Source organism: Lissotriton vulgaris, chromosome 12 (genome assembly GCF_964263255.1).
Source record: "Lissotriton vulgaris chromosome 12, aLisVul1.2, whole genome shotgun sequence".
Taxonomy (NCBI): Eukaryota; Metazoa; Chordata; class Amphibia; order Caudata; family Salamandridae; genus Lissotriton; species Lissotriton vulgaris.
The window spans coordinates 754,112,937-754,559,389 of NC_141700.1; the positions used below are offsets into that span (position 1 = coordinate 754,112,937).

At 47.1% G+C, this 446,453-nt stretch overlaps 2 protein-coding genes across 3 annotated transcripts; one reads left to right on the top strand and one right to left on the bottom strand.

The window, feature by feature from the left end:
• Window positions 1–48,189: 48,189 nt before the first annotated feature.
• Window positions 48,190–70,821, bottom strand: ZNHIT1 (zinc finger HIT-type containing 1). Of its 2 annotated transcripts, none has more exons than XM_086946044.1 (5): window positions 70,744–70,821; window positions 57,945–58,112; window positions 56,431–56,510; window positions 55,593–55,762; window positions 48,190–50,208 (listed from the first exon to the last, which is right to left on the bottom strand). In XM_086946044.1, the coding sequence occupies exons 1-5, from the start codon at window positions 70,802–70,804 to the stop codon at window positions 50,187–50,189; spliced, it is 501 nt and encodes a 166-aa protein (XP_086802170.1). In that variant the 5' UTR covers window positions 70,805–70,821; the 3' UTR covers window positions 48,190–50,186. The 2 variants fall into 2 exon arrangements, with proteins under 2 accessions (XP_086802170.1, XP_086802169.1); XM_086946043.1 differs by having other exon boundaries at window positions 56,431–56,522; window positions 70,744–70,819.
• Window positions 70,822–151,276: 80,455 nt separating this feature from the next.
• On the top strand, window positions 151,277–445,906 carry PLOD3 (procollagen-lysine,2-oxoglutarate 5-dioxygenase 3). Its single transcript, XM_086946045.1, has 19 exons — window positions 151,277–151,482; window positions 231,275–231,366; window positions 255,505–255,641; window positions 266,985–267,148; window positions 268,317–268,429; window positions 288,274–288,337; window positions 321,071–321,168; window positions 367,474–367,575; window positions 368,403–368,534; window positions 375,263–375,384; window positions 378,854–378,958; window positions 379,785–379,910; window positions 380,668–380,809; window positions 383,523–383,636; window positions 408,892–408,957; window positions 414,819–414,923; window positions 425,049–425,195; window positions 426,497–426,622; window positions 439,754–445,906. Exons 1-19 carry the CDS (start codon window positions 151,386–151,388, stop codon window positions 439,907–439,909), a joined length of 2,208 nt encoding a protein of 735 aa, XP_086802171.1. The 5' UTR covers window positions 151,277–151,385; the 3' UTR covers window positions 439,910–445,906.
• Window positions 445,907–446,453: the final 547 nt, after the last annotated feature.

Below are 446,453 nucleotides of genomic sequence, written 5' to 3' on the forward strand. Positions count from 1 at the left end.
AGCAAGCTCAAATCAGGCCCTTGGGTAGTTGCTTCAGGAAGATGGATGAAAGTTTCAATATCCTTTCCCTCTAGTTACACTGACAGAGGTTTGTCTTGACATCCAGAAGTAACACACTGTGTAGGGGTTTTAGCAGAGATCTTTATACCCCAAAAGTCTTTGTTCTCAAAAGGTCACAATCACTGAACCCAGCCAGAACCAGTTTGGTGTCGTCCTGGAGCACTTGTTTACAAGGCTGCACCCTGCCTTTCAGGAAGAGGGGGTCTGCCATCAGACACACAATGGGAGGTGGAGCCCTCATTCACCTTGCCAGGCACAGCCCTGCTGTAATATCAAAGGGTCATCCTCCCCATTCTCCACTGTAGAGCTTTCTATTCAATCCAGGTCAGGCTCAGCCTACCCTGACCCTCCAAAACCAGATAGCCAATACACATAACAGCAGAGCACACTAAAAGGTTTAGGCAAGAAAATACCTACTTCCCAAAAGTGGTATTTTCAATCACAGAATATAAAAATAATCGTCACTAAAACATGCAATTTTATATTTGGAGCTTAGGAATACAAAATTCGACTTTCCTGTCATGGTCCTTAGGTTAATTAGGATTATACCAATCCATAAAGTCAATTTACAATAGGGAGCATTCGCGCTGTGGCACGGAATGGCAGTGGCACAGCGCCCAGAGCATATAACACCAGCAAAGACAGAGGAGACAAATGCGAAAAATGGAAGGGAGACCCACGCCAATGGTGTCAGGTCTAACAGGGCACAATTGATTTCAAAGAGAGGGTTATCCCTGAGAAGATCTATATGTCATTGAAAGGTGACTCACTCATACGTTGGCTTGATCAAAGGGATCTGCATGTGTTTCTTGACCCCAATGAGAATTCACCTGTGCGTCTAAAAGAATTGCTGCCTGTGAGGGTAGTTGATGATACCATTCAAGATTCAATCAAAGATTTTCCTGCAGTTTTTGCTAGTGAACTAGGTTGTTTTAAAAACGATGTACATTGTATAAGGGTTAAGCCGAATGTTGTTTCCAAAAGTTGCCAAGGTTAGGAATGCGCCCCTGTTGGTAAGAGAGAGCATGAAATCTGAGCTGGAAAAGCTCCTGGCCAAGGGTATCATTCAAGAGGTTGAGGTAACAGAGTGGGTATCTCCGATAGTGATGCCCGTAAGGCCAACGGTGAGGCCCGGCTGTGTGTGGACTTGAGAGAACTTAACAGAGCGGTTATAGTTGATCACTACCCTTTCCCCAACATAACTGAAATGTTGTGCTTTCTTGAAGGGGCAAAGCATTTTTCTTCCTTAGACCTAACCTCCGCTTACCACCAGGTCAAGCTTCATTCTTCCTCTCAAGACCTCACAGCCTTTGTAACACCATTTGGGACCTTTACGTTTCTGAGAATGACCTTTGGGCTCATTTCTGCTGCCTGCATTTTTCAGAGGGTGATGGAGAGCATTCTTGGAGGTCTTCAGGGTGTCAAGGTGTACCAAGATGACGTGCTTATTTTTGGTGTTCATCTGGACCAACATGATATGAGGCTGAGGTTTGTGTTAAAGAAGCTGCTGGCCTCACTCTTAGGGCTGACAAATGTAAATTTTATGTCAAGGATACAGAGTACCTAGGTCCTTTTGTGTCAGTGCAGGTATCAAACTGAAGGCGGCCCTCGTGAGTTCCATTCACAATCTGCGTTCACCGTCAAGCAACGATGAGTTGGTGAAGTTCCTGGATATGGCTGAATTTTACTACAAATTTGTTCCAAATTTTGCAGGTAAGACCTCATGTCTAAGGTCTTTATTAAAGAAAGGGAGTGGACTTTGTGTGGTCCAAGAACTGTGAGGAGGAGTTTGTTTGCATCAAGAAACATCTCAGTGATGCACCGTGTCTGAGTAGTTTTGACCGGCCTGTGGGCTGTCTTGTTGCAAAAGGTTGATGGTGAGGAGAAAACTGTTCTGTTCATCTCCAGGCCCTTGAGGGGTGCTGAATGTAACTATTCGGCAGTAGAGAAAGAGGCTCTGGGTGTGTTCTGGGCAGTAAGCAAGTTGAGAAAATGTTTGTGGGGAAAGAGGTTCAAAATTCTTTCTGACCACAAATCTCTTAAGGAAATCCTCTAAGAAGGGCATAGATTTTGTCTCCCACTGCATACGTAAATGGGTGATGGCTCTGCAAGAGTTTGATTTTGACTTATCCTACTTGCCTGGCTCTAACAATGTTCTGGCAGACTGTCTTTCAAGACTTTGGTGTGAAGATGAGGAGGCAGTGGCTGATGTTGAGTGGTTTGGTGGGAAGGACTTAGAGGAAGAAGTGAATGTGTGTTTGATCAGTGAAGGGGTGATTTCTGAAAGCGAATGGAGGGAACACCTTGTGGGTGATGAGATTTTACAGAAAGTTATCACCATGGTGAAAGGAGTTTGGTGTGAGAAGAAAGACTGTGAAGAGGTGCTCAGAGAATTTGGAGGTGGTGGATGAACTTCTCATGCGTGGTAGTAAGCATATTTCGCCACTTGCTCTGAGGGAAAAGTTAGTCAAAAGCACTCATGCCTCACACATGGACATCGCCAAAACCAAAAAAAGGATCAGGGAGGAGTACTGGTGGCCTGCCATGAATGTTTATGTTGAAAGATTAGTTCGGGAGTGTGCAGGCTGTGACAAGATACTCATGTGTAGGACACAACCCATGGTCATTAGAGATCAGGCTGCTAAGCCATGGACTGATATTTTGGGACCAGTGAAACTGAGATCTCAAGATCGTTACGTCATTGTGTGCATAGACTTGTATTCTCGGGGCCCAAGATTAAAGTGGTGAATTCTGTGGAGTCTACTGTTGTGATTGAATTAGTTGTTTTGCAATCCTTTAAGGTTTAAGGCCACAAAGCATATGTAGCTGAGATAAGTCAACCTTGCGTGCAGGCTGCACCTGCTTTTTATAATTAAGAAGCAAAAGATGAAAACATCATGTTTTACCTCAAGTTGTCATTTTCACAGAAACTTGAGCATGTTTTTAGAAACCATTCTAAAAGCGCAATTCAAAATGGGGAATCCATTGCTAATCTTTGGACAACGGTTCATATCTATATGTTTATACTTTTAGCTTTCACACCTCACTCCCACATCAGTGACATCAGCCTGCTGTACAAAAAAGGTCAAAAAAGGTCAGCATGCTGACATAATCATCACACCAGACAACACAGCCAGTATGGAGTGCAGCGCGCATTCAGGGGGCTATTGCACCCCACTGTAGCATGTAGAAACATGGGAGGGGGACTGTTGCAAAAGGGAGAAATTCTCCTTTCTAAAGGTGCCTCTCCCAACTAGATTTTGCTCCAGGATTGCTGACCCACCACAGTCCCAGATCAGGAATCCACCACTATAGAAGCAGATTTGTTTTTCAGGGCGAGGTGCTTGAGTCCCTACCATTGCAGCTTACTTCCTTCATGGGGGAAACTTCTATGAGTATTTCTCTTCACTGCGGGTGAAGATGGATTCGCCCTCTCCAAAAGCCTATGAGCCCCAGGGATGCAGACATTATAAATTTCACACCAGGGCCTTTGTGCCACCCCCTAGACAGAAAAATTGATAATGGACACCATCAGAAAGGAGAGAGGACTTGTCTTGCCCTTATTGCCACTCTACCATGTTTTTCCCCTTAACTCGGGGTGGTGGGAGTTCAGGGTCCCCAGCAGTCTGAGATCACTCCCTACCACAGGAAGGGAAAATGGCAGCAGGCATTTTGAATTTGGGCGTTCATGCCTGGATGTTTGTTTTGCCCCTCATGTACAGAAATATTGACCAGAGAGGCACATTTGGAAAGGGATAAGGCTGTTTCAGAATCTGGAAGTGATTTTTCAGCTGGCGTAGTTCCATCCGTGGCGAAGTTCTATCTGATAATGACTCCTCTTTCGGTGATTCTGAAGGTCATGGCTATGCAGCACAAAAAGGTAGTCGTGATGTCCCTTTGCAGGCTTAACTTGTGCCACTAAGAGGCAGTGGCAGTGTAGTGTAATCTGGAGTGCATACATGTACCAGGCAGAGCACAGGAAGAGGCTTATTTAGCAGCCTCCTAATAGATTCCAGACAACCATTCCTCCTTCCAGTGGAGATGCTGAACTCCGATAAAACGGAGGTGATGATGTTTGGTAACCTCTCCCCTGCCTGGTCTCCCACTTGGTGGCCTGATGCCCTGGGACCCCCCAGTGACCAAGGCAAGAAATCTCTGAGTTTTACTGGATACCAAACTCACTTTCATGCACCACGTTAATGCTGTAGTATCCTCCTCATTCTACACCATGAGAATGATTAAAAAACTCCTACCCTATCTCCCCATGAGTATGGCAAAAACACTGGTCAGCGCACTTGTCATGGCTCGCATAGACTATTGCAATGCCCTTTTAGTCAATGCTCAGGAAGGAGTCCTAAAAAAGCTGCAATTGGTGCAGAATGCTGCGGCCAGACTGATCACAGCAACCCCCAAGTATACTTCCATATCTGGCACAATTGAACAGCTTCACTGGTTACCAGTAAAGAAGAGAACTAAATTCAAAGCTCTATGCGTTGCGTATAAGGCAATCCACGCTCAAGGCCCAGCATTTTTAAAAGATGCACTCTGCCCTTACAAACCTGCCAGATCCCTTCGATCTTCCACTGCTGGTCTTATGCAGGTCCCCAGGACTAAGAAAGTCTCCTGGGGAGACAGATCCTTCATAGTGACCACCACCAAACTATGGAATAGTCTTCCACATCATATCAAAACTTCTACTTCCCTTCTTTCTTTCCGCAAACAGATAAAGACCTGGCTGTTCAAGCAATAACTACTCATGGACTAGTTCAGTAAACATTCAGCGCCGAGACACCCTCGGGTATTTGAGCGCTTAATAAATTTCCCAAATAAAATAATAAATAAATGCTGGGTGCAAAGTCAATAAAGCAAAAGTGTCCATTGACTAATTTCAATTTTTAGTGAACAACATGTTTGTAGTGGAAATTGTGCAGCAAACAAATTTGCATGCCGAAACGTTTGAGGGGCTATGAAGACACTCTGGTGCCTCATTCTAGGGCACACCAGTGGACTCCCACTTCACTTGGGGTGTTGAAAAAGCTTTGGGGCCGTGCACTGCTCATGGGAATGTTGTACAAACCATCAGTAAAGTCTTAAAGGTCTTCCCGTACAGTTTAGCCATTATCCAGCGTCCCATCCGTCATGAGCAAAGATAGATTTTTGATTCTGCAGCATATTCTGCATTACAATGATAACTCTGCAGTCCTGCCATAAAACTATCAAGGCCATTACAGGTTGTTCATTGATTTGGCCTTTCACGGAGCATTTGTCTGCCAGGTTTCTGAGATTTATGCTCCCAGGGAACATTATAGCGGTGGACGAGCCTCTGATCCTGTACAATGGGCGGCTGCTATTTAGGCTGTACATGTTGTGCAAGAGCCGTAGTGGTTATGTATTCTGCCAAAGAGTAAATACTGGGAAGGAATCCAGCATAAATCCTACAGGCTGATCACATTAGAAATTAGTGAAACAATTGTGTGGGATCATGTTAAATTATTCTTAAATTAAGGTTACAACCTTTATGTGGCTCATTTTGACATAAGAGTCGGCTGTTCAATGAGCTGTACAACAGTGATACTGTGGCTTGTGGTTCAAATCAAAGGCACCGCTAAGGATTCCATCAGTTGCATCTTTGTAAGAAGCTCCAAGGTCAGAGCAGTGTGTTGCAAAATACTTCTGGCTGTGAAATTCGCAGAAATTTGGAAAGTGCATGGGCTCATTATACTTCACAATGAGAGTGCTTCTTCTGTCACAGTTTGTTGACAATAGGCAAATGTCCACAAGCCCTACTGTGTACCTGATTGTAACAAATACATGAATAGAGTCTATATGTTTTATGTATTTGTTTATTTCGGATTAAAAATCCATAAACAGACCAAAAAGAAAATAACATCTCATAGGTGTGCTTCTAAAACATATCCATATACATTCTCTTTAAATGCTTAAAGTATTTAAAATAGTTAATTATATCCCAATCTAATCATACACAGAAGTTCATATGTTGGATTCCACAGTTACATTTTTATATCTAATTACAGCTTTTAAAATAGAAGACAAAAATAGCAGCATCCCAATTAGAATATATTGCACTATATGAATCCTAAGCCTGATTCAGTGATCACCTTGGAAGCCTAAATCATCATGTATGGCTCTGTCTGCTGGTTCTGAATTATCCTTACTTCATATAAATATTTCGCTAGACTGATATCGATCATATCCTGTGTATTTGTTTTTAATATCCTAAGTGCTGGGACCAATGACCTTATTTCTAGTAATCTGCAAAGGGGGATGAACCATTTTCTCCCTGGGACTTTATAAGACACACAAAAAAATAATATGTGGCTTAATGATTCAGAAATAATACCACAGACAGGACAAATGGTGTTGGGGTTCTTGGGGTTTGCCCATCTAGCTGTATATTCTCACAAGGTCCCATATCTAAACTTTCGATATAACTGTCGAGGGAGTGAGCCCTGAACAACATCTAGAGAAGGTTCGTACCGAGGGACAATCTTATGGTCAAGAAATTGATCTCTTAGACTCCCTAATTTAGTGTTCTTTACTGTTTCTCCCCAGAAATATTCTCTGCACCATTCCTTTATTAATTGCCTTGATGTCAGATGAGTCTTCTGCAGAGTCTCAGACATTCTCAAGAGTGAGAGATTAGAACATTTTCTTTACATATTGCAACCATGCGATCCTCAGCTGGCCCTCTGATATTAGACTCTCCTTGAGTGGAGCTTCATAGGGTTCCAGCTCTGGTATAGACCACAGTCTGAGCCAGAATAGTAAGGGTCGCACCTGGGTAGTCAATGAAATGGGATGTAATCCCATATCTTGCAAAACTGGGAGGGTTGGGGAGCTGTTGGAAGGTATGTTAAGAGCTTGAGGAATGTATTCTCCACTACTGTTAACTTTTTGACCGATTCATGGCCCCAAAGTTCTGCATCATAAAGGGCATCACTTTTCGCCCTAGTCTTATATACAGTACCTGTAGCACAGGGGCTATACTAATAAATGTTAGCTTTTTTGCCTTTTTTTGAATGGCCTCAGTCTCTTGTAGTAGTTTCAGTGTGCCTTTTAGTACTACGGTCTTCCATATAAGATTGTGCGACAAAGACACCCCCGATTAAGTAAAATCAGAGATCTGCTCTAGAGAGGTATTGTCAACAATAACACGTGGTTTGGCAGATTTATAAGGATTAACAGCCATGGATTTAGGGCCAGATGTACGACCCTATTTTTAATGCGCAAACGGGTTTGCAACCCGTTTGCTCATGCAAAATCTAATAGGGCCATGTGCAATCCATATTTAGCGAGTCGCAATCGGTTTGCGTCTTGCTAAATAGGAATTGTGAGTCGCTATTACGAAAGGGCGTTCCAAGGACTCAAAACACTCGCAATTTACCGCCCTCTTCAAGGGGGTGGTAAAGCAATCACAAATGGGAAAGGGTCCCCAGGGGACCATGTCCCCTTTGCAAATGCAGGGGAAAATGTTTCATTATGCTTTTTTTAAATGCAGCTCGTTTTCCTTCAAGGAAAACGGGCTGCATTAAAAAAAAAAAAACAGCTTTATTTAAAAGCCGTCCCAGACATGGAGGTCTGCTGAGCCCAGCAGGCCACCATACCTGGAAGGGCCAGCTATTCCTAAAGGGGTCGCAAATTGCGAGTGCCTCATTAACATGCATGAGGCATAAAAATTGCGACCCTATTAGGAATCGCTAACAGTGTCTCAGACACTGTTGTACATAGCCTCTGGCATCTCGCAATTGAGCGCAATTTGCGAGTCGCTAACTGGCATGGTCCTACATCTAGCTCCAAGTCTTACTTATATTCAATTCTAGACCATGGTCATTGCGTGCAGGCCTGTAGGGGTCTTTGGGATAAGAAGCGTGTTGTCTGTAAATAACAACACAGTATATTTGGTGGAGCTAATCTTAGGGTCATCATTATTTTGAAAGTTCAAGGATTCTGCCAAATCATTAATAAACAAAGAGAAAAGAGTCTGGGCTAAAACACAGCCTTGTTGTACACCCTTCTCTATTTTAAAAGCTTCTGTTTGTTCCCCATTCCTCCCATACCTCACCCGTGCTGTATTGTTCTCAAAGATTTTTAAAGAAATTCTAAGATGTTAGTTGGAACTCCCATGCATACTAATACCTCCCATAATCTGGGTCTCGGGACAGTGTTGAATGCGGACTTTACCAAAAATGACATATACGCCCTATACCTAATAGGACAGTTTTCCAATAAATCAAAAACAATCAAAAAATTTGGTCCAGAGTACTTACTTTTGGGCAAAAGCCCGCTTGTAGATAACTTACTATATTATTTGCCAGTGCCCAATCCGAAGGATTATCCTGGACCTGTAGACAAAACATCTGTTCAAGCCCATCGATTGAACTAATGGGTTTATTGTTCCCGGGTTCATCCAGCCAACCTTTTTTTATAAATTGGAACTATCTCTGCACTGTGCTAGAACTCTGGTACGGGGCCACCTCTTAAAATTATCCTGGTGAAGAGGTTTAGCTATGTAGCCCAAATATCAGGTTCTGAGTCGTAAAGATCAGAGGGGATACAATCTGGGCCCGGGGCTCTGTTAGCTGCGATTGATTTCAACATCCCAAGGAAATCCATACGAGTCATCTTAAAACGATCTGCATACCCCACATTGGTGCTGCACTGGCTTAAACCAGTTCTGTTCTGACCCTACCATCCTCTATAGAATATAGATCAGTGAAGTGCTTGGCCCACTTACAGGGTTCAATATGAAATGCAACTGAGCTAACAACGGAACGGCTGTCATGCGCCAAAATAGCCCAAAATGTTTTTGAGTCCCCCTGTTTTGCTGCATACTAGTTCCGCCCAGACCTTAGCCTACCGGGTATTTTCTGCTCGTATAAGTACAGCCTTGTAGTTTTTCCGATCCTCTGGGACCTGGTCTTGATCTTCTATTTTTATACACCCTAAGAGTAAACTTTTTACTTTCCTGCACTCGGCATTATACCAATGATGCTGTTTGTTTGAGCTCCTAGTTTGTTTACTAGAATATCTGGAATCCCTTATCAATGCAAATAAATCCACATGAAATTTATAATTTGGGTAGGTGCTACACCTTCCTCAAGCAGTTTGCTCGTATTCTCCATATCAGTGCCCACTCCTCTTCACTTGTGGGAAGGGCTCGGAGTTTGACGGAGAGAGCATCCGAGGGTGCCTTGGGGCTGTTTTTAAATGGTTCCAGCAAAACAGCCTCAAGTGCAACTCAGATAAGTCTGAGGTGCTCTTCTTCGGCTGTCGGTCTGATCCGAGCTGGCAGGACTGGTGGCCTGTAGATATGTTCCCTCCATCGGCCGCAACTACGATAGCCAAGAACCTTGGTGTGAAAGTTGATAATGGCTTGACACTGTAGCCCCAGATTCTTGGCTTAGCAGGAATATGCTTCGGCCTTCTGAAGATGCTCCGTAAGTTTTTTCCTCTGCTCCCGTTGGCGCATAGAAAGATCACGGTGCAGGCCCTCATTGGGTTGCGGCTTGACTATGCCAACGTCCTGTATTTGGACCTGCCGGAGTACCTTCTGCAACGGCTGCAGGTGGTTCAGAATTCAGCTGCGCGGGCCATCTTTGGCCTAGATAGCCGAACGAAAGCATCTGACCTCTTGCAGTCTCTACATTGGTTGCCTATCCGCAAACTGATAGTTTTTAAGGCACTTACTCTGGCCCACAAGGCCTTCCATGTCTCTGGGGCCAAATATATTCAAAAACGGCTGGCTCTCTATCTTCCTGTTAGATCTTTGAGGTCAGCGTCGCAGTCTCTTGCTGTGGTCCCAGCTATAAGAAGAGCACGGACTGGGGGCCGGTCTTTCAAGCGCCTGGCGCCTCAGCTCTGGAATACCCTGCCAATTGTTCTTCGCAGGAATTCCAATCTGTTGGCTTTTAGAAAGGGCTTGAAATCCTGGCTATTCATTCAGTCGGCCTTGTTTCCTTGTTTCTCTTTTGCCTGCCCCTTTGCTTCTGTTGTAGGTCATAAAACGCCGGGACACTCTTCGGAGTAGCCGAGCGCTATATAAAACACCACCTAACATTAACATTAACATTTGTGTATACCTGCTCCAGTGTTTCAGGATGGACCTGGATACACTCCCATTTGAAAACCTTTTTGTTGTTAGTAAGGACTACATTCCCTAGTATGCTGGGCTTCATCGCTTCTGTATAGGGTTTAAATGGCCTGATAAGTTCCAGCATCAAGAAATTGTGGGACTATCTGCTCTTCTCACTGCTATCCTGTCACCCATACAGGCCCAGAGGTGCAAAGAAATAAATATATATTCTATTCTACTTGTGCTATTTGAGCGTCTAAGGATCATAGCGCCTTCTTGGTCTCCCATTGCAAGCTCTTAACCCTCTTCTTAATGCAATACCCAGTAATTGCAAAGCCAGGGTGGAGCATTTATTTACTTGGGAGATGCCCAATCTTGGAATGTTCCTCACGTTAGCACCTCCATCCTGTCATTGCAGACTAGGTGTTATGGTGCAGACCAAACTGAAGAGTCGACATGGCACACACTTCTGTGTGCCATGCCCACCTACACTGCCTGTGGCATGGGTAAATCACCCCTCTAGCAGGCCTTACAGCCTTAAAGGCAGGGTGCACCATACCACAGGTGACGGCATAGCTGCATGAGCAATATGCCCCTAGCAGAGCTTTCCAAACTGTGTGTCCCGACACAGTACTGTGTGCCTGCAAATGGTGGGTGTGTCGCGGGATGACACCGGTATTAAGGGCACTTAGCACATAACTGCTGCTAATTAAGAGGCATTCCTTTGCAAGAGTGTCTCGGAGTCCGCCACAGCAGCGTGGACTCCGAGACACTCTGCTCTATGGGGGCCGGCAATTCACAACAAAGCCTCATTAACAAGTAAATGGTCTTTTAAAGACCTGCGAAGTACTCGGGTGCGGCTCTGTGTGTGCCCAGGAAGCTGTGCTGAGGTGACAGACAGAGGGTGACAGACAGAGGGTGACAGGCAGAGGGTGACAGGCAGAGGGAGATAGAGGGAGGAAGGCAGAGGGAGATAGAGGGAGGAAGACAGAGACAGAGGGAGACAGAGAGAGTGAGACAGAGAGGGAGACAGAGGGAGGGAGACAGTGAGGGAGACAGAGGGAGACAGACAGAGGGAGGGAGGGTGGGAGACAGATAGAGGGAGGCAGATACAGGGATACATACAGAGGGAGGGAGACAGAGGGAGGGACAGAGGTAGACAGACAGAGGTAGACAGACAGAGGGAGAAAGACAGAGGGAGACAGAGGGAGGGAGACAGAGGGAGGGAGAGAGGGAGGGAGAGACAGAGGGAGGGAGAGACAGATGGAGGGAGACAGAGGGAGGGAGACAGAGGGAGGGAGACAGAGGGAGGGAGACGTAGAGAGGGAGAAGAAAGAGGGAGACAGAGGGCGACAGACAGAGGGAGACAGACAGAGGGAGGGAGACAGAGGGAGGGAGGGAGGGAGGGAGAGAGACAGAGGGAGACAGACAGAGGGAGAAGGGAGACAGACAGAGGAAGGAGGGCGACAGATAGAGGGAGACAGAGGGAGGGAGACAAAGGGAGGGAGACAGAGGGAGGGAGAGAGAGAGGGAGGGAGACAGAGAGAGGTAGACACAGAGAGAGGAAGACAGAATGAGTGAGACAGTGGGAGGGAGACAGACAGAGGGAGACAGACAGACGGAGGAGGGCGACAGAGGGAGGAGGGCGACAGAGGGATGGGGACAGATAGAGGGAGACAGCTAGAGGGAGACAGCTAGAGAGAGAGAGGGAGACAGACAAATTGAGTGTGAACCCCCCCGAATCCCCCTTAGGTGGTTCTGGGTTGCTCTTGCGCTACACTCGCTCGCTACACTGCCTTACTGTGTCCCAAAATGATGCATCTCCAAAAAGCGTGTCACCAAAATGAAAAGTTTAGAAAGCTGTGCCCTACAGTGTCTGTGCCGTTCACAGACATGTCAGTGCAGTAAAGCCATCTTAAGTACATGGGCTCGGACTTGCTCAACACAAACTCCACAGCTCCATGATGGCTTTACTGAAGTCTGGGAATTTTGGAATCAAACTTCTAAGCACATTAAATCCACACTGATGCCAGGGTTGAATTTAATTATTTAAGATTTAATCTTTAATCTTAGAGATTCCACCTGAAAAATGACCAACTATGGTGTGGTTCCTGACTGGCTCCCAGCCATCTGCCACCACCAGACAGGTTTCGGGACCCCTGGGTAGAGAGACCTCCGCTCCCTAGGCTCGGGAACAAAGCCCATCCTGGGCAGAGGTGTTATTCCTTTTCCCCCTGGACGGGCAGGGTCCTCGAAGAGGAAGCTTGAAAGGCCTGCTGCCTTTGTTAGCTGCCCCAGCCATTTGCTGCTATCAGCAACTGGCTCCCGCCGGTTCTGACCCCCATTTTGGGTGCAAAAATCAGCTGGAAAATCCAGCCAGCAAGGGAGGTGTGCCCACCTTTGCCAACCCCACCCCTCAGGTAGGGGAGATGAGGTGAAGCACACATCTCAGTCCCTGCCATCTTGAAGCAGGAAGAGGCCTATGCCCCCTTCCTTCGGGAGGGTGGCATACTAGGGGGTGTAGACACCCCAGGCAACTGACCCATTGGCCCCCACCTGCACACCCCTGTAACGCCCCGAATTCTAGTATTTAGCCCCCCCTCAACCTTGCATCTTCAGATTTAACAAGACAAGATGGAGAGGGGCCGAAGAGCTGTGCTGCAGAAGAGGAGGACGCCAACAACTGCTTTGGCCCAAGCCCTACTAGCCTGTTTCCTGCAAGCTGAACCCAGCGTGTCCTACAGCCAGCAGTCTCCAAGAAACCCTTTGACCTGCCCTGCCTTCGCAAAGAACTCCTATCTCCTTTGGACACCGGATCTATCTGACACCAACCAAAGTCAAGGACTCCAGCCCCAGCCGGATTCGAGAGTCCTTACCACTCTGCACAGACGCCCACAGCTCAAGTTCGAGTGGCCCAACACCCCAGCAAGGTCCACCCTGACTTGAGTGCCAGAATTGGATGACCTCCATCGACCTTCACCTCGGCGCATGCAGCCTCAATCCGAAGGGTCTTCCCAACCGCGACCGGAACTGGTGAGAAGAATTAGACATGAAAGGACACCCCTGCACCTGCAGCTCCTGTGACCTGAGGTGCCCGATCGATAGTGTCCTGGTGTCCAGCAACTCTTCAACTTAATCCCAGTCCTTGGTTCCCTTGGTCCAGTCTTCTGACTCCAGCCTGCAGTCGTTTTTCGCAATCAACATTCTCCATTGAAAGGCATTGGGCTCCAGACACGTACTAAGTACCGTGCACCTGTTGGCCTCAGCGCCGCTGATGGTGTGGACTTGGTGCTAACCTGGGACCCCCTTTACCCTGATCTTAATCTTAGGAGCTAGTTTCCTGAGACCGAGAGGCCTGTCCATGAGCAGTTCCCAACTAAGGTGCCCCCTAGCCCTTATGGCTAATATTGGCCCCCTGCACTCTGCACCCGGCCGCCTTAGAGCCGCTGGTGGTGCCCATTGAGTGTCAACCTGAAATTTGGGGAACCTTGGTTCTACCCACCCAAGACTCCAATTCCAAAACTGTTTACTCACCTGCAACGTAACACTTTTTTTCCCTATAGGGTTGAATGGTGGGGTTTCTCTAAACATTCTTCAGTGTTGAACTGTCTTGTACTGCACAAAAAGTAACCATTTGCTTGCACAAGAATTAACCTGCTTATAAATGTCCATTGTGGTGTAAACTGTGTTGGAGTGTGTATCATACCAAACCAGAACTGTAATCCAAAAATAATCAACAGTTTCTTACAAGCATTTTTTTACTGTTTTCTCAACTGCAAAAAGTAACCTGAATGTTCCTGCAAACCCAGTATTCACCGTCTTGCTGAAAGTAACATTGTATGAAGAGTTTAACTTACCTGCTCCTAAGTAAATCTTGGTTCTAGAAATAAAATAAAAGAATAATAACTGTTTATACAAACAATTTGTCTGGGTTCAGTCTTCGAGTATGTGAAATCATTTCTTGCCTGAGTGTGTACAACCTAACACTACCCTCCTGTAAAGCCTGCCAGCTTAACCAGGCTACCACAAAAGAGAGTAAGGAAGTATCTAAGATAGGTAAACACTCCTTTGCTAAAGCACCAAAAGATTATATGGTTAAACAACGCACACTTCTAAGGAATTATCTATGTTAGATAAAACATCAGAGTAGGAGTGTGGATTATGTGCACACTATACCTTACTTTGGTATAGTATAAACTGAGGCAGCCCAATTCTGTGAAAAACACTATTCCAGTATTGAAGTGTGCAGCTTCAGTTGGGATAAGCAACACAGTAGAATTCCAACAAATGATTCTCCCACACTTTCAGGGAATTGTAAACTCCACCTGATTAGTTGCATGCAAACTCCCATAAGCCACTGTAAGGCAGAAAGGTTGATTATTTCTTCTGGATACGGGCTACAACATATCCCTCTAAATTGTTCCTATAGTGGCTAGCCCCCAAAAGCTATTTTTACTGTTAAGGGGCTGTACCTCTTGCGATGAGGAAAAAATAAACTATATTTAAAATACTATTATTATTAACTCTGGTTTAGATAAGCTACAGAAATTATTCAGCCATCATTTTAAATACTGAAATCCAATTCAATGGTGAAGTTTGACTTTCAATTGATATACAGGAAAAGTAATTATTACAAAGTTAGGCTGTGCCGACCTGAAGCTACAGTTCCCTAACAGGTATTAGCCTGGCTGCAGCTGCCCCTGGTCAGTGACTTCCCCTTAAAGAGGTGTGAAAGTGATCACTACCCTCTGTCGCTCACCATGCAGTGGATTGCCCGGAAGCTAGGTGGGAATGGCTTCACTGAAGTCGGTCTTCCTTCTATCAGGAACAATTGCAGAGGGATCAGGTGACCAATGATTGCCAACAATCTGGACACTGTCTATGGTGTTGTTCTGGCCCCTCTGGTGCCCCAGTTACATTGTTCCTTGAGTGATATTTCAATAATGGATGTTCATTCTGTTTTATTTCCAGCACTAAGGAAACATTTTCTGAGGGACTAAGAATCAGGCTTCATGGTCCTCAAAGGATTGCAGAAAGGCCACATCAGAATTCGTGACAGCTGTGAAAAGCTGCAATAGGAAGGCGATTATACACTACCGCAAAATGACTGGCAGCCAAAATAAAGTGGGAGGAGTCCCATTAGAAGGATATGTTAAAGAGTGTATCCAGAAGAAATAATCATTCTTTCTAGCATATAGTGGCTTATGGAGTTTGCATGCAAATAATCAGGTGGAGTTTACAATTCCCTGAAAGTGAGGAATCATTTGTTGGAACTCTACTGTGTCGCTTATCCCAACTGGAGCTGCACACTTCAAGCTGCCCTTACTCCCAGGTTAACTAGATATTGTTTAAACAATATACCCCTCCAGTTGTGTTTAGATTAAGGGATACTTTACTGCAATCTAAGGCATGAGGTCAGAAAAGGCTCCAGTACACAATACAATTTTGGGCGGTCCTTACAAATCCAGGCCAACAATATGAGCACCCTATTTTACTTTCTCTTGATGATATTATGGCAAGAGCTGATATTACCGGGTCTTGGAGAGGTGCAGGAGTCATTCCCATTCACAAAACGGGCAGGTAGGATTGTACATCCAATTTCCAGCCCATTAGCCTCCTGCATCATTCGCAAAATGTTTTTTGCTGGTGTAATTATGTTGTTCTGACTAGTCTGACTGGGATCTTGCTAACGGTGGCTCTCATCATCCTGGACCTGTCAGCCTGCCTTCGACACGGTCTGTCACCACACACTAAGAACAAGCCTCCACAACGCTGGGATCCAAGAGCAGGCCCTATACTGGACCACCTCCTTCCTCTCCGGCAGAACACAGAGCGTCCACCTTCCCCCCTTCTGCTCCGAAGCCACCGAGATCATCTGCGGCGTACCCCAGGGCTCATCCCTCAGCCCAACTCTGTTTAACATCTACATGGCACCGCTAGTCCACGTCGTCCATCGGCACGACCTCAACATCCTCTCCTACGCCGATGACACCCAGCTTATACTCTCCCTCACCAAGGACCCCCACACCGCCAAAACCAACCTCCACGAAGGAATGAAGGCCGTTGCTGAATGGATGAGGGACAGCCGACTGAAGCTGAACTCAGGCCAGACGGAGGTCCTTATCCTCGGATCCAACCCATCGGCCTGGTGGCCGACCGCATTGGGAACCGCTCCAACACCCACTGATCTCGCATGCAACCTCGGGGTCATCCTCGACTCCACCCTCTCCATGACTAAACAGGTCAACGCTGTCTCCTCCTCCTGCTTCAACACCCTCTGTATGCTCCGTAGGGTCTACAAGTGGATAACCACTGAAACGAGAAGAACAGTCACCCAGGCCCTTGTCAGCAGTAGGTTGGACTACGGAAACGCCCTCTATGCAGGAGCCTCGGCCAAACTCATGAGACAGCTCCAACGCATCCAGAACGCCTCTGCACGCCTGATCCTCGACATCCCTCGCCGCAGCCACATCACACCCCACCTGAGAGACCTGCACTGGCTCCCGGTCAACAAGAGGATAACCTTCAAGCTCCTCACCCATGCACACAAGGCACTCCACAACACCGGACCAACGTACCTCAAAAGACGACAGCTTCTACACCCCCACCCGCCAGCTCCGCTCCGCCGACCTCGCCCTCGCTACAGTCCCCCACTTCCGAAGAGCAACCTCAGGCAGCAGATCGTTCTCCCACCTTGCCGTAAAGATCTGGAACACCCTCCCCATCCACCTACGGCAGACCCAAGACCTGCTGACCTTCAGAAAACTCCTCAAGACCCGGCTTTTTGAGCAGTAGCAGCATTCCCCACCCCAGAGTCTTGAGACCCTCACGGGTGATTAGTGCGCTTTACAAGTGATATGATTGATTGAACCAGGACCCTAGTCTCTGTGCTTCTTCCCTAAGTTGGATCATGGTGAGTACTTAGGTACCCACCAGATTGGCTACTGGTGTACCCTTGTAAGTCCCTAGTACATGATACTAAGGTACCCAGGGGTCCCCCATGTGCTGAAGCAGCATTATGCCTTCCATGGGAGACCACTCAAATTGTGACTACAGGCCTGCCATTGCAGACTGTGTAAGCTGGTGCTAGCACCACTTACGACACATAAATTTCCTTATATCTGATGTCACTGCATTCAAACCCTATAAGTCACCCCTAAGGCAGGCCTTTCAAACTTGAAGGTAGGGTGCTCACTTATAAGTGCTAGGGTCCCCTACAATCCACAGAGTCCATTCTCGAAAGAGTTCTAAGTGCATCAGTCATTACGATACATAGAGTGGCCATGCGTCATTACGCAATGATTAACTCTACACTGTCTGTAACGAACCCAGTCATGTTTGGCATCAATAATGTCAGAATCCTACCCCAACTCCGTAAATAGTGTTGGAGGTATGATTCGATGCACTGTGGGGCCCCTCAGGGAGACACTCAGTGCCTCTGGTACCAGTCTTCCAGACCCAGAATGCAAACTGTGGTTGTTGCCGACCAGAGACATGATTCTGCCCTCCTGCTGCTGAGCCAGGCTCAAGCAGGGGATGGCAGGCAATAGGTTTCCTCCCACAGGGAGGTGTGACCACCACCCACCCACACATGGGACAGTGTGGGGGTGCTTGCCAGCACTAGACTGCTTTTGAAAAGCACATTTGGTGCACTACTTGAATTCTCCAGTTGGAACCATTTTGGGGAGCCATTGGCTCCCGCTCTGACATGAAACTGGACAAAGGACATGAGAGTATCCTCCCCACTTTCCAGCCCCTCCTGTGGGATGGACCCCCGAATCGTCCCAACCCTCTCTTTAGTGTACTTAAGGGCTTACCTGTGGGTGGTTCCTTAGATTTGTTGTGGGAAAAGATTCAGATCTCAAAACCCCATAATCTGCAACCGTCTGGGCACTTTGGACTTTGTTGGACTTCGCTTTGGGAACCAAGACGGAAACTGCTCCTGGTCTCGTCGTCCTACTAGTCTCTTGCGTCGTCTGTGCCTGTGCTCCATACAGGTTATCCTCCAGGCCTTTGGACATCCAAGACACCTGAAGGTATCTCCCTTGGAGTGAAAGAGTCACTCCCATACATCTGCAGGCACCGCAACGAAGCCAGTCGGTCTGCTGTTCCTGAACTCCCACGGACTCGGACAGGTTCAGCAACACAGGTGGCGGTCCTGCAACTCCCTTGAGGCCTGCACTGTCTTCACAGCAAGTTTGAAGCCAGTACCCTCGTCTGGGCCACTGGAGCAGTACCCTTGTGCACTGCGTCGACTTGCTGTAGCCAAGGCTTGTTTACTCTCTCCTTCAGAGATCCTCGGGCTCCAAGTAACTCCAGCCTCCAGCACCTCCTGCAACCAAGATCTTCGTCCTCACTGGATCCTCTACACTGTGGGGGAAACATCGGTTACATCACGGTGTTCACACCGCGATACCTTTACAGTGCGGGCATTACAGCACAAGTCATTACAATGACTTGCACTGGATGTCGCTCTAAGCTAAGGAATAGTATGATTTACTATTCCAACACCTTCCCTACTGTAACGTAGCTGGAGTTGGAATAGTAAATCATACCATTCCTAAGTCCAGCAGCCTCCAGCGCAAGTCATTGGAACAACTTGCGTTGTAATGCCTGCGTTGTAAAGGTATTGCGTTTTGAACACTGCGATGTAACACTATATATTCCACTGTGGGCCTGTACCATTAGTGAGCTGCTCGAGGTCCTCTTGTGACTTCTGTGCCTTTAGCTTGTGCATCCTCTTGAGGGTCTTCTTTGGTTCCAGTGGGCTCCCCTGCTTGCTCAGGGCCTATTCTGACTTACCTGCTCGTAGTGAGTCCCTTGGACCTTGCTGGTTCTGACACTGCACCTCGTCTTTGTTTCTTGCTGTTGCCAAGGCTTGTTGGTGTCTCTGCTGGACATCGACCCCCTGGCTCTTGACATTCGATGTGAGACAGCTTGTGTACGGCTCCTGGTCTTCCACAGCCTATTCCGCACAGCTGCAGCGCCAAAGCCACCGCCAACTCTCCTGCATTTTCCGACAGCGGTGGACACTTGTCTCCCAAACCTCTACCATGACTCTGTCCCCTCTGCTTGTAGGTACCTCTCCACTTGAATCCACCTTTGGGTTCCACCGGATTCTTTCCCCTTCTTCGCCAGCGACATCTTCACTGAAGTCCTCCAATGTGGTCTACAGCGGTTTCGGACGTCGCTTCGCCCCTACGCTCCCGGCTTCCCTGGTGTAGGTATCCCGGTTCCCGGGCTATCTACAGGTGGGTTGACTCTCCAACTTCCTATCTTCGAAAGGTTTCTTCAGGGTTCTCTGGGAAGGGTCCTTCTTTTTAAAAAACGTGACTTACCCATTGACTAGTATTGAGCACACACGGTTGTGGTCCCATTCTGCACACAGCCTCTGTGGGGTTCCTGGGTACTTACCTTGGGTGGTTTCTTGGGTCCCAAGCTCTTCTAGGTCCTTTGGGTCCAGTCTCGACTTAGATCGTGGTTCGCATTCCACTTTCTTAGTATATGGTTTGGTCTCCCCCTGGAGAACACTGTGTATTTGTGCTACTTAGGTGTTCCAGTACCAAAGTATTGTGATTATATCTCTGGGTAGGAGATATTGCAATGTGTAAGTTAGTGTTTATAATAAATACATATTTTTATAACTAAACGGTGTGGTTCTTTTTCACTTAACCTACACTATATGATTAGTACTGGTAAAACAAGCTGCTTTACTCTCCTTCTTTTTTTCCTTTTTTTTTTATTGCTTTTAAGTTGCAAACAAAAAACAAATTAGTTTGATTACAATTTACATGGATGAGGTACACAATAAAAGAAAGGGGAACACAGCCCCAAAAAGTAAAGCGAACGGATATTTCAAGTCATTTCCTCATGGATCCATTGTTGTATCGGAGCCCAGATTTTCATCCCTAATTGTTTCTTCTTTCTTCCTTTTGTTGCATATATAGCAGATTCGAAATTAAATTTTGCTAATAAGCGAGCCCTCCACATAGAAAATTATGGTGGTTCCGGAATAATCCATTCCTGAGTTATACATGCCCGAAATTCGGACAACATAATAAAGATCAGATGTTATTGTTCTCTTTCTGAAGTGTCTATTGATAGTCCAAATAAAATCAGTTCTGGTGTAAGAGTTATTGTTCTCTCTGTGATTTTTTCAATAAACAGTTGGGTTTCTGAAATAATACCATGTAATTTGGAACAAGAAAAGAACATATGTATTGCATCTGCTCCAATCTGTGTACATCGATTGCAAGTTATACCAACAGTATCCCCCCATTTCATAATTTTAGCTGGTGTGTGATAGAGATCAAACATAACCTTTACTCTCCTTCTGAACTAAGCCTGAAGGCTGCTCTCCACAGCTACCACTGAAATCACCATACGGGTTGTCTGGATTAGTGCAGGGGGCCACACTTACATAAGTGAGCACCATACACTAAGCCAGCCTCCTACAATATACCCCTCCAATTGTGTTTAGATTAGGGGACACTTTTACTGCAATCTAAAGCATGAGGTCAGAAAAGGCTCCAGGACCTGATAAAATTCTGGGCGCTCTTTACAAATCCGTACCAACAATATGAGCACCATACAGTTACTTTCTCTTGATGATATTATGGCAGGAGCTGATAATCTCGGGTCTTGGAGAGGTTCATAAATCATTCCAATTTACAAAAAGGGCAGGTAGGATTGTACATCACATTTCTGCCCCATTAGCCTGCTGCATCATTTGCAAAAGGTTTTTTGCAAGCAAGTGTTTGAAAACATTTCATGATTGGTTAGATGACGAGCAACTGATTTTTGACCTCAAAGCACGATTTAGAATTCATATGAGCACCATAGATCAGGTGTTCTGCTTTGCCATGTTACATTGGAAGTATACATTTCGAAGACAGGAGCATTTATGTTGCCTTCAGTGATCTTAGTGCAGCGTTTGACCTTGGAGCATTATATGTTGCCTTAAATGAATGAGATAACTTAATAAGCGCAGTGATTAACTGGATGCGTCTTGGCACTGTGAGTGACCAGGAACAGTGAAACCACACCTAACATTTACTGGGAGCAAAGCCACAAAGAGGTAGCAGTCCTCAGACTCCGAGGAAGACTATTCCAGTTCAGAGCGGTGCACAGAATGAAATGCCTGCCACCCCAGGAGGACTGTTAAAAGGGTGGCACCACTACATGTATGGCAGAGCTGAAACGGAAGGTCCTGCCCGGCACACACCATCTCAAATTCTACGGATCAGCAGGTCCCTGTCCGTGAAGAGTCTTATAAGCAATGCATAAGGCTTTGAAAATGATACGCCGCTTCACCGGCAACCAGTGTAGCCTGCTAATCGCGGACTTAGCAGGGAGGAATTTGGGAACTTTCAAAAGAAGACGTGCAGCCACATTTTAGAGAGTTTGAAGTCTGTTCAAGGAACCTTTCATTAAGTTTTGGTAAAGGCCATTGCAGTAATCTAATCTGGCCAAGACCAGTGCAATGACCACCGTCTTTAAAAGATCAAAGGATGTCAGTGATCTTAGGGCAGTATTTGACCTTGGAGCATTCATATGTTGTCTTCAGTGATCTTAGGGCAGTGTTAGACCTTGGAGCATTCATATGTTGTCTTCAGTGATCTTAGGGCAGTATTTGACCTTGGAGCATTCATATGTTGTCTTCAGTGATCTTAGGGCAGCGTTAGACCGTGGAGCATTTATATGTTGTCTTCAGTGATCTTAGGGCAGCGTTAGACCGTGGAGCATTCATATGTTGTCTTCAGTGATCTTAGGGCAGTATTTGACCTTGGAGCATTCATATGTTGTCTTCAGTGATCTTAGGGCAGCGTTAGACCGTGGAGCATTCATATGTTGTCTTCAGTGATCTTAGGGCAGCGTTAGACCGTGGAGCATTCATATGTTGTCTTCAGTGATCTTAGGGCAGCGTTAGACCTTGGAGCATTCATATGTTGTCTTCAGTGATCTTAGGGCAGCGTTAGACCTTGGAGCATTCATATGTTGTCTTCAGTGATCTTAGGGCAGCGTTAGACCTTGGAGCATTCATATGTTGTCTTCAGTGATCTTAGGGCAGCGTTAGACCGTGGAGCATTCATATGTTGTCTTCAGTGATCTTAGGGCAGCGTTAGACCGTGGAGCATTCATATGTTGTCTTCAGTGATCTTAGGGCAGCGTTAGACCTTGGAGCATTCATATGTTGTCTTCAGTGATCTTAGGGCAGCGTTAGACCTTGGAGCATTCATATGTTGTCTTCAGTGATCTTAGGGCAGCGTTAGACCTTGGAGCATTCATATGTTGTCTTCAGTGATCTTAGGGCAGCGTTAGACCTTGGAGCATTCATATGTTGTCTTCAGTGAAATTAGGGCGTTAGACCTTGGAGCATTCATATGTTGTCTTCAGTGATCTTAGGGCAGTATTTGACCTCGGAGCATTCATATGTTGTCTTCAGTGATCTTAGGGCAGCGTTAGACCTTGGAGCATTCATATGTTGTCTTCAGTGATCTTAGGGCAGTGTTAGACCTTGGAGCATTCATATGCTGTCTTCGGTGATCTTAGGGCAGTATTTGACCTTGGAGCATTCATATGTTGTCTTCAGTGATCTTAGGGCAGCGTTAGACCTTGGAGCATTCATATGTTGTCTTCAGTGATCTTAGGGCAGTGTTAGACCTTGGAGCATTCATATGCTGTCTTCAGTGATCTTAGGGCAGTATTTGACCTTGGAGCATTCATATGTTGTCTTCAGTGATCTTAGGGCAGCGTTAGACCTTGGAGCATTCATATCTTGTCTTCAGTGATCTTAGGGCAGCGTTAGACCTTGGAGCATTCATATGTTGTCTTCAGTGATCTTAGGGCAGCGTTAGACCTTGGAGCATTCATATCTTGTCTTCAGTGATCTTAGGGCAGCGTTAGACCTTGGAAAATTCATATCTTGTCTTCAGTGATCTTAGGGCAGCGTTAGACCTTGGAGCATTCATATCTTGTCTTCAGTGATCTTAGGGCAGCGTTAGACCTTGGAAAATTCATATCTTGTCTTCTGGGATCTTAGGGCAGCGTTAGACATCTACCCCACACAGCTCTTTGAGAAGTGCTCCACTCACATTGCAGTCTGGAACAGCTGCTGTGAGTGTTGATCTGATTGCATCGTGATAAATATGCGCAAGTGAGAGGATGTGGAATGTGGAGCTATCAGAGCTTATCAGTGTACTGAAAGGGAGGGGTGCGACCTTGCTTCTATTCTGCTCACTCCTTACACCAATGGTGTTATCAATTCCCTAAATATCTGCTAAAATGATTCCCCTTTATTAGCTTGTAGCCTTGATGTACACAGATGACACTCTGTTAATCTCCAGAACTCCTGTATGTTGGTCGCTGGGGCTCAAATCTCTGCTGGATTAGTTTCTTATTTTTTGTAATCTTTGCAGCCTTGAAATAAATACTGCACAAATTAAGCACACAATTCTCAATACACAAATTTGTTTAACTAATTTGTCTTTAAAGTATAGAGCTTCATCACGTTTCACAATGCTCAAGCACACAATGTCAACATCTGTGCCACCCTGCCATGCATTTATTGTGCCTAATGCTTAGGCGAGGTAGCACTTTATGGAGCAACTATTATGGTACACTGCAATCTTTTAATGTTTTCAGTGGCTGAAAATAATTTATCGCGCTCTTGTTTTAGTCTCCCTTCACGTGCTACTTTGTTCCCAGTTTTCTTGTATTTAGGCTTGAACAGGGGCGGGTGACATTATAACCCTGAGGAACAAGTTACTTCCCTTCAGTAACAATGTATCTGTAAGAGACATACATTAGTTGTAGATTCCTTACCTTAGAATTACCCCAAGGCATCAGACTGGATCCAGAGAATTTTTTTCTTAGCAGTACCCCTGCGTGTCAGTAGGTGTCATTGGTCGACTCCGCATCTGTCATTGGCGTCGTAGTTGCCGAGATGACGTCGCAATGTCTACTTAGACGCCGCCCCTGCGCGCGGACCTCAGTTCTGACACAACTTTTCACGCCAGAAGCGCAGAATCATGCAAGACACTGGCCACTGGTGCACAAACTTAGGGTCCTGAAAGGTACTCCCTATCCCTAGAAGTCAGTTTGCAGAACGGGTACGATGGGTGGGGCGGTAAGGAATCTATAACTAATGTACGTTTCTTACAGATACATCATTACCGAAGGTAAGTAACTTGTTCGTCTGAAAGCAGACCATTAGTTATACATTTCTTACCTTAGAAAGATACCTCAGCAATACCGACCCCGGAGATGGGTCTGCGAACCAAGTTCACACCAGGAATGCCTGGAGAACAAAACGGCCAAAAAAGCTGTATCTTCAGACTTGGCGGTCCAGAGAGTAATGTTTGGTAAACATGTGCAGGGATGCCCACGTGGCTGCCTGGAAGATGTCATTCAACGGAACTCCACGTCCCAAAGTAGTAGTGGCTGCCATTGCCCTTGTAGAGTGGGCATGCAGTCCTACTGGAGGTTCCTTTTAACCAAAGAATAAAAGATCTTGATGCATAGCACAACCCATTGAGGGATGGTACACTTGTGCACTGCCCAACCCTTCTTGGGGCCCACATAACCCACGAAGAGTTGTTTGTCCACCCGGAAATCTTTAGTGCGGTCAAGGTAGAAGGACAGCGCACATTTTGGGTCCAGACGATGGAGTCTCTCCACTTCTTTGGAAGCGTGCGGAGGCGGGAAGAAGGTGGGCAATGTGATGGTCTGACCTATGTGAAAAGAGGTAACTACTTAGGGCACAAAAGAGAGCCTGGTGTGAAGAACCACTTTGTCCGGATGATAAGCCAGAAAGGGAGGTTGGAAGATAAGGCCTGCGGCTCACTCACCCTGCAAGAAGAGGTGATGGCAAGCGAGAAAGCAGTCTTCAAAGTAAGAAGACGAAGAGGACAATTTTGTAGTGGCTCAAAGGGAGCACAAATAAGATAAGTAAGGACCAGATTCAAGCCCCACTGGGGCATTACGAAAGGAGAAGGAGGAAAGAGATGAGAAATGCCCTTCAGAAAACAATCGGTGACTTGAAAAGAGAAGGCTGATCAGTGAGACGAAGAAAGGCCGAAATCGCCCTTAAGCATGCCCAGAGCAAAGCCCTTCTGGGCCAAGCAAAGAATGAAGGGGGGAATGACTGAAAGAGGGGCAGAAAGGGGATCCACAGCCTTTGCTGTGCACCATGCCACAAATTTGTTCCATCTACAGGCGTATACCGTTTTAGTGGAGGGAAGCCTGGGTGCCAAGAAGGCTTTACAGACTTCGGCGGGAAGGTCGAAAGCTGTCAACTGTCACTGCTCAATCGCCACGCAAGGAGGTGGAGACGACTGGACAGGTTCGGGTGGAGGACCGTCCCCTGATGATGAGACAGAAGATCCTACCGAAGAGGCAGTCTGATCGTAGGATCGATGGCAATGCTCAAGAGCTCGGGGTACCAGACTGTTCTTGGCCAGTCTGGAGACAGAAGAATGGCTTGGGCCCGGTCGCGCTTGATCTTCTTCAGCACTCTGGCAGAAGGGGTACAGGTGGAAAGGCTTACAGGAGGCCGCAACTCCACTCGCGATGAAAAGCGTCGCTGAGCAAGTGGCATCTTGGAAATTCCAAAGCGCAGAACGGCTGACGTTGCGGGTTCTCTTCGGTGGCGAACAGATCTAACCAAGGCTTTCCTCACTGTTATGTTATGTTATGTTATACTTGGTTTTGCATAGCGCACGGCTACTCAGAGAGTGTCCCGGCGCTTTGGTTTGCACACCTATCTCATAACATAACAAGAAAAAGACAGATAAAAACAGAGGATCCAGAAAGAAAAAAAAAACAAGGAAACAGCTAAGAAGTAAAAAGCCAAGTTTTGAGCCCCTTCCTAAAGGCCAGTAAGTTTGAAGTACTGCGTAAGGCCACTGGCAGCGTATTCCATAGCTGGGGGGCCAGCAATCTAAAAGAACGGCCTCCAATACGTGCCCTTTTGACACGAGGAACTGTGGCGAGGAACAAGGATCCTGACCTCAAGGGCCTGGCTGGATGGTAAAAAGCCAGCCTTTTTTGAAGGTATTTCGCTCCGGAGGCATGCAGAGCTTTATGCGCCAAAGTCAAGGCCTTGAAAATTATCCGCTTCCGGACGGGAAGCCAGTGCAGTGCCTGCAGGAGGCCCGAGGCTCTGGCACGGCGAGATAGTCCAAAAATTGCCCGTGCTGCCGAGTTCTGGACCACCTGCAGCCGTTGAAGCAGATATTCTGGCAGGCCGAGATAAAGAATGTTCGAATAATCAATTCTCGAGCCAATTATCGCCTGCACTGTAATCTTCCTGTGCTCCTCCGACCTTGCACCACCTCTGAGTGAAGACACCATTCGTGATCCATCATGCACCAGCGGCTGAGCTTGTCCGCCTTGATGTTCAGAGAACCTGCCAGGTGTTGAACCACCAGGAACATGGCCTGATGTTCCAGCCACACGACCCCACCCCACCCTGTTTGATGCAATACCACATGGCGGTGGTGTTGTCCGTGAACACCTGCCCTACTCTTCCTTTGACAGAAGGAAGAAATGCCTGCCTTCAGTGCAAGACGTATCGCCCGGAGCTCCAGAAGGTTGATGTGGAGCCTGGACTCCGCTGGAGAACAGAGGCCTCTGATCTCCGCCTCTCCCATGTGGCCACCCCATATCAGGAGTGATGCATCTGTCACCACCGTGAACTCTTGTTGGGGAAGGGAGAGGGATCTGCTGTTGACCCAATCCACCACTGCAACAGACGTGCAGTCCCTTCCGAGATCTGGACGACATTGGTAAGATTCCCCTGATGCTGCACCCACTGGAACTGCAGAGCCCGCATATGCCACCTGGCATGATCCACTAGCAGGTTGCAGGAGGCCAGGAGGCCCAGGATACAGGCTGAAACATCATTATCATAGCCCGGACTCGAAGCTCGGGAGGATAGACCTGAAACTGTGCTGTGTCCAAAACCGCTCCGATGAAAGGGAGCTTTTTGGAGGGAATCAGGTGTGACTTCCTGTGAACCCCTGAAAATGCAGGTCTGCCGTAGTCTGGAGTTGGGGAACTACAGCCTAGGGTGAACCCTCCTTCAACAGCCAGTCATCGAGATAGGGGAAGACTGGAACCCCTGATCTGCGTAGATGAGCTGCGACCACTGCCATCACTTTTGTGAACACCCGAGGGGCGCTGGTAAGGCAAAAGTAAACTGAAAATGCTTGTGGCCTACCGTGAATTGCAGGTAACGCCGGTGGGCTGGCAAGATGGGGATGTGAGAATAAGCGTCCGGCAAGTGCAACGCTACCATCCAGTCCCCAGGGTCGAGGGCAGACAAGACCTGAGCCATGGTTAACATCTTGAACTTCTCCTTCCGGAGGAAGCAGTTGACGTCCCTGAGGTCTAAGATAGGTGATAGGTCTTTGTCCTTCTTGGGTACCAAGAAGTAGTGGAAGTAGCAACCATGACCTACTTCTGGCACAGGGACGCGTTTGGCCAAGAGAGCTGTAACTTCCTGGCGGAGAAGGGCCAAATGATCCTCTGACAAGCAATGGAGTGTTGGTGGCATGGAGGGGGGCGGAGTAGTCTCGAAGGGAAGGAAGTAGCCCCTTCGGACGATCTGCAAAACCCACCTGTCCGACTTGATGTTGTGCCAGTGGGGAAGGTGATAGCAGATCCTGCCTCCCATTGGCAACTGGTGGCTCTGGAAGGTCAGACTAGGAAGGTTTGGAGGCTTCTGCAGGGGGTGGAGGTTTTAGTGGACTGGCCTCCTGCTGGCCCCTAGACCCACGGCGGTGGGTCCCACGTTCCCGACTACGCAGAGGCTGGGTAGCTTGCGCTGCTCCGTGGCTCTGGGCGGAACGTGGTGGGGCACACCTTCCATAGCGACGAAAGGGGCGAAAGGCAGACTGCATGGGGCGAGAAGTTGCTGCGAGGCCCAAGGATCTGGGCGTGGCCCTACAGTCTTTGAAGTGCTCGAGCACGTTGTCTGCCTTGTCACCACACAGGCAACGGCCATGAAGGGGCATGTCCAAAAGGGTATATTCGACATCCCCAGAGAAGCCATTCAGCCAGGAGTAGCGCCTCTGGGCTACCGACATAGAAACCATTATACCCAGCGAGTCGGGGGTAATCAGCCCACACCGAATGGTGAACTTTTTTGCATCTCGAGCCTCAGTAACTGTTGCTGGTAAGCACGGCCCGGGCCTCCTCCAGGCACTGTGGCAGCACTTGCGCAACCGTATCATACACCATGTGTGTGAAACGGCCCAAAAAACATGCTGTGTTCACCGACCTCAGTCCTAAGTTTGCGGTAGAAAACATCTTCATCCCAAGATGGTCCAGCTTCTTGGAATCCCTATTTGGGGGAGCAGTAGGGAATGTGCCCTTAGAGGATGAGGCTTGGACCACCACGCACTCAGGGGTTGGGAGAGGAAAAGTGGGTCGCCTGGGGCCGGGCGGTGGCGTTGGGCAATCATCCTGTCCCCAGGAGCCCCTATGCTGGCCTTGGACCAAGTGCCCAGAAGGATGTCAGTGAAGGCCTCATTAAAAGGCAGCAGGGACTCCGAAGAGGCCACTGCTGGCTGAAGCACCTCAGTCAGGAGGTTGGTCCTGAGAGCCACCATAGGAACCTCAAGGCCCAAGGCCTCAGCTGCCCTACGCAACACCACTGCATAAGAAGCTCCCTCCTCCATAGTCACGATAGGGGAGAAGCATACCAAGGTCTGGGGAAGTATCCAGACCACTATCATTACCCAACTCCTTTTGCCAGTCCGGCTCTTCAAGTTGATCTGCTAACTGGTCAATAGACCCCTCCCAGTTCTCCTCACCCTCCTCTGGCTGCCACTCAGGGTGGTAGGGAAGCCAGGGATGAACAGCGGTACAAAATTACCCCCGGTGCCGGTACAAGCATAGAGCGCCGTTGGTCCTATGTCAGGGGTGAGGCTGGGGTCGACGCCGGTTGGGGGCACACCCGGCGTTGGCGCGTCGCCACTGGAATCGGCACCGGGGAAGGTACTGTGAGGTCAACCGGCACCAATTTGGATCCAGCCCTGGATCCTTGGAGACCCTGCAGCGCAGGGGCCAGAGCCCCTGGCATCGAAGGCCTAAGGCCCCCAAAGGAGTCCTTGGGGCCTGAAGGAGCGCCTGCGGAGTCGGACTGCCCAAAGATACTGTGCAGTGCTTCGTAAAATTGACGAAGCTGAGCAGGGGACGCACCGGCTCCGGTAAAGGGAGGGAAGCGCGGAGCCGTCCCAGCAGGCTCAGAGGAAAGAGCCAGAGTACGCAGACGCTCCGGGTCCCACGTAACGTCGGCTGACGGATGGGAAAAAGGCGAAGAGCGACAATGCTTCTTTGCCTTTTTCTTGTGGCTCGACTTACCGGAGGAGTGAGAAGACTTTGAAGAGGAATGGTGATGACTCCGCGACCGGTCCTGCAACCTATCTTGTTGACGGGGACCTCGTGCGGGGCGGACCGCCGGGCCTCCTAAAGCTTTCGGGACCGCTCCCGCAAAGACTTCGTGGTATAGAGAGGTGGGTATACCCAAACACAGTCCCTGGGACCTGGGTTCTATGTGATACAGTTACAGGTGATCCCAGTGTAGGACCATAGAAGGACACACAAAGAGAGAATGTACGATTCAAAAAGACACACTTTCAAAAATATCGGATTACAATGTTAATTATTCACATAGAATCCACAGAGAATCGATACAACACAGTATGCCTATAAAATGTTACAATTTTAATTGGTAGGTTCAATATTCTTCAAATTTTGACCAACAAACAGTGCCCCGGGGAAGGAGGGGGGGGGGGGTGCAAGGATACGTGAGGATCAGGAAACATCAATAACAATATAACACTGGTCGATAGGACCCAACTTGTTTGGAAACAATACAGAACGTGTTGGCTCTCATATTCAGCCACACTAAGCACATAAATGATAATCAGCATTCATAAGAACCTCCCAACAAATAAACCACTTTGATCATTATCAAAATGTGGACAGATGTGGGTGAAGTAGAGTTCAGCTTTATGGTCCGGCAGTCAGAGCACAACTTCGGATCATGGTCACGGTCCAGGCACCAAAGGCACACGAGGTGAGAATTGGTGACCGAAATCAACTTGTGACAGGAAACACAGGGCATGTAGCCAGTCCAATGATGGGACATCCCTTGTGCCACCTGGAGTTCGAAGACTCAAAAAAGAGGTCGACAAAAGTCAAAAAAGATTTTGTCAAAAAGTGACTCAGGGGCACGCTCTCTCTGGGTCTGCGCTGGCTGGCGCAGAAAAAGAAAGAACTGACGTCAGCGCGCATGGTTGCGTCTAAGTAGACACCGCAACGTCATCCCGGCGGCCACAACGCCAACGAGGGGTACAGAGTAAACTGATGCCACCTATCGACGCGCTGGGGTACTGCTAAGAAAATATTTCTCCGGATCCAGTCTGACGCCAGAGGGTAATTCGAAGGTAAGGAATCTATAACTAAAGGTCTCTTTCAGATACCATTTTTGTACTGGTTAAATACCTAGCTAACACCGGTACTTAATCCTAATAGGGATTCTTGAAAGGAATTGCTTATATTGGATAGACCATCTAATACTCAGTGGTTATTTTTTGTAAAATAATCGCTCTTTAAACTAGATATGAAAAACCTGTGAGTTTCACTTGGGATTATTATTGCAAGAGCTGCCAGTGAACTCAAAAGCATTTTCTGCATGTTTGTGAGAGAAAGATGGGCTGCACAAGCTAGACAAATGGACTGATAGACCCTCATTTTAGATCATACATTGATTCCTGCTTTTGAGGATAATATAGAGAATACCATGCCTTCCTTTGCTAAGAATCTCTACATCAAATTCCGCCTGGGAATTCTCACTCTGAATGATTTTACATATAAATGGGCTCCAATAATATCTCAGACCAATTTATGCCTTGTACGCCTATTGCCAGCTAAAACTGAAGAGCACTTCCTGTTTAGCTGTAGTTGTTATGTTAGTTTAAGAAAAAAGTGGATTATCCCAGTATGTTGGTCGCTGGGGTTTAGATTATTCTGAATCCCTGTGCATACATAAACCTGAGACAAGCACCTTGATAATGTTTGCACTATCAAGATTTTTATTTCACCCATGGATTGGAAGAAAGTGATGTGCTTCACAGACTAATATCGGTTGATGAATTGATTTAATCTGTATCGATTTATTTTAAAATTCTGATTGTTTTTAGACAGAGTATAAGAATTGTAATGCAGTATGTTTTAAGGAACTTTGAACAATGTGGTTGTATGTGTTTTTAAGTGACTTGTTTCCAAAATAAACAACTGTGATGATGAGGTGTGTGAACTGGCCCCAGAGCAGAAGCAATGGCTTAGGCCTTTTATCAGGAAGGACTGAGTGTGAGGAAAGTGACTCATCCTCTCTCAGGAAGGCCAGTTGGGGAAGGTGCAGGAATGTATTCAGTGTGAATGGGACTAGGGTGAGGCCTGTCCATTCATAGTTAAGCGTAAAGTGAGACTTAGGGTAGAAATGTCTTTTGAACACAAAGCAAAGTCTGGTCATCCAGGCACAATCCCATTGGGAGGGGAAGCTGTTCTCAGAACAAGTTTGGTGTGGATGAAGTGGGGACTGTTCATTTCGCAAGACATACGACTGACTGTCCCACCATTTCCTCCAGGGAAAGAAAGGTACTGCCATGTTGGATTTCCTAAGGAATAATACACTAAGGGGTAGTTTGCTGTAAGGCAAACAGGATATGCCGAAAAAGAAGAAGCTGCCCTTGGGGACTTGTGTGCCCACTGGTTAGGAAGTGTCCTAGAGTCACTGCCACCCACTGGCTAGTGAATCCTGTAACAATGGGACCTCACCCCAAGCTCATCAGAACACTTTGTGTATCTTTGGACGGACAGAAGAGGACTTGATCTGCTGTTTATGAACAGTGTGGAGACCTGACAGAATGTGTGTAACCCCACTTGTACCGAGGAATGAGAACTGGACTCCAAGTATCAGTTGGCTGACCGCCTGTAGGGCTACAGGGACACAAGCTACACAGGACATTTTTCTGGAGTGACCATCTGACCAATACCAATTGTATCTTTAACCCCTTCCATGCGGTCGCGATTCCCCTGGTGTGCTGTAAACAACACGAACAGGGGCGGGTCGTGACGAACCCCAGCCGTCATCAGCACACGAGCACCGTAGTGCATGACGGCTGGGGTTCGTCATCAGCATGGAAGAGGTTAATGGTCCCTGCTGGTGGCCTCTGCTGGAGTGAGTCCAGGCCCTAAGAGTTGCTCCTAAAGCCTTCAATGAGACCAAAAGGAAATGCCTACGAAAGTCTGAAAAGTTAGGATTTCCAAGCCATCGAGGGCATCAGCAGGACCTCGCGGCAAAGGTATTGAGAGGACTTTGTCAGATACAGCTTCTGGCTTGCCCAGCTAGGGGAGTTTGAGCTCCACAAAAGAGACTGAGGGCCTGAATTAAAGTATGACAGAGAATGTACTCTGCTGCAAACGTGATGGAGTACCCTGTACATCTAACCTTCAGTCCGCCCGCTTCATTTAGAGTCGGTGGGCTGCCATCTTTCCGTTGATGGAGCTCTGTTTGGCTCGGTCAACGGAACGATTCCTCCGATGGCCAGGATTAGGATTAGGGCCATGGAAGGAAGGGCACTATACCGGACAATACACTGTCCACACTATTTAGGGTGGACAATGTAATGTAGTTTTTTCTGTCATTAAGTGCCTGGTATAACCTTATATTAAATATATTAATTACATTAGAAAATATTTATTTTTAACCAATAATTTTAGACGGACTCAAAATAACTAACATTTTTATTTTTATTTAATATTTAGTATATTTGATTAAAAGTTACATATTAAATTTAAAATAGTTTAAACTTTTTTTTAAAAAATTTAAGATTAGTGTAGTTTTTGAAAATTACGTTTATTACACTTAAAAACAAAAAATGTGAAACATTATATATCATTTTTTAATCATCATACAATGATTGTGTGCTCCACACTACCTGACGAATGACTCATCCTCTGTGAGTTGTGCAGGGAAACCTCTGGTACTTGCACCGGAGGCTTCGCCCATGTCAATAAGTACTGGGGCCTTAGGCGAAAGCACTTCTGCATCTGCGACTTGATCCTCCCTTCCACATCCGTGACATCAGCCTGCTGTACGGCGTGCTGACCTAATCATCCCACAACACAACACAGACAGTATGGGTGCAGCACGCATTCAGCAGGCTATCGCACCCCACTTTGGCACGTAGAAACATGGGGGAGGCACTGTTGGAAAAGGGAGAGATTCTCCTTTCCAAAGGTGGCTCTCCCAACTAGATTTTGCTCAGGGATTGCTGCCCCACTACAGTCCTCGAACAGGAATCCACCACTAACTTACCAGATTTGTTTTCAGGCCTCAGACCTCCTCATAGGGGTGGACCCCCTTTTGGGGAAAACATTTATGAGTATTTTCCCTTCACTGCTGAGTGGGGTGGAAGCTCCCTCTCCAACAGCCCATCAGACCCAGGAAAGAGAAAATGGCTGAAGACATTTTGAATTTGGTAGTTTGTGCACAGGGGCTTTGTGGCACCCAGAGGCAAAAAAAGTGATGAGGGACACCATTCAAAAGGAGAGAGGACTCCTCTTCCCTTAGTGCCACTTTACCATGTATTTCCCCTTAACTGGGGGTGGTGGGTGTTCCAGGTCCCCAGCAGTCTGTGATCGCTCCCTCCCCCAGGGAAGGCAAAATGGTAGCAGACATTTTGAATTTGAACGTTCAATTCCGGATGTTTGTTCGGCACCTCATGGCCAGACATATTGGCCTGTGAGGCACATTCGGAAAGGGGTAAGGTTCATGGATTAGAATCTGTAAGTGATTTTGCAGATGGCGTAGTTCAATCTGTGGCAGAGTTCCATCTGCTGATGCCTCTTCTTCCAGTGATTCTGAAGAACATGGCTTTGCAGCTCTGAAAGGCTGTTTGGATGTCCCTTTGCAGGCTCCACCAGTGCTGCTCAGAGGCAGAGGCAGTGTAGTCTAATCTGGAGTGCAGTCAGGTACCAGGAAGAGTGCTTATTTGGCAGCCCCCAAATAGATTCCAGCCACAAATTCCTGCTTTCAGTGGAGATAATGGATGTATAGTCAATAATGCAAATGTGTGTCCATTGACTACTTCCAATTATTTGTGAATTACGTAATTGGAGGAAATTGTGCAGCAAACAAATGTGCATGCCGAAAGGTTTAAGAGGGAATATGGAAGCACTCTGGCTCATCATTCTAGGGCACACCAGTCAACTCCCACTTCACTTGGGGAGTGGGGTAAACGTTGGGGCCATACACTGCGCATGGGAATTTTGTGCAAACCATCAGTAAAGTCTTACTGGTCTTCCCGTACAGTTTGGTCATCATCCAGCTTCCCATCTGTCAATAGCAAAGATCGATTTTAGAATCTGCATTACAATGATAACTGTGCAGCACTACCATAATGCTATCAAGACCATAACACTTTGTTCATTGATTTGGCCTTTTGTGGAGTATTTATCTGCCAAGGCTTCTAAGATTTATGCTCCAGGGAACGATATAGCAGTCGACGAGCCTTTGATCCTGTACCATGGGTGGCTGGTGTTTAGGCTGTACATGTTGTGCAAGAGCCGTAGTGGTTAGGTATTCTGCCAAAAAGTATATACTGGAAAGGACTCCAGCATAAATCCTGAAGGCTGATCACATTAGGAATTAGTGAAAAGATTGTGTGGGATGGAGTCGAATTATTCTTATATTAAGGTTACAACCTTTACGTGGCTAATTTTGACATAGGATACGGCTGTTCAGCCAGTTGTACAACAGTGATGCTGTGGCTTGTGGCACAAATCAAAGGCACCGCTAAGGATTCCATCGGATGTATCTAAGAAGCTCCCAAGGTCAGAGCAGTGTGTTGAGTTGCAATGTACTTATGACTGTGAAATTCTCCAATATTTGGGAAGTGCATGTGCTCATTACAATTTACGATGAGAGTGCTTCTTCGGTTATGCTTTGAGGTCATTCGGCAAAAGTCCAAGCCCTACTGGATACCGGATTATAACAAATACATCAGTGGAGTCTATAAAATTGACCAGCTACTTAAACCTTATGATGTGACTCACACATGGTACAACTAGTTGGATGTCCGCCTGATCTATTTGGCAATGTAGAAGGCATATACTGTATTTTGTCAGACTACTAAGGGAAGACTAATGTCCTTCCTTGACTGAGTTGGCCCATCAGTTTCAGAGGATACATCTAAGCTGCCAGATGGCCACTTTGCAGACCTCCTTCCTGCAACAAAGATGAATAAACCTTACTGCAGATGTAGTTTCTAATCAGCAAAGAAAGAGGCAGGAGACTTTGTATTATTACTGTCCCCAATGCCTACCTCAGCCAAGCGTATACACTCCAAATTCCCTGACTTCATACTACACAAAAGTGAAGTTCTGATAAACTGACTGAAGTGGAACAGTCAGCTTACTCCACCTATGTCTCCCATCCCTCAATTGCCACCAACGCCAAGATCCAAGTGATCACGGGCTTCGGAAGAGAGGTGATGCTCACCAGACCTCCACCCGCCCTCACCTTCATACTGAGGGCCCCTTTAGAAAAGCAGTGGACCAAAAACAATATATCTACCAAGTGCATGCTCATTAACTGTAGATCTGCCCCCAAGCATGCAACGGAACTTGCCGAAGCCATCCTCTCTCTGGACTTAGACATTGCGTTCATCACGGAGACTTGGCTAAATGAGTGCTCCCCACCTTGCTTCGACATGTTAGTGCCCCCTGGTTTCAAACTCATCAATAAAGACAGAATATACCAACGTGGTGGAGGGATAGCCATCATCCATAAAGAGGATATTGCCATTACTGTAATGGACCCTTGTGAATATATCTCCTTTGAATGTTTATCGGTCACCATTAAGCTTAAGGACAACAGCCCGTTAGTAGGTCACCTTCTCTACCACCCACCCGGCAACACCCCTACTTTTGGGGAACATCTTTCTGATCTGATTGCCTACTGCGCACTCAAAGACATTAACCACATAATTCTGGGTGATCTCAACCTACGTTGGAATGAATCCAATAACGCACTAATCCAATCGCTTAATACTCTCCTTTGTGACAATAACCTTTCCCAACATTGCTCCGAAGAAACACAACAAAGGAGCGACCTTGGATGCCATCATTGCCCAACAAGACACAATTACAATCGACAACATCCTCCCAGTGGACTGGTCGGATCATCACATGATCTTATGCCACATTAACCAAAGAGTTCTATCCCTGCCTCCTGTGCAGGATCCCCCCAAATGGTCCAGAAATTTCTCCCAGATTCCCCCGGAAGTCATGGAAGATAGGCTAAAGCTGCTCCTTCCTAACGACAAAGATCTATCCACAACCAATCTTACCTCACTCTATAACATTAATATGGTAAACCTCCTCGACCAACTAGCACCATTGAAACAAAGAAAGAACCGAGCCATTCCGTCCAGATTTTAGTTCGACTCTGACACTAATGAAGAAAGGAGACAATTAAGAGCTGCAGAAAGACATTGGAGAAGCGTGCCCACTATCTCCTATTGAGACAAACTCAGAACTATCCGGAAGAAGTATAATAACCATATTAAGAACAAGAAATCCATGTATTTCCGATCTGCTCTTGACAGCGCAAAAAACAGACCCAAGGAGCTCTTCAGTATTATTAGACAACAAACTTCCAAACCTGATTCCCCCCTTGGGCAGGCCTCCAAAGAACGTTGTGACAACTTCGCCAACTTTTTCAATGACAAGGTCTCCAAGATCGAGCGCTCTCTAGTTATCAACTGCTCTCCCCGGCCCCATAGTAGCATGGGGGGCTGCTTGGTAGCGCTCCACCACCCACTACAAAACCATGGTCACTCTTCCATCCCATTCTAGAAGAGGAAATAGTCAAACTTATCTCCACCTCGAAACCTTCATCTCATACCCTAGACCCCCTTCCTGCTCTTCTAACCAAAAAACTGAAACTCTCCCTAGCCCCACTGTGGTGCAGGATCATTAACAGCTCCTTAAAAACCGGAACAGTCCCAGATTGCCTGAAAGTGGGACAAGTCACCCCATTGCTAAAAAAAACAGGCCTTGATACAAATGACTTTAACAACTTCAGACACGTCTCCAACCTTCCTCTCCTTTCCAAAATACTAGAAAGGTGTGTTCTCCACCAACTAACACATCACTTGGACAATACCAACCTCCTTGACTCACATCAGTCAGGATTTAGGAAAGGGTGTAGCACGGAAACTGCAATCCTCAACATAATTGATGACATACACAAATCACTGGACCAAGACCAATGCTGCCTCCTCATTCTCCTCGACCTATCGGCAGCATTCGACACAGTTGACCATATTCTTCTCCTCAAAGCCCTCGAAGAAAGGGCTGGACTAGATGATGTGGTCCTCAACTGGTTCTCCTCATTCCTGCATAATCGTTCACAAAGAATCAAAATGAGAAGCTTTGAATCCGACCTTCATCCAGTCAATAGAGGAGTTCCACAAGGTTTAGTGCTCTCCCCTCAACTCTTCAACATTTACATGGAACCCCTCTCCACCCTACTCAGGAAAGCTAAATTACCCTTCCACCTCTACGCGGACAATAACCAAATCTATCTGGAAATCTCCTCGCTAAAGACATTCACAGACTCAACGAAAGACTAAAGTAAGTTCAACGCTGGCTGTCAAGCAACCATCTAAAGCTGAACCCTGACAAAACTGAATTATTCCTCATCTCGAACAAAGAAGAGAACCCACAAATGATTGAATGGCTAAAAGATATTGACGCTCTCAATGAGAATCTCTCCCTAGCGGACTCCGTCAAATCACTAGGCATCATACTTGACTCCAAACTAGACCTGACCAAACACATCAAGATCTCGGCTAAGAGCGCCTTCCTTAATCTGAAGCTACTAAGCAAAATAAAACCTTTAATTCCACCCAATGATCTCAAACAAGCCACCCAAGCATTGGTGCTGTCAAGACTTGACTATGGGAATGCAATCCTCTCCGGAATACCCAAAATCCATCTTGCTCCTCTGAAAACAACCCTCAATGCGGCTGCCAGAATGGTCACTGGAATAAAGAAATTTGACCACATCTCTCGGGCACTAAAAGAACTCAAATGGTAACCAAAAATATTGCGGGCGAACTTTAGAACAGCCTGCCTCACCCACAAAGCCCTTCACACAGGCAAACCTGAATATCTGGCGGCCAAACTTAAAAAAGCAGGTCAGAACAGGAATCTTAGAAGCTCTAACACCTTACTTCTGATCCCAGTAAAAACTCGAAACAAAAAACCAGGGACCGGTCCTTTTCCGGGAATGCGCCCAAAATTTGGAACTCTATCCCCCCCACATCAGAACTATTGCTTCTTTCCCTAAATTCAAAAGCCAGCTCAAAATCCTGTTCCATGATCGCTCCTTAACTATCAGATAGGATCAGCCTGGAGTATCCTAAGAGATTCTGCTCCCCGCCTGGACGGGGAAGGCCAAAACCATGTAACGGATCTCTCACTCTTCCTCCTACGGTGATTCGTACAGTGAATGTCTCATTGCACTGTACTGTACTTTGCTCTGCTTTGTTTGCTCTCTTTCGCACCGCTCTGTAATTATGTGAAGCGCACCGATACCTTGCGGTCTGGCTAGCTCTATACAAAACTTCTTTAAAAAAAAGAAAAAAAAAAAAAGATACATACCTTCAGTGACCCATAGCATGTCTTGCCTATGCAGCTTTTGAAATTATGTACTCGAATTTGGAAAATCTTTCCAACAGTTATCACCCGAAGATGTACCATAATCCATAGAGGTTTTCTTCCTAAATTAGATTTAAGCCACTAGGGGCCAGATGTAGGAAGGCAAATACCGATTCGGCCGTTACCGACCGGTATTTGGAGTTTGGGATGTAGGGGCATGTTAAAATACAGATTCTGTAAAAATTACCGATTCGGTAAAATTACCAAATCTGTATCTTGACATGTAGGTTGCACTGTAATCAGTACTACAGGAGTTTAAGAATTCGTTATTTACCACCAACTAAAAGTTGGTGGTAAATAATGAAAACAGTGCCATGTTGCAGACATGCACAATTGAGGGGTGCAACAGGGTGTCAAAGTGACACCCTGCCACCCTTCTATGTTTCCGGTAATTACCGAATCGGTATTTACACACAGGTATAAATAATGTACGTCTATTTACTAGAGTTGTTAAAGATATAGGGCCCGATGTAGGTAATCCCAGATTACCGATTCTTAAATACCGAATCATACCGATTCGGTATTTAAGAACTGGCAATCGGGATGTAGGTAATTTTACCGATTTAATTACCGAATCAGTATGATTCGGTAATTACCGAATCGGTATTTACCGATTCGGTAATTGGCATTCATTCCTATGGGCATGAATGGCAATTACCAAATCGGTAAATATTCGGGGCCTAGAGCGAGAGAGGAGGCGGCGCGCGGCAAGGGGCTGAGGCTGGTGCCCGCGACTTCCCTCTTGCCGATAGCTGCTGGGCGTGAAAGTGACAGTGTCGGCGGGAGGGAGACCTTCGCTATCGGTAAGCACACAGAGGGGTCCCGAAGCCGACTGCCAGCAGGTGGGGACCCTCCGGGGGCAGTTGGAAGCGACCTGCAGTGCCTTGGAGTCGCAACTGAGGTGAGGAATGCGGGCAAGGAGAAGCGATGCACGAGGCAGTGGCCGAAGACATGTGACAGCGGCCCGGACCGGTGAGACTGGCAATATCGGGCAGGGAGCCCTGCCGCCAGCGGAGAGTGACGGGCTCAGTAAGGGTCCTACTGTCGCGCAACTGGGCAGGGCGCGAGAAGGACTGCGCTGGGAGTTGCCCACAGCAAGCAATGTCCTGGGTGGGGGACACTGGGAGCCCTTAAACCCCAGGAGAGAAAGGAATTACGGGGTGGGAGACACTTGGAGAGCCCCGCAATAGCGTATTGGAATGGACACTAGAAGTCTGGGGCACACAAAATGGCGGCACCCGGGCTGAATGGGCGCCATTTTATAAACTGCAGTTACCGATGCTGATACTGCGGACGGGCTACTGGGAGGTGCTGAAGCGCAGGAAAGGCCCTCTGGGACACCTCAAAGACACACCTGGGAGGAAGCGGGCTGCAGCAACTACAAGTGGCAGTGGCGGACATAGCACAGTGCAAATAGGGCGCTCTACAGCTGGACTGCGGGGAGCGGCAGATCCTCGTGGTGGGGGCACGTCCTGACGGTCACCAGCTGTGCTGCAGTACAGGGGGGAGACGTGACATCCTGAGGGCAGGCAGGGCAGCACGAGGAGAGTTGGGTGCCTGCGGAATCCCACGAACGGCCAGAGGTGTAGCTGAAGGAGACACCGGCCCTAGGCAGTTGCTGTTGAGAACCACTTGGGCGGTGGGGGTCGCCCCGCCCGGTTTGGCAGATTGAGGCAGTGAGCTGCTGGCCCAGGTATACAACCCTGGAGGAGACACACAATCACTGGCTGGATGCCCCCTGCCTAGCGGTAGCCCAGAACATTGGGGACCCCTGCCAAAGCGGACCCTGAGACTGCAAAGGCGGCGGATCTGGCGAGCTCCACCTCGCGGGCCGCAATTACCGATGCAGCTGCGCTGAGTGCCTGGAACACAGGGCAGAGCCTCCGGTGCCCTCTGTGGCACCTCTGGGATGAGGTCGGGCAGAAAGCGGTACGCAGTAGTGAGGGAACGGACATAACGCAGGAACCCACTGAGGATACCCTCACCGACCACCGTGCATGGTGCGCTGTGGGGCATTAAGGGACACACAGATTACCTGCCGCTGGACCCCCTTCCAAACTCAGACGACACCGGCAAGGGGAAAAAACAGCTGCAGTCTACAAGCCTCGCCAGGTAACACGAACAGTACGCGATTCGGGGTGAACCTGGAAGCCCACAGAACAGGGCCGGTGCCCCGCCGACAGCCAGGACCATTCACAAGAAGGGCTGCTCACGGATGCCAACAGCACAGCAGCTTGTAAAGGGCCGTCTACGAGACAAGGCGCAGCAGGGGCCCCGGCGCACTGGAAGCTTAGATCCCCCGCTTGGGAGGCAAAGAGCGGAGATGGAATCGCAAGCGGCAGTTTTAGCGCCTAAAATGGATTTGGTGCTTGCTGCAGTGGAGTAGATTGGCGATACCCTGGAAAAGACCAAGACGTCCCTGGAATCAAGGATCGACAAAGTCACCTCTGACTTAACACTCCTCCATGCAGACCATCGCAAGCTGGCTGAGAAGGTTATAGTTCAAGACCAAACTCTCCAGGAACTTCAACCTGTTGCCCGGAATCACGCTGCTGCGCTACAGGATATAATGGACTACGTGCATGCACTCGAATACAGGGCAGAAGATGCAGAAGGGCGCTCCCGGCGTAACAATGCTCGCGTGGTGTGCCTTCCAGAGGGGGAAGAGGGCAGAAACCCGGAACAGTACGTTGAGCGCTGGCTACGAGACCTGTTGCCTCAAGGGGCATTGTCGCCGCAATTTGTGGCTGAGAGGGCACACTGGGTGCCGGCCCAGAGGCCCCGACCGGGCGCCAGGACCCGCCCATTCCTCTTCAAACTCCTCAACTTCAGAGGCAGAGAAGTGGTGCTACGTGAAACCCGAAAATTGGGGGACCTCAAAGTAGGCGGTAGTTAAGTCATGCTCTTTCCAGACTACACCGCCCTTGGGCAGCGGCGCAGAAGCAATTACACGGCAGTAAAGCATCAACTCCGGGAACTGGAGCTGCCCTACGCTTTGCGTTTCCCCACCCGACTGCGAGTGGTGACGAAAGAGGCGACCCACTTCTTTGAATCCCCCCACAGAGGCGTGGGACTGGCTGGAGGAGTCGGAAAGGTGCACAGGAATGCGCCCTTTGGGCCCAGTTGACGGCGGCTTGACAGCACGGAGAACTCGTTGGCGGAGGAGGCATGGGACACCCCAAGCAACGCGGCCAAGTCAAGTAGCGCCAAGTCCAGAGAAAATCAGGATGGAGCGACAAGATGTCTTAGAGGCAGAGGCAACCCTAGAAACTGCACACGGCGGGGACCGCGGAGATGTCTCCATGCAAGACACATCAGGAACCAGCAACCCATCATCCCCATCTACAGTAACATGCTGAGGGTCACCCCACAGACTGAAGATGGCATCATATGATCCTGTAAAGGAGCCACTGGACTCAATCATAGTCAAGCTACATAAGTAGTACTCTGTTTACCCGTTTTCTTTACACACGTTGTTTGTGTGCGACGCGCCGAAGGGGCGCCGCTGGGAGGTGGGAGACGAGCGCGCTGACTTGTGGGGTGGTTGGGGACTGCCATGCGAGAGTCCTGCTGCGTCAGGCACCACACTGGGATAGCAGGGAGACAGCGGCGACGTGGTGCGCCCCACACCAAGCCTGCCCGCTGCCCTGGGCGTTCGGCACGTTGGCGCACCTCCTAAACACACTGGGACCACTATGGGGGGGGGGGGGACAGTAAGGGCGAGTCACCTCTAGCGCGTACACCCACCAGGCACCATACTGGTTAGTTTAGTAATTTACACATGTTACAAAAATTTAGACGGACACCCCTTGTGGGATACGCCCCGATAGTTATGTTGTTTGCAGTTCTGTTGTTCGCAAGGCAGCGAAGTGACTCAACCCCCCGCCCAGACCATGACACCTGCCCACAAGGGCAATTCTCGGACCATGGCGTCGACCCACCGGCGGGACCTCCGCGCTCAGCGCTGCGCTTGACTAACCAGGTTATCGATGACACGCACTAACATCATAACATGGAATATACGCGGTATGCACACGCCCAAGAGGCGCTATTCTATCTTTTCCTACCTCCAGAGACACTCAGTGGGTATCGCTCTTCTAGAAGACACACATATGACACAGGCGGAGCTTGACAGGCTTCGCAGACATTGGAGAGGGCAAATATATGGCACCACCTCCTCAGCACATGCGCGAGGTACACGGATCTGGGTGCGGGCGGGAACTACATTTATCTGCGATGAGGTGGTAACCGACCAGGAGGGCAGGTACACCTTCGTACGTGGGAAGTTAAACGGTCAAATGATACTGCTGGGGTCGATATATGCCCCTAACATAGACCAGCAGTCATTCCTAGCACAACTGTCACAGGTACTGGTCCCTTATACAGGGCTCCCTTGGCTATTGGGCGGGGACTTTAATATGGTACTCGATGTTCATATGGACAGATCTTTCCCCCTCTCCACACGACAACGACAGTGTCAAATGCGCAGGCGCTGGGGGACTGGCTCTCGAACTGGGCACTACAGGACCTGTGGCGCATACTCTACCCGACCAAACGAATCTACTCCTATTACTCAGCAGTCCACGATCGGCTGGACCGGCTGGACCTAATGGACAGGCTGGACAGGCTGGACAGGCTGGACAGGCTGGACAGGCTGGACAGGCTGGTGGGATCCCAGTCCTTGCTCCCGCGCGTTGCAACATCATAATATTTAGGGAGGACACACTCCGCTCATAACCCTCTATGGTTCCAGATCAGTTGGGAAGCAGACCGCCCTCCCGTGCCCACATGGCGACTCCAGCCGAGCTCGCTGGAGTACCCAGAGTTCCGCTCATCCCTGGTGACGGCTATTTTAACGTACTTCGATATCACCGAAGGGACGGCAAGCAACGCGCTAGTGGAATGGGATGCCCACAAAGTGGTGGTCAGGGGACACTGCCTGGGAGCAACGTGGAACATACGCAAGATGCTATCAGCCTCCCTCACACGCCTAGAGGCCGAGCTGTTACAGTACGAATGTGAAAGAGAAGGAGGGGGCAGCCAGAGGAAATCTGCGCTCAACACGTGGAACTTTTGGAGCGTCTGAGATGCCACAACTATACGGCACACACGGCTCGAACACATGCCAGAGCCGATAGAGCGGGCCGCCTACTAGCATGGCTGCTGCGACAGGGGGGCAGTCACGCCCCTATAGGAGCAATTCGCAAGGCGGAGGGGACTCTGGTGTGCACGCAACACGAGATTCACCGAGTGCTAACCGAACACTACACACAGCTCTACAGAGCTAGAGGAAATGTCCCCAGGCATGTCCTGGAGAGTTTCCTGGACTCTATCCAACCAACTGCCCACGGCTTCAAAGGAACACAAGGACGCATTCAACAAGCCCCTCTCCTTAGAAGATATTGAGGAGGCGATCAAATCCATGGCATCTGGGAAAACCCCAGGGCCGGATGGTCTGCCTGCGGAATATTACAAGGCGTATCGAGAGTCCCTGGCGTCACTCCTTCACACGCTATACCATACGGCGCTGGAGGAGGGCACACTACCCCTTTCGATGCGGGAGGCGTATCTGGTCTCCCTACTGAAACCCGACAGACTCTACAGCCTTAGGATCGTATAGACCCTTGGCGATGCTTATGGTTAACTACCAGATCCTCGTCTAAGTACTGGTGGAAAGGTTGGCGCTGGCGGTTCCACACTTAGTCCACGCCGACCAAAATGGGTTTGTCCCAGCAAGGTGCCCGTCCCTGAATCTGCGGATATTTCAGGGTGGCTACCGAAGTCGCGCGGGAATGGCCCAGGGCGGGATGTCTCATCCTCGACCTGGAGAAACCATTTGACTGCTTAGAATGGGGCTACCTGTCAGTGGTGCTGCTGAGATACGAGTTGGACATGGGGTTCCTCCAAATGGTCGACTTGCTGTACAAAAACCCCACAGTCAGAGTACGGTTGGACCCATACATCTCTCAGGCCATACCAGTGGGTCAAGGCACTAGGCAAGGGTGCCCCGTGTTCCTGCTGCTGTTTGCTCTGGCGATCGAGCCCCTAGCGGCGGCTATGCGTGCAACACTGGGGGATGGCATACCCCTGGGGGACGCGGTCCATCAAGTGTCACTCTACACTGACGACCTGTTTGTGTAGGTGAAGGATATTGAAAATATACCTGACAGCTCTGCCAACTGCTGCAGACCTTCGCCACAATTTCGGGGCTCCGAGTAAATGCGGGTAAATACTGCCTCTACGCATTTGGTGAGGGGAATCTTGACCCGGGGTACACCCTTAATGGCACACGAGTATAGTGGAAGGAGGGTACCTTCTGCTACTTGGGGATATAGATCTACAACCAACCAGCGGACCTGTTTGATGGGAACCTGGGGAGGGCAGAAGCGGCGCTTAGATTGCAGGCGAGATTCTGGACCACGCTACCGCGGACAACCACGGGTAGGGTAGCGCTCACCAAAATGGGCATGCTCCCTCGCCTCCTGTATTATTTTGTCAATTTACCCCTGTTTATCCCGGCGGCTTTCTTTACCACACTCACTAAACTGTTAAGGAACTTCATTGGGGGCACCGCTCAGCATAGGCTAGCACTGGCGAAGTTATATTTGCTGACGGATCAGGGAGGCCTGGCCACGCCTTGTTTCGAACACTACTACCTTGCCGCCCAGCTGCAGTGGGTAGCCCGCTGGCTAGCGGACAGGGGTAGAGAGGACACGGCCACACTACTACCGTCATACTCGCTGGAGCGAATAACAGACTCTTTCACCCTGCCGCTACTGTCACGCCGCTGACATCGCCCCTATTGGCAGTGGCATACAAATGCTATCCTATGGGTCTGTATCTCACCAAGACTGTCGTCCCCTACGCGCCTGCATTACCACTGGAAGGATCCCCCAGCGGAGAGGGGGTACTCACAGCCCCTACACTTGCAGAATGGCGGGAAGCTGATGTCCACACTCTCGGGGATCTATATCAGGATGGTGCGCTTCTACCATACGAGTCCCTGCTGGAGGAGGAGGGGCTCCCACCTGGGCGATTTTTAGCACACCGCTCACTAATAGCGAAACTGACCGCCAAATGGGGGAATATGGCCATGGAGCCAAGCCAACACCTAACCATACAGTATTTGCATTTTATGGGGAGAGTCAGACACCTCGTTCGCTGGTTTGCAGCGTCGCTGCGACACATACGGCCCACAACCTAGACCCACTTAGCCGCAAATGGGAACTGGATCTGGGGCTAAAACTGGCGGATAAGGAATGGGAAAGGATACTAAAAAGTCCAGTGCATATACCCAGAAACATGCGATTCCGCCAAATTCAGTTATTCATTGTCCATAGGGCATATCTTACACCCGAGCTGATCAACGGGTACTTTCACTGTAATGATGCGTTGTGCCCCAGGTGTAGAGAGCAGGGGGCAGGATTGCTACACATGTTATGGAGTTGCCCTAGGCTGGGTACATACTGGCGCACAATCAGTGGGCTGTTTCAGGGTTACACAGGCCGCACCATTCCCTTTGAATGGCCCGAACACCTGTTGCACCACTTTAGGAGGGTCCCTACGGACAAGGTGACGACCCGGTTCCTAGATCTGGGACTAGTGGTTGCGAAACGCCTTCTAACAAAGAGATGGAAAGCACAGGACCCGCCACACACCCGGGCGTGGAGCTATTCACTTCAAGCATGGGCTAAAGCAGAGAGAATTGCCATTCGAAGGGCGGAAACACTGGGGCTGAGGTAGGTTCCCATAGCAGCTCACTGGGAGCAGATGCTTTGCACGCTTCAGCAGGCGGAGAGGGAGGGACCAGGGAGTCAACCAGAGAGTGCGGTAAATGACCACGCATGTGGAGACTCGCCTTCCACCAGTGCACCGACGTGATATTACAGTAAAGCTTTACCCCAAGTCAAATTCCTGTACACGTGTATTCACCGCTAATGCACAGTCACGCTTACGAAATACATAAAGGATACTGGGGGTGTGACATGGGGTAGGGGGGGTGGGGGGGGGAGTTCAATGTATATACACCGATTTATGCTGCCACTGTTATAGTTCCATTGTTACGTAGACCATCTGTTTAAATGCCCAGGGTGAATGACCGAGACAGAACTATACGCACTGACATGATGTTAACGCACTGCTGCCGAACTGTAACTTCAGTGTCTGTAACACGACTTTCAGATCCAAGCCAACCTTGCTGCTGGGCGAGCGCTTCTCTTAACGATTACGGTACATTCAGTTTGCGTGTAAATCCAATGTTGCTATACATCCAGTTGTTGGCGATTAGCGGCATGCATGACTGTACGTTTTCATGTAAGTTGCCTGTCATGTCTAAGTGGAATCTAAAATCAATAAAAACAGAATTAAAAAAAAAAAAAAAAGTTTACCTAGAATCCGTACAGGAATAATCAGGACACGGAGTGGGGCGGAGGCGTAAAGGGATAGCCAAAGCTTAGTTTACACGCAGGCGCTCCTCAAAGCGTACATTCCATTCTCGATCACTAAGAATTCCCATCAAGCAACAGATGATGAACCATTATGGATCAGCAGTGCCCATTGGTACAGAGGGGACCACGCCACTATCCTGTACAGTAGATGTTTACCACATACAGGCAGTGACTTCTCTAGAAGAGTCGCCTACGCTTTCCTTTGTTCCAGGGAGGAGGCAGAGAGGAAACTGCAGCAGCTCTTTCAAAAGAGGGTCAAAAGCATGTACCTGTTCCGGAGGTCTCAAACTGAGGAAAATGTTTAGTAAAACGGACAGGGGCTACTGGCCTTAAAGAAAACAGCCTCCAATGAAAGGCATGAGCGCTAGAAACGGGTGCCGGAAGTGCTGCAGCACCTACAATATAACCCTTCTGGAGTCCAAAAGGTGAACATGCAATAAAGTGGCCATTATAGTTTGTTTTTCTCTGGTCATATTTGGTGTGTATTCACAGAATTCAAAGGGCTAGCGAATTGCTGCTTCTTCTTTTAAAGGGGTGCTTGGTTTCTACTTTCCTTTCTCTGTGAATACTTTTCTAATGTGAACCAACAATCTTGCAGGAGTACAGAGTGTGAAACGAAAGGCTTTCATATGTCAAGTCAAAGAAAGGCTGTCAGATGCCAAGGGAAGGTTGCCAAACATTTCCTAACACCCGACAAACGTTAAATACCTGTAAATGAACTTTACAAATAATACAGTTATATTAAAAAAAATCCTCATCAAGACAAGAACAAATGAAGCACACTCATTTTTAGTAATTCTGAAATGTGATGACTAGATTTTAATAGGATCAAAATAATTCGCCACTTTACTTGTGAGATGAACATATGATAAAGATTTGCTCAAACGTAATTTGTACACATTATTATTTGAGCCCCATATACTTTAGTCAGTAAAACTGCATGTCTGATGCAAACGGAGTGGCGATTTCAATGGTAAATGATCACAGTGTGCAACCACACCATACTTTAGTCACAGGTTGGTGACTGTGTACCCCATAAGGCACCACTGGACACATTCGACACCCTTAGCACTTGCTGAAAGGGGGAGCGGATCAATTCCTACACTTCTTTGTGTGATGCTTGGATCTTTCACAATCCCTAGGACTTCAGTGATGTAACGCTGACGACAGCACCCCCAATCTGAAAATTGTTTCAGCACCACTAATGAAACTTTTTGTAGTAATTTTACACCAGAGCCCCCGTAAGCAACATAATGAACTTTATTTCATAAACAAAAGTAACATTGTTTCAGTGCAAAAATGGATCCTTTGAGTCAGAGGGCTTCTAGTAAAGTTTGAGATGACCACCCACCTCCACTTTCAGGAAGCCTTGTCTATTTCCAACATTAAAATCTATCTGTGCTTACGACATTAGGAAAGAATCATTTCTGCTTTGTGCGCAGTTGGCTGAATACAGCCAGAAAGGTTTCTAGTTCAACCTGCCAAATGGGTGAAAAAGAACAATGTGGGGAAGCAGGAGGCCACAGATAAGACAAAAAGGTGCAACTACGTCCGCAGCGTTCCTCCTGCAGCTAACGCTGCATGATGACCAGAATCCCATTGCTGAGAGGTAAACACAGCCTGTATTCCTCTTATTTACATGAGTTGGTACAGCAGGACAATAATAAGTGTTGATATTTCATCACTCTCTTTCCCTTAGCTCCTGCTGTGCATTAGCCCAGTACCCACAATACACATAAGTTAGAGTGGAATTAAAACTTGCCTGATTTAAATTGACTGACAAAAGAAATATGTAAAATTATATAGTATTTTAACAATTACTACAAGACAGACGTGATCAACCACCCTCCATTCTTAAGTAAGTTTCTTCTCAATATGCTTAAGACGTCAACACGCGCAAGCAGGTAACATGTGAGAGCTCAAACAGACGTAAGTCATGGCGGACTACAATGCAGCCAGGTACACGCCACCATGTGCAGTGCAGCCTACTGCTCGAGGTACTGTTGTTCTAGGGTGCAAAATACTGGCCTGGAGGTTGCTCTCTTTCATTCCTAACAACCTAGTGGAGAAACTTATAAGATGAAATCTAGTTTTGAAACGTTTCTCTTCTTTTGCAAGGTTTATAACAGCAACACTGTGGAGACCTTGAAGCTAGTAATATTGTAACATATACCCAACGGATTTAGTGAGAAATGGAACTGTTAATTTATTTTTGTGAAAAGTAAAACCAATTTCATCACCGCAGGATCCTTTGCGTACTTGATATTGGCACCACTATTTAGTAGCTGCAGGTCTAATTAAATCTACGCTACCAGTGATTATTTATGACCTATGAGTACACCCAGGATATACTTGTACACTGAAGCCCAATCAGAAGAAGGAGAAAAACCTTTTCAGAATTTCCAAGCAAAAGAGTTGGTCACAGATTGTCCCAGCCAACAGCATGGCATCCTAAATGCCCTTTCAACACAGCTCGGTACACACAGCGCTGATTCAGCAGTGGCCTGCTTGTGTACCAGACTTTTTTTCATAGAGGTCTATTTCCATAAAATAGCAGAGGTAAATGCAATTAACAGCAGAATCCTTCACTACTGACAACTGCTTGTGGTTGGGAAGTTCTTCCATTTTGGTTGCTTCACCAATCGTACTGTGTAATGAAGCAAAGCCCCAATTCCAACAATTGCCTTCATACTGCCACGCCATATCCCAAACTTTAGGCAGTAACAACCAACACCGAGCATACCGAAGGGCAATCTCAACAACGGAGTGAAGAATTGTCACAGCTATACAGTCCACTTTAGACATCTGTGAAAGCAAGAGGACAAAAGGAGATCAGTGATTGGATAACAGTGACAGACGGTCAAAATCACATGGTACCACTATCTATCTAAGTTCCATTTCCCAGCACCCTGTAATAGGAGAGTAAAACAAAGAAAGGAACACAGATTAACAATATTTACCTTGGAAATTGAAAGTTTAGCAATACATTTGACATTTGAGAGGAATTTGAGATCTAAAAGGAATTGCCAATGCCTACAAAGGAGAGTAAAAATAAAACAATGTGGAGAGGACAATGTATCTTGGCAGAATGATGTTTCTTACTATAACTAAGAAGATACAACTATATCTTTTACCGTGCTCATCATTAGAAGTGGCTAACATTTCCCAGTGTAAACACAGGAATAGCATACTCGGACTATTCCCAGACACAATATATTCCATAGCAACCTTGCTTCCACCAGGAGGGGTTTTAGTCTAATAAATCAACAATATTTACAACCTTTTAACAGACAATTAAAACATTGCAACAATACACTATTACATTTATTTTAAGCTTTGCACGTGCGTTAAAGATGTTATTTAGCAGTTTTAAAAGGATTGGCATAGTTAGTGAAAGAGGATAAAAAGTAACTGCTTCTGGAACTCGCCAAAAGGTGGTGTTATTTGAAAACGGATATTCTTTTCAATATGGTGTAAACTTATTTTAAACTTACTTATAGGTATATGTGCTCCTGTAAATGGTATCCACATATTCCTAACAGTATTTATGTAAAAAATGTGTGCACACGGTACGAGATGATAAACACAATCAGTTGCAACCTTCAAAAATACAAACAATGGTGTTGGAATACATAGGAGAACAGCTTCTTTTTGTTAGCCATAATTAACCTTTATTAAAAACATCTCAATTTAAGAGGGTTAGGGATAGACTGTAGGATATCCGATTGTGTTGATTATATTGGTTGAAGAGACAGTATCCTATACCAGGAACCTCTCTCCCCCCTTCCTTGTCATAGAATTGTATTCTGCGATTAGATGTAGGTATCTAGCTGTCTCTTTCCTACATAGGTTGGACACTGAATTTGACCAGTTCAGTCAGTCAGTCAATAGTCTTTATTCGGTCATAACAATGGCCATAAAAAAAAAAAGATTTAAAATACATTATACAATATTAAGAAAACACCACGCATCAATTAGCACAAATTTAAAAACACCATAAAATTTAATTTGCGTATACATTTAGCAAGTGATATATAATTGCTTTTTGAGCACCCATGGAGACTAACATGTGTCAGGGCTAAAAAGAATGAAATATTCTTATGAAGCATACCAGCGCCTCAGTTTTATTGCAGACAAGATATAGTGGAGGACAGAGAAGCAAACTGTAGGAATTTTAAAGCATTTTAATAAGATCAGCCCTACTTACTTGGTGCGATGTAAAGTGCTTGTTCTTTAAAAGTGGTAGTAAGAAACATCTTCTCAAGCTGCTTTATAGAATGCAAAACAGCATAAAGTGCACTGTCATTTGGGGAAAAGAGTTATTGCAAGGGCTGCCTGGAAGGGATTCAAACCAGAAGCCGGAGTGCGGAAAAACAGCCAGATAATGAATTGGATGTAACCTGGACCTCGTGAGGAAAAACCTGTGTTCTGGTTGTCTCCCCAGGTTAGATACTGCTCTATCCTAGGCGTTGTGAAAATTGGCAAATAGTTGAGAACTGAAGCTAAATGGATTGATCTTGCAATTCTAATCGCTTCATTCATTCTGAGAACTTTTTCCTCAACTATGGCCTTAGCCTGGGGACCAATACTATCTGGAAAAAACAAAAAAAATAGGCCAGGCCAATATCATTAACGCTTTTCCTGACGAATGATAACCAGTGGATAGAGGATCTATTGTCCAACTTCAGGCAATCGCTCAGAAAATCTCTAAAAAAGCTAGCATGTGGGGTACACCATATTTTAACCCAGAGTAAAAGTGGGGTCATTTTAACTTTGTCTTCCGAATAGCCCATACCTAATTCACTGCAGGAGATAAAGCTTTGGGTCGATTTAGGGATGGACAGTATCCAGCAGAGGAACTTCTTTTCGAAGGCCTGCATTCTCGCTGGCGCTTCATGACCACATAGGCTAGCTCCATGTGTTCCCACTCCCAGACATTTGGAATTATATAGCTGGGTCATCTCTTTTATCTGCCCAATTTGTCTGCGGATCTAAAAATAAACCAGTTATAGAAGGCAGTAATACCAGGGCCTGATTTGCAAAAATTATAAGTGTGGTGGCCCTGTTATTTCATAGTAGCTCACATCTGGCACTGCTGTATGCTGGGGTTGCTGAATCCCAGGGATGTATTGTCTTGGTTCCACTTCATGCCTCTTTCTTTCACCACCTTACACTTTCTGTTTCTTCATCTCACTCTAAGGGGTGCTTTTTATCCAACCCTTCTCCCTGTGTCACAGTAGTCACTGTTTCCCTTTCTTCTTTTTCCTCTTCGTGCAATTCCATTTCTTGCTCCGGGTCAAATGTAATGATAAAAAAAATCCTGGTTCCCCAAAAAATGACTGCTAGTGCCTACCGCTAGAAGCTATTGGAACATATAGCAATAAAACGTAGATTATTCAAGTACACACGTTTTACTCCCTGGGTATCCTCCTTGAAAACAGCACTTGGGGCACCTTATTACTTTCGAAAAGACATGGGTCGGTCATGGATTTCAGCACCAAGACTGGCAGGAAACCAATAAAGGCCCGGCTTCACATCCATAAAACCAAATGTGCATCTGCCACATGTTATGGTAGTGATATTTTGGGGGTATTGGGATTGGAGTTATTCAGGTTGAAGAGAACAAGTTTGCCAAGAGCCTGCAAAGTTCTTCAACTCAGGTTGTTCATGAGGAGTTGGACCTCAAAAATATCTCAACACTATCAAACTTAGGCCATTGTTACACTAGATCTCTATTTGGCACAAGAGTGAGTCAACCCTGAAAAGACTGATTATCACTCAGCCAGGGAATCGCTCCCTAGATAATCTGGGAGCGATTCCCTAGCTGAGTTATATCAAGTCCGAACTCACAGCTTTGGGTCACCCCAGTTTGTTTGCCTGTCCTGAAAGAATTGTCAAAGTAGAGTATGCATGGGTCGAACTGAATTTTTAACTCACATTACTGTTGTCTGGGAAGGAACTGAATTAAAGAAATCTGCTGTTCGTGCCCATTGTCTGACCAAAAATGTTCACTTAATTGAGCCGTATTTGACATGGGTCAGCTTCTAACCGGGTTCCGAATGTAGCTTTTCTTGCCATTAATGAAGTTCCATAAGGACTCAGAGTGCCCCTAGTTCTTGTGACTATGACAACATTTCGGCAACAGCAAGGCATCTTAAATGCCCATTCAACACAGCTCGGTACACACAGCGCTGATTCAGCAGTGACGTGATTGTGTACTAGACTTGTTTTCACAGAGGTCCGTTTACACATTCTGTTTTGTACTTTTTATACTTTTCCTAGGAGAAAATGTTTAATACCAAACCTGAAGGCTCTAAAATGTAATCAACTAAAGACTGCCATGCTGCTTCTTATTATGCTTAGAGTTGTCCTAACTTGTGCGAATGTAGGGTTCTTTCTAAGCATCATTATCATGCTTGGCCTTAACTCAGGCTTTGTTTGGGTGGGCTATCTGAGCTTTTTACTTGTTGTAATTTGTCTGCATTTTTTATAGGAAAGATCAATATGTTACCCAGGTTGATTAGCTGTTCACTAATGCTCATCGCACTATGGCCATGCTCCTTGTCTCTTTTTCCTTCTTCGGTCTAGGACTTCTAACGTTGCTGATAACTCTTTGTAACTCGGATTGAAGAGACATCTGTTTCCCAAGCTGAAAGACTGTTTCCCCATCTTTATTGCACTTCTTCTTTTTCTCCTACCCTCGCTGAATATTTTATAATATAATGTGATTTATTGATTGTTTTATTTGATTTTAAGCATCTTTTATGTCGACCGATTTTAACCAAATAAAGAATTCTACTACTACTATTGGCACATAATAAACATTGGTTGTTACTCTTTCGATCACTTGTGATGGGTGAAATAGCCCTGGCATAAATGCCCAGATGTACAAAGCCAATAACCATCACAAAGTCTGCAAGTCACTAAATTACAAGGTTAAATGGCTTTTAATATGTACTAAACCCATTTTGTTAATCTTTTACATATTACCAAATTGCAAAATGGGCTTATAAAGGCATAACGAATCGCTATTTGGAAGGGGCGAGTTTAGGTCATTCCTTCTAAATAGCAATTTGTTAAAGTATGTGTCAGTATTTTGTGTGTCCCACCTTGAAGTGGTAACATATTCTCAAAAGAAAAAGGGATCCCCCAGAACTCCTTACCTTTGTAAATGTAAAAAAAAAAAAAAGAGGTTTGTTGAGGAGTAGGCACTGGTCAAAAGGTGCCACTGCCAACTCCCAGCAAGCTTATATTTTAATTTTTGTTTTAAACCAGACCCAATTATTTTAAGGAAAATTGGCTGGATGCCAAAAACAGGTTTACATGGGATCACAGACAAAGTGATCTATGCTGATGGATAGTGATGAGGTAGATCAGAATGCAACTAACTAATTTATCTTACACCTATGATCTTCAAGAATGGCCACCAAGAAAACCTACAATGGGTAGGGTGGGGTGGGGCCTCAGGTAAATGTAGCAATTGCTTATGTTAAAGAAGCACTAGCCATTTTAAAGGATTTCTCCCCCTGGTGGCAGTGCTGATATTTATTTGGTGGAAGCAACCCAACTAGCCCACCCCCCCCCCTTTGTGGTGTCAGAACTCAGAAAGGTTATTGCATGGAATTTCCTGACTGCAAAGTTATGAGGAGCTTCATATTAATCTCTACCCACTTGGCTTAATCTGAAGGAAGCCAACATTTCTCCTCTACTGACATGAAAGCCATGATGACGGCCTGTATCTTTGTTCATTTCGTTTTTTTAGACATTTTGGTGAGGTCCTTTTCTTTATTTGTCCTCTTTTGTTTCAATGATCCTTATTTAATCTCTGTTTTGGTTTCTCCAATATTGTTTTAGTAAAAGAAGCTGATCAGCCATATGTACATTTTACACTGCTTCTGAACTGGGATGGAATGTATCATTGCTTTTTGCGACAAGGTACCCAACTGCAACGTTGCAACCAGATTGGGAAGGTGGCTGCAAAAGTCCCATGGGATGGCACTTATTAAAATAAAGAAAACACTTGTAACAACAACCAAAATTTCAAGCAAAAATGCAGTTACCTCAAGTTCAGACATACTCTTTTTCCCAGTGGATAGTTTCTAAAATCAGCTACTGCCCACTTTCAATGTTATCTTTTATGCATTGGAACTGAAGGAGCCTCGAACACAAGGAAATTATGTTCTCCTCACCTGGTTTCCTGATGTGTTCCTAAGCACTTGACACAACAATATCGAGCTCCACAGGACACGCAGGTGTAGGTGGATGGAAAGCCACAGACGGCACAGAAATGACGCTGTGGGAACTTGGATGGCGGTGCACAGGCTGTCAGGTAGTTGGGTCCCTCGGTTGAACTCAGGTTCTGCACAGAAACCAAGGTGGAATTTCATACATTAAGTTATTTTACTACATTAAAAGAGGTTTATAAATTCACCATTTGAAAACTGTCATAGGAAGATTTAAGAAAAATGCCTTGGAAAGACGGTGACGCATAAGACAAAGAGCAGGACTTGGCTCACACCAGGCTTAGGCAAGCACTGGTATAGTGTGGGTGTAGTGTCTACACTCAGGACTTGTCCATCTGGTATAACAGATGTAAATGGTAAATGACAGCGGGAAGCCCTGTGCCTGGTGCTGGGATAAATGCATTGCTGGAAGAGTCTTTGTGAGTGCGCCTGGGTTTTTAGATTTAATGTTGTGGTGGTTGCTCCAGCATAAGTAAAGGTCATTGGTATTTTACAGGGCATACTGTGGTATGATTCTTTACTAGCCATGGGACACATATCAGCAACAGTTGGAGGCTTTTTAAGGGTAGTAACAGTACGTAGAAAGTGTTTAAGTTGTGTGCTCCGACAGTGCAATCGCTACTGTATTCGGGTTCAGATATACAAGGGTATCAGTTCCAAACTCTCGATTTAAAAATACATGCATACGGACAATGGATAGTGTATGGTATTTTCAATTTATTACCAGCACAGATAGTTTTCGGGGCCCCTAGTGAGGCACCCTCAGCTTAAATACAATATTTACCTGCTCCTCAAGAAGTGCTTGGAAATTCTTCCGGAACCTCAACTTGAAATGGTCGCCTCTGGTTTTCTTCTTCTTTTTTCCTGAAAGTTGAACTAATAATGATTATGTAAAAAAGAAAAAAAAAAAGAAAAATTACAACTTTGGGCGTGGCAATGTGGATACCCCAGGTAGGTCGAGGGAAATTTAAAAGCACACTGGTCTATTGCAGACTGGTTCAACAAATTAAGCTACCTTTTTGTGAGGAGAGCATGTGATATCATGATCTGACCACGATAGTAGACAGAAGCACTCGACACACACTTGGGGTACCTAATGCAGTGAAAGAGGAATATCAATTATTTGAAAAATCTCTGACCGCTCTGTTATTTGAGTACAAACGTTTTGCTTTTAAACTGATCACTGGTGGAACAGGTTGTAGGTGAAACTTTAAACTTACATCTAGAAAACGCCCAGCCTGATTTCGATGTGAATGCCAATGTAAAACCCTCCACTTCTTTGCAGTTACATTAAATCTGTCATTGTTGGGGTTATCAAAGATGGAACTACCGCTGAATGATTTAATGCTGACAGTTGTAGTTAGGCTGCCAGTAATTCCACCTGTGTGAATAATGCCAACAGAAATCCTACAAATAGCAGATTTATAGAATCAGCCTGGAATCATCTGGTTTTACTTTACCACAAATCTCTAAATCAGAGCCTAAGGTGGCACACAGCAAGCAGATTAGAGAGAGTCCTGATGACCATAAGGCAGCATGGTTTAAACCACGAGAATTGAGATCAAAAGCTCCAGGATTTCAGCAAAGTTACTCTGGGTCATGAAGGTAGAGGAGAAAATGAGTGAAAAAAAAATAAACTACTGAGGTGCAAGGAATGGCATTCAGGAAAGAAAGAGTACCAATAAACTTGAGGACAAAGTATGGGCCTGCAGTGTCTTGGAAGGGACATGGAAATAGGTATAGAGGGAAAGAGAGGGATAGAAATAGAACGAAACCGCTGAAACTGCCTCTGATGGACAAGATGGGAAAAAGAAGGAGAAAACGAACAGAAAAAATAAGAAATATGCATAATGGAGTGATAGCAAGAAGTAACACATGGTAAAGCTGCAAACTACATTTGACAAACACAGGCAGGCTACAGGTACAAATAAGTCAGAATCCTACTGATCCTTACAAGAACTAATATTCAAACTGACCAACTAAGCAGATCTTACCCTAATAAAGGAATCCAGGTTCCATGACTACTTATGGTTTTGCGAAAATTGCATCTATGAAACACTCCCCTCAAATTTACATTTTTTGAAAAACGTAAATGCCACTGATATACTATACTGGTAGTGTTTCTGCAGAATTACCGGAGGGTGGCTCATCTCTCCGCTAGCCTTTCAGAGACATCCGCATGACAAGTGATGAACTCTTCTCCACAACGTTTATCCCTTCATAAGCACCAGTCTGTCTGTCAAGTTCCCACATTTTTCCACAAGCAAGCCTGATTCTAGAGTGCCTCTCAAACCTCACCTGTCTCAGGGTCGTCATCAAATTGGGGCAGGCGCTTCATCTGTGGCAGGTTGGCATGGGGGTCATCCTGGAAGTTGTCTTTCTCTAGTGCCTCGAGTTGGCGGTTGACCCGCCGCTGACGGGTAGCAGAGTCTAGGACCCTCCTTTGAGATGGGTCTGAAGACCGTGCTGAGGAAACAAATTCAAACATGAAAAAATTCACTCCTGAAAACTTGGAAAATGCATAAGTATTAGGAAACATTGAGAACAAAATATTGGTCCAGGAAAAGGCACGTGAAGTGACTGTCACACTGACTCCAGACTTCTTCTACCCCTGTCAGATTATTTTCGCCCTAAACCAGTAAGAACGAAACAATTCTTTAGGATAGTAGCAAATGGGAACAACTGCAGAGCTTCATAAAGTGAACATACTGCGTGCCTTATATTAAAAACCTTGGAATGTCTCACCACTACTAGACCGCCTGACCCTAGGATGGCACCTGGGCATAATTAATCATGCCTCAAACACATTCCCCATCCGGCCTACCCATCAAGATATGGAATCTGTGTACCTACCTATGACCAGGGAGGCCTAGCTTTTTGACCGATGCCCGATGGAGCTACCTGATAGCTAAACAGGAGATGGGCAGTGAACTACCCCTTCAGCCATCACCTACCCAGCTGGTCTTTGGACAGAACTTACTTCGTCTCTCCGTTGTATTCTCCCTCTTACCCCTTTTACTCCACCCCTTTTTCCTCTACGCTCCATTTATCCCTCCTCTTTGCTCTGTAATTGTTTTCCCGTAGAGGCCTAGCTGTTTGGCTGATGCCCAGTGGAGCTACCTGATAGCTAAAGAGGAGATGGGCTGTGGACTTCCCCCTCGGCCGTCACCTACCCAGCCGGACTTGGGGCAGACTCTCCTTCGTCTCTCCATACTATCTACCTCCTACCCCTTACCCCACTCCATTTATTTCGTCTTCTACACTCTTGAAATGTTTTTCGAGTAACTGGTGTAACATGTAACTGATGTAATTTAGTAATTTCTGTGGAACCTTATGTAAAACGTTCTGATACCTCCGGGTCTAGCCAGCGCTATATAAAACTCTCAATATAAATAAAAAATAAAATAAATAACTCTAAAGACAAAAACTGGAATACATTCTAACTAAAACTAATCGTCTGCCACCTCCTCAATATAACCTTCAAACACAGGCTTCTTTGACCAAAAGAGCTCTCCTAAACTTACCAACTCCCTTGCCAGTTTCAAAATCTCATGCCATGAGCAACATCATGTGCAGAACACATGATCACACCATGGACTCTAATGTTTAATAGAATTTAATTAGTTATCTAGTTGGGTCATCCTCACAAGCCTCCCCCAAATACTGCTTTTTGGTGAATATCCACTGTTAGGTTCCAATGTCCTATATCTATATGTAGCAACTTCTCTATATCTTTTCTGTTGGAGATTCCCGGGAAAATAAATAAATGCAAGACAAATAAACGAAGTAAACACATTTACTCTTCTGTGCGTCCACTATGTGGTGGAAATGTGAACGTGTAGGTAGGTGTAGCTTAGAGACAAGGCTGAGAATTTTCAGCCCTGACTGAGGGTCAGTGAAATCAATAAAATACAATACTGCTTTAATTAAATTACTGAGCATAGCAGTTTTGCCAAAATGTGCTTGCATTATTTCTTTAATATATTCTTGTAATAATCAATCATTTTTTTGTCTAAATTATGGGATATGTAACTTATAGAAATGATGTAATGTTTGAAAATGTTCTGGTCAAGGCAGTGTTGGGTCCTCATCTAGGGCTCTGGGCTCCTGGTAGCCTTATATATTCAAATGTCGCTACATATTTGGGTAGCTTTAGCTCACATAACCAGATTTGCAACTTTTGTTATTCATTCAGTTTTCTTAAAAGTCTCTGAATTTTGCTTCAAAATGCCAAAAAAGTCCCTCTTGCTTTACACTGGGCACAGTGGAAAAGGACAAGAATGTTATCATATACACGATCCACTGTTGCATTGCTAATATATCCTGCCTTTTTCCAATTTGCTCATCTGTCATTCTATGGCTTCTTATCCTGTATTCAGTCATTACTTAGCAGTGTTTCGTGTTGTTATTCCAAGTATTATACAATGCTATGACACCTGTTTAATAAAGTGTTAAATATCATATTGTGTTGTGTGATTATTTGATTTTCCAATTGTTTTTAAATAAGTTCATTCACTTTCTTTAACCCAATGAATGTAACCTTTATGTCGTTTTAGGTGTTCTTTTCAGAGTAGGTCGCCGCACTTTCCTAACAATTAAGAAAAAACTGAAACCCTAATTTCACAAATAGGTTCATAGGCTGCATTTTGGATGTGTCATTGTAAAATGTGCACATTAGTCTTTGCTGGAGGGATTTTGTATCTTGTCTGAAGTTTCACGGGGCACTAGAAATTATGCTGAGTCAGGTGTACCTCACTGTATGTTCCAGGTGCGCATCTTCGAAACAGAAACCGTGTAGGTTGTTATGTTTTTTAAAGAGCATTATTTTCTATTTGCTTTAGTTTATACTGCCCAAAAATGTGCAGGAAGTCCAGGCTTTTGCTTCAAATATTCTTTAGTAGGCGAAAGAAATACTTAAAACATCACTAGCATGAAATGTATCTACATTTTTCCCAGTCTACCCCTCAGGAACATGTATGATGATTTTCTCGTGGCAGGTATCCCTTGAACAAAAAGGCACACAGATACTTTCTGGGGTGATAAGACGCTCTACAAATCCTGCTGATACGATAGGATATGTGAGGGCGGTTTTTATGTGTTTTGTTCAGCTCTTGCTTGTGCTCAGAGACTATTTATTTTGGGAGTGTATGTGTTGGAACTGGCCCTTTTTGCAGGGTTATCCCCAAACGTTTTGCTTCCTCTTCCCTTATTTTTCCTGACCCGTGGCTGTTGGCAATAGGACTCTGGGCACTTTACCACTGCTGATCAGTGCTAAAGTGCATATGCTCTCTGTGTAAATTGTTATTATGATTGGTTATCCATGATTGGCATATTTGTGTCACCAAGAAGTCACTAGTAAAGTGCACTGAGTGTGCCAGGGCTGGTGATAACAAATGCTACCAGTGGGCCTGTAGCACTGATTGTGCCACCCACATGAGTAGCCCTAAAATGGTGTCTCAGGCCTGCCACTGCAGTGCATGTGTGCAGTCTGTGAACTGCCATGACCTCCGGGTCAGTGTCCCCACTGGCCAGGCTAACCCTTCCCTTTCTGTACACATTGGGCACCCCTATGGAAGGCCCAAGGTACCCCCTTGGGCAGGGTGCAGTGTATTTGAAAGGTAGAGCATGTACTTGTGCAGGTGACATGCTCTAGTATTGAATTACAGCCATTTTCGTTTTTCACTATTGTAAGGCTATCTTCCCCCCATTGGCTATCATGGGGGATGCTGGCTACAGTGGCTACCAGCATATCTTCCCATAGGAGCAAGATAGGACATAAAAGTCTGGTATCCCTGAACTCAGAATTTAATAACACATATTTTAGAAAAGGTTGTTTTTAAATCCTGTGTTTGAAAACAGCACTTTTAGAAAGTTGCTGTTCTCTTGTCTGACCTTTCTGTGTGCCTTGGCCTGTTTGTGAATTGACTGTCTGGTTTGTGAGTGACAGGGGCTGGGTAGCTCCCAGAGTCTGAGTGGGCCATCCCTGGGCTGAATTGCTCCATCTGCATCTAGAGTGATGGGAAGGGATAGCACCTGGGCCTGAATAGGGATGTGTCTGCCGTCCACAATGCTGGCTCCACCTCCTGCTGGGCGACTGACGACCCTGCCCCTCTCTCTGAGAGAAAAGGAGAGACCAGGAAAACAAAGTGCTCAAGGAACACCCAGAACTGGTTCAGACCGGGCTCAGAGCCCTCCTGCACAAAGGGATCAAAGACTTTTAGGGGTATAAGTACAGGACCCCTGACTACAGAAAATTATATCATCCTGGAATCAAGAAGGAACCTCTGCCAAGGAGAAAGCTGGAAGACTGAAGAAGGAAGACTGTCCTGCTGTTGCTTTGCTGGACTGACCGGCAGTTGCTTTGCTGCCAAGGAGAGGGGAAGGACTTTGCTTTGTGCTGTGTCCAGTTGCTTGAAGGAATCTCCAAGGGCCTGAGAAGAGCTGGCTCCCTGTTTTTGAAGTCCCAGGAACAAAAGGACTTCACCCCCAGCTTCCCTGAACTCTGCTGAGAGAGTTCTGTCCTTCCTAGAGTGCTTGAGCCAGTTGTGGTGCCTCTGGAAGTTGTACCTGTGCTGGGAAGCTGGAAACCAAGATTTGAGAGACTTTGCTTCAGAAAAGTTATTGCATCGCTCGCTTGCGGAGCGCATCCCCGACAGTGCGAAGAAATTCCCGCCGCTACGGAGGTCGAGATCGTCGCAGCGCCTGTTGCCCGTGCCAGAGACGTTGCATCCTTTGTTTGTGGGATGCACCAGACTGGTGCGGGAAGATTACCATCGCTGCGAGTGTCGTCGCAGAGCCTGTCGGCTTGCTTTCGGACCGCATCACGTCGCTGCGAGTGTCGTCGCAGAAGCCATCGCATCGAGAAGCTGCGAGAGGAAGATCACCGCTGGTCCGCGCATCGTAGGCCCCGGAGATCGTCGCAACTCCAAAGATCATCGCATCGTGCCTTTGCGGCTGAAAACTTCCTACGGAACCTATGCACGGGAATTTATACAAGTCATCGCCTTCCTCCCCATACAGACCGGATTCGTCGCAACACGCCTGCTGCTGCAGCGGGGTTGTCGCATCACCTCCCCAGGGTCTCAGGAGCAACGCATCGCTTGTTTTCCATCGCACCAGCTTCTGCTTTGGAACTTTGTCGCATTTAAAAGGTACTGTTGGCAAAACGTGACACAACTGTGAACTTTTCACGCAACTGTGGATTATTTTATCGCAACCTTAAGAACTCTTTTGCAACCATATTCTTGAACTGTGTATGTTGGATTTTTGTCGTTTTGGTCTTGTGTAGTTTAGATTAAATACCTTTATTTTTCTAAACTGTTGTGGAGTCAGTTTGTGGTGTTTTCACTGTGTTACTGTGAGTGTTGGTACAAATACTTTACACGTTGCCTTTGATAAGCCTTGACGGCTTGTGCCAAGCTGCCAAGGGGGTGACCAGGGGTTATCTCAGAGGGTTTCCTCCTTACCCTGATTAGAAGCAAGGGTCCCTATTTGGAACGTGGTACCTACCCCTTCCAACTAGAGACCCCAGTTCTAACAGCATGAAAGCTGAATTAATAGAACAGACAACATGGCTTGTGTTTTAATCCATCCTATCTTTACTCTTAACACTACCGTGTTTCGCAGTACCTGGAGTCAGGGATACAGGTGCACATTAGGGAGATACCACATGATGGATTTAGCGGAAAGTGTGTAGGAGCCTGGATTAGTTTATTCTTTTGCGGAGAGAGATGTTGATCAAGCTTGGAAGTAAATCATTGGACCTGTATTTTACCTCTCAACCACTGACTTTCTTTAACTCAAGTTAATCTTTTCCTTGTTTATGTGCAGAGACATGCTAGGTGCTGGGCAGGGCCGTTTGGTGCTTAAATCGTGCCACGGGCAAAACCAAATTTGAACCCCTCTTACCTATTCTCCCATAGTCCCCCCATCATCTTTTTTAAACGTAGGTTATAATAACCATCACTAAAATACATAACCTAATAGTGGAAAGATAGCAAAGGTCCAAGGGTTTCAAGGCTTTGGACAACACTTAATTAAGTATGGTTAGTTGGTGGGCGGAGGCACACTCGAAGCTCTGGACCTCTTGGGCTTCAGGTTAGAAAGACAGGTTAGGAAAGTTGTGAGTGTGGTCTCCACATAGAAATAGTTCAATTAGCCAGGATTAATATCCGTTTTTTTCGGCACGTAGTATGGAGGACAGAGACATTTCTGTTTGCAGAAAGTTTCTTTATTTTAATTCACACAGCAAAGACAGCCGACACGTGTTTCGCCCCCTCTTGGCGATTTGCGCCGGGGCTTTCTCAAGGCTAGATAGGATAAGTCTCATAGAAAATCCAATTCAAGGTGAGTACAGTGTCCAATATATAAAATATAAGTCTTCAATAGTAAAATATTTCTTATTTGGGCTGATGCCCCCGTTCCTATAGTCCTCCCGGCATGGTCGTTCCTAGGTCATTGCCTCCCGTGAGGCAAATCGCCAAGAGGGGGCGAAACACGTGTCGGCTGTCTTTGCTGTGTGAATTAAAATAAAGAAACTCTTTCTGCAAACAGAAATGTCTCTGTCCTCCATACTACGTGCCGAAAAAAACGGATATTAATCCTGGCTAATTGAACTATTTCTATGTGGAGACCACACTCACAACTTTCCTAACATAACCTAATAGTGCTACTTCTGTGCTATGCTTTGTGTTGGAATGAGAAATGCCGGTGTCTGACACTCTTGTGCGTTATACACATTATGTTTGCCTAGTGTCACAACGCCCTCCTGAGAGTAACTGTGTGCTTCTACAAAAATGACTCATTAATGACTAACATATTAAATGCTTCTGTTCTAGTCCATACTACTAACTTTATCAGAATATCCATAGCAGAGGATGTCGTAGAGCGAGCCACAGGGAGAAAAGGGGCAATGTTGCTACTGACCTTCCCTTCCCTTCTCCCTAATCTTCCTCCTTCCAGCTGATGATGATTATCTTAGCGGGGAGGGGGTAGGGCCTTTTTTGTTTAAAGGTCGGGTCCTGGCTGAGTCACTCAGTAGTGACTGGCCTATGAACACAAATTTGCGCACAATCGTTCACCCAAAACACCTATTCTGATGGTAAATTGGTAGTGAGAGGTCACGCGGGTGAGAAAGGGAAGGGGAGAAAGGCAATTCTAAGGAGATTCACGAAGATTCGTAGAAAAGAGGAACAGGCACTGAAAGCCTGAAATATAAAAATAAAACAACATTTTGTACCTGGTTCCGCTCATAGGGCGTCCCGCTAACTCTAGGTGACCTGGGCCCTGCTCAACCATACCCAACGCGAGGTGGTCAACACTACAAACTTGAAGACATTCAAAAAGTGCTTTGCAGTGTCTAGAATTGTGAGATATTGGAGTTAAAACGTAGGGTCTAATTATGAGGCAGGCCACAGGCTTACAGGCAGTAGCCTTGTAGCGTGACAGCTAACAGGCGTGTGTTAACGCGATGTTCAAGGATCAATAATTCTCCTTGATGGGGAACCCAGTAGAATCATGCATAGGAAATATTTGCATGTTAAAATTGAAGTCGTTTATTAAATTACATGTTTTAACCTTTTCTGCAATGATTGGAATGAAGAAAGTAAGGCCACAACAGCGTTGAGCTTGTTTTAATAAAGGAAACTAAGCGTGTTCCTCAGTGCTGAAACATAACAATGCCCCACTTTGATGCCAAAGCCGGTTCCTCTATTCCAGGTGGATTTTGAAAAGATCTGGTCATAACATTGGATGAGTATGGAACCCATGCATGCACAATATAAAACTGATGAGGATTAACTCTGAACAGAGTCATTGTTTTTAGGTCGAGCCTTTACCATTCCGCAGGAATGGGAAATGGGGAGAATTCAAGTCGGCTATTTTCTCGTCAAACCAAAGGGCTTTCAGCCCGCGGTTTTCATGCAGTGCCCGTCAACATGCACGCGCATCGCATGCAAGCCCAGCCCAGTCCTCCCCTCATTCACGCCCACCCACCAGGCTCTCCCGCCCCCATCAGGCTCCTCTCCCAATCCGCATGCAAGCCCAGCCCAGTCCTCCCCTCATTCACGCCCACCCACCAGGCTCTCCAGCCCCCATCAGGCTTCTCTCCCAATCCGCATGCAAGCCCCTCCCACACCTCCCCTCTCTCTCCACGCAATCACAGGCATGCACTTCAGTTCCGCCTCCCCCTCCCACACCAGCACCTCCCCTCTCTCTCCACGCAATCACAGCCATGCACTTCAGTTCCGCCCTGAGAGCATGGTATGGCAACATTCGTCGTAGCAGAAGGGCAGTGACAGAGCCGGAGACCTCGCAGCTTGTGGCGGTCCGTCCCTGGTTCAATTTTTCCTCAGTCTTCCCCACTTTTTCTCTCTCGTGATGTCTGTTGTTTTCTTCGTCGTGCTCTCCTCCCTCCTTTTCTCCAATCATGTATTTGTTCTTCCGGTATCTCTCAGCCTCCCCGCGCGCCCTCCCTCCCTACCTCCAAACAGCAGGCTTCAGTCACAGAGGGCAGATCTCACTTTCTCACCCATGCACGTTCACAGAACATTCAATTATGGCTTTTTCCCCACAGCCTCACCCCCTCCCCCGCTCCTGATCATCGCAGACTCCCACCAACCCCCCCCCCCCCCCCCCGTCATCCACATCCTCGCGTTGCAGCTCTCTCGTCCCGGGCTGCTCGCCCTCTCCTTCGGTCCTTGCAGACCCCCTTACTGTCCGCCACATCCCCTCATCCCGCCCACCACAGAACTCCGCCGTTTCTTCATGGACCCTTCAAAACACCAGATGCCATCGCACTATAACCCTAGGAAACTACCCAGCTCCCCCTCTAACTACCCAGACTCTGTGAGGAACAGAGACCACAGAGCCCCCACATTACGTTGAATTCGGACCGTTTACACCATGTTAATTGCACTCCCGCCCCCATCCGGCTTCCCTTCGGCCTCTCTCCAGGCCATGTTCCCTCCCCTGCCAGAGTCCACCCCGCCCCTAATTTATCTCTCACATCAAAGCCCCCAGGACCCCCTCCCCCGCTCCTGATCATCGCAGACTCCCACCAACCCCCCCCCCCCCGCATCCACATCCTCGCGTTGCAGCTCTCTCGTCCCGGGCTGCTCGCCCTCTCCTTCGGTCCTTGCAGACCCCCTTACTGTCCGCCACATCCCCTCATCCCGACCACCACACAACTCCGCCGTTTCTTCATGGACCCTTCAAAACACCAGATGCCATCGCACTATAACCCTAGGAAACTACCCAGCTCCCCCTCTAACTACCCAGACTCAGTCATAACCCTTCCCCTCAGCCCTCGCTCACCCCCGCAAGACCTCCAGCTCACGGCGCCCCCCCTGCAGACTCCTGCAGTATATTAAAACCACAGCCATGCACTTCAGTTCCGCCCTGAGAGCATGGTATGGCAACATTCGTCGTAGCAGAAGGGCAGTGACAGAGCCGGAGACCTCGCAGCTTGTGGCGGTCCGTCCCTGGTTCAATTATTCCTCAGTCTTCCCCACTTTTTCTCTCTCGTGATGTCTGTTGTTTTCTTCGTCGTGCTCTCCTCCCTCCTTTTCTCCAATCATGTATTTGTTCTTCCGGTATCTCTCAGCCTCCCCGCGCGCCCTCCCTCCCTACCTCCAAACAGCAGGCTTCAGTCACAGAGGGCAGATCTCACTTTCTCACCCATGCACGTTCACAGAACATTCAATTATGGCTTTTTCCCCACAGCCTCACCCCCTCCCCCGCTCCTGATCATCGCAGACTCCCACCAACCCCCCCCCCCCCCCCCGTCATCCACATCCTCGCGTTGCAGCTCTCTCGTCCCGGGCTGCTCGCCCTCTCCTTCGGTCCTTGCAGACCCCCTTACTGTCCGCCACATCCCCTCATCCCGCCCACCACAGAACTCCGCCGTTTCTTCATGGACCCTTCAAAACACCAGATGCCATCGCACTATAACCCTAGGAAACTACCCAGCTTCCCCTCTAACTACCCAGACTCTGTGAGGAACAGAGACCACAGAGCCCCCACATTACGTTGAATTCGGACCGTTTACACCATGTTAATTGCACTCCCGCCCCCATCCGGCTTCCCTTCGGCCTCTCTCCAGGCCATGTTCCCTCCCCTGCCAGAGTCCACCCCGCCCATAATTTATCTCTCACATCAAAGCCCCCAGGACCCCCTCCCCCGCTCCTGATCATCGCAGACTCCCACCAACCCCCCCCCCCCCCCGCATCCACATCCTCGCGTTGCAGCTCTCTCGTCCCGGGCTGCTCGCCCTCTCCTTCGGTCCTTGCAGACCCCCTTACTGTCCGCCACATCCCCTCATCCCGACCACCACAGAACTCCGCCGTTTCTTCATGGACCCTTCAAAACACCAGATGCCATCGCACTATAACCCTAGGAAACTACCTAGCTCCCCCTCTAACTACCCAGACTCAGTCATAACCCTTCCCCTCAGCCCTCGCTCACCCCCGCAAGACCTCCAGCTCACGGCGCCCCCCCTGCAGACTCCTGCAGTATCTTAAAACCACAGCCATGCACTTCAGTTCCGCCCTGAGAGCATGGTATGGCAACATTCGTCGTAGCAGAAGGGCAGTGACAGAGCCGGAGACCTCGCAGCTTGTGGCTGTCCGTCCCTAGTTCAATTTTTCCTCAGTCTTCCCCACTTTCTCTTCTCTCGTGATGTCTGTTGTTTTCTTCGTCGTGCTCTCCTCCCTCCTTTTCTCCAATCATGTATTTGTTCTTCCGGTATCTCTCAGCCTCCCCGCGCGCCCTCCCTCCCTACCTCCAAACAGCAGGCTTCAGTCACAGAGGGCAGATCTCACTTTCTCACCCATGCACGTTCACAGAACATTCAATTATGGCTTTTTCCCCACAGCCTCACGCCCTCCCCCGCTCCTGATCATCGCAGACTCCCACCAACCCCCCCCCCTCGTCATCCACATCCTCGCCTTGCAGCTCTCTCGTCCCGGGCTGCTCGCCCTCTCCTTCGGTCCTTGCAGACCCCCTTACTGTCCGCCACATCCCCTCATCCCGCCCACCACAGAACTCCGCCGTTTCTTCATGGACCCTTCAAAACACCAGATGCCATCGCACTATAACCCTAGGAAACTACCCAGCTCCCCCTCTAACTACCCAGACTCTGTGAGGAACAGAGACCACAGAGCCCCCACATTACGTTGAATTCGGACCGTTTACACCATGTTAATTGCACACCCGCCCCCATCCGGCTTCCCTTCGGCCTCTCTCCAGGCCATGTTCCCTCCCCTGCCAGAGTCCACCCCGCCCCTAATTTATCTCTCACATCAAAGCCCCCAGGACCCCCCTCCCCCGCTCCTGATCATCGCAGACTCCCACCAACCCCCCCCCCCCCCGGCATCCACATCCTCGCGTTGCAGCTCTCTCGTCCCGGGCTGCTCGCCCTCTCCTCCGGTCCTTGCAGACCCCCTTACTGTCCGCCACATCCCCTCATCCCGACCACCACAGAACTCCGCCGTTTCTTCATGGACCCTTCAAAACACCAGATGCCATCGCACTATAACCCTAGGAAACTACCCAGCTCCCCCTCTAACTACCCAGACTCAGTCATAACCCTTCCCCTCAGCCCTCGCTCACCCCCGCAAGACCTCCAGCTCACGGCGCCCCCCCTGCAGACTCCTGCAGTATCTTAAAACCCCCCTCCGCGCATCAAGGAACACTACGTTTCATTGCCAATACTACACCTGCCGTAGAGCCGATTCATTGTAAATAGAATGTTCCTCCCGCACTGGCGGTGCTCCTAATAACGATGCTATCTTATTTGACAAATATTTAATAAAAACAGTTTTCTTCCCAATACACTAATATTTAGTGTAAATTTAGTCCGCCGGTGAGTCAGCCCGGATCGGCTGCCCTCCCCCCACCTGTGTGTCTCAGGGACACCACCACACTACTCAGGGACACCACCGCACCACTCAGGGACACCACCGCACCACTCGGGGACACCACCACACCACTCGGGGACACCACCACACCACTCGGGGACACCACCACACCACTCGGGGACACCACCACACCACTCGGGGACACCACCACACCACTCGGGGACACCACCACATCACTGATGTACAACACAAAATCAATCAGGGATACCACCACACCACTCAGGGACACCACCACACCACTCTGGGACACCACCTCATCACTCACGGACACCACCTCATCACTCACGGACACCACCTCATCACTCACGGGCACCACCTCATCACTCACGGACACCACCACATCACTTTAATACACCACCACATCACTGAGCACCATAACAGCATCACTCAGCACCACAACAGCACTGTCCTTGCTGGCTAACAACAAGCATTCCCATAGCCAATAGGACTCGCATTAGGAAAGTGTAAGCTATTGGCTTTGTAAATAGCAATGCCATTAATTTATATATTTTCAATGCAAACACATATTAAAAAAAATAATTGTCATTTACAATACCAATAGCTCACACTTTCCTAATGCGAGACCTATTGGCAACGCCAGTGCTTGTTTACCTTGAGGTTCTGAGTGATATTATGGATAGCTCGGGCTACACTCTCATTGCCTATTTCTTGTCACTCACTCAGAAGCCAACGGTTAAAAATATCCGTTATTTACAGTAACCCGTCTAAAATTCTATACATTAACTTTAAACTCTGTTGTGCATGGTGTTTTTAATCAATTAAACAGGTAGTAATTAAATGTCGATGCGTTTTTATTACCCTATTCCGTTGTTTAAATGGTGAAATGTATTAGGCAAGTATATTTATAAGTAATCAGTGCGATGACGTGTTACATTTTTTTTTTAACCAGCAGTAAAACAAAACCGACTCTATTCACAACCTGCTATCCAAATTGGCAACCATCGCTATGGGCTCCAGATCCATTCTATCACCCGCCTCCAAAAACACATTTGTCACCAGACCCCAGCTACAAGGCTCCAAGTCCACAGTCCTCTGTTCCCATTAACAGCCCCTTTCCGCCATTTGAGCCCATCCACGCCCGTTTTCCAACCAACCGTCCCTGTCCGCATTCACAACACCCTTTCTTCCCTCGCCCATGTTTCCGCAGAGAGCCCACTCACCTGAACTCTTCCTGTCCCCCATGCCGGCTCTGTTTACAGCCGAAAGAGAAACTAGGCGCATGCGCTTTGGAGAAGATTGCAGCCTCCACTCCAACAACAAGCCCAAAGTCTTGTAAAGAAAAACCCCTAAACACGTCCCGCCTAGATAAGGACAACTAGCGACTACTAAAACACAGAGAAAGACGAGTTCTAAATTACCCATGGAGAGATAGAGAGATGTGGGGCTTTTGTCTTTTCTGTTGCTAATCACTGGTCTGTTTTGCAGTGGGAAGCGTTCTCTGAAGTCCACAGGGACAGATACAAAGCCAGACTAAACAGGTGAAGTCCAAAACAGCCCTATTCACCACTGTAAACGAGGGCCCTCATATGGCTGCCAAGTTTCAGATTTCTTATGTGTGACATTCCATCCATGCTTCATGTGTGAAACTATGTGTGAAACTTAATTGTGATTAGTACCATGCAAAAAAATCCCTGTAAAGATACATATCAGAAATTTCCTCAGTTGGTGCTTTTTGGTCAAATTTACTACAGTATGCGTGTACAGACTCTGGCATCAGGAAAAGCAGACAGCTTTGGCAGTGCTTCATCTGATTTTTTTTGGTTTATGGGTATGGGTGGATGATGCTAGAGTTCATGCCAAAAGAAGTCAAGACCCAATATTGTAGTTGTCACGTGCCTCACAAGTGGCTACACCCAAGAGCCACTGGTTATGTCAGAATAATTTAGGCTTGGAGAGAGTGCTGTGGTTTTATTTGGTATTTCATAATGCAATCTATTAATGCTATATGTTGACGGAAATCATGCTACCACTTAGTGCACTGAAGTTGTGTTGGTGCGTTGTATGTGCTGCTTAGGTATAGGCCGCATAAGTTTGAAAACGACTGTGAGAAGCTGGCCTGGTATATGATGCACACTTATGTAAGTGGGCACAAGTTGCATCAGTCCAGACAACCCTTATGGTAATTTAAGATGTCTTCGACAACCTTAGAAAGCTCTCTAAGTGGTAGCTGTGGAGAGCAGCTTTCAGGCTTAGTCCAGAAGGAGTGCAAAGCAGCTTGTTTTACCAGAATGCAATCTTATAGTTATAGATGTAATGAAAAAGAACCACACAAAATATTTATAAAAATATATATTTATTATATAATAATCTTTAACACATAGAAATATCTCCTACCCGGAGATATGCACACAATACTTCAGCAAAGTAACACAGTAAATAGCACGAAATACACAGTGGACCCCAGGGGGGACCAAACCATATACTAAGAAAGTGGTGTAAGAACCACGACTCAGGTCAAGACAATGTGGAGAGGACGTAGAAGTGCTGGGGATCCAAGGAACCACACAAGATGAGTAGATAAGGACATCACAGAGCGCGTGTGCAGTGTGGGCACCCTACCGCTTGCTCCGTACAACTCTACGTGTAAGTCGCGGTCGGATTTTTAAAGATTAAGGACCCTTCCCAATGGACCCTGATGAAACCCTGTGGAAGACCGAAGGTTGGAGAGCCACCCCACCCGTGGATACCCTAGTACCCACATTACCTACACCAGGGAAGCAGGGTGCATACGTGTGAAGTGGTGTCGGAAACTGCAGTTGAACCCAGTGGAGGAATTCAGGAAAGTGCTGCTGCTAATGAAGGAGAAAGTGTCTAGTGGAATCCGAAGGTGGATTCTAGATGAGAGGTATCTGCAAGCAGAGGGGACAGAGTCTATGTAACTCAGGGGTGACCAGGAGACTTGGAAGACGAATGCCCTTGGATGTTGGGTGTTGCAGGATGAACGGCAATGACCTTGAATCTGCAGCTGTGGGGACCAGCTAACGCTGAGGAGGACCAGGTGCCATGCACAAGCTATCCCACGAAGGATGTTGAGTGCTGAGCGGTCGGTGTCTGGCAGGAGCACCAGCAAGCCTTGGCAAATGCAACCAACGTAGGAATTAAAGAAGGAGGAACATTGGGACCAGCAAGGTCCAGGGGACTCCACAAATGCAGGGAGTCAGGGCAGGCCCTGAGCAATCAGGGGAGCCCAACATAAACATGTGTGACCCTCAAGTGGACCCACAGGCCTGAGGTACTGGAGTCATGAGATGACCTCAAGAAGTTCACCAAAAGATGCAGGCCACGATGCACACGATACAGTGTGACCCAAGATTCTGGGCACAGGACATTCTTGAGTTTGGGGCTACTTTGGTAACCAGTGGTACCTAAGGGAAAGAATTGGGGTTCAGTTTTGCTGAAAATGCTTGAGCCACCAAACTCTCTGGAGAGAGGTATGTGTCAATAAGCGTTTTGGAGCAGGTGCCATTGGTCTATGATATCAAGAAATCTGCCTGCAAACTGCCAAGCCCAATAAGGGTCTCTGCCAGGCAGCTAGTGCTGGATCTAGTAGTGCTTCAGTAAAGGTTAGTCTAGAAGAGTCTTAGGGGCTGCTCGGGCAGCTGTAGGAATTCTGTAAGGATGTTGCATTTTGGCTTAGCAGATGGAAGGTAAAAATCAAGCACCTTCGCTGCTTTACTCAAGACAACTAAAACCTTCCTCAGAAGTATATAGAAATGGCTGAGATGCGCCGGGAAACCCTCTTTGGGTAGCCGTTGCGCACTATAAGTACAAAAAAACAAAAATAAGTAGGGCCCGAATGATGGCGGAAATCACCTTCAGGAGATTTATTAAGCCACTGATATTTTGAAGCTCCTAGGAGTGCCCAGCGTCTAGCATCTCTGTGATGATGAGTCAAGAGGTTATAAGACTCTGAATCATCCTCGTTCATGCGCCTTAAATCCAAGTTGGCCATTTCCAGCATTTTCAGAATCCCAGGCAAAGAGTTCTTCCACATGTGCAGACCTCTGATCGCTGTGAAAAGAGTCAGGAAAAAGCTGGTCCTCGAAGGAAGTTTTCAACTTCTCTAGTGCCACCCAAAGAATTTCTTTTGCCTGTGAGTGATGAGGCGGTAATAAAAGCAGCTTGTAAAGCAGCATAATGGGGTGATGCCACAACCAGCTTTGAAGACGATAAGACCAGCACCCTTAACAGTGTGGCTTCCTTGGAAATGGTGCAAAGGCAAATTACTATAAATGCGCTGAGTCAGAGTGAGCCTCCATTATCATCAAACCTGAATAGTCTGAACCACCCTTGGGAGGTGTATTGGCAGATAGAATCTGAAACTTCAGTCTAACTTTTTTGAGAACAGGAATTGGCACCAAGACAAATGAGGTAGAGGCCGATGTTGAGGAATGGTGCCGCCGAGACTCGGAATGGTCAAGGGAGTGGGAGCATTCTCTCAAGTAAGAAGAAGGCCTATTCTTCCAATAGAATTTCTTATATTGTTTTGCAGCAGGACTCTGTGGATGACTGATCCCTGTGAAGCGATTTACCCATTGGATTAGAAAGGGACTATTTAGGGCTTTCCTTGCAAACGCGATGCAGAAAAAAATGGCTTCCCATTGCCGAAGGCTTCTGGAATCATGGAGGTATAGGAGGCACAAGCCGAAGGATCATGGTCAGGAACCAGGCATTACACACAGATCTTGTGGGGAGATGATAAGGACATCCCCGAAACCTGTGGCGGTGACATTGGATATTATCTGCTGAAGAAGTGTGACTTAAAATTTTGAGGAACTTAGTAAAGACCAAAGGAGAGTTACAAGCACCACCTGGCACCAGATCCAGTCTGGCACTTAAGGGTATACCTAGGGTGATGAATCTGCAGGAAGTAATAACCATCAAAATATTCTGTTAACTGTAAGGATTTATCCACCAGATTGCAGTACAAAACCTAGTAGACACGGTTATCTTACTGTGCCTGGTCCAGAAGCAGTAACATCAGTGTGTTATGTATTGCCCATCTACCGACATCCGGCAGAATCAGGCACCTGTAAAATCTATTCTGTGTCCATGGTCCAGGAGATTTCCTTCCCATGACCAAGGAGGTGGGAAAACAACCTGGCCAATCTGTTGGTGTCTTGTACCCCCTCTTCTGGCGACTTACTACTGGTGGGTTTTAAACCTGGTCCGAGCTTGCAAATGTTCAAACTTTGAACCCATGACCTCCTGCAACTTTAAGCACCTCTCATGGAAGATAGCTCTTTTAGTATTTATCCCATCTGCTTGGCACGGAAGTGATCTACAAGGCTCATGCTCCTCTAAAACATATACTGTGTTCCAGTGGAACAATTCTACCAACTTTGCTCGTATGGCATTAACTGATTCTAACTCAAATGAAGACGTTGCACAAACTTAGTTTCTGGCATGCACCACATGTTTGGGTATACCCAGGGCTCTGCCTTTCACAAAGGAGCCATGTGTGACCTGTGACAAGAAACAGGTGTGACGAGCTCCATCTAAGGTTATAACCTATTGCATGAGTTAGGTGGCCTGATACAGCGTATTCCTCTTTGGGTATGTAGGCAAAGGATAAAGTTAACTTTATGGTGATTCTGTTAAGCCCTGCCCGTAGATGTTTACTATTATCCCCACCCTTCGATCATTGGCCAAAAAAAGACCTAATGTCTCAAACAGGGATACTAACATGATGAGCGATTGTGTTTTTCTCACAGCTGCGTGTTTGGAACTGAGCGTGCAGATTTTTGGTGGGAACAGAAACAGAAACAGCCTCTGGTCCCACCACCAAGCACATATCCACATGTTGATAATCAGAAAGATCCTGTGGAATAGGTGAAGGACGTGCCTCTATTCCTGTCCAAAAGTTAGACATCAACATTTGTAGTCCGGAGATTGGCACACAAATGAATTTAAAAAAATGTGTTCCTCTGTTCATGCCTAATGTATTGTATTGTATTGTAATTGCATTTATATAGCGCTTACTACCCCTGACACGGCGTCAAATAGCTTTTTCGGCAAGTAGCACGCTACTCCGGAACCCATAAAGGATTAGTGGTGAATAAGTATAGTGAAAATATGAAAGTAATTTGAGTGGTGGATATGTTAACAAATAAAAATGCAGTGCTATGATATATAACATAAAGGGCATATTCTTAGGAAATCATTTTTGAGACACCAGCTGAGGACAATATTGGCAAATGCCTTAAATACAATTTCAGAAAAATTCTTTGCATTTCAGTTATGAAATGTTCTGCAATAAAAGCTGATACCCATTTCTTTTGAGACTGAGCGTTGATTGCATCAAGCAATAATCTAGATTCTGCTGTAACTGTGCCATCAAACAACATTCCTCAGGTTGGAATTACAGTACATATTTATTTGTATGTGTCCCAAGACCCAGTATCAAGATAACTTTACTGTATTAAGCAAGAACCAGTAAGGCCAGTCACGCGTAGATAAGCATTAACCAGCCCTAGCACTCTGAGCTATAGTCATGGGAGTCTGAGCCACTGCCAGGTACATACACGTATAGTTCCTACTCCTGCCGTTGCCCCTTCTACTGAAGCATCAACAATGTGACCATCTCTCCCGTCACCTAATAAGCCACATTATTTTATCATTACCTCAACACCACCTCTTCAGTGTGACATTTACCTGTCATTGAGGCTTAACCATAACCCTATCCCTGAGCAATAATGATTATTAATGTTTTAGTATTAAATTACTTTTAATTACGTTGGTATTCAATAATATTGTACCTGTACGCTAAACCTATTGGTGATCCGTACTTTAAGCCTCCCCTATGTTAAATACTTGGGCACCAAAGTAGTATCCAATTTACTTTCTGGGTCAATTGTCTAATTTACAATTGATTTTCTTTGTTTACATTTGCAGTTTCAAACACACTGCTTTAGGTCATACATATGTTGCCACAGCCATTTCTCACTGCTTACTTAAGGCTGAACATTAAAACGATATCAAGATCAATAGTTAGTTAAATTAAACATAAATCTAGAAAGCGCTCAGTATTTATTCTTCTTCAACAAGCTAAATTAACTGTCTTTGAATTTTGACCCAAAAATAACTTAATTTTTATCACCATTAACTACTACCTGAAAATACAGAACCGTCTGTCCTAATATACAATGGTGTCAATTGGAGCTCTCCCCTTTCTTAAGTGTAAACTTTCCTTAATTTAAATTTGCAACTTCTGGCACATTATTCCATACTTCACTGCAACTTCATTATATGTATCTGTCTGCCTGTATATTGGTCTTGTTGGTTAGGGAACTAGTATCTCACTCAGTTCATTAATGGTATATAAATGAGATTCCCCCACAGTTCACTGAAAGTTTCAAAGCTCATGTTTTCAATTGGCTTGTGTGAGAAGTTGGCTCGGTATATGGTGCACACTTATGTTAGTGGGCCCCTTTTGCACCAATCCAGACAACCGTTATGGTGATTTTAGTGGTCTTAGACAACCTTCGAAAACTCTCTAAGTGGTAGCTCTGGAGAGCAGTCTTCAGGCTTAGTCCAGAAGGTGTGTAAAGTAGCTTGTTTTTTCAGGACATAATCTTATATGTATGGATCAAGTGAAAAAGAACCACACAGTGTATTTATAAAAATATGTAAGTGTTATAAGACACTCACTAACACACACAGCTATCTCCTACTCGGAGATATACACAATGCACACAATACTTTTCAATAGAAACAGGTAAGTAGCACTTAATACAAAGTGGTCCCCAGGGGAAGACCAACCCATATAGTAAAATAGTGGTATGCGAACCACGACTCGAGTCAAGACTATACCCAGAAGACGTAGAAGTGCCAGGAACCCAAGGAACAACCCAAGGTAAGTAACCAAGAGCCCCACAGAGGCCATGTGCAGAGTGGGAACACAACAGCGGGATCAATGCAAGTTAATCGGTAAGTCGCGGTTCCAATTTCAAAGAAGAAAGACCCTTCCCAGTGAACCCTGAAGAAACCCCAAGGAAGACAGAAGGTTAGAGAGCCACCCCTCCCATGGATACCCTAGGAACGAGGATACCTACACTAGGGAATCTGGGTGCCTTGGTGTGAGGTGGCATTGGAAACCGCAGTCGAACCCAATCGAGAACTTCAGGAAGATGCTGCTGCTGGGAAAGATGAAAGTGTCCCGTGAAACCCAAAGGTGGATTCAAGTTGAGAAGTACCTGCAAGCAGAAGGGACAAAGCCTATGTCACTCAGGAGAGACCAGGAGGCACGGAAGATGAATGCCAACTGATGTCAAGTGCTGCAGGAGAGATGATGGTGACCTTGTAGCTGCAGAAGTGAGGACCAGGCAACGTTAAGGAAGACCAGGAGCCACTCATGAGCTGTCCTATGTGCGTTGTCAAGAGTTGAGGGGTTGGTGTCCTTCGGGAGCACCAACAAGCCGTAGCAACTGCAAACAACGTGGAAAACTAAGAAGGTGCAGTGTAGGGACCAGCAAGGTCCAGGTGACTCACCACACGCAGGGTAGTCAGGCCAAGCCTGAGCAATCAGGGGAAGCCAAAAAATTCAAAGATGAACCTCAAGAGGACCCACAGGATGGAGGCACTGGAGTCACTAGAGGACTTCAAGCAGCTCACCAAAGATGTAGGCCCATGGTGCAAGGGATGCAGTGAGGATGCAGATCTTGGTCACTGGAGATGCGTGAGGTTTGGGATACTTGGAGCCTGAATATCTTGGTGGAAGGAAGCCAACAAGACTTTGCAACTGCAAGTCGACGCTGTGCACAGGGGTTCGGTTCCTGCGGCTCTGACAAGGGATACTGCCTCAAACTTGGTGAGAGGACAGGGCAGTCCTCGAGGGATGTGAAGAACCACCACCTTTGTTGCTGAGCCATTCGGAGTCTGTGGGAGTCCACATTCAGCAGACCGGTCAGCTTAGTTGTGGAGCCTGCAGATGCAGGGAAGTGACTCCTTCACTTCAAGGGAGATTCCTTCAGGTGTCTTGAATGCCCACAGACGTTGGAAGGTTCCTGTTTAGTGCATAGGCATGGAAGTTGCAGCAGACAAGCAGGGAGACGAGATCAGGAGCAGCAGGAGTCTTCCCAATTGCAGCCTTGATACTTATTGCGAAGTCCAGCAAAGTCCAGAGTGCCCAGACGGTCGAAGTAGAAGTGGTGTCTTGAAATGAATCTTGTCCCAGGACGAATTTAGGGACCCACACTGGCGTAACGAAAATTGAGGGGGTCTCCCTGCAAAGTACGTGGAGGGGCCCCCTCTGGGGTCAATCAGGAGCTCTCTGCCCAGAGTGATGTGCTGAGGGGGGGGCCCCTAGAACTTGGGGCCCCCCTCACAGCAGCGGCTGCGGGGCCTGTGTTACGCCTCTGGGGACCAACCCTCAGGTAAGCCCTTAAGTACCCTAAGGAAAGGGTTGGGACGATTCAGGATTCCCTCTCAGAGGATGGGTCGGACAGTAGGGATGAGACTCCCATGCCCTATGTCCAGTTTTGCGCCAGAACTGGAACCAATGGCTCCCTAAGCTGGTTTGAATTGGACTGTACAAGGAGGGCACCAAGTGTGCTCTTCAAACAGACTGAGTGGTGCTGGCAAACGCTCCTACCCAGCCCCAATATACTAAACCATGTCTGGGAGGTAGTCATACCTCCCTGTGACAGGATACCTATTGTTCTTCCTTCCCTTGCTCGAGCTAGGCTCAGCAGCAGGAGGCTTGAATTGTGTCTCTGGTGGTCAGCAGCAGCAGCCATGATGTGCTGTCCGGGTCTAGAAGACTGGTACTGTGAGCACTGAGGGCCTCCTGGAGAAGCTTTACAGTGCATGGAATCATACCTCCCACATCGTTTACGTTGTGGAGGTATGAGTCCAACATGTTTGATATCAAACATGATAGCGTTTGTTACAGCCAGTTTAGAGATGGTCATTTCGTACTGGTGCATGGCCACTCTATGTATCTTAATGGCTGATGCACTTACAGCCTGGGAGAATGGACTCTAAAGGCTGTAGGCTTGTCCTGCTCATGCAGGGGCACCCTCACACTTAGAACCGAGCATCCTCCCTTCAGAATTGAAAGGCCTGCTTTAGGGGTGACTCGTAGGTTTTAAGTGCAGTGACCCTAGATATAGGTAAACCTATATATTTTGTAAGTAGTGCTAGTACCAGCTTACACAGGCGGCAATGGCAGGCCTGTAGTTACAGTTTGAGTGGTCCCTCATGGGTGGCATAATACATGCTTCAGACCATGGGGATCCCTGGTGTACCTATGCCCTGGATACCTCTGTAGCATACTAGGGACTGATAAGGGCACACCAGTGTCCAATCTGGGAAGTACCTAAGTACTTACCATACCATTTTAGGGGAGAAAGCACAACAACTAGAGTCCTGGTTAGCAGGATCCCAGCCAGGCTAGTCAGAAACCATCACAGCACCAGGTAAAAAGTGGAGGTAACCATGCAGAAGGATCCTACCTTCCTACAACTTGACATCGTATCTATTCAATTTACTCAAAGCTGTTTTAACACCCTCCTCTAAATATAGGGCGTATCTGTTTTAATCACATTCTAACTCCCAATCACTTCAACCTTCCTCTTGGACCACATTAAGTCAATTCAGATACTTATGATATTCCATCAAAATGTGTTACTGTATAGTTTAGGTTGCAATTTTCAAGCATTATCAGTGCATATTCTCCTTGCACTTTAATGGTGCCTTGTAAGCACATATTTAAATATAGCCTTGAATCCGCTAGTAAAATTCCTCCTCAAATGCTTTATTCTATTATAGCTGCCTTTATAAAGTTCTTCATAACCCTGATGAGAAGCCAGTGCACCTGCATCTTACGTTAACATAATGTTCACTCTGCCTGAATTTGCCAATTTTTAAAAAATCTTTCAAGATTGAGATCCATGAGGAGTGGTGCTGTTGGGTCCATGTAACACATGGAAACCTGATGACAAATACCCACAGGCATTGTTGCCTAATGGTAATCAAGGTAGGTGATCTCAATATTCCATCCAGTAGTGACTAGTAGTAGCTTTCTAGGCAGGCTCAGCCAAGAAACATCTGTAGTAAGTGCTCATTAGTCCCTGCTTGTGAATGGTAGAGGGCTGACACACAGTAGTGTTCCTGGTTACTAGCAGTCTGAGTACTTTCTGCAGGTACTCCCCTTCCATTCCCAAGAAATGAGAGGTGCTCATGGAACACTTGTCATAGGAAGCCAGGATTGATTACATACAGAGAACAGCTATGGATGACACCAGAGCAGCCCACATTCCACACTGGATGCAGCAGGGGAGTCTGTTCAGGTGCCAAACCAGCAGGAAGACACACTAAAGATGCAACTATTTAGGATCGAACCAAGATAGGTAGAACGTAACTCTCTGGCATGTGCTGGTTACTGACTGTGCTGGGCCCTTTGTCACTTCCATAACTGCACACAAACATGGCCAACATATAGTAATATGGTTGGTCAAAAATGACAAGACTCTTGCTAAATATCCAGGTTGTACAGTAACATTCACTGCTCTGCCATGTAGAGTTTGATGCACCAAACAAACTATAGATGTTGCTTACTGTGACCCCTAACTGTTTACAGAATTAGGCTTGCCTGGTCCAACTACAGGTAGCTAAACACTTACCCAGGTATGTTCTAGGTAAATGCAGACTGGATACCTGTCATGCTTATCCTAAGCTTCATTACATTATCTCATACATGCTGTGACTAAGCCAGAACCATACACTCCTTTCCCAGACTAAGTCTCTAGATCCTCTCACTGCTTCAAGAGTGCTGAAGGTCATCCTGGCTAAGCGGATAGAGATTAACATGCTGCAAGCATTGGATAAGTGTACTGTAAATTCCATTTTATAGCGCCCATACTGAGGACAACGATACAAAAGGGGGTGGTGATGGACGGAGCATCTGAATCAATCAAACACTCACACCCAGTCAAAAGATCTGGGTTTAATCCATCACCGTTCTTTAGCCCACTCTGCCACCCCAGTTCAGACATGGCTATATGCAAATCAGTCTGACCCTGTGCCTCATGGGAACAGTCCAGCCCGAACTGCCAAGCCATGTCTTCCCTGGACCGGAAACAAGCTTCCGAGGACAGGTTTCTGGCATTCCAGCCTTCTTCAGCCCGGCTTGCTTGAATCCAGTGGCAAAGTGAGCAAGGGACTCACGTCTGAGCATACCCTGCCACACTTATGGCGGCCAAAACCGGTACAAAAGGGGGTGGTGATGGACGGAGCATCTGAATCAATCAAACACTTACACCCAGTCAAAAGATCTGGGTTTAATCCATCACCGTTCTTTAGCCCACTCTGCCACCCCAGTTCAGACATGGCTATATGCAAAGCAGTCTGACCCTGTGCCTCATGGGAACAGTCCAGCCCGAACTGCCAAGCCATGTCTTCCCTGGACTGGAAACAAGCTTCCGAGGACCGGTTTCTGGCATTCCAGCCGTCTTCTGCCCAGCTTGCTTGAATCCAGTGGCAAAGTGAGCAAGGGACTCACGTCTGAGCATACCCTGCCACACTTATGGCGGCCAAAAGTGGTACAAAAGGGGGTGGTGATGGACGGAGCATCTGAATCAATCAAACACTCACACCCAGTCAAAAGATCTGGGTTTAATCCATCACCGTTCTTTAGCCCACTCTGCAACCCAAGTTCAGACATGGCTATATGCAAATCAGTCTGACCCTGTGCCTCATGGGAACAGTCCGGCCCGAACTGCCAAGCCATGTCTTCCCTGGACCGGAAACAAGTTTCTGAGGACCAGTTTCTGGCATTCCAGCCGTCTTCAGCCCGGCTTGCTTGAATCCAGTGGCAAAGTGAGCAAGGGACTCAAGTCTGAGCATACCCTTCCACACTTATGGCGGCCAAAAGAGGTACAAAAGGAGGTGGTGATGGACGAAGCATCTGAATCAATCAAACACTCACACCCAGTCAAAAGATCTGAGTTTAATCCGTCACCGTTCTTTAGCCAACTCTGCCACCCCAGTTCAGACAAGGCTATATGCAAATCAGTCTAACCCTGTGCCTCATGGGAACAGTCCAGCCCGAACTGCCAAGCCATGTCTTCCCTGGACCGGAAACAAGCTTCCGAGGACAGGTTTCTGGCATTCCAGCCGTCTTCAGCCCAGCTTGCTTGAATCCAGTGGCAAAGTGAGCAAGGGACTCACGTCTGAGCATACCCTGCCACACTTATGGCGGCCAAAAGTGGTACAAAAGAGGGTGGTGATGGACGGAGCATCTGAATCAATCAAACACTCACACCCAGTTAAAAGATCTGGGTTTAATCCATCACCGTTCTTTAGCCCACTCTGCCACCCCAGTTCAGACATGGCTATATGCAAATCAGTCTGACCCTGTGCCTCATGGGAACAGTCCAGCCCAAACTGCCAAGCCATGTCTTCCCTGGACCGGAAACAAGCTTCCGAGGACCGGTTTCTGGCATTCCAGCCATCTTCAGCCCGGCTTGCTTGAATCCAGTGGCAAAGTGAGCAAGGGACTCACGTCTGAGCATACCCTGCCACACTTATGGCGGCCAAAAACGGTACAAAAGGGGGTGGTGATGGACGGAGCATCTGAAACAATCAAACACTCACACCCAGTCAAAAGATCTGGGTTTAATCCATCACCTTTCTTTAGCACCACTCTGCCACCCCAGTTCAGATATGGCTATATGCAAATCAGTCTGACCCTGTGCTTCATGGGAACAGTCCAGCCCGAACTGCCAAGCCATGTCTTCCCTGGACCGGAAACAAGCTTCCGAGGACCGGTTTCTGGCATTCCAGCCGTCTTCAGCCCGGCCTGCTTGAATCCAGTGGCAAAGTGAGTAAGGGACTCACGTCTGAGCATACCCTGCCACACTTATGGCGGCCAAAAGCGGTACAAAAGGGGGTGGTGATGGACGGAGCATCTGCATCAGTCAAACACTCACACCCAGACAAAAGATCTGGGTTTAATCCATCACCGTTCTTTAGCCCACTCTGCCACCCCAGTTCCGACATGGCTACATGCAAAGCAGTCTGACCCTGTGCCTCATGGGAACAGTCCAGCCCGAACTGCCAAGCCATGTCTTCCCTGGACTGGAAACAAGCTTCAGAGGACCGGTTTCTGGCATTCCAGCTGTCTTCAGCCCAGCTTGCTTGAATCCAGTGGCAAAGTGAGCAAGGGACTCACGTCTGAGCATACCCTGCCACACTTATGGCGGCCAAAAGTGGTACAAAAGAGGGTGGTGATGGACGGAGCATCTGAATCAATCAAACACTCACACCCAGTCAAAAGATCTGGGTTTAATCCATCACCGTTCTTTAGCCCACTCTGCCACCCCAGTTCAGACATGGCTATATGCAAATCAGTCTGACCCTGTGCCTCATGGGAACAGTCCAGCCCGAACTGCCAAGCCATGTCTTCCCTGGACCGGAAACAAGCTTCCGAGGACCGGTTTCTGGCATTCCAGCCGTCTTCAGCCCGGCTTGCTTGAATCCAGTGGCAAAGTGAGTAAGGGACTCACGTCTGAGCATACCCTGCCACACTTATGGCGGCCAAAAGCGGTACAAAAGGGGGTGGTGATGGACGGAGCATCTGCATCAGTCAAACACTCACACCCAGTCAAAAGATCTGGGTTTAATCCATCACCGTTCTTTAGCCCACTCTGCCACCCCAGTTCCGACATGGCTACATGCAAAGCAGTCTGACCCTGTGCCTCATGGGAACAGTCCAGCCCGAACTGCCAAGCCATGTCTTCCCTGGACCGGAAACAAGCTTCCGAGGACCGGTTTCTGGCATTCCAGCCGTCTTCAGCCCGGCTTGCTTGAATCCAGTGGCAAAGTGAGTAAGGGACTCACGTCTGAGCATACCCTGCCACACTTATGGCGGCCAAAAGCGGTACAAAAGGGGGTGGTGATGGACGGAGCATCTGCATCAGTCAAACACTCACACCCAGTCAAAAGATCTGGGTTTAATCCATCACCGTTCTTTAGCCCACTCTGCCACCCCAGTTCCGACATGGCTACATGCAAAGCAGTCTGACCCTGTGCCTCATGGGAACAGTCCAGCCCGAACTGCCAAGCCATGTCTTCCCTGGACTGGAAACAAGCTTCAGAGGACCGGTTTCTGGCATTCCAGCCGTCTTCAGCCCAGCTTGCTTGAATCCAGTGGCAAAGTGAGCAAGGGACTCACGTCTGAGCATACCCTGCCACACTTATGGCGGCCAAAAGTGGTACAAAAGAGGGTGGTGATGGACGGAGCATCTGAATCAATCAAACACTCACACCCAGTCAAAAGATCTGGGTTTAATCCATCACCGTTCTTTAGCCCACTCTGCCACCCCAGTTCAGACATGGCTATATGCAAATCAGTCTGACCCTGTGCCTCATGGGAACAGTCCAGCCCGAACTGCCAAGCCATGTCTTCCCTGGACCGGAAACAAGCTTCCGAGGACCGGTTTCTGGCATTCCAGCCGTCTTCAGCCCGGCTTGCTTGAATCCAGTGGCAAAGTGAGTAAGGGACTCACGTCTGAGCATACCCTGCCACACTTATGGCGGCCAAAAGCGGTACAAAAGGGGGTGGTGATGGACGGAGCATCTGAATCAATCAAACACTCACACCCAGTCAAAAGATCTGAGTTTAATCCATCACCGTTCTTTAGCCCACTCTGCCACCCAAGTTCAGACATGGCTATATGCAAATCAGTCTGACCCTGTACCTCATGGGGACAGTCCGGCCCGAACTGCCAAGCCATGTCTTCCCTGGACCGGAAACAAGCTTCTGAGGACCGGTTTCTGGCATTCCAGCCGTCTTCAGCCGGCTTGCTTGAATCCAGTGGCAAAGTGAGCAAGGGACTCACGTCTGAGCATACCCTGCCACACTTATGGCGGCCAAAAGCGGTACAAAAGGGGGTGGTGATAAACGGAGCATCTGAATCAATCAAACACTCACACCCAGTCAAAAGATCTGGGTTTAATCCATCACCGTTCTTTAGCCCACTCTGCCACCCCAGTTCAGACATGGCTATATGCAAAGCAGTCTGACCCTGTGCCTCATGGGAACAGTCCACCCCGAACTGCCAAGCCATGTCTTCCCTGGACTGGAAACAAGCTTCCGAGGACCGGTTTCTGGCATTCCAGCCGTCTTCAGCCCAGCTTGCTTGAATCCAGTGGCAAAGTGAGCAAGGGACTCACGTCTGAGCATACCCTGCCACACTTATGGCGGCCAAAAGTGGTACAAAAGGGGGTGGTGATGGACGGAGCATCTGAATCAATCAAACACTCACACCCAGTCAAAAGATCTGGGTTTAATCCATCACCTTTCTTTAGCACCACTCTGCCACCCCAGTTCAGACATGGCTATATGCAAATCAGTCTGACCCTGTGCCTCATGGGAACAGTCCAGCCCGAACTGCCAAGCCATGTCTTCCCTGGAGCGGAAACAAGCTTCCGAGGACCGGTTTCTGGCATTCCAGCTGTCTTCAGCCCGGCTTGCTTGAATCCTGTGGCAAAGTGAGTAAGGGACTCACGTCTGAGCATACCCTGCCACACTTATGGCGGCCAAAAGCGGTACAAAAGGGGGTGGTGATGGACGGAGCATCTGAATCAATCAAACACTCACACCCAGTCAAAAGATCTGGGTTTAATCCATCACCGTTCTTTAGCCCACTCTGCCACCCCAGTTCAGACATGGCTATATGCAAATCAGTCTGACCCTGTGCCTCATGGGAACAGTCCGGCCCGAACTGCCAAGCCATGTCTTCCCTGGACCGGAAACAAGTTTCTGAGGACCGGTTTCTGGCATTCCAGCCGTCTTCAGCCCGGCTTGCTTGAATCCAGTGGCAAAGTGAGCAAGGGACTCACGTCTGAGCATACCCTGCCACACTTATGGCAGCCAAAAGCGGTACAAAAGGGGGTGGTGATGGACGGAGCATCTGAATCAATCAAACACTCACACCCAGTCAAAAGATCTGGGTTTAATCCATCACCGTTCTTTAGCCCACTCTGCCACCCCAGTTCAGACATGGCTATATGCAAAGCAGTCTGACCCTGTGCCTCATGGGAACAGTCCAGCCCGAACTGCCAAGCCATGTCTTCCCTGGACTGGAAACAAGATTCCGAGGACCGGTTTCTGGCATTCCAGCCGTCTTCAGCCCAGCTTGCTTGAATCCAGTGGCAAAGTGAGCAAGGGACTCACGTCTGAGCATACCCTGCCACACTTATGGCGGCCAAAAGTGGTACAAAAGAGGGTGGTGATGGACGGAGCATCTGAATCAATCAAACACTCACACCCAGTTAAAAGATCTGGGTTTAATCCATCACCGTTCTTTAGCCCACTCTGCCACCCCAGTTCAGACATGGCTATATGCAAATCAGTCTGACCCTGTGCCTCATGGGAACAGTCCAGCCCGAACTGCCAAGCCATGTCTTCCCTGGACCGGAAATAAGCTTCAGAGGACCGGTTTCTGGCATTCCAGCCGTCTTCAGCCCGGCTTGCTTGAATCCAGTGGCAAAGTGAGCAAGGGACTCACGTCTGAGCATACCCTGCCACACTTATGGCGGCCAAAAACGGTACAAAAGGGGGTGGTGATGGACGGAGCATCTGAAACAATCAAACACTCACACCCAGTCAAAAGATCTAGGTTTAATCCATCACCTTTCTTTAGCACCACTCTGCCACCCCAGTTCAGATATGGCTATATGCATATCAGTCTGACCCTGTTCTTCATGGGAACAGTCCAGCCCGAACTGCCAAGCCATGTCTTCCCTGGACCGGAAACAAGCTTCCGAGGACCGGTTTCTGGCATTCCAGCCGTCTTCAGCCCGGCTTGCTTGAATCCAGTGGCAAAGTGAGTAAGGGACTCTCGTCTGAGCATACCCTGCCACACTTATGGCGGCCAAAAGAGGTACAAAAGGGGGTGGTGATGGACGGAGCATCTGAATCAATCAAACACTCACACCCAGTCAAAAGATCTGGGTTTAATCCATCACCGTTCTTTAGCCCACTCAGCCACCCAAGTTCAGACATGGCTACATGCAAAGCAGTCTGACCCTGTGCCTCATGGGAACAGTCCAGCCCGAACTGCCAAGCCATGTCTTCCCTGGACTGGAAACAAGCTTCCGAGGACCGGTTTCTGGCATTCCAGCCGTCTTCAGCCCAGCTTGCTTGAATCCAGTGGCAAAGTGAGCAAGGGACTCACGTCTGAGCATACCCTGCCACACTTATGGCGGCCAAAAGTGGCACAAAAGAGGGTGGTGATGGACGGAGCATCTGAATCAATCAAACACTCACACCCAGTCAAAAGAGCTGGGTTTAATCCATCACCGTTCTTTAGCCCACTCTGCCACCCCAGTTCAGACATGGCTATATGCAAATCAGTCTGACCCTGTGCCTCATGGGAACAGTCCAGCCCGAACTGCCAAGCCATGTCTTCCCTGGACCGGAAACAAGCTTCCGAGGACCGGTTTCTGGCATTCCAGCCGTCTTTAGCCCGGCTTGCTTGAATCCAGTGGCAAAGTGAGTAAGGGACTCACGTCTGAGCATACCCTGCCACACTTATGGCGGCCAAAAGCGGTACAAAAGGGGGTGGTGATGGACGGAGCATCTGAATCAATCAAACACTCACACCCAGTCAAAAGATCTGGGTTTAATCCATCACCGTTCTTTAGCCCACTCTGCCACCCAAGTTCAGACATGGCTATATGCAAATCAGTCTGACCCTGTACCTCATGGGAACAGTCCGGCCTGAACTGCCAAGCCATGTCTTCCCTGGACCGGAAACAAGCTTCTGAGGACCGGTTTCTGGCATTCCAGCCGTCTTCAGCCCGGCTTGCTTGAATCCAGTGGCAAAGTGAGCAAGGGACTCACGTCTGAGCATACCCTGCCACACTTATGGTGGCCAAAAGAGGTACAAAAGGAGGTGGTGATGGACGAAGCATCTGAATCAATCAAACTCTCACACCCAGTCAAAAGATCTGAGTTTAATCCGTCACCGTTCTTTAGCCAACTCTGCCACCCCAGGTCAGACATGGCTATATGCAAATCAGTCTGACCCTGTGCCTCATGGGAACAGTCCAGCCCGACCTGCCAAGCCATGTCTTCCCTGGACCAGAAACAAGCTTCCGAGGACAGGTTTCTGGCATTCCAGCCTTCTTCAGTCCGGCTTGCTTGAATCCAGTGGCAAAGTGAGCAAGGGACTCACGTCTGAGCATACCCTGCCACACTTATGGCAGCCAAAAGCGGTACAAAAGGGGGTGGCGATGGACGGAGCATCTGAATCAATCAAACACTCACACCCAGTCAAAAGATCTGGGTTTAATCCATCACCGTTCTTTAGCCCACTCTGCCACCCCAGTTCAGACATGGCTATATGCAAAGCAGTCTGACCCTGTGCCTCATGGGAACAGTCCAGCCCGAACTGCCAAGCCATGTCTTCCCTGGACTGGAAACAAGATTCCGAGGACCGGTTTCTGGCATTCCAGCCGTCTTCAGCCCAGCTTGCTTGAATCCAGTGGCAAAGTGAGCAAGGGACTCACGTCTGAGCATACCCTGCCACACTTATGGCGGCCAAAAGTGGTACAAAAGAGGGTGGTGATGGACGGAGCATCTGAATCAATCAAACACTCACACCCAGTTAAAAGATCTGAGTTTAATCCATCACCGTTCTTTAGCCCACTCTGCCACCCCAGTTCAGACATGGCTATATGCAAATCAGTCTGACCCTGTGCCTCATAGGAACAGTCCAGCCCGAACTGCCAAGCCATGTCTTCCCTGGACCGGAAACAAGCTTCCGAGGACCGGTTTCTGGCATTCCAGCCGTCTTCAGCCCGGCTTGCTTGAATCCAGTGGCAAAGTGAGCAAGGGACTCACGTCTGAGCATACCCTGCCACACTTATGGCGGCCAAAAACGGTACAAAAGGGGGTGGTGATGGACGGAGCATCTGAAACAATCAAACACTCACACCCAGTCAAAAGATCTAGGTTTAATCCATCACCTTTCTTTAGCACCACTCTGCCACCCCAGTTCAGATATGGCTATATGCAAATCAGTCTGACCCTGTGCTTCATGGGAACAGTCCAGCCCGAACTGCCAAGCCATGTCTTCCCTGGACCGGAAACAAGCTTCCGAGGACCGGTTTCTGGCATTCCAGCCGTCTTCAGCCCGGCTTGCTTGAATCCAGTGGCAAAGTGAGTAAGGGACTCACGTCTGAGCATACCCTGCCACACTTATGGCGGCCAAAAGAGGTACAAAAGGGGGTGGTGATGGACGGAGCATCTGAATGAATCAAACACTCACACCCAGTCAAAAGATCTGGGTTTAATCCATCACCGTTCTTTAGCCCACTCTGCCACCCAAGTTCAGACATGGCTACATGCAAAGCAGTCTGACCCTGTGCCTCATGGGAACAGTCCAGCCCGAACTGCCAAGCCATGTCTTCCCTGGACTGGAAACAAGCTTCTGAGGACCGGTTTCTGGCATTCCAGCCGTCTTCAGCCCAGCTTGCTTGAATCCAGTGGCAAAGTGAGCAAGGGACTCACGTCTGAGCATACCCTGCCACACTTATGGCGGCCAAAAGTGGCACAAAAGAGGGTGGTGATGGACGGAGCATCTGAATCAATCAAACACTCACACCCAGTCAAAAGAGCTGGGTTTAATCCATCACTGTTCTTTAGCCCACTCTGCCACCCCAGTTCAGACATGGCTATATGCAAATCAGTCTGACCCTGTGCCTCATGGGAACAGTCCAGCCCGAACTGCCAAGCCATGTCTTCCCTGGACCGGAAACAAGCTTCCGAGGACCGGTTTCTGGCATTCCAGCCGTCTTCAGCCCGGCTTGCTTGAATCCAGTGGCAAAGTGAGTAAGGGACTCACGTCTGAGCATACCCTGCCACACTTATGGCGGCCAAAAGCGGTACAAAAGGGGGTGGTGATGGACGGAGCATCTGAATCAATCAAACACTCACACCCAGTCAAAAGATCTGGGTTTAATCCATCACCATTCTTTAGCCCACTCTGCCACCCAAGTTCAGACATGGCTATATGCAAATCAGTCTGACCCTGTACCTCATGGGAACAGTCCGGCCCGAACTGCCAAGCCATGTCTTCCCTGGACAGGAAACAAGCTTCTGAGGACCGGTTTCTGGCATTCTAGCCGTCTTCAGCCCGGCTTGCTTGAATCCAGTGGCAAAGTGAGCAAGGGACTCACGTCTGAGCATACCCTGCCACACTTATGGCGGCCAAAAGCGGTACAAAAGGGGGTGGTGATGGACGGAGCATCTGAATCAATCAAACACTCACACCCAGTCAAAAGATCTGGGTTTAATCCATCACTGTTCTTTAGCCCACTCTGCCACCCCAGTTCAGACATGGCTCTATGCAAATCAGTCTGACCCTGTGCCTCATGGGAACAGTCCAGCCCGAACTGCCAAGCCATGTCTTCCCTGGACTGGAAACAAGTTTCTGAGGACCGGTTTCTGGCATTCCAGCCGTCTTCAGCCCGGCTTGCTTGAATCCAGTGGCAAAGTGAGCAAGGGACTCACGTCTGAGCATACCCTGCCACACTTATGGCGGCCAAAAGCGGTACAAAAGGGGGTGGTGATGGACGGAGCATCTGAATCAATCAAACACTCACACCTAGTCAAAAGATCTATGTTTAATCCATCACCGTTCTTTAGCCCACTCTGCCACCCAAGTTCAGACATGGCTATATGCAAATCAGGCTGACCCTGTGCCTCATGGGAACAGTCCGGCCCGAACTGCCAAGCCATGTCTTCCCTGGACCGGAAACAAGTTTCTGAGGACCGGTTTCTGGCATTCCAGCCGTCTTTAGCCCGGCTTGCTTGAATCCAGTGGCAAAGTGAGCAAGGTGCTCAAGTCTGAGCATACCCTGCCACACTTATGGCGGCCAAAAGAGGTACAAAAGGAGGTGATGATGGACGAAGCATCCGAATCAATCAAACACTCACACCCAGTCAAAAGATCTGGGTTTAATCCATCACCGTTCTTTAGCTCACTCTGCCACCCCAGTTCAGACATGGCTATATGCAAATCAGTCTGACCCTGTGCCTCATGGGAACAGTCCAGCCCGAACTGCCAAGCCATGTCTTCCCTGGACCGGAAACAAGTTTCTGAGGACCGGTTTCTGGCATTCCAGCCGTCTTCAGCCCGGCTTGCTTGAATCCAGTGGCAAAGTGAGCAAGGGACTCACGTCTGAGCATACCCTGCCACACTTATGGCAGCCAAAAGCGGTACAAAAGGGGGTGGTGATGGACGGAGCATCTGAATCAATCAAACACTCACACCCAGTTAAAATATCTGGGTTTAATCCATCACCGTTCTTTAGCCCACTCTGCCACCCCAGTTCAGACATGGCTATATGCAAATCAGTCTAACCCTGTGCCTCATGGGAACAGTCCAGCCCGAACTGCCAAGGCATGTCTTCCCTGGACCGGAAACAAGCTTCTGAGGACCGGTTTCCGGCATTCCAGCCGTCTTCAGCCCGGCTTGCTTGAATCCAGTGGCAAAGTGAGCAAGGGACTCACGTCTGAGCATACCCTGCCACACTTATGGCGGCCAAAAGCGGTACAAAAGGGGGTGGTGATGGACGGAGCATCTAAATCAATCAAACACTCACACCCAGTCAAAAGATCTGGGTTTAATCCGTCACCGTTCTATAGCCCACTCTGCCACCCCAGTTCAAACATGGCTATATGCAAATCAGTCTGACCCTGTGCCTCATGGGAACAGTCCAGCCCGAACTGCCAAGCCATGTCTTCCCTGGACCGGAAACAAGCTTCCGAGGACCGGTTTCTGGCATTCCAGCCGTCTTCAGCCCGGTTTGCTTGAATCCAGTGGCAAAGTGAGCAAGGGACTCACGTCTGAGCATACCCTGCCACACTTATGGCGGCCAAAAGCGGTACAAAAGGGGGTGGTGATGGACGGAGCATCTGAATCAATCAAACACTCACACCCAGTCAAAAGATCTGGGTTTAATCCATCACCGTTCTTTAGCCCACTCTGCCACCCCAGTTCAGACATGGCTATATGCAAATCAGTCTGATTCTGTGCCTCATGGGAACAATCCAGCCCGAACTGCCAAGCCATGTCTTCCCTGGACCGGAAACAAGCTTACGAGGACCGGTTTCTGGCATTCCAGCCGTCTTCAGACTGGCTTGCTTGAATCCAGTGGCAAAGTGAGCAAGGGACTCACGTCTGAGCATACCCTGCCACACTTATGGCGGCCAAAAGCGGTACAAAAGTGGGTTCTTTACTTGCTTCCTGAATTTTAGACTATCTTGACTGTGAGTGATTTCCATTGTTTTCCCATGCGCAGTCAGTGATCTTCATTTTGGTGGAAGGAATGCACATGTGGGGCACCAGACTAGAGCTGAGTGCTCTGTTCTCTGAGTATTAGGGAGCTTATCTTGGCTGAACACAGGGTCTGTTTCTTGGATGCGATAAGGGCATAGCAACTCGCTATGAGGAACCAAAGAAGTGCAAGTAGTATTGTGTGATGCTTTACCATGGGCTAATGTGAAATTCAGCTTACTAAGTATATATAAAAGTCCTCTAGGCAACAGACAACTTGCATATTCATAACACCATATAGCCCAGTGAGTACAGATCTCTATAAAATACTAAACAAACATTGGCATCTGCTATTGGAGGACAACAGTCTACATGATAAAGTAGGACGGAAACCCTCCATTACTTTTAGCAGAGGCAGAACACTAGACAGGAATTATGTCCGAGTTACATTCCCCCACAGAGAGCACAGTATTGGATGCCTACAGCTACTAAAGGGTTCTATAGATGTGGTAGTTGTTGTATATGCTGTTTTGCATTGAACAGGACGATTAATTTTAGATACAACAGCCAAAAACAACATACGATACACCAATTTATCAATTGTAATACCACCTACACGGTGTATTGTATAAAATGCATATGTGATTGGATTTACATTGGAAGTTCAATAAGGCCTTTAAAAGAAAGAATACAGGAGCATATCCGTGCTATACGTAATAACAATATGCAATACCCATTTGCGGTACATTTCAACATGTCACATCAACAGAATTAGTTGCATAGGATCAGATTCCATGGAATAGATGTGGCAATGGCGGGCAATAGGGGGAGGTAACCGTGAACGTAAATTATGACAACTGGAGAGTAAATGGATTATTTCATTGAGAGCAGTGGAGAAGGGGGCTAACATTGATAAAGAGATGTGTGAGTTTTTGTAAAAACATGAAACTGCTTTTTCTTTGCTATTGAGATGATCAAGTCATATTTGATGCCAAAATATTGGTTTGATATATGTTTAACTTGACTTCAAAATGTGCCCTCTGGGAAAAAAATGAAAATGAAGTGGATAACTAACTTTAGTCTGTATTATCTCAAATACAGAATGGGGCTAAATGAGAGATGAAATTGGTTGGTTATATCGTTTTTTTCTATATGTGCTTTGCAAAACTCGAATTTAATGTTTTTTATATTATGTTCGTTGGTTTTAAAATTCAAACACAAGAATTTGTTAACTAGGTGCGATTACTTGAAACCCTTATTCATGAGAATGTTCTCATTTCAAACTCGGGTTTAGAAGAATATTATAATTTCTATTTACATCATATTGGTTTACATTCACCACTTTTTAACACTCGAAAATGGCTTCCACGTTAACATGGAGGAGTTTACAAGAACTGCCAGTCAGTCCGTTTTTGCTCTTTATATAAACACATAGGAAGGCAGACAGAGTGGTTCCTGGGAAGGCGAACGTGGAAGGAGGACACCGCCTCCCCCAGGATGGGCCAGTGCGCGAAGGGGAAGCTTCAAAGGCTGACGTCTTTGTAAACCAACCCCCTGCCTCTGCTGCTAGCAGCAGATGGCAGTTCCCCGTTTACACCCTCACTTTGGGCAAGAAAACCATCTGGCAAACCTAGAAGAATAGGAGGTGTGCCTATCTCTGCCAACTCCACCACTAAGGTGGGGGATCCCAGGTGAAGCACATCTTTCATCCCTGCCACCTTGAAGATGGGGAGACCCCTCCAAGCAGGGCTAGGTCTATGCCCCCTCCAACAGGAGGGTAGCATAATTGAGAGTGTAGTCACCCCAGATAAGGTGCTCACTGTCCCTACCTGCTACTCCCCTAAAACACCCCTACATTTAGTATTCAATTGGCTGCCCCAGACCTGAAAACTAGATCTGCGACGACCTAAGAAGAACGAGGTCATCACTGTAGAGAAGATTGAGGATGATGACTTCCTTGGCCCCTGCCCTAACGCCCTGTCTCGAGACTTCGATGAACCTGCAACCTGTCTTGCAGCCAGTGACCTCTGAAAACCCTGGGAGGGCTGGCTGCTGCCTTAAAAAAGACTCCAATCTCCTGAGTATAGTGGCCCTGTTCAGAAGAAATCTGCTCAAAGTACCTCGGATCCAGGCGGACCCGCTTCTCCTGCCTACTCTGCACCCGACGCCCACAGCCTGAGTCTGAGTTGCTCCCCTGTGCAGTGAAGTCTACCCAGCGATCCTGACCTCAAATCCAGCGTTGGCTGACCTCTCCTAATCTCCATGGCAGCACCTTCAGAGTGAATCCTGACCGTGACCAGCTCCAGTAAGATGATTCTGACATCTAAAGGCATTCCTGCACATGAAGCCTTGGGCCTTGGTGAGCTGAACCCCCTATGACCCCTTACATCTCTACTTACCTCTGCTGTCTTTGGGCTCCCCTCTGCAAGCTCCGGTGCAACGCCTGCAGCCTGTTTGCCAAAAGAAGAATCTCCTAAGCAAAGCATTGGGTGCCTAATGCTGAAATTGCACTCTGCACCTGGCCACCCCGTGCCGCTGGTGGTGTATGTTTGGTGCAGCTTGGTGGCCCCCCATACTTAACCTAACCCCCAATGCTTGACCCCTGCAACTGATTTACCTACTTGCAAGCAGTGTGGCTTTGAGCACCCCCAGCCTCTATTGAAACAATTTGGGTCGAACTCTGATTTTGACATCTGCACCCAGCCGCCCCTGCACCCCTGGTGTTGCAGTTTTGGTACTGACCTAACCATTACCCCTTGCTGACCTTTGGTGCCAAAGACTGGAATTGTAAGTGTGATACTTACCTGTTCAGCTGCGACATTGTTTTACCGGTAGGATAACATTGAACTGTCCAGAAAATATTAAAAGTGTTGATTTTTTAAAGTAAAAAGTATTTTTATTCAAAAACGTACTCACCTTATTGTGAAGATCTTAGTCTTAAAATAAAATGCTAACAAAGTATATTTTTCTAAAATTGGTGTGGATCTCCTATTTGAGTTGTGTGTCCGTTATTGATCAATGTTGAACAATAAATGTCTTACACTCCTCGGTGTTAGGCCTAAGGCTGCTCACCCACACTCTTTTTTAAATTTATCATACTAATGGGGGTTTGTTAGGGGAGCCATTATCATCCACCGGTCTTTACTGAAAATGCGACAGAAGATAGAAATGAAGATTTCTGAGATCTGTTAGTGAAGGACTCCGGGAAGGTGGAGGTACATTAATAGTACCTAAGTGATTGTGGACCGTACTGCAGCTGGTACCACTATGACCTGATGAAATTACATTAGAGTATGGTATTTTTCACATGTTTATAATATTTTGACACAAAAATAGCAGAGTGACTAAAAGTGGGTCCTGAGGAAGGCCCAGAACCAGTAGGTCACGCAGGCAGAAACATGTCAACCTTAACTTAATAGGAAATATCCCTACCCCTAGTTCTCACTAAGCTTTTTTATTCCTAACCATCGGGGACACCTATTAAAGTCTATTTTGTCTCCCATGAGTTAGTTTTAAATCACCTTTTGATGTATATTTTGCACTCTGCCCCTCACTCCGATTTCCATTGGATGATTGAAAACACATCCTGCTCCTCTCCTGAGGGAGAGTTGTAGCCCGCAATGTGTGCCTTGCGGTCATAGTGTGCAAGAGGGAGCCCAATGATGAAGCATGTTGCCTTTGGGTGAGTGAGGGTTCTTGTCTTAAACAGACTTATGCCCCTTTTCCGAAACTTACACTTATATTAGATTTTCAATTTTTGGCGTATATGTTTCTAACGTCCCGTTACTTTTTTGTGAGTATAGTGCTAACCCACACTACCACTAATAGATCACTTTGGGGTTTACATTGAGCCCTGTACACCTTTGCGAAACCCCTGAACTCTGTGCACGGTATAACCACCTAGTGGCATACCATATACAGAGACAGTTTCCTACAGACAAGGAAGACGATGAGGCAGTGGTTGGACCACCTTATTGGGAAGTTTCCGGTTATTGTAACTGGATGATGTCCCATGATACCACGTCCAATGAAAAGGAAGTCCAATGTGTGGCAACTTGCCTGTGATCAGCTTATAAAATATTAGGCGGTACTTATTCATAGGTAGAGCATTTCAGTTGTTGGAAGTGTGTAGTAGAGCTAATACTCAGAAGAGGTATTGTTGGCAAGGGATCACTGTAAGAATATTGAAAATACAAATATCATGTGGACAGTATATTGTGTCAAAAATATTGAGGGCCAAAATATTGAGAAGGTAAGTGCAAATAGGTAAGTATGGATTTAGTATTCTTAACTCCACATCTACGTACCTTAAAGATATATATATATATATATATATATATATATATATATATATATATATATATATATAGTCACTGTACATATATTTGGAGTTATATATAGTAAAACTTTATTTACCTATAGAAACGTACCTTCACCATATTTTTGTCTTTGATATTTTTTGAAACAATATTTTGTCCCACAAGATTTGTGTTTTCGAAATTCTGTCTAAATACCATTGGAAAGGTAACAGTTGATCCCCCTACTGTACCTAAAGGAGCCCTCTGGTCATGGAGCAGCTCTAGCACATTGAGTATTAATGACCACTAGTGTTAGAGAGGCACATTGAACAGTGCAGTGATATATTTGAGCCTCTCCAATGGAACACTGGCACACCAAGTACCATGTTGTAGCAATGCCCTGTAATATTTGAACAATATCCTTACATAATGTGCCACACTATTTGTACTGGATTCTTAAAGTACCTGTACACAGAACAGCATCAGTTCTGATCGCATTTTAGTTTCTGACAGTGACATCTTGGAATGTGTAACAGGGATGGGCGTACTGTTCCAGCACAGAATTTAAAAGGTGTGTTACTTCTCTTGCCATTAATAGTAAACATGGGAAGAACTGGGAGAGTGGGTGGACAAAGGAGTGCACTTACTACTAAATAGGAGATGTTTATTGAGGCGTAGGGAGGGGTAGGTATGGGATACGGATGGACGTACACCCGCCCACAAAAGAGAAAGCCCATTGCTATTAACAAACTACACCTATAAAGTCACAACAGCCAAAAAGAGATCCAAAACAGCAATAAATTACTCCAGCTCAGAGCACCACACATGGCCAACCATTGGTACTGCAACACACTCCAATTGAAAAATAATGGAAGTATGGGATTAAAGTAAAACCCCATGGTAAATAATGTTAATTTAAATTAGTGTATTTTAAATAGTTAAAAACATAAATAAATATAACTTTAAAATCTCCCAATGCATATTTATTATTTAAATATAAAATATTTTAAAAACCTTTCTTGAATTAACTTTATACATCACGTTTAATCATTTTAATGCATAATATAAATATTGTGTTACTTTAGGTGATAACTTGTTTTTATTTAAACTCCTGCAAAATAACTGTAATGTAATTTATTTAAGTTGAAGATGAAGTTCAAAATTAGAAAAAGTAGCATTTTTCTATTTTGTTCTATATTTAAAATAAATATATGAAAGTAATTTACATTAATATTTGAAATAACATTTGTTTTTACTATTTTGTTTAGAGTTAATAAACTTTTTTTCATTTTCCTTATACTTTACCATAGGGATACTTTGAAGTTGGGGTAGAGATCTCTGTATGGTAAAGTATAGAGAAAAAGTAAAAAATGCTTTAAGCTAATTGTAGACAAACTAGTGCAAAAACTAAAATGGGCAGATCTGCACTAAATATGCACATAGGATCTGGAATGATATTTTAGAATGTGTCTAGATTGCCTAACCCTTCTCCAGTTGAGGTAAGAGCTGAAGACAGATCTTATACAACACTACATGACAATTCCATAACAGTCCACTTCCAGTCTCCGATACAGCTACCCTTCAAACACTCACTCATTGTATACTTACTTTTTACCCTCTAGGACACTCTGATACCTTTCAGCTTGGTTTGCACTAATCAAATACCACATACATATGGAATAGTTTAATTCCTCTTCATAGCAACCGTTAAAAGAAGTGGCCTTTTAGTCCATATACTCACAAAATTGACCTGTAAAATGCACCTTTCGCCCATTTTTACAAAGAAAGGGCATTTCTTTGAGAGTTTCTGCCTAGAGACTGCTTAGCTCGCTTCTAAAGCTGAAGCTTCGACAAAGACTGTAAAATGACTGCGCTGTACAGGCTTTTTATTAGTTTATTTCTGTTCATTTTGATTTCTGATTGAAGTGATATGATCTTACACTCTGTATGCATCTGCCAAACAGACATAAGTTGCGCCACAGGGACATAAAGTAGTGAGAACTTCTTTTTAAGGTGTTTTCACAAGCGTCCTCTACTTTGTTGAAATGCTTTGCAATATGATACAAAATAATGCTGCTTTATCGACATGACTAGATAAGCATGTTTTCCAAGTGCCTAGTAGCCAAAAAACAGCAAAGCGCTCTACAGGGCCTAAGACAAGTATACATTCAACAAGTGAAAGGAGGGGTAACTGGGCTGTGGACAGAAAATACATTGTGATGTTGTGTTAGTTAAAGAGGTAAGTCTTCAATTATTTCCTCAATTGGAGCATTGTTGGGGTGGTCCTGATGAGTATAGGGATATTGTTCCAGATTTTGGGTCCACAGATGAAAAAAGCATGCTGCCTTTTTTATTTCTTTTTTACACCTTTTAGTTTGCAGTATGATGGTGTCCTGGCTGCGGGTGTGCCAAGAACCACCAGGAATAATGAGCATGTAGGAAGATGGGGGGAGGGGGTGCCTGCTGAGATGGCTTTGTAAACGATGCAGCTGGTTTTGAAGATGGTGTAGGCCAGCAAGAGGGGCCAATGTAGTTGCATCAGGATACTTTATTGTTCTAACTAGATATACAGGCTTAGTTGTTTCCACAATTTCTTAAACTGTTCAACCTAATAACATACCAGCTGAGCCAGAATGCTGATGGAATCCTGTCAGTTCTGTGTACAATGTATTTTTAAATAAAGATTGACATTGAAAAAGCACTCACTACCTGAGCTTAAGTTTGGTCATCTCTGGAAGGCAGATGGAAAGTAGACTTATCCTAGCCTGAGTTGAGAAAAAGAAAAAGAAAATGTATTTTCCTTGAAGAACTGATTACATTTATTCAGAACTGAGGAGTTTCAGATATGCCACTACAGATTTCTACCTGTGTCTGTAAGGCCAATACTTAATTTTTTTTTATTAGTGCTGCCACAGATGCTCCTTCTGCCAGTACAGAAGCATACACTGCAGAAGGAAATGCCAGGAAGGCATTCTATCTATATCTCCACAGCCTCTAACAAGGATGAGCACTTTGAGCCTTCCAGACAGTCGTAAAGAGTTATTTACAGTCAGAAATAAGAGATTAGCGCATACATTCCTGTCATAGCTAGATGAGATCAACATTAGATCTTCTTTACGGCAAAGTCAATTTTCCTATATGCCGGTCGTCAAAAAGGTCTCTCCCCAGCTGCCGAAGCATGGCCAACTGGACTTACCAACAGAAAGTCAATTGACATGGATTCTGTAACAGGCTTAATAATATCATCAATAGGATACAGTCTTGACATAAACCTTGGACCACTGATTCAATCTGTATAATTCATCAACTCTCTAAGGATCACATCCAGAACATGCTGGGATTGCCATAACACTGGTTCAGCAGAAGTACTAGGGGCCTCTTCCACAGGAAATCCCATATTATTCCATATTCTTGATCAGATTTCAGGCAGAATCTCCCTGTCAACATATTTTCCAATCTGCACCTAACAGTGAACCTCCACCTTTAGAGTGGGATGAATCCAATTGAAGACCCTGAGGTTCCGTGACGATTTGAACCCGTGTTTTCAATATTGTCGGAAATATATAATATTGGTATCAGCGAACCGCAAATGATCCATTTAGCATATCCTGGTGTTTTCGCTACGCTACGAGCAAGAGTACTCCTGTAACCAACACATTTCTGATCTACCCATGGCATCCATCTTAGATCATGGCAGCCATTTTGTGTTTCTTGCCCTCACATACGCAATAACCTCTGATCATTCCATTTCGATTAAGGACACGTAGCCTTGCCGGAGATTCACCTCTCTAGTGACACGTGCACCTTAGACCAGATCACGCTGTAGCTGCATGACTCGACAAAGGCTGCCTCCTCTGCCCGAGGCCAGCCCTGCTGAACTGGTTCTCGTGTCCGTTGGCCTGATCACGATTAGGCGGCCGAAGCTGGTAGCCTTGCCCATTTACAACCCACAAACATCTCTTATCCTGCTTTTCTATCTTCTGCACCTGGCTCTGCTCCTTTCCTTCTGGGCCTTTATTAGGGGGAGGTAACGAAATTTACGATGAGGCGGTCAGGGTCCTGAATGAAAAGTTGACATGAGATTATGATGGAAAAGTGGGAACCTCTCATTCGTAATGTTGTGTCATCAGATATTGTCGACGATTCCTGTGCAACGCCAAATATTTATTGTTTAGGACACAAAGGTTTGGGAATGTACTAACATGTGAAGAATTTGCCCGAAGCCCAATTTTCAGTATATAAGGAGCAACCCTCTTTGTACAAATCGAACAGGCTCCTAGATACTGCCCATGCGTAGTTTCTGTGACTTCTGTGTCCCTGCAGTAATAAACCTTTGGTCTTTGACGCCACCATCGAGAAGCCCGTGTTTCTGTTTATTTGTGCACCAAGACAGGTGGAACTCCGGGGTCTTCGGGTGTTGTTCCCTGACACCTCTGGACGGAACCAAAAAGTCCAGAACTCCAATTGGCGCCCAACGTCGGGCGACGTCATTCGGTACCGGTCCAAAAGCCTGAAGAGTTCGAGAAGCTTCGTGTGAAGATTCCTGAGGGAGGCGCCCCACTTCATCGATCCCGGCATATCGCAAAAGTGGCCCGAAGTTCTCTTCCACGAGGGTTCCCGTTCAGGACGGCTGCAGTGGGCCGTTGCCTTGACCGTCGCCCTGTCTTGGACCCGAGGTGCAGTCCTTAGTACGGCGAAACGTGACGGGTTTCTCCTTGGTGACGTCTTCAGTGCCTCAGTTAAGTATTTTGTGGTTGCTAGTTGGTTACTTCGTGAGGGTTGTTAAACTCCTTTTTGGTTCTTGGTTTGGTTTGGTTTCGTAAGATTATCACTGGTTGTTCTGGTTACGATAATCTATTTGGTTTAATTTGGGTATCGATACATCAGTTCGCTTTTGGTAGGCCTAAGTTCTTGGTTCAGGTGCACATATCTGTTTCTTGTTTTATTTGTTCTGTGTTCCGGATTGCAAAATGGTAAGTCGGAGAAATTGTATGTTGTCTTGTTTTGGTTGCAACAGTGATTCACGATTGGAGGACTCATGTCTGGTTCCTCCGATTGGGACTCCCTTGTATGATCTGTACTGTAAGCATGGTGTGGGTCCTATATCTTATAATGAGGTATGGGTCCGCTATACGGAAAAGGATGGTGTCCTTAGTTGGCCACTACATGGTAGTTTTGAACCCGAAATCCTCGATAATTTAGAAGCGAAATTGTTTAGGAAGAAAGCCCGGCCGGCAATGTTTGATTCTTTCCGTTACTGGCGAAAAGAATCTAAACAGAGAGAAATTAAAAGGTTGAAGAAAGAACAGAAAGAGCAAGAAGAGTTGACTTTAGAACAAGCGGCTAAACAGCTGCAAGTTAACGAGTCTGAGAAGGCCATAGAGGTGGCCATTAGAGAGCATAATTTAGCGATTGACAAGTGCTATCCTGCCTTGCCATCGAAAACAGCTAAAATACTGGAGGACCCCGAAAACGATCCTCTGTTGTCTTATTTGTTACGGTCACCTCCACCGTATGCACAAGGTGCTACGGCTCCTCCTGTACCGAATGTTCAATTGCCGGTTGCTGGACAACTTGGTATTCCTGCTCCTCAGAATCAAGCTCCTGTACCTCCTGTGGTCAATGTGAATGTTCCTACGGCACCTCCTCTTCCTGGGTTGCCGACTTCTATACCTGTACCTGTATCTCTTACACCTACTGTTCCACAAGCTATCTTCCTCGATACTCCTACTGTTCCGCTATCTATTCCAACTACTACTGTGTTCTCTGCATCTGCCAGTATGTTGACTCCGCTCTCTGTTCGTCGAAGAATCACTGATTCTGTCTCTAGCATTCTGTCTCCTCTCTATAAAACTTTAATTAAGACTCCTACTTCTGACTCTGTACAAAGACGTAGTCAGCTTCCGAGTACTGAGGAACGGGGAATATTAGATTCCACGGCTCTCAGATGGATTTCGAAGAGTAGGAGATATAGCACGAGAGATGTACTAGATACATTTATGCAGTGGAATGAACCAACGCAACGATATGTTTTTGACGAGATGTGTTCCCTTTTACGTGAAGAATTAGAAAAAGATGACTCTGAATCTAATTTAGAAGACTTAATTAAGGTTCAGAAAGAGTTTGCTGCAGGAATGATAGTAGGTCAAAATATAAAAGAAGCGATGGAACTGATTTTAAGTTATAGAAATGATCCATCACTTCGTTCACCGAGAGATTTAGAGAAAGGTAGTACGAAGCAGACTCGCCAATATCCAATGAGGGAGGTTCCTCCAATTTGGCGCGAAGCTGTGCAAGCTGATGCCATTAATGGTATTGCAGCCGCTCCGGCCCAATTCCAAAGAGTGTGGATACACATTCCGTGGAAGCGAGCCGAAGTGTTAGCAGTGAAGCAGGCCTTGCCAGATCCGCGTAAGAATCCTGCTGGGTACTATAAGGAACTAGCGCAAACAGTTGAGGCTTGTGTAATGAACTTAGCGGACATCGACATGTTATTTGGGAATGTAGTTCCGCAACCAATTTGGGCTAAAATTCGTAAAGAGAATCATCCAGTTGCCCTAGGTGGTGATTGGGCAGCTATCATTGCAGCGGATGGTCAGCAAATAGGTGGTTCCAAACCCGAACCTCTAATTGCGAATCTTCCAGGTAGGATAATCGACTTAATGAAGACTCTGATGCCCGCATTGCGCGTTAATTGGGACAAGTTGTCCGCATGCAGGCAGAAGAAAGACGAAAGTGTCTCCGACTTTTTCACGAGGTTCGAAGAGACTTTTGTAGATCATAGTGGTCAGGATATGAGCACAGAAGGAGGACAGAGACTGTTTGTCGATAAATTCGTACATAATTTGTTACCTGAGTTATGCAACAAATTAAAAGATTCCGAGAGTGCGTGGGCTGTCTCTACAACTGCGCAAATACTTGCAACTGCACAGTATTATGAAAATAGGGATAAAGAGGAGAAAGAGAAATCAGATAAGAAAACGAAAGACTTAAAGACTAAAGTTCTCTTGCAACAGGCGTATCCGCCTCGCATGAATCAGACTAATACGCAACAAGGGTCATATCAAAGGACAGATTATAGTTCACCGAGACCTCAATATCAGTGGAACCAGTGTGCGTACTGTAAGAAAGAGGGTCACTACAAGAATGAGTGTCCAGTCTTAGCGCAAAATAACGCAGCAGCAGCTCAGAGAGGTCGTGGTGGTTTTGTGCAGAATTCTAGAGGTCGAGGACGAGGTGCTATGCCTCCACAGACGAATGATCGCCCTTCCAATCACTTTGATCAACGAAATGGACAGTCTGCTCAGCAAAATAGATCTCAACAGTATCTTGTTGAAGACTATTGTGAAGTGGATGAGGGATTTCAGCAAAATGGGTACTAGGACAGCCATGGACAGAGAGAGGGAGTAGTATCAGTTCCAGTGGATCAGAGTGGGCCTTATGTCGCAGTAGCAACATCAGGTGTAGTCGAACCGTTTCTGTTGGATACTGGTGCAGCAAAAAGTTCTATCATTCATGCGAAACTCCCTGGCGCACCTTTGTCCGGCTCAACAAATGTTTCTGTAGGTTTTTCAGGCGCCCCTGTTTACAACCCCATATCTGGTCCTTTGTCTATTTCTGTTGGACCGTGTCAATTGAAAGCACCCCTGATTTTGACGACAGGTTGTAATGAAAATCTGCTTGGTTTAGACTTGTTAAAACGCCTATATGCGACATTGTACTGTTCTCCGGAAGGAGTACAGCTTACATTGGGCAAAAGAATCACCTCTCCGATGTACTTGTCAATGGATGCACTCCCGCCAGAGCTGCGTTCGCTCCCTGATACTCTTTGGGCGACTGGTCCTAACGATGTAGGCCTTTTGGAAATACCACCATATGTAGTCACTTTGAAAGCAAATGTAAAATTTCCACGAATTCCTCAATACAAAATATCTAGTGAAGGTGAACGAGCACTTTTATTGATTGTACAAGATTTGATTAAGAAAGGTGTGGTTGAAGAAACTAGAGGAAATGTCTGTAACAGTCCTGTATTACCGATTTTGAAACGAACTGATCCTACAAAGCCTCCAGTGTATAGGTTTGTCATTGACCTCAGAGAAGTTAATAAGATTGTGGTCCCGCAGTTTCCTGTAGTTCCAGACATTACTGCCTTGTTAACATTGATTCCTGCTACAGCCACATGGTTTTCAGTCATCGACTTGAAGAATGCCTTTTTCAGCATTCCGATAGCCGAAGAAAGCAGAGATATTTTCGGCTTCTGTCTAGGAGGTCGAAGCTTCAGGTTTAAACGCGCTCCACAAGGCTATTGTGAGAGCCCATCCATTTACAGTCAGGCATTAAAAAGTCAGTTAGATTCTTTTGTACTTCCTCAAGGTTCGGCTCTAGTGCAGTATGTAGACGATCTTCTAGTGGCTGCCGGTGACAAGGAAACTTGCAAAGCAGCTACGATTTCGTTATTGCATCATTTGTCCAATTTGAATCATAAGGTATCAACTTCGAAAATGCAATACTGCTGCCAAGAAGTGACCTACCTAGGTCATCTCTTGTCAAAGGAGGGAAGGAAGTTGACCCCAGAGAGAATAAAAGCAATTACGCAGATGAGTGTTCCTCGCACGCAGAGAGAAGTGCGTGCCTTTTTAGGTATTACCTCTTACTGTAGGCAGTGGATCCCAAATTTTTCTCTTTTAGCAAAACCGTTGGTAGCTTTGACTGAGAAAAATGTTCCGAGTCCGGTGCCATGGTCTGATGAATGTCAGGAGAGTTTTTCTGAGTTACGAAAAGCATTGTGTTCAGCTCCTGTATTGGGTACACCTGATTACAGCAAGCCATTCACGCTCTATGTTCACGAGAGAGAAGGTTGCGCGTTGAGTGTTCTGACACAGAAATTTGGCGATAAACAACGCCCTTGTGCGTATTTTTCATCAACATTAGATCCGGTAGCCAGAGCGTTACCTAGTTGTTTGAGAGCTACAGCGGCAGCTGCGGCTTCCATTCGACAATCTGCTGGTTTGGTGATGAACAACATGCTAGTGGTCATGGTTCCTCATGCAGTGGATACACTCATGAACCGAACCAAGACGCAACACCTTACCAGTGCGAGATTATCTGGCTATGAGCTGACACTGCTAGCAAGTCATATTCAGATTAAAAGATGCAATGTATTGAATACAGCAACATTGTTGCCGACTAATCAAGAGTCGAGTGATTCCGAGCCCCATGATTGCTGTTTTAGGACCGAGGAAGAGACAAAAGGACGAATTGATTTAAAAGACACTCCGTTGTCAGATCCAGATGGCACGTTGTATGTTGATGGGTCATGCTTTAAATTGGAGAATGGTGATGTGACTGCTGCCTATGCGGTAACGACTTTGAGAACGATTGTGGAGACTGCAAGAGTGAGTCAGAATTCTGCCCAAGCTGCAGAATTAATAGCTCTAACAAGAGCGTGTGTTTTAGCTAAGGGAAAGAGAGTGAATGTGTTTACAGATAGTCAGTACGCGTTTGGTGTGGCCCATAGTTTTGGCCGTTTGTGGAAAGAAAGAGGTTTCATTACGTCCCATGGGACTAAGATTCAACATGGTCAGCTAGTTAACGACCTGTTGGAATCTCTAACCTTGCCGACTGAAGTTGCGATTGTGAAATGCAGTGCTCATAAAGCAATCACGGATGATGTTGGTCGTGGGAATGCTTTTGCTGATGAGACCGCTAAACAAACAGCTAGAGATATGATGAGTAGAATGTATGTTGCTACGTCTGCAAGATGGATTTCCGAGTCTGGAATGTGTGAGGATACAGTGGAAAGTGTGAAAGAGATTCAGAAAGAGGCAACTGAGGAGGAAAAACGTGCATGGAAAGAAAGTACGGGCAAGTTGGATTCGAGTGGGTGTTGGATTGATTTGTCAGAACAACAGCGTTGGATGTTGCCTGATGCGTATGTGCTTGCAGTGGTGACAATGGCGCATGGAGTAGCGCATATAAGTTCTAAAGGAATCTGTAAGATGTTGGCTCCGGTCTGGAAGAATGATGGGATCAGTAAATGTGCAGAGAGAGTGGTGAAAAATTGTATGGTATGCCTGATGCATAATCCTGGCAAGGGAACCCCAACTCCTGCTGGTCACTTCGCTCCTCCTTCATGCCCCTTTGAAGTGATTCAGCTAGATTTCATACACATGGATCGCTGTAATAATTTAAAATACGTCCTGGTGGTAGTCTGTGCTTTTTCCAGATGGATCGAAGCATATCCACTAAAGGACAATACTGCCCTATCAACTGCCAAAATTCTTCTCAAAGAATATTTCCCTAGGTATGGAATGCCACGGATTGTATGGTCAGATAACGGAAGTGAGTTTATAGGGAAAGTTATGCAGAGTGTGTGTGCCGGTTTGGGCATTAAACAGAAATTTCATAGTGCAAACCATCCCCAGTCTGCTGGTTTAGTTGAGGGTTACAATGGCACCCTCAAACTAAAACTAGCTAAAATACAGGCATCCACGGGTTTATCCTGGCCAGACGCACTACCCTTGGCTTTGTTATCAACGAGAGCAACTGTACATTCTAGAGTAGGGCTTAGTCCTTACGAAATTGTTTTTGGCCGTCCGGCAAATGTTTGGGGTGTGCCTAGGCCAAAGGAGTTTTGTTCTCTAGAATATCCTATGTTGATCGATTACCTTTACGACTTGACTGCTAAATTGAGTCTTATTCACCAACAGGTTTTCGATGCATTGCCAAAGCCTCCGGAGAGTCCAGGGCATCAGCTGAAACCCGGCGACCACGTTGTGGTCCAAAATTTCGCGAGAACAAAGAACCTTCAGCCCAAGTTTGTCGGACCTTTCCAGGTGCTGCTTGCAACGAGAACTGCCGTTCGTGTGGCTGGACGTAAGCACTGGATACACGCAACTCATGTCAAACGTGTACCTTTGCCACTTCCTTACGACGACTGGGTGAAGAAGGGAATTGGTGCCTCTGAATGTGAGCAAACGCCCAAGTTTATCCCTTTCAGCGATGCCGAATTGGTAACTGACACTCTGAACTCTGACTCTCCTCCTGAAAAGACTCCTTTGAACTCTGAACATTTGTCCTCTACATCAGAAAAAACTCTGTCATCTGCGAACCTGAACACTGCAACAGCTACTAGTGATACGTTATTTGCCGATCAAACAGTTCCTGCAAAACAAAGATACAACTTACGACCTCGTAATATGGACAAATAAAGCAGGCAACTGCCTATTGTGATATTTTGAAATTTTGAACTTTTGCCTTCAGCCAGGAAGTTTGCTATTGTTTTATTGTTTTTAAAATTGCCTTGCCGTCTGGGTAGCCGTAGGGTCGTGGCTGTGTGCCTAGTTGAATCTGCGGGGGTCTGACACAAGGTCGATCTTTCTGTTGGTTCTGGGAACTCCCAGGGCTGATAGAGGCATTTTCATCTACGTACACATCATCAGTGGTCGCGAGCGGATTGTAGAAGATGGAGCTTCCTGCGCTGCAACGAGAAAATGTGATTTATGTTCGCAGAAACAGACTTTACAGAATTCTTCACAGCAAATGCTTTTTGATACAATGTGCCATTACATTTTTGATTGTTTTGATAACGTTGGTGGGTGGAATCGTCTTTGGTATGAGTTGGGTTTTTGTACCAGTAACTACAGTACCTCCCCTTGATCCTGCTACTTCTACTGTTTCTTCCATACACTCTTTCCACTCGTTTCCTGAACATGAGCATGCTCGACGCTCTGAATTCATCAATAACACTTTTGTACAGCTCTTGCACCAACACCAACTGGTAGTTAACACTACAGACTGCTGGGTGTGTGGCTTGATACCCCACACTATGGATAAAGGCATTCCCTATCTGGTTTTGCCTTTTAGCTATAATGGATCATTTCAGGCCCTTCAAACCATCTTTGCTTATGCCCTTGAAACCTATCCTCCACGTCCACCACGTTCCACTAAATATAAATCTGCCAACAAAGCCTTAGTCCAGGGAATTATTGACATGATCAAGGACGTCAATAATACTCCATCCTACCCTAGAGACGAATTACGAGTATATTTGAGTTGGAATTCTTCAGAGTATCGCCTTAGTTTGGGAGAAAGCAAGCGTAAAAGCTCAACTCCAATCTGGGTCGTACCTCACCGAGGTCAAGTCTGTTTGCAAGGTAATGGGAGAAATCCGAGAGCTCAGCTAGGGAGGAGTGAATGCGTAGAGACTTACGTGTTTCCGTCTAACTCTTCCCCTGCTTTTCTTACTGCTAGGGGTACTTACTTCATCTGTCGAGACAGAGCGTATACATGGTTGCCTGCCGACTTTTCAGGATCATGTTATATTGCTCGATTATTGCCTCCAACATACACTGCATCATCTGACTACCACAAGACCAGAGTAGCAAGAGGTGTCTTCAGGAAGGAAGATACCGCTGGTCAGGAAGCTGGAGACTTCTTCAAAGGTTTCCTTCCGTTCTGGGGGCCTATGGCCAATAGTAGAAACATACGTCAGCTAACACGGGTAGTTGAATCTACTATTACCGAAACTGCTGGTGCCCTTAGCAATTTGACAGCTGAGCTTCAGGCGGATAGACTCATGACGTTGCAGAACCGTATGGTTCTAGACGTAATACTTGCAGATCGAGGTGGGGTATGCAGAATGATCCAATCGAGCTGCTGTGTCTTTATTCCCAATAATGCTCCAACAGTCTATGAGGCGATCTCTAAGCTACACAAGATTTCCGACTCTATACACGTAGACAAGGGAAACTGGTCCTTCATGGAGTGGTTTTGGACTCTGATCTCAGCGTGGGGATGGAAGGTTCTGATGGTCATTGGTGTCATCTTAGTATTCCTATTCTCATGCTGCCTGATTATCCAGTGTGGTCCTGCTTTGTGTAGTCTCTGTGCTGCAACCTGTTTTAGAAAACCACCTGCGTTTGGAGAAAAGGCACGAGAAAGGATGATGATACAACAACATGTCACTGACCTGATGAGCATAGAATTAGACTCTGACATGGACTGAGTAATTGCCTATGTAAGGGCAAAAGGAGGGTCTGAGGTTCCGTGACGATTTGAACCCGTGTTTTCAATATTGTCGGAAATATATAATATTGGTATCAGCGAACCGCAAATGATCCATTTAGCATATCCTGGTGTTTTCGCTACGCTACGAGCAAGAGTACTCCTGTAACCAACACATTTCTGATCTACCCATGGCATCCATCTTAGATCATGGCAGCCATTTTGTGTTTCTTGCCCTCACATACGCAATAACCTCTGATCATTCCATTTCGATTAAGGACACGTAGCCTTGCCGGAGATTCACCTCTCTAGTGACACGTGCACCTTAGACCAGATCACGCTGTAGCTGCATGACTCGACAAAGGCTGCCTCCTCTGCCCGAGGCCAGCCCTGCTGAACTGGTTCTGGTGTCCGTTGGCCTGATCACGATTAGGCGGCCGAAGCTGGTAGCCTTGCCCATTTACAACCCACAAACATCTCTTATCCTGTTTTTCTATCTTCTGCACCTGGCTCTGCTCCTTTCCTTCTGGGCCTTTATTAGGGGGAGGTAACGAAATTTACGATGAGGCGGTCCGGGTCCTGAATGAAAAGTTGACATGAGATTATGATGGAAAAGTGGGAACCTCTCATTCGTAATGTTGTGTCATCAGATATTGTCGACGATTCCTGTGCAACGCCAAATATTTATTGTTTAGGACACAAAGGTTTGGGAATGTACTAACATGTGAAGAATTTGCCCAAAGCCCAATTTTCAGTATATAAGGAGCAACCCTCTTTGTACAAATCGAACAGGCTCCTAGATACTGCCCATGCATAGTTTCTGTGACTTCTGTGTCCCTGCAGTAATAAACCTTTGGTCTTTGACGCCACCATCGAGAAGCCCGTGTTTCTGTTTATTTGTGCACCAAGACAGGTGGAACTCCGGGGTCTTCGGGTGTTGTTCCCTGACACCTCTGGACGGAACCAAAAAGTCCAGAACTCCAACCCTTGCCTTGGGTGTGGAAGCCAGCGTGCATAGCAGACATTGCATCAACAGTATTCTTTGAATTTGATCTTCTAATTATTTTTCACATTGTTTCCTAGACTTCCTTGGGAGTGCTTTTTAGGAGAGAAGGGAAGCGTAGAGTATGAAGAGGAATCCTCCAAGTAATGCTTCTAATTACAGCGTTTGCCCATAATTACAGCACTAAAATAGCAAAACGGAGAAAATCACAGAAGTCTTAACACGCGACCTTTTACCTCGTAAAAGTGCTTTGAAATTGAGCCTCCAAGGCATGTACAGCAGGTGATGCATTAAATGAAGAGATGTACAAGAGCAACCAATATACAATTCAAAGTCAGGTGCATAGAAACAGCATAACAAGAACAAGGGGAACACTACAGTTGTTTTCCTGCGGCCCATAGTATACAAACTCTGCTTAGCGCAATTTAGCAACAGGTAAGAGGAGTAAAAACCCTTATCTAATGAACTGTATTTACCCAATTCCAGCAAGGGTGAAGGTAGCATAATACTGCATGGTATGGATGGTTACCAATTCTCCCACTGCGTAAACATGGTTGTTGTGAGCACAAGACCATGTTGTGTCCGCACAGAGAGAAGGACAAGGGGCAAAGCGTCAGCGATCCAAGTCCAACAGGGATCTTATACTCCAGATCCTCATCTCCATCTTAAGATGGGATTAAAATGCAGAAAAGATGTTGAGTAAGCTATACTGTTATAGCGCCCAGGTGGGGGGGGGGGGGGGGGGGGGGGAGTAGCTACCAGCATTCTTCCAGGACTTCTTTCTCCTGTCCTGATGTGGACACACCTCAAAGGTACTGGCTGAGATGACCACATGGAATGTGTAGATGCAGTGATACTTCAAGGGACTATTAATAATATACTTTTTTTCTTGGATAGCTCATTGTCACTAGGACTTGTTTTGATCATCTCTGTCTATGCCCTCCTCCACCCAAAACCTTGGAAGTGGTATTTCCAAACGAACCCGTGCTGCTCTAGCCCATTTCTGTTTCAGTACAATATAATATTGGTTTCAAGGCTTGACCACATGCACAAGCACCCCTGAAATAATGTTCAAATTTAAGACATCATGTTTGTATTATCTATTAAAACAAGTAAACAATGTAGGAGACCTTGGGCCTGAATCATATTTAGGCAAACGGCCTGCCATTCCACCATGGGGATGGAGTAATTTACTCCATCCACATGGCGGCCCACCCAATTTATAAATGACCGATTAGCAGGCGGTCATTTAAAAAGGCATAGCCAGGTCCCACCTAGATGAAGGTTCCTGTCAATACATATTACAGCAGGATGCAGCCCTGTAGCACAGAGTATTTCTTTTCAAACAAGAAAATCCCAGAACTGAACTTTCTTTTAAAAAGAAAAAATATAATGCTCCCCTTGCCATGGGACTCTTCTCCCATGACCGGGGAGCATTATAATGATTGCACTGTTCCTCACTGCCTGGCGGTAAGAAAAAGTAAACAAGCTTTGGCATAGCCAATAGGTCTCGCCTTTGGGTTCTTATAAGTGCTTAGTTATCCAGCACAATATGCTTGGTGCAACAACATCAAGTGTTGCATGGCTAAACACTTATAAGGGACCAAAGGCGAGACCCGTTGACTATGCCAATGCTTGTTTTGAGTGAATGGCTCGTGCAGGTATGCCACTGTGAGGTGGAGATGTTGCACGTGCTTTTACAGGAGCCCCTGTGACACTGCACCTCTTCAAAATGTATCTTGGGTCTGGTGTAATACTTCTAGCCCCTATTCCCGTCTTCTCGCACCCAATGCATCCTTAAATGTCCCATGTACAGCCGGGGTTTACACTCCTATTACCCCTGCCCCCCAGTGAACCCTTATCAGTCACGGGTGGGGGTGGTGGTGGACGTGGTGGACATGGTGATGCTGAACTTGATGGACATGGTGATGCTGGACTTGGTGGTGGATGTGGTGGTGTTGGTGGATGTGGTGGACGGGGTGGTGGTGGTGGACGTGGTGGTGGACATGGTGGTGGTGGTGGACATGGTGGTGATGGTGGATGTGGTGGTGATGGTGGACGTGGTGGTGGTGGTGGTGGGCGCGGTGGTGGTGGACTTGGTGGTGGTGGATGCAGTGGTAGTGGATGTGATGGTGGTGGACGTGGTGGTGGTGGAGGTGATGGTGTAGGACATGGTGGTGGTGATGGATGTGGTGGTGGTGGACGTGGTGGTGGTGGACGTGGGGGTGGTGGACGTGGTGGTGGTTGTGGACATGGTGGTGGTGGATGTGGTGGTTGTGGACAAGGTGGTGGTGGTGGATGTGGTGGTCGTGGTGGTGGTGGACGTGTTAGTGGTGGACGTGGAGGTGGATGAGGTGGTGGTGGACGTGGTGGTGATGATAGACGTGGCGGTGGTGGACATGGTGGTGGTGGACGTGGTGGTGGTGGACGTGATGGTGGATGTGGTAGACGTGGTGGTGGCGGACGTGGTGGTGGTGGATGAGGTGGTGGTGGACGTGGTGATGGTGGTGGACGTGGTGGTGGATGTGGTTGTGGTGGACATGGTGGTGGTGGTGGATGTTGTGGTGGTGGTGGATGTGGTGGTGTGGATGTGATGGTGGACGTGGTGGTGGCGTGGTGGTGGTGGACATGGTGGTGGTTGATATGGTGGACATAGTGATGGATTGTGGTGGTGGGCGTGGTGGTGGTGGACATGGTGGTGGTGGTGGTGGACGTGGTGGTGGTGGTGGATGCGGTGGACGTGGTGGTAGTGGTAGACATGGTGGTAGTGGACGTGGTGGTGGATGTGATGGATGTGATGCTGGTGGTGGACATGGTGATGGTGGTGGTGGTGGACGTGGTGGATGTGGTGATGGACATGGTATTGGTGGACGTGGTGGAGGACGTGGTGGAGGACGTTGTGCTGGTGGATGTGGTGGTGGTGGACGTGGTGGTGGTGGATGTGGTGGTGGTGGACATGGTGGCGGACATGGTGGTGGTGGACATGGTGATGATGGACGTGGTGGTGGTGGATTTGGTGGTGGTGGTGGACTATTCCCGTCTTCTCGCACTCAATGCATCCTTAAATGTCCCATGGACAGCCGGGATTGACTCTCCTATTACCCCTGCCCTCCAGTGACACCTTTTCCGTCACGGGTGGTGGTGGGGGTGGTGGTGGTGGTGGACGTGGTAGTGGTCGTAGTGCACATGGTGATGCTGGACTTGGTGGTGGATGTGGTGGTGGTGGATGTGGTGGTGGTGGACGTGGAGGTGGAGGTGGATGAGGTGGTGGTGGACGTGGTGGTGGTGGACGTGGTGGTGGTGATACACGTGGCAGTGGTGGACATGGTGGTGGTGGACGTGGTGGTGGTGGATGTGGTGGTGGTGGACGTGGTGGTGGTGGATGTGGTGATGGTGGTGGACGTGGTGGTGGATGTGGTGGTGGTGGTGGACGTTGTGGTGGTGGTGGATGTGGTGGTGGTGGACGTGGTGGTGGTGGACATGGTGGTGGTTGATGTGGTGGACATGGTGATGGATGGTGGTGGTGGATGTGGTGGTGGATGTGGTGGTGGTAGACATGGTGGTGGACGTGGTGGACCTGGTGGTGGTGGACATGGTGGTGGTGGTGGTGGACGTGGTGGTGGTGGACCTGGTGGTGGTGGTGGTAGTGGAGGTGTTGGTGGTGGACATGGTGGTGGTGGTGGACATGGTTGTGGACGTGGTGGTGGTGGTGGATGTGGTGGACATGGTGGTAGTGGTAGACATGGTGGTAGTGGACGTTGTGGTGGATGTGATGGTGGACGTGATGGTGGTGATGATGGACATGATGGTGGTGGTGGTGGACGTGGTGGATGTGGTGATGGTGGTGTACGTGGTGGTGGACATGGTAGTGGTGGACGTGGTGGTGGACATGGTGGAGGACGTTGTGCTGGTGAATGTGGTGGTGGTGGACGTGGTGGTGGTGGATGTGGTGGTGGTGAACATGGTGGTGGACATGGTGGTGGTGGACATGGTGATGGTGGACGTGGTGGTGATGGATGTGGTGGTGGTGGTGGACATGGTGGTGGATGTGGTGGTGGTGGTGGTGGAGGTGGTGGATGTGGTGGTGGACATGGTGGACGTGGTGGTGATGGTGGTGGTGGTGGATATGGTGGTGGTGGACGTGGTGGTGGTGGACATGGTGGTGGACGTGGTGGTGGGCGTGGTGATGAACAACTATTGTGTAGGAGGGTGCTGGCAGAATGCGGAAGGAGAGGAGGATCTCAAAGGGGGCACATGGGAGGTCTGCTTGAGGGGCATGTATCCATTGATTAATTATTTTGAGGTGAGATGCCCAAAAGTACAGCTGTATATTTGGGAGGGCTATCCCCCCATCATACCACCTCCGAACAAGTTTGCCTTGAGCAATGCGTGCCGGCTTATTCCCCCATAACAGACTGGAGACTTCATCTGCTATTGCCTTAAGGTAGGTTGGCGGAATGGCAAATGGGGTGCTTTCTAGAACGTATAAAAACTGGGGGAGTGTCATCATTTTAAAAAGCGCTGCTTTTCCCAGCAGTGTCAGCGGCAGGTTGCGCCAACACGTCGTATCCCACTTAAACCGTTCCAGCGGGGGCTTCACATTTTTTTTGATAGAATTCGTCAAACTCATGCGTCACATAAATGCCCACATATTTAAAGGCCTCAGCAGTGACCTTTAGCGGGCAGTTCTCGGGCAGCAATGGCGAGGGACCATGTAAGACATATAGAATCGATTTAGACCAATTAATAGTAAACCCTGACACTCGACCAAAAATGTTGCAGATATTTAAGAGCACTAAAATGAATCGTCTAGGGGACGTTAGGTACAGCAGCACATCATCCGCATATAAAGAAATGCGGTCTTCCCAATTTTGTGTCCATCGAATCCCGCGGATCATTGGGTCCCATCTGATCCATGCCGCCAGGGGTTCCAGGATTAATGCGAATAATAGTAGGGATAGGGGACATCCCTGGCGCGTTCCCTGCGAAAACAGAAAGTCCCTCGACATGTGACCATTAGCCAAGACATGTGCCAGGGAGTTGGAGTAAAGCAAGCGCACCCATGCACAGAACTTTGGACCGAAGCCCAGGTGTCTAAGAACCGCTAAGAGATAAGCCCATTCCACCATATCGAATGCCATACGCGCATCTAGAGAGAGAATGACTGCAATCTCCTGGATGTATGGCTTACGTGCTAATACCGCATGCAGGCTCTGCCACACTGATGGATGGCAGGCTGCCTGCCAAACTCTAAATCTAAATTTAAGATATCGTTAAAAGAGAGTTCCTCGCAGACCCTACATAAAGAGTCAATGGAAAGCATGGGTATCCTGGTAACTTCCACTCACCTCTTTCCCATCATGGGGACTTTGATAAGTAAAATAGAAACACTCACTTTTGATGTAATTGATGACCCACATTCACCAATGTTATCAGAGCATCCTGGCTCTGAATTCATAACCCTCAAATTGGTATGCGCATACCAACAATCCCAGGTATTTCTTCTTTTTGTGCTCAGTATTTTTTCCTAAGACCAAGTTTATAGATACAGTCTTTGCCACTGACATCAGGAACAGAGAAGGAACTGTTCCAGCTAGCATATCAGGAATTTCAAGATGTATTCGGTGCAAAAAACGAGACAAGAAGAAGATGACAAGATACCACACTGAAAGATATATCTTCTAACCATTAAGGAACATCCTTTACTAAAGCTTACTCAGAAGAGACTATTAAGAAAGGATTCAACAGGCGAATCAATTCTCCAACTGGGGCTCCAATATTCTGTATCCCCAAACTTGATGGTTAGTCTACACCATATATTGACTGCTGCAAACTTAATAGAATTGCTATATGTCAAAGGTATGCATACTTTTAATATTGCACTTCTGGGTCAAATCAAATTGGCCAACGTATTTTCCAAACTTGACAGTAGTAGAGCATGGAATGATGTACAAATAAAAGCTGGATCATTTTTTAAAAACAGAGTCCAAATTGAGGAAACAAAAGGTGAAAGCAGTCTGAAGCCGATTGGAATAATAAGACACTTCAGATTCTCACAGGCTCTAAGATAGAATCAATCATAAAGCCTGCTTCCATCCCAATCAAGAAAACACAGGTTCATACTCATCCGAGTTCACCGATGAGACAGACCTCCAGGAACTGAAGCACTTCATCTACATTGCCTGCCTCATTAATATTCATGAGGCAGGAGCTATTTGAGACCCCATTAGGAATGGCTAGCAGTCCCACGGATGGTGGCCTGCTGGAGTCAGCAGACCACCATGTTTTTAAAAAATGCAGCTCGTTTTTCTTGAAGACAAAAGGGATGCATTTAAAAAAGAAAAATGAAACGTGCTCAACTGAATAGGACCCACATTTCCTGTGGCTCTGGTGCACATACCATATGGCTAATATGCCTGGGCAGATGTAGTGAACTGTACAACCCACTGCGGTTGTATGCAGTTCATACTGAACAGTCAGATTACTGGCTCAGTATCAAACTTTTGATTTAATCACGTGTTTTTACAAATTATTTTTTCACGTACACACACTGTAAAACTGCAGTAGTTGAACAAATTGACCCTTTCTTTTTATTTTATTTATTTATTTTTTGTGATTTTCTATAGCGCAAACTTTACCCGAAGGTGTCAGAGCGCTTTACATAAGAACCAGTTTCAATACATAAGCACTTAGGATTACGTGCGTTACATAAAAGATACAAGCAGAAAAAATGGCAAATGTACAAGTTGTAAAGTCACACAAGGAAGAGAGTCACTCAAGGAAGCGATACAAATGGATAAACTCTAAGTGTCACATAGGAATGGTAGAGAGTACAATGGTCTACTGCATATACTAGTGATTAGAGTTATCTCTATATACATATATATATATACAAATAATAGATTTGGGTGGGAGTGGGGAGGGTGGGAGGGATACAGGGGTATGGAGAAAAGGCAAATCAGAAATATTTAAGGATCGTCAAGGGGGAAACGAGGGAGAGGGGTAATGGCCGAGGGAACGGAAAAGATGGCGGCCCAGGGTCAGGAGAAAAAAGAGACCGAGAGCAGCAGCAAAATGACAGCCAGGACAAAAGAAAAAAGTAAGGAAATCCATGAGAGTAACCCAGTAAGTATGACTCAATGAGCCAGGAGAAGTCCGGGGGGGGGGGGGGGGGGGGTACATAGTTCAAGAAAATCAAAGTCAGGAAAGGAGAGGAGGCGTGTGGGCTCAGGTTCACTGCATCAACGCAGAAGACCATCAGCCGGTTGTTTACTCCCGGAGTCCTGCGTCCCCAAACCTGGGATACGTTCACTGTCCACGATCCGCAAGAAGAAGGTCCGCCACCACCGTAATGTCCACCTCCATCCAGAGCTCTCCGGGGCCCGTAGCCGCAGAGCGCCCCAACTCCACGAAGAAGAAGCGCTCCGAGTGGCCTCAGCGACAGATGTTCATGAGCTGGAGCACCAGCACTGCCGGCCCGCGTGCAGCTTCACCAGGCTGAGGGTGCGCGGGCCCAGGCGCAGCCTTTACAAACCCGTCAGGTTGCGGCTCTGCCCCAGTCCCTTGGGCTTCAGGATCACCTGCCACACCTCGCTGAAGGCCGGGCCGCCGTTGAAAAGGCCGACCGGGGCTCGGGGCTGTCAGCTCATAGCTCCTGCAGCAGGCTGCAGTACCAGCCCTCCTGCTCCTGCAGGCTCTCGGTGACCAGAGAGAAGGACTCCTCGCGGGTGTAGAGTGCCAAGAGGTGCTTGTGCCTGGCGTCAGCGTGCTTGTGAATGTTGACACTGCCGTCTAGGCGGATGCAGCGCTTCGGGTCGGCCTGCTTGTGCCTCCACTACTTCTCGTTCTCGTAGTATTCCAGGCGGGCGAGCCCAGCGGCGCTGGAGCCTCGCAGCACGAAGAAGCGCTTGTGCATGCTCTTCAGCTTACGCAGGTAGCCCTCCCTCCGCACGTCCGAGAAGCCGCTGCTGATGTCCGAGGGCGCTATTGGCTCCAGGGGGCTAGCCTTGCTGCTGGAAGCGGTGCTCGGGAGCACATGAATGATTCAGTGAGGGCTATGGGGAGTGAGTTTCTCTATCTAGTCCGACATGCATGGCAGGATAGGTCCGGCGAGGGCAGTGAGCTGCCCAGCTTCTACATCCAACGCTTGTACTTACGCCGACCCTCCGTGTCCAGGTGAGGGGCGGAGGGGCCCAACATACGGGGGTGAGGATTCAGCACTGGAATTGGGGGTTCAGGGGTGGGGGTGAGGGATCAGCTTGGGGAGGAGGCAAGCATCAGGTGAGGTGCGGAGTTCAGCAGATCGGAGCCTGGGCATCTGAGGCGGAGCGACTGCTGTGGGAGCTCCCGGGGGCCGCGATCCGCTGCTGCTCAGCGGATTGACGGCGCGGATTCACAAGGGACACGGTCCCGATCGGAGGCTCTGGGATATCCCCGCCTCGCCCCCCGACGCTGCAGGGAGGGACTATACCATGGCTCCCAGGGGCACACAGCAAGTTGGGAAATCAGGGCACGGCCTGCCTGAAAAAGGCGGTGACACTACCTAGGTCCTCCTGGCTGAAACATGTTGGTCTAGCTACAAATGTGCTTCTAATGTCGGCACGTGTGTCATCAGCTCCTCATTGTTTTTAATCCTGACACCTGGTAGCTGAATAAAGTCACAATATAGCTAACCCTGTAGCCAGTTTTAATTCTTCACATCACAGTACTGCACTTTCTTGCTCCACACAAAGACATCGGCTCACATAGGGGTTTAGTATACCCTGCCTGACCAAATAAAAACATCCCTGAGCTCCTCCCTCGTAGAGAGGGGGTTGTAGCCCACACGAAGACTAGGTCTTTCGTGTGAGGCGGCATGATGAAGCATGACACCTCTGGTGTGTGAGGGAAACCGTCCTAAAGGGAATCCTCCCCCCGCATGACACACTAACCTCCTCCTAACCTGGACCCGTGGCTTAATGGATTCCAGCTAGCCTGGCTGATGAGGTGTGTTAGCCCAAAAACGGTCCCAGGATGCTTGTTTCCGGTTCAGGGAAGACCTGGCTTGGCAGTTTGATCTGGACTTTTCCCATGAGGCACAGGGTCAAGACTGATTTGCATATAGCTGGGTCTGAATTGGGGTGGCGAAGTGAGCTAAAGAACAAGGATGGATTTAACCCAGATCTGTGACTGGCTGTGAGAGTCTGAAAGTTTTTAGCGCTCCGTCATCCTCTCCTTGTGTTTGCTTTGTTTACAGAAAGTATCACTTGTGGAAAAATATAAAGGAGAGATAGTGTGAAAAGGCTTTGCTCCATGGGAGGGACGAACTCAGGCTTGATAGTCTAAAACACTTAAAGCAAGCAGATTGAAAGCAAGCAAATGTGATTTACAAACCACAAAGCGAATGGTAATCAATGGATGGAATAGATTACCTGGAAAGCTATCAGAAAGTGCCTAAGAAGTCTTTCGCAACCAGACAGCTGTGCTGTTCAGCATGTCTTTGTCCCTCCTGTGGAGCACAGCCTGTTTACCACCTCTCTAACTGGCTCCTTGTATTCTGCCACAAGTGCTTCCTTTCTGGCAACTCTTTTTTCTTTTGAGTGAAGCACTCCAGGAAAGTAAGCGTTATTAGTAAAACTGTATGTCTGTGCAAATGTAATGGTCATTTCAATTGAAAATGTGTTACCTGTAATGGCAGTGGACTACCATACCATGCGATACTCCATGCTACAACACTCATTTAAATGGCACTCCACTTTACAACGTTCTACTCCATTCTGTGCTCCTACACTCTACACCACTCCATATCAATCTATGCCACTCCATGACACTCAACTCCACGACACTCCTCCACAATACTCTATGCCACTTTATTACACTCCAATCTGCAACACTGTAGTCTACACCACATCACTCTGCAAGACTCTACTCCACTCCACGACACTCTACTCCACTGTACACAAGTATACTGTACGCCATCCTACTCCACTCTACACCACTCTACTGTATACCATCCTACTCCACTCTCCACTCTACACTACTCCATTCTATGCCACTCTACACCACCCTACTCTACTCTATGCCACTCCACTCTACTCCACTGTATACTATTCCACTCTACACCCCTCCACTCTGACATTCTACACCACTCCACTATACAAAACTGTGTGCCCCTCCACTCTACGTCACTTCACTGTATGGCATACTACTTTGCGATACTCTACTTTACGCCACTACACTCAAGCACACTCCACACCACTCTATTATACTCCTATCTACAGCACTTTACTCCATTTCAGTCTGTAACACTGTACTACAATCCACTCGATGCCACTTCACGACACTCCACACCACTCTCCTCTAGGCCACTAACATTTAGCCATGCTGAACAGCAGCCGCACTGGTGTACAACATGGCTAAAACATAGCATAACCAGATGTCCCGGATTTCCCCGGACAGTGCCAGTTTTCAAAGGACTAGCCTGGTGTCCTGCCGCTTTCTTTCATTTAGCATACATGCCCCGTTTTTTGGGACAAAGGCCAAGTCATCCAGAAAGGAGAATTGAAAGGAATGTTTTGTTAAGTAAATTGTTTTTCTTTCAGGCAACGCAAGAAGAGGTTGTCTGCAACTTGCAAGCATGCTGAAGCAGATGGGGAGACAGAGTGGGGCTGGAGAGAAGAGAGGTTCTGGGGAGATCATGGCAAAGCAAATGTTTTGTATGCGTAGCTTGTAAAGGTGTGGCATATATTTATACACACAATTACTATGTGTGTGTGTGTGTGTATATATATATATATATATATAATATAAATATAAGAATATATATATATATATTCATACCAATGTTGCGTAGCCTTTTAAAGACACACATACATATATATATAAATATATATGTGTGTGGGTGTTTATAGGTTTACAAGGCTATGTTTTGTGAGTATAGTATATATATATATATATATATATATATATATATATATATATATATATATATATATATATATATATATATATATATATATATATATATTGCGCTCAGAACTCTTCTTAGCTTTCAAGAATGAGGCAGCACTCGTAGAATAAGAGGTATCACGGTGAATTTAATCGAGAAACAAAAAGCACAGACGCGTTTCGGCGTAAGCCTTCGTCAGTGTGTCACTCGTGTCTTACAAACAGTCAGTTAAGTATAATTGTTGACAGGCATTGACACTGACATAGGACTTCACCCCTGTATACCACTATGGGCGCCATTTTGGAAAGGTGTTCTGTCCATATATATATATATATGTGTGAGTGTGTGTGTGTGTGTTTACAAGGCTACGCAAAATTGGAATAGGCCAGACATGAGCGTGAGGCTAAAGGCTTTAGTCCTACTTTTATGTATGGCCTGCCCCAGTCTTTTTCTTCTCAAATTCTGGTCACCCTACTAAAACACATTGGCAAAGCCAATAGTTCTTGCACTGGCAAGACCGATTGGCTTTGCCAATGCTTTTTCCAGTTCTACCTTATTGCATGGTCGCAACGACTTTTCTTGGCAGATGAGTAGAATGCATTTTTAACTTTCACGCCTGGATCGCTTAAGGCATACTATCCACTTCAACCCTCTTTGCAAATATGGGTAGGTGAAGTGTGCACAATGTCTGCCCTGAAAGGAGGCTCGAGCCAAAGCTCAGAACAAAGGCCTTCTGTGGGTGAAAAATGCATGTTTAAGGAATAATAAATGTCAACTGACTGCCAGGAAAAATAATGAAGATTAAAGTAAGTGCCACGTGGCGGCACAACAGAAGCTCGGTAATGTAAAAACAGAATGTGCAAAGACGTGTGCTTTTTTTTTTGTATTTATTTCATTTTAATGGGCTTTTGGGAAGCGAGGCCCGCGTGCATTAAGAATCTTCCATCATCTGTCGGTAAAATGTAGTGTTGGAGCACTTTAAAAACATGACGCATTTACACCAGCTCAGAACCTGCGCCCTATTTGAGACCAGCTGCAGAGTGAGAGGAAGAATACTTTTTATTCATGCCAGAAAAAAATGTACATTTACATTGAGCTCGATCCGCACGGCTGTTTCACGAGTGGACAGACAATACGACCTTTCATGTTAAATGTTATGTTTTCCTTCAGGTTTGCGCCCGAGTCTCCGGTTTTGAATTTCTGGGCGCAGTGGGGCGTTTTCACAAGTGTTTCTACCAGCGGTTTTTTCTTTGCTGACTTGTGTCAGAAGTGTTTCCACTCGGCCCCGGGCCCTGCTCGCTCGCGCTCGGATTCCTCGGATGCTAGAATGTTCCACTCGGAGACATGCTGGCTTCTTGTCTTGTGGTTATTCGTTCAAGGGGCTGGCTGCATGTGTCTTCCCTCTCCAGCGCCAGCTCGTCTAGACACGTTTGGCAGGCGTAACGCAGGGACATCTTAAGGATTTTGGGGGCCCGGGGCCGATCGTTCTTAGGGGGTCCCTGTTTAGAACAGTTTTGAATTTATCATCCAGTTCAGCTTTTTCGCGCCCTGTTAGGCCAGGTCACTGACAGTGCGCAGGCGCACTCGTCCAATTCTACAGTTGTTACATCTAAAGTTCACGGATAGTCTGAGTGTTTTTTAATATTGTAGCACAGCAGCAGCTCACTTACAGCAGGGGCGGCCTTAGGCATGTGCAAGCTGTGCACCTGCACAGGGCCGCCAAACCCCAGGGGCCGCCATGCCAATATATATCCTTAACCCCTTCCACACTCATGACGAGCTGGGCTCGTCATGGTGTAGCCTCCTCGTACACTCATGACGAGCCCAGCTCGTCATGAAACAATGTAAAACAACAAATTTCAGCACAGATGGGGAAAACGCATAGCAGCCATGGAGTTAATTTAATAATCCTCTGAGGATGGATACATATTTGCGTGGTGGCCCCTGGAAGGGATTTGGCGGTCTCTGGCTCTGTACCACTTCCAAACGCCCTGGACCCCCCCCCCCCTTCACTGGCCTCCGCGCTCTGCCCCGCCCAGACCCCCTCTTACGGGGCCCCCTACCTACGCCCTCTGCCCAGGGCCACCAAGAGACTAGAGCCGCCCCTGCTTACAGAACTGTATGTATGCCCACTTCTCATATATGAAGTCCTGTTTTGACCTAAATGAAACTTTATAGATGTTGCATGAAAAAAACATAACATTTCGCAGCAAAATCTTTGTAATAGACTTTCACGCACCACTCACATCAAAACTAAATTAAAGAGAAACAGTATTTAAAAAAATCTGTCCATGAATTCTTCAAGGTCATCAGGGCAAACCTTGCAGAACAGGGCTGGCTCTATCAGGGGCCCCCTTTAAAGGTTGGGGCCCTGGGCCAGAGCCCACTTTGCCCATGCCTTACTAACCATCACATCTTGCACTTTTGTTTACTGCGATTTATCACTACTGTTCAGCGCAGGAAGTGGAAAACTTTTACTTCGGGAGCCCATAAAATGGGGTCAACGTGTGGCAGAGGAAAGGTGGTTCCGTCACAGGGGATGGAGCTTGGAAAGCAGAGAGTCTGAGAGTCAGCTTAATATATATACGGCAGTAAATCTGTTCTACATGACTTAATTGGTCACAAAGAGGGCACATTAAAAAGATCTTACAGGGTAAGGCACCTGCTGCAGAGATCACTGTGTGCCGCGCAAATATAAAGGGATTATAATAGAGGGGTGAGATCTCTCTAGTGATGACAGTTCTGGAAGTGTTCTGTGTTTTCTCCAGTCAAAGTTTTGTCTCAGAGTAGCAGAGATGGTTAATATGCCTGCTCTAGACCCCCAGCGAGAAAGTTCCCGTGCTTGGTTCCACTACAGTGAGGACCTTGAGTACTCTGCCAGGGTGATTGTTAAAGTTGACACTATAGACCTGACTTATGCGTGTCCAGTGGAGTGAACTTGTGCAGAATGACCACCTTAGCGATGGCAACACGGCCAGCTAGTGATAGCGAACGTTTGGACCAAATAGGGACCCTGCTTTCGAGCCAGTCGACCACTCTGCCATAATTTGCAGGCCATAGTTATCAACTGTGGCAAAGGCTCAGAACAGCTCATTTGGTTATGTCTAGCTAAAATGATAGGTCTCCTAACAAGCACAGAAGGGAAAGAAAAACGATGGCATTGCGTTCTTCATGTACAACCCTGGAACTAACTGTGCAGACTACAGGGCATCAGTTCCTACCAAAGATGCACATACAGCATATTCACACATCAGCAGAGAGTGTAGCATAGGGCACCATGAGAAAGAGATATCAACCTAAGGAGTGGAATCTAAAATCGACAATACATCTGTACCATGCCAAAAAAATTGAATACTCCACCTATTTTTGTTCTAGGTCTAATACCATGTGGGCTAAATTTCATGTCCTAAGAAAGTGACCTTTTGCTCAGCAACTTTACACTTGCTCACCTCTGCAGTGAGACCTTTCCCCCCTGAATTTCCATGACTTTGTACAAACCTAAGACATGCTCTTTTTAGTCTTTCCCCCTTACTAATGTATCTTGGTCGCGCCCCACTCCTGGCATATCACAAAATAATTCTGTCAGCACCCTGTGGAAATCTGTGGCTGCTGACGCCAACCCAAAAGATATCCAACATAATGGATAGCACGAAAATATGTGATGAACAAAGTCAATGGATGACTTTCTGGGTGCAGCGCAATTTGGTGATATGCAGAGGTTAGATCTAATGCTGGAAACCACATCTCATTTCTTGTAAGTGTGCATCTCATCAATCCTTTGTAAATGAAACTGGTCAACAACAATGTTGTCATCGAGGAACCTTAGATCGACACACAGACTGATGTTTTCATTGGTGCAGTATGCCACCATCAACAGAGATATCTTTTCAGCCATAGCTACAGGTTGAATAGTTTTATGAATCACACAATTTCTTGAGTTCACTTTTAACATCATCTCTGACAACAAAAGGAATCGCTTTGTGAATTATTGGTCTAGCACCTGGATTTAATACAATCTTACGCATATATGCATTTAACTTTTAAATCCTCCACTCAAACATACTGAGAAATGTAACTAAAACCCAGTGTTTAATGGTTTCACTTTCACAAGCGAAAAGGACCTGATGGACACTATTAGGATTCAGAGTATTATAGAACTCTCTCTGATTCAGCCAACCTAGCACACATGATCCCTCCTTAGCAAAACATAATTTCCACAATGCTTTTTACACTTAAACTGGGGAATAAGAGATCTGCAACCAAGCATTTCTATACTATCCTCTATATGACTTTCAGGTTGCTGTTAGGAGGATTCAGATAACCACCAAGTTTGTGAACAAATTAATTATCCCAAACTTTCTTGGAAATTATATTATAGTGTGATTCAGAGTCAACTGCCACCTGGAGAGATATAATGGTTTGTGCAATCTGATTTTTTTACATTCAAAACCACTTATTTTTTGGTAATAATAGAGAGGTTTTAAATCATCCTCATTGCCGAGCTGTCCGCACCCTCAGTTATGCATTTCACCATCTGTTTTTAGGTCTCGCAGACCTAGCACTGGAGCGTGCATGCGCTCCACGCTCTGCGAGGCTTATTGTGATCGAGATGATTTCGGAAGGGGACTTGAAGCCACGCCCATCATTTTCATTGGCTGGAGTCATACTTTATGGTAAACGATGGCCTCCGATTGAAAGTGAGGCTTTTTTGTTACCGCCCTGCCTCTTTTTGGCCCCGCCCATCCAGACTCAATTGTGTACAGGTGTGTGACATGGTGGGCTATATCTGGTGAGTGAGCACTCTTTTGAAACTGGCCACTGATGGGGACAATGGCGGCGGAAGCTCTATGAGACAGCGCACTCATTTTTTTTCTTTCAAACTTTAAGACTGAGCACGGCGCCCGCTTCTGGGACACCGCACTCGGTTTATTTATTTATTCAATCATTTTCAGCACAGCGCTCGGTTTATTTATTTTTAAAAGCTGTGGCTTCTCAACTTTTTTTTTTGGGGTGGTGGTGGTAGGGGAGGTAGTGGTGGCTGCTGGGTGGAAAAATGACTCTGGAGTCCATCGTGGCGTGCTGCCTGAGCGAGGAGGCGAAGGAAGCCCGGCAGATAAACAATGAGATCGAACCCAGCTCAGCAGGGACAAGCGGGACGCCCGACGGGAGCTGAAGCTGCTGCTGCTGGGTAAGTGCCTGCTCTGCCTCCTGCTCCGCCTAGCCCTAGATCCAACATGTTTTGTGCACTAGTCCATTCCTCAGCCCTGGCGGACACTTTTCAATCCCCACTCCCTTCGCTGATTTTTAAATCATGGTAGTAAAAATGATTAAACGTCACACTTGAGGACAAGTAATTTATATGTTTCTTTCACAATACTGCCTTGCTGTCTTAGCCTGCAGGAGGGGAGGGGCGTGGCTGGCACAGTCCTCGACCGAGGGCACACAGTACACGTGGGCACTGGCTCTTGTGTAAATGCCTGGGCAGAGCAGGGTCGTAAAGTAAGTCATGTGTGCTATGAATAGGGAGTGGTGCTGCTGTGTCTGAGTTGGTACCTTTCAGATTTCATTGCATACAGAGCGATACTTGCTGTCTTGCAGACGGTGGACTCGTTTGTTCAGTTCCACAAAAATATGAGTTGTTGTTGTACTCACAGGGAAAAATAAAAGCCAGGACGGGTTCCCAAGGCAAGCGCCGAGATGCCTCTGGGTAAGTCGAGCGCTATATAAGTTCGCATAATAATAATAATAATAATCATGGGAGCAGAAATATACCACACTTCCAGCCCTTACGCATTAGAGGCAGCGGTGGTTGGTTGAGAATGGTTGGATGTGGATTTCTAGGCCCTGAGGAAACACGAGCGCAGGAGAGGGCGTCTGGAATGTGAGCAGAAAGATGGCAAACGCAAAATATAGATAGCATAATAATAATAATGAGAATAATCCACATTTGTAAAGCGTGACAATCACCCGTAAGAGTCTCTAGGCGCTGGGGGCCTTAGGAAAGATTAAGCAAGCTATTGCCCAGAGTCACATGGTGCTGGGCTAACCTGCTGGCGGAGCCGGGGATCGAACTGTGATCCCCAGATTCCAGCGCCAGTCGCCCTGGCGGCGGCGCCACACCTCTCCCCATAGCATGCGTCGGGCTTGTAAGTTGATACATGTTTTGGTGCAGGTCGAGTCTATTCACACATGCCTCGTCAAGCATGGCCTTTCATGTCTCCGTTGTCATGTACCACCTTGACATGGCTGCGTTGTCTGTGTGCATTACTCTGCACAGAACCAAGGCCCAGATGAGGAAACAGCAGTATGGGCGGGATGGAAACGCAGCCCGTTTTACAAAAGGAGATAGTGTACAGTGGGGTTCGAATGCACCCATTTTGTTTCGAGAATAGTAGGCCCTGGATGGATACAGTCAAGTAACTTATTTTCGATGAATGGGTCCTTGAACTATATCAATACAATCTGTCCTTGCCTTTACATAAATAAGCAACAAGTTATCTTGGTTTCAAGGCCCATGCATGCTCCCTGATGTAAATGTATTGCGATTTATATAGCGCACGTATCACCCGAAGGCATCAAGGCGCTTACCTTGGGAACCCGTCCTGGTATTCCCCTGTGAGATATCCCCAGCAGGGTATCCACAAGGTGAAAGCCAGGCATCCCGCCGCGAGGGGCCGTAGTGGAGATTAAGCAAGCTATTGCCCAGAGTCGCAGAGTGTGAACCCATGAGTCGAGTAGGCACCGGAACGAGAATTATCGAGTCCGTGGAATTTTTGAGCCCAAGACCCGCCGAGGCGGGGAATTGAACCCTGGTCCAGGGCCGATCTCAGCTTCCGGGTCTGCCGCCTCTAACCCCTGAGCCACACTTCTCCACTGATGCATTTAATATTTTTTCATGTAAATTATTGATGGTTAGGGTACTCCAACTGAAGAACATTTACACTTGAAATAGCAGATCACATATTTATACTTCTGGCCATAACGACTAAAGACATGCAGTTGTTTACCAGGGATATCGTAAAGGACCACAGCTTCTGTTTGAGGTTTCTAAATTCTTCAGCAAAGGCATGAGAATTGTAGTTCTACAGGATCTAGTAATAAATACATATTTTTTTTACCCTTTACCATGCACACTGCCAGCTCTTGTACACGGTCAATGCTATGGGCAGAGCTTTAACTGGGATGAACAAACTGGGAGCTCTCAAAGGGGTTTGGCCAATGTAATTAAGGGTGTGGCTTAAAAACACCTGAGCTAAAAATCTGTGCTTAGCATAGTGTGCCGCCACTTGTATTTTTCTGTTTTTATCATTGCATCTGATACATGATTCAAGTATCATCATACCTACAAGTCAGGACTATTGCCTTTGTCAATGGTTGTTAGTTGCATAAGATAAATAAGCAACAACTATGGCTTGTATATAATATTGAAAAAGCTTCCACTTACAATGCAATAGGTCTCGCATTTACGCGAGTTTGAGCTATTGACATTGCAAACGACAATGCCTTTATTTTTGTTTTTAAAACATACATAAAAGGCATTGTGATTCACAATGCCAATAGCTTAACACCTTCCATGCTCAGGGCGGCTCCCGGCCGTCATGAGTCACAGTAGGCGTGACTCATAACGGTAGTCATGAGGCGTGCTCATGAGGGCCGGGAGCCGTCTGAACGTTGCCGCTCCTCCCATGCACAATTAATTACCCGCCTGTGCAGGAGAATTAATCAGTGGACAGAGTTCGAACGGCTCCCCGCCATCATGAGCACACGCCTACTAAGACTCATGAAGGCCGGGAGCCGTCTTGGGTACCCGAGCGCTATGCCAAGCTCCCCCCGCTGCCCCCCCCTCACACCGCAGAATTTGCCGCATGGCGAAGGGGTTAAACTTGCGTAAAGGTGAGACCGATTGTATTGCAAATGCTTGTTTTTATTTGTTCCGCAAACTAAGGTGAAACGTACAATGAGGCAGCACTGCAAATACTTGGAGCTAAACAGGACATATGAAAGAAATTGCAGTGTTGTGTGCTTTCAGACCTATAGCTAGTCATGGTAATCTTTTTAGGGCTCGACCCTTGCGCAGCACTGCTCGCGCAGGCGAGCTCTTTTGTAGGGGGTTTAAAAATGGACCCTGGAATCGAACACACTTGTGCGTACGCTTTTCCTTTTGGGGTCCGTGATTGTGTTTTGCGTGCGTGTTTTTTTTAAACAGAGCACGCAATAGGCCAAAAGCGGGTGCATTGCTCCGCCCATGGCCTATTGGTGTCTGTTACGCGCACCAAAGCCCATATGTCTTCAATTATCGTGCCCAGACCCAGGCGCGATAATTGAAGACATATGGCTCGCAGTGGCGCACGCACACCACTCGCGGGCATGTTTTTTTTTTTACATTCAGTGCCGCTTGTTTTATTTGGCACGTTTACTGTGTTTATTTCACCTTTTTTGTTCTACCTCAGCCTCCGCCCACAGCGGCAGGATAAAAGTAATAATGTTTGGGCAGGGCGCTGCAGAACAAATAACTTTTGCACGCCATCTCATAAATGCGTTTTCAGGGAGACTTTCATCACAATTGCCTTCTTTTGATGCAAATACTCAGCCGCCGTAAGACTTATTTCATGTGTGCCGTGTTCTTAGTAAATTATGCATGCTTGCCTCCCTTATAGCGTATAAAAAAAAGTAAATCTTGTTGGGGACTTCGGGGGGACTCAGAGCCAGAGGGCTGGGCATCGGGGGAGCCCCACCCCCCCACCCCTACCTCTGAAAGGACTCGAGCAGAATCGCTTACATTTGAGCTGCATGTTGCCAAATCTAGAGAGCAAAGCTCTCCTCGTGGGGAGGGCACTTCACGCCGACGAGGGAGCGATGGGCGTTCTTAAGATGGAGGTTGAGACAAAAGTGATGATTCGCCGGAATTAAACTTTCCTGATTTATTTTTGCACCCAGTTGATCTTCCGAGCGTGACTCAAATGAAGTGCATGCCTTTTAATAAATACAGCTTCGCCTGGTAATGCGCCGCCTTCCTCAGAGACGAGCCGGAGGATGGATCTGTGGTCAGTCAGCGGAACCGATCCGCACTCCCCGGAGTCCCAAGTGCACAGGGACCTCACAAAACACACTAATAGAAGTGTCAGCATCTGCCACCTGCCCGATAAATATCGCCGCGCCATGCATATGTATGGGCCCGGCCTCGCGCGTGCCGGCATGTGTGGGCGAGGTTATTAAAAGAGGGAAAATACATATATCTGAGGGAAAGGGGCGGCACTTCAGGCCTCCAGCTTTCTACGGATGTGGGACCGCCAGCCCCCAGCACGCCACGGCGCGCCACTGAAGGGAACAGGAAGTATGGACATCTGAGTTAGGTGTTTGCCGGTGGTAGATGATTGAGGGCATTGGTGGCGAACATCCCATATGGTTGGCGTTGCCAGTTCCCTAGTTCACTCGAGTTCACTATCCGTCTAGTCTTCACATGCTCTTCGTGTCTCCCCGTGTGTCTTCCTTCACCTCACTTCTCCATTATCCCTCTCTTTCTTCTTTTCTTTACACTTCCATGAGTCATTATTAATGTATGCTTTCTACAGACATGTCTTCCCTCTTCCCATCTTATTTGGTCACCACTCCCCATCGCCTTTCTTCACACAATCGCCCTTTATACTTCCCTGCCTCTCCCCTACTCTTCCTCTTCGTCGTCTCTTTCTCGCCTGCACTCCTTTGATCCTCTCATGCTTTCTTTCCCACGTGCTTTCCTTCTTCTTTACCCGTCCTTTCCATTCCCCACTCTCTTCATCACTTTTTATCCTCGATTCTCCACCCGCTCCCTCCCTCCCTCTTATTATGTCCTTCGTCAACCAGTCTTCTCTCAGGCCACAATCTCTCCTCCTCCATTTCCCCCCTCCTCTCCAGCCATTCCCCACTTCATGCTTTATCTATGCACCCTTTCTTACCTCCATTTCCCTCTTCCTCACTCTACCCACCCCTTCGTCTAGGGTGACCAACCGTCCGTAAATTTCACGGACAGTCCGTAATTTTGGGCATCTGTCCGTTGTCCGTGAAGGATCTTTTAACGGACGCCATTTGTCCGTAATTTTAACCAGGCACCGGTCGCAACTTCCTGAAGCCAGCGCAGCTTCCACCCACCTCCCTTCTTAACTCCGATGCGGAAGTCGGGTGTAACAGACTCAGAGGCAGTACAAAAGCTCACATACCCAGCAGAGTTGGAGAGGCACAGCGGGGTGGCAACCCTCACACCTCCAGCCCTTGATGAGCTGTTAAGAGGTGATTGCTTGAAGGTGACAGAGGGGGGGGGGCAGGGGGGGCGGCAGCTTCAGAGCAGGGCATCTATTCTGATGCAAACAGCCCTGAATGCGCCAGGTCTCCGCAATTTAGAGGGGCTTCACACTGTCCATTTCTGCCCAGGGCCCCAAACATCCTAGAACCGGCCCGGATTACACCGAGGCAGCACATGGTTCTCTTCACAGAGCGTAATTACTGTCACTAGATTGTAAGCAAACCTCGATTCTTCAAACATGCAGTCTATAATGTAAGAAAATAAAGAAATGGCACGATCGCACCCACACTGATTAACAAAGTATGGAGGACAATCAGTTAAATCAGTTCTCTTGGAGTATCTCCTTTCAGTACTGTACATCAGTGTGGCAGGAGGGGGGCAAAACGAACATTTTGGAAACAGAGCCTGTCTTCTTATTGTCTTGTCCAGGAGGGGGTGGGGACTGAGGAGCCCTACCCCACCCTGGAAGAGACCAAGATGATACTAAAATACTGCATACCCACCCTGGTGGATCCTGTTCCCCCTCCTGTGATGACTCCTGCCCCCCCCCTTCCCCCCTGTGGTGGATCCTGTCTCTGCCCTGGGTGGCTTCTGTCTCTAGTCCTGGAAAGGCTCCTGCAGCGAGGGTGAAGTTCTTGATGGGCCTCTTCTCAAAAAGGCTCAGCTCAAAATTAATATGAAAAGGTGGGCGAGTGAGCAAGTGAAGGGATGGCTGGATGAATTAGTGAAAGGGTGAATGGATGAATAAATAATTAGAGGATGGATGGATAGGTGAGTGAGTGGAAGGATGGAAGAGAGAAAAGGTAAATAGCTGGATGTATGGGTGGAAGGGTAGCTGGATGGGTAAAAGGGTGGATGAATGAGTGAAAGGATGGATGAGTGAAAAGGTGGATGCTGAGTGAGTGAGTGGGTGGATGCATGAGTGAAATGATGGATGGATGGATTGATGAACTGATAAGTGCAAGGGTGAATGGATGGACAGATAAGCGAAAGGGTGGATGTAAGGATGGATGTGAGTGAGTGAAAAGGAAGATAGATGAATAGATGAGTGAAGGAGTGAAAGGATAAATGGATGAGAGAAATGATGGATGAGAGATAGGGTCAATGGATGGATTCATGAGTGGATGAGTAGATGGGTGGGTGGGTGGATGGATGGAAGGAAGGATTGCTAAGTGAAAGGATCGATGGAGAGAGAGAGGGAGGATGGATGACAAAGTGTGGAAGGATGAGTGAGTGGGTGGATGGATAGTAAGTGAAAGGTTGGCTGGATGGGTGAAAGGGTAAATGGCTGGATGGATGAGTGAATGGATGGATGGGTAGAAGAGTGGATGGATGATTTTACAGATGGATAGGGTGAACGGGTGGATAGGTTTGCAAATGGTTGAATATGTTTGGATATGGCTGGGCTTACTTATATACTATTGCGCGACCTCTGATGTGTCTGTAAAACTTATCCAATTGTCCTGAAGTTTTGTCCTGATTTTTGACCTCCTGTCCTGAATTTGTGTCCTGAATTTTGACCCTTTGACCTGAATTTTTACACTCACCGTCCTGAATTTGCACCAATGCCAGTTGGTCACCCTACCTTCGTCACGTCTCCACCACCTCTTTTATTTTATTCTTATTCTCACGTTCTTTTCTCGGTCGCATTTCTTTCCCTTCTTCATTCCTCCTGTCAGTCGGGTTGTCCATCTGGATCCTGTTGTTCTAAGAAGGGCCTTGCAATACCAAAGGCTGCTGTCAGGTTCTCTCTACTGCTTCTGGGTTCTCAATATTGTACTCATGATTTCCTCGGCTCTCATTTGGCATTCCGTTCCTGAAACCTAGTCACATCCCAGCATTGACTCAGCAGTACCCAACTTGCCTCTTTCCAGCAGTTTATCCCACCAGCCCATCGCACGCAGCGCTCGTTTCCACCTGAATATTTTCTATCCATCTTTCTATACTGTTGATTATTTGCTCCGTCTTCCAATATGCACATTATTTTAGCCATTCATTCTTTTTTTTTTTTTTTTAATTTTTGAAAACCTTTATTGTGCACAAAAACATTACAAATACGGGCCCACAACCATCCGGCTGGCCACGAACTCTCATGTAGCACTAGTGCATGCAATACGGCGACAAGGTAATGCGGCATGGCAATGGTCACGGTACAAGAACAGATTGGAAAGCGCCGCGATACCCAGGCACAGGAGCAATGTAGGTTAATTTTAAATTTTTGTGCGATTATTAAGATCAGGTCATGTTACTCCGTACTTAAACAACGAAAAGAAGAAGAGCAAGGTCCATGTAGGCGGGACTTGACAAGAAACATCAGTACCAGGCAGTTCAATTCACAACATGCAAGTCCCGACCAGAGGATGGCCACAAAATAATCAGTCCACAAGAAGCTGCCTCAACAACCCATCTGCGTATGCACCGCCACCCATCCCCCAGTATGCCTAGCACGGGCCAAAGAAGAAGGGAAAAATTATAAAAGAACAAAGAAAGGCACCATAGAAAAAAAACTCGAACTAAAAGTTAACCCCCCACCCTACACACATGCAGAGGCTATGGCCTGCCCCCCCCCCCCCAGCAGAGTGTCTGTCGCCCCATAAACCCGAAATATAGCGAGAGAAGAGAAAAGAAGAAGAAGAGAGAGCAAAAGAGAAAGTAAAAGTAAAAGAGTATAATCCAATGACATAGGGAGTAGGAACAGAAATCCGTCCCTGAACTCCCACAAGAGAAGATCCGGGAGGAGGGTCAATTAAACATACATGCGAACTCCGCCGGCCCAATAAGCATTCCCCGCCCCAATAGCAACATCAGGTAGAGCAACAGTAAGCAATCAATTGGGGAGAGTCAATGCACAGTCCGTGACAAAACAGGCCAAATTCGAGGTCCACCCTACCTCCACCCACCCGCCCGGGTGCTAAACAAAGAAAGTCTTCTAGCCCTGGCCAGATCTGGGACTCAGTCTCTCACCCCCTCCGCTCGGTAGTCCAGTGTAGTGCAGGAGAACGAGAGAAAATGGCCGCTCGGGGGAGGGGGGAGGTGCATAGACGAAGAAAGAATGGCGTCCGGTCCCAGGAAAGGAATCCCCCTCGGTCTCAGTCTTCTCTGGCATAGTCCGGCCGTTAAAGTCACAAAGCAAAGCAATCAGAATCCAAGACAATGGTTACACAGAATTTTGATTCTGATATTTACTGAGAGCCTGTCACTGTTGGTTAACGGATGTTTTATGACGAGACTTGTAAATGTTTCAGGCAAGTTAACTGTTTAACAGAGATGTTACTTAGGAATGCTTCATAGGAGGCATGTTTGACTGTTCCACAAAATATTTTAACGGTTCAGTGTTCGAACTATTTACATTGACTGACATGGGGATATCCTTACACTATATGACAAGTTTTGTTGACTGTCTTGTGGGAAGATTTGACATTAATTTAGAGTGTTTCATGCGGTTTTTAACTGATGGGGTGTTGTCCTTTTTTTTTATAAAGTCTGTGACAGTTTTGTTTTGTGTCCCTTTCACAGAGAGTTGTTATCATATGAAATGGTGGTTGGTTCCCTTGTGTTTTCAATCCTTTTGCATATGATGCGCAAAGTTGCTTTGTGGGTATTTTACGGTAGCTGTTAATGTGGGGTCTTAAGTAAAACAAATTACTCATTCAGAACGTAGTTGCCACCTTCCTTAGAGGCAAATACTGGTCATTTGATAGTTTTAAAATTCTGGAAGGGCTAAGAGCTGGGAATTAATCCTGCATGATTTTGTGGAAAACTCTTTGTATTCTTTTATAAACATGTCAAGCTAGCCAATGCTTCCTTGAGTAACCGTTTAGGGGTAGTTTAACCCCTTCCCTCCGGGGTTTTTTCACCTCCTGTGCGGGGTGCAGCGAGCGGCGCTGCCGTGCTGGTGACGAGCTCAGCTCGTCATGAGGCACAGCGGAGCTGCACTCATGACGAACTGAGCTCGTCACGGCCACACCCGTTTTTCGAACGTTCAGCACAGCGGGGAAATTATTCCTGCGTGCGAACGTTCCAACGGCCGTGACGAGCTCAGCTCGTCAGGAGTGCAGCTCAACCGTGCCTCAAGACGAGCTGAGCTCGTCATTAGCACACAACGGGTTTAACAGCTCATAAATACAGTTGCTTAGACATCTTGTTCACTTGATGTAATAAGTTTATATTTTCAAGCGGGAAACATACCAGTTATTATAAATTGTTCCCATTTTCTTTTAGATCTTGCATGAGCTCTGGCTTGTGAGATACTGTATGCAATCAAGGGGCTTGCAGCCCGCTCACTGCTTACCATTGGTTGGATTAATAGTCACTATCATTTCCTTTCCTTTCTTCTTATTGGTAAGTATATGCGTGCTTCCCTTCCTCTTAATGCATTTCTTTTTCCTCTGATGCACGGACCTAGTACTAATTAATTACGTTTCCTTCCGCTGATCCTGCTCAGATTAAGGTACTTTTTTCTATTTTGCGTCCCCTTTATTGTTGATTCATCCCTCCCCCATCGTTGCTTGCCCATTTTCCAACCCGCTTCAAAGCTTGATCCGTCCAGTACCCTCTCCCTCATCGCTGCTTGCCCTGTCTCGATGCTTGTTTAATAAGTTGACTAGAATTTGAATTTTTTATATAAAACTGTAAACTTTTAATTTTACTTTCCCTTCATTGTTGCTTCTTCCCTTCTCCGTCCTTGCTTGCCCGCCCCCTCCCGCTTCGCTGCTTGATCCACCACACACTATGCCCCTAATCGCTGCTTACCCTCTTCTTGCTTGCCCCTTCTCACCACCCCATCGCTGCCTGTTTAATAAGTTGACTAGAATTCTTATTCTCAACACAACTCGGTTTATTTTTGTTAATTACCCATTGTTGCATGCCCGTCCACAAATAATTTTTATTTACTGGCCCATGAACTGCTAAAACAAGCATTGGCAAAGCCAATAGTCTCACCTATGTGAGAGCTATTGGTTTGGAAAATGTGTTTAGTCATTTCGTACAGCAGTGGGACTTCTGTACAGCATAGCTAAAAGTTATGGAAAAACAGCGCTGTGCTGCATTATAGCACTATGAAAAAAGCACTAAGATACGGTTAGCGCCGGCTGAGTTATAACACTTTTTTTCTTTCTGCAGTGATGCTGTACATCATGCCTAAAAGACACTAAATAGCTCTTGTATAGGCAAGACCTATTGGCTTTGCCAATGCGTGTTTCTTTATACCTGGATATAATCATTCACCAGCTACGTCAAGAAACTTGCAAGGGGGCAACCATATTGCATAGAAGGGGCGAGTGTCTATTTCACGTGGTTATACTTCTTTTACACAGGAATTGTATTTACTTCACAAGCCCCAAAGGGTTGTAAAATGTGCAAGGTGGGTGTAATTGACACATATATTGCGACGTTCGTCGCGGCCCTGAGGAGCGGTGCAGTTTGATAGGTCTACTGCCTGGACGACCAAACAGATTCAGACAAAACGTTAATGCTGGTGTGGGCCGGAAGACCATGAGCGATCTTCGCCTGTTAATTTATTACCTCTGGCTACGCCTGGCCAGAGCATGATACATTGTATGTGAGCCCTTCCGAGCCTTGACTCAGAGTTCTACTCTCGCGGGACTTAGGTCACTACATCCCTTCCCAAATTGGTATCAAACTAAAACGTTAATAAATAGTTCATCAAAGTTTCTGAGTCTTTGGCTGGGTGTTGGGTTCGGTCTTAGGTTGTAGCGCGCAGGGTTGAGTCGGCACCTTGAGCCAGAGTCCAGCAGGGACGTCCCAGTCGGAGCTCCATGCCCTTCGGACATGGATGAGGATGGTTCGACGCTTCCTCCTGCCCTCGTTCCGGTGGGTGGGTAGATAAGTTTTCCTCAACCCAGGCTCCTCCTGCTTCGTTGCCTCCGTAAGTAGTCGCTTTCTGTTCTTGATAGTTAACTTTATGAAACCATGCTATGTTCCTGGTGACCACTTCGGTTCCACGCTTGGCAGTGATGGCGGTTCCATTCATTTACTCCCTGTACTGTCCAGGTCCCTGGCTCATAAGTCGTTCTGAACTTCCCACCTGGGCGGCGATTCCGGATCATCACAGAACTCCTGGGGGCGATGACCTGTGGTTTGACACTCCTCCTACGGCTGGCCCGTTCGTTGTTTTGGGCTCGTCGCAATTGAGCGACAACTGGCTCATAGGGAGGTGGAGCCCAGGTTTCAGACACCGTGATGGTATCACGTCAATGCCCGGCAAGCAAAAAGTACCACGGGGACCTTTGGGTCGTACAATGTGGGGTGTTGAGATACTCCCGCAGGAACTGTTGCAAAGCTACTTCTGGGTCGGTTTGCTCTGATGTGGCAATATGTAGGATTTTGTTCAGTGTGCACATAAAGCGCTCCGCTTCCCCGTTTACTTGTGGCCATTGCGGGGTAATTCGGTGGTGACGTATGCCCAGTGATGCAAGAAAGTCATAGAACTGGCCCCCTAGAAATGGCGGCCATTCTCTGTTTTTAACTTGTTTGGTAGGCCACTTTGGAAAGAACTGCATCGTCTTTAGTTGCTGCTTTAATATCTTCCAGGGGTGTGGAATTTAATAAAATATCTACTTGTCCATGGGGCAGGCTGCTTAATAAATCTACTTGTCCTGTAACAATATCCACTTGTCCCCTTTGTGCCATGTAATGCGGCAACAAATTGCGCAGCAATCTCATTATATAAGAGTTCTGATATAGCCTCTCTGATTATGCCAGGGTTCATATCATAGTAGGGTTAGATTACTAGCAATTCCCTTATGCTGCTATGTTTCTGCAGGTCTACATACTGGGGCTGAAGGTAGTGGTAAGCAATAGTTCCAGGGTTGGAATGCACTTTTTAGTCTGTGCAAACCTATGTTTTTAGGGTTTTCACCAATTCTTCTCTAATCATTTCCCATACTGAGAAGGGTTGGAATTTTACTACTGACAGTGGCAGACTTAAAACTTCTTCCAGGGTTGGGAAAAAAGTGGTTGGAGGAAAAGAGAACTTGAAAACATTCAGATTTGCACATAAGCAAATCTACACCTGCATATTTGCTCATGCTAAAATGCAGTTCACAAATATTTTCTGGGAGTACTATTTCTTGGCCTACTTCTTTAAATTCTTGTGAATTCATGGAAACTGTACATATGCACTTAATGCAAGGATATATACCATAAATGCACTTTTGAGACTTTCTTTAATAATTGGGCCTCTAATTAGGCCTGGCTTTAACCATGACCTTTTGTTTTGTTTTTTATTCTGTCCCTCTCCGTCTGTCTATCAGCTGGCGTCCCTGTAAGTGACAGTATTTTGCTCTTTTAGAAGAAGCATATTGGCAGACAAAGTAGTTTTGTTCAGTGCCCAGAACCACTTTGGCAATGCTGAGACCAACATTTTTTTGTTTTGCTTTTGCCAATGCTTGTTAGAATGGTGAGGACCCAGCAGCTCCAGCACTGTTACGGTTTTACAAAAACCATGCCTAAGCAAGTCACGCCTTGACAAAACCAAAAGGCTGACCACCAATTTCAGACCCACTAGCTTTGCCAATGCTTGTTTGTTCTTCTTTTCCATATTCGTATTTAAACTGGTTACACTGATATTCCATTCTGAATATTTTTAGGAAATACTAACATACATCAACATGTTACTAAATGATGCTGCAAAGATACGGTACCTAAAATCTTACAGTAGTTTAGCTGAATGTTTCCTTTTCTTACTTGCATTTTTTTGTGAACGTTTTATTTTGAAAGAAAAGAATCATCACTCTTGCTTTCAAGCTTCTGCAAATATTTGCATATAATCAAAGAGCCTTCTGGGTGCATTATACAGAGCCTCATATTATTAAATTTTGAAAATGCGTGTACACTTTTATACTGGAACCACCGTCAGTAGTGCAGGCTGAGCTTAAAACATTTACTTTTAAGTGCTCACCATAATAATAAATATTTACAACAAGGGGTGGTGAGGGACAGAGTCTCTGAATAAAGCAGAAAGCTCTCACCCAGTCAAGAGATCAGGGCTAGATCCAACACCGTTTTTTAGCTCACTGCACCATCCCAGTTTCAGAACCTGGCTGTATGCAAATTAGTCTTTTCCTGTCCCAGTGCATGATGGGAACAGGGCAAACCAAACTACAAAAGCCAATTCTTACACTGGGAAGGAAACAAGCTCCCGGGGACCGGTTTCTGGCATTACAGCCGTCTTCGGCCCGGTTTGCTTGAATCCTGATGGTGCAATGAGCAAGGGTCTCACATCTGAGAATACCCTTCCACGCTTAGGGTGGACAAAAATATTTACAACAAGGGGTGGTGAGGGACAGAGTCTCTGAATAAAGCAGAAAGCTCTCACCCAGTCAAGAGATCAGGGCTAGATCCAACACCGTTTTTTAGCTCACTGCACCATCCCAGTTTCAGAACCTGGCTGTATGCAAATTAGTCTTTTCCTGTCCCAGTGCATGATGGGAACAGGGCAAACCAAACTACAAAAGCCAATTCTTACACTGGGAAGGAAACAAGCTCCCGGGGACCGGTTTCTGGCATTACAGCCGTCTTCGGCCCGGTTTGCTTGAATCCTGATGGTGCAATGAGCAAGGGTCTCACATCTGAGAATACCCTTCCACGCTTAGGGTGGACAAAAATATTTACAACAAGGGGTGGTGAGGGACAGAGTCTCTGAATAAAGCAGAAAGCTCTCACCCAGTCAAGAGATCAGGGCTAGATCCAACACCGTTTTTTAGCTCACTGCACCATCCCAGTTTCAGAACCTGGCTGTATGCAAATTAGTCTTTTCCTGTCCCAGTGCATGATGGGAACAGGGCAAACCAAACTACAAAAGCCAATTCTTACACTGGGAAGGAAACAAGCTCCCGGGGACCGGTTTCTGGCATTACAGCCGTCTTCGGCCCGGTTTGCTTGAATCCTGATGGTGCAATGAGCAAGGGTCTCACATCTGAGAATACCCTTCCACGCTTAGGGTGGACAAAAATATTTACAACAAGGGGTGGTGAGGGACAGAGTCTCTGAATAAAGCAGAAAGCTCTCACCCAGTCAAGAGATCAGGGCTAGATCCAACACCGTTTTTTAGCTCACTGCACCATCCCAGTTTCAGAACCTGGCTGTATGCAAATTAGTCTTTTCCTGTCCCAGTGCATGATGGGAACAGGGCAAACCAAACTACAAAAGCCAATTCTTACACTGGGAAGGAAACAAGCTCCCGGGGACCGGTTTCTGGCATTACAGCCGTCTTCGGCCCGGTTTGCTTGAATCCTGATGGTGCAATGAGCAAGGGTCTCACATCTGAGAATACCCTTCCACGCTTAGGGTGGACAAAAATATTTACAACAAGGGGTGGTGAGGGACAGAGTCTCTGAATAAAGCAGAAAGCTCTCACCCAGTCAAGAGATCAGGGCTAGATCCAACACCGTTTTTTAGCTCACTGCACCATGCTGCAAAGATACGGTACCTAAAATCTTACAGTAGTTTAGCTGAATGTTTCCTTTTCTTACTTGCATTTTTTTGTGAACGTTTTATTTTGAAAGAAAAGAATCATCACTCTTGCTTTCAAGCTTCTGCAAATATTTGCATATAATCAAAGAGCCTTCTGGGTGCATTATACAGAGCCTCATATTATTAAATTTTGAAAATGCGTGTACACTTTTATACTGGAACCACCGTCAGTAGTGCAGGCTGAGCTTAAAACATTTACTTTTAAGTGCTCACCATAATAATAAAGGCTTTGCGTTAATGAACCATATATACAAGTTTGAACCGCATTAACACACATATTACATATAAACATACACTTTACCTTAATTGTAGAAAATGCCCTTCCCTGAGCCACAATGTGGTACTGCAAACTGGCAACCAAAGGGTTTGTGCTGCAGGGGGTTGGGCCTACTTGTCCCAAGGACAAAATGCACATTAAAACTTGTTACCATTGACCCCAAACAATATGTCCCGGGCGTCAGGCTATAGGAATTCCCATCCCTGATCTTCGGTGGTAAGGGTGCGGGGCACGCTCCTTTTGACACTATGTTAACGTATTCCTATGTTTCCATTTCGCTGTCAGTATCCTCCTTTCGTGGGTCTGGCGGGTGCCGAGAGAGGAAATCTGCTGGATTCTTTGCCCCTGAGCAATATATCAGATTCATGTGGTAGTGCTGCAGTTGTATTGCCCATCTCTCGATCCTCTGTGGTGAATGCAGTTCGGTGCCTCAGAAGAGTGTGACGAGTGGTTGATGATCTGTGACTATCCAAAACGGGTGCCCACTGACGTATAGGTGGAAATGGTTGCATGCCCATTTAATCGCCAACGCCTCACGTTCGATTTGTGAATACCTCGCCTCTGTGGCTGTGAGAGCTTTACTTGAGAACGTGAGGGGCGCCCACTTGCCCAACTCCACCTCCTGCATGAGGACAGCTCCGAGGCCTACAGGACTTGCATCAACCAGCAGCTCCGTGGCTCATGTGGCATTGAAGTAAACCATTGTGGTCTTACTGAACAGAGTCTCTTTGACTTTCTTCTCTTCTTCTTGACTGTACCTCCATATTGCGTCTTTCTTGATGAGGGCTTGCAAGGGTTCGGCTATGGTTGCCAGGTTGAGTATGAACCGTCCACAGGACGTGGCCATCCCCAGGAAGTTCCTCACTTCCGATACTGTGAAGGGTGCCGGTGCTTGGCGTATAGCATGGCATTTCCGTGGGTCCCCTTGGATTCCGTATTGGCTGAAGGCATATCCGAAGAATTCTACAGAATTATGAAAGAACGGACACTTGTTCTTATGCAGTATTATGCCGTGGTCTGACAGCCGCCGGAGGGTTGCGCGAAGGTGCCGTGTTGTTCATCAATAGATCAGAATGTGTGACATTTAGTACTCCTTGGAGACCGGACAAGACTTCCCTGACAGCATCTTGGAATATTTCTGCGGCTGAGGAGATCCCAAAGTTTAGCTGTTTATATCGGCGCAGTCCCATATGAGTTGAGAAGGTTGTTATATACCGGCCTTCTTCGGCTAGCTTTAGTTGCTGATATCCTGCGTTCAAGTCTAACTTGGAGAACCACGAAATCCGTTTAGGTCAGCTATTAGGTCATTGACCGTTGGTGTGATGTGCCTTTCTCGATTGATTGGGTAGGCGCATGTCTATGCATAGTCTTATTTTTCCTGTCTGTTTGGGTTTTTCGGCTATAACCATGGCGAGACCCAGGGTGTCGGGCCAGTGACCCTTTCAATCACCCCTTGTTCTAGATTGCTTAGCTCTTGTTCTATTAGAGGTCACAAGTGGAAAGGGATATGTCTGTGACGAAGCGCTACTGGTTTATTGCTCTGTCAACGTGTAACATGACTCGCAGTCTCTTCAGGCATCCTTATCCTATGAAGAGATTTGGGAACATCTCAAGTATTTCCTCTGTTTGTAGTGCTTTAACTGTGTGGGCGAAGGTGACTAAACCCAGATCTTCTGGGGTGTGACTACCTACCAGGATGTCAGCTTCTCTGTTGACCACGTGGAATGTTGTGGTAATCTCTTGGTCTGTGGGCTTTACACGGATGGTCATCTTGCCTTTCAGGGGTAGAGGTGTTTGGCTCCCATATGTTGGTATTTTGACGTGGGATGGAGTTGTGGTCTTAGTTGTTTGTACTACTGGTTGCCCATCACATTAACGGATGCAAAGGCGTCAATCAGAGCTGTTACACAGGATCCTGCAATGTCTATGACGCATGTGGGTTGCGGGTGTTGCTTGCATTTTAGGTCACTGGTGAATGATATGAGGTAGCACTAATTTTCTTCCTCAGTGGAGGAGTCTTCCAGGCGGTGCCATTGTTGTGTCTTGACCGACCTGGAGATCTCTGAGTCTTCAAGCAATAACTGCCTCACTGACCTGGACGGTGGTCTTCCTCTTGTTCCTCTGTTTCTCAGTCCACCTCTGCATGCGATTGCAAAGTGGTTGGGGGTGCCACACTCTGAACACGTACGCCCTTATGCTGGGCTTTCCTTTGGGGGGTGCTTGCCTCGGCCGCAGTATCCACACGGTGACCCTGGTGTGATCTTCGTCTGTTGTCTGCCTCGGTTCCCTCTGCCTTGCGTCCGTAGTGTGTCTGCTCATTCTGTTTTAATGGCGACTGGTTTCTCTGGTTGCTGATTGATGGCAATATTCATCTCCGTCGCCCTCCCGTCTGATAAGTCATGTGATTGCGCCATGCCGAGGATGTCTTCCAGCGGGATCTCGGTTTGGAGGAGGATGAGGGTACCAAGTGTCTTGTTCCGGCACCCTTGTGGGACTTGCGCTCTTACTTTTTTGTTCTGATCGTCAGCCGTGCACGTGCTGGCTAGTTCCCTCAGACATGCATGAAATGCGTCCATAGATTCTCCTTCCCTTTGGCGCGCTTGTCGAAGTTTGAATCTTTCATAGTCTGGGTTTAGTTGTGGGTCAAAGTGTGCATCAAGAGCCCTGATGGCGGCATTATAATCTTTGGCAGCCCCTGTGTTTGGCAGGTGTGCAAATAGTTTGTATATATCTTCCCCAGCAAAATGTAATAACAGGGACTTTTTTATGGTGTCATACGTCTCTTGTTTTGCTGTGAAATAGTTATTCAGAAGGTCAATCCAGATCTTCCACCTTGGCGAGGCAGTGGCAGGATCTACCAGCTCGCTGAAGGATCTACCAGCTCGGTGTTAATTTGTATGCTGTGTGGTCGGTTGTATAGGCGGGGGGCAGGACCTGGTGTGGGCCTGCTTGTTGCGCGCTGTTCGTCATTCTTTACTATGCCTGACTTCGTGTGAAGCGGTCGCTCCACCCTTCCTCCTGACTACATAGCGCTGCAACCGGTATCGTAGCGCTGATCCCCCACCACTGCCACAGCCTAAATGTAATATTATTTGTATCGCATTAGCACCCGCTCTGCTACGTAGCGCTCCACATTGCTTTGTGTGTCTTCAATAGCTAAAGTGCGAACGCTCCGCATTGCCTTGCCTACTTTGCATATCTGTCTTGTGTACGCTCCGCATTGCTTTTAAATTTGCATTTCATTTCAATTGTGCACGCTCGCATTGCTTTTAAATTTGCATTTCATTTCAATTGTGCCCGTGTGTTAACTCGCATTACCCACATTGCCCCTGATTGTGCCCACAGCGTCCTGTTACCCTGTTGTTGTTTCATCCATTTTGTTGTGCCTGCAGCCCGTCCCTCCCCCTACGCTTCCGCCTCCCAGCTCCTCCTCCCACCCACGAGTCACCAGGACCGGCCCGGCTGGGAAACTCTGTGACCAGCCTGACTTCGTGTGAAGCGGTCGCTCCACCCTTCCTCCTGACTACATAGCGCTGCAATCGGTATCGTAGCGCTGATCCCCCACCACTGCCACAGCCTAAATTTAATATTATTTGTATCGCATTAGCACCCGCTCTGCTGCGTAGCGCTCCACATTGCTTTGTGTGTCTTAAATAGCTAAAGTGCGAACGCTCCGCATTGCCTTGCCTACTTTGCATATCTGTCTTGTGTACGCTCCGCATTGCTTTTAAATTTGCATTTCATTTCAATTGTGCACGCTCCGCATTGCTTTTAAATTTGCATTTCATTTCAATTGTGCCCGTGTGTTAACTCGCATTACCCACATTGCCCCTGATTGTGCCCACAGCGTCCTGTTGCCCTGTTGTTGTTTCATCCATTTTGTTGTGCCTGCAGCCCGTCCCTCCCCCTACGCTCCCGCCTCCCAGCTCCCCCTCCCACGCTCCGCCCCCCTCCACCTCTCCATTTATGTCAGATGCACCCACGCGCAGCGACCGCGCTCTAGTCGCGCCGAAGGTGCGCCAAAGGTAAGCCCGTCTACGCCCGTCCGCGCCTGGACAGTGCCCAGCGCCTGTCCCCCTGGTCCCCGCCGCTCCCAACCCCCTAGAATCACATATGATGCCGCAACTCTCTTCGCCCTCAACCCCGGACGCGCACCACAATGCTGCGAAGCCACCCCAGGACGTACCCACGGCCCATTCGCCTGCCTCTCCTGCAAGCTCAACTGTTTCAGGACCCTCACCAAACCCACGTCCTCCACACACAGCTCCGAACCCAACGTCCTGAAGTGCATCCTACTGAACACCCGCTCGGTCCACAGACATGCAACAGAATTCTGGGACCTAATCGACACTGAGTCACCTGACATCGCCTTCCTTACTGAAATATGGATGAACACATCTTCTGCTCCCGACATCGCCATAGCCATACCGGACGCTTACAAGATTATTCGAAAAGACCGCACCGATCAAACAGGAGGAGGCATCGCCATCGTCCACAGAAACACCATCAAAATCACAACCAGCTCCGACGACAATCTTATAACCACCGAACATCTCCACTTTCAGATCCACACCGACCCCAGAACCACCCTTAGAGGCACCCTCATTTACAGGCCTCCAGGCACCCGCACTCAATTCAGCGATGACATCTCGGACTTCGTCAGCCCGCACACCCTCGCCTCCGAAAACTACATTCTTCTAGGAGACCTCAACTACCACCTTGAAAACATACTCGACAGCAACACCACCACCCTTCTGGACAACCTGGCCAACCTCGGACTCAAACAACTTGTTGACACCCCCACCCATGTAGCCGGACACACGCTCGACCCTATCTTCACCTCCAGCAAACACATCTCCTTCGATCGCACCACAGCTCTCCACTGGACGGACCACAGCTGTGTTCACTTCAGCTACAAAACCACCCTGACCCACAACCGCCCACAACCTATTCCTCGAAGAAACTGGAACAAAATCACTTCCGAACAACTCCTCACATCACTCAACCAAAACACTCCCACCCTCTCATCAGACCCAAACCAAGCGACCACCAATCTCAAGCAATGGATCACCCACAGTGCTGACGAATTAGCACCCTTGAAAAGTCACCAGATCAAATCAGCCAGCAAAAAGGCTCCCTGGTTCAATGATGACCGTAAAAAATCCAAGAAGCTATGCCGCACCCTGGAGAAAACATGGAGAAAAAACCCAACCACCGACAACATGTCCACCCTCAAGGCAGCCACCCGCAAACACCACCAACTGATTCGATCCGCCAAGAAATCAGCATTCAAGGATCGTCTCGAAAACAACACCCATAACAGCAAGGAACTCTTCAATATCGTCAAAGAATTCACCAACCCCACCGCAGCATCCAACGACATCACTCCCTCCCAAGACCTCTGCGACGCGCTATCCTCCTTCTTCTACAACAAAATTGCCGACATCCACAACAGCTTCAAGAACTCTCCCAGCGATCAACCCGCCCCACCCCCTCCAGATCCTACTCCTCCTACTAACAACCTCAGTGCCTGGAACCCAATCACCACTGAAGACACCATTTGCCTCATGAACTCAATCCACTCTGGCTCGCCTTCTGACCCCTGTCCCCACCACATCTTCAACAAAGCTGACTTCATCATCGCACCCCAACTCCGCGATGTCATCAACTGCTCTTTCAACTCTGCCACCTTTCCAGAAAGCTGGAAACACGCGGAACTCAGCGCCCTTCTGAAAAAACCCACAGCAGACCCCTCAGAACTGAAAAACTACTGACCCATATCCCTCCTCCCATTCCCGGCCAAAGTCATCGAGAAAGCCGTCAACAGCCAACTCGCTGCCTTCCTTGAATCCAACAACTCCCTTGATCCATCTCAATCCGGGTTTCGAGCCAAACACAGCACCGAAACCGCCCTCATTGCAGCGACCGACGACATCCGACCACTCCTGGACAACGGTGAAACAGTGGCCTTCATCCTACTCGACCTTTCCGCCGCTTTCGACACAGTCTGCCACAGCACCCTTATACAACGCCTCAGCAACATCGGCATACAAGGAAAAGCCTTGGACTGGATCACCTCATTCCTCGCTGGGAGAACTCAAAGAGTCCGACTTCCCCCATTCTACTCAGAGGCCACCGAAGTCATCTGCGGCGTACCTCAAGGATCCTCACTCAGTCCCACCCTCTTCAACATCTACATGAGTCCTCTCGCCTCCATCGCGCGTCAACACAACCTTAACATCATCTCTTACGCCGATGACACCCAGCTAATCCTTTCCCTCACCAAAGACCCCAACACAGCCAAAACCAATCTTCACGAAGGCATGAAAGAAGTAGCCGAATGGATGAAACAGAGCCGCCTAAAACTCAACTCAGACAAAACGGAGGTGCTCATCCTAGGATCCTCCCCCTCAGCTTGGGACGACTCTTGGTGGCCTTCCGCTCTGGGCACAGCACCCACACCCACAGACGACGCACGCAACCTGGGCTTCATCCTGGACTCCTCTCTCTCGATGTCCAGACAAGTCAACGCCGTCTCGTCCTCCTGCTTCAAAGTCCTTCGCATTCTCAAAAAGATCTTCCGCTGGATCCCCCTCGAGACAAGAAAGACTGTCACCCATGCTCTGGTCACGAGTCGACTGGATTATGGTAACACACTTTACGCCGGAATCACTACAAAATTACAGAAAAAACTCCAGCGCATCCAAAACGCGTCAGCGAGACTCATATTAGACCTCCCGTGCCAAGATCACATCTCCGGACATCTAAAAGACCTCCATTGGCTCCCGTCAACAAAAGAATTACTTTCCGCCTTCTCACCCACGCACACAAGGCCCTCTACAATCTAGGACCCGAATGCCTCAACACTCGACTGTCCTTCTACAAACCCACCCGCCAACTAAGATCGTCCAATCAAGCCCTCGCCGCAGTCCCACGCATCCGGAAATCCACCATGGGTGGCAGATCCTTCTCCTTCCTGGCTGCCAAGACCTGGAACTCACTCCCCACCCACCTCCGCCTTACTCAGAACCACATCTCCTTCAGAAAAGAACTGAAAACCTGGCTATTCGACAAATAATGAACCCCTTCCCCAAGCCCCTTTAGACCCTCTGGGTGAGTAGTGCGCTATACAAATGCCCGAACTTGAACTTGAACTTTTGGCAGGGAGTGGCCTGGTCCCCTTCCTGCTGTGTTGAGATTGAATTTCCCCAAGACTGTAGCTAGACGCTTATCTGTGGAAGGTGTTTAAACTGTGTTTCTTGCTTGGAGGTGTGGTACCATTCCCAGGGCCTGCTATGTTGTGCTTGTCTGGTAGAAGTTGATGGGCACTGAGCGCTGATTGAGGGAGCGCGTGTGCGAGGGCTCGGTCAGGTGGGTGGGCCGCTGTACTTATGCAGACCTCCGCGCGGGCGCCGTGTAGGAACCAGCCGTTGATGGGCCAGGTGTACAGCGATTTCTGCACCAAGGGAGCCAGCTGGTGCACATGGGGAGACGGGGCAGGAATGGCGGTCGGAGCACTCCAGGGGAGGCGTGCCGGCAGGTGAGGGGGCATGCGCCGTTAGCTTAGCGCTGGTTTCGGGACCATGCCTGCAGTCATTCAGGATGTGCGGTGGTGTTGGGCAGTGCCAGCCCTCGTCGCCAGTGTTGCGACGTCTGTCGCGGCCCTGAGATGTGGTGCAGTTCGATAGGCCTACTGCCGGGTGGCCAAAACAGATTCAGACCACACGTGAATGCTGGTGTGGGCCGGAAAACCATGAGCGATCTTCGCCTGTTAATTTATTACCCTTGGCCACGCCAAGCCAAAGCATGATACATTGTATGTGAGCCCTTCCAGGCCATGCCTCCGAGTTCCACTCTTGCTGGACCCAGGTCACTACAACATCAACTTTTTGCCTCTTTCATAGGTCTACATATTTTTCTTTTGCATGACAAGAGCAACAAAATTGCAACAAAAATCCCCACACAAAAAAACTGTCCTGCTGTGGCCGCAGTTAATTATGAGTGTCCTGGTAAAATGTAACCCCAGCATATGCCCGTTTACACAAGTACTGCAAGTACAAGTAGTAATAAATGTATCACACATGGCTAATGATCACACCTCATAAACTCCCAACACCAGGGCACCAGATTTTATCTGAGGCCCTAATTATCCCATCAGACCACGGGGCACACATAATTAAAGTCCTATGATCGACCCGATTAAATATAATATGTGCTTTCCATATTGCAATCACAATATGCTTGATATACATCGCGCTGCCCACGTTTTCTTCTGACTTTATCACAGGAAATACATTAAAATAAATAAGGCGATACCACCAAAATATGCATGCACAAAATAAATTCCGATTCCTGGGGCGTATCAGAATAGGAATCTGAATTTACCGGGGTTGATAAATACTACCACACCCAGATCGGTATTCTGGTCCTAATTCGGACCCAGACAGAGCTCCTGTGCAGAGGGAAGGTGTGGCACCGTGATGGGGGGGCTGCACAAATCAAGCCTCCGGGTGAAGAACTTAGGAGGGTCTCGCGCCCCCTCAACTGTCGCCTGTAGACGTGGCAGCTCCTCTTACGAAAGTTCTAGAATCCCCCCCGAGCTTTGCTCGTTTCCCACTCAACAAAACTTCCTCATCAAGTACTTTCCACGGAGGCCACGGATTGGTCGAAAAGCCCTCCTTGGTCCCACCCGAGTGCAGTGATTGGTGAGGGAAGGTGCTAGCTCCCACCTCTTGACTAGAGGTGAATGGTGTTGGCAAAGCGGAATTCCTCGGGTTGCGCACTACAGTTACGTCTTTGTTTATAGAATGTCTCTGTAAAACTTTAATTGGCTCCTATATCTAGCAATCGATTTTGGACAGTTGGGATTGGCCCTCGGTAAGAACAGGGAGTAATCATACCGTAATGAGGAGCTTCTCGAGACCTCCAAATAGGCTAGGGATGAAGAAACGCTTACCACGCCCTCTCCGTTTTCATTGGTTGTAAGGGAGCAGAGGGACGAGTGTCTGGGCAAACAGGAGTAGTGGGCTGGTTCCTGTAGGTGGGATCTTATTTGGGCCCGCCTATTCTCCCGTGCGATTGGCGTAATCGGTGCTAAATCTGGTTCTTATTGGCGAAGGGGCGTGCTGGCTCACCGGTGGGCGGGTCGTGTCGCTGCCCCGTAGTCCCCAGGCCTCAGATTTTTGTCTTTTCAGTGCCCGATATTAGAGACGCCTGACCCCGCAGTGATGGCTCAACTAGCCCCGGCGCTGCCCGTTCTCCTGCTGCTGACGCTGCTGGGAGCCGTGAAGGGAGAAGGCCCGGAGCCAGAGCCAGTGAATCTTGGTAAGTAAGAATGGGGGTCTGACCAGCCTGGAAGTTGACTGTCCAAGCGGGTAGGAGGTGGGGGGGTTTAACTGACCAACTGGGAGTGACCGGCTGCCACAAGGGGGTTGCTGGTCAAGATTGAGACTGGCCAAGGTGGCGCTTTCTTCGGAGCAGCTGACAAAAGCAAATTGGGGCGACTTTGTATTGTCAGCTGGGGTGACTTTGTGTTGTCAGCTGGGGTGACTTTGTATTGTCAGCTGGGGCGACTTTGTATTGTCTGCTGGGATGACTGTATTGTCAGCTGGGGTGACTTTGTATTGTCAGCTGGGATGACTGTAATGTCAGCTGGGGTGACTGTAATGTCAGCTGGGGTGACTGTGTATTGTCATCTGGGGTGACTTTGTATTGTCATCTGGGGTGACTTTGTATTGTCATCTGGGGTGACTTTGTATTGTCAGCTGGGGTGACTTTGTATTGTCAGCTGGGGTGACTTTGTATTGTCAGCCGGGGTGACTTTGTAATGTCAGCTGGGTGACTTTGTATTGTCAGCTGGGGTGACTGTATTGTCAGCTGGGGTGACTTTGTAATGTGAGCTGGAGTGACTTTGTATTGTCAGCTTGGGTGACTTTATATTGTTAGCTGGGGTGACTGTATTGTCAGCTGGGTGACTGTAATGACAGCTGGGGTGACTGTATTGTCAGATTGTGTGACTTTGTATTGTCAGCTGGGGTGACTTTGTATTGTCAGCTTGGGTGACTTTGTATTGTCAGCTGGGGTGACTGTGTAATGACAGCTGGGGTGACTTTGTATTGTCAGCTGGGGTGACTTTGTAATGTCAGCTGGGTGACTTTGTATTGTCAGCTGGGGTGACTGTATTGTCAGCTTGTGTGACTTTGTATTGTCAGCTGGGGTGACTTTGTATTGTCAGCTGGGGTGACTGTATTGTCAGCTGGGGTGACTTTGTATTGTTAGCTGGGGTGACTTTGTGTTGTCAGCTGGGGTGACTCTGTAATGACAGCTGGGGTGACTGTATTGTCAGCTGGGGTGACTGTATTGTCAGCTGGGGTGACTTTGTATTGTCAGCTGGGGTGACTTTGTATTGTCAGCTGGGGCGACTGTATTGTCAGCTGGGGTGACTGTATTGTCAGCTGGGGTGACTTTGTATTGTCAGCTGGGGTGACTTTGTATTGTCAGCTGGGGTGACTGTATTGTCAGCTGGGGTGACTTTGTATTGTCAGCTGGGGTGACTTTGTGTTGTCAGCTGGGGTGACTCTGTAATGACAGCTGGGGTGACTGTATTGTCAGCTGGGGTGACTGTATTGTCAGCTGGGGTGACTTTGTATTGTCAGCTGGGGTGACTTTGTATTGTCAGCTGGGGTGACTGTATTGTCAGATGGGGTGACTGTATTGTCAGCTGGGGTGACTTTGTATTGTCAGCTGGGGTGACTTTGTGTTGTCAGCTGGGGTGACTCTGTAATGACAGCTGGGGTGACTGTATTGTCAGCTGGGGTGACTTTGTAATGTCAGCTGGGTGACTTTGTATTGTCAGCTGGGGTGACTGTATTGTCAGCTGGGGTGGCTTTGTATTGTCAGCTGGGGTGACTTTGTATTGTCAGCTGGGGCGACTGTATTGTCAGCTGGGGCGACTGTATTGTCAGCTGGGGTGACTGTATTGTCAGCTGGGGTGACTTTGTATTGTCAGCTGGGGTGACTTTGTATTGTCAGCTGGGGCGACTGTATTGTCAGCTGGGGTGACTGTATTGTCAGCTGGGGTGACTTTGTATTGTAAGCTGGGGTGACTGTATTGTCAGCTGGGGCGACTGTATTGTCAGCTGGGGTGACTTTGTATTGTCAGCTGGGGTGACTGTATTGTCAGCTGGGGTGACTTTGTATTGTCAGCTGGGGCGACTGTATTGTCAGCTGGGGTGACTGTATTGTCAGCTGGGGTGACTTTGTATTGTCAGCTGGGGCGACTGTATTGTCAGCTGGGGTGACTGTATTGTCAGCTGGGGTGACTTTGTATTGTCAGCTGGGGTGACTTTGTATTGTAAGCTGGGGTGACTTTGTATTGTAAGCTGGGGTGACTGTATTGTCAGCTGGGGTGACTTTGTATTGTCAGCTGGGGTGACTGTAATGTCAGATGGGGTGACTTGCTCGGGCCATGGGGTGATGATGGACAGGCCGTGTGAGAAACTAAGTTATATTTGTGCAGAGTGTGTCTGATCAGGTGGGCTCGCTGTCCATGGAAGGGGGAACACCGGGTATCTTTGGGAGACTCTTTGCCCCAGAGTACACGTTTGCTGATGGGAAGTGCCAGCACCCTCCTATTAAACTACAGGAGAAGTGCTGAGAGGTGCCAGTGCATGCCCTTCTAAATGAAAGAAGTGCAGGTACTCAAAGCGCTGCCAACCTAAACACTTTAAAGGGCGATGTGGGAGGAGGTGGTCTCGGGAGCGAGACTGCTGCATGCATCCCGCTGAGAGTCGAAGAGACAGGCCTGGCATGGAGTGAGATGTGAAGACAGCCGGGCACTCTCTTGATGGAGGGGGAGATTGCAGACGCCCTAGGCGGCATGGAGAAAGCTGTGCGTGAGCAGTTTTGGAGAGGGCAGACGTCATTGGGAGGGAGAGAATTAAATCTCTCACGGAGGATGGGAGAAGCCTGGGATGGAGGTCATGATGTTTAGAGAGAAAGGGAGAGCCGCTGGCCAAGAGTCGAGCACTGTCTAGCGAGGGACAGAGCTCAGCACTGCATGAAAAGACGAATGGGGCTTCCGGCATTCTGAACATAAAGAGAGCAGGAAAGTTCGGTCTCAAAAAGTGAAGGGGGGAGGAGGGGTAGCGTGAAGCCCGCGGCAACAGCGCATTATGTAGAAAGTGCCCATGTCCTGACCACATTAAACAACTACATGCCAATTATCCAGTCGGTGCCTGTCCTGAACACCTGGATGCATCCCACCGCTTGAGCCTATATTGGACATTCCAGCCCCCTGGGGTCACGGAATTCTAAATCAAATAAAGAGGCTGGCAGTTGCTGCAGCCCTAGGGAACGAGAGGGCTGAGCACCACAGCACAGAGGGACGAGGGAGAGAGAATTAGGATCTTCATAAGGAAAGAGAAGTCAGGGGAGGCCCCTCAAGAGCTAAGGAATGTAGGGACGAGAGAGCAGAGAGCCCCTGCCCTGCGGGAGAGGGCCAGAGAGCGCACACGCAGCTACTCCAGGGGGTTACGCACTCTTATCTCACAGTGGGAAGTGGGAGAATTAAACATCACGTTGGGGAGGGATGAGAGAGGAGACGACCTACTGTGCTCTTGCGCTAAATGGTCTAATGTTAACATTTTCGCGTAACACACACAATACAATCGGCGGAGGAACAGAAATCCCAATGACGCCTACCCTCCGTCCTATGCAGCGAGATAGCTAATGAGCATCAGATGGGGAGAAACTGACGACTGGCCACCTGTGGCTCCAGGCAGTAGTGTGGCTCAATGATTAGAGCGGCAGACCCTGATGCAGAGGTCTGGCCCGGGACCAGGGTTCAATTCCCCGCCTCGGTGGATCTTGTGCTCAAAATTCCACGGACCTGATAATTCTCGCCTCGGTGCCTATTCTAATCATGGGTCCCACTCTGCAACTCTGGGCAATAGCTTGCTTAATCTCCACAACGGCCCCCACAACGCTAAGGATGCCTGGCCTCCACCTTGGTGCCCAGGAGTGGACACCTCACAGGGAAAGCCAGGATGGGTTCCACAGTGGTATTCGTACAAGCGCCTTGAGACCCTTGCGGGTGAGTAGTACAAGTATCAATTTACATATTCACATTTATTGTAGGCAGCCAGAGAGCAATGAGAAAGAAAAGCGGTGACAGCTCTCTTAAAGAGCTAAGCATTGTTTGAAACCCCATGGAGCGGAAGAAGTTCGCACCCTGTGGGGTGAATGAACAGACTGCCAGCTACCCCCAGGGAGTGGCGCAGCTAAGCACCAGATGGGGGGGAGAGAGAACAGCTAGCCAGGTGCTGTAAGAAGACAGCACTGTTTGAACCTGGGAGTCTTCTCCATGCCAAGGTGACATCCTGGCCGTGTGGTGGCATGGGAGGGTCACTTAAAGCCCTCTTTCATGTGGACTCCTTCATGACCACAAACCGCTAGACCTCTTCACCAACCTTGAGGTCCTTGCAGTTTGCCCTGTTCAGGCCTTTACACAAGTCACAGGAAGGATTTACAGGTACCAGGATGGCAACACTTCTTAACATACACATAGGACTTCTAAACTCCCCCGCCTTTAAGCCTCTATGTGACTTTGGCTGTTTGTGAACTCCACCACCCTCCTCCCAGACTATCCTAGCAGGAGGAACTCGTCAGTTTCTATCATTGTTAGTGGCTTCGTGCCTCTGTGCCAAGATGGAACGCATACTTTACTTCGCCACCTTTGTGCCCTATCATTGAAGGCACCATTCCACTAATGTGGATCACAGTTCTGCAAGCACCACTGACAGACTGGACCTCTGGGGTAACATTCCAACCATGGCATGGTCCTCCTGCTAAGGCCATCACTCTTGCCTTGCATCTCCGTCACTGCTTGCACTGGTGGTAATTAACCTGTTGGCGCAATATTGCCATCTTGGCAAATGGTTGTTGGAGCTGCTTCCACCCCAAACCCTGCTGAGGTGCATCCTGTTGCAGCTGCCTGGGAAGTTGGTAGCGGAAGGGATAACCGGCCCAGGGAATGGAAATGAAGGGCAGCAGCTAGATTTTTTAGAGCCGGGGGGCTGGTGGCAGAGCCACACGTCCAGTACCTCACCACACAGAGACATGAAAACCCTTTCTGCATCTCCTCCTTCCCAGACACCCCACTGATACAAGAGCATCTCATCAACAGCAAGGATTCTTAATCTAGACAGGCATTCAGTGGGCCTATTTCTCTACCAGAGCTGTAAGTGGGGAGATGTGGTCAGAGCCATCCACAAAGACGGAAAGGCATACTGATTTTGTTGGAATAGCGTACAGCATGATTTAATTTCTTCTATGACCTTTTACGAGCTGCAACATCAATAGTTGTGAGAAACTTTATTGGAGCTTTAAGGTGCATTTTATATGGTCTTCCGTCTGCTCTTTGTTACGATGATTATGTGGCGGGTACATATACTTTCGTGTGAATATTACATTTGCAGTGCATGTGGTATTGGTTATGTTGGCCTTATTTTTAAAAGCTTTATTGTAGAAGGGCATGATTGCTCTTATTTTTTCTCAACATATAATGCATTTTTACCTATTATCAGATTTACATGCTGTATCCCAGAACTCTGCCAGCGGTGGGACGGGGAACGGTGGGCGTTCAGTGTTGCCCTACATCTCATGAAGGAAGCTAATCGAGATATGTGGCCCACCGACCAAGAAACACGTATCTCCTTTGCTTTTGTTTGTGAACCTGTGGCTCTGTAGGATGGTGGCTTCATCAGAGTGGATGTGAATGGTACTGTTTAAAGTTTTTTCAGGTGCTAGCTGGGCCCTGCTCCTTTTGTTGGTGACGCATAGAAACTTTAAGGTAATTTTGGCCGGCAACAAAAGCCATTGACGACTTATGAGTTGGAGGGAGGGGGAGTGCACAGTAGGGTGTCTGCTGTGGTCTACTGGAAAAAACAAACTTTGGCAAAACAATAATGTAGAAATGGTATCACATAGTGTATTGATTTTGTTTTGATTGTATTCAAATATGTGTTTTTAGAAAACTTCAGAAGTACAAAAAAGTGGTTTATTTGTGCTTTCATTATTCTGAAATATTACAGACATTTACATTTTGTTGTGCGCTAGAAAAAAAGTATTTCCTTTCACCCCATTAGATTGTCAGAAGTAGGAAGCTGGCTCTGTATATACTACACCAGTGCACAGTCCAGAGAATCCCCAAAAGGATAGCAGAGGCTAAAGTAAATAATACCTTACTCTCTTTTGTGGTAGTGTTGTTGAGCAGTCAGACTTATCAAAGGTTAGTGTTAATCATTTGTTGTACACACTCAGGCAAGAAATGATGTCACACACTCTAAATATACTTTCTTACAATGCATTTGGATTTCTTGCATATTAAGCTTAGTAAGGTTGAAAACATAGCTCCGCCCTTATGCTCGCCCCACACTCCACCCCCCAGCCCACCACTCCTTTTGATGAGTACCTGCACTTATTTTTTTCCATTTAAAGCACTGCTTCGACCCAAAAAACACAGGGGGAACCTACAAGGTATGATTTTCATCTTCTGACGAGTGAACCAATCACGTTGCACTGACACCCAAGTCTCTCCATCATTGGCTTCGGGTCAGTCCGATGAGTTATCTGAAACCCCTCCTCCTTTGAGGCAGGGCATTGCAGGGTCACGTCCCTTCTTTAGGAAGGTGGTTTCCTCGGCCTCATCCGCCAAGATGCAGGCGATTGTAGTAGACTCCTCCGCAGTTGCGGCCGGCATGATTCACAGGTGGAGGGGAACGCCCGCGGGGGATGGGGATTTTTTTTTTACTTACCTTACCAGGTCCTTCGCCTTCACTCCTAGCTGAAACCCGCGTTTTCCAGCTGCGTTCCTGCTCTTCTGCCTCTGGCAGGAACAGGCAGCAGGTAATCTCCATCCCCTCCCTTAAGCCAATCACAAAGCTGCAATGTCAGCATTGTGATTGATGGGGCCAGTGCCCACCGGGTGCCTATGTGGAGGCCATTTCCACCATGCAGGCTGTTTGCTATGCAGCCTACATAGAGAAAATGCAGAATGCGCATGACTGGTTTGGTCGGCCCCTGTGGGCCGACCAAACAGTCCGGGCCCAAGGCATTTGACAAGCCACTCCTCCCGACCCGCCTACCCGCCCGCCCCCAACCCGGCATACCCTTCTGGTTTCTTGCAGCGCGAGAAGCAGAACCATTAAATGTTTTTTAAAATACCATTTTATGTTTCTGCTTCTCGCTTTGCGAGAAAACAGTGGGGCGACGCTCCTCTGCCCTAATGGAGGAGCCGCCCCTGCAAGTAACACCACTTTTAGGAATTCCTTGCGTTTATCTCAAGATGGTTTCAGGAAATGCCAAACAAACAGGCTGTGAGACTAGAGCTGGGGAAATAAAATTGCGGCACACGCATGATAAAACGGACGTTATCGGAACGTTTGACCTTCCTCACCCCTGACCCACGAGTGTGAGGCGTAAACTTGTACACTATATCTCGTTTGCCACCATGCGGCTTCTCTGAGCCCACCCTATCTCCTCCTCCCTCGAGCGGCCAGAAGCGGCCACGAAAAAATGCGCCACAAACAGTAAATACAACTCCTGGCGGCTTCACCAGTCTTCTCAATTCAGTACAAATTCCTTAATTGGCACGACTTAGGCAAGAGTTGCCAAGGTAAATACCCAGAGGGGCTGCGTCCGAGGCTGTTCCTTGGCAATGCCTGGCCCGTACCCTGCAGACACTCACCCGCCGCCCTCACCCATGCGGTGCGTATCTCCAGGGGTCGGCCACGTGTACTCTCCCCACCCTGCGAGGGCAGGTGTCCCTCCCTCAGGGACTCGTGTCAGGGGCCCTCAATGCCCCGCCCCCCCTCACTTACAGGGTGCATTGAGCAGCTGCTCCCAGCCTTTCAGCTGCTGCCCAGCAGACCTCCACGAAGCCCGCAAACATCAGTTTTTGTGTCTTTTCAGTTGTCTCGGGCGAGCATACCCCCCCCCCCCCCAAGACTGCTACAGACTAAAGCCCGTTAAATCCTCTCGTGCACAGGTGCACACTCCAGCCCTTTTAGTACTCCAGGTACTGCCAGTGCCACATACTTACCCCCTCGAGCCCCAAGCGGTCCCAATGTGCCCATCGAATACTCCAGGCACTGATGCATGCTCCACTACATTTAAAACTCTCAGGAATGGGGAATACTTCTCGTTATTGAGTACTCACAGGTGCTCTAACACACTCTTCTCCATGCATACAATACTCTGACGCCCTTGCATACTCTGAGGTGCAAACTCCAACACGTTCACTGCTCGAAGGCACCGGTGCATGCTGCACTCTCGGCCACTGTTACACACCCCTGCCCAGTGAATACTCTCTGGCATTGCTATGTAGTTCTCCCCATTGATAAACTGAGGCAGGTTTCAACCTACTGAATACTCCGAGTCGTGGCACATACTCCAACCCATTGAGTATCCGGGGGCATCGATACTCCCGGGCACTGGTACACACTCTGCCCCTTTAAATACTCTCCTGCGCCAGTACATACTAGGCACCATTCCATAGCCGGCCCCTTGAATACTTCAGGGAGCTCATTCGTACTCCGCCACATGGAATGTTCTCAGGCACTGGCACATACTCTGTCCCATTGAATACTCTGAGACAGCACCACACTCAGCCCACTCAATAATCTAGGACACCAGAACTCTTTCCTCGCCATTGAAAGCTCTGACGCACTGTTACATTTCAGATGTCAGTTTTTATTGTGTATGCTTCATAAAATGTTACAGTATAGATGAGCGAATAAAAAGTATCAAGTACAAGTCACAATAGTGAAAGCCACAATAGCGGGATCCCGAGTGTATGCGTCTCTCTCTCTCTCTCTCTCTCTCTCTCTCTCTCTCATTGGACATGCCCGGGCACTGGTGCCTACTTGAACCCACTGGATACACTGTAGCACCAGTACATACTTCAATGCCTGCCCATTGAATACTCTCAGAGGTCATTAGATTATTGAGTGCTCTCGGGCACTGCCACATACTCCTGCCCACGGAATACTCTCAGATGCCATTAGATTATTGAGCGCACTCTGGCACTGCCACATACTCCTGCCCACGGAATACTCTCAGATGCCATTCGATTATTGAGCACTGTCGGGCACTGCCACATACTCCTGCCCACGGAATACTCTCAGATGCCATTCGATTATTGAGCACTGTCGGGCACTGCCACATACTCCTGCCCACGGAATACCCTCAGATGCCATTCGATTATTGAGCACTGTCGGGCACTGCCACATACTCCTGCCCACGGAATACTCTCAGATGCCATTCGATTATTGAGCACTGTCGGGCACTGCCACATACTCCTGCCCACGGAATACTCTCAGATGCCATTAGATTATTGAGCGCTCTCGGGCACTGCCACATACTCCTGCCCACGGAATACTCTCAGATGCCATTCGATTATTGAGCACTGTCGGGCACTGCCACATACTCCTGCCCACGGAATACTCTCAGATGCCAGTAGATTATTGAGCGCACTCTGGCACTGCCACATACTCCTGCCCACGGAATACTCTCAGATGCCATTAGATTATTGAGCGCACTCTGGCACTGTCACATACTCCTGCCCACGGAATACTCTCAGATGCCATTAGATTATTGAGCGCACTCTGGCACTGCCACACACATCTGCCCACTGAATACTCTCAGATGCCATTAGATTATTGAGCACTGTCGGGCACTGCCACATACTCCTGCCCACAGAATACTCTCAGATGCCATTCGATTATTGAGCACTGTCGGGCACTGCCACATACTCCTGCCCACGGAATACTCTCAGATGCCATTCGATTATTGAGCACTGTCGGGCACTGCCACATACTCCTGCCCACGGAATACTCTCAGATGCCATTCGATTATTGAGCACTGTCGGGCACTGCCACATACTCCTGCCCACGGAATACTCTCAGATGCCAGTAGATTATTGAGCGCTCTCGGGCACTGCCACATACTCCTGCCCACGGAATACTCTCAGATGCCATTCGATTATTGAGCACTGTCTGGCACTGCCACATACTCCTGCCCACGGAATACTCTCAGATGCCAGTAGATTATTGAGCGCTCTCGGGCACTGCTACACACACACATCTGCTCATTGAATACTCTCTGATGCCAGTAGATTATTGAGCGCACTCTGGCACTGCCACATACTCCTGCCCACGGAATACTCTCAGATGCCATTAGATTATTGAGCGCACTCTGGCACTACCACATACTCCTGCCCACGGAATACTCTCAGAGGTCATTAGATTATTGAGCGCACTCTGGCACTGCCACACACATCTGCCCACTGAATACTCTCAGATGCCATTAGATTATTGAGCACTGTCGGGCACTGCCACATACTCCTGCCCACAGAATACTCTCAGATGCCATTCGATTATTGAGCACTGTCGGGCACTGCCACATACTCCTGCCCACGGAATACTCTCAGATGCCATTCGATTATTGAGCACTGTCGGGCACTGCCACATACTCCTGCCCACGGAATACTCTCAGATGCCATTCGATTATTGAGCACTGTCGGGCACTGCCACATACTCCTGCCCACGGAATACTCTCAGATGCCAGTAGATTATTGAGCGCTCTCGGGCACTGCCACATACTCCTGCTCACGGAATACTCTCAGATGCCATTCGATTATTGAGCACTGTCTGGCACTGCCACATACTCCTGCCCACGGAATACTCTCAGATGCCAGTAGATTATTGAGCGCTCTCGGGCACTGCTACACACACACATCTGCTCATTGAATACTCTCTGATGCCAGTAGATTATTGAGCGCACTCTGGCACTGCCACATACTCCTGCCCACGGAATACTCTCAGATGCCATTAGATTATTGAGCGCTCTCTGGCACTGCCACATACTCCTGCCCAAGGAATACTCTTAGATGCCATTCGATTATTGAGCACTGTCGGGCACTGCCACATACTCCTGCCCACAGAATACTCTCAGATGCCATTCGATTATTGAGCACTGTCGGGCACTGCCACATACTCCTGCCCACGGAATACTCTCAGATGCCATTCGATTATTGAGCACTGTCGGGCACTGCCACATACTCCTGCCCACGGAATACTCTCAGATGCCATTCGATTATTGAGCACTGTCGGGCACTGCCACATACTCCTGCCCACAGAATACTCTCAGATGCCATTCGATTATTGAGCACTGTCGGGCACTGCCACATACTCCTGCCCACGGAATACTCTCAGATGCCAGTAGATTATTGAGCGCTCTCGGGCACTGCCACATACTCCTGCCCACGGAATACTCTCAGATGCCATTAGATTATTGAGCGCACTCTGGCACTGCCACATACTCCTGCCCATTGAATACTCTCAGATGCCATTAGATTATTGAGCGCACTCTGGCACTGCCACATACTCCTGCCCACGGAATACTCTCAGATGCCATTAGATTATTGAGTGCACTCTGGCACTGCCACATACTCCTGCCCATTGAATACTCTCAGATGCCATTAGATTATTGAGCACTGTCGGGCACTGCCACATACTCCTGCCCACGGAATACTCTCAGATGCCATTAGATTATTTAGTGCTGTCGGGCACTGCTACATACTCCTGCCCATTGAATACTCTCAGATGCCAGTAGATTATTGAGCGCTCTCGGGCACTGCTACACACACACATCTGCTCATTGAATACTCTCTGATGCCAGTAGATTATTGAGCGCTCTCGGGCACTGCTACACACACACATCTGCTCATTGAATACTCTCTGATGCCAGTAGATTATTGAGCGCACTCTGGCACTGCCACATACTCCTGCCCACGGAATACTCTCAGATGCCATTAGATTATTGAGCGCTCTCTGGCACTGCCACATACTCCTGCCCACGGAATACTCTCAGATGCCATTCGATTATTGAGCACTGTCGGGCACTGCCACATACTCCTGCCCACGGAATACTCTCAGATGCCATTCGATTATTGAGCACTGTCGGGCACTGCCACATACTCCTGCCCACGGAATACTCTCAGATGCCATTCGATTATTGAGCACTGTCGGGCACTGCCACATACTCCTGCCCACGGAATACTCTCAGATGCCATTCGATTATTGAGCACTGTCTGGCACTGCCACATACTCCTGCCCACGGAATACTCTCAGATGCCAGTAGATTATTGAGCGCACTCTGGCACTGCCACATACTCCTGCCCACGGAATACTCTCAGATGCCATTAGATTATTGAGCGCACTCTGGCACTGCCACATACTCCTGCCCACGGAATACTCTCAGATGCCATTAGACTATTGAGCGCACTCTGGCACTGCCACATACTCCTGCCCACGGAATACTCTCAGATGCCATTAGACTATTGAGCGCACTCTGGCACTGCCACATACTCCTGTCCATTGAATACTCTCAGATGCCATTAGATTATTGAGCACTGTCGGGCACTGCCACATACTCCTGCCCACGGAATACTCTCAGATGCCATTAGATTATTGAGTGCTCTCGGGCACTGCTACATACTCCTGCCCATTGAATACTCTCAGATGCCATTAGATTATTGAGCGCACTCTGGCACTGCCACATACTCCTGCCCACGGAATACTCTCAGATGCCAGTAGATTATTGAGCGCACTCTGGCACTGCCACATACTCCTGCCCACGGAATACTCTCAGATGCCATTAGATTATTGAGCGCACTCTGGCACTGCCACATACTCCTGCCCATTGAATACTCTCAGATGCCATTAGATTATTGAGCACTGTCGGGCACTGCCACATACTCCTGCCCACGGAATACTCTCAGATGCCATTAGATTATTTAGTGCTGTCGGGCACTGCTACATACTCCTGCCCATTGAATACTCTCAGATGCCATTAGATTATTGAGCGCTCTCAGGCACTGCTACACACTCTTGCCCACGGAATACTCTCTGATGCCAGTAGATTATTGAGCGCTCTCGGGCACTGCTACATACTCCTGCCCATTGAATACTCTCAGATGCCATTAGATTATTGAGCGCTCTCAGGCACTGCTACACACTCTTGCCCACGGAATACTCTCTGATGCCAGTAGATTATTGAGCGCTCTCGGGCACTGCTACATACTCCTGCCCATTGAATACTCTCAGATGCCATTAGATTATTGAGCGCTCTCAGGCACTGCTACACACTCTTGCCCACGGAATACTCTCTGATGCCATTAGATTATTGAGCGCTCTCAGGCACTGCTACACACTCTTGCCCACGGAATACTCTCTGATGCCAGTAGATTATTGAGCGCTCTCGGGCACTGCTACATACTCCTGCCCATTGAATACTCTCAGATGCCATTAGATTATTGAGCGCTCTCAGGCACTGCTACACACTCTTGCCCACGGAATACTCTCTGATGCCAGTAGATTATTGAGCGCTCTCGGGCACTGCTACACACACACATCTGCTCATTGAATACTCTCTGATGCCAGTAGATTATTGAGCGCTCTCGGGCACTGCTACATACTCCTGCCCATTGAATACTCTCAGATGCCATTAGATTATTGAGCGCTCTCAGGCACTGCTACACACTCTTGCCCACGGAATACTCTCTGATGCCAGTAGATTATTGAGCGCTCTCGGGCACTGCTACACACACACATCTGCTCATTGAATACTCTCTGATGCCATTAGATTATTGAGCGCTCTCAGGCACTGCTACACACTCTTGCCCACGGAATACTCTCTGATGCCAGTAGATTATTGAGCGCTCTCGGGCACTGCTACATACTCCTGCCCATTGAATACTCTCAGATGCCATTAGATTATTGAGCGCTCTCAGGCACTGCTACACACTCTTGCCCACGGAATACTCTCTGATGCCAGTAGATTATTGAGCGCTCTCGGGCACTGCTACACACACACATCTGCTCATTGAATACTCTCAGATGCCATTAGATTATTGAGCGCACTCTGGCACTACCACATACTCCTGCCCATTGAATACTCTCAGATGCCATTAGATTATTGAGCGCTCTCAGGCACTGCTACACACTCTTGCCCACGGAATACTCTCTGATGCCAGTAGATTATTGAGCGCTCTCGGGCACTGCTACACACACACATCTGCTCATTGAATACTCTCTGATGCTAGTAGATTATTGAGCACTGTCGGGCACTGCCACATACTCCTGCCCACGGAATACTCTCTGATGCTAGTAGATTATTGAGCGCTCGGGCACTTCTACATACTCCTGCCCACGGAATACTCTCTGATGCTAGTAGATTATTGAGCGCTCTCGGGCACTGCTACATACTCCTGCCCATTGAATACACTTAGAAGCCAGTAGTAGGTTATTGATCACTCCCAGACACAGCTACAAACGCTGCCCATTGAGTCCTCCCAGATGATTTTTCACACTCCAACACATCGGCTGCTCCCATGCCCATGTAAATGCTGCAAGCACCGGAAGTGGCTCTCCAGCTGTGGCAGCTGCTGCGGATTACTTGTCGAGGGCTTTGTCAGAATGGAAACAACAGTTTTTCTTTCAACGGGATCCTACTTTTCGACCACAAGCACATTTGTATTTGCATGCTTCTGTCTTGACATCTGTCCCCTGTTCCTCTTGCATGTGAGGCCAATGCTGCAGGGAGTGGAGGGCCATAGTCCAGTCGTGGTCCTGGGCACTCAGTCTCCTGGAAACAGCACCTTGTGATTAACGGAGGGGTGGCATTACTCGATCCACGGGCATCAGTTGTGTTTAGCTCTTGTAGGGGGGCCAGTCTCCCTTCACCCTCCTTGTCCCAGGTAACACCTTTATTTGAAGGCACAGCTCCTAGCAGAGTGCTCGGCTTGAGTAACAACATCAGCCAATGGGAGGAGCATTGGTCAAGGGGCTTAGAGGCCTGAGTTGCACAGCTATGACCCTCTTTTGTCCTCCCCACCCTGGGAGGGCAGCGGCTGTGAGTGGGCAATGGTTGGGAAGATACATCTATCCAGTTCTTTACCGTCTCCTAGGTATTTACAGACCAAGAAGGAGCAGTGTTCTCCCGGTAGGGCTGCAGCAGTAGATGTTAAACTTCAGTGTCATACAAAAGTATGGTATGGCAGCTGTTCACACAGTGAGACATATTAGTTACTAGTGAATGAATTGAACTCTGAAACAGCCTAAATGGGGGCTTTACCACCTGGCTCAGAGCTGATGGTTCTAAATGGGGGCTTTACCGCCTGGCTCAGAGCTGATGGTTCTAAATGGGGGCTTTACCCCCTGGCTCAGAGCTGATGGTTCTAAATGGGGCCTTTACCGCCTGGCTCAGAGCTGATGGTTCTAAATGGGGGCTTTACCCCCTGGCTCAGAGCTGATGGTTCTAAATGGGGGCTTTACCCCCTGGCTCAGAGCTGATGGATCTAAATGGGGGCTTTACCGCCTGGCTCAGAGCTGATGGTTCTAAATGTGGGCTTTACCGCCTGGCTCAGAGCTGATGGTTCTAAATGGGGGCTTTACCGCCTGGCTCGGAGCTGATGGTTCTAAATGGGGGCTTTACCGCCTGGCTCAGAGCTGATGGTTCTAAATGGGGGCTTTACCGCCTGGCTCAGAGCTGATGGTTCTAAATGGGGGCTTTACCGCCTGGCTCAGAGCTGACGGTTCTAAATGGGGGCTTTACAGCCTGGCTCGGAGCTGATGGTTCTAAATGGGGGCTTTACCGCCTGGCTCGGAGCTGATGGATCTAAATGGGGGCTTTGCCGCCTGGCTCGGAGCTGATGGTTCTAAATGGGGGCTTTACCGCCTGGCTCAGAGCTGATGGTTCTAAATGGGGGCTTTACCGCCTAGCTCGGAGCTGATGGTTCTAAATGGGGGCTTTACCGCCTGGCTCAGAGCTGATGGTTCTAAATGGGGGCTTTACCGCCTGGCACAGAGCTGATATTTGTTACCAGTGGCTTTACCAACCTCCTTTTGAATGCATCCTCTACACAGGGGACCAAGTAAAGCAGATGAGGCTCGTGGGTCTTTCTTAACCTCGAAACATGCATCTAAATTTGACCGTATAGGACACAGGGGCGGCTCCTCCACGTGGGCAGAGGAGTGTCGCCCCACTACTTTCTCGCAGTGCAAGAAGCAGAAACATAAAATGGTACTATGAATACCATTTTATGTTTATGCTTCTCGCACTGCGAGAAAGCAGAAGGGTTTGGTTGGGGGCGGGTGGGTGGGCATCCCTGTTACAGGTAGGGGAGAAGTGACTTCCCCACTGTTGTGGGCGCTGACTGTTTTGTCGGCCCCAGGGCTGACCAAACCAGTCATACGCACGCTCCTGTTTTCTCCATGTAGGGAGAAAACGGCCTTCCCATTGATGCCTGTGCGGTTGGCATCCCAGCCAATCACAACGCTGCCATTGCAGCATTGTGATTAGCTTAGGGGAGGAGAGGAAGGCTGCCTTTTTCCTGTGAGGAGCAGAGAGAGGAGACGCTACGCGGAACCGGTGGATTTTTTTAAATTACTCTCCCCACCCCCAAGTCATGCCGGCCACGACTGATAGTACATCTGTGATTGTCACCTGGTCTAATTGGGAGCAGTCCGCTAATAAGTCTGTTTGTTAGCCTGCACCAAAGCTGGTTCCAGTATGTTTGTTTCCAGTCCAGTGAGGACCTGGCTTGGCAGTTCGAGCTGAACTGTTCCCATAAGGAACAGGGTCAAGACTGATTTGTATATGACTGGGTCCAAACTGGGTGGTGTGGTGAGCAAAAGAATGATGGATTTAACACAGATCTCTTGACTGGAATCGAATCTTTCATTTACTTGGCAATCCGTCCATCATTTGTTGCTGTAGCACTTTTCCCCTTAAGTGGGATAGGTATGCCCAGACGTGGGTCTCTTGCTCGCTGTGCCATTGGATTCAAGCTAGCCTGGCTGATGAGGGGTGAAATGCTGAACCAGTCCCAGGATGCGTGCTTATGGTCCAGTAAGGACCCGGCTTGGCAGTTCGGCTGGACTGTTCCTTTGAGGAACAGGGTCAAGACTGATTTGCATATGGCTGGGTCCAAACAAGAGTGGCGTAGTGAGCAAAAGAATGATGGATTTGACCCAGATCTCTTGACTGGGGGTGAATGTTTGATTTACTCGGCCTTCCAGCCATCATTTGTTACTGTAGCCCTGCATTTGTTTTGCAGCGTGCCCTAACGCCGAGATCTGAGGTGCCTATACAAAGCTAAATATTGTATATCAGTTTGTGCATCACCTGATAAATGCAATTAGTTATATAAGAAAGTAAAAGAACAATATCAGCCTTTATGATGTCCATTGCTCAGAAGCAGCGAAGCGTGGGTTATAGATTTCCTAGTGCCAGGATAAATAATAATAATAATAATAATAATAATAAATAATAATAAATCATTTATTGAGCGCCTGGTTACACAGAAGACAGTGTGTCCCCGCGCTAATTGCTGCTAAGATTTCAAGAGGCAGAAGATAGTAGAGCCATTGGAGGGAAAAATTACATAATGGGAAACAGGAATGTCTTAAGTTTACCCCGGAATCTAGTTTCCGAAGGTTCCATGCGAAGATATAGCGGGAGTTCGTTCCACTGTTTAGAGGCCAAGTATCTGAATGAGCGGCCACCCATCCTGGCCCTCTTGACTCGAGGAAGTTTGAACAACATTGTGCCGGAAGATCTTAAACTCCGGGTGGGACGGTGTATACTGAGGAGATTCTGAAGATAGTCCGGGCCTTTACCTTGTGCGATACGATGTGCAAAACAAAGGACTTTGAATTTGATCCGCTCCCTGACTGGGAGCCAATGAAGCTTTGCCAGCGCGGTCTTCCCAGAGGCTTTATGAGGAAGCCCAAGCACAAGGCGTGCAGCAGCGTTCTGGACACATTGAAGTTGGTGGAGGCCTTTCACACTCAAGCCTGCTAGCAGGGCATTTCCATAATCAAGGTGGGGGGTCACCAAGGCATGGACAATAGTCTTTCTGGCACCTATGGGGAGGAGATCCAAAACCTTCCGAAGGACCCTTAGTACGCTGAGACACCTACCTGTCACCTTGTTGACGTGTGACTTAGAGGCGAGGTCCGAGTCAAGCATCACGCCAAGATTTCTTACCGAATCCACAGGAGTGGGCGGGCTACCCAGTTCAGTAGGCTACCACCTATGAGACCAGGCAGATACTGCTTTCCCCACCAGTAGCAGGTCTGTTTTTTCGCCATTAAGGCTCAGGCAGTTATTGTTCATCCATGATGCCACTGATGACAAACAGTTGGAAAAATTAGTGGCATCATCACTGTGGTCGGGCGTAAGCTTGAGTATTAGTTGGGTGTCATCAGCGTAACTAACACTGGCCACCCCGAATGCCTCCACCACGTGAGCCAGGGGTTCCATATAGATGTTGAACAAAGTAGGGCTCAAACTTGAGCCCTGAGGAACCCCGTGGCTCACCTTCCTAATGGATGACCTGAAGGGTGGGCAATGAATTTGGAAGCTCCTATTGACCAGAAAGGAACGTATCCACTCCAGTGCTGATCCTTCCACCCCCATCTCAGAGAGTCGGGACAGCAGCGTTGTGTGCAGCACGGTGTCAAACGCTGCACTTAGATCTAATAACACCAACGCTGCTGTCTCACCCTCATCTACTAGCTTTCTAAGGCACTCGGTGGAATAGAGGACGGCCGATTCCGTGGAGTAGCCAGGTCTAAATCCTGATTGGGAGGAATGGAGGAGGACTTCCTCCTCAAGATATGCCATAAGCTGCTTATTCACAACCTTCTCTACAACTTTGGAGCAGAAAGGGAGGAGGGAGATGGGGCGGAGATTTTGGAGTTGAGAGATATGGATGTTTGGTTTCTTTTTAAGAGGGATCACCTGGGCAGTTTTCCACGCTTCAGGTACATAACATTCCTGAAAGGACAATGTCACCATATGGCTAATATGGTCAATTAGCATACTTTCCATAACTTCTTTGCAACGTGCCGGGCGGCATACGTCGCTAGGAGAGCCGGATTGTATGCTATTGATGATAACTAGTAAGTCATGTCTTTCAGGTGTTTTGAAGCATGTAAGGTGGGATTTCCTGATGGAACTAGAACTGTCTCTCGTGCCTCTTTGGTGGCCTGAGGGATTGACACTGGGTTTAAAAGTGGCATGGATTTTATCGACTTTTTCTAAAAAGAAATCCGCAACAGAATCACATATCTCATTAGAAAAAGTATCTTGAGCTTCCAGTCTAGTAGGGACCGTAAGCTCCTTATAAATAGCTAAAAGTTCTTTAGTGGGATTGTCTGCCAACTCAATCCTGTTTTTGAGATAAGTACTTTTCTCAGATCTTACAAGTTGTTGATATTTTTTTTAATTCCAGTTTATAAAGAGCTTTATGTTCTGGAGCATAGTTTTTTCTCCAGCTCCGTTCCATGGTTTTACATTTAGTTTTAGCCAATTTCAGTTTTTCTGAGAACCATGGTGCGGTTTTGGATTGCCTTGCCGGGGGTTTGGTAGTCCAGGGTGCTACTTTATCCAAGGCGTTGGACATCCAACTTTCAAAATTGCTCCATACCTCATGTAAGGTATCACCTAAGGGTAGGGGATGTTCTGATAGGGCATTTCCAAACGTTTCTGAGGTAAATTTCTTCCATTCCCTACGTTTCTGAGGAAGAGGTATCCTAGGTCTAGTTTCTAGGGGCACGTTCTTAAGTTCGAACGGGACGATGCTATGGTCCGACCAAGTCATTTCAATTGGGGGTAGGACTCTAATACCCTCCCGGATGAGTTGTGCATAATATGTTAAGTTACTGGTTCAGTACGTACATTGAGACCAAACCCTTTGCCGACTGGCCAGGGATGGTCCACACAAAAGAAGTCTCTTATGCCACTGGCATAGTCCTTTTTGGCTCTGTGGCTGAGAGCTTGTGTTGGCTGAAGAGCAGTGGAGACCACTAAATGCTGTCATCTACAAGTCTTGCAGGTGAGTGGGGAGAATGAACAATTCAAGGACTGGGCGGGACACTGGATAACTTGTTGACTTTGCTACTGCCAGCAAATGCGCGCCATTTTACTCATTGCTACACCATTGTTCGCTTTGGACATGTTTAGGCAGATACTGCCCAGGGAGCACATGGTGACGGCAGTGGTGTTATGAGTACTGGTAATGAGGGCAGGCATGGTCCAGTGGTCAGCTGATGGCTCGCAGTTCTTCATATTGGCAGTCCTTGATACACTGTCGTAGTCCAAGATCAGGGGCATCATTGAGCAGGGACACTTTCAGCTTGGCACACGGCTACTCACTAAATCATCAATATTCCCAGCTCTCTGGTGTTACCCATCACCGGAATGGTTAATGGTGGGCAACGTCTGTATGGTCGCAAGATCTGGTGGCATTGGGTGGAATAAATGGTATGGTGTCCCTGGGAGAAAGTTGGCCCTCCAGAGCTGCTGCCGGGGCTGACGGTAGGGCTAGGTGTGCATCAGGGCAGGGCTGGTCCAGCCTGCAGAGATATAGCTACTTCTGGATACATTGGAAGAGTGCATCTCGCCGGCAACAGCCAGTTGAGGTCATGGCCAGTCCATCTTGGACATTCGTTAATGGAACTGCCATGATGAAACTGGAGTTTGCCTCTTTAATTTAGTGACTATTGTGAAGATTGAGAATGTTCTTTTCAGGATACAACACAAAGGAGTAGCTGCCTGGCATCACTCTGGTGAGGAGCTAGTTGGTACATCTCGGGCACAATTTAAGAGGTGGTTGTGATTCTATTGTCGAAAGGCTTGAAAGATTGGGCCGGGGAGTATGTGTAACCTCCAGGCCCTGTGGCGGAAGAAAATAGAAAAAATGAACATTGCTCTTGCTATGAGAGTTTTGGTGAGTGAGCGGCTGGCCGGAGGAGGGGCTGGCCTGCTGGTGGTCCAGACCAACTGGCCCTACCATAGTTGCCCATGGGGTCCAGCCACGGGTACCCCAAGCAGGGACGGTGTCTTGGAGCTCTCTGGTTCCATTCACTTGTAAGTAAGTGATGCTGATATGTTACCCATTGATATACTGATAGAAGAATGTCAAATGCGGCAACACAGACTTATTTTTGGCCATCGGCACCTTCCCTGAGTGGATGTAAATATAAATCTGATCATGTCCTGAAGAATTCTGGAAAGAAATGACATGTAAACCCTACCATGATTGTTGTTTGATCCAAAGTAAAGACAGCTGCGGCCTGCGGAGAATACCGGCACATTTTTGTTTGATTTTTTTTAGGGTGTGTGTTTTGGGGTTTTTGATGTCAATTGGGTACCGGCGAGAGCGCACTACGCACTGCTTCCTCTGCAGTCGTTCACTGTACATTTGCATGTGCGCACAATAGGTACACACGCCTTTCAGGCTTCTGTAGTTTACTCTCCTGTGTTCGTATTGTTGTTTTGTTGACTCTTGTCCTGTTAGTGGAGGTTTTTGTATGATCTGTTTTGTATAACTATTCTGGCTCAAAGTAATGTCATGTCATTTGTGTTGAGCGCTCCGAAGAGGCGTCTGTTCCGTATCAGCACTTTATAAACAAACTGCAAACAAAAAAAACAGACAATGCGTGAAGTCTCCCTGCAGAAAGCGCGCCAAAGTGTGTGTTGACGGGCAGTGCAAACGGTGATCCCTCGGGCTGGGCGCTCTCCAGAGTCCCACCTTGGTGAGGTGTCCCGTGCATGCTTTAAGCCCAGTAGAGCGGGTTTACAGGGCGAGGCCTGGGCAGGGGCGTCCTCTGTGCAGACACACACGGGGCTGAGATGTGGGAACAGGAAGTGGTTGTGCGTGTTGGACACACTCTCGGAAGGCCTGCCAAGGATGTAGATCGCTTGTCTCTGGGGAAACACTCAGCAGCTGAAGGAAAGCTGGGCCTCGGCTTCTTCCCACACCCTCGCGGTGTCACTCTGTCACTACTGCAGCTGCTGCAAGCCTCGTAGGCACCGACTGCTGCTGAGAAAAGAACGCGTCGACCGACCCCACGTTTGCTCTGCTTTACGAAGAAGCGCGTAGAAGCGACAAATGTGCTGTACACCAAGAAGGGACGTGTGTGGAAGTGAAGTTTGTGCTTTCCTGTTAGTGATGCTCCTGTGCTGTGTACCTTCTCTGTAACCCATAATAGAAGCACACTTTCAGAGGTCTGTGGTACGGGGCTGTGGGACATTGGGGTGTCAGCCTGACAGCAGCAGAACTCTCGGGATTTCATGCGCGAGAAGGTCATTCACGGCAGTTGTTTTTAGGTCGAAGCCTGCATTGCAGGGCATGGCCCTGCTGCTGGCAAAGAGATATTGTGAGCAGGGGATTTCTGTATGGCGTGAAGCCACGCCCCATTTTTCCATTGGCAGGTCTCTCGAAACGGAGGCCTGCCATTGGAACAAGCTCCTGTTTAGCAGATTTGTCTGCTCTGGATCACGCCTCTCAAGGACTCCATGACCTGCCTTACGGTAGCACGACAATATTTTCAGAAATATTGCCTTGACAACCCATGAGGCAGGCCAGGGAGTCCTGGAGGGGTGGGATTCAGTATCCGTTTCCGCCCCTTTTTTTTTTGTCTGTGCCGTCATTCCTGAGCGTTCCTCGGCGGTGGAGGAGGTAGGGGAGAAACGGTGCTTGTTAGATATCTGCTGCGCTGTAAAGGCTATACTGGGGAACTAGGAGGCTGTATAGGTAATGCGCAGGTCACTAGGTATAGCAAGGAACTCACCTGCTAAGGGTCACGAGACGGAAAGTCTAATGTTTGTCTCCATATGATATTGTGCAACACTTTATCGGCCGTATTCTACGTATCAGAGGTGAGAAAGCGAGCGCACTGTGTTAATGTGTCTGCTGCAGAGGGTCACGGGTCTGAATCCTGGCGCGGCAGCATAATAACACCGTGGTACTCCAAATGTACGAGAAAGCAGAGGCTTTTGCTACCATGCTATGCTCAATAAATCGACCTTGGAGAAATATGGCGTGGGGGGGAGCGTGTTGAGAGGAAATGGGCGGGGCTCGCGCGGCAGACATACTCTCCTCGCGGCGGACCATCCCAACTCATTGGGGCCGAGCCACAAAAGCATTTATGTGTGTGTATGTGCCCAGAAACGTCCAACTCTCTCCTATATATCAGTAAAAGTGAAAAGAGGGCCCAGTGACGGTCCTTTATACTTGTGCTGGTTGCATATGTATAATCCTTGAATATTCCGTTTCATTCCCATTCAGGTGTTTTGCAGGCTATTCACAAAGTCATTTAAGAGCACTGCTTTAAATACTCTAACACGGTGGTGCGAATACGTCGTCATGTGTCTGCATTTGTTTTTTTGGTGATCTCTGACTTTGATAAAATGATGATAATTCAGGCCTCAAAAAATCATAAAAACGTTGCTAGACCTGCAGCTCTAGTGACTTGAATAATCTAGTTGACCTATCTGTAATGTACTCTACCCAGAAACTGGCCTCATTATGTCATCCTTTCAGTAAAGCATTTCTCTGTACTAAAAAATCTTATTTAGTTTGATTTAATAGACTAAATGTGTGCTCCATGCATAATAAGAATCTAGCCCCCTTATAGGGTACACATGACCCCTGACTTGTCTCTTAGTTCGCTAATAGCATTGCCATCAGGGCAGGGACAGTAATGTTTCTCAGTTCACCTTAAAAACTCACTTTTAATAAATATATCACTAAATCATGAAGTAGTAGTGTTCTGTCATTTACAGACAGCATATGTTCCATTGGACTGGCCAAATGTTCCCACTAATGTGCACTTTTACTTATAAATCTGTACAGTGTATAAACAATCTGGCCCGTAATGAGGGGGAGACCCCATTGTGTTGTAACTTGAGTAGGATCCTGTTTCTTGTGTTAGGTATGTACTGGATGGTCCTTCATGCTAGTACCCTTTTCAAAAGAAAACAAGCTGGAGAAAAGACATACAAGTGGATATGGTGTTTGTGTGTATGTGCCCGCTATGTGTGTAACATGTATGATCTAATAATGTAGGGAATTGTGATCCCTGGTCTTGAAGAAAGTAGTGACCCCCATGTGGGGCCATTGGCTGAAACATGTTGACCTACTAGATGCAGGAATCATGAAGACTCTGAGGCATCAAACACAGTTTTTAATCATCTTGTTACCTTCAAATTTAAATAAAGGTATCTTCTTAGTGAGGGTACCTGGTATTTTTAACTTGTATCTTTATGTGGGTCGCACTTCAACCCTCATCCATAGAGGCTCCCAGTTACCTCTTTGGTGCAGCCGACCCGTCACTAGAAAATGCAGTGGTGAGGTAGGATGGCCGATGGTGAAGCAAGGCTCACAGGGGGTGTGTGAGGCCTCACGAGTTTTGATTAGGGTCCTACATTGACCACATAAAGGAATAATTAAGGTATTGAGGTCTCCCAAAAATGGAGAATCTCCCAATATGGACTTGTCTGTGTCTTATTTGCCTTACCATGTTTTGTGGTATATGTCAAGCCTCCATCCCCTGGGGACCCTTGGTTCTTATCCTGGATCTCACCCCTTGGATTGTGTGCCTTTTGTCACCCTACCATGGGTATTTCTGTGTGAACAGTGGGCCCAGGACCCTGCCCCGCACAACTTGAGTCCTCTCTGCCTCTCCACTGAGGTATGCACAGTTCCGACTAATGACTCGTATTGAAGGCCTCTGTGCAGTGGGTGTCCTAGTGTGTCTGAACCTTAGCTATGAGTGTGAACAGTGGGAGGTCGAGGACCCCTCCTCTACCCACACCTCACCTTAGGTCTTGTGCCTCTCCGCTTAGGTTTACACGGGTAGGACTGATGACTCATTTTGCAGGCCTCTGCATAATGCGGGCCATAGTGTGCCTGAACCGTAGGTATGAGTGTGAACAGCGGGAGGTCAAGGACACCTCCCCCCACCTCTCCTTAGGTCTTGTGTCTCTCCGCTGGGATATGCACAGGGAGGTCTGATGCCTCGTATGGCAGGCCTCTGCACAATGGTCGCCATAGTGTGCCTGAACCGTAGGTTTGTGTGTGAACAGAAACCCCCTCGCCTGTGGAGCAGTGTCTTAGGGCCAGGCTCTGACTAGCACCCTAAGGCTGCTGTATGTCCAGCATCCAACAATAAATATACTTCTTAAGAGACACCTATGCTAGTAATGCACATAGGTTGTTTAAGGCATTGAAACAACATAGAAAGGTCTGTCCTGCCACCCCCCTCCCCCCCCCCCCCCCTCTCCATAGGTATTGTAACAGTTGTTCCAAATATGTTAGGATTAAAAGTGAATGCACACGTTTTTGTATTTTATTCATGAAATAGTAACATATAGTGAATAGACTTTATTACGTGCTGAAAGGAAATTATTTGACCTCCCTGTTTTCATAATGTAGGGGTACATGGTGTATAACTGATGCAGACTGTCCTATTAGCAATGCTTACTACCTCATTTATCTTCTCACTACGTATTGTTTTGGAGTAGATGACAACTAAAGCAAACTAAAGGGATCTAAAGCGATCTGCCCAGGATCACACAATGTAGTCAAGTGAGGATGCAGGAATGTGCAGAAGTGACCGAGTTCACCGGCTGAGGTGGTTGTCCTTCTTAACACAACAGAAGTGGCGGAAGTTTATCATCAGTCTCCTGAAAAAATGTTAATTTCACCAAGTATTGTGCCTGCCTGAGGTGCAGTCCTTGCAGCTGTGACTCCGAAGAGATGTTCACAGGAGCTGAGTTGTCCTACGGACCTGCGACTGTAGTTTAATTTGGATATTTCCTTTTTTCGGGTCTGGCCACACGCAGTTTAGCTGTCTGGCTAGACCCTCGTGTCACCACAACCTACTGTAAACAGAAAGGGGCTTTGGGACATTCCTCTTGAGCCATTGGCTGTAGAGTTTGAAGTGCTGCTTTCGCTTTAAAATGCTAATCCACCAAAGCGGAGCATGTACAAGTGCTCGTGCATGCTTTTAGTACCAAGTTAGTACTGCCACTGCCTGTGCTCGTGTTGTTTGGCTCCACAGCAGTTTCAGTAACGCAGGGCCATCTGTTTTCTAACTTGGGATTTCAGAAGTGATGGATGCACGGCTTTGAGTTCTTGTTCAACATGTTCCAGTAAATGGAAGACAAATTAGATCTTCCTATGCGCTTGACCGATTATATAGAGCACACTGGACTGTCTCGGTTATCTTGCTTCCCCGTTTCTCCCTCGATGCCTGTCTCTTGCAGCTGTATGTGTCCACAAAAAAATTATCGTTTGTATCTGAATTAGAATGTGTCCCTTTTCTGAACACGTAAGCTGATGTTTGAGGAAAAAGGGGCGAATTTCCAAAATTATATTTAGATTGGAGATAAATCATACAGAGTTGGGGAAACGTATTGCTAATATAAGTACCTTGGTGGTAGTGGCATTGCAGCTATGGCTGTTATGTACTACCTGTGTAGAGGCATTGCACATTGATTCATCCTTTTAGGTTTTGTCTGTGCTTGCAAAATCTATTGTAATGAAAAAAGACATCTTAAAAATGGCTTACACACGCCCGTTACTTACCTTTGGCTATCTCCCACGTTGCTCATGGTTCCTTCCTTCCTTATGGTCAGCGGATTCTCCTGCGCTCCGAATTCTCCTAGGCTTCAGAGTCTTAGTCCAAGCCGTGGAGCTTGGACCATGTACGGCTTCCTGTGGCCAATGTCCTTTCACTGACAGCAGGTGTGCCTTTTTAAAAATTGTACATCCTGATTATTCCTCCCTCACTGACTTTCTCTGTTACCTCTCTTTTAACCTCACACATTTTTCCCTGGGTGCATCTCCTTCTGACTTGGTGTGCAGGAGGGTTCGGAGGATCCCCCTCCACCAAACAGCTTGATGCAACCTAGGGCTGTCTCTTCCAATGCAGTGGAGTGAGGAGCCTGGAGACATTATGGTGCCTTATCCGGATGGACGCTCCCCATCCATAACATTTTAGAATACATGCGTCCTCCTAGGCCTACTAACTGTCAACAAAGAGACTCACAAAACACCATATGTGAGGAGTAGACTAGAGGGGAGCTACTCAAAATCAATAGCCTTATGCAGCTATCTTCCAGGTGTCTAGTAAGGACTACAGGGCCACTGCAGTTTCTGAAGCGCCCCTCTGACCAGTTGTGCTTTTCAAGTGTGGGCGACTTCAAAGAGAAGCCTGTGAAGTGCACAGAGTCCCTACCCTGGCTCCAGACTCACTACAGAGGGGTATGCAGCCTTGTGTATGTGGACAGGTCACAGCCTATTCAGGTTTAAGTGAGGCAGTACTCCGCTCCACCTCCCCTGCCCCCCACCGCCCCATCACGCACGCCAGTGGCCCATTCAGGCCCATCAAGTCACACCAATGCTCCCATTATGTTGGCTGTTTATAGGGAATGCACAAAGCCCAGCTGTCACCCCCCACCCCCCACATGCCTTCAGAGACAGGCAGCAGACACCAAATTGCTAAAGTAAGAAAATGCCAACTTTCTAAAAGTAAAAACAAAAACAATTGTTTGCCTTTACTCTCTAAAGGTGCCATTTTCAGAGTTATAATTTAAAATCCGGCTTAATCATAAATTATGATTTTACATTTTGATTCCAGAGACACCAAAATGGGGGTCCAATCTCTTTCCAATTGGAAATTTCACTTCTCGATGGTGACCTTGCACTACAGCTTTCTACTGAGACTTATTGGACCGCTCGACTTGCTGCTTATTTAATCTGCAAAGCGCTTCAACCTATGCGACCCGTATTTATAAACTGGATGGCCATATTTGCGTGGTATTGTCCATCGTGTATCAATATTTCATGATTCCAAGATGATTACTGTTTTTGGAAGCATTTATGTTGGCTCCTGGATAAGTACATCAGTGATACACTATACACTTTAGCATTCAAAGATGGCTGACCAGTGTGATGTGTACTGAGTGACCATCTTGGAATGATATTTTGCTAAATGTATCATTGTTTTTACTGCCCAGGATTGCCAACATTAAACGTGGCAACAATGTTGGAATGTACGGTAATAATGCACTGTGTATACAATACCAATGCAAGATGCTGTCTGCTTCAATGTTTAATTTTATTTTTGAATTTTAATCATGTGCTCAACAAATTTAGATAGTCATTTTTTTCTACTTTATTTTAATTTATTGTCTGTATGCTTTTTAGGTCTCTCATATACAGCGCTTGTACTGCCTCTTCGAGACATGCTATATTCAAGATATGGGCATGCTCCGCCCACCTTTCGGCCATCTTGTTAATTGGCTTCTGTCACTGTCCTTTCTAAATGGTGGCTTTTCATTGATCGATAGGCTTAGTAGTCCCTCCTTAGTACCGCCTTTTCTCTTTGTTTAACTTTCCATGAGGACACCCTCTGTTACACGTGTTGTTACTCTGTATGTTTTAATTACAGCCTCCGAGATTTTCTTACATGGCTTTCTCCTGCCTGATGTTGCAGGAAGTACACGTTCTCCTGCAGTGCTTTTTTATAATGTACCCAGCGCTGCACTGCTTGGCTAACATAATGGCAGTCCGCCTTTCTTTTGTTATCTGCTGCTTCAAATGCAGCTGCATGCCTTTTTTTTCTATTTATTTACTTTTGTTACAATGGCAGCAACCACGCTTTAGCTTTAAACATTTTAAGCTAAAGCGCGGGGTCCGCGTTTGCTTCAGAAGTGAAGAAATAGAAAAATCATTTTTTTTCTATATCTTTATTTTTGAAGCAATTGCAGTGCCTGCACTTTAGCTCAAGATGTTTGAAGCTAAAGCGTGAGAGTCGTTATTGATTTGTAATGCAGTAGCCCTCGCATTACTGAAAGTTTGAACTATTGGCGTTGCATTATTATTAGCAGTGCCAATAGCTCAAACTTTCACTAATGCGAGAACCTATTGCATTGCAAATGTTTGTTATGTTTGTGTGTCTCTCTTATTGTGACTGGTTAAGTGGGTGAATGCAGTAATGAGTCCGTTGGTGTATAAATGGATGAGTGACCGACTGAAGAGGCACTTTGAGTTTTAAGCCAGATTTATTGGTATTGGGAATGGGTATTGCTTACGCTGTCTTTAAAAACAGAGAGCAACCTTAAGCAAACCAGCCTTGCTCCAGTATGAACAGTTCAATCACCAAATCTACTCTGAGCAGGGACAAAGGCAACCCAGACCGGTGTCAGCCTTTCTTGGTTTTCATAGATTGCGTGCTGTGGCCCAGTGAATTGTAAGACCCATGTGCGGGCATACCTGTGGCGCTTAGGACGTCACAGAGAGGAACACAAAAGGGTAACAGATGGAATGCCTGAAGTAACCTCAAATACTGTTAATTACAGTCAGCCTCATTCCAGTCCAAAGGTTTGATTTGGTTGTGTTTTTTCTCCCTGCATCATTACAGCCTGAGAGCTGCATATAAATCAGTGCATCGGATTCTAAACTGGGTACAGAGGTCCTACAATCAGGGTGGCTCCCAGCATCGGGTTGGGAAGGCGGGCAGTCGGGCATCGGCCGATGGGCCGGTGCCTAGGGGTCACCTGTGGGCTGTTTTTTTGTTAGCTCTATCAACCGGCCCACAGTGCCTTACTGCCTCTTCCCAGCCCAGCCACTGTAATGTGGAGCAAGCATCATGGCAGGCTCGAAGGGGGTAGCTTGCAGCAACGTCGCTCGGTCAATATTCTCACCCCTGCAGACTTTAGCTTGGACCCCGTGGGCCCGGGAGAGACGCTCACTTCCCTGCTGTGCTGTTAAACTGAGGCGCCTGGCTGGGAGCAGTAATGCGGCCATTGGGCCATTATCACCTCAGCTCCCTGGAGCAGCAGCAGCTCTGTGCTGTACGGTACCCCTCCCCTGCTATGTCATCGCCCTGAGGCTATACTTAGCTGGGGGGGTTGAAGGGTAAGTGAAGGGAAGGGGCACTGCTGGGGGCCTGTTGTTGGCACCTTAGTGCCAGACTCTTTTAGGCCTTGGTAAATGGATGGGTGTATCTTTGGAATGGATAGGCCTCGCTGTGAGGCATCTTTCAGCCAGAAAAATTAAGAGGATGTAATGTTAGGGTCAGCGCTGCTGAATTTGGAAATACATTCCAGCCCCAGCCTCAGTGCAACATGCTGTGATTCTGGGCAAATAACTTATATGCCTAAGGCTTAAAACAAACATTAATTTGATCTTTTTTAATGTGTCTGGTGCTCATATAATCACTGCCCTCGGGCAGAGTTTACTCTAAAACTACTATAAAAAAAATCTTCTGTTTGCCATGTTTTAAGAGTCTGCATCCGGAGTAGTGGCGTTTCGACCACTTTATTTCACCTCACTCTACCAGCCAAAAGGTAGTGCTTCTAGCTTTCACCAATGTGTCTGGCTCTATGAGCATTAAAATATGTAATTAATCAAATATTTCCTAAAAATGAGCCCAATGAGACTAGCCAAATGCTGTTTTATAAATGGATGAAATCCGCGAATGTGGGCCACTTTTTTTTAAAGTGTGCACGGGCAGAATTGTGATCCCAATCCGACCCTGGCTCCTGGGATTCCCACAGCTCCTTTGCTATCAAGCTGCCGCCGGGTATTTAAAAAGCGTAGGTAGTACTGTTGCAAGAACTGTGTGAGTGGGGCCTTATGTCGGGCTCCTCTGCGCATTGTGTTGTCTGGGGCTGGGTAACAGCGCTTTTCCCGGTGATTTCTGCAATTCTTATATTTGGCCGCGCCGTCGGTAGTGGCCGCAGTTCTGTGCATCTAGGAGTGGGCGGCCATGGCTTTGCTACCACCTGTAAAGCGCTGTGCTGGAACCAGCACCCGATCAACATCAGATGCGCCCCCTCCCTGAACCTCTTCAGGAAGATGCTCAAAACCTGGCTCAACACCTCACCCCCCCCCCCCCCCCCCCTATTGGCTACTCACCGTCACAGGTGAGTAGCGCGCTTACAATTGCCCTGATTGATTGGTTGGCTGTGCTTTCTCACACATCATGTAGGTTCGTTAAAGATGTCAAGACACTACAACTCCCACAAAACACTGAGAAGAGGCAAGTCCTGGTTGGAAGGTGTTTGTCCTTGTGCGGTGCCCAGGTCACCCGAGCTGTGGCAGCTGCTGTTTACCCTCTTGTCGTGGGAGGTTTGTTCACGACACCAGGGCGCGATGTGTACCTTGGCTGAAAGCGCTTGGATGCAGCTGCGCGCAGGCGGTGTGGCCCTCGGAAGCCTTGCACCCGGACACCCCGCCGACCCTTAAATGAGGCCTCAAGACCGCCCTGCGGGCACCGAAAGAGGGCGCAGCCGGCGCTGGGCACCGCTCTGCTCTCTAATAATTCCTGACCTGGGTACAGGATGGATTTGAGCGCGATGTGTGTGTTTTACTCGAGGCGCGGCCTCTCGGGGTGAATGGCCGCAGTCAGCGAACAGAAAGGCGCTATGTTAGGAACGTGTAAAATATTTAGGATGTTGTATAAGAGGCCTGTGAGTCTCCGAGCTCGTCCTCGCGGCCCCAGAGACGGGGTGAGCCCGGGCGCTCAACAGAGCCGGCACTGTGAGGGAGATGGATGTTGGCGCGGGTTTGTTTGCAGCAGGCGCTGTCCAAAGATGGCGGCCGCGGCCCTGGCCCTGTGTCCGGGCCTCCAGCCGGTGAGGTGATGGAATCCCAGTGCACGTGGGCGAGGCTGGAGGACAGGGGAGAGGGGGTCAAGGGAGGCCTTGAAGAGCCTGACGTGCCTTGGAGAAGAAGAGGCCCCCTTCACACGAGCTGCGCGCAGTCCAGCAGTGCCTCCAGACCTCTGGTGCGTGGAACTGGGCCTGGTGTCAAGAGCGCCTCAGCATTTCACCACAGCCCTCGTGCCTTGGAGAAGAGGCCCCTTTCACACGAGCTGCGCGCAGTCCAGCAATGCCTCCAGACCTCTGGTACGTGACTCTGGGCCTGGTGTCAAGATCGCAGCTGCGACTCAGCATTTCACCACAGCCTTCATGCCTTGGAGCAGAGGCCCCCTTCCTTCACACGAGCTGCGCGCGGTCCAGCAGTGCCTCCAGACCTCTGGTACTGTGACTCTGGGCCTGGTGTCAAGAGCGCAGCTGCGACTCAGCATTTCAACACAACCCTCGAGCTTTGGAGAAGAGGCCCCCTTCCCTTTCACAGGAGCTGCGCGCAGTCCAGCAGTGCCTCCAGACCTCTGGTACGTGGAACTGGGCCTGGTGTCAAGAGCGCCTCAGCATTTCAACACAGCCCTCGTGCCTTGGAGAAGAGGCCCCCTTCCCTTTCACACGAGCTGTGCGCAGTCCAGCAGTGCCTCCAGACCTCTGGTACGTGGAACTGGGCCTGGTGTCAAGAGCACAGCTGCGACTCAGCATTTCAACACAGCCCTCGTGCCTTGGAGAAGAGGCCCCCTTCCCTTTCACACGAGCTGTGCGCAGTCCAGCAGTGCCTCCAGACCTCTGGTACGTGGAACTGGGCCTGGTGTCAAGAGCGCCTCAGCATTTCACCACAGCCCTCGTGCCTTGGAGAAGAGGCCCCCTTCACACGAGCTGCGCGCAGTCCAGCAGTGCCTCCAGACCTCTGGTGCTGTGACTCTGGGCCTGGTGTCAAGAGCGCCTCAGCATTTCAACACAACCCTCGAGCCTTGGAGAAGAGGCCCCTTTCACACGAGCTGCGCGCGGTCCAGCAGTGCCTCCAGACCTCTGGTGCTGTGACTCTGGGCCTGGTGTCAAGAGCGCCTCAGCATTTCAACACAACCCTCGAGCCTTGGAGAAGAGGCCCCTTTCACACGAGCTGCGCGCGGTCCAGCAGTGCCTCCAGACCTCTGGTGCTGTGACTCTGGGCCTGGTGTCAAGAGCGCAGCTGCGACTCAGCATTTCAACACAACCCTCGAGCTTTGGAGAAGAGGCCCCTTTCACACGAGCTGCGCGCAGTCCAGCAGTGCCTCCAGACCTCTGGTACGTGGAACTGGGCCTGGTGTCAAGAGCGCCTCAGCATTTCAACACAACCCTCGAGCCTTGGAGAAGAGGCCCCTTTCACACGAGCTGTGCGCAGTCCAGCAGTGCCTCCAGACCTCTGGTGCTGTGACTCTGGGCCTGGTGTCAAGAGCGCAGCTGCGACTCAGCATTTCAACACAACCCTCGAGCTTTGGAGAAGAGGCCCCTTTCACACGAGCTGTGCGCAGTCCAGCAGTGCCTCCAGACCTCTGGTACGTGGAACTGGGCCTGGTGTCAAGAGCGCCTCAGCATTTCAACACAGCCCTCGTGCCTTGGAGAAGAGGCCCCCTTCCCTTTCACACGAGCTGTGCGCAGTCCAGCAGTGCCTCCAGACCTCTGGTACGTGGAACTGGGCCTGGTGTCAAGAGCACAGCTGCGACTCAGCATTTCAACACAGCCCTCGTGCCTTGGAGAAGAGGCCCCCTTCCCTTTCACACGAGCTGTGCGCAGTCCAGCAGTGCCTCCAGACCTCTGGTACGTGGAACTGGGCCTGGTGTCAAGAGCGCCTCAGCATTTCACCACAGCCCTCGTGCCTTGGAGAAGAGGCCCCCTTCACACGAGCTGCGCGCAGTCCAGCAGTGCCTCCAGACCTCTGGTGCTGTGACTCTGGGCCTGGTGTCAAAAGCGCCTCAGCATTTCAACACAACCCTCGAGCCTTGGAGAAGAGGCCCCTTTCACACGAGCTGCGCGCGGTCCAGCAGTGCCTCCAGACCTCTGGTGCTGTGACTCTGGGCCTGGTGTCAAGAGCGCCTCAGCATTTCAACACAACCCTCGAGCTTTGGAGAAGAGGCCCCCTTCACACGAGCTGTGCGCAGTCCAGCAGTGCCTCCAGACCTCTGGTACGTGGAACTGGGCCTGGTGTCAAGAGCGCCTCCGCATTTCAACACAGCCCTCATGCCTTGGAGAAGAGGCCCCCTTCCCTTCACACGAGCTGCGCGCAGTCCAGCAGTGCCTCCAGACCTCTGGTGCTGTGACTCTGGGCCTGGTGTCAAGAGCGCAGCTGCGACTCAGCATTTCAACACAACCCTCGAGCTTTGGAGAAGAGGCCCCTTTCACACGAGCTGCGCGCAGTCCAGCAGTGCCTCCAGACCTCTGGTACGTGGAACTGGGCCTGGTGTCAAGAGCGCCTCAGCATTTCAACACAACCCTCGAGCCTTGGAGAAGAGGCCCCTTTCACACGAGCTGTGCGCAGTCCAGCAGTGCCTCCAGACCTCTGGTGCTGTGACTCTGGGCCTGGTGTCAAGAGCGCAGCTGCGACTCAGCATTTCAACACAACCCTCGAGCTTTGGAGAAGAGGCCCCTTTCACACGAGCTGTGCGCAGTCCAGCAGTGCCTCCAGACCTCTGGTACGTGGAACTGGGCCTGGTGTCAAGAGCGCCTCAGCATTTCAACACAGCCCTCGTGCCTTGGAGAAGAGGCCCCCTTCCCTTTCACACGAGCTGTGCGCAGTCCAGCAGTGCCTCCAGACCTCTGGTACGTGGAACTGGGCCTGGTGTCAAGAGCACAGCTGCGACTCAGCATTTCAACACAGCCCTCGTGCCTTGGAGAAGAGGCCCCCTTCCCTTTCACATGAGCTGTGCGCAGTCCAGCAGTGCCTCCAGACCTCTGGTACGTGGAACTGGGCCTGGTGTCAAGAGCGCCTCAGCATTTCACCACAGCCCTCGTGCCTTGGAGAAGAGGCCCCCTTCACACGAGCTGCGCGCAGTCCAGCAGTGCCTCCAGACCTCTGGTGCTGTGACTCTGGGCCTGGTGTCAAGAGCGCAGCTGCGACTCAGCATTTCACCACAGCCCTCGTGCCTTGGAGAAGAGGCCCCTTCCTTCACAGGAGCTGCGCGCAGTCCAGCAGTGCCTCCAGACCTCTGGTGCTGTGACTCTGGGCCTGGTGTCAAGAGCGCAGCTGCGACTCAGCATTTCACCACAGCCCTCGTGCCTTGGAGAAGAGGCCCCTTCCTTCACAGGAGCTGCGCGCAGTCCAGCAGTGCCTCCAGACCTCTGGTGCTGTGACTCTGGGCCTGGTGTCAAGAGCGCCTCAGCATTTCAACAGAGCCCTCGTGCCTTGGAGAAGAGGCCCCCTTCACACGAGCTGCGCGCAGTCTAGCAGTGCCTCCAGACCTCTGGTGCTGTGACTCTGGGCCTGGTGTCAAGAGCGCAGCTGCGACTCAGCATTTCAACACAACCCTCGTGCCTTGGAGAAGAGGCCCCTTCCCTTCACACGAGCTGCGCGCAGTCCAGCAGTGCCTCCAGACCTCTGGTGCTGTGACTCTGGGCCTGGTGTCAAGAGCGCCTCAGCATTTCAACAGAGCCCTCGTGCCTTGGAGAAGAGGCCCCCTTCACACGAGCTGCGCGCGGTCCAGCAGTGCCTCCAGACCTCTGGTGCTGTGACTCTGGGCCTGGTGTCAAGAGCGCAGCTGCGACTCAGCATTTCACCACAGCCCTCGTGCCTTGGAGAAGAGGCCCCCTTCCCTTTCACAGGAGCTGCGCGCAGTCCAGCAGTGCCTCCAGACCTCTGGTGCTGTGACTCTGGGCCTGGTGTCAAGAGCGCAGCTGCGACTCAGCATTTCAACACAGCCCTCGTGCCTTGGAGAAGAGGCCCCTTCCCTTCACACGAGCTGCGCGCAGTCCAGCAGTGCCTCCAGACCTCTGGTACGTGGAACTGGGCCTGGTGTCAAGAGCGCCTCAGCATTTCAACACAGCCCTCATGCCTTGGAGAAGAGGCCCCCTTCCCTTTCACACGAGCTGTGCGCAGTCCAGCAGTGCCTCCAGACCTCTGGTACGTGGAACTGGGCCTGGTGTCAAGAGCACAGCTGCGACTCAGCATTTCAACACAGCCCTCGTGCCTTGGAGAAGAGGCCCCCTTCCCTTTCACACGAGCTGTGCGCAGTCCAGCAGTGCCTCCAGACCTCTGGTACGTGGAACTGGGCCTGGTGTCAAGAGCACAGCTGCGACTCAGCATTTCAACACAGCCCTCGTGCCTTGGAGAAGAAGAGGCCCCCTTCACACGAGCTGCGCGCAGTCCAGCAGTGCCTCCAGACCTCTGGTGCTGTGACTCTGGGCCTGGTGTCAAGAGCGCCTCAGCATTTCAACAGAGCCCTCGTGCCTTGGAGAAGAGGCCCCCTTCACACGAGCTGCGCGCGGTCCAGCAGTGCCTCCAGACCTCTGGTGCTGTGACTCTGGGCCTGGTGTCAAGAGCGCAGCTGCGACTCAGCATTTCACCACAGCCCTCGTGCCTTGGAGAAGAGGCCCCCTTCCCTTTCACAGGAGCTGCGCGCAGTCCAGCAGTGCCTCCAGACCTCTGGTGCTGTGACTCTGGGCCTGGTGTCAAGAGCGCAGCTGCGACTCAGCATTTCAACACAGCCCTCGTGCCTTGGAGAAGAGGCCCCCTTTACACGAGCTGTGCGCAGTCCAGCAGTGCCTCCAGACCTCTGGTACGTGGAACTGGGCCTGGTGTCAAGAGCGCCTCAGCATTTCAACACAGCCCTCATGCCTTGGAGAAGAGGCCCCCTTCCCTTCACACGAGCTGCGCGCAGTCCAGCAGTGCCTCCAGACCTCTGGTGCTGTGACTCTGGGCCTGGTGTCAAGAGCGCAGCTGCGACTCAGCATTTCAACACAGCCCTCGTGCCTTGGAGAAGAGGCCCCTTCCCTTCACACGAGCTGCGCGCAGTCCAGCAGTGCCTCCAGACCTCTGGTACGTGGAACTGGGCCTGGTGTCAAGAGCACAGCTGCGACTCAGCATTTCAACACAGCCCTCGTGCCTTGGAGAAGAAGAGGCCCCCTTCACACGAGCTTCGCGCAGTCCAGCAGTGCCTCCAGACCTCTGGTTCTGTGACTCTGGGCCTGGTGTCAAGAGCGCCTCAGCATTTCAACAGAGCCCTCGTGCCTTGGAGAAGAGGCCCCCTTCACACGAGCTGCGCGCGGTCCAGCAGTGCCTCCAGACCTCTGGTGCTGTGACTCTGGGCCTGGTGTCAAGAGCGCAGCTGCGACTCAGCATTTCACCACAGCCCTCGTGCCTTGGAGAAGAGGCCCCCTTCCCTTTCACAGGAGCTGCGCGCAGTCCAGCAGTGCCTCCAGACCTCTGGTGCTGTGACTCTGGGCCTGGTGTCAAGAGCGCAGCTGCGACTCAGCATTTCAACACAACCCTCGAGCTTTGGAGAAGAGGCCCCCTTCACACGAGCTGTGCGCAGTCCAGCAGTGCCTCCAGACCTCTGGTACGTGGAACTGGGCCTGGTGTCAAGAGCGCCTCAGCATTTCACCACAGCCCTCATGCCTTGGAGAAGAGGCCCCCTTCCCTTCACACGAGCTGCGCGCAGTCCAGCAGTGCCTCCAGACCTCTGGTGCTGTGACTCTGGGCCTGGTGTCAAGAGCGCAGCTGCGACTCAGCATTTCAACACAGCCCTCGTGCCTTGGAGAAGAGGCCCCTTCCCTTCACACGAGCTGCGCGCAGTCCAGCAGTGCCTCCAGACCTCTGGTACGTGGAACTGGGCCTGGTGTCAAGAGCGCCTCAGCATTTCACCACAGCCCTCGTGCCTTGGAGAAGAGGCCCCCTTCACACGAGCTGCGCGCAGTCCAGCAGTGCCTCCAGACCTCTGGTGCTGTGACTCTGGGCCTGGTGTCAAAAGCGCCTCAGCATTTCAACACAACCCTCGAGCCTTGGAGAAGAGGCCCCTTTCACACGAGCTGCGCGCGGTCCAGCAGTGCCTCCAGACCTCTGGTGCTGTGACTCTGGGCCTGGTGTCAAGAGCGCCTCAGCATTTCAACACAACCCTCGAGCTTTGGAGAAGAGGCCCCCTTCACACGAGCTGCGCGCAGTCCAGCAGTGCCTCCAGACCTCTGGTGCTGTGACTCTGGGCCTGGTGTCAAGAGCGCAGCTGCGACTCAGCATTTCAACACAACCCTCGAGCTTTGGAGAAGAGGCCCCTTTCACACGAGCTGCGCGCAGTCCAGCAGTGCCTCCAGACCTCTGGTACGTGGAACTGGGCCTGGTGTCAAGAGCGCCTCAGCATTTCAACACAACCCTCGAGCCTTGGAGAAGAGGCCCCTTTCACACGAGCTGTGCGCAGTCCAGCAGTGCCTCCAGACCTCTGGTGCTGTGACTCTGGGCCTGGTGTCAAGAGCGCAGCTGCGACTCAGCATTTCAACACAACCCTCGAGCTTTGGAGAAGAGGCCCCTTTCACACGAGCTGTGCGCAGTCCAGCAGTGCCTCCAGACCTCTGGTACGTGGAACTGGGCCTGGTGTCAAGAGCGCCTCAGCATTTCAACACAGCCCTCGTGCCTTGGAGAAGAGGCCCCCTTCCCTTTCACACGAGCTGTGCGCAGTCCAGCAGTGCCTCCAGACCTCTGGTACGTGGAACTGGGCCTGGTGTCAAGAGCACAGCTGCGACTCAGCATTTCAACACAGCCCTCGTGCCTTGGAGAAGAGGCCCCCTTCCCTTTCACATGAGCTGTGCGCAGTCCAGCAGTGCCTCCAGACCTCTGGTACGTGGAACTGGGCCTGGTGTCAAGAGCGCCTCAGCATTTCACCACAGCCCTCGTGCCTTGGAGAAGAGGCCCCCTTCACACGAGCTGCGCGCAGTCCAGCAGTGCCTCCAGACCTCTGGTGCTGTGACTCTGGGCCTGGTGTCAAGAGCGCAGCTGCGACTCAGCATTTCACCACAGCCCTCGTGCCTTGGAGAAGAGGCCCCTTCCTTCACAGGAGCTGCGCGCAGTCCAGCAGTGCCTCCAGACCTCTGGTGCTGTGACTCTGGGCCTGGTGTCAAGAGCGCAGCTGCGACTCAGCATTTCACCACAGCCCTCGTGCCTTGGAGAAGAGGCCCCTTCCTTCACAGGAGCTGCGCGCAGTCCAGCAGTGCCTCCAGACCTCTGGTGCTGTGACTCTGGGCCTGGTGTCAAGAGCGCCTCAGCATTTCAACAGAGCCCTCGTGCCTTGGAGAAGAGGCCCCCTTCACACGAGCTGCGCGCAGTCTAGCAGTGCCTCCAGACCTCTGGTGCTGTGACTCTGGGCCTGGTGTCAAGAGCGCAGCTGCGACTCAGCATTTCAACACAACCCTCGTGCCTTGGAGAAGAGGCCCCTTCCCTTCACACGAGCTGCGCGCAGTCCAGCAGTGCCTCCAGACCTCTGGTGCTGTGACTCTGGGCCTGGTGTCAAGAGCGCCTCAGCATTTCAACAGAGCCCTCGTGCCTTGGAGAAGAGGCCCCCTTCACACGAGCTGCGCGCGGTCCAGCAGTGCCTCCAGACCTCTGGTGCTGTGACTCTGGGCCTGGTGTCAAGAGCGCAGCTGCGACTCAGCATTTCACCACAGCCCTCGTGCCTTGGAGAAGAGGCCCCCTTCCCTTTCACAGGAGCTGCGCGCAGTCCAGCAGTGCCTCCAGACCTCTGGTGCTGTGACTCTGGGCCTGGTGTCAAGAGCGCAGCTGCGACTCAGCATTTCAACACAGCCCTCGTGCCTTGGAGAAGAGGCCCCTTCCCTTCACACGAGCTGCGCGCAGTCCAGCAGTGCCTCCAGACCTCTGGTACGTGGAACTGGGCCTGGTGTCAAGAGCGCCTCAGCATTTCAACACAGCCCTCATGCCTTGGAGAAGAGGCCCCCTTCCCTTTCACACGAGCTGTGCGCAGTCCAGCAGTGCCTCCAGACCTCTGGTACGTGGAACTGGGCCTGGTGTCAAGAGCACAGCTGCGACTCAGCATTTCAACACAGCCCTCGTGCCTTGGAGAAGAGGCCCCCTTCCCTTTCACACGAGCTGTGCGCAGTCCAGCAGTGCCTCCAGACCTCTGGTACGTGGAACTGGGCCTGGTGTCAAGAGCACAGCTGCGACTCAGCATTTCAACACAGCCCTCGTGCCTTGGAGAAGAAGAGGCCCCCTTCACACGAGCTGCGCGCAGTCCAGCAGTGCCTCCAGACCTCTGGTGCTGTGACTCTGGGCCTGGTGTCAAGAGCGCCTCAGCATTTCAACAGAGCCCTCGTGCCTTGGAGAAGAGGCCCCCTTCACACGAGCTGCGCGCGGTCCAGCAGTGCCTCCAGACCTCTGGTGCTGTGACTCTGGGCCTGGTGTCAAGAGCGCAGCTGCGACTCAGCATTTCACCACAGCCCTCGTGCCTTGGAGAAGAGGCCCCCTTCCCTTTCACAGGAGCTGCGCGCAGTCCAGCAGTGCCTCCAGACCTCTGGTGCTGTGACTCTGGGCCTGGTGTCAAGAGCGCAGCTGCGACTCAGCATTTCAACACAGCCCTCGTGCCTTGGAGAAGAGGCCCCCTTTACACGAGCTGTGCGCAGTCCAGCAGTGCCTCCAGACCTCTGGTACGTGGAACTGGGCCTGGTGTCAAGAGCGCCTCAGCATTTCAACACAGCCCTCATGCCTTGGAGAAGAGGCCCCCTTCCCTTCACACGAGCTGCGCGCAGTCCAGCAGTGCCTCCAGACCTCTGGTGCTGTGACTCTGGGCCTGGTGTCAAGAGCGCAGCTGCGACTCAGCATTTCAACACAGCCCTCGTGCCTTGGAGAAGAGGCCCCTTCCCTTCACACGAGCTGCGCGCAGTCCAGCAGTGCCTCCAGACCTCTGGTACGTGGAACTGGGCCTGGTGTCAAGAGCACAGCTGCGACTCAGCATTTCAACACAGCCCTCGTGCCTTGGAGAAGAAGAGGCCCCCTTCACACGAGCTTCGCGCAGTCCAGCAGTGCCTCCAGACCTCTGGTTCTGTGACTCTGGGCCTGGTGTCAAGAGCGCCTCAGCATTTCAACAGAGCCCTCGTGCCTTGGAGAAGAGGCCCCCTTCACACGAGCTGCGCGCGGTCCAGCAGTGCCTCCAGACCTCTGGTGCTGTGACTCTGGGCCTGGTGTCAAGAGCGCAGCTGCGACTCAGCATTTCACCACAGCCCTCGTGCCTTGGAGAAGAGGCCCCCTTCCCTTTCACAGGAGCTGCGCGCAGTCCAGCAGTGCCTCCAGACCTCTGGTGCTGTGACTCTGGGCCTGGTGTCAAGAGCGCAGCTGCGACTCAGCATTTCAACACAACCCTCGAGCTTTGGAGAAGAGGCCCCCTTCACACGAGCTGTGCGCAGTCCAGCAGTGCCTCCAGACCTCTGGTACGTGGAACTGGGCCTGGTGTCAAGAGCGCCTCAGCATTTCACCACAGCCCTCATGCCTTGGAGAAGAGGCCCCCTTCCCTTCACACGAGCTGCGCGCAGTCCAGCAGTGCCTCCAGACCTCTGGTGCTGTGACTCTGGGCCTGGTGTCAAGAGCGCAGCTGCGACTCAGCATTTCAACACAGCCCTCGTGCCTTGGAGAAGAGGCCCCTTCCCTTCACACGAGCTGCGCGCAGTCCAGCAGTGCCTCCAGACCTCTGGTACGTGGAACTGGGCCTGGTGTCAAGAGCGCCTCAGCATTTCAACACAGCCCTCGTGCCTTGGAGAAGAGGCCCCTTCCTTCACATGAGCTGCGCGCAGTCCAGCAGTGCCTCCAGACCTCTGGTGCTGTGACTCTGGGCCTGGTGTCAAGAGCGCAGCTGCGACTCAGCATTTCACAACTGTCCTCGTGCCTTGGAGAAGAGGCCCCTTCCTTCACAGGAGCTGCGCGCAGTCCAGCAGTGCCTCCAGACCTCTGGTGCTGTGACTCTGGGCCTGGTGTCAAGAGCGCAGCTGCGACTCAGCATTTCACCACAGCCCTCGTGCCTTGGAGAAGAGGCCCCCTTCACACGAGCTGCGCGCAGTCCAGCCGTGCCTCCAGACCTCTGGTGCTGTGACTCTGGGCCTGGTGTCAAGAGCGCAGCTGCGACTCAGCATATCACCACAGCCCTCGTGCCTTGGAGAAGAGGCCCCCTTCACACGAGCTGCGCGCAGTCCAGCCGTGCCTCCAGACCTCTGGTGCTGTGACTCTGGGCCTGGTGTCAAGAGCGCAGCTGCGACTCAGCATTTCAACACAGCCCTCGGTGCCAGGCGGCCAGCGAGTTATGCGGAAAGAGTATCACATGATTGTTTGGACTTCCTGGTCACATCTGTTTTGCAACAGTGTACAGGCGCATGGCGAACGTTCAATTTGGAGGAAACCTTTCTCCCAATGAGGTTGTTTGTTGTGCAACAGGGAAGTTTAATCAACACTTCTCCACTGGACGGCATTATGTAATTGTGCAAATCACTACCTTTCCCCTTGCTTTACTTCCCTGAAGCTATGAGCACAAGGAAACAAGCTCCCGCGCACAGGACATAAATCACTGAATATTTACTGTCGTAATTTAAGACCGGAAACTCCGTGCTCGCTTCATCAGACACTGCGACTTCCAGACCAGTCTCTTGCCTGGTGCTGCCGCCGAGGTTGGGCTGTAAGACGGGAGCTCTAGTTTTCTGACCAAGCCAACATGGCTTACGATGTGTATGATTTTTTTTTTATACCACTTACCAGAACAAGTGCCTGTATTTTATTGTATTGTAAATGCACATTTATAAAGCGCTTGTTACACCTGATGGGGTGTTGAAGCGCTTTTTTTGGGGCGAGTAGCACGCTACTCTGGAAACCCATAAAGGATTAGTGGTGTATTAGTATAGTACAATATGAAAGTAATTTGGGTGGTGGATATTAGTCAGTTATTTGGAGTGAGAAGGATAGCGGAGCGATAGAGGGCAAAAAAGGTTTGCATTTATATAGCGCTTGTTACCCCCTAATGGGGTGTTGAAGCACTTTCTTGGCGAGTAGCATCTACTCTGGAACCCATAAAGGATTAGTGTTGAAAATGAGTATCGTGAATATAAAAGTAGTTTGAGTGGTGGATATTTTATTCAGTTATTTGGATAGGGAAGGGTAGCGGAGGGATAGAAGAGGGAAAAGAGGTTTGCATTTATATAGCGCTTGGTACCCCTGATGTGGTTTTGAAGTGCTTCTCCCTATTGACAGACTCCTTTCTATTGACAGACTCATTTCTATTGGTTGACTCCTCCCTATTGACAGACTCCTCCCTATTGACAGACTCCTCCCTATGGTCAGACCCCACTTTATGGACAGGCTCCTCTCGAGGACAGACTCCTCTCTACAGACAGACTCCTCTCTACAGACAGACTCCTCTCTACGGACAGATTCCTCTCTACGGACAGATTCCTCTCTACGGACCGACTCCTCTCTACGGACGAGTCCTCCCTACGGACCGACTCCTCCCTACGGACCGACGCCTCCCCAGGGACCGACGCCTCCCCAGGGACCGACGCCTCCCCACGGACCGACGCCTCTCTACGGACCGACGCCTCTCTACGGACCGACTCCTCTCTACGGACCGACTCCTCTCTACGGACCGACTCCTCTCTACGGACCGACTCCTCTCTACGGACCGACTCCTCTCTACGGACAGACTCCTTTTTATAAGCACACCCCTCTATATGGACAGACTTTTCTCTATGGACAGACTCCTTTTTATAAGCACACCACTCTATATGGACAGACTTTTCTCTATGGACAGACTCCACTCTACAAACACTCTCATCTCTAAGGAGAGGCTCCTCTCTATGATAAGGCTACTTTCTATGGACAGACTTCTCCTTATGTACAGAAACGTATAGTTTCTTACCTGTCGGTGTAGTTTTGCAGCTTGAAGAATTTTCTGGATTCACTATGCTGTGCACCACTCCGCCATCCAGTAGCCGGGTCCGGAACTGCAGCACCCCCCCATCTTTCCCCCTCTTCGGTGTCCTGGTGGGCGTCGACACACCACCACCCGATGCCCCCAGCGACGTTGACGCCCCTGGTGTGACAAAGCACAGTGGTGGCTACAGCCCCATGGGATTCTGAACACAGACACGTAGAGAGGCCAGCCTGGTGGTGTGACCTCAGACCAGAGCACAAAAGGTCCACAATGGGCCTGCCATTGAGTCGCAGTCCAGAGCACAGAAGAGCATATAGTGGCTAGCCTAGTGTTGTGGCCACAGGCCAGAGCACAGATGACCATACACGGACCAGCCTGGTGGTGTGACCTCAGACCAGAGCACAAAAGGTCCACAATGGGCCTGCCATTGAGTCTGCAGACCGGAGCACAGACGAGCATATAGTGGCCAGCCTAGTGTTGTGGCCACAGGCCAGAGCACAGGTGACCATACACAGGCCAGCCTGGTGGTGTGACAACAGATAAGCATACACTGGCCAGCCTGGGGTTGGATTTATGTACACGAATGCAGCAAGTGTTGTGACCACAGTCCTGAGCACAGACGAAAATACAGTGGCCGGCCCGGTGTTGTGACCACAGGCCTGAGCACAGATGAGCTTACAATGGCCAGACTAGAGTTGTGATCACAGACCATACAACAGATGAGTATACAGAGGCAGGGCTGGTGATGTGACCACAGGCCATAGCACAGACTAGCATAGAGTGGCTAGGCTGGAGATGTGACCGCGGGCCATAGCACAGACAAGCGCAGAATGGCTTAATGTTTTGGTGACCGCGTCGTCAGTTCCCTGACTAGCTTGGTGCAACATTTGTTTGACTGGAAGTTTTGCTTTCTTTCTACCTAGATGTGGCATAGCAGGGTGCCTTGGGTCCTATTGCTAGCAAGAAATAATGCCCTGTTGCTCCCACAGTTGAGTAGTAAAATCTAGCCACAATTGGTGCGTATTGGGGCACTGAACCCGGCAAAGACCCCCCATCAATAATAGATGCCTACAAGCACCTGCTTGCAGGCACAGATGATAGATGCCCCCTGCCCCACATCTACTTGCTTGCTGCCCGCACCATTCAACTGATGGATGCCACCTGCCCCACATCTGCTTGTTTCCATCTCGCTCTGTTCCAGTGGTAGATGCCCCTGCCTACATCTGCTTGCCTCCAGCCTGCTCCGTTCCACTGATGATAGATGCCCCTTGCCCTACATCTGCTTGCCTCCAGCCTGCACCATTCCCTGATGATAGATGCCCCCTGCCCTACATCTGCTTGGCTCCAGCCTGCCCAGTTCCACTGATGATAGATGCCCCCTGCCCTACATCTGCTTGGCTCCAGCCTGCGCAGTTCCACTGATGATAGATGCCCCCTGCCTACATCTGCTTGGCTCCAGCCTGCACCATTCCCTGATGATCGATGCCCCCTGCCCTACATATTCTTGGCTCCAGCCTGCCCAGTTCCACTGATGATAGATACCCCCTGCCCTACACCTGCTTGCCTCCAGTCTGCACCATTCCTGAAGAAACCATCAGCAGACCCCACCGACCTCAAGAACTACCGCCCCATCTCGCTCCTCCCGTTTCCCACCAAAGTCATCGAGAAGACCGTCAACAGACAGCTTGCCACCTTCCTCGAGACGAACGGATCCCTCGACCACTCACAGTCCGGCTTCCGAGCCAACCACAGCACCGAGACCGCCCTCATCGCTGCCACGGACGACATTCGAACCCTGCTCGGCAACGGGGAAACAGCGGCCCTCATCCTCCTGGACCTCTCCTCAGCGTTCGATACGGTCTGCCACCGCACCCTAGTACAACGCCTCAGCAACGTCGGTATCCAAGAGAAGGCACTGGAGTGGATCATCTCGTTCCTCGCCGGAAGAACCCAGAGAGTCCGCCTCCCCCGGTTCAGATCCGAGGCCACCGAAGTCATTTGCGGCGTACCGCAAGGATCATCACTCAGCCCCACCCTCTTCAACGTCTACATGAGCCCCCTCGCAGCCATTGTATGCCAACACAACCTCAACATCATCTCCTACGCCGACGACACCCAGCTGATCCTCTCCCTCACCAACGACCCTGCCACTGCCAGAACTAACCTACACGAAGGGATGAAAGAAGTAGCTGAGTGGATGAAGAACAGCCGCCTGAAACTGAACTCAGACAAGACGGAAGTCCTCATCCTTGGATCATCACCCTCCGCCTTTTTATAAGCACACCCCTCTATATGGACAGACTTTTCTCTATGGACAGACTCCTTTTTATAAGCACACCACTCTATATGGACAGACTTTTCTCTATGGACAGACTCCACTCTACAAACACTCTCATCTCTAAGGAGAGGCTCCTCTCTATGATAAGGCTACTTTCTATGGACAGACTTCTCCTTATGTACAGAAACGTATAGTTTCTTACCTGTCGGTGTAGTTTTGCAGCTTGAAGAATTTTCTGGATTCACTATGCTGTGCACCACTCCGCCATCCAGTAGCCGGGTCCGGAACTGCAGCACCCCCCCATCTTTCCCCCTCTTCGGTGTCCTGGTGGGCGTCGACACACCACCACCCGATGCCCTCAGCGACGTTGACGCCCCTGGTGTGACAAAGCACAGTGGTAGCTACAGCCCCATGGGATTCTGAACACAGACACGTAGAGAGGCCAGCCTGGTGGTGTGACCTCAGACCAGAGCACAAAAGGTCCACAATGGGCCTGCCATTGAGTCGCAGTCCAGAGCACAGAAGAGCATATAGTGGCTAGCCTAGTGTTGTGGCCACAGGCCAGAGCACAGATGACCATACACGGACCAGCCTGGTGGTGTGACCTCAGACCAGAGCACAAAAGGTCCACAATGGGCCTGCCATTGAGTCTGCAGACCGGAGCACAGACAAGCATATAGTGGCCAGCCTAGTGTTGTGGCCACAGGCCAGAGCACAGGTGACCATACACAGGCCAGCCTGGTGGTGTGACAACAGATAAGCATACACTGGCCAGCCTGGGGTTGGATTTATGTACACGAATGCAGCAAGTGTTGTGACCACAGTCCTGAGCACAGACGAAAATACAGTGGCCGGCCCGGTGTTGTGACCACAGGCCTGAGCACAGATGAGCTTACAATGGCCAGACTAGAGTTGTGATCACAGACCATACAACAGATGAGTATACAGAGGCAGGGCTGGTGATGTGACCACAGGCCATAGCACAGACTAGCATAGAGTGGCTAGGCTGGAGATGTGACCGCGGGCCATAGCACAGACAAGCGCAGAATGGCTTAATGTTTTGGTGACCGCGTCGTCAGTTCCCTGACTAGCTTGGTGCAACATTTGTTTGACTGGAAGTTTTGCTTTCTTTCTACCTAGATGTGGCATAGCAGGGTGCCTTGGGTCCTATTGCTAGCAAGAAATAATGCCCTGTTGCTCCCACAGTTGAGTAGTAAAATCTAGCCACAATTGGTGCGTATTGGGGCACTGAACCCGGCAAAGACCCCCCATCAATAATAGATGCCTACAAGCACCTGCTTGCAGGCACAGATGATAGATGCCCCCTGCCCCACATCTACTTGCTTGCTGCCCGCACCATTCAACTGATGGATGCCACCTGCCCCACATCTGCTTGTTTCCATCTCGCTCTGTTCCAGTGGTAGATGCCCCTGCCTACATCTGCTTGCCTCCAGCCTGCTCCGTTCCACTGATGATAGATGCCCCTTGCCCTACATCTGCTTGCCTCCAGCCTGCACCATTCCCTGATGATAGATGCCCCCTGCCCTACATCTGCTTGGCTCCAGCCTGCCCAGTTCCACTGATGATAGATGCCCCCTGCCCTACACCTGCTTGCCTCCAGCCTGCACCATTCCCTGATGATAGATGCCCCCTGCCCTACATCTGCTTGGCTCCAGCCTGCCCAGTTCCACTGATGATAGATGCCCCCTGCCCTACATCTGCTTGGCTCCAGCCTGCCCAGTTCCACTGATGATAGATGCCCCCTGCCCTACATCTGCTTGGCTCCAGCCTGCGCAGTTCCACTGATGATAGATGCCCCCTGCCTACATCTGCTTGGCTCCAGCCTGCACCATTCCCTGATGATAGATGCCCCCTGCCCTACATATTCTTGGCTCCAGCCTGCCCAGTTCCACTGATGATAGATACCCCCTGCCCTACACCTGCTTGCCTCCAGTCTGCACCATTCCTGAAGAAACCATCAGCAGACCCCACCGACCTCAAGAACTACCGCCCCATCTCGCTCCTCCCGTTTCCCACCAAAGTCATCAAGAAGACCATCAACAGACAGCTTGCCACCTTCCTCGAGACGAACGGATCCCTCGACCACTCACAGTCCGGCTTCCGAACCAACCACAGCACCGAGACCGCCCTCATCGCTGCCACGGACGACATTCGAACCCTGCTCGACAACGGGGAAACAGCGGCCCTCATCCTCCTGGACCTCTCCTCAGCGTTCGATACTGTCTGCCACCGCACCCTAGTACAACGCCTCAGCAACGTCGGTATCCAAGAGAAGGCACTGGAGTGGATCATCTCGTTCCTCGCCGGAAGAACCCAGAGAGTCCGCCTCCCCCGGTTCAGATCCGAGGCCACCGAAGTCATTTGCGGCGTACCGCAAGGATCATCACTCAGCCCCACCCTCTTCAACGTCTACATGAGCCCCCTCGCAGCCATTGTATGCCAACACAACCTCAACATCATCTCCTACGCCGACGACACCCAGCTGATCCTCTCCCTCACCAACGACCCTGCCACTGCCAGAACTAACCTACACGAAGGGATGAAAGAAGTAGCTGAGTGGATGAAGAACAGCCGCCTGAAACTGAACTCAGACAAGACCGAAGTCCTCATCCTTGGATCATCACCCTCCGCCTGGGACGACTCCTGGTGGCCCCCGGCCCTAGGCAGCGCACCCAAACCTACGGACCATGCACGCAACCTGGGCTTCATCCTGGACTCCTCCCTCTTGATGACCAGACAAGTCAACGCCGTCTCATCATCGTGTTTCAACATCCTACGAATGCTCCGGAAGATCTTCAGATGGATCCCCACCGAAACCAGGAAGACGGTCACCCAAGCACTCGTCACCAGCCGATTGAACTACGGAAACACCCTCTACACCAGAACCACAGCCAAGCTGCAGAAAAGGCTCCAACGCTTCCAGAACGCTTCCGCACGACTCATCCTAGACATCTCTCGACACAGCCACATCTCCGGACACCTGAGAGACCTGCACTGGCTCCCCGTCAGCAGGAGAATCACGTTCTGTCTCCTCACCCACGCACACAAGGCCCTCCACGACCTGGGACCCAGGTACCTGAACAACCGCCTGACCTTCTACACTCCCAACTGCGATCGACCAACCAAGCCCTCGCCATGGTTCCACGCATTCGAAGAGCCAGCATGGGAGGAAGATCCTTCTCCTACCTGGCAGCCAAGACTTGGAACTCCCTTCCCGTCCACCTCCGCCGCACCCAAGACCACCTCTCCTTCAGGAAGCAACTCAAGACCTGGCTGTTGGAGCAGCAGCACCCCCCCTCCCCAAGCGCCTTGAGACCGTCTGGGTGAGTAGCGCGCTATACAAATTTCTTGATTGATTGATTCCCTGATGATAGATGCCCCCTGCCCTACATCTGCTTGCCCCCTGCCCCATCTCTCATTGGCCCCCTCGTCTCAGCACCTGCGAGTCTGTCACCGAGCTCCGACCCTACCTCTGTACTGATGGGGGCCCGCTGCGTGCCGCGACGGGCTGCGCTGCCACCCTGGGGCGTCTGTGGAGATGCAGGAATGTGGCAGCCACGAGCAGGGGCTGCCCCTGGAATGTGCCCTGTGGGCGAGAAGCCGAGCGTCTGCCTGGGCTGGGAAGAGGGGGGGGGGGGGGGGGCATACAAGTGCGCGGAAACCCCACTCAGCCCCATCCCTCTTTAAAAATTAACTCAGCAGCATTTCAACGCCCCCTGGGCTCGTGCTCCGAACTCAGAAGCGCCCAGGGCAGACAGGAGTCACTGGTTACGTTGGAGCCCGTTTCTGTAAATCAGACCACGTGAGCTGTACCAGGTGCCTGCTTCTGGTGGGGGCTTTGAGTTGTGTTTGTGGGCTGTCCCATGGGGTGGGGTCAGGTTGTCGTCTCTAGTCCCACAGTCATTGGTTTCTCGAGTACATGGCCTGCTCTTCGGGGCCCACCTTTTAGGGTGACCAGACGTCCCCGTTTTGCCAGGATGGTCCCCGTTTTTAACCAGCTGTCCCAGCAAATTTCAAGAAATTTAGCTCATGTCCCGGTTTTTAGAGAGGGTCGACTGAAAACGGTGTGAGGTGTTTTTTATGTTTTACAAAGCAGGGAAAGTTAGTAGTTGTTTCAAGAAAACAATTTAATTAACAGGCAAGCTACTGGGTTTAAAAATTACATTTTATGTATGTTCTTACTGCCTGTTCTGTAATTCTCTGCTGAGGAGCGCTCTCATCGCTTGAAGTAAAATTGTAGTCCTTCTTCTATTTTTGTGAAATGTCCCGGTTTTTGGCTTTAAAATTCTGGTCACCCTACCACCTTTCCCTGTCTGTGTGTGGTCGGCGGCACCTGTGTCTCCTGCCTCTTTGTCTTGAATGATGACTGTCTCACAAGCAGCCCGTGTTTCTCTCCGAGTGTCGGTTTCCTTGTTTTACTGCCCCCTTCTTGGCGGAGGGGTTCTGCGCCGGTGTCAGTTTTCTGAATATGCCTGCGACTCTCCGACAGTGTCATTATCACCCCCACAGTCTCCATAGGTGTCTCCCTGTCTGGGTGTCGGGGCACGTGTGTCCTTTCCTAGCGAGGGTGGGTCGTGCTATTTCCCTTAATATCCCAGTCGTAGAGTCCGTGTTAATATTTCCCTGTCCCGCGGCGTCCTTTCTCCAGCGTGTTACCGTGTCTTCTGATACCTGTGTCTCAGAGCCAGTGTTTCGTTCCCAGTCTGTGATCGTCTCACATTTGTGACCGTGTCTTCTGATACCTGTGTCTCAGAGCCAGTGTTTCGTTCCCAGTCTGTGACCGTCTCACATCTGTGACGTGTCTTCTGATACCTGTGTCTCACAGTCAGTGTTTCGTTCCCAGTCTGTGATCGTGTCTTCTGATACCTGTGTCTCAGAGCCAGTGTTTCGTTCCCAGTCTGTGATCGTCTCACATTTGTGACCGTGTCTTCTGATACCTGTGTCTCAGAGCCAGTGTTTCGTTCCCAGTCTGTGACCGTCTCACATCTGTGACGTGTCTTCTGATACCTGTGTCTCACAGTCAGTGTTTCGTTCCCAGTCTGTGATCGTGTCTTCTGATACCTGTGTCTCACAGCCAGTGTTTCGTTCCCAGTCTGTGATCGTCTCACATTTGTGACCGTGTCTTCTGATACCTGTGTCTCAGAGCCAGTGTTTCGTTCCCAGTCTGTGATCGTCTCACATTTGTGACCGTGTCTTCTGATACCTGTGTCTCAGAGCCAGTGTTTCGTTCCCAGTCTGTGACCGTCTCACATCTGTGACGTGTCTTCTGATACCTGTGTCTCACAGTCAGTGTTTCGTTCCCAGTCTGTGATCGTGTCTTCTGATACCTGTCTCAGAGCCAGTGTTTCGTTCCCAGTCTGTGATCGTCTCACATTTGTGACCGTGTCTTCTGATACCTGTGTCTCAGAGCCAGTGTTTCGTTCCCAGTCTGTGACCGTCTCACATCTGTGACGTGTCTTCTGATACCTGTGTCTCACAGTCAGTGTTTCGTTCCCAGTCTGTGATCGTGTCTTCTGATACCTGTGTCTCACAGCCAGTGTTTCGTTCCCAGTCTGTGACCGTCTCACATCTGTGACGTGTCTTCTGATACCTGTGTCTCACAGTCAGTGTTTCGTTCCCAGTCTGTGATCGTGTCTTCTGATACCTGTGTCTCAGAGCCAGTGTTTCGTTCCCAGTCTGTGATCGTCTCACATTTGTGACCGTGTCTTCTGATACCTGTGTCTCAGAGCCAGTGTTTCGTTCCCAGTCTGTGACCGTCTCACATCTGTGACGTGTCTTCTGATACCTGTGTCTCACAGTCAGTGTTTCGTTCCCAGTCTGTGATCGTGTCTTCTGATACCTGTGTCTCAGAGCCAGTGTTTCGTTCCCAGTCTGTGATCGTCTCACATTTGTGACCGTGTCTTCTGATACCTGTGTCTCAGAGCCAGTGTTTCGTTCCCAGTCTGTGACCGTCTCACATCTGTGACGTGTCTTCTGATACCTGTGTCTCACAGTCAGTGTTTCGTTCCCAGTCTGTGATCGTGTCTTCTGATACCTGTGTCTCACAGCCAGTGTTTCGTTCCCAGTCTGTGATCGTCTCACATTTGTGACCGCGTCTTCTGATACATGTGTCTCACAGCCAGTGTTTCGTTCCCAGTCTGTGATCGTCTCACATCTGTGACCGTGTCTTCTGATACCTGTGTCTCACAGCCAGTGTTTCGTTCCCAGTCTGTGATCGTCTCACATATGTGACCGTGTCTTCTAATACGTGTCTCAGAGCTAGTGTTTCTTTCCCTGTCTTTAACCGTCTCACATCTGTGTCTTCTAATGTCCTTGTCTCAGAGCCAGTATTTCGTTCCCTGTCTGTGACTGTGTCTTCTAATACCTGTGTTTCAGAGCCACTCTTTCGTTCCCGGTCTGTTACCACCTCACGGTCTGTGACTGTGTCTTCTAATACCTGTGTCTCGAAGCCAGTGTTTCGTTCCCTGTCTGTGACTGTGTCTTCTAATACCTGTGTTTCAGAGCCACTCTTTAGTTTCCCTGACTGTGTCTTCTAATACCTGTGTCTCGGAGCCAGTGTTTCGTTCCCTGTCTGTGACTGTGTCTTCTAATACCTGTGTTTCAGAGCCACTCTTTCGTTCCCGGTCTGTTACCACCTCACGGTCTGTGACTGTGTCTTCTAATACCTGTGTCTCGAAGCCAGTGTTTCGTTCCCTGTCTGTGACTGTGTCTTCTAATACCTGTGTTTCAGAGCCACTCTTTCGTTCCCAGTCTGTTACCACCTCACGGTCTGTGACTGTGTCTTCTAAACATGTGTCTCAGAGGCAGTGTTTCATCCCTACCTGTGTCCACCTCACTGATGTGACCGTGGCTTCCATTAGGTGTGTGACATTGGGAATTTCAACCCCATAAGCATTGGAATGGATTAGACATAGGTGCAGTTAACTAGGACACTGTTCATGCAGAGTATTTCGTAGTTGGGTTCCACAATTTGTAGCAAAAGTTGTGCAGACTTCAGGTGATGTTTCCTCACCTATGGGAGACTGTTTGCCATGCAGGTACCAGCCCTGGTCACAAAACAGTCCTTTCAGTACTTTGTGGAGCCCTTTCGTCCTTGGTCATGAAGAACTTGGAACTGAAACAAAGTGGGCTTGTTATATCCCATTTTATACACATTTTACAGAGTTGTCGCCGTACGTTACAGAATGTGCCTCGGAATCAATGTTTGCATTGCCATGTCTCCATGTCCCTGGGTTTGTGTCTTCCTGTAACTGTATTTCTGTGTCAGTGTTTGCATCGCCTTCTTGTCGTGCCTCAGTTCCAGTGCTTGCGATCTTGTCTTCATGTATCTGAGTCTTAGTGTCAGGATTTGCTGTGCCCTTTCACACGTGTCACTGTCCCAGTGTCTGTGACTGTCTCTGTGTCACTGTCCTATATTCTATGGCTGTACCTTCATGTGTCCTGTTTTAGATTCATGCTTCCTCTTTCGTTCCTGCTGCATGGTGTAACAGCGTGGGTGGCAGGCAGAAGCCACATAAAAGCTTAGCTTGGAGTGAGCTCGAGGGACCGAAGAGGACCCCGAGCTGAGCCAGCGCCAGGCATCTAGCTCGAGCCTTCAGTGAGCTACACACTTCATATGCACTAGATTCATTAGTGTCGAAACAGTGTCGGATGCTTTCATTTTGCTGCTGCATCATCTCCCATTCAGTTGCACCTCTCAACATTCCGATGAATTTGCACAGTTCTTCAGGTGCACCTGCAAATTCACCTCAAACACTTATTCTTGCTTGGTGAGTTCCTCAAATACTGATTCTTGCTTGGTGAGTTCCTCAAATCTAGATTCACCTCAAATACAGATTCTTTTTTTTAAATTTTTGAAAACCTTTATTGTGCATAGTAAGCGTACAAATACGGGCCCACAACCATACAGGCCGGCCTCGAAAGCAGTCAGTAGCACAAAAAGTAATAATAAATCAACCCGGCAGTCCCAAAGAAAACCCATGCGATAAGTGTCCAAGACGTGACTCAAATAAAGCGGGACCGCTAGGCACAGGAGAAATTAGGTTAATTTTTTTAAAGTTTTGTAGATAAGAAGGATCAGATGCATTCAATCCACCGAAAGCAAATGGCAGGCAACGAACCAGCGAGTTAGCAGCAAAACGAGGGAAAGAAATTAAAAGCAGCAAAGGATAATAATCATCAGGATAGTTGCACAATAAAACAGTACATGTTGGCCATCGCCCGCCCCACGGACTCAGTACACCCAAATCCACGAAAGTGACAGTATCAACAGCGGAGAGAATAGGTATCACTACCCCGAAGCACCTGACTGACCCAAAGGAAAGAAAAAAGAAAAAGGAACCAAGAAAAGACGAGAGAAATAAGGCCCATAGAAACTGAAACTTAAACAAAATCCCTACCCCCCACCCTGCACGTATGCGGAGGCTACGGCCTACCCCCCCTCTAGCAGCGTGCCTGTCGCCCACAAACCAAACCCGAAATTTAGAACAGAAAAGGGAAGAAGAGAAGAAAAAGAAAAAACGTAATACACATAAGACCGGAGGAGGGCCAGCGGATATTCCCAAAACTACCATCACGTATCACTCCGGCCGCCCGATCCCAGACCCCGCGACCAATACAATACCCATGTTCGATATCCCCAGCAGTCCATCAGTGTCCCAGCAGTACAAGTGAAAACAGTCCTAACATGATGGGAGGCACACTCAACCCTGCCCCCTGCGATGCGAAGTAGCGACATAGTCCAGCCTCATGGTAGACATCTTGAAGGAGGCGAGCGAGCCAAGTATCCAGATCCGAGCGGGGGGACGACCAGTAAAGTCCATCCGATACACATCCATGTAGATATCAGTGGCACAAGAAGGGACAGTGTACAACAAAGATCCTCCAGAATTGACAAGCCCAGTCAATAGGAGCCGCGTCAGGATGGGGAAGCAAGTCATGCCGGGGACCTCAGGAGGGGCAGCTAGACATGGCGCCCGGCTGCGTGGCTCCAGCCACCTCGCATCTCCAGAAACTTTAGTTCGCCCCAAGGATAGTACAGCCGGCACCTCAACAATAGTAGGATCTCGCACCCTCAATGTGTCGATGGCAGCCTGAGAGGAGGAACAACAGAAGGCAGAAGCAGAGTGTCCTGCTCCAACAGGCATCCATGATCAAGCAATGGTGCCGCAGGTGAAATCACATCTAGCAGGTTTCCCAATACACGGGCAGCAGTACGTAGAGCCGCTCTCAGAGTAACTAGGGCGCCCAAAACGTCACCGATCAGCACTGGTGCATCGGGGAGAGAGGATTCAGCAGTCCTCTGCACGCAAGGCGAACAAATGCAGCACTGTCCCATAAGCCGTCCACCATCACCATTCGCAGTCAGCTGGGCACCGCGCAGACACGAGCCATGGCACAACCAGGCTTGAGGCACAGGGGAAGCACACTCCATGTGCACAAAGTATCAGCGTGATGTGGGCAGACAGCAGTGTCTTCGGTAGCAGCCCAGAGTCCGCTGTCCCAGGAAAAGAGAGCAGGCTGTAAGATGGCGCCCAGCCCAGCTCGTTGAGAGACAAAGTATCCAGCAAAGTCGTCTCCGGGTGAAGGACACGATACAATGTGTTCCCCGCATCGGCGGCGCGCGAGCCCGTGAAGCGATGAAGCAGGTTGCAGGGAGCAGGACGAGCCTTACGCCGCCGTGTCCGATCCGCCGGTAATGGTGGCTGTTATTACGAGCAGGGCCGGCCCCAGTCCGAGAACAAAGACCCGGCCACAGCCGCGCAGCGCCAGGAGGAGGCGGAGACGTTCCGGTATTCTCACTGCCGGGATCGAGCAAGAAAACACACCAATAGATCCGGGGTCGCCTCCCGGTTCCGCCGACGTTACTCAATAGCAGGATAGGCAACAGGATAGAACGGAAAACGGGAGAAAGGCGAGAGGGTCGGCGGAGCCGAGGAATCAGGCGGCCATCATGGTTGCCGGTTAGGCTCCTCCCCCCAAATACAGATTCTTGCTTAGTGAGTTCCTCAAATACAGATTCTTGCTTAGTGAGTTCCTCAAATTCACCTCAAATACAGATTGTTGCTTAGTGAGTTCCTCAAATTCACCTGAAATACAGATATTAGCGTAGTCAAGTCTCAACAGAATCCGAGCTTGGACCACAGTTGTCCGAGCATCCCAGGACAGAACATTTTTGAATGCCTCTAAAATCTTGAGAATCCAGCAAGAGGTTTTAATTATAGCTGAGATCTGGGGGCTTGAAGGATAGTTTAGCATCTATAAGAACTCCAGGTTCCTGGTTGTTTCAGTAGGGGGGAAGGGAGGAGGCAGTACAGTTGGCGGGCCAGGCAGTGGACCAGCCTAGCAGAGGATTATTACCAAATAATTGAATCTGTTTTATTAGGGTTGCAGTGTAGGGCATTAGCCCCCAGCCATCCCATCACAGCTGATACGCAGTGTGTATTGTAGGTGCATGGGAGTTGTGTGTCATCCGTATATGAGATAACACAGATGCCAAAAGAGTCCATAAGATGCGCTAGTGGGGTCCTCTAGATGCTGAATAGTGTGGGGCTCCGGGCAGGTCCCTGAGGCACTCTATACTTACGTTTTTATCATCAAAGTTGTAGAGTTTAAGCCAAACTGCCTGTTCCCCATCTTCGAGAAAGGAACTCAAACAGGACCACGCCTTCCTCTCTACTCCAATACAGTCTTCCTGTCTCCTGACGGGCACGGTCTTGCTAAAAGCCTGTTAAATATTAAAAGCCGTCTCTGGGCTTCTCTTTGACTGCTGCTGTTTGTTCTTTGTTGTCTGTGGCACTCTAGCCTCGGGTTGGTAATCGTTCGCTGGACAACCAGGCACTTACGCAGTTCTGACGTGACACATCTGCCTCCTTTGCTTTTATCTCCAGCAGTAAACATCGGGGAGAGGTTTTCTATTGCGAATCGCATTTGCTCGTAGTGAGCCTGCACCCAGTGCACTGCGGTGAACCTGCTCACCGTCACCAATTCCCCTCCCGCATGCTCCACGCTGAGCCTGTGTTTTGACACCGAAGGCGTTAAGGTGCCGGCTGTCTGTGTGTAAAATGAAGGCTGCTTGATGTAGATTGTCTCTCACTTCTTTTAACAAGCACAAAACCAGCGCGGCAGCGGAAGTGAAAGCAACAGAGCTATATATTAGTAAAATGATCCACAACAATCTGCCAGCCTGCTCGCCCCTGCTCGCTCCAGCGTCCCAAAGGCCATGGGAGTGAACGTTTAGAGGAAAGGCGGGACATGCACCCGTCTTTAGCCATTTGTGTGCTTTCATTATTGAAAGCCACACGCAAAGGCCAATGGAATGTGTGGGAGGAGTCTGACCCATATGGAGAAGTCTCTGGGAAGTCTGGAGTGATTCCAAGGGGCCCTCTATTAGGGCAGCGCGTGCGTGCAGTGCTAGGCTCGACCTAAAAAACAACTTTGATGTTTCAGTATATTAGATCCACCATTTTCAGTTCATTGACCTTCTTTCCGAAAACACCATATCCTGTTCTGCAAACTCTTTGTGTACCCTCCATGGAGTAGTTGATGAACTGGTGTGTATGTGGTGCATTGGAAGATGTGAAATTGGTTCTGTTGTGGAGGTCTTGGTTGTCCATCTGGCCTAGATAGTGTTCCTTTGTGCATTTAATGCATTGTACGCAGTTTGGTGCTTTGTGGCATGCGTCCCATTCCTGGTTTCCTGAAAGCATGCTGGAGGGCTCTCTGATGATGTGTTCCGAGAATGTTGTGGCATGCGCAGATTTGGAGCGGGCAGGGTTTTTTAAAGTTTAAGGGTGCAGATTTTTACAGTAAACACCCGCCATTAATAGAACATTTTCGCTATAAACAGTGGTGTAGAAAAGGACACAGGGGAGTGGAAAGAATCATTATTTAGGTTCATACTCGTGCATGCACACATACATTCTGGGTGAAAAAAGATATGATGGATACATTTGATTATATGTTGTTTTGTTTCTTATCTTTGCATGATTCATTCGACAATTATTATGGTGTTATTTACCAAATTTACTTTTTGTAGGTAAACACATGCCTACTTTGGAAGAGCAGGTGGATAGCGTATGATGGGGCTTAACATGGGACTGCTGACCTGCAAAGGCCTGGGATACTGCACCCAGTGCTGGACGTGACAGGGCTTAAACGTCATGTTCTGCACTCCTGTAGAAGTCCAGGATGGTGCACCCAGTGCTGGGCGTCCAAGGGCTCAAACATGGTGCTGCCATCCTACAGAAGCCCTGGGTGCCGCACCCAGTGCTGGGCGTGATAGTGCTCAAACATGGTGCTGTCTTCCTACAGAAGCCCAGAGTGCTGCACCCAGTGCTGGGCGTCATAGGGCTCAAACATGGTGCTGCCATCCTACAGAAGCCCTGGGTGCCGCACCCAGTGCTGGGCGTGATAGGGCTCAAACATGGTGCTGTCTTCCTACAGAAGCCCAGAGTGCTGCACCCAGTGCTGGGCGTGATAGGGCTCAAACATGGTGCTGCTCTCCTGCAGAAGCCCTGGGTGCTGCACCAAGTGCTGGGCGTGGTAGGGTTCAAACATGGTGCTGCCCTCCTGCAGAAGCCCTGGGTGCTGCACCCAGTGCTGGGCGTGGTAGTGCTCAAACATGGTGCTGTCTTCCTACAGAAGCCCAGAGTGCTGCACCCAGTGCTGGGCGTCATAGGGCTCAAACATGGTGCTGCCATCCTACAGAAGCCCTGGGTGCCGCACCCAGTGCTGGGCGTGATAGTGCTCAAACATGGTGCTGTCTTCCTACAGAAGCCCAGAGTGCTGCACCCAGTGCTGGGCGTCATAGGGCTCAAACATGGTGCTGCCATCCTACAGAAGCCCTGGGTGCCGCACCCAGTGCTGGGTATGGTAGGGCTCAAACATGGTGCTGCCCTCCTCCAGAAGCTCAGAGTGCTGCACCCAGTGCTCGGCATCATAGGGCTCAAACATGGTGCTGCCCTCCTGCAGAGGCCCTGGGTGCTGCACCCATTGCTGGGCGTGATTGGGCCCAAACATGGTGCTGCCCTCCTCCAGAAGCCCAGAGCGCTGCACCCAGTGCTCGGCGTCATAGGGCTCAAACATGGTGCTGCCCTCCTCCAGAAGCCCAGAGCGCTGCACCCAGTGCTGGGCGTCATAGGGCTCAAACATGGTGCTGTCTTCCTACAGAAGCCCTGGGGGCTGCACCCAGTGCTCGGCATCATAGGGCTCAAACATGGTGCTGCCCTCCTGCAGAAGCCCTGGGTGTTGCACCCAGTGCTGGGCGTGATTGGGCTCATACATGGTGTTCTGCGCTCCTCCCAGGATGCTGCACCCAGTGCTGGCCGTGATAGGGCTCAAATGTGGTGCTGCGCTCTTGCAGAAAGACTGGGAGGAGCGAACTCTACTAGGTGGAAAGCTACTATGTACCTTTTGGAGTATGTGTGACTATAAAGGACATCATTCCCCTCCTTAACCAGGAAGCCGGTATCCCCTAAAATCTAGGGTTAATAGATCTACACCCAAACTCAAGTAGGACTCACCTGAGTTTATTCTGTTTTTTAGCACTAAACAAATCAGCAAAGTGTCCGCTTTAAGGTATTTTGGGATCCTTGGCCCTGAAGAATGCCCCAGCCCCGTTGTGGGTACACAGTAGGGCAGAAACATGTTACCCTAAAGAGAGCCGGTTTGAGCTATTGTCCTTAGTATACGATGTCGCCTTGGTTTTTAGACAAACCGGTAGTCCCCATTTAATAAAGGTAATACACTGGGGAAACACAGGGTATTTTTAATTCTTCAATCTGGATCCTGTCTTTATCGAGTAGCTTATCGAAGAACTCCCTCCTGACCAGAGCCCAACAAGAGTTCAAGTCCGCCCTGGTGGCATTGCCCCATCAGGGTGGGTGGGTAGAGGGTACCAATAATGAAGCATGACACAAATATTTGTGAGGTTTCCTTTTCCATAACAATGGTCTTCCCTTGATACTTAGATAGTAATTCTGTGACTTCCAAATTGGACTTTCACTTGTTTTCCCAAATAGGAAACGTCAATTATCTTCCGCCTCCAGCTACCCTTCTTATTATTAGTGGTTGATGTGTGTCTCTGGAAGACATGCTGAAGCTTGAACACCCCCCTCCCCCATATCCCACCCCCCCTTGTACGTTATGAGTTCTAGTCATGCCATTAGGTTTTGCGTCTGCAGACATTGCAAGAGCAGGTCAGGTTGTCATTGGTTCCCGTTCTGCTGGAGGGTTCCTGCAATGGACTGGAATCTTGCATGTCAGCAATTAAATGGGGGTCTCTGAAAATGTTCTTCAGTTTCTCTGCCACGGAACATTGGTTTTAAGTCTGTAATTTGTGATCATTTTTGATGATATGTGGGCCGCTCAACACCGTAGTAATTTATTGGGGTATATTTTCTTCCCCATATGTCTTTATATACTTCCTCTGCAAAAAGGACGTGCGAGGGACAGTGAGTGTTTTCTCCCTAGTCTTCAGACCGGAATACAAGCTCTGATACCTGGATGGAGTCCTTCTTGCCTGCCAAGTTGTCACTTTAATTGAAGATTTGCTAGTATAGGGCATGGTATGGCTCTTCTCCTGAAACTATTCTCTCTTTATCTTACCCAAATTTATTCCGGATACAAGATTTTTCCATTTGTAAATAATGGTGTATACAGTGGCTTTTTATTTAGCATCACGTGATGCGGTTTTCCCATGTCTATGACTTTGAAAGCTTAGGCCCAGATGCGTCAAGCTAAAAACCGCTTGCAAAGGGGCAGATTCTCAGAATCTGCTGCCCCTTTGCGACCGGTATTTTTGCATTTGGGATACATCATCCCAAATGCAAAAATCGCAATTAAAGAAATCGCAAAATTACGATTACTTGCATGTAAGGAATCTCAAATTGAGATTCCTTAAATGCAATGCATTAGAGTAAAAAAATTTGCGATTTCGCTAATAGGGGTCGCAAATTACAATGAAGTTGAACTTCGTGGTAATTTGCAAAAACTTTGAAAAATGCACTAAAGTGCATTTTTCAAAGTTCTATTTTACACACAAACATGCCCTTAGGGCATGTGTGTGTGCAAGATGTACCCATATGCAGATTTCAGGGGTGCAACAGGGTGTCCTTTTGACACCCTGACACCCTTGAAATTGCAATCTCAATTTGCGATTCTCTAATTGAGAATCGCACATTGAGATTGTCTTCCCATTCATTCCTATGGCCCTCTAGGCCCATAGGAATGAATGGGGAGGTATTCCTTAATCCCTATTTTTTTAAGCGAGTTCTTCTTGCATAGCATTTTGCTATTCCTTATTAGCGAATCGTTATTTTTCGCTAATAAGGAATCGCAAAATGGATGCTTGATGCATCTGGGGGTTAGTCATGCCTTTGCTGTGTAGTCAGTAACAGGCAGCGAGGAGGACTGGGCTGTTTGTATTGGGAGACTAGCATCCCAACATCGATCTGTATATTAAACCGGAAGCTGTCAGTGTGCAGCCCACAGCATATAGAGCGTTGGGCCGTGTCCTTTATTTAGGTGCTGATTGGCTCCATCTCACGAAGTGCTTCTGCAGCGCTTACGGCACTCGAGCTCTGCCCACCTCAATTGTCGGACTTTCTATCAAAGTTTTATCCATAGGATCATCCCATTTGCTGTCATTGCTGAACTAGAAAAGTTGCAGTTATCGTTGATTAGAGTGTGTAAACCTAATACTTGCTCGAGTGTTATCCAATGGAATTTGAAAATCACAAAACTATTTACTACTTCAGGTCCAGCATTATATCGTTCACTAGGCGAAGTACCGTCCAGGCCAACCGGAAAGCAGTGGAAGCAGCTTCTGGCACATGGTTTGATTTCATTTAAGCTCATCCGAGAAGCAGGCTGGCCTAGACACAGTGGGGCACACTGTGTAAGCCTCACAGGCTTAGAGTGCAACGTGATTTATACAAAACTAAGTTCTGAAACTGACTACTCCCCTGTCTTTAGCTGGCGAACTGGTCCTTTCCACAGCATGTACAACATGAGTGATGGGCTGTGCCCCCCCCCCCCCACCTTCGACATTTGTAGGCTGCCAAGATTTTCACTCCTGAGCAGCTTTCCTGTACATTCATCATCCCTGAGCTTTCAGTATTTCATACTTTTAAATCCAGAGGGTCAAGGACTTGCTACTTGTGCAAAGTGAATAAACTCTATTAATCTGAAACCTGGATTCAATAGGTTTCTGTTCTAGGCCCTACAAATGAATATTAATATTCGTGTGCACTCTGTTTTTGCTGTGACAACGAGGCACTGATCACATTACTGTACAATGTATTCATGCCAGAGTTCGGGGGCAAGCTGTGATTGCTCTCCATATGAGGATGCTGTAGTGTTAAGGCTCTGCTCTGTCCACCTGACCGATGCTGCAGTCACAGAATCTCCTGGAGACGCGTTCTCTTGTGCTAGCCATCAAGCTTTGACTAAACGCTTTGTCCGAGGAGTGGACTCCTCCTTGCTTCAAGTAACTTGACCAGCAGCTCGGAGCCCCTTGCTTCTTCCCTAATTGTTTTGCTTTTTAAAGCAGGTCGCATTCGTAATCATTTTTCCGACTTTGAGAATGAGATTTTGGCACGTGTTTGTGTGTCATAGTTACCACAAAGATGAGAGGAGGCTGCCTACGTGGAATAGTTACAATAGGACTAGCATAGACTTCTTGTCGGTGTCGAGATGCTGAACCAGCAGCTCGTGGCAGACAAGAAGACTCGGTTAGGGCAGGGATAAACTGCGAAGCTAAACTGGTGTTTAAACTGCACCATCTCGCGTAGAATACTGACTGTTCTGTGCGGGCTCCCAGGGATGGGGACAGTGCAGGTAACTGGAGGGCTAAGGCGGGTTGGGGGATGTGTGGGTGGAAGAGTGTGGGCGGGGTGAGGAGTGGTTCATAAATTGACTAACGCTGGCCACTGTGAGCCCCAACATGTACCATGAAGTTCATACTAAAGCAGATGCGAAAGAATTGATTTGCGATGCATGCCCTGTCGTGTCCAAGCATTCCACTCTTGATTGAATGCTCACTCTCTCTGTCAAGCCTTTCAGATACTTGGGTGGTATTATTCAGTGGCCAGCCAAAACCCACCGTGAACATTTTGTCGGCCAATCCATCGTCAGATGAAGTCCTGTCCTCTTGATACTTTGATTTGGCCTGACTTGTTGAATCTTTACTTCTTGATCTCTCGAGCCGGTTCACTTGTTTGTATGCCTATGGGCAAATATCTGTGTCTTTCCTCTTTCGGTTTTTCTGCCTTAACTGCAAAGCGGTCTGCATTTAGTCAGGTCCGCCACCCACAGTGGCGGCCACATCCTTGACCACATTTGGGTCCACGGGGTCAAGTCCTCCTGCCCGCTCATAACACCCTGTGTGTGGTCCGACCACTTTCTGATTGACACCACATTCTCGGCTGTTGGCCAGATTAGGATCCCCTTGAGGGAGGGTGGCACCGCCCACAAGTGGAGAGCCGCCGATTCCTCTAAATTGCTATCTCACCTTTCTCTCACCCGTCCCCTGCTTCCCAACAATATAAGCACCAACGAGCTTTACGGGCATATTTCTGACTGGCTTACGACAGCCAGCGATATTTTTGCCCCCCTTACTAAGTTCCCCCGATCCCGACACAGCAATTCCCACAAATGGTTTACCCCCCAACTCAAAACCCTTCCTTTGGAACTTCGCCGATTAGAGCGCAAGTGGAGGAGAGACTATTGCTTGTCTAGCAAAGACGTATATGTGGCCGCGCGCAATAAGTATAAATCAGCCATCTCCGCAGCCAAAAAAGCTTACGCCTCAGAAAGAATCTTATCGGCCCCCGGCAAGTCCAAAGAGATTTTTAAAGTCCTTAACGAATTCACCTCCGATCCCAGGACGCTCCCGACTCAGGCCCCCACACAGGAATCTTGCAATGCGCTAAGTACTTTTTTCATTCAGAAAATTGCTTTGATTAAGGACACCATCCCGGCCACCCCACCTGGCGCTGGTTTCGTCTCTCCCCCCCATAATGCCCTCTCTCTCACTCAGTTTCCTCCTTTAGATCCCACATCCTTGGCCACATTTGCCTCCCGTACTAAGTCTGGATCTCCAGACGATTGTTGTCCCCCTTCCATACTCCGCGACATCTGCCTTTCTTTACCCGACTGCATCCTTCCCCTGCTGAACTCCTCTCTTTCTTCCGGTACGGTGCCCAGCTCCTTCAAGGAGGCCGTTTTGGTGCCTCTACTGAAGAAGCCTGGTGCTGACCCCGCCGCCCCGGCGAACTACCGCCCTATCTCCCTCTTGCCCTTCTTCTCTAAAATTCTGGAAGCCCACGCCACCGCCTGTCTCTCACAGTTCATCGAGAGTTCCAACTTTCTCGAGGCCAACCAGGCCGGCTTTAGACCCGGCCACTCTACGGAGACTGTGATCTTGGCCGTGCTGGATGCCTTGAGAGACGGCGCTGACAAGGGCACCCCCCAGGCCTTGGTGTTATTAGATCTGTCAGCCGCTTTCGACACGGTGGACCACAACATCCTTCTCCACCGTGTCGAGCAGGCTGGCATCCAGGGCCTGGCGCTGGCATGGGTCAAATCCTTCCTGACCGGGAGGTCTCAGACCCTCAGCCTGGGCACTTTCAGAGCTCCTAGGGAGCACTCGCCCTGTGGGGTCCCCCAGGGCTCCTCTTTATCCCCTCTTCTCTTCAACCTCTATCTTCGACCCCTTCTTTTTAGGTCTCGCGCCTGCGATGCATATGGCGAAGCCATATGCCATCGCGCAGGCGCGATACTATTGCTGTCGGGTCTGCTTCCCAGGAGACAGGAGATGTCACGAGCACGCTCTGGAAAGCGATCGGCGCCGGCCGCGCGCGCGCTTCCCCATCTCCTGTCTCTCTGGGAAGCACACAAGCAAGCCCAGTAAGCCCCGCCAAGGTAACTTGAAATAATCTTTATTTCTTGTACAGACTGACGCTCGGAAACACTCGATGTGAAGTTCTCCTAAATCATTTAACCTCGTTTATGGTGAGATTAATCTAGTGACTGGTGGGTGTGGGTGCTGTGCTAATCGCATCGGAGCTCCCTCTGGCGGCTTGTGATTGTAGTGTAGCCGGAGACTGAGCTCCCTCTATCGGCCGGCGCCCTTCGCTGTTGCTCTGAAGGAGCCCCCCTCAGATGCTGCGGCAGCCTCGAGTCGCGCAGTGTTGTCCCTGGACACCTGCGAGAGGAAACGCCAGACGCTATAATGTAATGCTGGCAATCAAAAAGTTTTCACTACGACGCGCTATATAAAGGTCTCATGTGGAAATATTTTACACCAAGGGTGACTTTGCAGAGAAAGGCCCACTATCCGTGGACTCTGTGCTTTCCATCCCCAACTTACAAACATATCACTGCACGAGCAGTAGCACAATTAAACAGAATAACCCAGCCCAAAGTAGCAGTTGCACACCATGGCATTATGGGTATGCAAATGAGCCCAGGAACGGCTTCTTTCTCCACATTGCAGTATGCGACCTGTAAAAATTGAAGGCAACATTTCAAGTCTCGTGGGAAAAAAATGTCAATTTTGCAGTGAATCTCGCGTTTATTCAAAGACAGTTAAATAAGTCGCACACACTTTCTTTGAGATATTCAGGACCGGCGCAAAATACAATTCAGTGTCAAAATTACATTCTGTTCGGTTTTCATAAGTAGACGTGCTTCGCTGGAATTCATTCGCCTTGACCCATCCCCGAGATGAAAGTTAACATTGAAGTGCTTAAAAATTATGACACAAAAAAGTAGTTTGTCAAAGGCCAGTGCTGCTGTACGGGGCGCACTTTATAGCCAGCCAGCAGACGCCACGATCTGTATATTTCACAAAGTTTCCAGCAAGCAGAGCCTGTGACTCTGTACAGGGTCCTGAGATTGCTTGCACCCCACCTGCTAGGGCTTTAATCACAGAAATGTAGGGCCTCAGTCGCGGCAAGAAGGTGGGTGTGATCTGTTCTGTGTTGCCGACCAGCAGACCCTCTGAAGCTCATTGCTGCCCCATCTGTACATTTCAAAGAGATGCCTGCCAACAGAGTACACAGTCTGCAGGGCTAGCACCACATCTCTTACGACTTTAATCACAGAATACAACATCTCCAGTTCCCGCAAGATGGTCTCAAGGGCACCCTGGGGGGCGCTGGGCATAATTTGGGTGTGGGGGTGATTGTCCCTCGTCAGTCTCCTGAAGGGGCAGGGCTCTCTTTGAGGGCAGCTGCGCGCCCTCCTGCCCTGTCTCTTCTCCATGGTTGGAAGTCTAGCTCCTTACAGATGACACTGCGCAGCGCGGCTCTAGGCGCTGCTTGGGTGAGGGCAGTTCTCTGCAGACTGCTGTTCCGATGACAGTTTGAAACCAGTGATTGACTCGGAGGCAGTTCTCGGTATTTTCCACAGGTACAACAGTAGTTGTGTGATTGTGTTAATAGATTTTCTTTTCCTTCAGGAGGTCGAAGTGAAGTTCTCGGGACTCACTGCTACAACAGCAGTTGTGTGATTGTGTTAATAGATTTTCTTTTCCTTCAGGAGGTCGAAGTGAAGTTCTCGGGACTCACTGCTACAACAGTAGTTGTGTGATTGTGTTAATAGATTTTCTTTTCCTTCAGGAGGTCGAAGTGAAGTTCTCGGGACTCACTGCTACAACAGCAGTTGTGTGATTGTGTTAATAGATTTTCTTTTTTTTCAGCAGGTCGAAGTGAAGTTCTCGGGACTCAGTGCTACAAAAGTAGTTGTGTGATTGTGTTAATAGATTTTTTTTTTTTTTCAGCAGGTCGAAGTGAAGTTCTCGGGACTCAGTGCTACAAAAGTAATTGTGTGATTGTGTTAATAGATCTTCTTTTCCTTCAGCAGGTCGAAGTGAAGTTCTCGGGACTCACTGGGCACCTTCCTCAGTCATATGAGGGCCGGCCATTTTAACCTCACTTTTGGTGAGATTAATCTAGTGACTGGTGGGTTTAGATGAATCTATAGACTGCTGGGCTAATCGCATCGGAGCTCCCTCTGGCGGCTTGTGATTGTAGTCAGGAAAAGAAAATAGCCAGAGAACTGCCCTCACCCAAGCAGCACCTAGAGCCGCGCTGCGCAGTGTCATCTGAGGAGGGACAATCACCCTCACACCCAAATTATGCCCAGCGCCCCCCAGGGTGCCCTTGAGACCATCTTGCGGGAATGAAGGCCTGGACTCGACAAACTTAATGTGGAGAAAATGGAGGGGCATGATTGAAATAGAGAAGCCCGGGAAACAAGGCAGATTGATTGGAATGAGAGGATTCAAAGCGCAGTAAACTCCAAACCATTATGGATGTCCTGTAGCGCTTGAAACGGTGTAATCTTCATAGAAGCCACCAGTGAGCTTTGTGCAAGTTCAAATGAAGAACAGGGGGCAGAAAAACAAAAATCTAGGACAAAAGTTTGGGAAAGGATATTAAGAATGAGCAGAGTGGGAGGAAAGTGAAGGCAGGTTGGGGTGCTTGCTAGAATTTGAGGAAGAAGTAGACGTGTGGGTTGTAAAGAATAAAGGAAGGCAGGTATGTTGTACAGAAAAAAATACTTGGTATTGGCACTTCACAGCTCGCATAATTATTAATGGCATTTGTGTTATTGCTCATGCTGAGTTCCTGGAGTAGCAGATGTAGATGTTTGATCACTGCCTGCATAGTTATGATATGCAGACTCGGGACTCGAATCCAAGCCCAGATCACCAGGATCCAACCTTCTCCGGAGTTGAAAACCCATGTATTCAAGCAACTTCCATAACTGTGTAGCCTCTTCAGTGCTATCTGCTCCTAAAAGGAGGAGGGGGTAGGGTAGACATGGTCCTTTCCAAGGGCAGTGGTGTTATGGGTTAGTCCACCGCTGTGCTCAAAGGCAGTGAGGTACATTTATTTTCTCCCACATTTTCAGTGGGTACTTGCTGTCCTGCAGCAACGTTTACAATTGTGAACTGGGCACCGGGGCAGTTGTCCTCTATACCACATTGAAAACCAAATGAGGTGAAGGGTCCTTGTGATAGCTGCAGTAGCACCCCCTCTGCTTCTGAATAGGGTGCTGGAGCATGTTTAGCTGTCCTGGTCCTTCTTGGCCTACAATGCTTTGAGGTACTGTTTATTTATTTATTTTATTTATTTATTTTTGAGATTTTTATTGCGTGAACAAATACCCTGGGGTGTCTCGGCGCATGTGTGAACTAGCAGGACCACGGTAATAGGACTCACTGGTCGAACAGCCATGTCTTTACGAGCCTGCGGAAGCTCATCAGGTTGGGTGCATTTTTGATATTTAGTGGAAGAAGGTTCCAAAGTTTTGGTGCAGCCACTAAAAAGCGACGGTCTCCCCAAGTTGCCGTTCTGGTACGAGGTACAGGTAGAAGGCAAGTGTTAGCAGATCTCAACAGTCTTTTGGGGGTGTAGACCTGGAGTGCCTCAGTCAAGAATTTAGGTCCTATGCCATGCACTGCCTTGTAGGCAATGCAGAGGGCCTTGAACTTAATGCGGCTCTCTACTCTAAGCCAATGGAGCTGGCGGATAGCAAGAGTGGTAGGTTGGCGGCGAGGGATGTTTAGAAGAATTCTGGCAGCCGCGTTCTGTACTGACTGTAGCTTTAACAGCACCTGTTTCTGGGTATTAAGGAAGAGGGCATTTCCATAATCGATTTTGGAAAATACCAGAGTGGTAACTAAGGTCTTCCCAGCGGATGTGGGGAGATAAGGCAGCAGTTTCTTTATTTTCTTTAAAGTAAAGAAAGCAGAGGAGACAACCTTGTTGACATGAAGGTTGAATGTTAGTTTGCTGTCAAAGATGACTCCCAAATTTCTCGCTTTTACCACTGGGACGGGTGGAGAGCCCAGTTGGTTGGGCCACCAGATAGGGGACCATTCTGGGGCGAGGTTGCCAAAGGTCATAACCTCGGTTTTGTCCGAGTTAAGCCTTAGGCAATTGGAGGACATCCATGTACTAACAGCAAGCATGGCCTCCTGAAAATTAGCTGCCACTGCTGTGCCGTTCTTGTGGATCGCCAGCACCAGTTGGGTATCGTCTGCATAGGAGGTTAATCGCACCCCATAGGCCTTTATTACCCTCGCTAAGTCCGCTACATAGATGTTGAATAGCGTGGGACTTAGCGAGGAGCCTTGTGGTACTCCACATGGTAGTGCAGAGACGGGAGAATAGAAGTTGCCCAACTTAACTGTCTGGGTACGGTCGGCCAGGAAGGATGAAATAAGGTCTCTGGCCGAACCATTTATCCCCAGAGCTGTGACACGGTCGACCAAGATAGCATGGTCGACCGTGTCAAATGCTGCGGACAGATCCAGAAGAATTAGGATGGCCACTCCTCCCTGATCCATGATGGTTCTAATTTCATCAGAGGCTTTTATTAGAGCGGTCTCCGTCCCATGTCCCTTCCTGAAGCCAAATTGCGTTTCGTCTAAGAGTTGGTGAGTGTCGACGTACTCTGAGAGCTGTTTATTCATCAGAGTTTCGCAAATTTTGGCCGGGAAAGGGAGACCGGCAATAGGTCTGTAACTGACCAAGGCAGAGGGATCCAGGGAGGGCTTCTTCAATAGAGGCTTAATCACTGCCTTCTTCCACGGGGCTGGATAACAGCCGGTATGAAAGGCAGTGTTGCAGATTTCCATAAGTGGGTGAGAAATCACCTCACTTAGATTAGCCATCACTGGGGGGGGACAAGGGTCCAAAGGGGATCCTGACTTGGTGATGGAGATAAGTCTGCTGATTTGATCTTCTGAAGTGTCAGCGAAGAAAGAGAAAGGGTCATGATTAATATGGGGAGTTTCCTTTCTTCTGACAGTGGATCTGGTCCCTACATCTCCACCAAAGGATGCATAGATGTCTGCCACTTTGGTAGTGAAGAAATTAGACAGTGCATTACAGAACAATTGGGAGGGTTCTGCTCCAAGACCCGACGGAGGTGTAGATAAGGAATTGACCACTAAAAAGAGTTCTCTGGCCGAATTCCTAGCATTGTCGATTTGGGTCGAGAAATAAGTTGTTTTCCGGGTGATGATGGCCCTTTTATATATAGTTAAAGCATCTTTGTAAGATTGCTTAGCTAAGGGGCAATAAGATTTCCTCCAACGTCTTTCTAAATTCCGACAGTGTTGTCGGTGGAGTCTAAGCTCTTCTGTATACCATGCCGCTGAGGGCGACCTTCTATTAGGTTGGATGGATTTTTCTGGGGCAACCTGATCAGCTGCGTTCTTGATCCAGTCATGGAAATCAGAAGCTGAAGGGATGGGATTAGATCCTAAGGTAGGGGAGGATAGTGACAGGATATTTGCCATCTGAGGGATATCAGCATTCTTCCAGGCACGAATTGCTGCCCTACTAGGTGGTCTGGAAGCGGGGAGGTTAACTGGGGGAGTGTCAATAGAAAGTATGATGGCCCTATGGTCAGTCCAGGTAAGGGGTAAAGTATCTAATATCTTGATGAAAGAGTTATTGGTAAAGACACCGTCTAGTGTGTGTCCCGCCAGATGAGTAGTTCCCTTTACCAGTTGCTGAAGTCCTAGAATGAGGAGATCAGCAATAAGTTGGGAGGTGCCGTGGTTTCCATGTTCTTCCAAAGGGAAGTTGAAATCTCCCAATATTGTGTAGTCAGTAGAGCCTATAATATAATGATTTAGCTCAGATAGGGAGCCGAGAAAGGAACTGCGAGGTCCGTCTTCGAAATTTAGGGGCAATGGATTTCAGGACACTTGATAGTTATCAAACCAGTACCATAAGATCCAACATACATCCTTACAAATCAATGACATTTCCTGAAAAAAACTAAAGTTTAAGACAAGACAAGGTTGAGCATGGTTTTAATAGTGGCTACAGTGCAAAACCAAATTGTCTGCCAGGGTTTTTATTGCTTTGTCAAGCCTCGCCAAAGTTACCAGCAAATTAAACAAGCATTTGCAATGCTGCAGGTGTCGCATTTACTAGAGTTTGAGTTATTGGCATTGTAAATGAGAATGCCTTTTATTAATGTGTTGGTTTTTTAAACAAATAAATAAAAGGCATTGCCATTTACAATGGCAATAGCATAAACTCTCGCAAATGCGAGACCTATTGCATTGTAAATGCTTGTAATTGTCTCTTTCACCGGATGTGGCCCAGCGGCCAGAGCTGCCGACTTTGGAGCTGCGAAATATTTTCAAGTCTCTGATTCTGGGCAAATCACTTAATCCCTCTCTGCCTACCAAAACATGAATGTCTCCTTGCATAATGTAAGTGGTGCTCATTTAAAGTGCTCCAATACCTTCGGGTCGAGTTCGCGCTGTAAAAAAATGTAAAGAATTTTTTTGAGCACAGAATTTACGTAAGTATCTGTTACATCGTGCACCCTACCTAGCGCTCCGATTTATAGTTGATTCCAAGGACACAGGTTATATATTTTTCCAGACCTAGGCTTTCATTGCACTAATTACTCCTTTCTGTGAGTTTCACTTCTGCTTCACTTAAACTGAACCAATCGGACTAATCTTTCTAACTATAATAATAGCTTCTTAAAGGAAAGGCCATGACTGAAAGGATGGTGTCCTGTCTAACAACCATCCCTCTCTATCCACCATGGTCCTTTCATTCAATATGCAACCATATAAAAGGTCATATGTCCTCTACCCCCGTTACCGCACCTATCGCAATTATGTGTTTTGTGTCAAGCGATATTAGTCGGAGAGAAACATATCCCAGCATTGAAAAGCCTGTGCCTTTATAGTTATCAATTGAAAACAGGCGGGTAAGATGCAAATTACTGGTAGAATCCATCAAGGGTGCACTCAATGCAACATACACTTCAAAGCCCACTCAGTGCCACTTAATTACAAGCCACATAATTGCACTGCACTCAATGCAACATACACTCCAAATACCACTCATTGCCACATAATTACACGCCACATAATTACACTGCACTCAATGCAACATACACTCCAAATACCACTCAGTGCCACATAATTACACGCCACATAATTACACTGCACTCAATGCAACATACACTCCAAATACCACTCAGTGCCACATAATTACACTGCACTCAATGCAACATACACTACAAACAATACCACTCAATGCCACATAATTACACGCCACACAATTACACTCTACTGAATACAACATACACTCCTCATAATACCACTCAGTGCCACATAATTACACTGCACTCAATGCAACATACACTCCAAATACCACTCAGTGCCTCATAATTACACGCCACATAATTACACTGCACTCAATGCAACATACACTTCAAATACCACTCAGTGCCACATAATTACAGGTCACATAATTACACTGCACTCAATGCAACATATACTCCAAATACCACTCAGTGCCACATATTTACACTGCACTCAATGCAAAATACACTACAAACAATACCACTCCGTGCCACATAATTACACGCCACACAATTACACTCTACTGAATACAACATACACTCCTCATAATACCACTCAATGCCACATAATTACACGCCACATAATTGCACTGCACTCAGTGCAACATACACTCCAAATACCACTCAGTGCCACATAATTACATGCCAAATAATTACACTGCACTCAATGCAACATACACTCCAAATACCACTCAGCGCCACATAATTATACGCCACATAATTACACTGCACTCAATGCAACATACACTCCAAATGCCACTCAGTGCCACATAATTACACTGCACTCAATGCAACATACACTACAAACAATACCTCTCAGTGCCACATAATTACACGCCACACAATTACACTCTACTGAATACTACATACACTCCTCATAATACCACTCAGTGCCACATAATTACATGGCACATAATTACACTGCACTCAATGCAACATACACTCCAAATACCACTCAGTGCCACATAATTACAGCATCAATCTGTGCAACCATTCAACAACTGGTTCAAATATGTTCTCTCAATGTTTCAAACTTTATTAAAAATGTCAAAAAAAGATGTTAATATTTCACTTCTGTTCTTAAATTACAATAACTACATTACAATTATGTATTAATTATTTAAAAAATTAAAAGCCATTTTTATTTGTTATATCAATACATCTAAGTCACCTGAATACAACACATATTGCATTACAAATGCTATAGGTGTCACATTTGCAAAAGTTAAAACTATTGGCATTGTAAATGGCAAAGCTATTAATTTCGCTATTTTCAAAACCAACACATAAATAAAAAATGTGTCATTTACAATACCATTAGCTCAAACTTTCCTAATGCGAGACCTATTGCATTGCAAATGCTTGTTTCTTTGAGGCAGTGGGACGTCACCGTTTTTAACTACGCGGACGACCTGCAACTCATCTTTCCTCTCAATTCCCCCTCTGCTATTCCTAATTTCCAGGCAGCTATGTCCCACATCCTCCAGTGGATGTGTCAAAACCAGCTCAAATTGAACCCCGGAAAGACGGAGCTCCTTCTTCCTGGCAGGAGCGCTACCCACTGGGGTCCGCACTTTTGGCCAGCAGAACTCGGCCCCCCTCCCACCCCCGTGGCCTCCGTGAAGAGTCTCGGGGTCACTATTGACTCCGGCCTTTCTCTCGGGCCCCAAGTGGGGAAGGTGGTCTCCTCCTGCATGTTCCAGCTGCGCAGGATCAGGAAGGTGGCTTATCTTTTCACTCCTGAAGCCCTTCTGCAAGTTATCATGGCCCTCGTCCTCTCCCGCTTGGATTTCTCGAACTCTATTTACCACGGTCTGCCTAAAACATCTCTCTCCAGACTGCAATCTGTTCAAAATCAAGCGGCGAGATTGGCCATTGGGATTCCGAAATGGCAATCCGCCAAACCCCTTCTTTTTAAACTGCACTGGCTCCCTGTCATCTCGAGGGCAGCCTTTAAGATCGGCTGCCTCACCTTTAAATCTCTATCTGGTTCCTGTCCCGTTTTTCTGAAATCCCTCATCAGGCCCTACTGCCCATCACGTAACCTGAGATCTTCTCACCTTCACCTCTTGTCCATCCCCCCTATCAAACTTTGCAGATCTGGAGGCCGGAGATTCGCATTCCTGGCCCCTAAACTCTGGAACTCTTTCCCCCTTGCTCTCAAAACCTCTAATTCTCTCATTCTCTTCCGCAAATCCCTAAAAACATGGCTTTTCCCTCAATCCAGCTAAGCCCCTCTGTCCCCTCTGCATCCAACCAGCGCCAGGAAACCCACGGTGTCAGTGCGCTTTACAAGCACCCCTTACAATACAATACAATTGTAGGACTTCACTTCCCAACCAATATATTCAAATATTACTTACCACCCATTGCAGCTGTCAGAAACCAGATCATCATCATCATTCCGCCAATCTCTGCCCAGGGCGTCAATTTCATCACTAATGCTGTTGGGTTTCGGAGTAGTGTACTACTTGCAGAAAAGTGTTTTGACGCCTCGTAAGGGACAGTAAACGCTATATAAATACAATTACAATTCTGTGAGAACGCCTTTATATATGTATATAAAATTAAAGATGTAGCTTTTTTAAAAAAACAATTGTGTGCTGTTCTGGGAATCCTTTGTAAATGCCGAATCCACCACCACCTCTAGTCTGAATTCAAAGTCCTCACAAACATATTCTTGGATTAAGACTGCTTTGAGAAGCAGCAACCAGGACCTCAAGAGAACCCCAGGTGCACAATCTGATTCTTACCATCTTCGGACATGATTTATCCAGCACACCTGAAGACGACAGTCGCCGTTACAATCAACAGTTGCTCTCAGATTCATGCATATGAGGAGAGCAGTTAGCTGAGGAGTGCTTCCCTACCACAAAGTAAAATGTGATTCATGCCAGTCCATGGATAGCCAATAAGCTGTCTACATTCCAGAGGGCTACAATGAAATAATGAAGCTACAAAGTAAACCCTAAGTGCCACAGCCTACCGCTGTCCACCAAAAATATCCCAGCTCCATTATTAATGTACATGACTAGGCAGAGAGGTGTTGTTGCTGAGCAGTTTAAAGAAGCATACTCTCGCCTTATAGAAAAGAGGCCCATGGCTGATGCTCTTGTACCAGTTTCAGAACTACTGCAAATATTCATTTCTCACCCATGTTTCCAGAGCCGGATGCTACACTGAATAATTTCCTTGAACTCCTAAATACTTTAGGTACACTTAAATTTATGTTTCACCCATAATCTGGCAGAGAACTGCTACTGTAAAGGACACTGTGGTCTGTGGGAATCATCAACAAGGATGAATATGCACTGTGAATACTGCTGGACCTCATAATAGCGCACCTACGGCTGCCTACAACTGTTAGTGTATAGATTCCATGTACAGAGGATATGACGCAGAGTTAGGCAAGCATTATCTACTGCCTTCATCTTTAATGTTTAGATTCCTTTCTGTGATGCCCGAAGGAACCAGGGATCTAATTTCATGTCTGTGCATAGGATATACATCTTTGGTTGTCTGCCTGTCCCCTCAGAACAGCCACTATAGTATCTTGGAAGCCTATAACATGAACCAGTCTAGGACAAATGAGTATAAATCCTCTCTGAATATAAGAAATAAGTTGTTGTTTTCAGTGGTGCTGGGCTATGAAATCCCACCAGCAGTTGTAAATTTCCATGGGGCAGGTTGCTTCATAAATCTACTTGTCCTGTAATAAAATACACTTGTCCCTGTGGTGCCATGTAGTGCAGCAATAAATTATGGCAGCAATCTCATTATATAAGAGCTCAGATATAGCCTCTCTGATTATGCCAGGGCTCATACCATAGAAGTGTTTGAATACTTGCAACCTCTTATGTTGTTACGTTTCCGCAGATCTACATACTGGGGCTGAAGGTAGTGGTAAGCAATAGTTCCAGGGTTAGAATGCCCTTTTGAGTCTGTGCAAACCTGCTAACTTGCATGTTTTAAGGGTTTTCAACAACTCTTCTGTATTCTTTTCCTATACTAAAAAGTGTTGGAAATTTACTCCCAACAATGGCAGACGTAAACCTTCCAGAGTTGGGAAAAAAGTGATTGGAGGGAAAGCAAACTTGCAAACACTTAGATTTGCGCATGAGCAAATATACACATGCATATTTGTTCATGCTAAAATGCAGGTCACAAATGTTTTCCAGGAGTACTATTTCTTGTCCTACTTCTGTAAATTCTTGGAAATTCACGAAAGCCATATAGCTGCACTTAAATGCATGGACATACACCATGGGTGCACTTTTGAGACTTTCTTTAATAAGTGGGCCCCTAATTGGTGTGGCGTTGACCGTGACCTTTTGTGTTTATTAAAATTCTGTCTCTCTCTCTCTGTATCGGCTGGCTTCACTGTGAGTGACCACATTCTGCTCTTTCTCGAGGAGCATATTGCCACACAACGTAGTGTTGTATAGTGCCAGTAGGTACTGTGGCAGTGTGTGCTTTTTGAGACCAAAAAACAATTTTTGCTTTTGCCAATGTTTGTTATAATGGTGAGGGCCCGGCAGCTCCCACACCGATAAGGTTTTACAAAAAACATACAAATAAAGTAGATACACTAACAAAACTAAAAAGCTGACCACCAATTTCAGACCTACTGACTTTACCAGTGCTTGTTTATTTATAGTTTCCCATAATCTTATTGAAACTGATTTTCCATAATGAATATTTTTGGGAAATACTAGCATGCATCAACACGTTACTAAATGATGCTGCAAAGAAATGGTACCTTAAATTTTACACTAGTTTAGCAAAATGTTTTTTTTCCCGATTCCATTTTTTAATGAACATTTTATTTTGAAAGCAAATAATTATCAATCTTGTTTTTAAGCTTCTGCAAATATACGCATCAAATCAGAGAGCAGTCTGGGAGCATTATACATAATTAAACAACAGGGGGTGGTGATGGACAGAGTTTCTGAATTAAGCAGAATACTCTCACCCAGTCAAGAGATCAGGGCTTAATCCAATACCGTTTTTTAGCTCACTGCACCATCTCAGCTCAGAACCTGGCTATATGCAAATTAGTCTGTCCCTGGCCCAGTGCATCATGGGAACAGGGCAAACCAAACTACCAAGCCAATTCTTTCACTGGGAAGGAAACAAGCTTCCGGGGACCGGTTTCTGGCATTTCAGCCGTCTTCGGCCCGGCTTGCTTGAATTGTTTCCTTCCCAGTGAAAGAATTGGCATATAGCCAGGTTCTGAGCTGGGATGGTGCAGTGAGCTAAAAAACGGTGTTGGATTAAGCCCTGATCTCTTGACTGAGTGAGAGTATTCTGCTTAATTCAGAAACTCTGTCCATCACCACCCCCTGTTGTTTAAGCATTATACATAGCCTCATATTGCTAAACTTTGAAAACGTATGTACACATTTTTATACTGGAATCACTGTCAGTAGTGCAGTCGGAGCTTACAACATTTACTTAGAGCGCTCACCCTAATAATAAAGGCTTTCAATTAATGAACCATAAATACAAGTTTGAAAAGCATTAACATATAGGCAAAAATATTACTGCCATAACGTGGTACAGCAAACTGGCAGCCAAAGGGTTTGTGCTGCAAGGGGTTCGGCCTACATGTCCCAAGGACAAAATACACATGAAAACGTGTTGCCCTTGACCCCAAACAATAAATCCACATCACTGCATACTGTTATTTGATTAAATGAATTACCTTTTCACTCTGCTTTAAATTGGTGTTTTGTGGCTTTAATTGAGGATCTAGCATTTGAATCTATTTAACATCTGGTTTGGCATGAATTGTGTTTATCACTTGGGCTATGATAGTTTCCTTTTTGAAGCACGCACACTTTTCAGGCAGACAACCTTTTGCAGGTATTGGAACACCTTTCTTAGTTTAATTCAAGGCTGTTGGACTTGGCTCTTCCCACAGGAGGTGATGCATCTACAGGAGCATTGGGTTTTCGTATACCTCCTGTGGTCCGGCAGTCAGCATTTTATTGACTCAGTGACTTCCAGGTACCACCCAAAGCTGTCCCGTGTGACCACTCTGCTATGAGAGTTCCCACTGTTCATCCGGTCTCCTCTACTGACCTTAAAAGGGCAAGCTCATCTTCGGAGCTTTTGATACTTGGAGCTACACCTTGGGGAGGCACACCTGAAGAATCAATGCAAGGAAACCCTTTGTGGCACTTGCCTTTTCAGAAGCACCTGTTGTGTGCACAATCCTCTGGGATCTGACCTGGATACCTTGGAAGCGCTGACTTTTAATGTGCCAGAATGAGGGAGGGACTGCTGGGAAGCTTGGTGTGTTGTTTGATAGCCTTACAGGTAGTCTTGCCGAAAGGCCTTTATCCTCGAGCAGACATTGTCTGTCCCTCTGACTGGCTTCCACTACCCTCAGTGTTAGCTCTATAGTCACTTTAGGATGATGGAGTGAGTGCCTGCCTATATCTGGTTGGACCCTCTTAGTTGTGTCCATCTGTTGTTGCACCAGTCACTGTATGAGGTCATGCTGTGTTGGATGTGGTGCTGGAACAAGTTTCAGGATGTGGGCATGTGGGCACTGCCATCAATTTTACATCACCGAAAGTATAAAGATTGTGAAAAATCCAAGCATCACACAAAAATACAAGTGTAGCAAATGAGGCACTTCAATTCAGCACGAGTGTGGTAAGGTCAGTAGCTGGTGGTACACTTTGAAGCAGACTGTCACCAACATATTACTAAAGCATGGTGTGGTAATGCACTGTCATTTGCAGACACATTTTCCATTGAAATTGCCCCTAAATTTACACAGTATAACGGATAAAATTATACAGTGCGCAAATAATAATGTGTGGAAATTGGATTTCAGTGAATATTTATCATTTGCTCAATGCCAAGTAAAGTATTTTGCTTTTGATCTTATTAACATCTTTTTTTACATCACAGTTCAGAATTACAAAGAAAATGCTTCATTTCAGCTTTCGTAACTGCTGATATATTTTGAAATATTTGCACATTTCATTTACAGGCATTTAACTTTTGTTGTGCATTAGAAAATATTTACATCCTATATATATAGCCTTTCTTTTCCCAGGAAGACTATCAGTTAACAGTTCATGTTGTAAAATACTTTCACTCCACAGTCCCAGAAAGAGAAGTAAAAACCAATTCCCATGGTAAAAGAATAAGCAGTAATTTGCCAAAATATATAATTTGACATTTGAATTTTGTGACGAGATAAAAAAGCTAAATCTGAAGGCATCTTATTGTTCATTCACCTTCTGAACTCCATTGTGGTTAACTTATAGCACCCATGGCTGTTGGTATGGGAGGGAACACTTCGAATAGCCCTCAAATTGTAAGTGTATGTTAAATCTTGACCCCCCTCAAGAGGAGTCTAGTGTGATAGTTCAAAAACTGTGTGTAGTATGGTACAGGTTCTTTTCTTGGTGATCACTGCCCTGTGCTGTCACGTGCATTGTCGTAGCTAAGGTGCTAGGGGCCTTGGTGCAAGCAAGGAAATTGTCCTCATTACCTACTACAACCCTTTGAGTGGGCCTCTCAGACTCCTGGCCCGGTGCCACTGCACTCGCAGCACTGATGATAACGGTATCCCATGGCAGTCTGTGCACGAAGAGGTTTAGAAAGGTTTCTCTTGCGAGAGACACGTGTATAGTGAGGAGGTCAAGGGTCATTCCCTGGAAGGTTAGGCAGGAGCATGTGTGCTTTGATGGGACAGAAGCATCTTTGATGGCAGGCCCTGCCTGTGATGGGGACAAAAAAAATCTGGCTCTTGGCGGTCACAAACTGTACTCAAGCAGGGGAATGATTGCTACATTGGGCCTCCTGTGTTTAGTGCACAGTCTGTAATCTTTGCCCTGTTCTAGAGAGCGCTCCTTGCTGTGAGGTCTAGTGCCAGGCTGAGGCCCCGCTCCAGTGGGTTCACTGTTTCTTGCCCAGGCCCCCTCGCTGTCATGGAAGCGGCTGAGGAGATGTCTCCTGGCCGGTGTCATTTTAGGTTGTCTTTGCCGCGCCTCCAGACGGGCCTCTTCTTGGCATCTGAATGCTCTTTGATTTGGTTTTTCATTCATTTTCCGTCATTTGAGCTCGTTATTTTTTTAACCTGCCTCGCTGGCCTCCGGAAGCTGAGTGCCGAGAGACAGGGGCCCCTCTGTGCGAGCTCCCCTCACACCACCCCTTTGACACTCACTAATGTAACATCCCATTACTCACACATGCCACGAAACATACCACCGCCTTGCTGGCATTCCTCACGCATGCCACGAAACATACCTCCGCCATGCTGGCATTCCTCCCACGTCACACGTCACACAAGGGTCGCGCCTTCACCGCCGCGTGCTCGCTGGCCTATCACATCCGGTTCACGCTGGCATTCCTCGCGCGCGCTGCCATAACACCATCCTCATTCAGGGACGGACACTCTAACCTGCTGTCTCCTTTCTCCCCACAGAGAAGCTGCTTGTCCTCACAGCCGCCACCGAGGAGACCGAGGGCTACCAGCGCTTCCTGCGGACCGCCAAGCACTTCAACTACACGGTCAAGGTGCGTCCACGCCGGCTGATGCGGCCTGTCGCGAGACCGGTCTTCTGCTGCTGTTCTGTCTCTAACTGTGCTGCCATTAGAAAGCGAGAGTGGTGGGGGGGTGGGGGGGGGGGGGGGGGGGGAGGGTTGGGAGAATTGCGGAGGGTTTTCATGGCAGCTGTGTGCATAGTTGCTGTAAGGGGGACTCACCCTTGCAGTACTCCTCGCTTACCCTTGGTTTACTTCTTGAATCCAGGAGTAAGCCAGGACTACAAGAGGAAGTCACAAGACAATCGTATTGTGTCTAGCCCTCCCAGTCATTAGGCAGAGCGTGTCGGGGAGGGTACACCGGCTCTATGGGGCCAAGTCTTCCATTGGGTTGTAATATTGGGCACAACAGGTACAGGAAAGGAATTACCAGATGTATGGATATCCAGGTTTGGCTCAGCCAATCGGCGTGCTTGTATTGCTGGCACTAGCTTCCGTTTGCCTCATTGCCTGCCTCCTAAGTTCATTGAGCGTAGGCAGCAGGGACGTTACACAGTCCACCTTGTCTCTCCCACCTGAGCTGTATGAGGGATCATGGGGGTGAACTGTGGCTTTTGACATGGGCAGGTTCATAGCGAAGGGAGTTTGATTGCAAGGTCTTTTAAATACCTGCAGCTGTGTGAGTGGTTATGGTCTAATCAAGGTCCACTTGGACGTGTCTTAGACGGGCTAAGGAGAGATTATCTACAGTCAAAGCCATTTCTAAAGAAATGCTTGAGTCCGTTCTTACTTGGGGTTCGACTTATTCCATGAGAGACAAGAGCTTATTCAATTATGCCAAAAATTCACACTCTTCTGAAGGGCTCGGATATTAAGAGAACTCAATTTTGCTATTTCGTTTGGCTGTACCGCACACCAGTTCATATACGTAGCTGGCTCCCCAAAGGTAGTGTAAATTGTAATAGATGGCAGCTTCACACAAGATAATGGAATGTTCGAAGCCGGGTGAGTTGTTGACTCAAAGGCTGAAGCCAGAAGTGGAAGGGAAGCTACATTTATTGACCAATACCGTGCTGTGGTACTGGAGTGCCTAGAACTGGCTTTATTCTGCCTCTTGGGGTCCTTGGTGCCATGTGTGCCAGTTAAAAGGAGGAAGGGCTCAGTAAACTTCCCTCCACCAGCGCATGGCACGACATGTAAATAAGCGCCTGGCCAAGAAAGATGGCACTATTGTAGAGTGGGTGGGTGCAAATAATACATAGACATCACGGGGCAATGTGTGACTAGAATTTGCAGCTGGTGATGGAGTTTAGTCCTATGTGACTTTTATCGGGGTGATGCCTTGATTGTACTCTGCACATGGTCACCATGAATGCTAAGCTCACATGAGCTGATGGAATTTACTATATTTGATACGTAAATTGTTATAAGTGTTGGATTATCATGCCATTTCAAATTATGCCTTTAGCTTTTGTATTTTTTTTTGCAATCCGTGATTAAATTATGACAAACTAGTCATGTCTGCTGATGGTGGGTGAGATTAAGGGGAATAGTGCAAACTGCATTACTTACTCTCAACTGTTGGTGTTAACAGGTGTTAATCTATGTTTACCTCGTGTGACGGAGGTGCCACCAGAGAACCTCCTGATCTGTTAATCCCCCTTTGCCTCCTAAGACGGAGGTGCCACTGTAGAACCCTCTGATCTATTAATCGCCCTTTACCTCATGTGACGGAGGTGCTACCAGTGAACCCTCTGATCTGTTAATCGCCCTTTACCTCATGTGACGGAGGTGCCACCAGTGAACCCTCTTAACAGCTCATGTGATGAGGCACCACTAGAGAACTCTCTTATTTGTTAATCGCCCATTACCCGGTGTGACAGATGTGTCGCCAAAGGGCTATCTTAATAGTTGTTAATTGCCCTTTAGCTCGTGTGTCGGAGGTGCTGCCAGAGAACCCACTTCTTATCTGTTACTTGCCCTTCACGTTATGTGAAGAAGGTGCCACCAGAGAACCCTCTTAACAGCTGTTAATTGCCCTTTACCTCGTGTGACGGAGGTGCGGCCAGAGAACCCTCTTATTTGTTCATCGCCCTTCACCTCTGGTGGCGGAGTTGCTACTCGAGAACACTCATAAAAGCTGTTAATCTCAGTTTACCTCTTGTGACGGAGTTGTTACTAGAGAACCCTCTTATCTGTTAATGGCCCTTCACCTTGTGTGATAGAGATGCCACTAGTGAACCCTCTTAGCACTTATTAATTGCCCTTCACCTTGTGTGACGGAAGTGCCACCTGAGAACCCTCTTATCTGAAAGAGACCATTAGTTATAGAGTCCTTACCTTAGAATGACCCCCAGACATCAGCTGGATCCAGAGAAATTTTTTCTTCGCAGTACCCCTCCGCGTCGGTTGGTGGCGTCAGTCGACTCTGCATCTGTTGTCTGCGTCGTGGTCGCCGGGATAGTGATGTGGTGTCTACTTAGACGTTGCCCTTGCACGCTGACATCAGTTCTTTCTTTTTTGCGTGTCAGCCAGCGCAGATCCGGAGAAAGCTTGCCCCATAGTCGTATTTTTACTAACCTTTTTCAACGTCTTTTTGAGTCTATCGACTCCTGGTAGCATGAGGGATGACCCATCGTCGGACCGGCTTTAAGCCTTGTGACTCCTGATTGATGTCTGTCACGGATCCGCACCTTGTATGACTCAGGTGCCTCGAGCGCGATGACGATCCGAAGTCGTGCTCTGACTGCCGGGCCATGAATCCGTAGTCTTGGCGGGAGCAGTCCCAAAAGCTCTTGGAGGTCCGTCAGTCCGCACTGCGCTGTTCGAGGTCCCGGTCGAGGGGAAGGTTGCGGGAACGGTCGCAGAGCCAATACCATTTGTCATCGAAGTCTTCTCACTCCTCAGGTAAGTTGGACCACTAGAAGAATGCGAAGAAGCATCATCGCTCTTCACCATTTCCCCGTCTGACACGCGGCGGGACCTGGAGCATCGTCGCTCTCCGGCTCTTTCCTTGGAGCCCTCTGGGACGGCTGCACGCTTCCCTCCTTTTCCCGAAGCCGGAGCGTCCCCTGCCTAGCTGTGCCAGTTTTATGAAGCGCTGCACAGCATCTTTGGGTAGCCCGACTCTGCAGGTGCGCCTTCGGGCCCCAAAAACTTGGGTGGGGGCCCTTGGCCTTTGATGCAGGCGGCTCCGGCACCGCAGGGCACCCGTGGATCCCGGCCTGGATCTGGATCGGCGCCGGTCAACCTCACTGTACCTTCCCCGGTGCTGATTCCAGTGGCAACGCCCGACGCCAGTTGTGCCCTCTAATGGCGTGGACCCCAGCCTCACCCCAGATATGGACACTGCGCCGGAGCGACGTAGGTACCAGCGCCGGAGGGTATATTTGTCCCACTGTTCATTTCTGGCCTTCCCTACCGCCTTGAATGGCAGCCAGAGGAGGGTGAGGAGGACTGGGAGGGGCCTGTTGAACCTCTAGCAGACCAACTTGAAGAGCTGGACTGGCTAGAGGAGTTGGCAGATGCCAGTGGTCTGGATACTACATAAGACCTTGATATGCTTTCTCCCCCTACCGTGGCTACGGAGGAGGGAGCCTCCTACTGTGTGGTGGTGCGTAGGGCAGCTGAGGCCTTGGGCCTCGAGCTTCCTACAGTGGCTGTCAGGACTAACCGACTGACTGAGGTGCTTCAGGCTGCAGCAGCCTCTTCTGAGCCCCTGCTGCAGTTTAATGAGGCCCTCACATACATCCTTCTGGGCACTTGGTCCATGCCCAGCACAGGGGACTTTGTGGATAGGATGATTGCCCAACGCCCGGCACCGGGGCGACCCACTTTTCCTCTCCCGCTCACTAAGCCACTGGAGTCAAGCTATCCTGGCTGAAGACGGCTGATAGCCAGAAACCGGTCCTAGGATGCTTGATTTCGCTCCAGGGAAGACACAGCTTGGCAGTTCGGGCTGGACTGTTCAATGAGGCACAGGCTCAAGACTGATTTGCATATGGCCATGTCTGAACTGGGGTGGCTTGGTGAGCAAAATAATGATGGATTAAACCCAGATCTGTGACTGGGAGTGAATGTTTTGCCATTGTGCAACATTCCGTCCATCATCTTGTGTATTTTGCTGTTCACCCGATGTGGGAAGGGTATGCCCAGACGTGGGTCCCGTGCTCAGTAAGCCACTGGAGTCAAGCTATCCTGGCTGAAGACGGCTGATAGCCTGAAACCGGTCCTAGGATGCTTGATTCTGGTCCAGGGAAGACACGGCTTGGCAGTTCGGGCTGGACTGTTCCCATGAGGCACAGAGTCAAGACTGATTTGCATATGGACATGTCTGAACTGGGGTGGCTTGGTGAGCAAAATAACAATGGATTTTTTTTTTTTTTTTTTGAAAACCTTTATTTATCGCAAGCACAGTACACAGCGTCTGCCTACAACCACTGCGGGCCGGCCGCCATGACAATATACAATCTTCCAAGGTACCCCGTGCTAAATTAGATGACAAAAATAGCGACACTACAATGGACTGGCGAGGGACCAAAGGAAAAGGATAGAGAGGTTTCATTTTCTAATTTTGACGAATCGCCCTAAGGTCAGGTCGGGTAGCTGGGTGGGCGAACCACAGAAAGGGATAACCAGAAATGAACCATCATTATAAAAATACTGACGTGAATCATTACAGTAAGGATACACAAGCGCAAAAATACATGTCGCCCCAATTGGCGCCCGCCCAGTCAGTATATCACCTCAGGAGTTACATTCTAAGTTGTCCACGGTATAATAGGATATTAGAGGGAACATTGTATAGCAGCAATAAAAGGATACGATGACACATAATAAGTACATTATTACATGGGAGAATTCGTGGGAGGAAAAGCGCCCTCAAACAATCGCATTGAAGGGAAGTAAGAGCAAAAGATGTAATTATTCAGTGGCTATGCATACAAATCAATATCTTGGTCGGAGAAACAATAAACCATATAGTAAGACCTAGACGCAAAGCGCAAGAATCGCCCCGGACAGAACCAAACCCAACCCCCCATCTGACCCAAGATAGACAAGAAGGAAAAAAGAAGTAAGAGATAGAAAGAGAAAAAAGGGCCATAGGAACAGAAAAAGGGAAAGAAAAAATAAAGACCCCACCCCCCCACCCTGCACGTTGAGAGACTACGGCCCTCCCTCCCCACTAACGTGCCTGTCGCCCCAAGTGACCCACAGAAGGGAAACTCCCAAGAAAGAAGAAAAAGGAGGGGAGGAGCCCACCAAGTACTAAGTCCCCCGGACACCCCAGCCATACCACATCTACTACCCTATACATAATAAGAGGAATAACAATACAGCATTGAATAAAGTAGGGAGAGACCACCTATATCGCAACAGGACGCACTGAGTAGGTGGCCCGTCCCGAGTCCCCACCCGCCAATCAAACCCAGTCCGTCACTTCCCCACACGTATATCAGCGAAAGCAGTGGGCTACGAGCGTCATATAGACCATATAGAGACACATTCGTACACTTTATAGGAACGCTGCAGTCCGAGATATCGTTAGCCAGGAATGCATAATCTACCAAGTGCAGTCCGCTAACCCTGGCCAGACCGTTCATGCCTCCCCCGCCAGTGCCCTCGTGGGGCAACCTCCACTAGGAGAACAAAGGAACAAGATGGCCGCTCCTGGCAGGGAGCTGTTATTACAAGACAAAATGGATGGGTCCATTCCCGACCAGATCCATAAAAGTCCCGAAGTGGTGCCAACCGGTGTAGCAAAATAAGAAAAGTCTGAAGAAAGGCCAGCAGAGCGTGAGCAATCAAAGCAACCAGATTCTGCGTCTGCGGCGCTATTCCCAGCGGTAGTAAAGTCAAGGCAGAGTTTACGAGTTCCGAAAGAGATGGATACAGTGTAGCGCTGATGGAAAAAGCAGGTATTAGAACGCTTGCGCCAGCACTGTCAAGGCGCCAGGGTATAGGGCACTCGTGAGGTAACATTGTAGCCCGGTCTGGGCTCAGCACCAGCAGAGCATCTCGGCGAGGAAATAAGACCAATGGTGTAAAATCCACCCCGGGCGTGACGGCATCAATTCTCTTGCCCAGCGACAGAAAGCCTTCACGCATGTCCGCCCGCAAGTTGTATAGTGCACCGAGGATAGAGTTGTAAGTGAGAGCGGCCGGGGGATTCATCTTCTCCACGAGCTCAGGCACGGCTCCAAAGTCAGTATAGTGCCCGGGGCCACACAGATCAGTCCAGTGCGTATCAAAAGCGGTGCTGGTAGTCAGCGCAGCCGGTCCAGCCATCGTAGCAGCCTCATTGGGGGAATAGCGCATAGCAAAAGGGACTCAGGTCGCCGTCTCAGAGCAGATCTTCAAGCAGTGGGCGATCAATGATATAGCTCACATGAATCAAGCCGGAGCGTTAGCAGGCTTATAGGGAGGCTACGGTGTTCGGATGTCCGCCATTACAGGGGTAGCGCCGCGCACCTCACCTGTGGATCTCAAAAGGAGCGGCCTCCGCGAGGACTCCCGGTCGGCTTGCACACAGTGAACGGGGTGAGGGTAGGCGCATACATTAACAAACAGAAGCGCCAGTCAGAACGCCAGGTTCGCTCTGCATCAGCAACCCCTCGTAGCTCCGGCGGCCGCCATATCTGCATCCCATCCTTGGTCTCGGTCACGGGGGTAGGGACGGACTCCGCCAAACACTCGGTAATATACCGGGATCCAGGCAGGCAGGGACATCGGTGGAAGCACCAGCCAGTGCCGCGCTCGCTTGCCGTCCTCTCGCTAGCACACAGAGGCAGGATAGAGTTCAGGATATCGTCGCGAGGGACGAAGGACCGAGGAGCCGAGGGACTACACGTCCGCTCCCGTCGCCATCTTGGCTCCTCCCCCCAAAAAATAACAATGGATTAATCCCCGATCTGTGACTAGGGGTGAATGTTTTGCCATTGTGCAACATTCTGTCCATCATCTTGTGTATTCCACTTTTCCTCTCCGAACACCCTACCCCAGAGAGCTTGGTGGTCCAAGCCTCATCCTCAAAGGGCGCATTCCCTACTGCTCTTCCTGATAGGGAATCCAAGAAACTGGACCATCGTGGGAAGAAGATGTTTTCTTCTGCCAGCTTAGGACTGGGGTCGGTGAACACTGCATGTCTCTTGGGCCGTTACACACACACACGGTGTAGGATATGGTTGCGCAAGTGCTGCTGCAATTCCCGGAGGAGGCCTGGGCTGTGCTCACCTGCGCTGTTGCTGAGGGTCAATACGCAGCAAAGTTCCCCATCCGGTGTGGGCTGGGTGCCACTGACTCGCTGAATAGAACAGCTTTCACGTCAGTAGCCCTGAGGCGCTAAACCTGGCTAAGAACGTCTGGCTTCTCAGGGGAGGTCCAATCTACCCTTTTGGACATGCCCTTTGATGGCCGTCGCCTGTTTGGTGACAAGGTGGACAGCGCGCTCAAGCATTTCAAGGGCTCTAGGGCTACGGTTGGATCCTTGGGCTTCGCAGCAACCTCTCGCCCCATGCAGTTTGCTTTTGGCCGCTTTCGTTGGCCACGGAAGGGGTGCCCCACCACATTCCACCCGAGCCACAGGGCCGCACAAGCTACCCAGCCTTTGCGTGGCCGGGGAGTTGAGACCCAGTGTCGTGGGTCTAGGGGCCAGCGGGCGGGCCTGTCTACCAACGCCCCAGGAATTTCAACACCCGGCAAAAAAGTACAATGTATTCAGAAGGCCACCAGGGGGACTATTCATATTCGTAAGCTTGGGTACTACCATAACATCAGCAAAATCCCCAATAAGCTCAGACATGGTCCAAGCCTTACATTTGCAAGACCTAAAACTGAATGGGTCCCCAATACGGTTGCTACTATTGAAGGTTTACTTCAATAGCAAAGACAACCTGGGTCATGGCAAGATGAGGGAACTGGTCGACACACTGGATGAACTGTTCAGCAATTACCCGAATTGCGGGATAATAATGGTCGGCAAATTCAACACTCTCAACTTGGAAATAGAAACAGACCCCCTACCACCTAGGGACCCCGCTGGTAATTTGCTTAATACATTCCTAAACACTTGCAGACTAAGGTCCGTATAAGAGGCACACGTCGCAAACTTCACTACAATTAAAGATTGCCGGGGAAAAACCCAAATCAAGCATTGATCACATTTTTATGAGCTATTGCCTACGAGAACAAGTGGTAGAAACCAGTACAGCAGACCAGTGATCATCTCTCACTGTTCACAGCTATTTCCTTAAGCACATTATTCCCCTGGGTGCATCTAATGGGGAGGAAATACACACATGCCTAAATCGACTAAAGTGGAATAAAATCGACACACCTGGTAGCCTGGAAAAACAATAGGCCAATACTTTGCATTGACTACATTGAGGGGAACATACCCGCAAAATGGTCAAAACTGGTGCCGGAGCTGTACCAACTTCTGCTAGGCATAAAACCAAACCATCGGTCAGAATCCAAAGAAAGGGTGTGCTGCCAATATCAGCCAAGGTGTAAAAAAATTCAACTAAGCAAGAAGGCATTGAGACAAGCCAATCGCAACAACAAACGTGTGAGAGATGAAACAGGAATCCAAAAACGGCAGACAGCCAAGAACACACATATAAGAAACATATGGACCTCAAAGGGCAACAAAAAGATTCCCAATGGCTGTCCATCCACAGTCTTAATCCCAAGTAGACAATCAGAATTTTGGCTATACATCAACATGCTGTCCGGGGACGGCCATTACCGGCGAAATGGAGTTACAAGTCACACATGGATCAACCATGTGAAAACACTCTAATGCAAGTCTTCTTACAATACCCTTCCTGACTATCAACAAAGATCATTTACAAGCACTAGCCCGCACAATGTCACTGGTAAAAAAAACGGGGCAAATCAAACCATCACGGAAGAAACAAGCAAACCTCTTGATGTGCACAACCGTGTGCTAATAATATTAAAGAACATCAGAAGCAACGGAGCCCCAGGGTCCAACGGCCCACCTGAACACCTATTCAAAGAGGACCACGTATTCTGGGCAACTGTACTCTTCTTATTTATTTATGTATTTATTATTATTCTGTATGATTAACTCCTTAATCCCCGAAGCCTGGAAAGGTTCCCTACTAGTGAAGTAGTGTGGCTCACTGGTTAGAGGCGGCAGACCCGAGAGCAGAGGACGGCCCGGGACCAGGGTTCGATTCCCGGCGCGGCAGGTTTCTGGACCAGGGTCAGCGGACTCGATAATTCTCTCGTCTCGGTGCCCACTCTGATCAGCGATCACACTCGGCAACTCTGGGCATTAGCTTGCCTCATCTTCACTAACGGCCCCACCAGACCGCCGGGGATGCCTGGTCTCACCCTGGAGATACCCATTAAGGGACCATCTCTCAGGGAAGCCAGGAAGGGTTTCGCAGCGGTCGAAGCGCCTTGGGACCCTCCGGGTAAGTAGTGCGCTATATAAATGCCTATACATACTACAACTAATCCATACAAAATGTGACACTGGAGATCCAACCAACTACAGGATGATAGCCCTTCTGGATATCGAGGCAAAGGCATACGCAAGTATTCTCTTACAAGATCTACAAAACTGGGCTAATGAGGATGGAATAGTACCAGTCTACCAATCTGGCTTCAGGGCAGGGGCATTAACATTGGATAACATTCTAGCCCTAGACTACCTGGTAGAGCAGTCCACCCGGGAAAAGCAGCGCCCCCTTTTTGCATGCTTCATTGACTACTCTGCGGCGTTCAACTGTGTCAATAGGAATTTACTGTGGTAAAAATGATAAAACTGGGGGATCCCAACTACGCTGCTGAACGCCATCATTGCCCTCTACACCAGAACGTGGGCACGCGTCAAACTAACCCGGAACACAGCAACAAAGAAAGTATACACAGACTGAGGGACCGAGGGCTGAAAAAAGGTTGCCTATTGGCACCTTTACTTTTTAACTTGTATACATCAGACCATGGCAAATCAATATCAAAAGCCAACCTGTTGGCATCCAAAATTGGGCTGACCAAACTGTTTTTAATGCAATCTGCTGATGACATGGTATTAATGGACCACACGAAGACGGGCCTGCAAATTGCACTGGACGCATTAAGTAAATACAATGAGAAAAAAATGAATTGACAGCAGACGCTAGTAAAATAAACTTAGTGATCTTTGGAAAATATGGTAACAAACTCAAATATTAATGGAAATTGAGCAACCTGAAAATAAGTACAGCTAAGTTTAATTATCTGAGGGTTTGGATCATGATCAATGGCAAGCCTACAGCACATGTTGCATCTATAGAATCAAAAGCCAAGGCTGTGACGTACACCCTCTGCAAACTCAACTCCAAACTGTGCAGCACAACCGAAAGGTTATAAAAGCCAAGTTACTTCCCTCAGTTTCTTATGGGCAATTAGTCTTTGGTGGGGCACTAATTAACATCATGGAGTCTGCCAATTGCCAAGCATTTAAACAGATTTTCCAGATACCTGCCCATGCCCGGAATGCTTTAGTATGGCTGGAATTTGGTCTAAGCAAACAATCTTACGAACACTGGGCTTCGATAATCTGTTATTACCGAGGTACATGTGCAGCCCCTCCAAACACAATGAAAGCAACCCTGAAAGAAATTTTCACAAAAGGAAGAAATCCTTGGGCAGATGCCCTATCTACTGCCCTCACTGAACTGCATCTTGATTTGTCCAATTGGGGTTATTTTATTCATCAATCGGTATCTCTAAAAAACATTTTAAGGAAACAAGTAAGACTATTATCCAAGCGAGACGACTTGGGTGTCATAGAGTTCTCTAGCAGCAACATCTGGATTTTAGCCAGCTCCTACAAGGACAAAACTAGGCAGCCATATCTTGAATCGTCTCTGAACAAATCAATACTAAAGTAAATCCTGTCAGTCAGACTAATGGTCATGCCAATAAAAGACAAACATTTGCTGGAAATCCCTAGGGGGGTCACCTCTTGCAGATTGTGTCATAAGTGCGAGGAGTCTTTGACCCACCTTGTTTGTATCTGCCCTCAACTGAGTCACGCACATTGCACTTTATTACAACCTTTGTTTTAAAATACGGTATCCTTACGTGCCAAGATGCAATGAAACTTCTTTTTAACTCCGAGATCCCCATGGAACTGGCCACGTTAGCTAATTTTGCACGTCAATTTAAAGAATTTATAGGCAAAGATTGAGCCTTGGTCTAAAGGCAGACCACAGACCCAAATCAGCAAGCTTATATCAAATTTTATGGATTCCTACATTTTGCCCTGTGTAACTGTTTGAAATGTACTAAATGAAATGATACAATGTTGTTTTTATTAATGAGAGAAAAAAAAGTGCGTGGAAGGACACACCATAGACAGCCTTTTGTAACAATTTTTATTAATTGAAACAATAAATGTATTTACATTTACCTGCATCACTGCCTCGGGTTCAGACAACACACACGGTACCTTCAGAGAGGAGGGCAGAAGAGAGGGTAACACATGCGGTACCTTCCGAGAGGAGGGCAGAAGAGAGGGTAACACATGCGGTACCTTCAGAGAGGAGGCAGAAGAGAGGGTAACACACGCGGTACCTTCAGAGAGGAGGCAGAAGAGAGGGTAACACACACGGTACCTTCAGAGAGGAGGGCAGAAGAGAGGGTAACACATGCGGTACCTTCAGAGAGGAGGGCAGAAGAGAGGGTAACACATGCGGTACCTTCAGAGAGGAGGCAGAAGAGAGGGTAACACATGCGGTACCTTCAGAGAGGAGGCAGAAGAGAGGGTAACACACGCGGTACCTTCAGAGAGGAGGCAGAAGAGAGGGTAACACACGCAGTACCTTCAGAGAGGAGGGCAGAAGAGAGGGAAACGCATGCGGTACCTTCAGAGAGGAGGGCAGAAGGGAGGGTAACACATGCGGTACCTTCAGAGAGGAGGCAGAAGAGAGGGTAACACACGCAGTACCTTCAGAGAGGAGGGCAGAAGAGAGGGTAACACATGCGGTACCTTCAGAGAGGAGGGCAGAAGAGAGGGTAACACATGCGGTACCATCAGAGAGGAGGCAGAAGAGAGGGTAACACACGCGGTACCTTCAGAGAGGAGGCAGAAGAGAGGGTAACACATGTGGTACCTTCAGAGAGGAGGCAGAAGAGAGGGTAACACACGCAGTACCTTCAGAGAGGAGGGCAGAAGAGAGGGTAACACATGCGGTACCTTCAGAGAGGAGGGCAGAAGAGAGGGTAACACATGCGGTACCTTCAGAGAGGAGGCAGAAGAGAGGGTAACACACGCAGTACCTTCAGAGAGGAGGGCAGAAGAGAGGGTAACACATGCGGTACCTTCAGAGAGGAGGGCAGAAGAGAGGGTAACACATGCGGTACCTTCAGAGAGGAGGCAGAAGAGAGGGTAACACGCGGTACCATCAGAGAGGAGGCAGAAGAGAGGGTAACACACGCGGTACCTTCAGAGAGGAGGCAGAAGAGAGGGTAACACATGCGGTACCTTCAGAGAGGAGGCAGAAGAGAGGGTAACACACGCGGTACCTTCAGAAAGGAGGCAGAAGAGAGGGTAACACACGCGGTACCTTCAGAGAGGAGGCAGAAGAGAGGGTAACACGCGGTACCTTCAGAGAGGGGGCAGAAGAGAGGGTAACACACGCGGTACCTTCAGAGAGGAGGCAGAAGAGGGGGTAACACACGCGGTACCTTCAGAGAGGAGGCAGAAGAGGGGGTAACACACGCGGTACCTTCAGAGAGGAGGCAGAAGAGAGGGTAACACACGCGGTACCTTCAGAGAGGAGGCAGAAGAGAGGGTAACACACGCGGTACCTTCAGAGAGGAGGGCAGAAGAGAGGGTAACACACGCGGTACCTTCAGAGAGGAGGCAGAAGAGAGGGTAACACACGCGGTACCTTCAGAGAGGAGGGCAGAAGAGAGGGTAACACACGCGGTACCTTCAGAGAGGAGGCAGAAGAGAGGGTAACACATGCGGTACCTTCAGAGAGGAGGCAGAAGAGAGGGTGAGCTAGGATGGAGATGTCTGAGAGGAAGGAACGGAAGCATTTAGGGAGTGCTGCGAGGGAAAACGGGAAAGGAATTAAATAAACCTGGATAGACTAGGAGGAGGGAGATGGAACCAGGGCCAGTAATGACGGTGGGGAGGAGGAGGAAGATGATGATGATGATGGTACAATTACAAAACAAGGATGCTGTGATCAGAGGGAGGTGGTGGGAAGGAAGCCTGATAGTAAAGTGGCAGAGTTAGAGTAGAGCAAAGGGAGGTGACGATGGAGAAAGATTTATTTATAAAAAGCAGAAAGCTACCTGGGGAGGGGAGGGGAGGAGAGTGAAGAAGGATGGAAGCCAACACTGGGAGTACCAGAGGTCGTAGGAGGGGGGCGGTTGGAAATTAAGAGGGAAAGAGCAGGTTATTGGGAGAGCGATAGAGGTAAAGAAAACACGGGAGGCGGTCTGCCGCAGCAGGAAGGGAGTAAAGGTGGCGAGAGCTGCAGTGCAAGGAATGAGTAAGGAAGTAAAGATCGTTTACGGGGGCACCTTGCAGGGGTGCAGAAACCACGGGAATGAAACAGGCGGAGGAAGTAAGGATGGGAAGAGTGGAGGAGAAGAGGCAGAAGAGAGATGGAGTAGTTATTTTTATCTTTGCTTCCCAGAGGGCATCTGGTTCCACGAGCAGTGATGTGTGGCCGGGTCAGCCAGTCCTGGTTCACTGTATTGGTCTGGGCGGTGGGAAAGCGTTGCTGCTCCTGCCACCAGCTGAGAAAGGGCCACCCGTGTACTCCAGAGCAATGAGGTCCATGCGAGGTGGAGATCAAGGTGAAACTGATAGGACGTCCCAGAGGCTGCCTCCCTGACGCACTGAGGGCTGTGCTGGTCTAAGGCACCTGCTCCGTTGCAGGGTAGAGTTCCCTCTTCTATGGGTCTGAAACCCAAGCCTTGCCTATAGGAATGAGCCAGCTGACCCAGTACTCCTCTTTTGAAAGCAGTCCAACCTTCAGAGGACTTGGGAGCTTGGCAGGCTTCCGTTCTCACGAAGGGGCGTACTGGGACACTGACGTGCCCATTGCCAGTGTCTCATCGGAGACGGAGTGGATATTTACAGCCTTCACTTGTGACTTTTCATTTTGAAATGGGACACGCAGTCCAATACAAAGATTAACCGGGAGTTTTTTGAAAAATAGTTTGAAAAGCCAGTTGGATTGGGTAACATTGATGTGGTCATCTGACATATATGTGCATAAATGTATGTTATTTTTTTGGGGTCATTTATAAAGCACACTGTCACACCACGGGTATCCTGGCACTGTATTACACACCTACAGGCACAAAGTGTCGGACATTAAGTGTATTAGTTATGTCAGCAGCATGGCCAGTGATGTGTCTTGAGCATGTTCTACTAGTTTGAGAAGAGCCACGTTTTAAGTCTCTTCCTGAAGTGTAATAGTTCCCCTGACTGTCTCAGGGTTATTGGTAGTTCGTCCATAATCGAGCTTCCTCATCATGAATGCTCTTCCTTCAAATCTGGTTTTGTTGAACCTGGACATGCCTGCAGATTTGCTGATGAGGAACGTAGATTTCTTTTTAGGGGCATGCCAGTTAAATCTATTTTGTAGGGGAGCCGGCCCAAGGCCCTGGTGTGCCTTAAACACAATACAGAGTGATTTAAACAATATTCTGTGTACCAAAGGGAGCCAATGGAGTGCCTTCAGGGATTGGGATGCAGATGACCTACGGGTCTATTTAGGGCCAACTTGTCTGTCACCGTTTGTACTCTCTGTAATCTCTTCATAAGGGAGTGTGGAGCTCCCAATAGCAGGGCGTTGCAATAATCCAACAGGCGCAGGATTACACTTCTACCACTAAAGCTCTGGACGAAATGGGGAGCATTGGGAGTATTTTAAGCAATGCTCTGAATGACCAATGCATATTTAAAAGGGAAGGCATGTGGTCTAGCGGTTGACCTTCTGACTAGAGATGAATGTAGACCATCTTTTTATTAATTCCAAGTTTACCAGTTTTCCACCGGGTCGTGCCATTTTCTTGCAGACCTGTCATACTCTTACCAGTAGCTAGTGGGCTTTGCCGGGTGGAATACCATTTCGGTGTAAACCATATTATAGTTTGTTACCCAATTGTGGGTATTACACTAAATCTTAGTATATTATTTAAATTAATACTGTTAAAATGTGTCAATACATTTTATTTTTTGGAAATTCTTTTTTTATAAGAAGTGCTATTAATTAGGTGATTAAAATAAAATGAATACAAAAATGCTAGAGTTCTTTCGGTTTCCTCAATATATAAAGTAAGGAATTTTATGTAATGATTGCCGTTTTGTGAATAACAACATTCAGTAAAGAAAGAAAACTATTCCCTTAAGACTGGATAACTACCAAAGACCAGGGCTCAGGGACGCATCTACATACTAATAAAAGCAATGTATTTATTTATTTAAATGACCTCTGTGCACTTCAAGAATCGGGGCCTCGGGGGGAGGGGGTGGGGGGGTGTCCCCGCGTTTCTTCCCATTCAAATGTGACTCTTCCGTTCTGCGCGCTTAGGAGATGGGCGAGTGGTATTTTCTCAGATGGGGGGGATACACTTGATATTTTACCTATTGATGATTTATCTGGCATTGAATGCTCCTTGCAGATTGCTTCAGTGCTTCAGAACAGAAGGACGATTGTAAGAGAGATGAAGTTATGAAGTGTAAGACGGTAAGCAAGAGGAAAACTGGTAACATAGCAACTAGTATGCCGCATTCCAGTTACAGTGATTTAGAGGAAATGTGCGATGTTTCCTCTCTTCATTGTACAACAGGACTGCATGTTTTGCTTCATGCCATAATCAGTAGGTTGCTGAAAGAGGCCTAGCTCAAACAGGTCTGCAGCTTATAGACTCGTTGAGTCAGCCTTCATCAAGAAGGCTCAAGCCAGGTCTGATGGGACCATCTTCGCTTCCTTCTGTACTTGAAATGGCGCTGCTGTTTGAGTGCTGTGCTCAGGCTGTTCTAGCCCCTCAGACCTCCTCTTCCAAGGATTTCCTTCCGGTTCCCTTGTTGAATGAAACAGTGGTTGACACTACTATGGCTTGTGGATTGGTTTGTTGCTGTGAAGACCAGTACACTCTGGGGTTAGTGCATACTATCAAGGTTAGCCGATGTGCCAAAGGCAGCCAACGTAAAGCTTGGAGAGCCGTAGTGCTGTGCTTTTACAGCCCCACAACCGGTTTTGTATGAGCTGAAATTGTTTTAATGTCTTTTTCTGGACAACTGTGTACTTGCAGCTTCAATTGCTGAAGCAAAACAGAACCAGCAAGCAAAGTCCACTTTGTGAAGGAAGCTTAACCTGGACGTGGCTCAGTTTATGGAGATGGAGGTGTGTGCTCCTCGTCACAGCGTTCACTTGTGGTGGACAAAGATGACTCGGTGGACAATTGACACTTTATGCTGGCCATGAAGTCTACTAATTTATATCCTAGGACTACAACTTTGAATGAGGGAGAAGATGGGTGGGGCATGCTGAGCACCGATTTCATCTGAATAGCCAATGCCCAGGTTCAGGTGATCCCTAGGCTTTTCTGATTGCTGTCGTGTTTGTCCTAGAGTTGTGACAATGTGGGTATGGAGGGACTAGTTTTGTATTGACCTGATAGAAATTAGAATTTACTTGGATGCCCCTGCTGGATATCCATTGATACCAGGCAGCATTCTCTTATTGTACTGTTTTGTGCCAGACAGTTTAAGGATTCCTATCTTCCAAAAAGTGTATACCGCTAACAACACAGCAAGCCAGGATGCAACAGGGGCTGTCATTTCAGCCGGGTGTCCTGGACCCATACTGTTTCTAAGTATTTTCCGGCGACTTCCCAGCATAATTTCTAATACAGACCCATGTGTTCGGAAAGTGAAAGTGAGCCAACAGACATTAACACAACAATTTACATACGCAACACATTATTTCCATCTGAGGATCTCTGTTTGGACTCTGTTTAGTGGAGTGTGATTGGCACTCAGTTTTCAGCATAACTCAGGAAAGGGAATCCGTTCACTTGGTGAGCATGAAAACAAAAACATAAAATAGTCTGTGTTAGACCTGGCACCTTGGCGTGAGTCTCCCTTCCACTTTGTGTATACATTGTATACATTGATTGGTTTCCATGATTGGCTTATTTGGTTTACTGTAAGTCCCCAGTAAAGTGCACCAGGACTGCCAGGGCTTGTAAATACAAATGCTGCTGTAGGACAAATGCTGCTGGAGGGCTTGCAGCACTGGTTGTGCCACCCACAGAAGCCGCCTAGTAAAATGTGTCTAAGGTCTGCCATTGCAGAACCTGCGTGCAGTCTGGTACTGTCAGGCTGGCTGGGCAAGTGCACCCACTTGCCAGCCCCTAAACCTTCCCTTTACTTCATGTGAGTCACCCCTATGGTAGGCCCTAGCCCAGGGTGCATTGTAAGCATAAGGTAGAACAAGCCCTGATGTGTGTGGCATGTCCTAATAGTGAATTACAGCCATTTTCGTTTTTCACTATTGTAAGGCTACCTGTTCTCATAGGCCAGAATGGGCTGCTGGAATTATTACACTCTATAATCCCAGCAGGCTCAGGGAACATTGTAGAAAGTCAAGTTTAGTATGCCTGTACTCAGAATAATAAAATACTTATTTTAGTAAAGTTTATTTTAACATCCTGTGTTTGCAAATGCTACTTTTAGAAACTTAGCATTTGCTTGCCTGACCATTTCAGCCTGCCCCTGCTAGGATGTGTATCTGCTGTCTGGTTTCTGTGAGTGACAGGGCTGGGGGATTCCAGGAGACAGTCTGGGCTGCCAGGTGGTGAATAGAGAGATTATACCAGGATGGGTGGGAAGAGTGCCCCTTGACTCTGAATAGGGCTGTGCTCTGCCACCACAATGCTGGCTCCACCCCCTGCGGAGCGCCTGATGTCTCTGCCCTGCTCACTGAAAGAAGAAGCCAGAGTGACCAAAACAAAGTGCTCCACAACTGGGCTGAACCTGGCTCAGGCCCCCTGGCCTGCAAGAGCAAAGGATTTTCAGTATAAATGTAGGAGCCCTGCTCCTAAGAAACTAGATCCTGCTTGCGCTAAGAAGAAACTCTGCCCGAAGAGAAGAACCTGGGAAAGCTGCATGGAGGACTATTGTCTCTAGCCTGAGAGACTGGCCTGTGGTGGGTGCCTTGCTGCAAGAAGAAGAGAAGACAAAGACTGATAAAGACTTTTATTTCAACTTTTGCGAATCTCTGAAACAGATCTCCAAGGGCTTGCGTGTGAGCCTGCCCTCTGAACTGCGCCCCAGGAACATTGGACGCTACCCCCCTGAAGGAGAAGCTGCTGCTGGTGCTGCCTGTCCCTGCAGCGCTGCCCACAGAAAGTTGAGTGTGCTGTGCCCCGTCATCGCGCACTCTGAAGAGCCTGTGCACACCCCTGTCCTGCCGAGCAATGCGACTTCTGCTTGGTCGCATCACCGTTCGCAAAGTAAAAGTCAGACCCGCCTGACCCGAGCGCCTTGACTGTGCCCCTCCGAGCCGTAGCTCGCAACGCAAGAAAGGACCCGTCCCGTCCGAGCACCGCGACCCTGTGGCCCTGAGCCGTAGCTTGCAACGTAAAGACTGACTCCTGCCCAAGGTTCGCTCTCCCCGTGTGGTGTCCTGCTGAACGCGCCCCGCTGCAGTGATTGAGCTGCTGCGGCGCGTAGTGCAGTTGGTGGCCGTCCTGTACTTGGGATCGCACCGCACCCTGCTTCACCGTCCGCCGCTTCCCCCTTCAGGATCAGAGCGGACTCTGCAATCTAAAGCCTGCCTCTAGAACGCATCGCTGCCCTGAGAACTGCGCGACTATCAAGCCCCCAAGCCATAGCTCGCATCGCACCAGGAAGGCACCGTGACGTAGGACGCTTGGGGCCTGCATCGTTCGCACCAAACCCTCAAGATCAACAAAGAAGGTAATGTGAACTACACACTGCGAACTGTACGCCGTGCGAGTCTCGCTACAGCCTACGACTCGCACCGCCTCTTTGTTAAACAAGCACCTGGTACGTCTGCATCGTACACCGCGGACTGCAGTGTCCCCGAGGCACGTACTACTTGGAAAACCGCTTTTTGTCAACGAGGTACGAGTCGTACAGGAGTGCTACGACTCGTACCCCTTGTGTACGCCGGCCGCGCCATACGGTCATAACGTGAGGCGCGTGGGACGTAGCTAGGCCTTGCTTGTTAAACCGAACGATTGCAAAAACAACAGTTGTTGGACAGAATGCAGAACAATGTCATACATTCACCCCAGTACAGAGATCTGGACCTAAATCCATCGGTTTTTTGCACTCCACATGACCCCAGTTCAGACATGGCCATATGCAAATCAGCCTTGACCCTGTGCCTCATGGGAACAGTCCAGCCCGAACTGCCAAGCCATGGCTTTCCTGGACCGGAATCAAGCATCCTAGGACCGGTTTCTATCAGCCGTCTTCAGCCAGGATAGCTTGACTCCAGTGGTGTGGAGAGCATGGGACTCACGTCTGAGCATACCCATCCCACTCGGGGTGACAAATGCAAAAACAACAGTTGATGGACAGAATGCAGAACAATGTCATACATTCACCCCAGTACAGAGATCTGGGCCTAAATCCATCGTTTTCTTGCACTCCACACCACCCCAGTTCAGACATGGCCATATGCAAATCAGCCTTGACCCTGTGTCTCATGGGAACAGTCCTGCCCAAACTACCAAGCCATTTCTTTCCTGGACCGGAATCAAGCATCCTAGGACCAGTTTCTGGCTATCAGCCGTCTTCAGCCAGGATAGCTTGACTCCAGTAGTGTGGAAAGCATGGGACTCACGTTAAACCGAACGAAGCGTACAGGAGCGCTACGAAGCGCACAGCCTTGATAAACATTGCAACAAAGACCTGAATATTGCCTTGAGTATTGTCCTTGGCCCCAAGTACCTCAACAACCGCATGAGCATCTTCACGCCCACCCGCCAGCTACGATCGACCAGCCACGCCCTCGCCACCGTACCACGCATCCGCAGAGCCACCGCCGGAGGAAAATCCTTCTCCTACCTGGCAGCCAAGACCTGGAACTCCCTCCCCACCCACCTTCGGCGAACCCAGGACCATCTCTCCTTCAGAAAGCAGCTCAAGACCTGGCTGTTCGAGCAGTAACCTACCCCTTCCCCCAGCGCCTTGGAACCCTCCCGGGTGAGTGGCGCGCTTTACAAATGCGGTGATTGATTGATTGATTGGAGCCGTTTTTAAAGTTATTGGAACCGTTTGAAAGCTATTGAAACCTGCAAATTAAGCCTCTTTAAACAAGAATATAAAGAACTATATTTTTACAGAAAATCAGCCTGGTGTTCATCTGTGATGTGTCAATTGGTTGCTGTGTGTACTACAAATGCTTAACCCTACATGCTCTGGAGATTAGCCTTGTCTGCTCGCGCCACGCCGCCTAGAGGGTGAGCAGGGGTTATTTCTAGGAGTAGTCCTTTGCCCTGACTAGAGGAGAGGGTCCCTGCTTGTCACAAGTGCATACCTGTGCCAACTAGAGACCCCCAATTCTAACAGTCTGTACTGCAGTGAAGCTCTGTATGAATCTGGTCGTAAGAATGCATGGATGAGGGTACAGAGGAGGTTCTTAGTAAGGGATAAATCTACTTTATCCTGAGTTTGTCCTTTAATTTGTGCTTGTTGCATTCATGGGCTGAACCCTCTATATGCTGGGCTTGTTTGGTGCGCCTTTCTCATATTTTCTTCGTGTGGATTGTTCTTTTGGCATGGTCCAGAATTAGTGCCATCTTTGGTTGGTCAGTGGATGGTGGGAAATTGGGTTTGCTGGCTAGGGGCATCTTAGGCATTGGTATGCTGGCCTGTTAACAGCATTAGTCCTAGTCTTGTGGTTGCTTGTTTAAACACCTATTTCCAAGAGGTTGCTAAAGAGCATGTGGTTAGGTGTGGCCCTATCAGATGATTTTTTTAGAGTTCTGGAGCCGTAGTCTTGTTCTTTGATCAATCTCTGCTGTTTTTTTGTCTTTGTTTTTGGGTTGATAATTTCTGCATGCATTGGTCAACCTGATGTCCCTGGTTGGCATGCTGTCTGGATCCAGTTCCTGTGAATGACCTGCCCCTTAGTTTTGTACTTGTATGTAGTATAGGCCTAATGTAGGCTTATTGAGAGACTGCTGTAGACTATGTTGCAGTAGTCCAGAGGTGCTTTAATCAGACCTCTTCTCATAGTGGACCTGGCAATTGGTGTAAAAATGCACCTTGTTGGTTTTTCCTCTTCTGACTTTGGTGATGGGTGATTCCCAGTGTTGATGGCCCTCAAAATGTTCTAGACTTGGCCTCGGTGATGCCTGCCATCAGAATTAATTTTGAAGCCATTCAGAATAGCTGCCCTCGTCCAATAGCCGTTATGTTTCAGACACCTAGTGTTTGGGTCTAGATGTCCAGCATTCATTTCACAGGTCGGGTATGATCTTGGTTTTGACCACAGGCCTCTTAAATGGAAGCTAATGCTGCTTTCTAATAAATACAGGTGGGCACAGGGACTTAAAAAATCTTGATCTTCATTAATAATCATAAACACACCATGTATTTACCCACAAAATGGATCCTCGAACACAGAAGGCAAATCTCCTCCAATTAACCACTCCCACAGTTGACCGCTAGACGCTAACCTCCTCAAAGAAGAGACAGTGTGGATTTGGTGTTGCCATCCCCTTTGCTTCATTCAGAATAGGGTTTATCTACCCTGGTGACTCTCACTGCTCTCCTTCATCCAGTGAAGCTGGCTATTATTTGGCAAAGATTGAAGTCTGCTGGGCTCTATCTGAGGGCAATCCCCATCTTGACCAGTAGGAACTACTGGTGTTGCCTTTGATTCTCTCCTCTGTGAGTCCATTGAAACAAGAGAACAAAGAGAAGATGAACTGCTGCATGAATGGCTGAAGTATTTTAATGATAAAAAGGGTTACTCTGGTTGGGTCAAGCTTTCCATTTGTGGCCCCTATGTGTGATAAATCTGGGACTTCTGGGCCAAGTAATAACAGATTATCTTGACAACGAGGAGCCCTGCATGCTTGTATTGGCTAGACATATTAACATGACCGAAACCTTTGCTATCTACATCTTTTCCTGTTGGGCAAAGGCCTGAATTCTTGGCACATCTTACTTCCATGACCTGTGGGAAGCATGAAGCCTGACCTCACTGTAAGGAAATGAACTGCCCCTGGAGGATGTGCAACGTGGCGAAGCTTGCAGTTGTTGTGCCTAGAGGACTTCTCAAGGCACTGAGGCAGCCCAAGAACCACATCATCTGTTGCAGGATATGTAGAGATGCTTCCTGCCCTGTACAGTTGTAGAGATTTACCAGTCCACACTTGACCAAGATGGCCCTAGAAAATGATTGCCTTCACACACCAGGCTTGGCGTTTGACCCACCGCCTAGAGCCACAAGATGCCTGCAGCCCACCTAGCCTGTAGGAAGCAAGACCACATAAAAGAACCACCTAGCTCATGGCTCTGTATGGTCTCTGCTTCTCCTTCTATCGTTGTGGTGACCAGTCAGCTCGCTTCTGTCGCAGAGGGCTGTGAATAGTTTGTGTCTTTACAGCAGGGTTGGAGCATTGTGCTGTTGTCTCCAGACAGACATTCTGATTCTGAAACCATTTGTAACCTGTCTCGTGACCAAATGGTCCTGCAGTTCAGTTGTTTCTACCAGTTGGTGCTCACCACTGGAGAATCTTGACTGTAACTGGTAGGTGTTGAACTATGGAACCCTAAAGATAGGTAACCCAGTAGTACTTTATTATGGTTGCTGATTTCATGCCACATCTGCCGCTCCTGCACTAACTGAAAATTAATACATACCTTAACTATGATCTAAAAAATATTTAACCTGCTTCCTGCCTGGGCTGAGGTAACGGGATGCCAGCCATTATTAACTTATACACTGACCCTCGGAAAAAAACAGTATGTTCCATTGACCACATTAAGCAAGGATCCGTACTGTTCAATTAATTGGCATTTTTGGTTCAGGAACTTATACCCTTCTTTTTCATGGTTGGAAGCTCAGAAGCTTGAATCCAGGCAATTAAACTGTCCACTGTTCCAAATACAGCCATTAAAAAAGTAGGCCATGCAAACCATAGCAATGCGCCATTGTCCAAGTAATGAGAACTTAAAAATCTATCTTCAAACATTGTAGGAAAAGATCCGACAAGTTTTGAAGTCGGACGCAAGTCCAAGGGTATAGAGATTCTAGTGTGTAGGGCATTAAGAAGTTTGGGGTCATGTCTCTACCCCAAGGTTTTCGATACCTAACATATTTTTTTAATGCTCATTTTGCGCCTCTATAAATAAAAGTCCTGTTCGTCTTTGAGGGTATAACACTGGCTGAATACTGAGATTAATGCATGGTATTTATTGTCTCATGCTGCATCCAAGTTTCTAACCCCTACTACAATTGAACGTAAGCATCGACTGCTCAACCTCACTTCCCCCAGAGTGTCGTGTTGGTGTACAACAGTAGTGCGTCCTTAGTACCGGTGATAAAAACCAGAACTCACATACTTAATACTGTCCACTGATTCACTCTGTGCTCCAAGAAAAGATTTCATATGTGCCACATCTGTACACTTGCCTGAATAATCCTACACTCTTTGTTCCACTGCCCTGTGTTTGGGAGAGATAGCCCTACATTTATAATGCATACTCTGGACCTTCAGCCTGTCCGTCCTGCCCCTACCTGCTCTGCACCAGCTCATACCAAGAGGAAGAATAGTCAATGTAAATCATGAGACACTACATATGGAATTAGATTTGGTATATAGCGCACTTACTTATAGTAATTTCAGTAATACATCTTTCCTGAACATTCATTCACTTTTGATCACCTGTTATTGCTGTTTGATTTCGTCTTTCTACAGTGAGGTGTCTTTCAATATTTGACAGTGTTTAGATCTTTTTAAATTGTAATGCTACCAGTCGAGTTTGTGTGTGCACCTATAACTGAGAAGGCAAGCACATCTCAAACCCTAGGCTTCACCTTCCTGGGCCTGGCACATTAAGGGATCCTGTTTACTTGAGTGGATCCTGTTTGTACACTTTGCTCACTTAAAGTTACATTTGTTTCCTTGTAGACTCTTGGCTTGGGAGAGGATTGGAAAGGTGGAGACGTGGCTCGCACTGTGGGAGGCGGCCAGAAGGTGCGCTGGTTGAAACAGGAGCTGAAGAAGCACGAGGACCAGGAGGATCTCCTCATACTGTTTGTGGACAGGTGAGCCGTTTCTTTTTCCCCAATACAATTACTTAATGAAACAATAACGGTTGATTGATGGGTGAGAGAAGGAAGTAAGTATTGTATTGTAATTGCTTTATATAGCGTTTACTGTCTCTGACTAGACACTAAAGTGCTTTATGGTGGGTAGCACCATATTCCGTAATCCTAACTTAGTGGTTTGCCCAGTGGTTATTAATTGTTATTGTAGATTTGTTGGTTATTGGATTAGTCCTGTGGTTTCCTGAAACTGAAGCTTTTCCACCAGTTTCTAGCGGTGGATTAATTTAATAGGAGGTAAGGCTACCTATTGGAGTAAGTTCAGGCAAGTAGAAAAAATGGGATAAGTAAATAGGGCAGAAGAGGTTAGATATTGTGAGATTGCAGACAGAGCTCACACAGTGAAGAGATTGGGATTTATGTGAGTGGAAATCTAGATAAGTGGGAAGAGGTTAGGAGTTACAGGAATGGTTACTTTATGATTTGCAAGGAGGGTTATGATTGGATTACTGAAATAAAGTAGAGACTAATGCGGCAGAGGTGATAGACTAGGATGCCCTCAGTGATTATTGCCGGCTGAAGATAGTGTACCATAAATGATTTTATTAGACAGGTCATTACTCATTCTATGCTACCTTCACATAGTCTCCAACCCCCGACTCTCCACCATCCTCACTAGGATATATCCCCATCCCAAGTATCACTCCTTGTAGGTTTCATGTCCAACGAGTAGAAAGTATAGGCACCACCAATGAGCAGACTGTGTACTTGTCTGTAGTGAGTGCATTGTAAAGGTGACTCCCAGCACGAGGACCGAATAGTTGCCTTCAGCAAGTGGAATGTATATTTGCCATCAATGAGTGGGCAATCTAGAAGTCTGCAGTGAACAGCTAATAGCGGTGCTTCTGATAGACTTCTAGCTGCAGATTCCTCACCTTTTGAGGATTCCCTAGACATCAGACTGGATCGGAAACGTTTCAGCAGCACCTCAGATTGAGTGTTACTGAAGGCAAGTAAACTGTTCTTTCCAGTAAGTGGAAGGTATAGGTGCCTTCAGCAAGTGTATAGAGCAGGTAGGTGTCTCCTAATGAATGGGTAGTATAGGTCCCTCCAAGGAACAGATCATGTAGATGCCTGGGCAGTGCCGGGAGCCCTCCGTTGCCTGGGCAGTGCCGGGAGCCCTCCGTTGCTTGGGCAGTGCCGGGAGCCCTCCAGCGCCTGGGCAGTGCCGGGAGCCCTCCGGCGCCTGGGCAGTGCCAGGAGCCCTCTGGCGCCTGGGCAGTGCCAAGAGCCCTTAAGCGCTTGGGCAGTGCTGGATTTGTCTCGAGGTAATGGAGAGGTGCTGGTAATCAGCAGAGGAGAAGGACTGTTCCCAGATTCTTGGTGTTTACAAACCTCCTTCATAGTTTTTGAGTTCATATTTAGATCCCTTCTGTTTGGGTTTGCTCCGTTCAGATTTCTTCACCGTGTTGTCCATAAGTATGGCTGAGAGTCCACTCTGACATACTAACAAGGGTTACCAGTGGTTACATGTCAACACCCAATCCAAAAAGATGTTTCTCACCATTACATGCCTTGTGTAACGGGCGAAGGTTCTCTTTAAGCAGTACAACTTCCATGTCCAATATAACCCTGCAGTAGAGTTGGCTGCTTACTGGTCCCATTTCCTTTTGTAAATGGCAGCTCTTTGGTTGTCTCAGACTTCTTGGCCAGCCAAAGGGAATGGGATAAATGCACGCTCCCTTGAATCACCAAGATTCGGCAGCACCCTCGACTGTCGACCATTAACTACTGTTATATTTCATATAGGTACCATGATATAGGCCCCGGTAACTTTGTTACCCTTCACCTATATTCTTCCCTACATAACTTTTGTCACAGTTTACAGGGACTTACCTTTTACCTAGATACAACACTGCATTCAGAACGCAGGTTTTCCCTAGTTCAAAATCTCATACATTTTCAAAATCTCATACATTATGCATGAGGATTCTTGGAAACACATCAGAACTACCATCTCCTTTAAAATATCTAGGTATAAAGTTCATGACTGATGTCATCCTTCAGCCGACACAGTAACATAGCAAGGTAGGACCCCTGGGGATACCTATGGATATTTTTGCATCACATCTTGCTAAGATAGAGCAGAGGAGACCGAGACTTCCCGGCTGACGCTGAGGTTCCTGCATGCAGACACTCTAGCTTACAATGGTCTAAACATCCCTTGCTGGGTTTCCAACTCAGAACCAGGACGGGGTCCCACAGTCTCTCACTTCAGGTAATGGGGTTGACTAAATCCTAGAGGGATTCTTGGCTTAAAACCTACACACATGCTAGGTACACTTCGGTACTTCGAGTTAGGGAAAGATCGTAGGAGTAAGCATCTTTTTACCATGTGTTTTATATACTCGTATGTATTCATGATTATTGTAAGATGGTAGAGCTATACCATCCATTTACTTTCTTAGTACTGCTAATAATTTATATCTTATACTGTATAACGGTTGTTGCAGCTCATCTATTCTACACCAGAATAGCAACTGTTTAATAGATGCTTATTGAAAACGCCCAGTCTGTTTATTCGTTGGATCTCTCTGAGACAGACTAAGTAAGCACGAGTGACTGAGCGAAAGGTAGTATATTGTTTCCACTGTCCTGAGGGATCATGGTTGTCATGTTCGATGGTTGCCAGGAACTATTTTCTCCTTGGTAAGAGGAGATTCTAGTGGCACTGTGAGCTAGTTGGTACAAAAGGCCAACATACCCGGTGGTGGTGTTCAGAGTCAGTCTGACACCAATCCTACAGTGTATGTTGTGTAAACGTGCAGATGCTGTATCATTTTAATAGGAGCTACACAACACTACTTTAGGTAGAACGTTTTTGGATTCCAGATAGTTTAGTGTTTTTTGTGACGAGAAAGTCAGCAGTTGGTGCTTTAGCCCACAGGGATGACAAGCCTTGCACACAGAGCCATTGGAAAAGAGGGGCATACATTTCATAGCAAGGCTACTTTATTGTATAATTTTTATCTAACACTTGTGTGTTATTGTCTGGAGATTTAAAGGGCTCTTTAAACACTCTAGTGAAAGACCCTCTGAGATAAACATTCACTGGAGTTGGATTGAGAGCATAGTCTTAGGATAATCTTAACGAGAGATCGTTGTGGGTTGCTGTTTTTTTTATTTGCTTGTAAAAAAGAAGACATTTTTGTGTGAACATAGCACTTTCCTCTGAAACACAAAAACGCGATGAGGGGAATGCTTAAATTAATCTAAGCCACTATTGTCACTCTGGGCTGCACTCCGGTCCCGCAGTGTTTTCCTCACTCTGCAACGTTAAACAAGGTACCAAGCATATGGATATCAATCTATTTCAGTCACAACTGATAACCTTCATGCACTCTGCACAAGAACCAGAGCAACTCTACATATGTCAGCCTTGGTGGGCCTCTGTGAGGTGCAGCTTGAGTCCATGGTTGCAGCAGGTTGCTAAGGGGCCTATATCTGAGCATACCCGTTGCACTGAAAACCCCTAAAGAGGTTAGACAGAATAGTTGAATTACTCTCAGCCACTGGTAATTACTCCGAGCTACATTCTATTCAACCCTTTTATCACTCATTGTGGCACTTCAGCCAAACACCTATGCAAATCAGTCCCAGCTGTATCTAAGTTTCTAAACCTTGCCGGCTCATAGACCAAGGGTTTTATCCTTGTTATTGCTACCTCAGCAAAGTCCAGTCTCCAAAGAGAGTAATGAGGTGATCCAGATGAAGTATTATAGTATCGTGGTCCTGGGACATCAGTGGTAAATGACTGTACCCACACAAGATACTACCCACTATCTCCTGATAACTTGAGAATCCCAAGTGGAAACCTGGCATCTCCTAGTTGTCCATAGGTTTGAGATGGACATGAACGAAATATGCATAGATACCTGGAGTAATGAGAAAGTGTCCTGAAAATGACCCCAGGGGGTAGATAGTTGAATGAATACCTCAGGCCTGTAGAGTGCAGCATCTTTTAGTTTTCAGAACACACACATTCGTCTTATGGTGATTAACAGCAAGATAAAAAAAATAGAGTATTGTGTATTAATCAGTCTTTAGAAGAAAAGCATGTATTGGCAAAGATAGGAGTTCTAACTTTAGCTACCTTCAATTAAAAACATATATTTTTGTTTTTTTTGTTTGCAAACAGATACAGCATGCAAAAAAAGAGTTGCCCAGCGACCCTTTCACTTAAGTGCACTCATACAGACAGTTGCACATTTGTAATAAGGCAGATTGCTTCTGGTCAGGATTCAAGATAAGCAATGGATGTAGTGACCTGCTGCCCCATGCTATGTGTTGTGGTGGGTGGAAGCGAAATGTGAATGGCCCTTGAACAGACCAGTGAATGTAAGCTCCTGCAATGTATATAAATAATGTTATTAGGCTTTGTTTTTAAAACATGAGGTAATGCGACTACCATTGTCTCTTGACCAGAGCTAAACATGAAGATGTGGTTTCTTGTGTGTGAGTATCCTATTCAGGAATGTCCAGCCTTTACTTCTCCATCTGCAATCTGTTGTCTCACGTGACGAGCATTCATTGAGGCCAAGAGGTCCACCATTCTGGTCTTAAAACCAGTTGTGGTGGCTGTCTTTAACACACTTTTAGGCTCACTCTTTGCCGTGTACTATGGCCAGTTTAGGGCTTGTTAAATGCCAGTTTTTCTTGCAGGGGATTTCCATGTATAGTCATATGCACTTGAATAGTCCCGCCCATGTGCCGGGACCCCGGAGCACTTCTTTAGATAGATCTTTTTAAGTGGATATTTATCACCTTTCTTCAGGAAGGCCTCTAAAGACATTTAAGAGATAGAAAAGATAATAATGCAGCCTAACTAAATAGTCTACAAAGGCCACAACTTCATAATGAAGTGAAAAAGAGGCCATAATACAATGTTTTGTGTAATTTTAAATGGTGTTTAACACCCAGAAAAACATCACTTTACAAAACTTCTTTTTTCATAATAGAGATGAAAGGGTGAGACAGAGTAGTCCCCATGGACTGCCATTATATGTCTTACACTAGACGCTGTGCCTTTACGAAAACTCAGAGACCACCAGTATCCCATGATGCACAGTCAGTGGCAGTTACTTCAGTTCTTTTTTCTGGATCCTTCTAACAGGACCCTGGAGCATGGAGCTCAACCAAATTTGTATTGTTTCATCAAAAATCTTTCCAGAACTTTAACTCTGAGTGTTTCACTTGACGTCTTTGGTACTTCTCTATCTTTTCTTGTCTTTTTCTGACAGAAATCACCACAGTTTATTTAAAAAATGGCATCTCTTTTTGATAAGTGTCCAGACTGTGAAAGGAAGGAGGCCAAATCTGATCCTCATAGAGAATGTATTATTTGTCTGCCTGCCACTCACGTTCCTGGCTCCTGTTCCATCTGCAAAACCTTTTCCAAGCATACTCTGCATGACAGGGAGAGGATTCGCCTTCAGTGTGCAGACGAACGAAAAAAACAGCAGTTCCAGTCATCAGGTGGGGCTTCAGGGTGTGCAGAGGATCAGTCCTCTACCAGTCCTCTTCAGCCTCTGGGGGGCTCCCCAGTGGAAGACAGACTGAAAAACTGCATAGTTCCCGGTCGTCGTTGAAGACCACGACGTCGAGAGGCGCAGCGGTGACGTGTTCGCCTTCAACTCAGGACTCTGGGTCGAAATAACATTGAAATGCAACATTGAGGAGAAGGTCGATGACGGTGGCTGCTCCATCGGTGTGAACATGTTCGACGTCAGGAATCCCACCGCAGACGGTCACAACATCGCCATCGAGAACGTTGAGTCATTCGACGTCTACCCATCACCGTCGATCTACGTCGACACACCATCATCGATCGACGTTGAAACATCATCATCGTCTGTCGGCGTTGAGACATCATCGTCGATCGATTTTGACACATCACCATCGGTCGAAGTCTCCATGTCGCAGTCGATAGACATTGAGAAGACGTCGTTGTTAGACATTGAGAAAAACCCATCGATCACAGACTCGATCCTCTTCAAAGAGTCTACAGTTGACATCAGGAGGGAGTTCTCTTTCAAGACAACGTCGATGATCACTGGCAACTAGCAGATTGACGTTGAGGGGGAAAGATAGTTTTCTGGTGCATTCGGGAACTCCCCAGAAGGCTAGAAAAAGAATGAGAGTAATCTACACATCAGATTCTGAGTATTGTCTGACTTACTCTCTGTCTAGGACAGTATCATCTGCTCTCTCTCTTCCTCATCGTCCAGATGATCTGCCTCCTCCTCCTCTGCCTCCGTCTGCACCTCCACCACCGCCTCCTCCTCCTCCACCTTCTACTCCACCAAGAAGTCCAAGATCCAGGTCTCATACGAGGGCTCATTCTTATTGACATAGACACTCCTCTACTCATTCTGACCACCGACATCACGGTGGAAGATCCCGGTCTAGACTCACCAGGGATACTTCTTCAACAGGTACAGGAAGATACTCGCCTACTTTATCCGACTCCCCTTGTCAAAGGATTTCTCCAATTGATGGTATCGCTACGTTTAGTCTTAGTTCGAGGGGCTTCAAAGTTGAACATTCCTATGTCTGTTCCTGCTCCATCGACTTCAATCTTATTTGAGACTTTACAGCAAAGACCAGCATCTTGTCCTTTGCTCCCTTTGGTACCAGGCCTCTTGGAAATGGCGATGGAACTTTTCCTTACACCATCTTCTATTAAGCCAGCCCCATCCAGGCTGCAAAAGAAGTATCGTCCTCCAGAATAGGACCCCACTTTCCTAAGGGTGGACCCGCCTCCAGACTCAGTCATTGTGGTGGCTGCTAAGAAACAACATACCACAGCTCCAATGTTTACAGTTCCGCCTGATAAAGAGTCGTAAAATAGACTCAGTGGGAAGAAAAGTGTGCAACACAGCAGCAACCTCCATGAAAGCAGCTAGTGCAACAGCACTTTTGGGTAGAAATGACCGAGCACTATGGGAGTTGCTCCAACAATTTGCTGAGCATCTACCTAGAGTTAAGAGGGCAGATTTTAATGAAATATTAACGGAAGGACTTATGGTCTCTAACCAGGTCATTAGCGCTGCTGCAGACACATCACTTCTAGCGGCGCATGGATATTGTCATGGAGTGGGACTCAGGCGGCATTCATGGCTTTGCTTGAATTCATTAAAGCCTGAAGCGCAGCAGCGTATTCAAAATCTTCCTTTCTCCGGCACTACACTCTTCGGTTCTCATGCAGATGAGGAGATGGCACGCATTAAAGCAGAAATGGATACATTGGAAGCGGTGGGACTCGAGAGACCCAAAGAATAGCGAAGATCCTTTCGTCCATTTTCAAGACAATATACAATACAGATTCAAACCCCTCGATGGTCTCAGGGCGTCAGTCTGGTACACAGCAATCGTACCAACAATCCTACCAACCATATCAAAAAAGGCAAACTAGAAGAAGGTCAGGACAGCAAACTTCACAAGGAGGCAAGTTGCCTACTGGATTCATCTGCCCTCCACCATCAGTGCCTCCAAAGCAATCAAGATTCCACCTATCTCAATTAAAAACGGAAGTGAGCATTCTCTTACAAAAACAGGCAGTAGAACCTGCTCCATCGCTGCAATGAGGCAAAGGGCTGTATTCAAGATTCTTTCTCGTCAAAAAGAAAGACAAGAACGAGTTCAGACCCATTCTTGATCGAAGGGAGGCAAACAAATGGATTCAGAAGGAAAGATTCTGTATGTGAGCACTACACCTGATCTATCCTCCACTACAACAGGAGGATTTTTTACGTGCAGTAGACCTGCAGGACGCATGCTTCCACATTCCCAACACAAAGAAACATCGCAAGTTCTTGAGATTTACAGTGGGAAGCGACCACTACTAATACTGTGGGCTTTCTGTTCAGCCTAAAATCAGCACCTAGGACCTTCTCCAAGTGCATGGGGATGGTAGCTGCACACTTGAGAAAACATAAAGTGTTCGTCTACCGCTATCTAGACAATTGGCTGATCAAGGCTTTCACGTGTCAGGAGGCTCAAACATTTCAACTGGACCTCCGACCTTCTCAGTCATTTGGGACTTCACGTGAATCAAATGAAGTCTACCTCGACTCCTGTACAGTGCCTACAAAATCTGGGAGCATCCATCAATACCCGCACAGCAAACGTGTATCCTTCGGAGGAGAGACGCTCATCAATCCTTCAGAAGACTAAGGCTCTCATGTCAGTGTCGCACCCGACTGTGAGGAAGGTCTCTCTACTGAGCTCCATGGCGTCCTGCATATTTCTCACGCCGAATGCACGTCTCCACATGAAACCACTGCAGGAATGTCTGGAGGACCAGCGAGCAGGGATTTGGGGGGACCGGATTCAACTGTCACAACATGCCCTCCGGGGGACTCCCTTTCACAAGGACATACCGACTCAAACTTTAGTCACGGATGCCTCTCTTCTGGGATGGGGAGCCCATACAAATCACCTTCAGATTCAAGGAAGATGGTCACACAAGGAATCCACTTACCACATCAATCTGCTAGAGCTGAGAGCAGTTCACTTGGCCCTGAAAGCTTTTCAACTATCATTCCAGGTCAACTCCCTGCTTGTACAGACTGACAATACTACAATAATGTTCCACCTCAACAAGCAGAGAGGCTTGAGATCCAGACCATTGCCTCAGAAAGCAGAGAGAATATGGAAGTGGCTTCTTGCCAGAAATCTGACCATAACGGCAACCCATCTCCCAATTGTTCAAAATGGTCAGGCTGACTCACAAAAGACACACAATTGATGGACGGAATGCAGAACAAATCAAAACATTCACCCCCAGTCAAGAGATCTGGGTTAAATTCATCATTCTTTTGCTCACCATGCCACCCCAGTTTAGACCTGGCCATATGCAAATCAGTCTTGACCCTGTGCCTCATGGGAACAGTCCAGCCCGAACTGCCAAGCCAGGTCCTCCCTGGACCGGAAAAAAGCATCCTAGTACCGGTTTCGGGGTTTCACCCCTCTTCAGCCAGGATAGCTTGATTCCAGTGGCACAGTGAGCCCAGGATTGACTTCTGGGCATACCTGGCGCACTTAGGGCGAGAAAGCAAAAGACACAGAATTGATGGACGGAATGCAGAACAAATCAAAACATTTACCCCCAGTCAAGAGATCTGGGTTAAATCCATCATTCTTTTGCTCATCGTTCCACCCCAGTTTTACACCTGGCCATATGCAAATCAGTCTTGACCCTGTGCCTCATGGGAACAGTCTTGCCCGAACTGCCAAGCCAGATCCTTCCTGGACCTTCCTGGACCGGAAATAAGCATCCTAGGACCGGTTTCGGGGTTTCACCCCTCTTCAGCCACTAAGAAGACTTCTGCAGGAAAATGACGAGTGGGTCCTAAATAACGACGTGGTACGAGACTTATTCGAAAACTGGGGTACTTCGGAGGTCGATTTATTCTCCACTGCAGAAAACAGAAAATGCCAAAACATCGCCTCTAGGTTCTACCACCCGGGAACCCTGGGGAATGCTCTATGGATCAACTGGTCAGGCAAATGTCTCGACTCCTTTCCTCCGATTCCCCTGATCCTGACAGTTCTTATCAAGCTCTCTCAATCACGGGCCAAGATGATTCTCATAGCCCCGGAATGGCTACGTCAGTGGTGGTTCACAGACTTCCTTCAACGGTCCATCTGTCCTCATCTCAGAATACCATGCAAAACACACCTGCTAACGAAATTCGGAGGTCAGATGGTACACCCCAACCTCGCCTCCTTGAATTTGGCAGCATGGCTCCTGACCTAGTGCAGTATGGACACTTGAACTTACCTCAAAGCTACATGGACATTCTTAAGGAAGCTAAGCGGACATCCACATGCTCTGCTTATGCTCACAAATGGAAGAGATTCTGTATCTGGTGCTCATTGAGGAATAAAGATCCTACCTCTTACTAGGAAGATGTCATACTTGCATACTTGCTCCACCTAGCACAATCTGGCCTCCAATTGTCTTCCATTAAGGTTCACTTGGCAGCCTTTACTGCTTACAGGAAATGCCCTTCACAAACTTCCTTTTTCAGAATTCCTGTTATTAAAGATTTCTTGGAAGGTTTGAAAAAAGTTTTTCCTCCCATTGGAAGTCCTTCTCCTCCTTGGGAGCTTAATGTGGCGCTTTCTCGTTTAATGCAAGAGCCCTTTGAACCTATTCATAAGGCAACTCTTCACCACCTGTCCTGGAAGACAGCTTTCCTTGTGGCTATCACCTCCACCCGCAGAGTTAGTGAACTTCAGGCACTTTGCTGTCAAGAACCGTATACAGTCTTTCATACACCTAGAGTAGTTATTAGCACTCATCCGAAATTCCTTCCTCAGGTAATTTAGGATTTTCACGTACACCAAATTACTTTACCTACTTTCTTCCAGCATCCATCTTCTCCGGCGGAGAGATCGCTACATTCCCTGGATGTAAGAAGGGTTTTGAAATTTTATCTGGACAAAATAAGGAGATTGAATCAGTTATTTGTAAACTATGGTTCTCTCTGTACAGGGCTAGCCACTTCTAAACAATCTATCTTCAGGTGGATTATTTCGTATATTTTACTCTGTTATCAGAAAGCTAACAAACCCCTTTTTAGTAAGCCTAGGGCTCATTCTACCAGAGGTAAGGCAGCTACTGCAGCTTTGCTTTGTAATGTACCCATTTCGGAGATTTTTAAGGAGGCTACTTGGAAGTCGGTCCACACATTCACAATACATTACTGCCTAGATTCTGATGCCAAGGCAGATGCTCAAGTAGGACAGGCTTTCCTTAGAAATCGCTTTGCTTAAAACTACAGTGTAAATCTCTGACTCTTCCACCGCATCTACTTGTAGGGATGGGCTTGCTAGTCTTTGCAAGTGCTTATGACTATGCATTTAAATCCTCACATAAAGTCAACTGGTCCACTTCTAATATTGTTTTACTGAAGGACAACAACCACAACTGATGAACCTCTTAATTACAACTCCATTCTTCCACTCTCTCTTTTCTGCAGCACTCCACATCCCTTTACATACAGGCTGCCCAGGATTCAGCACACTTTTCCCACTGAACTGGTTGACAAGAGTAGCCAATCACTTTCTTTGCCAGCCCTTCCATCTTTATGCTTTTTAGTCTGAGTACGTTTTGCGTTCCTTTGCGTCGCAGAGGCCTGTATCATTGTAGTTTTTTTTACACAGTGGATCCAATGTAGTTGTGGTCAGTAACCCTATTTTGCATTTTTAATTTTTTTTTGTTTAACATATTTGTGAACATTCAATGCTATTTTGATTTCTCTTTGTTTCTTCTAGCTATGACGTCATCTTTGCGGCCAGTCCGACTGAACTGATCTGGAAATTCTTGCAGTTCAACCAAAAGGTTGTCTTTTCAGCAGAGGGTTTCTGTTGGCCGGAGTGGTCACTGGCAGAAAAATATCCCCCCGTTAACTTTGGGAAGCGCTTTCTGAACTCTGGAGGTAACTGATGCATCTGGTGTTTGGGTCTTACCTTGGTTCTTGAGCATGGTTGCATGTTTGTTGAGCCGTGTGGCAAAGATTGATTGAATGGCGATTCCTCTCCAGTACTTTTGCCTCTGGGTGTTAGAACAACCTTTTTAATGTGATAGATTATTCCACTATTACCCCCTAATTCTCTGTTTCGCTGTACTTGTGTTAAACCAAGTTATAGCCATGGAATTTGCGCCTTAATATGGAAAATGTGATTAAACAAAGGGGTTGACAAAACAATTGTACTGACAAATGAGATTATTGAAGGTGACATGGCTCTGCTCTTGGGATTTTTAAGCAAAAAAGGGCTGCTTAAAAGATTTATAGAGTGGTATGGCGAGGGGTGCACAGGAAGAGGAAAAGGAAGGCCGAATAGGATAAGCAGAAGAGAGAATAGAGGAAGGGCGGCAAAAAAGGTTAAAGGGGGTTGGTGAGAGCCGGGACCTAAAGAGTGATGGGCAAATTAGATTATTGTTCATTGCTAGAAAGGGAGTGGGATTCTGAGAAGAATGAGGATGCGATTAGGAGAATGCACATAGAGTAGGAGAAAAACTGAGGGATCGAAGGGGAGAAGGGAGGAATAGAAAAGTTAGGGAAACACCAAGAGAGAATGGTGATGGCAAAGTCAGAGTGAAAGAGGAAAAAAACAGGACACTTTCAGTTCTGAGACTTGCCCATTATCAAGTAGACCTCAGTAGAGGATATCTTGTAAATAGACTGTCACTTTATTAGAGGGTCCAGAACAATAAAAGTGGGGGTAATTGCCCTGCCTACCCACCCCCACATGATTCTTGTTCTCTCTCTTCCGTACTTGTTGGTGGAATCCTAGAAGTGGAGTTAAGCTGTAGCCCACTCATGCCTCAGCGGTCATTTAGTGAGGAAGCGGTTGGAGTAAGATTATCATTTAAATCAATTCCCAATACTGAAGGGTGGGGGCATGTTATGGGTTTGTAAGTTATCCACATGGATGCAAAGAAGGCTCCTAAGAATGCCAACTATGTGTATGTGCTTGAGCTCCAGAAAAGGAGCTTGCACACTCGCCTTACCTGATCACTAGACGGATGAGTTGATCATTGTGAGCATTGATTTGTGCCTCTTATCTTTAAAACCCTATTGTTTTCACTTTACTTGGTCCTAGGGTTTATTGGTTATGCTCCCTACATCCACAACATTGTTCAGCAGTGGAAGTATAAGGATGATGATGATGACCAGCTCTTCTATACCAAAGTCTACCTTGATCCCGTCCTACGGGTGAGTAACAGAACTCTTTGCTTGTTTCTTGGAGCACATAGTGTTACTGCATATAGTCCTCTTTTGTTCCTTTTATTCTTCATTGTACTACAGGTTCCAGTTGTGAAATTCCTGACTCATTTTGAATTACAGCCATGAAAGCACTTTAGTCCTGGCACCAAAGTCTCCCCTTCAGTTAGTCTGAATATAATGTGTTTGTAATTTGCTTTTCATCAATTCTCTGTGCAATCAGATAGCCCTATTTTAACCCATGCTTATTTGTAACTCATCTTTGGTTGGGTTTCTGCATCTTGAAATTGCAGATTTTTGTGATTTTTTATTTGTTTTTTACACCCTGCACATTTTGATTCTAAAATGTAAATGTACACATTTCTGTAGAATACATTTCCCTGCACATTTCTCACCTTAAGAATACTGGAGTCTAGATGCCATTCCCCAACACCTGACTCCTCATCAGAGAAGATCCCAATGCTGAAAAAGATAAGACTGCAGTTTCGGTGCTATCAATCAATGTAGCGCAGGTTGAGGCCTTCTTGCTGGCAATGTTGTCTGTGTTCAGGGCGACTCCGGTACCTTCTCAGCCTCATCCAAAGGTGAGTACAATCCTGTGGGCTTGGTGACTCTGATCCAGATACCTTCTGATGCCATACTTCTGCTGCTCTATCCCTCACACCAAAGAAGTCGAAGTCTTCAAAGGTGCCAAACTCCTTCAGCAGTGACATAGTTGCTGCTCTCGGAGCCGACCACAATGCTACCTACCAAACTAAGGGTGTTGTCCAATGACAAACTCTTGGTGGGAAACCTTCCCAGAGCTCAGAGAGTTGCCTGGATAGAGGAGTGGTTAGGGTTCAACTCTGATGTTTGCAGTGCCTGCTAAGGATTGTGCTGCAGAGAGGATGAGGAGTGTGAGACTTATAACCTCCTTCCACTCTATAACACTGATGTTGATTTGCATCTGGATTTGGAAAAGGGAGTACCCTGGATACCTCATCAGATGGGAACACCCCTTACTCCTCGGACGAGGCTTCAGAAAAAATTTCTTCTTTCGCCACTGTACAAGAAAAAGCAGCTGAAACCTTGAAATAGACTGCGAGCTCTGTGGAGGCAAAATCTAACATTTTGCTGGAGGTATTGCAACCATTCACCTCAGTAGTGGAGTCGTTGCTCCCAATTAATGAGACCCTTTTGGATCCTTTCGTCTCAGTGTGTAAAAAAACTTTTTTTTAGGTAAAGCAGTCAATAGACCTAGTCAGACACAATAGGAGAACCCTGGTTAACGGACACTTTGTCCTCGCACCCTTCATTGGAAAGCCTGGTAGTCCAAGGTTCTCCTTAAAGCTAAATCCGAATGCCTTTCCCACAGCACCTTTTCATTTGCCTTTGATGATTTTGCCCCCTGCACAGTGAACGACCCTGGCCTCTGGGCCAATATTTCCAAACCCATTGGAAATTGTCAAATCCCACATTGATTTGCCTACTATCCATGAAGAAACCCAATTACCTATTTTGTTAACAACAGTTTGGATGCTTCCTAACAGATCTTGAAGTGTCAGCTGGACGCTACACAATGCACACAATGTTTCTTAATCCGTGGCTATGTCCCTCTGTTGCACCGTCACACTTGGATGCATTGCACTTGCTTCTCAAGAGGTATAGAGACCACTCTCATGGATATGCCCCTCGATGGCAAGGGCTAATTTGAGTGAAAGTGGTCTTTTCCTCTGAACACTTTAAGAACAGTAGAGCTATGGCTCTCGCGGTGCCTGGCCTCCCGTTGAGGCAGTTCAGCCAACAGTATGGAATATTTTGCAGCTAGTCCAGGGCAGTTCAGTCCTCGCAGAGACAACTTTCTAAGCCAATCCAGGGACGCTGATTCTCCTCCAGTTTAGAAAGAAAACTGACAACACACCTTTTTAAGGAGCATTACCCAGACGAGAAAGCCTACTCATGACCTTCTCCCAAAGATGGTATCTTCCTGGGCATCATGCACCCTGTTCAACGCTCTTGCGATTAGTTTACTCTCCACAAGTGTCAACACATACATACACACCTTCAGTGCAAGATGCCTCTCCTTCACAACTTGGGCTTGAAATCAATGCTCAAAATTCTTCCCTCACTCTAATGCAGAGGTTTACCCTCGTAGTATCAGTGCTGAACGTGACCTGCATAAAGTCATTTCCTCCTTCCCATTGGATCGTGAATATTCAGGAGATGATACTGAGATTTTCGAGTTGGACACAGCTCCAGCTTCTGCATCTCTTATGACTGCTTGGTCCCATGACCTAATGTATCCTGTTATTACCAAATGCTAAATGGCTGATGAGGGCCCTCCAGGGACTACATCAAAGGAGCCTCTTGACTCAGGTCCAGATTTTCTGAGTGCATCCAGATATACACTGGGGGATGTAACTCTACACACTTCTGGTGCACTGCACCTTCAGCCTTCTGCAAGCACCGGTTAGTGTGGTCTGAGTGTATCCTTGCTGGACTGCCTATCTAATTGACATGGTGGCATGAGACCTTTAGTCTGCATCAGAGCATCACCTGCACATGAATGTGCTGAAGCTGCGGGTGTGCTTCATTGCCATGAAGAAGATTCTCCCTCCGATTCTGAAGGATACCACCATGGCCGTCAAACAGACAAGCTGGTGCAGAGTGATGAAGCCTGTATTGTGAGGCAATTCAGCTAAGGTAGGAGATGCAGCAAATTGGACATTTTCCGGGAGTGGCTTATCTCGCCAGTTCACACGATGGGAGAATAGATACTCTTTCACCTCTTGTTGGAGGGCCACGAGTGGTAACTACATCCAAAAATGACAGACGTGATCTTCTCCAGATTGGGCTGTCCATATGTGGCTCTCTTCACCACTCTCGGACCAGGAAGTGTTCTCAGGTTTGTGTCATACACTTCCTTCTGAATGGTTCCTTGGGGTGTACCTTCAGCTGGTCTCAGGGCGTGCTGGACCCGTTTTCACTGATTTTGCTTCTATACAAAGTATATGGAAGGTGTGCGAAGATTGGACAAGGAGGATCTGATACGCCGATCTGTTGGCCCACCTAAAGTCCTGTTTTCTTCCTGGTGAGGCTGCAGGTGTTATGTTGACATCCAGGAAATCAGCTACTAAGTTCATTCATATAGGTTGCTGGCATACATTTTCTCATCAGTCAGGAGCCCTGAATCCTTTACATTCCTGCCTTTCCTTGGACCTATCATTCACTCTGCTGTTGCCCTGCAGAAGCTGGCAGTAGCAACGGTTAAAGCTTATTTGGCTGTCCTGTCTGCCTTCGTGCACCTTCCCGACCATTCATTATTACTAGTAGCGCATATTCTCAAAGGCTTGTTTTACTGGTTTCCTCACACTCTATTCCTCGGTGGGATTTGAATATTATATTGTCTTCTTCATGGCACTGCTAATGCACAGTTGCCTAGTTCAATCTCTTACCCTGAAGACAGTATTATTTTTGGCAATAACACCAGTCAGGAAGGTTGGAGAAATTTGGGTCCTCTCAGCTTGTCCACCTTTCATCTTTTTCTACCCAGATAAGTCGGTCCTTCCTACTGGCCCAGCCTTCCTACTCAAGATGGATTCTGCCTTTCAGATGGGCCAATATTTTTCTCTTTCTTCATTCTTCCTTCCTGCTCATCCCACCAAAGAGAAGGAGTTTCCTACATAGTCTGGATCAGAGATGTGTGGCATCTTGTTACATTGGTCACTCTCAACAGTACTGAGTGGGTGATCAGCGTTCTGTGAACTTTGCAGGAGTTAAACAGGGCATTTCACATCCGTCATACGGTATTTCAAGAGCTTCTACCCTGGCCAAGAAAGACCCCCTTGAGTGTATTCTTGCCCACTCCACTAGTGCCATGACTTCCCAGAAGTATTCCAGCAGCTGTCATCTGCCAGCCACCCATGTGGTCATACCTCTATATTTTTGATAAACATAACTGCCTCACGGTTTAGAAACACACTCATGGATACTTTTACAACACTGTGCTGCAAGACTTTCTCAACTGCCGTCCCTCGTCCCTTCATGAGTTAGTACTATGATTAATAAGATTCCAAGATATCAAAACCTACTGCATACTGTAATTTTCACGGTGCGAAAAAGGTACCAGTAACTGATGCCAGGCATCAATACGCCGGTTGGTGTTCCGAGTACTCGAACGTCTTGTGGGGAGGGTGGCCGTGCTTAAGCACTATTCCTAGGAACAGCTTTCTGGACCAGTCTGCCAGGGCTATTCTTAAGGTGAGGAATCTTCAGGGATATTATGTAGCCACCAGAACATTTTCTATAGGAGACAGACTTACTTATACCTGCCCCCTATCGTAATCCATGCTCTAAGATTAACTAAGCCGTCAGCTAAAGTAATCATGGGGCTGATGGGGGTCTTTGGGCATTAGTTGTGGGCAAAGAATGAGTAAGTGGTGGGCCTCAGGCTGAAATGAAATGCTGGGTTTTGATGGGGGTTCTTTTTTTTAAATCAAGAGCTGAAATCTCCATTGTACTCAACCTGCAAGTCAGAATACAAAGGAGCCAAAACCCAAACTCTTCAGGAGCAGAAACAGCTAGGAGAATTGTGCATTGGTCCCTCTGAAAACCAACAGGAAAATCTATTGCCAGCAGCTCCCAGTCTGCGAACGCTTTCAGCAGGCTTTGGGATACCGAGCCCCGGGCCACGGTTCGGGATGCTTCTTTAAAAAGCATCCCCTAAGAGAACATCATCTTCTCTAACCTAGCACGAGCTTTAGAAAAACACATTTTCTCCCACTCGGAGGCCATCTCGTTAGTCAGATTGTCGCCTGTCATGCTGAACACAGGAGGCTCATAACAGAAAATAAACTGTACACCAGCAGGAACGGAGTTCTATGGCATAGATTGCCCTTCTAGCTACAGGCGGGAAACATGGCAATGGATTCTTTGTATCTGTGATACTTTATGTAGCCTTTTCTTTAATAATAAACATTCAAGTATGTTACCTTCTGGCCCAGATCAGTTGTCCCCTGTACACGTACAAAATAAAACCTTTGGTGTGAAAGTAGGTTCATCTGGCCAATAGAAACATGCCTTCACTGGATCAAATATCACTAGATAAATAGGAAATTGAGTCTGTGTCCTGTGGGTGAATTCATTCTACAATATGACTTTGAATTGGGAATTGGGCTGCGGATCACGTTATCCACTTCATGGCTGTCCATCTTGCAGGAGTGAGGCATGTGATAACTTTGGCAAATATGTTGTAATTTATTCCTGTTCATATATATGTTTGAGCTCACTACTTTCCCTTAGTGGACATTGAACACAGAGGGACTTTCTTAAATCAAACTCTTCTCCTTCATGAACCGTACTGAATGCATGCTTTTAGCCTCATCCGTGGACGCATGTCATAACTTAACTAGGGTGCACCTTTTTTATACACTGGCCCACATGCATGTTCTCTGTTTTGAATCACTGAGTTTTTCAGAAGTGGTGGAGAAGCAAAAAGTACTTGTACCCCTGCCTGGGTAAAGCCATATCTTTCCATTGGAAATGCCGAAGCTGGTCTAGAACAAAATCCTGGAACAAGACGGCTACTAAAAGCATGATCCATAATGAAAATTGGGTTTGCTTAAGTAATCCTTTCACAATCCAGTGTAGAATGTGTGTGCTTTAGTATAAGCTAGCTGGAATACTGCGTTTGGGCATTGAATAAGAACTCCTCTGGCAGAAACAGGCCTAGACATGTAGATTTGAAAAATGACATATTTTACATGTAGCAGTCAGATCCATTTAAAACGCTTTTGTTTCTCTATTTGTTGAGGCGATTAAATGTTAGATACATATTCTTTCCACTGTTGAATCCTGCCCCAACAAGGGATCTTCTTTTTACTAAACCTACTTTCTGTTGTATTAAAGGGGAACGTTTTATTGACTTATTGAGCACTAGCAGCCCGTCCCAACGTTGTCCGGGTATGAATTGCTGCCGGCCAGTAGTATATTGTTTTGTAGGATTTCGTTTTGATAGCATTTCTTATCTGTGACCGGCCTGTGAAACACTCGGATTCACAGTGCAATGCTGAGGCACTTAAGAGTGCGCGTTCAGTAGAGTGTGAACTCGAGTTTCCCTACTTTATTTTTCCTTGCAATATTATATAGCGCAAACTCGACAACATGGCATGAGCACAATTTACATTACAGAAGAACACATTCATTTGTGGTAGGCACGGGGAGACAAAGCGATTTGCCTGGAATCACAGGATGTTGAGCTGATACAGAGATTTGAACGTAGCTCCCCAGCTCGAAAGTTCGCAATTCTAGAACTTGTGGCGGGAGATGTGTCTAAAAGTGTATGTCGGTGCTGGCCATCAATGAGAGAGACCTGTGCATTTTTCAAATGGGTGGTGAAAAAATATGAGTATGTTGCTGGAGATGTGGGCCGCCGTGCCACCAATGTACTTACCGGGGGAGGGTAAACACTCATTATTCCGCAACTTTCTTTCCGCATACCATCACTCCGCCTACTTTCATTACGAAAGTACCATGACTCCGCAATGCCATTATAACGCATGGTATTACATTTTATATGCTTTTACCACGCATACATTTACAAAAAAATTAGTTGTAAATTCATGAATGGTAAAAGCATGTTTTTTTTAAATGTTTGGATAAGGTAAGTATCGGTATAGGGGTATATGTTTTGGGGTACTTAGGTATATGTTTTGGGGTGTTTGGGTATTTTAAGGGTTCAGATATGGTTTTGGGTTATGGGGTACAGGGGTAGTTTTAGGGTTTAGGGATAGGTATGGGTTTTGGGGTACAGGGGTATTTTTAGGGTTAAATCTAAATGTAAATTGATACTTGTATAGCGCACTACTCACTCGCAAGGGTCTCAAGGCGCTTGTACGAATACCGCTGTGGAACCCATCCTGGCTTTCCCCGTGAGGCGTCCACTCCTGGGCACCCCCAAGGTGGAGGCCAGGCATCCTTCGCGTTGTGGGGGCCGTTGTGAAGATTAAGCAAGCTATTGCCCAGAGTTGCAGAGTGGGACTCCATGATTGGAATAGGCACTGAGGCGAGAATTATCAGGTCCGTGGAATTTTGAGCCCAAGACCCGCCGAGGCGGGGAATTGAACCCTGGTCCCGGGCTAGACCTCTGCATCAGGGTCTGCCGCTCTAATCATTGAGCCACACTTCTCAATGGTGCAGGGCTAGGTTTGGGTTTTGGGGTATAGGGGTATTTTTAGGGTTCAGGGGTGGGTTTGGGTTACAGGGGTATTTTAAGGGTTCAGGGCTAGGTTTTGGGGTACAGGGTTATTTTTAGGGTTCAGGGGTAGGTTTGGGTTTTGGGGTACAGGGGTATTTTAAGGGTTCAGGGGTAGGTTTGGGTTTTGGGGTACAGGGGTATTTTAGGGTTCAGGGGTAGGTCTGGGTTTTGGGGTACAGAGGTATTTTTAGGGTTCAGTGCTAGGTTTGGGTTTTGGGGTACAGGGGTATTTTTAGGGTTCTGGGCTAGGTTTGGGGTACAGGGGTATTTTTAGGGTTCAGGGCTAGGTTTGGGTTTTGAGGTACAGAGGTATTTATAGGGTTCAGGGCTAGGTTCGGTTTTGGGGTACAGGGGTATTTTTAGGGTTTAGGGATAGGTTTGGGTTCTGGGGTACAGGGTATATTTATAGGGTTAAGATGGGTTAGTGTTTAAGGGTGTTGGGGTATTTTAAGGAGTAAGGGTGGGTTATGATTATGGGGTGCAGGGGTATTTAAAGGGAGCAGGGTGGGATTAGCACACGATATGAGACATGGCATGAAGGGCGGAACGTACCACACGCCTACAGCACAACCCAGACACGCCCACAAGGGACTACTTTGCTGGCACAGTTCTTTTACCTTTTAAATGTATATGGTGAGCGTCTGTATAGCCTATGTCCTTCTGCTGCAACTGCCCTTTCCAACGCTGTATTGGGTGTTTTGATTGGTGCTGTGGGTCCTGAGATTACCCGCCTCAAAGGTTTGGGCTCTCTCTTTATTATATTAGTATAGTATGGATTAAACACTTGCCGCTTGCGTAGTCCTATGGGTGAAACGCCATCGCAATCCATTCATTTTATTTATAAATTTGCATCTCATAGCAATGGAGAGCAATGAGCTGGAAGTTAACACTTAATTTAAAATCAATTACATGATTATCACTTGACCATTATTCTTATCTTTCCATTCAATTGGTTCTCCTTTCTTACTTACATCTTAGAATTTCAGCCTGTGGACATAGATACAGATGGTTTGTTTTTTACATAAGTTTCATGCAATTATCTAGTGTCGGCAATTCGTCCCTTTCTGCTTGGTCATCCCCTATTTCTGATACAGCTTTCTAACCAGAGATTTGTCACCTTAGAATATTCCCCAGTTGTCAGACTAGATCCAGAAATCTTGAGCAGTACCTCTTTTCGCCAGTAGGTGGTGTTGATTGGCTCAGCATCAACGCAATCCACATTGGAAATGATGGCACAGTGCCCATATAAGCTCCACCCGACATGCTGACATCAGTTCTTTTCTTTCAGCGCCAAAGACATGGATCTGGAGAGCTCCCTTGCTCAGTTTTTTGACCACTTTTTAATCTTCTTCTTTGAACTCTGCCCTCATTGTGCCTGGAGCATGTCTCCCAGCAAACCCATGTGCTTTAAACCATGTGGAGAATGTCATTGACTGTCTATCTCTGACACGCACGTTGATTGCCCATAGTACTTGGGGTCAAGCCACGACCCAAGGCTTCCTCCGACTGCAAGTCCATGAATCGGAAGGCAATTTGTGAATGGGCGATGAAGCTCCTGGCGGCACAACAGAAGACTGCTCCTGCCCCTGTTCCGGTGGGTGATCACAAGGGCGTTCCCGAAGCCTTTCCTGCAGAAGATCATCTTCACAGTCCAAGACCCTTTCCTCCGAGTCTCGTAAGTTCAAGAAGAAGAAGTTGAAGTGTTATTTGGCTTCCCTGTCCAAATGCTGTGCTCCTAGGCCCTGCTCTCACACATAACCTGCACAGCCAGTGCCCAGGCCCTGTCCACGATATCCCAAATTCCTTGGAGCCTAGAGCTGCACGCACCCAACTTAAAGAATCTTAGAACGCCGCACACGCCATCTTTGGGCCACGGACTCACTCTGGCGTACCTTTGGGCCCTGTGGAGCTGAGAGGTGCCCCTGCTGGGCTGCCCCAGCAGGTTTGCCCCCAAAACCAGCCTGGCCCTCCGGGTCCACCCCCATATCAGGACTGACCCGGTCACGGGTGCCTTTTTCCACCCCAGCTTCCTTGATTCTGGCGCTGTCCCCAACGTCACCAGAGCTGTTCTACAAGCCCATCGTCATTCCTGACTCCGAACCAGTGCCATCCAATGTCGAAGCTGGCGCCGTCCAGGCCCTACCTACCCATGGACTTCCCACCCCTAGATCAACCCTTCTGTAGTGTCGTTCTTATCTCCCTAAAAGTTTCTGCACATTAGAATAATATACCATACAGATTTGGCATAGGACTGAGGTCAGTATGCCCCTATCGAGTATATTAAGCTTAATTACTTTGTGCCAGCTAACTCAGAGGCCACTAGAAACTCCTTGTAAACAAGAAGGGAGTCATTTCTGGCAACCACATAAACATGCCAACTTTGTTTCTCTTTAGAATCGGAACACTCTAAGAATCGTGGAAACAACACATAACAGTTTTAGAATAGACTGGCTTTTCAGTAAAAGGATTTATTGAACATTCTTGTTTCTCATGTAAGAGATATGAGCTGTTACAATCGTACGATAGTATGCAAGATATATTATGTACAGCGTAAGCAGTAGAAAGAAATAAGAACGTATTTGGTCTGTTTCCTAATGCCAGGCCGCCAAAATCTCTGCTTTAGTAAAGATACTGTTGCAGAAACACCTGCATGGGCAGAGGCTATCCCTTCATGTGCTGCTAGGATGAGTTCTAATCTACGTTCCATGTTTTGAATGACCCTATCCCCCACTCCAGGGATTCGAGCAAAAGGAATGTTGTTCGCATCAATTACATAAGAGTACTTGAGTGGAAATGTATTTGGTAACGCTGCACTACTGCCTTTGCTTGAAGCATTGACAGCCAACAATATCTCACTGTCTATTCTCGTTTTTGAACAAGTGATTGCAGCTATGGAAGTCTGGTACATGGGGCCACAGGGTTGTTGGTCCTAATACACATTCTTAATTCATGGGGAGACATGAGTGTTTACTTTCCAAACTTCTTATGACACAGATATTGTGTTGAAGTCAAGAGAGCCCTACCTTTATTGAATTGGGTGAAGTGCCTGGTCCCGATAAGTAACTAAGGAAATTCTACAGCAGTGTTTGCTGCATTGTTGTGGTTTTATACTGAAAACACCCAATGCAGTAGTAAGGTCTGGCTTTATACCATGAATCCGGAGGAGAAAATGTATAATCTCCATACACGGAAAAAGTGATACGTCAATCCCACGGAACTACCACCCAGTGTCACTCCTGAACTTTTTGTGGGAAACATTTTGGCAGGTGGGTCTTCTGGCTTAGTGGACTGTAGGGTCCTGTGTTTAACCTCATGGTCACAAGTTCAAATCCAGACGACTCCACTCAGCCTTTCATCCTTCTGAGGTCGATAAAATGAGTACCATTGAGTTGGGTAACAATAAATATATTTTATTCAGCGCCAAGATACCCGTTCTGTTGAATGTGTGCTTTACAAATACACATGTTATGTTATGTTAAACTTATCTTGCAGAGATTTCAGGAGTGGGCTGAGGAATAAAGAGTTCTGACCAATGCTCAGGCAAGTTTCTTAAGAGCATGTGACAGTGGATCAAGCATTTTACTCTCAAGCCATCATTTTGAAATATATGCACCTTAAAAATAAGGCTAATTTTTTGGGCGTTTTTGGATTCAAGAGTATTTTTGATGTGGTGGGCAGACCTTGGCTTATTAACATGAAAATAATGATGTTCGAACCAGATCTGATGGAGCTGGCCCACTTGATACATCTGGGCACCAAGACTTGTTTCCTACATGCTTCGGAAGGAAAACTTATAAAGAGCTTCATAATCATAAAGGGAGTTCACCAAGGATGTACTTGAGCCCCTTATATTTGTAATATTTGTATTACTGATCTCAATATAAACGTTATCGTAAGGGTAGACCCAATTATTGTCCCTGGGCCCTGGGTATATAGCAGTACAATATGGGAGTGGTCCAAGTACAAAATTATTTACCTTGGACACAATATAAAGAAAAATCAAAAACATATCAAGCAAAAGCGATAAATGTAGTACATTGTTATTTAATCACAATGAACATACTATGGAATAAAAAAACTTTCAAATAAATGAGTGTCCCAAGTGGAGAAGAAGGTGTGTAAGAGAAAGGGTGTCAGGTGATAGATGTGCAAGTGAACAGGTATAGGACAAAAGTAAAGTGAAAATCTTGTGATCCTCATCAATGAATGGCTCTACATAACACATGAATCCAAACAATATTATTAGATTACACGGCCATGCTACAAAAATGTCTCAGTCAAGAATCGCTGATGAATGAGCTGGCAAGTTCAGGATATGTCGACGTTTCGACCCCAAAATGCAGTCGTTCTCTGAAAATCTTACAGGGGGTCTTCCTCAGGACAGGGGAAGATGAGGAGGTGGGGGGCACCGTGAAAGATCCTCACAGTGGGGGGATCATGGGATGATGGGCGCATAGGCTCCAAAACAAATGAGAACGGACAGAGCAGCACTCAACAAGCATTTACAATGCAACGGGTTCGCCTATGACAAAGTTAGAGCTATTGGCATTGTAAATGACAAATTGTTTATTTATGTGTTGGTTTTGAAAACAGATAAATAAATGGCATTGTCATTTACAATGTCAATAGCTTAATCTTTCGCAAATGCGAGACCTATTGCATTTGCACCCACACACACACACACAGCCACACGCACACAGAGCCACACACACACACACAGAGCCCCCCACACAGACACACACAGCCCCACACACACACAGCCACACACACAGCCACACACAGCCACAGACACACACATCACACACAGCATCACACACACACAGCCACACACACACACAGTACCACACACACACAGAGCCCCCCACACACACAACACACAGAGCCCCACACACACACACACAGCTCCACACACAATGCAAGCCTAGACAATGGTGCCATATAGCACAGTAGACCAACATCTGCAAATTAGGGCCACATAACAAAAAAAAATGTTGAGCCCCGTTTTAAGGTAATCTGTTGTACTCGGATTTGCAATCTAGCTAGTACACCACTCAGATTCTTAGCGGGCATTTACACACTTCAAACATTGTTATTTTATAAACTGTCAGATTATACATTATGAACTCACCCCACATGCCCGGCTTAATAATATACTGAAAGGCGGTAATGCATACCATAGGAATGTACGTTTTGCTGTCTGGGCAATTAGTCTTTTGTAATGCATGCACCAGTGCCTTGCATTATCTCAGCACAATCTGTGTGGCACAACCCGGGCATTTCATGCGTGTGAAAATAATAAGGAAAATAAAAACATGCCTTTCGTTGTCAAGGCAATGTTCCATGACTAAAACTGGGAGGGAAGGCCAGCGGGTTAATGCACATGCTGCGCGAATGTACCAAAAACTTTCTGGTCTGCGTTGTGTGCTGTGGCACTGTAATAGTAACTTGTTCTAGCAGCAGCGAGTGTTATGTGCGACTATAGTTGCCGTGACAGCGGTTGCAGTGCCCTGCTCTATCCTACACAGCATCGCTGACAGCAGAAGGTGCATGTGCTACAGCCATGCGTGTACAATAGTGAAAGCAGTGCCATGAATGCGTCTCGCATACACACACTGACAGCAGCAGGGTGGATGTGACATGCTCAGCCTTACACTCGCGGACAGAGGCAGCCGGAGTGCGTTGGTCTCATCCGTCCCTGTATATCGCAGCAAGGTTGAACGGATGAGCGTGTGTGCCACGCGCAGTCGTGTAACAGCAGTGACAGCAGCAGAGTCTTTGAACCACGGGCATTGGTACAAACAGCGGCAGCAGGGTGCTTGTCTAGCCCTATACAACATACCAATAGCAGCAAGGTGTGCGTGTCAGCCCACTCCTACCCATCACTTACAACAGCATAGAGCATGCACCAGGTCATATAGCTGGTCAGTCCTTTAAGGAGCACTTGCAGCAGCAGTTTCTAACCCAAAGTAGCTGTATCTTTCATAGTAGGAGCCACGTTGGTGATGTCCCTCTTAGATAGTGGAATTCCCACCTCTAAATGTGGACACTGAAAATGTACCTCCACAGTGGACACAGCAAGGTCATTTAGCTCGCAAAACATTGCCTCCTCAACAGAACATCCATATTCTGCATCAACAGACATATATGATGTTCTCGGGAGTTATCGGAACCTCACAAAACTGGCACAACAATGAATTGAGCAACATCACCTGATCTGTTCCACCCTTGATGTGAAACGTACCATATTTGCTTTTCAATGTTTTCACTTTTTTCTCAACTAAAGTTCTACTAAGAGAAATGATTGATTGTGTTTACAGGATGTGCACTGTTACAGTGTATGCCTTTTTACCAGGACAGTGCAACATACAACAGAACAAATGAGACACACTACTGGCACCTTCACTCACACAACACAGCACCAAAGACATATAGAGTGCTAAGCATTGCCACCTTAACAATATGCTTATGTCCAGGTGTGTTTACTTCGACCTACACCAACAGAATAGACCAAACATTCACGTTGTAACATTATGTGAATAAAAATAGCACCAAAGTGAAACAGATGGCCAGGAATAACCACCTCAACAAAACGTCCATAACAGGCGTGTTTAGTTCAAGCTAAACCAACAGAACACAGCCAAATATACACATCTTTTAACATTGCATGCACAACATAGGATGGAAGGCATGTGGTTGGAAAAACTTTGGCATACCAATGTGTAGACCCCGGCGGCGCAGGGGGATCCGAGGCACCGCTGCGGATGCGTGTCGACCGTGGAGAGCGCCCTGTGCCCGCAGCATGGCCCGGATCCGGGCAGGTGGTCGCCGGCTCCCGCGGAGGCTGACTGGCTGAGGGGCGAAGGAAGGTCAGTGGGGGGGCACCGGTAAGGTGCTGATGAGTGGGGGAGGGGCTCGCCAGCCTGCCAGGGTTGTGCGCTATGGTGCTCAGAACGGGGACTCCCCCTTATCGATTCTGTTTGTGATACGGACGGGTGTCGGCAAACTTCACAGTGGCTGCCGGGGAAGGAAGGTGGCACACGCTGTACCATTGTCTGGTGCTCGAGAAGAGCAATCAGTTCGCAAATGAAAATGGCTGGGATTGCGGCAGCTGCGGGCTGATGTTTGGGCTCGTAGGCTACAGATGCAGAAGGCATAGATGGCGTGCGTGCAGAAATATGTCTGCAGCCCTGCATGTATGTTTGCATGGCTCCCACCGGGCAAGGAGACCGTGTTGGGTGCCTGCCCCTCCAGGCTAGGTGCGTCTTCCGTACTGGTGCGGCCGAGGGCACTCCGTGCTGGGGTTAAGCATCGGCCAATGCTCTGTTGACTGAGCAATATTTTTCGATGGGAATTTCGAGTGGCCTGGGTTGCTATGCATGCACCGCTGATACGAAGAGATCTCATAAGCATTTCTTGCATCCTCTGCAATAGTCCTCTGGCTCTTTTGTTCCGTGATGTGCAAGATTGGAATGTGCGTTGAGCCCACAAACTGCGGAGCTTCGCAGGCAAGCTACTGCCCGGCCGCCATCTTCAGAGAAACGACGAAAACAAACCTTGACGACAAAAAAAAAAAAAATCCGCCCACAGCCGCATGACGTGGGCAAAAGCGAAAAATTCTCAGGAACGCCCACGAATCTGCTCCGGCAATGACGGACAGATTTCTCTTCCAATGGCTAGGCTCCATTTATGGAGCTAGCCAATGGGAGAGAGAGGCGGCCCAAACACACATACTGTTCTAACATAAGATTTCGCCTGCGCGCCAGGCGAAACCTAAAAAGGGCTAGTCACTTGCATGTCCCTTCAATAAGCATCAAGAGTTAGGCCACCATTGTTGCCCATGTCTCGGGTGATTCTACCCCAACGTTTAAAATCTTGAGAAGATATAAAAGGTCATCCGTTTGGGGTTGGGCGGCCAGAGTCTGCCGAAACATGCTCCATCCTGATCTCAATATAAAGGCATGTTCCTAAATTGAGAGGTGATCAGTTGATCCCAATATTACTTAAAGCAGAAAAAAGCAGTTTAATACGCTCGGCTCGTACAGAAAGTGGATTTGAATCGCTTCTGGCAGGGTTTGAAAAGTTCTGTAATGAATTAAAACTTATTAACATTCATTAGTCTCAGATAATTTAAATGGGTTCTAAAGAAAACATTAAAAATCGTTATTTTTCTAATGGAATGATTATGGTTCTACTTGTAGAGTCTATTTATATAGGACTCTGTGCATGTGCCCTAAACAGGTGAAACAATCTAACATTTAACCATAAATTTGGCAGCTGTGCTTTTTCACCTGCCCCGACTATTTATAATTCAGTTCACCGGAAGGGGCCGAACTTCCGAATTGTTTGACCACGGTTGAAAAAAGGTTCTTTAAATCTTTACTGTCACTTACTCCAGCAGGCATTTCCCATTGTGCTCCGCTTAGACCTCTACTTTTTAGGTCTCGCACACCTATCACTGGAGGGAACTTGGGCTCCTCGCTCTGTGAGGCTTATTGTCATCGAGAACAATTCGGAAGGGGACTTAAAGCCCCGCCCATCATTCCCATTGGCTGGTGTCCGCATTTATGCTAAACGCTGGCCTCCGATTCAAAACAAGGCTTTTTTGTTACCGCGCTGTCTCGGAGTCGGACGGCCCATCTTGACTCAATCGTCTACAGGTAGCGTTAAAAGGTCTCCTTTAACTAGAGGGTAAGAACTTTTTTTTTAAATTACAACCGTACACTGCTTAGCAGCGGCGCTGATTTCTACATCGGTGGCCACACACGCACACTGGCCGGAGGTGTGCTCGTTGTCTGGGGTCTGGCAAAGTTGGACCTATGTGTCTGTTTCTTTCTACATGTTGTTTATTTCTTTTATTTTCTTCGAGTCGTGCATGCGTGTGCAACAGACTGGGTTCGGCTGTAGGGCTTCTGATCAGCATCTGAATTTGAGTAATGGAGCTAACGTGGACGTTGCAGCTTACTGTGACCATCACCCTTTAAATGTTATTGCCTTTGCGTCAGAGATCAACACACATTTATTTTTCAAAAACGTTCCCATTTATTATAACTTTCCGTTTAGCACTTCATTCCAGTGTCGTCCTCTGCATTAGAGTGCAAAGTCTGATATTCAAAACCTGGGATCGCGTAGGTGCATGGCAAGTATCCTGCCTGCCTTATAATTAGCAGTGAAGAGCCATTTCTAACCCAAATAGCCTCATGAAAGCACTTAATGAGGACAAATGCACATTGGCGTAGGTCCTTTCCACGCGTGTCTCGAGATGCTATGGCATCATCATTTCTCTGAAGCTTTTTTATTCAGATAATCGTTGAAAGCACAGGTGCTTTTTTTTTTGCTTCACGGATTTAGCAGGATCTCGTATTGTGTGGGATGAATAATCCGAACTGAATGTTGGTACTCCCTCAATGTTTTCTGACGAAGGGGACTAGTGTAGGAACACATGTGGGGTCTAATTTAAAGTGTGTCTGATAAGACTTTTGGCCAAACTAGAACCTAAGAGCTTATTAATTTATTTAATGGGTCGAGATGATCTCTTTTCCTCTTTGATTTTAAATACGTTTTGATCCTTCTACCAAAAAATCTCAAAAGCTTACGAAAATGTGGCAAACCGTCATGAGTAATGCAATGAGTTTCACTGACTGAATTAAAATGTGCCAAACATGACCTGAGAGTCACAATAAAACCAAGCATTTGCAATGCAATAGGTCTCGCAGTTACACAAGTTTGAGCTTTGACATTACAAATAACAATGACTTTTATCTTTGTTTTAGTTTTAAAAACATAAATAAAAGGCATTGTCATTTACAATGCCAATAGCTTAAACTCGCGTAACTGCAAGACCTATTGCATTGCAAATGCTTCTTTGGATATGCCTCCGGACTAACCCCACGTGGCAGTTTTTGGAGGCACTTTGAGATATCTTCTTTGCACCGAGAGCATCATATCGATCCCATGGATAACATCTATAAAATGCCTGATACTACTTAAACTTCCTTGGCATTTGGCTTTCCCCAGACACATTAAAGGCCAGGGACAGCTTTACAGTTAAGACTAGAATATGTAAATCTATTGAGACCTAGAACCTGGAGCCCTTTCTATTCTCGTCCAGAGGCAATATGCATCTCTCCAGTAGAAAAAGCCTTGTCTGGAGTCCAGGGGATGGATTCGGATCTCAGAGGATTGGTTGCTCCGGCACAATGATGACGGATATCCTGTCCGTCGAAATATAATCCCATAGGTTACAATGGGATTTATATTTTGGCGGAAGGGATAACCGGCACCTCATTCAGGCCCCAAGTATCCTTCCACACCGGATAACTTCACGGTAGCCTTAGATTAGGAGTTCTGCCTGTTGGTGACAGATTGTAAAAGGGGTAATGCCACATCTCGATCTAGAGCCTGCCTGTATAAGGTTGATGGGAATTAAACTAGGTTACCATTTGCACTCATCTGTTACACAAGAAAAAAAGGGGAGTTTTGCTATTATAAGGGCTTTTAATGTAAGATCTATGAGGAAGCCTTGTGCGCCTTGTTATTCAACTGATATTTCTTATTGTTTTTTTTTAACAATTTTCACATACAGACTGAAAAGTCAGCAGTTGTAAAATAAAGTTATTCATTTCTAAATTGCAAATTTGATAGGCTTGTACAGAAAGTAGATTTGAATCGCTTCTGGCAGTGTTTGAAAAGTTCTGTACTGAATTCAAACTAGTATTTGTGTTTTAAATGTTCTTTTTGATTGCTTTACGTATGCTGTTATATTGATGCAATGGTTTTATGTCATTATAATCCAAATAAACCCAAAAAGTATATTAGAAATTCTTTATGTTCTGAACTTTAGCCGTAGTCTCCCTTATTGTTCTGTTTATATGCCAGGCCTAGTGCTCTTGTAATGTATGTATTTCTGCTCTGCAGCAGCCTCACATTGAAGCTTTTTTACCGCTGTGTGTAAGGCTCCTTGTATGTTTTAGTTTTTTCTCTTGGTTTTATGAACAAACACGTTTTGCTTCTGTCTCTTGCTTGTGTTTGTTCCTTGTCCTATTGGTAGTAAAAGGCTGCTTCACCCCTTGTGGCGAGGTCCTTGTTATGATATTCAAAATATAAAAATGTGCAGAGTAGGACCTTGTTGATGAGGTTCATGTGTGGTCTCAGCAGGCGGGACATCCACCAAAGCGCTGTATTTTATCAGTGAGAACAAATCTCCTGAGGCGGTCTTGGAAGACAGGACATCCACCAAACTGCTGTGGTCCAGCAGCAAGAATAGATTTTCTGAGGTGGTTTTGGCAGCTAGAATTTCCACCGAAGCACTTTAGTCTAGGAGTAACAAGATTTTCTCTGAGTACTTTCAGCAGCCAGGACATTAACGAAGCACGTTACTCTAGCAGTAAGAAAAGGTTTTCTTGAGCTATATTGGCAGCCAGGACAGCCACTAAAGTGCTTTACTGAATCGATAAGAAGAGATTTTCAGAGCTGGTCCTGGCAACCGGGACATTCACCAAAGCGCTTTACTTTAATGATATCAAGAAGATCTGTCTGAGTGCTTTCAGCAGCCAGGACATCCCCAGACGCGCTTTACTCGAGTGGGAAGAACATGTATTCTTGTGGGTTATTGGGGCCAGGACAGACAGTAAAGTGCTTTACTCCAGCAGTAGGAAGGGATTCTCTGAAGTAATGCTGGTGCCCCTCCCCGCACCTAGGAACAGACAAATAACATGATAATAACCTTCAATTATTATCATTTAATTTCTCCTCTTCACTGCTCCCAAAGCAGTGGGGCGACGCTCCTCCACCGTAGCGGCGGAGCCGCCACTGTCCTTATCACCCTCACTACATTTAACATTAAAGGTAGAAAAAGAATGTAAGCTACGGTTGCCTTTTAAAGGACATGCAAGAGACATTTTAGGACGATAGCTGACTACACCTGCTTGGGATCCTGCATTTTAGGGGACACGAAAATAGTAGCAACATGTTTCCGCTTTTTTTTAGAATGCCCAAAGTCTGGTTTGCTTGGCTTCCTCTTGGGCAGTTCTTTCATATGAATTGCCAGGCCCAGGGCAATCAATGGTCACTCAAAATGTATATGTACAAATGAGGTGAATAATGTTCTACCCTTCTTTGTGCCACGTGCATGCGCCTACTTACATTTTGCGCATGTGTATCTCAACTTCTGCCTAGAATATTTTGATTGGTAATTTATTCTCAAGAGCTGGAAGTGGGAGCGAAATAGGCGTAATAACTAACCACCTTTGACACTCTGCCTACTCTCAGCCACTTCCCTACTCCCGTCCCCCGAATATACCACAGCCACGTTAAACTTCTGGAACTGGGGCTGGTAGGCAAAGTTACCTCTTGATTGCTTGGGTGGCTGTGCACTCCTGTGAGATACTTTCTCTAATGTTTGCTCAGACATTGTAGGGACACTTGCTTCCCATTTGTGGCCCGTGCCTGTGACCGTTTATTGTATATACTTAATAAGGGTGTCTAGTGTACCCCTTTGTACTACACTCGCACATGTAAATAGGCAGTCAGATTTATTGAATGTCTCTTTAGAAGCAGTGTCTCATCTCACCACTGATAACATGTTTCTTTTTCCGTCCTTCAGGAAAAATACAGCATTACTTTGGACCACAGGGCGAGAATCTTTCAGAACTTGAACGGTGCAGTTGGTAAGCTTATGAATGTTTAAAAACAATTCTCCATCTCCTCCCTAATTGAAAACCATTCATACTCAGTAGGAAAAGAACTGCTTATGAAAGAAAAATGTGATCTGAGTTTCCAAAATATATTTTCCCACTGCAGAAATTGCTGGTTGCTTTGTGGTCTTTCCTGTACTTGAAGTTTAGGAGAGTTGCATGGTTGGCTACTAACAACATTGTGGTTGTGCTGTCCCTAGTGTTGCCAGATTATTCGATGTCAACCAGACACCTTGCTTCCAGTCTTTGTGATCCAGTTACCAAATGAATGTTTTTGTCAGTTGTGTTCTTGGCTGGGTTCATTTGAACCAACTGGTCAACACCAGAAATTTCTAATTTGTTAAAGGGAAGCCAGGGTCTTGAAGAGGGTGTCCTGGTGATATGGAATTGTCTTGTATTGCTCTCTATGGCTCTATTGTGCCAAGCCATTCTCCACATTTGTGTTGCTCAAATTGACCTCACTGTACCATTTCACACCCAAAAACTGGCAGGGCAGCACTTCCAGAATAGATGGTGGACCAGACACCAGATTTAATACCGCACGGAGGGGCTTTTTGGAATGGGTCGTAATTGGCAGGAAGATTTTCACTCTACAATTGCTGGGACCTATACAGATTACAAACGAAACCCTTCCTCCTTAAGTGTGGATTATTTAGTACTCTTGGGTTTGTATTTGTTAATTATGAGCAGTGTTGAGATGGGAATGTCCCCTGCATGGTATGTGGGCATGTACCACTGGTCTGAGAGACCCAACTGCATGTGAAACACATCCTGACTATTGGTTGGTCCTGCACACACACTGTGTATACACTGTGGCCTATACCTGTCCAAGGAAATGATAGGAGGAGTGGTGTCCCAAAAAGGAAACAGAGGGTGGACTGGCAGGAAAGCCTCAGAAGTGCAGTGTCCTTTCCTTAATACTATAAACATTGAATTCAGACAGACAGGAATAGGGCCTCAATTAGTAATGAATCCTTAAAGGTTTTCATATTTAAAGCTTTTTTGAATCATTATAATTTAATATATTATCTTGAGTTGGATTAGTCATTAAAATCATGGACTTGAGTTTGTGTGAACAACAAAGAAAAACCCAACATGTGTTTCATGACACAACTCCCTAGGGCTTCGAGAATATTTCAAATTCGGACATCTGTCTCCCTCTGATACTGAATTTCAAGCATTAAAACCGTATAGGGATTACAGTCAAGATCCTGTCCAATAGTTTTTAAGTAGTCAAACAACCAAGCGTAAAGGTATGATAACCCCAGCAAAATGGCATGATCATGTACTGCATCTATTCCGGATTCATCACATAGAGAGGTGGTGGCAGTGTATCAACATTTGTGAATCAGTAATCCTTGCAAGACATTTTTCCTGTGTCCGAGAGAAATGCAGTCTACTGAACATACTTATATAAAGTTCTGCTTAAGTGTGATCTCCAGGGCTTTGTGCTGACATACTTATGTGTTGAGTCTGTGTGTACGTAATGTATATTGTGCTATTACACAACATTGAGACTGTATTGTGTATACACTCAGAGTAAAGGTGCTAAGACCAGTGGGATCCTTTGGGGATGGCACTAGCGATAGCACGGAATAGATAGAGCTTCCCTTGACAGCGGACGTGTATAGCCAGCATTCCTGAGACTGAAGGATGGAGAAAGGGCTACTGTTCAAAATTCAATTCAATCCTTTGAGCAAGGGGCTTCTGATTACATTTTCCTGAGCACTGCCATTTGGTGGATGGATAAGGAGAATTATATGCCAACAGATTCTGTTGAAGGTGAGGAGTATTACCTACCTTTTGTCTTTCCTTGACGGCACCTGGTTGTCATCAGCCTTTCTGAAGTAGCAGAGCCTTCTCACATCATTTAAATAAAAGTCTTTTATTGCCTTTTTTAAACATTTACATTCAATAGAATTACAGAGAACCAAAGTTAACAGGAAAGGGAGTGTCAACACAGAAGTATTAACAGCAATTAGATGTCTGGGCCATCCAATGTAACATTCAGGATGAACCCACAAACGAGGCCGCACTCGCTCCGTGGATTAATGAATGGCTGTTAGTAATGTGGGGTGAGGGTGGCCACCTGTGTCCGAGAGGGGCAAGGCTAGGCACATATTGCACCTGTGCCCCAGATTGCAGTGAGCAGAGTCCAGGAAGTGGTAAGGAGAGAGACTAGTGCTGTCTCTTCCCCAAAACAAAAGTTGTTAAAAAAACGATTTTCCCTTTCTGTGATTACTGTCTTTGCCTGTGGTTGCTACAGTTTAAAATTGTAGTGTTAACCTGCTGTGAGTGCATATTTTATCACCTGCTTTGTGTTTTAAACTTGTAGTTTTCCCTGCCCATGATTGCTTTCATTTAACGTGTTGAATTGTGGAATTTGCAGTCCAAAGTCTGTAGTTTATCCCTCTCATTCCTGTTGACAATTCAGTTTTCCCTCCATATTTCTCCTCTGCTCTGTGCTTAGACCTGTATGTTAAAACAGTGCACTCCCAGCCACCATTTTGTGTTTACAAGCCAGTGAAACCAGCCCCCACTCCCAGCAACAGGGATATTCTAGATCAGAGGGTGCTTCTGTGAGCTGTTTAACCTGTGTTTACTAGGGACTGTGCACTTCGTTTTTAGGCGAGGGAGTAAAGTTTTATTCAAACAGTATTGTTAGATTTCAAGTTAGTGAGGCCTTTACCTGCAGAAGTCCAAAGTGTGGATTGAGCCTGTCTGTCTCCTAGGAGATTCTGAACAGGAGAAACAGCTTCCAACTCCCTGGCCAGCAAACTTTGGCTGAGGTCGCCAGGACCTTATATGGTCTGCTAGTAGTTTGGAACATGTGTACACTGATTGGTGGTTGTATCTGGTGTTTCTATTGGATTAGGGTTAGTGTCCTCATTGGTTGGGTATTTGAGGGTTCTGATTGGTTTTTGGGTGTGTGATTCAAATCAATGTAGGGTTGGGACTAGGGCTATGGTTAGGATTTCTATTGGAAGTAGGGACTAGGGCTTCTTCTACCATTGGTTGCTTGAACTTGGGTTGGGACTACTGGTAGGGCTAGGCTCTCTATTGGACGTAGAGATCAGGGTTTTTGAAATGATTGGGCGCCTGGACTAGGGCTAAGATTGGCTCTAAGGTCCTGGTCTAGGGCTAGTGTTGTGATTGGATAGTGTTGGGGCTAGGGTTCCCTTTGGCTGAATGGGTCACCTGAGTCCTAGGGCTATAAAAGGCCAGGGTTAGGGGGTCGCAGCCCAAGCATCGATACTAAGGACGGAGAGGACAAGGGCTGCTGGCTGTTTGAGACTGACCAGGGCCAGGGCCAGAAATGTTGCCCATTTTCCCATTTAGCAATACACAGCCCACACCATCCACATCCACAAACTTAAGGTACTTATGGATCTATATATTTATCACTTTCTTCTAATTTAGCATTTCCAATGCACTACCCTATTTCTCAACCTATACATCTATCAATATATCCTCTACATCCACTCTCATTTATCCCAAACCCCATGCCACTACTATGATCCCCAAAATAACCCTTTCTTGACTCTCTCCTACTCTACCCCTCCTTGTATCATCTGACACCTCTTTCTATTATACCTATCCCCCAAAACTCATCTTTCTAAACTCTTCTCTGACTCCTTTCCTTCAAAACTCCTTTTTACTAATCCAAAAGCCTCCTCCTACTGCTAAGACCTAAAAAAAATCCTTTACTCTTTTATCCCTCCACTATCCTTTTCAATCAAAATGAACAGACTAACATGTTCACTTCTCAAATTCCATATTCAACTATACTAATTCACCACTAATCCTTTATGGGTTCCGGAGTGGCGTGCTTCAACAGCCCATCAGGGATAACAAGTGCTATATGAATGCAAACCTTTCTTTACCTTTTATCCCTCCGCTATCCTTCTCACTCCAAATAACTGACTAATATCCACCACTGAGATTACTTTCATATTTCACCATATTAATTCACCACTAATCCTTTATGGGCTTCCGGAGTAGCGTGCTTCAACACCCCATCAGGGGTAACAAGCGCTATATAAAAACAAACCTTTTTTCCTCCTCTATCCTTCTGCTATCATTCCAAATCTAAATAACTGACTAACCTATCCACCACTTAAAATGTACTTGCATGTTTCACTATACTAATTCAACACTAATCCTCTATGGGTCCCGGAGTAGCGTGATACTCGCCGAAAAAGCGCTTGACGCCTCGTCAGGGGTAGTTAGGACTATATAAATGCAATTACAATACAATACAATATATAGCATACTGTTTTATATGGACACACGGGTAGGTGATGGTGAGGCAGTGGGTTGAGGGGCCCTCCATGGGGTCGTCCGTGTTTAGCAGAGCAGCTTCGAGTTCGATCAGCAGGTTATTCCAGTTGGCCGAGGTGGGGTATTTATGTATACCCCTTCCCTCCTCTCTGTGCACAGCTAAATTCTCGGCTCGGGTTCCCATAAAGTATCCCCATTTAGAAATCATAGTGGAAACCGGTGACTTCCATCCGCAAGTGATCAGGCACCTAGCAAGCAGAAGACCTAAATTAATAAAACGAGAAGTCAACCTATTTTTCTTGGTTTGACGGAACATGCCCAAGAGGCATATCTCCCACATATGCAAACAAGTGTGCCCTGTGCATCTTACCAGGCAAGCAGTGACACCTGACAGGACCGGTGAAAGTATGGGCACACTTAAAACATGTATAAGAAGTCTGCATCAGGTAAATAGCGGGACAGGCTGTGTCTGTACGGTGAAAATAGTGGTTTATCTTGTGAGGAGTGAGGTAGGCCCTGTGTGTTCTCACTTCATTGTGCCAATGTTTTGGATACTTCTGCTTGAAGCCATAATCATCACTGTGTATTCTGAGAGCTATCGGCATGCCCAAAAGCTGTTCAACATTTACATTGCACCTCTCGCCCAAGTCCCCCGACAGCACAACCTCAACATCATCTCCTACGTCGACAACACTCAGCTGATCATCTCCCTCACCAAAGACCCTCAAACCGCTGAAACCAACCTCCACGAAGGACTGAAGGCTGTCGCTGAATGGATGAGGAACAGCAGCCTGAAGCTGAACCCGGACAAGATGGAGGTCCTCATCCTCGGCTCCACCCCTTCAGCCTGGGACGCCTCCTGGTGGCCGACTTCACTGGGAACAGCCCGACACCCACTGACCACGCACGCAACCTGAGGGTTATCCTCGACTCCACCCTCTTCATGACTAAACAGGTCAACGCAGTCTCCTCATCCTGCTTCAACACCCTACAAATGCTCCGCAGGATCTTCAATTGGATCCCCACCGAAACGAGAAGAACAGTCACCCAGGCCCTCCACCAGGCTGGACTACGGAAACGTCCTCTACGCAGAATCATCAACCAAGCTCCTGAGACGGCTACAACGCATCTAGAACGCCTATGCACAGCTGATCCTCGACATCCCCCGCCGCAGCCCCATCACACCCCACCTGAGAGACCTACACTGGCTCCCCGTCAACAAGAGGATAACGTTCAAGCTCCTCATCCACGCACACAAGGCCCTCCACAATGCCGGCCCAGCGTACCTCAACAGCCGACTGAGGTTCTACGCCCCTATCCGCAAGCTTCGCTCCGCCGGCCTCCCCCTCGTCACAGTGCCCCCGCATACGAAGAACGACCGCCAGCCGCAGATCCTTCTCCCACCTCGCCGCCAAGACCTGGAACACCCTCCCCACCAACCTACGGCAGACCCAAGCCCTACTGGGTTTCAGAAGACTCCTCAAGACCTGGCTCTTCAATCAGTAGCAGCACCCCTCCCTCAACCCTTCGCCTTGAGACGCTCATGGGTATGTAGCGTGCTTAACAAATGTCCTGAGTGATTGATTGATAGTCTGCACTACTGATGAAACGGCATTCGAAAGAGAACCATTCGAAATAAGTTTCAGGTTTCTAGACAGTGACTTCGACTTTGAGGATATACAAGTAGGACTCAAATCACATATTTTGGTTTCAATTGAACGTTTTTCTTGATCAAGGAAGGGAGTGCTACGTAGAGCACTTGAAGAGCTGCTGCCTAACCAGGGCTAACGTTGCTTGATAAGCAGTTTCCCAGAGATGAGGGGACCTAACCTGAAATCTGCTTCTTGCTGGAGAAGATGAAGGTCAGTCTAACAATAGGAAGCCTGCCTGTCCAGAGAAGGAAGGAGGGTGCCTGATCCTGTAGGAGGAGCGACTGTCGAGGAGGAGAAGCCAGCTGTGCTCCTGTTGTGAGGAGCATCAAGAAGCAGCTGACTGCCATAGGGAGCATTGCCGGACTGGACTCATGTTGCGAGGGGTCTCCTGTTCTCCCTGTGTTGTTCCCGTAGCAAAATGCATAATGAAATCCAGTATTAATGCAACCTTGTGCCACCCGCCACTCCAGCATTGTGCCTGAGGACTAATGCTGCTGCTGCCTAATGTGTGGTGTACCTAGTGAGCAGCCCCGGCTCTCACAGATCAATGCTGCGGTGGGGGGGTGGGTTGGGCTGTAGTGGAATCGGACATGCGACGGCAATGTGAAAACTAACAATAAATAAATAAAAACACTTACCTTTCGCTCGATGCATTGCAGACTTCAGTGATGTGGCGAGCGCAAGGGAGGTGCTTTTCTTTATTTTGTTAGTTTTCACTTGCCGTCGTATGTCCAATCCGACTGCCCCCATCCCGCCCTGCCTCACTGCCCCACAGCATTTACTTGTGCGAGCAGCGGCTGCTGGTAAGGGAATGGTAGTTACCCTACTCTTAAGGTGTCAAGGTGCGATCCTGACTGTAAACCTAGCTGTATCTGCTCCTTCGTCCTAATGTGCAAGGGAGTGGGTGCATAGCCGGGTATATATAATATGACTCCGATGTAATTACATCATTGTATGCAGCTGTAGCCTTTTAACTCAAGGGTGCTATCCCTTGGAAGTCCCGTCAGCATTACTTTGGAAGCTCTCGGTTGAGGGTGATGTCCTCCTTGGGCGGCGTAGACGTGTTGTGTGACATCAAGGCGTCCGCTATAGCAGGCAAATCCTGGCTGCCTAAGCTGCTGGCTCATGGGGAGGTATCCTATTTGAAGGAGGGACTTTAATACATAACGGGGAGCATAATCCGGGCGTTCCATCGGGGAGACCAACCCAGGTGGGAGAAGGTTCATGGGAGCTATACTCTTCTATTTAGCAGCTGCTTGCCTACAAGAATGCAAGGTTTTGTGGAAAAAAATGTAAGGAGAATTACTTGGAATCCAACGTCTGGGAGTGCCTATTTTTTTTATATTATATTAGGCGCTTCATACCCAGGATTTTACTTTGCAGGGGAGGGGGGAGAATTGTTGGATGTGGTCCATATACCCCTTCCAGGTTAGGTACATTCAGTTTTTGGAAAAAGAGAGTGGATTCCCAGTAAACGGGTGAAAATCAACTCATACCAATTGTAACCATGGGATTTCGTCAATCAGAACTTTTTCCCATGTCCTCAAATGGTACACCCACGGTTACCCTCTCCAAGACCACCCAGGTTATGTCCAAATCTTTGATTCATTACAACCTGGTAATGTTCCTCTGCAGCGTATTGAGCTTCTGTGTTCATTTAGGCACACCTTTATTTTGCTGGTTGTCATCCCAACATAGAACAGGCCATATCGGCAGGAGATCAAATACACCGCATTCTCATTGTTACAGTTTGTGAGGGCCTTTAGTATCCACAGTTTTCCTGTTTTGATGACCACTTCTTTTGTGGCTTTTGTAAACTGGCAGGATTTGCAGTAGCCACATGGGTAATGACCCACGTGAGGTTGACTATCCCAGTGTGTTGCTGTGGTGGGCTCACTAGTGACGGAGTCTTTCTGTGAGCCAAAACATCGCGTAGATGAGTATTCCTTTTGAATGCAAGAGTGGGGGACCATTGCCTGCTTCCACCATTTAAGATCCTCCAATGTGTCTTGATGATATTCTGAACCTTGTTGGAAATAGAGGTGTATGTTGTCACACATGCCATCCTATCCGTGTCATGTTTTTGATGGGTCTCCAATAGTGCCTCTCTTGTTATCCTTCGCCCTTTTCCTTGCCTTCTTCCTAGTTTTTTTTTTTGGTTAACAGTGTGCCAGGAGAGTATCCTCTAGCATTGTGGCTTAAATGTTCCCAATGAGGAGCAAGTTTGCCATACTCGTAGGAACTGTCCCACAGGAAAATTCTGATGTAGGACCCTAAGATGGAAACTCTCGTAAAAAAGCAAACTGTTCTTATCTGTGGCCTTATTATGGACCCTAGTGCTGATTTTTCCCTGTTCTGTTGGAATCACCTGTACCAGAAACACTGCTTCTTCTTTACATATTGTCTGAGTGAATCGAAGGTAACCTAATGGGCGAACTCCAAAGGCTGTTCATTTCGGTGCCCTACGATCAGTACATCATTGATGTATCTGTGCCACAGCTTAATATGATCATTGTATAGGTTCTCCTGGGTGAACATATAGTCTGCTTCAAAATGGTGCACATACAAACATGCCATACTCCCCATTGAAGTACCCCACACTTGATGGTATGTAACACGACCAAATTCAAAGAAATGTTCTGTGAGTGCCAGTTCAGCACATTCAATGACAAAGTATTTCGGAGTCATAAAATCCCATTCTTTCACCACCAAGATCCTTTCAAGCACCTCAAGGGTTCGTCTCTTGGGGGATGCTGGTATACAGTGCTTCTAGGCCCATAATTATTATCATCTCCTCAGGAGTAGTGATGTCCATGTTTTGAAGTAAAGCAAATATTCCCTTGGGTTATGAAAGGAACAGGATACAAGGTTCAACTCACAACTAGGTCGTACCTCACAAGGCGGACAATAATGCAATTCATCAAGGAAAATCCCACCTAATATTTTATTCATTTGCTAAATAGCACTGAAGTTTTACACAAATCTTTTATTGTAAAAAAAACTGGTTACAATGTCAAAATTTCAATGCACTTCCTATCTATCACAGTTTTAGGCAAAACAATTGATAAAAACAATTCATAAAAACAATAAATGTAAATTCTCCATTCGCAATCAGTTTACATAATGTACCATGACAAAAAGAGAACAATAGTTAGACAGTATACTTTGTCTTTCAAAGGAACATATCCTATGGGACAGTTTAGACACCTGGCCCGGATAAACTCATTTTCGTATCTGCAGGTCCATATTTTCTCTTGGATTATGTACAATTATGCGTCGACGCGTTTCGATGGGTTTGATTAATATTCCATCTTTATCCAGACAATAGTTAGTTCGTTTCTCTCTGTATTTCTTATTGTATAGCTTGGTTTACATGCCCTGTATAAAGCAAGTATATATAGAGAATTTTTTGTTTAAATTACACAAAAATGCTAATTACAATGGCAAACAGTCTACAAAAAAACCTTATATTTTGTTATGTTTTGCTTTGTTATGCACATCTTTAAAAACCAACTAAGCACCATTCAAAAACCACAATGATTCTAAACGATTATTGTATACAGGCACTAAAACAAATCTAATTTCACTATTTGTAAATACACTGTGCCTCTATCTATAAAATGTTTAATTGATTGGAAAATCATGAGTCACATTTCTATAGTCATTGTCGAATGGATCTCATATTATTACCTTAACGAAACCGAAATCCTTGCTAAATCATTATATAGGCCCGACCAAAAATTACTCATACAGCCATCTATCTCCGTGCAAAAAGGTCAACTTGTTCCCCTAACTTGCAACATTTGGTTCATTACCTCTTGAGTCAAACTTTATAAGTACGTTCAGTTCTTCTACTGATTTAAACTATTTTCTGTTCGATTTCTCGTCAGTTAATGCAGATACTCTGAAAGAATTCAATAAGGCACAAACTGAGCAGAGTAGTTCTAGAGTTTCGACTCTGTATGTTGCTCAAGGGCTAATTATTACTATCCCACTTGCTTAGTGCACTTGATGTACTTATATGCTCTAACTTCCTTTTGGCCAACCCGAGGGGTCGCTTCAATTTTCTGCAGAGTGGCTACTGTATTTAAATGCCTAGAAAGAGAAGGGGACTATTACTTTTGACCATAAACTCGATTAGGTCCCTGCATTCTCACCTCTTTAACTGCAGAGAATCACCGAGCGATTGCTCCTCTTCGTGGGCGGGTAAAGGAAATCCAGTAAAACAAATCAGGTTTAAATAATGCTACGTGTCTTCTGATTGGTTATCCAGGCCTATTCTTGCTTTGCAACATTAACATGGGCTGACTCTGCCTCTAATAAACCAGAAAGGTATTCTTTTTGTAGGTAGATTTACATGTGCTGACTTTGCCTCTAATGAACCAGGAAGTAATTTTTTTGTAGGTAGATTTTATTATTGTAACCCGGAAATACTGTTACCGGGACTAATCTAAATGTCAAAGGGCAGAAGCAAATGACCGTGTAATTTATCTAACACATTATTTTTAGTATTTAGAAATGTGTGCATATATTTCTGTCACTTTCTGACTATCTCTTAGATTGTGTACAGATATTTTAATTTTATCGAAGAATGTTTTAAAGTAGACCTAGAACATCCTTGGTATCACCCAAGCATAAAATGGACATTTCACAATTGCCCTCAGGAACCAATTGCAAAACTATGACAAGGGTTCCAATGACAATCCTACAATTAGTCTGCCAGGGGGTGGGACTCTATTTTAGTGTATTTTGGAAGGGTATACAACTTCGGGGTTCTAGGTTTATCTGCATTCGAAAAGTCTGCCTCATGTTTGGTAATCCAATCCTGGATTAATGCTTCCTCCACCATTGATTTGATCTTCGTTGTTAATCACAGGGTGGGGTCGGTTTCCAAGATTTCATAACTTCTCAATTCGATAAAAGGCGGAGGCACACAGTGTTGTAAATGATTCTGTCCATAAACACTATTGCTCCCCCTTTGCATGCTGGTTTATTAACCAGATCAGTATTCTTTTTCAGAGTCTCAAGGGCACAAGTTTCATTCCTATTGAGGTTATGGAAGACCTTATTGGTGTTGCATCCAATCTCATCCACCTCCTTGAGGACTGCCTGCTCAAATGCCAATACCTTGCATGGTAAAGACTGTGATGGAGGAACAAAGGTAGATTTATTCCTTAGTCCTGTATTTTGATCTCCTTGTATGGAGATATCCTGATATTCAAACAAGGCCTGTAACTTAATATGCCTAAAGAATTGTTCCAGTTCTGCGCGTAAGGTAAACAGATGACTTCTAGGCATGGGGATAAACCCCAGTCCTTTGGATAATACCTCAATTTCAGTTTCTGTAAGGTTAGTTGTAGTCAGGCTCACTACTATGGTGGATCCTTGCTCGTAGATGGAGTTGGTTCCTTCCCTTTGCTCCTAATGATCATCTGGGTTGGTTGTTCATCCTCCCAGTATACCGTGGGTGTCTACTTGTGGAATTTCTGTCTCTCTCTTCCTCTGTATGAAAAAGGGGGGCTTTGGTTGAACGGGAACCTTTGCTGCATTGGCGGAAACGGTTGGGGCCAGTACCCAGGGTATCTTTCATAGATTCACATGTCCGAATCCTTCCCCGTTGCGGGATGGGAGTCCCTGGTACATGAATTAAGTAATGTCCCATAGACCTAAAGAGTAACAGGCCAAGGGGCCTTACATTAGTAACATATCCATGTCCTTTTGTAAAAAGGACCAAACTCTGTAGAAGAGCCAATCAGCTATCACCTCCCTCTAGAACCCTCCTGGAAGGAGCTCATGTCCCTCAGATTTTCTACCGCACGTCGTGCTAAGAGGAGGGGGAACTTCAGGACACCCAGTCTAACCATGGGACGACTACGTCATTCCCTGTCCTGTGTTAGGATCTGGTCCCCAGTCCTCTTTTGTTGACCATGTCCTAAACCATCACATGACACACCAGTAGCATAAAAAGGAGTCCTACCCTTATGTCAATGCTTGTTATTGCTACCTGTGGGTTCCTGCATCCTGGCTCCTGTGTTTCCTGTTGACTGCTGCTGTCTTTTCACGGGCTTGTGTAGATACTTGGAGAATTCCCATTCTTTTTACTTTTCTCCCCCCATCCTTGCTTAGTTCCATGTCCTAGTGCTCCGTTTGTTGTAATTACCCATACCTGCCCGCCCCTTTCCTTAGTGAGTTTCCCTTTTAGTTAGAAGGCAGTTAGCGTCCTTCAGGTTAGCTTCCCGTCCCCTTTTTGTTTAGTCTTTGACCGTATGGTGCGACTTGTCGCCAACATTCAGGGGCTCCTGTTTGTTGGTTGCCGGTTTCGTTGCTCTCCTGTTTTGGAGACGCGGTGAATTATACGGTTGTACGCGCGCAGAGACGCGATACATTGTTGCTAGTGCGCAACCCGTCCGCCTCATTGTACGCGGAAGTGACGTTTTCGTCCATTCCGCGAGAGAAACCCGGCTGGGTTTGTTCTCTCTCTCGAGCAATACAGAGCGGATGAGACAACGCGTCCTTGAAGACATCTAGCCCCATTCCCAAGACCACGATAGACAGGGGTTTTTTACATGCCTGAAAAGTTGGTGTGTTTTTTACCCTGTAATCCCCTAATTTGACCAAACCAAACACCCTTACTAAAACGATCAGTCTTGTATGTAATACGCCTAAGAGAGGTTATCTTAGGTTAAGAGGTCTTTGTGACTGACAACTCCTTGAAGCTAAGCCTGCTCACGCTTCTGGTAAGTGTATGTGAAATGGTAATTATTGGATAATGGTCATATGTCTCAGAGGTAGGATTGGGGACTGAAAAATTACCGTAGAGTGTACTTTGTGTTTCCCTTTTATGCAGGTGCAGAAGAAGGAGGCGGGTGTTCCTTTTACGGCACGTTACAAGGGTGGAAGGTTTGGTTGCCTTTTGATTTCCACCCTCTTTTCTGGGTCAGCAGCTTACTCATATGTGTCATTCAGTGAGTGGCTGGTGAGTCGGGGAAGTGGACTGGACTATTCCTCGTTCCTGCAGTGTGTGGGTTGGGCAGGAGTCTAACATCCTGCTTCTCCAGTGCCGGCACAGGCTAATTCACCACCTGAGGACATTTGGGGTTTCCATAATGTCGTTTTCAAATTCCCATGACTTCTCAACAGCAGGACTGCTTCTTGTATGATTTTAAGGAGCCTTTCAAGAAACCAGTAAGATTGATACCCATAATAGAATACCTGTGGGGTCAAGTGGTGAAAATTATGCAAAATCCTTCCTCAGTGCCTCCAGTGTTACCTCGCTTGGATAAAAAATATAGGGCGCCTGATACTGCTCCAGCTTGTTTAATAGGACATTCTAAGCCGGACTCGGTTATAACACAGGCGGCTCAGAAAAAGTCCAAGAATCCTTCTGCCCCGTTAAGAGCTCCCCCGGACAAAGAAGGCCGAAGGTTGGACAAAATCGGAAAGCATTTTTCTTCAATGTCAGCATTTACAGTTAAAGCGTCCAATGCCCTAGCGCTATTGGGGCGATACAATAGACAGTTATGGGCAGACATAGCTCCATATCTGACGGCCTTTCCTGAAGACTCAAAAGAAGAGGCAGAGAAAATATTACTGGAAGGTGAGCGCTCAGCGTCAGAAATATGGACTGTGCGATGGATATCGCATCAACGGGATTTCGTCAGCTGGCTGGCGCAGCTGTATTGAGAAGACAAGGTTGGTTAAAGGCGACCTCTTTTCGTCCTGAAATACAAACAAAAGTCTTGGATATGCCCTATGATGGCTAGTTTCTCTTTGGACCAAAAATTGATGAGGCTCTACAGAGAATAAAGAAAGATACGGACAGAGCCAGGGCATTGGGAACTCTCAATTCAAAAGTCTGTCCTTTCGTGGATCAAGGTAGAGAGGGCAGTCCTCCTATAGAGGGGATTTTCAATATTGGTTGTCATACTCTTCTGGTCAGCAACATCGAACACAATATCAACAACGCCAGCAGCAGCAATCCTCTTATGGAAAATTATCCTTTTGTGGTAAAGGTCATTAAAAAGGCAACAGTCGTCGGCAATGACCCTTCACTTCAGCCAGTCTCTAGTTTATCTCCACACTCAAAGATTGGAGGAAGAATTTCCCATTTTCTGACAAATTGGAAGCAAATTACGACGGACCGTTGGGTTCTACAATTAGTCCAATTCAGCCATTCACTAGAATTTCTTCACATCCCTCCACAAACCCCTCCCCGACCTATGCTTCACAAAAATCTATGTATACTTCTCCGGGAGATTTCTGTTATGCTCCAGAAAGGGGCTATAGAAAGAGTTCCTCTGTCTCAAAGGGGGAAAGAATTTTACTCCCGCTTCTTCCTAATACAGAAAAAGGAAAAGAAATGGAGACCAATTTTAGACCGCGGAGCCCTTAACAAATTCCTAAAAAAGCAGTTGTTTCGTATGGTGACAATCCAGGAGGTTTTACAACTGCTAGATGTGGAAGATTACATGGTATCCCTGTATCTTCAGGATGCTTATTTTCATATCCCAACAACAGGATTCACAAAAAGTTCCTAAGGTTTGCAGTAGCGGGCAGACACTTTCAATTTTGCGTCCTGGCTTTTGGGCTCAAGTCTGCACCTCGCATCTTTACGAAGTGCCTCTCTCCTGTGGCTGCATATCTCAGACAAAAATGAGTATGTGATTGCACACCTAGATAAGACAGTCTATTTTTATCAGTTAAACCAGTGTTAAGGTTTAGTGTTTGATTGTGAGGGAATTGCGTGCTACTGCCTGTGTTGAGAAAGGACCCAATGATTTCTCAACTCGAAAAACTACAAAGTAAGACTATGGGGGACCCACAGTCAAGGTAGTGCACAGCTAGTGGACAATAATGTCTCTACGAAATTTTTAGGATAAAGTTTAAACACAGTTAGACGAAAATGCTCACGGCAAACGTTTTTTATGTAAGTGTATCAATTTTCAAATCATCATGTTGGCAAAACATAGATACATGATTATAAACATTGTATGCATGCTGATAAACATGTGTGCCTTTGCACAAATATTCAATTTTGCAATCAGTTAAATAACATAACAATACATTTGTGTGTGTGAAAAATAACGTTATGAACTTCAAAGAGTTCCAAATTCCCAATGCATTTCGGGTTCGGGGAACTGAACCCTTCGTCAGGGGAATTCAACTCTGTCAGTTGAGGTATCTTCTCAATTTTGTTCCAGATCCACAGTAATCTATGACACAACAGAACACAGTCAATATACTGCATTGAGAATATAGGATTTGCACTCAAAGCTAAGGTGGGTGCTCATTAAAGAAAAGAAAGGTGGTGATATATTTATTAAATGGAAGCAGTTTGAAGTATTATCAGTCACCCCAGCGTGTAGAGTTTTTTGAGGTAATGCATTGTGTGCATCCCATCACCCCTGGTAACTAAGGAGAGACGATATGACGTTTGCTTGCCTTGTAGAATTCACTCGAAGTGTAGGATCTTTAATGCGTGATGGCCTCGCTACTGTTCACCAAAAGGTCTGGATAATAAGAGTGCAACAGTTTAGGTGAAATCAGTCACGTAATAAATGTAAAACGAGAAGCGTCAAAACCGACCGCTCTCACCTCAGTCCTGGAGTTTCTTGCGTCCGTCAATACTCGGGACGTAAGGTTGATTAAACGCTGCTCGGGAAGTGAGGTTAATTAACCGCTGTAAAAATGTAAACACAAGCGCGTTGTCAGTTACAAAGCTCTCGGTTGTGATTTAACCCTTTCGATGCTCATGACGAGCTCAGCTCGTCATGAGACACGGTTGAGCTGTGCTCATGACGAGCTGAGCTCGTCATGAACAGTGGTAAATCTGGGAATCCAGCACCGGAGAAAAATATCCCTAGCAGCCAAGGTGTAAAGATAAGGCGCCTCAAGTGTACTCTATTATATATAGTTTACATACCCAGTGAGAGTAAAGGTAGCTAAGCTCTTCTGAAGCCGTCTGCACGAAAGTGGTAAAACGCCGATCTGTCGGCGCGAGAGAGGTATCCCACAATACATGGCAATTTTAAAGAGACAGTGTCTCATTTAATGAAAAGTGAAGATGTCCCGTTTTTAAAGGAAACAAGCTGTATATGAAAGATGGTTATCAAAATTGTAGTATGTGGTTAATTAAAGGAATTGGAGGCTGGGACTCTTGATGTTGAAAAGTATAACAAAGTGGGCTTATTATTACCATAAGTGTCGGAGGGAGGTGGGAGATTGCCATCTAAATTATAAGGGAAATGGATCGTCTGTTATTGGGAGGAATATGTAGAGAGGAAAAATTTCGAAAAACAGATTTGTAGATTAAGAGACATTGAGAAAAATATACGAAAAAGGAATGAGAAAACGGAAAGGGAAGATAGTTGAGTGCAAATCCTGTACAAATTGCAATCGGTTATACGCTAGTTCTCTTGCACTTCTGTTACAGGAAACATAACATCTCATAATGATCATTGAGCCCATGCGGGGCTACCGTACATAGTGTTTTGATCCAACTGTTTTTACGAACACGAACGAAAACGCAACCTACCTGATTGCCGCCACCGCCACGAGAGTCAGTAAGCAGCCAGCAGCAGCCAGCAGGCGCGAGGGAACGCCGCCATCTCCGCCGCCACTGCCAAGAGTCCCAGGACACCGGACTCCGCGCCGCCGCTCCGGGAGACCATAAATCCCGGCAGGCCTCGCGGCGGCGCGTTTGCAGTGACGCGGGTCGCGCTGCTGAGGGCGCCAGAGCCCTTTAAAGGGAGGAGAGCCCCCGCGTCGCGGGACGCCCGGGGCGAAGCCCGGGCAAAGGGCGGGCCCTCTGAGGCCCTCAGAGGTCAACAGTGGTCGGGCGGGCCACCCCTCCAACATTTCTCTACAAGGTCAGTCCCCTAACAGGTTTTCTACAATGGCTGATTGTACCGTTACAAGTAATAATGTTGACATCCTTACCCAGGACGCAGAGTCCCCTGTATCATTGCTAACGTCGTTTGAGGCATTGATAGATACCGCATTCAATGAGATTGTTGAGACTGAAAGGAGATTCTCTATGGGTCCCATGAGCATTAACCAACCACATGCCATGAGCAGTCTCAATGGCAATACCCATATAAACCCTGAAGTAACTGTGGTAAAACCCTCACATCCTGCTGTTGACGTACCAATTGTCTTAGACGATGATGACACTGTTACGTACATAGCACCAGATGTGGCTCTTGGCCATGCCCCGGTAACAACATCCACAGAGGCTACCAATAAGGTATCTGATAAAGTTGTAGCAAAGAGAAAGAGGGGCCCTGCTAAATTAACCCATAACAAACGGAAGCAGCCACCAAGGACTGTAAACCAACCAACCCCACAAAGCATGTGGAATAAGGGGAAGAGACAGAAGCTGGTCCAACCTATAGTACCTACACAGGAACAACCGCATCTGGGTGACGTCGTCGTTATAAATAACGACGGGTCAAATTACATATCTATCTCCACCCAGACTGAATCCCCCTACGGAACTGACAAATCTAGTCATTATTCCAAGTCTGAGGGGAACCTTATTGAGACTATTGCAGATACTATTTTTAATAACTTGGAAGGTCAAATGATCAAACAATTTAATAATATTTTTAAAAGACTTGACAAATTGGAGAACTTAATTAAAAACGAGGATGCAAAGACAAAAGGTATAGCGAACTTGGACAAAATGAGAGTAGAACGTCTGCTAAAAGACCTTGAATCCACTACCCGTGTCTCCACTAGTGGTGACCACGGCATTATCAGGGTTGTGGAACAACAAGCTACTACTAATCCAACGCAGCCCGTTACACCCAAGGTGACTAAAAGTAAGGGCACAACAGGCAGCAATCCGCCTGACCCTCTAACCGACACCCCCTTACTCCCACGCAATTCTACACGTGGACCTGTTACTTCGTCCAAACCCTCTGTTTCTGCTAACGCTGCAAGCGGACCAGTAATTAATTCTAATAAAAAGAGTAACACAGCGATGCAGACCACCGTAGCACAGAAGGGCCCTGCTAATCCCAGCCAGCGCGATAAAAAGACCACGCATGAGGACAATAGGCCTATAAAACATCAAGGCCCTGCCTTCCACCTTCCACCTGAGGCTTGTCCGTATGTTCTAGTTCTGGCTGGTATCCCACCGCTTAGGGAAGGTCAAGTAGAATCATGGGTTCAATTGCATAATAAGTGTATAGATTGGTTAACAAAACACAAGGGGGTGGGTTATGATATTTCAAAAGAGATCATAACCACACGGCGAGTAACTTGGGTCGGTCCTCTTTACAAAAATATCAACGGGGACTGTATTGTAATTAACTTCAGAAACCCGGGCACTGCAAAATTCTTGCTGAACAACAACTTTGGTCGACACGGTCCATCTACTGTGGTGACCCCTCTACCGTTAAAATATTTCTACCGTCCTCCCCACAAGATGATGCAACCCCCACCAGTTTTTCCATTACAGAATAGGTTTGGAATATTTCAGGACCTGGATACATTGGACTGACTGCCCTCTGAAAGCACCGAACTGCCTTCCGTGTGCTTTGAGGCAGTTCAGCTAGTGGAAACACCTCCAGAGGCGGCCCCGTTAACATTGGAGATCTCTCCATCTAGTACATTATGCGATCAACAGGGGCATGTTACAACTAAATCCGCCTCAAGAATTAACCAGGGTCCCTGTCTGAGGAATAATAATAATAATCTAAAAATTCTCAGTTGGAACATTGCGGGTCTGAAGACCAAGATGGGAATTCCTTCATGGAGGGACTGTGTCAATTGTTACGACATATTAATGTTTCAAGAAACCTGGTGTGTTGAGGACTTGTTGTTCGAGGGGTACAGTTGCCACAACAGGACTGTTTCGGCCCCTCTGTCTGGCCGTCCTAGTGGTGGATTGTCCATTTAGATAAAAATTTCTGCAGAAGTAAAAATTGACAAACTACAAACTAATTGTCCTAGCTTCATGGCACTCTCATATACCCAGAGGATAAAACTGTGTTTAATCAACTTCTATAACAATAATTTTTTGTCCCAACCTAACCCAAATTTTATTCTTTTATTTGATTTTGTTAATGAAATTATGGATGGACAGGTACATGGGAAATTTGATGGCATTTGTTTAGGGGGGGATTTTAACGCACATGTACATTCAAGAAATCCCCCATGTAAAAGAGGTATAGAACTGTTAAATTTTCTTGCTACTAGTGAACTTGTAAATTGCATGGAACATGTAGGTATGGAATACCGCGCATCCCCATTTCCCACCTTTATTGGACACGGGGGAGGCACAACAATTGATTATGTTTTCGTCTCACCCGCTGTTGCCAAGGGATTAATAAGGGCAGAAGTAGTGTGTAAAATTTACAGCGATCATTATCCAATTGCCATCCATTTATCGTTGCCAAGGGGTAAGTGTCCAAGACATGAAATAGGCGCAAGGGGTTTGGAAGTCTCGACAGACAAATTGAGGGTAATCTGGAAGGGAGCAGACAATAAGGGAATCCTGGCAGGAATTTGTAAAAAAATACCCAATTTTGATCAAAGATTGTCTTACTACGGAGGACCATGGGGCGAACGTGATTAAATCATTTTCTGAACTCTGTACCGTAATTAAAGGTGAGATTTCCAGACCAGCCTCTAGTAAGGCTGAGGAAACGCCTAGATGGTTTGATGCCCCATGTTCCAAAGCAAATAGGATGCTTAGAGCTGCCTTAAAAGCTGAACCGAGGGATATACCACGAGTAAGGTTGCTCAGAGCAGAGTACAAGCGTGCCTTACGCACCAGATCAAATGAATTACTTAAAACCCACTGGGATTCCCTGGTACGATCTGCTGACCTGAAAGATACCACTGGGTTCTGGAAGGAGGTAAAGGTGATAAGATCTATTGGTTCCAACTTGACCGAAATTAATTGTAACATTACTGGTCCTACCTGGGTTGCACATTTTGGAAAAATCTATGCAACACCAGATAATCCTCCTTTGTTGTTACCCCCCCTACATCCATTGTCTATTTCTGTATCGGAGGTATTTGATGCTATTTTAGAAAGCGCCGGGAATAAAGCACCCGGCTCCGATGGGCTCTCTATAGACCAGTTAAAATGTGAGCCCGATTTTTGGGCACCGTTGCTATGTAATGTTTTTAACAACTTAACAGACGGGCAAATTCCGGAAACATGGTCACGTAGCATTATTGTTCCCATTTTCAAAAAGGGCGATAGGCTGGATCCCGGGTGTTACCGTCCAATTTCCCTAATAGATAACACCTTGAAAGTCTTGGGACGGATCATATTTAAAAGGATTAGAACTTGGACCGATGAGAACAACATCCTTCACCCTAGCCAGCTTGGGTTCCGCAGCAGTGTCGGAACGGTGGAACAATGCTTGAACCTGAACCTGATCATGGCAAAATATAACATTGCTAAGAAATCCCCTTTATACTTTGGTTTTATGGACTTGAGCTCGGCTTTTGATTTCGTTAACCGCTCCCGCCTCTGGTCTACCCTTCTTGAATATGGCTTAGATGACCATCTGGTACACTTTTTAGCTTTTTTACACCGTGACCTCAAAGCATGTGTATGTGTGAATCAAATGGGTGAAGTCTCTGATGATATTAGCATTGGTAGGGGGGTCAGACAAGGGTGTGTGCTGGCCCCCCTCTTGTTTATTTTGTATATCAACAAGCTAAGTGGCTCTCTGAGCACCCTAACTAGCGATGTGCCTCACATCAATGGAGTCCCTATACCCACCCTCCTTTATGCTGACGATGCGGTCCTGATGGGCCGCACTCCCAAGGCACTCCGTATTTTAATCTCAGGTTTTGTCCTTTTTATGGCCGATTTAGGCCTAACAACTAATTTTAAAAAATCACTGATCATGAGTTGTGGTCCTAAAAATCACAAAATCCCCCAGATCAATTCAGGGTCAAATGTCTTAAAAAGCACCAGCACTTTCCCCTACCTAGGGCTGCTATTTTCTAACAGCGGTACGTGGCATGCACATGTATCTTACGCCAGGAATAAGTTGGGTAAGGCCATTAACTGTGTAACCTCCTTGAGACAACCCAACCAAGCTGATGTAATAACTCCCCTGGTTAAGATATATCAAACCCAATGTATGCCAACCGGCACTTACGGCGCCGAAGTTTGGGATTATACCAACTGCTCCCATATTCAAAGAGAAGAAAACAGATTTTGTCGTAAGGTATTGGGGGGGGGGGTTATTTGTTCTCCTAACTATGTATGCCACAATGAATTAAATATTCCTTACATAGAGGATTACGTGAGATCCAGACCAGCATTATTCTGGATAAAGATATGGAACAACACGGCTGCTACCCTGACCCGTGAAATTATTTTGGACTGCCTAAAGTGTGACAGGGGACACCATATACCATGGTTGAAAGCAGTAAAAGAGTGCCTTGTAAGTGTGGGGTTGGGTTCTCTGTTTACATCACCAAACCTAATAAATCGCTCCCATAAGACCATCACTTTAAGGGCATTGTATGACTTATACAGCGAAGAGCGTGATAGAAAGAACTTGACCAAATGCACTGTTGTAAAATATTTGGCCTATTCTGAACCACACACTAAAAAACCTGGCCCACCGTACAGATATTTACGCTTGCATCTCGGTAGATGGGTTAGGGGTTTACTGTTTCGTTTCCGAGATGGGAGTATAGTTAATTTACTGAACTTCCCGCTGGGATATAACAAACACCTCGAAACTTTAAATTGCCCTTGTAGCCCTGACTTGAAGCAAAATCTTATGCATTTCTTGTTCTTTTGCGGTTTTTACAAAAAGCTCACTGGACATTATCTTATGCCCTATTGCAGAAAAAATGGATTGACTAATTTTAAATCAGCATTTCGGTCCTTCCAAATATTGGGATCGGATGAAGTCATTTTTAGGATGAGTTGTTTTCTCAAAGCTGCTGTTAGATTGAGAATCACTCTTAACACTGAGGCATAACCATCGCACACTGCACTTTCTATTATGCATTTTAGAGAATTTTTTCTGCTTGTTTTATCTCTTTGTAATAAAAAATGTTTTCATGTGTATGTAGATAAAATTTATGACAATGTGCTAGCCATCCTTTTTTAACAATGGTTTTTAAAATTGCGTTCTTAACAGTGTTTTTAAACAGCGTCTTTTAAATAGTGCTGTAAAATATTCTCTCCTTTTAAAATCTATCTTTATGAAGGGACAAATTTTGTATAGTTGCGAAATTGCAAATGAAATTTGATTATGCTCGTTTGTCCTCGGATTTATTCTCCAACTGTCATTACTGAATTGAATGTTTTAAAATGTATTTTGTCTGTACTTTTATGGATGTTTTTATTCCGAATAAAGATCTTTTGACTTGACTTGACTAGTGTTTTGATCCAACTGTTTTTAAACTTTATCCTAAAAATTTCGTAGAGACATTATTGTCCACTAGCTGTGCACTACCTTGACTGTGGGTCCCCCATAGTCTTACTTTGCATATCTCAGACAGCATCACCATCAAGTTTTTTCCATATCTGGACGATTGACTGATCAAGGCACTAACCTTAGACTTGTCCAGGTCTTCCAACGCTTGTCTACAACTTTTCAAACATTTGGGACTCGCACTCAATCGGGACAAATCAATCCTTATACCTTCTCAACGTATACATTTCCAAGGTGCTACCCTCGACACAAAACAAAAGAAGGCTTTCCTGTCACAGGAAAAAAAGGACGAGCTTTTGACACTAGCCATTTTTGTAGCCTCCAAGAGAACCTTGAAGGTTCGCCTATTCAAATCCCTTCTCGGAATGATGTCATCATGTATCTTGCTGGTTCCACACTGCCGCCTCCGAATGCGCCCTCTCCAGGAGGCGCTCTCCGCACAATGGGTCCAATGCACAGATTCATTCGATGATCTCATAAGAATGACCCCTCAGATGGTCACGGCTCTGCAATGGTGGATTTCTCCTCAAAACCTTTCTCAAGGCTTGCTCTTCTTGCTTCCAGCTTCACCGCATATCATCACAACAGACGCCTCACTGGGAGGCTGGGGAGCTTTCCTTCAAGAACTGCAGATAAGCGGAAAGTGGTCCCCTTTTGAAAAAGGCCTTCATATAAATCTACTCGGACTACGGGCCGTCCTCCTCGCCCTTAAAGCCTTTCTCCCAAGAATCAAAAATTTTCTGATGCTTGTACGTACAGACAATACCACGACAATGCACTATCTCAACAAGCAGGGAGTATCTCGCTCTCTAACACTCTCTCGCGAGTCGCAAAAAATCTGGAACTGGTTGGTCCTACACAATATCTCCCTTCGGGTGGAGTACAGGCACGGACAACGTTCTAGCTGATTCACTAAGCCGACAACACTCAACGTCTCGCGAGTGGGAATTGGATCAGGGGATCCTAGACCAGATATTTTCACAATGGGGTACTCCTCTAATTGATCTGTTCGCTACAAAAAACAACGCCAAATGCCAACACTTCGCAAGCGGGCATCCCCAGAAGAGATCTCTAGGGAATGCATTTTCGATCGCATGGTGCAACGTCTTTGCATACGCTTTTCCACCGTTTCCGATGATGCCCAGCGTCCTCAGGCAATTGAAAGTGGAACCTGGCACGCTCATTCTCATAGCCCCAGCTTGGCTACGCCAACATTGGTTCACGGAGCTTCGCCTTCTTTCTCTAGAACCGCCAATACAGTTGAGGCAGTTCCTTTCTCTCCTCACGATGAACAGCCAGCAAGTCCAGCATCTGAATCTGGCATCTCTCAGGTTATCCGCCTTGCTCCTGAGTTCAAAGAATTTCAGAATCTGAATATTCCGCCGGATTGTAGGGCCATTCTGGCTCGGGCTCGAGCGGACAGTACCAACAAGACATACTCTTTAAAATGGAAGAGGTTTTGCATTTGGTGTAAAACTCAGAAAATACATCCCTTTTCTTCTTCTCCAGTGCTAATATTGCCTTACCTTCTCCATTTAGCAAACTCAGGCCTCGCTCATGCCTCCATCCGAGTTCACCTGGCGGCAATATCCTGTTACAGAAGATCTTCTGGACCTTCTCTCTGGTCTCACAGATGAATCAAACAGTTTCTTAAAGGCCTCTTCAGGACTTTTCCTCCTGTGAAGACTTTACCTCCTACTTGGCAGGTCAACATAGTCCTTAATCAACTCATGAAACATCCCTTTGAGCCAATACACAGGACTGATCTTTAGTACCTCTCTTGGAAAACGGCACTCCTTCTCGCCCTTACTTCAACAAGACGAGTAAGTGAGCTCCAAGCTTTCTCAATTCAGGAGCCTTTTCTACAGTTCAAACAGGACAGGGTTATATGACGAACAAACCCAAAATTCGTACCAATGGTCCCGTCGGACTTCCATCTCAACGAACCTATAGTCTTTCTTTTCGAACCCCCACACCGCGGCAGAGAGGACTCAACATTCTCTGGATCTTAAATGCTGCCTAAAGTTTTATATTGAGAAGACGAAAACCTTCCGTAAATCCAAACAGCTCTTTGTGGCCTACAGTAGACCTAGAAAAGGCCTTCCACTCACTAACCAAAGTATTTCTCGCTGGATATCTGCAGCTATTTCATTCTGTCACGAGCAGGCGGGGCAACCCCCGCAATCTAAAGTAAGGGCACATTCCACTAGGGCAATGTCTACATCCATGGCGCTCTACGCAGGAGTGCCTATAATAGACATTTGCAGAGCGGCAACGTGCAAGACGCTGCATACATTCACCAAGCATTACTGCCTGGATACAGAACTTATGAAGGATGCTGCAGTGGAACAAGCAGTACTTCGTCATCTATTTCAATAGAGGTGAGCCTTCTTTTCATCCCACCATCCTTTTTAGGTCTCGCTGGTACTGCATCCGAAGGATGCGTCCAGCTGGAGACTTATAGTCAGCCGTCTGTGGGAATGAGGGACAAGAGGGTGCCACGCGCTTCTCTTGTGCTGGATTTGACTGCGTGCACGCGCTTTTGCAGGTTTCTTGAGCTGTGTTAGCGTGCTTTTGGTTTTGTTTCTTCATTTCAGAGCGCTTTCAGGCACACTCACACGCACGCAGGCAGGCAGGCACACACACGTGCGCATGCACACGCATACAGGCACCCCCCTTACGTAACCGGGCTCGCACCATCTGCCACAGACACACACGCAAGCGCAGACACGCACACACACACACATACAGAGACACCCGTCGCACACACAAGCGCTCCTCCCCCCTCCAACTAAGCTCCAATTAGGGACGGCTTCTATATATTACGCGAATCCCCCACTTACCGGGTCTGAGGCAGGATTCCAGCTGAATGGCGGCTGGCTGCTGTTTCGGTGCGGTTTCAGTCTGGCAGCACGACGCAGGACTCTCTCCTCAGTCACGGGAGCCCCGCACTGCCATCTGATGCTCGCTGCTCGCCGGGCCGCCCGCCGCTCTAGCCGCCTCAGCCTCCATCGGGGGACAGAAGCTCAAAACGGAGACAGCGCACCTACAGACGGCAGCGGCGCCCAGCTACACACAGAGCGGCGTGGAACACACAGCCCCGCCCACTCAACAACTAGTAGCTAATACCAAACGCCCTAGGTCTCAGTACAGGCTCTATTGGCTGCGGCACGTTCCCACTCCTCCCAGCCTGGATACCACAATCGCGTTTTTTTTTTCATTCCCGTCCGCCAATGCTTGTTCTATTTAAAGCACTTAGTCGAAAACCAAACAAAACTGTATAAACACAGCTTAATACGTAATTTGACTGTTTTGGACGCATCGACATCAGGGTGTAAACATATTAATATTATATATATATTTTACTGAAATGTCTGTTTGGAGCGTCCCTACGGCGTGACAAACATTGCACATTTAATTTATCTGCGAAATGCGCTTTGTATCTGTTTACTAACTCAAGATGGCCACGCGCTGTACGTGCAGAAAGCTGAATGTCCGCCCAGCACTGCTGCGTGTGAGTTCTGACCCCCCTGGGCCACGCCCACACTCCAACCCCTGGAGAGGGCAGAGTCCTGTGCTGCAGCGGGTTAAGATAGTGAACACGGACGTCCCGCAGCTGGACTGCACGGATGGTGGCGGAGGAACGAACGGGCTGAGAGAGCGCACCTTCCCGCCAGCAGGTGAGTGTTATTCATGTATAGAAGATTACTAATTGCAACCTGAATCATGAGCAGCTTTGGAAAATGTATGGCGACTTAGTTGGTGCTGCAAGCATAAAGAACCAGTAATTTACGGTTTAACAAAACTATGAGCGCTATGAAATCCTCCCGAGTGCCCAGCGCTATAATAAAATAGGCAAATCTCTCATTAAGCCTACAAACAAACAAAAACAGTAGTTCAAAGACCACTTTACTTGTGGGACATTGCCTGTCAATGCATGTTTTGAAAATGTGCATGCAAAATATCAAAACAATTAAAAAAAAATGATGTGAATAATTCATTGGCTATTTGCGAAACCTCGTTAGATCGTATTTTTAAGCACACTGGAGCCCAGGCTTCACAGCCCAGGGAGACTGAGGGGAGAGTGCTGGGGGTGCAGCCCAAACACATAGGAGTATAAACATACAAACAGCGGGTGTTTTTATATTAAGCAGCCACGCATACTGAGTGAATGACCGCGAAACTTGCATAATTCCCCTACATGCGCCCATATGAAGAGTACACCGAGACAGGAATGCAGTGCTCAGCAGCCTCAAATCCATTCATGACATCTGTCTTCTAACGGCTACTCGCGTAGAAAACAGACATTCCCATGCCCCACTTTTCAGCACAACACACTGCAATAAAAACAAGCATTTGCCACGCAATAGGTCTCGGTTTTTTGGCGTGCAACTAGCATAGCGCTCAATTGGCCATAAGACCGGCATCTCCGCGCTTTTGTTTGACCGGGAATAACATCTGTGCTGTGTTTGCGGGAGGAAACCTTTCTCGTGCTCGCTTCGCCTGTCCTCTGTGTTTGGGCTGACATTTGACTCAGTGGTGCCTCTAAGATGCCTGCAGGGTGTGTCTCCATGCATTGTCCCGCTATTTCCTTCGTCCATCTTTGTTTCATGGGTGTTGCACATCTACACAGCAATTGCAGCAGAATATCACGCTATCGCCACCGTGATCAATATCTGTGGTATTTCACGCCCAAGCTTACAGTAGTGACACAAGTACAGGGAAATACATATTTTTTTTTTGCTTGCTTGTGTTTTTTTTTTTAAGTGACTAGGAAGCGGTAGTAACCGCAGACTGACAGCCGGCGCAAACCGAGGAAACTCTCTGTCACACACACATAATTCATGTGCACTAAAATAGTTTATAGCGCTGCCTCCTGAAAAGGGCAACTCGTTAATTCAGCACAGCAAACTGGCACGGAAAGCTACGTACACTATTGTGTTTTTTTATGTTTTTTTAAACGCTCATGGAGTTAAAACTAACCACTTGAAATAAATATCAAATACATTCAGCAATTACTCTCTTTGTGCATAAGCATCGAGTAAGCCGTTGGTACTTGTTTCATGACCTGGGGAGGGTGAACATGTAGGTCGGTCTCTTATGGCATGTGATGTCAGCCTTCTCCATCGGACAATGGTGCACCCTTTCTCCTCCAGCAACTCGTTACTGCTTTTTACACTCTCATGAGCCCCTTTTCCGTTGTGTTCCCTTCTCTCTTCTACTATTCCTGTGCCCTCTCACACATGCAGGCTATGTGTCCCCGTCCTGTCACTGTCTCTTCCCTTTCTCTCTACTTGCGACCCTCTCTTCAGTCGCTCCCCATGTCAGACTGCTCTCATTATCCCATTATAACTGTTTCCTCCTTATTCTTCATCTCCCACTCCCTTCCCCACTGTTTTCCCCTTCCGTCATCGCTGTCGTACCCTCTCCTTGTCTCTCTTTCCATATTACCTTCACACTTGTCGTTTCTCTATCTGCCTGCCATCTCCCCGCCCAACTTTCCAATTCACTCATTTCACTGTCTTTCTCTCTCTATCCTATTCTCCACACCATGTCGTCTGTGTCTCTCTTACCGCCTCTTCTTGTTTCTTTTCCATCCTCTGGTTTCACTTCTCTATCTTGCTCCGTTTATTTTTTTTCTCACAATCTCTTCTCCCCTTTCTGCTCTCACTATTTCTTCTCTCCTTTGTACTCTCTCTCCTCTTCCACCTCTCTTTCGTACTTGCTGTTTGCCTCACATTCTCCTCTTCCCCCTCCCATGGCTCGCTCTTAGTTCCACTTCTCTTTCCATTCTTGCATTTCTCGTTCTCTCACTTTTTTCTCAGTAGTTAACCTTCTTTTGCGCCTTTTCTCTCAGTCATTTCTCTAGTCTGTTAATCCCTCACCCTCAATCCCCTCACTCACCCCCTCACACGCCCCCTAACACACCCCCTAACACACCCCCTCACCCACCCCCACACCCCCCCTCACCCACCCCCACACACCCCCTCACCCACACCCTCACACACCCCCTCACTCACCCTCACACACCCCCTCACTCACCCTCACACACCGCCTCACTCACCCACCCTCACACAACACAGCACAACAAAACACAGCACAACAAAACACAGCACAACAAAACAAAGCATAGCATAATAAAACACAACAAAACATAGCATAGCATACCAAAACATAGCATAGCATAGCAAAACACAACAAAACATAGCATAACAAAACACAGCATAGCATAAAAAACAAAGCATGGGATAGCAAAACTAAACATAGCATAGCATAACAAAACAGCATAGGATAGCACAACAAAACATAGCATAGCAAAACATAGCATAACATAACAAAACATAGCATAACAAAACACAACACAACACATAGCATAACAAAACATCATAGCTTAACAAAACATAGCATAGCAAAACAAAACATATAATAGCACAGCAAAACATAGCATACCAAACACAACAAAACATAGCATAACATAACCAAACAAAGCATAGCAAAACAAAGTATAGCATAATAAAACATAGCATAGCATAACAAAACATAGCATAGCATAACAAAACATAGCATAGCAAAACAGCATAATAAAACACAACAAAGCATAGCATAACATAGCATAGCATAACATAGCATAGCAAAACAAAGCATAACAAAACATAGCATAACAAAACATAGCATAACAAAACACAGCATAACAAAACACAGCATAGCATAACATAACAAATCAAAGCAAAGGATAGCAAAACATAGCATAGCATAACAAAACATAGGATAGCAAAACACAACATAGCATAGCATACAGCATCACTCCGCACCACAACAGCATCACTCAGGGGCACCACAACATCACTAGGTGCTACCACAGCATCACTGAACGCCACAGCATCACTCGTTCGCCATCACATCACTCAGCGCCACCACAGCATCAATCTGTGCAACCATACAACACCTGGTTCAAATATGTTCGCTCAATGTTTCAAGCTTTATTACAAATGTAACAAAAAGATGTTAATATTTCACTTCTGTTCTTGGATTTTCGTCACAATAAAATACACTGAACATAATGTAATTCACAAAAGTTTAAGGTATTGCCATTATAAATTACAATAGCTTTTATTTAAGTATTAATTCTTTAAAAAAATGTAAAGCCATTGTTATTTGTAATACCAATACATCTAAGTCACATAAATACAACGCATATTGCATTACAAATGCTACAGGTGTCACATTTGCGAAAGTTAAAACTATTGGCATTGTAAATGACAAAGCTATTACTTTCGCTATTTTCAAAACTAACGCAAATACAAAATTTGTCTTTTACAATACCAAAAGCTCAAACTTTCCTAATGCAAGACCTATTGCATTGCAAATGCTTGTTTCATATGCGCACATTTCTCTATTGTATTTCCTGATGATATCTGTACTTACATTCTGATGTTTTCTATATGTCACTTTGATATGTTATTATCTGGTGAATTTGCATCTAGTGTACCATCTGAAATGTGCTTGCTACTCTGATTCAGGCATGTGAATCTATGAAAGACACCCAAATACTGGATAAGAAATGCGTTACTTACCTGTAACTGCAGTTATCCAGTATTGGTATCTTTCATAGATTCACATGCAACCCACCTGCCTCCCCTGGAAGGGCTCATCTAATTCTCTCAGTGGTACGCCTATTTAGCACGGTGCTTACGAAAATCTGAGGGACAGGAGCTCCTTCCAGGAGGGTTCTAGAGGGAGGTGATAGCTGATTGGCTCTTCTCTAGAGTTTGGTCCTTTTTACAAAAGGACATGGATACGTTACTAATGTGAGGCCCTTGGGCCTGTTACTCTTCATGTCTATGGGACATTACTTTATTTATGTACCGGGGACTCCCATCCCTACGACGGGGAATGATTCAGGCATGTTAATCTATGAACGATACCAATACTGGATAACTGCAGTTGCAGGTAAGTAACGCATTTCTTAAGAGCTTTTAGTGTTGGCTCACTGCTTGTTTTTTATTGCTATTTGTTGCTTTGTAGTCTGTCTTTCCTAGCTTCCGCCTGTTGTGTCTCCCTGGTCTGTGCGGTGCTGAGAGGGAGCTGGGCACGGCCGTCCGCATAGAGTGGGCATGCTTTCCCAAAGTATTATTCTTTTCCAGGGGTGCTCGCTTACTTTGGTGAATGTCTCCCCCCCCCCCCCTTCCCCCGACGCTAGCTCCTTGACCATGTCTCCTCCCTTGCCAGGAGCTGCCGGCTGCGTGCGTGCATGCAGCGGGCATACCTGTCCTGCACGTCCGTGCATTTTTACTGGGGGTCTTCTTCCTTGGTGGGTGTTTCTCGCACCCAGCACCCCCGGGCACCAGCCCTTTGAGCATGTCCCCGAGTCGCCTACCTTCCTGGGTGCATGCATGCTGCGGGCATACCAGTCCTGCACAGCAGTGCTTCTTTTTCTCGGAGGGGGGGGAAACATGCCTAAGTGGGTGTTTCTCGCCCCCACCTTCGCCAGACACCAGCCGTTTGGAGCATGCCGCCTCCCTTGTTGTGTTCCTCTGGGTGGCACAAGCATGCTTTATCTGCACCCGGTGAGGGGGGTCGCTTTCCCTGGTGAGTATCTGCCCCGCCACTAGCCCTTTGGTGCATGTACCTCGATGGACTGGACGGATGAGTCGCGCCACTCTGTGTTGGGGACTGCCGAGCTCTGCACAGCTTTCGACAGCTGGCACAATATAACCCTGTTGGACATTACAACCCGAGGCCGGCGGGCTCTTCTGGACATAGGAAAAGGTGACACAGTGAGACACTACTAGGAAGGGCATGGTGTGATACTTGTGACCCAGAGCGACTGTGGAGCACACTGGAGGAATCTTGTTCTGTTACACCTAGCGGTGGGCAGCTGTTCTACGGGAGGAAGCACAATGGTTTCTGTAGAGGTGGTGCTGGTGAGAGAACCAGCAACATGGCCGCCATGTGACCCAAGAAATAACATAGGGGTAACCTTAATGGGACTGCATGGCTGAAATGTCTTCTAGGATAGCAAATGATGTAGTCCTAATTGGGTTAGGGAATGGAGGGAATGCAGCCACTCACCGTTAAGACAGAATTGCAGCATAAAACTACATCTAGAACAGAAAATTGCACAGATATATTGAGCAAATGGCATCACTTTTCGTGACTATAGGATATTAAAGCAGCGAGACAAACCAGGGGTGTTCTCCCAAGAACTGCTGTAACATTGCTCAGTAGGTTAATGCACTGACCGCAGAAGTCTCTGCTTGCTGTTCATAGCTTCAAGCTCTTCTCAGCCTTCCATGGTTCCCTAGTAGATACAATGAATAACATTGAGTACTGTCCTAATAACACCAGGTTCTCAGAGTAACCCATTAATTCACAGCTGCCCACGGAGCAGGCAGTATTATTAAAAAAAATTAAGTTTAAAAAACGGACTCCCAGAAGCTGGTGCTTTTTGAAGGTTTCTCCTAATTATTTTTATTTGTACGCTGCCACTTGCCATGCATGGCTTAACTGCTGGTGCTAGCAAAGATACTAATGAAAAATAATTTGGTATATTTAGAAAATCCTACGCTGGTAAATGACAAAATAATTCAAGATACACGCAAATTTGCACTGGTACATGAGATGTTGGACAAGCAAGCTATTGGCATTGTAAATAACAATGCCTTTTATTTATGTGTTAATTATCAAAACCTAAAATAAAATGCATTGTGATTTACAATGCCAATAGCTTAAACTCACAAATGCGAGACCTATTGCATTGCAAATGCTTGTGATTTTGTATTAAGTTCTGTTACATGTTAGTATGTGTTAAGGAGCAAGTGTGATTGTCTTTAACGTTTGCTTGATACTGCATTGATTGCATAAGGTGATTTTGTCTTTTTAAAAATATTTATAAACCACCATTTCCCAAGGCGGGTTTCTGAGCTCTGGTATAAATGCATTGTAGCCAGATGGAAGTCTGGAGCTGTGTCCTAACTTCAAGTACAGAAACGAAGCCTCTGACATCTAGTCGAGGAGTCTACCAAAAGCTGGGGGCTTGGACAGTGATAGGTCATCCTCGGGTCTGAGGCTGAGTGTGGAACATTCTGAATGCTGTAATGTAGGAGTTGACACCTAGTGGTTTCTCAGGGCCTCTGACCGCGGCCATGCCCTGTTGCTACTGAAGTCATTTGAAATTGATCTGGTGACGCATCCATCAGTGCAAGCCGCTGCTGCCCTCGACTGCTCCTAGCCCAGTGCCAAGTTATGGAGCCACACAGAGCAGCATCAAACGTGTATGTTTTATTTTTTAGTAAACAGTGTCTACATTCTGTGTTTCTTATATGTATCCCTCTGGTTCTTTTTAGATGAAGTGGTCTTGAAATTTGAAAAAGCACGCGTAAGAGCAAGGAACGTGGCCTACGACACTCTCCCGGTCATCATCCACGGAAATGGGCCCACTAAAGTAAGTGCAGCCTTCCAACACCAAGAACAGTTTGATACCACAATGTCCAAAGTGAAGCAGATAGGCCTAACCGCCTCGCAGGACGAAAAGCTGCATCATAGATCTAGAAAGGTACTGTCCATCTCACCACAGGCAACCAATCACAGTTCAGAGCCGCTAGAGAAGAAGCCTTACTGTCTGAGATGGGTAGATAAATACGCATGGGCCTCATTGAATAACCTGCGACAGCACCGAGGCCACCTCCATGCAGACTGTCCCATGCCTTCAATCCTTTTTTTCAGCACTGTCTGTATATGCATGCAAATAATCTGGTGGCTTAGGTAAAGAAACAGTCAAATGATGGTGCATGCAGGGCAGAGCATGAGATGTGGGCAAGCAGAAGAGTGCTGATCTTGGAACTTGGAAGCCTGAGTTTTAGACCTGGCTTGTGCATTTAACCAAACACTCGCTGGCCCTCTGGTCAGCTACCTTTTATCTTGTGGAACTTAACTACAAAAAGCGTGCTGTCGGCCTTTATTCCAATAGTTACTCCCCCTCTCTCTTGCTACCTTTCTCATCACATCCCGGCTTCTTTGGTCCGTTCACAAACAGAGCCCCCACAGTGCACGGTTGTATGGTCAGCTGGAGATACTCCGACTGCAATACAATGCTTTCTTGATATTCCTCTGTTGTTCCTGGGAGTCTGGTCTAGTCTTTGCAGGACTTCATTGCAAGGTGTGTAATGTTCAGTAGGAGTACAGCATATGAACTAATTGCTTGACTTGCTAAACAATGGATTTTGAATGTATCATGTTAGACCAAGGCTGCAATTTCTGGTCAAGGGTGAAATGTTTTGTCCAGCAGTTTCCCATAGAAATGACTCCTACTTGAGTAGATAAATCTGCAGGTGTATGTTGCCAGTCCTTCGGCGTGCCTCTGTTTGTGCTTGTGTGTCATAGTATGCGTCAGTGCATTGAGTTTGTTTGACAGCCCATGGTCTAGAACGGTTGCCCCACCCTCCTACCAACCCCTATCTGGAGGGGTCCCTCCTTCAGTTTAAGCGCCTGGGCGTCTGTGGAAACTGCAGTGTTCCAGACAGGCACTCGTGTATTTCAGAGATGTGTCATTTCCAAGCAGTGTCTAGCCAAAAGCAAATTAGTTGCCAATTTGTTTACTCTTTTGTTCCTTATTTTCTGAATTTGTTGCATGTAAAAGCATCAATATGCAACCTTATATTGTATTAAGTTTGAATTATTTCATTTGTATTATGGCGTATCTAAGAGAGGGAAAACATGTGACTGCTGAACTATGTATGCTCCATAGCATTTGGCGGTCAATTGTGCTACAATATTTATACATGGTCGGGCAGCACAGAAGCTAAACCAAGGGAGATAGTATACGGTTTGGCATACGCAATGTCAGCTATGTGATATAGGCACACCTATGTGGACATATCACATAGCTGCAACATGTCCTGATTTGATGCATAGAAATTGGAGTGTGAGAAGACCTCCTACACAGGTCTTGCATGCCTCTGCATAGTAATGTATATATATCTTAGTGGATTACACACGATGTTCAAATAGATCAGATACACGGACGTATACAGACTATGGCATGTGATATATCCAGTTATACCAGGTACAGCTCACAGGTCTGCAACTGCACGCCTCATTTAACTGACTTTACTAATGCATACAGATAGCAGTTTAACACATGAGAAACACCTTTAGATCAGCCATGCCTGCATCTAGACATCACAGAACGCAATGCCAACTGGCATCAAGGGTTGGAGTCTGCAGGTTGATATTTGATTTGTGTGTCGGAAGGAACCTCACTCCAGACAAGACAGTTTGGGGTAATATTTGGCATCAGTCTCTCATATTTGCTTCCAGGGAACTTCATCATTCTTGTGTTGTGCCACCGATACCTTCTCTGGAGTTTTTACATTGCCACCTCTGTGTCTCCCAAGCTTTTTGTGGTTAATCCTTTTGCAACTACAATGACTCTGGCCATTTATGTTGCTTTGTTTCACAATAGAAGTGGTAACACTCAGTCGTCGGAATGCTCTTCCTGATCCTCTTGGCTTCCGAACTTAGTCAAAATTTAGGAATAGTTAAAAGATTTCTGCAACAATTGTTAAATCTCTGATTGATTAAAGATTTGCTTCATTTCTAGCGTTCACGTTTATTTCGTTCTTTTGTGTTATACTTATTTTTACTACAAGATCTGTTTCAATATCCAATTCAATGAAAAATAATTTTTCTTACCAGAGGAAAATGAATTTTATAATGATCTCAATAAATATAATACTAATATCAAATTCCCAAAGATGACTAGAAAACCACTGATGTGTTACTTCAATGAGAGTATACAATTTTTAATAAGAAAATCACAATTGCCAATCTGTTGAAATGTACTGCTTGAAACACCAGTTTGGATCTAAGAACTGTGCATTAAAGAGGAATGATCAAAGGATTACCATGTAATCAGAAACAAATGTACAAGAACATTTTTTCAGAAGAAGCGACATTTAAGAAAAACAAACTAATTTATTCAACGATATCCAGAGAGAGGGTACAATGATAAGACTCTAGAAAACAAAAAGAACAATAATAAAAGCGGAATGCAAGGAGCCTGTTAGACCTCACAAGAAATCGCCTATATAGCACAATATTCTACAGCTTCTAAAAAAAAGTCTAAGAAATTGCTCTGCATTACTCGGAAATTAAGTCTTAAGACATTGTTTTTCAGAAATGAGGTCTTAAGACATTGTTTTACTTTACTCGGAAATGATCAAGCAAGACAAGAAAATGAAAGAGTCCTTTCCAGTACAAAAATGTAAATACAAAACAGCGAAACCTTATGGTGAAATTAATACAAGAGGAATGAGTAAAACAAATCTGGGTGTAACAAACAACAAACTTTGACTAAGAGGAATATAGGAAAATATCCCTGCTAGACTTGTAACTATATAATATTGTATAATAAGGGAATACTATAAAAGAAAATTCCTGCATATCAAAATGATCGAAAATAAGAGTCTAGTTTAACAGTGATTGTTATTTTGTGGTACATGTTATTAAATTCCCTTGTGTACCATAGTGTGTAGTACAAATAACTCTTGGGGTAAAGAACATGGTGGTACAAACAAAAATCAAACATTAGATTCCTAACAGACCATCACAAATTGGAAGACATTGTGATGAGCAATGTCATAAGATAGCACAGATTCAATTTCAGATAATAGATCAAGTACCACAATTTACCAACAACAGTATCCAGAGGATCAATATTAAGCAGATAAGGTCTCTGAATAACTGGACATGTTGACCCCTAGGCTGTCTTAATGAAACAGAACATCATCCAAGTTATTTTTTTTAATGGGACAATTGATACATTATTGAACATGATGAAAATCTAAATGAAATGAAGAATGTTTTCTTTCACATGAAACAAAGAAAGGAATAAATGCATAAGAATTGAGTGAAATATATTAATTAGGTAGGAATTAAATGAAACTTATCATACTTGATTATAGAATATTATACAAATACATACATAGGGTCTGAAAAACATTTTGCAATATTTGACAAGAAGGGGTATTACACTAGATGAACAAAAGTTTGGAAGATTGATATTCTTTTTACTTTTTGTTGAAGATGGAGAAATACTGTATATGTAGAGTGATGTGATTGCTAACTAAGACAGACAAGCAGTGAAAAAGCCAATAGGTCTCGCCTATATCATATCTATTGTTTTTAAGTCAGGTTGCAGAGAAGCGTGCGCTGTGGGCAACATGGCTTAAAGGCAAGAAATGCAAAGCGCTATGACACGGTCGGTGTTGCCCACATGATTGAGGTTTTTTAAGTCAGGTTGCACAGTAGCCCACACTGCTGTGCAATATGTTAAAAAAAGAAGCAGGGGAGACGGAGACCAACACAAGGGGTTAGGGGCAGGGAACAACACTAACCAGCAGCAGTAGAGGGGGAGTGGGGAAAACAAAGTAAGATAGGTGTGGAAAAGGAGGAGGGAGCACGGGGTTGGGAGAAAAATAGTACCTCAATCACAGTGGGAGCAGCGAACAGGCACTTCTTAAGTTGAATAAATCGTGACTTGGTCCATGCTCCAAAGAAAGGAAGAGAAGTGAGGTTTGGCCTCCGCTGGCCAATTGGGAGGCTGTAATGAAGAGTGGGCAGTCTCCAAGCCCTTAATTGTAAACAATAGTGCCTGCTGTCCACACAACCTAAAGAGGCAGATTGTTTACAACTGTTGTTTGGCCCTCCGATATTCGATCTCTACAGAGCTCCAACAGAAGAGGCAGTCAGTAACAGGCAGGTGGCTTCTAAGGCTCTGCACACATCAACTTCAACTGAAGGCTTGCACAGCTTTATTATAGATTATATTCGTCAACAGTGTGGTTGTTGCTAATCTGAGACGAGGCACCAAACTAGTATTTTTTTCCAATAGGAAACGTTTATTCTTATACACAAGTGTAATTTACGGGATGAACGTCACTTGTCCTGCTTTCCCATCGCCCCCAGATTTCATTTCTTCTTTCACCCTTTAGCTAGGTTCATATGCGAGATAAATGAGTGCTCCCAAAAACTGCATTACCCTCCAGTTTTGCCTGAATGATGAATGGAGCTCGGTAGAAATGTAAAAGTGGCATTCGTTCAAGGCGAAGGTTTGGTCCGGAACTCACATGCAACCATGGTAAGGAAACCACTACAGAATGGGGAACGCAAATAGGAAAAACAATTATTCACAGTCACTTTAAATTATTTCTGTCCCTTATCCAAATGTGTATCCAGAGTTCCCGTTCCACTTTGCCTGGTCCTCACCACAGGAGAAACTGCATTTATGATTATGCCGCAATGACCCCCCATGCTTGCATCTGTCCCACTCAACGTGTCTGGTTGATCTCTGTGCCCTTTTTGCAGGTGTTCAAGCCTTCCAAGCTCCCCTGTCTGTACCTGCCTCCTAGAATAGACCGCACTTTTAAGATTCTCCTAAAACTTAGAGGATGGACATAGAAATACGCCCAAATAGAAATGTACTAATCTAAGTCAAGTCGATGAATACTTGAGGCAAGTGTTTGGATGGCAGGGACCCTTACTGTACTTTCAGCTACCGGGTAGACTAAAAGCACCAGCGTATCAGTGCACATTTGTGAAATATTTCCAAAGCAGACTACAGACTAAGATCTTGAACAGATATAATACTGCCAACGCTGGTCTACTGTATGATGCAATACTACTAATTGGGCCATCAAATTCTCCAGAGCAGGCAGTTGAATTTACCTACCGGTCACATTTTAACAAAAGCCATGCGGCCAGTGCCTTACAGTCAAGTACTGTATTGCCAAAGATTGTTATTTCAACAGTATTATGCAGTACTCTGCCCCTGATTTAGGCTTGGGCGTGTTTGTATCACACTCTGATTCATATAAATACTAAACCCTCTAGGTACCAGCATAATATGGTATAGAATTAAAATCTTAATTTAAAATCTAACTAGGCACAATAAATTATGCAAAGGTCTTTCTCATCCCCATTGAACACACAACATTACCGCAAACAAATATGGAAAGTGGATTGGCAAAAGCAATAGATAAGGCACGTTGTTATAAATAGCGTTTGGTATTACTTGCGTGACTGTATGCGTGGCCCCAACAGTCAGAGAAACAAAATGCCACAACGAAGTAACATCTTGGGCTACAACAATATGGGAGGTGGGGCAATTCCCCTTTCCAGAGCAGACTGCATCCGCAGAGTTAACCTGTACCATCTCAAAAAGAAGAATGTTTTGAAAAAGAGTGAACAAATATGACATCTGAGTTTTAAGTGGTTATCTTAAAATACATTCACAGCAAAATATTACACAGTAGATACTTCTGACAAAGGGTGAGTATTTTTATTGCATCTTTAAGAAAGTCTATGCATGTGTACAACTTTAACGGTAAACACACAAGCTGTAAGCCCAATATGTCCGAAGAGCAAAATAAAACAAGCATCTGCACTGTAACAGGTCTCGCATTTCCGTGAGTTTGAGCTATTATCAATGTAATTGACTGCCTTTTGTTTTGGTTTTCAAAACATAATAAAAGGCATTGTCATTTACAATGACAGTAGCTTAAACCCTTACAAGTGCAAGACCTATTGCATTCCAAATGATTGAAGGCATCGCTGAGTTGCCCCTTTCTGTCTCCCATGGCCTCTGAAGAGCTCCCCGTTTGCTACGAGTTAAATAAACAAGCCGGTGGTAACAACTGCGCACCACAGACTCTCCTGCCCTTTTGCAGTAAGAGAAACTCATTAAAGAAAATAGTGCTTACAAACTAAAGAAGACGTACCGTGTAACAACCTAAGTAAAAGGGCCAGGCCTCATGGGAGGTTACAAATGAAGACAAAGCGGTACTAAGGAGGGACAAACCTGCCTAATAACGAATCAGAAGCCAGCATTTCCAAAGGACAATTACACAAGGCAATGACAAATATGGGCAGAGAGTGGGCGGGCTTTAAGTACCTACTCCAATACAGCATGGCACGCAGAGCAGCACACGCGCTGCCCAGGCTCGACCTAAAAAGGAAAATGCAACAGAGAATAGTAAATAGCAGTGTATCTATGACAGGTTAAAGCATATGAACAGAACACACTTCATGATTCAAAGAAGATAAAAATCACAATTAAATTGTTGCCATTTGAGCAAAGTGAATGCATCAAAGAACACATGTTTCCTCTTATGTAGCATATGCAGCTGAACAAAAGGGCTACTTGGTGTTCTCGCATAAAACGCTAATGACAAGGTAAATGGAACCATGTGGCCATCCTCAAAACGCCATGGCCTTGGGCAGCCCATCCAAGCAGTGACAAAGCATTAGAAGCAGATGAAAAACAATGCCTGAAGAGCCCTGAACCCCAGTCCACTCCATCTGTACGCTTTTGTGTTACTTTTTTAAAGAATTGGCAACATGAGGTATTCCAAAAAGCTAAAGATCTCTGTAACCAAACCTAAAACTCAATGGCATTAACCAGTTACTTAAAATGCCAACAATTCCAATGGCTGCTCTTCTATTTGTATAAAGATGGTATGATTGTGTGTTACCACCATGGCTACCTATTTCATTAGGAGGATATGTGGAGTGCTGCGACATTCAGTGTCAATGTGACATCCCATTAACATTTTACAATTGGTCTACAATCTCGGCTGTGATGAGACTTTAACCCCTTCAATGCTCATGACGGAGCGGTTCCGTCATGAGCGCCGGTTGGGCTGTGCTCATGACGGAACCGTTCCGTCATGACCGCACCCGTTTTTAAGAACGTTCAGCACAGCACGAAAATTTGCGCCGCGCTGAATGGGTTAATAAACCTGTAGATTGGCTGTTAATAAATCACATGTGACATCCGAAAGAAACACACCCTGGAACTTATCTTTATAAACAGCTAAAACATTGAAGCGATTTAAAATGTTAATATTTTATCCTAAGCCATAACCTTACCAAATAGGAATCTATCAGCTCCAATAATGCAGAAATTAACATTACCAAGCTTAAAATAAATGACACAAAGTCTGGATTCAGCAACATATGTTTTGAGAAATATCCGTGAAATACTAGAGAGAGAGAGAGAGATTCTAGATTTAGAATCTGCATTTTACATTCAGTAGAGAACCCTGAACCTAGGGTGTGGGCAATATGAGGTCAGGAAGGTGATGACATGACCAACAACCATTGGAATAGCCAATAGGTCTCGCCTTTGGGGACCTTCTAAATGTACATTATCCTGGGTGCTGTGCCGCCAGGGATTGAAGAGCCATACAAATACTACACACTGGGTCAGGCAGTGTGATTCCGGAATACATGCTTGCCTTAGGAAACATTTATGGACACGTTCCAAGGCTTTTTAATGCACAGACAGAAAGACAAGCGCCTCGATGCAAGTCAACACCACTATAACATTCTGTGTGAGACTGCATTATTAGAGTATTGAACAGCCTATGAAAAAAGCAAGGAGGTACTTCCAATGTCTGAGACATCACATCCCTCCTCCCCCAGGCCTCTATTTACCAGGCACCCTTCTCCAGAGTTTTTTTTATTGAAAACACTGCTCACACCATCCGTTTACCAGATCTACTACAGATTTTGTGCATCGTGGTCAACCAACACCAAACATCAAAGGGTGTGCAGTTGTAAGAATACTGCGTCCTAAATATTATCTAGAAAAAAAAATTCCCATGGAATTAATAGACAATCTAACCCAGGGGAACTATATTGTTTTCATATTTAATATTTAGGCACAATATTTAAGTCAGGCAATGTTTCTGCATAACATTTTGATTACCAGCTGTGTGCGTTTTTAGGTCTCGCCTTTACCATTCCGCAGGAATGGGAAATGGGGAGAATTCAAGTCTGCAAAATCCTCTTAAAACCAAGGGCTTTCAGCCCCGCGGTTTTCTTGCAGTTCATGTGAATCACGTGAGCAAACATGCACGCGCATTCACGGCCAGGGCTTCTCCTCCCCTAGCAGCACTCCTCCCACACCAGCAACTCCCCCCCTCCCACACCAGCACCTCCCCTCTCTCTCCCCGCAAACACGGCCTTGCCGTAGCAGCACTCCTCCCACACCAGCACCTCCCCCCTCCCACACCAGCACCTCCCCTCTCTCTCCCCGCAAACACAGCCTTGCCCTAGCAGCACTCCTCCCACACCAGCACCTCCCCCTCCCACAACAGCACCTCCCCTCTCTCTCCCCGCAAACACAGCCTTGTTTTCATTCTGTGCAGTGCAGCACCATCGTTGACCCGATTTTGTAAATTAAGATGCTTTGCCAACACATGCTTGTTATCACACTTAAGGTAAATCTATTATTTTTTCAAACGGTTTGTGAAGTGTGTGTACAAGGTTTGTTTATGGTAGGCACGGGAGAGCCAATGCAGCAACTGGAACCCAGTTCCAGTTCGGTAGCTTTGGATGTTTCGCCACTTATTCCCTATTGAGAACTGAAGGAGAGTTCATTTGTTTTTGCGCTGCGTTCCGCATGCACGTCTCGCCACCTGCCCTGCTCTCTTTTACCTGCCTCTTTCCTGTTGTGTTGAATTGTGCGCTTCCCCAACTGCCTACCCTGCTCCCGAGCCCTTCATGTTGCTTTCACGTCCCTCCGGCCCTCTCCACGTTGCTTTCGTATCCATTCCCCCACCCAACCCCATATTGCTCTCACATTCAATGGTGTTGCCTCTGCACCGCCCAAACCTCTGCCTTGTTTAAGTTAATGCCGTACAACTAATTGTGACTGACTTCCGTTCCTACTGAACCAGGCTGTAAGACTGGTGTTTCCGGCAGTGGGAATACAGATTTTTTAAAACAGATGTCTGTTCGGAAGTCTGCTTAGTTCGCCTAACTCTGTCATGGCTGCGCATAGCACAAGGCTCCGCCCAGAAGGTATAGTATTACTGACAGTGGCAGCATAGGTTGTAGGCTGTAATGCTGTCTTGCAGCAACAGATAGCTGTCTACTCATACTTTCAAGAAGCAGAGCACGCAAATCACACGGAATTCAGGCAAAGGGCAAAAGCTGGACGGGCTACAGCACCAGCACAAACCCCCTTCCGACACCACCCTTCCTTTAAAACTCGAGGACACAGGTGCAGCCTCATCACCCACTGGAACAAGCAGGAACACCCCGCCCCATGGTTCCACGTGTTGTAACACCTAGTGAATCTGTGCCATCGGCTGCAGATGTCTTTGTTTGCACCCTTTCAAATTCATTTGGGAAATACCTTTTAGGCGTAATATTTGTGTAGGTAAAAAATTAGATTGGCTGCTCAGCTGAAGCATTCTTTGCCCATGAATTTGCCAAGCCCCTCAAACTGTTCATCACAGAGCAGCTTAATCACAATATGTTGATGCCGATAATGTGAATATAGATCAAGTAGTTATCATGGCAAGCACAGTGCCTAATGCAGGGTTTGCTGCAGTGTGCTAAGTTCCTGACTGGCAGAGCGTCTGCACAGTAAGCTATCCCATCAGTGAGCAGCAATGAGATTAGAGCAGGGAACTTTTCTCTCTTGATTTGACTGTTTGAGTTCCCCGTCCATGCTGCTGCAGTCCAAATCTGGGTTAGTACTTTACTTGGAGCATGCCTAAAATAATTGGCAGAACCACTAGACCCCAAAGGCAACGACACTCACACACGCAATGCCACTCGCACACGCAACGCCACTCACACACGCAACGCCACTCACACACGCAACGCCACTCAGACACGCAACGCCACTCACACACGCAACACCACTCACACCCACGCAGTGCCACTTTCAGACACACAACGCCACTCACACCCACGCAAGCCCACTCTCACACACGCAACGCCACTCTCACCCATGCAATGCCACTCACACACGCAACGCCACTCACACACGCAACGCCACTCACACACGCAACGCCACTCACACACGCAACGCCACTCACACACGCAACGCCACTCACACACGCAACGCCACTCACACACGCAATGCCACTCACACACGCAACGCCACTCACACATGCAACGCCACTCACACATGCAACGCCACTCACACATGCAACGCCACTCACACATGCAACGCCACTCACACATGCAACGCCACTCACACACGCAACGCCACTCACACACGCAACGCCACTCACACACGCAACGCCACTCACACACGCAACGCCTCTCACACATGCAACGCCTCTCACACACGCAACGCCTCTCACACACGCAACGCCTCTCACACACGCAACGCCTCTCACACACGCAACGCCACTCACACACGCAACGCCACTCACACACGCAAATCCACTCACACACGCAAATCCACTCACACCCACGCAGTGCCACTTTTACCCACACAGCACCACTTTCAGACACACGCCACTCTCACACACGCAACGCCACTCTCACCCATGCAATGCCACTCACACACGCAACGCCACTCACACATGCAACGCCACTCACACATGCAACGCCACTCACACACGCAACGCCACTCACACACGCAACGCCACTCACACACGCAACGCCACTCACACACGCAACGCCACTCACACACGCAACGCCACTCACACACGCAACGCCTCTCACACACGCAACGCCTCTCACACACGCAACGCCACTCACACACGCAACGCCACTCACACACGCAACGCCACTCACACACGCAAATCCACTCACACACGCAAATCCACTCACACCCACGCAGTGCCACTTTTACCCACACAGCACCACTTTCAGACACACGCCACTCACACCCACGCAAGCCCACTCTCACACAAGCAACGCCACTCTCACACACGCAACGCCACTCTCACCCATGCAATGCAACTCACACACGCAACGCCACTCACCCACGCAACGCCACTCACCCACGCAACGCCTCTCACCCACGCAACGCCTCTCACCCACGCAACGCCTCTCACCCACGCAACGCCTCTCACACACGCAACGCCACTCACACACGCAACGCCACTCACACACGCAATGCCACTCACACACGCAACGCCACTCACACACGCAACGCCACTCACACACGCAACGCCACTCACACACGCAACGCCACTCACACACGCAACGCAACTCACACACGCAACACCACTCACACACGCAACGCCTCTCACACACGCAACGCCTCTCACACACGCAACGCCTCTCACACACGCAACGCCTCTCACACACGCAACCCCACTCACACACGCAACGCCACTCACACACGCAAATCCACTCACACGCAAATCCACTCACACCCACGCAGTGCCACTTTTACCCACACAGCACCACTTTCAGACACACGCCACTCACACCCACGCAAGCCCACTCTCACACAAGCAACGCCACTCTCACACACGCAACGCCACTCTCACCCATGCAATGCAACTCACACACGCAATGCCACTCACCCACGCAACGCCACTCACCCACGCAACGCCACTCACCCACGCAACGCCTCTCACCCACGCAGCGCCTCTCACACATGCAACGCCACTCACACACGCAACGCCACTCACACACGCAACGCCACCCACACACGCAACGCCACTCACACACGCAACGCCACTCACACACGCAACACCACTCACACACGCAACGCCACTCACACACGCAAATCCACTCACACACGCAAATCCACTCACACACGCAAATCCACTCACACCCACACAGTGCCACTTTTACCCACACAGCACCACTTTCAGACACACAACGCCACTCACACCCATGCAAGCCCACTCTCACACACGCAACGCCACTCTCACCCATGCAATGCCACTCACCCACGCAACGCAACTCACACACGCAACGCCACTCACCCACGCAACGCCACTCACCCACGCAACGCCACTCACCCACGCAACAACACTCACACATGCAACGCCACTCACCCACGCAACGCAACTCACTCAAAGCCACTCACACACACGCAGTGCCACTTTCACCCGCACTGTGCAGTGTACAATAGGTCTCGCAGTAGGAAAGTTGGAGCTATTGGTTTTGTAAATGACAAAGCCTTTATGTTTTTAAAATGAAAAAAAAAATAAAAGGCATTGTTATTTGCAATTGTAATAGCTCCAACTTTCCTACTGCGAGACCTATTGGCAACGCCAGTGCTTGTTAATATAGGAGATAATGCATCCAATGGCACTGATGCACTAAGTCTAAAAGGCTCACAACAGATTTACATACTCAACTGATGTATATTACCAAGATTACTAACCGTGATTTACTATCGCACACCCACAGATCATCCCCACCTCTAAGAATTACAAAATGGACCACTAAGTGGTAGGTTACAAGGGCAAGGCCAAACATTCACCATCTAGGGCTGCAGGTTGAGCAGACTAGAGACTTGTGAACAAAGGCCAGGTCAACCCAGAGCCCCCTTCTCTTCAGGAGTGGGCTCGTGGTGTGGCTGTGCAGTCTATATGGAACACTGGCAGAAAAGAGAATCGATGTGGGAAACAACTTGTGAACTGCTGCACATTTGAATCCTCAGATGTGAGACCCTTGCTCATTGCACCATCAGGATTCAAGCAAACCGGGCCGAAGACGGCTGTAATGCCAGAAACCGGTCCCCGGGAGCTTGTTTCCTTCCCAGTGTAAGAATTGGCTTTTGTAGTTTGGTTTGCCCTGTTCCCATCATGCACTGGGACAGGAACAGACTAATTTGCATACAGCCAGGTTCTGAAACTGGGATGGTGCAGTGAGCTAAAAAACGGTGTTGGATCTAGCCCTGATCTCTTGACTGGGTGAGAGCTTTCTGCTTAATTCAGAGACTCTGTCCCTCACCACCCCTTGTTGTAAATATTTTTGTCCACCCTAAGCGTGGAAGGGTATTCTCAGATGTGAGACCCTTGCTCATTGCACCATCAGGATTCAAGCAAACCGGGCCGAAGACGGCTGTAATGCCAGAAACCGGTCCCCGGGAGCTTGTTTCCTTCCCAGTGTAAGAATTGGCTTTTGTAGTTTGGTTTGCCCTGTTCCCATCATGCACTGGGACAGGAACAGACTAATTTGCATACAGCCAGGTTCTGAAACTGGGATGGTGCAGTGAGCTAAAAAACGGTGTTGGATCTAGCCCTGATCTCTTGACTGGGTGAGAGCTTTCTGCTTAATTCAGAGACTCTGTCCCTCACCACCCCTTGTTGTAAATATTTTTGTCCACCCTAAGCGTGGAAGGGTATTCTCAGATGTGAGACCCTTGCTCATTGCACCATCAGGATTCAAGCAAACCGGGCCGAAGACGGCTGTAATGCCAGAAACCGGTCCCCGGGAGCTTGTTTCCTTCCCAGTGTAAGAATTGGCTTTTGTAGTTTGGTTTGCCCTGTTCCCATCATGCACTGGGACAGGAACAGACTAATTTGCATACAGCCAGGTTCTGAAACTGGGATGGTGCAGTGAGCTAAAAAACGGTGTTGGATCTAGCCCTGATCTCTTGACTGGGTGAGAGCTTTCTGCTTAATTCAGAGACTCTGTCCCTCACCACCCCTTGTTGTAAATATTTTTGTCCACCCTAAGCGTGGAAGGGTATTCTCAGATGTGAGACCCTTGCTCATTGCACCATCAGGATTCAAGCAAACCGGGCCGAAGACGGCTGTAATGCCAGAAACCGGTCCCCGGGAGCTTGTTTCCTTCCCAGTGTAAGAATTGGCTTTTGTAGTTTGGTTTGCCCTGTTCCCATCATGCACTGGGACAGGAACAGACTAATTTGCATACAGCCAGGTTCTGAAACTGGGATGGTGCAGTGAGCTAAAAAACGGTGTTGGATCTAGCCCTGATCTCTTGACTGGGTGAGAGCTTTCTGCTTAATTCAGAGACTCTGTCCCTCACCACCCCTTGTTGTGCACATTTGAATCCCACACGCAACAACAGAGTGCGACTGGCAAGCACAACCCTTGTGTTAACTATGATTCAAAGCTAGAACTGCAAACACACTACCAGCGCTAAACCTCGCCACGCCAGACCATGAATTACCAGCTCAACAGCCTCAAAACGATTTTAGAATTTACACTTTTTTGTGACAAAATATGGAAATCTAGGAGTCTTAATCATAGTCTCTGTTTTGTACTTGGATATTGAACTAGATTACATGATCGCCAATAATATAGAAATGTAATTACACACAGGTAAAAATCGTATAAAATTAGCACCTGTATTTGGATGTTTACTGTTGCCAGACAGGCTCGTTTACATGTCAGGGAGAGTGAAAGAGCGAATACCTCAGTGGCAGACAACCCAGACTGCCGATAATTCATTCTAAATGTGAATGTGGACTGGTTTCCAGTAAAATTTTCCAGCGAGGGCTGATTGGTATTATGATGGGGGTTTGGGGCATATAATACCCACTCTGAATAGGTGGCAATGCTTCATGCATACAAAGACTACATGTACAATGGGAGGGGGCGAGAAGAAAGGCAACAGAAAGTACGTTGGGCGGGGGCAGGAAGAAAGTCAACACGAACAACGGAAGGGAGGCAGGAACATAAGGAAGAGACAACTGGAGAGGGCGGGAGCAAAGGGATCACAGACAATGAGAGCGGGGGTGGCAGCAAAGTGAAACACAACAGAAAAGTTACTAAACAAGCAGAGGCAAAAGAATTAGTAGTACACGGACCAAAAAATATGGCCCATATGGAAATGATCCATGTAGGAGGGGCAGTCGCCATGGTGGGAACTGAGCAGCCACAAAGTGGGACAACAGTACTCTATTCACCAACGAAACTGGTATTTGTAATGGCGGACCAAGCAACCAGTGAAAAGCGATGGGCATGTAGTGGGTATGTTAAAAATCCCATGAGGGATTTCAGCATGCCTCGCAGAGCAGCACATGCGCGCTGCCTCTAAGCTCGACCTAAAAACAATATCCTTCCTAGAGATGAAACTAGTATAATCAGGTAGTAATGAAAAGCTTTTCTACTGGTGCCTACAGAAAGTGATCTAAGCCATTAAAATGCACATTATGCTGGAAATGCTTCCAGGTGAAAATCACAAACGATGCTTCCATAATGAAGAAAACTGGGAACAGATTATAAGAAGACTCACTTCAAAGACTTTTCCAAAAACCAGCAAAGTATTGAGATTTTATAATTAGACTGTTGGTAATACATTGAAGAAATGTGTGATGGGTTGTTGTTTAGAGGTAAACAATGAAAGAATGCCCATTTCTTGCGAGAAAGTAAATGTATTCTGTTGAGCTTTAGCTATCACGTACTTGGAGCGAGAAGATATGAACAGATAATAACCCTTAATGACTGACATTTTCCAAAATACATGGATTATTGAAATGTCCAGCATAGTAAAACCAGTGTAATATAACAGCATACAATAATTATGAACATATGAAATAAAGTGAATGTTGAATCAATCAGTGATTTAAGGGATTGTTAAGAAAAAAACGTGCAATTTTTAACACTAATTTTCGATTTTGTTTAAGTTTGAGGGGACAAAAGTTGATCAGCCAGACAACTTTGAAAACTGAAACCTTTAACTCTTCCAGTTATTTGGATTGAGATACCCTTGTGGTTTGGCTATATAGAGTTTGGATGTGCTTTTTCAATTCTGACTAATATTGGATTATGATTAGTTTGCGATTGGAGTAGAAAAAGCTTGAATATGCATTTATACTTGTGATAATATTAAATTATGATGCACTTGCGGTTGGAGTAGGAAGAGCTTGGACATGCATCTACCAGTTGTAAATAATATTGCATTGCGATTCTATTGTAGTTGGAGTAGGAAGGTCTTGGATATGCATCTGCATTTGTGAATAATACTGGATTATGATACCAATGCGGTGGTGGTAGACAGAGCTCGGATATGTGTCTGTAATTTTCAATAATATTGGATTACAATACGCTTGTGGTTGGAGTAGAAAGAGCTTGGCCATGCATCTCCAATTTTGAATATCAGATTTAGATACCCATTAGACATACATCTCCAACTGTGAATAACATTGGACTATGATGCCTCTGTGGCGGAAGTAGAAAGAGTTTGGGTATGATTTCCAATAGTGAATGATATTGGATTACGATACCCTTGCAGTTGTAATAGAAAGACGTCGGATATGCGTCTCCAGTTTTCTATAATACTGGATTAGAATATACACCATTAGTTGGAGTTCGAAATTTTTGGATAAGCATCTCCTGTTGTAAATAGTATTGAATTACAGTAACCTTGTAGTTGGGGTAGGAAGTTCTTGGATATGCTGCTTCAATTGTGAATGGTGCTGGATTACGATACCCTTGTGTTTGGAGTGGAAAGAGCTTGGATACGCGACTTGCAATGTGAATAATATTGTATATCTGAATACTCAATACCCAAACCACAAGGGTATCATAACCCATCTTCGATTTGAAATAATATGAACTAAACTTGGGTGTGTAGAAAAAATAGAAATCTCAATCGGGATTAGGGTGCCCCAGGTAATTACAGGTTCGAGGCATGTGGGCTGCTGAATTCATATCTGTGCATAGATCGCCGCCTAGTGTTGGGTCCGGATGATTGCACATTGTTGTCCTGGAAGAGCCTTCGAAGTATCACGAGATAGGTGGCTCCTCCCTTGGACAACAGTGCGCATTCCCTCGTCTTGTACCCTTCTCCCTCGTTTCCCCCTTGATGATCCTCAAATGTTTCTTCCCTTTTCTGTTTTGCCTTTTCTCCATACCCTTGTATCCCTCCCACCCTCCATTGGTGCTGTGACTGCGTCCCCCCTCCGACCCCACTTGATGGAACTCTGCCTGAGAAAATTTGCTATGTGTGTATATATATATGTATATAGAGAACTCTAATCACTAGTATATGAAGTAGACCTTTGTACTATCTACCATTCCTATGTGACTCTTAGAGTATATCCATTCGTATCCCTTCCTTAGGTATTTAGAGATAAATCTAATCACTAGTATATGAGACCTTTGTACTCTCTACCATTCCTATGTGACTCTTAGAGTATACTCTAATAAAAGAGAGAGGGACCCCAGTACCAAAGGGATAGGATACCACAACTGACTTTCGTCAAAAAAGATTCCCTTTGGGCACCTTATTCTAGAAACAACAATTCTTTCAAACACATTAGACAAATATTAATGAAAAACAAAAGCTAAACTATAGAAGCAATGCAACAAGTATAACAGTAAAAACACTATTGTAAAATGATCCTGCACAGTTTATTCATATACATTGAAACATAATTAAAATTGGGAAAGAGACATTATTTGAAGAAGGAAAAATTACATACAAAAATCATAAACTTCCTATTAGTAAAAAGGAGATACAAAACAGAAAATTAATTCAGCCAAAAGTCAGAATTATCCTCAGTTCATGTAAGGTGTATTTCTCCTTTTGCATCGACGCGTTTCGGCGGACACTAACATATAGCCACCTTCATCAGGATTACATGTAATGTCTCCCCAATAGTTCTCTAATCCGATTAGAACCCTTCCAACCTTGGGGTATATACCTCCTTTTCTATTCAGGTTGTTCTCGTCCAGCGAGAATAAAGGTTTTCATTTAAAACATATAAAACATATAATTCTTGCTCACTATTCCAATCGTGCTTGCACCAAGATTCATAATATTGCGGTCTCACACAGGAGCTTCGAAGCTATATCCAGCCTTCTACACGTCTAAATACGAGCGTGTACCCCCTCGAATCTTAATGCGCATACGTCCCGCGTGCAGACCCGGTTGCCTCCAAATGAACAACCGCAATATTATAAACGATGGAAGGTATACACGTGTATTATCTAAGTCACGTTCCACGCCATTCTGAGGTCTTATTTTACCGCGTGCCTAATTGGAACCGTTAGAACGCTTGATGCGTCAGAATTTTGTGCAGCTGCAGATGTTTGTCATCGTGCTTCTTATGAAGTTTGAAGTTTAGCTTCCTGTGCATTTTTATACAAGCACTGTTATCTGGAGGATGAGAGTGTGAAACACGATTTGCCTTTAGCTTAATTACAATTGAATGAATCTCGGTGCGAGTACGATTGGAATAGTGAGCAAGAAGTATATGTTTTATATGTTTTAAATGAAAACCTTTATTCTCGCTGGACGAGAACAACCTGAATAGAAAAGGAGGTATATACCCCAAGGTTGGAAGGGTTCTAATCGGATTAGAGAACTATTGGGGAGACATTACATGTAATCCTAATGAATGTGGCTATATGTTAGTGTCCGCCGAAACCCGTCCATGCAAAAGGAGAAATACACCTTACATGAACTGAGGATAATTCTGACTTTTGGCTGAATTAATTTTCTGTATTGGATCTCCTTTTTACTAATAGGAAGTTTATGATTTTTGTATGTAATTTTTCCTTCTTCAAATGTCTGTTTCCCAATTTTAATTATGTTTCAATGTATATGAATAAACTGTGCAGGATCATTTTACGGTGGTGTTTTTACTGTTATACTTGTTGCATTGCTTCTATAGTTTAGCTTTTGTTTTTCATTAATATTTGTCTAATGTGTTTGAAAGAATTGTTGTTTCTAGAATAAGGTGCCCAAAGGGAATCTTTTTTTGACGAAACTCTTAGAGTATATCCATTTGTTTCTCTTCCTCGAGTGACTTTACTACTTGTACATTTGCAATTTTTCTTTCTGTTTGTATCTCTTCCTTGTGTGACTTTACATCTTGTACATTTGCAATTTTTTCTGCTTGTATCTTTTATGTAACGCATGTAATCCTAAATCCTTATGTTTCGCAACTGATTCTTATGTAAAGCGCTCTGACACCTTCTGGTAAAGTTCGCAGTATATAAAATCGCATTAAATTAAAAACAAACAAAAAAAACTAACACTGTTTATGTGGTGCGTGGGCCCCAAGGGGGGGCCGAGGTGAAAATGGCTCAAAGGCCTGAGCAACACCTGGCCCCCAGGGAGGCCGATTTTTGCAATCACCCCCTCCCCAGCCACCCTCAGTGTGATTGCTTTGCAGGGCAGGGGGTGAAGGAGAGGCCACAGCGGATACTCACTGCACAGGGAAGCTGCAATCATTTCTCTGTCTCCGTGCCCTCTGTGGGCCGTTTTTTTTTCTCCCCTTTCCTAGTCCACAGAGATCACGACAGAGACAGAGAAATTAATGCAGCTTCACTGTGCGGCTGGGTCATCTGGACATCTGTGGTCAACATAAGATCTCTGAAAACAGAAACCTGAAAGCCTAGCTGGTCACTATAATTCCATTCGCAACACTCATTGGGGTTGGCCAGGGAGGTATAGTATATGGAAAAAGAGAATTGCTCTTTTTCTTGGTGTCCCCTCACTCACCAGTGTTGCCCCATGGTGACATGCTTCATCATAGGGGCCATCCCAGTCCTCTACGGGCTGGGGCGTGCTGCGACTTGCGAATTACGTAGGAGCACTTATAATTGACTATGTGTGGTGCGACATCTGCCCAGTGCTGCCAAGTACTCCAGAAGGCGGATGACACTGCGACACGTCTGGAGGGTGCATGGTGATGATCACATGCACCAGCCCCCACCAGAGCCCAAAGTCTCCAGTTTTTACCTCCAAAAATAATCAAGGGCCACATCAGCAGCACATTGTTCATGTGTCTGCAGTTGTAGCTGGTCGCTGGCTGATAATGTAACTCAGCGGTTTATGCCCCTTCTGCTGACATCTTTGTGCAGCAGCGCAGCCCTCACATCATCAACTCCAGCTAGATAGATCGATCCTGCTACGATGAAGAATGTATTGACAGGGGGACAGGATTTGGAGGCAATGTGTTTTCTTCCCTTAAATGCATAGGTTCCTCTGTCATCGGGGGACCCCCGAGGTTGATACACCTGTTTCAGAGATACACGCGTCACAAGCTTCAGTTTCTAATGAGCCCAGCGAGTTAACGCCTCTGCCCTAGAATTGTAGGCATAATTCGCAGGTCACAGATTAAAATCCCAGCAGGGCAGACGCCTCATAAAGTCACTGAAACGGAGAGTGCAGTGCCTGTTACGCATATCACTGCTGAAAGGCAACGAGCGATTCAGAAAAGGGGGTGGTGATGAACAGAGTGTCTGAATTAAGCAGACCACTCTTACCCAGTCCAAAGATCAGGGCTTGATCCATCACCGTTTTTTAGCTCACTGCACCATCCCAGCTCAGAACTTGGCTATATGCAAATTAGTCTGACCCTGGCCCAGTGCATCATGGGAACAGGGCAGACCAAACTACCAAGCCAATTCTTATACTGGGAATGAAACAAGCTACCGGGGACCGGTTTCTGGCATTTCAGCCGTCTTCGGCCCGGCTTGCTTGAATCCTGATGGTGCAATGAGCTAGGGACTCACATCTGAGTATACCCTTCCACGCTTATGGTGGACAAAAATGATTCAGAAAAGGGGGTGGTGATGAACAGAGTGTCTGAATTAAGCAGACCACTCTTACCCAGTCCAAAGATCAGGGCTTGATCCATCACCGTTTTTTAGCTCACTGCACCATCCCAGCTCAGAACTTGGCTATATGCAAATTAGTCTGACCCTGGCCCAGTGCATCATGGGAACAGGGCAGACCAAACTACCAAGCCAATTCTTATACTGGGAAGTAAACAAGCTACCGGGGACCGGTTTCTGGCATTTCAGCCGTCTTCGGCCCGGCTTGCTTGAATCCTGATGGTGCAATGAGCTAGGGACTCACATCTGAGTATACCCTTCCACGCTTATGGTGGACAAAAATGATTCAGAAAAGGGGGTGGTGATGAACAGAGTGTCTGAATTAAGCAGACCACTCTTACCCAGTCCAAAGATCAGGGCTTGATCCATCACCGTTTTTTAGCTCACTGCACCATCCCAGCTCAGAACTTGGCTATATGCAAATTAGTCTGACCCTGGCCCAGTGCATCATGGGAACAGGGCAGACCAAGCTACCAAGCCAATTCTTATACTGGGAAGGAAACAAGCTACCGGGGACCGGTTTCTGGCATTTCAGCCGTCTTCGGCCCGGCTTGCTTCAATCCTGATGGTGCAATGAGCTAGGGACTCACATCTGAGTATACCCTTCCACGCTTATGGTGGACAAAAATGATTCAGAAAAGGGGATGGTGATGAACAGAGTGTCTGAATTAAGCAGACCACTCTTACCCAGTCCAAAGATCAGGGCTTGATCCATCACCGTTTTTTAGCTCACTGCACCATCCCAGCTCAGAACTTGGCTATATGCAAATTAGTCTGACCCTGGCCCAGTGCATCATGGGAACAGGGCAGACCAAACTACCAAGCCAATTCTTATACTGGGAAGTAAACAAGCTACCGGGACCGGTTTCTGGCATTTCAGCCGTCTTCGGCCCGGCTTGCTTGAATCCTGATGGTGCAATGAGCTAGGGACTCACATCTGAGTATACCCTTCCACGCTTATGGTGGACAAAAATGATTCAGAAAAGGGGGTGGTGATGAACAGAGTGTCTGAATTAAGCAGACCACTCTTACCCAGTCCAAAGATCAGGGCTTGATCCATCACCGTTTTTTAGCTCACTGCACCATCCCAGCTCAGAACTTGGCTATATGCAAATTAGTCTGACCCTGGCCCAGTGCATCATGGGAACAGGGCAGACCAAACTACCAAGCCAATTCTTATACTGGGAAGTAAACAAGCTACCGGGACCGGTTTCTGGCATTTCAGCCGTCTTCGGCCCGGCTTGCTTGAATCCTGATGGTGCAATGAGCTAGGGACTCACATCTGAGTATACCCTTCCACACTTATGGTGGACAAAAATGATTCAGAAAAGGGGGTGGTGATGAACAGAGTGTCTGAATTAAGCAGACCACTCTTACCCAGTCCAAAGATCAGGGCTTGATCCATCACCGTGGATCAAGCCCTGATCTTTTCTGAATCGTTTTTGGCCACTATAGGTGTGGCAGGGTATACTCAGACATGAGTCCCTTTCTCACTGCATCATCAGGATTCAAGCAAGCCGGGCCGAAGACGGCTGAAATGCCAGAAACCGGTCCCCGGTAGCTTGTCTCCTTTCTGGTGAAGAATTGGCTTGGTAGTTTAGTCTGCCCTGTTCCCATGATGCACTGGGCCAGGGACAGACTGATTTGCATATAGCCAGGTTCTGAGCTGGGATGATGCAGTGAGATAAATAACGGTGATGGATCAAGCCCTGATCTTTGGACTGGGTAAGAGTGGTCTGCTTAATTCAGACACTCTGTTCATCACCACCCCCTTTTCTGAATCGTTTTTGGCCACTATAGGTGTGGCAGGGTATACTCAGACATGAGTCCCTTTCTCACTGCATCATCAGGATTCAAGCAAGCCGGGCCGAAGACGGCTGAAATGCCAGAAACCGGTCCCCGGTAGCTTGTCTCCTTTCTGGTGAAGAATTGGCTTGGTAGTTTAGTCTGCCCTGTTCCCATGATGCACTGGGCCAGGGACAGACTGATTTGCATATAGCCAGGTTCTGAGCTGGGATGATGCAGTGAGATAAATAACGGTGATGGACCAAGCCCTGATCTTTGGACTGGGTAAGAGTGGTCTGCTTAATTCAGACACTCTGTTCATCACCACCCCCTTTTCTGAATCGTTTTTGGCCACTATAGGTGGGGCAGGGTATACTCAGACATGAGTCCCTTTCTCACTGCATCATCATAATTCAAGCAAGCCGGGCCGAAGACGGCTGAAATGCCAGAAACCGGTCCCCGGTAGCTTGTCTCCTTTCTGGTGAAGAATTGGCTTTGTAGTTTAGTCTGCCCTGTTCCCATGATGCACTGGGCCAGGGACAGACTGATTTGCATATAGCCAGGTTCTGAGCTGGGATGATGCAGTGAGATAAATAACGGTGATGGATCAAGCCCTGATCTTTGGACTGGGTAAGAGTGGTCTGCTTAATTCAGACACTCTGTTCATCACCACCCCCTTTTCTGAATCGTTTTTGGCCACTATAGGTGTGGCAGGGTATACTCAGACATGAGTCCCTTTCTCACTGTATCATCCGGATTCAAGCAAGCCGGGCCGAAGACGGCTGAAATGCCAGAAACCGATCCCCAGTAGCTTGTCTCCGTTCTGGTGAAGAATTGGCTTGGTAGTTTAGTCTGCCCTGTTCCCATGATGCACTGGGCCAGGGACAGACTGATTTGCATATAGCCAGGTTCTGAGCTGGGATGATGCAGTGAGATAAATAACGGTGATGGATCAAGCCCTGATCTTTGGACTGGGTAAGAGTGGTCTGCTTAATTCAGACACTGTTCATCACCACCCCCTTTTCTGAATCGTTTTTGGCCACTATAGGTGTGGCAGGGTATACTCAGACATGAGTCCCTTTCTCACTGCACCATCAGGATTCAAGCAAGCCGGGCCGAAGACGGCTGAAATGCCAGAAACCGGTCCCCGGTAGCTTGTCTCCTTTCTGGTGAAGAATTGGCTTGGTAGTTTAGTCTGCCCTGTTCCCATGATGCACTGGGCCAGGGACAGACTGATTTGCATATAGCCAGGTTCTGAGCTGGGATGATGCAGTGAGATAAATAACGGTGATGGATCAAGCCCTGATCTTTGGACTGGGTAAGAGTTGTCTGCTTAATTCAGACACTCTGTTCATCACCACCCCCTTTTCTGAAAGGCAACGAGCAGCGCTTTCAAGGGTTTTATAAAAAACTGTTTATTATACTGTGCGAGGCCTTGAAAAAAAGCCCTGGTTGCGTCGCTGCCGGAATATTTATCAGTAAAAATAAGGCAGGTGTGGTTTACAGAATCATATACACACACACACACACACACACGCGCTGAAGCATGCCTGCATACGTAAATCATTTTTTGTTTCATCGACCTCGGAAGGATGACACACTGTTGGCTCCCAATGGAATTCCATTGTCGGAAGTAAGGTGCATTAGCCCGATGAGCTGTCTCAGCTGAGGTGTGAGCCTGTATATTGCAGGTGTCCGGCGTCTGCAATGGGTGCATTCCTAACTGAGCGGTCTGTCCCGCTGGTATTAGGTCGTGTGATCTACCAGCGACACTCCGATGTGTTCAGCAGGCGCATGCCCCCGCTGAGCTGTCTGCGATGCATCATTTGGGCACACACACACTGCTAAAGAGCAAGAGCCTGTTCTTTCTTGGAGTGGGCGTGGGACAGAGGCGCGGTATGAGGTGATGCTTATGGGAGAAAGCTCCAGACACTTGCAGAAGAGCGCTTCCAGCTGTGATGACAGAGCCGTGAGGAGGGAGGGAGACCCTGCAATCCTTTCCAGATGTCTGCAGTAGGCAGCGCCAAGCCCTGTACTGCGGCTCCCAGGCTCGCCTGCAGCGACAGCCAGGGCCCTGGGCCAGGCTCGCAGCTGTCTCGCCACCCCCTCCCCTACGGGCCTTCTAGCGCTGTCCGTCCCGCCGCGATCGTTCTAGCACATTCCTACCGCCGTGGCTGCGTGTATTCGCCGGTGCCGTGCATTGCTCCTGGGTCCTGCATGTCTGCTGGCGGGTTTGCAGGCCCGGTGCTCCGGGGCTCCGGTTTTTGCTGCTTTTTCTTTGCCCAAAGGCCGCGTTTTTCCACTGTAGCGCAGTGCCGTGCCTGGCACTCGGGTTTTCCAGCAGTCCTGGCAAAATGCCATTAAATGCTATTTTCTCCTGTGGTGCTTCTGATGCATAAGAATAATTTGTTGAGCCTTCTGCTGTTATGTGACGCCTTCTGGTCCTGGTGTGCAGGTCTCGCAGCCCACGCAGTTAATGAACCCTTTGTGGGTTCTCCGTGCAGCGCTTATTGTAACAAATAGACTGGGTGGGACCCCCAGGGCTGGCTGGGGGTGAGGCCAGCCTCTGTGCCGTGAAGGACGGCGTTAATAGTGGCTTAAAAAGGCTGACTATTGGTTTGGCCAGAAGCCACTCTTCAGAGGCGCAACCAGTTACTAGAGACACATTTTTTTTGAGTGTGTGGGGGGGGTGGGGGGGGGGGGGGGGAGGGGGAGCTAGTATAAATTTAGAGGTGGGGGGCTGATTCTTCCAGCAATGTGCAGAGTGGAGATGCAGGGGCTCTAAGAAGGGGTGAAAACACAACAAAGCCTCGTTAGCAAGTAAATGGTCTTTTAAAGACCTGTGAAGTACTCGGGTACGCAGTGTGCCCGGGGAGCCGTCTCAGCCCTGGCGGACACACACGAGGTGGGGGCCTTTGGGCCCAATGGGTGTTGCGTGCCTGCCACTCTTCCACCCTATCAAACTGCCCGTCGGCCAACCCTTTTTAGTTCTAAATCTGCCTGGTGTATCCTTAAAACAAAGCCTCCATTGTCTGGTTCACGATTCTCATATGGGACAGGTTTTCACCACAACCCTGCCAGAGCTGGGTATCCGACAACACATTTTAGGTACGGTGTGGTCCGGTTCACTTTAAAAAGTTCCTGCCACCTGCTTCGTACTATTGTTTCCTTCAGTGCCTCGATGTTGGTACCCATGTTTGGCAGTGTGACTCTTAACCGGATTCACATGCTGTTCACCATTCCATCATCTACCGATTGACTCCGAAATTCTCTCTTGTAGGGGATTTTGTGGCTGGCATCGAACATATGGGGCCCGATGTAGGAGCCCTAATACCGGTCGGAAACGGCCGATTTCGGCCGTTTCCGACCGGTATTAGGGTTTTCTAATGTAGGAGCATGCTTTACAGAATCGGTATTTTACCGAATCTGTATTTACAGATTCTGTAAAATTACCGAATTGGTAAATACAGACTCGGTAAAAATACCGATTCTGTAAAAGCACATGCAGGTAGCACATCTTTGAGTGCCGCAGGCCTTTCAGATTCGGTATTTTACCATCCAATCCAATTGGGTGGTAAAATACCGAATCCAGGTGTGCATGCACATCTGTGCATTTATTTTTATTTTATTTTATTTTGAAAGTTTTATATAGCGCGGACAAGATCCTTGCAGATATCAGAGCGCACCTGTGCAATGTGACACACAGACATACAGACATGCCATTAGGGCCTGTCTGCGTGCCACATGGCACACAAGTCTGGAATTGGGGTGCCAGAGGGTGTCAAAGTGACACCCCCTGCACCCTTGCAAAAATCGGAATTTACCGATTCGGTAAATACCGATTGGGTATTCACCATTGATTCCTATGGGCTTCAAGGCCCATAGGAATCAATGGGGGATACCGATTCTGTATTTACCGAATCGGTAAATACCGAATCTTACAGATTCGGTATTTACCGATTCTGAAATACCTACATGTGCCCCCTTCTATTTTACCACTTCTTAAATACCGAATCGGTAAAATTCGGTATTTTAGAAGTGGTAAAATAGAATTACCTACATCTAGCCCATGATGTCCTATCCATTCCCTCTAACAATCTGTCCATCCCCTCTGCCGATCTGTCCATCCCCTCTGTCGATCTGTCCATTCCCTCTGACAATCTGTCCATCCCTCCCGACAATCTGTCCATCCCCCCTGCCAATCTGTCCATCCCCTCTGACAATCTGTCCATGCCCCGCCAATCTGTCGATCTCCCCTGCCAATCTGTCTATGCCCTCTGACAATCTGTCTATCCCCTCTGACAATCTGGGGTCGCCATCTTCAAGGTATTTTTTTAACCTTTGGGGCGGACTACACAGCCAGGAAGCCACTCTAGTTGGCCCCGAAGAAGGAAATGTTTTTAGCAGGAGGTTTTTTTCCCTTCGGAAAATTATAAACCACATGAACAACTGGACTAAGTCAGTGTTACCACTACCCCAGCCAAGGCACCTTGCTCAACTGGAGTAGGTCAAGGAAACCACGACCCTGGCAATGACACCAGAAGGACATTGTAATCACAGACAAGCATGACCTATTGCCCTGACTGGACACTGTCAGAGTAATCACGACGACGGCCATTGCACAATGACCACTTTAAACAGTCTGACCTGTCCACACGCATGCTTTGCCTCGATTCCACATGGTCATTATAGCCAAAATATCAGTCACATGTAACAAAATGGTTACTTATCTGTAAGAGTAGTTTTGAAGCGTGAAGAATTTTCTGGATTCACATGCTGTGCGTTATTTCAATATCTAGTGGTTAGGTATGGAACTCTCGTCTTGAATAGTAGTCTTTTTTCCCTGTCCCCCTATTTTAGGACTCGCTTGAGCCAGCGCATGCGCTGATTTGGCGAGACATTTAGTAAGTGGGCTTTAAAAAGAGACCACCGCTTTTGTGTGGCATAGAGTGTGCGGTTACGCGTACAATCACGAGCAGAGGTGCCATCTGACTTTCCTCTCTCGTCCTGGTGCGCGCACATCACTCACCAGACGTGATGCTGCAGCTGCTTTTACAAGCAGCCACCGCGCGAGCGTACACCACTCACGTGCTTTTTAAAATGTTCTTTTAGCGCGCGCTCACACAACTTCTGGGCTTGTTTAAGTTTTCGAGAAAGTCTAGTCCAACAGCAGCACCCGGTTTGGCTCCCAGTTTGTGCTGCAGCCCTTTTCTTATGTGTATAGACGAGCACGTGTCTCTTGCTCCTCTATGCTCCCTGATGTGCCTCACCCTATACTCGTCACAGATATACCTCATCGATGAGTGGCACCGCAGATGATCCTCACCTCAAACTCCTCGTGATGTGCCCCACTTTGAACTCCTCACAGAAGCGACTCACCATGAGTTGTTCACTCCGTTAGAGCTGCGCCCACAATGGGTTAACTTCCATCTCACAGAAGTGCCTCACCTTTAGCTCCTCAACTTCGCTTCATTACAAAAGTGCCTAATTTAGAGCTGCGCACACCATGGCCTCGCGCTGTGCTCCTCCCACAATTGCCTCCTATTGAGTTCCGCCCAGAAGAGCCTCACTTTGAGTTCTTCACAGAAGTGCCTCACTTGAAGCACCACACACAATGAGGTCAGATGGTGCTCCTGACAGAAGCGTGTTGTCGACCCTGTACCCCAGTACCTCACCTGACTTGTCGCCTTCCTCATACCTGCAGTGTGCACATTTACACATATGCATATCATATGCCAAGCTTCATACTGGCCATGTCCTTTTCCTGCTGGGATGGGGTTGGAGGGGATGGGCGGAGGTCCGGGACTTTACTTTCGTTTACTAGATCTCTGGCTATCCCCAAATACATCCTTTCATCACTACATTTTCAGGTTGTGCACCTGCTCCACGGTCTTTCAGTCCCACTTGTTTCACCTGTGGTTGGAGCTTTCTAAATCCCCGAGTTAACTTACTGCATTTGTCCTACGTGGACTTATCATTCAGCTGTTCTTGACCCACTAAGCCTTGGACCCCTGATTTACTTGCTGTTCGATCTCCTGGACCAATCGGTTCTTCTGCTGCTGGTGTAGCCTGGGTCTCTCTGCGTTCAGTGTTTACTGGTTACTCATGATATACGGGCCCACCCGTTCTCTTGCTGCTCGGCACCCCGAGCCCACCCTTCTACCTTCTCACTCCCTTGGGCGTATCTTGCACCTTTGCTCGTGCGTCATGCGCCCGCTGTCTGTCTGCTGCTTGCGATCCTCACTTGTTAACCATGTGTTTGCTCTCTGCGGTCTACACCACCCTCACCGCTGGGCTATGTCATAGGTCACGGCTGTCTTAATTCCCATGTTACAGGCTCCTCATCGTTAGCTGCTTCCACCCCTGTTTAAATCAGGTCCCCGAGCCCTGCCAGGCGCGTTTCAAGCAATATGCATTTTACACTCCAGGAAAACTTTTCTTCTTTACATTGGTTCTGGAAAGTGTGAAATTCTTTCTCTGTTACATTATTTTGTAACTCTGTTAATTTACCACTACTAGGATCGTTCATTTCTGCTTGTTTTGTGCTTGAGTGCCCAAGAGGACTCCAAGCTGATTCAGAGCCAGGCTAACAGGTGCATAAGCTAAGCTCAAGGCCTCTAGGGCTCGCCCTACCTTAGACAATACATGTGGTGCAATCAAGAGACTGAACATTTTTTTCACCACAGTTTACACAGTTTTTCCTTAATGATGGTCTGCATTTTCTACTTCTGCTATTTTTACCTCGTGACAGTTTTTGAGTGAAAGACTTGTGAAAACCATAAGTTAACTTGGAAAGCTCCAAATTTCTGAAAAGTAGACACAATTCTGAGTTCAGCCTGGGGTCATTTGTGTTGCTCGCTCATTGTTTTCCCATAGAAACTAATCGTTGAAATAAAAAATAGGGAAATTAATGTATGCACCTAAAACCGATCTACAAAAGTGACATATCAATTACAACCATCAAACTCTTCTGGTTGCTCAGAAACATAGTGATTTATGGTTGGCCATAAACACGCTATACCCAGAGCTATTAAGCAAGCTACAGCTTATAGTGATTGTTTACATTGTGTTTCGAACATGCATCAAATCATATGGTAAAATCTAATGAATAAATGATGGGTGTGAAGGAAAGCTATGCATTTTTGAAATATGACCAATAATCTGAGTTTACAAATAGGTGTTATTAGTTCCATTCTAAAGTTAGGGTATCGATAATATCAGGTGTTTCTGAGGTCATTTTACAAAACCACCTTCTTTCTTGCATGCTGACTTGCATTTGGAAGAAAAATGTAAATACATTTGGTAGATAACAAATGTCCTATTATACTGAGCTCCCAAACTTCTAATAAAAGTGATGCCCCATATGTGCAAGTACGCCTATTGCATGGGAAAGGCAGCTTTTTCATATTCTGAAGCCTGTTAACTAACTTTTTGTTGGCACCCAAATATAGCAGCACAATTCCATCGTCTAGACTAGTGATGTTCAAAGACTGCACAGTGATTCTTTGAGTTGAGAAAGGTAGGAGTCAGATCATTACCCTCAAACATTTGAGTAGACCAAAGCCCAATCCCATTCATTTGGTGGTCCAGAGTGAGCTTAGGACCCAGTCAGTTCACCAGTTCTCATTTACTGAGCGAACTATAACTTGTGCCCCCAGCATGCACTGCTTATGAACTCACATATCACATTATTCGTGACATGTTTAATTATATCACTTTTGGCATCTCAAATGACATCATTGATGACAGCATTGATGACATCTTCACAAACACACCCAAACAAGCACACTTACTTTGGGGACCTCCACGACTTTCTAAAAGGGAAAAGTTGACAACAGCACTTGTGGCCATAGGCATTTTGCAGCAGACTTCGAAACAGGAAAACGCCTATAAAAATAGTTTTCATGCAAGAAGGTGTATCCCTTCCTGCATAAAAACAATCCTGCCTTTAATGCAGGTACCCTTGTACCACTGTGTGCGTGTGCCTGAGTTGACAATAGGCTGCACTGTGGGCACCAGCGCACGTGGAGGAGAGTAATCTGCCATAACTCAATAGATATGGAGCAGTCCTGCCCCCTCCCTTTCATGCAGTGCAGCACAGCAAGGTATCTTGCTGCATTGCGTTGCATGGAAAAGTCACAAATCCGGCCTCCGAGTATTGCTGCAAAGCTCTGGTGCAGGTGTTCAGGTGGTTTCTGGTATTAGGGGGTACTAAAATATAGCAAGAGTAATAACAAACATAGACAAGCATTTGCAATGCAACAGGTCTCGCATTTACGCAAGTTTGAGCTATTGGCATTGTAAATGACAATGCCTTTTATTTATGTTTTGGTTTTTGAAACATAAATAAAACGCATTGTTATTTACTATGCCAGTAGCTTAAACTCGTGTAAATGCAAGACCTATTGCATTGCAAATGCTTGTTTGTTGTTGGGTGTTGATGGTTCTCACCATTTCATGCTTAGTCCAGTCTCTCCTGACGTCAGACTCCATCCCTTGAAGTCTCCATGCGTTGTCACCTTCTGCAGATTCCTTTTTTCCTGGCGATAGTCTGTTAAATGGCCTGTGGGCTTCCTCTCAGGGGCAGCTCGTCCTCCCATTCTGAACCACCTATGGAACAGCTCACTTACCACTGGCATCTTCCTGAAATCGTGCAAACAGGCAATGCTTCTAACTCTCTTGAAAAAGCCCAATGCTGACCCGGCAGAAACCAATAAGTACCGCCCAATCTCTTTCCTTCCAGCAACGGCTAAGATGCTGGAAAAATTGGTTCAACTACATCTAACAAAATTCATTCACAAATGCGGCACGTTACATGTAACGCAGTCCGTTTTTCGCGCAGGATTCAGCACAGAGACAGCTCTGCTAGAGGTGGTTGAGTCTTTAAGAAAGGCGGTGGACGGGGGAGCATCAGCCATACTGGTGCTGCTGGACTTTTTCACCGGCTTCGATATGGTGGATCACTCGATTCTACTGGCCAGGCTCAAATTTGCGGGGATGGAAGGTACAGCGCTGGCTTGGAATGAGTCTTAACTTAGTGACCGCACACAAAGAGTCACTCTCCATCCTTTTAAGTTAGAAGCCAAACCTTTACGCTGTGGGGTCCCACAGGGATCGGCACCGAGCCCTCTACTGTTCAACATCTATCTGGCTCCACTTTTTTCTGCTCATTGCGAAATGGGGAATAAAAACCATTTCCTATGCAGATGACACTCAGATGGTTTTTTCCTTAAAGGGCCAATCTGCTAACTTCTTTGCCAAATTTACGGGATGCCTGAGAGATATCTTCTGCTGGATGAATAACAACAAATACAATCTGAATGCAGAGAAAACTGAGGTCCACCCCCACCGGCCGCAGGACTATGGTAGCCGGAGGAAATAGGCCCCCCCCCCCAACCCCTCCCTTAATCATGGCAAAAAACTTGGTAGTAAAATGGGAATCCAACATGACTTTCTCAACCTAAGTATGCGGGAGCGCTGGAGTACTCGAGTTACCTCACCCAGGGAAGCTGGGTGCATAGGTGTCTTTTCGTGTCGGGTTTCGTCATCTATTTCAATGGCGATCTGCTGCAAAGTGCTGCTGGCGACCAAGTGGAAAGTGTCCAGGTGGATCCAAGCCTGGATTAAGGAAGAGAAAAACCTGAAAGCAGAGGGGACAGAGTCACCTTTCCAGTGACCAGGAAGATGATGAGCGGATGCCCACCGATGTCGGGTGCTTGCAGGTGAAGAAGGTGAAGCTTGACTCTTCAGCCACGAGGAGCAGGAGGCATCGACGACGACCAGGTGCAGGATTCGAGACGTCCCACAAAGGATGTCGAGTGCTGCGGTGTCAGTTTCCGGATTGGACCCAACAAGCCTTGGCAACAGCAGCCAACGCAGAAAGCAGAGATTGGCTTCGGTGCAGACCAGCAAGGTCTGAGGGACTCACCACTCGATGGGGAGTCAGGGCACATCTGGATCAACCAGGGAAGCCCAAAGGAAAGAAGAGTTACCTTCATGGGGACCCACCAGTCTACGGACCAGGGATTGCAAAGGGGCCTCGAGCGGAAATGCTAGAAGTAGGCTCACGGAACACTTGTGGAGTGTAGGCCCATAATCTTCAGTGCAGATGGTGCTCGGGGCTTGGACTACAAGTAGCCTAATGCACAACTTCGGGATAGCTTAGGAAGTTGATGCACTAGCAAATGTGCACGGGTTCCAGGTGTTCTGGTCCCACGTCACTCGTGAGGCTGCGGGTATCAGCTTTGCTGGGATTTCGGGTCGGCCTCTGAGAAGTCTGGAAGTCCGTGTCCTGAGTCGCAAATACTTCGGAGTCCGGCGGATGCAGACCGGCAAGATGCTTCTTTGGTGCCTGTTTGAACAGGGAAGTCACTCCTTGACCCCAAGGGAGATTCTTCCGCCTTCTAGTCTTGTAGAATGTCGAAGTTCCAGGATTCAGCGTCAGAGTTTCGTCCAGGTATAATCTAAAGTCCTGTTGCCAGGGGTCCCTTACTTATACTGAAGAAAGGGGTTGGACATACTCTGGGGACCCACCTATGGGAGGATCTGGGAAGAGGGGTGGCTACACCCCTTTCCCTTAATCCTGTAACGCACCAGAGCAGGGGCTGTGTACCCCCGCAACCGGGTTGAACTGGGGTATGCACAGGGACACCAAGTGTGCCCCCAGCACTGTCTGAAAAGCATTCTCTGAATGCACCCACCCAGCCCCAATACACTAAAGCCTCTCTGGGAGGTGGTTTCACCTCCCTGTGACAGGAAACCTATTGTCCAGGCCTCCCCTGCCGGAGTTTCGTCCAGAAGCAGGAGGTCAGACCTGTGCCTGTGGCTGCAGCATCCCTTTTGTGATGCTAGGATTCTTTTAAACTATTACCGGTTATGTTAGTGTGTACATGTCTCTCCCTCTAGAAGGGTGGAATTCTTCCCCCGCCGCCAGGACTGGGACTGGCGGGGGAGTAGGATTCCAAAGTGTTTGACACCAAACACAACATGTTTCCATGCAGCCATTCCAAAGTTAGCATTTACCGCGAGGTTATAATGCATTTAAGAGTATATGGTCTGGCTGCATCACAGAACAGCCTCAGAGAATAGGTTCCGAAAGCTCCAGAGGGGCCCAGCTCATGCTTGGGCACCCTCTCACACAGAACCAAGCACTCTGCCTTCAGGATTGATAAGGCCTGCCATAGGAGTGACTTATAGGTTTATATGTGTCAGTGCTTAAAGGTAGATATAGGTAACTATATCTTAGGGGGTCCTGCACCACCTTACCCAGGCTGCAGTAGCAGACCTGTGGTGCCATTTTGGAAGGCTTCCCAGGGGTGGCATAATACATGCTTCAGCCCCTGGTAGGCTTCTGGGGTACCTATGCCCTTATTACCTAAGGTACCATGTGCTAGGGACTCACAAGGGTAACTCAGTAACCAATCTGGAGTGTTCCTAAAGTACATACAATCATTTTAGAGAGGAAACAGCTAGGCTGGGATCCTGGTTAGCAGGGACCCAGCCAGACTAAAGTCGAGAAAGATTGAAACACCGGCAAAAAGTGGTGGTAACCATAGTAAGCAGATCCCACTCTCCTACATGTGTCACTGCTTCCTCTTGCTTCGTCATAATGAGAAGTCAGAGGAAATGTTTTCACCTGCTTCCATAGAGCTGCTGCAGATCCATTGTCCACGCAACTGTGATATCAAGGCTGGACTATGCGAATAGTCTCTATCTAGGGTTGCCGACATATCTGATCAAGAGATTGCAGATGGTGCAAAATGCAGCTGCGAGATTAATCAGTAGAGTACCTTTCAGACAACCCATCTCTCCACACATTAAACAGCTCCACTGGTTGCCGGTAGCAAAACAAATAGAATTCAAGGCCCTTACGGTAGCCTTTAGAGCCCTTATGTAGCTGTCCCAGTTACATAAGGAAACGTATTGGCCCTTATCAACAAAAACGTTCCCTAAGATCTAACGACTGGAATCTGCTGTGAGTACCTCAATTTGCGAAGTCACGCATTGGAGCAAGATCTTTTACAGTAGTGAGGACCAGACAATGGAACTCCCTCCCGGATAAACTTCGCCATATCCAATCTGATGTGGAGTTCAGGAAAGAGCTAAACATGGCTATTCAGCCAAGTCTAGATTCCCTCCACTCTGAAGACCTGGCTCTTCTCTCAGGCGTATTAGTTGACTTGTATTTGGCATTTTGAGACTATCTGTCTGTCTGTCTTTTTGCGCCTTGATGCCCTTTTTGAGCTAAGTTGCGCATTACAAATCTCTTTTCATTCATTCATTCATTCTATCTCCATTGCTTGACTGCGTTAGCACCGGGACACCTTTTACGAGGTAGCTGTCGCGCTTTATAAAATGTATTATTTGAGTGGCGGAGTGTCGCCCCACAAAGAAAAGACCCAAGCCAGAGCTGAAAAATTAAATGGTAATAAAGTTTAGTTATTACCATTTTTTTTTTCACCGACCAACCCGTCCCAAACTGAGTGTCAGGACGGAGCTGACCCCTGATGCTGGATGGCAGATGGGAGCTCTGTCCTGAAGTTTAAATTGTGCATGTCTCTTTGCCCAGCCATCTTGCGACGGAAAAGCAGACATGCGCGCAGTTTAAACCTCTCTAGCCCAGCTATCTGAGATAGCTGTGTTACAGAATGCACAGGCCACCGTGCTCTTAAGAGCGCTGAGAGAGGCCAATCTCCCCAATCCTGACGCTTCTCTCATGCTGGTTAACCGCATGAGAGAAACATCAGGATTGGTTAAGGGAGTTTGCTGGGTCCTGCTTTGTAGCCTGCCTCGAAGACAGGAGATCGTTCGAGGAGGACTTTGCATCACGTGGAAGGTAAGTGATGGCACGTTCTTCGGTGTAGAGTGTAGTCCCCAATCTTTTCTTCAGCATCGAAATTTCAGCTGCCAATGACTGGGCTGCCATCGTCTTGGTTTTCTCTCGACTTCAATCTTCTTTCAACGCCGATGTATACTCAAGAGTCTCAACGGCCTTTGGTGTCCTTTGTATGTGACCTGTGGTGATGGTTTTTTCCTTGATTTGCCTTTGCGGTCAGCAATATTTTCATCGCCGAGGCAGTTACTTTGACATCGAGTCGGAGGTTCTCAGCTTGACCGCTCCCATCTTTTTCTGCGTTATCCGAGTAGGGTTCTCTTTCATCTTGTTGTATTCCTGCTCAACGTCAATCTCTTTTTTTACTTCTGAGCCCTCTCCTTGGGCTTCTTCAGAGACATTGTCCTCCTCCTCGCTTGATAGTCTGAGGTCGGTCAATGATGGTGTTTCATTCCTTCTTCCCCTGCATGTCCTGGCTTTGCAATTCTCAAGCCCTCAGTGTTTTCGGTTTGAATTCTGTGCAGTTTAGTGGTGTCAGCCTTGTGGTCTCTCAGCAACCAGAGATTGTACACCCGCTGTTTGCTAAGATACAGAAGGAGATTGGTCCATGTTGTCCGTGGTCACTGAGGGCCAAAGCTCGTAATAGGCTGATTGCTAGGATAGAGTCTGAGATGGGTCCATGTTGCCCATGGTCACTGTGGCCAAAGCTCGTAACAGGTTGTTGGCCAGGACACAGCGGAGCTGGGTCCATGATACCCATGGTCACCGATGGCCAAAACTTGAAATAGGCTGTTCGCTAGGATAAAGTCGAAGATGAGTCCATGTTGCCCATGGTCACTCTTGGCCAAAGCTCGTAATAGGCCGTTGGCCAGGATACAGCTGGAGATGGGTCCATGTTTCCCACAATCACTCATGGCCAAAGCTCGTAATAGGCTGTTCGCTAGGATACAGCCAGAGATGGGTCCATGTTGCCCACGGTCAGTGAGGGCCAAAGCTCGTAATAAGCTGTTTGCCAGGATACTGCTGGAAATGGGTCCGTGTTGACCACGGTCACTGATGGCCAAAGCTCGTAATAGGCTGTTTGCTAGGATGCAGCTGAAGATGGGTCCACATTGTCCATGGTCACTGATGGCCAAAGCTCGTAATGGGCATTTTGCTAAGATGCAGCTAGAGATGGGTCCATGTTGTCCACGGTCACTGATGGCCAAAGCTCGTAATAGGCTGTTCGATAGGATGCAGCGGAGATGGGTCCATGTTGTCCACGGGGCATCAGCAAGTGTGATACTTACCAGACGTGAGTGGGCTCGATTCGCACTAGCAGGGGTACGAGCCGTGCGCTGGCCCTGGCACGTAAGCTGAGCTCTGCCCCACTTGCACCCATCCAGTGGTGGACAGACTCACAGCCGAGCCTTGCTTCCAAGGTCAAGCCTTCATAGCGGGTGTACAGCGGCCCACATTCACCGGGTGCTGTCGCCCGGGGTACGGATCCCGGCACTTTCCCATTGGCGCAGCTTTGGAGCTATGTCCTTACCTATTACGTCATTACAAACAATGGGCAAACCCAAATAATCCATAGGACCTGGGTAGTGTATGAAAAGAGACACAAGTGGTCCAAACGGAAAAGAACAATTCTTCAAGAGAACTACTTAACGATTTTGTTAAGACTTATTTAAAACCAAGCAAAAGCAAACAAAATAGATTTAGATTTCAATTTTTCATTTTTATATTTTAGCAATTTGGTATTAAGTTGAAAGATTAATTGCATAAAAACTCTGAATGCAAATAAACAACACTTTTGAGCAGTTGCGCCAAGATAGGTGCAAGGGGAAAAGCGGTGGATGAAGTGCTCGTGAATTAGATAAAGAAGGAGCGAAACCATTAGAAACCATTCTCTAGATGTATCTAAGTCTAGAACCTCTCAGAGTATTGTTAACACATTTCATATCATCCATATTGAGTTATTGATTTCACATTGTTGTCTAAACACTGGATAACCCGGGCCTAGGGTAAAGGCCAATTCCTCCTTAGAAAGGGGTCTTCTTCAGGGCAGAAATGGGAGCCGCCTCTGAGGCCTCAGAGGCGGCTCAACTTCCGACATATCTCCCATACTCACCTGTGCTGCAACGTCGTTAAGTAGTTTATCTTGAAGATTTGTTAGTTTCCTTGCCTATTACGTGGCAGCCGAGCCCTCGGAGCCCCCGGACGGTGCACACTGTTGTGATTTAATGTAGTGTTCCCTTATGGGACACCGTACGCCTGATCGCCCAACTGTGTCCCTGCGTGGACACCGTACCGTAGTGAGGTCACCAGCTGTGAACTGTCAGAACTGACAGTTGACAGCTGATCACCCGACTAACGGGAAACCTTTGCAGGCTCCGCTTGTTGTAGGAGCCAGTGTTGGCGCTTAATAAAGAACTCACTTTATCACCATATTCCTAGTGTGATAGTTCTTTACAAAGTGGCGACGAGGCGCCAACACTGAACCCACGGGAATCGAGAATAAATTTTCGAAGTGACCTTCCGCCAGCATTTCCAGTGAAGACTCGGCACTACAAATTAATGATAGAATAAACACGAAAAATAATGAAACCAGCGCAAAGGTCGGATAAATAGACTTTTGAAACTTCGGCTATTCGGCAAATGAATGTAACCGGAGATAGAACAGTGCTTCACAAAGGTCAGAAAATTAACAAAGCAAAGGAACTGTTTAAAACTGAAGGGCAAAACGTCGCTCGAGTTTTTGTCCATATGAAACTCTTCGAGGCTTAACTGTAAATCCAACTGTCAACCGCCTTGCAGCTGAGTGAAATCGACCTCAACACGTCATCACGCTCACAGCTGAATGACGCAGTGGCCATTTTGATCTACGAGGAAGCAGCAGCTGAGTTAGGATCCACCATACCAGTACAACTGCACGACGTGAGCGCCACCTAGTGTCAGTAAAAAATCTCAAGTTTTGATGCAGCTCTACACAAAATAAAGACACTGCAAAATCAACAAGGGGCACGAAGACAGCTAGAGTACCGGTGTGATCTGGGGTCATCTGGCGGAATGTACAGTAAGCAATATAATAGCCCACATGACAATAACATCTCAATTTAAACGTGTTTAAGCGGTAACCAAACATTTGTTACAAGGCAAGGGATTGTGCAGCAAGTGTGAGTTCTGTCACTTATTTAAAAAAAATAGTACGTTTATAAAACGGCCCACGTCTACCTGTTTAACTGTTTCAGTTGTCACACATTCAAGCTTTAGCTAAAAAATGTATCAATTCAGGGCCTGATACAGTCTCCATTATCTACAACAGTTATTCCTTCCAAAACAATTTCAAAATAAGATGGCATCAGGTTGCATATGGAACTTGTCACCACCAGAGACCTTCCTACGTGCAGGAGGAGAACCAGCACTTAAGTGGGAAGAATGGAGGGATTATTTCCTAAACTATATTGCAACATTGGAAGAAGATGATGAGGTTAAGCCTGAAAAAAAGTACAAAATGCTCATGCATTGTTTAGGTGCTGGAGGGATTAAAGTGTACAACGCAATAAATAAAAAAATCAGGGCTGAAAATGAAGGGGACGTGTTTACTAATGCCATTGACGATCTCAACACATATTACAAACCGACAGTATGTGTCGGTGTAGATCGCTACAAATTCTTCCACAGAAAGCAGGGTGAGGAAGAACCAATCGATGATTACGTTTCTGCACTTAAGAACCTGGCCATTAATTGTCGTTTTGGTGCACTTCACGATGAGCTTATTAGAGATCAGATTGTTATGCAGGGCTCGAATACCAACATACAAGACAACTTGTGGGCCAAGGGGGAATACCCACTGCAGAACATTATAGACATTGCACGCAAGGCAGAACTCACGGAAAGATGTGCAAAGGCTGTACTATCAGAAAACAAGGACAAGAAAAGTGATACAATAAGCAGAATTACTGACAAAAGGACAAGTAATAAGCAGAAATGGAACAAAAACTACAAACCAACATATAAAGGTAGCGAAACTAAAAACTGGGGTCATTGTTACAGGTGTTTGAGCACATCTCACATGGCCAATGATCCAAAGTGTCCTGCACGCGAAGTAAAATGCACTCATTGTGGACTTAAAGGTCACTTCACCAAAGCGTGCAATAGAAGGAAGCCGCAACGTGTGAGAATGGTTGAATGCGCAGGAGAAGACGTTCAAAATGCATCTGATGATGAGGACATGAACATGTTCATACTAAACATCGACGATGAAATTGTCAGTGAAACACATGATGGTAGTGGAACAGAAATGAAAACCAAGACAAAGAAACCCAGATGTTGTATGACGATAGGAGGCGTGGAGATTAACATGGTGGCAGACTCTGGCTCGCCTTATACAATAGTAAATGAGAACGTCTGGAAAGAAAAATTCCAACCACAGGTTGGAGAAGAACTTAATAAACCTGATATTATCATCAGATCATTTACAAGTGAGCAAATTGAAGTGCGCGGATACAGGTCGCTAGACTTCATATATAAAGGCAGAAAAGCAGTCGGTAAACTATATGTATCGAAGGTCGGACCATCAGTCCTAGGTTGGATGGACCAAGGTAACCTGGGAATTATCCTCGATCCAAGCAAGAGTGAGCCAGTATTAAGTTTGGCAGATAACGATGACTATGCAACATCCTTACTCAAGAAGTATCCCAAGGTTTTCAGTGGAGATGTGGGAGCTTTGAAGGGGTACCAGCACAAAATCAAACTTAAGGAAATCACCTCTCCCATTGTGCACAAGGCAAGGAATATTCCGTTTGCCATTAAGGATGAAGTAAAGGCCCAGCTCGACAAACTGATGAAAGATGGAATAATTGAAAAGGTGGAAGCATCTGAATGGGTTGCTCCCTTGGTTATCGTGAAACGACCAAATGGCAAGTTAAGGCTCTGTGTTGACTTGCGCGATTTGAATCAAAACATTATAGTGGAGCAATATCCATTGCCCAAAATAAATGAGATGTTGACTACCACCAAGGGCGTGAAGTGGTTTTCCACAATCGATTTAAAATCCGCCTATCACCAGGTACCCCTGCATCGCGAAAGTAAGACACTGACGACATTTGTTACTCCTTTCGGATGTTTCAGATTCACTCGAGTACCTTTCGGTTTAGCATCTGCGGCCGCAATGTTTCAGAGACTCATGAATAACATCTTCGAAGGAGTTCCAGGAATACTACTCTTCCAAGATGACATCTTAATTATGGGAAAATCTAAGGAAGAGCATGATGGCAGGGTGGAACAGGTCCTGGAAATTCTGAACAAGAAGGGATTGACAGCAGAATATTCTAAATGCAAGTTTGCAAGCAACTCAGTCAATTATCTTGGGCATCTTATAACAGGAGAAGGAATCAGTCCAAAAAAAGAATTAATACAGGCAATAAAGGATTCGCCAATACCATCGAACAAAGATGAATTAAGATCCTTTTTGGGCCTCGTAGAATTTTATTCAAAATTTATCAAAAATTTCTCACTGAAAACCTATACTCTTCGGCAACAATTGAAACAAATGAACAGATTCGAATGGTCTCAAGAATGTGAGGAAGCGTTTCAGAATCTAAAAGACGACATGTGTACGGCTTTGCCGCTTCAAGGATATGACCCCTCCTTACAAAACTATGTCACTACAGACGCGAGCAACAAGGGTCTAGGAGCCGTACTCACACAGAGGGACACTAATGGTGCAGAGTACACCATAGCCTTTGCATCGCGCTCACTCTCTCAAGCAGAAGAAAAGTTTTCAGTCATTGAGCGTGAAGCACTGGCATGCGTGTGGGCCCTTGAACACTTCAGACAATATGTCTGGGGAAAAATGGTTAACTTGTGTACAGACCACAAACCATTAACCAAAGTTCTCACCACAAAGGGTTTAAACACGGCTTCACCAAGATTAGCCAGACTATCTGTACGCTTATTTGATTACATATACAAAGTCCACTACGTTCCCGGAGTAAAAAATGTTGTGGCTGATTTTCTAAGCAGAATGCCCGTAGGAAATAAAAGTGACATTGACAGCAAGGAAGTGGAAGAAACATGCATAGCAAATGTATTTGAGAAGTCCAGTGGAATCACAAGAGAGGAATGGCTGTTGGAGCAAAGTAGAGACAAAGTAATTTGTAAGGTAATACAGAACATAACTGAAGGATGGTCAAACAAGAACAAACTAACAGAACCATTGAAAAACTTCTGGGAAATAAAAAATGAATTATCTTTGGAAAATGCATTCCTGTTACGGAATGGAAGAATTGTTCCACCCACAAGCATAAGGAAGAAGATACTGGAGTTATGTCATGAAGGGCATTTAGGTATCGCTAAAACAAAGAACAGAATCAAAAACTTGTATTGGTGGCCAGGTGTTAGTCTTGCAGTAGAAAGAACAGTAAGAGAATGCAAAATGTGCATGGACTCAGACAAATCACAAGTGACATTCAGACCACCTTTGCACCCAATACCTTGTCCATCTATGCCATGGGAAAGGATCGGCATCGACATTATGGGGCCAATACATGAAGAGCTAGATCAATGGTACGTCATAGTAATAATCGATCACTACTCTAAATGGCCAGAGATAAGAATTGTTAACAAACCAGACGCCCTGAATGTTGTAAAGTTCATGGACGAAACTTTCGCCCGTGAAGGACTTCCAAAGCAGATTCTAAGCGACAATGGCGCACAATTCACTTCTGAAATATTTAAGGCCTATGTGAACAAACACGGTATTGAACACAAGACTACCTCAGTATATCATCCTGCTGGTAACGGAGCAGTGGAGAGATTCAACCGAGTTTTGAAGGGGATATTGCAAATAGCTAAAAGCAACAAACTCAACTGGAAAACAGAAATGCTCAAGACAGTGTGGGCATACAGAATTTCTCCATGCGAAACTACGGGCCACAGCCCATTTGAGTTAATGCGAGGCAGAACTCCACTTTCAAAGGACAATGTGGGTTGGGCCCAAGCGGCAAGAAGAGTGCACTGGTCTGCTCAACAGGTCATGCAAAGACTCACACAGGCACAGCTCAAGAGCAAGATGATCTATGACAACAAGCACGGTTGTAAACTGGTTGAACTCAAGGCTGGAGATGTAGTCAAAGTAAAGAAAAGTGGACACATTGGAAAGGGGCAAGAAAGATTCACATCTCCCCTGACTGTGCGTGAAGTGTATTGTAACTCTGCGCTCTTGAGTGACGGTAAGGTATGGCACTTCTCTGCATTGTCTGCTTACAGACAGCCCGTACCAAGCCAAGAAGACACCATGCAAGATACATACCGTTTACCAACTGGCATTGCTAAGAACTCATGCGACGGACTGAAAAGAAACTTTACTCAACCATTTTTATCTGATGATGAGTCTGACCAGGAGTGTCAAGCACGACCTAATGTGATTGGGAGCAACGATCTGCAGCACGCTTCAATGCCAGGTTGTACATCACCAAATGCCTCCAGCGCAGTGAGGGTCAGGCGAATGTTACCACCAACACCTGCAGACGACACACCTCAGCCCATCAGCAGGAGTCGAGCAGGGAGGTTGTTAGGACCACCAACCAAACTAAAAGATTATGTCTGCGAATAGACTCTTTGTTACTCCATTTGGAAGTTCTGTTTTTCCTTTCCATTCCTTTCCATAAGAAGGGAGATGTGTTGTGATTTAATGTAGTGTTCCCTTATGGGACACCGTACGCCTGATCGCCCAACTGTGTCCCTGCGTGGACACCGTACCGTAGTGAGGTCACCAGCTGTGAACTGTCAGAACTGACAGTTGACAGCTGATCACCCGACTAACGGGAAACCTTTGCAGGCTCCGCTTGTTGTAGGAGCCAGTGTTGGCGCTTAATAAAGAACTCACTTTATCACCATATTCCTAGTGTGATAGTTCTTTACACACACTTTGATACAAATTGGTCTACTGTCCCTGACTGAGACCCCTTCCAGCTGCAGCTCCGCCCGCTCATCTTTTATATGTGTTGAACCCTGGAGCCGTTTCTACAGCCCGCAGCTAGCGATTAACGTCTTCCTTCCAAAGCTCGGAGAATAGCGCCACCTAGCGGAAATATTAGAGGTCGGTCAGACCAAAAGGGATGCAGTCCAAAAACGCCTGTTTGTGCGCCCTCTGCATTCCTTTTTTATATGCTTTATTTATTTATTAATTTTATGCGTTTTGGTATAGCGCGGACTTTACCCGAAGGCGTCAGAGCGCTTCACAATAGGAACAGAACTGATAAATGAGGATAACATTACAAGTGAACAAATTACAAAAGCAAACGTTAAGTTACATGAGGCAAACATGACAATTGTGAGCAAACAAAATACAAGAGGTAGCAAATGGTACATTACAGGTGGAAAAAGTGACATGTGTGCAGGTTACAAAAGCATACAAAGTACAAGTAGAGGTATAATACTGCAATATATGGCAGACACTCAAACACAAGAACAAACGTTACGTAGGCAGTGGTGACACTTGTGCAAGAATCTAAAGCAAACAAAATGTAAGAGGTAGCAAACAGTGTGTTACAAGAGGAAAGTGACTCGTGCATGTTACAAACGAGTACCAAACACAGGTAGAAGGATAATACTGCAATAAATGGCAGAACACACTGGGAAGGCACTTCCATAGTCATGGAGAATAGGATTCTCTATAATGGAGGGTCTTCCTTCAGATAATAGAGAGGGTGTGAATTACATTTGGAAGTGTCTTTGAAGGAGGAGACCTTTGAGGTCAGTTTTGAAGGCCTGGGGGGAGGTGGTGGTCCGGAGCTGAGGCGGAAGGGAGTTCCAGATTCTCACTCGATATTTCCTTGAATAATGGCCCCAAGTACCAGAGCAAGGAGCCCCATGGCAGACTGCTGCGTCGCGGTGCCAGTGTTCTGAGCTCCGAAGAAGGACCTTCCTGTTGGTGCAGTGGGGCACTCGTGGGGTGGCCGTCAGTACGGCTGATGCTGTTGACCGATGCACAGAGGTGGGGTAAAGTAGTGCGCGTGACCCTGCGGGGCTAATTAAAGTCCATTGCTGATTGAGAGGCAAGCATTCTGAGAAGGCAGGTTAATAAAGAGGTAGGAACAGGGTTTTAAGTGGGATGAAAAACCTGGGGGGTCTTTCATAGGGGCGTGGTCAATGTAATTAAGGGCGTGGCTTAAAACCACATAAAATAAAAATCTGTTCTTAGCATAGTGTTCCCCCCCACCCCCACTGGTATTTTGCTGCTTGGTATTTTGCTGTTTCTGTCATTGCATCCAGATATATGATACAACAAGTAACATCATACCTACAACAAGTCAGGACTATTGGCTTTGTCAATGGTTGTTAGTTGCATAAGATAAATAAGCAGAAACTATAGCTTGCTATATAATATTGAAAAAACTTCCACTTATAGCCCTGGTGACATCACAACAATGTTGCTGCTCCTCATCTTAAAAAAAAGGGCAATCCAGAGAGAAAATGACTCTTTAATGGATTTCCCTTCCCCTACAACGCTCACCTGGCATGACGTCATGCCATAAGGTCTCCACTAATGAGAAGGGAGCAGTGTGAGCAGCGCCCATCGATGTACCTACTGTCACTGCAGTCCAGAAAAGAAAGGACCGCCTGTGCCAGGGCACAAAACAGAGCCCGATAGAGACCCGTTTCAAGGCCACTTTTAAAAAACTGCTGATGTTCAGCTCCGCTGAGACCCGGCCCACTTAAAGCCCTGGGTAGGAAGGTAGTGTAAGAGTTCAGTTCCATCTGAAGAGGATGTGCGAGGGAATTGTCCTGATGGTAGGTGGGATGGCATTCCAGGTTTTAAGAGCGGCGCCAAAGAAGGATTGCTTTAGAGTTCTTGGGGATAAACCATCCAGGATGCCTGTGTTGTTTCTCCCATGGCTATTCCGGGTTCTGGGGATATTTTGGCTCCAATGTACAGCCTTTGTTTTCGCAGGTGGTAAAGGGTGTGGGGTGTTGGACAGGGCTCTGAGGGTGGCAGGGGTCCAGGCAGGCTCGCCTGTGGCTGAGGCAGTGCTCCGTGATGCAGGAAGGGGGTCAGGTGGGGTGCCGGCTGTGTCTGCCTGCAGCCTCTACCCTGGCATTGACTGGGTTTACCTGGGCTTGCATCTGGTAAAACCTTGCCCCTTGTCGCATCTGTTAATTTGACGTGAGAGAACAGCGCGCCATATCGGTAGCATTCTTTTAATAGTGCCTCACACTTCTAGGGTTACTGAATGGCCGAGATCCCCTCTGTTCCCTGCTTAGAGAAGAGTCAAGTAAATATAAATGTAATTTGCACTTGTATAGCGCCTATCACCCAGGGGTCTGTAAGCGCTGTACGAATACCGCTGTGGAACCCTTCCTGGCCTGTTCCTGTGAGGTGTCCACTCCTGGGCACCCCAAAGTGAAGCCAGGCATCCTAGCGTTGTTAGGACCGGTGTGGAGATTAAGCAAGCTATTGCCCAGAGTTGCAGAGTGGAACCCATGATTAGAGTAGGCACCGAGGCGAGAATTATCGGGTCCGAGGACATAAAGCTCAAGACCCTGCCGCGACGGGGATTGAACCCTGGTCCCGGGCCAGTCCTCTGCCTCAAGGTCTGCAGCTCTAATCGGTGAGCCACACTTCTCTCACAAAGGGGGTCACAGGGGTGGTTTTCGGACCTCATAAGATGCTGCAACGCTCAGTTTCAGAGTTCCCAGTCATCATACAGACAAAGGACTCCCAGTTTAAAGATGCTCAGTGCTATTTCTGCTGTGAGATGGACCGTAGTGCACACAGAGTCTAAACTGTATGGCGTGGACCCTGAAACCTTGTCTCTTTCTTCCACAGCTGCAGTTAAACTACCTGGGCAACTATGTGCCAAATGCCTGGACGTACGAGGGCGGCTGCGAGATCTGCGGCGACGGGATGTTGGATATGTCTGGAGTGGAGGTATGAGTAGCGGATGGGTGGGCTCCCACTCGGAGTCCTAGCCGGTGCATGCCTTCATCCACCCTGCTTGGTTTCTTACTTATGCCACCAATGCATTTTCCAATGGAACCCTGTGTAACATCCTAGCTAGGGCCAACCTGCCTTCCGTGCTTTTTCATACCGTACACTGGTGCAAGGGTGTCTCCCACACTACCCCTGGCAGTACCGTACACTGCCTCATCCTGCCCGGAGGTATCTCTGCATGCCACACACTGCAGTACTGGATGTACACATGGCCATGGAATCATTCCATCAACTCGTGCATTACAAATCAGGCCTCATTGTCGATGTATATAAACACACACCAACACTGCACAATGGCCTTACTTGCTAACGTGCTGCAAACCTGTGCATCGTCCCAGCTTGAGTAAACATGGGTCACCTGTTACGCGGTGCAGACCTCCACCTCACACCACTGATCTTTGATACCTGAGAGCCCCCTCCGGGATGTATTTACCCCCCCCATCGCATTAAGTGATGGGCAGCCCTTTCCAGCTGGGCATTAAGCTCTAGTTGGCCATTGGCAGCCATCTCAAAGTTGATTTACAGATCCATACAGCTGATGATGAAGCTGCCAACCCCACCCCTCCCCGCAGGAGTGCTAGCGAGTCCGGCATCACCCTACTTCCATTTCATCTAGTGGCTGGTGTCTATGATGTCCATTCGGGGCCCTTCTTTTCTTTGGAAGGAGGGAGAGAAAGAGGGGGGGGGGACAGCTGCTGACTGAACACGTGTGTTATTCTTTGGTCCTGTGTAGTGACCAGTCTTTCTTTGCTCTCTTGTTGCAGGAGGACATGCTTCCCCAGGTGCTCTTTGGGGTCTTCATTGAGCAGCCCACGCCGTTCTTGCCCGAGTTCCTAGAACGGCTCATGACCCTGGACTACCCACCCAGCAAACTGCAACTCTTCATTCACAACAGTGTAAGTATCTGGTGGGCGGCTTCATCTTCGGCACCTTAATTTGTGTCAGGTCGTATAGGGTGGCCCTTCTAAACGACTAAGCATTGAGAGCCATGAAACCTCTTACTGATCCATGCCATCGAAGAATTGTGAATCACGAGGTTTGCTGTTCCTAACAGAAGAAAGGAAAATGGGTTTGGAGACCCAAGCTGAAAGGGGAATATCCCCTGTAAGGAGCAAGGGCCCTCGCACCCCCCGGGTGGTGTCATGCTTCATCATAGGGCAGCTCCTCGTTGGGCCGGCGCTGCAATGCCCAATGGGCCCCACAGTTGGGCTCTTTGCCGGAGATCTTTTCCCAGTGGTATTAGCCGTAGTTGAAGTGGGTGTGTGTGGGAACCGTGGTGTATGTACAAGAGTGAGTAGAGTGTGGGGTGGATATGTTTAAAAATAACTATGCGAACTAGCTGTATTAAATTTATGTAGCTGGTTCCATGTCATGATTAAAATCTGTGATATTTGCATAAAGAGATTATAATGGTCTCGTCAAGCGTTATGAGTCAGGATAATGGTCAACATGTTTCATGCCCTATGTGTCATAAGGATCGGGGCATTTCGTCAGGACCTAGATACCCTACTTGCTACTCATAGAGGGGTGGTCCCTAAACAACCAAAAATTACTTCAATAAATATAGACTAAATAGATCTATATTAACGTCCAGCCGGACCGTTTTATTTGATTAATAAGTAGATTGTATCAAAATCTTAAAAAATGTAAGTGGGATACCAGCCGGTGCCCGACTAAACACACTCCACAGGGAAAAACTTACAACATAAATTGTAGGCAAAACAGGGGGTAGTCTGATTGGCATAGATTATACACAGACTAATCATAAACTACACATATGCACATATAAAATCTCAATACATTAGTGACATTTGTGTATATTTTAAGATCTTGATACAATCTACTTATTAATCAAATAAAACGGTCCGGCTGGACGTTAATATAGATCTATTTAGTCTATATTTATTGAAGTAATTTTTGGTTGTTTAGGGACCACTGTCTCTGTTAAAAAGTACTACCCATAGGTCCCTAGCGATTGCACCTTGGGTTCCCTTGTTTTGTAAAATATATATATACTCATAGAGGGGTGGCGCATATATATGTGTAAAGAAATTATAACCATACCCTCACGAACTGCAACAAGGTTCCTAAGGAGTAGGGACCATATTTACAGGGGGAAAGGGCCGGTGCTCCGGAGTGACGGGGTGCTCACTGGGCTCTTGACCCACTCATCAGTGGTGGTCGCACTCCGCGACTGACCTACCCTCCGTGGACCAGCAGTCCTGTGACTGGAGCTCTGGCCCCTCTCCCCTGTAACTACGTTCCCTACTCGAGAGGAGGCGTGCTGGTGTCTAGAGGGTTAGTGGAAATTCAGTAGGTGATTGATGTAGGAAGGTCCTAGGTCGTGGAGGGCTTTGTAGGTGTGCCTGAGGGTCTTGAACTGGCATCTCTTCTAGATGAGGAGCCAGTGGGGGTCTCAGGGGGTGGAGAGCGATGCGGGTTCGTTTGGGGAGGTTAAGGATAAATATCTTTTCCTTTAGATCCTGCCATGAATTATCACTGGTCACCTGACATTGAGGGATAATTCATCACAGGCGGTGAATCAGTCAAGTTGCTACAGTGCAGCTTAGGCAGGGTTGCTGGTAAGTAACTGATACTACATGCAGTGTTACTTAGAATGATGCATGTGCTATCATGAAATATACCCTGCTGCCTTACACGGCGAGATCATTCATGGCGACTTCTGAATCAGTAGAAGGGACCAAGCTGCATAACCAGTGTTGCAGATCCGAAACGCCATCCTACCTGTCTGATACCTTCTGGCCTACTACTGATGCCCCATGAAGATCTCCCCATGGTTTGTCTCCTACGTGTTGTCCGGGCCCGACCTCTGGCTAGTAGTCATAGTCTCCGCAGGGGCCACAGGCCAGAAGCAACACTCATTCATGTTTATTTCAGACATATAAAAATGAATCGATAAAGCATAGAAATATAACAAAGAAATACAATTAGACATCTAAAAATGTATGTACAGTTCCAAAGAAGCACTGAGTGTTGCCCGACATTGACTCTGACAGCAACACAATGGAGCACAGGAACCTAATGCTATTTGAAAGATAAAATCAAGACCATGTTAACATCCTACAATCTCTGCCAATTTCTTCTTTTTCTATCGTTGACGCTCCATGGATTGTTGGCCCTATTGCACATCCACTGTTCCTGCATGTTCCGCATTGAGGAATTCTCAAGAGCGTAACATCTGCCTTTCTCATAGTATTTTGGGGAGAGGTGCATCGAAAATTAAGAACCCCACTGTAATCATCGCAGACACGAGCGTCCGTTACTATGAAGACCGCGCCACCTGACAAAGAGAGTAAAAAAGCAGGATGTGGTCAAAAAAATATGTGGTCCTTCCACCACCACACTAAAGACAGTTTGTGCAACTGGTCTGTTGGTACATTATGCAAGAGAAATCATAGAAGGACTTAAATCCTTCACAGAAGACCTACAGGGACACAGTAGATAGGATTTTGACAAGATGGTGCATGATGCTTCTCTTGTCCTAAATCAAGTAATCAGAGGCGCTACTGATTCGGCAGAGCTAGCAGCACGTGCCTGTTTCCATAGCATTACTCTGCATCGCTCTTCCTGGTTACGCTTGACCACCTTAAAACTTGACACACAACAGAAAATTCTCATTGTTGCATTTTCAGCTTTTCATTGTTCAGGAGACACACTGATGAAGTAATGCTGAGGAAGAAGGATGAGGCTGAGACCCGAAAAGCAGTGGGTTTTGGCGAGAAGAAGAAATTCTTCAAGTTACACTATAGGCCCAGAGACCTCTGTTATTATCCTTGGAAGGTTCAGTCCCATCGCTGAACCCATTAACCACATCAACAACATCATCCCCAGAGCCAAATATACCCTTAGCAAAAGAGAGGATCTAAGGGCAAATCATCTCAAACTCAGCCACCCAATTCTTCAGGGCAATAGCTCGCCAGTGGTCACCGATAACTTCTACTTTCTTCCCTGTCCGGTAACCACTCCAGTAGGAGGAGCAATATTGAGGCACTGCGTAGAGTGGGGTAGGATTGCAAATGGGTGCTTGCGATTGTAACAAATGGGTACTCTCAATGTTTCAAGGCCACTTCACCGCCTAATTCACCAAAATCTGCTTCAAAACCCCAATTACCATGCAAGAGTAACTGGAACGACAAACAATGCATGTCAAGGACTGCAAGGCAGTTTCTTTCGTTGTGGAGCAAGAGGGCAAATCTACTTCAAGGAGTTCCTTTCCAACAGGAATATCCAACCCTAATTATTATGACTTGCTTCTCTTTCAGGATGATAAGCTTACCCATCAATCGATCAGAGAGGGAGACCCCTTCACATCCGTTCCCTAGGGCCCAAGGTACTGCATCGAGCCTGCAAGGTTTTCCTAACATCTTTGACAATGGGAAACATTCTTATTCAAATAGACAGCAAAACCACCATGCACTACCCAAACAAGCACGGGTAATGCGATCCAGCCCTATATCACTGGATTCGCAGAGGATCTGGTTGTGGGCCTTGGCCAGGCGCCTTTCAGTGAAGGCAATACAGTTACCAGGAAGACAGAACCAAGCCTGCTATATGAGGAAAATCATAAATGAGGCCTAGACAACATTCTTAATCGAATCTCTGTAGACAGGAGCTGTCCAAAGGTGTCTTCGCAACATTTCAAAACAAAGAAAGGCCAAGATTTTCGCTTCCAGAACCAGGTTCATTGGGAAGTGCCTTTTCAATGAACTTAATGTCTTTCCACTGATTCCACTGATGCCCACAGTCACTCTGAAACTCCAGAATTGCCAAACAGTGGTCCTTGTTGCTCCAGATTGACCGAGGCAGCAGTTGGATCCAAATCTTAAGCAAATGTCTTTCAAACCAGACATAAGGTTGCCATGCAAACTGAGTCTGGTGACCAGATCACAGTGTCGGTTATTCCGGCTGAGCTGCACATTCCTGAAGTTGGCAGCATGGCTACTGAGATCAGACAGGCATCTGAGTCTTCCAAAGCAATGCATGGGCACAATCTGGTCATCTACCAAGAGGATGTCATTCTTCCAAACCTTTTACGTCTGGCTCACTAAGAGCTGCAGTTCTCTTCTATTAAAGTGCATCTCAGATCTCAGTGCTATTACAGCTTACAGGAAAGGTTCAAAACGGTCTTCTTTATAAAAAACTTTTGTCATCAAAGACTTTTTAGAAGGAGTGAAGAACGTTTATCCTCTTGTAATGAGAACAGCTACTCCTCGCGAGTTCAATTTGATTTGATCTGAATTGATAGGTCTGTTTTGTGAACCAATTCTATAGATTTCATTGCCGCTTCTTTCCTGGAAGACCTCCTTTTGAATAGTGACAACCTTAGCTTGTAGAGGTAGTGAAATTCAAGCCCTCATCTATTGGGCCTTCTACTGTCTTTATTCAAATAGGGTGGTGATGACAACTCACTCTTCCTTGCTCCTGAATGTAGTATCAGAGGTCTGTTGCAATCAGTCCATCACTCTTCCAGTATTCTTTGGCGACTGAATTCTTTAACGCTCTCTGGACATTAGAAAAGTTCTTTATTCCTATATAGAGGAAACCAAGTCTATACAACTCCTAATTTAGGATGTCCATTGGACTGCATGCTTTATAACTTGTCTCCCGGCTCTACTACTGTCACCTGTTTTCTTATTGGCCAACTCCAGGGCCAGCTCACCCTAACCTCCTATGTACTTATTTTCTTAGTGAGTGGCACAAGTTGAGGCACTAGAAGCGTTATACAGGCTATAATGTACATTAGACCTAACAATACCTGTGCCTCCTATTTGTACCTCTTCTGTTCCCTTTTATACATCTTTCCCAACTACCTCAGCGAACTTCCACATACCTGTACTTCACCGGACTCCATATGTTATCCATATTGTTCTGTTCTTTCTTTTCGTACTTATTGTAATTCATTGTCGATCCAATGCCACTTATTACATTGTTGTCTATACTCGCATGTTCTAATCGTTTGTGTCCTCACCAACTGTACCTACCGTACTTGAATACTGGTGATATGGAACCTTATATACCTACACAAATATGGTATTCTGACGATATGTACCATTGTTCCATCATTTTCAATTGGACTTTGGAACATACTCTCTGTGGTCTCTAACTCTAACCCTTTACCATTTTGGCATTGCTTTAGCTCCTCCCAATATCCTCCATTCCCAACACACTTTGTTACTTTAAACACAAACCTTTTGGACTGCTTGTTGATTACCACGGATGGTGCATATTCTCTGCTACGTCACACACGGGTGTTTCTTGTAAATATGATGTGTACCCAAGCCATTGGATTCCCGTTTCCCATCCCCCAAACAGGGATCCCTTTTATCCCCAATGCACACCTCATCACTTTCTACCCTCCCTAAATTCAACAGCCTTCAGAAAGCCCCAGGTCTGCACGCTGGAATTGGCCGAAACACATTGGCTGATGTGTTTTCTTTGAAACCTGGCTCGGCCTTCGAGCCAGCAAACTTTATTTGACAATAAAGCAGTGGTTTTGGAACACAACAATGTTGCATCAGATATATGATGCTCCATTCGGAGTATGATCAGAGATATTACTAAATCGGATTGGACCGCTAACTTTCTTAATGACAATTCTTAATTAACAATAGTCATATTTGCCAAGGTTTGGCCACTTCAAAACCGTTCATTCCTTGTTGGATTGTGACCTGTATTCCCATGTTATCAACTGGTAAATAAACCTGTACCAGGGAGACCCAGTGCACATTCCACTAGAGAGAATTAGCTGCAGCAGTATAGCTGCAAAACCTGAAACTTTCAGATATATGTAGAGTGGCTGCCTGGAAAACAGTCCACACTTAAACATGGCACTATTGCCTCGATTTAGATATGAACGCAACCCTAGTTTTGGTCATTCTGCTCTGAGGAACCTGTATAGTAAAACTCGATATTGAGGTTCCTTCAGATTTTTTTCTCCTTTTAGATATAGTTGTTACTACATATGTCCTAGAGCATTGAGGACTGTAAGTTTAATTTTTTTTTTTATACTGTAAGGACTGTAAGGTTTAAAAAAAAAAACTTTATTCTAAAGTTAATAACTATCAATGAAAATCCTACGGTGTAGAAGAAGTGGTCCCCTGTTCTGCATTCTGCAAATCTTCCTTGAAGCCATGAACGGCCCGGCCTTCTCCTCCGCTTCTTTTTGATCATCTGGAATAAAAAGCTTGGAAATACATTCCTATTTAGGACTATTCACTTAAGAAAGAACGGAGTGTGAGGCAACCGCCATAAACAAGACATAATGGGCAGTGGAAGCTACTAGAGCCTCAAAAGAACCAGATACTTTTTTAACTCTTAGAACTGTTCCTCATTACTTAGTCATGTACTCAACAGTTTCTTTTATATGTGCTGCAATGTAGTTTTGAGAAGGATTTTAAAATATTTAGGCAAACTAAAGTGTTTGCCTGTGATGGGTGTTCCACAACCTTTTCTACTGATGGATAATATACATATACGCTGAGGTGAATTATTCTAATTTCTATGACTTCAGTGATGTTGTCAAGTAAGTAGTATTCTAATATTACTGTTATCCCCTCCTTTGCACTCTGATCTAATATTCGTAATTTTTTTTCTTTTGTTTCAGGAGGTCTACCATGAACCGCACATCCAGGCCTTCTGGGAAAGACATAAGCATACATTTCCCAGCATTAAAATGGTTGGGCCAGAGGAGGCGTTGACCCAGGGGGAGGCTCGTGACATGGCGATGTAAGTACGACTGTTCTCTGGAGGGTGGCAGAAGTGTTTCCATATTAGGTGGAAGTATGGGAGATCATACGCTTCTCCATTGCGGCGGTGAGGTTGGGGAAGGGCCAGGAGTGAGGCCCTACACTGAAAACTATCAGAAAGATGCAGAGAAGTGTGGCTTTCAACCCAACACAACCCGAAAGAGGGCCTCGTAGGCCTCGGTGTCTTCTTAGATGGCGATGAGGCATGCCACCAAGGAGTGTCTGGAGTCTTTGTGGAGCGCCTTGGTGGAGACGAGGCATTGGACAGCGGAGCACCCGGCAGTGGTTCAAGGATAGACTTTTACAATTTCGGTTTGTGGCGATGCAACGTTAATGTTTTGTGGAATAGAAAAGACACGATATCAAGGAACTGCTGTGAGAAGTGTAAATAAAGATCGAAACAGGCATTACCTCCTTAAGACCGTGCAGTAAGCCTGTGAGAAGGCAAGTGACGAACAAACGACACTGATATGCTGGAGTGTTCGACAATGGAGGATACCAACCAGAGAAGAGACGGGCATGAGGCTTGCTGCAGAGAAGAGTTTTTTTTGTTAGAGATGCCAAACGCTGCGATGTCCATGGTACCATGTCCTAAACCATGATTATCCAGCTGATATTGCAACTGCCTGGTTGTAAACTACATAAGTGATTTAGTCTTGCGTGTGCTTCTGTGGTACTACATAATCTTCTGTCATGTTTTTATATCCTCTAACCAGCTAAATTCTTCTATTACCCATTTCTTCAGGAGTAGTTTTTGCACAAGGAAAATAAATGTACATTAATTTCTTTCACTCAGTAACCTTTGTCCTGATATTATTGTACCAAGGCGCTGGGCCGGGAGCACAGAGGAAGTCTGCTTCTAGATTTCATTCAGTGACAATGCTGGATGCAGTGTCTGAAGTCAACGGTCAGTGCTGCCAATGGCCCAAAGGCAGCGGTGGCCCAGAAGCCTGTCTCTGTGGGACCAAAGCGACTGAACGCCCCTTGTGGGTGGAAGCTCCGAGTGGTGTGAGGGGAAAGAGAAACTGTACTTGTGACCTGTTGAGCCGACAGGAGGTCTTCAATCTCAAGGTTGGAGTCAGAACTCTCTTTGGAGGATAAAGCCTCCTCGTAGGTGACCGCAGGCTCGGGATGATGTTCCCCCTCGAGGTCCTGGGTGCAGAAGAGGTCTGGGGTATCTTTGCCACTCCTGCGTGACATCTCGAGTCGATGGGCCTGGCGGTTTCGAAGAGTCTTTTTGACCGGGTGACCAGCATGCATCGAAATAGACCTTGTAGTGCTTAGGTGAGAGTCAAATATTACAGACCTGGTGCAGATCGACCCAGGAGTGTTTCGATGACACTGAGAGCAGTATCAAAAAGATATCCGTTCCACTGCAGGTGACGCATGGTGAGAACGGACCAAATGGAAGGGAAAGAGGCCCCAACGAGCACGGCCCCACCATGGTCTGGAGTCAACTGGAGACAACCAGGAGAAATGTCCTTGACCAAACTGAAGACATCAACCCTATATGAGAGAAAGGGAAATGCAAATGAATACAATGCAAATGGAGTGAGAGGACCCTGGAAGATCGAAAAGAACACGACCGCGTCGATCTGGAACACAGGAGCACACGTCCGAACCAGACGGTGGAAAGAAAACAATCTAACAATGTGCATTGCAAGCAAGAGGTGGAGTGCCAGTACTGCATGGCTCGAAAATATTTATTCGAAGAAAAACAAACAGCTGTGCCTACTCCTCCCATCTAGTGTTGGGCGGTGTTTGGCACACATCCGGGCCCAACACTAGATGCCAGGGGTATGCAGAGCATGTCAATCTCATTCAAATAGATGCTTACAACGTAAGAAATTGATACTGATATCTATGTTTACACAACCTATTCAACCTTTTACCAACATTGCTTCTCTTGAATGAAATTGTTTGAAGGGCTCATATGTCTCGGCAAATGGTGTGTTTGTTGTGGTCCAGGATGTCCAAGAAGCCGAATGAAAATGTCAGCGCGGCCACATCATTCCTACAGCTCCACAGATAAATCATGGCTAACTGTACCATGTGAGGGATTGTCATATGTCTTCTGAAATCTTTATAATCTCAATAGTGACTATTCGTTTGAGTTGTGTATCGAAGGGGGTGGATATGCAGAGGATCCCTTTTGGAATCGGGACCTGAATTATTTAATTTGAACCTTGACAAGGCCCAGAGTTTGTAAAAAGACTGTGTCCGTCTCCGCATATTACGTCAATGTGCAAGATCATATGTACCTAAGACAGGAAATTCACTTTCCTCTAGATGTAAGATCCTTTCTAAAAATCCATTCAAACGCCTCAATTTTTGTTTAGCAGCAACAATGGCAGGTTGACTATTTGAGTGGTCTGTACCCAAACGTGTTTAGCGTCTTCTCTATCAAATCTCCTGCTGCCCTTGATCCTTGTGATGTGGTGAGGGCTGAGGGCTGAAGGGGGAGATGTTAGGGTGTTCATCACCCACCTGACACTTAAGGAGACTAACTGGGCAATGCTTCATTTAGAGAAGAATGTGTCCTCCAGATGGACCCCCTCTTTAAGATCTTGTCTTCAGGACTTGCATAAGTTACAAAGTTCTACCTTGTCCTGTGACACTAGGAGGAAGGGGTCCCAGTGTGAACAAAGAACAATATACACAATTCAAAGAATTAATCGTCAAAACAACAAATCGATCCACAATGTTTTAATTCACAAAGGGATAGGGTGTTGTAATTATATACAACAAATTATCAAATGTATTAGCGGTTATACAGTGCCCCGAGGAGGAAGGGAGGAAGTGATCAAGTGAGGATGAGGAGGTGATAGGTATGAAGTGACAGTAAAATCAATCAATCAAGCTGTGTATTAAACTGCCAATATTGTTTTGCTTGATTGATTGATTTTACTGTCACTTCATACCTATCACCTCCTCATCCTCACTTGATTACACTATATCCCTTTGTGAATTAAAACATTGTGGATCAATTTGTTGTTTTGACGATTAATTCTTTGAATTGTGTATATTGTTCTTTGTTCACACTGGGACCCCTTCCTCCTAGTACTTATTGAACCCAGGTCCCAGTGACTATGTTTGGGTAAACCCCCTTATACATACACTTGTCCTGTGACACAGCAGGCCTTTCCCCAGTGCCTTTGCCGGTTCAAGGGCAAAGAGTCTGCCACATTGGCATACAACAGAAGATTTCATAGGCTGGCTATTGGCAGTGTGAACAGTGGTTCAGTGGCAGGTCCTCCAACCTGTAATTGAGACCCTTAAAGTTTTTGTTTACAGTGTGGGCCTAGATCGATTGTTACTCTAATGCAAGTGATTTAGATCAACTATATGCAGTGCCTGTAAAGACAAAATGAGTTAAATATGTGGAAAATATTTTATTTTCTGGACACAGCAGCTAACATTTTCTCATCAACATTACTTGTTTTTTGCAGGGACATCTGTCGCCAGGATACCACGTGTGATTTTTACTTTAGTGTAGACGCAGAGGTTGTCATCACAAACCCAGATATCCTGAAGGTCCTTATAGGGGAGAACCGGTAAGTGCTGTCTGATGCTTTACAGCACGAAAACTGCTGCGTTTGCATACCTTTGTAGGCGTTCAAACAAAAAGTATAACTAAGGTTGCAACACTAGCTGTGTGTGTTTTTTAAAAATTGTATAGGGCAGGCAATATTGTGAGATACAGCTTGTGTTGGAAGTCTGCATATATTTGTAAAAGGGTGAATGTTTGAATTGAAACTTGAATATTGGTATGCTTCAAAGATGGCTAACTTGAATGTGATGGAATTGGCCATCTAGTTTAAGCTGCAGGCAGACTAGAGAGACCATGGCATGGATGGGTCACCTCAGGGAAGGCGTTGGGAAATGACAGAACCCAATTAGGGGTAGAGGGTTGTGAAAGGAACAATCCTCAGAGGTGGGTCTTTTCTGTAGTTGTGACAAGACCTGTCAGCTTTTAGTGTCTGCATTCATTTAAGGAAGAATGAGACCCGGAGAGGAACTTTTTTAACTTCCTTCTGGTCTGTGCACTGGTCAGTGTTTACACTGTGGGTAAGTGAAAAGCTCATATATTACAGCTACTTGGCTACTCCTTGATTCAGACCCAAGAAGGTCCAATATTCCTAGAGCGCTTGAAAACTGTACTGAGTTAAGACCACGTTTGGGGCATTGATGGAGGCTTCTAAAAGCAAACAAATGAGCCAGGCTCCTTTTAGTTTTACTTTGAAAAATAAAAGATGGGGGTAAGGAGCATCATGCCTCGGAGCATCCAGCGCAGCGACTGTGAGGCGTTTGCCGTCAACACCTAAAAGACACCATTGTTAATGATCCTTTGTTTTTGTTCAATCTTTCCTCTCCCTACAGGAAGGTTATTGCACCAATGATTTCACGACACGGGAAGCTGTGGTCCAACTTCTGGGGTGCTTTGAGCCCGGAGGGATATTATGCGCGCTCAGAGGATTACGTTGATATCGTGCAGGGCAAGCGCCTGTAAGTCCTTTTTCTTTCTTTTATCTACTTCTGTGTCATGCATAGCCTGGGCTTTTTACTTTTCCCTATATCCCTGTAAGAACCCATATGTTGTAAAAAATAATGACTCTATTTCTTTGGCCCATCAAATGAGGATAAACCAGAACACACAGGTCCCTTTTTGAGACATAAGCAATAGAAGCAGACAGGCTGCCATACATAAACCCATCACTGGACAATTAGACTTGGTCAGTACTGTTATTTGCTTACCAGGCTGTAATGCACTACAGTGATGCCAGGTGTTATTAAACCCGCATCCTAGATAGAGCTCTGTTGAAGACTTCTCTTTTAAATAGTGTAGACTCCCATTTGGGAAACGCAATGATCTGATCTTTATGGTGCTGCACATTCAAGTACCATGAAGTGGCCCTCGTTAGTCCTTACTCGCCTACAGGACTTATATTGCGTAAAGACACCCACCAGCTCACATCACAGTGCTTTTCTTTATGCATTTCGCTTCAGACTTACTGATAATACCCGAAGAAGGGAACTGTGTGGTTTCCAAATCAAATGTACCTTTGCACTTGCATTTTTGCTTGCTATTTCAGGGCAGCCGTTTTATATAGTAACATTGTTTTTAAAAGTCTATTCTGTGAAGTGAAGGATAAACTAAACATCCTGTTCAGCGGTCTCGGATTTAATTTGGCTACTGCCAGGCGGGCATTGGTGATAATTCGCAAATCACCAGTGTGTGTTTCTCTCTTCCATCTTGCCTTAGTGGTGTGTGGAATGTTCCGTACATCACACATGTGTACCTGATCAGAGGAGCAACCCTCAGACAAGAGCTGCAGGAGAAGAATATTTTCACCACGGACCTGATGGACCCCGACATGGCATTTTGTAGGAACGTGCGTGAAAAGGTGAGTGCCACAAAGCTCTGAGAGAGTTTTCGCTGTTTTCTCAAGGACCACATCTTTTTTTTAACAGATCTGTCCCAGTTTTCAGGCGAGAACTGGGTAAGATCTCGAAATGGCGAGATCTGCTGAAGTCTTCTAAGCCCCCAAATCTTTGTCCTATATAGAACAAACTGGCTTGATTCCAAAATAGGGCTTGCATCAAGGCTTGGTGAAGCTACAGTTGTCTGCGCATATACATTTTTTTCTTGAGTAAATCATTATGAACTTTTAGGCAAGCATGCTCGGTATTGCTTATGACAAGACAGGAGTGAAGCCTCCTGGACAAGGTAGGAGAAGCCAGTAAGTATTTGCCCTTCTTGACCGCTTTAGGTATTTCAGGCCAGACAACTAGGATCATAGTTGTAGAAAACAAGTGGACACTTTAGTGGTTGTCGGTCTTTGACTTTCAGGTCAAGATAAAAGAACCTGAGCCCTTCCTCTGCATAGGATACCACTCTGAGCTGAGTTGGTTCCTTTATTCGCTAATGCTTCTTACCGGAAGTTAAATCAACTGATAAGGTATCCCGGCACTTGCCGGTCCAGGAGGCTTATTCGAACATCCAGGTCTTGAAGGCCATTTGGAATACCGGAAGAGAGATGATTGACGTGGGGTGCGTGGGGAGGCTGTTCCAGGTCTTTGCTGCAATCTGGGAGAAGGTGCGTCCTCCACTTCTGCTTCGGTAGATGCGGGAGTGTGGGCAAATGAAAGGGAGGCGGAGCATGGTCTTCTCAACGGTTGGTGGAAGTTCAGGCAGTGGTTAATGAAGGCAGGTCCTTAGTTGTGTAGAGCATTTTGTGCGTGGGTCAGCATGTTGAATTGGCATCTCTTCTGTAAGGGGACTCAGTGGAGTTTCCTGAGGTGGGGCTGTGATGTGGATTCGTCGGGGAAGGCTGAGGATGAGTCTGGCTGCGTCATACTGTATGGTCTGAAGTTTCTGTAGGAGGTGTGCGGTGATTTCTACGTAGAGGGCATTGCCGTAGTCCAGTCGACTGGTGATGAGGGCTTCTGTCATGGTGCATCTCGTGTGTAGGGGCAGCCATTTAAAGATCTCCTGTAGCTTGCTCAGAGTGGAGAAGCAGGCGGAAGAGACAGTGTTGATCTATGATTTCTTGGTGAGCCTGTTGTCTATGATGATTCGAAGGTTTCTGGCTTGGTTAGAGGGTGTGGGTCCTATGTCTGATGGCCACCAGGAGTCATTCCATGTGCTGCTGCTGTTACAAAGATCAGTACTTCCGTCTTGTCTGTGTTCAGCTGCAGGCATTTGTTCTTCATCCAGTCGAGGAGGTGTGGGATGTTTTGGTCGTTTGGGTCGTCGATGTGGAAATTTAGGTCCCCGAGGAAGATGTAGTCCTTGGAGTTTAAGGCTAGTGATGCAATTAAAATCTGCGATGGTGTTGCAGAAGCAGGAGCGCAGGACTGGGGTTGGTATGCAAAGGTGCCTCTGATGGTTGTCTTGTCATCCGTGTTGAGCTTGAAGTTCAGATGTTTCATGGTGGTGGTAGTGTTGTCAGTGGTAGTGGTACACAGTATATTCTGTGGATGATAACTGTTCCCCCTCCTGGCTTGTTGGTGCGGTCCTGGTTAGTGATTTTATATCCACCGGAAATTGCGGTGGCAGTGTCTGGGGCGGATGTGGGGTTGAGCCAGGTCTCAGTGAGGAAGCGATATCGGGTGCGAGGGTGGTGACGAGGTCCCATAATTCAGTGGAATGCTGGCATTGTGTGCATGTGTTGAGAAAGGCATATGCAAGTTGGTGTTTTTGTTCAGGTGGTGTCTGTGGTGTGTTTGGGGTAAGGCTGGTCGTTGGGCTGGTGTGTGTGCAGTGGCCGGTGGCTTGGCAGTGGGTGCAGGTGAAAGGTCTTACCGTGGAGCATGGGTCAGCGCGGTGGCAGTTTGTTGCAGTGTCAAGGTTGTAGCACTCAGCAACGGTGTATCTTCATGTGGCGGGAGGACCAGGTGTTGTGGCCTTGGGCGTGGTCCACTCACGGACAAGCGCAGACGGGCTTGCCTTTGGCACCCAGCAGCGTGGTCTCACTGCGGTCTGCATTAAGTAGGTTCTGGGGTGGGTGGGGCTCTGTTGGCGGGAAGAACGGTTAGTGGAAAACCCAGTCTGGAAAACCCCAGCGGGAAAACTCGGGCAGCTGCGGTGTCACTAGATCAATCTGGAACAAGCAGGAACTGGAGGCCACATGTAATTTATCGCCATCAAAAGATGGCGAATTGCGTTCAACATATCGGGCTCTGAATGTGTAAAATGGAGCTCATTTTACACATTCATTGATTCCTGCAGTGGACCATTAATTTGTTGAGCAATCTTAAGACACACACAGCCCTGTTTTTCATGACTCCACTATCCTATCCAAAAATGGGATCCGTATTGTCCATGTAGGAGCCAAAATTTGACGTTCTATGTTGTCAGAATATCTGTGCATGATCCATACGCTTGTATCTGCTTCGGTTTCCATTATTGTACCTTGTAAACGTGCGCGATGGTGACTGCAACATTTAAAGGTGGTGCATTCCACATTGATTGTATGTTCCCTAACTTCAGGAAGCCAATGTTTATTCTACAGTCTACATGTTGTTAAGTCTGTCCTTCCGGGTCTGGATATTCCCTCTGATGAAATAAAACTTGGTAGCGGCAAAAGTGTTTTGTTTCTTTCTTTTCCCTTTCAGGGAATCTTCATGTACATCACTAACCAAGAGGAGTTTGGAAGGATTGTGTCAGCTTCCCGGTATAACATCACCCGGCTCCACAACGACCTGTGGCAAATAATTGAAAACCCCATGGTGAGTGCTGGACACAAGGCCTTATGAAGAGAAGAGACCGAAGTTATAAAGAGTTTAGGAGAAGGGTTTTGAGGGGGGGAGTCATTTGTTGAATGTAAGAATATAGCAGGAACTCAAGTAAGGTGGGTGTGTGCTTGAATTGTATAGACTCCAGGTTAGACAAGGGAAGATCGTGTCAGAGCTGTGGAAGAGTCATTTTGCAGCTAGAAACATTTTGTTCCCTGTCCCTCAACCTGGACCTCTCCTTCCCGGCATTGCAATTCCTGCATCACCGCGGAAACTAGGAGCTGGATAGTACCGGCTATTCAAATGACCAATTCATGGCAAATGGAACTTTGGAGGTTAAGCCAAGATCTCTGTCAACTAGAGGGAAGCGGCAACCGTAGCTTTTGTAATGTATCCATTAACGATATTTGGTAAGCAGCGACATGGACATCAACACATGCATCTACACGGCATTAGCGTCGGGTCACTCCAGCATCAGAGGAATCTAAAGCAGAACAGCAATGTTAAGGAATCGGTTTGTCACTACTCGTAAAAAAAAAAAAAAAAAAAAAAGAACTCCACTAAAGAGAAAAAACACTGCATAATCTGCACTGCATGTGAATCTAGGAGAGCTTCCTGGCTGCAAAAGAACATTTACTTACCTGTAACAATTGTTTTGCAGCTTGAAACACTTCAAAATTCACATGTAGCCCAGGTTCAATCGCAACTGCCCTGCCTCTCAATGGTAAGATGAAGAGAAGTTAAAGACGAAAATATGTACAAAGATATATATGAAGGAGAAGATTTGGTCTAACGACTCCAACTGAAGCCTTTGGGGCCTGGATCCTGTCCTCAGTGCTAGACTCAATATTGTGTGAGTCTTGGCAGATCCCTTAATCTCCCTGTGCATAATTGTGTTTGTGTAATCCCCACTTGATGTACACAGTCTTGTAGATTGTCTCCCTACCCCTCACGTGATCTAGAGTGATTCACAGCTAGGTTTGCTGTATATAAAATACCAATACATATATACATACTTACATTAAAAACAAGCATTTACAATGCAATAGGTCTCGCAATTACATTTTGAGCTATTGACATTGTAAATGGCAATGCCTTTAAGAAAAACTTAAAAGGCATTGTAATTTACAATACCAAAAGCAACACCTATTGCATTGCATGGCGTGGGGTCTGCATCTATGTCCCCCAAAACAAAGCCTGCCCTAAGAACGTGGCCGCCTCACGAGTCTGCACTATAGCATACCACACAGTGCCTGTCATACCGTGACGATAATGAATTAGCCATGTTAGATCAGATTTTGTTTATTTTCTCTCCAAAGAAGGTTGATAGTGTACCATCTGTAGGGTGATCATGGGATAGCGGGTTAGATTCTCACCTGTAACTTATCTCACTGTCTATTCTGGCTACTGGGTTCTTTTTCCAGATATGTTTATATCACATGAGCAACAAAAGTGCAAAACAGCATCTAAGACTTCTCAGAGCCTGTTTACTGTTAATACATGCCAACCCTAGATGAAGGACTGAGGAAAGTACTTGTTTCATAAGGCAGTTATTATTGCAGTACTGGAAATAAAAATAGCGGATTTGGACACCTACTGTTGTGTACATTTTTTGTTACCATAAGTGTGATCGACTCTCAGCCGCACAGTTCCTATGTGTCTTTTTCAGTCTATGTTGGTTGCACCAACTCCTACTTTTTACTCATTCAGACTGCAACATTGCAGATTCTCCTCACCACATGGGATAATTTTACCTGGTCCTTCACTACCATAACTTGCCAATACTTTAGGAAAGTACTGGCCATGATACAAATTTAAATATACTGATATATTACTGAATTCATTACCATATATAGTCCCAGCTCTCTGTAGTGTCATAATGGTGGCGATTATTATTGGAAAGCGTCCAGATTGGCACGGCAAGCATGCCCAAATCTCCATCCAGTCTACCAATCCTAATTCTGGGACACCCTATAGCAGCCACAAAGCCTCAGTTTGAATTGTTAGCGCTTTCATTTCCTGATGTTTCAAAGCTGACCGTATCAGCTTTACTTCTCCATGATTCATTATCAAGAAAAAATATTGTAGACCACCTATACATCATGCATGTACTCACCCACCTATTAATACACTCATCAGTTTAGTCAGCCTGGTTTCTAGCCATCTAGGAACTACCTTAATCAAACATTCAGCCTTGTATTCACTCGGCCATGTGTTAAGAGTATGTTTTTTCATGACAAAACAGGTATTATACTCTTCGGTGCTCAGGACAGCCCCTGGCTGTCCGACGTCAAGGTGGGCGTGTGCTAATGACAGCCGGGGGCCGTCCAAAACCCGCCCACTTATTAATTCTCCTGCACAGCACTGAAGGGGTTATACAAATATTAATGAAAACAATAATAAAACTAGGAGTTTGGGATAAAGTGTCTAATTCAAATGCATTGGTGTATATTGGAGAAGATGGAAAAGTCCCTGGTTGGGTATCTCAGGTGCACAATGCCAGCAATGGAGGTGTAAAGCACTCAAGACCTAAGTAAAGGTCACTTCTTGCACAGTTCTTGCAGTGTGGTTTAACTATTTCCTTACTTCAAACCGCAGCTGTGTTTACTTCATAAATGTCATACGTGAGCACAACGATGGCGCAGTCTAAAAATAAATGCACATCTCACACTCCTGCCCTGCGCTATGAACTTTAACGTTACATAGTGGTAGAGGGTCATTAAATACCCCTATTATGTATGTGTTGGCATAGAATGAGACATTAAGCTTCATACTGCAATTACTTGTACTGGATCTACTCTCAGGTGGGGTATCCCTACTGCAGGGTGACAAACGTGTTATTTCTAGGTGTCTGCTGCCATGTGTGCCCAGCTTCACTGGTGGAGTGGGGGTGAGGGGCGGGGGGAGGGAGAGAGGCCTGTGCACCCGCTCTGTACCAGGCAAAGAATGCAGTAAAGTTCCAGGGACCGTCAGCGAGCACGCAGTGAACACGAGACATTGAAAATAACTAAATAGGAGCTAAGGCTGCGTGCCTGCCAGGCAGCACTCTCGACTGCCCCTCCCCCAGCAACGACTAGATGAGCCCAAAGATGGTCTGCAGCCAGGACTCTGATCGGCCAATAGCAGCAGACCATGCTTGACAGCAGCACCACGTTGGACAACAAAGGGTCAGGGGCAACAGAACAGGGATGAATCCCCAAACCAGAAACTGCTGAGGTATGATAGCACTATGAGCACAGCAGTGGCAGTCCATCGGTGACGCAAGAAGCATGTGACAACAGCTGCAGGTCAGCTAATGTAGTGTACCAAATACATTTAGCTGTGGATTGCTCAGGCCGATCCATGCACGACACTGGCAGCCCATGTTTTAGCATTCGTGACAGTAAGTAGTAACATGCATAACAAAATCTGCGAGTAGGCGCAGTACAAATGGAACGCATAGGAGAGGATGTGGTGTAACGGCCAGAGCTGCCAACATGCAGGACAGCTATGGCAGACTCAATCTTCATATTTAAACAAAACTAGAACCTTGAATATTTAACAGTGTGCAGCTGTGGAGTAGTCTGGGCCAAGCATGCATACTTTAGACACTTTCTTCTCCAGCCATTGCAGAAACTTCAATCTGTTTTCACTCAGCTGCTGTTTATATTTGCATCGCGCTCTCACTTTAAGTGAAAGCGCCATGCAAAAATAAACACTGGACTGAGCGAAAGCAAATGGCCCCCATAAAGATAAGAAATTGCTTTGGGACAGCCGCAAAGCAGACAAGACAGTCGCATGGGCCGGACGAAAAGGCAGAAACAAAAAATACCTAATTTTCAATGGCAGGCCACCATTTAGCATAAACAGTGATGCCAGCCAATGGAAATGAGGGGCGGGGCTTCAAGTCCTCTTCTGAAATCTGCTCTTACAATAGCTCTCACCCAGCGAGTAGCGCTTTGCGCTGCAACGCCAGGCGAGACCCAATGATGAATGTTTCCTCATGTAATGCAACTGGTGCTATGTAAAGCGCTCCGATACCCAATTCGGGTCAAGTTTGCGCTATATAAAACTCTGTAAAATAAATGTTAAAAATTCTACTGGCACAGGGGGTGGGCAAGGGCGCTCTTTAGAAAGTCTGTTCCATTATATTTCCTGTACCACGCAACATCCGCTAAACTTATTTTTCTTTACTTGTGCAAAACCATACTGTGACACAGAGCGGTCAAGCTAATCAAACATGGATGAGTAGGGAAAGCAACAGACCTGCTGGTGGATTTGGGGCGAGGAGAGCACATGCACGTTTGAGGGGAGGGGGGGGGGGGGGGGGGGAACGGGACAGCTGTGCAAAAAAAAAAAAGTAATTCAACAAAAAGGACAAGAGGAGGCGTGGGTGGGGTACAAATATGCAAGCAAACGAGTGACCAAGTCAACCAATTATAAGCAGCAAGGGACCATCCACCAAGTACCTGAGAGGCCTACCGCAACTATAAATCTAGGAAAGACCTAAAGACTCACTTATTGCATCTCACCGTACCATCGATACGAAAAAAGTAAAGGTCGCAAATATCAAACAAGCATTTACAATGCAATGGTTTTGCCTTTGTTAAAGTTAGAGCTATTGGCATTGCTCTTGACATTTTCATTTATGTTTTTTTTAACATAAATAAATGGCATTGTCATTTACAATGCCACTAGCTTTATCTCTCGCAAATGACACACAAACACACACAGAGCCCCCCCCACACACACCCACACAGAGCCCCACACACACAGCCACACAGAGCCCCCCCCACACACAGCCACACAAAGCTTCCCACACACACAGCCACACAAAGCTTCCCACAACAGCCACACAAAGCTTCCCACACACACAGCCACACAAAGCTTCCCACACACAGCCACACAAAGCTTCCCACACACACAGCCACACAGAGCCCTCCACACACACCCACACAGAGCCTTCCACACACACCCACACAGCACAAGCAGGCAACAGGGGCACAAGCAGGCAACAGGGGCACACGGAGGCACAAGCAGGCAACAGGGGCACACGGAGGCACAAGCAGGCAACAGGGGCACACAGAGGCACAAGCAGGCAACAGGGGCACACAGAGGCACAAGCAGGCAACAGGGGCACACAGAGGCACAAGCAGGCAACAGGGGCACACGGAGGCACAAGCAGGCAACAGGGGCACACAGAGGCACAAGCAGGCAACAGGGGCACACAGAGGCACAAGCAGGCAACAGGGGCACACAGAGGCACAAGCAGGCAACAGGGGCACACGGAGGCACAAGCAGGCAACAGGGACACACGGAGGCACAAGCAGGCAACAGGGGCACACGGAGGCACAAGCAGGCAACAGGGGCACTTACGGAGGCACAAGCAGGCAACAGGGTCACGAAAACTGAGGCACAAGCAGGCAACAGGGGCACGAAAACTGAGGCACAAGCAGGCGACAGGGGCACAAAAACGGAGGCACAAGCAGGCAACAGGGGCACACGGAGGCACAAGCAGGCAACAGGGGCACACCGAGGCACAAGCAGGCAACAGGGTCATGAAAACAAGTACAAGCAGGCAAAAGGGTCACAAGCAGGAATTGTAATTTAGACGGGGCTTAAGTGGAGAACGGTCAGTAGGGAAGTAGTGCGGCTGGTGCAGTGGTACCAGGCCGAAAGGTGAGAGGGGCTGTCTGCACCCCAGTTTGGACAGTTTCCACTACCTAACAGGGATTGGTGGGAGGGGGGCGTACTTCTTGCTTGCTTTAGGGCTGTTACTTCGAGGACGCAGTGCACGCTCCTGCCTGCTGCCGCCGAGACACGACAACAGGCAGGGAGAGGACAGGCTGGGAGAGGGCAGGGAGGGGACAGGCTGGGAGGGGACAGGCTGGGAGGGGACAGGCTGGGAGAGGGCAGGCTGGGAGAGGGCAGGGAGGGGACAGGCTGGGAGAGGGCAGGCTGGGAGAGGGCAGGGAGGGGACAGGCTGGGAGAGGGCAGGTTGGGAGAGGGCAGGTTGGAAGTGGACAGGATGGGAGAGGAAAGGCTGGGAAAGGGCATGGAGGGGACAGGCTGGGAAAGGGCAGGCTGGAAGTGGACAGGCTGGGAAACGGCATTTCGGTTTTCTTGTGAAATCAGTCAGACTTCGGGAAACCTCGATGCCATTATAAGACCATGAAACACGGCTACCCCAAGGATACTTCCGTTTTCAACCACAGGCCCCGTTTGATGTAACAGTCACTACGCTAAGTGCATCCTGTTTTAAATTGGTTTCTTTTTCCATGTCTATCTGCACTCCCTGTTGGCCAATTAAAAGCCTACACCTCATGTTCACCATGCTACAGGATTCACATAGTAAGAAAAAGTATGAAAGGGGGCGACTTTAGTGAGAAAGCACGCGTTTCCCCCTGGGTTGCAGAGCCACATCTTCTGAAATAAGAATTCAAAGTCCTCTCTCTGCATATCTAGACATCTGCTTCCCCCTCCAATCATCTCACTGACAACCACACCTGACCAGTCAATCATTCGAGCTGTGGACTCCGCTTCAGCACTGATGGGCTTAACTTCTGCCCCTCCCCAATTGCAATATCTTGACGCTTTGCGAGGCAGTGCAGCTCGCTTGTGCCAGACCCCAGCACATATATGATGGTATGACGCCAGCCTATGTACACAGATGTGTAAATAATAATCACATTATAAGTAATAAGGGTGTGTGTGGGTGTGTATATATATATATCGTCCCCTCCTTCCCAGTCCATGAAAAGGGCTCCCGTGCTTGCTCCGGGGCAGCCCCAGGGTCTCTGCATGTTACTGGTCCCGTGTAGCCGAGGCCCAGGAAGAAAAGACACCGCTCAAGGTCAGCGGCTGAGGTTGAAACCTCTGGCAAGCAGCGCTTCCAGCCCCCGCCCTCCCCCCTCACACACACCCACCCCCATGAAGGATTCCTATCGACATAGTACTGCTACGTGGGATGGAAAGATCCGTTTTATTTTTTTATTTTTATTTGTGCGTTTTTATATAGCGCGGACTTTACCCGAAGGTGTCAGAGCGCTTCACAATAGGAACAGAACTGATACATGAGAACATTACAAGTGAACAAAATATAAAAGCAAACGTTACATTAAATGAAGCACAAATGACAATCGTGAGCCAACAAAATACAAAAGCTCTTCAAATGTTAAGAAAGCTTCAGCACAACCGCTAAACAACCGAACGGGACGCGGTACAAGGTGCCGGGACACACAGAGCACAAACACACACACCCTAGTGGCCTGAGCCACCCTCACAAGTGCTGCTGTGTGCAAGTGTGAAATAGGAAGTGGCGACAGGGCCCTGTGGCAGCAGGTGGGCGTGGAGAGTGCAACCCATGGCGCGCAACACAGTAAGTGAGTGCACACAGGCCCCTCACACGGTACACGTCAATAGATTGCATCCCAGGTTGTGCAACGATTTCCAAATATGACGCTGAACACAGATATTGAAATGCCTTATAGTGCCCTGCCCCCCACAAGATGCAGAACCAGGCCTGGTGTGCAAATCACAAACAACCACCATACGTTGTGCACGAGAGACACCAGCACACTACATACACGCAGGTCTCCCCCCAAACATAGAACACCAGAGGTCTTTCCACGCAGAAATGGTGTGATACGCAACACCCCGTTACTCGCACACTAGGCTAGGGACACAACGTCCTGCTCTCAGGCAAACAGCTTCCAAACAAGACTCAGGGGCAAACGAGGACAGCCGAGGCCCACTTATCAACCCCTGTCTGGGCAGGTTCTCCCCCCCGTCAGCCGGCACCAGGGCGGGCCGCGTCCTCGCCAGAACATCCACTTTAACAATCACACCAAACACATAAGTTAGAGGTGGGTTTCACGTGGAGCTGATGGAGGAGCACGACTACGCGCAATTGTGCCACCACCATTACTGTGTGCAACCCAGCCACACGCACACACCACAGCCTCCAAGCATTACAGCCACACGCACACACCACAGCATCCAAGCATTACAGCCACACGCACACACCAAGCCTCCAAACATTACAGCCACACGCACACACCAAGCCTCCAAACATTGCAGCCACACGCACACACCACAGCCTCCAAGCATTACAGCGACACGCACACACCACAGCCTCCAAGCATTACAGCCACACGCACACAGTACAGTGCCCTGTAAACACAATCTGGCCACACACTCGGCAAACACTCCCCACTGCTGAAGAGCAACACGTCCTAGTGCTTGTTTTTGCGTATTTTTCTGGGCAGCTGGTATTTTTTTTTTGGCACAGGGATGGCACAGACCCTGCCAGGAGGGCTCCTTCACGGAGGGTTTTTACATGCAGAAGAGATTACTACCAGGCACGTTTTTGTTGTTTCAATTCCCCCTCCATGTGCCTCACTGCCAGAAATCGGGTATATAAAATGACACTGAGTGGCTTGATTAAAGGTTATTGGACGAGGACGGAAAGGAGCTCCACAAAAGGCTTACACACCCTCAATTTATTAGCCACAAGCTTGATTAGACGGAGGGAGGCCTCGCAGATGCGGCCGGGCCGCCTTGAAGGCGGCTGCCGGCGGGCTGACCCGGGAAGCCCCGCGCGGAGCTGATTGCAATTACCCGACGCTTTACACATCGTCTGGCCCGAGACTGGGCTGTCGCAGGACCACCAGACGCTGCTGCGGGCGCTGCAGATGGCACCGGCTGACACACTTGGGGCACATTACACGAGCATCTGCACAGCACATGATGCCGGGCTGTTTCATGATAGCTGGGGCTCCACAGAGTGTGTAAACGAGCCGGCTGTCAAAGGCAGATATATGGGAAGCCTCGTGAAGCCCACACGGCAGGGGAAAAGGAAATGGGAGGGGAATCACGCGCAGGCTGGATCATTTCAAAGAAGCCCAAGAAAAACCACGCTGCAATAAAACTCCCATTACCTTATTAAAATGTCCTTGTTAGAATGAGTTCCCTTTAAAAGCACGCACTGCAAACACACTGCGCTGGTGCTCTGCTGACTTATCCCGCTCGGATTCTGCATCTACTCGAACTGCCTCATACGAGCCTTCTGGCGACTTTTGCTCGGTTGTCATTGTGCATCCAGAGTGGCTTTTAGGATGTGATTCTGCCTCATTAGTGATGTGTTCTGGTCGTACGGTTCGGCTCCCGGTTCTGTGCACGCAGCAGAGAGGCCAAGGACTGGTTGTGCAGGTAGGGGGGCGGGAACGGGGCCGGGGAGACACGGAGAGCGAGGCAGCGGTAGGGGGGCGGGAACTGGGAGCCGAGGCAGCGGTAGGGGGGCGGGAATGGGGCCGGGGAGACACGGAGAGCGAGGCAGCGGTAGGGGGGCGGGAACGGGGTGTATAATTCTGCACATCGCTGATGTAATTATTGTGGGATGAATGCAACTTTGAAATGTGACAATTGTTCGCAATTCCAAAAATACCAAATAAATAATACATTAAAACAAGGAGCTGAGGAGCCGAGGAGAGGTGGGGAGAGGAGGACACCATCTCACTCACCTTCGCTTTTAGTGAGAAGCGACTCAGCATCCAGCCTTTAGCCTCCAGACTCCTGCTGCCTGCCTGCGTGTATTCGGCGGCGGGGGAAGCTCCGTGCTCCGTGTTCCTGCAGCCTGCAACGGGAGAGGACACGGGGGGCGGGAGGGGACACGGGGGGGGCGGGAGGGGACACGGACGGGAAAGCAGAGGACACGGGGGGCGGGAGGGGACACGGGGGGGGCGGGAGGGGACACGGACGGGAAAGCACTCACGCAAGCAGGAAAGGGTGCCGGCTCAATGCCGGGACAGACTCGGGGGCGTTCCCGGCGTCGCGTGACGTTGGCAAAAGCCAAAGAATGTCGGGAACGCCCCCGTGTCTGGTCCGGCATTGACGGACAGGCCCCTCGTCCAATGGCAAGGCTCCGTTTACGGAGCCAGCCAATCAATGACGAGGGCCGACCCAAAGCCACACACACAACTCAAGAGGTTTTTTTGGCACATGCGCAAAGCGCATGGCCAGTCAAAACCTAAAAAGTAACACCAAATATGCTGCTAGGATGACAAAAAATAAAAAGCTCATTGCTAAAAAAACTAGTGTCCATCCGCAGAGCCTAGACACATCGAATAAAATGTTGTTGATTACGTTCAATAGAGAGGCTAAACTTCAATAAACTAAAAAAAACTGAAAAAAGAACCACTTTCTACATATCTATTTCCCATGTATTTACGGTCTTTTGTCAGTGCTTTTTTCACGTCTTCTGCCGTCTCGAACTCAACAAAAGCCTCTCCAGTAGGACGTCCCTCTTTGAAAATGGTGAAATTAATTCCATTGAGACCACCAGTTATGCTGCATTCTGTTAACATACAAAAATAAATATCTTAAACCCGATTCCAATAAAAACGCAGATTCCAATATCCACACATCTAGCAAATGTTTATAGGCCCAACTACAATTGTTTGCCATTAAACTACTCCCATACCACCCCGATGTAAGCCAGCCATTAGTATGTGATATGCATCGACCTATTGCCCCCCAAATTAAGAACTTGCACCAAGTAGCGGTTCTAGATCAAATGTTGCATGCAATTCAATACACCCACTTTGAGTGGTTTCAATGGTCAGAATGTCACGCATTAAGCAGTTTCCTATCACATAAACCGACGGATCAATTAAAAGCATCTAAGACTCAAAATGCTGGCTCCCACCCCAATTTAAGAATTAAAAATAATTGTTAGCGTTAATAATGTCAATTGTAAAAGCTAATTAAGGCAACTTTGAATGAGCGTGAATTTCTACCAAATTAAATATAATTTATGTCATAATAACCTCGTTTCCATGGGTCTCCTGAAACATACGCACCTGAAAAAAAATCCAGCACTTCCTCCTGCGTGCAGGACCATGGCAATCCTCGAATTTTTACTATATGTTCATCTGCCATTGTAAAACCTGTCATCCACAACGATAACGAACTTATAGTGAATATAAAGTAAGTTAATAGTGAAACTTAGCGCTCAACATATCCTAAATTAAGAAGCTAACTAGTTCACAAAATAATTGATTACCCCAGCAGATAACCCCAAACACAAAAGACATGTCGGGTACGGACTGCAGAATCTACTAGACAACAATTAAGACTTCCGCATACATAAATCATGTACATGATTTAAACCACATTACCCTAATGAAAAATATCAATTAGAACCACAGAAATTTGGTCATATACCCCCACCCCAAGTTTCCATTTATTACAGAGTAAAAAAAAAAAACGGGGACAATTTAACTAATTAAAACTCGTCTGTTTCAATTACAGTCAATACGGCCAAAACATTACATATCATATAAACGAGTTTTTGAAAGCCAAATGTGCATGGAAATTAAATCAACTTCCGGCGGTTGAGGGTGGAGGAACCTCCACATTTACACGTCATAAGGGGCAGGCGGCCCTACGTTGAGACCAATCCAGTAATGCGACATGCCACGAGCCACATTTTGTTTCCATATTTATCAAACATAACGAGTAAAAGCTACGCTGTGTAACACACACACGCATATTACAGCGCTGTATACAATTGGAATTAATTCGCGCCGATGCCACCCACTTCTTAATTAGGGTTCATCAACCCTCCAAAACGCCATTTAAATAGGACGGTGCATTGAGGGTCAATTGCTTCTCATCAGTAAGAGTAAGAAAATCATTAAACATTGGATACATTCCGTAATAAGCAGGTGCCGGGCGCTAACATTAACATTTGCATGAAACACTACGTTGCACCACAGATTACATTTATACGGTGGAATTAGAGGCCATATATAAATCACGAAAAACAAATAAAAAAAATATATGGGAGGAGGCTTCCCAGTTGCCTGAAATTCTCCTCAAGACACATGTGCAAGGGTACTGATAGGTGTCCTTGCTCTTAAAACAGCTACGCATAACTGGATCTCCCCATTCTAGTCAGGACTAGTTTGACAATTTTTTTTTTAAACGTACACAATAAATTACATACGCCAAAAACTAGCACGTGTGCGGTTCTTGCGTTTGAAGGACCACGTCAATAACAGCATTTGCACAACGCGAGGGTTGTTCTAGAGATGAAGGAAACGCCAACACTACTACTAACACGCGGAGCCTCGCCTCTGCATTAGCCCCAAAGACACTTTATTTATTTAATGCATTTTTATAAAGCGCGGACTTTAGTCGAAGGTGTCAGAGCACTGTACAATAGAACCAGTTTTGTTACAAGAGAGAACTGTTACAGGAATAAAACAAACATCACCATATACTGACGAAAGAGTTAAAAACCACTGCAGTACGAAAATAATCTGCGTGAAAGCAGGGTCTGTCTGAAAGGAAGGAGAAAACAATCTCTTTACTCGCGCAGACAAAACTTGCCACCACTATACAACAATAGATGTGTTCAATATCTTCAGTAAACACCTCTGGCCACACAGGCTGTAAAAGCCTTGTTTTCATTTAAATGATTCAAGTTATAGATAGAAGAGGGTGACCCCCACCTCACCTCACCTCCTCTCCCACAGGAGCACAATTTGCCAGCTCAGCCCCTCAGCCTGGTGCGGTCAAGTGCCAGGCGCGCACTTTGCATCATCGCACCTGCTGCACCGGAACTTCTACACACACACCTTAGGGGAGTGAAGACACAGAAGCGACCCCCTTACAGGATCACTAAAGATGCAACAAGCAGGAGACATTACTCTGCTAACCCAACACAACCAACAGCCTCGAGAGGCCGTGTACATGCCACACTCGAATGACGTCACTTTATAAACAGACGCGCACTGTCACTAGGGCCACGGAGGGTCACTAGGGCAGAGACCCTCTGAATTTCCACACCCGGTTGCAGAGCTGTGCTTCGGCTTTCACGGTATAATATCCCCTGCGAAGGACCCTCGTGGGCCTGACTTCCTAATAAAATGCCCGTGTCTGAAGACATATTGTCAGCGCAGGACAGGCCTCCGAAGGCATTTAATTCAGACTGCATGTGAAAGCATTTCCAGCTTCCATTAGCCCAGTCTTCCAGTAATAACCGATCGGCCTCCCGCACTTACGCAGCAGGGGAGCCCCGGCGCGCTCCCAATTATGGGCCCGTTGCCTGGAACCCTTGCACCGTAAGCTAATATTTCAGTAATGTGTTTACCACGGAGCAAACCGGACGGCGGGGAGCGGCCGTAACTTAACAGGGACACGGAGCGGGCTGGGGGCTGGGGGGCAGGGAGCGGCGGTATCTTAACAGGGACACGGAGCGGGCTGGGGGCTGGGGGGGGGGCAGGGAGCGGCCGTATCTTAACAGGGACACGGAGGGGGGGCGCGAGCGAGGAGAAGCACACAGTGTGCGTGACCACAGAGGTGGGGGGCGCGCGAGCGAGGAGGAGCACACAGTGCGGGTGACCACAAAGGTGCATGATAGGTATGGCCTGCCAGCCCAGCCTAATTTGCCCTTTCCCACTGCAACACCTTATGTTCTCGCTAGTCTCCAGCGTTGGGGCTGTGCTGTTTAATACAAGACCTGAAGTCACTTCCTCGTTTCAGAGAGGCATGGCAGCAAAAGAGACAAGCCGTGAGCGTGCACATCCCGAACTTCCGGTTTCGGGATGTGCACGCTCACGGCTGTCGTGGCGCGGAACTTCCGTCTACTGCGAGAGGAGCGGTGACAGCAGAAGTCAGGAGTGGCGGTTGATGCGGTAAGTGGGGCGGCGGGTAGGGGAGGGGAAGTGTGTGTGTGTGTGTGCGTGCATGTGCGTGCGCGATTGAAAGGCTGACTGGCTGTGCACAGTTGGAGCAAGAGATGTGCACAGCTGGGGCTGGGGGGGGGGGGGGGGGGGGGGTGTGCGCGTCCACGATGTGCAATCGGCGCTCGTGCACCAGTCGACCTCCCTTCAGAGCTAACTCGGCGACAATAGGTCGAGAGAGCTCGACTTAATGAGAAAAGTTTGTATCAGCTGAAGGTCCCTGTATTCCGATTGCCCAGAGTCCTAGGGTTAAAGAAGTTTTCTTACCATACATGGGTGTTGATCCCAGGTGCTGTGTTTATCAGTGTTTAGCAAGCAAAGTCGCTTGATGTAGGGAAGTGCTAAAAGGTAGAGAAAGGTTTATTTAGTACATACCAACTGACTCTAATATGAAGGCACTCCATTAAAACATCACCCACGAGCCTCGGCTCGTTGTTTTAATGAGCACTGTCATCCACATACAACTTGACTTTTGTGTAAAATGAGAATTGCCAAACTATGGTTCCGGTAATGGATTTAGTCAAACGTCGTGTAGAATCAAGCCTTAGGGGCCGCCTATAAAACATAAACCGTTAGCACACGCTGTGGTTAAATTGTTGAAATCAATACGTCAATGTGTGCTGTGTATTCATGATAGTAAGGACATACCTCACTGAGAATGAATTACGCGTGGGCAGAGCCCACAATTTATGTTTGGGATTCTTTCAGTTCTGACATATTTCTAACTTTAAACAAGCGCGCTGGAGCCCCATACACGCTGTGTAAATGGCACCTGAAATGTAAATATGTAAAGCATTATCACTGCGTCTAGCCGTAGCCTGCGGCATAGAGATTCTATATAGCAGTTTGCGCAACAGTAAAAAAGAGAGACACCATGGCTCACTGTGTTCTTTGCTAATCGGTTCCTTGTTACCGTTTGGAGATGCGTTTGTGTGTTTTATTTCTAAAAAACAAAATAATTAATTTATTTGTGAGCACCTAAGGCCGATCGCGGTGCATGAGTCTAGTACATGTTGCCCATGTATTTATTACAGAAGTGCTTGCCTGCTTAAAAGTCTTCGCTCTCTGGCAGCGTCTCTCTCTATCCGGCAGCAATTCAACAATGCAGAAGTTATTGCCGATAGCAGGAAGACATGCTTACGCATTTTCATGCTGCGCGAGTGCGCACGGAATGCTGGTACTTGTAGTTGAAGACACGTATTATTTACATGAATGTAGTGTTTAAGCAGCTCTTATCGTGTTACCCAAGTGCTTGTGTCGCGGTGTGTTGCAGGCTGTGTTTCTAGACTTTGTACATTTCAATCATACTCATGCATTCGTCTAACGCTGATGAGCAAAGGATTGAGGGTCAATTGCTTCTCATCAGTAAGAGTAGGAAAATCATTAAACATTGGATACATTCCGTAATAAGCAGGTGCCGGGCGCTAACATTAACATTTGCATGAAACACTACGTTGCACCACAGATTACATTTATACGGTGGAATTAGAGGCCATATATAAATCACGAAAAACAAATTAAAAAAATATATGGGAGGAGGCTTCCCAATTGCCTGAAATTCTCCTCAAGACACATGTGCAAGGGTACTGATAGGTGCCCTTGCTCTCAAAACAGCTACGCATAACTGGATCTCCCCATTCTAGTTTGACAATTTTTTTTTTTTAAACGTACACAATAAATTACATACGCCAAAAAAAACTAGCACGTGTGCGGTTCTTGCGTTTGAAGGACCACGTCAATTACAGCATTTTCACAAAGCGAGGGTTGTTCTAGAGATGAAGGAAACGCCAACGGACACTTTATTTATTTAATGCACTTTTATAAAGCGCGGACTTTAGTCGAAGGTGTCAGAGTACTGTACAATAGAACCAGTTTCGTTACAAGAGAGCACTGTTACAGGAATAAAACAAACATCACCATATACTGACGAAAGAGTTAAAAACCACTGCAGTACGAAAATAATCTGCGTGAAAGCAGGGTCTGTCTGAAAGGAAGGAGAAAACAATCTCTTTACTCGCGCAGACAAAACTTGCCACCACTATACAACAATAGATGTGTTCCATATCTTCAGTAAACACCTCTGGCCACACAGGCTGTAAAAGCCTTGTTTTCATTTATATCATGATTCAAGTTATAGATAGAAGAGGGTGACCCCCACCTCACCTCACCTCACCTCCTCTCCCACAGGAGCACAATTTGCCAGCTCAGCCCCTCAGCCTGGTGCGGTCAAGTGCCAGGCGCGCACTTTGCATCATCGCACCTGCTGCACCGGAACTTCTACACACACACCTTAGGGGAGTGAAGACACAGAAGCGACCCCCTTACAGGATCACTAAAGATGCAACAAGCAGGAGACATTACTCTGCTAACCCAACACAACCAACAGCCTCGAGAGGCCGTGTACATGCCACACTCGAATGACGTCACTTTATAAACAGACGCGCACTGTCACTAGGGCCACGGAGGGTCACTAGGGCAGAGACCCTCTGAATTTCCACACCCGGTTGCAGAGCTGTGCTTCGGCTTTCACGGTATAATATCCCCTGCGAAGGACCCTCGTGGGCCTGACTTCCTAATAAAATGCCCGTGTCTGAAGACATATTGTCAGCGCAGGACAGGCCTCCGAAGGCATTTAATTCAGACTGCATGTGAAAGCATTTCCAGCTTCCATTAGCCCAGTCTTCCAGTAATAACCGATCGGCCTCCCGCACTTACGCAGCAGGGGAGCCCCGGCGCGCTCCCAATTATGGGCCCGTTGCCTGGAACCCTTGCACCGTAAGCTAATATTTCAGTAATGTGTTTACCACGGAGCAAACCGGACGGCGGGGAGCGGCCGTAACTTAACAGGGACACGGAGCGGGCTGGGGGCTGGGGGGCAGGGAGCGGTGGTATCTTAACAGGGACACGGAGCCGGCTGGGGGATGGGGGGGGGGGGGGCAGGGAGCGGCCGTATCTTAACAGGGACACGGAGGGGGGGCGCGAGCGAGGAGAAGCGCACAGTGTGCGTGACCACAGAGGTGGGGGGCGCGCGAGCGAGGAGGAGCACACAGTGCGGGTGACCACAAAGGTGCATGATAGGTATGGCCTGCCAGCCCAGCCTAATTTGCCCTTTCCCACTGCAACACCTTATGTTCTCGCTAGTCTCCAGCGTTGGGGCTGTGCTGTTTAATACAAGACCTGAAGTCACTTCCTCGTTTCAGAGAGGCATGGCAGCAAAAGAGACAAGCCGTGAGCGTGCACATCCCGAACTTCCGGTTTCGGGATGTGCACGCTCACGGCTGTCGTGGCGCGGAACTTCCGTCTACTGCGAGAGGAGCGGTGACAGCAGAAGTCAGGAGTGGCGGCTGATGCGGTAAGTGGGGCGGCGGGTAGGGGAGGGGAAGTGTGTGTGTGTGTGTGTGCGTGCATGTGCGTGCGCGATTGAAAGGCTGACTGGCTGTGCACAGTTGGAGCAAGAGATGTGCACGGCTGGGGCTGGGGGGGGGGGGGGGTGTGCGCGTCCACGATGTGCAATCGGCGCTTGTGCACCAGTCGACCTCCCTTCAGAGCTAACTCAGCGACAATAGGTCGAGAGAGCTCGACCTAATGAGAAAAGTTTGTATCAGCTGAAGGTCCCTGTATTCCGATTGCCCAGAGTCCTAGGGTTAAAGAAGTTTTCTTACCATACATGGGTGTTGATCCCAGGTGCTGTGTTTATCAGTGTTTAGCAAGCAAAGTCGCTTGATGTAGGGAAGTGCTAAAAGGTAGAGAAAGGTTTATTTAGTACATACCAACTGACTCTAATATGAAGGCACTCCATTAAAACATCACCCACGAGCCTCGGCTCGTTGTTTTAATGAGCACTGTCATCCACATACAACTTGACTTTTGTGTAAAATGAGAATTGCCAAACTATGGTTCCGGTAATGGATTTAGTCAAACGTCGTGTAGAATCAAGCCTTAGGGGCCGCCTATAAAACATAAACCGTTAGCACACGCTGTGGTTAAATTGTTGAAATCAATACGTCAATGTGTGCTGTGTATTCATGATAGTAAGGACATACCTCACTGAGAATGAATTACGCGTGGGCAGAGCCCACAATTTATGTTTGGGATTCTTTCAGTTCTGACATATTTCTAACTTTAAACAAGCGCGCTGGAGCCCCATACACGCTGTGTAAATGGCACCTGAAATGTAAATATGTAAAGCATTATCACTGCGTCTAGCCGTAGCCTGCGGCATAGAGATTCTATATAGCAGTTTGCGCAACAGTAAAAAAGAGAGACACCATGGCTCACTGTGTTCTTTGCTAATCGGTTCCTTGTTACCGTTTGGAGATGCGTTTGTGTGTTTTATTTCTAAAAAACAAAATAATTAATTTATTTGTGAGCACCTAAGGCCGATCGCGGTGCATGAGTCTACTACATGTTGCCCATGTATTTATTACAGAAGTGCTTGCCTGCTTAAAAGTCTTCGCTCTCTGGCAGTGTCTCTCTCTATCCGGCAGCAATTCAACAATGCAGAAGTTATTGCCGATAGCAGGAAGACATGCTTACGCATTTTCATGCTGCGCGAGTGCGCAAGGAATGCTGGTACTTGTAGTTGAAGACACGTATTATTTACATGAATGTAGTGTTTAAGCAGCTCTTATCGTGTTACCCAAAGTGCTTGTGTCGCGGTGTGTTGCAGGCTGTGTTTCTAGACTTTGTACATTTCAATCATACTCATGCATTCGTCTAACGCTGATGAGCAAAGGATTGAGGGTCAATTGCTTCTCATCAGTAAGAGTAGGAAAATCATTAAACATTGGATACATTCCGTAATAAGCAGGTGCCGGGCGCTAACATTAACATTTGCATGAAACACTACGTTGCACCACAGATTACATTTATACGGTGGAATTAGAGGCCATATATAAATCACGAAAAACAAATTAAAAAAATATATGGGAGGAGGCTTCCCAATTGCCTGAAATTCTCCTCAAGACACATGTGCAAGGGTACTGATAGGTGCCCTTGCTCTCAAAACAGCTACGCATAACTGGATCTCCCCATTCTAGTTTGACAATTTTTTTTTTTTAAACGTACACAATAAATTACATACGCCAAAAAAAACTAGCACGTGTGCGGTTCTTGCGTTTGAAGGACCACGTCAATTACAGCATTTTCACAAAGCGAGGGTTGTTCTAGAGATGAAGGAAACGCCAACGGACACTTTATTTATTTAATGCACTTTTATAAAGCGCGGACTTTAGTCGAAGGTGTCAGAGTACTGTACAATAGAACCAGTTTCGTTACAAGAGAGCACTGTTACAGGAATAAAACAAACATCACCATATACTGACGAAAGAGTTAAAAACCACTGCAGTACGAAAATAATCTGCGTGAAAGCAGGGTCTGTCTGAAAGGAAGGAGAAAACAATCTCTTTACTCGCGCAGACAAAACTTGCCACCACTATACAACAATAGATGTGTTCCATATCTTCAGTAAACACCTCTGGCCACACAGGCTGTAAACGCCTTGTTTTCATTTATATCATGATTCAAGTTATAGATAGAAGAGGGTGACCCCCACCTCACCTCACCTCACCTCCTCTCCCACAGGAGCACAATTTGCCAGCTCAGCCCCTCAGCCTGGTGCGGTCAAGTGCCAGGCGCGCACTTTGCATCATCGCACCTGCTGCACCGGAACTTCTACACACACACCTTAGGGGAGTGAAGACACAGAAGCGACCCCCTTACAGGATCACTAAAGATGCAACAAGCAGGAGACATTACTCTGCTAACCCAACACAACCAACAGCCTCGAGAGGCCGTGTACATGCCACACTCGAATGACGTCACTTTATAAACAGACGCGCACTGTCACTAGGGCCACGGAGGGTCACTAGGGCAGAGACCCTCTGAATTTCCACACCCGGTTGCAGAGCTGTGCTTCGGCTTTCACGGTATAATATCCCCTGCGAAGGACCCTCGTGGGCCTGACTTCCTAATAAAATGCCCGTGTCTGAAGACATATTGTCAGCGCAGGACAGGCCTCCGAAGGCATTTAATTCAGACTGCATGTGAAAGCATTTCCAGCTTCCATTAGCCCAGTCTTCCAGTAATAACCGATCGGCCTCCCGCACTTACGCAGCAGGGGAGCCCCGGCGCGCTCCCAATTATGGGCCCGTTGCCTGGAACCCTTGCACCGTAAGCTAATATTTCAGTAATGTGTTTACCACGGAGCAAACCGGACGGCGGGGAGCGGCCGTAACTTAACAGGGACACGGAGCGGGCTGGGGGCTGGGGGGCAGGGAGCGGTGGTATCTTAACAGGGACACGGAGCCGGCTGGGGGATGGGGGGGGGGGGGCAGGGAGCGGCCGTATCTTAACAGGGACACGGAGGGGGGGCGCGAGCGAGGAGAAGCGCACAGTGTGCGTGACCACAGAGGTGGGGGGCGCGCGAGCGAGGAGGAGCACACAGTGCGGGTGACCACAAAGGTGCATGATAGGTATGGCCTGCCAGCCCAGCCTAATTTGCCCTTTCCCACTGCAACACCTTATGTTCTCGCTAGTCTCCAGCGTTGGGGCTGTGCTGTTTAATACAAGACCTGAAGTCACTTCCTCGTTTCAGAGAGGCATGGCAGCAAAAGAGACAAGCCGTGAGCGTGCACATCCCGAACTTCCGGTTTCGGGATGTGCACGCTCACGGCTGTCGTGGCGCGGAACTTCCGTCTACTGCGAGAGGAGCGGTGACAGCAGAAGTCAGGAGTGGCGGCTGATGCGGTAAGTGGGGCGGCGGGTAGGGGAGGGGAAGTGTGTGTGTGTGTGTGTGCGTGCATGTGCGTGCGCGATTGAAAGGCTGACTGGCTGTGCACAGTTGGAGCAAGAGATGTGCACGGCTGGGGCTGGGGGGGGGGGGGGGGGGTGTGCGCGTCCACGATGTGCAATCGGCGCTTGTGCACCAGTCGACCTCCCTTCAGAGCTAACTCAGCGACAATAGGTCGAGAGAGCTCGACCTAATGAGAAAAGTTTGTATCAGCTGAAGGTCCCTGTATTCCGATTGCCCAGAGTCCTAGGGTTAAAGAAGTTTTCTTACCATACATGGGTGTTGATCCCAGGTGCTGTGTTTATCAGTGTTTAGCAAGCAAAGTCGCTTGATGTAGGGAAGTGCTAAAAGGTAGAGAAAGGTTTATTTAGTACATACCAACTGACTCTAATATGAAGGCACTCCATTAAAACATCACCCACGAGCCTCGGCTCGTTGTTTTAATGAGCACTGTCATCCACATACAACTTGACTTTTGTGTAAAATGAGAATTGCCAAACTATGGTTCCGGTAATGGATTTAGTCAAACGTCGTGTAGAATCAAGCCTTAGGGGCCGCCTATAAAACATAAACCGTTAGCACACGCTGTGGTTAAATTGTTGAAATCAATACGTCAATGTGTGCTGTGTATTCATGATAGTAAGGACATACCTCACTGAGAATGAATTACGCGTGGGCAGAGCCCACAATTTATGTTTGGGATTCTTTCAGTTCTGACATATTTCTAACTTTAAACAAGCGCGCTGGAGCCCCATACACGCTGTGTAAATGGCACCTGAAATGTAAATATGTAAAGCATTATCACTGCGTCTAGCCGTAGCCTGCGGCATAGAGATTCTATATAGCAGTTTGCGCAACAGTAAAAAAGAGAGACACCATGGCTCACTGTGTTCTTTGCTAATCGGTTCCTTGTTACCGTTTGGAGATGCGTTTGTGTGTTTTATTTCTAAAAAACAAAATAATTAATTTATTTGTGAGCACCTAAGGCCGATCGCGGTGCATGAGTCTACTACATGTTGCCCATGTATTTATTACAGAAGTGCTTGCCTGCTTAAAAGTCTTCGCTCTCTGGCAGCGTCTCTCTCTATCCGGCAGCAATTCAACAATGCAGAAGTTATTGCCGATAGCAGGAAGACATGCTTACGCATTTTCATGCTGCGCGAGTGCGCAAGGAATGCTGGTACTTGTAGTTGAAGACACGTATTATTTACATGAATGTAGTGTTTAAGCAGCTCTTATCGTGTTACCCAAAGTGCTTGTGTCGCGGTGTGTTGCAGGCTGTGTTTCTAGACTTTGTACATTTCAATCATACTCATGCATTCGTCTAACGCTGATGAGCAAAGGATTGAGGGTCAATTGCTTCTCATCAGTAAGAGTAGGAAAATCATTAAACATTGGATACATTCCGTAATAAGCAGGTGCCGGGCGCTAACATTAACATTTGCATGAAACACTACGTTGCACCACAGATTACATTTATACGGTGGAATTAGAGGCCATATATAAATCACGAAAAACAAATTAAAAAAATATATGGGAGGAGGCTTCCCAATTGCCTGAAATTCTCCTCAAGACACATGTGCAAGGGTACTGATAGGTGCCCTTGCTCTCAAAACAGCTACGCATAACTGGATCTCCCCATTCTAGTTTGACAATTTTTTTTTTTTAAACGTACACAATAAATTACATACGCCAAAAAAAACTAGCACGTGTGCGGTTCTTGCGTTTGAAGGACCACGTCAATTACAGCATTTTCACAAAGCGAGGGTTGTTCTAGAGATGAAGGAAACGCCAACGGACACTTTATTTATTTAATGCACTTTTATAAAGCCCGGACTTTAGTCGAAGGTGTCAGAGTACTGTACAATAGAACCAGTTTCGTTACAAGAGAGCACTGTTACAGGAATAAAACAAACATCACCATATACTGACGAAAGAGTTAAAAACCACTGCAGTACGAAAATAATCTGCGTGAAAGCAGGGTCTGTCTGAAAGGAAGGAGAAAACAATATCTTTACTCGCGCAGACAAAACTTGCCACCACTATACAACAATAGATGTGTTCCATATCTTCAGTAAACACCTCTGGCCACACAGGCTGTAAAAGCCTTGTTTTCATTTATATCATGATTCAAGTTATAGATAGAAGAGGGTGACCCCCACCTCACCTCACCTCACCTCCTCTCCCACAGGAGCACAATTTGCCAGCTCAGACCCTCAGCCTGGTGCGGTCAAGTGCCAGGCGCGCACTTTGCATCATCGCACCTGCTGCACCGGAACATCTACACACACACCTTAGGGGAGTGAAGACACAGAAGCGACCCCCTTACAGGATCACTAAAGATGCAACAAGCAGGAGACATTACTCTGCTAACCCAACACAACCAACAGCCTCGAGAGGCCGTGTACATGCCACACTCGAATGACGTCACTTTATAAACAGACGCGCACTGTCACCAGGGCCACGGAGGGTCACTAGGGCAGAGACCCTCTGAATTTCCACACCCGGTTGCAGAGCTGTGCTTCGGCTTTCACGGTATAATATCCCCTGCGAAGGACCCTCGTGGGCCTGACTTCCTAATAAAATGCCCGTGTCTGAAGACATATTGTCAGCGCAGGACAGGCCTCCGAAGGCATTTAATTCAGACTGCATGTGAAAGCATTTCCAGCTTCCATTAGCCCAGTCTTCCAGTAATAACCGATCGGCCTCCCGCACTTACGCAGCAGGGGAGCCCCGGCGCGCTCCCAATTATGGGCCCGTTGCCTGGAACCCTTGCACCGTAAGCTAATATTTCAGTAATGTGTTTACCACGGAGCAAACCGGACGGCGGGGAGCGGCCGTAACTTAACAGGGACACGGAGCGGGCTGGGGGCTGGGGGGCAGGGAGCGGAGGTATCTTAACAGGGACACGGAGCGGGCTGGGGGCTGGGGGGGGGGGCAGGGAGCGGCCGTATCTTAACAGGGACAGGGGGGGGGGGGGCGCGAGCGAGGAGAAGCGCACAGTGTGCGTGACCACAGAGGTGGAGGGCGCGCGAGCGAGGAGGAGCACACAGTGCGGGTGACCACAAAGGTGCATGATAGGTATGGCCTGCCAGCCCAGCCTAATTTGCCCTTTCCCACTGCAACACCTTATGTTCTCGCTAGTCTCCAGCGTTGGGGCTGTGCTGTTTAATACAAGACCTGAAGTCACTTCCTCGTTTCAGAGAGGCATGGCAGCAAAAGAGACAAGCCGTGAGCGTGCACATCCCGAACTTCCGGTTTCGGGATGTGCACGCTCACGGCTGTCGTGGCGCGGAACTTCCGTCTACTGCGAGAGGAGCGGTGACAGCAGAAGTCAGGAGTGGCGGCTGATGCGGTAAGTGGGGCGGCGGGTAGGGGAGGGGAAGTGTGTGTGTGTGTGTGTGCTTGTGTGTGTGTGTGTACGCGCGCGATTGAAAGGCTGACTGGATGTGCACAGTTGGAGCAAGAGATGTGCACGGCTGGGGGGGGGCGCGTCCACGAGATGCAATCGGCACTCGTGCACCTGCCGACCTCCCTTCAGAGCTAACTTAGTGACAATAGGTCGAGAGAGCTCGACCTAAAAAGCAAAAATAGAAGTCAGGTCTTGGGGTATTGTAGACTTATGGTGGACGTCATTGTGAGTCACACTGTCTCCACACTGGTCGACACTCAAAGTTAATAAAAACATTACAATTAAACATAGTTACTCAACCACTAGATGGTGCAATAATGCCAGCATGTAAATCTGGAGGAGGTTTAAGCTGAAAAACCATTGTTCCAGGTGAGTAACTGGTTTCATGGATGGGAACGGGACATTTAGGGAAAGCAGTGTTAATGTGGAGAAAATGGTTGTACTATGTCAAGACCAGAGTCGCGGCAAGGACTAATCATGCCAGGGAAGAGATATCCAGGTTGAGGGCAGGGTAAAAGGGGTGCCTGAATAATAGAGACTCAGGGTGGATTGCAGGAGTATTTACCTAACAAGTGAAAGGATATGTGAGCAGAAAGGTGATCTTGGGTCACCACAACTATGTATAAGTAAAAGAATTGAGGCGCAAGGGCAAGCACGCTCTAAGGAAAGCTAATTGTCCAATATGAAGCAACAGGACTAACGAGCAGTGGCGGCTGGTAGGGGACGGGCGTGGGGGAGGCAGAAAAAAATCAAAAGAACCTACCTGTGTGTCGCCAGCCGCTGCCCCTCCTCCGTCCTTGCTGTATCATGCCTCCCAAAAGCACCCTGGTTCCTAAGCTCCCCTAGCCAATCACGCCGCTGCCTTACAGCAGCGTCATGATTGGTCTGAGCGCCGTGGTTCGGTGCTCCGACAGGGACTCGGAGGCTGTGCATGTTCTCCACCCAGGCTGTACAATACAGCCGGTGGAGAACATTCAAAGTGCGCATCACGGTTTGGCCGGACCCAAGACGGCCGCAAAAACCATCATGCGCACCTAATGTGCAACAACCACTCCTCCTCCCTCTGAGCCACGAGAGCCCAGCCCCGCCCTGTAATGGAGCTTGAAGCCACACTAAAAATAAAAAAGATAACGTTCGGTTATTATCATTTTATTTTTCCTTTTGCACTGCTCCCAGAGCAGTGGGGCGTCGCTCCTCTGCCTTAGCGAATGAGCCGCTGTTGCATACGAGCACTATTTTACGGGCATGTGAGTTGTACTACAAGGCGAGAAGCTGATGAAAGCATGTAAAATATATCTTTATAATTTTTGTTTTCACAGGACTGGAAAGAGAAATACATTCATGAAAACTACTCCAAGATATTTGACAGCAATTATTTTGAGCAGGTAAAGAATATGCATTTTTATTTGCAGCCTGTAGGATATCTGCCGTGGGTGCTGATGTACGAATTAACTGTTTCGCAGTTGTGTTGGCTAATTTCTTGCACAGAGGCGCGTAAATGTCCTTATTTGTATGCTTGCTGATCTCGTTTCAGGGTAGTATATTCAGTATTAAATAGAAACCGTAGCAAACTATTAATATTGATACATGATTTTTTGTCATTGTTTGCGGAATAACCAGTGCACTTCTATAGAAGAAATGCTCAATTAAATCTCTTACCAAACTGCAGGGAACGTTAAGCAGCTATGAGAGTGAGGTGCAGAACTACAGGGCGAGGTGGCTGGAAGTGCACCAAAATATCACTGAATTAATAACAGAAAGGGGGTTAGGTAGGAGGAGCAAGTAAACTTAAATCCAAATCTGGTGGTTCATCATGGATATGTTCAGTAAATTCACAAATAATTAACCTTGGAACGTTGTTAATAAAAGGTCTTATTTGTGTATTACTTTAAAACAGCCAGTTCACATTTAATATGTGCTGTTTTTATGTTTTCTCCTGTTTCTATTCTAAAAGGAAATAGAAGATAGACATTCGAGCTGCAGAGATGTGTAGAGACAGCCTCGCTAGATTTGATTTTACATGGATGGAACACCCGGGCTATTTGTTTTGTTTTGTTCTTGTCCTGCATCGTCTCTGCTTCCTAATGCCCTTTGAGAGAATTCTAATTGGGCATACTTAAATAAAAAGAAAAACACTCTGTTGGTCAAAAGAACATTCCCAAGAATGGGTTCCTTGTGCAATGACATCACACTTGTAGGGTTCTTGACAAAAAGACAAACTTTAGGAAAGAGGTTTTGTTGACCCTTTTTTGTCAAATTGGTTTTCAAAAATGTTTCACCTTGAATGGCATTCACCAGGTTGACAAACCAAACTAGTCTCGTTGGTCAAAATTCTAAAGACTTCTATTTTCTTCCCGCTCCTCCAAACCTTTGATTTTCATTTCAGGGGGATTACCACACTGTAGCTCAGCATTTTAAACCCCACAGCTGTTAAAGTGTCCCACTACCTCCCCCATTTACCCTTTGTGCCATTGAGTTCTTTAGGAAAAAAAAAATAATACCACGAAGGTGGGTGCGGTATACCTTACTCCCATTTCACATCCTCCCACCTCCCCAACACCACCATCTTACTCTCTATACTGCCAGTTATGTCCCTGAAACAGCGCTACCTCTTGTCTCTTTGAGACATCTTTCACCAAAAATTACAGTGTGCAAAGGAAATGTCACCTCCCAAGAGGATAGGTTTTAAACCTGGTAAGGACTGTCACAAGCTAATATCTTTGACAGGCCATCATTTTGTTTGCCTATGGTGCATCGGGTCGAGACACGAGGCCAAGGCCTGCAGTGACTGAGTGTCGATGAACCTGAAGGCCATATGAGAAACTCTGACGCCAAGCAACAGAAAACTTTTCCTCGAGATCGGTCCAAGGCTAATGGTCGGTCTCAGTTTTGTTCCTGGTCCAGCAGTCAAGCCTGAGGTTGTTTGTTATTGCACTCTAAATCTTCAGGTTAGTCGAAGAAAAAACTTAATAAGTCCAAGTGGTCTCTGCCCCTTCCTGACACTCATGCACTCCTTATAAGGCAAGGGTGTCACTATTCTTCCAAATCTCGTTTCTGAAGCCAGTCGACCCCGAAGCCTATCCTGAAACTTGCCCTGGCCCAACCAGAGTATGTGAAAGAGACATTTAGTTATAGATTCCTTCCCTTCGAATTACCCCCAGGTGTCAGGCTGGAGCTGGAGAATTTTTGCTTAGTAGTACCCCTGCGCCTCGGTGGGTGGCGTCGGTCAACTCCGCGTGGTTGCCGGTATGACTTCATGGTGCCTACTTGGACACCACCCCTGCGCTCTGACGTCAGTTCTTTCTTTTTCCACACCAGCCTAGCGCAGATTCGGAGAGAGCTTCCCCTTACTCACCTTTTGACTTAACATTTTCGACGTTTTGTCAACTTCTTTTTCTAGGCTTCGACGCCTGGTGCGTGAGGGTTGTTCCAACGCCAGGCCAGGTCCAAGCCTCCAACACCTGTCACAAGCTGATGTCTGTGACAGACCCCCACCTCGTGTGCCTTTGGTGTCTGTCCCTTGACTCGAAGTTGTGCTCTGACTGCTGGGCCATAAATCCAAAGTCTTTGCGGGAGCGGTCCCGAAAGCTCTTGGAGGCCTGGCAGTCGGCTCTGTGTTGCTCCCGGTCTTGTTCGAGAGGAAGGTCTCAAGGCCGCTCCCGGAGTCCCCACACCCGTCGCACTCTAAGTCTTCAAGGTCTTCTGGTATGTCAAAGCTCAAAAAGAAGGCGAAGAAGTACTGGCGCTCTTCGCTTTCTCCCTGTCGGTCGGCTGACGTGACGCGGGACCTGGAGCGTCGTTGCTCTAAGGCTCCGTCTCCAGTGCCTCCTTCAGGGACGACTCTGTGCCCCCCCCCCCTATTTCCGGGAGCCGGAGCGTCCCCTGCCCAACTTTGAAAGTTCTACGAGGCCCTCCATCTTATCTTTGGGCAGCCTGTCTCTGCATGCCCTATGATAGAACCCATCTTTTTGGGGAAAAAGCAGATTTGGCCCTTGTGAGGTTCAAGGAATCCTAAGCTACGGCCAGATCCTTGGGCCTCTCCTCTCCTCCAAGTGGCCAGCTTACCTTTTTCCCCTTTCGTGGCAACGGAAGGGGTTTCCAGCCGCATCAGCCCTATCCCAGCCACCGCCCTGCGGGGGTTGTCCAAGCTGTGCGGGGACGTTGACACGGTTCATTCAGACCTAGGAATGGAAGTCAGATGTCATCAACCACCCTGACCTCGGCTGCCACAGCCTCCAATCACTCCTAGTCTGAATCTACAAGTCCACACCACTCCAGTTGGCTGTAGTATCCGTCATCATCTCTAAACTGGAGATCCATAACATCGGACAAGTGGGTCTTGTAGATCATTCAGGAGGGCTATTCTCTGCCTTTCCTTTCTTTTCTTCCTCCCATTCTGCCAAATCAGGAATGGCTGATGGATGGTTATCTGAAATTGCCCCAGGAGGAAGTTACAGCTCTCTTGGCCAACAGAGCTATAGAAGTAGGCAGTGGCTGTTATTCCTGCCACTTTCTGATTCAGGAGAAGAGCAAAGGGTTGCGGCCCATTTGAGGTCTTCGGACCGTCAATCTTTTCTTCAAGAAAGAGAAGTTCAAGATGCTCACTGTAGCTCTGGTCTTGTCTGCCCTAGACCAAGAAGACTGGATGGTAGCATTGAACCTGCAGTATGCGTATTTTAACATCCCCATCCTACCGGGCCCCAGGCGTTACCTGTGGTTCAAGGTAGGCCGCAAACACTTTCAGTTTACCGTGTTCCCCTTCGGCCTTACCAGTGCCCCTCGGGTGTTCACCAAGGTGATGGCAGTGGTCGCAGCTCTGCACAGGATAAGGGGTGTCAGTCTTCCCCTACTTCGACGACTGGCTGTTGAAGGCATCCTCAACCCAGGCTGTCGTCTCCCACCTTCAGACTACGGGAGACCTCCTGCATTCGCTGTGCAGTTTTGGGCATATCCTCCCGAGCAGCGGGTCCAGGATATTCATGTTATGATTCCGATGTTTCAGCCTCTATCCTGGATTTTGGTGAGACTGACTCTGAGGCTATTGGGCCTCATGGCCTCCTGCATCCTGTTGGTAAAGTATGCCAGGTGGCGTATGCGGGCTTTACAGTGAGACCTGAAGTTCCAGTGGACACATACCACTCCTGCCCAGGGTTCTGAAGAAGATCAGGAGCGACCGGGTCCAAGTCATCCTTGTGGCTCCGGACTGGGCAAGGAGAGTTTGGTATTCAGAGCTCCTGAAGATGAGTATTGATCCTCTGATCAGGCTGCCCCTTCGGAAGGATCTTCTGTCGCAGCAGTGGGTGGTTCTCCACGGAACCTGTCAACTCTGTGCCTCCATGCGTGGTGATTGATTGGCGGCAGTTGATAGCTTTTGACCTTCCTCCCGAAATCTGTAAACTTATTTTGGCGGCCAGGCGGTCCTCTACTAAGACGGTATACACCTGCTGTTGGCAGAAATGTGTATTATACTGTACATAAAGGTCTTTTGACCCTCTTTCTGATCCTCTTGCCACTGTTCTTTTATTCATTCTAACCCATGCCCAACATAGTTTTGCTTTGGGAACGCTCAAGGGTTATCTTTCTGCTCTGTCAGCCTTTTTTGTGGCTGCCAGACCAACCCTCTAACGTCAAGTCTCCAACTGTAAATAGGTTTTTAAAGGGGCTGGCACACTTGTTTCCGCCCACACCCTTTATTATGCCGCAGTGGGACCTTAATTTTTTTCTTACTTATGTGTGCTCCCTTCGAGCCTTTACACAACTGTCCCCTCTGGCTGCTTACCATCAAGACAGCCTTTTTAGAGGTGATTACACCTGCCTGGAGGATGAGTGAGTTGCAGGCGTTGTCTTGTACACCCCCTACTTGATGTCTTTTCTGGACAAAGTGGTGCTGTGCCATTTTTACCTAAAGTTGTGAACGCAATCCATATGGGTCAATTCATCACGCTGCCCACCTTCTTTGCTCCCCCGCATCCCTCTAAGGAAGTGAAGCGTCTCCACTGACTGCACCCAAAAATAGGGTTGTTTCTACCTTGAACGCACAAAAGAGTTCCCGGTGGAAGACCAACTGTTTGTGGGGTACGTGGGTGCTAAGAAGGGGAGGGCAGTGCAGTGCAGAAAAAGACCATCTGTCGCTGGGTCTTACTCTGCATTAAGATCTGCTATATCTGGCCAAGAAGCAGCCCTCCGAAGTATTAAGGTTCATTCCACCAGGGGAAAGGCTGTGACTACAGCCTTTGCTCAGGGACTCCCAGTCCTTGACATTTGTCAGGTGGCAACGTGTGCTTCCTTGCAAATGTGTGCCAAGCAGTACTCCCTGGACAGTCGAGTCCGCAGGGATGGGCATTTTGCCCATTCGGTCCTGCAGGACTTCCTAGTGTATGGGATTGGTCCGCAACCCACCCCGGGAGGTTATGGCTTGGGTATGTAATTCAAACGTAATGAATCTGCAGCTAGACGTCTCTATCAGATGACATGTTACTTACCTTTGGTAATGCATTATCTGGTAGAGACTCTATCTAGCTGCAGATTCACCCATGCCTCCCTCCTTTGCGTACTGATTGTGTTAGGCCTAGGATCACTCCCCTTTTTCAGGGCCCTAGTTTTGCACACAACTACTTCAGTTACTTCTTGACTCTGCACTTCTGGTGTGGAAAAAAACAAAAGGTACTGACGTCCACGTGCCTGGGTGGCGCCTAAATAGGTACTGCGACGTCATAACCAACGCCGACATCACGCTGAGCCGAATGGAGCCAGACGACTGCCACACATGCACTCAGCAAAAGTTTCCAGATCCAACCTGACACCTGGGAAATTCAAAGGTAAGGAAACAGCAGCTAGATAGTCTCTCCCAGGTAATGCGTTACAGAAAGTAAGTAACTTGCTCTTTAATAGATGCATAGGCAAGGACATCCTGTTGAACGAAGAGATGGAGGTGACCATAGTGCCACAGACAGGCTGTCAGTGAGTCTAAGGTGGCAAGGCTAATTATAAGGTCCGACAGGAAAGAAAGATGGATTTGGCCTTTTATACCCACAAGTTCACGTTCAGCACCAAGTCACAAGAATAAAATGGACTTTCCTTTCACTAACTTGCAGATACTTTAGTAAGCATGTAAAGTGCATATCTCAACCCAGGGGTATATGTGTGCCCACACGCACTCCCCTGTATGCTCTCTGCATATTTCTACAAGTCACCCTTTGATTTGCAGTGTTCTGACCTGTGTTTTTTTCTATTTTTCCTGTGTTAGCCCTGCCCCGATGTTTACTGGTTTCCCATCTTCACAGAGAAGATGTGCGACGAACTGGTGGAAGAAGTGGAGCACTTTGGACAGTGGTCTGGCGGGAAGAATGAGGTGAGTGCAGATGATACAAGGTGATGGAAGCCCTCTACTTGATAATGGATGACGGCTTTTGTTAAATCCACACTTTCATTTTCCCATACCTTTACATATGTAAACTAATCTTCACGAGCTCCCACACCACTCTTTCTTTGCTCCTGCCAGTTCGTATGTCTGTTGATTGAGCCGAAGAAACTATCTAAGTGTCCTTATTGCCTCAGGCTGACGTTTAGCGTCCTGTACAGCCGTGGTTCCCAGTGGGTCACGTGCCGATGTTTGGTGCGTTGGAAAAGGCCACGCAATAATTAAAGATGCCTCCAAATTCTGTATTTATCTTGCCACGTTTGCAGCACTTCAGTGACAGAGGTCAAATGTCAGGCTAGGTCTTCAGACAATTTGCTGCTTATGTGTTTTTAACATGGGGATTGATGTTTACAAACTCCTCTCGCTCTGCAGTCCGAGAAAGAAAAGTAGAGTGAATTATGTGACAATTGTTCACTCACTTGTTATGAGAGGAAAGGCTGCAGGATGTCCATTTTTTTAACACACAACAAACAGTAAATACCTGTAAATGAACTTTACACATTCAACAGTTGGGAAAGAAAACATTAAACCCACTTCTTTGTAAATCTGATGTGTGATGGAAACCAACATTTGAATAGGATTAAAACAAGTCAAGACACGTTACTTGATGGAGGACAAATGATAAATATTGACTGAAACCCGATTTCCACACATTATTATTGTGTGCAGTATAGTTTTATAATTAAAAGTGTATATCTGTGCAAATGTAGTGCCCATTTCAATGAAAAGTTGATTGTCTGAATGTGACGGCGTGCTAGCACACAGTGCTTAAATGACATTGAAAATATGCCCGCCTCTGCTTTCATGGTCACAGCCTCTCCGGGTTTTCGGGACACTGTATGTCTTATGTAACTTTTCAACAGCACAATAAAATTTTCATTGCCCATTAGAGCTGGGTAAGTCAAGAAAGTTTGTCGTTCTAAAAATTAGGTTGTGGTGCTAAGTCCCCAGTTCACATTGGGTTTCTCGCGCAGTGGGAGAATATTGTGCGGATGAGCCAAAAGGTGCAACCCTTCCAGAGGAGTAGGAGAGTTAAGAACCTTCTTTTGAATGGTCTCTTCGGCATTGTAACGGAAGGGCAGGCTTGAAAAACCCAATCGGAGAGTCAGAATTTATCAAATGACTTCCTGGAATGCAACAAAGCACATCCAAAAAATAGGACTTTATAGGCCCAGAACTGCTTAATGCCTTTCAAGTTTCTTGAACTAAAACCCATATTTTAGACATTGTTGACTTTGGCTCAGAGGAGTCCTGATGCACACTGAGAAGACATTCACGAGCTCCTGCCAGCAGCCAGTGGCAATAGTAATATACTCTGAAGAAGGATTTGTGTACAAGTCACACATCTTCTGAGCGATCGTGATCAGGAAGCAGACAGACTGACCCTGCCGGCAGATCTGCAAGAATGGGTGATTCAAGAGGTAACCGATTGTTGTCCAAAAAGTGGATATTGTCCAAAGTATGCCTCCTGGTTGGGGGATGTGAAGCAGCTCCCAGGCCAGAGTCCTTTCCTTTCCTCTAATCTTAGGATGATCTTCAAGCCCAAGCTCCTAAGCGATGTGGAATGACTACGGTTACTCTGCCCCCTCCCCCCCCCAAACCACATATGGTCCTCAAATCTAATACACTTGGCAGTGGAACCTTATTGGACATTGCCGCTGCCAGAAGATCTTCCTTCTCATGACAGGATCGGATCAGACACTGTACCAGAAACTCTGTCCTGTCATCACTACTGCAACCTTATAGCAGATATGCTTTTTGTAATTAACGCTCCTATAGAACCTCATACTCGAAACAGGGCAGGAGCAAATCTGTGAAGTTCTTTTATTTGGGGCCCTGAAAGGAACAATGACCTGTAGGTTTGCTTTTTTAGGTAAAATGTCATACACACTCGTTTTCTGTATTCAACAAGGTTTCCTTGTCAGTGGACTTTAAAGTGCCTGCCAGAGGAAATATTTTAAGATAGTAGCTACCAAACTAAGTTTTGTTCCTCTTTTTTAATACTACTACCTGAATTACCCCAACTGTAAAAATGCGCAATTTGCAGTGGATTCTCTTTAATGTCGATTTTCCCAGTAGATTTTGTGTAAGCCCTGACAAGAGCTTGAATGTAAAATACAGCTTTTGGGACCTGTGACTTTTTCGCCGTCTTGACTAACCTGTACCAAACTTTCCACAATCGCGTTTCAGTGTGCAAATACATTTCAGGCAGGTTCATCAAAAAGAGACGAAGTAATAAGCAATTGAAAGTGGCTTAAATTCAAAATGAAAATGAGCTACGGCTACACAGTCTGTGTACGATGAGACTGTATCGCCCATTGAACTCCAGTGACATTTTCATGAGATCGCTTTGGGGATGGTTTGGGCTCTAATGGTATCAAGTGGTTTCAGTGGCTGATTATACCTGTGTGTGACCCTTTGTACCTTTAGAACCTGGGCTAACACATATAGCATGGGGGGGATCTTCATTTCTCACTTTTCAATACTTATTCAAGTAACTCTTATACTTGGGTTACGTCTTCTCCTATGACTGGGTGAATGTGTGTGATGCAGCACCTAGAAGCACAGCACTCTTTTTTGATCTTGTTCTTGGTTTACACAATATCTCCATTCATACTATTCCTGTTCGAACATATATCTAGCTTTATTTACAATGTTCCTATAGACCATTAAAAATAGACCACAACTAGTGGTGAAGTTTGGTGGGCTCTCCACTCTCAGGTAATTGGGATAAATCTGTCATACCCCGCCACGGTCCCTACAGAATTGGATTACCCCTTACAGTGAACAGAGAACTCAACACGTTATTTACGGATACAATTCATACTGATCCCAGAGTAGCATGGTTGGATAATTGTGGGAAGGTGACACAAAAACTGCTGTAAGATGTGGAGCATTGGATCAAACTTCCGTTATCCCTCATTGGGCCGTTTTCCATAATGAAAATGGTATTACTACCAGGGTTTTTATTTCTATTTCAAAATATCCCAATGATACCGCCAAAGGTTATGTTTGACAAGTGGTGTTGTCTACTGATAAAACTGGCCTAGGTAGGGAAAGAACCAAGAGTTTGTTGGTAAGTCCTCACCCTGCTATATGATATGGGGGGCTGAGTGCTCCAGAGCTCGAATTGGACTACAGAGCTGCGCGGTGTATATTTGCACATTACTGGGTACACGGCCCTCACAATTTGCCACACATATCGAAAGGGATACCGCGGACCCGCATACCCTCCCTCAGACACTGTTCCGCAGTCCAACGAGACGTCATAGCGAATTCAACTCTCTGGGTGTTAAGGTGTAATACACCATCGGCCTTAAGCAGGTATCATTATTACAGAGGTGGACACACGCTACCTGCCTTCATGGGGGAGGATATGATGGAACCTCCTGATATACTACCTCTGTCCTCCTTGTTACAGGTACGAACCCCTGCTAAACTGATCATGAAGTTTTAAACAGTTGCCCAGGAAGCACGCAGACCCCAGATGACAAAAGCGCCGCAGGATTGGCAGCAAGATTCAGAAAGGCCCATTAGCGATATTGCTGCTCAAATATGAAGACTATTCTCTGAATGGGAGGCATAGATTGACTCATCTTAAGTATATAAACCGAGTTTATTGTACCCCAGTACGATTGCATCTTTATGGCCTGCGTGCTTACGTGAGAAACATTGGTGCCCGACCCGATGCTGGCACTGTTGGGTTATGATCTTGGCATCAATAAAGAAATTAGGCACTTGGTTGCTATTGGGCTCCTGTTGGCTAGACGCAGAGTGGCAATGAGTTGGGCTCGGGGACATGTGCCGACTTTACAGAACTGGCATGCAGATATTGTTTATTGTAATACACAGTCAGATGCGTATAATGACTTGGTTCCCTCTCAGAACAGGCCTAGAAACTACTGGAGCTCTTACCAAACTTATTTAATAGGTAAAGAGACAGGGAACATTTAAAATGATACAGGCTCGGAAATTGAGAATGTTTGAAAATTGCCTATTACATGTTTGAAGAGGAAGATTCCATATATGTGTTTCAAAATGGACTGTCACTATAAAGCCATGAGGTGTGTGCTCTGTGGACTGTAGACCTTAGATATGATGTTTTAACTGCCTTGCAATACTACGCTGTCACAGAAGTTGGCCGAATCAAGATAGAGACTGTGGTCTTTGGAGCATTGTGGGGCGTCAGTGTGACCTCAATATAAGACAAATGTTGGAAGCTTGCGGCAACAATTGTAGACTTGTGATTAAGGGGGCACCCCGTTGGAATTTTTGTTGTTTGTGAATTTTCTAATAAATAAAATAAGAAAATGAAAAATAGACCTCGAGGTGCCAGAGCCCAGCAGCAAGATGGCTGCTACACAGCAGGGCTCTGCGGGCCGATAAATTACTTTGGCACTGATCTGCGGTGTCTGTGTGCACATTGACGACGCATGGACCTGAGGCATTTTCAAACTGTCTGACAGTATTGAGGACCCTTGTACTCTGTCTACTCATGGTGCCTGGTCAAGAATTGACTACTGGCTGCTTCCCCGAGACACTCTTACCTGGACCACGAATGCCGCTCACCTCTTTCTTACCTTATCTGGCCATGCTCCTGTCTTGCTGGACATTCTCCCCACAAGCTTTCAACTGGAGACTAACTCCAAATGCCCTCCGTGATGCCGTCTTTCAAAGACAAAATCCGGGTGGCGATACTTGATTTTTATTCCCACACCGAGAGTTCAGTTACCTCCCCGTCCCTGCTATGGGAGACATTTAAGGTTGTAATTCCTAGTGCCTATATAGCAATACAATCCTGGATACTCAAGGCGATACGTGCGCAACTTGCCACATTAATAAGGGATATTTGTGCTCCTGAGCCTGACTTCTTCGCGGTACGAAATATGCACACTCTTACTGCCCTTAGGCATAAATTATCCGCCTGTGAAGAAGAAGTCCTTTGGTAAACTCATTGCCTCCACAAGGAGGCAGCCATGCGTCTCTACGGATTAGGCAAGCATTCTGGCAAGACATTGGTGAGCCTGCTCCATAAGCCATGGGCCAGAACTTTTGTGGCAGAGCTCGTTGATGACCAGCAAGTAAGTCACACACAATCTGAGGAGTTGTTTCAGATCATGACATCGTTCTACTCTGTTACACCTAGCTTCTGTTCAGTAAATGAAGATCTTCTCACTAGGCTCCAGGTTCTGAAGAATACTGCTGCCAGGCTAGTGCTGAATCTCCCGTTGGGATACCCTTCAGCACCCAACTTGAGGCTTCTTCACTGGCTTCCTGTTAGCAGACTCGTTTCAAGATTTTCTGCCTAACGCATAAAAACATGTACGGCAGTGGTCTTGATTACTGGAAAAAGAAGCTCAGTTGGTACCGGCCTTGCAGGGCTCTGAGGTCCAGCAACAAATCTCTTCTAACACCCCTCAAAATTTGTGCCATAAGAAAGGGAGGAAGATCTTTTTCCTTTCTCGCTCCCACTCTTTGGAATAAACTGCCTCCACACTTACGTATTATCTCTGACCACAATCGTTTTCGCAGGGAGCTAAAAACATGGCTGTTTGACAATTAATTGACTCTCCTCGTCCAAACCAACGCCTGAGTATTCCGCAAGCGCCATGAGACTTCCGGGTGATATGAGCGCTAAATAAATATTCCTGATTTGATTTGATGGGTCCTGTTGTGACTGCCCTGGAGCCTACCTTGACATGCTTTGGCTTTTCTGGCTCGACCATGCACACTGTATGTAACTAAATGCCATCTTTATGGTGGAAGAGATAACACAGGTGATTCAGAGCCTTTCCGGCGATAAGGCGCTGGGCTTGGATGGGCTCACTGCGTCCTTCTACAAGGAAAATGCCTCGCTTCTCGCCTCTCATCTCCTGGCAATGTATGAATATTCTCTTTCCTAGGGCCGGTTACCGCCATTTTTACGGGAAGCAGTCATAGTTACTACACTGAAGCCCAATAAGCCTGCCAGTAGATGCAACTCATATAGACCGCTTTCGATGATAAATATCGTTAACAAGATACTTGCTAAATAAGGGTGGGGGTGCAACTCCCCTGGCAGATTTTTTTTCTACTCTGTGCTCTGCTTGGAGTGCGAAGTTCGGCAAAACTCTGCCATTCGCCAGCGGAGCCCGCTCACCTACACATGATGAGCACATAACAAGGCATGGCATGATTCACGTGCCAGGAAAGGAGGCGTCATGATGGTCTAGTGGTGCACTCTGCACTCTGCCTGAGACTGAGACCCATACACGTATGAAAGGCGGCTAAAGACCCGGGCTGCAGAGTAGAGCTAAACTGAAGACAGGGCCAGGACGCGTGCCTCACTGGTCACCGCTGAAGCGGGTTTGGTGAGTTGCTAGTGCCACCAGGGTTCAGGGGGGACCGGCGCCTCTGTTGCTATCGCTGCTGTTTGGGGGCACGGCACAGGGCTGGGCGGTGTCTGTGTACCTAGTACCTATGTCTTCAGATCTGGCTGGCAGTTGCAATGCGACCTCAACAGTTTGAAAGGGGGGCCTGAATAAAAAAAATACTTGGCCTTCAGAGGGTTTGAATCGAAAGGCGATCTATAAATGGTCATGTTTCTCGTGTTTTCTGCAAGTAGAATGCATAAGCAATAGTCTTTACACGGACCGTTTTTGTGCATGTGTTAGCAGGTTTTATGCATGTTAGTGACATTACAGATGTGAGTGCGAGTGCAAGTATTTAAACAGCTGTTCAATAAGTTGTATTAACCCTGTGCCAGCAGACTTGTGCATTATGTGCCTGTGCTACAAAACGTGATCCATTAGCATAATATATATTTGAGTTTGCAGCTCCATCCAGTGGCATTATCACTATATTCCTGTTTACTTTCTACGTATGTCAATTGAAATTAATTCCGGTGCTTCAACATGAACACTTCAACTCTTGAGAAAAAGATTTTCGGCGGTCGAGCAATACTCCGCCGATCGCGGAACTCTGGAATTTGGCATCGTTTTTCTGTCGCTCCACAGATCTCTGCCCAGGCCTATTGCTAAACTGATTGCCAATCATCTCCTTCCTCTATTACGTGACATTGTCTGGCCGGACCAGTCAGGATTCATGCCTAGGCGTTTGACCCACCCCCCCATAACCTCCCACGATGTTCTCCCTCATGCACTCTACAGTAGGGGTGGGCAGAATTTGCGTAGTCGTGCTACGCAAAGTTCAGCGAAATGGTAAAAAATCTCCGAGAGCACGCAGAGTTCAGTGAACACGCGGAATTGCTTGTTCTGCACATCCGTGATGCTTTCTTCCTGATCACGAACGCTGTTTGCCTCGGGGGAAATATCTTGCGAACACGCATTTTGAAAGCGCGAACAAGCACAAAATTCCGCGAAGCAGTGGATCACAGAATTTTTGTCAATTCAGTGTTCTCCGCAGACCGCGAAATTACCCAAATTCTGCTAGCGGAACGGAATTTACGGCCCAGGCCTACTCTACAGACGCCCAACTGGAAGCGGTTGCAGTGCTACTAGACGCCACTAAGGCGTTGGTTTCCTAGAATGACCGTTTCTATTTCACCTACTCCCATGCTCTGTATCAGTCCTCGGTTTCTACGCTTGATCGACTTCCTCTACGCATCCCCAACGACACACCTCCGCCTCAGTGGGATCACCTCTGCCCCTTTTTCATTTATTTTAGGGACCAGGCATGGCTGCCCCCAATCTTAATTGCAATAACAAAGGAGCCACTAGCTGCTAGAGTACGCCAACATCATGACCGTAGGGGCCTGAACTTTACTGCCAGGGGATACTATTATTTATGTACGCAGACGACATCACACGCTACAGCAGGGAACCCCAAACATATCTGTTCCCTATTATTCAAGAGGTTCTCTGATTTGACAGCTATTCCGGAATCTATATTTATTGGTCAAAATCCATACTCTTTTCCCTCACCTCTAGCATGAGTCAGTTTGAACCTGAATACCCTCTACAGTAGACCACTGAGCCGATTCATTACTCTGAAATATGGTTCAGCAGACAAATGCCAAGCCCTACACAACAATACGTTCCTCGTGCCCTCCCATTCTGCATGCTCTAGACCACTTACTAACCAATCCTTTTCATCCTAAACTGGTCTCTCACTTTTATACCACAATGCTGGAGAAGGTGCCGGTGTGCGTGCCTGCAGCCCGAACTGCTTGGGAACTGACACAACCCACCCTTTCTCTGGCACAATACTGCTGCAGGCAAACCCCAGCCCTGTCGCCCAATTACAGACTTCGCCTCATCCACTTTAAATTCCTGCACAAACTCTATTGCACACCTGTTCAGCTGCATCGCATGGGATTCGTTGTGGATGCATGCTATCTGCGGTGTGCCGACCCCCAGGCTATGTTCCGCCACCTCTCCTGGGACTGCCCTAATGTAGCAAGCTACTGGACCAACATTTACAGGGAGGTGGCCCTAATCACCGGTCATCTCCTGCCGGATATGTAAAGGACATTCACGATGAAATTCGACACCTCATTGCCTTGCTAGCTCCTGGCTAAGCAACGGGTGGCCATCCCTTGGGGAAGATGGCTGGTGCCTAAAGATGTAGGCTGGCTGTGGGATGCTGCATACTGCCAGGAGCAGCATAAGACATATTGGGAGCTTATTCTAGCACGTTACCGACCAAAGGATATCTGGGGACCTTTGGTGCTATGTTTTGGCCCGCTGTGAGCGGATGTCCACTAAAGCAAATTTGCCTGGCATGGAGGCTACCCCTCTGCCCTACAGTGACCCTCATTAAGCCCCAGATCCGAGGATTGGCCACTATAGGTGTGGCAGGGTATACTCAGACATGAGTCCCTTTCTCACTGCTCCATCAGGATTCAAGCAAGCCGGAAACAGACTGATTTGCATATAGCCAGGTTCTGAGCTGGGATGGGGCAGTGAGATAAATAACGGTGATGGATCAAGCCCTGATCTTTGGACTGGGTAAGAGTGGTCTGTTTAACTCAGACACTCTGTTCATCACCACCCCCTTTTTGTAAACCAGATCCGAGGATGGGCATGACGTGTGCGAGATATTCGTTACTACTCAATTGTGATGCTCCACTCTTTATGGTGTTTCCTCGCCTTTTTTCTACTAAAAGGGAAAGTGATTTGATATGTGAGGCATGAATATTGTCCCTCCCTTTTTCTATTCCCTTCATTTTATTCCTCTGGCATTACCTTGTTTGTTGTTTCTTTTCGAAATGCCAGTAAATAAAAATGAAAACAAAACTATCCTTTAGGATTATAGTCCTTTTCACAACATTTGAATGCACAGGGCATTAGTCGATGCCTGTTTATGCAAATCTGAGGTATGTGTTTTCCAAAATTGCTCTTTATTTGCATTTACAGTTTTGAATACTTTTTCCATGGACAGTTATGTAGCCCATGCGGTTTGAAGTAGGAACAGTTAGACATCTTTGGTTGTACTCCCTTCGTCTTTACTGCAGCGTGGGGTATTCTACACAGGGTCCAGGATAGGAGATTCTGGGATTTTTCTTGTTTGATGATAGTGTCAGTATTCCACAGGGAGTAAGAAGAGCTCGTGTACAAATAAATAACAAAACCATATAAACCGCTGAGCCCATGAGTGCACCTTTCTGGAGTTTTGCGCTTTGTTGGAACCCCGCCATTTTTCAAATCTGAGGCATGTTATATGTAAACAAGGAGTACTGTGCTTTTTTCTTCTCCTAATTTTCCATTCGATAATTATTTCTTCCTTAGTAGTCCTTTTAATACTCCATCATTCTTCTTTCTGGATATAGTTTTGGCCTTTATATCAGTTAAAAGCATTATTAGGACTTATACAAGGACTCGGTCACCCCATCATTGCTCTCATCATGACGATTAGCTTCTTCGTTGTGTGGCACTTATGTAAAGTCTAAGAACAGTATAATTTAAAAAAAATGTTAATGATGATGATCAAAAAGAGTTGTGCGTTCCTTAGTAATGTATAATGCACATTTAGCCAAACCATAAGCAGATGAGTAACTCAATTGTAAGAGCTACTTATCTGTATTGAACTGTATAATGTTTTTTTCCCTAAATCCAGGACCAGCGTCTTGCCGGAGGGTATGAAAATGTCCCGACTGTCGACATCCACATGAACCAAGTTGACTTTCAGAGGGAGTGGCTCCAGTTCCTGGTGGATTACATTGCTCCAGTGACAGAAAAGCTGTATCCAGGCTATTACACCAAGGTAAGGATGTGTTTGTTAACCGTAAGGAGCCGCCCTGCACGGCGATATATATTTCTGCACATGAGAAATGCAAAAGACACGTTGTAGGCTTGTCTGCTAAATGCGGACAGTGCTGTCTGGTGAACATTAAGGACAATATTGTCAGGTGACCATTGTCATCTAAGGAGTATACAAAGGGCTCAGGGTGGAGATGAGACCAACATTGGGCAGATATTGTCCATGGTAAGTGCTTTGGGATCTGCTTAGTGATACTGCAAAGCACCTGCCTGAAAAGGTGTCTACATTTAGGACCAGATGTACTTTGTAGCATTTCAGGGACAAATACAGCTTTTGGGCCAAGTACTCTCTTCCCCCTTGACCAATTCTCACACATGTTTACCAAGATACATTGATGTGGATGTATCAATAGTTTTTTGCTTTTGCATTGCTATTCCTGATACAAGGTCAATTTATAAGTTGTCTGAAAAACAGTATGTCTATGGCTGCACGCTGTAATATCTGTGCACCAGTGTACGTGTTACGTGGAACACTCCGTGACCTTGTGCGAAGTTCCTATCGTACCCATGTATAGTTCATGTTGGTGTTGTAAGGTCGATTCCTGCATCTCTCCCTGACATTGGCACAGTGTCATGGATGGTTTACTGTCACGGACTGTTCAGACTCCTCAGTTAACTATAGCAGTTCAGGGATCTCTTACAAAACTAGAAAAGGATGGGCGCAGCCAAAGCTGAGCACCAGCAGTCAGTTTGGTTCCATTTCGAGTGTAGTACATTTCCTTCGAAAAATGCCTCAAAGCACCCCCGACACCATTTTCTAATGTAAGTATCTTAAACTCTACAGATAGATTTTGACTAAACTAAAGAATTTGACTACACTAAAAAAAAAGTATATTGAATAAATGCCCAATTTGGTTTACTTGCAGTAATTTTTTTCTGTAGCAAAGAACGTTGAGTTGGTTCTTAATATGGAAAATGCTAATTTTGCATTTCCCCCCCAATAACTTTGTCCATTCTGAGCTCTGATACAAATAGTCTTATGTAGACAGACCAAGCCACTACGAATTTTAATACAATTTCATTAAACGAAGCGAATAGCGTTCTAAAAAAAAATCACTGTTATTTGGAGGAACCATCTCGCCCATAATAAGAAAGTTGCCGGTTGTAATGCACATGCATATAGTGACTTCTTAAAATTCACTTACCATTTTATGTACAAGAAAGATTTCACTTGAATTAAAAATGGTATGAAATTGCTGCCTTTAATTAAACTCTTCTGTTTTCTCCTGTAAAAATGTCTCCCAGGCTCAGGCGCTCCTGAACTTTGTGGTCAGATACCGACCTGATGAACAACCCTTCCTACGACCCCATCATGATTCGTCAACATTTACGATAAATATAGCTCTCAACAACAAGGAAAAAGATTACGAGGTTGGTATCTTCACTGTAGTCAATGATCCCCTTTGCACCTAATTCCTAGCCTCTACTGGTGACTGGCAGTGATGCCTTTTGCAACCAAAATCCTGATCATTTTCCAAAATAAAATGTTTGTCGCATGTGTTGCTGTAGATACACCTGCTCTGCTCGCCGGAAAATTCTGAACAACTGATTCTGGAACATTACAAGCAGAATGGAGTGCTAGAAAAAAAAATTCTCTGCATCTGCCCATAAACTGGCAAAATCACAACAAAGCTATCGCCAACACTGGTTGGGACATTGCCCTGCAAAAGAAAGCCAACTTTTTAGAAGGCTCTCGATGCGGTGCTGGAACCGGCCCTGAAAAAGAAGCTCAAAGATAAAGGGACCAGCCCCGTTCACTTTGCTCCCTCGTCCCCTCCTTTCACATCCCTTCCTCGTATTACCTCTCATTTTCCACCTCAACGTTATCCTCCACTTCCTTATACATCACCCAGACTTTAAACTCCTGTGTGTTCACCTCCGTTGTCAGCTGATTCATGCAGCCCCTACAAGGACAATCCAGATGACCCCTCCGGGGTTCTAGGCGAAGGAAAGTATCCATGAGAAGACTACACTATACACCCTCCTGGGTACCCAGACCTCTACCCATCTAACCACACCCCACCCCACCCCAAGCGACGACACTACCTCCTACCATGAGGTCATTGAAAGGGATGCCCAGTACAGCAAGAACGACCTTCATGGTGCACATTAAAAGGACAAATTTGGAGGAAACCCTTTCAAAAACAGAACATACTGTTCATTGCTTGCCCATGCTAAAGGGTATGTTAACCCCAGGGACAGAACTCTGTAAGAAACCTGAAACAAATCCCAAGTAGTAAACCCAAGGATAAAGCACAAATATAATGCCTCACCTAATGACCCTCCTTACAGCAGGGGACATGTGGAACCAGACTCACTAGTGGTCAACTCTGCGACCTCTCAAGGGATGGGTGGCTTTAGGGGGGACGCTCCCCAGCCCAATAAGGAGAGTAAAAAGTTAGGTACAGTGGGAAAACTGGTAGCAGCAGGTGCCTCTAACCATTGGCATAGTGCCAATTCGGTAAGCCTTTTAGCAAGGTAGCACAGGGCCCAAATGCAGGGCGCCTTGACGCCCTTCGGGCTTAGTAGCGCTATATAAATCACCTTTCATTCAGGGCTTGCTACAGCATCACCCACCCAAGTGTTACCATAGAGGGGAGAAACTGGTCACAGGGCAAGATCACTATTAATACAACTATTCGTTGTGCTCGAAGTATTGTGGTTGCTGCAGGCCGTAGGGTCAATACCAATAACCTTATACAACACCATGCATGGCTCCGCACTTCGGGGTTCAAACCCAAAGTGAAGCTTTCATCTACCGAGCCTGCACTTTGTTTTGGCCACAGGTTGACTAGATTTAGGAAAAGATTAAAAAAGGATACTGATTTATCTGGCCTCACCTTCGCGGTCCCTACTGCAAGTGCTCCACATATTTCACATATGCGGCACCCACTCAGGCTATGCAATAAATTGGTCTAAATCCCAGATGTATGTGTTATGGGTTGACCCGCCTACCAGCCCTCGGGGCTTCAACATACCGGTGGCGTCTCGAGGTTTTAGGTTCCTTGGAATCTTCATTACCCCGGATACTAATCTATTCTATGTAAATAATCTGCTGGGGCCCCTGACACGTTTGAAATCAGATGTCAACCATTGGCAGTCTCTTCCACTTACCCTCCTGGGACGTGTGGCGCTCTTTAAGATGCTTGCGCTACCACGTTTTCTGAATGCACTACAGAATACCCCTAATTCTATCCCCGACGCCTATTTCTCTAGAATTGATAGCGTAGTGCGGGTACTGCTATGAGGGGACCGTGCACCGCAAATAGCCATGAATAAACTCACTATGGGATGGTACGACGGAGCTATCGCATTACTGGAAATGCGATTACCAGGCATCTCAACTGGTCGCAATTAATAGGTGGGTGTTTGGGGAACATGACAATCCCAACTTTCGCACAGACCGCTGGCTTTTGGGGTGGGGAGGATATAATAGGGCACTCTACACAAATACCCATTAGCTTACGTTAACGGGTCCCACCACACTTACTGTGGAGGTCTGGCATGGGATCACAAAGAAATGGGGCTGGCACAACCGATTGACAAAAGCCACGCTGCTTTGCAAACCAAATATGTTGGGTTCGCTTAGTAAATGCCCTGGCTTCGACAGATGGGATACAATAGGCATCTCCACAGTGGGGGACATGTGGGTGAAGGGGAAAGTGGGCACGTTTGCTGACCTACAGAGTAAGTACCAGCTGGCACAGACTGAAACCTTCAGACACCTTCAGATCAGTCCCGCCATCTCTGCGGCTATGTCCAAGGAGACTCCCCTGCCTGCGTCTTTCTCCTCTAGAGGACAGGTTGATACTTGACCCGATGCCCAAAAAAGCAATATCCCTCACCTATAAAAAGCTGGTAAACAATCGCCCTGACTCTATGCAAGGTCTGCGGGAGGGCTGGGAGTCAGACTTGGGGAGCAAAGACGACGAGGACTGGCACGATGCGCTATCTTCCCCTAAGGAGGTGGGCATCCCCATGAGACTGCTCCTCGTCTAATTGAAAATCCTCCACCGGGTGTACATCGATGCAAAACTCATATTTAAATTGGGTAGAAGACCTGACCCCTTATGCTTGCGACACTGCAACCAGACTGGCACCGCCTTCCACATCTTATGGGACTGCCCACTAATGAAGCACTACTGGGATAAAGTCACAAAACAAATGGAAAGGACTTGCGGCAAAACCTTGAAGGCATCCCCCCAGCTCTGCCTCCTCAATATATGGGATGCTACTGATCTCTCACAGGCAGAACGAACATGGGCTTCGATGGGATGGGCCATCGCAAAACGCAATATTGCTCACAAATGGGGGGTGGGAGCAGCCCCATGCCTATGTGATTAAGCTATGGACATGGACAGGGCAGTGATTGCCGAGAAGGATGTGTTCAAATGCAGAGGGTGCCCCAAGAAATGGGACCACAAATGGGGAGAATGGAACAAATACAGAGGGGATATCTGTGTATCCCCTTCTATAGAACTTCAGCGTGAAAGAAACCTATTACTAGATCAACTAGCAAACGATGAAGAGCCCCCACCCCAATTCCTTAATGTTTGTTTACCTGTGCGACCTCACCTGCTTTGTACTTTATTGATGTATACAGATCTCCTAGCCCTTATTGTTTATCACTTAGAAGGAAAGATTGCACCCTGGCTTAGCTTGGGGACAGCCACTGTGATTATTGTTATTTTACTGTATTTTATGCGGTGTCATTTTACTGTGGACCTGACTATTGCTCTGCCATTGCCTTGCACTGGATTCCATTTTCTTTGATTAATAACAATGGTTTAAAAAATAAAACAAAACAAAGCATACTGATACAGCAAAATAGGTTCCCTGCAAACCTCATAACAAACATACCACCCCGTCCTTCGTACTTCAGCATAGAACATCTATTCCTTTTGGAGGAAGATGTGCAAATCTTCCTCCAAAAAGGGGCCACTGAGCCAGTTCCCTTGTAACACAAGAGAACAGGGGTCTACTCCCTCTACTTTCTCATTTCTAGGAAAGACTACTCCCTCAGGTAAATCTTTGACCTCAAGCCCTTCGGCTGATCGCTCCTGTCGGAACACTCCCACAAGGTAACCATGAAGAATGTCATCCCTCTGCTGCAGCAGGGTGACTTTATGCCAGTATTGAATCTAAAAGATCCCAATACACTGAGCCCACCGATTCTACCTGCGCTTTGTGGTAAATGGCAATCACTACTGCACACAGGGTCTTCACCAAGGACCTAGTGGTGGTTGCCACACACTTAAGACTGGGAGGCATCCACATCTTCCCCTATCTAGATGACTGGCTGCTCAAGGGCTCTAGCAAGCTTCAATGCTTCGCCTCTCCCTCACAGTCTAGGATTTATCATCATCACCAAATCACATCTAGTTCCTCTACAGATTCAAGCCTTCATAGGGTTAGCCATAAACTCACTTACAGGCAAAGCCTACCCCAGTCAATAAAGGGTCTAAGGTTTTCAGCATCTTATCCCTCTTTTTCAGCTGAATCACCCTCTCCCAGTCAGACCAGTAATGCACTTCCTGGGCATGATGGCATCCTGCATCGCCATAATGCCCCATGCCAGACTACGCATGCTCCCATTTCAATAGTGCCTTTCAGCCCAGTGGTTCCAAGCGGCGGGTCGCATGGAGGATCTAGTGTTGACGATGGCTAGTGTGCATTGCTCTTTGCAGTGGTGGAATAGCAATGACCTGTTGCAGGGCCGGCCTTTTCAAGACCCAATACAGCAGTTGTCCATTACCATGTACACATAACAACTTGGATTGGGGGCCATGCTTCAATCACACAGCAGCACAGGCATTGTGAACCCCGCAACAGCAGGGATACCAACTACCTCAGGCTTTTAGTAGTCTAGCTTGCCTTCAAAGCCTTTCTCCCACAGATTCTGTGCACGGTAGTCTTAATCTGAACAGACGACATGACCGACATGTACTACCTACAAAAGCAAGGCAAAACCCACTCACTCTGCCACTCTCTACTAACTCAATTTGCTTTTGGACACCTTACCATTGCATTCACCTCAATCAATCAATCAGGATTTACAAAGCGTGGCAATCACCCGATAGGGTTTTCAGGCGCTTGCAGGCACCGGAGGCTTAATCAAACTGCCAGGTCTTGAGGGCCATATGGAATTCGGGAAGTGAGGTGATGGTCGGCAGGTGCGTGGGGAGGCTGTTCCAAGTCTTTGCTGCAATGTGGGAGACAGAGCATCCTGCTCCTCTGCTTCGGTAGAATCGTGCAGTATGGGCAAGTGAAAGGGAGGCGGAGCGTAGTCTTCTCGACGGTTAATGTAGGCGGGTTCTTGGTTCTGTAGAGCCTTGTGTGCGTGGGTCAGCAGCTGATGGTGGAGTTTCTTCTGGGGGTGGACACCGAACTAGGAAACCTGCTCAGCAGGGCTCACCAACACGTCCACTAATGGGAACTCAATCCTGTTGTTCAACACATTTACTTCTGTCGCTGGGGGACTACTCTCATACACCTCTTCGCCACACCTGAAAACGCAAAATTCCAAAACTTCACATCCTCTACTGTTTCTACATTCTCTCTGACGTAAACATAATGACCTCATTTGGGTGCCATTCACAGGCCATGTAGAGTGCACTATGGATGAACTCATAAGGGATATCTCTGGATGCTTTTCTTCTTCTCCTGCTTCTTCCACTAGTGATGCACAACATGCAGCAATCATCCCAAACACTCATCCTCGTAGGCCCCACTTGGGCCAGGCAGCACAGGTACATGGCACTGCTTTTGATCAACCTTCACTAAAAGCTTACCACCAGGCTAAACCTTCTCACCCAGATCCCAAACAGCTCAACCTAGCGATTTGACATCTGGATACCTACACCTCCCACAGGAGTGCATTGACATGCGAAAGGAAGCTTGCAGGCTGACTACACAAGCATGGTTTGAAATCAAGTGGAGAAGATGTGTTAATTACTGTATCTCAAAGCACCTGGACCCCCTAAAAGCATCAGTTCAAGGTATTATTTACTAACTCCTTCATCTAAAACATTCTGGGTTTGCGTACTCGTCCATTTGACTTCACTGAGCCGTCATAGCCACTTGTATGCAGAACAGAGAACACTTTTTCCTTTTCTGCTTATCAGTCATGAACCTTTTATGGGCCGTCTTAAGAGCCCTCTCCAACAGGTACCTCCAGCCAGAGCAGAGCCTTAATATAGTTGTTACTAGACTCATGGGGCCCCCTTTCAAGCACCTACATTCCGGCCCTCGCCAGTATCTTTCCTGGAAAGTAGCATTTCTTCCCTCAGCTGCATTAATGAATTGCAACCACGCTACGGGAACCTTACATTCAGGTTTGCAACGAAAGGGCAATGCTTTATACGAGCCCGAAGTTTTTGCCTAAGGTGATTTTTCCCTTTCACCTCAACCAAACTTTACAACTTCCATTCTATTTCCCAAATCCGGAAATAGTGGCAGCTCGAGCCCTCCATACTTTAGGTGTCAAACAAGCTCTTGTGTACTACAGTGACAGAACTAAACCTTTTAGCGAGACAGACAAGCTGTTTGTAGCCTTTAGCAACCACCAGAAGGTCAGCCTATTTCGAAAGCAACAATTGCAAGGTGGGTAGTGAAGGGCATCCAGACTTGCTACCAACAAGCAAAACAAGTTTCTCCACACATAAGAAGGCTGCCACCATGGCCTTCCTTGGCAATAGTCTACTAGCTGACATCTGCAAAGCAGCTACCGAATCAACCCTGCATACATTTACCGAAACACTATTGTGTGGATATTCTTCTTAGATAGCAAGCTCTAGTTGGTCAAACAGTCCTACAGACTCTGTTAAAGACATCTACCCTATCCACATGCTAACTACCACTTAGAGGTGCTGCTTTACATGGTATGCAGAGCAGGTGTACCTACAGCAACACGCTATGAACAAAAAATGTTACTTACCCAGTAAGCATCTGTTAGTAGCATGAAATGCTGTAAATTCACATGTTTCCTCCCTCCTCCTCAGAGCTTTCAGGTTTGGATGCGGATCTCTTCTACCTATACACAAATTTTTAATATTTCACATGTGCACCATGCTTTTTCGACTACTCCATCCTACTCTCACCTGCCGGTCGAAAAACAATCTAACACGGAGTCAGTACCATGCGCTGTGCCAGCCTAAGGAGGAGTCTCCACAAACCTTGTGATGCAAAAGACTTCTTCGAACTGAAACAACATTCAAGCATCAGAGACCAACACTAGGTGGCAGGGTATGCAGAGCATGTGAATCTACAGCACTATACCCTATGTTTACATTTAAGTAATATTTGAGGCTAGCATGATAGTTCCCTGGCGTTGGACGTTTCTAGATCTCACCATAAACCTTTTAGTCTTGTAGCGCCCCAAGTAGCAGACAGTTTTGTTCAGATCCACTAAATATTCAGTTGAATTATTGTGTTTTAATTTCGGTTTAAAGAGTCATAAAAACACCCCCTTTTTTTGTTGTTAAAATACAAGACGACAAACATGACTAAAATGATTATAAAAGTTACTAGTAAATTAGCTGAAGACAAGGTAACTCACAAAGTGAGACTTGTATCACAAATTTCATACTGTATTCTGTTCAATCTAGACACCATTGGAGCGTTCCCTTTTAGCTCTCTATCTTAATCATCATTTCCCTCCGCCATAGATCTATGCGTGTAAGTTAAAATGGTGTTCGTGCTGAATTGTTAATGGTAATTTTAGGAAAGTAACTAATTTACACTGGCCCTCTAGGCCAACTGCTGTTATTAAGTCCAATGCAGCTGCTTTATAGGCCCTAATACCCTTTCTCAACAGTATTAACCTTTTACACTGTCAACTGTATTAGGTGCTAGCCATGTTGTTCATACTCTGCTAATCTTGGAAGGTTGCCATAGTTATTCCTCAGTATTTTTTTAGTTTTCTCCACTGTGATAGGAGGACACGTAGACATGCTGTTTATGAAGATGCCAATATTTTTCATGCATCCTTCATATTTCTGGTAATTTTTGTCATTTTGTGCTTATTGTCTGATGCAGTTTGGAATGGAAATAGCTTTGAAAGTCTTTTAATTCTTTGTAGAATCATTCTCCTTAGAAATGTAGAATCTGGTCCATTCCTTGGTGGAGAGCCCAAGTGAAGGCAAAAAGATCACCCTTCTGGCTTGTCTGTATTTTAACAGAGAAGGATAGTCAGTGTCCGGGTTCTAGATTTGCTGATTTAACAATTTCAGGATGAACAGTTAATGAATGACACTGTAATTTTCTTTAGACACAAAGTTCTACTTCTTGAGTAGATTTCTTCAATGTGACAATTTTTAAGGTCCGGTTTGAAAGGCTGAACACGATTCATTCTTGGAGATGGTAAATGGGTAGTTATGTGGGATCCATCACACAGATTGCCCCTTTAACTCTGTGCACTCATCACGCCAGTCTTTTATACAACCTCTACACTCTAAACTAGGACCCGACTGCCTCAACACATGACTGTCCTTCTACACACCCACCCGCCAACTAAGATCTTCCAACCAAGCGCTCGCCACAGTTCCGCGCATCCACAGATCCACCATGGGAGGAAGATCTTTCTCCTACCTGGCGGCCAAGACCTGGAATTCTCTCCCCACCCACCTCCGCCTCACACAGAACCACTTTTCTTTCAGAAAGGAACTTAAAACCTGGCTATTCGATAAATAACGATCCCCCTCCCAAAAGCGCCTTGAGACCCTCTGGGTGAGTAGTGCGCTATACAAATTCCTGAACTTGAACTTGAACTAGTGTGACCTAAGAACCACATTCTTCAGCACATTTTCTTGCATTCAGAGTGATGCACACATCAGCTTGACTTAGTGTGGAAGCTTGTGGAGTCTGGTCATGGCAATCTTTCCCAGATTAACAATTTATACATTTGTGAATTGGTATTGATAAAATGTGAGCAAGTCATAAATTATATACACCACTCAAAAAGGAGGTTGCACTGACATATATAAAAATAACATATCTTTATACGAATTTAGGCACCAAGATAATCACAATCAGATAAGTATGTTTCGAGTTGAAAATATGTACAGTTTTTAAAAGTCCTCACTTTGTGCAAATTCGAAAGTGGTGATATTAGCCTATGGATGGAAGACAGATACTACTTAGCGACCTACAGGACCAATCTTTCGGACTTCTATGGGGCAGAGTTCAAGGCAGCACCAATAGGTCACCTCGGGCAGCACTGGGGAGGCCGGGTGCAGAGGTGCAATACAGCGTCAGGTGCCCCTTTGAAGTTAATGGGGATCGGTCAGGACAAAAAGAGGCTACAAGCTTGGACTGGGGGACCAGTCCAGCTGAATCAACGAGAGGGCTCAGGTCTCATGATTCTTGGGGACGTGGGGGCACCTTTGGTCCTCTTCTCCTCGGGCCGGGGAAGCCAGGTGCAGAGATGTCCTAAGGCAGCTCTGCTGCTCCACTGGAGTACTTTGGGGAAGGCTGGTAGTCCTACCAGGCTTTCAGAGGCACAGGTGCAGGGCGAGTCGTCTTTGGCGCAATTGTCGGACAGCAAGCAGGCCACCAGGGTTGGCACCAAGTCAAATGCTGGTCTTCTGTTCTTGCTTTTGCGACTCTTCGGTGTCTGTCTTCTTCTTTCAGGATGTCAGGATTTGATTTCCTAGTGCCAGGGGCTCCCCTAAATACTAGATTTAAGGGTGTTAGGGGAGTGTAGAGAACTTACCTCTGGGGTCACTACGCCCCCTAGACCACTTCCTGTGGGAAGTAGACAGAAGCCCGTCTCAGAGTTCCTATTTCTGTCATCACAAAGATGGTAAACTGTAAAATTTCGTGTCCACATCAGTTAGCCCACCTTAGGGGATGAACTAGCCTGATGGTGAACATGCCTCTCTGCCTACTAATTTTCCTGCTAGTCAAGGCCAAATGGGCACTGGTAAGGGTGGGGTGGCATCACCTTTGAGGGAAGCGAAGTCCACATACCAACGGCTGCTTTGAAGTTCCCTACCTTGGAATGCTAATTTACAGGTCATCCTGCTGTAGGGGGTGTAAAACATCATGCACCGGAGAAGGCGTCGTTCCTGACATCTTTATTAATACTAACTGTTGATACCCAAAAGCTTTGGTTTCAGTGAAGCCATCGTGCAGCTGGGGAACTTGTTTTACACCAGTGTCAAGCATGTGTATTTAAAATGGCTTCCCTAGTCACTTTCGTGGCCAGTAATTAAACTGGCCAGCACAGGGGCATATCTGCTCATGCAGATAAGTCCACACATGTAGTATAGTGCACTCTGCCTAAGGGCTCTGGGGTCTGCTGTGGGGGTGACTGATCTATACAGCATGCAGTGTCTGAAGGAGTGGCACACAGGGATGTGTGCTATGTTGTGCTTTTCACTTTTGTCTGCACTAAGACACACGCCTGCAATAGCAAACTGCATGAGATAGGGGAGGGGTCCCTTAGGGTGGCACAATGTATGCTGCAGCCCCTGAGGACCCTCCTTAGTACCCTTGCCCTAGGTACCTGGGGTACCATTTACTAGGGACTTACAGGGGTGCTAAAGGTATTAACAAAGAACAAAACAAAGAATGCCAAGGGTCTCAAAACCACTATCTAAATGCTCAGTGAGTAGTGTAAAGAGATAGGTGTGCATATATGTATCTATGTGTTATGAGAAGAGAAAGTATATAAACCCATCAGCCCACCCATTGGCGGAATCTCGTCATCTGGGTTGTTTTGTATAGACTGGTACCATCCAAAAAGTCCCACTGTATGGTATTGTGGGTTACTGGTATGTAGTCAACCAGAGAGAGAAAGAGAGATGTCACAGCTGAAGGGCCAAAAGTTGCAGTGCATAAGGAGTGTAATAACAAAAGACAATGGTGATTAAAATTGCCTGTTGTGATGCCAAAAGCGAAATTTTAATAGAGGGGTCATCATAACGGCAAGGTTAAAAACAGAAAGTGGTGATAGTATAGCAACAAATATTACTATCAAGAATATCTACGTGGTCAACATGTTTCAGCCTGAAAGGCTTTCGTCAGGAACTAAGTTTGTATACCACTACTGCAACAGTGGAAAATAATAGTGGTGTGAATTTGTACACGAACCAAATGACAACACCTACCCAGAGTAGTCAACTTATCGTAGGTATGAAGTCATGGTTGTGAGAAATATCTCTATCATCAATCGTATGGAGGATACCTCACCTCGCCTGGCACTCGCTCAGGTTGGTAGAGGCCACGCACTGTCCGTCGTTGCCTCGAGCTTCCCACTGAGTCGAGGGGAAGGTGTTTTGTTCTGTTTTGTTTTGTTTTGTTCTTAGATAATTGGGGGATAGGATGCAAGCAGGTCTTTAAAAGGTTCCCCTTCGACCCCTTCTTACGGTTTGTTTTTTGTGTGCTAAAGGTATTGTCAATTTGGGGAATAATTGTACAGTTTTAGAGAAAGAAATCTGGCACTGGGTACCTGGATAGCAGGAAACCAAAGCACTTTTGGTCAAATTTATATCAAATACCAGGCAAAAATTGGGGGTGACCATGTTGAAAAGGGCACTTTCCTACACCTTGCAATTCCAATTTTTTTTTAAAAGCTATCAAATTTAAATCCAGAATTTTATAGGTTTATTCAGCACGTTTTTCACAATTCTCATAATCGCTGTTTCAAGCCCATACAACATAGGTAATCTCACCCAAGGGAAAATTTCAAGAACATGGAAAAAAGCTTCAAGCTAATATACCTGTGATAAGATTCCAAGCAGCTGCCATTGTTCGACAGACTGTAGGGGCAAAGTCAAAATTTAGGAACCACGTGCTGGCAAAAATTGATCAAGCCCTGATCTCTTGACTGGGTAGGAGTATTCTGCATCATTCAGAAACTCTGTCCATCACCTTTTCCAAAATCGATTTTGTCCACACTATGTGTGGGAGGGTATACTCAGACGTGAGTCCCTAGCTCATTGCACCATCAGGATTCAAGCAAGCCGGGCCGACGACGGCTGAAATGCCAGAAACCGGTCCCCGGAAGCTTGTCTCCTTCCCAGTATAAGAATTGGCTTGGTAATTTGGTTTGCCCTGTTCCCATCATGCACTGGGACAGGAACAGACTAATTTGCATGTAGCCAGGTTCTGAGCTGGGATGGTGCAGTGAGCTAAAAAACGGTGATGGATCAAGCCCTGATCTCTTGACTGGGTAGGAGTATTCTGCTTCATTCAGAAACTCTGTCCATCACCTTTTCCAAAATCGATTTTGTCCACACTATGTGTGGGAGGGTATACTCAGACGTGAGTCCCTAGCTCATTGCACCATCAGGATTCAAGCAAGCCGGGCCGACGACGGCTGAAATGCCAGAAACCAGTCCCCGGAAGCTTGTCTCGTTTCCCAGTATAAGAATTGGCTTGGTAGTTTGGTTTGCCCTGTTCCCATCATGCACTGGGACAGGAACAGACTAATTTGCATGTAGCAAGGTTCTCAGCTGGGATGGTGCAGTGAGCTAAAAAACGGTGATGGATCAAGCCCTGATCTCTTGACTGGGTAGGAGTATTCTGCATCATTCAGAAACTCTGTCCATCACCTTTTCCAAAATCGATTTTGTCCACACTATGTGTGGGAGGGTATACTCAGACGTGAGTCCCTAGCTTATTGCACCATCAGGATTCAAGCAAGCCGGGCCGACGACGGCTGAAATGCCAGAAACCGGTCCCCGGAAGCTTGTCTCCTTCCCAGTATAAGAATTGGCTTGGTAGTTTGGTTTGCCCTGTTCCCATCATGCACTGGGACAGGAACAGACTAATTTGCATGTAGCCAGGTTCTGAGCTGGGATGGTGCAGTGAGCTAAAAAACGGTGATGGATCAAGCCCTGATCTCTTGACTGGGTAGGAGTATTCTGCATCATTCAGAAACTCTGTCCATCACCTTTTCCAAAATCGATTTTGTCCACACTATGTGTGGGAGGGTATACTCAGACGTGAGTCCCTAGCTCATTGCACCATCAGGATTCAAGCAAGCCGGGCCGACGACGGCTGAAATGCCAGAAACCGGTCCCCGGAAGCTTGTCTCCTTCCCAGTATAAGAATTGGCTTGGTATTCTGCATCATTCAGAAACTCTGTCCATCACCTTTTCCAAAATTTAAAATTGATTTAATGTAATGACCAATTTTTGGGAAATTTTAATTTACAGAGGAATTTGAAAATGTAATAAAGGAATTACTATTGTATATAAATACCATATTCCTAGCATGTTTTAGGTGCCTTCATACACTTTCTTAAATTAAAAATGTGTTTCGGTAGAGCATAGTCTGGGAATTAATTTGTGTGAATGTTAAGATTTTGGCCTGGGTTAGTCTGCTGCAGTATTCATCCATGTACTTACCCCAAAGTAATTTACCTCAGCACTCAGGAAATAAGTTGCAATAATATGTTTCATATAGGGTTGTGGGTCGAAATTTCTTACTGGTCGATGTGACATTATTGTTTTTTGGAAATGAGATTTGATTTTTTTTAATGTATTTATTTTTCAGGGTGGTGGGTGCCGTTTCCTCCGCTACAACTGTACAGTGGAATCACCCAGGAAAGGCTGGTCCCTAATGCACCCGGGCCGTCTGACTCACTATCACGAGGGCCTTCCGACGACAAGTGGCACGAGGTATATAATGGTCTCCTTCGTGGACCCCTAACAGATCTGGACACAGGAAAGGGGGCAGGAAGAAAGGGAGGGGGCAACAATGAGAAGCATTTTTTTTAGGACTGGCCATCAAATCACTGTGGCTGTTGAGCTACACAATTGTCAGCTAGCAAGGTGACCAATAGCACGCAGGCATCTTCAAGATTCGGATGGGTCATCCTGGTTCGGGACGGCCACACTGATGGCACAAGGTACCGGAATCCAGCATTGGTGTTAATGGAAGAACGTCGTCACCAGATCATGGACTTGTGCCTTCTCAATTCATGTCTAATGAGTGTGACCATTCTGCAACAGAAGAATGAGCGCTTCCCTACAAGGATGTTTCCAAACCTACGGGCCATTACAATTGTGGATGAGAAGGACAAACATGCTTTCGTTCAATGATGCCGCCATTCGTGCGTCAGTAACTGTGATCAATATCTATGAGTAAGACGAGCATGTTTTCTTACAAAGATGTTTTCCTTCATGCCTCAGTGGCCCATGATCATGATGGATGAGATAAAGGGTCTTGCTCTTTTTAATCTCCATCCATGCCGTAGTTGCTGTGATCACCATGAGTAAGGACAAGATGCTTTATTACCAGGATAGCCGCAACTCTGAACGGTGATGTATTGCACCCTGGATCACTTGTTTGGCCCTTGCATTGAAGCCTCACCCTTTAATCTGCCCTCCCCTATTTGATCTACTTGACGCAAGTTGCTGGAACCTTGAGGCTCATTACATCCAGACCTCTGAACTGTCTCATGAAGCTGGGGCTTTACTAAGTCACATAGCAGTGGTCTCATCTAGTCCAGAGCACATGGAGTCCCACCATTGCCTCTGTATGACCTCGGATGCGCCGCGGTGCCTCTTCACAACCCTCTGCTGAAACCAGTAATGAATCCCTTTTCCTCCCCTGTATTTGGAGTATTGACCTATAAAGCATGTCGTCTTCCTGTCTAACTCAGACTTTTGGATGTAGACTCTTGCTTGAGATCTGAAAGGTCCTACACACTGCTGGTTCCCAAGTCTCCTGGTGGTGTCTGGTTTTCAACCTCCATGGGGCCTGGATCTATCTTGCAGTTGAGCATTGCGGCAGACCTCAATGTTTTTACAAACCGGTAGCAAAGAAAAGAGCAAAATGATTACAGAAACCTAGTGTGAAGGGAATAATGCAATGATTATGCACATGCCTGATTTGAATCAGTCTTATGTAGGAGGACTATGACTTTGTTGATATTTGATTTCTTATTTTTGATTTCAGAAGCACAATTTTCTTTATTTCCCAGTTCTCCTTCAGACACCAGCATTTGGAGCATCTTAAGTAATTTATCCTTGGAATCAGGTGAACACCATTAAAAAAAGTTTTCTATTTTTATTGTGTGCAACCGGTCGATCTTACCTCCACTGGTCTGTTAAGAATCCCTGACTAACCATTGTCTTTAACCGGTTGTCTCTTCTTATTGACCACTGTGTTAGGAATATGTATTCTTGTGTTGGTTATCAATGGGTCTGTTTTCTTGTGTGTGTGCCACAAGTGGTTTCTGTAACTTCTCACAGAGTGGATTATGCCCTCTCAGGCTCAAGTGACAGTGCCCACTCATAGAGGAAAGTCCCAATTGGCATTCTGACATTTAGTGTTGAAAATCACCCACACAAATTGTACTGGTTTCCATTGTTTAACAACAGGTTAAATAGTGGGAACCTGGTGGTACATCTGTGCAGTAATCAACGCAGGACACCGATCAGCATCGACACCGATAAAAAGAAAGACCTGATGTTTTATCACCTCCATTTTGCTAAGTACCTCACTGAACTGGCAGAGTTCCATTGAAACCCTCTAAGCCTGTACATGGCCCTTCATTGTCCTGCAGATTCTGAGGGCAGATATAGAACGCCTTGGCAGCCATACTGCCCAGGCTGCCATAGATCAGGGCAGGGACGCGGCACAGATGCCAACATCGGAACTCAGCTCGCAGAACAGTGAAGGCGAGATTCAACTAAAAGGGCAAAGTGGGAAGATTAAAAGTGGCAGAGGGAGAAGACATGGGCTATAGGTTGTGCCCCTGCACCGCCTGGGAGCAGAGGAATTTGCAGGGCTGTCACCCATTCAACAAACAACCACAAACCAGCAGCCTGTATCCTTCGACTCCCTGAAACCGTCTCAAGAGTTCCATAGAGAGGGTGGTGATGGAAATGCTACCTTGACCTCGATTTCTCACTTTTCTTTTCAGTAACATAATCTCATTTTTCTTTTGAAAGCTGATTTCATGATCCTGCTGTAAGCCTAATTTGACATAGGGGTTAATTTGCATTTTTGCTTAAGTGTACCCTTCTTAAACTCTAACCCTGAAGAGCAAGATCAGAGATCTCCAAGGAAAGCTCTGCTTTTGCTGGAGACGATCCTTGGGTTGGAAGCTTGTGCTTCCTGCCCTGGGAATCCTGTTCTGTTGATGGTATGGTTTTGTATGGTAGCTTCGTCGCTGTTTTTTTCCTTCCTGTCTTTCCTCATTTCTGTTCCGAAGCCCTGGCTGAAGAGGGCTGCCAGGCTTCAAGTCTGTCATGGTAAGGCCAGTCTTATGAAAGAGCGGTCAGTGATTGTGAGGTGGACGCAGGGCAGGCTGTGCCCTGTAATGTGGGCACTGGGAACGTTTGTACAGCTTGTTGTACCACCAATGGTGGGGGCTTCCTATTCTGACATTGAATTTGGATCAGAAGAGGAGCAGGTCTGGATGTGTGTTGCATTTTGTGCTGTTGCCATGGTAACTTGTGGGTTCCTTTGTAGTCTGGTTGCTTCTCTGTAGCACAGTGGACTTGGCCTAAGCCGAGGAAGAGGATGGCCATTTTGCCTTTGGATGCCCAGCATCTGGACTAAGATATGACTCACAAACTAGAACATTCATGGATCAAATAAATCGTTGATCCATGCCTCGCACACACAGCCCAAAGGCACTTTCATTACAGCCTGCAATAAGACATTGTGAAGATGGTGTTGTGTATGTCAACTGCTCACCTTAGAATAGAGTCGCGCAAACACTGCCTTGGTTGAAAAGAAGAATGGTCTGTTTGTCTGCCCTATCCAGATCTCCGATGACCCCATAGAATGATCCTAGGTTCGAGCTAGGTCCAAGCAATTATCAGTTCACTGTGATTCCTTTTGGTGCAAGAGCTCCATGGTGTTCAGAAAGTGCATGGGTATGAATGCCCGGATTGCAAACCCTCCCTCGGACCTGGAGCAATTCAAGAAAAATCTTAGCACGTTCTCACCCGACTCGCCCTTATTGTGATTGCTTTATATGACCGGTATAATTACGGTGTTTTCCCCAGGGGAATGGTTTTCCACCAGAACCATGTTAACACACATGTGTAGGACTACCCTAAGTTAAGATAACATGTATGCCACAGATTGATGCAACATGCAGTGCTGCTGGTCGTTCTCTAGTAAAACGTGATCAGATGCAGTTGATTTTGCTGAGTGAGATGCAGTCTCACTACAATATTATGCCTTTAGGGACCTGAAAAAAGGCCTTGTGTTCAGGCCAGATATCGACAAGGACCTTTTTGAATCGTCTCCGTCTGCGTGCCCGCTGCAGTGATGGTCTCTTGGCATACCCGCTGATTGAAACTGGTTGCCATTTCTGTGGAAGACGGTGCCATGTTGTAGATCTGCAAATCTTGCCACATCCTCAGCTGATACATCCCTTCTGGTGGCAAAGAGTCCCCTTCATTACCTGATGCTCTTCAGATCACTCATTATTTGATTATGGCCACCAGGTCACCCATTAAGGAGAGTTTTACCAGATCCATTATCTGGTGGAACTATTCAAAGCTATCGCTTCAGCTTCCGTCTGCACCATCTTTAATGACTACTGTATTCTGGTTACAGCTTTGGTAGACTTCAAGAACTCTTAAATGTAAATTAACTTGATCTGTCTTAGCCAGCAATCTGCTGTAGGTACGGTTTTGGTAGCCACTGTTAGAAGGTGATAGCCCATGCCAGGATCAGAAGACAGAGTACTTAGAATTGCTTTGTGAAATCATGCGATGTCCTCAGCGGCCTGCCTTCCAATCCCTTACTAGATCCAGAATGCGCCTGTCTCTGTCCTCAGACGATTTGCTGAATGATGGTTGGTGTCTGGAGAATGTTTAATGTGCCCCTCATGTATTTGTAGATTTAAAAAGGCTGCACGCTGTGCAGTCACTGCATCCACCTTATAGGTTGCTAGTGAGTCTCTGACCTTGTGTTGCTTTGGTGTTAATGGTTAGTAGGCACCTTGGTGATCATGTGAGCTAGCCTGTCATTTTCATGCTGCTGGCTCAGTTCCTTGATCTCCCATGACAACCATGCATTTGGCAAAACGTTCCAAAAAGTGCAATGAAGAAATGACTGCGCTCCTCCTGAGAAGTTGACTAACCAGTCAGATCGTAGGGGCTTTTTGTGATGCAATCATGAGGGGTGAAATGGGACTATGAATAAACTTTACTGTCAAGATCTTTCCTCTGGTCCTAAACAACAATATGCTGTGTCTGAACATTTCCATCCATGTCCCCGCCAGCCAGGTTGTCTTTCCCAGTAGGGCTTGGGATCTGATGTCCAGTTTTCTTCTCAGTTGAAAGGCGCCATGTAAATTTAAATGATGCTGAGGCTGGATTAGTTGGACCTGCGTTCATATGCCTGGTTAGTTATATCTGGTTTGTGCACAGTACACCTTAGCGATTGATTTCTGGAACATCCTCATGAGTCCTGTTGCTTATACAAAACTCTGCAGCAAGATCTTATTTTTTGAAAATGATATATTAACACCATGAAAAAAAACTCAAATGAACCTTATGCAAGTCTTCCCCACACCAAAGAAGTAATAAAAATGATTAATTTATTATGTGCTATTTTCAGTATGCTGCTCTTCTGAGAGCAAACTTTCTGTCAATTGCACCAATGAATTGTTCTGTGCTTTAGTAAAGTGCAGGTAGAAGTTTATGGTACACAAACCTAAATGGTAATTCTTTTCTTTCAGTTGGTTTTGGTTGCCATCTGGTAAATGGAGCAGAACCAGGGGCATCATTTGAGGCTCAAAGAGATGGGCCTTCAGTTTAACAGTTTCGATTCCATTCAGCTTCTTGCTATCGCAAAAGCCACTTCGCTGTGGATGTAGTTCTGCGACTCCATTTGCACCGTGGCTGTATGACATGGTGTAAACTGCCACCATCCAATGTAGGCACCCAAATTACTAGTGTCTGTGATGCTGGGAGTTTGATCTCAATTTCTTAGGGGTGCTTGCAAGGCTTTCTATGATGACTGGCGTGGTGGTCTTCCATGGAGGTGGCACCACTAAAATTAGTATCATAAATTGAGCAGCTGGACCGACGTTTTCTGCGTCATCCTCACCACCTTAGAACAGACTTGGTGGAGGCTTCCCCATTGGTTCCAGCAGTCTCTCCAAACGTTAATATGAATTACATGAGAGTGGTGAACAGGATATGAATATTTTTATGAAAGTTAACTCTCTAAATCTGACCTGAAATACCCACACTATGCGCTCAGTGGTGTTTTTGAGATGTGTTCCATGTTTTCGGCGTCCTGGTGTTGGTTGTTTCCACTTCCCTAATTATGAATGACCAGTTCTTCCCTGCTATCCTCATTTGCAGCTTGGCTGGAAATGTAATCTGCCACTTGTGGCTTTACTTTGGGCCACACAGTGCAGTCATAGCAGGAGAAATGATGATTTAATCTCCTAACGTTATACCCTTCGATCAAGTAAATTATGCTGTCTGTTGTTGAACTTTCTACTGCCTCTTGTCCTTTGACACCATGCAAAACACACCTGTTACCCCAAAACATGTTTCTGCAAATGCTCTACCACTGTCAATTGTTTTGGAGGGATTTAAAAAAATATTTCCTTTTCGAAGTATGTTGGCTGCTTTTGTACAAATTGCATTAAATTATTTGCAAATCTGGGTGACTGAGTACCTTTTTAGATACTTTTTACATAAAGATGGAATCTTGTAAAAACAATGGCTTTGTGTGTTTGTTTCTCGTAGAGCGTTTATACTGCTAAGCAGTAATTTTGGGGTACCCTTCTCAAACCTAAAGTCATAGGCAGACCTACACATCGAATATTTTTACAGTACACAACACATTTTATTTTTCAACTGCAAGTGTTCTCTGTCTCGGACTCTTCATTTATATTCTCATGTTTATGAATTAGAAGAAGATAACTGTGATTGAGAACTTACAGGTAAGTATCTATTGTAGAATATGGTGCTGTAAATACACATGCTTTACATTCTGCTGAAATCCAGTGTTGGGCTCATACATTGGCAGAAGGTTTTCTCAAAGAAGCTTCGACACTGAGTGACTCCTCCATTATTGCACAATGCACACGGGCACCAACTCCACCTTTAGATATTGTTTTTTCTGCTATCGAGTTGATGCATGTTTAGCTACGGCTCTGAGACTGACACAGTTGCTCGTGCAACAACTCCAGACCATGTGGTAAGCAGCTTTCCTTCTAACATCAACTACCTTTTCCAACCGGAAGGATCAATCGTGTGATGCT

Coding starts and splice junctions, on each gene's coding strand:
- ZNHIT1 (XM_086946043.1), bottom strand. CDS start 70,804: ATGCGCCTAGTTTCTCTTTCGGCTGTAAACAGAGCCGGCATGGGGGAC. Junction 56,523..57,944: donor TGATGACGACCCTGAGACAG/GTGAGGTTTGAG, acceptor AATCATTATTAG/TTCAACTTTCAGGAAAAAAG. Junction 55,763..56,430: donor AAGCACTTCTTGAGGAGCAG/GTAAATATTGTA, acceptor GTTTCTGTGCAG/AACCTGAGTTCAACCGAGGG.
- PLOD3 (XM_086946045.1), top strand. CDS start 151,386: ATGGCTCAACTAGCCCCGGCGCTGCCCGTTCTCCTGCTGCTGACGCTG. Junction 151,483..231,274: donor GCCAGAGCCAGTGAATCTTG/GTAAGTAAGAAT, acceptor TTCTCCCCACAG/AGAAGCTGCTTGTCCTCACA. Junction 379,911..380,667: donor ATCGTGCAGGGCAAGCGCCT/GTAAGTCCTTTT, acceptor ATCTTGCCTTAG/TGGTGTGTGGAATGTTCCGT.